The following is a 560,818-nucleotide window of genomic DNA, read 5'->3' as shown; positions in this document are numbered from 1 at the left end:
GTCCCAAATGGCACCCAATTCGCTATATAGTGCACTACTTCTGTCCATGGCCCTGGGAAAAAAGTGGTGCACTACATAGGGAATAGGATGCTATTTGGGACGTAGGCTTAAAACTGGCGTTGACAGTCTGTGCAGATAAATCTGAGGTGCTGCTCTGCTGTTGTTGCTCACTGAGGGTCTAACGAGGCAATGAGGCATCTCAGTCATCGCTGCTACACACACTTTGCGTGGTAACCCAGCGCTGGAGTAATATTGACATAGCACTTGCCAAGATGAGAGAGAAAGATCAACAGGTATGCATGTACATTGTAGTCATTTAGCAGATGCTCTTATCCAGAGCGACTTAAAGGGGCAGTTAAGGTTAAGTGCCTCGCTCAAGGGCACATCTACAGATGTTTCACCTAGTCCGCTCAGGGATTCAAACCAGTGACCTTTGGGTAAAGATTCATTCATGGATATCATTTCAACAGTAGTGACGTAGTGAGATATGTGGGATGGTAACAGTGATAACACAGACAACTGTGTCAAATTACATTGATGTGTTTGAGCAAAACAGACCACACAACAGATCTTGCCATCATCTGGATACACTGATCGCAGAACACATAATGACTTGAGTCCAGTCCCTGTGGTGTTGAGGTCACTCATCTTTCTAGACATCTAGTAGTCCATTCAGGCCCTACGGTGTGGAGATTAGTCATCTTCATACCTCCTCCTCTTCCTCAGAGCCCCACGCAGGCTTCAAGATCGCCTTCAACATGTTCGACGCCGACGGAAACCAGATGGTTGACAAGAGGGAGTTCCTAGTGGTGAGTTACCCTTACTGCTCGCTTAATAAATAAAGAATTGAATTTGAATAATGCATTTAACAGTTTTATGTGTCAAGAAGATAACTGCTGCACACTGTTGATCTCACACATCATCTCTGTGCTCTCCTCTCCTCTCCTCTCCTCTCTCTCCTCTCCTCTCCTCTCCTCTCCTCTCCTCTCCTCTCCTCTCCTCTCCTCTCCTCTCCTCTCCTCTCCGCTCTAGCTGCAGGAGATCTTCAGGAAGAAAAATGAGAAGAAGGGGAGGAAAGGAGATGTGGAGAAGTCAGCTCAGCTGGTAAGAGCAAACAAGAGGGAGAGAGACTATATTTGTGATTGTATGTATGTGTCATACATGTGTGTGTGTGTGTGTGTGTGTGTGTGTGTGTGTGTGTGTGTGTGAGCGTGTGCGTGTGTGTGTGTGTGTGTGTGTGTGAGCGTGTGCGTGTGTGTGTGTGTGTGCGTGTGTGTGTGTGTGTGTGTGTGAGCGTGTGCGTGTGTGTGTGTGTGTGCGTGTGTGTGTGTGTGTGTGTGTGTGTGTGTGTGTGTGTGTGTGTGTGTGTGTGTGTGTGTGTGTGTGTGTGTGAGCGTGTGCGTGTGTGTGTGTGTGTGCGTGTGTGCGTGTGTGTGTGTGTGTGTCGTGCATGTATGTGTTCTAGCTAATTTCCCCCACAGCAAGCGACAGGACCAGCCTCTCCCAACAGTACCTCTCCCCCCAAGTCAAACAACAATGTCTGTTTTATTGAGTTTCTGTTATGCTATTGAACATGTCTTTACAAAGAATTATACACCAAGAATAGATCATAAATCTGTCTTGCCTACTACTTACTAGAGCTACATACTGTGTACTAATACTACATACTATTTATAATGTTCTGTTTAGTGAAAACGAATGCAGTAAGCGACACGTATCAACATACTAGACTCACCTATACTGAGATCTAATGCGCAACCGTGTTGTTTCCCTCCATTGGTTTATTTTGGTAGCGCCTCCCCTTATCTCATTATCAGGTGAATATCAGCTGTTGTCAAACACACGCCGGTCTGAAAAGACACGTATCTCTCTCAACAGCATGCAGCGAATTCTACTAGTTAAAAGCCAAAATGAGTATGACATCCTGGCATTGAAAACTTGGAACATTTCATACACTATAAAATGTTCTATTTTCACATACCCAAAGTGCCTACTATTTATAACGCAGGTACGGGCATTTAGACACAGCCCACGTGTGTTGTACTTGTTATCAATACTGAATTGAGAGGTCATAGAAATCATATTTGAAGAAAAAAAAATATTTCTCTTACAGTATAATATGACATTAAAACATCAACCTCCAAGCATGTTCAGGAGTTGTTTTGTCGCCTTGTGCTTTCCCACACTTCACACACACACACACACACTACAGAGAGTGCATTCCGTTCACTTTGAAGTTAAGATCCCTCTCGCTTGCGTCAGGACCGGTGGGAGACGAGCAGAGCCAAAATGGCCTCCTTTCCCAGTGTTTTGTGGATGGGTGACATCTCCCGTAAGCAGCCCATGTGGCCCAACATAAACAAGACGATCTGATAGAGAGATAAGAGGGGATGAGAGGGGATTGTGGGAGTTTCTGTGGCTTTAGCTTCAGAGGGACCAGACACACTTAGCCAGACGGCTCCTCGGAGGGGCACAGCTGAGGAATGTTGTTTAAAGACTGGGTCCTAAATGGCACCCTACAGAGGTAGGATCTTCATTTGAGCCAGTTTGTTACAGCAGGAAAATAATCCTGCAGCAACAGGAAATGTGACTTATTATGTGGATTATAGTTAATGGCCATTTTTGTAGGGGTTGATACATTTTCCGTACGGGAAAATCAAGTCGGACATTTCAAAGTGGAAACACTACAATACACTACAAGTTTAACATTTCCTTCAGTTCTCCTGCAACAGTGTGATCAAATTAAGATCCTACATCTGTATTCCCTTTAAAGTGCACTACTCAATTTCCTATAGATGGGTTGTCTGAAAACGTCACGGAAATGATGAATGATGGTGATGAAATGATGATTCTGAAGGGTCAGATAGCGAGCAACAATGACAACAAGCTGCCATGTGGGGAATCGTGGGTTGTTCGTTTCTGTCATGTATTGTCATGTTGTGTCTTTCTGTCCTTTCCTTTCACCCTGTCTCCCTCTGCTGGTCGTATTAGGTTACCTTTTCTCCCCCGCTTTCCCCCAGCTGTTCCTTGTCTCCTCCTGACTACCTCGTCACCCCGTTTCCCACCTGTTCCCTTTTTCCCTCTGATTAGTCCCCTATATCTCTCTCTGTTTTTGTTCCTGTCCTTGTCGGATTCTTGTTTGTTGTGTTTCATGCCTGAGCCAGACTATCGTCATGTTTGCTGTAACCTTGTCCTGTCCTGTTGGAATCTGCCGGTCTATCTGAGCCTACCTATGTTTGGTTATTAAAGAAGCTCTGTTTAAGTTAGTTCGCTTTTGGGTCCTCATTCACTCACCGTAACAGAAGAATCCGACCAAGAATGGACCCAGCGACTTCGGATCCTCTCCACTCAGCCGTCGAGATCCAGGGAGCGATGCTAGGCAGACACGAGCAGGAATTGTCTGCTGCTCGACATGCCGTTGAGACCCTGGCCACCCAAGTCTCCAACCTCACAGAACAGGTTCACCATCTCCGCCTCGATCCACCGGCCACTTCCAGGGCTTTCGAATCTCCGGAGCCCAGAATCAATAACCCGCCGTGTTACTCTGGGGAGCCCACTGAATGCCGCTCGTTCCTCACCCAGTGTGATATTGTGTTTTCTCTCCAGCCCAACACTTACGCCAGGAGCACTGCTCGTGTCGCCTACGTCATATCTCTCCTTACTGGACGGGCTCGTGAGTGGGGCACGGCAATCTGGGAGGCAAGGGCTGAGTGTACTAACCAGTATCAGGACTTTAAGGAGGAGATGATACGGGTTTTTGATCGATCTGTTTTTGGGGAGGAGGCTTCCAGGGCCCTGGCTTCCCTATGTCAAGGCAATCGATCCATAACAGACTACTCTATTGAGTTTCGCACTCTTGCTGCCTCCAGTGGCTGGAACGAGCCGGCTTTGCTCGCTCGTCTTCTGGAGGGTCTCCGCGCAGAGGTAAAGGATGAGATTCTCTCCCGGGAGGTTCCTTCCAGCGTGGATTCCTTGATTGAACTCGCTATTCGCATTGAGCGACGGGTTGATCTTCGTCACCGAGCTCGTGGAAAGGAGCTCGCGTTCTCCGTTGCCCCCCTCTCCGCATCACTACCATCTTCCTCTGCCGGCTCGGGAGCTGAGCCTATGCAGCTGGGAGGTATCCGCATCTCGACTAAGGAGAGGGACCGGAGAATCACCAACCGCCTCTGTCTCTATTGCGGTTCTGCTGGTCATTTTGTCACTTCATGTCCAGTAAAAGCCAGAGCTCATCAGTAAGCGGAGGGCTACTGGTGAGCGCTACTACTCCTGTCTCTCCTTCAAGATCCTGCACTACCTTGTCGGTCCATCTACGCTGGACCGGTTCGTCAGCTTCCTGCAGTGCCTTAATAGACTCTGGGGCGGAGGGCTGTTTTATGGACGAGACCTGGGCTCGGGAACATGACATTCCTCTCAGACAGTTAAGGGAGTCCACGGCCTTGTTCGCCCTGGATGGTAGTCCTCTCCCCAGGATTCAGCGTGAGACGCTACCTTTAACCCTCACTGTTTCTGGTAATCATAGCGAAACCATTTCTTTTTTGATTTTTCGTTCACCTTTTACACCTGTTGTTTTGGGCCATCCCTGGCTAGTTTGTCATAATCCTTCCATTAATTGGTCTAGTAATTCTATCCTCTCCTGGAACGTCTCTTGTCATGTGAAATGTTTAATGTCTGCTATCCCTCCTGTTTCCTCTGTCTCTTCTTCACAGGAGGAGCCTGGTGATTTGACAGGGGTGCCGGAGGAATATCACGATCTGCGCACGGTGTTCAGTCGGTCCAGGGCCACCTCTCTTCCTCCACACCGGTCGTATGATTGTAGTATTGATCTCCTTCCGGGAACCACTCCCCCCCGGGGTAGACTATACTCTCTGTCGGCTCCCGAACGTAAGGCTCTCGAGGATTATTTGTCTGTAGCTCTTGACGCCGGTACCATAGTCCCCTCCTCCTCTCCCGCCGGAGCGGGGTTTTTTTTTTGTCAAGAAGAAGGACGGGTCTCTGCGCCCCTGCATAGATTATCGAGGGCTGAATGACATAACAGTTAAGAATCGTTATCCGCTTCCTCTTATGTCTTCAGCCTTCGAGATCCTGCAGGGAGCCAGGTTTTTCACTAAGTTGGACCTTCGTAACGCTTACCATCTCGTGCGCATCAGGGAGGGGGACGAGTGGAAGACGGCGTTTAACACTCCGTTAGGGCTCCGTTAGGGCACTTTGAATACCGGGTTCTTCCTTTCGGCCTCGCCGAAGCTGCAGCGCTTTCTCGGCTTCGCGAACTTCTATCGTCGTTTCATCCGTAATTTCGGTCAGGTGGCAGCTCCTCTCACAGCCCTTACTTCTGTCAAGACGTGCTTTAAGTGGTCCGTTTCCGCCCAGGGAGCTTTTGATCTCCTCAAGAATCGTTTTACATCCGCTCCTATCCTTGTTACACCTGACGTCTCTAGACAGTTCGTTGTCGAGGTTGACGCGTCAGAGGTGGGCGTGGGAGCCATTCTTTCTCAGCGCTCCCTCTCTGACGAGAAGGTCCACCCATGCGCGTATTTTTCTCATCGCCTGTCCCCGTCGGAACGTAACTATGATGTGGGAAACCGCGAACTGCTCGCCATCCGGTTAGCCCTAGGCGAATGGCGACAGTGGTTGGAGGGGGCGACCGTTCCTTTTGTCGTTTGGACTGACCATAGGAACCTTGAGTACATCCGTTCTGCCAAACGACTTAATGCGCGTCAGGCGCGTTGGGCGCTGTTTTTCGCTCGTTTCGAGTTCGTGATTTCTTATCGTCCGGGCTCTAAGAACACCAAGCCTGATGCTTTATCTCGTCTCTTCAGTTCTTCAGTAGCCTCCACTGACCCCGAGGGGATTCTCCCTGAGGGGCGTGTTGTCGGGTTGACTGTCTGGGGAATTGAGAGGCAGGTAAAGCAAGCGCTCACTCACACTCCGTCGCCGCGCGCTTGTCCTAGGAACCTTCTTTTCGTTCCCGTTCCTACTCGCCTGGCCGTTCTTCAGTGGGCTCACTCTGCCAAGTTAGCCGGCCACCCTGGCGTTCGGGGTACGCTTGCTTCCATTCGCCAGCGTTTTTGGTGGCCCACCCGGGAGCATGACACGCGTCGTTTCGTGGCTGCTTGTTCGGTCTGCGCGCAGACTAAGTCCGGTAACTCCCCTCCTGCCGGCCGTCTCAGGCCGCTTCCCATTCCCTCTCGACCGTGGTCTCACATCGCCTTAGATTTTGTCACCGGACTGCCTTCGTCAGCGGGGAAGACTGTTATTCTTACGGTTGTCGATAGGTTCTCTAAGGCGGCTCATTTCATTCCCCTTGCTAAGCTTCCTTCTGCTAAAGAGACGGCACAAATCATCATCGAGAATGTTTTCAGAATTCATGGCCTTCCGTCAGACGTCGTTTCGGACAGAGGTCCGCAATTCACGTCTCAATTTTGGAGGGAGTTTTGCCGTTTGATTGGGGCTTCCGTCAGTCTCTCTTCCGGCTTTCACCCCCAGTCTAACGGTCAAGCAGAACGGGCCAATCAGACTATTGGTCGCATCTTACGCAGTCTTTCTTTTCGCAACCCTGCGTCTTGGTCAGAGCAGCTCCCCTGGGCAGAATACGCCCACAACTCGCTTCCTTCGTCTGCGACCGGGCTATCTCCTTTTCAGAGTAGCCTCGGGTACCAGCCTCCGCTGTTCTCATCTCAGTTCGCCGAGTCCAGCGTCCCCTCCGCTCAGGCTTTTGTCCAACGTTGCGAGCGCACCTGGAAGAGGGTCAGGTCTGCACTTTGCCGTTATAGGACGCAGACTGTGAGGGCTGCTAATAAGCGTAGAACTAAGAGTCCTAGATATTGTCGCGGTCAGAGAGTTTGGCTCTCCACTCAGAACCTTCCCCTTAAGACGGCTTCTCGCAAGTTGACCCCGCGGTTCATTGGTCCGTTCCGTATTTCTCGGGTCATTAATCCTGTCGCAGTTCGACTTCTTCTTCCGCGATACCTTCGTCGCGTCCACCCGGTCTTCCATGTCTCCTGTATTAAGCCCGTTCTTCGCGCCCCCGCTCGTCTTCCCCCCCCCCCCCCCATCCTTGTCGAGGGCGCACCCATCTACAGGGTCCGCAGGATTTTGGACATGCGTCCTCGGGGCCGTGGTCACCAGTACCTCGTTGATTGGGAGGGGTACGGTCCTGAGGAGAGGAGTTGGGTTCCCTCTCGGGACGTGCTGGACCGTGCGCTGATCGAGGATTTCCTCCGTTGCCGCCAGGTTTCCTCCTCGAGTGCGCCAGGAGGCGCTCGGTGAGTGGGGGGGTACTGTCATGTATTGTCATGTTGTGTCTTTCTGTCCTTTCCTTTCACCCTGTCTCCCTCTGCTGGTCGTATTAGGTTACCTTTTCTCCCCCGCTTTCCCCCAGCTGTTCCTTGTCTCCTCCTGACTACCTCGTCACCCCGTTTCCCACCTGTTCCCTTTTTCCCTCTGATTAGTCCCCTATATCTCTCTCTGTTTTTGTTCCTGTCCTTGTCGGATTCTTGTTTGTTGTGTTTCATGCCTGAGCCAGACTATCGTCATGTTTGCTGTAACCTTGTCCTGTCCTGTCGGAATCTGCCGGTCTATCTGAGCCTACCTATGTTTGGTTATTAAAGAAGCTCTGTTTAAGTTAGTTCGCTTTTGGGTCCTCATTCACTCACCGTAACAGTTTCAGCTCGTTTCATCTTGTTATTGATACCATGTCTTGTTTTGACTGGTCATGTCTATGCTAATATGGCAAAAATTAGCTACCTACAGTATCAGCTGTAACAATGTATTTGAGAGACAACAAGTGCTTATTGTGCAAATGTATTTATGTTTTCAATAACCACTGGAGACTAAATATAGTTTACATGTTGTCAACAGTCTAAGCCAACCACGTCTGTTTTGCCCCATAGTTGCGCACGCCTCGGTTTTGCTGCTAAACAACCGACCTTCTATATAGTGCACTACTTTTGCACCCTATTCCCTGTATAGTGCCCTCATTTTGACCAGAGCCCATAGTCAATATAAGTGCGCTTTATACAAATGTAGGATCTTAATTAGAGCTAGTTTGCTACAGCAGGAAAATAATCCTGCATCAACAGGAAATGTGAATTATTATGTGGATTATAATAAATATTTTTTTTGTAGGGGGTTGATACCTTTTTTGTTTGGCCAAATAAAGTCTGACATTTTAAAGTGGAAATTACGAACTTCAGAATCCTTTTTAAAACTCAAATGCAACTACAAGTTTGCACTTCCTGCTGTGCAGGACAATTCTCAGCAATTAAGATCCTACATCTGTTGGGAACAAGGGGCCATTTCAGACACAGCCCAGATGGTCTAATATGTGGTCCGCTGATCCTCCGTTCCCCTTCAATAACAGAATCAGATACGCTGTCTCTTTAACGTTAGGATAACGTTATGCTAATGGTGTGTGTATGTTAAGGTGCCATGTGAATGATACAATCATATGGTGCTATCTGTGACAATCTGACGGTATGTTTTGGGAGCTGTATTACCAGTGTGGCACGTTGTGAACACTTTATCCTTTACATAATTGAAAACTCTAGTCATTGGCGACTCCATTACCCGCAGTATTAGACTTGAGAATCATCCAGCGATCATACACTGTTTACCGGGGGGCAGGGCTACCGACGTTAAGGCTAATCTGAAGATGGTGCTGGCTAAAGCTAAAACTGGCGAGTGTAGAGAGTATAGAGATATTGTTATCCACGTCGGCACCAACGATGTTAGGATGAAACAGTCAGAGATCACCAAGCGCAACATAGCTTCTGCGTGTAAATCAGCTAGAAAGATGTGTCGGCATCGAGTAATTGTCTCTGGCCCCCTCCCAGTTAGGGGGAGTGATGAGCTCTACAGCAGAGTCTCACAACTCAATCGCTGGTTGAAAACTGTTTTCTGCCCCTCCCAAAAGATAGAATTTGTAGATAATTGGCCCTCTTTCTGGGACTCGCCCACAAACAGGACCAAGCCTGACCTGCTGAGGAGTGACGGACTCCATCCTAGCTGGAGGGGTGCTCTCATTTTATCTACCAACATAGACAGGGCTCTAACTCCTCTAGCTCCACAATGAAATAGGGTGCAGGCCAGGCTGCAGGCTGTTAGCCAGCCTGCCAGCATAGTGGAGTCTGCCACTAGCACAGTCAGTGTAGTCAGCTCAGCTATCACCATTGAGACCGTGTCTGTGCCTCGACCTAGGTTGGGCAAAACTAAACATGGCGGTGTTCGCCTTAGCAATCTCACTAGGATAAAGACCACCTCCATTCCTGTCATTATTGAAAGAGATCATGATACCTCACATCTCAAAATAGGGCTACTTAATGTTAGATCCCTTACTTCAAAGGCAATTATAGTCAATGAACTAATCACTGATCATAATCTTGATGTGATTGGCCTGACTGAAACATGGCTTAAGCCTGATGAATTTACTGTGTTAAATGAGGCCTCACCTCCTGGCTACACTAGTGACCATATCCCCCGTGCATCCCGCAAAGGCGGAGGTGTTGCTAACATTTACGATAGCAAATTTCAATTTACAAAAAAAAAAATGACGTTTTCGTCTTTTGAGCTTCTAGTCATGAAATCTATGCAGCCTACTCAATCACTTTTTATAGCTACTGTTTACAGGCCTCCTGGGCCATATACAGCGTTCCTCACTGAGTTCCCTGAATTCCTATCGGACCTTGTAGTCATAGCGGATAATATTCTAATCTTTGGTGACTTTAATATTCACATGGAAAAGTCCACAGACCCACTCCAAAAGGCTTTCGGAGCCATCATCGACTCAGTGGGTTTTGTCCAACATGTCTCTGGACCCACTCACTGTCACAGTCATACGCTGGACCTAGTTTTGTCCCATGGAATAAATGTTGTGGATCTTAATGTTTTTCCTCATAATCCTGGACTATCGGACCACCATTTTATTACGTTTGCAATTGCAACAAATAATCTGCTCAGACCCCAACCAAGGATCATCAAAAGTCGTGCTATAAATTCACAGACAACACAAAGATTCCTTGATGTCCTTCCAGACTCCTTCTGCCTACCCAAGGACGCCAGAGGACAAAAATCAGTTAACCACCTAACTGAGGAACTCAACTTAACCTTGCGCAATACCCTAGATGCAGTTGCACCCCTAAAAACTAAAAACATTTCTCATAAGAAACTAGCTCCCTGGTACACAGAAAATACCCGAGCTCTGAAGCAAGCTTCCAGAAAATTGGAACGGAAATGGCGCCACACCAAACTGGAAGTCTTCCGACTAGCTTGGAAAGACAGTACTGTGCAGTACCGAAGAGCCCTTACTGCTGCTCGATCATCCTATTTTTCTAACTTAATTGAGGAAAATAAGAACAATCCGAAATTCCTTTTTGATACTGTCGCAAAGCTAACTAAAAAGCAGCATTCCCCAAGAGAGGATGACTTTCACTTTAGCAGTGATAAATTCATGAACTTCTTTGAGGAAAAGATTATGATTATTAGAAAGCAAATTACGGACTCTTCCTTAAATCTGCGTATTCCTTCAAAGCTCAGTTGTCCTGAGTCTGCACAACTCTGCCAGGACCTAGGATCAAGAGAGACACTCAAGTGTTTTAGTACTATATCTCTTGACACAATGATGAAAATAATCATGGCCTCTAAACCTTCAAGCTGCATACTGGACCCTATTCCAACTAAACTACTGAAAGAGCTGCTTCCTGTGCTTGGCCCTCCTATGTTGAACATAATAAACGGCTCTCTATCCACCGGATGTGTACCAAACTCACTAAAAGTGGCAGTAATAAAGCCTCTCTTGAAAAAGCCAAACCTTGACCCAGAAAATATAAAAAACTATCGGCCTATATCGAATCTTCCATTCCTCTCAAAAATTTTAGAAAAGGCTGTTGCGCAACAACTCACTGCCTTCCTGAAGACAAACAATGTATACGAAATGCTTCAGTCTGGTTTTAGACCCCATCATAGCACTGAGACGGCACTTGTGAAGGTGGTAAATGACATTTTAATGGCATCGGACCGAGGCTCTGCATCTGTCCTCGTGCTCCTAGACCTTAGTGCTGCTTTTGATACCATCGATCACCACATTCTTTTGGAGAGATTGGAAACCCAAATTGGTCTACACGGACAAGTTCTGGCCTGGTTTAGATCTTATCTGTCGGAAAGATATCAGTTTGTCTCTGTGAATGGTCTGTCCTCTGACAAATCAACTGTAAATTTCGGTGTTCCTCAAGGTTCCGTTTTAGGACCACTATTGTTTTCACTATATATTTTACCTCTTGGGGATGTTATTCGAAAACATAATGTTAACTTTCACTGCTATGCGGATGACACACAGCTGTACATTTCAATTAAACATGGTGAAGCCCCAAAATTGCCCTTGCTAGAAGAATGTGTTTCAGACATAAGGAAGTGGATGGCTGCAAACTTTCTACTTTTAAACTCGGACAAAACAGAGATGCTTGTTCTAGGTCCCAAGAAACAAAGAGATCTTCTGTTGAATCTGACAATTAATCTTAATGGTTGTACAGTCGTCTCAAATAAAACTGTGAAGGACCTCGGCGTTACTCTGGACCCTGATCTCTCTTTTGAAGAGCATATCAAGACCATTTCAAGGACAGCTTTTTTCCATCTACGTAACATTGCAAAAATCAGGAACTTTCTGTCCAAAAATGATGCAGAAAAATTAATCCATGCTTTTGTCACTTCCAGGTTAGACTACTGCAATGCTCTACTTTCCGGCTACCCGGATAAAGCACTAAATAAACTTCAGTTAGTGCTAAATACGGCTGCTAGAATCCTGACTAGAACCAAAAAATTTGATCATATTACTCCAGTGCTAGCCACTCTACACTGGCTTCCTGTCAAAGCAAGGGCTGATTTCAAGGTTTTACTGCTAACCTACAAAGCATTACATGGGCTTGCTCCTATCTATCTCTCTGATTTGGTCCTGCCGTACATACCTACACGTACGCTACGGTCACAAGACGCAGGCCTCCTAATTGTCCCTAGAATTTTTAAGCAAACAGCTGGAGGCAGGGCTTTCTCCTATAGAGCTCCATTTTTATGGAACGGTCTGCCTACCCATGTCAGAGACGCAAACTCGGTCTCAACCTTTAAGTCTCTACTGAAGACTCATCTCTTCAGTGGGTCATATGATTGAGTGTAGTCTGGCCCAGGAGTGGGAGGGTGAACGGAAAGGCTCTGGAGCAACGAACCACCCTTGCTGTCTCTGCCTGGCCGGTTCCCCTCTTTCCACTGGGATTCTCTGCCTCTAACCCTATTACAGGGGCTGAGTCACTGGCTTTACTGGGGCTCTCTCATGCCGTCCCTGGAGGAGGTGCGTCACCTGAGTGGGTTGAGTCACTAATGTGGTCATCCTGTCTGGGTTGGCGCCCCCCCCCCCCCCCCCCCCCCCTTAAGTTGTGCCGTGGCGGAGGTCTTTGTGGGCTATACTCAGCCTTGTCTCAGGATGGTAAGTTGGTGGTTGAAGATATCCCTCTAGTGGTGTGGGGGCTGTGCTTTGGCAAAGTGGGTGGGGTTATATCCTTCCTGTTTGGCCCTGTCCGGGGGTGTCCTCGGAGTGGGCCACAGTGTCTCCTGACCCCTCCTGTCTCAGCCTCCAGTATTTATGCTGCAGTAGTTTATGTGTCGGGGGGCTAGGGTCAGTTTGTTATATCTGGAGTACTTCTCCTGTCCTATTCGGTGTCCTGTGTGAATCTAAGTGTGCGTTCTCTAATTCTCTCCTTCTCTCTTTCTCTCTCTCGGAGGACCTGAGCCCTAGGACCATGCCCCAGGACTACCTGACATGATGACTCCTTGCTGTCCCCAGTCCACCTGACTGTGCTGCTGCTCCAGTTTCAACTATTCTGCCTTATTATTATTCGACCATGCTGGTCATTTATGAACATTTGAACATCTTGACCATGTTTTGTTATAATCTCCACCCGGCACAGCCAGAAGAGGACTGGCCACCCCACATAGCCTGGTTCCTCTCTAGGTTTCTTCCTAGGTTTTGGCCTTTCTAGGGAGTTTTTCCTAGCCACCGTGCTTCTTCACCTGCATTGCTTGCTGTTTGGGGTTTTAGGCTGGGTTTCTGTACAGCACTTTGAGATATCAGCTGATGTACGAAGGGCTATATAAAATAAATTTGATTGAAATTTGATTGATAGTGGATGTCCCAAATGGCACCCTATTCCATATGTGGTGCACTACTTTTGACCAGGGCTCTGGGTCAAAAGTAGGTCACTTTCGAGGAAACAGGGTGCCATTATGGATGCAAGCGTGGTTTACTTTATTGTAGAAATATGACCTATAGAGAAGTAATACCTGTAGAGCACGTTGTGTTATGTTGTGTAGCTACAAGTGTGTTGGTTTACGGGAGCAGTACTCCTGTTGTGCATTTGAGCCAGTGTGTCTCTCCTTGCATGCATCTATTCTAACATGTGACCTTTCTCTTCTTCCTCCTCTTCCTCCTCCTCTTCGTCCTCCTCCTTTTTGACCGCATGCCGTGTCGTCCTCCTCCTCGTCTCTCTGTGTAAAAGAGTATGCAGCTCTATGGATATCAGGTTGCTCCCATCAACAGCGTATGTATCAACCCAACCGCGCCCGAAATGGCACCCTATTCTCTATATAGTGCACTACTATTGTCCAAAAGTATTGCGTTAGTGAATAGGGAGCCATTTCGGACACACCTGTGTACCTTTGTCCCTGGTCTAAACTCTGTATATCTAGATCTATAGAAATAGAGTGAAATAGATAGAAATCCATCGAAATAGACCTTCCTTGTGTTCTGGCTGTCTGTCATATTGACTGAGTGATTGATTGCGGAGGGGTGGAGGGGTGGTGGAGGAGTAACGATTCTAAGGGTCAGAGAGAGGGGCGTCAACAAAAGAGGATGATTTGATTTAGAATGACTAAGAAACACACTGGCTTAAAATAGAACCGGGGGGGGGGGGGGGGGGGGGCAAATAGTATGGATAGTAGAGTGAGCACACATTTTGAAGTAAGCACCTCAATAAAGTAAGCAGACTAGTAAGAACCCTGTGCAAATAAGATCACTCTAGTGATGTAATAACCCTATGAAGTAAACACAGTCCTTATGATGTAATCACTCTATGAAGTTAACACAGTCCTTATGATGTAATCACTCTGAAGTTAACACAGTCCTTATGATGTAATCACTCTATGAAGTTAACACAGTCCTTTTGATGTAATCACTCTATGAAGTAAACACAGTCCTTATGATGTAAGCACACTATGAAGTAAACACAGTCCTTATGATATAATAACCCTATGAAGTAAACACAGTCCTTATGATGTAAGCACACTATGAAGTAAACACAGTCCTTATGATGTAATCACTCTATGAAGTAAACACAGTCCTTATGATGTAATCACTCTATGAAGTTAACACAGTCCTTTTGATGTAATCACTCTATGAAGTAAACACAGTCCTTATGATGTAAGCACACTATGAAGTAAACACAGTCCTTATGATGTAATCACTCTATGAAGTAAACACAGTCCTTATGATGTAAGCACACTATGAAGTAAACACAGTCCTTATGATGTAATCACTCTATGAAGTAAACACAGTCCTTATGATGCAAACGCACTATGACGTAAACACAGTCCTTATGATGTAATCACTCTATGAAGTAAACACAGTCCTTATGATGTAATCACTCTATGAAGTTAACACAGTCCTTATGATGTAATCACTATGAAGTTAACACAGTCCTTATGATGTAATCACTATGAAGTAAACACAGTCCTTATGATGTAATCACTCTATGAAGTTAACACAGTCCTTATGATGTAATCACTCTATGAAGTTAACACAGTCCTTATGATGTAATCACTCTATGAAGTAAACACAGTCCTTATGATGTAAGCACACTATGAAGTAAACACAGTCCTTATGATGTAATCACTCTATGAAGTAAACACAGTCCTTATGATGTAATCACTCTATGAAGTAAACACAGTCCTTATGATGTAATAACTCTATGAAGTAAACACAGTCCTTATGATGTAATAACCCTATGAAGTAAACACAGTCCTTGTGATGTAATCACTCTATGAAGTTAACACAGTCCTTATGATGTAATAACTCTATGAAGTAAACACAGTCCTTATGATGTAATAACCCTATGAAGTAAACACAGTCCTTGTGATGTAATCACTCTATGAAGTTAACACAGTCCTTGTGATGTAAGCACACTATGAAGTAAACACAGTCCGGATGTAAGCACACTCTATGAAGTAAGTGTGTGCACTGTATAGGGAATAGGGTGCCATTTGAGACGTAGCTAGTGATAGTCAGTGTTGATTCCAGCTTAACCCATAGAGGACTCTCTCTCAGATCAATAGGCTGTCTACGTGGTCATGTTTAGACTATAGCCCTGTCTCTCACTGAGCCTTAATGCACATTTCCCTCCACTCACTGTGGGGGAGTGAAGGAGCATAATGGTCTATACTCAAACACAGCCCCAGAACCAGGCCACTGTCTGTCCCCCTATAGAGGAGCAGACGTCTCCCTCCTGTCACTAACCCGATGGACGACAGGCCAGTACAACCTGTGATGTTCAATGGCCGCCCCTGTATTCCCCTATAGACAGAGACAAGACAGGTGGCCAATCACTGTATTCCCCTATAGAGAGAGACAAGACAGGTGGCCAATCACTGTATTCCCCTATAGACAGAGACAAGACAGGTGGCCAATCACTGTATTCCCCTATAGAGAGAGACAAGACAGGTGGGCCAATCACTGTGTTCCCCTATAGAGAGAGACAAGACAGGTGGCCAATCACTGTATTGGATGTGTGCTATAGATGAGGTTTCAACACTCTTCTGTTGGTTGTGCTTCAGTCTGTACACACATTGTGAGTGGTTTATACTTAACGACTTTACGTGAGTGAATTCAAAGTGATATTCAAGCCACCGTGCTGTATCAGTGTCGGTTGACTGGAGCGAAGGAAAACGGAATGGAGTCAAATGATGTCTTGTTAAATGTCTGACTCATCTGAGGGAAGTGGGAGGATAGTTGTAAAACAATCCCCCTGTCTAGAAATCCAGTGTTGGATTGTGTCATTGCATCAAATCTCTTTGATACGATGACAAATCCTTCTACTATAATAGCGATATCACTGTGAGACTGGTCATTATTTAAATGTTACTGTGATCCGTCTTCTATACGATTAGCATATCACTAAGGCAATCCCTCCGATTTTGTGATGAAATCTTTCATTTGGCCTTTGATTGATTGTCAATTTCAAACGAGATGGAGAGAAATGATCATGGTCGTTCCTTCATTTCATCCTCTCTTCCCTCCTTCAGTTGTCCTCTGTTTTTCTTGTACGATGTTTGTGCTTCTGGTAAAAACTCCTGCAGGTGGTTAAAAAAGACAGTCGTCAGTTTGTGGCCCGGAGCTATTGGGACGTTCTGAGGCGCGGCGCCAGTCAAGCCCTGTTCTCAGACCTGGCAGAGGTACACCTGTCCTCTGTCCACCCTTCCTCCCTCGTTTCTTTCTCCCCTCCTTCTTTTCTGCCATCTATCCCTCCATCATTCGCAGCCTAGATCCATTTAGCAGTTCTCAGACCTGGCAGAGGTATACTGGTCCTCTGTCCATTCATTCGTCCATTTGTGTCTCTCATACCCGACCATCTCTCTCTTGGTTTCTAGTGGTTCTTTTAGTCACTTGATCCCATCCCTCCTTTGACTGGAAAAGGTCAATACTCTTCCCTTGGCTTTGACCCATCCATCCATAGCCATAGGACAGCTCTGTCACTGTGTAGTCTATTGTTTTTTCTCTATTAGATTGTTAGATTCAGATGTTGTGTTTTTGTTTTATGGTTATAAAACCTATTTGTTTCTCTTGTGTTTCATGCTTATCGATGTTACCTCCCGCCACCTCTCTGTGTTGGGTCCTGGTGGTTGTTGTTGTCCCCTGCATGTCAGCCCCCGTTTGTCAAGAAAATACAGTTAGAAAACGTTCTTAGCATAAAATACAGTGACGACCTGCTTAGCTACAAAGTGTTATACCAAAACAACATCATCATTCTAGCACCGCACCGCACCGCACACACACACACACACACACACACACACACACACACACACACACACACACTTTAGATCATTGCCGTCCGTCTACAATTGAGCACGGCTGACTTGGCAGTCCAGTGTTTCTCAGCCTGACGACTTGTTTGGCAGCCTATTTGTTGGCTAATAGGTGGCTAGCAGCGGAAGCAGAGGAGAGACAATAACACTGGGAGACTGCAGGAGATCATGGAGATGACCTGTATTTACATAGCCTCTAGATGAAAGGGTTCAGTCTATCAAAGAGAGAGGGAGAGATAGAGAGGGAGAGAGAGAGAGAGAGAGAGAGAGAGAGAGAGAGAGAGGAGGGATGTGTGTTTAACTCCTATTCAGGTTCTCTATCATGATGAGTCTCCCATTAGGCCCCCTGTGTTTGTCTGTGTCAGAAAGGACTGTCTGGCTGGCTGACTCTCCAGACCTCCAATAACAGGTCTAATGTGTTATTCAGGAGAGGGAGGGAGGGATGGGAGTGAGCGAGAGAGAGAGAGAGAGAGAGAGACGTTTTAGGGGTTGACATCAGTAATCACTGTTTTTCACCTCTGTTCTGAGATCAAAGGCCACAGCGGGGACACACACACACAAACACACACACAAACCAGGTGCTGACTCGCACGCCTGGTGGGCGTGATAACCATTATGTCGTCGATAGCGATGAGCTCACATACTCGCGCTCCCCAGCTTCCAGGAACCGAGAGGTGTCAGGTCGTGATCTCACTCTTCCAGGAGAGAGAGAGGGAGAGAAAGAAAGAGAGAGAGATGGGTGGTAGAAAGGAGAAGAAGTAAACACGTGTATTGTCTAGTCTGGGCGCAAAGAGAATGTGTCATATAGGGGCTTGCCTTTTGAAGAAGAAGCTAGTCATTTCACCATGTATATTTTACACGTTTATTCCTTTTGCAAAAATAAACACATCCTCAAACCACAGATGCCATGAGATATAAGAAGTTGTACGTTTTATAGGGAAGCCACTTGAAGAAGATAGTCCGTTTAAGTATGACAGAGTGATACTTCATTTCTATGTAAAGCTATACAAAACAAAAATATAAACACATGTAAAGTGTTGGGCCAATATTTCATGAGCTGAAATAAAATATCCCAGAAATGTTCCATACTCACAAAAAGCTTTGTTCTCTTAAATGTGCACACATTTGTTCATCCCTGTTAGTGAGCATTTCTCTTTTGCCAAGATAATCCATCCACCTGACAGGTGTGGCATATCAAGAAGCTGATTAAACAGCGTTGTCATTACAAAGGTGCACCTTGTGCTGGGGACAACAAAAGGCCACTCTGAATTGTGCCGTTTTGTCACATAACACAATGCCACAGATGTCTCAAGTTTTGAGGGAGCATGCAATTGACTGCAGGAATGTCCACCAGAGCTGTTGCCAGATAATTTAATGTTAATTTCTCTACCATAAGCCACCTCCGATGTCGTTTTAGAGAATTTGGCAGTACATCCAACTGGCCTCACAACCCCAGACCACGTGTAACTACGCCAGCCCAGGACCTCCACATCTGGCTTCTTTACCTGCGGGATCATCTGAGACCAGACACCCAGACAGCTGATGAAACTGAAACGCATTTCTGTCTGTAATAAAGTCCTTTTGTGGGGAAAAACCCATCCTTATTGGCTGGGCCTGGCTCACGAGTGGGTGGGCCTATGCCCTCCCAGGCCACCCCATGGCTGCGCCCCTGCCCAGTCTTGTGAAATCCATAGATCAGGGCCTAATAGATTTATTTCAATTTCATGATATCCTTATATAAAATGTGTCTAAGTAAAATCCGAAATTGTATGTTGCGTTTATATTTTTGTTTGGTATATAATTAGTGTAAGAATCTAAAAGTTACACAACTGAAACAGACTGATAAGTGTTAGTTAGTTTTTACAGTGACATAATGCTACTAAACATGATTTCCTTTGAGAGACACTGACTCGTCCCTATACAGCATGTGAAATAGACCTATCCTTACATGATTTCTCCATTATCTTTTAGTTGCATTGTTTTTAAATTCCATCCCTGGGGAGTACATTTTAATTCTACACAGTATGATGTTTCCAAACAACATCTGGCATCGGCCGTCAAAAGTGCCTTCATTTGGGCCGTCAAGCGGAACGATGACAATGTCTCTTCTTTCAATTCTGTTCTTTTTTCCTTTGAATAATTTTTCCCGTTCCCTGGTGGATTAGGACTTTAGACTAAAGGTATTAGACATTTGCCAGCCTGGTCTCAGATCAGTTTTATGCTGTCTTGTCACAGTTGACTCAACCTTGGCGAGACAGCACGGACTGACCTGGGACCAGTTTAATTAGCCGTATAGCATCGTGAAGCTACTGCTGAATCTGAACTTGGCTGAATGCAGTCTCCCCCTATGGAGAAGGATATGATGAGAGTTTGCCAATGCCAGTTACACTCTGCCTTCAGCATGACGCCGGATTGGTTGGATTGGGGGAAGGGTGGGGCATGGCGGGGAGAGGGACCAAACCTATTGGCCCATTTGGTTTTTATATCAATCATCGATCGATATCGCCCTCTATGGGCCCTTGGAAGCTCAGACAGGGTTCCTCGGGATTTGGCCTGTATCCGTTATTATGTGATAAAGCCCAGTCATATAAACACCTTTTTCTGAATTATCCCCTCCTACACACACACACACACACACGCCGATACACCCCCCTTCCCCCTTTTCCGGAATTTTCCGACTCCCCGGGATTAAGGTAGTGTTAAACAGCGGATTACAAAACCGCGGTAAATACATAAACATCCCAAATACACCCTAATTGGTTTCAAATATCCCAGATCCCTTACAAAGCCCACGCAGAAGAGAGGGAGGGATATTTTGTACACAGAGAGAGTGGTTTAGAGGGCAGAAAGAAAGAAAACATGAAAGAATTCAGAATTACTTCAAAGACACCTAATTATGTTACAGTCTTTTAGAAAAAGGTGGAATCTTGCTCACATTCTTGTGCACATTTCTGTTGGGTTTTCTGTTCTGCTGTGGTTTTCTATGTGTGGTGTTTGGGGGTTTGAACAGAAATGCATGGGATGTGGTGGCATATGTGCCTGTCTCAGCTAAAATGACAGTGTGTCGTCTGTCTCCTCCGCTCTCTCTCTTTCTCCTCCTTCTCTCTGCGTGTCTACAGGCATGTCTTTGTGTGTGTCTGTCTGTCCGTCTGTCTATAGCCTTACCTGTCTGTGTGCTCTCCTGTCCTGTCTGTCTGTCTGTCACACTGCTGGCTGCAACACTACCATTTATCAGTCTGGGCTGCACAGGAATATCCGATCTACACACCATCCGATAGCCCTAATCCAATATGTCTACTAACAGCTATAACACACGGATGGTTTGGAGATCAGTGGATCTGTGCAGGTGCTGCTCAGACTCAAGCCTTGTTGTGAACACTTGGTGAAGCTGATTGATTAATTGACTTGACTGACTGTTGTTGCCCCGTTGATGCACCTCACATGCGACTGGCTGGTTGTTCGGTACGATGGCTGCCATCTTGGATTCATGATCCCATCCACACGGACCGGTCCCCACTCCTCATTCAATCAGAGAGTGTGTTGTATGTCAGTCACTGCATTGTTTTTCTTTTCTCCCCGCCCCTCTACCCCTGTCTGGCCAATGGGATGTCAGCGTGCAGAGGAGGGTATGATGATTGACACCACACTGCTGGTGCACTTCTTTGGGAAGAAGGGGAAGGCGGAGCTGACCTTTGACGACTTCTACAGGTATCGCCATGCCGATTAATTGATTCATCGTAATAGAGCCCTATAAAATGACGGTCTGTGGAACATAGTTAATCTACTCTGTCGCTTGTTTCAGTTTTACTGCTCTCTCATACTCAGATCTACTATTCAGTTACTCTCACACACATACTGCACTACCATAGACACATACTGCACTACTATAGACAGATACTGCACTACCATAGACACGTACTGCACTACCATAGACACGTACTGCACTACCATAGACACATACTGCACTACCATAGACACATACTGCACTACCATAGACATGTACTGCACTACCATAGACACATACTGCACTACCATAGACACATACTGCACTACCATAGACACGTACTGCACTACCATAGACACTTACTGCACTACCATAGACACTTACTGCACTACCATAGACACATACTGCACTACCATAGACACTTACTGCACTACCATAGACACATACTGCACTACCATAGACACGTACTGCACTACCATAGACACATACTGCACTACCATAGACACATACTGCACTACCATAGACACTTACTGCATTACCATAGACACTTACTGCACTACCATAGACACTTACTGCACTACCATAGACACGTACTGCACTACCATAGACACATACTGCACTAGACACATACTGCACTACCATAGACACATACTGCACTATCATAGACACTTACTGCACTACCATAGACACTTACTGCACTACCATAGACACTTACTGCACTACCATAGACACATACTGCGATACCATAGACACATACTGCACTAGACACATACTGCACTACCATAGACACATACTGCACTATCATAGACACTTACTGCACTACCATAGACACTTACTGCACTACCATAGACACTTACTGCACTACCATAGACACATACTGCGATACCATAGACACATACTGCACTACCATAGACACATACTGCACTACCATAGACACTTACTGCACTACCATAGACACTTACTGCACTACCATAGACACATACTGCACTACCATAGACACATACTGCGATTCCATAGATACATACTGCGATACCATAGACATGTACCTTCTCTCTGTTACTTGGTCCTCTCTCTCTCTCCCAGGTTCATGGATAACCTCCAGACAGAGGTTTTGGAGATAGAGTTCCTGACCTACTCTAAAGGCATGACCACCATCAGTGAGGAGGACTTTGCCCGCATCCTGCTGCGTTACACCAACGTAGAGAACATCAGCAGTTACCTGGACAACGTCCGCCAGAGCATCCCTGACGAGAAGGTAGAGGAACACACACACATGAGAAGGTAGAGGAACACACACACATGAGAAGGTAGAGGAACACACACACATGAGAAGGTAGAGGAACACACACACATGAGAAGGTAGAGGAACACACACACACACATGAGAAGGTAGACTACATCTAGAACCTTGAACCATAGCATGACACGAGTGTGGTCAAGCACTCTATAATCTACTTTCCCCTCCCTCCCTCTCTCCCTCCCCCCCTCTCTCTCCTCCTCTTCATCCCTCTCTCCCTCTCTCTCTCCTCTCTCCCTCTTCTACTTCCACATTTCACAAAGTGTCTCTGAGTAGGAATGTTTAACTACGATCAGTATAGCCTTTTAGCTCATAATGAATGAGGTTATAGGGCCAGGTGGGGTCCTGATCCTAGATCAGAACTTCTACTCTGAGATTCTTTGAAGAAACAGGCCCTGTACTGGTCTGTCTCTCTCTTTCTTCCACAACCCACACTTTCTGTTCACCTCCCTTTACTCTCTCACCCCTTTAACCTCCTCGATGTCTCTCCCATCACCCCACTCCCCCTCTCAGCCCTTCCTGCCCCACCTGACCCCCTGACCCCTATTCCCCCCTCCTACCCTCTATATTTGTGTTCCCACCTTGTCATGGTCCTCCGGGCACTGTGTCTTTTTCTCTCTACACCTGAACGCACCACTGGCCCATCAGTTAGATCAACTAGAGATAGTGAATCCGTTACATCTGACACTTACACCTGACAGCCAGTTGTAAGGACCAGTGTAATCTGACGGGCCAACACCTGAAGGCCAGTTGTAATCTGACGGGCCAACACCTGAAGGCCAGTTGTAATCTGACGGGCCAACACCTGAAGGCCAGTTGTAATCTGACGGGCCAACACCTGAAGGCCAGTTGTAATCTGACGGGCCAACACCTGAAGGCCAGTTGTAAGGACCAGTGTAATCTGACGGGCCAACACCTGAAGGCCAGTTGTAAGGACCAGTGTAATCTGATGGGCCAACACCTGAAGGCCAGTTGTAAGGACCAGTGTAATCTGACGGGCCAACACCTGAAGGCCAGTTGTAAGGACCAGTGTAATCTGACGGGCCAACACCTGAAGGCCAGTTGTAAGGACCAGTGTAATCTGACGGGCCAACACCTGAAGGCCAGTTGTAAGGACCAGTGTAATCTGACGGGCCAACACCTGAAGGCCAGTTGTAAGGACCAGTGTAATCTGACGGGCCAACACCTGAAGGCCAGTTGTAAGGACCAGTGTAATCTGACGGGCCAACACCTGAAGGCCAGTTGTAAGGACCAGTGTAATCTGACGGGCCAACACCTGAAGGCCAGTTGTAAGGACCAGTGTAATCTGACGGGCCAACACCTGAAGGCCAGTTGTAAGGACCAGTGTAATCTGACGGGCCAACACCTGAAGGCCAGTTGTAAGGACCAGTGTAATCTGACGGGCCAGCTCTGACTCACTCACTGACTGACTGACTGGTTCTCAATGGCGCTGACCCCATTGCCCTACTCTTATGTGTGATAACTGTTGATTGATCGACAAGCCAGTGTGTTGTGCTCTGTGTCGTATACAAAGACTTTGAGTTATCTGGCTCTAGCTAGCTAACGCTTTGTTGTGTTCATGTAGAGTTGGAGTTGGATCCAGTGTAAAGTGACGTTTTTGAGTAAAGTGTGTATACCGGCACTTTCTGCTCCTACATTTTTTTCTCTGATCGATTGTTATTATATTATGCAACACTTTCCGTCCCTTAATGGCAAATCAATGTGTGTAATGTACAGTAGAGCCTTGATCTGCATGAACAGCACGTTGTGAATCTATCGGTTTGGATACGCATCAACACACCCCACAGCCAAGACGGTATGTTCTGCCTACACTGCACTTTGCTTCGAAAACTTCCCAAGTTATTTAACCAACTGCATGAAGATGGAAAATGAAGTTCTGCAGTGTTTTTGTCCTCGTGTTCATGCAACGTTCTTCTTGTGTTTTATCTTTCCACGCTCTGGCAGAGACAACAGGTTTGTCCCTATTCCCTAATGATGAGAGGAATCATCTTCTTAGCACGTCCTGTCTGCTCTGCCTCACTGTTGTCTTGAGTCATTTTTTAACGGACCCCTGGTTCTTCACCCACCCACGCCCGATCAAATCAAATCAAATGGTATTAAAGCAGGTGTAGACCTTACCGTGAAATGTTTACTTACCAACAATACCGTTTTGAGAAAATAGAGTTAAGAACATTTTGACTAAATAATTAATCAACTAAAGCAACAAACAAAAAAAGAACACAATAAAAATGATAATAATGAGGCCATATACAGGAGGTACCGGTACAGAGTCAATGTACCGGGGTACAGGTTAGTCCAGGTCATTTGTACATGTAGGTAGGGTTAAAGTGACTTTGCATAGATGATTAACAGCGAGTAGCAGCAGTGTAGAAACAAAGTCCGGGTGTGTATTTGATTAATTGTTCAGCAGTCTTATGGTTTAGAGGTAGAAGTTGATACATACCTAAACACGATGTCAAAAGATTTACAAGTCTGCTCAGTCAATTAGCCCACTCAAGATGAGTTTCTCATACTGTTGGTGGGCCGTACAGTTTTAACTGAAGCAATTAGTGGACCTGCATCTTATAGGTCTACTTCCAATGCAGGTGTTTTCCTGAATACGCCTCGTTAGGTAACCCACTCAGTTCAACAAGTCCACTGTCAGCCAGGCATTCTGCCGTACTCATCCATTCATCAGAAGTCTCAGTAAGAAACGTAGACGCCCGTTGCTTTGCGGTGTCGTACATGTAGACATCCATTAGTTAGTGGTGGTCGTTCCATTGAGCTAGCAGGCTGGAGCCCAATGTTCCACAGGAGGTGAAGGAATGCTCCAGTGACCTCCAATAGTATTTTCTAGATTACTCTATGGCCCAATCTGTCTGTAGGTATCACTGGGGTGGCTGGCTCCTGTCTGTTTGCATGGAGGCTATCGGGTTCACAGGGCATCAAAGGAGGACCAGGCAGGTAAGGGCCACTCGCCCGGAATGGATTTGTTGACCGCGCAGACAGATACACACTGGCACACACACTCTGTTTGTCTAAGGCATTTTACACATCGTTACATATCTCCCACTTTAAGTTCCAACAGGTCCTAGTTAGTCAGACGGTTAAACACTTCCCTGTCTGTCCACACACACTGTGCTGATTTAGAGAGCATTGTTCGCTACTGGTCTGTGTTTGCTAGCCTCAGCAGCAGGCTACCTGTGTTAGCTAACTGGTTTTGTGAAGGAGATTACTTGGGGAGGTTTAACCTTAGCAGCAGGCTACCTGTGTTAGCTAACTGGTTTTGTAAAGGAGATTACTTGGGGAGGTTTAACCTTAGCAGCAGGCTACCTGTGTTAGCTAACTGGTTTTGTAAAGGAGATTACTTGGGGAGGTTTAACCTTAGCAGCAGGCTACCTGTGTTAGCTAACTGGTTTTGTAAAGGAGATTACTTGGGGAGGTTTAACCTTAGCAGCAGGCTACCTGTGTTAGCTAACTGGTTTTGTAAAGGAGATTACTTGTGGAGTTTGAACCTTAGCAGCAGGCTACCTGTGTTAGCTAACTGGTTTTATGAAGGAGATTACTTGGGGAGGTTTAACCTTAGCAGCAGGCTACCTGTGTTAGCTAACTGGTTTTGTAAAGGAGATTACTTGGGGAGGTTTAACCTTAGCAGCAGGCTAACTGTGTTCGCTAACTGGTTTTGTAAAGGAGATTACTTGGGGAGGTTTAACCTCAGCCAAGGGTGTTTAAAATGAGGAAACTTGGTGAAAAGGAAGAAGGAAGTTCCACAGGTCGGGCTTGTAGAGAACCCCCACCAGGATGTTTCCATAGCAGAATTTTGTATGTGAAATAGACTGGTGTTAGTCACCACTTCAGAATGCCTCTCTGTGTTGTCATCACTAGGCCACGTTTACAGTCTCTCATCCCAGTGGAGGCTGCTGAGGGGAGAACGGCTCTAAATAATGTCTGGAACGGAGCAAATGGAATGGCATCCAACACCTAGAAACCATGGAAACCATATGTTTGATACCATTCCACTGATTCTTCTCCAGTCATTACCACGAGTCTGTCCTCCCCAATTAAGGTGTGACCAGCCTCCTGTGTCTCATACCTTTCTTTTATTCTTTGTTTTAGTGTGATGCAGCTCGGGCTGAAATGAGTGATACCTACAGACAGACTATTGGTGGTCACTAGAGCATGCCTTCACCTCTTGTGGAACCTTGGGCTCCAGCCATCAAAGCCAATAGCTCTGTTAGATCAATGGAACGACAACCACAAACTAATATAGGTCTTCTTTAATTACCCCTTTTTCTCCCCAATTTCCTGGTATCCAATTGGTAGTTACAGTCTTGTCGCATCGCTGCAACTCCCGTTACGGACTCGGGAGAGGCAAAGGTCGAGAGCCGTGCGTCCTCAGAAACACAACACAGCCGCACTGCTTCTTGACACAACGCCCGCTTAACCCGGAAGCCAGCCACACCAATGTGTCGGAGGAAACACTGTACACCTGGTGACCTGGTCAGCGTGCACTGCGCCCGGCCCGCCACAGGAGTCGCTAGTGCGCGATGGGACAAGAACATCTCTGCCGGGCCAAACCCTCCCCTAACCCGATGACGCTGGGCCAATTGCATGCCGCCCCATGACTCTCCCGGTCGCGGCCGGCTGCGACAGAGCCTGGACTCGAACCAGCCTTAGACCACTGCGCCACTCGGGAGGCCCATAACTAATATATGTCTACATGTTCCACACTGCAAACCAGTGTGTGTCTACGTTTCTAATAATGAAGTTTGATTTTCAAGGATGAAATCCCAGAAAGCCTTGCGTTGTGAAACTTGTGAAACCTGTGAACCTCTATTTTTGCAGTGGCGCTGCACAGATGATCAGCTCTCACAACGTCTGCAGAAGGAACCACTCAGGAACCACATTCATAGCTGATACACAAACGTATTAAATGTGTAGCATGGTTGTGTCATTCCCGGGCCTAGTCCCTACAGTCAAAGGGGCCAAAGTTGCATGGGTCAAAGGTCACATGATCATACCATCGTCACCAATTTGACCATCATCACCAATGGGTTTGAGCTTGAAGCATCCCCCCCCCTATTCCGAGAACTGCAAGAGCTGTCTGTCACTCCGTGTCCGTTAAAGATTGCTCTGTGTGTCACACTTATATGGGATCCCCTGTCTTTTTACTTCACAGGGCATCACCTTCGACGAGTTCCGCTCCTTCTTCCAATTCCTCAACAACCTGGAGGACTTTGCCATCGCCATGCAGATGTACAACTTTGCCAGTCGCTCCATTGGCCAAGGTAAGCCTCCATTTTAGGATTTCATATCTGTGGAGATATTTCCCTTTCGCTCAATAGTCTCTTGTGAATAATGGCTGTAGGTTACTTTTCTCCTCCGTCTTGTTCTCTTTTTTTGTATCCCCCTCTCTTCCTGTCTCTACCATCTGTATCTTGTCTCTGTCTTCCTCTATTGCTTTCCCACCCCTTCTCCCTCTCTCTCCCCTCTATATATCACCGTGCTCTCTCTCTCAGATGAGTTTGGGCGGGCTGTGTACGTGGCCACGGGCCTGAAGCTGACACGCCACCTGGTCCACACCATCTTCAAGATCTTTGACGTGGACCACGACGACCAGCTGAGCTACAAGGAGTTCATCGGCATTATGAAGGACCGGCTGCACCGCGGAGGGAGGGTAGGGACAGAGAGAGGGGGAGGACTGAGGTAGAGAGAGAGGGAAAGGGGAAGGGAGAATTTGGGTGAGAGAGAGGGGGGGGGTGAAAGTAGGTAAGGTGGGAGGGAAAGGCGAGAGAAGAAAGATGGATAGAGAGAGGGAGAGAGAGAGAAGGATGAAGAGAGGGGGGGGGGGGGGTGGAGGAGAGGTATGAAGAGTGAGAGATAGGGAGAAAGTGAGAACGATCTAGTTTGGTTTTCCATCACTAGAAATTTGACATGCTCTCATTTTATTTTATGTTACACTTGGACAATGTTATTTGATTCTAGCTTTTGACTGTTAACTTTAGTCAACAGCCATAAAAGTGGTGGCAGTTTTAAGATCTTTATCTAGAGCAAATCTAGTTACACAGTTATATGGAGGTCTGTAGTGTTGTAAATGACTACCTTCCCTGCACTTCCAAAGTATTTTACTGCCCCCTGGTGGTATGTGAAGTTAAACAGTTACAATTGTCATCATGACTAGGGCCCAGAGTTTTTCCTAGTCAGATAAGGCATGTGGTCAGAGAAAACTCCTAGGCCCTACACATGACAGTTGCATAATCAGGAAATAGGTATGAATTAATTGTAATACTACGCCAATCAATCGCTCTTGAACGGGTCCTACGTTGATGTCCTATGCATGGGGTCTTGAGTCTGAAATATTACTGTTCAATTTCTCTTGGCCTCGTCGTCCTGGCTTCCCTTTTGACTAACAGCATCCCAATACCCCCTCCTTCTATTTCCTCTCTCTCTCGCTTTTCCCACCCTATCTGTTTCTTCCAATCTGCTGCTCACAAACCCCAGGGCTACAAAACCGCAGAGCGATTCACTTCCTTCAAGTCCTGTATGAAGAAGGAGCTAGCTGGCAGATAAGTATTACCCACAATCCACTCATCTCTTATCTCATCTATGACCTATAACCTCTGACCTAATCAAATCTGATTTTCATTTCATTTATAACCTCTGACCTATTCTCAATGGACCTGCGAACCGCAGCTCTGTCTGTCTCGATGACCTATAACCTCTGACCTATTCTTAATGGACCTGCGAACCGCAGCTCTGTCTGTCTCGATGACCTATAACCTCTGACCTATTCCCTTTATACTTAAAAGATCTGGATAGATTGACACAATATCACTTTAAGACCAATCAAGTCCTTTCAGATCACCTACAGAAGCATATCAGGACTATGGTGCATCTATGCAAGTATCCAATGATAATAACTTAAAATACCCTACAATCTCTTCCAGTATTGTTACAAGAAATATAGTCTGGCCCCAGATCTGTTTGTGCTGCCTTGACAACTAACGCCAAACAATAACCATAGGAGTTGGAAAGACAGCATAAAACAGATCTGGGACCAGGCTACAAGAAATAAGCACAGTCCTGTGTATTAGTCTATATCCTGCATCCCGGCTAAATTCCCTGTTTAATGGTACCATTGTCATTGTTTACCAGGTGAACAGGAAACAACATGCCTCCTTCCCCATCTGCCTGCGTGCCGAGGCCAGCAAACAGGTCCGCCAACTCTAGAGGAGGTTCCAGGCTAGGCTTTAAAGAAGGAGGAAGAGGATGATGAGGAGAGGAAGAGGAGGAAGATGAGGAGAATAGGATGACGAAGGTGAGGATGAAGACAAGGAAAAGAGATTGAGGGGGACTGGAGGTGAAGGATTCCATGAACAATCTGCAGGGGAACATTGTGGTTTTAAGTCTGCGTTCTCAGCCACCACTCCCTCCACTAGCATGCAGAGAAGCTGCCGTTTTGCAACAGACATCTCATTGGTTTCAGTTCTCCTGTTTATCCAATCGTGGATCAATTCCGCAATCCATTTTCCTCCCATTGCAAGTAGGCCAGTGATGCATAGCCTACACTACTGCACCTAGTATTTAAGCAGTGCTCACCAAACATTTGAAAAGCACAAAAAAATTACAGTTTAAAGAAAGTTGTAACTAATCTCTGATTACTGATAATATAGAACGATTTATGGTAAAAAATAAATAAAAAAAATGCTCGTATCACATTAAGATTTGTAATATAATAATATATAATAATGGTCAAATAAAGACTGTGACTTACATTACAGTAAGAGCCTGCATGGTCAAGTGTAGTATCTGTATCAAATGCCTTTACCAGTGAGAGAAAGGTATGGGAGAAGGAAGAGAATCTTAATGTCTTAATCATGTCTTTTTCTATTCGTGCTTTTTTCCAGTTTACACAGGCCTACTTGCATATATTCAGCAGCAAGTTTGGTCATCTGGCTAGATAATAAAGATCAATACATAGCCTACAAATGCAATGAATTCTACAATGAAGCAATAGTAGTATGGTTTTGAAATGCTTGCAATTGATGATCTTCCAAATGAGAGAAAGAGAGAGCAAGATCATGATATTCCTTTAAGACTCCTTGTCTTCTGTCTGTTGTGTCTGTTGTGTGTGTTACGCTTGTAATGATTAGGCGGGGAAGAAGTCTAACTTTTTTTCATGTGTGCCTTGTTTTCTACATGTCTTCCCTGTCAAAACTAATTCCATTCCAGCAACAAATTTCGTTGAAAATGTACCTTTTCGGAAAGCAAATTGCTGACCTGCCCTCCTACCAGTGTACTGTGCAACCTAGGTTTCCTTGATTCACTATGTAATTGACCAACATTTCACCTCAATTGGTAGTGATTATATTTATTTATTGAATTATTAATCTGTTTGTAATATAAATCTACTTAACAGCAATATTATGAGCAGACGTTTTGATTTTAAGTTTGGACCAGTAAGCATGATAGTGATGTAATTATGTTCAACGATTCAAGGTGTATCTCTGTATTTAGTTTGAATATTAAATAACTTAAATGGTTTGACTTAACTGATTTATAGTTACTCTGCGTATTTGCGTTATATTAGACGCTATAGAACATATAAACACATTTCTCGACCATTCCCTCAACCAAGCGGTGAAGTGTATGGTTGGTGTGAAAAGACCTTGACAGAATGCAAGTGAAAAGTGTGATGAATGCACGAATAAAGACTTTTGAAGGGAACATAATGGCACACTGTATTTGTTTTTTCAGCCAACTACATAGAATGGACATGCGCACGTGGGCTTTACATTTTTTTTCACCGCAAAAGTTGTATTATCAGCTGACATGCACCTGGGACATGAACGATATAACTTTATTTGGCAGCGCTGGGTAGCTACATTTTCAATCATCAAATTGTATGGATTTTTTTCTAAAAAGACTGCAGTTGGTTTATTTTCATTTCATCAACTGAGCACTGCGAAGGCTAGCTATGAGCTGCTGGCACCTGAATTGGGGAGGACTGGCTTGTGGTAATAATTGAGCGGAGTGAGTGGACTCAAACACGGTTCCCATGGGTTTGCTGTCATTCAATTCTTCGTTCTATACATTATTATGAGCGTCCTTAGCAGTCTCCTGTGGCTGCTGGTAAGTTCAGCGAAAAATTAGATGTAGCTGTTAGTTGGCTAGCTAACGCAAATTCCTAGCCTCTCACTGTCAGATAACGTTACTCAGTAAAGTTTTGCCAGGTTGACACATTAAAACGTATTTCCATAATTACGGCCGTGACACCAGCTTGTGTAGCCAGCTACGTTTAATAATGCTTTAATGAATGCGTTCTTACTTCTTTAATCATATCTTTATATTAATGTTATTGTGCCGTTATTTCGCAAAGCAGATCAATTTGTGGCGTAGCGCGCTTTTCTTTTGAAAAGTGGAACGAGAAATGCGTTCTTATGATTCCGTCAGGACACTTCTCCCCAACGCACCAGTACGCTCATCAATCGATTCCACCATGTAAATATAATGTCTTCGAAACTTCTTGTGCAGATTTCACTATAATAACGCGAAAAAATACACATATGTAAACACATTTTTCAATATGGTCATGTTTTAAATTTACAAAGAACAAGTGCATCATTATATGAAGTTGACCGCGAGCTCAGCTCTGCCGCCACAGTCAACAGCGCTTGTTACCAGCAAGGTATTGTGGGTACTGACATTCACAGAATATTAATACATTTTTAGATATAATTATTGTAATTGGCGTACATTTTATCAAGAATATTGTGTGTCCATGAACGGGTGTATATTTACCTCTGTAAATCTCGCAGACAATGACACTTTAGATTAAACCGTTAGTGGAAATGCTTGTCCCGACATAGACTTCCCCTGCTTGCCCAAAGATACGTTAAGACTATACTTTCAGGGATCATTTCTATAGTTCTTGACTTGAGAAATGTGTTTCTAAAGTGTGGATCTCGTAACCCACGATGATGAGATACGATATTCCCTTCTGAGCGCGAAGCGGGCTTTGAGTAATGATTCAGTTCATCCGCTCTCTGCCATTGATGACCGTTCTTTGCTTCCTTGTGGAGCATTGAGGGAGGGAATATGATCAGAGTGGTTAGCGCTTAATATTGTTAATATTAACTTCTTTCGTACGTGTAGTTCAGGTTATTAAATAGTTTATCACCATTATACAACACAGTTGGTTCCTGTTTTCCTTGCTATGACGTTCTTCTATAGGAGATATGTGATTTTAATCCAGTCAGAACTCTACCTTTTCAATTACATTTGATTTCTAAAAATGTTTTTCTTGTATTTTCTCTATTGTGGGCTATTGACTTTTTCAGCCAATGCCAGTCCCATAAAAACTGGAATGAGTTCCTTCTTGCACCTCCCTCATTTGCAAAGTTATATTGTGGAGCAACTTGAAAATGTATTTTATGAAGCTTTCTTGGGCATAAAACACGGCAATAACTCATTCCATATGTGACCTATTAATGAAAAGTAGCCCGATAAGCATGATTTCAGGCACGTGGTCCTATAGTGTGCTCTTTATACGGTGGGAAACCGTTAGTGAGAATAGCAGCTCCAACATAGGCTACCCTCGCTCGCCCTCAACTTATTTAAGACTATACTTTCAGGGATCATTTCTATAGTTCTTGACTTGTGAAATGTGTTTCTAAAGTGTTAGATCTCGTAACCCACGATGATGAGATGCGATATTCCCTTCTGAGCGCGAAGCGGGCTTTGAGTAATGATTCAGTTCATCCGCTTTCTGCCATTGATGACCGTTCTTTGCTTCCTTGTGGAGCATTGAAGGAGGGAATATGATCAGAGTGGTTAGCGCTTAATATTGTTAATATTAACTTCTTTGGTACATGTATTGTAGTTCAGGTTATTAAATAGTTTATCACCATTATACAACACAGTTGGTTCCTGTTTTCCTTGCTATGACGTTCTTCTATAGGAGATATGTGATTTTAATCCAGTCAGAACTCTACCTTTTCAATTACATTTGATTTCTAAAAATGTTTTTCTTGTATTTTCTCTAATGTGGGCTATTGACTTTTTCAGCCAATGCCAGTCCCATAAAAACTGCAGTGAGTACCTTCTGGCACCTCCCTCATTTGCACAGTTATATTGTGGAGCAACTTGAAAATGTATTTTATGAAGCTTTCTTGGGCATAAAACACGACAATAACTCATTCCATATGTGACCTATTAATGAAAAGTAGCCCGATAAGCATGATTTCAGGCACGTGGTCCTATAGTGTGCTCTTTATACGGTGGGAAACCGTTAGTGAGAATAGCAGCTCCAACATAGGCTACCCTCGCTCGCCCTCAACTTATTTAAGACTATACTTTCAGGGATCATTTCTATAGTTCTTGACTTGTGAAATGTGTTTCTAAAGTGTTAGATCTCGTAACCCACGATGATGAGATGCGATATTCCCTTCTGAGCGCGAAGCGGGCTTTGAGTAATGATTCAGTTCATCCGCTTTCTGCCATTGATGACCGTTCTTTGCTTCCTTGTGGAGCATTGAGGGAGGGAATATGATCAGAGTGGTTAGCGCTTAATATTGTTAATATTAACTTCTTTGGTACATGTAGTGTAGTTCAGGTTATTAAATAGTTTATCACCATTATACAACACAGTTGGTTTCAATACTGTTTAATGTTCCTGTTTTCCTTGCCATGACGTTCTATAGGAGATAATTGATTTTAATCCAGTCAGAACTCTCTCTACCTTTTCAATTACATTTGATTTCTAAAAATGTTTTTCTTGTATTTTCTCTATTGTAGGCCATTGACTTTTTCAGCCAATGCCAGTCCCATAAAAACTGCAATGAGTACCTTCTGGCACCTCCCTCATTTGCACAGTTATATTGTGGAGCAACTTCAAAATGTCTTTTATGAAGCTTTCTTGGGCATAAGACACGACAATAACTGATTCCTTATGTGACCTATTAATGAAAAGTAGCCCAATAAGCATGATTTCGGCCACATGGTACTATATAGTGTGCTCTTTATACGGTGGGAAACCGTTAGTGAGAATAACAGCTCCAACAGAGGCTACCCTCGCTCGCCCTGAACTTATTTATGACTATACTTTCAGGGATCATTTCTATAGTTCTTGACTTGAGAAATGTGTTTCTAAAGTGTTAGATCTCGTAACCCACGATGATGAGATGCGATATTCCCTTCTGAGCGCGAAGCGGGCTTTGAGTAATGATTCAGTTCATCCGCTCTCTGCCATTGATGACCGTTCTTTGCTTCCTTGTGGAGCATTGAGGGAGGGAATATGATCAGAGTGGTTAGCGCTTAATATTGTTAATATTATCTTCTTTGTGTTGTAGTTCAGGTTACTAATTGATTTATCACCGTTACACAGATGGTTTCAATACTAAATAACCATTATTTTGACAGCGCATAGATTATTTATTTGAGCGCTGGTGTACCATCCTGAACAAATGCTCTATTGATTTAATGACATTAATTCTTGACCAGTTGAAACATGATTTTATTGAAATGGATAACACGATTAAAGACAAACGCATATTCTACAAATAGCTGTTAATGATGTTGGCATATTCAATGAACTGATGAAAACTAACCAAGCGCTCCAGGACAAGTTGTCTACAGAAATAAAGGAACTTAAAATCAAGAAATTCAACCAAGACAAAAAAGACCAGGCCGATGGTAAAGTTACTTCTAAAGAAACCCTGACAAGGGAGGTCCTGTACCTCCTCTCCATGACAGACGCGGGAGGGATGCCGCTTACTTCTATCCACCCCCGTCTGATCAATGCTCTACAACCAGCGCCTCATCGCCTTCCAATGGTCGTTTTTTATTCAACGTGAGACTGAACGGACGGAAGGGCGGAGGAGGCTGCAGGCACGCGCATCGACGAGATGCCGCACCCGACGGGGTAAGAAGAAACCACTATCAGAGGCAGAGGAGACCATTCACACGGTCCCACTGTGTCTTTAATTTATCAAGCAAGATATTGAGCCCTGCCCATTTCTCTTTGCTTAATAAAGGGTTATATTGTGTGCCTTTACAACCCAGTGCAACGATTTTGATGTTAAGGTAGACATGTTTAAGTTTTTTAGAAACATCCGTTTAAGGGAATTCTTTAGCTCCCCTAATCCTGACATTTCTATTGAACCAGTAGGTTGCTCTCCTGCGCATACTCCGACTCCTTTTAGAAGCAATAGTTATTTTATACCTCCAGCCAATCGCAATCACTCTATCGAGACATATTTCAGACTTGTTGAAAAAGATGTTGCTCGTCTCCGTAAGAACAACAGAAGTCCAAATCTTTCCATAAACTTGTTCTGATTGGCTGGGCCTGGCTCCCCAGTGGGCTGGGCCTGGCTCCCCAGTGGGCTGGGCCTGGCTCCCCAGTGGGCCTGGCCCTTGCTCAGTCAAATCAAATTATATTGGTCACATAAACATATTTAGCAGATGTTATTGCAGGTGTAACGAAATGCTGTTGCGCCTTCTTCACCTTGCTGTCTGTGTGGGTGGACCATTTCAGATCGTCAGTGATGTGTATTCTGAGAAACTTGAAGCTTTCCACCTTCTCCACTGTCGTCCTGTCGATGTGGATAGGGGCATGCTCCCTCTGCTGTTTGCTGAAGTCCACAATCAGCTCCTTCGTTTTGTTGACGTTGAGGGAGAGGGTATTTTCCTGCACCACTCCGCCCCTCACCTCCTCCCTGTAGGGTGTCTCGTCAATGTTGGTAATTAGGCCTACTACTGTTGTGTCGTCTGCGAACTTGATGATTGAGTTGGAGGCGTGCGTGGTCACGCAGTCATAGGGGGAACAGGGACGACAGGACCGGGCTGAGAAGGCACCTTTGTCATGTGAAATCCATCGATTAGGGCCTAATTTATTTATTTCAATTGAACAATTTCCTTATATGAACTATCACAGTAAAATAGTTTACATTGTTCTAGTTGCCTTTATATTTGTGTTCAGTATTAAATAATAAATATATTATCGAACGTATACCACTGGGGTTTTCAGCCAATGGTAGAAGTCGCCCAAAAACTGAGCAGCCTCTGGTAGGTACCTCCCATTATTTAATTTTAGGCAACTGGAGAATGTATTCTGTTAATCTGGGACATATGTGCTTTTTGTGAGCCAGTAAATTATATTATATGTCCATTAACTGTTACTTTACATTCAATACAATGTGATACCTGATACGGGTCAATAGTAAGGCTGCTGCCACGTGCTGCTGTATCGCGCTCTGCATACAGTGAGAAGCGACTGTAGGTAGTGACAGTGACGGAGGGAGCTGTGAAACCGTCAGTCAGACTGATTGCTCCAACATGGCCTAAGCTTGCTCGCCCTAAGATACGTTAAGACTATACTTTCAGGGATCATTTCTATAGTTCTTGATTTGAGAAATGTGTTTCTAAAGTGTTAGATCTCGTAACCCACGATGATGAGATGCGATATTCCCTTCTGAGCGCGAAGCGGGCTTTGAGTAATGATTCAGTTCATCCGCTTTCTGCCATTGATGACCGTTCTTTGCTTCCTTGTGGAGCATTGAAGGAGGGAATATGATCAGAGTGGTTAGCGCTTAATGTTGTTAATATTAACTTCTTTGGTACATGTATTGTAGTTCAGGTTATTAAATAGTTTATCACCATTATACAACACAGTTGGTTCCTGTTTTCCTTGCTATGACGTTCTTCTATAGGAGATATGTGATTTTAATCCAGTCAGAACTCTACCTTTTCAATTACATTTGATTTCTAAAAATGTTTTTCTTGTATTTTCTCTAATGTGGGCTATTGACTTTTTCAGCCAATGCCAGTCCCATAAAAACTGCAGTGAGTACCTTCTGGCACCTCCCTCATTTGCACAGTTATATTGTGGGGCAACTTGAAAATGTATTTTATGAAGCTTTCTTGGGCATAAAACACGAAAATACTGATTCCTTATGTGACCTATTAATGAAAAGTAGCCCGATAAGCATGATTTCGGCCACATGGTACTACTATATAGTGTGCTCGTTGTACGTGGGAAACCGTTAGTGAGAATAACAGCTCCAACAGAGGCTACCCTCGCTCGCCCTCAACTTATTTAAGACTATACTTTCAGGGATCATTTCTATAGTTCTTGACTTGAGAAATGTGTTTCTAAAGTGTTAGATCTCGTAACCCACGATGATGAGATGCGATATTCCCTTCTGAGCGCGAAGCGGGCTTTGAGTAATGATTTAGTTCATCCGCTTTCTGCCATTGATGACCGTTCTTTGCTTCCTTGTGGAGCATTGAGGGAGGGAATATGATCAGAGTGGTTAGCGCTTAATATTGTTAATATTAACTTCTTTGGTACATGTATTGTAGTTCAGGTTATCAAATGGTTTCTCACCCTAACACAGAGTGGTTAGATTTAGTTTGTGTAAATCAAACAAGAATACTGATCATAACTGGTATGTATAGACTATATGTAATGTCAATAGTAGGTGGTATAGTAACGTTTATGTGCCGGCTGTTATCATGGTATTTACTTTATCATTAGGCTTATATAAGAGTGAAAACATGCAATGTATTCTTTCACCAGGTCATGATAAAGTAACGTTAATTTAATTAGAAATGGAGTTCTTAAATCTTCTAGAGTATTTTTTCCCCTATTGCCCAATCGATGTTATTTGTAGTGACAGTAGAAACCATAGGAATGCTGTGGTACAAACTGTAAAACAAATGGTGACGTCATTGAAGTATGCGCATTGACCTCTCAACTCCTGATGCGGAGAATGTAAAAAAAAACATTACAATTATGTTACATTTGTCACAACAGTATTGAGAACAATTTCATTCCTTTTAAATATATCTCAGTATAGTTTGTTATTTTCCCCCCAAAATACTTGTACATTTACCTTCCTGGTTTCTTTGTGTACAGTGAGGTAGTACGCAAACTACTTAATCATGCTCGTACACAACGAGGGTTGTTGTCTTCCTATTATCCGTTTATGTGCTCGGTAGCTACTAAGCTTACCAAGAATGACAGTGCCAATTTTGGATAAATGCTTCAAGCGGAGAAATTGAATAGTTATTTTTTACGACCATCTAAGATATGCCATACCGAAAGTTATCGCTGTGCAAGTAGCTAGAAGGTACAGGCTAGCGAATATTGGCTACATCTCGACGGGGTTTTCTCCTTCCCTTGTCTGTTCTTGTTGAGGCTGGATAGTGATTTATTAATTCATTAGCTAGCTAGTCATTAAGTTCAAGCTCGTGCCCAGCCAGAATAGGATGAACTGGCTTTTCCCCTCATCCAAGGGTTCCGGACCTCTCCCACCTCTTAATAGCTTGCAGCAACAAAGACAACGGCAGATCGAGTCTCTCAAAGCTGCCCACTCCAGGTAAATCAACATCACGTACTAGCAATGCTAACTAGCTAGTTATGGCTAATCCGTGGCTTGTCAGCCTTGATAGCTAGCTAAAGTATTTGCTACTATTTAAAGCGTTGTCACAAGGTGTAATTAGTGTGTATCGTGCGATGTCTAGCTAGCTAACGTTAGTGCCCCCATCGCAACACCGACAGTTGATGGGACTAGGTCAGATTAAAGTCTTATGTATTGTTTACAAGTAACATTAGAGAGAGGTGCCCCTCAGCGCTCTTCTAGATAGTCAGCCTAACTTTATAGGTGACATAATTGTAACGTTATGTAACTAATATGAACAATATGTCCAATATATACGTGTGTCACTTATCTTTTTCAATATACTAGCTAGCTAAATACGTTTTGGATTGACGTGTCAAAGTATTGTGTGTAAGGTGGATAAACTGGTTTGTATCTAACGTTACATGTTTCGGTTTTCTCCTACAGCTTAGCCGAGATCCAGAAAGATGTGGAGTACAGAATCCCTTTCACAGTCAACAACTCAACCATCAGCGTCAACATGTGAGCGAGCTGCACGTTTACAGAGTTAGCATTAACAGATGAATACATGTTTACGTTTTAGCATCAACATATGAGCATGTTGTCCCATCAGTGTCAACACATGTGTAAACCCCAAAAGCTCATCCTGCCATTGGTTTACAGTACAGCTGGGTTAATCTTCCATTTACTTGGCTATGTCTGACTTGTTGATTATTTCTTGCACGATCAACAGTACTCAAACCCTCAGAACTCATAGGCTACTATCACTTTCAATGACCTCTCTCTCTACCTTTCTCCCCCCTATCTCCCTCTTCTCTTTCTCGTCCTCTGCAGCTTGCTTCCGCCTCAGTTTCCCCAGGAGAAACCAGTAGTCAGTGTGTACCCTCCAGTAGGACATCACCTGGTAGACAGCAACAATGGCACCATGGTTACCAGCCCCCTCATTACCAATGTAAGTCCTTCTCAACTAGATATGATGTTATTTAGGTCTATGTCAACAATACAAGAGACAAGGGAAGCTAAATCTGTGGTGATCTGAATGGTAGCCATTTTATGTTTTTCTCTAGGTATTTATACTTGTTTCGTTACTAGTTCATTGTCTGTATAAGGGCAGGTGTTGACATGGATGCAAACATCTGGTATTCATGTGCTTGTCATGAAGCTAACAGGCCTATGTTCTCAGTTTGGAATGCACTCAGATCTGGGCAAAGTCATCCAGAGTCTCCTGGATGAGTTCTGGAAGAGTCCACCGGTCCTGACGTCTGGCCCCACCGGCTTCCCTTAGTCAGTACCACACACACACACACACACATAACATGTCATCATGTAATCCTTTGTTGGCCGTTGAAGGCAAATTCTTTGGTTTGCGTGTAATACGCAATGAAAGGACGATGAAAAGGTGTACAAAGTCACATGAGACAGCCATAATAACTGCCATAGCTTTACAGTAAAGGATACAAGGAGGCAGAAAGACTAGCTCAGTGACTAGTGTCATTTAACTGAGTACTGTTTCTTCACAAAGGGAGCCCATTCTCATCAGCTTTCTGTTTCTCCCATCTTTCCTCCCTGCCATCTCTCTCTCTCTGTTGTGCAGTAACATGTACAAGCCGTCGGGGATGCCTCCCTACCCCACACAGAGCTTCCACTACGGGCTGCGCCCCGTGGGCCCCACCCCGCCCCCCATGCCTCACGCGGGTGTAGAAGGAGCTCACGGTCACTGCCCTCCCTGGGCAGCAGCCCCTGTCTATGGCCTCATCACCGACCTGCCTCTCCCCGTACCCACCGCAGACTCCCAGGTAAACGCACTACCACAGGTTCATTGAAGTGTAGTGTACCCAGTAGATATCTGGCTGATACTGACCGACATAATACCTAAATGTATACGTTAAGGAGACTACTTGGCATGCAGTTTAGACGCCCCAAGAGGTTTAATGTAGCAATGTTTCATCAGGACAGACAAATATCCACAGACGAGAGGTCGACCGATTAATCGGAATGGGCGATTAATTAGAGCCGATTTCAAGTTTTCATAACAATCAGCAATCAGTATTTTTGGGCGCCGATTTAAAAAAGCATTTTTTTTTAATATACCTTTATTTAACTAGGCAAGTCAGTTAAGAACACATTCTTATTTTCAATTACAGCCTAGGAACGGTGGGTTAACTGCCTTGTTCAGGGGCAGAACGACAGATTTTCACCTTGTCAGCTCGGGGGATTCAATCTTGCAACCTTACAGTTAACTAGTCAAACAATAACGACCTGCCTCTTACACGAATGTAGTAAGCCAAGGTAAGTTGCTAGCTAGCATTAAACTTATCTTATAAAAAACAATCAATCATAACCACTAGTTAACTACACATGGTTGATGATATTACTAGATATTACCTAGCGTGCCCTGCGTTGCATAAAATCTGACTGAGCATACAAGTATCTGACTGAGCGGTGGTAGGCAGAAGCAGCATTCAAACAGCACTTTTGTGAGTTTTGCCAGCAGCTCTTCGTTGTGTGTCAAGCATTGCGCTGTTTATGACTTCAAACCTATCAACTCCCGAGATGAGGCTGGTGTAACCCGAAGTGAAATGGCTAGCTAGTTAGCGCGCGCTAATAGCGTTTCAAACGTCACTCGCTCTGAGCCTTCTAGTAGTTGTTCCCCATGCTCTGCATGGGTAACGCTGCTTCGAGGGTGGGTGTTGTCGATGTGTTCCTGGTTCGAGCCCAGGGAGGAGCGAGGAGAGGGACGGAAGCTATACTGTTACAATGGCAATACTAAAGTGCCTATAAGAACATCCAATAGTCAAAGGTTAATGAAATACAAATGGTATAGAGGGAAATAGTCCTATAATTCCTATAATAACTACAACCTAAAACTTCTTACCTGGGAATATTGAAGACTCATGTTAAAAGGAACCACCAGCTTTCATATGTTCTGAGCAAGGAACTTAAACATTAGCTTTCTTACATGGCACATATTGCACTTTTACTTTCTTCTCCAACACTATGTTTTTCCATTATTTAAACCAAATTGAACATGTTTCATCATTTACTTGAGGCTAAATGTATTTTATTGATGTATTATATTAAGTTAAAATAAGTGTTCATTCAGTATTGTTGTAATTGTCATTATTACAAATAAATAAATAAAAATCGTCCGATTAATCCAATAATCGGTATCGGCGTTGAAAAATCATAATCGGTCGACCTCTACCACAGACTGACCTATTCTTCTAGTTAGAATCATTGGGGGCATCTATTATATTATACTTTATTTTCAAAACACCTCACCACCAGCCCTAAGCACACAATACCTTAACAACTGTTGCCAGGCACTGAGGCCTGTCAGTCACCTGCGGACTAGAGCTTCTGTACTGGAGTACTGCTGTGATGGTCAAGTGCTTAGCTACTTGTTTTATGTGTTTGTTAGCTACATAAGACGTGATATCACTCTGTCTGCAACAGGCTGGTTTGAACGGCCACATGTACAAGATGCCTGAGATTCCTGAAACATTTCCTGAGCTGTCTGAAATGAGGTATGTGCATTCTGCCACTGGAGTTTAATACGTCGCCCACTTTTTGGGCCGTTGAGTCCAAAGGGTAACGTATGAGGACACGACTCAAAGAAACGTTTAGATATAATGATATGTATATAGGTTTCAGTGGAGGCTGGTGGGAGGAGCTATAGGAGGACAGGCTCATTGTAATGGCTGGAATGTTATCAAACATATGGAAACCACATGTTTGACTTTGTTCCATGAATTCCATTTCATCCATTTCAATGAGCCAGTCCTCTTATACCTCGTCCCACCAATTTTCACTGAGAGGCATGTAAATAATTGACAGCCAATGATCAATCAGGGATAGTCCATCTTGTTTGGACAATAAAGTTATATTGTCTTCCAATTCTGAACCTTCACGTTTGGGTTTCAATCACTTAATCCCACATCAACCTACATATTAGCGCTTTCCTCTCTCTCCCATGTTTGTTATTTATTTTTATTTTTACAGGGACAACGTTTCAGTAAAAGTGCCAGTTTAGCCAGCCGGCTAATTTTCAACCGCAGTCCCTGGGCAGGATATTAAAAGCAATGACAATATCAATACACACAAACGATGAGCATTAAGCACATTCAGAGAAACATATGACAAGCAACACGTAGCACGCAGACAGAGAAACATATAACAGGCAGACAGAGCAACGATAGGACAAGCAACACGTAGCACGCAGACAGAGAAACATAGAACAAAATTAACACGTAGCACGCAGACAGAGAAACATATAACAGGCAGACAGAGCAACGATAGGACAAGCAACATTTAGCGCGCAGACAGAGAAACATAGAACAAGCAACACGTAGCACGCAGACAGAGAAACATAGAACAAGCAACACGTAGCACACAGACAGAGAAACAGAACAAGTAGCATGCAGACAGAGAACATATGACAAGCAACACGTAGCACGCAGACAGAGAAACATAGAACAAGCAACATGTAGCACGCAGACAAACACAGGAGCAACCTGTAGCACGCAGACAGATAAATGTTTTAACAAGCAACATGTAGCACGCAGACAGAGAAACATAGAACAAGCAACATGTAGCACGCAGACAGAGAAATATAGAACAAGCAACATGTAGCACACAGACAAACACAGGAGCAACCTGTAGCATGCAGTCAAAGCAACATAGGACAAGCAACAAGTAGCATGCAGACAGAGAACATATGACAAGCAGCACGCAGACAGAGAAACATAGAACAAGCAACACATAGCACGCAGACAAACAGAACAAGTAGCATGCAGACAGAGAAAAATAGAACAATCACCACGTAGCACGCAGACAGAGCAACATATAACAAACAACACGTAGCACGGAGACAGAGAAACACAGGAGCAACCTGTAGCACGCAGACAAAGCAACATAGGACAAGCAACACGCAAACAGAGCAACACATCACAGAAAGCAACTAAACAAAATATGTAAAAGCAACTGTGTTTCCACACCTCACAAGCTACAGACAACATGGAAAAAGGCCATACAAAGATGGGGATTATGTTCAAGTCTGAGTGGCCTTTAGCCATGTCTTCATGTTTTTTGTGAAGGTGTGATCGGTGGTGCAGTTGTTTGTGTCTGATTGCAGTATGTTCCAGACATGGGAAGCTCTCACAGAGAAAGTGGATTTACTAAAGGTGCTTTTCCTTAGGGGAACTATACAGTCACCTCTCATGGCAGACCTTGTGGATCTGCTGCCATGGGTTTGGGTTTTCTGTTTAACAAAAGTACTGAGTGGAGGAGGAGGCAGGCCATTTAGTATCTTGAATACAAGACATGCATCAGTTTATTGCACAAGATTTTCCCAACTCAGGAGCTCATGTTTTTTTTTCTTTTTTTTTTTCCTTGAATTTTAGCCCTTTTTTCTCCCGAATTTCGTGGTATCCAATTGTTTAGTAGCTACTATCTTGTCTCATCGCTACAACTCCCATACGGGCTCGGGAGAGACGAAGGTTGAAAGTAATGCGTCCTCCGAAACACAACCCAACCAAGCCACACTGCTTCTTAACACGGCGCGCATCCAACCCGGAAGCCAGCCGCACCAATGTGTCGGTGGAAACACCGTGCACCTGGCAACCTTGGTTAGCGTGCACTGCCCCCGGCCCGCCACAGGAGTCGCTGGTGCGCGATGAGTCAAGGATATCCCTACTGGCCAAGCCCTCCCTAACCCGGACGACGCTGGGCCAATTGTGCGTCGCCCCACGGACCTCCCGGTCATGACCGGTTGCGACAGAGCCTGGGCGCGAACCCAGAGTCTCTGGTGGCACAGCTGGCGCTGCAGTACAGCGCCCTTAACCACTGCGCCACCCAGGAGGCAGAGCTCATGTTTTTTGAGGATGATGATGGCTATTCGGCTTCCTATCAAGCACTTTGAGAGCCTGTTTGTAGACAGACTGAATAGGTTTTAATGTTGTACATCAAGCTTGGGCCCAACTAGTCAAGCAGTATGTAAAGTGGGGGAGTATCATAGATTTGAAGTACAGTTTTGCTACCTCTGTAGTCAAACAATTTCGCATGAATCGCAAATTCGCTAAGTTGAATTTGGTTATTTGAGTTACCTTGTTCACCTACTTTTTATAAGAGAGGTTGGAATCAAGTATGATGCCAAGGTACTTAAAATCAGATACCACCTGGAGCTTCTCCCCTGACACATAGACATCTGGCTCAGTAGCATCTGTTGCCCTCTTTGTGAAGAACATGCAGACAGTTGTTTTCACATTGAGATGCAAACACGAGTCACTGAGCCACTTTGTAACCTGGACCATTACAGTAGTGAGTTCTTGTGCAGCTTGTTGTTTGCTCTTTGCATGCACATATAGCACTGTATCATCTGCATACATTTGAACTTCAGACCCAGTACAGGCAGAGCATTAATTTACAGGCTGAACAGAAGGGGCCCTAGTATTGACCCTTGGGGCACGCCCACATCATAGCTGAGAGTGGGCGACAGCTCATTGCTCACTCTGACACACTGGGTTCTGCCTTCAAGGTATGATTTCATCCATCTGTCCCACCATATCCCTCTCTGACTGACTGCCTGTGTGTGTTGTCCCCAGTGTATCCCAGCTGAAGGACATGAGTGAGCAGGAGGACGTGCTGCTGGAGTTGTTTGTGTGTCTGCCCCAGCTCAAACAGGTCACCACTGACAAGGAGGAGCTGGTCAACAGCATTGTGGACATGGCCAGTGAGTCTCCCTACACACTAGTGGTGGTTGCTAAACTTGACTGGGAAGTGGGTGACACTGTATAGCCAAAGCCCACCATGTACACACAAACAAATGCTTAGAGCAAGGACCATGGTTATTATGAGCTTCCAGTCATGCTAATGCTAGTTAGCAATGGCGCCAGAAATGACCTACAACTCCCTTCATACTGCACACAGAGACATAACATTTTTATCCATGAGTTCATCTGACTCAGTAAGGAGATGAAGCGCTACTATCCCAGAGAGCCCAAAATCACAAACTGTCCCCAGAGAGCCCAAAATCACAAACTGTCCCCAGAGAGCCCAAAATCACAAACTGTCCCCAGAGAGCCCAAACTGTCCCCAGAGAGCCCAAACTGTCCCCAGAGAGCCCAAACTGTCCCCAGAGAGCCCAAACTGTCCCCAGAGAGCCCAAACTGTCCCCAGAGAGCCCAAAATCACACACTGTCCCCAGAGAGCCCAAATAGAGAGCCCAAAAGTTCAAACTGTCCCCAGAGAGACACTTTTGGTGTCAAACTCATAATCGCTATGGTTACACAGATCCTCAGTCAGTTCATATGGGCAGGTAGTGAAATGAGTGTGTGCTAGAAAGTGGGGAAGTGTTGAAGCTGAGTTCACTGCTGCCCTGGGACACACACTGACATGTTTTGGTCATCTCTCTCCCAGAGAAGAACCTGCAGCTGGAACCTCAGCTGGAGGGGACGAGACAAGAAATGCTGTTCAAGGTGAGAATTTGTAAAAAAAATAGATATATATCTTTAACCTTTATTTAACTAGGCAAGTCAGTTAAGAACAAATTCTAATTTACAATGACGGCCTACCGGGGAACAGTGGGTTTAACTGCCTTGTTCAGGGGCAGAACGTCATATTGTCAGCTCTGGGATTCGATCTAGCAACCTTTTGGTTACTGGCCCAACGCTCTAACCACTAGGCTATTTGCTGTTGAATAATACACATTCACTGGCTAATGAATGCAGAAGGTCTGTCTGTCAATATACGTTAGCAATCACACTCTACCTGTATGAATGTCTCATGACAACTGTCAGTTTGTTACTAACGTTATAGCTGATACCACCTTGCACCATTGAGCCAAGTTGAAATGTTGGTCGGGATCAGTCCTACTGCTATAGACTGCTATAGACGGTATATTGTGTTGTGAGCGCTAGTTGTTTCTTACTTGTTGTGTTGACAGTACGAGCAGCTAACCCAGAACAAATCGGCCTTTGAGACCAAGATGCAGAGACAGCATGACATCAGTGAGGTGAGGTGTTCCCTGCACCAAACACACACGTGACGATCACGTTTTCTAACCTCAAAAGTACATCAATGTTGTCCATGACCCAGGCAATGAGTTGTTTTATTCGCTGCTCATCTTGTCCATGTTTCTGGGGTTGAAACATGTACAGATTATTCACAACACAACTGATGTTGTAGGGTATGGATTTGGCTTGACGTCTGAGTCCATTTTGAGGTTTGAAAACCCCCCAAAAAGTTTTTTTAAGTGTCATTCTATGAACTTGTGTTGTTCTCCAGAGCTGCAGTCTGAGTGCCCTGCAGGCTCGTCTGAAGGTGGCAGCCCACCAGGCGGAGGAGGAGTCAGAGGAGACGGCCGAGAGCTTCCTGGAGGGCAAGACGGACATCGACGACTTCCTGGCCAACTTCATGGAGAAGAGGACGGTAAACTGAACTAACTGTCAAAAAGTCAAGTCAACAAGCTGACATGAAGTAGTGAAAGACTGATACCAGCACACTGCAGAATTCTACCTCAGATGTATTTTTCAACATTTCAACACGTCTTTGTTGTCCAAACAGCATTCTATAGTGTGGGGGATGGATATGTCTGTGTTTCACCAGTCACTGAACTAGCAGAGTTAGAAGGATCATAACATAGTCCACGAAAAGAGAGCCGGGAAGCATTGAGCTGTTGTGTAGACGGTATTTACACTCTGTATAAACATCTCTGTGGTAATATGAACAAGGTGTACTGCAACAAGTCAACAACCAGGAAATGGGATTCTATGTAAATACTGGCTATTACACAGTAGTCAATGTTTGATTTCATATTTGGACGTGTGTGTGTGTTCTCGCTGTACAGCTCTGCCACAGCAGAAGGGCCAAAGAGGAGAAGCTGCAACAGTCCATCAACACACACGGACAGTTCCCCAGCAGCCACTGAGCCCCTTCCCCTCCTCACACATGTTTATAAAAGGTAAACCCACTAACGCCACTCTGTTGGATGAAGTACACACTGTACGAAGGGTTTATGTAATCTGACCTTAAAGGGGCAATCTGAGATTCAAACAACTACAAAGGGGTAAACAACTGGAGAAGTGTAACCTCTCAAATTCATAGATGTAAGGAATGACTATACTTGAGAACAATGATGGGTTTAACAATGTTCCATTTTTGTCTTGATCATAGGCTGTATTTATTTTCTTCTCTTCTCAAGTATGGAGATGTATCTACCAGCAACACACCCCTAAAGAGAGAGGAAGCACATCTTGGTGTTGATAGAGGCTAAGAAGCAACCATTGTGGTATGAATTGTAATCCTGAACTAGGCTTTTGAACTCATTTCAGTATACAGTTTCCAGTGATGATGATGATGGTATGACTTGTCTCATACATACATACCTACTTGAATTTGGATGATGAGTTTGCTAACGCTGCTGAACACCCAACTACAACTGATACTGTATTTAAATAATGTTAATAATAGGCTTTATTATAATCAGACACCTTGTACTATGTTATTTAATTTCTTTAGGTTAATAAACCATTCAGAACATTTGTTTACTAAGAATTCCTGATTATTCTTTTTTTCTAACATTAACATCTGACCTGTGTGTGTACTGCATTTTAGTGTGACTGAAATGCACAGTCATGTTCATTAACCTCATGTACACTCTATCCCGTTCTGTAAAATAATGCGTTTTAAACCAGCACATCAAATGTCATTTCCCTTTGACAGTGAATAGTTTATTTCAGGTCATTTACAACAACGTATACAGTAAACACTAAATACGACAGTGGAAAGGAGATCCATTGTATTCAGCCATGTTGTTTTCCCAGGTTGACCATACAAGTGGTGTCTCAACAGTCTAATACTTAGCCTGGTCCCAGATCTGTGTGTGCTCTTACCAACTCCATTGCTCATTGTCAAGCCATGACCATTCCATAGACGGGTTGGTTGTTTAGCAACAAAACCGACACGTGCGCAACTATGGGGCAAACGTACGTGGTAAACGGACGTGGTTGGCTTAGATTGTTGACAACATGTAAACTATATTTAGTCTTCAATGTTTATTGAAAACATAAATAAAGTTCCACAATGAGTATTTCTCTCAAATACATTGTCACAGTTGTTGGTTAGCTAGCTAGCAAATGTTAGCCATATTAGCATAGATCAAGAACAAGATGAAACGAGCCACCTGTGATCCCCCCACATGGCAGTTTGTCATTGTTGCTAGTGATCTGTCCATCCAGAACCTTAACAACACGCGGCTTTCTGCCCCTTTGAAGCGCACACACATATTTTCGTGCTGTTGTCAGCTAACCCGTCTGTAGGCCGTTGGCAAGAGGACAGAATGGTACACAGGCTAGCTAATGCTACCTCTCACAAAGAGATTTGAGGTCCAATATCCACACCCACATCCCATTCAGATTGAACCAATGTGTTGGCCATGCATTCTAAGTGGTGCGCTGGTGTTGATATTGGAACGTTTCTAATGTGTCCTAAGTGTTCATACTACAGCGCTAGTGACTGCACTCGTATACACAGTTACATATACACAGCAATGGGAATAGCCATCTGAAAAGGTTACCGCAGTTCAATGGGCTTTCCAAAGGAAAGAGTATGTCTCTCGATTCATTACTAATAAGCAGCAACGTTCACTTCATTTCAAGACCAAATAAAAGCCTAGTCATGGCAACGCGGACATTTCTGTTCATCCAGGCTAGTTGAGAAGTGCGGTGTTTCTTCATTTGTGTGAGAAGGCAGGTTATTGGAACGAGACAGTAAACATAACTAGACTGGGTGGTGATGAATGTACCAAGAACATGTGCCGTGTTTGACAGTGTTATCTGGGTCGTGTTCATAAGTGCAGAACGTAGTGAAACGTTTAATTGTTTTTTTTGCCTCCTGATCACGACCATGATATACCACTGGGAAACATTGTAGCCTCTATGCTTGTTCAGACTTCAGAAGGGACAAATAGATTTCGGAGGGGTAGTCCTACTTGGTGTGACCAATGTACTGCATTGGTCTGAAGGAAAGTACAAACAAATGTACATTTAGTTTTAAAATGTTGTACAGTCAGTTGTACATTGTAACTCAACATAATAGCTTAAGACATATTATTACACACACCAGTATTTTGCCTTTGCTGTAAACGTTTGGTCCTGGAATATTTTTGTTCACATTTTACACTAGTATGGGGTTCAAACATCCACTACGGCTACCCAGTGTTACCACAATACCCGGCAGGTGCTCATGTTGTGCTCCGATACTAACTACACAGAAAACAAAACAAAAGATTCACAAGTAAAATCCAGTCCAATTGGCCCCGTCAAAACAGAGACCTCTGTGATATTCAATTGTCAATGCAAAGTGCCTTCGTCAACATGGCAAGCCCCTCATTGATCGGCATTTTCGCTCAGGCTGTGCAGTAGACGGCCTCGTCGGGGTCCTTGTTGTCGTCGCCGCCGCTGGAGGAGCGGCTGCTGAGGTCGGCCACGCCCGATTCCATGTCGCTGCAAGCCGAGGAGAGGTCGTCGGGGTCAGGGCCAGGGCCCTTGGGGGGCCCCAAGGGCAGGGTCATAGCCGAGCCCGGGGGCCCCCCCTGGGAGGGAGAATAGCCCTGAGGGGGGCTAGTGAAGGGGCCATCTCCAGTGGGATGAGCCAGCCCACCTGGCCTGCATTCTTCCTCACACACTTTGTTGATCTTCCTCTGACCCGCATTACCCTTAGTTTGATCCACTTTTGTCAGGGCTGCAATCCTCTGGAAGATGGACAGAGGAAAAAATGAAAAGACAAGTGTTACCAGTAAGTCTGGGACAGAATATGAATGAATCACTATGTCTATAGACTACTAGCAGACTGACTACTGTACATGTAACAGAAACCCTCCTGTTGAACGCCCCTCTGAGACACGTTTTCTTTGACTTGCTGGTGTTTGCCCCCTCCCCTGTAAAAACCCAACGATATAGTTGTTAAAACAGCATAAACTAGTTAATAGTAATTAATAATGATAGTAATACATTGATAAAATTGTAAATTGGCCTTAAAGAGCAGCGTTCATTGGGAGCGTTACGCGAGCGTGTCTGTATGCCTTGTTTGGTGCCCGGTTGGGCCGTCCCTCCCGGTGCTACCTCCTGGTGATTGGTCAGCTCCTCCTCCAGCTGCTGAGTCTCCTCCCTGACGGCTGTCAGTAAGTCGGTGGGCGTCTGGCGCGGAGGAGAGCTCTTCTCCACACGGTTATACATGCCCTTCCACATCCTTGGAGACAAGATACACTGTACTACATCTATTGAACAAACACTCTGGATCTAAACCGTAATACAACTATTGAACAAACCCTCTGGATCTAAACTGTACTACAACTATTGAACAAACCCTCTGGATCTAAACTGTACTACAAAGTAAAGTGCTTTCTACAACAGGCTACCTACCATCTGATGGGTTTCAACCCACAACCCTTCGTCTCAGATGTACCCAAAGACACAAAGTAAATAAAAACCATTCAGTGTCCCAGTCCTAGCTTTTTCACTCGTTTTCCCAGTGAGTCTACTGAGACGGTGCAGTAACTCACTTGAAGCAGTAAGGGGTGGTGTTTGGCCGTAGCATCCCCTGAGTCTGGGTGTGGTCAGCCCTGTACAAGGGGTTGGCGTACTGTGCCCTGTCCTTCCACAGCTGGGGCCACAGGGAGTGAGTCCTCTCACGCAACCTGACCAACGTTGGAGAAAACCACACCAGATGTGATACATGAGAGGGGTTACAGTACAGAAGAGCTTGATGTAAGAAAGGCAGAGACCTGCATGGAATGGGATTGTAGCGGCCTTATGAACCACAAGGTTGTTAGCCCGCTGAGCTAACACAAGTATTCACGCCTCAGGCAAGGTTATTCGTGTAACACAAGCACGGTTCACTGAACTACCTCCGTCACATTGGCGCCCTCAGTCTCACCCCATGTCCCTCCTCTCCTTCTGGCTGTTGCCCAGGAAGTTGCCGTACTGGCAGGAGTAGACGTGTCTGTGCAGCTGAACCAGGAAGCGCTCGTTGAACTCAAAAGCACAGGGGAACTGCTCTGACAGCTGCCACACACACTCCAGGAACTGGTCTATCACCGGGGACACCTCCTTAGGATCACCTTCCAGATGGTTGTACCTGCAGAGAAGGAAAGACTGCGGCTTAAAAGACTTTCATAAGGGGTTTAAAGTGGCAATCAGCAGTAGAAACAAAAACAAAGTGGTCTCCCTGCCTCTGGTTTGGTGAAAAGCTGAGGGATGTAACCCCTCTCAAATTCATAGACAGAGCTATGGATGCGAGGATTGACCGTCCTTGATAACAAAATTATAGTTTTAACCATGTTTGGAGGCTACATAGTGTTTGTTTACGTTTTCTTTGTTTACAAATGTTGGAGTAAAAGAAGCTTACATTTTTTAACTGCTGATTGCCCCTTTTAAGCAGATTTAAAGAACTGTGAGGGAAGTGTTATGTATCGACTCAATGCTACTTTCTAATAACCAATTATGCATGTGACTGACTGATCGTGTATGGAGGAATCTATCACTATCACTGTTCCTCAACTTAGCAGTATGCCCAGAATATTGCTATGGGAACAACCGAGGTATCGCAGAGACAGAGAGCCTCGTGAGGTATTGCTCAGTTACAGCTGAGGTATTGCTCAGCTCAATCACCGGTAGTGATGAATGAATTATGCTAAATCATGCAAATATAACTTGTCTGTGTATAGCCGTTTATTAGACAACTGCTGGGACAGCGGAGCTTCTAATAGACCTGTACGGTGTGCAGAGTTTGTTGTAACCTCTCCAGCTGGCTGATAATAAAGAGTGATTCATTTTAAGATAGGCGTCAGGTGTCCCTGGAATTTCCACCACAGAACAAATAGGTCATCCTGGGGCGTTGTCATGGCAATTTTATACCCCACTGGTTAAACAGTAATGCCTCTAGGCAACTGCATCAAGGTCAGGTGCCTTTTTAATCTAGCCAATGACTTCAGCTGATAAGAGAACATGCACAGACTGGAGTGAAACACCTCCAAGATGTGGAATAACTCTACTTCACCAATCCTAACTGAAATCTGAGACAGACAGTCGCTGCTAAAGCGGCTGAATTTCACAGGGGTTATGATCTGACCTGAGCGCAGCACACATGGCGGAACACGTGGCGAGAGGATCTGAAAGCGCTGGCGGCCGACACGGTTTGTAGGTCGGACATGCTGTATGTTGTCTGTGACAAATGCACTTCTCGTTCTGATGAAGGACTCTACTTGAGAAGGTAAAATGCATGGCACTGCAGGGACCTTCATTCTACCAAACGGTAGAGTTAGGAGTTGGGTTCTTAGACGGACTGACCTGTGTGAAAACTTGTGACCGAACGACACCCAGTCCCTCTCGATTAGCAGCTAAAAGATAAAAGACAGGAAGAAGAGATGAAGTCTTTCTTGCACCCGACGGGCCAGTTTCCCAGACCATGTCTAGTCAGGGACTAAACACATACTTCATGGAGACGCCGCGGTCCGGACAACTGGCCCCACGTGTGCTAACTAGATCTCTGGATTGGATCACAGTAGAAGAGGGTCTGTACGTGCCATGACGTAGACTGTAGATAGTGTGTGATGAACGGAAGCTAAAGCCTTACCATGAGTCCCTTCATAGTCCTGTAGTAAGGCTCCAGGAGAACACTGGCTACAGAGCAGGCCTGGGCCGTCCTGTCCCAACCGTCCGAACAGTGGACCACCACACTGATACCCTCCTCCGCAACCGCCTACACACACATCGCAGTATGACATTATTGAAATGTATACCCATTGTGTGTGTGTGTGTGTGCTCGCGCGCCCTGCCCAGTGTGTATCACCTTGGCGATGAAGACGCCTGCGTCCAGCACGGCTTTGATGTGCTTCAGCCAACCGGAGCTCTCCAGCCCCCACAGGAAGTCGCCCATGGAGGGAGTCTTGAGCTCACCCACTATAGGGTCAACACAGGAAGAGAGGTCAGTCATGCATACACACATACAATGTGGGACATTCACAAGCCAACCCAAAGGAATGCATGAACCTGACAACTATGTGCGTGAACTGAGTAGGAATACTGACTGATCAGTAGAACATCGGCCGTGGTTGGAAGGGAAAGAGGAACTCATTACCGTCAATGATCTTCTGCTGGCTGTTCCTCATCACGTGGATGTTCTCGATGCCGATGAACTGCAGTTTGATGTTGGCGTAGTGGTCCTCGTTCTCATAGCCTTTTCCAGCCGCCCGGTTGGCCATCGCATTCAACTGGAGAGAGATGATCATCATTAGAACACAATACAGTCAAATACGTACTGTTGACGACATCATTACATGTTACATTTTAGTCTATTAACAGACGCTCTTATCCAGAGCGACTTACAGGAGCCATTAGGGTTAAGTTTCTCGCTCAAGGGCACATCAACAGACTTTTCACCTAGTTGGCTCGTGGATTCGCACCAGTGGCCTTTCGGTTACTGGCCCAACGCTCTTGACCTCTAGGTTACAGTATATCAACACTTCCTGACCCAAGGGTCTATCTATGGTGACCTCTGACCTTTGGCCTGGTGTCCACCACGTAGATGTAGTCACTGCCTGGGTTGGACTTCATGATGGCCTCCAGCATTTGTTCATCCTCCTGGGAGCGAGCGCTGAAGCCGGACAGGGGCTGACTACAGCGGCAGATAGCAGCCTGGGAGAAGAAGGGGTCAGAGGCTGAAGTGACTGGTGATGACATCCAGCTCAAGCGAAAGCCCACATTTTTTAAAAATTTTAAAAATTATTTTTTTACCTTTATTTAACTAGGCAAGTCAGTTAAGAACAAATTCTTATTTTCAATGACGGCCTAGGAACAGTGGGTTAACTGCCTTGTTCAGGGGCATTTGAACTTGCAACCTTCCGGTTACTAGTCCAACGCTCTAACCACTAGGTATCCTGCCGCCCCATTTAAACAGTCATGAAAGTCATTTGACATTTGACATTTTTAAACAGAAAACACACAATATTCCGACCCGTGACTGGTTCAGGTATAAGAATTAAACATGACGAATCACCTAAATGAAACAAACATAAAACAACTGTTCTCCAGAGTCAACCCACACCATTGACCCAGATAGTATGCCCCATCCACTCACTAGGGTATCCTGGTGGAAGTACGTCAGGACAGGTAAACGCCCTCGGCTCCGGAACTTAGAGCTCCCCACGATGACTGGAGGTGTGGCCGACTTTGGCACAAACAGCTCTGAAGGGTACGTATCACACACCTGCAGGCAGAGAGAGAAAGTCTTTAGAAGAGGAGGACTATACTACTAACCAGTGGTTGGAACCGGTTCACAGAACAGAAAACCGAAAAAGAGCAAAAAATGTCAAGGAACAGAAACGGAACCTAGAACAAAAATGAACCCAACTGTTCCGGAACAGAACCGGTTAATAACGTTCTTTTACGTTTCCAGGCATTTTTTTTCTATCTAGTCCCACAACAAAACGCCTATGTAAAGCCCTTACTCTGTCACTCAAACGTAGTCCAGTGTCTGCCTGCAAACTGAAAATATTTGCCTGTGCGTGTGCTTGTTTGGCTAACTCCACCCTACAAAGCATAGGCTACTGTATTGACGTTGCAAGCTTGATTCAGAAGATGGGGAGAGAGATTTTTAATTGGCTAGAGAAGAATGGATGAACTTTTTCAATGCTGATAATTTAAGGCTAGTTATCACGTGTCACGTTGGATTTATTAACTGCAACATAGTAAGATGTTTATAATTCTGGTGCCGCACTGCACACACAAGCTTGTTAGCTAGCTCAAAGAACATTCAAAGTTCCTCCATAGAAGCTGCTCCTCCTAGGTATAATTATGTGGATAATTCAGATAATGCAAGTCATTAATTCGCTTCAAGCCTCCTCCTCCTCAACCCCCTCTCTCTCTCTCTCCCCACCCACAAAACTTCAGTAGCATATTGCGCCATAAGCTACACTTGTCACTCCCATCATGCATGTAAACAACTAGCTTGCCTGCTCTATCCACACTGATTGGCGAAGTAATTTTATGAGCTAACTGTGAGCTAAACTGTTGATTTCACAGGTTAAAAAAGGAACACAAAGGAACGATATAAACTGGTTCTTTGTTTGGCTTGGAACCGGTTCAGAACTTTATTTTGCTGGCCGGAACAGTGGAATGAAACAATTTTTTTTGTATTCTGTTCAGAACGAAATGATTGGAAAATTATTTCAGTTCCAACCCCTGCTACTAACCCAATAGTCAATATCAGACCCAGACTGAACAAACCCAGTACTCAACATCAGATCAGGACTATAACTAACTCAATACTCTATCAAAACCAGAAAAATCAACAGAGGACTGTACTAACCCTGTACTCACTATCTGATTAGGACTATAGTGGTTCAAATCAGAGGAGGACTAACCCTGTACTCACTATCTGATTAGGACTATAGTGGTTCAAATCAGAGGAGGACTGGACTAACCCTGTGCTCACTATCTGATTATTACTATAGTGGTTAAAATCAGAAGAGGACTGGACTAACCCTGTGCTCACTATCTGATTAGGACTATAGTGGTTAAAATCAGAAGAGGACTGTACTAACCCTGTACTAACCATCTGATTAGGACTTTAGTGGTTTAAATCAGAAGAGGACTGTACTAACCCTGTGCTCACTATCTGATTAAGACTATAGTGGTTAAAATCGGAAGAGGACTGTACTAACCCTGTACTCAATATCTGATTAGGACTATAGTGGTTAAAATCAGAGGAGGACTGTAATACTACTAACCCTGTACTCGCTGTTGGCTGGCGTGCTGACCCAGAGGTTGTTGGGCACGCCCATGCGTCTGTAGTCCGCCTGCAGGTCTAGGAAACTCCAGGATTCCTCCCTCTCCTCCTTGTTAGCATTGGGATTGATGGACAAGCAGTAGAGCTCGCTATATTTCTCTGGGCAAAACAGATAGAAACAAATGATCATATTTGATCATGAATCATGTTAAAATCAGCTAAAATCATTTTGGGATCATATTGAAGGACAAGCAGTAGAGCTCACAGTAAATCTCTTGTGGACAACAGAGAAACAATACAACAGTCTATCAAAGGATCATACGATGATTCATATTCATTTAACCACTACACAATAAATGATTCAGATTCATTTAACCACTACACAATAAATGATTCAGATTAATTTAACCACTACACCATAAATGATTCAGATTCATGTAACCACGACACAATATGACTTATCGTATGATAACACAATAGAGTGCCTCCTACTATATATTAATTTTTTACCAGAGAAAAAAGTGCCTCCTACCATATACAGTGCCTTGCGAAAGTATTCGGTCCCATTGAACTTTGCGACCTTTTGCCACATTTCAGGCTTCAAACATAAAGATATAAAACTGTATTTTTTTGTGAAGAATCAACAACAAGTGGAACACAATCATGAAGTGGAACAACATTTATTGGATATTTCAAACTTTTTTAACAAATCAAAAACTGAAAAATTGTGCGTGCAAAATTATTCAGCCCCCTTAAGTTAATACTTTGTAGCGCCACCTTTTGCTGCGATTACAGCTGTAAGTCGCTTGGGGTATGTCTATCAGTTTTGCACATCGAGAGACTGACATTTTTTCCCATTCCTCCTTGCAAAACAGCTCGAGCTCAGTGAGGTTGGATGGAGAGCATTTGTGAACAGCAGTTTTCAGTTCTTTCCACAGATTCTCGATTGGATTCAGGTCTGGACTTTGACTTGGCCATTCTAACACCTGGATATGTTTATTTTTGAACCATTCCATTGTAGATTTTGCTTTATGTTTGGATCATTGTCTTGTTGGAAGACAAATCTCCGTCCCAGTCTCAGGTCTTTTGCAGACTCCATCAGGTTTTCTTCCAGAATGGTCCTGTATTTGGCTCCATCCATCTTCCCATCAATTTTAACCATCTTCCCTGTCCCTGTTGAAGAAAAGCAGGCCCAAACCATGATGCTGCCACCACCATGTTTGAAAGTGGGGATGGTGTGTTCAGGGTGATGAGCTGTGTTGCTTTTACGCCAAACATAACGTTTTGCATTGTTGCCAAAAAGTTCAATTTTGGTTTCATCTGACCAGAGCACCTTCTTCCACATGTTTGGTGTGTCTCCCAGGTGGCTTGTGGCAAACTTTAAACACTTTTTATGGATATCTTTAAGAAATGGCTTTCTTCTTGCCACTCTTCCATAAAGGCCAGATTTGTGCAATATACGACTGATTGTTGTCCTATGGACAGAGTCTCCCACCTCAGCTGTAGATCTCTGCAGTTCATCCAGAGTGATCATGGGCCTCTTGGCTGCATCTCTGATCAGTCTTCTCCTTGTATGAGCTGTAAGTTTAGAGGGATGGCCAGGTCTTGGTAGATTTGCAGTGGTCTGATACTCCTTCCATTTCAATATTATCACTTGCACAGTGCTCCTTGGGATGTTTAAAGCTTGGGAAATCTTTTTGTATCCAAATCCGGCTTTAAACTTCTTCACAACAGTATCTCGGACCTGCCTGGTGTGTTCCTTGTTCTTCATGATGCTCTCTGCGCTTTTAACGGACCTCTGAGACTATCACAGTGCAGGTGCATTTATACGGAGACTTGATTACACACAGGTGGATTGTATTTATCATCATTAGTCATTTAGGTCAACATTGGATCATTCAGAGATCCTCACTGAACTTCTGGAGAGAGTTTGCTTCACTGAAAGTAAAGGGGCTGAATAATTTTGCACGCCCAATTTTTCAGTTTTTGATTTGTTAAAAAAGTTTGAAATATCCAATAAATGTCGTTCCACTTCATGATTGTGTCCCATTTGTTGTTGATTCTTCACAAAAAAATACAGTTTTATATCTTTATGTTTGAAGCCTGAAATGTGGCAAAAGGTCGCAAAGTTCAAGGGGGCCGAATAATTTCGCAAGGCACTGTATATATATATATTTTATTTTTTTACCAGAGGACAAAGTGCCTCCTACTATATATATATATATTTTATTTTTTTACCAGAGGACAAAGTGCCTCCTACTATATATATATATATTTTATTTTTTTACCAGAGGACAAAGTGCCTCCTACTATATATATATATATATTTTATTTTTTTACCAGAGGACAAAGTGCCTCCTACTATATATATATATATTTTATTTTTTTACCAGAGGAAAAAGTGCCTCCTACTATATATATATATATATTTTATTTTTTTACCAGAGGACAAAGTGCCTCCTACTGGCCCTCCAATACAACTTCTAGCAGCATCTGGTCTCCCATCCAGGACCAACCCTACTTAACTTCAGAGGCAAACCAGCAGTGGCCAGGTGGTATATTCCTGGCAGTACCTCATTGTTCCATTCCAGTTCAAAGAGTTGTGTCCCTACTGAACAGGACCCAGGTGAATGGGTTCTGAAAGGTGATAGTCTCTCTCACCTGGGCGAGAGAGGCGTGCAAGCGAGGCCTGGACATCCATGGCGTCCCTCTCCTGGGGGATGAGCAGCTGAACCACCTGGAAGTTCTTAGTGTGGACGACCAGGTGGCTTCCTGAAGGGGTGGTGGGCGGCCGCTCCACACTGGCCACCATGCTGTGGAGCACCTGTCAATGACAACCGAGAACTCTCACAGACGGTCCCAATTCACTCCCCTCCCCTTGGCAACAACTAACCCTTTGACGTTTGCAGATCTGTAAGGGGATGGCAATATGGTGGAAGCTCTACCACTATACTGCTGATACCTATCCAGATCCCTCAGATATGCTAACCCTAACCCTTACCAATGGTAAGGGGGCCGGCTGTCACAGTGGCATCTATTGCTAAGTTGAAAATATAACAATTCTGGAAGTGGAAGGGTAGGCAAGCTTTTATTTTTTACTTTTCACTCAGATTACTCACCCGCAGCAGTCGTCTGTCAATAATGGACAGCAGACATTACTACATAAGTATTAGTTTAGTGTTATGATAAGCAATGCATTTAATAACTGACAAATTACATTTTTACTAAACTATAGTTTTTATGGGGATAAGAGAACACGTTGCAGTTTTAAAGCCAATTTCCTGCATTTCTACACTTTGTTGGTATGGGGCTGGGAAGAAAATTTGCTATTTTATAGCTCATCATGCTTTTGTTCACATTATAGTTTTTCATGAGGCTGAGAGACAATTTAGAAGATTTTAAAGCGGATTTCCCGTAATTTAACAAATATTGCTATCATATGCTATCTGGGGGCCCACGACCTCCAGGGGGGCCCCAACCATCTGTGCCTGTTCTGGAATCCGGCCCTGAGAAAAGGGTTCCACTCCTGTTCACTTCAGAAGGCCTAAATACACCGACAAATCTCACATCATGTGTATGAAGGAGATATCCATTAAAGAGGAAATGTATTGGATGAGGTCCATTGACTTGAGGTGAGTCTCCAAAGTGCCGGAGCAAATCAATACTATCTTTCTGAGAAGGCAGGAAGGAAGCCACACACAGGGTAGATAGGGGGAGTTGTGTCAGAACAGTGTCAGGCCAGACGACTTGTGATAGGTCTCGTGTCAGAATGGGGTCTGTTGAAACAACTGGTATCACTTCCTAGCTCCTACCCAAGTCTCTCTGCGTGTCTCTGGGTTGTTCTCCACGAAGATGGTGTGTGTGGCGGAGAGGTACAGCGTCCCCACCATGGCTTTCCTAGGGGCCGTACGGTCAATCAGGCGGACATTCTCCACCTATAGGGCCACAGACACAAACACACACACACACACACACACACAAGTATAAATGGGGTCAAAACGGAATGTAATCATATCTATAGGCTACAATGTACTGAATGTGTGTGATTGACTGTATTGGTGGAGGCATATCTTCTCATAAAAACAAGGTTATTATAGAACTCAATGTTTACACATGTTGTCGTTGTAGATAGGACTGTCTGAGATTCTGGAATGTTATAACTGTTTAATAGAAGTAACCTACCGCAGGATTCTGTAACAATGTGTCCTTATTGAGGCCTATTGCCTTTATGCTAGAATCCACAGCGGAGAAATGCCCGCCGCAGACTAGAATAAACATCAAGAAGCCAGGACAAGAATGAAACGGATTGTGCAAATTCTAATGTTAAGATTTACAGGCATGCCATCATATGAGCTATGTTTTTGAGTGTTCATTTTTGCAACGGTTTAACCAGGAAAATACATTGCGGAGAGTATAATTGTTATATTTTCAGGAACCCTGAATGTTGGATACATGAGAAAGGGATGGCACAATCAGCAACGTTGTCACATCTTTAGAAGACGCAACTGAAATGCGGTTTCATTTAGGAACAGGATTAACTAAACTCAAAGAATAGGATGGAAATTAAAATATAGGGTTGGTTTACCTTTGGCGTTCTGATGTGCTCCATCATGGACCTCTTCGATCAAAATGGTGCGTGTAGAAATAATCCGAGGTCCTGGTTTTGTGTTTTAAAATTGAGGATCTTGGCTCAGCACAAAAATCGCGCAGAATTCATATTCTCTGTGCGTTGGATATTAGATGGGGCGCCTCGCAAGTATGCCATGGTTCCCCCTATCCTATTCTGTACAATAGGAGAATCACCCTGCACCCACTCGGGTACGGATGGGTGATTATGACAACACGGTCGTTACTAGTTACCCCAGCCACAAACTCATAAACCCCGCCTATTTCTACAATTTATCTTCTTAAAATGTTATTTTAAACTTGACCTTAACCGTAACTTTAACCACGCTGCTAACATTGTACCTAACCCTAACCTTGAATGAAGACCAAAATTCTCATTTTTGTTTTCATACATTTTTACGACATAACTTTTTGGCTGTGCTATCTAGTGAAAACACAACAACACGGATCTTATTGGCAAGTATTGGCCGTATTCGAGAGCATCAAATGACTGCGGATTGAACTATCTACAAATCACGTTCCATCATAAATAATGACTCCCCTACTAATTGTAGATCATTCAGTCAAAATGTACCCATGATACATTGCGACTTTGATCCTCTCGAACACGGCCATTACCTCCCAACGGCGCCTGCGCACATCACTGAGCGATGAGCCGGAGAGCCGGAGAGCATAACGACCAGTGCTATACGAGATCTTTGGGACGTTCCTACCCTAAATCCTAACCATTTTAAATGTAAACTTCGGAAGGTGATCAGCTCATATCCCAGGGCGATTAAAAAAAATACAAATAAACTCTTCTAAAGAATACATTTACATTTTGAGACGCATGGCCCAGTTTAAATGTATGAGTGTATTTAGCCTTTTAGCCTCGTTAATCTTGATAGATAGGTTACTCTAATATTAGCCTGTGTGTGTGTGTGTACGTGTGCATGCCTACGTGTGTACATGTGTGTTTGGCCATGACCTGCTTCTGCTTTCAGGTTGATTGTTCATGTGCTTTCAGACATTGTGGGAGAAATACATGTTTTCATGTGGAAGTGGAAGAAGTCACACCCAGAGTCGGCCATGAGTACTACAAATTCAGATAGCTGGCTAGACTAATTTACCAATCTAAAAATTGCTCGCTGACATGGCTAATTTGAATGACTGTCAGTTTTTAAAAATACTTTTATGTAACTAGGCAAGTTAGTTACGAACAAATTCTTGTTTACAATAACGGCCTACCACGGCCACACCCGGACGACGCTGGGCCAATTGTGCGCCGTCCTATGGGACTCCCAATCACGGCCGGTTGTGATACAGCCTGGAATCAAACCAGGATCTGTGATGACGCTGCTCGCACTGAGAACCGCTGCGCCGCTCGGGACTTTCAATTACCGATTTAACAGGAGAAAACCTGCTGCGGCACAACAGTGTATTCCACTGTTATAACTCAACAGTAAATTGAGTTCCTAATTATTGTTTATTTGTTTTTGTCGGAGGAGGAGGGCACTAGAGGCCGGGGCCCTACGGTTTACGTCGCTTATGCCTGGAGCCCACCCACACCCAGTATGTGTTACAGAAAATGTTATTGGAATGTAAACCTGCTCAGAAACAAAGTTATTACATGGAACGTCAACCTATTATGCCATTTAGCCTGTGATCGGTTGGAATTTTCGAGGAATTGGGGAAATTGTATGATTAGATTAGGTATATATTTGAAAGTTTGAGTGGTTCACAAGATAAGAATGTGTGCCAATGACTAGAGAGCATTTCTACCTATTCCAATAATCCGATAAAGATGCACAATTTCTCCAACGGTTAGATCCATGAAATATACGAAATGAAATATATGTTTGTATGATGGTTAAGCCTGTAACCCTTCAATTGCAATTCAAAGATAATTCTCCAATAGAATAGTTTCTATTATTTCACCTTTTTATTTTTATGGGGAAAGCCATGCTTGTATTATCTGTAATCCAGTCAACTCTATACTGTATTCTGACCAATGGCGCTGATTTGACACGGACTGTATTTGCCCACTAGATGGCAGCCGAGATTGAGAAATGACCTCTGCCTGCAGCATAGCATACCGCATACCACCACCATAAGAGGCTGCTGCACCAACTTTTCAGTTCAATATGCCCGGTTTTTATCAACTTTTTCTTATGACTGTAGGACGTCACCAACTAATATATATATAATCCTGCGTTTTCATCTGAATTGCGCGAAGGTTAAAAAGGTTACAATGACGCCATAGTCTGCACAGGTGAATAGTGCAGAGAACGGATTGCACGACTTTGGCATTTCTCTGGCCTCTGTCTTGTCGTGGAGTCTCTGGTAAGTTTTGCCCTTTTGACCAACGTGCTGTTGTGGCGTTCAGTTGTAAACAAAACTCGTGTTATTTGCTAAAAAATGTTAGGAAATGTTTTGTTTTCAGTGCCAAACTAATAGAAATGTTCGTGGACTAAACACTAATGCGTGTTTATTACTGTGTAACTTGGTTCAAGTCCATCTATCATGGCTTGTCTTGAAAATAAGACACTTTCTTGGAGCCACTGTGTATGTAGCCGACAGTTAGTTCAGTCTGAGGCTGTGTGGTGGTCTGTTGTCCTAAAGAGCTGAGTAGAAACAGATATGTGTTGGGTTAAGTAAACTTGCTCAATAAAAATACAGCATTGTATGTGTTTTGTTCAAATGTGTGCCAGTAACCCTGTGTGTGTGTGTGTGTGTGTGTGTGTGTGTGTGTGTGTGTGTGTGTGTGTAGCTGCGTGTCCTCTGTCTAGTTGTACACCTCTGTTCAGCAGTCTACACCCGGTTGGTGGTATCCCTTTTGTCATCATTAGTGAATGAAAGTATTCAAGTGATTTCATGCCGCACTCTTCGATCACAAGATGTCAAACCCTCACCTAACTAAACAGTGAAATGTCAAGGGCATAATGGTTTTGAGTTAAACACTACATCTGGAAAAATGATCCTAATATAGCCTAAGATAATCTACGCCTGTCAGGAGATCTACAATACAATATGCTGCCAGTGGAAATGAATAGATTATTGACTTACAGTATAGAAAAGTAATTAAGTAAGCCTTGTATAAGTAAGCCTTGTCTGAGACTCCAGCCCCTAGGGCCATTCTGGCTATCTCCTCCTGTTTCAGTAGCATGAGGCAGCTTGATGTACAAGTACACCCTCTGGACAGGACGCTAGTCCAGCTCCTGTTTCAGTAGCATGAGGCAGCTTGATGTACAAGTACACCCTCTGGACAGGACACTAGTCCAGCTCCTGTTTCAGTAGCATGAGGCAGCTTGATGTACAAGTACACCCTCTGGACAGGACACTAGTCTAGCTCCTGTTTCAGTAGCATGAGGCAGCTTGATGTACAAGTACACCCTCTGGACAGGACGCTAGTCCAGCTCCTGTTTCAGTAGCATGAGGCAGCTTGATGTACAAGTCCACCCTCTGGACAGGACGCTAGTCCAGCTCCTGTGTCTGTAGCATGAGGCAGCTTGATGTACAAGTACACCCTCTGGACAGGATGCTAGTCCAGCTTGATGTAGATTAGTGTTTGGATCCAGGGTATTCAAAAGCTCTATGTTGACATTGAACCTTCTAACCTTTTACCTGAACATTCACTATGTACAGTCAGTACCCTTCCTTTGTGCATTGACATACTGTAGGTGTGTTATGCCAAGCCTGGGTTTATCCCAGGGTCAATACATGGTCAGTTTGTCATGACTGGGCATTCCTGCCATAACGGCATCATCTTCTGGGCTGCTGAGACAAGAATTACATCATGACATAATGTCCATGCCATCGCATCACACCGATGGCTTGGACTAGGAGGAAGAGGGAGTGGTGTGTGTGTGTGTGGTAGAGCTCTTGGCTGCCACTGCGGCAATGTCTCCTCTTGGCACTGCATGAGGGACTATAGGGTAAACCTGGAGGTTAAACTAAATACTCTCTCACTGCAGTGGAGAAAGGGCAGGCTGTCTGTGATGAATACGTCTTCTGTTTGACTACCTGAGTGAAGGGGGATGAGAGGGAGAAAGAGGGTGATTGGGTAGGCATTCTCTGTACATATGGGTAGTTGCCATTTGGCCAAAACGAAAGTGGAAAAGTATTTTTTTCTAAAATTAAAGTTAAATAAACCAACTCAGCAAAAAATGAAATGTCCTCCCACTGTCAACTGCGTTTATTTTCAGCAAACTTAGCATGTGTAAATATTTGTATGCACATAACAAGATTCAGCAACTGAGACATAAACTGAACAAGCTCCACAGACATGTGAATAAATGGAATAATGTGTCCCTGGACAAAGGGGGGTCAAAATCAAAAGCAACAGTCAGTATCTGGTGTGGCCACCAGCTGCATTAAGTACTGCAGTGCATCTCTTCCTCAGGGACTGCACCAGATTTGCCAGTTTTGGCTGTGAGATGTTACCCCACTCTTCCACCAAGGCACCTGTAAGTTCCTGGACAATTCTGGGGGGAATGGCCCTAGCCCTCACCCTCCGATCCAACAGGTCAAAGACGTGCTCAATGGGATTGAGATCCGGGCTCTTCACTGGCCATGGTAGAACTCTGACATTCCTGTCTTGCAGGAAATCACGCACAGAACGAGCAGTATGGCTGGTGGTCAGGATGTCAGGATGAGCCTGCAGGAAGGGTACCACATGAGGGAGGAGGATGTGTTCCCTGTAATGCACAGCGTTGAGATTGCCTGCAATGACAACAAGCTCAGTCCGATGATGCTGTGACACACCGCTCCAGGCCATGACGGACCCTCCACCTCCAAATCGATCCCGCTCCAGAGTACAGGCCTCAGTGTAACGCTCATTCCTTCAACGATAAACGCGAATCTGACCATCACCCCTGGTGAGACAAAACCGTGACTCATCAGTGAAGAGCACTTTTTGCCAGTCCTGCCTTACAACAGGCCTACAAGCCCTCAGTCCAGCCTCTCTCAGCCTATTGCGGACAGTCTGAGCACTGATGGAGGGATTGTGCGTTCCTGGTGTAACACGGGCAGTTGATGTTACCATCCTGTACCTGTCCCGCAGGTGTGAATTTCAGATGTACCGATCCTGTGCAGGTGTTGTTACGTGGTCAGCCACTGCGAGGACGATCAGCTGTCCATCCTGTCTCCCTGTAGCGCTGTCTTAGGCGTCTCACAGTACAGATATTGCAATTTATTGTAATGGCCACATCCGCAGTCCTCATGCCTCCTTGCAGCATGCCTGAGGCACGTTTACACAGATGAGCAGGGACCCTGGGCATCTTTCTTTTGGTGTTTCTCAGAGTCAGTAGAAATGCCTCTTTAGTGTCCTAAGTTTTCATATCTGTGACCTTAATTTCCCACCTTCTCTAAGCTGTTAGTGTCTTAACGACCGTTCCACAGGTGCATGTTCATTCATTGTTTATGGTTCATTGAAACAGTGTTTAAACTCTTTACAATGAAGATCTGTGAAGTTAATTCGAATTTTTACGAATAATCTTTGAAAGACAAGGTCCTGAAAAGGGGCCGTTTCTTTTTTTTGCCGAGTTTAGTTGTCTAAATAATTCTAAATGTTCTGCCACCTCCGACTACCATTTCCTGCCTTGAATTTGTCTTCTGATATGACGTCATAATCTATGCTAATATAGGGCTAAAGGTTTCATGATTCTAAAATAGACAAGACAATTATTTGACTTATTATTTGTTACTTATGTTTTTAAATCGGGATTCATATTCTGGAAATTCTTTTGAAAAAACACAGTTTACTTGTGTAATGATGGGAACCAAATGTCTCCCGATTCTCATTTTGAGGAACATTCAGTCATTTGACAAACATTTAGATTGTGTATATTATGATGATGTTACCTGCCTCATGCTTAACAATAATTTTTACATTTTGTTCAAGACATAACCTTTTTTCCCTTCACCCCATAGGACAGTATGTCACCCCATAGGACAGTATGTCACCCCATAGGACAGTATGTCACCCCATAGGACAGTATGTCACCCTATAGGACAGTATGTCACCCTATAGGACAGTATGTCACCCCATAGGACAGTATGTCACCCCATAGGACAGTATGTCACCCTATAGGACAGTATGTCACCCTATAGGACAGTATGTCACCCCATAGGACAGTATGTCACCCCATAGGACAGTATGTCACCCCATAGGACAGTATGTCACCCCATAGGACAGTATGTCACCCCATAGGACAAAACACAACAGGAAGTCAAATTTAACATTCAACATAATTAATGACACTTTCAGAAGGTTTCTGACCACTGTGAAATGCAACTTCTACACATCAGTAATAGATCATTAAAGAATTAAAAATGTACTCATTCCAACTGAAGGGCCTCTCGTCCTGTATTGTTATTTTTCGTCACTACCTCCCCGAGTCGGAGTGGGTAATTTGCCCGCCCGCTTCCTTCCTGGATGTGGTAGCTGTTTCTTAGGCTCCCTCCCTGGAATCTAACCCAGATTCCCTATCGCCATGGTAGGCACAGAAACTACCATTGAAAGTTGATAGGGCAGACATTCAAATTAGACGTCACCAGTCAAAGTTATAGTCACCAAAAGTGTTTGTGGTGCCCGAGAGTACCCTGCATGGGTCTGAATAAGTGCACGCATCCCCAAAGGTCAGCACCCATTGACGTTTATTAGCTCTGTAACTGCTGCAGTCATCCAAGTAACGTTTGAGCAACCAAAGGAACCGTAACGGATTTAATGACCCACTTGACGTTTCACTTTACCGTGTCTTTGAGACAAGACTGACAGGAGGACTCAGGTAGACCCCCACAACATGGAGGTGTAGCTGGCCAAGCAGTGAGGCGCAGTCCTCTAGTGATGGAGGAGACCCAAGCACACCCGTGTGGACCCAGTGGGAGGCCCCGAAGCCGTGAGAGCCGAGGCACCGCTCAGGAGTGTTCTGCTGGAGTTGTTTATATATATGTATGTGTGTGTGTGTGAGTGAATGTCTAAGCTGTTAACCCAGGGGGCTAGTTACCATATCTGTTTCTACTCAGCTCCTAAGGACAACAGACCACCACACAGCCTCAGACTGAACTAACCGTCGGCTACATACACAGTGGCTCCAAGAAAGTGTCTTCTTTTCAAGACAAGCCATGATAGATAGACTTGAACCAAGTTACACAGTAATAAACACACATTAGCCCATGAACATTTCTATTAGTTTGGCACTGAAAACAAAACATTTCCTAACATTTGTTAACAGAAAACAGACTTGTTCTCAATTGATTGCTGCTAAGGTTGATGGCTCAATCCTGACACACTTTTGAAGATCAGACCGCTCAAACTATATTTGACGAGACTCCTCGTTGTTCATTTCCATTTTCCTGTTGTCTCTCTCGTATGACGTGCTCAGACTTTTTGAAGTCAATCTGGATGAAAACACTGACACCATGGTTACCATAGTAACAGTCATAGCCCCATCCTTAGCCGTAGGGTGGTAACTTTCCCCGACTGTTACATGTGTGTCTTATGCATTGCATTGCACTTTAATCAACTGTCAAGACTGCAACAAGCAAGGCCAACATAGCCACTCCTTATTCAAACTCATAACTTTGCCTGGGCTTGTTGAGTTACGCAATAGCCATTTCTGATTGATGGCATCATTGTATCTTAAGAGGTCTTACCAGCCATTCAATTATTTGTTTACCCTGGAATTTAGCTATGTAAAGAGTTAAACTGTTAAATCTAGTTACATTTTTCATTAATGGAGGCCAAGCCTCTCCCATTGTTACAGTATTTACTGTTTTACTCTTGAAAGTCATAGATCAAGTTGTCTTACCCACTGTACCAAAACAGCCAGCAACCTGTGATTCTAGTTTAAAATTAAACATTTTACATTTATTTTTGTCATTTTTGGTCTAATTTTTCTTGACTATTTACTGACCCTAAGCATTGAGACAGGGGAGTTATAGTTTACTAGCCGTAGTATAGATTGACTGGAGCTCTCTATAGATCTGATGTATTAGCTGCTTGTCCTGTTTTAGTGCTACCATTTAGGGAGTTATCACTCTTCCTCCTCACACTCTACTGTCTGTGTTGACTCCATCCCCTCACTCTGGTCTATTTTGGGTCCGTAACCCGTCAGGCATTCTAAGCAGCCACCCAAGCCGCGTAGGCTATGCCAGGTGGAGAACGCTGCATCGTGGATGTTTGTGGGGAGGAATTGCACCAGGGTCACTCCAAATGAATGGTCCCTCAGTGTTTCCCCTGTATGCATTTAGCAGAAACACCCCGCCGCTGCTGAATCGAAGCCGCCACCGCAACTAAATAAATATATATATAGATAGTGCCTTCGGAAGGTATTCTGACCCCTTTACTTTACAGCCATATTCTAAAATTGATTACATTTGATTGAAATTGAAATATATATATATATATATATATACACACACACACACGCACACACACACACACACACACACACACAGTGGGGCAAAAAAGTATGTAGTCAGCCAACAATTGTGCAAGTTCTCCCAGTTAAAAAGATGAGAGAGGCCTGTAATTTTCATCATAGGTACACTTCAACTATAACAGACAAAATGAGAAGAAAAAAATCCAGAAAATCACATTGTAGGATTTTTAATGAATTTATTTGCAAATTATGGTGGAAAGTAAGTATAGGTGCCTTTTTGCAAACTCATAGTGGGCTGTCATGTGCCTTTTTACTGAGAAGTGGCTTCTTTCTTGCCACTCTATCATAAAGGCCTGATTGGTGGAGTGCTGCAGAGATGGTTGTCCTTCTGGAAGGTTCTCCCATCTCCACAGAGTAACTCAAGAGCTCTGTCAGAGTGACCATCGGGTTCTTGTTCACCTCCCTGACCAAGGCCCTTCTCCCCTAATTGCTCAGTTTGGCCGGGCAGCCAGCTCTAGGAAGAGTCTTTGTGGTTACAAACTTCCTTTTAAGAACGATGGAAGCCACTGTGTTCTTGGGGACCTTCAATGCTGCAGAAATGTCTTGGTACCCTTCCCCAGATCTGTGCCTCGACACAATCCTGTCTCTGAGCTCTACGAACAATTCCTTCGACCTTATGGCTTGGTTTTTGCTCTGACATGCACCTGTCAACTGAGGGACCTAATATCGACAGGTGTGTGCCTTTCCAAATCATGTCCAATCAATATAATTTACCACAAGAGGACTCCAATCAAGTTGTAGAAAAATCTCAAGCATGATCAATGCAAACAGGATGCAACTGAGCTCAATTTCGAGTCTTATAGCAAAGGGTCTGAATACTTTTTTTATTGTTGTTTTTAATACATTTAAAAAAAACATTTTTGCTTTGTCATCATGCAGTATTGTGTGTAGATTGCTGAGGAAATGGTTTTATTTAATCCAATTTAGATAAAGGCTGTAACGTAAAAACTCGTTGGCACTGTATATTTATTTTATTTATAATGTAGATGCCCCAGGAAAACCCTATTCCCTGCCCCGCTAACTCTGCCACCACTGCTGAAAGAAATCCTAGGGGAAACACTGGTACTCGCATTTTGTCGTACATTCCAAATAGTCCAGCTGTTTGTTTATCTACACCTGAGTTTAGTTCCATTCTGTTTTGGCTGGAGGAGCACAAAATGGCAACCGTCTTTCTTTGACCGCTTCCTCTGAGTTCAGTCTCACTGGCAGGTTAATGGCGTCTCATAAAAACCTGATATGGTGCAATCACGTTAGGTGGGTCCGGTGTAGACCCAACATGCCTGTTAGGGTGGTATGTTGCGTCTCTCTGACTCCCTCGCTCACTGGCAGAGCACTGAGACATCCGATATAGCTGCTCACTTAGTTCGGTCATGTTTCACTCACACAAAGACTGTAATTTTATTCCGATCTCCAAACTAAACTTGCGTACTGCTTAGTATACAGTGATGTGTTGGCTAGGCAGACGAGATGAAATACTGGTGCACTTTCAGCGGGCGAACGGTGTGGAACTTTGCAGATAGAAATGTCATGTATAGAGTTGATGTGATATAAACGCAACACGTAAAGTGTTGGTTTCATGAGCTGAAATAAAGTACGCCCAAAATGTTCCATACGCACAAGAAGCTTATTTCTCTAAAATGTTGTGCTCAAATTTGTTTACATCCCTATTAGTGAGCATTTCACCTTTGCCAAAGATAATTAATCCACCTGACAGGTGTGGTATATCAAAAAGCTGATTAAACATGATCATTACGCAGGTGCACTTTGCGCTGGGGACAATAAAATGTGCAGTTTTGTCACACGACACAAAGCCACAGATGTCTCAAGTTTTGAGGGAGCGTGGACTTGACATGCTGACTGCAGGAATGTCCACCAGAGCGGTTGCAGTACGTCCAACAGGCCTCTCAACCACAGACCAGGTGTAACCACGCCAGCCCAGGACCTCCACATCTGGCTTCTTCACTTGTGGGATCATCTGAGACCAGCCACCCGGACAGCTGATGAAACTGAGAAGCATTTCTGTCTGTAATAAAACCCTTTTGTGGGGAAAAACTCATTCTGATTGGCTGTGCCCATACCCAGTCATGTGAAATCCATAGATTCTGGCCTGATATTCATTTCAATTGACTGATTTCCGTATATGAACTGTAACTCGTTGAAATTGTTGCATATTTTTGTTCAGTATACATGCCAGAGAGGCATGAATGTCCTTCGTACTGTATTTCTATCTAAACGTTCCACAACGTTGTGGTCTGTTGAGGGGGAGATGGACTGTTATGACCCACCTGCGAGCTATTTGTTTAGTCTGATAGTCTGCCTCGGTTGAAGCTAACAGCTGAGCTATGTGAGGACTCTGAATGACTCCAGAGGGAATAGATGTCACAGCCTCCCCAGGCGGTCTGGAATACCCCCTCTAACCACTAGGCCTAATGCTTGCTGGGTGGCTTGTCGAGCACTTAGCTTAAATGTTTACACCCACCACATAATTGAGAATGTGGTCTAATGGCTCAGTGTGGTTGGTGGTGAATGGTAGATGTTGCATTTGTGTAGTCTAAATACCTACTTAAAATACCATTGTCTACCTTTTCACCATATAGCCCTATTGTATGCCTTATGTACAGTGACATCAAAATGATTCAGACCCCTCCCCTTTTCCACATTTTTTGATTGATATAAATTACTTTTTTTTACCTCATGACAAATCAAAACAGGTTTTTAGTTTTTTTTGGCAAATTTCTAAAAAATAATAAACAGAAATACCTCATTTGCATATGTATTCAGACCCTTTGCTATGGGATGTGAAATTGAGGTCAGGTGCATCCTGTTTCAATTGATCATCCTTAAGATGTTTCTACAACTTGATTTGAGTCCACTTGTGGTAAACTATATTGATTTGACATGATTTTGAAAGGCACACACCTGTCTATATAAGGTCCCTCATTTGACATTTAACCCGATGGTCACTCTGACAGAGCTCCAGAAGTACAACCATCTCTGCAGCACTCCACCAATCAGGCCTTTATTGTAGAGTGGCCAGGTGGAAGCTACTCCTCAGTAAAAGGCACTTGACAGCCCTTCAGAGTTTGCCAAAAGGCATCTAAAGGACTCTCAGACCTTCAGAAACAAGATTCTCTGGTCTGATGAGACCAATATTGAACTCTTTGGCCTGAATGCCAAGCGTCACGTCTGGAGGAAACCTGGCACCATCCCTACGGTGCGGAATGGTGGGTGTAGCATCATGCTGTGGGGAGGTTTTTCAGCGGCAGGTACTGGGAGACTAGTCAGGATCGAGGGAAAGATGACCGGAGCAAAGCACAGAGAGATCCTTGATGGAAACCGGCTCCAGAGCACTCAGGACCTCAGACTGGGGAAAAGGTTCACCTTCCAACAATGACCCTAAGCACACAGCCAAGACGACACAGGGTTGGCTTTGGGACAAGTCTATGAATATCCATGAATGGTCCAGCCAGAGCCCGGACTTGAACCCGATCAAACATCTCTAGAGAGACCTGAAAATAGCTGTGCAGCGACGCTCCCCATCTAACCTGAAAGAGCTTGAGAGGATCTGCAGTGAAGAATGGGAGAAACTCCCCAAATACAGTTTTGCCAAGCTTGTAGCGTCATACCCAAGAAGACTCGAGGTTGTAATCACTGCCAAAGGTGCTTCAACAAAGTACTGAGTAAATGGTCTGTATACTTATGTAAATGTGATATTTCTGTTTTTTATTTTTAATAAATATGCAAACATTTCTAAAAACCTGTTTTTGCTTTGTCATTATGTGTTATTTTGGGTAGATTAATGAGAAGAAAAAAAACATTTAATTAATTTTAGAATAAGGCTGTAACGTAACAAAGTATGGAAAAAGTCACGGGGTATAAATAGTTTCTGAATGCACTGTATGTTACAAGTCTAAATAGTTACAGAATACTGATCTATTTCTTCTGTTTAGCTCCTTGTGGAACAAGGGGCCTCCCATGTCTAAATGATGGTTCTGGGTCTTTAGGCCAGCCGGGCTGATTGCCCCTTAGTCCCCAAAGAGGTCCTGAGCTCTGGTGGCCTGACAGGGGAAGCCTGGGAATAATGTGTTCCCTTGTCGAGGAGGGTAAGTGCTGGCTGAGTGGTCCATGATAAGTTGACTGTGTGTGTGTGGTCCTAGTATTGAAATATGTATTTCAAACAAGATTAGGCAGATTTTAAGTAGCTGGCTGTGATGTTTTGCAGTCCCGATTTTAAATACATGATGTATTTAATTTGTGTGCTCCTGTTTAGTACATTTAGTCTACCACATCCCAAGTCATTGCTTTCATCAAAACATTTAGTCCACCTGTGGTTATTTATACTGGTCTTCACTTGATGTACTTGTCCTGTTGCCCAGCCCATAGACCCTGTTGACCAGCCCATAGACCCTGTCCTGTTGCCCAGCCCATAGACCCTGTCCTGTTGACCAGCCCATAGACCCTGTCCTGTTGCCCAGCCCATAGACCCTGTCCTGTTGCCCAGCCCATAGACCCTGTCCTGTTGCCCAGCCCATAGACCCTGTTGACCAGCCCATTGACCCTGTCCTGTTGACCAGCCCATAGACCCTGTTGACCAGCCCACAGACCCTGTCCTGTTGACCAGCCCACAGACCCTGTCCTGTTGACCAGCCCATTGACCCTGTTGACCAGCCCACAGACCCTGTCCTGTTGACCAGCCCATAGACCCTGTTGACCAGCCCATAGACCCTGTCCTGTTGACCAGCCCACAGACCCTGTCCTGTTGACCAGCCCACAGACCCTGTTGACCAGCCCATAGACCCTGTCCTGTTGACCAGCCCATAGACCCTGTCCTGTTGACCAGCCCATAGACCCTGTCCTGTTGACCAGCCCATAGACCCTGTCCTGTTGACCAGCCCACAAGACCCTGTCCTGTTGACCAGCCCACAGACCCTGTTGACCAGCCCATAGACCCTGTTGACCAGCCCATAGACCCTGTTGACCAGCCCATAGACCCTGTTGACCAGCCCACAGGCCCTGTCCTGTTGACCAGCCCATGTATGAGAGGAGCCAGGAGAGATAAAGGACTAAATCTGTGTGTTATCAGTAACAGCTGGCTCCATGCTGGCTTCATTTTCACTAGGTTACAAGGAGACACCAACATACAAACACACTCTAGCTCTCTCTGGCTATCATTTCCATGGCGAAGTGAAAGGTTATATGGGGGTTTGCATGCCACCAGGAAGCCAGACTCTCATCCAGGGGAGAAACATTTCCTCAATGTTCATATCATACCAAACAAACATCACCTCAACGTTTCTTCAAAAGCCTAAACAGTATAGTTACTCTAATCCCCTTGTGTGTGTTTTCCCTCTGATCTTGTGATTCCATAGCCTTTAACTCTGACCTGAGCTTCAACATAAGAAATGCTGGCTTGGCTTTGAATTCTTCAGCATCCTTTTTAATAAATCTGATTCTTTTCGACACCGCTATAACATGCCTGGACTTGAAAAAAATGTATCTGAAAGTAGTGATTATGGTTTGTTTTTTTGCAGTTGCGTTCAGAGTCAATGTTTTTATATATTGACCCGTTATTTAATCAGATAAGTCGTGGTATGATTGGTTGATGATGATGCCATTCTCCACATAAATATGACAGTTTTCAGGCCTTAGACGTTTCCATCCATTGATCTTTGTGTGAGTGAATTTAAACCACTTGGTCTGTAGCTGCTGCCTGCTTACCCCTGAACGACATGTCGGCTAATTCCCTTCCCACCACTATGTGCTTATTGAAGTGGGAAAGTTCTGGAAAGATTTTCTGTTCTAAGCTGCAACATGTGTGGCGGATGTTGGATGTCCGAACTTCACTCTGGTCAAACATCTAGTGTTTGTTCATTCCAGACTTAGTTAGATACAGTAGGGTGAAGGAGACCTATTGGGAGAACCCAAAATCTCTCTATTTACACGGGACTAGCTGGTCAGTAGCCCTGTGTATCGGCATGTCACACATTGTAATCTATTTACACAGGACTAGCTGGTCAGCAGCCCTGTGTATCGGCATGTCACACATTGTAATCTATTTACACGGGACTAGCTGGTCAGCAGCCCTGTGTATCGGCATGTCACACATTGTAATCTATTTACACGGGACTAGCTGGTCAGCAGCCCTGTGTATCGGCATGTCACACATTGTAATCTATTTACACGGGACTAGCTGGTCAGCAGCCCTGTGTATCAGCATGTCACACATTGTAATCTATTTACACGGGACTAGCTGGTCAGCAGCCCTGTGTATCGGCATGTCACACATTGTAATCTATTTACACGGGACTAGCTGGTCAGCAGCCCTGTGTATCGGCATGTCACACATTGTAATCTATTTACACGGGACTAGCTGGTCAGCAGCCCTGTGTATCGGCATGTCACACATTGTAATCTATTTACACGGGACTTGCTGGTCAGCAGCCTGTGTATCAGCATGTCACATTGTAATTGTCTGCTGTACTTTCCTTTCCCTCCAGAACCTGGCGCTACTTTTCTGCTGCAGCAAATAAGGGTGGGAGACTTTGGCTGCTAAGCAACAGCGAATTCTGATTTGTCCCCTCCCACTTCGGGGGGGGGGGGGGGGGGGCAGCAGCAATCTGACCAGGTTACCTGCTCTCTCTCACACACACACACACGCGCATTCCTCTCCAACAGTGTCAACAGAACTGAACTCTCCCCTCCCACTCTAAGTTAGACCTTGAACATGCCTGGCTGTGTGTGCTTTAGGAGGAGGTGTGTGTATGTGTGTGTGCGCACTGGAAGTGTGTGTGTGTGTGTGTGGGTGCGCACTGGAAGTGTGTGTGTGTGTGTGTGGGTGCGCACTAGAAGTGTGTGTGTGTCGTGGAGAGAGTTGTGAGGAGAGCTGCTGCTGCTGGCATGAGGTGCTCATGGTAAGGGGGGAAAACACATTCCATGGCTGCCTTACACACACACACACACACTACTCGTCCCCGTCCCTCTCTTTCTGAGAAGCTTTGGGGTTAGTTACTGCAGTACTGCTGAGCTTCAGAGCTGAAGGGGAGGGGTGGTTCTCCCTCTCTCTCTCTGAACCTCGTCAGTCTGAGTAGAACACTGATAGTATCGGACACAGCGGGGACAACTCTCCCACCACATTAACTGTGCAGCAGCGTGTCTGTTCGTGTGTGTGTGTTCGTGTGTGGTAGCGCTAAAGGGAGAGGGCTAAGTGTGTTCCAGGAAAAAGGAGGAGCAGCACCATTCTGGCTGTGTTTTCTCTCAGTGTACAGAGGGGCTGGATGTCTGGGTAAGTCATGGCTGGAGCAGCAGTACTTTGTGTGATGGTGTGTGTGTGTGAAGGGGATGTAGATAACATGTAAAGATAACTTTACCTTGACTCTGGGGCATGTTTCAGCCTGGGTATTTGAATAGTATGTTTGAACTGAAACAAGTTGGTCAGTATGTTATTACTAGCTAAAACAAGTTGGTCAGTATGTTATTACTAGCTAAAACAAGTTGGTCAGTATGTTATTACTAGCTGAAACAAGTTGGTCAGTATGTTATTACTAGCTGAAACAAGTTGGTCAGTATGTTATTACTAACTGACTGAAACAAGTTGGTCAGTATGTTATTACTAGCTGAAACAAGTTGGTCAGTATGTTATTGCTAATTTGACATTTCCATAATTACCCATGTTCCAGTACATTTGACATGAGTCATTTAGCAGACACTCCTATCCAGTGCCTTGCTCAAGGGCACATCGACAGATGTTTCACCCAGTCATCTTGAGGATTTGAACTAGCGATCTTTCGGCTACTGGCATGCTCTTAAATGCTCTTAACCGCTAGGCTACCTGACGCCAGTACTGTTGTTGTATTTAGCTATACTGTAGTAAGATATCACTTAATATTGACTCTCTTGTACATAAGAATAATGTCCTTTATTAGCATGTCACCATAAGACTGAGCATCAGTTGTTTTAGCAGACTGACTGACTGAGCATCAGTTGTTTTAGCAGACTGACTGACTGAGCATCAGTTGTTTTAGCAGACTGACTGAGCATCAGTTGTTTTTAATCAGCCTGCCTAGGGGCATGGGATTCCATCAGCATGTTTGGTGAATTGTATAAAGTTGTGATCTGGTCCATATATGAACTATGAGCTCTGTACTGTAGTGATCTGCTCTGTAGGTATCTGGTTTGGCAGCTATCCAGCACCTCTCTCTGACGTTATTAAGAGACTAGATTGATTGTGTGTGTGTGTGGGGCCGGGACACGCGTCACTGTTACACAGCACAAGGCCATATACACCGGGTCAACACACTTGTTAATGATGTCGCCAGGGGAAAACAGTGTGACGTGCACACACACCCCTTAACAGTCAGATAGTGTCGCATTCACACACACACTCCAAATACTGTCTACCTCTTAAAACGGTGTTAGATTTCACACACACACACACACACACACACACACACACACACACACACACACACACACACACACACACACACACACACACAGCCTGTAGTTGCATTTGTTTCTTTCCGATCCCACAGATACAGCGGTGTTTGTATTCCGTTAGGGCACCATTCTCCTGAAACGTCTCGTCCTTGGTCTGTGAGTGACTAAGCACGCTGCTCATTCCTATGGCAACCATTTTTGTTCCGACAGCGTTCTCAGCTAGACCGAGGTGCTGTCCTGGGAATCTAAAGACGCAGGATTATGAAGTATCTGACTGCTACATTCCTTGGTGCCGTCTGACTTCCTGATTAGACAGGGCCTGTTGATACCATGTAGATAGAATCTAAGTATCTAATCATTTTATTGTTACCACAGTCCTAGGTCAGGCAAGATCTATAGCTGTGAGACGCATTAACGATGAATTGACATGATTACCGGCATGTCAGTAATTAACAAGCTCAGGGTGAGTTTTAGTTCAGGCAGGCAGTGGAGCTGCAGAGGGGGGTGTTGAAATGCAGGGCTTCGAGGTACGGTCTGATATCAGTAGTCATGGTGTCATACAGCAGAAAGCAAAGGCCTGACCAAGATGTTTTCTCATGAAGATAAGGTGTGTATTTCAGATAGATCTGCTGTACTGTAGAGGGGGGTGTCAATTTAGGGCTTCGAGGTACGGTCTGATATCAGTAGTCATGGTGTCATACAGCAGAAAGCAAAGGTCTGACCAAGATGTTTTCTCATGAAGATAAGGTGTGTATTTCAGATAGATCTGCTGTACTGTAGAGGGGGGTGTCAATGCAGGGCTTCGAGGTACGGTCTGATATCAGTAGTCATGGTGTCATACAGCAGAAAGCAAAGGCCTGACCAAGATGTTTTCTCATGAAGATAAGGTGTGTATTTCAGATAGATCTGCTGTACTGTGCTCTTCTCGGCAAGTAATCAACACGTTGGGTCATTTTTGTTCCGTTTCTGATTTGTTTAAATTATGGGACAGTACAGGTGTTGTGACCAAGCATATGTAACGATTTCTAAGACTGTTGTGAAGTCTGGTAACATTAATGTAAATCAGCCTACAGGAAAGATAAATGCTGACAACTATTGATTATCCCCATGCACCTTTACTAGGAACGTTGACATCTATGGAAAGTCTAAGCTGAAAAATATGAATGGCTTATCCATGAAGTGGTTTAAATCGGAGAACGGACCATGTGTTGTAATTAAAATATGAATGAATACCCCAATACAAAGGAGCTTAGCAGTCTTAGTAGCTTCCGACAGGACGTACTGTAATACGCTGTGGCTGGAACTGACCAGTGTGACAGGGATTATAGCCCAGGGAATAGCCACTCACAGGGAGGTGACCCAACCTGCTGCTGATCCTACAGTAAGTCTGCTCCATTCCTCCGGCTGATGCTGTTTCCACCAGACGCAAAAGAGGAGAGGGAGGAAGAGGGGCAAGGGGTGAGGGAGGAAGAGGGGCAAGGGGTGGGGGAGGAAGAGGGGAGGAAGAGAGTGAGAGTAAGAGGGAGGGAGAGAGTGGGTGAGTAGAGATAGTTGTAACACTTTATGGTCCAGCCCCCAGCAGGGAAAGAACATTCCCAACCTCCACTTCTGGAACAGCTGTATCCCGAAGCCCTGACTGACTGACTGACTGCGCTCACTGACGGTTAGTGCAAGTGGGGACGCTGTGGAACAAGCTTTAGGGCTGGTACTTATCTCCAGTCAGATTAGTGACGGTGAAAGCAAGGTGTCTTTAGCCTTACAAGTGCATGACAACCAACCTGGTAAAGAGGAAACCTAGACTAATCTTCCTGGAATGAGAGGCAGGTTTTCTGTTTTCTGTGGAGAGGCATAACGAGAGAGAGAGAGGCAGGTTTTCTGTGGAGAGGCATAACGAGAGAGAGGCAGGTTTTCTGTTGAGTCTGTGGAGAGGCATAACGAGAGAGAGGCAGATTTTCTGTCGAGTCTGTGGAGAGGATAACGAGAGAGAGGCAGGTTTTCTGTGGAGAGGGATAACGAGAGAGAGGCAGGTTCATAATAGAAGTTTTGATATTTTTCTGTATTTGTTTACTAATGATTTACTTTCACCTCTTTATTTTGTTTTTCATTCCATGATCTTCAAAGGACGTTATGCAATAGTTAAGCTTAGATGCTGAAGTAACTGCCAAAGTTTGAGTCTCGGCTCCAACAGGAAGTGATGATGTTGTTTGGTCTGATTGCGTATTGTCCAGGAGCCTTGGGAGGTAGGCTGTATCATATGATTTGGACCTGTGCTGTGTAACGTTAGCCTGTGTTATAGTCTAATATTGATCTGTAACTTTAGCCTGTGTTATAGTCTAATATTGATCTGTAACTTTAGCCTGTGTTATAGTCTAATATTATTATTTTATTTTTTTGTGTATTTTTCACCCCAATTTCGTGGTATCCCACTGGTAGTAGTTACAGTCTTGTATCATCGCTGCAACTCCCGTACAGACTCGGGAGAGGCGAAGGTCGAGAGCCATGCTTCCTCCGAAACACAACCCAAACAAGCCGCACTGCTTCTTGACACACTGCTCACTTAACCCGGAAGCCAGCCACACCAATGTGTCGGAGGAAACACTGTACACCTGTCGACTGTGTCAGCGTGCACTGCGCCCGGCCCGCCACAGGAGTCGCTGTTGCGCGATGAGACAGGGATATCCCTGCATGCCAAACCTTAACCCGGACGACGGGTCTCCCGGTCGCGGCCGGCTGCGACAGAGCCTGGACACTGCACTTTGCCACTCGGGAGGCTTGTTATAATCTCTTATTGATCTGTAACTTTAGCCTGTGTTATAGTCTATTATTGATGGAGGTCAATTGACCAGTCGTTGGTATAGCCATTGATTAAATCTGTGTGTGGAGCATTAAGATCGTCAAGTGTGCTGGAGTTGGTTTTCAATGTACTCCGTTATTGCCATTTGACCAATAGTCAAATTAAACTAATCACGTTTAAGGTTACTTCCTGGTTAGTGAATTCTTGCTCCACTGTAATACCAGTTGTGGATAAAGTGTCAAATTTACACGATTACACTGCAGCAGCCAGGCAGGAAGACCGTGTGTGGCCCACAGTCTCAACTCTCTCTGGGTATCTTAGTTCCTTGTTCCGGATGAGTGGTCATCCATCAGCAGCTCTGCTGTGGTCCGGAACAGGGCGAGATGGAGAAAGAGAGACTTGCAATTCTCCCACCATCAACATGATCTAATGGGTAGTTTTTAAAACCCTGACTCTCAATCCCTTACCAAACATCATCACTGTCCATCTAGTGTGTGTGTGTGTGTGTGCGTGCGCACGGCAACTCAGATAGTGTCTGTTTTTGATACCCAATCTCCTATTGACACTTAAAGATGACCTTTTAGCTTGTTGCTGATGCTACCTCTGCTAAGTCTGTCATGTTGATGCTACCTCTGCTAAGTCTGTCATGTTGATGCTACCTCTGCTAAGTCTGTCGTGTTGATGCTACCTCTGCTAAGTCTGTCGTGTTGATGCTACCTCTGCTAAGTCTGTCATGTTGTCTCAATCTAAAGTTGGCTTGCGTACCTTTCTAGTTGTCTTCCCTCGTTAGGTTATGAGTTCTAGGCTAATAGTTCAGTGATGCCTTTTTAAACCTCTGAATCTCTCAACTTCCCCTCCACCTCTCCATCCCCTCCCTCTCTTTATAGTACTCGACAGGCCTGCACTAGAGCGTGCCAGGGTCTCTCTCCCCCTCCAACAATCGCCAGGCGTGTACAGTTACCCATAATCCCCTGGGGGACAAAGACCTAAGAGTGTAACATGAACAGACACCAACTCTTAGATGTGGGGAGGGCAGCTCTAACTGAAGCCCAGAATGTCAGTCTGAGTCCCACATGGCACACTATTCCCTAAGTGCACTACTTTTGACCGGGACTCATAGGGTTACCCATAGGACTCTGGTCAAAAGTAGTGCACTATAGAGGCAATAGGGTACTGTTTGGGACTTGGACTCCGTTCAAGAGCCTTTTGACCAAACGTGCCACTCGCTGTGTCCTTAATTCAAATGATCATGTATAGGCCAGTGTGTAGAGATGGATGTCATTGGAGTGTGGGTGTCGCTCTTACTAAATGGAGTTGATCCATGATATGTAAGGATCTATAGGATTGTACATTGTTAGAGGGCTGTAGTCTCTTTCTAAGCGGGCCACTCTACTTGAACTAGGTGGGTCTTTCACACTCTGGTGCCAACTCTAACCGTGCACTTTTAGTGTGGTTGGGATGGTAGTCTGTTAAGTATGTTTGCTCAAGTTCATACTCCCCAGAGGCCTCCATTTATAAATGGTGTGTGTGCACAAAATATGCCCCAAAACATGCATACACCAAGTAGGCATTTCTAAAATCTGAACTTGACGGTGAGATTGTGCTTATCCTCCCGCAAACTTTAGACCATGTTTACACACAGTTTGTAGCGGTTCAAGTTTTGTATTGCAAATGCACAAAGTAACCTCGTAGCCTTGTACATGAATATATGATGAATTATTCATAACAAAAAACAGGTAGCTAAATATAATAACCATGCAATTAATGGCTGTTAGTGAGATTAAAGAGAATTGATTTATTTTATCTTTGCATTCTAAAATAATTTGAAATCTGTCATTTCCATGACCATTGCAGAATAAATTCCTCATCTTTTCTGACTGTGATGGTTTCAATACTCGCGACGTAGCCTATAGGCCAACAACAAGTTAGGATAGGCTACCATTCGTTTCTTTTAATTAGACTCACATCACAGTGGTAAATAGAAAAGCTACCGGTATATGTTTAAGTATTTTGCCCAATGCAAGCCAATCCGAAGTGCTAGAACAGACGGTTCACCTTTCCATTGACCTTTGTAGACTCCGTCTGAATAGCCAACTGTGACGTAAAATTCATTGAGTAGCCTAGGCATCTCATTTACACACTACATATATCATAACCATTGCAGAATAAATTCCTCACCTTTTCTGACCATGAAGTAGCCGTACAACAAATGACCATGCGCATCTCTAATTTATTTGGGCCTATTAGATATTCTAATTTAATGTTTTTGCTCCATGTATCCGAAAGGGAGCGCAGTTTATAACATACAGGTGAACAGACCGTTGATCTTTTGCATTGAAGTGTGTAGACTACCACTGTAAGTAGGCCTACTGTAGTTTTAAAAAATCTGAGTAAATCCAATATTTCAGAATTTGTGAGCAGTGCAACATATTTAGGTTCTGAGAAAGTAAATGCAAAACATTTATTGATTTCAAACGAACTGTTTCCAGGTAAAAAATAATTAGCATTTTTTTTCTGTTTTAGAAACGGTCAGAAGGCCTACAGCAAATGTCTTGGCCTAATTCCAATCCTTCCAAAGTATACAGCAAATGTCTTGGCCTAATTCCAATACTTCCAAAGTATACAGCAAATGTCTTGGCCTAATTCCAATCCCTCCAAAGTATACAGCAAATGTCTTGGCCTAATTCCAATACTTCCAAAGTATACAGCAAATGTCTTGGCCTAATTCCAATCCCTCCAAAGTATACAGCAAATGTCTTGGCCTAATTCCAATCCCTCCAAAGTATACAGCAAATGTCTTGGCCTAATTCCAATACTTCCAAAGTATACAGCAAAAAGGGCGTTATTGTCACCATACAAGGTGAATGATGGGCATTATTCTGGCGGAGTTTAAATGCTCGTTCACACTTGTACAGTTTTACGACAGGTCTGTTTTATAACGGGAAACATGCATAAATATTTCGTTTTTTTAAATTGCATTTTTATATATTTTTTACAATTACAATTGTCTTAAACCACCACCGCATTTCAAAACTGTCAAACAAGTCAGTTGGTTGGTTTGGCTGGCTAGCTAATTAGCAGCTGGCTAGCTGGATGTTTTGAGTTCAAGGTTGAGCGGAGAAGCCTAAAGCAAGAGCCAAGAGAGGATACCTGAGATGACAGAGGACGAGCGCAGATGCTCGGTAGTACTACAAGGTTACTTTGGACAATTGTCGACGTACAGTGAGCATAGCTCCCCAGCCACAGAGACCAGTCATCATTGATCCGGGTCCAGACCTGTCTGACCCTGTCCCTGACCAAGGCTCCTGAGTCTTTTACCTGGCTGTGACCGACTGATGCTCCCTCCCTCCACACAGACATGTATCACACCATGTCACATGATTCATTTGTTTATTTAATTATTGTTTTATTTATTCACATCAGCTCTTAGCTGACAATGTTGTACACCTTGACGATAAACTAAACCTTAATGTAGCATTCATGAAGCCTTCAAAACACTCTTGTCATAGGAAACACACAATTCTCTTGACATTACACCTCAGCTCTAACAACCCTTTAACACCTCCCAGTATGGCAGAGCTGTACAATGCTACAGTGGTACCTCCCTCCCTCTCAGGTGACCTGTTCTGTATTGAGGTAAATACCAAAGGGCAGTGGCTCTATATTGGACTCTGTCTCAGGTGTACCAGCTCACCTGTCAGCTAGCGTTCCCACAACTGCAGAGGGCTAATGCATGTTTGATAAGGCCAGTGTGATACACACACACACACACACTCAGGTCTGCAGTCGCCCGCCCAGCCCTAACTCATGCATTAGCAATGAGACAGGGTCACACTCCATGGCACGGGGATGAGTCCCCACAACATCAGTAACACAACTCAGAACAGCAGAGGGACGAGTCCCCACAGCACTAGTAATACAACTCAGAACAGCAGAAGGAAGAGTCCCCTCAGCACCAGTAATACAACGCAGAACAGCAGAGGGAAGAGTCCCCTCAGCACCAGTAATACAACTCAGAACAGCAGAGGGAATAGTCCCCACAGCACCAGTAATACAACTCAGAACAGCAGAGGGAAGAGTCCCCACAGCACCAGTAACACAACTCAGAACAGCAGAGGGATGAGTCCCCACAACATCAGTAACACAACTCAGAACAGCAGAGGGAAGAGTCCCCTCAGCACCAGTAATACAACTCAGAACAGCAGAGGGAATAGTCCCCACAGCACCAGTAATACAACTCAGAACAGCAGAGGGAAGAGTCCCCACAGCACCAGTAATACAACTCAGAACAGCAGAGGGAAGAGTCCCCACAGCACCAGTAACACAACTCAGAACAGCAGAGGGAAGAGTCCCACAGCACCAGTAATACAACTCAGAACAGCAGAGGGAAGAGTCCCCACAGCACCAGTAACACAACGCAGAACAGCAGAGGGAAGAGTCCCCACAGCACCAGTAATACAACTCAGAACAGCAGAGGGAAGAGTCCCCACAGCACCAGTAACACAACTCAGAACAGCAGAGGGAAGAGTCCCCACAGCACCAGTAACACAACTCAGAACAGCAGAGGGAAGAGTCCCCACAGCACCAGTAACACAACTCAGAACAGCAGAGGGAAGAGTCCCCACAGCACCAGTAACACAACGCAGAACAGCAGAGGGAAGAGTCCCCACAGCACCAGTAACACAACTCAGAACAGCAGAGGGAAGAGTCCCACAGCACCAGTAATACAACGCAGAACAGCAGAGGGAAGAGTAACACAACTCAGAACAGCAGAGGGAAGAGTCCCCACAGCACCAGTAATACAACTCAGAACAGCAGAGGGAAGAGTCCCCACAGCACCAGTAACACAACTCAGAACAGCAGAGGGAAGAGTCCCCACAGCACCAGTAACACAACTCAGAACAGCAGAGGGAAGAGTCCCACAGCACCAGTAATACAACGCAGAACAGCAGAGGGAAGAGTCCCCACAGCACCAGTAACACAACTCAGAACAGCAGAGGGAAGAGTCCCCACAGCACCAGTAATACAACTCAGAACAGCAGAGGGAAGAGTCCCCACAGCACCAGTAACACAACTCAGAACAGCAGAGGGAAGAGTCCCCACAGCACCAGTAACACAACTCAGAACAGCAGAGGGAAGAGTCCCCACAGCACCAGTAACACAACTCAGAACAGCAGAGGGAAGAGTCCCCACAGCACCAGTAATACAACGCAGAACAGCAGAGGGAAGAGTCCCCACAGCACCAGTAACACAACTCAGAACAGCAGAGGGAAGAGTCCCCACAGCACCAGTAACACAACTCAGAACAGCAGAGGGAAGAGTCCCCACAGCACCAGTAATACAACTCAGAACAGCAGAGGGAAGAGTCCCCACAGCACCAGTAACACAACGCAGAACAGCAGAGGGAAGAGTCCCCACAGCACCAGTAACACAACGCAGAACAGCAGAGGGAAGAGTCCCCACAGCACCAGTAACACAACTCAGAACAGCAGAGGGAAGAGTCCCCACAGCACCACAGATACATGGTTAGACATGATCACTGACTGGATAACTATGCAGTGACTGCAGTCTTCACTTACTGCTACCTGTGTCCCACACATCAGATTAACCGTGATGGCATGACATCAAAGTGATGGCCTTTGAATAACCTATTAGCCTGCTGAATGAAGTGGTTAATGCCATCACTGTGCATTTGAATGGCTTCCTGAATCTTATTTATTCAACCTATATTCATCCAGGCAAGTCGGTTAAAGATGCGCTATGCAGAAATCGCTCCGCCATTTCCTGGTTGCTAAAATTCCAAAATGTGCCTAATTTCAATTCATGTGACAAATAAACGGAAGTGTAATGTAGAGTCTTTGTACCATCTAAACTGCTGTGAAATATATTTTCTAAAACCAAAAATATTGTATTTTCAGCTGTTTTGAAACTGGTGTACAGAAGTAAAAGACTACATTTAAATCCGGGAAGCATAGAACACATCTACCGCTTCTTAGACTTTGATGCGAATGACCGATCTATAAATTGCATTTCTATGTGAATTTGGCCAGGCCGCCTAAAAAGTTTTACATATTGCAGCTTTAAGAACTAATTATCACTTACCATGACAACCTGACAAGTATTGGACTGGTTGATGATTTGAGTGTACAGTAGGTTGTTGTTGGAGTGAATAGGATTTTTATCGAGAACACTCTAGGTAAGGCAGTACTATCGGTTACTCTCACTGTTGTCTAGGTGTAGTAGTGAGCTCATAGTCTATGGGCTTTCTATTGTCACTGGGCCATTCATTGGTGAAGCACTGTCCTGGATATGAAAATTAAACTGATCCTTATTATAGCCCCTCTCTTTCTCACTCTGACCCAGATTAACACACACACACTGACAGGCAGGTGGGAGTCTTTGAGCCTGTATACCGCAAGCTATCTATCTTAGTTTGTGGATATGGAGCTGCAGATTGTTCCTCGTTTAGACCAAGGTCTCGCATCGTGTTCCCAGAGGACTGCTAGGTAAATGGAGGTTCCTCTCTCTCTCTCTCTCTCTCTCTCTCTCTCTCTCTCTGGATCTTTCCCTCTCAGGAACCTGCTGCATATCTGTTGTTTACTTGGAAAAAGCAAAGTGACTCCATCTGGTGTTTTCAGTATCTCAGCAAGCGAACACTTTCCCCTTCATCGTTATCATGTGCACAAGATCTGGGGTGTGTTCATTCAACAAGTGTTTCTTATTGGACAAGTTCAGGCCGTCCTGACATGTTTCAGTCCGCCTTCTGATGTTTGGTGCCTAATGAATGCCACCCTGATCTTTTCTGTTTCTCCACTTAGTTCAGTTTAGTCTCTGCATTCACCCTCGTACTGTAGAGTTGTGGGCATCTGGCTCGTCCCAAACGGCACTATAGCAGTTTTCCCCAACTCCAGTCCTCCAGTACCCCAAACAGCACACATTTGTGTTGTAGTCGCCCAGACAAACTCACCTGATTCAACTCATTTTGAGGGCTGGATGATTAGTTGACAAGTTGAATCAGATGTGGTTGGACGGTGCTACAGCAGAAATGTGTGCTGTTGAGAGGACTGGAGTAGGGAAACACTCCCCTACACCACTACCTTTGACCAGAGCCCTATGGGGCCTGTTCAAAAGTAGTGCACTAAAAGGGGAATAGGGTGCCATTGGGATGCACTCTATGGCCTTTCTAACATTGCTTAAACTTCAACAGAGCTATTGTTTGTAGCTTTTCAATACTACAGAGACCAACTTGTGTCTTTATTTACCCTTGGTTATGAGTATCAAAGCCAATTTCATTAATTACGGACAATATTTCATCCTAAGATGGTTGACCTCATTGGTTTAAATGGCAACAGATTCTTAACGCCATATTAATGACTTTTAGTAGAAACTAGGACGGATTTCTGCGTATTGTAATGCCACCTACTGTATGAACGGCAGGGTATCAGTTGTTTGAAAATCCTTCCAAGATAAAAAGTTTTTGAATTTGGGATTCAAGCATTACATGAGTTTCCACATCATAACTAATTAGGTTATGTTGGTTTACTGTGTGCTTTTGTTGAAATGTTTTGTGTTGTGGTGTAATATCCAGTTTAATCACTTCCTATGGTTGACCAACAGAGGGCAGCAGAGGTCTCGCTGTCTTTCTGTCTGTTTCTCTGTCTTTCTGTCTCTGTTTCTCTGTCTTTCTGTCTCTGTTTCTCTGTCTTTCTGTCTGTTTCTCTGTCTTTCTGTCTCTGTTTCTCTGTCTTTCTGTCTCTGTTTCTCTGTCTTTCTGTCTCTGTTTCTCTGTCTTTCTGTCTCTGTTTTATGATACTGTTGTGTTAATATCGTAGACACTGTCAAATAAAGTATTTTCAACATAATAACTGTGATATTGATGCCTGTGTTTCCTTGTCGTTGTGTTTTCCAGAGGTTTTCAGAGGAGCTCTGAAGAGTATGGACTCCACTCCAGTGACTGAACTAAAGGGTCAGTTGAAGGGGCCTTAGAATGGGACCACTCCTCACTTCCTCACTTGTCCAAAAGTGCACTTCAATATCTACCTCTCAGTGACTCCTAGGCCTATAGGGACTGCTGACTACTTATCACTGGTATTGCGCTGATCTGTGTCAGCTTTAATCAATGAAACACCTTGCTCAGTAGACGTCTGCCTACATAGGTAAACAGTTGTAAGCATGGAGTTCTCCGTGGTTTGACTTTGTTTTGAGGTCTTTAGCAGTTAGCGACATCAGCTTTCCCCACGCACTCCCGAAGACCAGAGATGAGTGTGTCTCAGCCCGGGGAACGCGTCCCCGTCGGGGGCATGAATGGCTCCGGAATGAGGCTCCCCCTCCTCTGCACCGGCGACAAAAATGGCAATGCTTTCCCTGTCTCCTCTTCATCCTCCTCTTCCTCCCCAGACTCCCTGCAGAGTCTGAGCAGCCTGGACGTCGACATGGAATGCGTTATGTCGACCCAAATCAAAATGGCCGCTGTCTCACCCGCTGCGGAACTGCCTCAGACTGAGTTCTCTGAATCCAACGACAACTCGGTGTCCGTCTACCTGGACGCTGATGAGGACTCCTGGAACGACAACCTGACCCTCGCTATGAGCATTGCTGGGATACGGGAGCATAGAAACGGTAGCCAAGGCGATCTCCATGACAACGTTAACAGTGTGGCGAGCAACAGCAGTGGGAGAAGGGACTCTTCCCCGGACTCGGGGGCCACGGAGATCCCAGGTGACGAGGATGATGAGGAAGGGTTTTTCCTGTCGGTGAGCTCGGACATGGGGATGAGGAGAATCAGCCTGATCGACTCGGAGCGGCTCCCCAGCAGCGGGGTGTCCATCCTGGAGGACTCGGACACGGCCTCCCCCTCCACCACGGCTCCCATCCAGGCTCCACTCTCCGCCCCATTGCCTGACCTCTGTAAGGGCCTTGAGGGGAGGAAGAGTCCTCATGCTGGGTCCATCACCATGGAACTCCAGAACCTCCAGACCGGGGCTAGCAGCTCACCGGGTCTGCCCGATAGAGAGGCACTTCAGCTGGGGGTGGATTTGCCCGAGGAGGCCTGCACTCTGGATTTTCTCCCCATGGTGGAGGCAGCGGACACCGAGCCTATTGTGGCACTAGAGGTTCTTCTCAGTGAGACTATAGTGTCTCCAGATTCTGAAGGCTTCACTGTAGTCTCCCAGACCTCCACCTCAGTACAAGTCTCCAAGGGTGTGGATTTGGCAGTGTCCCCCTTTACCGTTCCCCAGTCTCCAAACAAAGGGTCCAAAGGTGCGAGCCCCGCCTTCCGCAAGACCAAGGAACACCCGTGTGCAACTCGGGTCAAACCGAACGCCGCCATCGCCAAGACAGCGGTCACCACGACATCCAAACCTGGTAGGACCGACGTCAAGAGGTTCCCCAAACCCGACCTGAAGAACGTCAAGTCTAAGGTCATGTCCAGGCCCGCCTCTACAACCAGAACAGCCAATCAGACGCAAGGAAAAACTGCTCCGGCCAATGAAAAGAAAGCCCCAGACGGAGTCAAAAGGCAAAGGTCGTCTTTGGGTCAAACTAAAGTAGCTTCGCTGAAGCCGAGCCCCAAACCCAGACCCAATCAAAACACAGAGCCCAGAGTCTCTAACCAATCTGAGAAGAGGAGGAAGGGCACTTTAGTCAATGGCATTTGCTCCACCTCCAGCAGCTCTCTGGGTTCAGAGTTGGCTGTGGATGGGCACCGTTGGACGCCTGGGGAGGGTCTCCTAAATGGAGAAGAGGGTACTACAGGAGTGTGCACTACAGGAGTGTGTACTACAGGAGTGTGTACTACAGGAGTGTGCACTACAGGAGTGTGCACTACAGGAGTGTGCACTACAGGAGTGTGCACTACAGGAGTGTGCACTACAGATGACACTACAGAGGGAGCAGGGGGTGAGACACCTGTAGAACAAAGGAGAAGAAATGGCACAGTAAGTAGCCCACTGTGTGTGTGTGTGTGGGGGGGGGGGGGGGGGGGGTTTGTTCTATTACGGCCCTGTTTAAATAGTTTGGTCAAATCTTTCCTTCGTTCCTCCCTCTCTTCCTTGAAAGAATCACTGATCTGCATTTCACATGATATAACCAATACACACCAGACTGCCCTCACCCAATTCAACTTGGCCAGATCAGTGACTTCCTCAAGAAGTCTTTTTAGTATCCACAACAGGGGCTGTTAGTGAACTGACTGAGATTTCCAGTCACCAGGAACATACTTTATCAGGATGATATGACGCATGTATAGAACAAGCCCAAGGCTGGTTTCATCTCTAAACGGTGGGAGCAGTGGTTTTAGGTGAGGGAGTGGCAGTGGTTTGTTGTTGGTATTTTGCCTTTAAATCCATTGACAGGTTTCAACTCTTCCTGTGTTTGTGAGTGGCGTGATTGAGTAGTTCCTCAGGCAAGTCTGGCTGCGAGCATGTCATCACATGATTTAACTATGTTGTTAGTCAGGCTTAAGTAATCCTTGGCTAAAGGAGAGCTTTGGGTTTAAAATGTCAACTGTATCATTCACTGCAGTATGATGCTGAACATTGAACCCCAATCAGTGTTGGGGTTCTGTTGAATGACAGCATGAGTCAAATCATTTTTTGTGTGGAATGTCTTGACATCTGCGGGTGTGTGTGACACGTCGGTTGTTGAATGTTCCGCCACATTCTATTCTCAGTTTGAAACAGTCCTCAGAACAGATTTGTTGCTCAGACACTTCTCATATGAAGGCAAAAGCCATTTGTCAAACTGTTCTGAATAGCGTAAGAATAGTCTGAACATTTATAGTAGTCAAGTCTTTTCTTTGAAAACTCGCCTGCAAACTCACTCCATATGTGCCCTGTGTTTACAGAAGACGAAAGAGGGGGAGGAAAGAGGGGGAGGAAAGAGGGGGAGGGAATAAAGAGGGAGGGAATAAAGAGGGAGAGAATCTGGTCCCAGCAGTGAATCCCAGAGGGAATGTAGTACAATAGCAACTTTTTTACCTCAGAGTTCCAGCCTACTCCTATTTCCTCTCTCTCTCTCTCCTCCCCCTCCTTCTCACTCCTCCTGCCTGTGTGCTTCTACTTCCACATTTCTGCCTACGACTCTGGAATGGCCAACACCATGGTCTCGGTGCGCAGCTCCGAGCTGGGCCCCATGGGCTGGGACGCGGTAACTAAACGACAGCTCTTTCTGCAGAAGGTCTCCTCCAAGCTGGGGCCCTCATCGGTCAGACAGCTGCCCCAGGTCAAGGGCAGGGGGGCCGGGGGAGCGAGCAACACCGGGGGACCCTCCCTGTTTCCCACCTCTCCAGCTCCAGTAGGAGGGAGTTTTGGCTCCAGGCTGCCCCCTCCCGCTCCTCCTACGACGGGGAAGGACGGCCAGACCACTGGGAGTGTGTCTCCACCGAGAGGACGACCAAGTCAGACAGCTGGTGACTACACACACACACACACACACACACACACACACATCTTTCTGTGTGTCAGTAACTTGATAAAGTGTATAAATGACAAAGTGTAGAAAAGACATTGCTGTGTGTGTAGAGACTTGAAACTGTGTGTGTGTGTGAGTGAATGTGTGTGAGTGAGGTGTAGTGGAATGTGAAAGGCATTCTCAGCTCTGCATTGTCAGCCTGCTCATTTCCTGCTGCTGCTGCAGAGATGAGGGCACTTAAACACACACTCTGGATGGGGTAAACAAGACACACACTCGTACGCATCACACACACGCACGCTCCATATGCACACACACACACACACACACACACACACACTCAATACAGATCAGAACAAGACAATCAGACAGAAACAAACACATGGAGCAACAGAGAGATTGTGTGTGTGGACGTGTTTAACCAGAAGTTCCCACAAGAATAGTAAACAAACAAAAATTTAACTAACTGCGCATATTTTGTTGGTCCCCACAAGGTCAAATGCTATTTCTATGGGGTTTAGGTTAGAATTAGAGGTTGACTGATTAATCGGCTGATTTCAAGGTTTCATAACAATCGGTAATTGTCATTTTTGGACGCATATTTAGTTAAAAGAAATGAATGTTAGCAGGCAATATTAACTAGGGAAATTGACACTTCTCTTGCGTTCAGTGCAAGCAGAGTCAGGGTATATGCAGCAGTTTGGGCCGCCTGGCTCGTTGCGAACTGTGTGAGGACCATTTATTCCTAACAAAGACCTTAATTAATTTGCCAGAATTTTACATAATTATGACATAACATTGAAGGTTGTGCAATGTAACAGGAATATTTAGACTTATGGATGCCACCCGTTAGATAAAATATGGAACGGTTCCGTATTTCACTGAAAGAATAAACATTTTGTTTTCGAAATGATAGTTTCCGGATTTGACCATATTAATGAACAAAGGCTCGTATTTCTGTGTGTTATGTTATAGTTAAGTCTATGATTTGATATTTGATAGAGCAGTCTGACTGAACGATGGTAGGCAGCAGCAGGCTTGTAAGCATTCATTCAAACAGCACTTTCCTGCGTTTGCCAGCAGCTCTTAGCAATGCTTGACGCACAGCGCTGTTTATGACTTCAAGCCTATCAACTCCTGAGATTAGGCTCGCAATACTAAAGTGCCTATAAGAACATCCAATAGTCAAAGGTATATGAAATACATATGGTATAGAGAGAGAGAGTCCTATAATTACTATAATAACTACAACCTAAAACTTCTTACATGGGAATATTGAAGACTCATGTTAAAAGGAACCACCAGCTTTCATATGTTCTCATGTTCTGACCAAGGAACTTAAACATTTTTTTACATGGCACATATTGCACTTTTACTTTCTTCTCCAACACTGTTTTTGCATTATTTAAACCAAATTGAACATGTTTCATTATTTATTTGAGACTTATTTATGCATTGTTGAATGAGTAATTGTCATTATTACAAATATATATAATTAGTCCGATTTTTAATCGGTATCGGCTTTTTTGGTCCTCCAATAATCGGTATCGGCGTTGAAAAATCATAATCGGTCGACCTCTGATTAGAATTAAGTCTAGGGTTAGGAGCTATGGTTAGTTTTAGGGTTAGAAGCTAGTGTTAGGTTTAGGGTTAAGGTACGGGTTAGGGGTTAAGGAAAATAGGATTTTGAATGGGACTGAATTGTATGTCCCCCACAAGGTTAGCTGTGCAAGAGTGTGTGTGTCGATCTCCAGACTGTGTGTTTCTGCTTGGGTCTGTCTCAGTTCTGCGCAGAGTTACATAAGATAACTCTCTCTCTATTTTCATCTCACTCTCTCTCTCATCATGTTCCCTCACCACATGTAACCGACTGCATCTTTTAAAAGCCCTTTAAAATGGGAGACTGACTGACTGTGTGCTGTGCTTGTGACCATGCGTGTCTGCGGTCTAATTTTACTCTAACTTCCCTCTGTGTCCTCTCAGAGGAAGTCGAAAAGCATATGCAACCCTCTCGCTCTCTCCTTCTTCCTTCTTTCGGGTCCTCTCTTCCTTTTGCCAGAGGGGTTGGATCCAATGTTTGATTCTCTCAGTCCCCATACACACAAAAGGCTTTTCTTGTGTGAGGAAATTGAGACTACTGTTAGCGTGACGTGGGTCATTGGGAGTAAGTCCCAAATGCCACCCTATTCCCTATATAGTGCACTGCTTTTGACAAAAGCCATATGAGCCCTGGTAAAAAGTAGTCCACTACATAGGGAATAGGGTGTCTTTTGGGACGTAGTCTTAGTTACGCGAGACATCAACATGTTGTCTTCCATCTAGTCTTCAGACGTAGAAAAAGTACGCCTTTTCTACGCACTTCTCAGTGTTTGGTAATCAGACGTAGAAAAAGTACGCCTTTCCTACCACTTCTCAGTGTTTGGTAATCAGACGTAGAAAAAGTACGCCTTTCCTACCACTTCTCAGTGTTTGGTAATCAGACGTAGAAAATGTACGCCTTTCCTACGCACTTCTCAGTGTTTGGTAATCAGACATACCTTATTCAGTCACGTAAAGCACTCTGCATTTTCATTCAACGGGGTTTTCAGTACATGGGGTTTTCAGTACATGAGGTTTTCAGTACATGAGGTTTTCAGTACATGGGGTTTTCAGTACATGGGGTTTTCAGTACATGAGGTTTTCAGTACATGGGGTTTTCAGTACATGGGGTTTTCAGTACATGGGGTTTTCAGTACATGTGTCTTAAGCCATCCCTTTAAATACGGTGTATCTTTGATTTAGAATTCTGTTGACCGACTCACTAGAATATATGGAGAGAATAGGTTCAGAAAATTAGGGATCAATGAAAGAAAGCCATCTAAATTAATGCATTTTCATCTCTGTTTTACATTTTGGTTATTCAGCAGACGCTTTTATCCAGAGTGACTTACAGGAGCAATTAGGGTTACGTGTCTTGCTCAAGGGCACATTGGCGGATTTTTCATGTAGTCGGGACGGGGATTCGAACCAGCGACCTTTCGGTTAATGGCCCAACGCTCTTAATCCCTGGGCTACCTGCCACCCTGTTTTAGCACCAATTGGCAGGTTTAAAAATAGTCTGATTTTGTCAGGTATTTAGGGTTAAGAAAGTATTTGAGTCATAAAACAGGTTTGGAGAGCCTTTAATCAAAAATACTGTGGTTTGATTCATCCTGAAAATTGCCACCTTCAGTTTGTCAACCCATGATAATGTTGCAAGATTAGTGTCCATTCAAATATAACAGGGAGAATAATGTACAATAGTAGGCTATACCCTCACCTATTATAACAGGGAGAATAATGTACAATAGTAGGCTATACCCTCACCTATTATAACAGGGAGAATAATGTACAATAGTAGGCTATACCCTCACCTATTATAACAGGGAGAATAATGTACAATAGTAGGTTATACCCTCACCTATTATAACAGGGAGAATAATGTACAATAGTAGGTTATACCCTCACCTATTATAACAGGGAGAATAATGTACAATAGTAGGCTATACCCTCACCTATTATAACAGGGAGAATAATGTACAATAGTAGGCTATACCCTCACCTATTATAACAGGGAGAATAATGTACAATAGTAGGCTATACCCTCACCTATTATAACAGGGAGACTAATGTACAATAGTAGGCTATACCCTCACCTATTATAACAGGGAGAATAATGTACAATAGTAGGTTATACCCTCACCTATTATAACAGGGAGAATAATGTACAATAGTAGGTTATACCCTCACCTATTGCCTGCACTAACTATCAGGTTCTAACTGTTACGGCTTGGGTTGCACTCCGCTCCATAACAGTTTAGTTAGCCTACGTGTAAAAACTAATTAGATCAACTGATACTAATGATCCTCAGCAACCATACGGACGTGACAGCGTTTACAGAGGAGGAAAAGGAATGTGAAGGAAACAATGGAATGATAATATAGGCTATACCACCTGAAGGGAACTAACAGTACATTGGCGGTTGAATATGTGTGGTTATTAGTCCTACTGACGGTTGATACTGATAGTGGATAATATTTAACATGAAAGTCGGGGTGTGGCCTATAATTAAGACATTCGAGAGTAACCATCCCTCAAAGTTAATTAATTAATTAAAATACGGAATAATGCCAAAGCATTTCATAAACTTTACTGTGGGAAAGTTGATTTGTTGATAATGCTTCAGGTTGCTGCCAAATGACTGGTTTAACGTTTGTCTCCAGTGACTATAATGTAAAATGGATCTAAAACAAGTCATTTATATTTACAATCCCCTGATCCAAACAGATGACTCATTAACCTAGCTCTTATCGATAGCTCTTATCAAGTTGTAAATGACAATGTATGGAGAATGGTGTTATTTCTGTCTGACAAAAGAAATTAGTCTTTTTCCACTTGAAACGGGTAGGTAGACATTCATGGTTTCCTTGCAGGTAAAGATGGTCAAATTATGAGGGAATTAAGTCGAGGTCAGAATACATCATATCTGTAGACACACCTCCTCCACACCTTCATTCATTATGAGGGAATTAAGTCGAGGTCAGAATACATCATATCTGTAGACACACCCCCTCCACACCTTCATTCATTATGAGGGAATTAAGTCAAGGTCAGAATACATCATATCTGTAGACACACCCCCTCCACACCTTCATTCATTATGAGGGAATTAAGTCGAGGTCAGAATACAGCATATCTGTAGACACGCCTCCTCCACACCTTCATTCATTATGAGGGAATTAAGTCAAGGTCAGAATACATCATATCTGTAGACACACCTCCTCCACACCTTCATTCATTCAAGCTCCAGACCCAATGAATAGCAGGTGAATAGAATGCTATTTTCATGCTTAGGTTTAAGGTCAATATATACATGGAGAGAAAAGTGCATAAAAAAAAGGAATTGCGTTCCATTTACACACGCTTAACCCGGGTCGGGATTCCCCCACAATAGCCTGTCTGTAATTTAACTATTTGTTTCCATAACCGCTAGGCTGCAGTGTGTGATATGGGACAGTTGGGATTCGGGGGTCTCTCTACAAATCTGAGGGTGTGTGTGTGTGTGGAAGAATTAATCTATCAGAAAACCAGATCTGCGTCTTGTCAGAAAAGGTCAAATTCTGAGCGGACAATAAGTTTCCTTGTTTCTGAAAAACGGTGCCAAATTTGACCCCGAACTCTGGCCATTTTGAAAAGGCGTCTTTGAGAAGCACATTCAGAGAAACCTTCTCCACCCAAATAAGAGTTCAAAGGCTGTCTGTTACTCATTCACCATCATTTGTTTCAAATCCAATCAAATGTTATTGGTCACAAATACGTGTTAAGCAGATGTTGTTGCGGGTGTAGCGAAATGCTTGTGTTTGTTTCTAGCTCCGACAGTGCAGTAATATCTAACAAGTAATATCTAACAAGTAATATCTAACAAGTAATATCTAACAATTTCGCAACAATACACAAAACGAAGTAAAGGAATGGAAATAAGAATATATCAGCAATGTTAGAGCAGCATAGACTAAAATACAGTATATATACAGTGTATATACATATGAGATGAGTAATACCAAATATGTAAACATTATTAAAGTAACTAGTGTTCCATTTATGACCAGTGATTTCAAGTCTATGTATATAGGCAGCAGCCTCTAATGTGCTAGTGATGGCTATTTAACAGTCTGATGACCTTGAGATAGAAGCTGTTTTTCAGTCTCTCAGTCCCAGCTTTGATGCACCTGTACTGACCTCACCTTCTGGATGATAACGGGGTGAACAGGCAGTGGCTCGGGTGGTTGATGTCCTTGATGATCTTTTTGTCCTTCCTATGGCATCAGGTGCTGTAGTTGTCCTGGAGGGAAGGTAGTGAGCCCCCGGTGATGCGTTGGGCAGACCGCACCACCCCCTGGAGTGCCCTGTGATTGCGGGCGGTGCAGTTCAAATCAAACTTTATTTGTCACATGCGGCGAATACAAGTGTAGAACTTACCGTGAAATGCTTCCTTACAAGCCCTTAACCAACAGTGCAGTTCAAGAGGAGTGAAGAAAATATTTACCAAATAAACTAAAGTAAAAAGTAGAAAAAAGTACAAATTAAAATAACACAATGTTGCCCTACACCACATTGTCTGTGTGGGTGGACCATTTCAGTTTGTCAGTGATGAGTACGCCCAGGAACTTGAATCTTTCCACCTTCTCCACTGTCGTCCTGTCGATGTGGATAGGGGCATGCTCCCTCTGCTGTTTGCTGAAGTCCACAATCAGCTCCTTTGTTTTGTTGACGTTGAGTGAGAGGTTATTTTCCTGGCACCACACTCCCAGAGCCCTCACCGGTCTCGTCGTTGTTGGTAATCAAGCCCACTACTGTTGTGTCGTCTCCAAACTTGATGATTGCGTAGGAGGCGTGCTTTGACCTAATGTCTTATGTGGTTACTGAGGCAACATGCTTGTGTTCAAAGACATGCTTGTGTTCATTTTTTACCTTGTTGTAAACACTCACCGCAAGGTGAACACACAACTCCTAATGTTGCCTAGGTAACATAAACATGTATATGTGTATCTTCCTAAGACATTCAGGCAACCAACACACAACTAGCTATAAGTTCTCAATTATACACGGAGTATACAAAACATTAGGCTCTTTCCATGACAGACTGACCAGGTGAATCCAGGTGAAAGCTATGATCCCTTATTGCTATCACTTGTTAAATCTACTTCAATCAGTGTAGATGAAGAAGGATTTTAAAGCCTTGAAACATGGATTGTGTATGTGTGCCATTCAGAGGGTGAATGGGCAAGACACAATATTTAAGTGCCTTTGAATGGGGTATGGTAGTAGGTGCCAGACGCACCGGTTTGTGTCAAGAACTGCAGCGCTGCTGGGTTTTTCACGCTCTAAAGTTTTCTCGTATGTACCAAGAATGGTCCACCACCCAAAGGACATCCAGCCAACTTGACACAACTGTGGAACGCTTAGGAGTCAACATGGGCCAGCATCTCTGTGGAACGCTTTCAACACCTTGTACTATAGAGGACGAATCGAGGCTGTTCTGAGGGCGAAGGGGAGGGGTGCAACTCTATATTAGGAAGGTGTTCCTAGTGTTTGGTAACTGAGTGTATAATACAGTATGTATTTGCTGTCAAAGGGCTATTTTGGTGGTCCTGCAGTAACTAACACTGTACACAGGAGGTCTATTCAGTCATGTTACTGTACTATCCAACAGCTTGAGCTAGACATTTCCTGTACACACAGATCCAGGACCAGCTTGCCCTGCTCCAGTCCTAACCCTGACCATCATGATGGAAAACGTCAAACTGACCGCACAGTAGATCATTGTTATCCTACTACTAATCTCTACACAGCAGTGCTCTTCCTCTCTTTCCTGTCTCTGATGAGCAAAGCCGATGGTGACGAAACCCACAGGTCCACTCAGGGCGTTGTCCTGGATACACATGTACACATCCTTGAGTTTTGACACACACAAACAACGTCTCTGCTATTGTCTCTCTCACACTGTCTCTCTCACACACACACACACACACAGGGCAGTGGTGTGAAAAAGGAAGAGCCATAGGGCCTTGGGGAGGTGTTCCTACTGATAGTGAAGCATGTTTGATTAAGTATGGGGAAACATCTAAAGGAAAGGAGGAGGGAGGAGGAGGTGTTGTTAGTTCCCACCAAGCCCTCCCCTAAGCTGGAGAACAGCCCAGGGGTTACCAGACCTGGGTCAAGTTAAACTACAGTATTTGGCTCTGTGGGTCATGGACAGACATTGTACCAGACATTGGACAAATGAATATGTCAAAAAGTATTTGTGTTGTGCGTGTGATTTATCTTGTGTGGGCGCTAAATCCAAATGCAGCTCAAGTATCTGGAATAGCCTGTAAGATCCAGGGTCCTGTTCAATATCAGCTAGTAGAAACTATTTCAAACAGAGTGAAACAGGAAAGTACTTCATTAACTTGTACTGTAAGACTAAGAATTTAACCTTAACTAGTCACGTTGCCAAATGTGTTGTTACGTTGTGGCCCACTGAACATGACCCAGGTCTGAGGTGTAAGACTAGCCATGTATCCAGATAGTTCATATCATGTTATTATACAGTGCTGCTAGCGTCACCGCAGTTTATTATGTTCTGGAGACGCGGCCCAGTCACTACATGGTGCTCTGTTACAGTATTCAGCAACACTACAGGAACACTATAGGAACATAACCCCTCCCTCTGTGAAAGACCAACCCTGTTCTATTTCAGAACCTTTGACTAGAGGTCACAAACCTCATTCACCTCACACTGGAGCCAAATCTCTGCACCCTAACGTGTGTGTGTGTGTGTGTGTGTGTGTGTGTGTGTGTGTGTGTGTGTGTGTGTGTGTGTGTGTGTGTGTGTGTGTGTGTGTGTGTGTGTGTGTGAGAGAGAGAGCTTGTCTAAAACTTGCTGATATGTCTGTATATATCCATCAATGTCACCCTACAGTATGTCCACGTACTTTGCGCTGATATGGGCACTTCTCTATACGTCTCTGTATGTACTCAGTGCCAGAGGGGGTTCTCTCTCACTCCCTGTCTCTCTCCTATTCATCCTTCCTCTGCTAGCTCAGCTGTGTCACTAGATAAATAAATATGTATCTTCTAGTAGGGCATGTTTATACACACTCACACACACACACACACACACCCTGACTAGTGGTATATGTATTCTGCAGATGCTGAGGAAGCCTTGATCTTAAAGGCAAAACTGATCCTAAATCAGCATTCTTATAAATATACCCCTGATCTTTGTATTGATATGATACTGATATCTTATGTTAGAATTTTCAGTGTACTGACATATTGATATTATGGACATTGATTCATACTGATACAGACGTGAATACTTCTCCCAATACCTGAAACTGATGAACCCTGTTGGTCCTTTCCTACATTTCCCAGGTATCCCCAAGCCACGTGTCACAGACAGACCCTCTGGATTGCCTGGGCCTACTGTGGTGACCTCTAACCCAAAGCCATCCGTCAACCAGGGGTTAGGTGCTGCTCGCCCTTCGGCTGCTATCGCCGCCGCGTCCAAACTGCCCGTGAAGAACCTACCCACAAGCCTTAGCTCCTCTTCTCTGGGCAGCGCCGCCAGCGAGAGTAACGGATCTTCAGCAGCCCTCAGCAAACGTGAGACTGACTGACTGTGTGTGTGTGTGTGAGACTGTGTGTGTGTGTGAGACTGTGTGTGTGTGTGTGAGACTGTGTGTGTGTGTGTGTGTGAGACTGTGTGTGTGTGTGAGACTGAGACTGTGTGTGTGTGTGAGACTGTGTGTGTGTGTGTGTGTGAGACTGTGTGTGTGTGTGAGACTGTGTGTGTGTGTGTGAGACTGTGTGTGTGTGAGACTGTGTGTGTGTGTGAGACTGTGTGAGATGTGTGTGCGTATTGAGTTATTCTTCCTACATTGCGGCACCACAGAAGGTCTTCACACAACACACTCAGTGTGCAAGCAGTGGTTTTCATTGGTGTGGTCTTCCTGTGCTGGTGATTCACATCCTCCTCTTGCCACTAGCTCACACACACACACACTCTCTCGCTCTCGACAATTCCATGAGTCTCCCCTGCCATTTGACTCTGAAGAGAATGTCCATGTGAATCTGGCCCCTCATTGCAGTGGCATTCCTGCTTTCTCTATCGAGGTCAGAGTTCACATCTGCCCAGGCTCTGTGTGTGTGTGATCAGAGAGGCGGACAGGGTACTCTCCTGACCCACATATCCAGGGGGCTTTGTCTGGACGGCATCATAAACCTCTGGATTACATCTGGTCCTCCTCTCTCTATCTACTGTAGCTGCTGGAGAGGTGGAGGAGGGTGGTGGTTGTGTGTTGAGGACGATGGAGGTGTGAGTGGAGAAGGGTGAGGACTGACTCTTACTCACACACATTTATTTAACTCATTTCAGGGAGTAAATGTTAGTTTCCAGAAAGTCTACATGCTTATTGTACAGAGCTGCTGTAGTCTGCTGTCAGGACTGATTTAATGTCCCTAGAGGTGTTAATCAGCTCCCCCACAGTGTTGGCTTGCTACACTGAACCACTCAACACTGGATAATGTATAGTTGCCGTGTCTCAGTTTATCAGGAAATCTATATTGAAATGAACACACAACATGTTGAACGTGTAGAGTTGAGTTTGAGAGTGAGGTTTTATTACTATCTAATAGTTTCATGTGATAGCCCAGTATTCTATTGGTTTAATGTGATACGTCTGAACAATACTATCAACAGCATCACATGACCTCCCTGTGTGACTTGGTCTAAATGGGGATAGGGGGTCAATGGTTGTCTTTGTTCACTACAGTACAGCCACCACTCTGTTGAAGAGAAAGAAGAGGGGGGTGGGGGAGGAGGGGAAAGGGGGATGTTCAAGAGAGATGAAGACATGGATGAGACCTGCTGTAGGAATTCCTTTAGTGACAGAACAGTAGAGAAAAAAGAAATGCCTTCCTTCCTTCTCGCTCTTCTCGCTCTCCTCTCCATCGCTCTCCTCTCTATCGCTCTCATGCACTCTCTCACTCTTCTCACACTCGCTCTCTCTCCACACTTTCACACGCTCTCTCTCTCTCTCGCTCTCACACTCACACTGCAATGACTCAGCGCCGAAGGTAGAAGACCTATGGCTACTGTTGGATGAGCAGGTTGTCATGGTGATCGGATGACGACCAAGATACTGTTGCTATGGCGATGCGCCGCCTCTGTTTACAGAGGAACTAATCACACACACACACAGTGATCACGCAAATCAATCTACCATTGTGCCTTAACCACATCAACATACTGGTTTCCCGATGCTCTAATTGTGTTGCAGACGGCTGTCTCTAATGCAGATGATGTTGTTTATGCAGCGTTTTGAGACACTTGTAATCAGTAGTCTGATGATTGTAATCATGTAGATAATTAGGACCAGAGATTATTCCCCTTTTTTGGTAGGTAATCGGCGTTATGTGCGTTTAGCTTAATGAGGGGAATTATGCCATGTAAACAGCGTTTCTTCTTTCTTACGTTTGGGCTGTGAGAGGTTCTCTATCTGCCCACACAGACTTATTCGCAACAGAGACCATTGCAGTTTTGATACAGTAGAACTATCATCTATCAGTATTGACGTATGGAACGCCGTTTGGGTCTTTCCGTGTCTAAAAAGAAACCCGTCAAATAACACGATTCTATCATAGAATGTTGTGTGTGCTGGAGTTACACGTGCGAGCCAATCATCTTTCACTATTGAACAACTCAAACTAAACCCAATGTAGTTGAGTGAGGTTTGAATGAGTTTCAGTCTATTTCCAAGTGGTTAATAGACTATATTTGTATTAGTTAATTCTAGTATTTACTGTCATCATCCCTGTCTTTCTCTGTCCTAGTCCCAGCTCCAGTGGTGGGGGGCTGTAAGCCAGATGAGAGGCCCAGCCAGCCTACAGCTCCAGTGGGAACCCAGGGGTCGATTAAGGCCCCCACCACTACCAGGCCACTGGGGTTCCGAACCAGAGCCCCCTCACTACCAGGGAGAAGCACTGCAACAGGTGAACACACACACACACACACACACACACACAATACTTTCACGTATCCTTGCTGTATGCTTACTTTCACTCACTAACCTTTTGATTTTGAAACCTATCCCTTTAAGTCTGATGGTCTAAGCATAGTTAGCATTTTAACAGACGTGTCTAAACATGCTCACCACCACTAGCCAGTTTCACTAATGAGTCAGTTTCCCTCTCTGTGATGTGTTTCTCTGATCAGGATCAGATGGACTAGTTTCATTTCACCCAGATGGTGATGTCTCCTCTGGTGCTTTTGATTTGCACACCACACCCTCTCCTTGACTTGAATATATTTTATCTAAAACATGGACATATTTGTGTTGAAATGGGTTGCTTTCTGATTAGACCCAAGGTGTTGTTCCAACAGAACCACATAGATTGGAATATTACCGAACCAGGATTGTATTACCAACCAACCTCAGTCCCTGTGTGTGTCAATGATTACACAACGTGTGGGTCTAATCCTGAATGATGATTGGTTCATTTATACACTTTATCTCCACTATAATGTGTGTCAATGAATATAGCGCTCCCTTATATTGGTTAGATAGAATCTCTGTTTATTTCTGTGGTCCCTGGAAGTGCCCACAGGATATGAGTAATATTAGCTTGGGGTAGATGGAGTACAGTACATCTGCTGTAGCGACGTCATGTTGCCATGGCAGCAGTGACCACTGACAGTTAATGGATACAGTAGTCGGTATGTTAGTTGATTTTTTTCCCCTGTGGATTTCTGCTTGGTTGAAGTGTTAACATATGAGTACCAATATTTTTTATTCCATTGTATCTAGGTCAGTCTGATTTTTCTCATTGGTTTCAAATTTCTTAATTCAACTATAACTTATGAGGACACACACACTCTCTTTCTCTCACACACACACTGCAATGACTCACCGCCGAGGTAGAACACTCCATTCCCACAAATATCTATTCCTTGTGTCCCACTATATTGTAAAATACCAAACCATATAAAGGAGAGTACCTAGTCAGTTGTACAACTGAATTCCTTCAACTGAAATGTGTCTTCCGCATTTAACCCAACCCCTCTGAATCAGAGAGGTGCGGGGGACTGCCATAATTGACATCCACGTCTTTCGGCCCCCGGGGAACAGCGGGTTAACTGCCTTGCTCAGGGGCAGAACAACAGATTTTGACCTTGTCAGCTCTGGGATTCAACCCAGCAACCTTTCGGTTACTGGCCCAACGCTCTAACCACTAGGCTACCTGCATATCAACAGACTAGCTGATTTGTGATTATCTAACTATCTCATTTCTAAAATTATGTTTTAACATAATCGTTTTCCAACCCTGTGGCTCAAATGACCCATCATCCTCCGATTCCCATTGAGTAGGGCCCAGTTATCGATCTGGATATCCTCAATCGGATAGGGTTGAATGCATGCAAATAGAATTAATAGAACGGGAGTCCTCATTCAAGTCAATGATTCTTCTGTTCTATTAATTCTATTTCTATTTCCAATAGAGGAAATCCAGATAACTTTTTGAAAAGCTGGACCCAGGTGATTATGAGGTGTTTATTTATCCACCCTCAGCTTGACCCTGTGGTAGGTGGACACAGGGGCTTGTACCCTGTAGTGGTAGGTGGACACAGGGGCTTGTACCCTGTAGTGGTAGGTGGACACAGGGGCTTGTACCCTGTAGTGGTAGGTGGACACAGGGGCTTGTACCCTGTAGTGGTAGGTGGTAAGCGACATACAGCTGTAATCGCAGCAAAAGGTGGCGCTACAAAGTATTAACTTAAGGGGGCTGAATAATTTTGCACGCCCAATTTTTCAGTTTTTAATTTGTTAAACAAGTTTGAAATATCCAATAAATGTTGTTCCACTTCATGATTGTGTCCCACTTGTTGTTGATTCTTCACCAAAAAATACAGTTTTATATCTTTATGTTTGAAGCCTGAAATGTGGCAAAAGGTCGCAAAGTTCAAGGGGGCCGAATACTTTCGCAAGGCACTGTAGGTTTAGTCTGTCTGTTGACATGGTGTTTCACTATTTCTCTACCATAGGGCTGAAGACTCCAGCGGTGACCAGCCAGGTAGCAGGCAAGCAGGCCCAGAACCCCCTTCAGAGGGCCGGCTCGGCCAGATTCAACCGCCCCGCAGCTGCTGCCACAGGTAAGAGTTCTGTTTGAACGTTTGGGTGTTGGGTTTGGGTTTTGTGCCTGGGTCAGTCTGCTAGTGTTTAGTGTTTTTCTACATAATAGTTAGGGTTGCTTAGAAGGCACTAGAACCAAGGATCTTGAAGTATATTTAAACAATAAGGCCTGAGGGGGTGTTGTATATGGCCAATATACCACGGTGGAGTGCCTGGACACCGCCCTTTGCTGTGGTATATTGGCCATATATCACAAACCCCTGATGTGCCTTATTGCTGTTATAAACTGGTTACCAACGTAATTAGAACAGTAAAAATAACTGTTTTATCATATCCGTTGTATACGGTCTTATATACAACGGCTGTCAGCCAATCAGCATTCAGGGCTCGAACCACCCAGTTTATAATTTATTATACTGTCTCTGAAAAATAGACTTGAGGGCAATATGATTCTCACCCATACAGGTGTCATGGGTTATTGTTGAATTGTGAGCAAACCTCCACAAACCAGTGATACTTTAGCACCCACACCACAGGAGAAGGTAGGCCCCCAGTTACCATGGTAGCGCTCCAGCGTCATCACACACTGGATTTGTGTAAAACTAGACTTGGAAAATTCCCGGCCTCAATATACAGTATGAAAGTGACGAGTCATTTTCCAGGAAGTAGCCTTGAAGTTTTTTTACTTTTGTTTTTGAAGTTTTGTAAGCTTTTAAAATGGTCTTCAATGGGCAAAAATGGAGCGCAGTGTTCTTCAGTGCAAAAACTTTATTACAGGCATCTGGCAGAAGTAAATTCATCCACAAACACAGCTATTATGGTATATACAGTACCGGTCAAAAGTTTGGACACACCTACTCATTCAAGGGTTTTTCTTTATTTGTACTATTTTCTACGTTGTAGAATAAAAATGAAGACATCAAAACGACGAAATTACACATGGAATCTTGTAGTAACCAACATTTTTTTTAAACAAATGTATTTTAGATTCTTCAAAGTAGCCTCACTATGCCTTGATGACAGCTTTGCACACTCTTGGCATTCTCTCAACCGGCTTCACCTGGAATGCTTTCGCAATAGTTTTGAAGGAGTTTCCACATGTTGAGCACTTGTTGGCTTTTCCTTCACTCTGTGGTCTAACTCATCCCTAACCATCTCAATTAGTTTGAGGTTGGAGGATTATGGAGGCCAGGTCATCTGATGCAGCACTCCATCACTCTCCTTCTTGGTCAAATAGCCCTTACACAGCCTGGAGGTGTGTTGGGTCATTGTCCTGTTGAAAAACAAATGATAGTCCCACTAAGTGCAAACAGATGGGATGGTGTATCGCTGCAGAATGCTGTGGTAGCCACGCTGGTTGTGTGCCTTGAATTCTAAATAAATCACAGTGTCACCAGCAAAGCACCATCACACCTCCTCCTTCATGCTTCATGGTGGGAACCACACATGCAGAGATCATCCGTTCACCTACTCTGCATCTCAGAAAGACATGGCAGTTGGAACCAAAAATCTCCCATTTGGACTCATCAGACCAAAGGACAGATTTCTACCAGTCTAATGTCCATTGCTCATGTTTCTCGGTCCAAGCAAGTCTCTTCTTATTATTGGTGTCCTTTAGTAGTGGTTTCTTTCTGGCAATTTGATCATGAAGGCCTGACTCACACAGTCTCCTCTGAACAGTTGATGTTGAGATGTGTCTGTTACTTGAACTCTGTGAAGCATTTATTTGGGCTGCAATTTCAGAGGCTGGTAACTCTAATGAACTTATCCTCTGCAGCAGAGGTAACTCTGGCTCTTCCTTTCCTGTGGCGGTCCTCATGAGAGCCAGTTTCATCATAGCGCTTGATGGTTTTTGCGACTGCACTTGAAGAAAATGTCAAAGTTCTTGACATTTTCCGCATTGACTGACCTTCATGTCTTAAAGTAATGATGGACTGTCTTTCTCTTTGCTTATCTGAGCTGTTCTTCCCATAATACGGACTTGGTCTTTTACCAAACAGGGCTGTCTTCTGTATACCACCTCTACCTTGTCACCACACAGCTGATTGGCTCAAATGGATTAAGAAGGAAAGAAATTCTACAAATTAACTTTTAACAAGGTACACCTGTTAATTGAAACGCATTCCAGGTGACTACCTCATGAAGCTGGTTGAGAGAATGCCAAGCATGTGCAAAGCTGTCAACAAGGCAAAGGGTGGCTACTTTGAAGAATATCAAGTATAGAATATATATATTTTTGTTTAAACTCTACAGGACCGGTGTATCCCCCACGGGATGGTTAAGCTAACGTAGGCTAATGTGATTAGCATGAGTTTATAAGTTACATGAATATTTCCCAGGACAGACATATCTGATATGGGCAGAAAGCTTTAAATTCTTGTTAATCTAACTGCACTGTCCAATTTACAGTAGCTATTACAGTGAAAGAAAACCACGCTATTGTTTGAGGAGAGTTCACAATTATGAACTTAAATGTATTAATGAACCATTTGGGCAGTCTTGAACAGATATGCAAAGGTTCATTGGATCAGTCTAAAACTTTGCACATACACTGCTGCCACCTAGTGGTCAAAGTCTGAATTAAACCTGGGCTGGAATAATACATTATGGCCTTTTTCTTGCATTTCAAATATGAAAAATTCAACGCATGTTTTTTTTCTTTGTATGATCTTTTACCAGATCTAGGGCGTTGTTCTTCTACATTCATTTCACATTTCCACAAACTTCAGAGTGTTTCCTTTCAAATGGTATCAAGAAAATGCTTGCTTCAGGTCCTGAGCTACAAGCTGTTAGATTTGGGTGTGTCATTTTAGGGGCAAATTGGGGAAAAAAAGGGATGGATCCTTAAGAGTTTTTTTTAACACTTGTTTGGTAACTACATGATTCCATATGTGTTATTTCATAGTTTGGATGTCTTCACTATTATTCTATATTGTATAAAATGGTCAAAATAAAGAAAAACCCTGGAATGAGTAGGTGTTTCCAAACTTTTGACTGGTCCTGTATATATCTTAAATGACCTAGTTTTCATGAATTTGATGATATAATCAAGCAAGCACATTCAAAAGATTAGGGGACAGGAACAGGAAGTATGACGTAGGACGATATCACTTGCACGTTGTATCAGTGCACTTCCCTTGACCAGTGTTGTCAAAAGTGTTGCAATGTTGTTACATCACAGATGGCTGACTGAATAATTCTAGATCAATATACAGTATAATCCGAAAGGGTTTCTATAACGATGAACTAACTTTTCACCTCATTTCATTTCACTGAAGCAGTGGTGTGAAGTACTTTTAAGTTAAAAAAAAACTTTCAAGTATTACATAAGAATGTTTTTGGTACCTGTAATTTATGGTTAACATTTTTGAAAACTTATACTTTTACTTCACTACATTTCTAAAGAAAATCATGTACTTTTTACTCCATGCAGTTTCCCTGACACCCAGAAGTACTTGTTACATTTTGAATGCTTATTAGCAGGACAGGAAAATAGTCCAATTCACACACTTATCAAGAGAACATCCCTGGCCATCCCTAATACCTGATCTGGCAGATTCACTAAACACACATGCTTTGTTTGTAAATTGTGTCTGAGTGTTGGAGCCCCTGGCTATCCTTTAAAAGAAAAATAGAAAACTTTTACTTTTGATACTTAAGTACATTTGAGCAATTACATTTACATTTGATTCTTAAGTATATTTAAAACCAAATACATTTAGACTTTTACTCAAGTAGTATTTTACTGGGTGACTTTTACTCAAGTAGTATTTTACTGGGTGACTTTTACTCAAGTAGTATTTTACTGGGTGACTTTCACTTTTACTTGAGGCATTTTCTATTAAGGAATCTTTACTTTTAATCAAGAATTGGATACTTTTTCCACCACTGGTTTTAAGTCACTGTGTTTAGTTCAAAGGTTTTCTATTTAAAACACATTTATGGACTTCTGTAGCCTAATTGGGGAGATAAGAGGGAGAAAATTATAAATAGAAGAATGTAAAAACGTGTTAGCGATTTGGAAAGCATTCCCATGTGTGTGTGGGTCATTAGGAGCGTTTGGGTTGTGCGTTCTGGCTGACTAGCTCGGAGCTCACAAGCTCGTGACAAGGGTAAACAAACACACAAAGAATGGTGTCCCGAACCCTTCCTGTCATTAAAGGGATACAGGGGACTGATGGAAATCACTTGGAGTGAAACTAGGCTAAACTGTTGCCTCTGTCACACACACACCCTGTGTGCGTGCATGGTTAAGCAGCGCTGTTGTAACCAGGCTTGTCACAGATGCCGGCCGGCCACGTCAGCAGTGCCCTGGCGTCGCTACAAATACTTCTTACCTTTGACTGCATTGTTGTGGACATGTGCTCTACGGTGGCGATTCCCATCTGTTTTAACTGGCAGGTTGGCACCGTGTGGTGAGTCAGGAGGAGAATAGGGCAGTCGTTTGAGTCCAAAGTAATGTGTTGACACTAGGGCCATTCGTCCTGCGATCTTTACTGTGATCTTTACTGTTGACAGTTGCCAATAATGCCACTACTAAGGACATGTGGTCCGAACGTGCTCCTATCAACAGGTCTCAGATTAGTTTTTGTTGCTCAGCTCATAAGAGTTGAGGTTAGATTTGGGTTTGCGATTGCTGATCCCAAATCAGTCTTTAAAAAAGCAGAAAGTACAGTGCTTTTAGTTAACATATTTAGGCCATCTCACAGAGGCTTTGAATTATGGATGTGTTCCTGGAGGCCTGGTCAAGCATGGGTCTGTGGTTAGTCCCCTCCCCCAGCCTGGGCTGGTCTTGATTGGGCTAGGCCTCGGCGCCTGGCTGCCTCTCTGCTGCGGTTGCATCAGGAACTCCCATTGGGGGTTTGTGGGGAGCCACCAGTTGCAGACATGCTGTCACCCCCTTCGGCATACCACGCACGCGCGCACACACACACACACACACACACACACACACACACACACACACACACAAAACAATGGCTTTACAGGACAGCGGTTACAATGGCTGTTGAAGCTGTCTGGCAAGATGCCTGTTTTCAGTTTTCTTTTTTAAGACCGACTTTATTCAGTTTGTTGCCCCCTGCCTAAGTTTAGATATTGGATCAGTGCAGCGCTGCTATGGGACTATTTATACTTCAGGCCTGGGTTGTACTTGAGTTGTCTTGCCTTGTAGCTCAGGACATATTTCTCAAGTGGGGCTCTTACATGAAGTGACCACTTGGAGATTCTTCGAGTCTCATTTGTCAAACTAAAATATTGTTTTTGTTAGTTCTGTCACATTGTTGGATACAGGACCATGCATTTCAGGGGTGTCATTTTAGTGAAACTTAGGGTATGGCAAAGTGACAAGGAGCTTATTTTACTGCCTTCCCTTCCGCTCCGAGGCGTCTGCATGGTCCTAAAGTCAGACTGCTCAGAGGTGGCACCACAGGTCCCAGAGTGGTGTGGTACGTAGTCGTTCCTGATCTGGTAGCCTAACCAGGTGAAACTCTGGACCTTTTACAGGTTGACGTGATTAATATGTTGTAAAAAGGATTCATATGGGACCGGAGTATTTCTAATCAGGTCACAGGGTTTTAAATCATTCCTGGAAAACTCCTGGCCTCGAGGAGGAGGATAAACCCTGTCAAACTTCAACAACTTTGTACTTGTTAATATGAATTATATTTAAAAGCAGAACTATGTTGGTTTCCTATACACCGACACAGAGAAGCAACATGATTGGACAATAAAACTCACAGGGCTGAGCTTGCTTTATGCAGGTTGCGTATAGTCTGCGCTATGCAACTGTAGGCCTAATTACAAACCAGTCTGAGTGTCAACTACTGTGTTTATTGATTCATTCCACTTAATCATTTTGGATTGGAAAAGGTCTAGAGAGCCTAGTCAGACCAAAATTGAATATAAACCAAATTTGATCCCATTCACATTTCCTCACGAACAAATGGGCTATAAATACACAATGTTACCGCTTCGTCTACCCTGGCCAGAGGAACAGGGTGCATAGTAGGCTACACGACGCAGCTGTTATTGTTAGTAGCCTAGTCTACAGTTGATCAGACTGAAAAAGAGTCTGATTTCCATGCAATACAGCATGTCAGATGGCTGGTGTTTAGGCTGCTACATTTATGTAAGAGTTTTTGCTTGTGTGGGAAGTGATGGGTTATCACGCTTGCTAAATACCAGAGGAAAGTAGAGAGAGCCCCTTGAGCTTTGTGCGCTGTGCTCGGCCCGTGATTTCTGTGAATCTGATTGGTTGAGACACGCAAAGCGCTGTAGCTGAACTCCGATATGAAGGACAAAGACATTCTGTGTGTTGAGTTCGACAAATCATGAGGCAAATGGGTCTAAAGAAACAGCACTTTGCTATTAAACTCTACCGACAAACATATAAATGCAACATGTTGTTTTGGTCCCATGAGCTGAAATGTTCCATATGCACAAAAGCAAAGCTTATTTCTCTCCAATTTTTTGGCACAAATGTGTTTTACGTCCCTGTTTGTGAGCATTTCTCCTTTGCCAAGATAATCCATCCACCTGACAGTTGTGGCATATCAGGAAGATTATTTTAAAAAGCATGATCATTACACAGGTGCACCTTGTGCTTGGGGACAATAAAAGGCCACTCTAAAATGTGCAGTTTTGTCACACAACCCAATGCCACAGATGTCTCAAGTTTTGAGGGAGCATACAATCGGCATGCTGACTGCAGGAATGTCCACCAGAGCAGATAATTGAATGTTAATTTCTCTACCATGAGCCTCCTCCAACGTCGTTTTAGAGAATATGGCAGTACATCCAACCGGACTAAAAACTGCAGACCATGTGTTACCACGCGTTTATATTTTTGTTCAGTATAAATCAAAAGTGGCGCTGCCACACCTGATTTGAAAACGAAATGCCGACTTGCAACAGATGTTCCGGTGGCCCTGAGACCGAATTGGCCTTTTAAAAGGATGGATTGGATGGATTTTAGTACCAATTTTAAATTGTTGGTGTTGAGCTCGGGTATGGCCATACCCAACTGCCGTCTCTCTCTCTCTCTCTTTCCATCTCTCACTCACTCACTCACTCACTCACACAGATTTCTCTCTGGAGTGACCTTGTCCCTGTAAACCACGGCTGCCTCGGAGGAGAGGAGAGGGGGATGTGGAGGAGAGAGGGGTGTTACAAACCCATTAACTAGCCTACTAATATTGTTGCGTTGGTTAAGTCTAGGGGTCTTTGGCCTCGTTACATGGTCTGTAACCTGACTCATTATGTCTAGGGGTCTTAGTTACATGGTCTGTAACCTGACTCATTATGTCTAGGGGTCTTAGTTACATAGTTACATGGTCTGTAACCTGACTCATTATGTCTAGGGGTCTTAGTTACATAGTTACATGGTCTGTAACCTGACTCAATATGTCTAGGGGTCTTAGTTACATAGTTACATGGTCTGTAACCTGACTCATTATGTCTAGGGGTCTTAGTTACATAGTTACATGGTCTGTAACCTGACTCATTATGTCTAGGGGTCTTAGTTACATAGTTACATGGTCTGTAACCTGACTCATTATGTCTAGGGGTCTTAGTTACATAGTTACATGGTCTGTAACCTGACTCAATATGTCTAGGGGTCTTAGTTACATAGTTACATGGTCTGTAACCTGACACATTATGTCTAGGGGTCTTAGTTACATAGTTACATGGTCTGTAACCTGACACATTATGTCTAGGGGTCTTAGTTACATAGTTACATGGTCTGTAACCTGACACATTATGTCTAGGGGTCTTAGTTACATAGTTACATGGTCTGTAACCTGACTCATTATGTCTAGGGGTCTTAGTTACATAGTTACATGGTCTGTAACCTGAATGAATGTGTGCATTTGTGAGAAATCAGCATATGCACCTCAATGTTGAATGTACTGTGCCCAGGGAGAGAGCAACCTTACCTTGGTCCAGGGCCAGCTCTGTCTCTCTTGACGTCTGGGTCGGCCAGTCCAAGCAAATGATTATTTCTTCAGATGGTGCTGAAACTTAAATATGTACAAAAAAGAAAAGGCCTTCCCAAACTAAAGACTCAAAAAACTAACGAAAGCCCTCGAACAAAACGAGTTGGTTCCCCAAGCTGCCACTGTGACATCACCTTAATTGTCAGTACCTGATGTGCTTATCAAGCCTTGGCTCAGCACCTAGACCTGGTTGCTGCCCTCTGGTGGTGGAGTGTGGAAGTGTATCCTGGAGAGTGTGTTTGTCTATGTCCTAACACTAACCTTCCCCTCCACATCATAACAGGGGGAAGAGTAGGAAGTGCCATCATGTGACTGACACCCCCTGATTCACATTTGATCATTCACTACCACACCCTCCAATGTGCTCCAATGCGTATCTTGTCATTATTGATTAGGTGTTGTTGGGACATCAATATCTATTAGCATTAATTAAATTAATAAACCCCCAACAGAATGTCAGTCGCATTGAATCCCAGCCATCTCTATGGTCCAGTGTTTATCTGTGCCTCATCATCCATATAGCCCCTGTGGTGTGTATTCCACGCTGATTCTCCAGACAGTGAAAAGAGCAGCTGAAGGAAGGAATTGGACAGCCATTCACAGGCTGCCTGTACAGCCACCCTGTAGAACAGTGTCACTCATCAATATTCTGAGGCGTGTGTGTTTGTTTTATGTGTGACAAATGCATCCCTTTCACAGACTCCACCCTCCCAGTGAATAGGCTTAACACAGCACCTGCCACAGAGGGAGAGATGGAGATAGAAGGAATAGAAAGAGAGAGGGGAGTGATGGGAGAGGGGTGGGGCCTCCTGCTTTCAAGGATGCACATTTTTCTTCTCTCCTTTATCTCTGCTCTCCCATCAGTTGGAACCTCGGTATGAACCATCTGCATCCTCCCACCTTCTCTTCTCCTTTTCATCCCTCCATCCATCCGTCCATCCTCCCCCTCACATGTTCACCCTGGGAGTGAAGGAGAGCGAGAGATGTTATTCTCATGTCCCTCCCACTTGCCGCTCTGCGCACACTCCTCCCTCCTCCCTCCCTCCCTCCATCCCTCCATCCCTAGCAGCATCTCTCTGTGTGTTTTCTTCACAGTACTATCGAAAGAACCAATGTGAGATACACAGAGATGCCGAGGCTGAGCTTTTTCTAACCGTGTGTTTGTGTGAAAGAGAACCTCTAACGCCTATTGGTCCCAAATGCTGCAGTGTGTGTTTGTTGCAGTGTGTGTGTCTGTGTGCGCGGCTGTGTGTGTGTGAGGCATCACTAGGGGACATTGCATACTACCGCTGATCCTCTGAAGAAGAGATTATCTTCATCATCATCGTCAGTGTTTCTGCCTACATTTGTTCCTTTCTCTCTGAGGATTCTACTACAGACTAGACCTGGACTATCTCTACCATACCGTTACTGCCTCTACTGCAGGTGGCAGAAAAACAATGCTATTTTTGGCGCCATTTTCTCTTGTTTTCCATTGGCTGGGGGTACAGCTCGAGTGTAATTTTTTCCCCCTACGCTTCCGCACTCATTCACAGCTCCTGTAGCTCTCTCTCGCTATCTGGGAGTGGTGTAGCTCTCCCTCTCCCTCTATCTGGGAGTGGTGTAGCTCTCCCTCTCCCTCTATCTGGGAGTGGTGTAGCTCTCCCTCTCCATCTATCTGGGAGTGGTGTAGCTCTCTCTCCCCCTCTATCTAGGAGTGGTGTATCTCTCTCTCCCCCTCTATCTGGGAGTGGTGTAGCTCTCTCTCTCCCTCTATCTGGGAGTGGTGTAGCTCTCTCTCCCTCTATCTGGGAGTGGTGTAGCTCTCTCTCCCCCTCTATCTGGGAGTGGTGTAGCTCTCCCTCTCCCTCTATCTGGGAGTGGTGTAGCTCTCTCTCTCTCCCTCTATCTGGGAGTGGTGTAGCTCTCTCCCCCCTCTATCTGGGAGTGGTGTAGCTCTCTCTCTCCCTCTATCTGGGAGTGGTGTAGTGCTCCCTCTCCCTCTATCTGGGAGTGGTGTAGCTCTCCCTCTATCTGGGAGTGGTGTAGCTCTCTCTCTCCCTCTATCTGGGAGTGGTGTAGCTCTCCCTCTCCCTCTATCTGGGAGTGGTGTAGCTCTCCCTCTATCTGGGAGTGGTGTAGCTCTCTCTCCCCCTCTATCTGGGAGTGGTGTAGCTCTCTCTCTCCCTCTATCTGGGAGTGGTGTAGCTGCTCTTTTGGACTTGTTTTTGTTGGGAGTCTTTTTCTCTTGTTCCCTCCTTGGAGGATTATCTACCTAGAGACCAACCTAGTCTGGAGGAGTATCTACCCTAGAGACCAACCTAGTCTGGAGGAGTATCTACTCTAGAGACCAACCTAGTCTGGAGGAGTATCTACCTAGAGACTAACCTAGTCTGGAGGAGTATCTACCCTAGAGACCAACCTAGTCTGGAGGAGGATCTACCCTAGAGACTAACCTAGTCTGGAGGAGGATCTACCCTAGAGACTAACCTAGTCTGGAGGAGTATCTACCCTAGAGACCAACCTAGTCTGGAGGAGTATCTACCCTAGAGACCAACCTAGTCTGGAAGAGGATCTACCCTAGAGACTAACCTAGTCTGGAGGAGTATCTACCTAGAGACCAACCTAGTCTGGAGGAGTATCTACCCTAGAGACCAACCTAGTCTGGAGGAGTATCTACCCTAGAGACTAACCTAGTCTGGAGGAGTATCTACCCTAGAGACCAACCTAGTCTGGAGGAGTATCTACCCTAGAGACCAACCTAGTCTGGAGGAGTATCTACCCTAGAGACCAACCTAGTCTGGAGGAGTATCTACCTAGAGACTAACCTAGTCTGGAGGAGGATCTACCCCAGAGACCAACCTAGTCTGGAGGAGGATCTACCCTAGAGACTAACCTAGTCTGGAGGAGGATCTACCCTAGAGACCAACCTAGTCTGTAGGAGTATCTACCCTAGAGACCAACCTAGTCTGGAGGAGTATCTACCCTAGAGACCAACCTAGTCTGGAGGAGTATCTACCCTAGAGACCAACCTAGTCTGGAGGAGTATCTACCTAGAGACTAACCTAGTCTGGAGGAGGATCTACCCCAGAGACCAACCTAGTCTGGAGGAGGATCTACCCTAGAGACTAACCTAGTCTGGAGGAGGATCTACCCTAGAGACCAACCTAGTCTGTAGGAGTATCTACCCTAGAGACCAACCTAGTCTGGAGGAGTATCTACCCTAGAGACCAACCTAGTCTGGAGGAGTATCTACCCTAGAGACCAACCTAGTCTGGAGGAGTATCTACCCTAGAGACCAACCTAGTCTGGAGGAGTATCTACCCTAGAGACTAACCTAGTCTGGAGGAGTATCTACCCTAGAGACTAACCTAGTCTGGAGGAGTATCTACCCTAGAGACCAACCTAGTCTGGAGGAGTATCTACCCTAGAGACCAACCTAGTCTGGAGGAGTATCTACCTAGAGACTAACCTAGTCTGGAGGAGGATCTACCCCAGAGACCAACCTAGTCTGGAGGAGGATCTACCCTAGAGACTAACCTAGTCTGGAGGAGGATCTACCCTAGAGACCAACCTAGTCTGTAGGAGTATCTACCCTAGAGACCAACCTAGTCTGGAGGAGTATCTACCCTAGAGACCAACCTAGTCTGGAGGAGTATCTACCCTAGAGACCAACCTAGTCTGGAGGAGTATCTACCCTAGAGACCAACCTAGTCTGGAGGAGTATCTACCCTAGAGACTAACCTAGTCTGGAGGAGTATCTACCCTAGAGACTAACCTAGTCTGGAGGAGTATCTACCTAGAGACCAACCTAGTCTGGAGGAGTATCTACCCTAGAGACTAACCTAGTCTGGAGGAGTATCTACCTAGAGACTAACCAAGTCTGGAGGAGGATCTACCCTAGAGACTAACCTAGTCTGGAGGAGTATCTACCTAGAGACTAACCTAGTCTGGAGGAGGATCTACCCTAGAGACTAACCTAGTCTGGAGGAGTATCTACCTAGAGACTAACCTAGTCTGGAGGAGGATCTACCCTAGAGACTAACCTAGTCTGGAGGAGTATTTACCTAGAGACTAACCTAGTCTGGAGGAGTATCTACCTAGAGACTAACCTAGTCTGGAGGAGTATCTACCTAGAGACTAACCTAGTCTGGAGGAGTATCTACCTAGAGACTAACCTAGTCTGGAGGAGTATCTACCTAGAGACTAACCTAGTCTGGAGGAGTATCTACCTAGAGACTAACCTAGTCTGGAGGAGTATCTACCCTAGAGACTAACCTAGTCTGGAGGAGTATCTACCTAGAGACTAACCTAGTCTGGAGGAGTATCTACCTAGAGACTAACCTAGTCTGGAGGAGTATCTACCCTAGAGACTAACCTAGTCTGGAGGAGTATCTACCTAGAGACCAACCTAGTCTGGAGGAGTATCTACCTAGAGACTAAAGACTAGAGACAGTGGATTGTTCCCTCCTTTTTTCTTTACTTCTATACTAGAGGAATCTCTCACCAGAGACATGTTATGGTCTCCTAGACTCTCTCTGTCTAACTTCCATGTGAAGTTGACAGCCAAAGGATTGTTCCGGAATCTCCAACTCCTCTCGGGATGCAAGAAGACCACTGTGGTGTTCCATGCAGGTCTGAGACACACACACACACACACACCTCATCACTCCATTCATCGTACCCCTCCTCCGTTGTCTTATCTCCCACGTTCCCTATTCCTACCCCCGTGCCGCGGCAGCCATTGTTGCCTTGCAGTCCTTCTTTACCAGGGGGTTCTCTCACTGTTGTGTATAGCCGCCATGTCTACAAATTAGATGCCACTCTCTATGAGTCTGTGTGTGTATTTGTGTGTGTGTTTTCTACACTAGTGGCTCCACCATAGCGTGGTGGTGAATAGCCGGCAAGGCAGAGGGCTTCTTCTAACCGTGAAGCCCAGAGGGCTTCTTCTAACCGTGAAGCCCAGAGGGCTTCTTCTAACCGTGAAGCCCAGAGGGCTTCTTCTAACCGTGAAGCCCAGAGGGCTTCTTCTAACCGTGAAGCCCAGAGGGCCTTGACTCCCATGGTACCCAGACACACATCCTCATCTGGCTCCTAGTAGCCTGACCATCGTTCTGTCATTAAACCACTATGTTAAGACGGTCTGGAACAGGCCTTTTCTTTGTGTTCTGTGTCATTGTATCTATTATGAAACAGTACTATGGGCTGGCATGCTGGTTTTGTGTCAATCACACACTTGACTCCTCCCTCTATCTGTTTCAAAAGGTTGTCTATTTACTGAGGTGTTTTTTTCTTGCTATTTAGTCTTTGGCATTTCGTCTGTTGAAACCTGTACTTTAGCCTGACCTGCTGTTTTTGTATTCAAACTAGACTCCACATCTCTGTCTGCGTTCTATTTCTGTTATTAAATGGTTATATCTATACCGGCTAGAATAGCAGTGCAACGGAGTGTGTAATAGTAAAACCGTAATATGACGTGTTGTTTTGTATCCAAGCTCAGGCTGCACGTGTCTGTCTGAGGGCGGCCTCCATCTTAGTGGTTTAGAGACCCACTTCTCTGCTGCGAGAGAAATGTAGGTTACAGCAGGCTTTAGTCACTGCCTGCTCTGCGGCAAGGTTGCCCATTCGTGCAAGAGCTAATCTCAATGTTTTTTCAGCGTTCGCCTGATGAGGGAATTATCTGGTGGAATGAGGACAGAATATTCCAAAGGAGGGACCAGGGAGAGATGTTCCTTTCTGAAATCTGTCTGGTGTACTGGAGGGAGTAGTGGTATTTTGGGAGCGATAAGATTATACATTCTCTAAAGGAATGTTTATATTCTCTAATGAATTCAGCCAGCCATGCCTTCTGGTTCTCATATTTATGTGATGAACAGATATCAAATCTATGTTATTTTTATACCAGGCAACCTGTTTTTAGGGATGTAGGCTAATTTAAAACAGGTCAGTAAGCATTTCTGTACAGGCATATTGCTGGGCAGACCCAATCAGTGGAGCACTATAAGGACCCCAGTTCAGTGTTGCTAGGCACACATGTGCTAATGACACCCCATGTTCTCTCACTCACTCCACACACCGACCACAGGAGGTTGGTGGCACATTAATTGGGGAGGACGGGCTTGTGGTAACGGCTGGTGCCAAATAGGTGGAATGGCATCAAAAACATAAAATACACATGGTTTGATGCCATTCCGTTGTCTCCGTTCCAGCCATTATTATGAGCCGTCCTCCCCTCAGCAGCCTCCGCTGACGTCGATATTTCTCCATGTGTTGCCATGGATACAGCCGGGTTGGGAGTGCAGTCGCCTCGTTAGACAAGCGATACGGTCTACGAGGCCCCAGTTATTGCAGTTAATGAACTTTGACTGGACTGCAGGTGGGCCAAGGGTCCTTCTAGATTTTCTAGGAGTCTGTAGCCGTGTCACCGGGGATATGTTCACTTGCGCCTGCATCTCAACTGACACCCTGTTCCCGATATAGGGCCCTGGTCAGAAACAGTACACTATGTGGGGTACAGGGTGGTATATGAGAAGTTCTCGGCCTTATTGGGTGCTTGGTTTATTTACAATGTGTCTTACACTTCAGTTTCTAATCATACTTATATTCCATAGTCACCTCAAGGTTGTCAAAGAGATAGCGTCTAATACTGAGATAACAGCCGGTAAATATGTTCTGTGAAGCCCATTCTAGGCCAGGCTAGCGCACAGACTCTCGCCCTCCTGCCTGTGGCCCAGCAAGCTTTTACATGGGTGTATCCAATGCTGTTGACGCCACATCTTTTAAGTAATGTGCATCAAAATCCTCATTTGACAAATCTGCTGCAGATGCAGTTTGCGGATTAATGCCGTCAGATTCACACTTTTCATTTTTCCAGATTTGATGTTTCATCTGAGCACGGCAGGGGGTATCTTTAATCCCACCCAGATTAAGACTGCGGGATTGTGTGTGTGTGTGTGTGTGTGTGTGTGTGCACAAGTGATGGGCACTGTTTACTGCCTCTGGCACATCAAACCCTTTTGAAACGTATTCCCAACCGAACTGAAACCATGTTGGTGTTTGAGGCTACTGTAGTTTGCCAGAATGTAGAGTGAGAGTTGGACAGAGAGCCAATCCCTCATCAACTGTACAGTATTAATTACACTCTCCTGACTGCTGCTCCAATGGGCTGGCAAATTAAAATACAACCCACTTCATAGGATGGATTAAGACTGGATTACTGTGTGTGTGTGTGTGTGTGTGTGTTGGGGGCAGTAGCTTTTCCACCCAGATCAGACTTTCACAGCGCTGAGCTGTGTTTGTGTGTGTGTGTGTGTGTGTGTGTGTGCAGGGGGTCATAATTTTGGCTATAGCTTTTGCACACTGCTCAATGCTCTGAAAGGCTGATCTGGGTGGAAAAGCTACTGCCCCCAACACCCACCCACACACACACACACACACACACACACACACAGTAATCCAGTCTTAATCCCTCCTATGAAGTGGGTTGCATTTTTGCGACCCAGCCCATTGGAGCAGCAGTCAGGAGTGTAATTAATACTGTACAGTTGATGAGGGATTGGCTCTCTGTCCAACTCTCACTCTCTACATTCTGGCAAACTACAGTAGCCTCAAACACCAACATGGTTTCAGTTCGGTTGGGAATACGTTTCAAAAGGGTTTGATTTACTCAGATGACAGATCTAACACACACACACACACACACACACACACACACACACACACACACGCCATCCTCAACTAAAAGACACCCTCTCCGCTCGTCTTCTTCCTCCTTTCATCCAGCACCTCATCTCTCCCTTTCAGTAGCACCTCTTAACGTCTCCTCTAGACACTGATCCAAGATCAGTGTAGTGTTTCTCCCCATGATAGTCATGACTTGTGGAGGAAAAGCTGATCCTAGATCTGTGCCCAACTTCCATCCAGAGACTTTTTTTCCCCTAACTTGTAAAATATGTTCCAAATGGCACCACCTTCCCTATATAGCGCACTGGTTAAAAGTAGTGCACTAAATAGGGAGTAGGGTGCCATTTGGGATGCACATAATATCCCACTGCATGCTAAGTGGCTAACTGACTGACATCTCTCTCACAGACTGGGCCCTGAACCTCTATCAGCCTGCGTGGCAGATCTCAGGTACACACTCTGCAAAATGTCTGCTTGACTCTTTTTTCCTCCAGAAAGGAGAATGGAGAAAAAATAAGCAAGAGACATTTTGTAAAAGGTGACGATATGTTGCTGAATATGATGTAAATATATCTGAAGCTCCTCCCAGTAAACAGAAATACTACTGGCAAACATGTTATATAATAGTGGTCTATATATTGGTCCAGTGACATCCGCCTCTGAGGCAGATCAGATAAACCCCCATGGCCTTTGTTTTGGTTCTCTTTAGGAGTTTCCTCCCTAAACCAAGATGATTGTCATAAATTACAGTTGTTTATGCTTCTGAATGAAGACTATTCATGTGGGTTGTGTGTGTGTGTGTGTGTGTGTGTGTGTGTGTGTGTGTGCGTGCCTACTGGGAGGATGTTTTGGTTTCCCCTCCCTGGTGTGTTAAAAGAGATTTAGCGATTAGCAGTCACCCACAGGATGCCCCTGTGTGTGTGGGTGTGGTGTTGTCGTTTGGGTGCTGTGGTTGGCTGTGAAAACACAGGATGAAAGTAGGCACCGCTCCCCCTGTTAGCTCAAGCCATGCATGGGGACATCCAGACTGGCAGTGGTGCGACATGCTCGAGGAAGCGTTGAAACTCTGTGTGTTACGGATAGTCTCTAGTCGTGTGTGTCCCAGGGTGTGGGGTTGTCGACCACAATGCCATTAGAAGAGGCAGACACACTGACAGAGTGCTAATTACCCACTAACACACACACACACACACACACACACGTTTCATACTCAAGCATGTTCCACCACTGTCTGTCCAGGTGTCCCTATGCACACACACACTGATGCATTGAATTTGGAAACAGAAAATGCATGACAAGAAAATATTTATAACCCAAATGGCAGATTAGTGTCAAACTGTTAATAAATGGCTGTTGACTAATAGGATAATGCAATGTAATTGGAGATTGGATTAGTAAATTGTTTGATATGAGTGTGTCTGAGCCCATGATGGTTATTCTAGAACTAGACTGATTGAGTTTGTTCTCCATGCTGGTTATTCTAGAACTAGACGGATTGAGTTTGAGCTCCATGCTGGTTATTCTAGAACTAGACGGATGGAGTTTGAGCTCCATGCTGGTTATTCTAGAACTAGACTGATTGAGTTTGAGCTCCATGCTGGTTATTGTAGAACTAGACGGATTGAGTTTGAGCTCCATGCTGGTTATTCTAGAACTAGACGGATGGAGTTTGTTCTCCATGCTGGTTATTGTAGAACTAGACGGATGGAGTTTGAGCTCCATGCTGGTTATTCTAGAACTAGACTGATTGAGTTTGAGCTCCATGCTGGTTATTGTAGAACTAGACGGATTGAGTTTGAGCTCCATGCTGGTTATTCTAGAACTAGACGGATGGAGTTTGAGATCCATGATGGTTATTCTAGAACTAGACGGATTGAGTTTGAGCTCCATGCTGGTTATTCTAGAACTAGACAGATGGAGTTTGAGCTCCATGATGGTTATTCTAGAACTAGACGGATTGAGTTTGAGCTCCATGCTGGTTATTGTAGAACTAGACGGATGGAGTTTGAGCTCCATGCTGGTTATTCTAGAACTAGACTGATTGAGTTTGAGCTCCATGCTGGTTATTGTAGAACTAGACGGATTGAGTTTGAGCTCCATGCTGGTTATTCTAGAACTAGACGGATGGAGTTTGAGATCCATGATGGTTATTCTAGAACTAGACGGATTGAGTTTGAGCTCCATGCTGGTTATTCTAGAACTAGACAGATGGAGTTTGAGCTCCATGATGGTTATTCTAGAACTAGACGGATTGAGTTTGAGCTCCATGCTGGTTATTCTAGAACTAGACGGATTGAGTTTGAGCTCCATGCTGGTTATTCTAGAACTAGACGGATTGAGTTTGAGCTCCATGCTGGTTATTCTAGAACTAGACAGATTGAGTTTGAGCTCCATGCTGGTTATTCTAGAACTAGACGGATTGAGTTTGAGCTCCATGCTGGTTATTCTAGAACTAGACAGATTGAGTTTGAGCTCCATGCTGGTTATTCTAGAACTAGACGGATTGAGTTTGTTCTCCATGCTGGTTATTCTAGAACTAGACGGATTGAGTTTGAGCTCCATGCTGGTTATTCTAGAACTAGACTGATTGAGTTTGAGCTCCATGCTGGTTATTGTAGAACTAGACAGATGGTGTTTGAGCTCCATGCTGGTTATTCTAGAACTAGACAGATTGAGTTTGAGCTCCATGCTGGTTATTCTAGAACTAGACGGATTGAGTTTGAGCTCCATGCTGGTTATTCTAGAACTAGACAGATTGAGTTTGAGCTCCATGCTGGTTATTCTAGAACTAGACGGATTGAGTTTGTTCTCCATGCTGGTTATTCTAGAACTAGACGGATTGAGTTTGAGCTCCATGCTGGTTATTCTAGAACTAGACTGATTGAGTTTGAGCTCCATGCTGGTTATTGTAGAACTAGACAGATGGTGTTTGAGCTCCATGCTGGTTATTCTAGAACTAGACGGATTGAGTTTGAGCTCCATGCTGGTTATTCTAGAACTAGACGGATTGAGTTTGAGCTCCATGCTGGTTATTCTAGAACTAGACGGATTGAGTTTGAGCTCCATGCTGGTTATTCTAGAACTAGACGGATTGAGTTTGTTCTCCATGCTGGTTATTCTAGAACTAGACGGATTGAGTTTGAGCTCCATGCTGGTTATTCTAGAACTAGACTGATTGAGTTTGAGCTCCATGCTGGTTATTCTAGAACTAGACGGATTGAGTTTGAGCTCCATGCTGGTTATTCTAGAACTAGACGGATTGAGTTTGTTCTCCATGCTGGTTATTCTAGAACTAGACGGATTGAGTTTGAGCTCCATGCTGGTTATTCTAGAACTAGACGGATTGAGTTTGAGCTCCATGCTGGTTATTCTAGAACTAGACGGATTGAGTTTGAGCTCCATGCTGGTTATTCTAGAACTAGACGGATTGAGTTTGAGCTCCATGCTGGTTATTCTAGAACTAGACGGATTGAGTTTGAGCTCCATGCTGGTTATTCTAGAACTAGACGGATTGAGTTTGAGCTCCATGCTGGTTATTCTAGAACTAGACGGATTGAGTTTGAGCTCCATGCTGGTTATTCTAGAACTAGACGGATTGAGTTTGTTCTCCATGATGGTTATTCTAGAACTAGACGGATTGAGTTTGAGCTCCATGCTGGTTATTCTAGAACTAGACGGATTGAGTTTGAGCTCCATGCTGGTTATTGTAGAACTAGACGGATTGAGTTTGAGCTCCATGCTGGTTATTGTAGAACTAGACGGATTGAGTTTGAGCTCCATGCTGGTTATTGTAGAACTAGACGGATTGAGTTTGAGCTCCATGCTGGTTATTCTAGAACTAGACGGATTGAGTTTGAGCTCCATGCTGGTTATTCTAGAACTAGACGGATTGAGTTTGTTCTCCATGATGGTTATTCTAGAACTAGACGGATTGAGTTTGAGCTCCATGCTGGTTATTCTAGAACTAGACTGATTGAGTTTGAGCTCCATGCTGGTTATTCTAGAGCTAGACGGATTGAGTTTGAGCTCCATGCTGGTTATTCTAGAACTAGACTGATTGAGTTTGAGCTCCATGCTGGTTATTCTAGAGCTAGACGGATTGAGTTTGAGCTCCATGCTGGTTATTGTAGAACTAGACGGATTGAGTTTGAGCTCCATGCTGGTTATTCTAGAACTAGACGGATTGAGTTTGAGCTCCATGCTGGTTATTGTAGAACTAGACGGATGGTGTTTGAGCTCCATTCTGGTTATTGCAGAGACAGATGGAGTTTGAGCTCCATGCTGGTTATTGTAGAACTAGACGGTTTGCTTTTGAGCTCCATGCTGGTTATTGTAGGGCTAGACCGATGGAGTTTGAGCTCCATGCTGGTTATTGTAGAACTAGACCAATGGAGTTTGAGCTCCATGCTGGTTATTGTAGGGCTAGACAGATGGTGTTTGAGCTCCATTCTGGTTATTGTAGAACTAGGCAGATGGAGTTTGAGCTCCATGCTGGTTATTGTAGAACTAGACGGTTTGCGTTTGAGCTCCATGCTGGTTATTGTAGAACTAGACGGATTGAGTTTGAGCTCCATTCTGGTTATTGTAGAGCTAGACAGATGGAGTTTGAGCTCCATGCTGGTTATTGTAGGGCTAGACAGATGGAGTTTGAGCTCCATGCTGGTTATTGTAGGGCTAGACAGATGGTGTTTGAGATCCATTCTGGTTATTGCAGAGACAGATGGAGTTTGAGCTCCATGCTGGTTATTCTAGAACTAGACAGATGGAGTTTGAGCTCCATGCTGGTTATTGTAGGGCTAGACCGATGGAGTTTGAGCTCCATGCTGGTTATTGTAGAACTAGACCGATGGAGTTTGAGCTCCATGCTGGTTATTGTAGAGCTAGACAGATGGAGTTTGAGCTCCATGCTGGTTATTGTAGAACTAGACCGATGGAGTTTGAGCTCCATGCTGGTTATTGTAGAGCTAGACCGATGGAGTTTGAGCTCCATGCTGGTTATTGTAGGGCTAGACCGATGGAGTTTGAGCTCCATGCTGGTTATTGTAGAACTAGACCGATGGAGTTTGAGCTCCATGCTGGTTATTCTAGAACTAGACAGATGGAGTTTGAGCTCCATGCTGGTTATTGTAGAGCTAGACAGATGGAGTTTGAGCTCCATGCTGGTTATTGTAGAACTAGACAGATGGAGTTTGAGCTCCATTCTGGTTATTGTAGAGCTAGACAGATGGAGTTTGAGCTCCATTCTGGTTATTGTAGAACTAGACCAATGGAGTTTGAGCTCCATTCTGGTTATTGTAGAACTAGGCAGATGGAGTTTGAGCTCCATGCTGGTTATTCTAGAACTAGACAGATGGAGTTTGAGCTCCATGCTGGTTATTCTAGAACTAGACAGATTGAGTTTGAGCTCCATGCTGGTTATTGTAGAGCTAGACCGATGGCGTTTGAGCTCCATGCTGGTTATTGTAGAACTAGACGGATGGAGTTTGAGCTCCATGCTGGTTATTGTAGAACTAGGCAGATGGAGTTTGAGCTCCATGCTGGTTATTGTAGAACTAGACCGATGGCGTTTGAGCTCCATGCTGGTTATTGTAGAACTAGGCAGATGGAGTTTGAGCTCCATGCTGGTTATTGTAGAGCTAGACAGATGGTTTTTGAGCTCCTTGCTGGTTATTGTAGAGACATATGATGTTTGAGCTCCATGCTGGTTATTGTGTACCTAGACAGATGGTGTTTGAGCTCCATGCTGGTTATTGTAGGGCTAGGCAGATGGAGTTTGAGCTCCATGCTGGTTATTGTAGGGCTAGACAGATGGAGTTTGAGCTCCATGCTGGTTATTGTAGGGCTAGACAGATGGAGTTTGAGCTCCATGCTGGTTATTGTAGAGCTAGAGTGATGGTGTAGGCGTAGGCTGATACAGTAGATCAAAACCTCATACAGTACAGTGTGTGTGCATGTTTTTGTTCCAGCCCTGTCTAAACTGAGGTCTAAGATTGAAGACCATGATTAGGTGATTATTAGACTCAGATGTGTTAGTGGGGGGCTGAAAAACCTGCTGACACTGTATCCCTCTAGCCCCAGGACTGCCCATCAAGGTGACACATGAAGCCTGTTTCTATGACTGAGGGGTTATTGACAGTGTGGTGGCCATAAGGGGGCAGTATCACAGTGTTTAACCCTCTTAGGGAGAAGGTCATAGCTCAGCTGGTGTGGTGATGGGACGCCCATAGTGTTATAGCACTCTGCCTCTCATTGAGTTGACTGTGTCAGGTGGACATCTTCATATGCAAACACTATTAAAGAGAGCTTTACTAACACTTTATATGTGATAGCTTTAGGGAAAGATAGAGATGGTTGATCTGGCATTTATAGATATGATGATTATGATGATCAACATGAAGTATCAGGCATAACTCTATTGACAGTCTGCTGATGATTATGATGATCAACATGAAGTATCAGGCATAACTCTATTGACAGTCTGCTGATGAGTATGATGATCAACATGAAGTATCAGGCATAACTCTATTGACAGTCTGCTGATGAGGATGATGATCAACATGAAGTATCAGGCATAACTCTATTGACAGTCTGCTGATGAGTATGATGATCAACATGAAGTATCAGGCATAACTCTATTGACAGTCTGCTGATGAGTATGATGATCAACATGAAGTATCAGGCATAACTCTATTGACAGTCTGCTGATGAGGATGATGATCAACATGAAGTATCAGGCATAACTCTATTGACAGTCTGCTGATGAGTATGATGATCAACATGAAGTATCAGGCATAACTCTATTGACAGTCTGCTGATGAGTATGATGATCAACATGAAGTATCAGGCATAACTCTATTGACAGTCTGCTGATGAGTATGATGATCAACATGAAGTATCAGGCATAACTCTATTGACAGTCTGCTGATGATTATGATGATCAACATGAAGTATCAGGGATAACTCTATTGACAGTCTGCTGATGAGTATGATGATCAACATGAAGTATCAGGGATAACTCTATTGACAGTCTGCTGATGAGTATGATGATCAACATGAAGTATCAGGGATAACTCTATTGACAGTCTGCTGATGAGTATGATGATCAACATGAAGTATCAGGGATAACTCTATTGACAGTCTGCTGATGATCAACATGAAGTATCAGGGATAACTCTATTGACAGTCTGCTGATGATCAACATGAAGTATCAGGGATAACTCTATTGACAGTCTGCTGATGAGTATGATGATCAACATGAAGTATCAGGCATAACTCTATTGACAGTCTGCTGATGAGTATGATGATCAACATGAAGTATCAGGGATAACTCTATTGACAGTCTGCTGATGATCAACATGAAGTATCAGGGATAACTCTATTGACAGTCTGCTGATGAGTATGATGATCAACATGAAGTATCAGGCATAACTCTATTGACAGTCTGCTGATGAGTATGATGATCAACATGAAGTATCAGGCATAACTCTATTGACAGTCTGCTGTCGGGTCAAGAGCTGTGGCCAGTTTTCCCTCCTAATAAAACATGGCATGCAGCTTCAGTCAGGCATGAAATCTCCATGGTCCACTTTGCTCTGAGACAACAAAATACATAGGAGAGGGATGGAGGGAGAGGAGAAGAGATGGCAAAATGAGGGAGGGAGAGAGGGATGAAAGGGAGGGGGGATAGATGGACGGAGAAAGGGAGGGGAGAGAGGGATGAAAGGGAGGGGGAGAGAGATGGACAGAGAAAGGGAGGGCGTGGATGGTTTTGTCTCCTAACTGCACTGTGGCTTGATGCTAATGCACTCCTAATGGATCCTTGGATTCTACCTCGGGCCCATCATTACAGAGCTATCCCAGCATGCACTGCTGCACTGTTTCTTAGCTCCACTGGGGTTTCAGTCGGTGTCTGCTCAGAGACCTTTAGGCGTATCCTACTGCATGCTAGTGTGTATGTTGTGTTTCTATGTTGTGGAGAGTGGAATGTGAGAGACCATGCTAAAAGTACTGGCCAGAACACTCAACCGACCTTGCTCTCTTTCAGTGGACAAGAACAAGGCTCGGGGGGCGCCATTGGCGAGGACCCTCTCCCAGACCAGCACCACTACTCAGGTAGGAGGACCCAGCCAACCCCAGCCGCCCCAACCAGACCTGGTCCCAGTCCCTGCCGTCCCTCTCCCAGTCCAGGGACCAGTGGTCTCGGCATCCCGCCCGGCCCGGGCTCTAGTGGAGGCTAAGCCAGCTACGGAGGCCCAGTACCGTGCCCAGTGTGAGAAGAAGAACCAGAGCCTTCAGCAGCTCCGACGGCTCCTGGACCAGGGCAACCGTCGGATAGAGGCCCTGGCTACCGTGGTGCAGCACCTCTTCACCGAGGTAACACAGGAATATGTCTGGGTTTTACTGCACCTTGGTGTGCTGTTCTGTCACCCTTACCTACATGTACAAATGACCTGGACTAACCTGTACCCTCGCACATTGACTTGGCACCGGTACCTCCTGTATACAGCCTCGTAATTGTTATTATTATTTGTTTTTGTTTATTTAGTTAATATTTTCCTAACTCTATTTTCTTAACTGGGTTATATGTTAACGAAGGGCTTGTAAGTAAGCATTTCACGGTAATGTCTACACCTGTTGTATTCGGCGCATGTGACATAAAATGTGATTTGTTTTGTTTGTTGTAGTTAGGTGCTTGGTGAGCTGAAAGGAATGTCCTCGGTCTATTTTAGTAACTATGGCCTTGTTGTTATAGAGGGCAGAGAACCAGATCTGTCCTCTGTGTGTGTTTGAGTAGTGCCATGGATATAATTCATGTAGCAATATAGATATAGTGGGTGTTGGTTGGTTGACTTGCAGAGCTTCTGTTTACATGACTGAGGAGGAGGAGGCAGGAAGGACCGTAAATCTCACCACACCCACTCACCATTTAGGGTCCATGGCTGTCATCAAATACACAGGACCTTTCCATCCAGAACTATGACTTGATGAGTGGGTGTCAACGGTATGCTGTGGATGGCTGAATGTGGATGGCTGAATGCATGAAGTATCTGTTGTCTCTGCTGTCTTCTGTTGTCCACTGCTAAAACAGCCAGTTCAAGGTGTGTGTGTGTGTGTGTGTGACTGCCTGCCACCAGTCAAAAGCAGCCTCTCAATCATAACACTGGTGACACTGCTATCCCCTATCAATATCCTACAAAATCCCATCCATATCTTATATAGTGTCCATCTAAACGTGGCTTTGGCTTCCTTAGACAAGGATCCTGTTGAACCAAACTGAATTCCTGGTTCATGTCTTTTGAGGGTGTGTTCTATCAGTGTTTTAAGCCAGCGATTGGTCCAGCCAGGCGAGTGGGTGTGGCTTGTGTGCATAATACCGCCTGTCACTCACAGAATCCCGGACTTGAATAGGCTGCTGTGTAAATATTTGCAGAAATATTTACCCTCTGTCTTCAGGACGAACATTTGGAAACGCTCATTGTGATCAAGTGACATTTCTTGACAGCACATGTTAAACACAGTAGGATATTTTTAATTATATGCTTTGTGTATTTAGGATTGAGAGGAATCATCCCCAAATTAAAACACGAATTATAGACCAGAATCTACTAACACAGAGAGAGAGTGAGGTTTCACTACTCTGTAAATCCTTTCATGACAGGCATTTCCACATGAATCTTTGTCATACTTTTAATTATTCTGGTACGGCAGGAACATGTTTGGAATAGCAGTGATAATCTGCTCCAGGCGCCAAAATCCCTGGGCGTTTATAAAGTATACTGGCTCACCTTGCTTTAACAGTTTTATGAGGGCATAGTGAACTTTTCAAATTCTTCATCTGTATGACAACTGGCTAGGGAATGTGCAGCTCACAACCTTTTCCCCCAGATTCTCTCTTTCATTCTCTCTCCGTTTCTCTCTCTCCCTCTCTCTTTCATTCTCTTTCCATCTCTCTCTCTCTCTCTCTCTCTCTCTCTCCCTCGCTCTTTCATTCTCTTTCCATCTCTCTCTCTCTCTCTCCCTCTCTCTTTCATTCTCTTTCCATCTCTCTCTCTCTCTCTCCCTCTCTCTTTCATTCTCTTTCCATCTCTCTCTCTCTCTCCCTCTCTCTTTCATTCTCTCTCTCATTATCTCTACCATGTCCTAAAGCTGATTTGGTCCTTAGTTTCTCCTCACACTTACAACATGACAGCAAGTCCCAGTTGTATCTGATATGCTACCCCACATCTGGTATGAATGAAGAACCGTAACATCACTGTTATGTGTTTAAAGGAGGGGGGGGGGGGGGGGGGGGGGTAGGGAGGGAATGAGGGAGGCAAAGATGGATACATGGAGATGGAGGGAAGGGTGGTCTACAGCCTTGTGATGTGATGTTGACCACGCCTACCGTCTGCTGACCCTACCTGACCAGAGGTGTTACACACACTGAGCTTCACATTAACACACACCGTCTGTCTGTCTCTCTGCCTGAGTGGTGTGATAGACTGTGTTCTCTCCCATCACGGTCTCTCTGCCTGAGTGGTGTTATAGACAGTAATCTATCTGTCTGTCTGAGTGGTGTGATAGACTGTTCTCTCCCATCACTGTCTCTCTGCCTGAGTGGTGTGATAGACTGTTGTCTCCCATCACTGTCTCTCTGCCTGAGTGGTGTTATAGACTGTTCTCTCCCATCACTGTCTCTCTGTCTGAGTGGTGTGATAGACAGATATAATACTGTCTGTCTGTCTGAGTGGTGTGATAGACTGTGTTCTCTCCCATCACTGTCTCTCTGCCTGAGTGGTGTTATAGACTGTGTTCTCTCCCATCACTGTCTCTCTGCCTGAGTGGTGTTATAGACTGTGTTCTCTCCCATCACTGTCTCTCTGCCTGAGTGGTGGGATAGACTGTGTTCTCTCCCATCACTGTCTCTCTGCCTGAGTGGTGTTATAGACTGTGTTCTCTCCCATCACTGTCTCTCTGCCTGAGTGGTGTGATAGACTTCTCTCCCATCACTGTCTCTCTGCCTGAGTGGTGTTATAGACTGTGTTCTCTCCCATCACTGTCTCTCTGCCTGAGTGGTGTTATAGACTGTTCTCTCCCATCACTGTCTCGCTGTCTGCGTGGTGTGATAGACTTCTCTCCCATCACTGTCTCTCTGCCTGAGTGGTGTTATAGACTGTGTTCTCTCCCATCACTGTCTCTCTGCCTGAGTGGTGTTATAGACTGTTCTCTCCCATCACTGTCTCTCTGCCTGAGTGGTGTTATAGACTGTGTTCTCTCCCATCACTGTCTCTCTGCCTGAGTGGTGTGATAGACTGTGTTCTCTCCCATCAATATCTCCTGTAAACCTGGTTTCATCTCCTAGAGAAAAGAACAACCATGTGGTTTCACCTTCCACAACATTCACTCCTCCACAGGTGCTGTTGTGTGACAGACTGTGAACTGAGCGGTCATTTAGATAGTAGAAAATCATCTCCACTATGCTGTTCTGAATCAGACAACGTTGGTTTCTTTATCAAGTTAAGGAAATCATTCGTTGTGTCAAGTGCTGTATCAAATCAAGGGATTCCTGCTTCAGTCCGGTTGGTTTACTTTTCCACTTTCTAACCAAAAACCCCTCTGTGGAGGAGACAGACAGCTCTGGAATGCTTTTCTGGCTTTCTATTGATTAAAGAGATGGATTGAAGGGGAGACGGGGGAGGGAGAGAAATGGAGGAGGGACTGGGGGGAGAGAGGGACTAATGCACCAGCTGCAGTTTCAAGCCTCCCTGCAGGCAGGGAGAGAAGGGTAAAGGGGTGGGTCTGTTGGGTTCCACCACATCACCTGTGAGCTGTACATCTGGGGGTATCAATAACCCCGCCCCCAAGCTTCAAGCCCTACCGTAATCCTCCTGATAGAGGGAGAAGCGAGGTTCCTATCTGAGGAACAGCAATGAGCTCTCTGAATGTTGTAGAGGTTGTCAAGCCAACTAAAGACGAGAGCAAACTTAAAACTCTCTAACAGAGTAGTAATACTAATGAGTGTCCCCCTAGATTAAAATGTCCCCCTAGATAAACCCAGGTCGCATTCATAAGGGCACATAGTAGTGAAGCGTTTGGGGGGGGGAAAACCTAAAGCGTTGTTATAGTCCCTACCTGTTTCACTATGTTTTCTCCCATTTGGTGCCTAATGAACACACCCATGATCTGGTGCCATCAGTTATTTTAGATTAGACTACGTGGATATCTCCTGGTGTACATACTGTGTTGACTTGTAGTGTAATAGTGTGGATGACTGTGAAGGAGGGATGAATCCTCTGGGCTGTAAACGAGTGGAGAATAGCCCTCCTGTCTCATCCCTCCATCCGAGTACATTTCCGTCGTAGGGAAGATTTCCTGGATAGCGTCTGGCTAGCTAGGAGGATATTTAGAGAGTCTTGGCAGTGAAATATCTCTTCACTTATAGCATTATAAGCCTTCTATTGACTCTGCAGTGCCAGACTCTCTCTTTGTGTGAGTCTAATCTAAAAGGAGAATGCCAGTGCTGTCTTGGCCTGCAGAGACCACTTGAAAGCGCCACGTAGAAGATTCTACAGCGCAAACCAAGACAGAAATGGAATGGATTAGCCAGCTTTGACGTGAAGGACACGAGTCAAAGGTGGCATAAAAAACAGTTGATTAGGTCTAATAGGACTCCGCTATACCACAGCAGTTTGAGCATCTGGTTAGACTGTAAACTCTCCTTCCAGACCCACATCAAACATCTCCAATCCAAAGTTAAATCTAGAATTGGCTTCTTATTTCACAACAAAGCATCCTTCACTCATGCTGCCAAACATACCCTTGTAAAACTGACCATCCTACCAATCCTCGACTTCGGCAATGTCATTTACAAAATAGCCTCCAATGTACATTCTTCCACTGCAAATCTACCATTCCAGTGTATTTACTTTGCCACCATGGCCTTTTTTTTGCCTTTACCTCCCTTATCTCACCTCATTTGCTCACATCGTATATAGACTTGTTTATACTGTATTATTGACTGTATGTTTGTTTTACTCCATGTGTAACTCTGTGTCGTTGTATCTGTCGAACTGCTTTGCTTTATCTTGGCCAGGTCGCAATTGTAAATGAGAACTTGTTCTCAACTTGCCTACCTGGTTAAATAAAGGTGAAATAAAATAAAAAATCAAACATCTCCACTGTAACTATGTAGCAGGCTAGCTAATAGGCAATGGCCAAGCTCACTTTGATTCCTTATAGGTCATGTCTTTGAAAAGTAGAATCTAGTGAGTGTTGTTAGTGCTGCTAATGTTTATGAATGGATTAGCCCCACAGACACATGTACTGTACAACCACTGGCTCTTTTAAAGGTTAAAGGAACCAGAGAGGCTTGACCACGCAGCCCCCGAGGCCCAGAGCAGAGGGCCTTAGCCCAGCCTGACCTCACGCTCATCTAGCCCTCTCCCTCCACCTCCCCCAGACCCCCAGCTCCAGGCCCTGTCTCTAGGGGAAATATATGTGGGCTGGAGCTTGGCCAAGGGCGGCTGGGTTGGAGGTGGGGAGGTACTGCTAGGCAGGGCTTGATGTGCTGAGTACTCCTTGGAGAGGGAGGGAGGTTTATTTGATGTAGACAGACCAGTTTCCTGAGCGAGCGAGAGAGTGGAGTGGTAGAGGTGGTTGGAGAGGGGGAGGTTCTGACCAGGCACATTGTAGTGGAGCTCCTAGATGTAGCACTTGGCCCTTCAGCAGCCCAGGGGGAATAACATGGGCTCCTCTGGCAGCAAAGCCTGCCTGAAGACTCCTCCACATACCAGAAAGAAAGGCAAGGTGTGTTTGTTTTCTCTCTCTCTTCTTTTCTCTCTCTCTTTCTTTCTCGCTCCGTTTGCTTTATTTTTGTTGTTTTTGTTTTGCGCATCTGTTGGCGGGCTGTTTGGCCTCTATCTCTCTCTATCTCTCTCTATCTCTCTCTATCTCTCTCTATCTCTCTCTATCTCTCTATCTATCTATCTATCTATCTATCTCTCTATCTCTCTATCTCTCTATCTCTCTATCTATCTATCTATCTGTTCCCTTACAGCTGACCGATTGGATTCATGACTATAAAGTGTGTGTTCATCATGCCATGTGTCAAATAGAGACGGTTATGAAGTGATCGTTGTGTCTCTGTTTTAAAGAGTGTGGACATTTATTATAGCACCGTCTCTGTTTGACCATTTTAGAGAAGTGTGTGTGTGATTAGTGCAGGGTGTAGCCTTCCATCCTTTCAGGATGTTGAGACAATGTTGATATGTATGAGAGTGTAAGTCCGTAAGAATGATCAAGTTCAGAGATAATTTGTGTATGTGACATCTGAGAGGAAGCGTGTGTGTTTTAGACTCAAACTATCTACTTATTAATGCGTAGGCCTGTCAGATGAGTTTTCATAGTGTTCCCTGTTTCTAAGATGCCCAATGTCACTTCTAAGTCACCCTAAAAGTCGTCTCTCCACAGTATGATAACGGCGTGATATGGACACACTGTCATAAGGAAAACAGTGTCTGGTGTCGAGACAGCTGCTGAAAACGCTAGCCTGGTTCCCAAATCCGTTTGTGCTGTCTCGTCAACTCCTACGGCACCATAGAAGATGGCAGACGGCGCTAACAGATCTGGGACCAGGCTATGAAAATGCAGCTCTCAGAAATGTGCTGTTTCTGTAGCCTACCCAGCAGGCTAATGTAGGTTGTAGTAGGTTGTTGTTAGAAGTTACAGCATTCCTCGACACGCCTATAGGAATATGTTATTAGGTCACCATACTGAAGCCTGTAATTTTTCGAAGTCTAAGAAGCTATTGTTGCCAAGGAATGATGTTGTGGAAAGATGACTGTCAGTCGAGTCATAATGTCTGACGTAAAACCATTGTCTGGTTCCACTTGAAACGGAAGTCTCACATAGTTTAGGAATAGTTTTTCCATTGACTTAATAACTAATAGTCTCTCTCTCTCTCTCTCTCTCTCTCTCTCTCTCTCTCTCTCTCTCTCTCTCTCTCTCTCTCTCAGCGTGAAGAGACATTGAAGCTGAAGAAAGGACTGTCCCTGGAGCTTTCTACCCTGCGCGATGAGCTCAGTAAGAAAAAAACACCTCAAGCATGTCTACCCCTCTACCTCATGTCTACCCCTCTACCTCATGTCTACCCCTCTACCTCATGTCTACCCCTCTACCTCATGTCTACCCCTCTACCTCATGTCTACCCCTCTACCTCATGTCTACCCCTCTACCTCATGTCTACCCCTCTACCTCATGTCTACCCCTCTACCTCATGTCTACCCCTCTACCTCATGTCTACCCCTCTACCTCATGTCTACCCCTCTACCTCATGTCTACCCCCTCTACCTCATGTCTACCCCTCTACCTCATGTCTACCCCTCTACCTCATGTCTACCCCTCTACCTCATGTCTACCCCTCTACCTCATGTCTACCCCTCTACCTCATGTCTACCCCTCTACCTCATGTCTACCCCTCTACCTCATGTCTACCCCCTCTACCTCATGTCTACCCCTCTACCTCATGTCTACCCCTCTACCTCATGTCTACCCCTCTACCTCATGTCTACCCCTCTACCTCTCACATTTGCACGTTTATCAGCACGTCGATTGCTCAAGGAAGAGCAAGTGTTTGTCTGAAGCAGAAAATCTGTAAATAAGAAAATGATCAACGAAAACATTTAATCTGACAATTGTGTCTCGTGATGAGTGAAGCCAACAAGTTTTTTTGTGTTTTTTTACAACACTCAATGTGAATGAACCTTCCCTCTATTTCACTCTCATTTCCCTAACCTGTTGGCTTATCATTAAGGCCTTATCAGGTCGTCAACTGCCTTCCAAAGCTCTGTGTGCTGGCCAACTCTCTGCCTCTGTGTAGACATTATTAGCCCCCACCCCCTAGGCATGCTGTATTTGGGAGGCGTGAATGCAAGCCTCGGCATGTTTTGCAAAAATGTGTGTGCCTGTGTGTACACCTGTTAGCATGCAAGTACGTGTGTTTGCGCGTGTCAGGGAAATGCATTGAACTGATGTTATTGGTAGCCCGTGCAGCGGTCATAAAGCCTTCATAATTACAGACCGTCTCCTTTGTCCAAGGTCTTCCTTCAAGCATGACTTAACGTCTTCCCTCCAAGCCTTCACCAACAGTAGTTAGTGGTAGTCTCTCTGCAGCATCATCTCTGTTTACCCTTATGGAGACATGCTACATCACTGTCGTGACAGGACAATAGTCTTAACATAATGGGGTTAAGTGCTGTGAAACTGCCTGTCAGGGAAGGGGGTTGTTCTCTTTAGGAGGAAATGTTCAGACTAATTCTGGAGAAACGTCTGGTTGTTGTAGGGCAGGGATCAGCAACTAGATCACACCGCGGGACGATTTCCTTTCTTGAGGAGATGGTCAGGGGGCCAGAGCATGATTACAAATACTTTGTAGACTGCAGATATAATATTTGACTAAAACACAATCATTTCAAACCTTGCTTACATTTGGATACAATCACATATATCTGTTATGCGTGGGGTATCCTTATGAACTAAATAAAAATCACTTGGCGCTGATTTGCTGGTGTTTCTAGTCGCTCTTTAACTCTTTTTACATGGGGGGCCAAATAAAATCATCTGCGGGCCAAATTTTGTTGTAGTGTAATCTGACATGTTGACAACATTTTGATCCATGTTTCCCCAGAATTTCAAATACATCCCATTGTAAAAACATGCGTCCTTCCTCCCTTCAAGATGATCCCTGATCTGACACAACTGGATAGGTCAATAATATGGGATAGAATCCATGCTTATAGCTATCCATTTTTCTTAGTGGTGATCATTTCAAACAAGGCGGGAAGGTGTTTGTGAACATGTTGAAACACTCATTGTTGTGGCTGTGTTTCATACATTACAAGGCATTCTGTTCTGTTCCGCCAATGACATCAGAGTGGCGTTCCAGAGGAATGGGCTTGTTCAGTTCTGTTCCTTCGACTTGGCCCCGACCCCAGATGTTGTAATGTGTTACGAAAGGGAGAGGAAACGTGCTCCGTTTCACTTTACCCACGTGCCCCCATGACCGTCTCAGACGTCCTGCCAGACCTCGTCAATCCTCGCCAACTGTGCAAGATGCCTTAGAGGCATCTGGTTGGAATGCCTGTACAATGTGGTTCTGATGAACAATACCAACGGCCGTCGGCTGTCAGGGATATAGAGAGCTAGAAAGCCCCCTTCTCTTTTAAACATACAGGCACACACTCTCACATGCATGATAGACACACACACACAACACTCCGACTACAATTCTGTCGTTTTATTCCTTCACACACTTTTGTCTCTCACACACGTTTATACAAACAATACTTTTACTACACAGTGAAAACCATTCCGTCTCAACACACACACTCGTGTAAGGCCGGACACACCCTTTAACTGCCGTACCAAGCCCTCTCCTCCTAAAAGCAAACACGTGCATAGATGCACTTTCTTTCCCACCGAACCTCAGCAGAAAATGTATCGACTACCATCTGTTTGATGAGCGGGGGCTTTGGTGTGCTTGTTGAACCTTGACCCCTGTTTTTACACATGACTGTGGAATGTATGAATCTCACTCTCACCACTTCCTTCAAAACTCTGTCTGTTAACGTCAGACTTTGAGAAGTGCTAACAAGTCTCTCTGCTATGTCTACTGTATGTTTGACCAGCAGAACCTGTGCCAATACGTTTCTCTTCAAGCTAGTGAAAGAACGTTGTCAGTCTGACTTCCAGGGATTTTATTTGTCTTTCCGACAGTCTGGGAGTTAACAGTTCTAGGCTCTTTATAATGAGTGGATAATGGTCACTGTTAAAATTTGCGGATTGAGTTAGTGAAATTTCAGGTTTGGCATTGAAGCCCGTTATCTACTTCCTGAAGTCTGATGAACTAATGGATACCATTTTGTATGTCTCTGCTGGTTAGCATTGGCTTGTGAAACGACCTCCAACTTCCTTCGTACTGGACACAGATACATAGAAATGGTATCCACAAGTTCATGTTAATCTGGGGAAGTAGATAAAGGGGATTCATTGCCTAAATCCTGAACTATCCCTTTAAATCTGATCCTAGATCAATTTTATCTTGAGCTGATAATGGCTACAGTAATAGGCTTGAGTAAATCCTGATCCTAGATCTGCCCTTAGATATACATTCTTTCCAGCTCCCTTCCTTGTTCCTTCTTGACCCATGATGTCGTGTTATGAAACAATTTGTGGGGGGGCAGCGCTGATGTCATAATACGGGGGCCACATGCCATTCACACCTGCCCCTAATCCACACACACACACACACACACACACACACCCTTTCTGTTAGTTACCCCATAATAAAGACAGGACCCGTCTGTTAACGGGCTCACAGCTGCCGGCCTTTATGACAACATCGCCGTGGCAACAGGCCTCAGAGTTAATCCCACAGGGGAGGATATGAGGAAATGTCAACTGTCCAGGCTGCTCTGTGCTGCGCTGTGGGAATCTGGTATTATCATTACATATATGGGTCTATCATTACATATGTGTTAAAATATAGTCCTGTCATTAGATGTCGATTAAGTAGGTTATAGCCTACTAGACCCAAATGAATTCTACTCCTGGTTGGGCAAAACAATTACGTTCAATGGAGATCTGCTGTTGAAGGGGCTTTTTAGTTCAGGGCCTGGTTTAATGGGTCCTGGAATCCGGCCCTTAGTTTTCAGCGGACATGTAAAGTGCTGTGTGAAAGGGTGCATATGATTCTGATCAGGATTAGAGGTTGGGGTTGGATTGTGCAATGTTGGAACAGTGGTGCATTTTTCCAGTGCGTCGTCAGATGTTCACATCCAATTGGTGTTTATGCAACGCTGTTACAACAACACCAATTGGCCGTTAGATGTTATTCCAACGCTGTCGCCCTCTTATTACAGTGAAGTCATTATTTATCATAGAGCCTCATTCTGGGTAATTGTGTTTTGAAAGTGAATTCTAAAATACAAAGTGACAATGACATGGTCTCTCTCTTTCTCCTCCCTCTCCTCCCCCTTCTCCCCCTCCCTCTCTCTCCTCCACCTCCCTCTCTCTCCTCCCTCTCCTCCCCCTTCTCCCCCTCCCTCTCTCTCCTCTACCTCTCTCTCTCTCCTCCCTCTCCTCCCCCTTCTCCCCCTCCCTCTCTCTCCTCCCCCTCCCTCTCTCTCCTCCCTCTCCTCCCCCTTCTCCCCCTCCCTCTCTCTCCTCCCCCTCCCTCTCTCTCCTCCCTCTCCTCCCCCTTCTCCCCCTCCCTCTCTCTCCTCCCCCTCCCTCTCCTCTCCCTCCCTCCCTCCCTCCCTCCCTCCCTCCCTCTCCTCCCCCTCCCTCCCTCTCCAGTCTCCTCGTCCCAGTGCTGTGAGCGGCTGCAGAAGGAGAAGGAGGAGGTGCGGGTGTCTCTGGAGGAGGCGGTGCGAAGGGTCCAGAGGGATCACCAGGCTGAGCTGACCGGCCTGGAGGAGAGGCTCAAGGCCTTCTACCAGGCAGAGTGGGACAAGGTGCACCAGGCCTATCAGGAGGAGGCGGACAAATGCCGCGCCCTCATGGAGCAGCAGGTCAGTGGTCGAGGCGGTGACCGGGCTTGTGGTGACCGGGCTCTGAAATGTTCAACTTACTAACTGGCTGAACGGGGCACGTGTTTAACTACAACCTGTTAGCAAGTCGGAGTTTCCTAGTTCCGACTAGCACGTGAACACAGCATTTGAGCACTTCTGAAACACTCCACTGGCTCTCAACCGCACCACACACAGCGCCCAACTCCTAAACGCTTCCCGAGATTTACGACCGTTGCCATGGTTATTACTCTCTGATGTCATCAGCGGTAGAACGGGGTCGGGATGGATGAATATGAATTGGCACATAGTATTACTTCCTGAGTCCTCTATGGCCTACATCTAACTGGTAATTCAATTAGCGATAAATCATCCACATGAGCTTGTTCCAAATCAGATACTTTTTAGCACACCTACTCCCACGCACAAAACACACACCTCATACACACGCGGACTCCTGCACATACACACACACACCTCACACACACGCAGACTCCTGCACATACACACACACACACCTCATACACACGCAGACTCCTGCACATACACACACACACACCTCATACACACGCAGACTCCTGCACATACACACACACACACCTCACACACACGCAGACTCCTGCACATACACACACACACCTCATACACACGCAGACTCCTGCACATACACACACACACACACCTCATACACACGCAGACTTCTGCACACACACAACGCTGCTGCCCCACGTATATAGAGACATAAAACACACACCTCATACACACGCAGACTCCTGCACACACACACACACACACACACACACAACGCTGCTGCCCCACGTATATAGAGACATAAAACACTTCCCGTTTCTGTTATGCTGCTTTCACACTGTATTTAAATACTGGATTCTCCACACAGTTCATTGTATTATTTCTCATTTGAACTGCCCTGTTAGGAGCAGGTGACACCAGCATTTCACTGCCCCCACTATAACACCTGATAAACTGTGTATTTAAATACTGGATTCTCCACACAGTTCATTGTATTATTTCTCATTTGAACTGCCCTGTTAGGAGCAGGTGACACCAGCATTTCACTGCCCCCGCTATAACACCTGATAAACTGTGTATTTAAATACTGGATACTCCACATAGTTCATTGTATTATTTCTCATTTGAACTGCCCTGTTAGGAGCAGGTGACACCAGCATTTCACTGCCCCCACTATAACACCTGATAAACTGTGTATTTAAATACTGGATTCTCCACACAGTTCATTGTATTATTTCTCATTTGAACTGCCCTGTTAGGAGCAGGTGACACCAGCATTTCACTGCCCCCGCTATAACACCTGATAAACTGTGTATTTAAATACTGGATACTCCACATAGTTCATTGACACCTGATAAACTGTGTACGCAACCAATAACCTTTGATTTGAAATGTGTCATAATAGTAGGGGGGAATATTAGTAGTATGAATTGGAAGTATAAAGAGGAAACCTGGACTATTGAGATTCACCCCGTAACTGATGCTCAGCTTGTAATGGCATACTTGTGTTACTGAGAGGAGCCCATGGAATTAGAATGGTCAATCAATCCATTTTCTTCTTCTCTCTGTCAGCTGGAGGAGATGAGGAGCAGACAGGAGACTCTGAGGAGAAACTCTGAGGCCAGCCACGATCAGCAGATGGACACGCTCAGACTGACCTACGACACCGCTGTCCAAGGTGAGGACACACAACCACACACCTTCACAGAACTCATTGAAATTCATCCCTCTATTCTTCTGTCCTAAAATGCATGTTTCAACCCATCCACCCATCAATCCATCCACCCATCAATCCATCCATCCACCCATCAATCCATCCACCCATCAATCCATCCACCCACCCACCAATCCATCCACCCATCAATCCATCCACCCATCAATCCATCCATCCACCCATCAATCCATCCATCCACCCATCAATCCATCCATCCATCCATCCACCCATCAATCCATCAACTCTCCCATCAATCCATCCACCCATCAATCCTTCCATCCACCCATCCACCCATCAATCCATCAATCAACTCTCCCATCAATCCATCCACCCATCAATCTATCCACCCATCAATCCATCCACCCATCCATCCATCCATCTCAGGCATCCACACACTTGGTTGGTTTTCACATGAGAAAGGTTTAATCCAAAGTGTTTTAATTGGTGAATAAGTGACTAGTTTTCCTCCATCATTGACTCAGTGTGTGTTGTTGTTTTGCAGAGCTCAGGAAAACCCTGGAACAGGACTTGGAGAACCTGGACAAAACACTAAAGGAAACGGAGGCCACTCTCACTGTAAGATCCATGTTCCCTGTACCTCCCTCCCTTACCAACACGTTTACCCAATACAGATACTACTATCTTCTGTATGTCTTATATAGACTCAGTATCAGGGAGGAACACTGTTGTAGCGTTGACTTAACTCTCTCTCTCTCTCTCTCTCAACCACTTTCTCTCTCTCTCTCACCCCCACAACAGGAGAAAATCCAGGACCTCACGTTGGAGAACGAGGCGCTGAGCGAGAAGCTGCGAGCGGAGGAGGAGAGGAGGAGGATTCTGGCAGAGAATAACCAGGTAAAAGGAATATGATGACACCCTATGTAGTGGTCTAATTATGCCCAGAGCCCCATGGACACAGGAATATGATGACACCCTATGTAGTGGTCTAATTATGCCCAGAGCCCCATGGACACAGGAAGGTGCTGAAGAATGCTATTGTTCTGGTACACTGTGTACCTCAGTCAACAATACTACTGCTGTGAGACAGATGTCCCAGTTTACTGCTTCTTTTTTGTTGTTATTGGGCCTTATGGTCTTTTTACTGGTGCAATACTGCCCCCTGTTGGTTGCTAATGGACATGCAGCACTGGCCATTGTGTCCGTTTCTGAGATGGCAGTGTTTGGGGATTTATCCACAGTGACTCATGCATATTTAGTTTCATTTGGGAATCAAACCCACCACTCTGGTACTGCAATCATCCATCTTAAAGTGGGTTATTGAGACTGTTATTTGTCTGGAACAACAGTTTGTAGGGGATAGAAGAGGTTAGGAATAGGACTGGTTTGTGAATGAATTTCTCTCTCTCTCTCTTCCCCCCATTTTTCTCTCTTCCCCTCCTTCTCTCTCCCCCTCTCTCTTCCTCTCTATCTCTCTCTCTCTCCCTCGCCCCCTATAGAAGGACTCCCATGTGTTGTATCTGGGACAGGAGCTGGAGAGTCTTAAGGTGGTTCTGGAGATAAAGACCAAACAGCTTCATCAACAGGACAAGAAACTCATGCAGATGGACAGGCTGGTGAGGACGTACGCACACACACGTCAATGAAAACGCGCCTACACACGCACACACGCATTCCCTGAGCTTGCCCCGGTGTATGTTCGCTGTTGTCTTCGCTAGCTCTCTCTGTACATCACTGAAAGGGTGCGCCATCTTATGTCATCCCTTATAAGACACACACACATTCCTGTGTAGACGGAGTGTTTTAGTAAGGGTTTGTTTGGCCGTTCAAGCTCGTGATAGATTGTCTTCAGCCTTGGGAGTCCAGAAGTTTATTGTGCATAAATAAAAGATGAAAACAAAACACAACCGTTTGTGCATCAAGCCATCATCAGTGTTTAATGGTGGGCACAGACACCAGCCTTCTATTAGAGATTCATTGCATATGTCACGTGATCGAGTGAGCAAATCGCTGTGTCGCATTAGTGGAAACCAAGACTCTTCCCAGGAGAATTAACGTGGCAGGTTAGGAGAATTAACGTGGCAGGTTAGGAGAATTAACCTGGCAGGTTAGGAGAATTAACCTGGCAGGTTAGGAGAATTAACGTGGCAGGTCAGGAGAATTAACGTGGCAGGTTAGGAGAATTAACGTGGATGGTTAGGAGAATTAGGTTAAGGTTAGGAGAATTAACGTGGCAGGTTAGGATAATTAACGTGGATGGTTAGGAGAATTAGGTTAAGGTTAGGAGAATTAACGTGGCAGGTTAGGAGAATTAACCTGGCAGGTTAGGAGAATTAACGTGGCAGGTCAGGAGAATTAACGTGGCAGGTGAGGAGAATTAACCTGGCAGATTAGGAGAATTAACGTGGCAGGTCAGGAGAATTAACGTGGCAGGTCAGGAGAATTAACGTGGCAGGTTAGGAGAATTAACGTGGCCGGTTAGGAGAATTAACGTGGCCGGTCAGGAGAATTAACGTGGCAGGTCAGGAGAATTAACGTGGCAGGTTAGGAGTATTAACGTGGCAGGTCAGGAGAATTAACGTGGCAGGTTAGGAGAATTAACCTGGAAGGTTAGGAGAATTAACCTGGCAGGTTAGGAGAATTAACGTGGCAGGTCAGGAGAATTAACGTGGCAGGTCAGGAGAATTAACGTGGCCGGTTAGGAGAATTAACGTGGCCGGTTAGGAGAATTAACGTGGCAGGTTAGGATAATTAACGTGGCAGGTCAGGAGAATTAACGTGGCCGGTTAGGAGAATTAACGTGGCAGGTTAGGAGAATTAACGTGGCCGGTTAGGAGAATTAACGTGGCAGGTTTGGAGAATTAACGTGGCAGGTCAGGAGAATTAACGTGGCAGGTTAGGAGAATTAACGTGGCAGGTTAGGAGAATTAACGTGGATGGTTAGGAGAATTAGGTTAAGGTTAGGAGAATTAACGTGGCAGGTTGGGAGAATTAACGTGGATGGTTAGGAGAATTAGGTTAAGGTTAGGAGAATTAACGTGGCAGGTTAGGAGAATTAACCTGGCAGGTTAGGAGAATTAACGTGGCAGGTCAGGAGAATTAACGTGGCAGGTTAGGAGAATTAACGTGGCAGGTTAGGAGAATTAACGTGGCAGGTCAGGAGAATTAACGTGGCAGGTCAGGAGAATTAACGTGGCAGGTTAGGAGAATTAACGTGGATGGTTAGGAGAATTAGGTTAAGGTTAGGAGAATTAACGTGGCAGGTCAGGAGAATTAACGTGGCAGGTCAGGAGAATTAACGTGGCAGGTCAGGAGAATTAACCTGGCAGGTTAGGAGAATTAACGTGGCAGGTCAGGAGAATTAACGTGGCAGGTTAGGAGAATTAACGTGGCAGGTCAGGAGAATTAACGTGGCCGGTTAGGAGAATTAACGTGGCAGGTTAGGAGAATTAACGTGGCAGGTCAGGAGAATTAACGTGGCAGGTTAGGAGAATTAACGTGGCAGGTCAGGAGAATTAACGTGGCAGGTTAGGAGAATTAACGTGGCAGGTCAGGAGAATTAACGTGGCAGGTCAGGAGAATTAACGTGGCAGGTCAGGAGAATTAACGTGGCAGGTCAGGAGAATTAACGTGGCAGGTCAGGAGAATTAACGTGGCAGGTCAGGAGAATTAACCTGGCAGGTCAGGAGAATTAACCTGGCAGGTTAGGATAATTAACCTGGCAGGTTAGGAGAATTAACGTGGCAGGTCAGGAGAATTAACGTGGCAGGTCAGGAGAATTAACGTGGCAGGTCAGGAGAATTAACGTGGCCGGTTAGGAGAATTAACGTGGCAGGTTAGGAGAATTAACGTGGCAGGTCAGGAGAATTAACGTGGCCGGTTAGGAGAATTAACGTGGCAGGTTAGGAGAATTAACGTGGCCGGTTAGGAGAATTAACGTGGCAGGTTAGGAGAATTAACGTGGCAGGTCAGGAGAATTAACGTGGCAGGTTAGGAGAATTAACGTGGCAGGTTAGGAGAATTAACGTGGATGGTTAGGAGAATTAGGTTAAGGTTAGGAGAATTAACGTGGCAGGTTGGGAGAATTAACGTGGATGGTTAGGAGAATTAGGTTAAGGTTAGGAGAATTAACGTGGCAGGTTAGGAGAATTAACCTGGCAGGTTAGGAGAATTAACGTGGCAGGTCAGGAGAATTATCGTGGCAGGTTAGGAGAATTAACGTGGCAGGTTAGGAGAATTAACGTGGCAGGTCAGGAGAATTAACGTGGCAGGTCAGAAGAATTAACGTGGCAGGTCAGGAGAATTAACGTGGCAGGTCAGGAGAATTAACGTGGCAGGTCAGGAGAATTAACGTGGCAGGTTAGGAGAATTAACGTGGCAGGTCAGGAGAATTAACGTGGCCGGTTAGGAGAATTAACGTGGCAGGTTAGGAGAATTAACGTGGCAGGTCAGGAGAATTAACGTGGCAGGTTAGGAGAATTAACGTGGCAGGTTAGGAGAATTAACGTGGCAGGTTAGGAGAATTAACGTGGCCGGTTAGGAGAATTAACGTGGCAGGTCAGGAGAATTAACGTGGCAGGTTAGGAGAATTAACGTGGCAGGTTAGGAGAATTAACGTGGCAGGTCAGGAGAATTAACGTGGCAGGTTAGGAGAATTAACGTGGCAGGTTAGGAGAATTAACGTGGCAGGTTAGGAGAATTAACGTGGCCGGTTAGGAGAATTAACGTGGCAGGTCAGGAGAATTAACGTGGCAGGTCAGGAGAATTAACGTGGCAGGTCAGGAGAATTAACGTGGCAGGTTAGGAGAATTAACGTGGATGGTTAGGAGAATTAGGTTAAGGTTAGGAGAATTAACGTGGCAGGTTGGGAGAATTAACGTGGATGGTTAGGAGAATTAGGTTAAGGTTAGGAGAATTAACGTGGCAGGTTAGGAGAATTAACCTGGCAGGTTAGGAGAATTAACGTGGCAGGTCAGGAGAATTATCGTGGCAGGTTAGGAGAATTAACGTGGCAGGTTAGGAGAATTAACGTGGCAGGTCAGGAGAATTAACGTGGCAGGTCAGAAGAATTAACGTGGCAGGTCAGGAGAATTAACGTGGCAGGTCAGGAGAATTAACGTGGCAGGTCAGGAGAATTAACGTGGCAGGTTAGGAGAATTAACGTGGCAGGTCAGGAGAATTAACGTGGCCGGTTAGGAGAATTAACGTGGCAGGTTAGGAGAATTAACGTGGCAGGTCAGGAGAATTAACGTGGCAGGTTAGGAGAATTAACGTGGCAGGTTAGGAGAATTAACGTGGCAGATTAGGAGAATTAACGTGGCCGGTTAGGAGAATTAACGTGGCAGGTCAGGAGAATTAACGTGGCAGGTTAGGAGAATTAACGTGGCAGGTTAGGAGAATTAACGTGGCAGGTCAGGAGAATTAACGTGGCAGGTTAGGAGAATTAACGTGGCAGGTTAGGAGAATTAACGTGGCAGGTCAGGAGAATTAACGTGGCAGGTTAGGAGAATTAACGTGGCAGGTTAGGAGAATTAGGTTAAGGTTAGGAAAGGGGTTAGCTAAAATGCTAAATTGTCCCAGACACGATTGAAACATAGGCCTGCCCTGAGAACAGTCTTTGTTTCCATTAATGCGATGCTGCGAGCAAATCTATAAATGTAAACAAGTACATAGTATCATGGCATGATTCAAGTACAGGAGTGGGGAGAAATATCTCATTTGAACTTTTCCATTTGTGTTGTCTGTCTGGCGCCAGATGGAGAGCAACGTGAAGCTGGAGGAGCGTCTGAACAAAGTCCAGCAGGAGAACGAAGACTACAGGGCCCGCATGGACAAACACACCGCACTCTCCAAGTACGTACTGCAGAGAGGAGTGACTCATCTCTCTCCAGAATCCTCATCTTCACCATTTGTCCTTCCAGCAGGGTTTCTAGCATGCAGAATGTAGTTATAAGAATGTGTGTGTTCCTATGTGTCCGTTTCTCTGTGTTGCTGTAACAGAGGCTGTTCAGTGAACCACCTTCACTTTGTGTGCGTCTTCCTCTCTCTCCTCTCTGTGTGTATCTTCCCTCTCTGACCTCTCTCTCCTCTCTGTGTGTATCTCCCTCTCTGACCTCTCTCTCCTCTGTGTGTATCTTCCCTCTCTCCTCTCTCTCCTCTCTGTGTGTATCTTCCCTCTGACCTCTCTCTCCTCTGTGTGCATCTTCCCTCTCTCTCCTCTCTCTCATCTCTGTGTATCTTCCCTCTCTGTCCTCTCTCTCCTCTCTGACCTCTCTCTCCTCTCTGTGTGTATCTTCCCTCTCTCTCCTCTCTCTCATCTCTGTGTATCTTCCCTCTCTGTCCTCTCTCTCCTCTCTGACCTCTCTCTCCTCTCTGTGTGTATCTTCCCTCTCTGTTCTCTCTCTCCTCTCTGTTCTCTCTCCTCTCTGTGTGTATCTTCCATCTCTGACCTCTCTGTTCTCTCTCTCCTCTCTGTTCTCTCTCCTCTCTGTGTGTATCTGACCTCTCTGTCCTCTCTCTCCTCTCTGACTTCTCTCTCCTCTCTGTCCTCTCTCTCCTCTCTGTGTGTATCTCTCCTCTCTGTCCTCTCTCTCCTCTCTGTGTGTATCTTCCCTCTCTGACATCTCTCTCCTCTCTGTCCTCTCTCTCCTCTCTGTGTGTATCTTCCCTCTCTGACATCTCTCTCCTCTCTGTCCTCTCTCTCCTCTCCTCTCTGTGTGTATCTTCCCTCTCTGACATCTCTCTCCTCTCTGTGTCTCCTGCAGGCAGTTGTCCAGTGAGCAGGCCATGCTGCAGCAGACCCTGCAGAAGGAGTCCAAGGTCAACAAGCGTCTCTCCATGGAGAATGAGGAGCTGCTGTGGAAGCTGCACAACGGAGACCTGGCCAGCCCCCGCCGCCTCTCGCCCTCCTCGCCCTTCCACTCGCCCGGCAACTCGGCTTCCTTCCCCACCGCCGCAGCCCCACTCTCGCCCAGCAGATAACCCAAACTGGATACCAAGGGGAGAGAGAGAAAGAGAGTGTGTGAGTGTCTGTGTGGATACCCCCTCCAACACACCCTAGAGACAACCCCCCTCTACAGTCCCTTACCTCCTACCCCCCAGATCACCAACCCCAGCCTCTCAAGGAGACAAAGCTGTTCCAAATACGGATGGACTACTTCATATGATGACGCTGCCGTTTTGGCTTCTGCCCACAATGACTTGTACAGACGTTTTCTTTGCTCCCAGAAAGAGAAGACAATGTTGCACAGATGCACTTACTTAAAAGCGTGGGACAATTCTGCCTTCGTTCTTTTCTGCCTGATTTCTCTCACTTTTTTTTCCCCTCAGCAGAGAGAAAGAACAGGCAACTTAAACCTCAGGGTTTGTACATAGCTTCTCAGCTCGTTTTGATTCTTCTTCTTTTATTTGTGCATCGTGTTCCCCGCTCCCCGAATAAAGTTTGTGCGAAAAACCTTGGATGTAGTTTTGAAAATGTTAAAATGGTATAGGCCAGAGACGGAAGTGGAAGTGAGACATCGCATTCCCTTTTTTCTGGTTCATATACAGTCAATGAAAAAAAAAATCTATGGTAAATGGCCTTAGTGGGGCATCTTCATTTATCCGCCATCTTTGGTATAGACTTTTAGGGTGACTTATTGAAGAGCAGAGCTTTATCCAACAAGCTTTTGACCTGTTGTATAAACAGTCTCTATCTGGGCGCGGATATTCAGTTAAAGTGAACTTTAATCCCAACCCTTCATCTCTCTACCGTAATAAAAGTGTGGAATGTATTTACCCATCTGTGCTTTATCGCTCAGAATGTTCCCAGTCCAAAACTCCACAACTTTGTGTCGAGCCAATGTTCTCTCAAACCTCTCCACGTCTCCAAGAATGCCTCAAACTGACCATCATTTTGTTTCATTTTAAAAGGTAAATAAACAAACGATAAAAATAAAAAAATCAATGTCAATGTTATATTTATTATCCCTCTATAAATACATAATTAAATAGTGGATATGATTAGGGACATATAGGTATTTGTATAATGTGATACATTGGAAGAGATTGGTTATACACACAAGTCCTTTACCTGTCAAAATGATTGACCGTTATGTCGAAGCAGAGTGTGTGTGTGTGTGTGTGTGTGTGCGCACGCTCAATCTTGTTGTTGTGCAGTAGTACCTAGAGAAAGGAATCCACCCTGGAGGGCACAGATCACCCATTTAACACCTACCTCAGTGGCCTCAAATCTCCTCTACGACCACTCTACTGTGCTTTAACATGGAAGTAATGCACTCTCTTTTCACTGGTGAGGTTTTGGTGCTCTGTCTGTCTGTCTGTAATGTACTACTGGTTTGTTTGCACACACTATTCAGTCATGTCTAGTGTCTGTTATCTCTGGCTGCAGTATTAACAGGTAGAAACTAGTGAATGTTTTAAGGGTTGGCTTAAACCACGGGGAGAAAAATGGGCGTGTTCCAGGTTGTCTTTAGTGCAGTGGATCTGTGCAGTAGATTAGATCTCACAATGTCTGGAGAACTGTTTGTCTGAGGAAGCCCATTTATATGATAGAGCAGTCTCTTTTGAGATTGGAACGTTGGATTGGAATGTGCCCAGCGAGGACGACCTGGAACGTGCCCAGCGAGAACGACCTGGAACGTGCCCAGCGAGAACGACCTGGAACGTGCCCAGCGAGAACGACCTGGAACGTGCCCAGTCTGGTTGCAAGTGAGAACTCTGGGGGGGAAATATAGGCAATATTTCTGTTAAAGTAAGAGTTGATCATAGTTAACATTTTATTAAAATTGAGTCGCAATCTGAAATTATTTGAGTGGAAAGTACACAATTGTACCATTATTAATAAAAGAAAAACATGTAAAAATCGGCCAACAGTCACATTCACGTTGTTATTTTTAACAGTGAAAGACATGCTCCGGTACATTGACGACTAAGAAAGTATGTTTTAAACCTCCTGCTTTGGGCTGGATGTGTAGATCACATGCATATGGGCTAGCAGCAGGTGGCCTAGCAAGTTAAAACGTTGGGCAAATGGCCAAAAGGTTGCCAGTTGGAATGAACAACAACAGCTCCTCTGGCACCCAATGTGGCAGCCCCCCCCCCCCCCCCCCCCCCCCCACCTCTGATTCAAAGGGGTTGGGTTAAAAGCTGAAATACATTTTTGGTCTGCAATTGACGATGAAAATAAATGTAATCCTTTAATAATCTATGAGCAGAATTACTGTTTTACCTCAATTAGCATCAAGATTGTTATGATTGAATGTGCTCTATGATGTAACACCACCTTCAGCCTGTCCTAATTGAGGCAAAACTCTTAACAGGATCGATGTCGTCTGGCGTTCTGGTCAGTTGGACATCAGATCCAGCCGGATGGACGTCGGAGGCCCGGATCATCATGACTACGGATTTGATTGAATACCACCAGCCGTGCCAGGTGTACCAGACCACCCCGTCATCCATCACCGCTTGGTACGGCCCGTTGTAGTAGTGACCGTTCAAGTTGCCAGACTCACACCTGGTGGAGAGACGCAGAATGACACCAACATCTGAGATTCAGAGTAGAAGGTCGCGTTCCATTGCTTGGACATTGCCAGATCTATGCTACCATGATTACGATAATGATTACGATAATTGTGAATGAATCGTGAATAATGATTAGTGAAAAAGTTAGAGGCATAAATATCATAATGCAGAAGGTCAATACTCTGTTCAGAGGTGACTGAATCTCCACAGTAATGCAGAAGGCCAATACTCTGTTGAGAGGTTACTGAATCTCCACAGTAATGCAGAAGGCCAATACTCTGTTGAGAGGTTACTGAATCTCCACAGTAATACAGAAGGCCAATACTCTGTTGTTGAGAGGTTACTGAATCTCCACAGTAATGCAGAAGGCCAATACTCTGTTGAGAGGTTACTGAATCTCCACAGTAATACAGAAGGCCAATACTCTGTTCAGAGGTTACTGAATCTCCACAGTAATGCAGAAGGTCAATACTCTGTTGAGAGGTTACTGAATCTCCACAGTAATACAGAAGGCCAATACTCTGTTGTTGAGAGGTTACTGAATCTCCACAGTAATGCAGAAGGCCAATACTCTGTTGAGAGGTTACTGAATCTCCACAGTAATACAGAAGGCCAATACTCTGTTGAGAGGTTACTGAATCTCCACAGTAATGCAGAAGGCCAATACTCTGCTGTTCAGAGGTGACTGAATCTCCACAGTAATACAGAAGGTCAATACTATGTTGAGAGGTTACTGAATCTCCACAGTAATACAGAAGGTCAATACTCTGTTGTTCAGAGGTTACTGAATATCCACAGTAATACAGAATGTCAATACTATGCTGAGAGGTTACTGAATCTCCACAGTAATACAGAATGTCAATACTCTGTTGAGAGGTTACTGAATCTCCACAGTAATACAGAAGGTCAATACTATGTTGTTCAGAGGTTACTGAATATCCACAGTAATACAGAATGTCAATACTATGCTGAGAGGTTACTGAATCTCCACAGTAATACAGAATGTCAATACTATGCTGAGAGGTTACTGAATCTCCACAGTAATGCAGAATGTCAATACTATGTTGAGAGGTTACTGAATCTCCACAGTAATGCAGAAGGTCAATACTCTGTTGAGAGGTTACTGAATCTCCACAGTAATACAGAAGGTCAATACTCTGTTGAGAGGTTACTGAATCTCCACAGTAATGCAGAAGGTCAATACTCTGTTGAGAGGTTACTGAATCTCCACAGTAATGCAGAAGGTCAATACTCTGTTGAGAGGTTACTGAATCTCCACAGTAATACAGAAGGCCAATACTCTGTTCAGAGGTTACTGAATCTCCACAGTAATACAGAAGGCCAATACTCTGTTCAGAGGTTACTGAATCTCCACAGTAATGCAGAAGGTCAATACTCTGTTGAGAGGTTACTGAATCTCCACAGTAATACAGAAGGCCAATACTCTGTTGTTGAGAGGTTACTGAATCTCCACAGTAATGCAGAAGGCCAATACTCTGTTGAGAGGTTACTGAATCTCCACAGTAATACAGAAGGCCAATACTCTGTTGAGAGGTTACTGAATCTCCACAGTAATGCAGAAGGCCAATACTCTGCTGTTCAGAGGTGACTGAATCTCCACAGTAATACAGAAGGTCAATAGTATGTTGAGAGGTTACTGAATCTCCACAGTAATACAGAAGGTCAATACTCTGTTGTTCAGAGGTTACTGAATATCCACAGTAATACAGAATGTCAATACTATGCTGAGAGGTTACTGAATCTCCACAGTAATACAGAATGTCAATACTCTGTTGAGAGGTTACTGAATCTCCACAGTAATGCAGAATGTCAATACTATGTTGAGAGGTTACTGAATCTCCACAGTAATGCAGAAGGTCAATACTCTGTTGAGAGGTTACTGAATCTCCACAGTAATACAGAAGGTCAATACTCTGTTGAGAGGTTACTGAATCTCCACAGTAATGCAGAAGGTCAATACTCTGTTGAGAGGTTACTGAATCTCCACAGTAATGCAGAAGGCCAATACTCTGTTGAGAGGTTACTGAATCTCCACAGTAATACAGAAGGCCAATACTCTGTTCAGAGGTTACTGAATCTCCACAGTAATGCAGAAGGTCAATACTCTGTTGAGAGGTTACTGAATCTCCACAGTAATACAGAAGGCCAATACTCTGTTGTTGAGAGGTTACTGAATCTCCACAGTAATGCAGAAGGCCAATACTCTGTTGAGAGGTTACTGAATCTCCACAGTAATACAGAAGGCCAATACTCTGTTGAGAGGTTACTGAATCTCCACAGTAATGCAGAAGGCCAATACTCTGCTGTTCAGAGGTGACTGAATCTCCACAGTAATACAGAAGGTCAATACTATGTTGAGAGGTTACTGAATCTCCACAGTAATACAGAAGGTCAATACTCTGTTGTTCAGAGGTTACTGAATATCCACAGTAATACAGAATGTCAATACTATGCTGAGAGGTTACTGAATCTCCACAGTAATACAGAATGTCAATACTCTGTTGAGAGGTTACTGAATCTCCACAGTAATACAGAAGGTCAATACTATGTTGTTCAGAGGTTACTGAATATCCACAGTAATACAGAATGTCAATACTATGCTGAGAGGTTACTGAATCTCCACAGTAATACAGAATGTCAATACTATGCTGAGAGGTTACTGAATCTCCACAGTAATGCAGAATGTCAATACTCTGTTGAGAGGTTACTGAATCTCCACAGTAATGCAGAAGGTCAATACTCTGTTGAGAGGTTACTGAATCTCCACAGTAATACAGAAGGTCAATACTCTGTTGAGAGGTTACTGAATCTCCACAGTAATGCAGAAGGTCAATACTCTGTTGAGAGGTTACTGAATCTCCACATTAATGCAGAAGGTCAATACACTGTTGAGAGGTTACTGAATCTCCACAGTAATACAGAAGGCCAATACTCTGTTGAGAGGTTACTGAATCTCCACAGTAATACAGAAGGCCAATACTCTGTTGTTCAGAGGTTACTGAATCTACACAGTAATGCAGAAGGTCAATACTCTGTTGAGAGGTTACTGAATCTCCACAGTAATACAGAAGGCCAATACTCTGTTGTTCAGAGGTTACTGAATCTCCACAGTAATACAGAAGGTCAATACTCTGAGAGGTGACTGAATCTCCACAGTAATACAGAAGGTCAATACTCTGAGAGGTTACTGAATCTCCACAGTAATACAGAAGGTCAATACTCTGAGAGGTGACTGAATCTCCACAGTAATACAGAAGGTCAATACTCTGAGAGGTGACTGAATCTCCACAGTAATACAGAAGGTCATACTTGCTGAACCACCAGCCTGACATGTCATGGCGGATACACTTCTCATCGTCCTTGTTGGGATGGTCGTAGGTACTGAACTTGACTCCCAGTTGACCGGCCCCTAGACTGTTCCACTGCCCACTGGGACGGGAGTGGGCTTCGGGGAGGGCGTCCCCCGCATTGCCAGTGTACTCACCCAGATGAAGCTTATACTGGTTCTGGAGGGGGAAGAGGAGTATTTTAGGTAGTAACTTTTTAAGTATTTAATGGGGAAATAAGTCAGTGATTTTTTGAATATGTAAAAATTTAAAATCACTGAACTATCCCCTTTAACCTGATCTCAAATTTCAACTAAGTGTAGTCTTCAATTTAGACCTCAAACAAATGCCTACATTGGTGTGCACACACTGCAGAAGTCCTGGGCCAGAATTCCCCACGCCAAGTGTAAAAGGCACCACAACTTTAGGTAATAGGCTGATGACCCGGAGTGATAGACCAAGGTATGTAAACATGCTTATACTGTAACACAGTCAATGTTCTCCTAAACAGAGCACTGCTGAGATGTATCTTTTTGAAAACTGCTGTCTACAAATATTGATCTTGTTCCACGATGGGCTAATATGAGAAGGTGAATGAAGAGGATTGCTGGTTTTCCCCAGGACCTTTTGCTCAAGGACATTCAAATCACATTGTACTTGTCCCATGCTTCGTAAACAACAGGTGTAGACTAACAGTGAAATACTTACTCGCCGGTCCTTCCCAACAATGCAGAGAGAAACAACAGGTGTAGACTAACAGTGAAATACTTACTCGCCGGTCCTTCCCAACAATGCAGAGAGAAACAACAGGTGTAGACCTAACAGTGAAATACTTACTCGCCGGTCCTTCCCAACAATGCAGAGAGAAACAACAGGTGTAGACCTAACAGTGAAATACTTACTCGCCGGTCCTTCCCAACAATGCAGAGAGAAACAACAGGTGTAGACTAACAGTGAAATACTTACTCGCCGGTCCTTCCCAACAATGCAGAGAGAAACAACAGGTGTAGACTAACAGTGAAATACTTACTCACCGCTCCTTCCCAACAATGCAGAGAGAAACAACAGGTGTAGACTAACAGTGAAATACTTACTCACGGGTCCTTCCCAACAATGCAGAGAGAAACAACAGGTGTAGACTAACAGTGAAATACATACTCACCGGTCCTTCCCAACAATGCAGAGAGAAACAACAGGTGTAGACTAACAGTGAAATACTTACTCGCCGGTCCTTCCCAACAATGCAGAGAGAAACAACAGGTGTAGACTAACAGTGAAATACTTACTCACCGCTCCTTCCAAACAATGCAGAGAGAAACAACAGGTGTAGACTAACAGTGAAATACTTACTCGCCGGTCCTTCCCAACAATGCAGAGAGAAACAACAGGTGTAGACTAACAGTGAAATACTTACTCACCGCTCCTTCCCAACAATGCAGAGAGAAAGAAAATAATAGAAAAGTAATAACACTTAATAATAAATGCAGAATGAGTAGCGATACCTTGGTACTGGTGCCCCGTGTACATAGCCGAGTCGATGTGCAGGAGTACGAGGTAATTGAGGTAGATATGTACATATAGGTAGGGGTAAAGTGACTAGGTAACAGGATATATAATAAGAAGTAGCAGCAGCATATGTGATGAGTCAAAAGAGTTAGTGCAGATGGGGGTCAATGCAAATAATCTAGGTAGCTATTTGGTTAACTATTTAGCAGTCTTAAGGCTAGGGGGTAGAAGCTGTTCAGGGTCCTGTTGGTTCCAGACTTGGTGCATCGGTACCGCTTGCCGTGTGGTAGCAGAGAGAACAATCCATGACTTGGGTGGCTGGAGTGTTTTATCATTTTTAGGGCCTTCCTCTGACACCGCCTGGTATAGAGGTCCTGGACAGCAGGGAGCTCGGCCCAGTTATGGACTGCACTATCCTCTGTAGCACCTTGTGGTCGAATGCAAAGCAGTTGCCGTACCAAGCAGTGATGCAGCCAGTTAAGATGCTCTCAATGGTGCAGCTGTGGAACTTTTTGAGGATCTGAGGGCCCATCACAAATCAGCCTCAGCCTCCTGAGGTGGAAGAGGCATTGTCATGCATTCTTCAGGACTGTGTTGGTGTGTATGGACCATGTTAGTTCCTTAGCGATGTGGACACAGAGGAACTTGAAGCTCTCGACCCACTCCACTACAGCCCCATCAATGTGGATGGGGGCGTCCTCGACCAACCATTTCCTGGAGACCACGATCAGCTCCTGGCACCACACTGCCATGTCACTGACCTCCCTATAGGCCAGAGCTCTCAAACCTTGTCCCTGGAGAGCTACCGTCCTGTAGGTTTTCACTGCAACCATAATCTAGCACACCTGATTCTAATAATCAGCTGGTTGATTAACTGAATCAGGTGATTACAACAGGGTTTGGAATGAAAACCTACAGGAAGGTCTCTCTAGGGACAGGGTTGGAGAGCCCTGCTATAGGCTGTCTCATCGTCGTTGGTTATCGGGCCTACCACTGTAGGCCCGATAAGTAAACTTAATGACGGTATTGGAGTTGTGCGCGGCCGCGCACCCTGAGGGGCTCCCGTGTTGAGGATCAGTGTGGTGGATGTGATGTTGACAATCCTCACCACCTGGGGGCGGCCCAGCAGGAAGTCCAGGATTCAGTTGCAGAGGCAGGTGTTCAGTCCCCGGGTCCTGAGATTAGTAATGAGCTTGGAGGGCACTATTATTTTGCGAACAAGGACTTATGTCAACAAAGAAAGGGAAGGGGGGGGGGTGTTGGGTTAAAGACAAAGGAAGGAGAGATACTACAAACGTTCTTGTTCTTTACGTTCTATCAAGATCTCAACTGCCTTTTGTACAGTTTGAACAAGAGTAGACAAAATAGTGACACCCAATGTTATGGGAAAAGCGTGTCTGTTCCGTGTGAGGAATGTCTGCTGTGAAGACCGTGGTGTTGTGTTCACGTGTACCTTTTCATCATCAACTTTCATGTTTCTGTACTTGGCGAAGCGCTGGTTTCCGTCAAAGTCCTCCATGTTGATCTTTAGGTTGTAGTCGCCTAGAAAACAGAGTCAAATACCGGTCATAAAGAGCCAAAATGGCCACCGATTGTCACCCAGGTGGGTGAGACAGTAGTGGTGGTGGATGAGTTGAGTTGCTGTGGCCTCGTACAATGTAAAGCACTCGGGGCCACGATCAGACTTGAGATAAGTGAACTTAACAAGGACTTAAGCCAATAAAAGATTGACTTATGTCAACATTTTTGGACTTGAGTCCATTTTAAGTCAACTTATCTCAAGTTGGAAATTGGGCTCTTTAAGCTTGATTGTAGTTAAAAGGTCTATGTAATATAAAAGCAACTCATTATTAGGTACATTCCATGTGAATTTGGCCACATGCCTTTTAGATGTTTTTTCTAGCCAAGAGTTGTTACCTGACTAGGAAAACTCTGTGTCCTAGTTATAACCTGAGTAAGGCCAGGAAAAACTCTGGGTCATATTACTATTACAGCCTGTTCCTAAGGGCCGGGAGTTTTTCCTGGTCAGATCGTGGTGGGGAAAAGCTCTTGGCCCTAGTTGTAGGTTTTCCTCTTCACCTTGAGAGGTGAGGTAGTGTAGGGGGTCGTTCCCTAGCCAGAACTCTCCGTCTGACTCGCTGTCTCCAAAACCATGCTTATACTCCACCCACGCTCTGTAGAGGGAAGGAGACACACCCACATGCACGTGATGCTAAACCTGAAACCAACGAGATTCCACGCCAGCGGGAGTGGAAAATGTTTTAGTATCTCAGATTGTTTTGGCAATTCTCACAAAAATGTAATTGGGAGGAAGGATGTTTGAGTTATATCATTAAAAGTACCAAAGTGCCCACTCTGGAAATATGATGTACTTGTAGGGTATATTGTTCCAAACAATGTCTTTAACATTTGTTTTAAATCAAAAAAAATTGTTTTGAGATATTCCTATTTATAGTGTTGAATAAATAAATATGAATGTGTAAGTCAGAGTCTGGACATATTCCATCAGTTAGATCACATTATAAAGAGTATGATGACACCATGATGTTGTCTGTATCTGGTGCGGTTCACAGGTCATAAGGTCTTACAGGAGACGTGTAGGTCTTAAATGTAGCCACTTTAGGCCCTTTTATCACACGTTTTCTTTCCACCTACCTGTCGAAGGACTCCGTTCCGTCCTTTCTCCTCTGGAAGACAGTCCAGCCTCCTCCATCACTCATGTCACAGAACACCATGAAGGAGGAGGGAGCCTGGTCCGGTCTGATCATATACAGGCCACTAACGGAGTTCCCATCCTTAAAGATCTCAGCACAGTCTGACACACAGAGGACATGGTTACAGTGCTTGCACACCAAATGGCACCCAATCCATTCCTTATACAGCACATAATCTTTCACTATTTATGTCTGTTTTAAAAACTAAATCGAATTGCTAATCAAACATGAATCACACAAAAAAACTAAATCCAGTTCAGTAAAAAGACATTCCATTCATTCTATGTTCTACCCATAGAATTCCACATTAACAAAAGGAACTATGGGGTTCTACCCCCTGCCTGACCTTTGTACTGGCCCCCAGTCTGGAGGTGTGTCTGGGGGATCTGGGGCAGCTTCTGGGCCTGGCTGAGGTGAAGCTCCTGGATGTAGCGGTGCTGGTCGTTGATCACCCTCACCAGGTCCTCCATCTCAGCCTGCAGACGCCCCACCATCTCCCCACACTGCACTGGGGCCTAGTGGACAGGACAGACAGGGGGAGAGGGGGACCCTGTTCACTCTCTCAGGCTATACAACTCATTTAACAAAACCGTTTTTTTTTTAAGTAATCAGAATGATTCGTTCTATCACAGTTTTCAAGATAAGATAAAGGAACAAGTTTGTTCATTTTATGTGTTAGCCTACAAATGCTAATCTCAGTACATTAAACAATAACATAAATACAGAAACCTGTTATGATGTAATCTGATATGAACTATATTTGGATGCAGAGACAGACGATGCATGCACACACAAACACACACACAAACATACATGCAGGTGCATGCAGAATACACCAAAATGGCACATACGATGTCATCATCACAACGTATGTGGGTGTTAAGGAAGTAGAATTATGCACAATATGAACCAAAGCCAATCAAAATGTAAATAAATCTTACCGAGTGGCATTCCGTGAGGAACAATAGCCCCAAAACTACTATGGTGGACGCTCCTGCCATGGCGTGTGAGCTATGTTCAACCACCAGTGTTACTGACGCTCTGTTCACCCTACCCTCTGACAACCCACCATGGAAGACACTGGCTGCATCCCGAATGGCACCTGGTCAGTGGTAGTACACTATATAGGGAATAGGGTTCCATTTGGGACGCAGGACACTAGTGTCTAAACATCGGAATCAGCACGAGTGTTCTGCTGTACTTTGAAAAATGGCTAGTGACTTCCCACCATAGTCTGGCCATTGACCTTCTGATTAAACCTTGTTGTGTCTAGTGGTCTATTGGGTAGGAAGAGGGCTGCCTTTTTTAGTGTCTTCCCTCTATCTATCCTCCCTTCTCATAACCCAACTGGTGATACAATACCACCTTTTACTGGTGTCCTCTCAAACATGGCCCTTCCGACTCTTATTTGAGTTCAACGACTTGTAACTTTCCCTGCCTAAAGTCAACATTCCCCTTGTTTCATGTTTTAGCTCTAGTTTTGATTTACTTCTATTAATTCAATGGTTTTGATTCAGGTCTTTTTTCATAATTAGGCCGTCATTGTAAATAAGAATTTGTTCTTAACTGATTTGCCTAGTTAAACAAAATACATGCATAAGGCTTTTCTTCCTCATATAAAAAAAAATATATGTAAATATTTGGTGGAATGTGTTTTAATAAATGTATCTGTCCATTCAGTCTTATTCATTATGAACTAAAAGGCTAAACTGATCTCAGATCAGCACTCTGAGACACTTTGTGGATACGGACCCAGGACGTCAAGCCAGTTCCACTGTTGTTTTTTTTTCATTCTTCCCCTCCAATCAGGGGCTGATTTAGACCTGGGACACCAGGTGGGCGCAATTAATTATCAGGTAGAACAGAAAACCAGCAGGCTCTAGACCTTATAGGGTAAGATTTGAATACCACTGGTTCACATGATAGCTAAGGTGAGCTGTAGTAAGGTGTGTTCAGAGGTGTGGCCTGAATGGTCTGATCGCTCCAGGGGTGAGGTGTGTTTACATGCTGATGTGATTCTGCCCAGAGGTATTTGTCTGATGTGACCAGGCCTCCAGGCAAGTGTCTGAGGGAGAGCTGGCTGGCGTAGAGATGCCATGTATCCAACTCCAGCTACCTCCAATTGATGCTGGGTGACCTACAGAAAGCCTGTTGATGCCGGCATTATTGACCCTGACTAGTAGAGGTCACAGGGAAACCCAGTGTGGGTGCCACAGAGCTAACAGACTGCCATCTTCAGCTCCAACATGGGCTTATTAGTGGACTCATCAATGTTTCCTTAACTCTATCATAGGAAGAGAAGTGAAGCGAAGGAGCTGTTGGCTCAGTCATAAAGTTTTCGCCTTGTAAGCATTGGGTTGTCTACTTGTCCCAGCCACTGCTGAGTACTGTTCTGAAACCACAGGATTTAACCAAACTTACTTATCGTGCCCTTCTATGTGTTTCAGTCCCACCCAGTGGAGTCCTCAGTGGTGAGGTAACCCTCTTCCAGAGCACTGGGTTCAAACCTACAGCCCTGTGCTAATGGGGTGAGATCCCACAGACTCCTTCACACTCATTACACTTCTCTTTTTAGTTTAGACATCGACATTCAGTGACTAAAGCAGAAGAGAAAGAGATGGGTTTTCGAACACATAACTCATGGATGAAAAGCATGACCTCGACCCCTAGAGCAACCATCTCTTTCACATTGAATAGTTTTCTTTGTCATTTTGACAGTGACATTTGTGGAAATGTCCACTAAAGCACAAGAAATGGGATTTGAACCCATGAATGGAAGGCAAGGACTCGGGCCCTGAGCCACCAAGTCTATCAAGTTCATCAGCCTTCTCTTCATAATGATCGCCGGACAGACAAACACAGAAAGATAGAGACAGACAACCATTGATTCTGTTGTTCATTGTGACTGCCGTTGTTTCTGTCTCCGTCTGTTCAGATGACAGGCTAGAGCGAACAACTTTCCTCACAGCTGAGAAGGTTAGTGTTGGTGTTGGTCACACCGTGCCGCGCCGTGCCACCTGGTGCTTTTGGCAGCTGTCTATATCCAGGAACCACTTCCTGCACTTGCAGCATTTGACCGGCTTCCCTTTACCATGGATGTTCATGTGACTCAAGGTCATGAACTTCCTCCCACACAACGTGAAGACGAACGGCTTCTCGCCGGCGTGAAACTTTAGGTGCATGTTGCGATTTCCGACTTGCGAAAACCCCTGCCGCACGCTTCGCACATATACGTCTTCTCCCCTGAGCACACTCTTTCATGTGCCTCTAGCACTGGGTATTGGCTTAAAGTCTTGCCTCATTGTTTGCAGTGTAGCGATTCCTTGCCTGTCTTGGAGGAATCTGTATTGGAGCTATGCTGCCGGCGGTGCTGCTCTCGCTGGGGTGTCTGAGAACTGAGTCGACTGTCTTCTGGTGTCTGTGGCGTAGGAACACGAGGAGTCTTCGGTGTCTTAGGCAGAGAGGCCGAATTCAAACAATCGGGTTCAGACATAGGAAGACACTTTCACTGTGTTCAGCTTCTGACTGCTGTTTTGTCTGGATCATTCCCTCAATGTCTGCCTCTGACTTGAGAGCAGTGTTGGTCCCACGGCTCATTGTGTCCATTTCATGAATACCGTCCCAACATGCAACATGTTCTTGTTTGACTCCTGGCAATTTGCCGCTTGCCTCCTGTAGAAATGAACAACAGTTTTTCATTCAGGAATATTATTCTGATATTTTCAAGTGGAATATTATGGATAGTCATATAAAGTGATGTAGTGGGCTCACCAGCACAGTGCATTCTACATGTGTTGTACTCATCCTCAGTCAAATTGCAAGTTTGCATGCAGAGGATTCCCTCTCCTGGAGAAAGTGAGACATTCCCATTCTCTGTCAGAATGATGACAAATGACTGAGTGAATCTATGCCACAAACTACAACTTCCAACCACCTGACCAATGATCAGATGTGGTTGTTTGGTTTATAAATGTATCATTAGATTAAGTTAGCATGCAAGTGGTAGCCAACTCAACATTCTGTTACTCAGATCTACTATGCTGGGACACTGGAGTTCATGGTTCTAGCTGGACCTCGAATCCTGTGCTGACCTAGAAATCTACTGCTGATTTTCATTCTTTCCATCTTATCAAGGACTAATTTAGACTTTGTTGGGTGTATTCAATGGGTCTGGCAAGTTCATTGGTAGCAAGCCAGATAGGGTACACGCACAGTAGACGACTAAACTCAACTCCAAGACGTACGATGGAGTTGAGCAGCGACTATTGTGGGCGGACTGGAGCTCTGACATCAAATAAAATCATTTTTTATCAAAAACTACGGATTTCAGCACCCAAAGAATAGCTGGCACTGCAACGTGGTCTCAGAGCATTTCGTATTATTCTGTACGGAAATCCGAGACACTACCTTTAGTATGATATGTTATGGTATGTACTTTTGGATGTCCGTAATCCATTTGTTATGGTATGTTACGAATTACAATTTGTATTATATGTTATGAATTGCTAGTGCTGAGCGATTAACAACATTTCGGGGGGGGGGGGGGAGGTTCAGTTATTAAACAACGTCAGTTAAATTACTTGAATTACACTCTAGAGAGAAATCAAGTCAGGAACTATGTGGGACGCTGGGCTGAAGGGAGTTGTAGTTTTCACTAAGCACATATTCAACCTAGTTTAGTGCAAAAACGTGGTAATTAACTACAATGACCATAATACATTTTTCCGGCTCAGACAGATAAAGATCTCTGCAAGGATACACCCAAGACAAAACAGTATGAAATCCCCCCGATCACACTTCTAGGTCTCGTCATGGAGACGTTTGCTAGCTAAGCTCATGCGCAGAAACACATCATTGGGTCTAACGGTCGTCTCGTACCGAACTGCGCATGTGCAGGCCGTGAACTCAAAGGCACTCCTTTGATATAAAGTTCTTTATGACACATTTAAATGTGTCAGTTTGAAACCTTCATGGGTTGGAGTAATAACATGTTCAACTACTTAAGATGTTGGCTCAAATCTAGGTTGTGCCTTTAGATTTCGAGAAAATTAACAACTAAGAAAGAATTTTTCACTTCTCTCATTGACCAAACACCAAACATCAGCCTGGTCTGTTTCGCAATTCCCGGAAGTCTCACAATGTTGCGCCTCTGGGTTTATAAACTCTGGAATTTCCATTAACAAGCTAAAATCATTGTAATCTCATTATTTCATAATGCATTTATTGTTGAAAAAAATATGCTAAACCGAAATCGAACTGTGACAAAGAAATGTATAACCGATACGACCTCAAAAAGCATTAATTACTCAGCACAACGAAATTTGTACAATATGTTTTGAATGTGCAAAAACGTATGATATGTTATGAATTCCAATTTGTTGTGGCTAACGTTAGCTAGCTCTAGGGATTAGGGGTTAAGGTTAGGCATTAGGTTATAAAGTTAAGGTTAGGGGAAGGGTTAGCTAACATGCTAAGGAGTTGCAATGTAGCTAAACAGTAATAAGTAGTTGCAAAGTTGCTAAAGTTGCCTGTGATGAGATTCGAACATGGAACCTTTTGGAAAGACGATACCTAGCCAGTTGTACAACTGAATGCATTCAACCAAAATGTGTCTTCAGCATTTAACCCAACTCCTCTGAATCAGAGAGGTGCGGGGAGCTGCTTTAATTGACATTTCTGTCATCTGTGCCCGGGGAGCAGATGTTGTGGGGGGAGCTAACTGCTTTGCTCAAGGGCAGAACTGCAGATTTTTCCACCTTGCCGGCTTGGTGATTCGAACAAGCAACTTTCGTTGTTTTTGCCTTAAGTAACCCATTTTATGTAACCATACCAAATGTTATATATACTAATTTCAGTATCCCGGATTTAAGTTTACTTTGTTACGTCTAGTCTATTAGACCAGTCTGCGCATTATAGCACCCAAGGAATAGCACGCATTTACTTTGTGTGCTGAAATCTTTATCCAGTTGGTAGTTAGTCTTGTCCCATCGTTGCAACTCCCGTACGGACTCGGAAATCGTTGATTTTCATTTTTAAAAAACATGTATTTTATGTGACGTTGGAACTTGTCCGCACACAATATTCACCACTCAACTCCATCATGAATCTAGGAATTTAGTGTAGTCTGCTAACCAAATGTTGGTTTTGTCACTCTGCCTGTGTGGCAAGTAGTCCTTCCATGCTCGTTTCGATTACTTTCAATTAATGTTTAATTCTTCGTTCATAGCATTGTATTTCTTGAGCCATGTTTTGCTTTATTTCCAAATGTGAATTGGAGGAGCCATCCTCAAAGAGCTTGCAGATTTCTGCTGCGGCGGTTTCGCTCAACATCTCCATGATCGACGCTACCTGTGTTGCAAAATGCAGTCTGAATCCGATACAACCAGAACGTGATTCCATCTGAACATCAAAATAATGTTACCAAACAATCAGTTTATGAATGAAACCTGCCCTGTTTGGCTGAAAACCCGTACAAAGGTAGACTTGATTGTTTACATCAGAGGTTCTTACACTTTTTCAGCCTGAGACCCAAATTAGAAGTTTAGGAACAGATGCAACTATATGTAAATATTGTTACATTTCATTGCCCTTATGCCTAAAACAAATGCAATATAGACAAAAAACAAATAACAATGAAATGAAATTGCCATATAAATAGCTATTCATGTTTATTTTCACCCATTAAAAACTCTTACATATCTGTCTAGGTTGGAACTGTTGCTGTTAAAATTAAATAAATCATTGTAATTCTGAACTGGAACAAACTGATTGATCACATCATACAGATACATAACAGAACAGACCAGCAGGATTTTTGATAGTGCAACCCTAAGTAACAGTACAGATAAAATGTTCAGGCCTAATGCACATCTTACTGTAGAAATTATTGCCGAAAGACAGTCTAGGTTGGAGCTGTTGCTGTTAAAACAGAAGTCATAACTTTTATTCTGAACTGGAATAAACGGATTGATCCAGGCTGTATAACATCCGGCCGTGATTGGGAGTCCCATAGGGCGGCGCACAATTATCCCAGCATCGTCCAGGTTTGGACGGGGTAGGCCGTCATTGTAAATAAGAATTGGTTCTTAACTGACTTCCCTATTTAAATAAAAAGGTTCGATTTAAATAAAAAATATTTCAAAAAACAATCACACGGATGTAGAGCAGAAAATACACACAGTTTTCAACAAGCATGTCTATTCTGGGATCCGTTTTTGACAGTGCATAATTTTTCATCTTCTTCTGTACTGTTAGAGTTGCACTATCAGTCGCTAGCTAGCTTGCTTTGGCTAACGTTAGCTTTTAGCTGTGTACAAGGCCAGGGGATTGTTTGAAAGAGAAACTCACATCTACTACTATGAGAGAGTACTCCCTTATTTCTGCTTATCATCCATCACCTGTTATAAAATGACAACAATGCCTTGCTAGCGGATTTACTTTCCCACAGTCGAAGCACTGTTTCCTGAAGCATTCTGCCCTGTTCTGAAACAATTCCCTCGGTATCAGGACGTGTCGTTATATGAATTTGTTCGTTTTGATCGACTCATTACTAAGCACTTTCCCGCACAAAACACATTGAGAGGTCCTCGTTATTTCTCAAAGTTTGTATGACAGAGCGAGAAACTCATCGGTGTATTTATTGGCTTCTCATGACGATTGAGCTCAGTCAGAATTTGTTGCTAGCATGAGTCAATTTGATGGCGAGTGGGAATGACAAGTCAGTGGCTGACAGCGCATCATCTGCCGCGGAACCACAGCGCATCACCTGCCGCTGAACGACAGCGCATCACCTGCCGCTGAACCACAGCGCATCATCTGCCGCTGAACCACAGTGCATCATCTGCCGCTGAACCACAGCGCATCATCTGCCGCTGAACCACAGCGCATCATCTGCCGCTGAACGACAGCGCATCATCTGCCGCTGAACCACAGCGCATCGCTGAACCACAGCGCATCGCTGAACCACAGCGCATCGCTGAACCACAGCGCATCGCTGAACCACAGCGCATCATCTGCTGCTGAAAGACAGCGCAGCAGCTTGTGTGTCGCGGAGGGATCTTCAAGAAAAAAGATCAGGTAAACCGCGAAGCACATGGGCATCTTACACACGCGCAGGTGATAAACTGAGCAGAGACCGTTGCTAAACTGAGAGCGCACTGAACAGAGATTGGCCAAATCAATTCCAGTAATTCATTACATAATTATACATTTACTCTGACACGTCGCGACCCAACATTAACAGGTCCGCGACCCATACTTTAAGAAAGGCTGGTTTACTTGGGTCTTCACTAAAGTTAGTTACAACAGCCACAAAGTCATCATTTATTCTATTTATATAGCGCCTTTTGAAATAATCTCAAAGCGCACAAAAAAAGACAAATACTGTAATTTATAAAAACAAGTCATTAGAAAGTTCATGGTTTAAGTGGTCATCTGAGGGAGGTGGTCAATCCGGGAGAGAAAGTCCGTTGGCAGGCAGGAAGCACTCAGTCAGATTAAGTTTGAGTTGAACCACTGCAGTCCATGGAATCCGTAGTAGGTAGTTAACTAACGTTACTCCTTCACTACTACCAAAATGAAGCACCCCACTTGGATGGCTAAACCCCGCCTATTTCTACAATTTATCTTCATAAAATCTGATTTTAAACATAACACTAACCTTTACCCTAACATTAAATTCAAAACAAAAAGCGAATTATTGTTTTCATAAATTACAATAATAGCCATGGTCGGTGTCGCTTAATGATGACGTGTTATCGTACATTTTAATTTACCGTAAACACATGGTATAATCCGCAGTAAATGTCTTGGGCAGGGGCCTCTAAACTTTTCGAGCATGATAGATACTTAAAAAAACGAAACATTTCTCGAGCTACACAATTTATAGCACATTATTTGATTCTCCTCTACCCTGCAACTCTTCCCCGGGTCCTTGGTGTACAATATCAGTTTTCTGTCAATATACCAAGATTAAAAATATATATATATATATATATATATATATATTATTATATTTACTCAATATTACAACTATTCATAGAGGAACAATGAACAATCCTCGAATCACATCAGAAGAACAATTGTGAGTTCTGGGAAAAAAATATTGCTGAAAATTAATTGGCAGATATTGTGTTACGTTTGTCTTTTTAAGCCAAAAGTGGCTAACCAGGGGTGGGATAATGTCAATGTGGCTTTGAAAATAACATCAAATTGATCAGAAATACAGTGTAGACATTGTTAATGTTGTAAATGACTATTGTAGCTGAAAACTGCAGATTAAAATGTAATATCTACATAGGCCCTGGTGCACAACTGAGCAAGAGTACATTAGTGTCTAGTTTGAGAAACAGACACTTCACAAATCCTCAACTGGCAGCTTCATTAAATAGTACCTGCAATACACCAGTCTCAACGTGAAGAGGCGACTCAAGGATGTTGGCCTTCTAGGCAGAGTTTCTCTGTCCAGTGTCTGTGTTATTTTGCCCATCTTAAGCTTTTCTTTTTATTGGCCAGTCTGAGATATGGATTTTTCTTTGCAACTCTGCCTAGAAGACTTGGATTAGCTAACGCAACGTGCCATTGGAACACAGGAGTGATGGTTGCTGATAATGGGCCTCTGTACGCCTATGTAGATATTCCATTTATTTTGTTTTAATCAGGCCTTTCCAGCTACAATAGTCATTTACAACATTAACAATGTCTACACTGTATTTCTGATCAATTTGATGTTATTTTGATGGACACATTTGCTCTTCTTTCAAAAACAAGGACATTTCTAAGTGACCCCAAACTTTTGAAGGGTAGTGTACCTGTTGGAGAACCGTGGTCTAGGGGCTCTATTCAATCTGGATTGCTGAAGCATTACAGATAGCGTGTTAAAAATGGGATTTCATATTGCGCCGACATCTGCAACGTTTACAGTGAATGCAGTCTCCATTAACGCGGGAACATCGACCTTTACATTTCAATCACGCTGTAATGCTGAATTTCCGCGATAGGGATTTGGTTAAGTAATGCATCCATTCTTGTTTCTTGAGGTTAGCACATACATTGTGTGTGTATATATAGACAATTGATTGGATATGTATAACCAATCCAACCAATTGGAGAGCTGTGATTACTTACAAGGAAGCAGATATAAGTGATTGGTGTAAGCAATTAATAAAAATACTGCAGAAAAAAGCTATCCAGTGGGCCATTTCCCATGAATTTAATTGACATTTATTTGATTTGACAGCATAAACCTGCACTTCCTCTGTCATGTATTAACCCTTCTCTTGCAATACCTGATTGTGTAAACTGTCCACGCACTGTGCATTTCAACTGTTTACACAGGCAGCCTAATTCAGATCTTTTCCCCCCAACTAATTGGTCTTTTAACAAATCAGATTGGCTCTGAAAAAGATTGGATGTGAAAAGATCTCATGTGATTGGTCAAAAGACCATTTTGGAGAAAAATTGAATTGGGCTGCCTGTGTAAACTGCTTCTCACCTGTTACACCTCAGTATTGCCGCGTTCATGTGCTAGTCGGAACTTAAATATTTCCGACTTGCTAACTGGTTCAGCGCAGCAAGTGTATAAACACCTATGATAACTAGAGCCAATTAGCAAGTCATTAATTTCAGCGTTTCCTAGTTCCGACTAGCACGTGAACGTGCATTGGTCTCAAATGACCCTGTCAGCAACTCCTTCAAAACATGCAGGAAAACCTTTTATTATTTGCATCGTTCATCCCTGTGATTCAGTCACACAGTGAAGTCAGCCATGCCAGACGAGGGCTCAGTCCAATCCACTGGTCTCCGTAATGTCCTGCTTCATCCTCCTGGACTTCTTCTAGTGGTAAAATAAAACCATGTCCCAAGTTGGGATCAATAAAGTACTACTCTAAAAACAAGCCTTTCCCAGGGACAACCCCATCTTACCTTATGACCAAGGTAAGACGGGATGTATTGTACTAAACAGTCACATAAAGCTAATGACAGTGTCATCTTTAGGTAAATATTCATTTATAGTTAACAACATACATTTCTCAACTTCTATCTGTGGACCTATCATCCAAGTGACTAAAAGGCGAAACGTTTTGATCAGGAAACCTATAGCTAGTGTAAATCACTTCAGATACAGCTAACACACACACGTACTGTACAACACCTTTTCTACAGTCAAGCAGAAAGTTCGTTTTGAGCGTGAGGCGGCTCTCCGCACCGAGACTGCTGTCTGTGTCTCCGAACGCTGCAGAGTTGAGTGAAGGACTGGCCGCACCGAGAGCAGATGTAGGGTTTCTCCTGGGTGTGAACGGTCCTGTGTCTCTTAAGGTGACTTGACGAAATGAAACTCTTCCCACAGATCGAGCAACGGTACCGCCTCTCGCCACTGTGGATTAGCAGGTGCACCCGGAGGTTGTTGGGCTGCGCGAATGACTTGCCGCAGTGTGGGCAGCTGAACGGCCGCTGTCCCGTGTGGACCCTCTGGTGCACCTCCAGGGACGCCTGGCTGTGGAAGATGCGGCCGCAGAAGTTACAGCCCATTGGCTCGTTCGTCGTCGTGGCTCCATGCGGCTGCCTCTGATTCGCTGGCGGTGCGGGAGGAGGAGGAGCTGTCATGTCAAAGGGGGCGAAGACGCCCATATCGCTGCCGGGGAATTGTCTGGACTGGCTCTCTACGTCAGCCTGGGTTTGGTAGGAGCAAGATGGATGCCCGGCAGCCTCTGCGTTTGCGGCTGCTGCCTGGGCCAAGGAAAGCCCTAGATGCCCCAGAACCCTCTCCTGCATCAGAGCCAGATCCAAACCGGGGCTATTCAGTATCTCTGTGCTGAGATCTGGTCCTGTTGGCTGCTGGGGTCTCTGGTTCACACCCTCTGTCCCCATCTCTGACTTGAGGTTACCTTCGGATCCACTGGTCCTAGTGGGCTCAGTGGGGTCCTCTGTGGCTGCAGTGGGTGAGCTGTGAGTGTCAGCCATGTTATGTCTCTCGCTGTCATCGTCGTTGGGTTCTGGAACTACCATCAAGGATGAAAAAGGAGTCATCAACACAATGATCAGACATTCCTAATCATATACAGTAGGTTGCCTTTAAACACAGCACAAGTCCTAAGAGTTGATGTCTTCAGCTAAGGGCTAAAGTTGATGTCTTCAGCTAAGGGCTAAGAGTTGATGTCTTCAGTTAAGGCCAGTAGTAGCCTGTGTGTTGGGTATTTCAACAGTGAGTGGATTGTAAATAAAAAAGTGTTCTAAGTAATCAATATCTGCACTGAAACTTACCAGTGGGTCTACTCTCTGAGCTGATGTTCTGTTCTACCTTCAGGTCCACGCCACAGCTGTCCACTCTTTCCTGCTTGATTAGGGACAATGCAGTTCTGTCTTCCTGTAAATAAAATAGAAAAATACAGATTACGTTTCAGCCTATTCCATGTCATTTACGTTCATTTTGACAGCAAAAACACACCTGAGGCATGTGGTGGTATTGTGAATGGTCCTCGATTGTAGCCAGGGGGCCTCGGGCCTGGTCATTACTCACTGGCATGGCAATTGAAGACACTGAAACTACGAAGCATTGTCATTATTAGGATCATTGTATGAAGATCTGGGCACATATCCACAAAGTGTCTCAGAGTAGGAGTGATGATCTAGCATCAGGTGCCCTGCCCATCAGGTGCCCTGCTCTTATTCATTATGATTCAGGTTAAAAGGCTAAATTGATCCTAAATCAGCACTCCTATTCTGATATGCATAGTGAAACAGGTCCTGACTGACAGGAAAACATGTATAACCAGGGTAGGGGAGTAACGGATTACATGTCATTCGTAACTGCTTACAAACAAACAAACTAATCCGTTACCAGGAAAAATATTGTAATTAGATTACAGATACTTTTGAAAAACTAGGATTACTCCTAGGGTTACCTTTAAATTCAGAAACGATGTTTGCGTGAATCTTTCTGTTTTCTCTATGATATTCAAATCAGCATTGAAAAAAGGCGCAAGTTAAGTTTGTTCCACCTGAGTGAGTCTGACCACAAGTCAGAGACCACTATGATGTCAGAGACCACTATGATGTCAGAGACCACTATGATGACACGCCCAAGGTGTTTGATGGAAAAGAGCAGGAATAGGCTTTTGTAGGCTACAGTCCAAGCTATGTCTTGGTGCCAATGCTGTCGGCATCCAAAGATTATCCAACTTGAATAAACACTTGGAGGTAAGGATGACAGCAGTGGTGTAGTCTACGGACGATACGAATATCACCTATTATTGATATTTACATAGCGCATTGATGTGAATCACACTGCTGGTATCTCATTTAGCCATTTGCACCTTTGTCAGATTGTGGTTGATGGTTGTTCACAAACGTGTACAATTCATTAAAGTATTCACACCCCTTGACCTTTTCCACATTTTGTTGTGCTACATCCTGAATTAAAAATGTATTCAATTGAGATTTTGTTCACTGGCCTACACATAATATCCCATAATGTCAAAGTGTAAATATGTTTTTAGAAATGTTTACAAATGAATAAAACATGAAAATACATATATATGAATATATCCCTTTGAGCACGGTGAAGTTATTTATTAATTACAATTACATGGTGTATGATTAAACCCAGTCACTACAAAGATACAGGTGTCCTTCCTAACTCCGTTTGCCGGAAAGGAAGGAAACCCCTCAGGGATTTCACCATGAGGCCAATGGTGACTTTTTTAAAAACAGTTCAAGTTTAATGGCTGTGATAGGAGAAAACGGAGGAGGGATGAACAACTACTAGCCTAATTGACAGTGAAAAGAAGGAAGCCTGTACATAATAAAACACATTCCAAAACATTCCTCCTGTTTGCAACACGGCACTAAAGTAATACTGCAAAAAATGTGGCAAAGTAATTCACTTTTTTGGGGCAAATCCAAAACAACACATTACTGAGTACACCACTTCATATTTTCAAGCATAGTGATGACTGAATCATGTTATGGGTATGCTTGTAATCATTAAGGATTGGGGAGTTTTTAAGGATAAAAAGTATCTGAATGGAGCTAAGTATAGGCAAAATCCTAGTGGAAAACCTGGTTCAGCCTGCTTTCCACCAGACACTGGGAGATGAATTCACCTTTCAGCAGGACAATGGCCGATTTGACAGAGCTTGAAGAATTTTTAAAATAATAAGTGGAAAATGTTGCATAATCCAGGTGTAGAAAGCTCTTAGAGACCTCACCGCTGTAAACGCTGCCAAAGTTGCTTCTACAAAGTATTGACTCAGGGGTGTGAATACCTATGTAAATTAAATATCTGTAGTTAATTTTCAGTAAATGTGCAAACATTTCTAAAAACATGTTTTCACTTTGTCATTCTGGTGTGATGTGTGTAGATGGGTGAGAGAAAAAAACATTGAATCCATTCCGAATTCAGGTTGTTACACAACAAAGTCGAGGGGTACAAACGCTTTCTGAAGGCACTGGCAGTGTGTGTACTTTATCCCAATACTGGTTTAATTGAACAGCCAGTGAAGTATGCACTCTCGCAACAGCTGCATAATGTTGATCTCACCCTATGGAATAACAGTTTGAGGGAGTTCCTCCCTTCTACACTCCTCCGTGTTATTGTGCTTCATGATGTCAAACACAAGTTTAATTTAAGAAGTCCACGAGTGGGGCTTTTATTGCTCAATCTAATTTGTGCTGATTCCCAAAAATTGCCCTCACAAAAAAAGATTGCAGTCAAAGGGAAGTATAACTGCAGTATGTCGCAAATACTTCGTTGAAAATGCCAGTATTATTTTACTGCAGTAATTTTGCAGTTACAGTGCTGTATACCTGCAGTTCAACTACAATTACTGCGTCCAAAATACCAGTCGACTGCACTTTTACTGCTGTTTCAAAACTAAAATCTTGTTTTGTATGGGTGTCCATTTACCTAACAGACACATGCTCAAACTCGCGCACTTTTGATAGTTGCAAATTATGGAAATATCAAAGCGTCAGCACCAAAAACATAAACATTAGGCCTATAGCAAATGCAGCATATGTCATTCATTTTTCTTAAGCAAATGGTACTTTTCGGTAGTGCTCAATGCATGCCATTCCATGAGAGCAGCATTTATTTTTCAACTCGAAGCAATGAGGCCGATCAGTCCTCCAAGACAAGATAAACAACAAAGTAAGTTAATAAATCCTTCGTTTTTGGGTTATGCTCCGGTAAAAGAATTTGGCTAATATATATTTCAAGTCGTATTCTCCAAGATCATTGGGTATTCAATGAATTGGAATGACTGGAAATCGGACAGACTTTGTTAATGTAAAGATAACCTAATTGTATTATTATCTGTAGTAGAAAGTAATGGGTTCGAAGAAGCCTACAAAGCCAACCCATACAGTAAAATGCACCATCGATTTATGGCCATCTATGTAAACGCTAACATTGATTTATCCCGCAATAGCTGTCGTTCAATTGGTAATATTCATTTTTACCTTCTAATGCCTCTTAAAGGGAAAGTAATCATATTACGTTCGGGAGTTTGGGCAAGCCAAACATTACGTTGCTGATTACAATTTGACAGGTAACTAACGGATTGCATTTAGAAACCCAGCCCTGTTTATAACCCGTTTATATATATATAAATATATATAAATAATAAGCTGTCGGTACCTTCATGTGGTCTCAAATTAACTGCATGCATTTCATTCCGTAGATCGCGTCTTCTGAGTCTTCGCTCATAGCTCCGCATCTTCACGTCCATTTCGCGTAATTTTCGTCGGAGCACATATTTCTCTTTCTCGGTTTGCTCTCTCTCCCTCTCAATTTGCACTCTTTCCTGCTCCATTTGGGAACGCAGAGAGGAATAACCATCATCAACAATTTTGCAGATCTCGACCACCGCCGAATTGGCTAGCACCTCCATTATCGAAGCTATTTGCAATTGATAACCAACACAGTCCGCCATTGTTGCCATTTCTGCTCTTCATGCACCGTTTAATCTACAACCGAAATACTTAAGCCAAATTGCCTATCGTTGCTTAAAAATGTTGGATGATTATACTAGTTTGAATACTTATGTAAAGCCCTAGCTTGTTATTGTTGAATAACGATACTGCTTCGGGTCTAGAAGGATGCTATCGTGTCGCCTGTTGATGACGTACCGCTCTTCTCGTTTGACTGGATTAGCACATTACTGCCACCTTCGGAGTTTGAAAGTAGAGACAGGACTAAAACAACTATTCTGAACAAAACATTACACTGCACGAGAGCTTACACACACAACCAATATTTTTCATAGAATTTTTAATTGTTAAACATGCCTTACCCCCAAAAAATTGAATAAATCTTGACAACCCACGTTTGCAGAGCAGCCTTTGATGAAGTAGTAGGTTTAATAGCAATAGGGTCATCATTTAGGTGACTTGGAGCAGTTTTTCATTCAATGCACTGAACAAGCATGATAACTCCACATTCATTTTCAGGGGGAATGTTTTAATATGTTCACATCACACCAAGAGACAGTTTACGTCAGGATATTATTACAAAACAACAATGTTTACCGTGCACGATGTACAAAATTCATTATATCAATATTTTACCAACACGATATAAACAGAATACAGTGTCCATTAATTATTCAAGACTTAATCCTGCGTTCTACTGTGGACACTCTGGTGCCTCATTAGGTTCCCGAGCACAGAGAAACTCTTCCCGCACTGAGTACAGCTGAACGGTCTCTCTCCGGTGTGGACGCTCTGGTGCACTTTGAGGCTACAGGATTGTGAAAACCTCTTGCCGCATACGCTGCAGCCAAACCGCTTTTCTCCTGTGTGAACACTCATGTGTCTCTTGATGTGGCTGGACTGGGAGAAGCGCTTCCCGCATTGGGAACAGCTAAAGGGTTTCTCCCTGGTGTGTATTCTCTGGTGGGTCTTGAGCTGGTGCAGGTGGAGGAACTGCTTGTCACACTGGGTGCAGCTGAAGAGTTTCTCCCCCATGTGAATTCTTTGGTGCAGTGCGAGGTCTAGCGAGTTGGAGAACAGCCGTCCACATTCCTGGCAGTTGACCAGTCTGTTTGAGAAGAGGAGGCCCCCTTGTGTCGAGTTTGAAGGGCTGACGAAACCATCGTCGCCGGGATACGGACAAGAGGTCAGCTCCTCGCCTCCAGCGCCGTCTCCTCTGGGGTGAGTCTGTATCCCGGCCATTTCCGACGGAGAGAAAAAATAGTCTAAGGAGGTATCGAATCCTTTTACATCCGATTCGCTGGACCTGCGCCCTTCCGATGACTCGCTCTCCCTTAAGTTAACGTTGCTCTGAGGACAGACGTTTGTGCTGTTCCCCAGCTGAATACCCTCCCTGTTTTTCCCAGGGATGTCAACTCCACACTGAGCAGCCAGGCCCATTCCAATATCCCTCCCTTTTGTCCAGGAGGGCATTCCTGCCTCCATTTTAAGAGTGTCAACTCCTCCGGCCTCCTGCTTCCAGCCCAGTGAGGCAGAGGAAGCCATACTGTCACACAAGATTGTGACCCCACTCGGAGTCAAGGGCGGCTGGGCATCAAGTGGCTTAGTAGAGTCCGTTTCCACCAAATAAGAACAAGATGGATCAAGCATGTCTCTACCATCCTCTATGCGAGAGAGGCCAGCTGCTCTCTGATATGTCACACGGTCCGAGCTGTGTGTGTGCTGGCTTGCCGTGCTGTGCCCGTTCGCGGTCTGTTGGAGCCTCTGGTTGTCGCCATCCTGCTTCTCCTCAGCTACCTCCACAGGTGAAGTTTCTGCATTCAGGATTTGATCATTCACAGCAACAAGAGACCGAGACACACTAACTGAGAACAAGAATGAGAGAGAGAGAAGATAATCATTTCATGATGCGATTGTATACTTTTTGTAACTAGACCATTATGGCCCCATCCTATTGGTAAGTGTGGTACCTACTCAGTCTCCTGGGTTGCCGGTTGTGCTTTGAGCCACAGTCTCTCAGCTCCTCTTCCAATTTCTCTTCTTTTACAACCACTACCTCAGGATGCTCAGTCGTGTCAAGGTTCTGCAAAACAAGAGGAGGAATTGGACTCAACTCTAACTGTCCTGCTGTATCCTCAAGTTCACTCCAGGAATAACCACACAGTCTATAAGTACAGTTGGAGTGCGCTCTTAAATAATTCCCCATTTATTCTAAAATAAATTGAAATACATTTTTGTCTAACTTTTGGTCACCACACCTTATTGGATTTTCAACATTGATTCTGCAATGTTATTTTTGTAAACTTAGTTTTCATTGGCCACTCCAGAACAGTCCAGCGCTTCTTCTTGAAGCATTCCAAGGTGCTTTTTGTGTGTGCTTGAGGTTGTTGTCCTACTGGAAGAGGACCTTCAACAAAGACACTGAGTTGAACATTGCATTCCAAAACACCTTGATAATGTCTTGCAAACATTTAAGGCCCCCAGTACCAGAAGCAGCAAATGAACCCCACAGTATTGTCAAACCGCCCCCATCATTGATTGTGGGGAGGGTGTTCTTTTCTTTAAATGCTTTGTTTGGTTTTTGGTAGACATAAGAAGATCACACTGCTGAAGGAGACACAAAATGCCTGATTTAACTTAACAAAATCCACCCAAATGTTCTGTTGACCAATAAAAAAAAAAATGGAACTCTTTGGCAATACAGATCAGCTCTGTGTTTACTGACAACCAAATTAAGCATTCAATGAAAATAACACCCTCCCTACCTCTGGTAGTGCGCAAGACATCATGACATCAGCAGATTCAGGTGTTTTGTAGTCTAATGTTAAACCCAGTGTCCAAAAACTGGGTCTCTGTTGAAGGTTATAGGTCTTCCAGCCCAAACACACACACACACAAAAGCAAACAGTAATGGTTAAGAAGAGAGGCTGGAGTGGCCAGCAAAGTCCAGATCTGAATCACCTCAAAAACCTAAGGCGAGATCTAAAAACAGCAGTTGATGGCATCCCTCCAATATTAAACAATTATAGCAGTTCGCGGCTGAAAAGTGAGCCAAATTGTCAGTAGAAATGTGTGGAAAGCTCATTAATGGCTACAAGAAGCGCTTGTCTCCAGTTATCTTGGCCAAAGGCTGTGCAACCAAGTACTAGCTCCGGGGTGCCAATAATTTTCTCCATGCTGTCGTTTTTACTTTTTTTAAATTAAAATGTACAAAAATAAGCCATGTGGAAAATCTGGTGATCAAAGTACTTATTTAATAAATGGGGAACTATTTAAGAAAAGTGCAAGAGTGCTGATATATTTGTCTGCAACTATATCAGATATGTAACTTAAAATCCATTAACCTCTTCACTGACAGTCCTAATGCTCCTGTCCCCCAACACCACGGATCCTCCATTTCTCCTTACACTGGGGGACTGCTTCTCTTCGACTTGATCTATATCGGAGTGGAAAAACAATAGATCCATGACATGCACGGCATTAAGAACATGCAGTCCACAAATAATATTTCCTGCACCAAAACTCAATGTCTATCATTGCATTGGTAAACTATAGAAACTCACCTGTTCCTTGCGCACCAAAACAGCTCGACAATGGGGGTACGATGTTTCTTTTGACAGATCGTTCCCTAGAACGAACCTCCACCAGGTGTAGTTTGTTCTTCAAAGCCTGGTTTTCGCTCTGAGTTCTCGATATTTCAAGGCGCAGCACGGCATAGCCATCGTCTACAAGTTGGCAGATTTCTGCCACTGCCGCGTTAGCCAATACCTCCATGATGGAGGCGAGCTGAGAGTGAAAAGGTACAGAATTCGACATTATCGCTTAACGTTATTTCACTCAAAGCTTACACATTAAGTGTATTGGATGAATGGTTTGTAGAGTAAAAGTACCATGTCATCAAAAAGCACTAACTACATTTATGTGAAAATCTTCGGCGATATTGTTTGTGTTCAGCTCGCTAGCCGTTAACATGTCATTGTTTACTTCCGGGTGGCAGAGGTCATGACGTTAGTCTACCGTAAATACCAGTTTATCGACCCAATTGATTTAGGATGCTGTTCTACTCGGATTCCGCCTCCCTCTATAGGAGAACTCACCATGTCACAGAAGTAAACACATTCAGTTCCAGGTGGAGAAAGTTGCTCTGTATTTACAAATCAGTAATCGCTCACTCATTCCATAGTTGCCCTGTTTATAAAATGGAAACATAAGTCTGGATATGTTTTTATTCAAATACGACAAGCTATTTAACAATGAAGCCTAAATGATGCTTTTCAAACAAAAGGAAAAATCACATTTTGCCAAAGCCAAAAATATGAGGGAAAAAATGAGACATTAAAACCAAAAATTCTTACACTTAAAAATGTTCATTCAGTTACAGCCATTTTATTTGGGTCATGTTCAGTGAAGAGCATAAATGGTAGCTGACATTCTCAGACAGAACACACGTTAGACATCATCACCACGATCATTGTTCAACTCAGGTTGTGGGACCTGAACTTACCAACCAAAGGCCTTCAGGTCGCTGTCCATACAAGATCAGAACACGGCTGCTCCACCTTTAGAGGGTGCTTTTCAAGCTGGTGTTTTTTAAGCTGGTACTGACTTTTAAAGCCCTTGTTGCACTCTGAGCAGCTGAAGGGCAGGTCTACCTTGTGTCTGAGCTGATGTTTGGTGAAAGGTGATTTGAGCCTAAATACCTTGCCACAGACGTCGCAGGTATAGTGTTTCCTTTGTATTTTTCTATGTATAAACATGTGAGAGCGCATGCTATTTTGAGTCGCCCAAGTTTTTCCACATATTTCACAAGTGTATTGTATCGGTTCATTCCTTATGGGTGCCTCAGAACTCTCAGCTGACTCAAACTGACTCTGTTGGTCCTCAATGTCCTTGGACTCAGGTTCTGGTTCGACAGTCTGCTCCACCATTAGAGGGTGTTTTTCCAGCTGGTGTTGTTTGAGATGGTACTGCCTTTCAAAGTCCTTGTTGCACTCGGAGCAGCTGTAGGGCCGGTCTCCCTTGCAAACAATGCACTCGTGCATGTCGCGATCCTGGCGCTCCTTGAACGTCTTGCCACAGTCCGCGCACCAGTAGTCTTCTCCAACGTGTATGCGCTCATGGTAGTCACGTATTTTAGAATATAAAAACATCTTTCCGCACACAAAGCAACTGTAGGTTTTCACACTGTGTTTGAGTAGCTTGTGCTTTGTCAAGCCATTCTGATGCTTGAATTTGTCACCACAAATATCACAACTAGAAGTCCCTTTGTGTGTTATCAAGTGACTTGTCATTCTGCCTTTCTTGGTCCCAGTCTTTCCACATATTTTACAGGTGTATCTTATGTTATATTTCTTCCTCTTTGTAGGTGCTGCAGCATCCACAATTGACACCAGCAACAGACTCTGTTCTTTCTTAAAGACGTCGAGTCCAAGTTCTTTGGATCCCCTAGAGGCTTGACTTCTCTCTTCCTCATCACTTTTTCCTATGATATTCTGGTTGGCCTTGTGAGTCTCTGGCATCCACCCGCTGTAACCTGGAAAGGCAGTCACCAACAATACATTTTACAGGTTTGTTTCACAGTGACTCGTCATATTGTCCATTAGAAGCTAAGAGCATACAGTGCCTTCAGGAAGTATTCATACCCCTTGACTTATTCCACATTTCGTGGCCGAATTCAAAATGGATGACATTTGTTCTCACCCATCACCCACACAATACGCCATAATGACAAAGTGAAAATGTTTTTATACATTTATTGAAAATGAAATAACTTTCACACCCTTTGCTATGAAACTCAAAATTGAGCTCAGGTGCATCCTGTTTCCATTGATCATCCTTGATGTTTCTACAACTTGATTGGAGTCAACCTGTGGTAAATTCAATTGCTTGGACAAGATTTGGAAAGGCATACATACACCTGTCTATATAAAGGTCCCATAGATGACAGTGCATGTAAGAGCAAAAACCAAGCCATGAGGTCAAAGGAATTGTCCGTAGAGCTCAGAGACAGGATTGTGTTGAGGCACAGATCTGGAGAAGGGTACCAAAACATTTCTGCAGCATTGAAGGTCCCCAAGAACACATGGCTTCCATCATTCTTAAATGTATGATGTTTGGAACCACCAAGAGTCTTCCTAGAGCTAGCTGCCAGGCCAAACTGAGCAATCAGGGGAGAAGGGAGGTGAGGTGAACAAGAACCTGATGATCACTCGGACAGAGCTCCAAAGTTCCTTTGTGGAGATGGGAGAACCTTCCAGAAGGACAACCATCTCTGCAGCACAACACCAATCAGGCCTTTATGGTACTGTGGACAGACGGAAGCCACTCCTCAGAGCCCACTTGGAGTTTGCCAAAAGCCAGAAACAATTTTCTCTGGTCTGATGAAACCAAGATTGAACTCTTTGGCGTCACGTCTGGAGGGAACCTGGCACCATCCCTACGGCAAAGCATGGTAGTGGCAGCATCATGCTGTGGGTATGTTTTTCAGCGACAGGGACTGGGAGACTAGTCAGGATTGAGGGAAAGTTGAACGGAGCAAAGTACAGAGAGATTCATGATGAAAACCTGCTCGAGACCTCAGCGAAAGTTCACCTTCCGGTAGGACAATGACCTAAAGCACACAGCCAAGACAACATGGAGTGGCTTTGGGACAAGTCTCTGAATGTCCTTGAGTGGCCCAGCCAGAACCCAATCGAAAATCTCCTGAAAATAGCTGTGCAGCAATTCTCCACATCCAACCTGACAGAGCTCGAGGATCTGCAGAGGAGAATGTGAGAAACTCCAAATACAGGCTTGCCAAGCTTGTAGCGTCATACCCAATAAGACTCGAGTCTGTAATCATTGCCAAAGGTGCGTCAACCAAGTACTGAGTATAGGGTCTGAATACTTATGTAAATGTGATCTGTTTTTTGTTTAATACATTTGCTACACAAAAATAAAACCTGTTTTTGCATTCCCATTATGGGGTGCTGTGTGTAGATTGACGAGGGGGGAAAAAACAACTTCATCCATTTTAGAATAAGGCTGTAAGGTAACAAAATGTGGAAAAATTCAAGGGGTCTGAATACTTTCTGAATGCACTTTCTGAATGTGGAAACGTCCTCGGAGCAACAATGCCACAAAGTGGTAGACCACACAAGTTCACAGAATGGGACCGCTGAAGTGCGTAGCGCACAACAATCGCCTGTCCTTGGTTGCAACACTCACAAGTTCCAAACTGCCTCTGGAAGCAACGTCAGCACAGAAACTGTTTGTCGGGAGATTCGTGAAATTGGTTTCCGTGGTCGAGCAGCCACACACAAGCCTAAGATCACCATGCGCAATGCCAAGCGGCGGCTGGAGTTGCTCAAAATTGGTAACATTTCTTAAAACATGTTTTAACTTTGTCATTATTGGGTGAGAATTGTTGTATTTAATCCATTTTGAATTCAGGGTGTAACAAAACGTGGAATAAGTCAAGAGGTTTGAATAGTTTCTGAAGGCACTGTAACTCATGCTGCAGAGCTTGAACATGTAATACAATAGCTTCAACTGACCTTGAGACTCCATGACATCATCTGTTTCCTCCTGTTTAATGACCAGCGGTGCTGAACATGTCTCCACTCCCTTCCAAAAGACAACCAATGGTGTTATTAACTCTCATCAGCCTTTAAGAGAGTAGATCATACAGAAACAGTTAGACAAGCATCTTGTTGCAGGGGTTTCCATTACAAAACATAATGCAGCAGGGGAATGACACCAAAATCATGGAATATATTTAATACAAACAAATATTTGGAAGGGCATATTTTATGCTTAAATGAGAATCTTTGAAAACAGCCCTTAAAAAGGTTTATCTGTAGCCTAGATGGTATTTTGAGTTTTTATATATATTTTTTAGCCCTTTTCCATGATATCCAATTGGTAGTTAGTCTTGTCCCTTCGCTGCAAGTCCTGTATGGGCTCAGGAGAGTCTAAGGTCGAGAGCCATGCATCCTGTGAAACACGACCCCGCCAGGCCACACTGCTTCTTGACACACTGCTCGCTTAACCCGGAAGCCAGACGCACCAATGTGTCGGAGGAAACACACGCCCAACTTGCGACCATGTCAGCGTGCCTGCACCCGGCCCGCCACAGGAGTCGCTAGAGCACAATGGGACAAGGACATCCCGGTAACCAAACCCTCCCCTAACCCAGACGACGCTGGGCCAATTGTGCGCCGCCTCATGGGTATCCCAGTTGCAGCCGGCTGAGACACAGACCGGGATCGATCCCGGATCTGTAGTGACGCCTCTAGCACTGCGATGCAGTGCCTTACACCGCCGCGCCACTCGGAAAGCCCTATTGAATTTATCCAAGGGTCATTCAAAGCCTTAATATACTATTTACAGTTAAAGTCCTGCTACACATTTTTTGCTGGGCATGAGCTTGCATGGTTTTCAATTAAATATGTCTGGGCCTCATCTCTGTGAGACATATCTACCCTTACAAAAATCGCCAGCCAAAGCACAAGCTCCACTCACCTTGTCTGTCATCTGACCAAAAATCTGCAATGGCTGTTCTTCCTCTGGTACCAATGACGGTGGACCTTCGCCTTCAACAGTAAGGTGACCTTCTAGCCAAAGACCATTGGCCTCTTGTTCATTGAGGATTTGCTCCACGACTGGGAAGTTTCTGAAACCTGATGAGGGGGGTAACATACAAATTGAGTTTTTCTGAAAATGTTGGTCATACAGGGATAATAAGGCTCAGATTTCACAAAAACATGTAGTAGAAATATGCCATCACTCGTCATGATTGCATATATTTAGAATAGTATTTGCAAAGCACCTCTTCACTACTGAGGGAGTAGGGTGCCCCCTACAGACTATAGCCCTAAGGTCCAGCAGGGGGCGCTATTATTCAGTCAGTAATAACAGCGCCCTCCGGGGCTGCACATTCAGGCGACTGCTAGCTAGCCTGCTAGTGTATTATTCGTCTCCTAGCTTCCTACAGACAAATAGTCAATAGTCATAACTATCTGTAAATATTTCATCTCACCGTCTTCTTGAACGCTCTCCATACTTTTCGCAGGCTTTTCCTTCCCCTTGCTATTCTCCATCGCCTGCAATTTTGTCCTCGAACTTCGGTTTTGTTCTTGCAACATTTCCACTCGAAGAGCAGCATACGTTTCTTCCATAAATTGACAAATGTCTTGCACGGCTGTTGCTGTCAAGGTTTCCATAATGAAGGCAACACGAGAACGAAAGGCAAGTTCGAAAGACATAGTTACACAAATACAAAAGTTGATGCGTGTTGTTCAACACCTGACAGTGGAAGGAAATTAGCTACTGGCGGAATGGTTGAAGAAGTGTTGGCCGTTTCCAGAGATATCGATTCTTCTTCTTCATGTGGTTTTTCGGCAGATTTAGACGCTTTGTTGCGTATTGCTGCCTTTCACAGCTCGGAGTATGAATTGCAATAAATACCAGAGGAAGAGGCGAAGCGAGACGTTTTACTCAGCCCAAATCGGTTTACGAAAGTGAGGAATTGTTGTATGGAGGAAATAAGTGTCGAATTTGTTAAACGAAGCATGGCTTTGGTCCAGTCTGATCTCACCTCCAGCCTTCCTTCCATATTTGAGGACATGTATTTCCATTGTTAGAGCGGTCACTTGAATATCTTGTCAATATAATATACCATCTTTATCTGCCTCCTTAAAATGTTCCTGCTGTTATCAATATTTGTGTTGTAAAATAATAAAATGTAAATATCACTGACTGATTTTTATTCCTCTCCAAATGTTTTTTTAAAAGTTGACAAACCTAAAGGAAAGCTGTTACTGCAACAACTGATAAGTCAGAAGAAAGATCTATCAATTCCATCACTGATTTACACTGAACAAAAATATACACCAAACATGCAACAATTTCAAAGATTTTTACTGAGTTACAGTTCATAGGGAAAATCAGTCAATGTAAATAAACATATTAGGCCCTAATCTATGGATTTCACATAACTGGGCAGGGGCACAGCCATGGGTGGGCTTGGGAGGGCATAAAACTACACCCTTGGTAGCCAGGCCCAGCCAACAAGAATGAGTTGTTCACCTTAAATAGGCATTATTATTGCAGACAGAAATACTCCTCAGCACCCCCTCAGACCATGTGTGGAGGTCCTGGGGTGACGTGGTTTGCGGTTGAGGCAGGTTGAACGTACTGCCAAATTCTCTGAAGTTATGGTGGAGGCGACTTATGGTAGAGAACTGAACATTGAATGCCAGTTGCACATTCCCTCAACTTTAGACAACATATGTGGCACTGTGTTGTGTGACCTTTTATTGTCCCCAGCACAAGAGTCACCTGTGTAATGATCACACTGTTTAATATATACTGATGAGTCAACAGGGTCAATAGAAGGTAGGCTCTGAGGGTCAGGTCTTGACACGTTCCTGAATAACATAGCAACACCTGAGGGAATGGCATCTAAAACAATTGCAAAATCTTTAGGTGTTACAGGGACCTTGTAAAGTGATAATAATTATTTAGAACTGAGTAAAAGACCCTCTGCATTTACCAGTTGGCTCACCAATAGGATATTATTTCGGAACCAATATTCTAAAAACAGAGGTATTTTTATACAATATATCCCGATTATTCCATATATAATATCTGTGTGGAGAAAAAGTGTGTTTATAAATTAAGGGCCATGACAAGAACCTGCCGATGAAAAGCAGAAAGTTTAACTGGAACTTTGTCAATTTATAATTGCAAAACAACATGAAGTTAAGGCCACCAAAAGTAGAGAAGACATGATGAGGAATAAAATTCCAGATAGAAGTGGGTGGAAGTTAATCTTTCACCATGGAGTGGAGTTTAGTCCGCTAACGACAAGCCAGAATTGGAGCCGGGACCCCCGTCCGTCAGACACTCGACTGCTATCCTCTCCGCTCCGAGAGCTATGACGACAAAAGTCACCTGGAGCGAAGTCCACTAGCGAGCTAGCCGACAGGTGGGGAAGTAATTGTATCCGAGCTTCCTGCACAGGCAAATAACCTATACGCATAATACCTAATTTAGCAGTTCGCTGGCTTCTCCTTCCCGATGATATTTTCCATTACCTGTGACTGTCGAGCTTTGCTTTTGTTCATGCAACATTTCTACAGCACAAGTTTCTCCCATAAATTGACAAATGTCTTGCAAGGCTTTTTCTATCAACGTTTCTAAAATAGTGCCAACACGAACGAAAAGCGAGTTCGACAGACATAGCTAATTAACCTGGTAAATGTTAGCTAGTGTGCTAGAATGAAATGACAGTGGAGCCAAATCTGTTCTAAATTAAAACGAAACCCTTCTGTCTGTGGTGGAACCTTTGAATTGCTGGTGGCCGTTTGGTTCCGGACAGCTGACGAGGTTGCCCCGGTAATATACCGTAAACACTTATCTGCCTCCTTAATTTCACCAACTTTGAATACTTGTGTTATACATGCAAAATAATAAAATTAAACGACAGGTTGAAAAAAATCTTTATTCCTCTCAGAAAGCAACATATTGGGTTGACAAACCTTTAAAAAAAAATACTGTTACTGAAACCCCTGATGAGTCAAGAAAAATATAATTTCCTTCCTTTTGATCAACTGTTCTTCCACAATCCTTGCTGTCCAGATTTTAAAAAATTAAAAAAAGTTTATATACATGAAAAGGGAAAATCCAATGTTGCTAAAGCAAATCAATATTCAAAACAACACACAATTTCAGGTAACACAATACACCCTAAAATCAATTAAGACCGGTGTTATACAGGTGGTTGGTGGCACCTTAATTGTGGAGGATGGGCTTGTGGTAATGGCTGGAGTGGAATAGTAGCAAATTACATTCTATTATGAGCCATCCTCCCGTCAGACTCCTCTGGATGGTTTGTCGGGACTTATGGTTTATTTGCAAAGCTGATGGTTGTGGCTAGATGGATAAGCTAAACCTAACTATCCCTTTTCTTAACCTCATTCTCCTAACCTGCTACATTAGTCTTTCTAACCTGCTAATTAATTAGATCCTCCATTACAGCAACACTGGCAGCTTCAGAGCAAAGTGAAATCACAAGGCACAGAGTTATTGAATTGGTGCAATTTCACACAACAGCCCCCCCCTCTAAATGAAATGCTAATTAGTTGCTAATGTGGATCATAAACTACAAATACCATGATGATCTGGAATGCCGAATCAAGGCAAGGGTAAGAATCTCTAGAATAACTATCTAATGTTAGCTAAATGTAGTAATGAATAATATTTAAAATTGACAATCCATACCTTCTGGGAATGCTATAAAATCCAAAGGTTACAGGCAGAGTTAGAAAGTGTGCTGTCAGAAGTATTACAATGTAAATAAATGTTGAACAATGGAGACAGAAAAAACGGTGGAGTTTGAGGCAGGGGCTGAGGGGGGTGTGAGCAGTTAGGTCTGGGCATGGTCATTATTTTTTTTTAAACCATACAAAACAATGTATCATGACTGGAATGTGGCTGGTCCACCATTAGAGGGTGTTTTTCGAGCTGGTGTCTTTTGAGAAGGTACTGTCTTTCAAAGTCCTCATTGCACTCGGAGCATCTGAAGGGCCGGTCTCCCTTGTAAACAGTGCACTTGTGCGTATCGCGACCCTGGCGTTCTTTGAACGTCTTGCCACATCCTGAGCACCAGTAGTCTTCTCCAATGTGTTTACGTTCATGGGTGTCCCGCGATTTAGGATATACAAACATCATTCCACACACACAGCAACTGCAGGGTTTTTCACTTTTCTCCTCAACTCTATTTTCTGGGTCGACAGTCTGCTCCACCATTAGAGAGTGTTTTTCCAGCTGGTGTCTTTTGAGATGGTACTGCCTTTGAAAGGCTTCACTGCACTCGGAACAGCTGAAGGGACGTTCTCCTTTGTAATCAATGCACTCGTGCGCGTCACGATCCCCGCGCTCCCTGAACATCTCACCACAGTTGGAGCACCAATAGTTTTTTCCAGCGTGACCACGCTCATGCCTGTCGCGAGATGTGGCCTGCCGGAAGGTTTTTTCGCACACAGAGCAACTGTAGGTTTTCATTGTGTGTTTGGATCGCTGGTGTCTGTTCAAGTAATTCTGAAACTTGAATTTCTCACCACAGATATCGCAGCTAAAGGGCAGCCCTGTGTGTGTTATCATGTGACTTGTCATTCTGTGTTTTTTTCTCTCGGTCTTTCCACATATTTCACAGCTGTACCTTTTATTACATTTCTTCTTCGTGGGTGCTGGAGCATCCTCAGCTGACACCAGCAATGGAATCTGTTCTCTCTTGAAGTCATCGAGTCCAAGTTCTCTGGATCCCCCAGAGGCTTGACTTCTCTCTTCCTCATCATTTTCTCCTGTGATATTCTGGTTGGCCTTGTGAGTGTCTGGAATATCCTTGCCATAACCTGAAAAGGAAGTACATTTCACAGGGTACATTTCACAGGGATATTTCTCAGTGACAAATACAGAAGCTAAGAATAACTCATGCTGCAGAGTTGTGATTTTTGTATTAAACATATTAAAATAATAGCGTCAATTGACCTTGAGACTCCATGTCGTCATCATCCATTTCCTCCTGTTTTATGACAGGTGGTGCAGGCCATGTCTCCACCCCCTTCCAAAAGACAACCAATGCTGTTATTAAACTGATCCTACAGCAACAATTACACCAACACTAGCATTTTTTTAAATTACAAAAACAGGGGGAATGACACAAATTATGGAATATATTTTACACAAATGTTTTCAGAAGGGCATTTATGTTTAAGGAGCCCTAAACGTATTATCATCTGTAGCCTAGACAGTATAGAGCTTACCTAGGTGTCATTCAAAGCCTGCTACACAGGACTTGAAACTTTGCATGGTTTTCAATGACATCTGGCTGGGAGTAGCCAGTGCAGTTCTGAGACATTTCTAAAATCGACAGCCAAACCACAAGCTAAACTCACCATGTCTGTCATCTGACCAAAAGCCTGTGATGGCTGTTCTTCCTCTGGTACCAGTGACAGTGGACCTTGGTCTTCAACAGTAAGGTGACCTTCTAGCCAAAGACCATTGGCCTCTTGTTCATTGAGGATTTGCTCCACGACTGGGAAGTCTCTCAAACCTGTTGGGGAAGCTAACATACAAATACAGATTTTCAAAAAAAATTGTTCAACACAAAACTGAGATATCGAGGCTCAGATTTTCCAAACATAGTGGACACATGCAATCATTACTCATGGCAGGATGGCGTAACTACGTTTTTCTGAGAACTAGATTGCATTTGCAACCAATGTGTCTCAGATTACCTCCAACATAAGGACAAAAATCCGCAGGCAACTTGTAAAATACAGTTTATTCAACAATCTGACTTGTGATGGGACTGTTAACAAAAAGTGAGCATAACGATACATGTTAGAGACGAGAGAGGAGTCTCCCGGAATCGTTGAGGCTAGTTAACGTTACTGTCCAGACTTGGAGTTTGAGCGTCCCCCAGACATGCGACTATTAGATATCCTCTTCGACCGGGAGATGTGTAACGTTAGTTACTGTAGGCTTCAAGTGAGTAAGTGACATGGCTAGCTAATTGTAGGCAAGCTTCCTACAAACACAGCCTATACGCATAACCAACGTAACTAGCTTTGACTCACCTGGTTTTTGAATTATCTCCATGCAGTTCGCTGGCTTCTCCTTCTCGATGTTATTTGCAATCGCCTGTAACTTTATCGAACTTTGATTTTGTTCTTGCAACATTTCCACTCGAAGAGCAGCATACGTTTCTCCCATAAGTTGGCAGATGTCTTGCACGGCTTTTTCTGTCAAAGCTTCCATAATGGAGGCAACACGAGAACCAAAAGCGAGTTCGAAAGACATGGCTACAAAACTCACTAACCACGCGAAGTTTGCAGTGTTAAGTTACTGTTGGAGTGTTTGAATTGCTGATAGACGTTTGGTTCCGGACAACTGACGAGGTTGCACCGGTGATATACCATAAACACTCGTTTATCTGCCTCCTCGATTTGCTAAATAAAACCAAACGATACAGGTTTTTACACTTTTATTCCTCTCAATAAACAAGAACATATCGAGTTGACAAACCTTTAAAAAATAAATGCTGTTACTGAAACCACAGTCACAAATATTTCTCAATTCCATTTTTATTAACAACTCTAATACAACCCTTTCTGTCAAGACGTTTTCAGGCCATAGATTGTTGTAATGTTTGAGTCACTCATATCGCATTAACACACTCATTTGGCTAAATGTATAGAATACGAAAAATGAGCTTTAAACCTGCAAAATTCTCCCCGCCATCAAGGGAAGTGTGAACAGAGAAATATACTTAGAAAATAGAAGTGGGGCACAGGATGTTCCACAATGTTGGAAGGGGGGGGGGGGGGGGGTCTGGGTTTGGGAACCCCTGACATAGCTGATGGTTGTGGCTAGACGGAGTAGACCTACAGCTCCATCTATTTGTTGACAACTGTAGCATTTTGGTTAAGCCTAACTCTAACCCTTTTCTTAACCTACTACGTTAATTATCCTAACCGGCTGCGTTAGTTCTCCTAACCTGCTATGTAAACAAACCACAAGTCCAGACAAATCATCAGTATACCCACAAGTGTGTCCTGAAGTAGACAGTTTATTGATCCCCTCGCCTCTCTTTGGAAGTCACCCTCGGGAGTTGACAACAACACGTGACAACGGAGGGCCCTCCGAGTGAGTTGGTAGGGGTGAGGGGGTGGTTTGGGAATCAGTCTATTCACGTTAAATGCTGCATATTTTGGATCAATCGGAAATGTAATTTGAAACGTGAAGCACGCTGTAACAGTCCAGATCGAATCTAGGCCCAACATGAGCATTAAAGATGGCTGTAAAACATTATCCAGGTGCCTGAAGTTAGTTGTGCAGTAAAGGTCAGAGATGCGATATCCTGCCTGTGTGGGGTTGAATCTCAGTCCCATCACTGTTCTACACACTATTTCCAACGCTATCCGTCACCCCTTCGTTCAAATCCATGTCTATCCTTTTTGTACTGAACAAAACAACTTAATTCAGTTGAAGCCATTTCACTTGTGTCAACTTAACCTGAGTTTGTTACTGGAACTTTTCCACCTAACGTACTCGTATCGGCCTTAGGGTCATTGTCATTTGAAGGCTGTGCTCCCTGTACTACCGTCGCAGTATCATGACCGGGACGTGTCTGGTCCAACATTAGAGGGTGTTTTTCCAGCCGGTGTCTTTTGAGATGGTACTGCCTTTCAAAGTCCTCATTGCACTCTGAGCATCTGAAGGGTCGGTCTCGCTTGTAAACAGTGCACTTGTGCTCATCGCGATCCCCTCGCTCCTTGAACGTCTTGTCACATCCTGAGCACCAGAAGTCTTCTCCAATGTGTTTGCATTCATGGTTGTCACGCATTTTAGGAAATACAAACCTCATTCCACACATAGAGCAACTGTATGGTTCTATTTTCTCCTCAACACTCTTGTGTTTTCCTTGATGTTTGGCTAAACAGGTGTGGCTCTTAAAATTCTCACCACAGACATCACAACTAAAGGGCTTCTTTGTGTGTATTAACTTGTGTCTGTTAATGTTGCCTTTATTCATAATAATCATACCACATATGTCACAGGTGAAACGCGTGGGTGCCTCAGTCTCAGAACTCTCCGCTAACTCAAACAACTGACTCTGTTGGTCCTCAATGTCCTTGGACTCAGGTTCTGGGTCGACTGTCTGGTCCACTAATAGAGGGTGTTTTTCCAGCTGGTGTTGTTTGAGATGGTACTGCCTTTCAAAGTCCTCATTGCACTCGGAGCATCTGACGGGCTGGTCTCCTTTGTAAACAATGCACTCGTGCTCCTGACGCTCCTTGAACTTCTTGCCACAGTCTGAACAACAATAGTCTTCTCCAATATGTTTGCGCTCATGGTTGTTGCGCATTTTAGAATACACAAACATCATTCCGCACACAGTGCAACTGTAGGGTTTTTCTACTTTCTCCTCAACTTTCGCGTGTTTGCCCTGATGTCGGGTGAATTGGGCTTTGCGCTTAAAATTCTCACCACAGATATCGCAACTAAAGGGCTTCTTTGTGTGTGTTAACATGTGTCTGTTGATGTTGCCTTTATTCATAATAGTCATTCCACATATGTCACAGGTGAAATGTGTGGGTGCCTCAGAACTCTCAGATTCAAACTGACTCTGTTGGTCCTCAATGTCCTTGGACTCAGGTTCTGGTTCGACAGTCTGCTCCACCATTAGAGAGTGTTTTTCTAGCTGGTGTTTTTTGAGATGGTACTGCCTTTCAAAGTCCTTGTTGCACTCGGAGCAGCTGAAGGGCCGGTCTCCCTTGTAAACAATGCACTCATGTGTGTCGCGTTCCTGGCGCTCCTTGAATGTCTCGCCACAGTCTGAGCACCAATAGTTTTTTCCAGTGTGACCACGCTCATGTGTGTCGCGAGATGTGACCTGCATGAACGTTTTTCCGCACACAGAGCAACTGTAGATGATCCCTGTGTAGTGATTGAAGCGCTTGTGTCTGGTCAATAATTTCTGACACTGGAATTTCTCGCCACAGATATCGCAGTTAAAGGGCAACCCTGTGTGCTTTCGCATGTGACTCGTCATTCTGGCTTTCTTGTTCTCAGTCTTTCCACATATTTCACAGGTGTACCTTTTATCATATTTCTTCTTTATGGGTGGAGCAGCATCCTCAGCTGACACCAGCAACGGACTCGGTTCCGTCTTGAAGTCGTCAAGTCCATGTTCTTTGGATCCCCCAGATGATTGACTTCTCTCTTGCTCGTCACTTTCTCCTGTGATATTCTGATTGGCCCAGTGTGTCACTGGAATCCACTTGTCGTACGCTGAAGAGGAAGTCAACAACAACACACAGTGACTATAATTGTTACAAGTTAGTGTAGTTGAGCTAGTCTGTGCTTTTGTATTGAACATAGATTAGAGTAAAAGATGAAACTGACCTTGAGACTCCATGTCGTCGTCATCCATTTCCTCCTGTTTGATGACCGGTGGTGCAGGCCATGTCTCCACCCCCTTCCAAAAGACAGCCTTTAATTAAACTAGTAATCATAAATAAAACAATAACACTAACACTATCTTGGTCATTTTAATTTTTTAAAAATCATTTAAAAAAAATCAATAGAAAACATTACAGGGGGAATAACACCAAAATAATGGAATATGTTGAACACATCATGGAATGCACTGAGTGTACAAGACATTAAGAACACCTTCCTAATATTGAGTTGTACCCCCTTTTGCCCTCAGAACAGCCTGATTTGTCGGGTAATGGACTCTAGATTGTGTGGAAAGCGTTCCACGGGGATGCTGGCCCATGTTGACTTCAATGCTTCCAATGTGTCAAGTTGGCTGGATGTCCTTTGGGTGGTGGACCATTCTTGACACACATGGGAAACTGAAAAACCCAGCAGTGTTACAGTTCTTGACACATACCGGTGCGCCCAGCACCTACTACCATACCCCGTTCAAAAGCACTTAAATCTTTTGTCTTGCCCATTCACCCTCTGAATGACACACATACACAATCCATGTCTCAAGGCTTAAAAATACTTATTTAATCTGCATGCTCTCCTATATCTATATCTCGTGCCAAATCCGGTCCGTGGCACATTGGGTTGTCAAGTCATTTTGGCACGCTTCCATACAGCCCGCGATGCGCTGCACTACAAGTCACAGCAAGCACTGCCAACGTGCTGCACGCCAAACGGCAGTGCTTTGCCACACACACAGCCCTCATCCCAGACCCACAAACCAGCCAGTGCCTTGTCATATCATCACTAATGGCACTGACTGAATCATCTACCAGACCTTACATTTAAAACGTCTTGTAAGTTTGGGTTCCAATGGGTCATTGCTGCAGCCTACAGAAAATGTCATCCGAGGTGTCAAAATGTCAAAGGATTTGCACAGTTATAAATTACTAAAAGGAAAATAGTTCATACAAGCAAGTATAAATGACTCAAAGTCAAGTAACTACGAATCCTACAGTATATAACATATCTCACCTTGCGCTGCAACACTGCCTGGCTGGGGGCTGTGCGCACAATGAAAGTAAGGCATACAAGTTGGTCTAATTTACTTTAAACTAAAGTCTGCTTAAGTGAGACATTGTTTCTTGGATATTTACATTTTTTTCCACAAGGTAGGTTATTTTTTTTTCAATGTTTGCATTTCAACTTCCTAGGGAAAAGACAGCTGCTACTAGTCAGACTCACTCACAGGCACAAACATGACTCAAGTAGCATTATCACGGTAACCTCCCACCCTTAAAGGGCAAGGTGAAAACATTTGTCTCATCTATAATATTTTGGTTAAAAGATTCAGGTCGTATGAAATGAAATGAAAACAATACACCACTTTACTTCTTACTAGTAATACATTTGTTTCAAACATTACAAAGCATGCTCATCCATTTTCTTGGTTTTTGTTGGTGTAATTTTAAAGAGAATATTTTGGCTGGTAAAAAAAAATCTGAGTGGCTGGTAGATATTTAAATCTACCTTACAGTGGCTGGTGGACCAAAAAGTTCATTTTAGGCCCTGTTGACATCCCATCATGTTTAGGGAATGTATAAATATGCCCAGTTGCCCATGAGTTAAGCTACTATGGCTAGAATAACTCTCAGGGACCTTGAAAGAGGGGTCTAAAGGAGGGGGTTAAAGTATGTGTCTCTGTGTGATTCTGGAGCGGCACCCGAGACAGCATTTTCCACCACTATCAACAAATACATAAAATTATGTAATTTCTCATGGATAAATGTTGCACCCTTCCAGTAGAGTTCCAGACACTTGTAGAATATATTCCAAGGCGCATTGGAGGTGTTCTGGTGGCCCAACACCCTATTAACACAATATTTTCACATGTCTTTTATTTTGGCAGTTACCTGCCTCTACCTTTACAAAATCAGCAAACTCAACTCACCATGTCTGTTGTCTGACTAAGAGGCTGTGCTGGCTCCTCTCCTTCTGGTACCAGTGAGGGTGGACCTTCGTCTTCCACAGTAGGATCACCTTCTAGCCAAAGACCATTGGCCTCTTGTTCATTGAGGATTTGCTCGACAACTGGGAAGTTTCTCAAACCTGGCGGGGAAACGAACACAAATAAAGCTTGAGATTCTGAAAATGTTGGTTATACGAGACTGAAACTTAAAAAACATGTAGTGGAAATATGCAATCACCACCCATGATGGTAGATATGTATCGGATAAATATATTGTATTTGTAAAGCACCTTCACTAAAGCTAAATAAATTACATTAGGAGCACAGCAATAGGCCTACTGTAGCGCTGAAGGATCAGGCGACGTCATGAATAATAGCGCTCTCGGACTTTCATAAATAGGCGACTGCTAGCTAGCTAGGAGACATAGCTAGCTATTGTATATCTATCCCCACTTCCTATAGACAATTAGCATATAGGTATAACTATCGTAAGATATTTACTCTCACTGAGTTTATGAATGCGCTCCATGCAGTTCGCTGGATTCTCCACCCCTGTCCCATTCTCCATCTCCTGCAATTTTGTCCTCGAACTTTGATTTTGTTCATGCACCATTTCCACTCGAAGAGCAGCATAGGTTTCTCCCATAAGTTGACAGATGTCTTGCAAGGCTGTTGCTGTCAAAGTTTCCATAATGGAGGCAACACGACTACGAAAGGCGAGTTCGAAAGACATGGCTACAGGAGTTTACAGGAGTGAACTAGGAAATTAACTACTTGCGGAACAATTGAGTTGGTTTTAGCAGTTTCGTTCCGGACAGCTGACGAGGTTACCACCGCCACAAAGTCATAATTGGTTATATCGTAAAGAATTTTAAAAACGAAATTTGCTTTTTGGTCTTTATTTAAGGTTAGCAGTGTAGTTAATATTAGGATTAAAATACAATTTTAGAATAAATTGTAGAAATAGGCGGGATGTAGACTTTGCAGCTGTGGTAACTAGTGACGACCTTCATCGGCCTCCATTTTCCCGCAATATTTGTGTTGTATACAAAATAAGAAAAAAACGGATTTACATCAGAAGAATCTCAATTCCATAATTTATAATGAAAAATATAAACGTAGCATGTAGTGTTTCATGAGCTGAAAAATATCCCAGAAATTGTCCAGCTTTTCCAAAGAGCTTATTCCTCTAAAACTGTGCACACATTTGTTTTACATTCCTGTTTGTGAGCATTTCCCCTTGTCAAGATAATCCATCCACTTGACAGGTATGGTATATAAAAAAAAGTAGATTAAACAGCGTGGTTATTACACAGGTGCATCTTGTGCTGAGGACAATAAAAGGCCACTCTAAAATGTTTTGTTCCAACACAATGCCGCAGATGTCTCAAGTTCAGGGAGTATGCAATTGGCAGGCTGGCTGTAGGAATGTCAGAGCTGTTGTCAGATAATTTAATGTTCATTTCTCTACCATAAGCTGCCTTCCACGTTATTTTAGAGAATTTGGCAGTACATCCAACAAGCCTCACAACCGCAGACCATGTTGTGTAAGCACACCAGCCCAGGACCTCCACATCTAGTTTCTTCACCAGCGGGATTGTCTGTGACCAGTCACCCGGACAGCTGATGAAACTGTGGGTTTGCACAACTGAACAGTTTCTGCACAAACTGAACAGTTTCTGCACAAACTGTCAGAGACCGTCTCAGGGAAGCTCATCATCCTCACCAGGGTCTTGACCTGTCTGCAATTCTGCGAGGAAACCGACTTCAGTGGGCAAATGCTCAACTTCGATGGCCACTAGCAGGCTGTAGATATGTGCTCTTCACAGATGAATCCCGGTTTCAACTGAACCAGGCAGATAGCGTGTATTGCGTCATGTGGGCGAGTGGTTCGTCGATAAGAGTGGCGGTGAGGGTTTGTTATGGGCAGGCATAAACTACAGACAACACACACACACACAATTGCATTTTATCGATAGCTATTTGAATGCGGAGATACCGTGACGAGATCCTGAGGCCCATTGTCATGCCATTAATCCGCCGCCATCATCTCATGTTTCAGCATAATGCACAGCCCCATGTTGCAAGGATCTAAACATAATTCCATACTCCAGACATGTCACCCATTGAGCATGTTTGGGATGCTCTGGTTCGAAGTGTAAGACAGCATGCTCCAATTTCCACCAACTTCACACAACCATTGAAGGGGAGTGGGACAACATTCAACAGCTGGATCAACATGTGAAGGAGATGTCTCACTGCATTAGGCAAATGGTGGTCACACCAGATACTGACTGGTCTTCTGATCCACACCCCTACTTTGTTTTTTTTTTTTTTTTTTTACATATAGTGAAATGTACTAAATGTATGCATATCTGTATTTCCAGTTATGTGACATCCATAGATCAGGGCCTAATGAATGTATTTCAATTGACTGATTTATTATCATCTACAACAATTGCTGTCCAGATTGAATTACGTTTTATTGACAAACCATGATGAAACTTGTCAATAAAGCAATACACAACTGCTGTAGTGTATTTTACAAATAAAACAAGTAAACACATCTCAATTCACATATCTATGTAAGTGGTATAGTGCCGTTTGTTTTTGTTAGGTGCGGGAGCCAACCCCCAAAAAGTGAATTACATAATTTTACAATCAAAGTTTGTACTGACAGATGTAACCTAATGCACACAATGCATTCTCCAACTGCAACATCTGCCCTATGCTCACACTCTCTCACTAAAATGTAATACCCTCAAATACCAAGTTCGGTATATCTAATTTACAAATAGGCCATCAGTGTCATTGGTGAACGATAATTATTTGAGTTTTACCGGTGAAATGTCCAAACTGCATCTGCATGACAATCATTTGATCTCAATCAGCTTCATGGGGATACGCACTTAGATCTTCTTGAGTTACTGTTTCAGGAGCGAAATAGAGCAGATGGTGATACTACTAACTTATATTCTCAAATTGCAAAAAGGGCGGGAGCGCTGCTCCCTTGCGCTCCGGCGGCACCACTCCCCTGGTCTTTGTTAAGCAGCCTTACTCGAATCTCCTTGACTCTTGAGGACTCCTTTGCCTTCCCCACGTCGATACCGTACACGGTGGTCTGGATGAATGTGTAGAAGTTACACAACGCTTCATGGTAGGACACACTGAAGACATAGTGTGCCTTAAAGAGCTCGTCAAAAGCTGCCACTGATGTTTGGGCCTTGCATGGGATGGCCTTCTGGTCAACGACGATGTAAAACTTCTGAAGGCTGTTCTTCCTTTCACCGACACAGAGGAGGAAGGGCTGCTGCTCATATCCAACTGTCTCAAGGAAGGTCACCATACTTGTCCCTACCTGAGGAAAAGAGTACAAGACAACAGTAAATAACATGTTCCACAATCCCGAGGGCAGACCACATGACCACTAGCTAGGTAGCCTAGCACAGTGGTTCCCAACTCCAGTACCTTCAACAGTACACATTTTATTGTAGCACTGGACAAGCACACCTGAAACATGTCAACTAATCATCAAGCCGTTAAGATGAATCAAGTGAGTTTGTCGGGGGATGCAACGTGTGCTGTTGAGGGTACTTGAGTTGGGAAACACTGGCCCAGCGGTTAGAGGTGAATAAGCAGGCAGAGGGTTGCCAGTTCCATTCTAGATGCCATTGCCTGCCGTTGTGCCCACGGGCACTTTACTTCCCACAACAGCAGCTCCCCAGGCACCCAGTCTTTCAGCGGGGTTGGGTTAAAAGCGAAAGTCAAATTTCGGTTGGACCTTATATGCAATTGACCAATAAAGTGATCATAATCTTAATCTAAGCAACCTAGCGATGAGGGTTTAGTTTAACTATATTTTCACTCAAATATGAGCTCAGAGTTTCATGAAATGGATGGTTATCCTATTTACATGGGATATAATTGACTTTGGCTACACCTCTGGAGAACATTATGTGAAACTGTCATAAAGCTCCTGTTAACCCCAGGGGAGGGGTTAACAGGAGCTCTGTATTGTTAACAACTACTGTCCTAAAGAAAGGTGCACAAACCTTCATAAATCTAACCAGATGGTCAGCAGCTTGAGAGGTACGGATCTTTGCGGTCTTTGGGCCCTTTGAGGTCGGGGGTAGGAGATGCAGAAGCAACAAAATGGCTGCCAAGTCACTCTCCCATCCTAATTTTTCAGTGGAAAACAAGAAATGCTCAGTAAAAGCTCACATGCCAGTTTCACTCTGACAATGTATGGTCAAGTTAGAAAAGTCATTGGAAATACCAAAGAACATATTTGAGTTCTGCACTAGTACCATAATCATTGGATTCCTGCTGAGCAGATGAGAGGAGGTCTTCCACAGGTTCGCTGAAGGGAAGGGTTTTGCAATCTGCGATGACCCTGGGTTTGAAAAATGTTGGCCACTTCGCCATAAATGTCCCAGAAACCACCTCTCCGAAAAGTCTGGTGAAATCTTGGTTAATCTGAATTACATTTAACAACAAAAACATTCCAAATTAATTATCTTTCCACTTTCTTTTAAAATCACCAAAACATTATGAATTCTATTCATACAGTCTTACCAAGCCTGTAGTGTCAAGGAATCTGGGGAAGACATCTAGGACAGTTGAGGACTTCCCCGGATCATGAACCACCTGCTGTCTGTATTGGAACGTCGCCATCATCTTCTCTCGAACCAGTGACTCATTAGTTGTTGTATGCTGAAGCACAGATATCGCCTCTCTGCATTCATCCCCCGAAAGTTGCTCAACAGCTGAAGGGCAACTTCGCTGAGCCTTGGGACCATTTTGATAGGTGGGCTTGGTTCTCTTCTTGGTCTTACATGACGTGTTGCGCCCCACTGTCTTTATTCTCCAGGCCAGGTAACCAGACCCACTAGCTGCATCGTAATATTTTTCCTGTCAATCAATAAGAAAACAGTTTTAAAAAAAGATGAACGCCGTTTTAATGTCCTGGAACATTTGGCCAGGTATCCCGAGAGAGAATTCAGTCCTACATTTATACTTACATAGCCATGCTCTGAATCTGGATCATTCAAGTAGGGGAATAAAGTCACAATCCCCAGGGCGTAGTTGGTGCGGACACTTGATGGGGGGATCCTCCTTCAAGGAAGATTACAAAAAATATGTAAATAAAATGTTTTAAATAAAATACTGTTTTATGTTTTAATGTGTATTGTATGCATCCACCCATCAGTACATAGGAAGTTCCATCAGGAAATGAACAGTTATTTGAAGTGATGTGCCTAGTTAAATAGGTTGAATAAAACATTTAAAAAAATTGACGTTTTGTCAGCCCCGCTACATGGTTTGATCTAAAGCTGTGGAAACCCACCAGTATGAACACACAGGTACTCGAAGTAAACAGCTTTGGTCATCACACATTACATATTTTCTTTTTACTTTTACCCCCTTTTTCTCCCCAATTCCGTGGTATCCAATTGTTAGTGGTTACTGTCTTGTCTCATCGCTGAAGGTCGAGAGCCATGCATCCTCCGAAACACAACCCAACCAAGCCGCACTGCTTCTTAACACAGTGTGCATCCAACCCGGAAGCCAGCTGCACCAATGTGTCGGAGGAAACACCGTACACATGGCGACCTGGTCAGCATGCACTGCGCCCGGCCCACCACAGGAGTCGCTAGTGTGTGATGAGACAAGGATATCCCTGCCGGCCAAACCCTCCCTAACCCAGACGACGCTAGGCCAATGGGCCTCCCGGTCGCGGCCGGCTGCGACAGAGCCTGGGCTCGAACCCAGAGTCTCTGGTGGAATAGCTAGCACTGCGACCACTGCGCCACCCGGTAGGCCCTGTCATCACACATTTCTAACACATTGAATTATTCACGTACCCATGATTTTCCATCATGTCGGCCACAATAATGTTCACCATCAGTCTCCGTGTGCTATCCGTAAGACCTTTGGTTTTCCCATACTCCTGGAACACCTTTTCTCCACCTGGCTTTGAGTGAAGGATGGCACTGATCATCTAGAAAAACACATCAAAACAATGGACGCCTTGTGATCAGTCGAGCATCTTCAAGGTACTGGTAATGGACAAGAAGACAAGGGTATGAAAATAGGCGGAACAGAAACAGCTACACATGTTTTAAAGTAATATCACTAACGCGCTAGTAGTGGAGCTACCAGCAGCATTTTACACAACTCACATCTCTTGCTGCATTTTGGTCTGTAGGTTCATCAGTCAGACGTCTTTTTCGTGCCTTGGATTTTTCCAGAGTTAAAGCTGATCCAGAGGAATCAGACCCAACTGAGCAGATCAAGACCTCAGACATGGACACTTGTTCATCTGAAAGATTACAAAGATGTAACTTTCAGGGAAAATTCTGCAAAAAAACTCCCTACCATTACTACTATTTGCTAAAGAGCTCTAACTACAATCTGATGGACATTACAAAAACAACCCAACAATGATTTACCAAATGTCTCGATCAACTGATAACAGATGAGTGAAATTAGCAAAGAATTGGGATAATATTGTGCAGGAGTAACTTAGCTGTGCCTTTGCATTCATCACCTAACAGTTCCTCAACAGCTGAAGGGGAACTGTGTTGAGCCTTTGGACCATTTTGATAGGTGGACTTGGTTCTCCTCTTGGTCTTACATGATTTGTTGCGCCCCACTGTCTTTATTCTCCAGGTCAGATAACCAGACCCAGTAGCTGCGTCGTAATATTGTTCCTGTCAATCAAAAAAGGAAACAGTTCAAAATGATCAACACCATTTAATTTAACATCCTGGAACTGTAGGCCTGGTATCCGCTGAGAGAGAATTCAGTCCTCCGTTCATACTTACATAACCATGCTCTGAATCTGGATCATTCAAGTAGGGGAATAAAGTCACAATCCCCAGGGCGTAGTTGGTGCGGACACTTGATGGGGGGATCCTACTTTGAGGAAGATAAAATATAACAGTAACAATTCTAGTAAAAGCGATAATCAGCGATTCATTTCTCAGCAAAACTGAAGCCCCACCACATGTTGTGATCTAAAGCGGAGGGATGTCTCTAGGGAAACCCCCTCGGTATCAACAGACAGGCTTGTATTCTACATACAGGGAATGCATGCATGACTGGTGTTTCAGACCTAAAATCACAATGCCACAACAATGGAGCTTGTGTCAAAGGGCACCCTAAAGTGAAAGCTTTTAAGATGTTTTCATACCTCAAAAGTACACTACTGTCGAGCCATGTTTCCATTCTGAACCATTGGTTTGTAGATACAGTAACTATACCTCAAAATGAACGGAAAGAATTGGCAACAAAAATCTATCAAGCAATGGTGTGGACATACAGTATATTGACAGTAGTCTGCTTTTAAGGTCTGAAAACATCTAGCAGACTTTCATTTTGAGGTGTCTAATACCTTTAAGTTTGACAAATCATACACTGTTAAATATTATACCATTTGTCATGATACGTACCCATGATTTTCCATCATGTCGGCCACAATAATGTTCACCATCAGTCTCCGTGTGCTATCCGTAAGACCTTTGGTTTTCCCATACTCCTGGAACACCTTTTCTCCACCTGGCTTTGAGTGAAGGATGGCACTGATCATCTAGAAAAACACATCAAAACAATGGACGCCTTGTGATCAGTCGTGCATCTTCAAGGCAGTGGTAATGGGCAACATTTTACACAACTCACATCTCTTGCTGCATTTCTGTCTGTGGGTTCATCAGTCAGACCTCTTTTCCTTGCCTTGGCTTCATCCAGAGTTATAGTTGAACTGATAGAGACATCAGAGTGCGTGAGCTCATGTGTGTTGAGAGATTTGATGTAGGTGAACCCTTTCCCACACACAGTGCAACTGTAGGTTTTCACGGTGTTGTGTTTGTGCCGCTGGTGCCTGGTCAAGCCGCTCTGACACTGGAATTTCTCACCGCAGATATCGCAGCGGAAACGTGGCTTCCCAGTGTGTTCTAACATGCGTGCTTTATACTTTGTCTTTATGGGTGTCACAGCATCCTCAGCTGACACCAGCAACGGACTCTGTTCTCTCTTGAAGTCGTTGAGTCCAAGTTCTCTGGATCCCCCAGAGGCTTGACTTCTCTCTTCCTCATCACTTTCTCCTGTGATATTCTGGCTTGCCTTGGGAGTCTCTGGAATCCACTCGCCGTAACCTGGAAATGAAAAAAAAACGTATACATAAACTTGGAAGTCAATCAATCCGCTGACATTGACACAATGGACAAATGTAATGATTTATTATTGAATTAATAAGGGCGACCAAGAAAAATTAATCGGTTCAATTTAAGGCCAAGCGGCAAACAATAATGTCCTACACTAGGGATGGGGTGTGAGCATGCTGGTCTGGGCAGATGAGATGTAGTCTGTTTGTGTGTCTAAGTTGTTGTTCGCACACACACACACACACACACACTTGTTTTTGGAATAGATTTTTTTTAAATGGACATTACAAAAATAAATGCATATAATTATGACAAATACACAATGTAATACAAGGGAAATAAAATACTTTACATCCTGATTGAAAATAGTTGCTTCAACTAACCTTCCGATTCCAAATCATCATCAGCCATTTCCTCCTGTTTGATGAGCCATACTGGCCATGGTACCTTCCAAAAGACAACGTCATTATTGATGAATCGCGTTCTAAACTACAACCAGTTATGTTGGGGATGCAACAACAACACAAACATCTCGTGTGGTGGTCCTCACTACAACCAGTTATGTTGGGGATGCAACAACAACACAAACATCTCGTGTGGTGGTCCTCACTACAGCCAGTTATGTTGGGGATGCAACAACAACACAAACATCTCGTGTGGTGGTCCTCACTACAGCCAGTTATGTTGGGGATGCAACAACAACACAAACATCTCGTGTGGTGGTCCTCACTACAGCCAGTTATGTTGGGGATGCAACAACAACACAAACATCTCGTGTGGTGGTCCTCACTACAGCCAGTTATGTTGGGGATGCAACAACAACACAAACATCTCGTGTGGTGGTCCTCACTACAGCCAGTTATGTTGGGGGTGCAACAACAACACAAACATCTCGTGTGGTGGTCCTCACTACAGCCAGTTATGTTGGGGATGCAACAACAACACAAACATCTCGTGTGGTGGTCCTCACTACAACCAGTTATGTTGGGGATGCAACAACAACACAAACATCTCGTGTGGTGGTCCTCACTTACAAAGTAGGTGGGACAAACCAAACTGAATTTACCGTGTCTGTAATCTGACCAGGGGGCTGTGATGGCTCTTGTCTCTCCGTATCTGGCACCGGTGATGCTAGGCCTTCAAAAACAGCACCGTCTTCTAGCCAATGATAGTTGGCCTCTTGTTTATTCAGGATCTGCCCCACGATTGGAAAGTTTCCCAAACTTGGTGGGCAAACTAACATACAAGTAATGAAAATAGACGCATTAATGATTTTTTTTAAAAACATTTTTTTTACAGACAACGCTATAGTGGTGGTTTAGCACTCTGGGGTTATTGCGTGTTATAAACTGGGTGGTTCAAGCCCTGAATGTTGATTTGCTGACAGCCATGGTATTTCAGACCGTACACTGAACATTTATATTTAGTGCTGTAATTACGTTGGAAACCAGTTTATAATAGCAATAAGGCACCTCAGGTGTTTGTGGCACTGCGATGCGTTGTGCAGAAGAACAGCCCTTAGCCGTGGTATATTGGCAATATACCACACCCCTTCGTACATTATTGCATAATTAAACCATGGATGTACACCAGACGCTAAAATGTGTGTTGTACACTAAATAGCTAACTGTTAACATCTCACCAGGTTTTGAAAAGTTATTGGGGCAGTTCGCTGGCTTCTCCATCATTGTCTCTTTTTTATTTTGTTCTTGCAACATTTCCACTCGAAGAGCAGCATAGCTTTCTCCCATAAATTGACAGATTTCTTGCACGACTGTTGCTGTCAAAGCTTCCATAATGGAGGTGACGCGACAACGAAAAGCGAGTTCGTGCGACATGGTTACCAAGTAGACTACAACAATCAATCTAATTTGTTCCTACTGTGATGTGAGAAAGCTACAGTGAACATCTTCTTTGTTATCAGATGGTGGCTTCACCTTTTCACACCTCTTCACCTCCTCCGGAAGTTTTCTTTGGATTAATTCCGGACAGCTGACGAGGTTGGGCGGGCCGGTGAAATACCGTAAATACACGTTTAGATACGCCCTTGAGTCTAGCAGCTTCTTACATATTTTGTTGAATTTATTTGATACTCAAAATATTAATACAAAATTTCCCAACAGCATAAGTGGCGTTTTTTCTCTCTCCCACTAAACAAAAACAAGACAAACTGCCTGAACAAACTTTCAAACATTCTCATCCTCTTGATCTTATGAGCTGCTATGTACCTTTCTACAGCTATAACATTCTAAGCTAAATAACTTGATTATAACAGCCTAGATTTGAACCACCATTGTTTGGTGTGAGTGAGTGGAGCATGATTCCCCAGCTTTTCAACATACTTTGTACAATAGTCAACTTTAACAAGTTATGGAGACTGCAAGAAATGTTCAAAATAACAAAATGTTTATAGTTTTCCTCCCCAATTGTTTGTTGTGCTTGTTTGCAAGACCAGCACTCAGGCCTTGGAAATGGAACTGGCAGCCAGGTCATAACCGTAACCCAATAAACTGAAGGGTCAGATTAACAAATGCAATTTTCTCCATTTGTATGGTAAAAAATATATACAACATGAATGTACAAGATTTGTTATAAAAAAATATATAATAGAATTCAGCCATCAATTAAGTAGTTGATGCATGAAGCCTATATCCTGAAATCCAGAACCTGTTTTGCTAACATTCTACTCCTTATACTCTTTTTCTTGGCCAAATTGTTTTGACAAAAGGCAAAAGCACAAACAGATCTGGGATCAGGCTAGAATGCCTCTGTTTGCAAAGCAGGCATCTACCAGGAATCAGGGTGTTTTCTGTTCATGTGTGCTCGCATGTTCTTCATGGTCACCGGACGCCCACATATGGTGCAGGTGGCGGTCAGTCTCCGCCTGGTCCCTTCAGCATGTTTCATGGTGCCGTGTTGTTGTGCCACAGACACAGGATCTGATTGTGCTCCCTCCAATGGAGTGGCTATCTCCGGGTGTTTCCTCAGCAGGTGCTGCTTCAAGTTCTTTCTCAGGAGCACAAAGCCACAGTGATCACACATAGTCGTCAGAGTCCTATAGGCTGGACTATGAGGCAGTTGGATATGGGTGGTGATTTTAATACGCTGGTTTACAGCAGACGTGGGCAGTACAGCATGCGTAGAGGGCAGTGCAGCTGATGAAACAGGAGCTGAAGCCCCTTGACACAACAGCAGATGACTTGTCATGGCATCCCTCCTGATGATAGTTCTCTCACACTGGGGGCAGTGATAATGGCCATCTGTCCTACAGTCCAAATTGCATTTACAAATCTTTTTATCTAGAAAAATGAGACGGAAATGAGTAAAGCACATCTTGACAAGAATGATAATACAATCTACCAGACTACATGGTTAAAACATCCGCACACCTTTGAAAGACACTGCATTTTTCAGGTGCACATCAACATGGCGCTGTAATCCTGAGCGTTTGGTTGGTTTAAAGCTGAGACAAAGTGGACAGTGGAACAATTTGCAGCAGGTTGTGCATCTTGTGAGTGATAGTAGAGAATTGACAGGAACAATCGAATGGTGCACCTGTAACAAATAACTTCAGGTCAGTAAAAAAATAACGAGATCGGCTAATTGTGGGGCTTAACAGAGTTCTATGGTGCCATATTTATTGGAGCATCAATTAAAGTGTATGCAGAAAGGATAGGATTATATTAAGGATTAGGGGTAAGGCGTATTAATATACAAAATACATATATCTGACATCACACACAAACAACCACGGACAATAACACATTACTGGCTCCAACGCAACACACTGTGGATAGCAAATATCATGGAATGTTCACATATATTCAATGTCCCAAACATATGCAAGCAAAGCCACCAGCCAGCCAACTCACGTTAGCCAGCCCAGCCAACTCACGTTAGCCAGCCCAGCCAACTCACGTTAGCCAGCCCAGCCAACTCACGTTAGCCAGCCCAGCCAACTCACGTTAGCCAGCCCAGCCAACTCACGTTAGCCAGCCCAGCCAACTCACGTTAGCCAGCCAACTCTTAGTACAAGTTAGCTATCTAGATATGAAACGTTAAATTATGCTTCTTATTTGTATTAACATTAAGAAGTTGCATTGTTTACCTTGGTATTGTCCGTACATGTCGTTGAAACGTATAATTTGCTATGAAATGTGAGTATAATTCATATAGTCTCTTATTAGGCCCCCAGTATATGATCACAAGCTCCACTGACCTCATCTTCCGTAAGCTTAACCAGAGAGGATGTGGTCTTTGGTTTAACAGGCTGTGATGGTCCTTGCGATGACATCGGTAACAGTGGAGTGTAATCATCATGACCTGTGAGATCATTGTGGTCCATGGGATCATCTTCCATATCAGCACCGCTGGCCTCGTCTTCATCCTGCTGTTCATCAACAGGGGTCTTTCTCAAACCTGGTGGGGTAACATACCAGTTAAGATTTGGGTACTGTGAATCACAGTACCTTTAGTACCCTAGCTACGAAGGCCCATATTCCATAATATCTAACTTACTAGAAAAAAAGAGTTGCCATAACATTGACTGCATAGTGTTACAGCTAATGATGATCTGTACTTAAAGGGATTTACATTGGATCCCACATTTATTGGGGACAACTGACTCCTTCATTCACCCCCAATGTGTAGTGTTTACCTGGGCTCTCATTTACACAAGCCATATTGGAGTCAAAAGGGCTAGGTGATAGTTAACCCTAACCCAAGATTGAGTGTGGGCCAAGCACCCACCCATACAGGCTGGTCAAAATGCCAGCCGAGCTCTTCCAGGCACAGGTTTGTGCAGTAGGCCCAATACATTACTGCATATTTATTTTACCTTTATTTAACTAGGCAAGTCAGTTAAGAACAAATTCTTATTTTCAATGACGGCCTAGTGGGTTAACTGCCTGTTCAGGGGCAGAACGACAGATTTGTACCTTGTCAGCTCGGGGACCTTTCGGTTACTAGGCCAACGCTCTAACCACTAGGCTACCCTGCCGCCCCATATTGTCTACGCTTGAATTGAAATTATATTTTAGTATCGCCAAGAGCAGGTTAGTTATAATCTATGGCACCTTTTTTATGAGTTAAAATTTTCCAGATTGACTAACTTGCGTGTCTTAAAGTAAAGATGGACTATCGTTACTTATTTGAGCTGTTCTTACCATAATATGGGACTTCGTGTTTTATCAAATAGGGCTATCTTCTGTATACCACCCCTACCTTGTCACAACAGACCTGATTGGCTCAAACACATTTAAGAAGTAAAGACATTCCACAAATGAACATTTAACGAAGCACACCTGTTAAATTAAATGCATTCCAGGTGACTACTCCATGAAGCTGGTTGAGTGATCAAAGCTGTCATCAAGACAAAGGGCCACCCTACTTTGAAGAACCTCAAATATAACATTTATTTTTAAATGTTTAACACTTTTTTGGTTACTACATGATTCCATTTGTGTTATTTCCTAGTTTTGATGTCTTCACTATTATTCTACAATGCAGAAAATAAAGAGATACCCTTAAATGAGTAGGTGTGTCCAAACTTGACTGGTACAGTACATATTACCAAGGCTAACCTGTACCACAGCACATTGACTCGGTACCCCTGGTATATTGCCTCGTTATTGCTCCCCCCTCCTTACTTAAAAAAAACATCATTGTTGGTCAAGGGCTTGTAATGTTAAGTAAGCATTTCGCGGTAAGGTCTACACGTTGTATTCGGCGCATGTGACAAATAATTTGATTTGTGATCTCACCTTCCATTTGTTTACGATCAGGAGAACGGCAAGGGTTAAATGCTTGCACAGTCTCCTTCTCCATCGTCAGGGGCTTCCTGTTCGGTTCATGGCTACACTCCATTTCCACACGAAGGGCAGCGTAGCTTTCTTCCATTATTTGACACACTGCTCGCACGGCTGCTGCTGTTAAAGTTTCCATAACGGACACTACACGCGCACGAAAAACGATTTCGTTGAACATCTTTTTTTATTATTTGACTACAAGCACAAGCCAGCTAGCCTCTTCTCTGCATTGCTTCTACACCTGCATTGCTGTTTGGGGTTTTAGGCTGGGTTTCTATACAGCACTTTGAGATATCAGCTGATGTAAGAAGGGCTTTATAAATACATTTGATTTGATTCTCCTTCTTCGGGATTGGCCTATCGCATGCAATTTAAATGTACATACACCGCTGCTGTACTAAAGTGAGGCCAGTCATTTCCTACCTACATTAAATTCTCATTATTCCTGTTCCTAAAATAAATAAATCCACCAACTAACCCTACACCTATTTCATTAAAATCACCCCCCTCTCCTCTCGTACACCAAGGTATTTCTCTGCAGCTGTCACCTACACTCATTAAAAACCCACTAACGTTACCATTCCACTACATGATCCTATCGGGTAGTACAGTACACCATGCAAACGGCCTGGGGGGGACGGGACACCACCTCCCAATATACCCTTTAACTCTTGTCAAATACCGTACTTCTATGCAGCTGTCACCACTTTATTTTTCTGTGATTGCTATGACGCCAACCTTACTAAGCAGGCTAGCTAGCAAACAAACTTACCCGCGCAATACCCTTTTCCGGGGTTAAACCATCTACTTCCGGAGAGGGCGTAAACACTGAGATCACAGTTTACCGTCTGATGATAAAGCTTTATGCGTTATTCTCAAAGACAAAATATGTTCATCTCATTTCCCATGAGTTGGTTTATTTCTCAAAACATCACAAAAAACGTTAACTTTAACACAAGCATGTTCCTTGTGACAATCTTATTCTGGCCTGATTATTTTCAACTACACAAATACTGTAGGAAGTTGTATAATAAAAAGTTTAACTTTATAGACATGATACTTACTGTATGTTGAACCAATATAACAATCTGCAGCAAACATCGAGTCATTCTTTAAAAAAAAAAAGTTTGACAAATTGCTCCAGAATACAAAATAATAGTGAATACAAAGAACAGGTAACAACCTTTAATGCCGCGTGTAGGTGCTTGTCGGAACTGGGAAAGTTGGAAATCCTCCACTTGCTAACTGGTTGAACACGTGTATAACTATCAAGTCGAAAAATTCAGAGTTGCAGCATGTAGCCAGAGCAATCACACACCTCATTCAATTTCCAATCAATTCAGAAAACACAATCCTAAATCAACACAACAAATCGATACAACCTATCATTTCCTTGCGTGAACTGCCTGGTGTCTTATCAGATTGCTCAGAAAGGAGAAGTTTTTTCCACACTGGGTGCAGTGGAAACGTTTTTCCCCTGTATGGACACTCTGATGCACTTTCAGGTTGCTGGAATGAGAGAACTGTTTCCCGCATTGAGCGCATCTGAAAGGTTTCTCCCCTGTGTGTACTCTCTGGTGCCGCTTCAGGCCACACAGCTGGCTGAACTGCTTCCCACACAGGGCGCACTCGTACGGTTTCTCCCCCGTGTGAACCCTCTGGTGCATCTTGAGCTGGCACAGGTGAGGGTACTCCCTCCCACAGAACGTGCACCTGTAGGACTTCTCCCTCTCCGCTCTGTCCTGATGAGTCCCAGTCACGTCGCCCAGGTGGGTGTCGGGGGCGCTCCCAGGAAAATCCACCCAGGTGGGGTACTGCAGCTCCCCGGTTCCCTCGTCCAATGGAGCAGAGGCGGTGGTTGCGGGGTTCTGAAAGGTGCCGAGGCGGTTGTTGAATGCGCCGTCCAAGCCGATGGTGTAGAAGTGATTGTCAGATGAGTTCTGTCTCGCTGCTGGCTGGACACCTGGGTGAGGATGATGATGATGATGATAAGCGTTACTCAAATGTCCTCCGAGAAGCATGGCATCTGCTTCACTATGTCCTCCTTGATGACGCCTGGGTTCCATGATGTCACCTTGACTCCACGACGAGGGCGTGCCATCCCCATCTTCCCCCTCGTCAACATGGAGGGGGTCAATAACTATGACCTCAGACTTGACCTCTGAACTGCCCTGGGAATTCTCGTGTTCACCCCTCACCATCTGAGGAAGTGGGGGAATGGGGTTCACCTTTTTGAGAGGCGAGGGGCTTCCTGAGACTGTCTCGGCAGCATAACTAGAACAAGACGGCCGATCATTCGCTATATCACTGCCTCTTCGCTTACGGGAGTTTACAGGCAGATCGGTTGGTCTCTCGCGGTTTAGGCTGCGCTGCTGTTTAGCAACAGGTCCTGGACCTGTGAGTTGGAGCACCTGGCTCAGGCTCTCAGGCTCTGGGTCTGACTTGAAAACAGTGTCTGATCTGTTGACAGTCACTATGCTGTGTTTGGTTCTGAGCTGCTCAGTGAGCTCTGTTTGGTCCGTGTCTAGAGAGGTCGGTGTGTTTGGGTCTGTCATTCTGTGGCCACTATCAGTGCCTGAAGAAACAACAAAAGCATGATGGTCATATGTAGTCAAATAAAACAATGAGGTTGTCAATCAGTATGTCATTTTTCATTACAGCAACCCATAAATCATTACCTGGCATCTCCCTCAGACCCTCTTCTTTCTTCCATGGCTGGAGGTCTCTCTCCCCTTCCACAGTAGATTTGTCCTGAAAAGAGGAGGGAGGAATTAAGTAGACAGACATGAGCTCTACAAAGCTCTCAAACAAATGCAGGTCTATTATAACTCAGATATTACTAGGCTATAATATTGATCTGAAGGCTTGAATTAAGATGTTAATTTACTGACTCAACTCATGGACACAGAAAATCTGAAGCTTCTCTGTCCTCAAAACATTTGAAACTAAAATTGGGACTGCAATAATTTCCTGTACTTTTGAAAGGAAAACATAATTTGCTGCCAACTGACTGATTTCATTCGTAAGCAATGTGAGAATACACTATGTAGGGTCAATGTGAGAATACATACAGTGCCTTGCGAAAGTATTCGGCCCCCTTGAACTTTGCGACCTTTTGCCACATTTCAGGCTTCAAACAAAGATATAAAACTGTATTTTTTTGTGAAGAATCAACAACAAGTGGGACACAATCATGAAGTGGAACGACATTTATTGGATATTTCAAACTTTTTTAACAAATCAAAAACTGAAAAATTGGGCGTGCAAAATTATTCAGCCCCCTTAAGTTAATATATTTAGGGTCAATGTGAGAATATATATTTAGGGTCAATGTGAGAATATATATTTAGGGTCAACGTGAGAATATATATTTAGGGTCAACGTCAATGTGAGTTTAATAGGTACACCACCCCCTTCACAAAAATGGTTCGCTCCTACAGACAGTGAGTCTGGTGGCCCTGGCATGCTATATAAAGCAGGCAAACAGGCATCAAAGCATTCAGTTACTGTTTGATTGAACGCTAGAATGGGTAAAACAAGCGACCTAAGAAACTTTGAGCATGGTCTGATTGTCAGTGCCGGGTGCGCGGTTCCAGTATCCCAGAAACGTCCGGCCTCCAGGGACTTTCACGCACAACCGTGTCTCTAGGATTTACCGTGAATGGTGCGACAAACAAAACATCCGCTCAGCGGCAGTCCAGTGGACGAAAACTACTTGTTGATGAGAGAGGTCGAAGGAGAATGGCTAGAATAATGCAAGCTAACAGGCGGGCCACAGACAGACAAATAACGGCGAGGAACAACAGTGGTGTGCAGAACGGCATCTCGGGAACGCACAACTCGTCGGTCCTTGTCACGGACGGGCTATTGAAGCCCTAATCACCTAAAAACAAGCAGAAGCGGCTCCAGTGAGCACGCGATCACCAACACTGGACAATTGAGGAGTGGTACAACAGCATAGCCATCGTGAACATCTTTGCAGATTTCGGCTACAGCCACGTTGGCTAGCACTGGTCCGACAAATCCTGGTTCCTGTTGCGTCATGCTGATGGCAGTCAGGATTTTGCACAAGAAGCATGAGTCAATGGCCCCATCTTGCCTGGTGTCAACGGTACAGGCTGGTGGAGGTGGTGAAATGTTTTCCTGGCACAGGAATATACCAATTGAGCAACGTTTGAACACCACAGCGTATCTGAACATTTTTGCTGACCAGGTGCATCCCTTCGTGGCTACAGGGGGGTCCGACCTAGTACTAGATGGGTGTACCTAATAAACGGTATTTACGGTCAAGAAGCACCATGAGGGGCCTCCTGAGTGACACAGCGGTCTAAGGCACTGCTTCACAGTGCTTGAGGCATCACTAAAGACCCGGGATCGATCCCAGGCTGTGTCATAACCGGCCGTGTCCGGGAGTCACAGGGCGGCGCACAATTGGCCTAGCGTTGCCCGAGTTAGGGGAGGGTCTGGCTGGGGGGCTTTACTTGGCTCATTGCGCTCTAGCGACTCCTTGTGGCGGGCCCGGCGCCTGCAGGCTGACTTCGGTGTTTCCTCAGACACATTGGTTTGGGAGGACGCATGACTCGACTTTCGCCTCTCCCGAGCCCGTTAGGGAGTTGCAGCGATGAGACAAGATCGCAATTGGATCGCAATTGGATATCACAAAATTGGGTAGAAAAAGTGGGTAAAAATATAAAATAAATAAGAAGCACCATAATTATTTGAAAAATATTATTTATTGAGGGAATTATAGGATTTAATGAACAAATTGGTACAAAAGGACAGTTTTTCACTCTCACAGTACAAATGCAGGATCTGCTATAACGTTGTGAGGCACGCAGTATTCTTATGAGAAAACAACCACTATCAACCTTAAAAGTGAATGTGAGTGATAAACCAGCCTTGTCTCATAGACTAGATGTAACATAGTACATCTAAATCTGTGACCCTCAAATGAATATATGTTACGTTTAGTATAGTTACATAAGAAAGAAGGTTACTTAAGGCAAAAATTAAAGGAGTGTGGTTGGTCGGCGCGGATGGGTGGGTGAACAACGCAAAAGTCTAGCAACCGAAAGGTTGAGTGTTCAAAACTCATTATGGACAACTTTAGCTACTTTGCATTTTAGCTAACCCTTCCCCTAACCATAACCCTTTTAACCAACTCATAACCTTAACCCAGCTATCACCTCGCTAACGTTAGCCAACACAAATCGTAATTCGTAACATGTCATAAGTTTTGCAAATTTGTAGCGCTCTGTAAGAGCCGACTAGGTGAAAAATCTGCCGACGTGCCCTTGAACAAGGCACTTAAGCCTAATTGCTCCTGTAAGTCGCTCTGGATAAGACCGTCTGCTAAATTACTAAAATGTAACAAATGATAAAACATTTTTTTAACATGCAATAGATAGACTAAGGCAAACATATGACTCATGATATTGCTATAACAGCTTTTTTCAATAGGAATCTCTTGCTTCTGTGTCAGTTCTCAATGATGAAGCTTCTGATGTCTTTTCAGATTGCTGGAGTGGGAGAACCTGCGTCCGCAATGTGCACAACTGAAGGGCTTCTCCCCAGTGTGGACGTTCAGCTGCATTTGTAGCTGCCTGGCGCACACAAAGCTCTTCTCACACAAGATGCAGGCGAACCCCCGCTTCCTGGTGTGGTCCTGGTGTGGACAACAGCGTGCTGCCGCAAGCCGCTCTCATGGCAGTTCGGGAAACTGTACGGTTGTTCTACGGTGCATAGTCTACTGTGTGTGGTGAGATTAATCAAGTGAGATGAAATTGTCGTGCTTGGTCTAAAATACCAACAGGAAGTGAGGTATGAACTGGTTGTTGAGCTCCTCATCCTGGTATTTCAGAGTGTATATGGAGGCTTGTCAACAAACACCAACTAGCTTTGTTGGCCTCACCTACATTTCCTGTGTCAAGATGCATGCCTGTATTTATCTCTGAGGACCGAATTGCGTCATGTTGTCTCTCATTGATTCGGTGTGAATCATTGGTGCGTTTCTGTTAAACACTCCCACTCCCTGCTTATTTCCAGTCCCATTAACCTGTGGTGCAGTAGCTGTACCCACCTGACCCCACTCAAAATCTATATTTACCTGCTGGCCACTGGATACAGAGTCAATCACTATCACATGTTCTGATGAGGAATGGAATGACATGGGGGAAAACCTGTGGTTTTCTAACCCTACACTTCTCATTTCTATGTCTGAGCTAGTCTGTGTTTCTAGGCCCACTTGAGCCACTCCCTAGGTCCATTACTTTAGTGTGAGCAGCAGAGGCGCCACCATCAGTCGCTACTACCTCTCTCCACACCTGGTTTAAAGAATCTCTTAGGAGATTGAGGTCCCTGTTCATGTCACACTTAGTGTCCAGACTCTGCCCCTCTGCTCTGGGTTCAAGTCCTGTAAACTGTTGTGGTCCCTGGTTCACATTCCCTGTTTCTGATTGGAGGAAGATGAGGTCAGATCCACTGACCTCCAAAGCGGTGTTGTTGAAGTTGTTGTTGCCTCTGGGGCCACTGGACTGGAAGGCGGGGTCTTCTGTGGTGGCTGCAGCCGGTTGGGTGGTTAGTTCTCTGCTGCCCTCCACTGTTCTAGCTGGGTGGCTGAATCTAGAGTCCTGGTCATCTGCTTCTCCCTCCACCTTGATGATCAGCAGGTCTGGTTCCCCTTCCTCTGTCTCTGCTGACTGCTGATGGGGTTAAGTGGGAGAGATGAGTGAGTGAGACAGAGCATACACTATCTACTGAATGGAGATATGGGCATGACATGGGATTTAGTGAAATTCATAGTAGTTGTCTTGTTGTTATTGTGTTCTAATCAGTGGTGTAGTGGAGGGTAAACTCCACCGTTTGTATTCTGGGTGAGCGTTTACAAACCGTTTGTGCAAAAATGCATTGAAAGTATAGAGAGTATTACTTTACTAACTGCAAACATCTCTGGTTATAATGTGCTGACATACACGTCTATACAGACATAACCTCATCCCCAGGCGGAAGGAAGTGTCTGGTGTCCGAGACTAAAACAGACATAAGTCTGTGACAGTCTAAAATCGTCTGTTAAAATTGGAACTTACCTCATCACTTGTGGCATCCATATGCTTTGATGGAGAGACATCCTCTTGGTCCACGTCTATGGGCTGTCTGTCTCTTGGTATACTGCTGTTCCCAAAACTCTTGTTGGAAAGTCTGTTTCTGCTTTGCCAAGTAGGTCCTGGAAATAATAAGGGAGGTTAAAAAATAATAATAATTAGAACTACACTACATGGCCAAAAGAATGTGGACACCTGCTCGTCAAAACTCTCATTCAAAAATCATGTGCATTAATATGGAGTTGATACCCCCTTTGCTGCTTTAACATTCTCCACTCTTCTGGGGAAGCTTTCCACTGGATGTTGGAACATTGCTGCGGGGACTTGCTTTAAGTCGGGAACTGAAGTTGGGCGATTAGGACTGGCTCGCAGTCGGCGTTCCAATTCATCCCAAAGGTGTTCGATGGGGTTGAGGTCAGGGCTCTGTGCAGGCCAGTCAAGTTCTTCCACACAGATCTCAACAAACCATTTCTGTATGGACTTCGCTTTGTGCATGGGGGAATTGTCATGCTGATACAGGAAAGGGCCTTCCCCAAACTTTTGCCAGAAAGTTGGAAGCACAGAATTGTCTAGAACATAATTGTATGGTGTAGTGTTAAGATTTCCCTTCACTGTGACTAAGGGGCCTCGCCAAAACCAGTCCCAGACAATTAATCCTCCTCCACCAAACTTTACAGTTGGCCCTATGCATTGGGGCAGGTAGCGTTCTCCTGGCATCCGCCAAACCCAGATTCGCCCGTGGGACTGCTAGAGGGTGAAGAGTGTTTCATCACTCCAGAGAATGCGTTTCCTCTGCTTCAGAGTCTAATGGCAACGAGCTTAACACCACTCCAGCCGATGCTTGGTATTGCACATGGTGATCTTAGGCTTGTGTGCAGCTGCTCGGGCCATGTAAACCCATTTCATGAAGCTCCCGACGAACAGTTTTGTGCTGATGTATTGTCCAGAGGCAGTTTGGAACTCAGCAGTGAGTGTTGCAACCGAGAACAGACCATTTTTTATGCGCTTCAGCACTAGGTGTTCCCGTTCTTTGACCCGTTCTTGTGTGGCCTACCACTTCACGGCTGAGCCGTTGTTACTCCTACACGTTTCCACTTCACAATAACAGCACCTACAGTTGACCGGTGCAGCTCTAGCAGTGCAGAAATTTGACAAATTGACTTGTTGCCAAGGTGGTATCCTATGGAGGTGCCACATTGAAAGTCACCAAACTCTTCAGTACCACCATTCTACTACCAATGTTTGTCTATGGAGATTGCATGGCTGTGTGCTCGATTTTATACACCTGTCAGCAACGGTGTGGCTGAAATTGCCGAATCCAATAATTTGAAGAAGTGTCCACATACCTTTATATATATATATATAGTATATGACAGTTTAATAAATTATGATCACTTTCTATATGCCCCCATCCATCAATTATCTTTTTACAAAGAACATGGCAAGCATAATACGTTCATGACGTGTGTAATGTGTATATAGAGCTAGAGGGATCCTAGCTGTGTTGACAGCACAAAGTAAGCATGCTGGGCCCTAAATGTTTTGACATAACATAAATCATGGATGTATTATGTTTGCTTTAAACTTTGTAAAACACAATTGATGGATGGGATCAATTGAAGATTCATGTAATTTAGTCTATGTGCACACTGTCAAATTCATCATCATCACCAACCTGTCGTTGCAGTCTCTCGATGGTTGTGTCTGTTTATGAGGCGTATTCCATGGAAGCGATTGTGGACGGACCCCTCTGAAAACTTTCTCTCAGCCCGAAACCTAGCGATCTGAAGTTCCATCAATTTCATATTCCTCCGGAGAAATTCGTTCTCCTTGTGGCTTTGGGACATCTCCAGATGTACAACAGCATAGCCATCGTCAACAACTTTGCAGATTTCGGCTACAGCCGCGTTGGCTAGCACCTCCATGATTGAGGCTATCTGCGCCTGGAACTCGACCACGGAACCCGACATTGTCCCCCGACGCTTTTGGCCCCTTTTCAATATGAAAACAGTCTTTGTGTTTGCTATATTATGACGATATATAGGTATCTAGCAATCTAGTAAAACAAATACAATCATACCAGAAGCTAAACATCGACAGATAGCTTTTGATTGTAGCTAGCTTTATTTTCCTCGTCACAGTAATGTAATCATATGCTGGGCTGTATAATTTAAAGTTTAACACCGCCACCTACCGTACAGGAGTGCTACAACAATGTTGTACCTACGAAAGAAACATGCTATTTCGTGTAAACATTTCATGAATTTTCATGATTTTTTAAATGTATTACTGTACTTTGGATCATCACTGCACCAATACAAATTCATGAGGATGTTTAAAATCTTCACCTTTAATAATATACATTAACAGTCCACTCTGGACCAAGTATCAAGCCAGTTGAACTGAAAACTCAACCACTACACACAGAGGGTAGTGTTCAATGTGGAAAACTTCCACACTGTTAACACATGGACCAAGTTTTTATTTGAAAACCCCAGAAGTGTGGAGCTTTTTTCCTTACGACCAGGGCCAGGAGTTTTTTCACACCACGTGCCTATCATTACACCAAGTGGAGATGTGTGAATTTTCCCCTAGATGCTGATCTTAGGTCAGTTATTATTTTATTTTCCACAACCTGAAGGTTAGGATTGGGAGAGAGGAAGAATATCCTAGATTCGTGCCTTGGGGAAACTTCACCCTGGAACACTCAAGGCAGCCCAACGTCATGTGGCCTTCCGCCAGTGTGGACGAGGTGGTGCTTCTTCATGTTGCCGGACTGGGTGAAGGACTTCCCACAGTAGACACAGTGAAATGGTTTCTCTCCGGTGTGCACCCTCTCATGCATCTTCAGCTGGCGGCTGTGGGAGGAGCCCTTGAAGCAGTGGCTGCACCGGAGCTGCCTCTTGGCTGATGTCAGCTGTTGCAGCTGCTTTTCTATACATTTCGATGAAGAAGTGGAGCCTGTTGAAATTCAGGAAGGGGGCTTGCTTCCCTCTTTAGGGAACCTGTTAGAGAGTAACCCTTGGGGATGAAAAAGCGGTTTCGGTTGGACATTGAAATATAGCAATTTGGACCTGGATCCTACAGTTCTCCCTCACTCTGTGTTTTGAGCGTCAGGGGGACACTTGGCCTGAAAAGAGGAGGGAGGAATTAAGTCGACGGGCATGAGCTCTACAAAACTCTCCAAACAAATACAGGTGTATTATAACTCAGCTATTACTAAATCAAATCAAATTGTATTGGTTACATGTTCCAAATATACAACAGGTATAGATAGACCTTACGGTGAAATGCTTACTCAAGAGCCCATTCCCAACAGTACAGTTAAAAATATAAATATTTGCTAAATAAAAAAGTAAATAGTAACACAATTAAAACAATAACGAGGCTATATACAAGGAGTACCAGTACCGATTCAATGTTCCTGGGTTCGAGGTTGTTGAGGTAATACTTTATAGTATCTACTTGTGGGTAGGGATAAAAGTGACGAGGCTACATTATTGATCAAATGGATTGAAGGAAGTTGCTCCTTTACTGACTCAACTCATGGACAAAGAAAATCTGAAGCTTCTCTGTCCTCAAAACATGTAAAACTAATATTGGTCTGCGGTAATTCCCTGTACTTTTAATAGGAACATGTCCTTTCCTTCCAACTCCCTGATTTAATTTGGACGCAATGTGAGAATATACAGGTAACTGTCAAAATAAAGGAAACACCAACGTTTCTTAATAGGGTGTTGGCCACCACAAGCTGCCAGAACAGCTTCAATGCACCTCGACATAGATTCTACAAGTGTCTGGAACTCTACTGGAGGGATGCGACATTTCTTCCTCGAGAAATTCCATCATTTGGTGCTGTTGTTGGTGGTGGAAAAAGCTCCAGAATCTCCCATAATTGTCTTTCGTGAACTAACACTCGCTCTTCACTTTTTCCCCTCCTACTAGCTCTGACTTTGCTGATCGCTAAAACATTTTACTTGTCTGTGATATGTGGTTGTCCGACCTAGCTATCTTAAGATGAATGCACTAACTGTAAATAAAATCAAATTTTATTGGTCACATACACATATTTAGCAGATGTTATTGTGGGTGTAGTGAAATGCTTGTGTTCCTAGCTCCAACAGTGCAGTAGTATCTAACAATTCACACATAACAATACACACAAATCTAAAAGTAAAATAATGGAATTAAGGAATATTAGGACGAGCAATGTTGGAGTGGCATTGACTAAAATACAGTAGAATACAGTATATACATATGCAGTATGTAAACATTAATAATGGAACACTAGTCACTTTAATAAAGTGACCAGTGATTCCATATCTATGTACATGTAGCCTCTAAGGTGCAGGGTTGAGTAACCGGGTGGTAGTCGGCTAGTGATGACTATTTAACAATCTGATGGACTTGAGATAGAAGCTGTTTTTCAGTCTCTCGTTCCCAGCTTTGATGCACCTGTACTGACTTCTCCTTCTGGATGATAGCGGGGTGAACAGGCTATGCCTCGGGTGATTGATATTGATGATATTTTTGGTCTTTCTGTGACATCAGGTGCTGTAGGTGTCCTGGAGGGCAGGCTGTGTGCCCCTAGTGATGCATTGGGCAGACCGCACCACCCTCTGGAAAGCCCTGCGGCTGCGGGCGATGCAGTACCAGGCGGTGATACAGCCCGACAGGATGCTTTCTATTGTGCATCTGTCAAAGTTTGAGGGTTCCAGGTGCCAAGCCAAATTTCTTCAGCCTCCTGAGGTTTAAGAGGCGCTGTTGTGTCTTCTTCACTACACTGTCTGTGTAAGTGGACTATTTCAGATGTCAGTGATGTGTACTCCGAGGAACTTTTCACCTCCTCCACTACGGTCCCGTCGATGTGGATAGGGGCGTGCTCCCTCTGCTGTCTCCTGAAGTCCATGTTTTGTTGACGTTGAGTAGGAGGTTATTTTCCTGGCACCACTCCACCAGGGCCCTCACCTCCTTCCTGTAGGGTGTCTCGTCATTGTTGGTAATCAGGCCTACTACTGTTGTGTCGTCTGCAAATTTGAAGATTGACTTTCGATGTGTGCGTGGCCACGCAGTCATGGGTGAACAGGGAGTACAGGAGGGGGCTGTGCACACACCCTTGTGGGGCCTCTGTGTTGAGGATCAGCGTAGTGGAGGTGTTGTTTCCTACCTCAGGAAGTCCAGGTCCCAGTTGCACAGGGAAGGGTGTTCAGGCCCAGGGCCTCGCACTTAATGATGAGCTTGGAGGGTACTATGGTGTTGAAGGCTGAACTAGTCAATGAAGAACATTCTTACATAGGTATTCCTCTTGTCCGGATAGGGTAGTGTGCAGTGCGATGACTTTGGCGATTGCATTGTCTGTGGATCTATTGGGGCGGTATGCAAATTGAGGTGGGTCTAGGGTGTCAGGTAAGGTGGAGGTGATATGATCCTTAACTAGCCTCTCAAAGCACGTCATGATGACAAAATTAGTACTATGGGGCACTAGTCTTTTAGTTCAGATAGTCATTTATTAAGTCACTCTGGATAAGAGCATCTGCTAAGAGTAAAAAGTAAATGTTCAATTGGGTTGAGATCTGGTAACTGAGAGGGCCATAGCATATGGGTTACATCGTTTTCATGCTCATCAAACCATTCGCTGACCAATGGTAGCCAAAATAATGGCATTCCCAGCATTTTTATGCATGACCCCTAAGCATGATGGGATTTTAATTGCTTCAATGACTTAGGAATCACACCTGTGTGGAAGCACCTGCTTTCAATACACTTTGTATCCCTCACTCCCTAATGTATCCCTCAGAGTTTCTATTATTTTGTCAGTTACATATATAGTGTCAATATACACTCAGTGGCCAACTAGTACCAGGTCGGACCCCCTTTGCCACCAGAACATCCTAAATTCTTTGGGACATGAAAACGTTGCTCAATTGCTATTAAGGGACCTAACATGTGCCTGGAAAATATTCCCCACACCCTTACACGACCAGCCTGTGCCGTTGACACCAGGCATGATGGGGCCATGGCCATGGAGCCGCTTCTGCTTGTTTTTAGTTGATAGGAGTGGAACCTGGTGTGGTCGTCTGCTGCAACAACCCATCCTTTACAAGGTTCTCCTTGTATATAAACTCGTTATTGTCATTTTATTGAGTTACAATTTACAATTTTTATTTGGTAAACTTTTCTTACTTTTTAACTGTATCGTTGGGAAAGGGATCGTATTTCACGGTAAAGTCTACAACTGTTGTATTCGGCGCATGTGAAAAATACAATTTGATTTGAATACACAGTATACACTGAACAAAAGTAAAACGCAACATGCAACAATTGAGTTACAGTTCATTTAAGGAAATCATTCAATTAAAAACAATTCATTTGGCCCTAATCTATGGATATGCATCTGTTGGTTACAGACACTGTACCTTAAAAAATATGTAGAGGCGTGGATCAGAAAACCAGTCAGTATCTGGTGTGACATTTCATTCACATAGAGTTGATCAGGCTGTTGATTGTGGCCTGTGGAATGTTGTCCCACTCCTCTTCAAGTTGCTGGATATTGGAGGGAACAGGAACACGCTGTCGTACATGTCGATCCATCCCAAACATGCTTGCAAGTATGCAGGCTACGGAAGAACAGACATTTTCAGCTGTCAGGAATTGTATACAGATCCTTGTGACATGGGGCCGTGCATTATCATGCTGAAAGACGAGGTGATGGAGGTGGGTCTCAGGATCTCGTCACGGTATCTCTGTGCATTCAAATTGCCATCGACAAAAAAATCTATTGTGTAATGATCATGCTGTATAATCAGCTTCTTGATATGTCACACCTGTCAGATAGATGGATTATCTTGGCAAAAGAGAAACGCTCATCAACAGGGATGTAAACATTTGTACACAACATTTGAGAGAGAGGCTTTTTGTGCAAATGGAACATTTCTGGGATCTTTTATTTCAGTTCATGAAACATGGGACCAATACTTTACATGTTGCCTTTTTTTTCCTTCAGTATATTTAGGATCAATGTGAGAATATTATTTATTGATTATATTATAGGAATTGATCAACAAAAACTGCAGGGGGGTCTGCAAAAAAATAAATATATAATTATATATACATGTAAAAAGTGGAGAAAAGTGTATTTACAATGTTTATGAATATCATTAGCAAAAACAGAATAAACACATTTTGAATTAGAAGAGATATTTTATTTCTAAAGATGTCAACACATTTCCTAATATTGGGTAAATTACACTCACTGGAGCCAATTACACTGGCGTGTCTGACATAGGCTTTGAAAAAGCACCTGTGAATAGGCTACCAGCGTGGCAAGTGCCACTGACTGCTAGTAAGTTCTTTACTTGAACATACATTTCTGTCAACATATGGCTTTTGTTTAAATCAGCTGAACAGCTGCACTTAGCGAAAATGTGTTTGGAGTTAACTTTCTAGCCAGTAGGCCATGTTAGAGTTTCAACTTCCTCAAATTATAAATGTGGGTATGTCAAAATACTGAATCTACAAAAACTATTCATAAAAATAAAATAAAAAGTTTACTATTTCTCCTAGCCATTATCATTCAAGATGTCATTTTTTTGGCTAACATATGATCGGTTGCCTGGGAGGGGGTCGCTGGGCAAGAAGAGAAGGTTGAAGTGTATGCAGATAATGTAGAATATGAACCACGTGGTGTATTATAAAACACAAGAGACCTGGGATAACATCCTGAAGACATACAGTGGATTGGGAAAGTCTTCCCTTCGCTTTTTCCACATTTTGTTTCGTTACAGCCTTACTCTAAAACGGATGACAAGCTCTTTTTCTCGTCAATCTACACACACAACTCCAGAATGACAGAGAGACATTTTCACAAATGTATACAAATAAAACAGAAATAACTTATTTACATACAGTACCAGTCAAAAGTTTGGACACACCTACTCATTCCCGATGGGGAATCCTGAGTGGTGCAGCGGTCTAAGGCACTGCATCTCAGTGCTAGACGCATCATTACAGACCCGGGTTTGATTCCAGGCTGTATCACAACCGGACGTGATTGGGAGTCCCATAGGGCGGCGCACAATTAGCCCAGCGTCGTCTGGGTTAGGGGTAGGCCGTCAATGTAAATAAGAATTTGTTCTTAACTGACTTGCCTAGTTAAATAAATAAAAACAAAATTACAGAGTTTTTCTTTATTTGTTCTATTTTCTACATTGTAAAAAAATAGTGAAGACATCAAAACTATGAAATAACACCTATGGAGTCATGTGGAAACTAAAAAAGTGTTAAACAAATCAAAATATATTTTATATTTGAGATCCTTCTGTAACGAGTTTCGTCTTCATACGAAGGAGAGTCGGACCAAAATGCGGCGTGTCTATTGCAATCCATGTTTAATGAAGTAACACACTAAACACAAACACTACCAAAACAATAAACTTAACGAAAACCGAAACAGCCTATACTTGTGCAACCTAACACAGAACAATGACATCAGGACACTAAGGACAGGAACAAACACCCACAAACACACAGTGAAACCCAGGCTACCTAAATATGGTTCCCAATCAGAGACAATGACGAACACCTGCCTCTGACTGAGAACCATATCAGGCTGAACATAGAAATAGACAAACAAGACATGAAACATAGAATACCCACTCAGATCACACCCTGACCAATCAAAACATAGAAAATACAAAGTAAACTATGGTCAGGGCGTGACAGTACCCCCCCCCCAAGGTGCGGACTCCGGCCGCAAAACCTGAACCTATAGGGGAGGGTCTGGGTGGGCATCTGTCCGCGGTGGCGGCTCTGGCGCTGGACGTGGACCCCACTCCATGACAGTTTTAATCCCCCTCCTAAACGTCCCTAAATAGGTTACCCACCACAATGATAACATGGGACAGAGGGACAGCTCGGGACAGAGGTAACTCGGGACAGATGGGTAGCTCAGCACTGAGAGGAAGCTCAGCACTGAGAAGAAGCTCAGCACTGAGAGGAAGCTCAGGCAGGTTGAAGAATCTACCAGATCCAGGCTGGCTGGTGGTTTCGGCAGATCCTGGCTGACTGGCAGATCCTGGCTGACTGGCAGATCTGGAAGAGTCTGGTCGACTGGCAGATCTGGAAGAGTCTGGTCGACTGGCAGATCTGGAAGAGTCTGGTCGACTGGCAGATCTGGAAGAGTCTGGTCGACTGGCAGATCTGGAAGAGTCTGGTCGACTGGCAGATCTGGAAGAGTCTGGTCGACTGGCAGATCTGGAAGAGTCTGGTCGACTGGCAGATCTGGAAGAGTCTGGTCGACTGGCAGATCTGGAAGAGTCTGGTCGACTGGCAGATCTGGGAGAGTCTGGTCGACTGGCAGCTCTGGCTGCTCCATGCTGACTGGCTGCTCCATGATGACTGGCAGCTCTGGCTTCTCCATGCTGACTGGCTGCTCCATGCTGACTGGCAGCTCTGGCTGCTCCATGCTGACTGGCTGCTCCATGCTGACTGGCAGCTCTGGCTGCTCCATGCTGACTGGCTGCTCTGGCTGCTCCATGCTGACTGGCTGCTCCATGCTGACTGGCTGCTCCATGCTGACTGGCGGCCCTGGCTGCTCCATGCTGACTGGCGGCCCTGGCTGCTCCATGCTGACTGGCGGCCCTGGCTGCTCCATACTGACTGGCGGCCCTGGCTGCTCCATGCTAACTGGCAGCTCTGGCGGCTCCTTGCAGACTGGCAGCTCTGGCGGCTCCTTGCAGACTGGCAGCTTTGGCGGCATCCTGCAGACAGGCAGCTCTGGCGGCTCCTTGCAGACTGGCAGCTCCTTGCAGACTGGCAGCTCTATGCAGACTGGCAGCTCCTTGCAGACTGACAGCTCCTTGCTAACTGGCAGCTCTATGCTAACTGGCAGCTCTATGCTAACTGGCAGTTCTGAACAGGCGGGAGACTCCGGCAGCGCTGTAGAGAAGGAAGGCTCTAACAGCGCTAAACAGGCGGGAGACTCCGACAGCGCTGGAGAGGAGGGCTCCGACAGCGCTGGACAGGCGAGGCGCACTGTAGGCCTGATGCGTGGTGCTGGCACTGGTGGTACTGGGCCGAGGACACGCACAGGAAGCCTGGTGCGGGGAGCTGCTACCGGAGGGCTGGGGTGTGGAGGTGGTACTGGAAAAACCGGACCGTGCAGGCGCACTGGAGATCTTGAGAGCGGTGCTGGCACAGGACGTGCAAGGCTAGGGAGGTGCACAGGAGGCCTGGTACGTGAGACTGGCACCATCTTCACCAGCCGACTAACACGCACCTCAGGACGAGTATGGAGCGCTGACCCAGGTGCCATCAAATCCCCGACACGCTCCGTCGGGCGAATTCCATGTTTAAAACACCAACACAGCAACTCCCTCATTTCTCTCTCCTCCAATTTCGCCATTAACTCCTTCACAGTCTCTGTTTCGCTCACCTCCAACACCGGCTCTGGTTCTGGTCTCAGGTCTGGCTCCTGACTCTGCCACACTCTCCCTGAGCCCCCCCCCAAGAAATTTTTGGGGCTGACTATGGGGCCTCCGTCCGCGCCGCCTTGCTTGCTTCGCAAACTCCATTCTCCTATATCCTTCCGCGCACTGCTCCATCGAATCCCAGGCGGGCTCCGGCACTCTCCCTGGGTCGACCGCCCACCTGTCTATCTCCTCCCAAGAAGTATAGTCCATATTGTACTCCACTTTGGGCTGTTCCTGCCTGTTGACACGCTGCTTGGTCCGTTGGTGGTGGGTGATTCTGTAAAGGTTTTCTTTATGAGAAGGAGAGTCGGACCAAAATGCGGCGTGTCTATTGCAATCCATGTTTAATGAAGTAACACACTAAACACAAACACTACCAAAACAATAAACTTAACGAAAACCGAAACAGCCTATACTTGTGCAACCTAACACAGAACAATGACATCAGGACACTAAGGACAGGAACAAACACCCACAAACACACAGTGAAACCCAGGCTACCTAAATATGGTTCCCAATCAGAGACAATGACGAACACCTGCCTCTGACTGAGAACCATATCAGGCTGAACATGGAAATAGACAAACAAGACATGAAACATAGAATACCCACTCAGATCACACCCTGACCAATCAAAACATAGAAAATACAAAGTAAACTATGGTCAGGGCGTGACACCTTCAAAGTAGCCACCCTTTGCCTTGATGACAGCTTTGCACATGCTTGACATTCTTTCAACCAGCTTCATGAGGTAGTCACCTGGAATGCATTTCAATTAACAGGTGTGTTTTGTTAAATTATTTGGTGGAATTTCTTTCCTTCTTAATGCGTTTGAGACAATCACTTGTGTAGTGACAAGGTAGGGGTGGTATACAGGAGATAGCCCTATTAGGTAAAATGTCCATATTATGGCAAGAACAGCTCAAATAAGCAAAGAGAAACAACAGTCCATTACAGATGAAGGCAAGTGAATTCGGAAAATCTCAAGAACTTTCAAGAAGTTTCTTCAAGTGCAGTGGAAAAACCATCAAGCGCTATGATGAAACTGTCTCTCAAGAGGAACGCCACAGGAAAGGAAGACCCGGAGTTACCTCTGCTGCAGAGGATAAGTTCATTAGAGTTACCAGCCTCAGAAATTGCAGCCCAAATAAATGCTTCACAGAATTCAAGTAACAGACACATCTCAACATCAACTGTTCAGAGGAGACTGCTTGAATCAGTCCTTCATGGTTAAATTACTGCAAAGAAACCACTACTAAATGACACCAATAAGAAGAGGAGACTTGCTTGGACTGAGAAACATGAGCAATGGACATTAGACCGGTGGAAATCTGTCCTTTGGTCCGATGAGTCCAAATGTGATGATCTCCACATGTGTGATTCCCACCGTGAAGCATGGAGGAGGTGGTGTGATGGTGCTTTACTGGTGACACGGTCTGATTTATTTAGAATTAAAGGAACACTTAATGAGCATGGCTACCACAGCATTCTGCAGCGATACGCCATCCCATCTGGCTAACACTTAGTGGGACTATCATTTGTTTTTCAACAGGACAATGACACAACACACCTCCAGGCTGTGTAAGGGCCATTTGATCATGGAGAGTGATGGAGTGCTGCATAAGATGACCTGGCCCCCACAATCACCCGACCTCAACCCGATAAATATGGTTTGGGATGAGCTGGACTGCAGAGTGAAGGGAAAGCAGCCAACAAGTGCTCAGCATACAGTGGGGCAAAAAAGTATTTAGTCAGCCACCAATTGTGCAAGTTCTCCCACTTAAAAAGATGAGAGAGGCCTGTCATTTTCATCATAGGTACACTTCAACTATGACAGACAAAATGAGAAAAAAAAAATCCAGAAAATCACATTGTAGGATTTTTAATTAATTTATTTGCAAATTATGGTGGAAAGTAAGTATTTGGTCAATAACAAAAGTTTATCTCAATGCTTTGTTATATACCCTTTGTTGGCAGTGACAGAGGTCAAACATTTTCTGTAAGTCTTCACAAGGTTTTCACAAACTGTTGCTGGTATTTTGGCCCATTCCTCCATGCAGATCTCCTCTAGAGCAGTGATGTTTTGGGGCTGTTGCTGGGCAACACGGACTTTCAACTCCCTCCAAAGATTTTCTATGGGGTTGAGATCTGGAGACTGGCTAGGCCACTCCAGGACCTTGAAAAGCTTCTTACGAAGCCACTCCTTTGTTGCCCGGGCGGTGTGTTTGGGATCATTGTCATGCTGAAAGACTCAGCCACATTTCATCTTCAATGCCCTTGCATTGGCTTTGTTACTTTGGTCCCAGCTCTCTGCAGGTCATTCACTAGGTCCCCCATGTGGTTCTGGGATTTTTGCTCACCGTTCTTGTGATCATTTCGACCCCACGGGGTGAGATCTTGCGTGGAGCTCCAGATCGAGGGAGGTTATCAGTGGTCTTGTATGTCTTCCATTTCCTAATAATTGCTCCCACAGTTGATTTCTTCAAACCAAGCTGCTTACCTATTGTAGATTCAGTCTTCCCAGCCTGGTGCAGGTCTACAATTTTGTTTCTGGTGTCCTTTGACAGCTCTTTGGTCTTGGCCATAGTGGAGTTTGGAGTGTGACTGTTTGAGGTTGTGGACAGGTGTCTTTTATACTGATAAGTTCAAACAGGTGCCATTAATACAGGTAACGAGTGGAGGACAGAGGAGCCTCTTAAAGAAGAAGTTACAGGTCTGTGAGAGCCAGAAATCGTGCTTGTTTGTAGGTAACCAAATACTTATTTTCCACCATAATTTGCAAATAAATTCATAAAAATTCCTACAATGTGATTTTCTGGATGTGATTATCAGGCATCTCTCATCTTTTTAAGTGGGAGAACTTGCACAATTGGTGGCTGACTAAATACTTTTTTGCCCCACTGTATGTGGGAACCTCTTCAAGACTGTTGAAAACGCATTCCAGGTGAAGCTGTTTGAGAGAATGCAAAGTGGCGGCTACTTTGAAGAATCTCAAATATATTTGAATTTGTTTAACACTTTTTTTGGTTACTACATGATTCCATATGTGTTATTTCATAGTTTTGATGTTTTTCACTATTATTCTACAATGTAGAAAATAGTAAAAATAAAGAAAAACCCTTGAATGAGTAGGTGTGTCCAAACTTTTGACTGGTACTGTAAGTATTCAGACCTTTTGCTATGAGACTCGAAATTGAGCTCAGGTGCATCCTGTTTCCATTGATCATCCTTGAGATGTTTCTATAACTTGATTGGAGTCCATCTGTGGTAAATTCACTTTCTTGGACATGATTTGGAAACACACCTGTCTATATAAAGGTCACACAGTTCACAGTGAATGTCAGAGCAAAAACCAAGCCATAACGTTGAAGGAATTGTCCGTAGACCTCCGAGAAAGGTTTGTGTTGAGGCACAAATCTGAGGAAGGCTACCAAAAAGGTAGGTTCACCTTCCAACAGGACAATGACACTAAGCACACAGCCAAGACAACACAGGAGTGGCTTCGGGACAAGTCTCAATGTCCTTGAGTAGCCCAGCCAGAGCCCAGACTTGAACCCGATCAAACATCTCTGCAGAAACCTGAAAAAAGCTGTGAAGCGACACTCCCCATCCAACTTGACAGAGCTTGAGAGGATCAGCAGAGAAGAATGGGAGAAACTCCCCGAGTTTGTAGCGTCATACCCAAGAATACTTAGACTGTAATTGCTGCCAAAGATGCATCAACAAAGTACAGAGTAGACGGTCTGAATACTTAAGTAAATATAATATTTCCAGTTTTTTTTAATCTTATATATATATATATATATATATATACACATACACACACACACAAATGTATAACCTGTTTTGTATTGTCATTATGGGGTAGTGTGTACAGATTGAATGCTTCCCGAATGCACTGTAGAACAAATCAAGTTTGAACCCATGATATTGCTATAACAGCTTTTTTCAATAGGAATCTCTTGCTTCTGTCCAATTTCTCAATGATGAAGCTTCTGATGTCTTTTCAGATTGCTGGAGTGGGAGAACCTGCGCCCGCAATGTGCACAACTGAAGGGCTTCTCTCCAGTGTGGACATTCAGGTGCATTTGGAGATCGGTACGGGACATAAAGCTCTTCTCACACAAGGTGCAGGCGAACGCCCGCTTTCTGTTGTGGACGACCACATGCTGCCGCAAGTCACTCTCGTGGACAAACTTCTTATGGCAGCTCAGGCAACCGTACAATCGCTCTATGGTGTCCGGTCTAACGTGTGTGGCAAGATTACTCGAGTGAGACGAAGTTGTGGCGCTTTGTCTAAAATGGCCGACAGGAAGTGAGGTATGAGCTGGTTGTTGAACTCCTCTTCCAGGTATTTCAAAGTGTCTATGGAGGCTTGCCATCGTAGGTGCGTTCCTCTCAAACACTCCCTCTCCCTGCGTATTTCCAGTCCCATTGACCTGTGTAGAAGCTGTACCCACCTGACCCCACTCAAAATCTCTATCTACCTGCTGTCCACTGGATACAGAGTCAATCACTATCACATGTTCTGATGAAGAATGGAATGACTTGGGGGAAAACCTGTGGTTTTCTAACCCTACACTTCTCATTTCTATGTCTGAGCTAGTCTGTGTTTCTGGGCCCACTGGGCCACTCCCTAGGTCCATTACTTTAGTGTGAGCAGCTGATGCTCCATTATCAGTCGCTACTACCTCTCTGCACACCTGGTTTAAAGAATCTCTTAGGAGATTGAGGCCCCCGTACATGTCACACTTAGTGTCCAGACTCGGTCTCTCTGCTCTGGATTCAAATCCTGTGTACTGCTGGAGTCCCTGGTTCATATTCCCTGTTTCTGATTGGAAGACGACGTCAGATCCACTGACCTCCATAGCGATGTTGTTGTAATTGTTGTTGCCTCTGGGGCCACTGGACTGGAAGGCGGGGTCCTCTGTGGTGGCTGCAGACAGTTGGGTGGTTAGTTCTCTACTGCCCTCCACTGTTCTGTCTGGGTGGCTGATCCTAGAGTCCTGGTCATCTGCTTCTCCCTCCACCTTGATGATCAGCAGGTCTGGTTCCCCTTCCTCTGTCTCTGCTGACTGCTGATGGGGTTAAGTGGGAGAGATGAGTGAGTGAGACAGAGCATACACTATCTACTGAATGGAGATATGGGCATGACATGGGATTTAGTGAAATTCATAGTAGTTGTCTTGTTGTTATTGTGTTGTAATCAGTGGTGTAGTGGAGGGTAAACTCCACCGTCTGTATTTTGCACAAAAACCTTCATAAAGACATTGGACAGAAGTAAATTATTCCATTAATACAAATATAACTGCACATATATCTTAAGACTGTTTTCATGAATTTTATTATATACTCTTAAATCCCATTCAAAAACAGCAAGGGATGTGATCCAGGAAGTAGGCAGGACTTTCACAGCGTGTTGCTATAAAACGAACTGACATAATGCTAATCCATAGCATTTTTTTTTTTTTACAAAGGAATCTCTTAATTCTGTGTCACTTCTCAATGATGAAGCTTCTGATGTCTATTCAGATTGCTGGAATGAGAGAACCTGCGTCCGCACTGTGCACAACTGAAGGGCTTCTCCCCAGTGTGGACGTTCTGGTGAACTTGGAGATGGCTGGCGCACACAAAGCTCTTCTCACACAACGTGCAGGAGAACGTCCGCTTTCTGGTGTGGATGACTGCATGCCGCCGCAAGTCACTCTCTTGGACAAACGTCTTATGGCAGCTTGGGCAACCGTACGGTCGTTCTACGGTGCCAGGTGAAACATCTGTGGCGAGATTACTGGAGTGAGAGGAAGTTGTGGCGCTTGGTCTAAAATGGCAGACAGGAAGTGAGGTATGAGCTGGTTGTTGAACTCTTATTCCTGGTATTGCAGAGTGTCTCTGGAGGCTTGCCAACGAACACCAACTATCTTTGTTGGCCTCACCTGTGCCAAGATGCATTTCTGTATTTATCTCTGAGGGCCGGAAGCTGGGTGAAACCAATTGCGTGGTGTTGTCTCTCATCGAATCGTGGTGATTCATTGGTGAGTTTCTGTTAAACACTCCCTCTCCCTGCGTATTTCCAGTCCTATTGTCCTGTGGTGTAGTAGCTGTACCCACCTGACCCCAATCTATATCTACCTGCTGCACACTGGATACAGAGTCAATCACTATCACATGTTCTGATGAAGAATGGAACGACTTGGGGGAAAACCTGTGGTTTTCTAACCCTACACTTCTCATTTCCATGGTTGAGCTAGTCTGTGTTTCTGGGTCCACTGAGCCACTCCCTAGGTCCATTACTTTAGTGTGAGCAGCAGAGGCGCCATCATCCGTCACTACTACCTCTCTCCACACTTGGTTTAAAGAATCTCTTAGGAGATTGAGGCCCCCGTACATGTCACACTTAGTGTCCAGACTCTGCCTCTCTGCTTTGGGTTCAAATCCTGTGTGCTGCTGGGGTCCCTGGTACACATTCCCTGTTTCTGATTGGAGGAGGACGGCGTCAGATCCACTGACCTCCATAGCGGTGTTGTTGTAGTTGTTGCCTCTGGGGCCACTGAGCTGGAAGGTGGGATCCTTGCTGTTCGCTGCAGCCGGTTGGGTGGTTAGTTCTCTGCTGCCCTCCACTGTTCTAGCTGGGTGGCTGGACCTAGATTTCTGGTCGTCTGCAACTCCCTCATCCTTGATGATCAGCAGGTCTGGTTCCCCTTCCTCTGTCTCTGCTGACTGCTGGTGGGGTTAAGTGGGAGAGATGAGTGAGTGAGAGAGCATACACTATCTTCTGAATGGAGATATAGGCATGACATGGGATTTAGTGAAAGCCATAGTAGTTGCCTTGTTATTGTGTTAGAATGTGCTGACATACACAGCTATACAGACATGACCTCATTCCCAGGCAAAGCATTCTGGTGTCCGAGACTAAAACAGACATAACTCTGTGACAGCATGAAATTGGAACTTACCTCATCATTTGTAGCATCCATATGCTTTGATGGAGAGACATCGTCTTGGTCCACGTCTATGGGCTGTCTGTCTCTTTGAATGCTGCTGTTCCCAAAACTCCTGTTGGAAAGTCTGGCTCTGCTTTGCCAAGCAGGTCCTGGAAATAAAGGGGGAGGTACAAATAAATAAATGAATAACTATGATGTTAACAAAATGATGATCATCTTCCATATGACCTCATCCATCAATGGTGTTTTTACAAAGAACAAAGGGAGCATAATACGTGTATGACGTTTTATAATGTGTCTATAGAGCTGGAATGATCCTAGCTGTGTTGACAGTACAAAGTAAGCATGACATACACTGAGTGTACAAAACATTTACAACACCTGCTCTAATGTATTTCTGTGTTCATATTTCAGTACAACATAGGGATTATTTAGACTTTAAGGATAGTGAAAAAAAATCATGCTGTGAGGAACAATAGAGCCACTCTGCAAATTAGTACTACCACATACACAGTGGGTGACAATGGGCCTTCTGCGCCTTCAAGAAGGGCTAAGGATTTCTAAAATAAGTATTATAATAATTATATGATTTTCAATAATGTTGATTCTAGGATGTTCTTTGTGTACACGGTAATAATTTATCATCACCAACCTGTCGTTGCCGTCTCACGATGGTTGTGTCTGTTTATGAGGCGTATTCCATGGAAGCGATTGTGGACGGACCCCTCTGAAGACTTTGTTCTCTCTGATCGAAACCTCGCGATCTGAAGTTCCATCAATTTCATTTTCCTCCGGAGAAATTCGTTCTCCTTGTGGCTTTGGGACATCTTCAGGTGCACAACAGCATAGCCATCGTCAACAACTTTGCAGATTTCGGCTACAGCCGCGTTGGCTAGCACCTCCATGATTGAGGCTATCTGCGCCTGGAACTCGACCACGGAACCCGACATTGTCCCCCGAAGCTTTTGGCCCCTTTTCAATATGAAAACAGTCTTTGTGTTTTCTATAATATTATAATAATCTACAGGGTCTAGTTTGCTATTAAAATAAAGGCAATCCTATCAGAAACGAAACATCGCTAGCTTTGTTTGTAGCCGGTGATTCTTTCCTTTTCATCATTATGCTGGACTGTGCAATTAAAGTTTAACACCGCCATCTACTGTACAGGAGTTCTCCATCGCAACAACGTTGTAGCTAAGTAATAAAAAAAACGAGGCTTGTGGCCCCAAAAATGTTGGGGACTACCCGAGCTATTACAAAACATGTTTTTTCCACATCTATAATGGCTGTCATTTATTAAAATGGGTGATTGTGTAAAATTATTTTGCAGAAGAAGTGGTTAATTGATAGATATTGTGACAAACGCCTTAAACTAAGAAAAGTGCACAATAATGCCTGGCTGGAAGTGGCATTCCCACATAACCATATGTAACCCAATATTTGCTGTCTGCCCCACATACACAGGCAAACAGCATCAGGATATCTTAATGGATCTTGGAAATATAGAACTGTAAACGCAGAGATACAATAGGTGGAAATATCAACTATTAATATTTATGACGAATGTACACTTTTTGGTAGCTGAATAATAGACAACTTCCCAAGTCATCGCTCTCATTCAGCTCTGTTTGGTCCTGCCTGATAAAAATACATAGTTACACGATGTTGTTGTTGTTGTGGCTATTGTAATCGGCTCTAAAGAAAACAAGTGGGCTTAGACATGAAAATTAAACATTTTGGGTCCAAGGTTCCTTGAAGGATTTTGTATCTTATGCCCCTACTCATGTAATTAAACCACAGATTATTTTTGAAGGCACCCTAGATTTGACCTCAAATCCAATATGGTGTCCAAAATCCAATATAGGTGCAATAATATCATTTGATGGTGGTTAATGTATGAATTAAGTAAATTTGATTATTTTTTTAGAATGATGTAAAACACTTAAGCCCATAAAGACTGTTTTGGTGTAAATCTATTTTATTCTGATTCCAATATGTCCAACATGATTCACACACCTTTGCCTGTTTATAGTGAGGTCCAAAGGTATTTGGAGAGTGAACATGTTTTGTTGTTGTTTAGGCTCTGTACTCCAGCACTTTAGATTTAAAATGATACAATGACTAGGAGGTTAAATTACAGGCTGTAAGCTTTACAGGAAAGATTCATCAATTTTGAATGTTTTATTGTTTTTGTGTGAGCGATGCTCTATCGATACCAGGGGTAAGGCGTTTTCATGTGTATAGGAGCTATTGCCGTTCAAGAAGGTAGACATTTGGCCGGTATGATGTACCATTGCGATAAAACCACTCTCACTACATTGGAAATGAAGAGAAATATGACTATTTGATCGCAAAAAAAAGTCTGGGATTCGTGCCAGATTTCAATACTTGACAATGTCAAGATAGGTTGTCTTCTATCAAATGAACCATTGATCCTATTTGTGTGATATTCCTGCCTTCATCAAACGTGTGACTCTACTTGTTGGATGCATTTGCAGTTTGTTTTGGTTGTTTTACAGATTATTTTGTACCCAATAGAATCAAATCAAATTGTATTTGTCACATGCGCCGAATACAACAGGTGTAGTAAACATTACCGTGAAATCCTTACTTAGAAGCCCTTAACCAACATTGCAGAATTTATTTTAAAGTAAGTAAGAAAATATTTGCACATAAAAAAATTAAAAAAAGTAACAATAAAATAACAATAACAATGCTATATACAGGGGGGTACCGGTTAGTCAAGGTAATATGTACATGTAGTTAGGGGTAAAGTGACTATGCATAGATAAACAGCGAGTAGCAGCAGTGTAAAAAAGGGGGTCAATGCAACTTGTCTGGGTAGCCGTTTGATGAACAGTTTAGCAGTCTAATGGCTTGAGGGTAGAAGCTGTGAATGGTACATAATGTATTGTGTCATTCTGGAGTCACTTTTATTGTAAATAAGAATAGAATGTGTTTCTAAACACGTCCACATTAATATGGATGCTACCATGATTGCAGATAATCATGAATGAAATCGTGAATAATGATGAGTGAGAGTTTTCGGCATAAAAATCATAAATATGACCAAAGTGCTGGAGTACAGAGCCAAAACAACAACAAAATGTGTCACTGTCCAAATACTTTTGGACCCAAATGTATATCAAATGACAGCGTTTTCACGAATTTGATTATTTACTCTTGAATCCCATAAAAAAAAGCAAGGTACATGATCCAGGAAGTAGGCAGGACTTTCACAGCGTGTTGCTATAAAACGAACTGACATAATGCTAATCCATAGCTTTTTTTTTTTACATAGAATCTCTTGATTCTGTGTCGCTTCTCAATGATGAAGCTTCTGATGTCTTTTCAGATTGCTGGAGTGAGAGAACCTGCGCCCGCACTGTGCACAACTGAAGGGCTTCTCCCCAGTGTGGACGTTCTGGTGCACTTGGAGCTTGCTGGGGGACACAAAGCTCTTCTCACACAACATGCAGGCGAACGCTCGCTTCCTGGTGTGGATGGTCATGTGATGCTGTAAGTCGCTCTCGTGGATAAACTTTTTATGGCAGCTCGGGCAACCGTACGGTCGTTCTACGGTGCCAGGTCTAAAGTGTGAGGCGAAATTACTGGAGTGAGAGAAAGTTGTGGCGCTTGGTCTAAAATAGCCGTCAGGAAGTGAGGCAGGAACTGGTTGTTGAACTCCTCTTCCTGGTATTTCAGAGTGTCTATGGAAGCTTGCCAATGAAGACCAACTATCTTTGTTGGCCTCACTTGCATTTCCTGTGTCAAGATGAATGCCTGTATTTTTCTCTGTAGGATGGAAACCAGGTGCTACCAAAAGCGTTGTGTTGTCTCTCATCGATTTGGGGTGAATCATTGGTGCATTTCTGTTAAACCCTCCCACTCCCTGTTTATTTCCAGTCCCATTGTCCTGTGGTGTAGTAGTTGTAGCCACCTGACCCCACTCGAAACCTCTATCTACCTGCTGGCCAGTGGACACAGAGTCAATCACTATCACATGTTCTGATGAAGAATGGAATGACTTGGGGGAAAACCTGTGGTTTTCTAACCCTACACTTCTCATTTCTATGTCTGAGCTAGTCTGTGTTTCTGGGCCCACTGGGCCACTCCCTAGGTCCATTACTTTAGTGTGAGCAGCAGAGGCGCCATCATCATTCACTACTACCTCTCTCCACACCTGGTTTAAAGAATCTCTTAGGAGAGTGAGGTCCCCGTTCATGTCACACTTTGTGTCCAGACTCTGTCTCTCTGCTTTGGGTTCAAATCCTGTGTGCTGTTGGGGTCCCTGGTTCACAGTCCCTGTTTCTGATTGGAGGAGGATGGCGTCAGATCCACTGACCTCCATAGCGGTGTTGTTGTAGTTGTTGTTGTAGATGTTGCCTCTGGGCTGGAAGGCGGGGTCCTCTGTGGTGGCTGCAGCCGGTTGGGTGGTTAGTTCTCTGCTGCCCTCCACTGTTCTAGCTGGGTGGCTGATCCTAGAGTCCTGGTCATCTGCTTCCCCCTCATCCTTGATGATCAGCAGGTCTGGTTCCCCTTCCTCTGTCTCTGCTGACTGCTGATGGGGTTAAGTGGGAGAGATGAGTGAGTGAGACAGAGCATACACTATCTACTGAATGGAGATATGGGCATGACATGGGATTTAGTGAAATTCATAGTAGTTGTCTTGTTGTTATTGTGTTATAATCTGTGGAGTAGTGGAGGGTAAACTCCACCTTCTGTATTTTTCTTAAACCATCATAAAATACATGGGCTAGAAGTAAATTAATCCACTAATACCAATATAATTAAGCAATAAGCCCTGAGGGGGTGTGGTATGTGGCCAATATACCACGGCTAATGGCTGTTCTTACCAAGACGCAATGCAGAGTGCCTGGACACAGCCCTTAGCCATACATCACAAACCCCTGAGGTGCCTTATTGCTATTATAAGTTACCAACTAAATTAGAGCAGTAAAAATAAACATGTTTTGTCATACCCGTGGTATACAAATTCATATACCAAGGCTGTCAGCCAATCAGCATTCAGGGCTCGAACCATCCAGTTTATAACTTGAGATATATCTTAAATGAACGCGTTTTCATGAATTTGATTATATAACTCTTGATTCCCATTCAAAAACAGCGAGGGACATGATCCAGGAAGTAGGCAGTACTTTCAAAGCAGTCTTATTTGTCACATGCGTCGAATACAACGGGTGAAGACGTCACCTTGAAATGCTTACTTACGAGCCCTTCCCATTGATGAAGAATTTAAAATAATAATAATAATGTAAATACAAAACAAATAATAAAAATAGTGTATTGCTATAACCTAACTGACAAACCTAATCCATACTTTTTTCCCCATAGGAATCTCTTGCTACTGTGTCTAGGGCTGGCACAATTACCGTAGAACCCTGTAACCGATGGCTATGGATGAAGACCGTCATAACCGTTTTTATACAGTACCAGTCAAAAGTTTGGACAAACCCACTCATTCAAGGGGTTTTCTTTATTTTTTACTATTTTCTACATTGTAGAATAATAGTGAAGACATCAAAAGTATGAACTAACACCTATGGAATCATGTGGTATTTTTTTTTTTTTTACCAAATCAAAATATATTTGAGATCTGATATTTATCAAAAGTAGCCAACCTTTGCCTTGATGACAGCTTTGCACACTCTTGGCACTCTCTCTCTCTCTCATGAGGTAGTCACCTGGAATGCATTTCAATTGACAGGTGTGCCATGTTAAAGGTTCATTTGTGGAATTTCTTTCCTTCTTAAGCCGTTTGAGCCAATCAGTTGTGTTGTGACAAGGTAGGGGTGGTATACAGAAGATAGCCGTATTTGTCCGTATTATGGCAAGAACAGCTCCAATAAGCAAAGAGAAACGACAGTCCATCATTACTTTAAGACATGAAGGTCAGTCAATCAGGAAAATGTCAAGAACTTTGAAAGTGCAGTCGCAAAAATGGAACGCCACAGCAAAGGAAGACCCAGAGGAAAATCTGCTGCAGAGGAGAAGTTCGTTAGAGTTACTAGCCTCAGAAATGCTTCAGAGTTCAAGTAACAGACATCTCAACATCAACTGTTCAGAGGAGACTGCGTGAATCAGACCTTCATGGTCGAATTTCTGCAAAGAAACCACTACTAAAGGACACCAATAATAAGACGACTCTTGCTTGGACGAGAAACATGAGCAATGGAAATTAGACGGATGGAAATCTGTCCTTTGGTCCGATGAGTCCAAATTTGATGATCTCTGCATGTGTGGTTCCCACAGTGAAGCATGGAGGAGGTGGTGTGATGGTGCTTTGCTGGTGACACAGTCTGTGATTTATTTAGAATTCAAAGCACACTTAACCAGCATGGCTACCACAGCATTTTGCAGCTATACGCCATCCCATCTGGCTTGCGCTTAGTGGGACTATCATTTGTTTTTCAACAGGACAATGACCTAACAAACCTCCAGGCTGTGTAAGGGACATTTGACCAATAAGGAGAGTGATGGAGTGCTGAATCAGATGACCTGGCCCCCACAATCACCTGACCTCAACCCAATAAAGATGGTTTGGGGTGAGTTGGACTGCAGAGTGAAGGGAAAGCAGCCAACAAGTGCTCAGCATATGTGGGAACTCCTTCAAGACTGTTGAAAAAGCATTCCATGTGAAGCTGTTTGAGTGAATGACAAGTGTGCACAGCTGTCATCAAGGTGGCTACTTTGAAGAATCTCAAATAACATATTTTGATTTGTTGAACACGTTGGTTACTTCATGATTCCATGTGTATTATTTCATAGTTTTGATGTCTACACTATTATTCTACAATGTAGAAAATAGTAAAATAAAGAAAAACCCTTGAATGAGAAGATGTGTCCAAACTTTTGACTGGTACTGTATATAATAATGATATTTCTATTGGGAACCAACAGCTGACTGAAAACGGGAAGGCTGGATATTTATGTAGTTGAGTCCGTTTCTGCCATAGAATTAGGAATTAGAACACAAGAATGGACATGAAAGGTCTTATAACAGTATAAAAGGTCAGCCATTTTGTTCAGGGAGTTTGTCAACCACGGTCAGCCAGTGTGCTGCGATATTTATTCGCTAGCCTGCCAGTTTAAGTTGAATGATATCCAATAATTGTTCAAATGAACTGCCAATATGCCAACATTCCATACAAACAGTGCAGTCAATCCACAGCCATACACTGGCTGAAAACAGCTGATGATAGGTCTTATACAAGTTGTAAATGCAAAAGTACTGATATTGTATCATATTACAACATTCACGGCTTTCAAAGAAAACAAACAGTGAGACATTTATGGTCTGTTTATATATATTATAGAGACTATTTATACAGAAAATGTGTATAAAACCTGTATAAACTGTATTTATAATTTCATGACAATATTTTAGGTTAACAATCATTATATTTCTGATATATCACATGCCTTGCTTTAATAATTCATAAAAGCAGGAAATGCATCACCTCTGCCTCTACTGCCATCCGTTCCAATTAGACCGGATTGGATTTCTCCCTGACCACAATGGCTGCCATTCTCACTCCATTCTAGAACTGAGTGTTATAGCCCCTCTAGTAATTTAATAGGATCTCTATGGTTTCTGCTGTAACATGGACTCTCTGAAGTGATGAAACTTTGTTGCTCCTTGCTGAAACAAGTCAGGAGCTGAGGAGAAAATGTGAGTATTTTACAATTCAAACAGTTATAACCAATTACCGTCATCCAAAATTCCTTGACAGTCACAGCCCTATCTGTGTCAGTTCTCAATGATGAAGCTTCTGATGTCTTTTCAGATTGCTGGAGTGGGAGAACCTGCGCCCAAAATGTGCACAACTGAAGGGCTTCTCCACAACTGTGGACGTTCTGGTGCATTTGGAGATGGCTGGCGCACACAAAGCTCTTCTCACACAAGGTGCAGGAGAATGATCGCTTTCTGGTGTGGATGGCCACATGCCGCCGCAAGTCACTCTTGGACAAACTTCCTATGGCAGTTCGGGCAACCTTAAGGTCGTTCTACATTGCCAGGTCTAATATCTGTGGCAAGATTACTTGAGTAAGAGGAAGTTGTGGAGCTTGGTCTAAAATGGCTGACAGGAAGTGAGGTATGAGCTAGTTGTTGAGCTCCTCTTCCTGGTATTTCAGAGTGTCTATGGAGGCTTAATAACTAGCTTTGTTGGCCTCGCCTACATTTCTTGTGTCAAGATGGGTGGCTTTATTTAAAGAGTCTCCTAAGGCGTCTGCATGCTTCCCAGTCGAAAACAGTTTGGTTGAGATCGTGCATATATTAGGACAACATTATGTGACAATTTTGTCCGTTTTGGACTTCGTGAGGTTTTTTTTCAGCCGTTTGGGCACAGAATTTTTTTTCTGGAGGCATGCTGAAGTTCAGAGCGGAAGTCTACGCCCCTTCGTTGGTGATTGGTCAACAATAGGGATTCTTCAATAAAGTAATTGTTGTCATTCAAGAGAGACGACACGTTTTCATGCACATTTTTTCATTTAAAACTACTGCACCAAACATTTTAGTTAGACGTAAAATTGCAAATTGAAATGAAGATTTCTTGAGTTATCTTAGTTTCATTCGGACCATTTTGAGGAGGTATAGGCTGGCTACGGTGTTTATAAATGGACAAACAGTACAATTGCCGCATTTTTCTTGTTTTTTAAGTGAAGGTCTTTTAAGGGAGTATGCAAGCACACTCGTACGGTTCGGCTAGGCACCAGCTGAACTGAAGCATGCTGATGAGGAGATTGAGGTCCCTGTTCATGTCACACTTTGTGTCCAGACTATGTCTCTCTGCTATGGAGTTCAAATTCTGTGTGTTGCTGGGGTCCCTGGTTCACAGTCCCTGTTTCTGATTGGAGGAGGACGGCATCAGATCCACTGACCTCCATAGCGGTGTTGTAGTTGTTGTTGCCTCTGGGGAAGGCGAAGTCCTCTGTGGTGGCTGCAGCCGGTTGGGTGGTTAGTTCTCTGCTGCCCTCCACTGTTCTACCTGGGTGGCTGATCCTAGAGTCCTGGTCATCAGCTTCTCCCTCCACCTTGATGATCAGCAGGTCTGGTTGCCCTTCCTCTGTCTCTGCTGACTGCTGATGGGGTTAAGTGGGAGAGATGAGTGAGTGAGACAGAGCATACACTATCTACTGAATGGAGATATGGGCATGACATGGGATTTAGTGAAATTCATAGCAGTTGCCTTTTTGCTATTGTGTTATAATCAGTGGTGTAGTGGAGGGTAAACTCCAACTTCTGTATTTTACACATGCGTTTACAAACCTTTGGTGCAAAAATGCATTGAAAGTATAGGTGATAAGAGTTTACCCACCTATTTTTACCACTACATCACTGGTTAGAATGTGCTGACATCCACGTCTATTCAGACATAACCTCATCCCCAGGCGGAAGTGTCTGGTGTGCGAGACTAAAACAGACAGGTCTGTGACCGTTTGAAATCGTCTGTTAAAATTGGGACTTCACATACATCGGAAGTTCACATACACCTTAGCCAAATAAATTTAACCTCAGTTTCACAATTCCTGACATTTAATCCAAGTAAAAATTCAGATCACCACTTAATTTTAAGAATGTTAAGGTTTACTTTGGGCACATCAGTCATCCAAAATTACAAACATTAACCAGTCTCCAAAACAGGTTAAATTCCCGACTGATGTCTTGAGTTGTTCAATATATCCACATAATTTCCCCTCCTCATGAAGCCATCTATTTTGTGAAGTGCACCAGTCCCTCCTGCAGCAAAGCACCCCCACAACATGCTGCTGCCACCCTGTGCTTCACGGTTGGGATGGTGTTCTTCGGCTTGCAAGCCTCCCCCCTTTTTTTCTCCTCCAAACATAACGATGGTCATTATGGCCAAACAGTTCTATTTTTGTTACATCAGACCAGAGATTATTTCTCCAAAAAGTATGATCTTTGTCCAATGTGCAGTTGCACTTTTCACACCAAAGTACGTTCATCTCTAGGAGACACAACGCGTCTCCTTCCTGAGTGGTATGACGGCTGCATGGTCCCATGGTGTTTATACTTGCATACTATTGTTTGTACAGATGAACGTGGTACCTTCAGGCATTTGGAAATTGCTCCCAAGGATGAACCAGACTTGTGGAGGTCTACAAAAATGTTCTGAGGTCTTGGCTGATTTCTTTCGATTTTCCCATGATGTCAAGCAAAGAGGAACGGAGTTTGAAGGTAGGCCAGGTACACCTCCAATTGACTCAAATGATGTCAATTAGCCTATCAGAAGCTTCTAAAGCCATGACCTCAATTTTTTTAATTTTCCAAGCTGTTTAAAGGCACAGTCAACTTAGTGTATGTAAACTTCTGCCCCACTGGAATTGTGATACAGTGAATTATAAGTGAAATAATCTGTAAACAATTGTTGGAAAAATGACTTGTGTCATGCACAAAATAGATGTCCTAACCGACTTGCCAAAACTATAGTTTGTTAACAAGAAATTTGTGGAGTCGTTGAAAAACAAGTTTTAATGACTCCAACATAAGTGTATGTAAACTTCCGACTTCAACTGTACCTCATCACTTGTAGCATCCATATGCTTTGATGGAGAGACATCGTCTTGGTCCACGTCTATGGGCTGTCTGTCTCTTTGAATGCTGCTGTTCCCAAAACTCCTGTTGGAAAGTCTGTTTCTGCTTTGCCAAGTAGGTCCTGGAAATAAAGGGGGGGGTTAATTTGATCCCATCCATCAATGGTGTTTTACAAAGAACAAAACAAGCATAATACGTCCATGACGTGTGTAATGTGTATATAGAGCTAGAGGAATACTAGCTGTGTTGACAGTACAAAGTAAGCATGATACGTCATATATGGAATGTCAATAATACAGCTGGGCCCTAACTGTTTTGACAAGACATAAATCATGGATGTACACTGCTCAAAAAAATAAAGGGAACACTAAAATAACACATCCTAGATCTGAATTAATGAAATATTCTTATTAAGTACTTTTTTCTTTACATAGTTGAATGTGCTGACAACAAAAATCACACAAATTATCAATGGAAATCAAATTTATCAAACCATGGAGGTCTGGATTTGGAGTCACACTCAAAATTAAAGTGGAAAACCACACTACAGGCTAATCCAACTTTGATGTAATGTCCTTAAAACAAGTCAAAATGAGGCTCAGTAGTGTGTGTGGCCTCCACGTGCCTGTATGACCTCCCTACAACGCCTGGGCATGCTCCTGATGAGGTGGCGGATGGTCTCCTGAGGGATCTCCTCCCAGACCTGGACTAAAGCATCCGCCAACTCCTGGACAGTCTGTGGTGCAACGTGGCGTTGGTGGATGGAGCGAGACATGATGTCCCAGATGTGCTAAATTTGATTCAGGTCTGGGGAACGGGCGGGCCAGTCCATAGCATCAATGCCTTCCTCTTGCAGGAACTGCTGACACATTCCAGCCACATGAGGTCTAGCATTGTCTTGCATTAGGAGGAACCCAGGGCCAACCGCACCAGCATATGGTCTCACAAGGGGTCTGAGGATCTCATCTCGGTACCTAATGGCAGTCAGGCTACCTCTGACGAGCACATGGAGGGCTGTGCGGCCCCCCAAAGAAATGCCACCCCACACCATGACTGACCCACTGCCAAACCGGTCATGCTGGAGGATGTTGCAGGCAGCAGAACGTTCTCCACGGCGTCTCCAGACTGTCACGTCTGTCACATGTGCTCAGTGTGAACCTGCTTTCATCTGTGAAGAACACAGGGCGCCAGTGGCGAATTTGCCAATCTTGGTGTTCTCTGGCAAACGAAAAACGTCCTGCACGGGGTTGGGCTGTAAGCACAACCCCCACCTGTGGACATCGGGCCCTCATACCACCCTGGAGTCTGTTTCTGACCGTTTGAGCAGACACATGCACATTTGTGGCCTGCTGGAGGTCATTTTGCAGGGCTCTGGCAGTGCTCATCCTTGCACAAAGGCGGAGGTAGCGGTCCTGCTGCTGGGTTGTTGCCCTCCTACGGCCTCCTCCACATCTCCTGATGTACTCGCCTGTCTCCTGGTAGCGCCTCCATGCTCTGGACACTACGCTGACAGACACAGCAAACCTTCTTGCCATAGCTCGCATTGATGTTCCGTCCTGGATGAGCTGCACTACCTGAGCCACTTGTGTGGGTTGTAGACTCCGTCTCATGCTACCACTAGAGTGAAAGCACCGCCAGCATTCAAAAGTGACCAAAACATCAGCCAGGAAGCATAGGAACTGAGAAGTGGTCCCCACCTGCAGAACCACTCCTTTATTGGGGGTGTCTTGCTAATTGCCTATAATTTCCACCTGCTGTCTATTCCATTTGCACAACAGCATGTGAAATTTATTGTCAATCAATGTTGCTTCCTAAGTGGACAGTTTGATTTCACAGAAGTGTGATTGACTTGGAGTTACATTGTGTTGTTAAAGTGTTCCCTTTATTTTTTTGAGCAGTGTATTATGCTTGCTTTGAACTTTGTAAAACACAATTGATGGATGGGATCAATTGAAGATTCATGTAATTTAGTCTATGTGCACACTGTCAAATTCATCATCATCACCAACCTGTCGTTGCAGTCTCTCGATGGTTGTGTCTGTTTAGGAGGCGTATTCCATGAAAGCGATTTTGGACGGACCCCTCTGACAACTTTGTTCTCTCAGCTCGAAACCTCGCGATCTGAAGTTCCATCAATTTCATTTTCCTCCGGAGAAATTCGTTCTCCTTGTGGCTTTGGGACATCTCCATGTGTACAACCGCATAGCCATCGTCAACAACTTTGCAGATTTCGGTTACAGCCGCGTTGGCTAGCACCTCCATGATTGAGGCTATCTGCGCCTGGAACTCGACCACGGAACCCGACATTGTCCCCCGACGCTTTTGGCCCCTTTTCAATATAAAAACAGTCTTTATGTTTTCTATATTATGACGATATATAGTTGTCTAGCAAGCTATTCAAACAAATACAATAATATCAGAGACTGAACATCGATAGCTAGCTAGCTTTGTTTGTAACGTTAGCTTGCTGTTGAGATGATTTTTTTCCTGTTCCTCATCACTTTCATGTGATCATATGCGCCACCTACTGTACAGGAGTGCTCCACCACAACAATGTTGTAGCTATTATAAACATGATATTTGCTTTAAACAATATTTAAAAATTGTAAAAAGCATTACACTATTTGTGGTATTTCTATTATAAATAGTAAACAGTAAATATATCTTGTTGAGAGGCAAAGGGACATTTCAATTCTTAATTACTGTACTTTGGTTCACCACTGCATCAATATAAATTCATAAGGATGTTTAGACTGTTCACCTGTAATAACTCACACATTATTAAAACACTCTGGACCAAGCATCAAGCTAGTTGACCTAAATACACAACCACTACACACAGAGGGTAGCGTTAAATGTGGAATCCAATCAAACTCAAAAACACACAGACCCAGTTTTCATATGAAAACCCCAGAAGTGTGGAGTCATTCCACTTACAACTATGGTCAGGAGTTTTTCACTGGTCTGACCACAGGGAAAAAATCCTGGCCTTGTCAATCATTGCGCCAGGTGGAGTAGTGTGAAGTTGCCCCTAGAAGCTGATCTCGGGTCCGTTTTAGATTTTTTTTCCAACTAAATTAAAGTTAGGATTGGGGTTAGGATTCCTTTCCTTCGATCTGCCCGATTTCATTTGGATGTAATGTGAGAATATATATAGGTAGGGTCAATATATATTTAGGGTTAATCTACAGTCTATATGATCAATATACACTACCAGTCAAACTACATGATTCCATGTGTATTGTTTCATAGTTTTGATGTCTTCACTATTATTCTACAATGTAGAAAATAGTAAAAAATAAAGAAGAATCCTTGAATTAGTTGGTGTTCTAAAACTTTTGTCCGATAGTGTATATATTTAGGGTCAATATTCAGGTAACTGCCAAAATAAAGGAAACACCAACATAAAGTGTCTTAATGGGGTGTTGGGCCACCACGATCCAGAACAGCTTCAATGCACCTTGGCATAGATTCTACAAGTGTCTGGAACTCTATTGGAGCACTATTCTTCCACGATAAATTCCATTATTTTGGTGTTTTGTTGATGGTGGTGAAAAATGTTCTCTCAGGCGCCACCCCAGAATCTTCCATAAGTGCTCAATTGGGTTGAGATCTGGTGACTGAGACGGCCAAGGCATATGGTTTATATCGTTTTCATGGTCATCAAACCATTCAGTGACCACTTCTGCCCTGTGGATGGGGGCATTATCATCCTATGGCAGCATAGCCATGGTAGCCAAAATAATAGCCTGCCCAGCATTTTTATACAGGACCCTAAGCATGATGGCTTGTTAATAGCTTAATTAAATCAGGAACCACACCGTTGTAGTAGCACCTGCTTTCAATATGCATTGTATCACTCATTTACTCAAGTGTTTTTTGGGAGTTACCTGTATATTTAAGATCAATCTCTATAGGGAAAATAAGCACCATGGAATTATTTGTAAAATATTATTTATTGATGGAATTATAGGAATGAATGAATAAACAGCAACAGCCATTGGTCAAATTGGTACAGAAGAACATAACTTTTTCAGTCTCACAGAGGAATTTCAGTATCTGCTATAACTTTAGTGTGACGCACACAGTATTATTAGAAGAACACAACCATGATCAACCTTAACAGTCAATGTGAGTGATGCTGTTGGCCTTAAAGAAGCCAAGAAAACGTAACAGTCTTTGTAGATAATGTAAATATGAACCACGTTGTATTGTAGACGTATGAGACCAGGGCAAACATCCTGCAGACATACGACTATGTTAGAACCAATGACGTTTGAACTCATGATATTTCTACAACAGCTTTTTTCAATAGGAATCTCTTGTTCCATGTCAGTTCTCAATGATGAAGCTTCTGATGTCTTTTCAGATTGCCAGAGTGGGAGAACCTGCGCCCGCACTGTGCACAACTGAAGGGCTTCTCCCCAGTGTGGACGTTCTGGTGCACTTGGAGCTTGCTAGGGGACACAAAGCTCTTCTCGCACAAGGTGCAGGCGTATCCCCGCTTTCTGGTGTGGATGACCACGTGCTGCTGCAAGTCGCTCTTGTGGACAAACGTCTTATGGCAGCTTGGGCAACCATACGGTCGTTCTACAGTGCCAGGTGTAACGTCTGTGGCGAGATTACTGGAGTGAGAGGAAGTTGTTGCCCTCGGTCTAAAATGGCCAACAGGAAGTGAGGAATGAGCTGGTTCTTGAGTTCCTCTTCCTGGTATTTCAGAGTGTCTATGGAGGCTTGCCAACGAGTGCCAACTAAATTTGTTGGCCTCACCTGCATTTCCTGTGCCAAAATGCATGCCTGTATTTTTCTCTGTGTGCCGGAAGCTGGGTGAAACCAATTGCATAGTGTCTCTCATCGAATCGGGGTGTACGGGGCGAATCGTTGGTGCATTCCCCTCAAACACTCCCACTCCCTGCCTATTTCCAGTCCCATTGATATGTGGTTTAGTAGCTGTACCCACCTGACCCCACTCAAAATCTCTATCTACCTGCTGCCCACTGGATACAGAGTCAATCACTATCACATGTTCTGATGATGAATGGAACGACTTGGGGGAAAACCTGTGGTTTTCTAACCCTACACTTCTCATTTCTATGTCTGAGCTATTCTGTGTTTCTAGGCCCACTGGGCCACTCCCTAGGTCCATTACTTTAGTGTGAGCAGCAGAGGTGCCATCGTTAGTCGCTACTGCCTCTCTCCACACCTGGTTTAAAGAATCTCTTAGGAGATTGAAGTCCCCGTTCATGTCACACTTTGTGTCCAGACTCTGTCTCTCTGCTCTGGGTTCAAATCCTGTGTGCTGTTGGGGTCCCTGGTTCACATTCCCTGTTTCTGATTGGAGGAGGACGACATCAGATCCACTGACCTCCATAGCTGTGTGGATGTAGTTGTTGTTGCCTCTGGGGCCACTGGACTGGAAGGCGGGGTCCTCTGTGGTGGCTGCTGCCGGTTGGGTGGTTAGTTCTCTGCTGCCCTCCACTGTTCTGTCTGGGTGGCTGATCCTAGAGTCCTGGTCATCTGCTTCTCCCTCCACCTTGATGATCAGCAGGTCTGGTTGCCCTTCCTCTGTCTCTCCTGACTGCTGATGGGGTTAAGTGGGAGAGATGAGTGAGTGAGACGGAGCATACACTATCTACTGAATGGAGATATGGACATGACAATCGATTTTGTGAAATGTATTGTGTTCTTATCAGTGGAGAACTGGAGGGTATACTTGTATTTTGCGCAAAAATCTTTAAAAGACTTTGGGTAACAGTAAATTTAATCCACTTATACGAATATAATTGTGCATATACACTATATATGCAAAAGTATGTGGACACCCCTTCAAATTAGTGGATTTGGCTATTTCTGCCACACCCGTTGCTGACAGGTGTATAAAATCAAGGACACCGCCATGTAATCTCCAAAGACAAACATTCGCAGTAGAATGGCTTTACTGAAGAGCTCAGTGACTTTCAACGTGGCACCGTCATAGGATGCCACCTTTCCAACAAATCGGTTCATCAGTGGCCTCCTGAGTGGCGCAGTGGTCTAAGGCACTGCATCGCAGTGCTAGCTGTGCCACTAGAGATTCTGGGTTAGAGTCCAGGCTCTGTCACAGACGGCCGCGACCGGGAGACCCATGGGGCAGCGCACAATTGGCCCAGCACCGTCTGGATTACGGGAGGGTTTGGTGTACGGTGTTTCCTCCAACACATTGGTGCGGCTGGGTTGGTTGGGTTGTGTTTCGGAGGACGGCGGCTCACGACCTTTGCCTCTCCCGAGTTCGTACGGTGACAAGACTGTAACTACCAATTGGGTAAAAAATGTTTACATGTTTTATTTCATTTTTCTATTTTAAATCAGTTTGTTTTAATTTATGCCCTGCTAGAGCTGCCCCGGTCAACTGCAAGTGCTGTTATGATTCTAGATGATTCTGTGTTTCCAAATTTGTGGCAACAGTTTGGGGAAGGACCTTTCCTGTTTCAGCTTGACAATGTCCCCGTGCACAAAGCGACGTCCATACAGAAATAGTTTGTCGAGATCGGCATGGATGAACTTGACTGGCCTGCAAAGAGCCCTGAACTCAACCCCAAGGAACACCTTTGGGATGAATTGGAACGCAGACTTCGAGCCAGGCCTAATCACCCAACATCAGTGCCCGACTTCACTAATGCTCTTGTGGCTAAATGAAAGCAAGTCCCCGCAGCAATGTTCCAACATCTTATGGAAAGCCTTTCCAGAAGGGTGGATGGAGGCTGTTATAGCAGCAAAGGGGGGACCAACTAAATATTAATGCCCATGATTTTGGAGTGAGATGCTCGACGAGCAGGTGTCCACATACTTTTGGTAATGCGTGTATATTAAAAGACAGCGTTTATATGATTTTGATTTCATACCCTTGAATCCCATTTAAAAACAGCAAGGGACATGATCCAGGAAGTAGGCAGGACTTTCAAGTCACATGTGCCAAATACAATGGGTGTAGATTTTGGGATATATTAAATCAGATCCACTTTAGCCGACATCCACATAGTGGTTATTTTGGCGTGTCGGAGGAAGAACTGCGTTAAGAGCTGTCAAATCCACAAGAAGCTCCTGGCATTATACCTAAAGCGTACATCGCCATTGGATGCACAGAGTTAGATTAAGAGAAATCCCATGCAGCCTAGTTTACAAGTTGGAACACTGGAATGTGAGATGTAATCCACACCTTGATTAGGCTGATAGAAATCCTCATTATTTTGTTTAACAGCCTACACTTTCACGTTCCGAACTTCTAACGCAAGTGGGGCGGATGTGGCTTTGTGACAATGATAGCAAGACCAGCTGCTCACCGATTTGACGGCTACAACTCCAACATCGTTCCACCTTGAACACGGCCAGGTTAACCAGCCAGGTTAACGCTTGATCTGATTGAATCCTGTCCTTTACTATGAAATGTTTGCTTACGAGCCCTTCCCAACGACGCAGAGTAAAAATATATATTTAAAAAATACAAATATATATAAATACAAAAAAATAATACAAATAAATAAATGACAATAAAAATAGTGTATTGCTATAACCTAACTGACAAACCTAATCCATACTTTTTTCCCCATAGGAATCTCTTGCTACTGTGTCCTGGGCTGGCACAATTACCGTAGAACCCTGTAACCGATGGCTATGGATGAAGACTGTCATGAAAAGTAAATGAACCGTCATAACCGCAAAAACATGTCAATTAACGCTTTTTTTTGCGGATCGAACAGCTGACAGAAAACGGGACGGTCAGGCATTCGTGTGGCCGAGTCCGTTTCTGCCATAGAATTAGGAATTAGAACACAAGAATGGACATGAAAGGTCTTATAACAGTATTAAAGTCAGCCATTTTGTTCAGTGAGTTGGTCAACCATGGTCAGCCAGTGTGCTGCGATAAGATATTGTGTAAAATAATACTTTGAAGATTATCTGCACAGTATATTTATTAGCTAGCCAGCCAGTTTAAGTGGAATGATTTCCAGTAATTGTTCAAATGAACTGCCAATATGGCAACATTCCATACAAACAGTGCAGTCAATCCACAGCCATACACTGGCTGACATCAGTTGATGATAGATAGGTCTTATACAAGTTGTAAATGCAAAAGTACTGATATTGTATCATATTACAACACTCACAGCTTTCCAAGAAAACAAACAGTGAGACATTTATGGTCCGTTTAGATATATTATAGAGACTATTTATACAGAAAATGTGTATAAAACCTGTATAAACTGTATTTATAATTTTATGCCAATATTTTAGGTTAACAATCATTCTATTACACAATCTCTGATATCACACGCCTTACTTGAATTGTTCTGCATAAGTAAAACAGAGAAATACAGTACATGCAGTAGAGGTCAATGGAATTCGACCAAAACAATGGGAATGCCATTGAAACGTGTGGGTGAAAGATGCCGTAGAGGAAAGATCCTGAATCTCCTTGTTGCCGCCCAGCTAAATTAGCCTACATTTAGGCCATTGTTTATGTGTGTATTTCACACTATGTTGAGGTAAAAAATCAGAGTATAATGGTTGTATGGATGTCAACCCCAATATATGTTCATGTTATCTTCATCATTCAACTGCATTACAGTTAAAAACTACCACCAACGATTGCTCTGTGCTAGCGATGCTAACAGTTTATTCGAACGGGAGTTAGCATTTAGCAGTCACTTCTTCTAAATCTGAAAAGGGACTACTTCGAAATGTTATGCAGCGAAAACAGCCAAATATATCCAAATGGGACTTTAGTAACCACATTGTGGACCTGTTACAATACATCAATCATGACGGATTTGTATTTAATTTTTTTACCCCTTATTCTCCCCAGTTGGTAGTTACAGTCTTGTCCCATCGCTGCAACTCCTGTATGGACTAGGGAGAGGCGAAGGTCGAGAGCCGTGTGTGCTCCGAAACACGACACCGCCAAACCACACTGCTTCTTGTCACACTGCTCGCTTAACCTGGAAGCCAGACGCACTAATGTGGAGGTGCATTGCGCATGGCCCGCCACAGGAGTCGCTAGAGTGCGATGGGAAAAGGACAACCCGGCTGTCCCCTAACCCGGAAGACCCTGGGCCAATTGTCCCCTGCCTCATGGGTCTGGGATCGAACCAGAATCTGATGTGACACAGCTAGCACTGCGAAGCAGTGCCTTAGACTGCTGCTCCACTCCAGAAGCACAATCATGACGGATTTGTGAATATCCACTTTGTTAGTTAAGATTTGTTGAACTTGCGCCAATCTGGCATCCTTCTTCTATTCCCCGCGGTCTGCATTCCACTGACCTCTTTACCGCATCTATGAATCACCTCTGCCTCTACTGCCATTCATTCCAATTAGACTGGTTTGGATTTTTCCCTGTCTAAAATGGCTGACATTTTCACCCCACTCTAGAACTTTTGAGTGTTTATGACATAGCCCCTCTAGTAATTTAATAGGATCTCCATGGTTTCTGCTGTAACATGGACTCTCCAACATGATGAAACTTTGTTGCTCCTTGCTGAAATAATTCAGGAGCGGAGGAAAGAAGAAAATGTTTGTCTTTTGCAATTCAAACGGTTATAATGGTGACCAAGGTTATTAGGCTGATCAATTACCACCATCCAAAACTCCATGACGGTCACAGCCTTTGTCTCAATGATGAAGCTTCTGATGTCTTTTCAGATTGCTGGAGTGGGAGAACCTGCGCCCGCACTGTGCACAACTGAAGGGCTTCTCCCCAGTGTGGACGTTCAGGTGCATTTGGAGATGGCTGGCGCACACAAAGCTCTTCTCACACAAGGTGCAGGAGAATGATCGCTTTCTGGTGTGGATGGCCACATGCCGCCGCAAGTCACTCTCGTGGACAAACTTCTTATGGCATGTTGGGCAACCATACGGTCGTTCTATGGTGCCAGGTGTAATGTCTGTGGCAAGATTATTCGAGTGACAGGAAGTTGTGGTGCTTGGTCTAAAATGGCAGAAAGGAAGTGAGGCATGAGCTGGTTGTTGAGCTCCTCTTCCTGGTATTTCAGAGTGTCTATGGAAGCTTGCCAACGAACACCAACTATCTTTGTTGGCCTCACCTGCATTTCCTGTGTCAAGATGCATGCCTGTATTTATCTCTGAGGGCCGGAATCCGGGTGAAACCAATTGCATAGTGTTGTCTCTCATCGATTCGGGGTGAACGGGGCGAATCATTGGTGCGTTCCTCTCAAACACTCCCACTCCCTGCCTATTTCCAGTCCCATTGACCTGTTGTGTAGTAGCTGTACCCACCTGACGCCACTCTAAATCTCTATCTACCTGCTCGCCACTGGATACAGAGTCAATCACTATCACATTTTCTGATGAAGAATGGAACGACTTGGGGGAAAACCTGTGGTTTTCTAGCCCTACACTTCTCATTTCTATGTCTGAGCTAGTCTGTGTTTCTGGGCCCACTGGGCCACTCCCTAGGTCCATTACTTTAGTGTGAGCAGCAGAGGCGCCACCATCAGTCGCTACTACCTCTCTCCACACCTGGTTTAAAGAATCTCTTAGGAGATTGAGGTCCCTGTTCATGTCACACTTAGTGTCCAAACTCTGTCTCTCTGCTCTGGATTCAAATCCTGTGTGTTGCTGGGGTCCCTGGTTCACATTCCCTGTTTCTGATTGGAGGAGGACGGCGTCAGATCCACTGACCTCCATAGCGGTGTTGTAGTTGTTGTTGCCTCTAGGGCCACTGAGCTGGAAGGCGGGGTCCTCTGTGGTGGCTGCAGCCGGTTGGGTGGTTAGTTCTCTGCTGCCCTCCACTGTTCTAGCTGGGTGGCTGATCCTAGAGTCCTGGTCATCTGCTTCCCCCTCATCTTTGATGATTAGCAGGTCTGGTTCCCCTTCCTCTGTCTCTGCTGACTGCTGATGGGGTTAAGTGGGAGAGATGAGTGAGTGAGACGGAGCATACACTATCTACTGAATGGAGATATGGGCATGACATGGGATTTAGTGAAATTCATAGTAGTTGTCTTGTTGTTATTGTGTTATAATCAGTGGTGTAGTGGAGGGTAAACTCCACCGTCTGTATGTTACACATGCCTTAGGGATAGGGACTGTTACTTTACTCACCGCAAACGGCAATCACTTTTTACTTGCCTATTTTTTACCACTACATCACTAGTTATAATGTGCTGGTATATACACGTCTATTCAGGCATAACCTCATCCCCAGGCGGAAGGAAGTGTCTGGTGTCTGAGACTAAAACAGACATAAGTCTGTGACAGTCTAAAATCGTCTGTTAAAATTGGAACTTACCTCATCACTTGTAGCATCCATATGCTTTGATGGAGAGACATCCTCTTGGTCCACGTCTATGGGCTGTCTGTCTCTTTGAATGCTGCTGTTCCCAAAACTCCTGTTGGAAAGTCTGTTTCTGCTTTGCCAAGTAGGTCCTGGAAATAAAGGGGGAGGTTCATTTGACCCCATCCATCAATGGTGTTTTACAAAGTACCAAACAACGATTTAGCGATTTAGACTATCTGCACACTGTCACATTCATCATCACCACCAACCTGTCATTGCCTTCTCTCGATGGTTGTGTCTGTTTAGGAGGCGTATTCCATGGAAGCGATTGTGGACGGACCCCTCTGAAAGCTTTATTCTCTCAGCCCGAAACCTCGCGATCTGAAATTCCATCAATTTCAATTTCCTCCGGAGAAAGTCGTTGTCCTTGTGGCTTTGGGAAATCTCCAGATGTACAACAGCATAGCCATCGTCAACAATTTTGCAGATTTCGGCTACAGCCGCGTTGGCTAACACCTCCATGATTGAGGCTATCTGCGCCTGGAACTCGACCACGGAACCCGACATTGTCCCCCGACGCTTTTGGCCCCTTTTCAACGAAACAGTTTTTATGTTTTCTATGTTATGATAATTTACAGTTATCTAGCTAGCTATTAAAATAAAGAGAATCATATCAGAAACTACACATCGCTGGCTAGCTTTGTTTTTAGCTGGTGAGATTATGTTTCCTTTTGCTGGATGGTAGAGTTGAAAGTTGGACACCGCCACCTACTGTACAGGAGTGTTCCACAATAACAACAATGTTGTAGCTATGTAATAAACTACAGGTTCTCTGGCGTAAACCATGTTTCATGATAAAAACAGCAATAACAACAGTATGACTGACATTAAATAGATATTAATTCCATCCATCACATCTCTATAATTTTCTTGTAGCCGATCAGTCTAATAGTACATATATATTGTTGAGATGCAAATTTAAATTGTAATGATTAAATACCGTTCTTTGGTTTGCCACTGCACCAAAACATATTGAATCACATTTTTATTTCTCACATGCGCCCAATACAATCTTTCCGTGAAATGTTTACATGGAAGCAAATTCATAGGGATGTTTAAAATCTTCAGCCGTCATAATTTATACATTATCAATCCACTCAGTCCCATTAGCTATTTATGCTATTTATGCTATATTCAAATATTTTTCTCTTTAAACTGTTAGCAAGCGTTTACTTAAGAGTACATTCTCAGTGTGTTTTTTCAGTTAGTTTTGAGACAAGTATTAACCCTGAGTCTACTCTTCGATTTACTTTTATTGAAGGCATTGATTAATTCCTTTGAACGTCATATTGTATGATGATTGTGTATTTTTGTACTTGAACTAAATAGTAAATAATCATTGTTGAAGGAAAATGTGTGTGTTTGATTTAATTCACTGCTTTGTTATAAGTCAAAGAAGGCTGATTTGTAAAACATTTGATTCCTTTAAGTAGCAGCTACGATACAGTAGGTGGCAATGTTGAAACTAACATAAATATTGTGTGTTGCAACCTTTATTTTGGAAAAATATCGAGGAAGTAGCCGACAACCTTTTGTTTCCGGAACAAAAACAAACGAAATAGAGATGTGTTCGAAGCATACCGCTTATCTATGGTGTGACGTCTCAGGACATTAACTGAACACTGCATTGCAAATGAGCTAGTAGGACTATAATACAAGTGTTTAACATATAAATAGTACCAATCCAAGGAAGGGCATGTCCAATACCGTTGTCTTTCATGCTCAGCTAGCCTCCATCATTGAGGTTTTGGCGAATGCAGCCGTTGCCGAAATCTGCAAACTTGTAGATGATGGCCATGCTGCTTTACGTTTGGAAATTTCCCATAGCCAGAAAGAAATTGATAACCTGCGGAGGAAGCTGGTTTTGACAAAATTCCAGAATTCTCGACGGAGCGCAGAGAGATTTGGAGCCCTGCGACGCACAGTTCACAGGCGAGTGGACCCGGATCATGTTGCCCGGGAGAGAGAGAGCTTCGTAGAAAAGGCAAAAAGCAGACTTGGATATTGTAGGTCTTTTTTAAACTAATTTTTAACATATTAAAAATGACGTGTAATGTAACGTTTATGAAGGGTTCTCTTTTCTGGTGCAGTGGAAAATCGTTTTGCCTACAGTGAAGGGGGCAAATGTATGCAGGATGTCACCAACCGGAGAGACGCAGGACGCACAGCGACAGACCAGGATGGGGCCATGCAGGTCAATTGTCATAGACAGGGTCAAATTGATTATTTGTGTTTTCATATTTCAAATGTTGGTGAGGATATATTCATAATAAAACATTTTCTGGTGAATACAAAAACACAGATGGCAGATATGCAAGAGGCACCTCATATCAAAATGGAAAATCTTGACACCAGCATAACCGAAGGTATTACACACTAGATTTCTGAAAACTTTTGGTATTGTTCAAGTCTATGCAATTTACACTTTATGTTGAGTAAAGCCTTCAATGTTTATTGCAGTATTTGATTAACTTCTTAGTCATTACCAATAACTAATAAATAAGGCAAAGAAGAATCCGTCTCCACTACAGGAAGCTGATGCTGTGCTTTACGTTGACTCATTTCAGAGATTGTCCAACCAGTCAGTGAGAGCAGTGAGAAGATCATTGTAGCAGAACCAGGTTCTTCATCATCTACTGAACCCACAGACCTTCTGGACCAGCAGGACAACAGACACAGAGCTCCAGACACCTCACTCAATATAGAACCTGAAAACCAGACGTTCCAGCATCCAGCGTCACAATACAGCAGAGCAAGACAGGACCATCAGGTTGCTGAGAGTGTGACCTGGGAAACTGACCATCAACCTATAGAATACAGCCTGTCCCATTGGACAGAGAACCAAGAGACTGACAACCCAACTGTGAATGCTCCTCACAATGCAGGGCCAGACTCCAAGAGGCTGTCTGAACATCCAGAGAGGAGAGGGGTGCCTGGTAACTCTGGGGTCTGCATGTCTGCTTCAGGCTCTCTGGACTGGGTGCCTGATGTGGTGATGGTGGACTCAGTTCCCATTAAAGTGGAGGCAGATATGAGTTCAGAATGGAGCATAACTGGCCAAGAGGTGACATCTGGAGACATCTGTTCAGAAAGCAGGCAGCTTGTGGACAACAGAGGAAGAGGGGGAATGGAGTCTGGACAGACAAAGTGTCCCCCTGACACTCAACATGCAGAGCAAGGGACAACTGTAGGATCAAGGTCCAAGTTGCCAGATTTCAGTGGACTGTCCAACCGAAACAGATTTTCATCCCCAAGGGTTACCCTCCACCAGGTTCCCCAAAGAGGGAAGCCAGCCCCCTTCCCGAATTTCAACAGAGGCTCCACTTCTTCATCGAAAGGCATAGAAAAGCAGCCGCAACAGCTGATGTCGCACTCCACCCAGAGGCAGCTCCGGTGCAGCCTCTGTGGAAAGCCCTTCCCTCAGCCGGCATACCTAAGGAGGCACATGCGGGTCCATACGGGGGAGAAACCGTACGGCTGCAGCCACTGCACCAAGCGCTTCTCCCACAGCCACCAGCTGAAGATGCATGAGAGGGTCCACACCGGAGAGAAACCATTTCACTGTGTCTACTGCGGGAAGTGCTTCACCCAATCCGGCCACATGAAGAGGCACCTCCTCGTCCACACTGGCGGCAGGCCACAGGACATTGTGCTGCCCTGAGTGTACCAAGGTGAAGTTTCCCCTAGGTACAGATCTAGAATCAGCTTCCTCTTCCCCAATCCTAACCTTAAGCATTAGTGGAAAAAAATATACTAAACTGACCGAAGATCAGCTTCTAGGGGTAACTTCACACTACTCCACCTGGCATAATGATAAGTAGGGCCAGGAGTTTTTCCTCACCATGTGATCAGACCAGGAAAAACTCCTCTCTAGTTGTAAGGGGACTGGCTCCACACTACTGGAGTTTTCATATGAACACTGGGTCCATGTGTTTTTAACAGTTTGGATTAGAGGTCGACCAATAATGATTTTTCAATACTGATACCGATTATTGGAGGCCAAAAAAAGCTGATACCGATGAATCGGAGGATTTTTATATATATATATATATATATATATATATATATATATATATATATATATATATATGAAATAATGACAATTACAACAATACTGAATGAACAATGAACACTTTTATTTTAACTTAATATAATATTTCAATAAAATAAATTTAGTCTCTTATAAATAATGGACATGTTCAATTTGGTTTAAATAATGCAAAAACAAGGTGTTGGAGAAGAAAGTAAAAGTGCAATATGTGCCATGTAAAAAAGCTAACGTTTAAGTTCCTTGCTCAGAACATGAGAACATATGAAAGCTGGTGGTTCCTTTTAACATGAGTCTTCAATATTCCCAGGTAAAAAGTATTAGGTTGTAGTTATTATAGGACTATTTCTCTCTATACCATTTGTATTTCATATACCTTTGACTATTGGATGTTGTAATAGGTACTTTAGTATTGCCAGCCTAATCTCGGGAGTTGATAGGCTTGAAGTCATAAACAGTGCAATGCTTGAAGCAAAGGGCTGTTTGAAAGAATGCTTACAAGCCTGCTGCTGCCTACCACCGCTCAGTCAGACTGCTCTATCAAATCATAGACTTAATTATAATATAATAACACACAGAAATATGACCCATAGGTCATTAATATGGTACAATCCAGAAACTATAATTTCTAAAACAAAACGTTTATTCTTTCAGTGAAATACGGGACCGTTCCGTATTTTATCTAACGGGTGGCATCCATAAGTCTAAATATTGCTGTTACATTGCACAACCTTCAATGTTATGTCATAATTACGTAAAATTCTGTCAAATTAGTTTGCAACGAGCCAGGTGGCCCAAAGTGCTGCATATACCCTGACTCTGTTGCACAGAACGCAAGAGAAGTGACACAATGTCCCTAGTTAAAATAAATTCATGTTAGCAGGCAATATTAACTAAATATGCAGGTTTAAAAATATATACTTGTGTATTGATTTTAAGAAAGGCGTTGATGTTTATGTTTAGGTACACATTGGTGCAATGACAGTGCTTTTTTCGCAAATGCGCTTGTTAAATCACCTGTTTAGCGAAGTAGGCTATGATTCAATGATAAATTAACAGGCACCGCATCGATTATATGCAACGCAGGACAAGCTAGATAAACTATTAATATCATCAACCATGTGTCGTTAACTAGGGATTATGTTAAGATTTATAGTTTTTTTATAAGATACTTTTCATGCTAGCTAGCACCTTACCTTGGCTCCTTGCTGCACTCGCATAACAGGTAGTCAGCCTGCCACAAAGTCTCCTCGTGGAGTGCAATGTAATCGGCCATGATCGGTGTGCAAAAATGCCGATTACCAATTGTTATGAAAACTTGAAATCGGCCCTAATGAATCGGCCATTCCAATTAATCGGTCGACCTCTAGTTTGGATAGTTACCACATTGAACACTACCCTCTGTGTGTAGTGGTTGTGTTTTCAGTTCAGCTGGCTTGATGCTTGGTCCAGAGTGGACTAATAATCCATAACTTATAACAGGTGAAGATTTTAAAAATCATTGGTGCAGTACAGTCATTTATTTGAATTGTATTAATTATTTATTTAACCAGGTGAGTTGACTGAGAATACATTGTGATTTACAGCAACGTCCTGGGGTAAATTACAATACATAGAACTAGTTAAAAGCCATAGTTAACACGCAGAAATATAAGCAAGCAAAGAAAGAAATTCAATAAAGATCGATCTCATAAGAATTCCAATTTCCTTTTGCCTCTCAACAATATTGATGTACTATAAGACTGATAGGCTACAAGAAAATGATAGAGATGTGATGGAATTAATATATATTTAGTGTCTGTCCTCATACAATAAAGTAGGCTAATGTAATTGAATAATAATAATTGATTGGATTTATATAGTGCTTTTCTACCAACTGAGGTACTCAAAGTGCTTTACATAGTAAGGGAGAAACTCACCTCATCCACCTCCAAGGTGATGCACAGTGACCCTTTTTGTGCCAGAACGCTTACCAAACAGCAGCTAGAAAGGTGAGGAGTGATATATGCCATTTGGGGAGATGATTAGGTGGCCACGAGGGTATGAGGGCCAGATTAGGATTTTAGCCAGGACACCGGGGTGAACACGCCTACTCTTACGATAAGTGCCATGGGATTTTTAATGACCCCAGAGAGTCTGAACACCCGTTTAACATCCCATCCCGAAAGACAGCACCATTCGTAGGGCAATATCCCCTCTACTGCCCTGGGGATCTCCTTAGACCAGAGGGGGGTGCTCTCTACTGGCTTTACATCACCACTGCCAGCAGCACCTGGTCTCCCATCCAGGAACCATCCCTGCTTAGCTTCAGAGGCAAACCAGCAATGGGATGCTGCTGGTATCAAGCTGAAGGCATGAATCAAATGGTTGTTTACTGAAACTCCCCAAGTCTTTCCAATCAATGTAATACATGTTAAACAATAGCCTGCCTTTCTGTGGTCAACTAGATGATAATTGTAAACACTGTTGTGATTTGAGACAAGCTTGGGGACTCGTCTTTAAAAATCGTAAATCCTATGTGAAATCCGTATTACATACCTGAACAATTGCTGTTCTTGAGTGGTAAAAATACCGTAAATCCTATGTGAATGCAGTTCTACACATCAAAACCATTGTTGTCATTGTGGAGCACTCCTCTACAGTAGGTGGCGGTGTTGTACTTTCAATTGAATTGCACGGTCCAGTTTATGATTACATTACTGTGAAGATGACGAAAAAACAGCTACTTACAAACAAAGCAAGCTAGCGATGTTTAGTTTGTGATATGCTTGTATACATTTTACTAGCTAGATAAATAATTGTGAATTATCATAATATAGAAAAACAAAAATACTGTTACATTGAAAAGGGGCCAAAAGCGTCGGGGCACAATGTCGGGTTCCGTTGCCGATTTCCAGGCGCAGATAGCCTCGATCATGGAGGTGCTAGCCAACGCGGCTGTAGCCGAAATCTGCAAAGTTGTTGACGATGGTTATGCGGTTGTACATCTGGAGATGACTCAAAGCCACAAGGAGAACGAATTTCTCCGGAGGAAAATGAAATTGATGGAACTTCAGGTCGCCAGGTTTCGAGCAGAGAGAACAAAGTCTTCAGAGGGGTCCGTCCACAATCGCTTTCATGGAATACGCCTCCTAAACAGACACAACCATCGAGAAACTGCAACGACAGGTTGGTGATACAAAATTATACAGTGTGCACATACATTATGATCATTTTCAGTTTGACCCCATCCATCAATGGTGTTTCATAAAGTAGAAATCAAGCATAATACGGCTGTGATGTATGCATGTCAATACAGTTAGGGATGTATTATTGACATTAGCCCTATATGCGTTATGCATACATCCAGGATGTATACAGTTAGTGGCCAGTTTATTAGGTACATCCATCTAGTACCGGGTCAGACCCCCCTTTGCCTCCAGAACAGCCAGAATTCTCTGGTGCATGGAAACGTACCTCAATTAGTATCAAGGGACCTAACATATGCCAGGAATCATTCCCCACACCATTACACTACCACCACAAGCCTGTACTGTTGACACCAGGCAGGATGCGCCATGGCCTCATGTTGCTTACTTTAGACAACTGTCGTGCGCGAAAAGCCCAGGACCAGCCGCTTATGAGATACTGGAACCGACACGCCTTGCACCAACAATCATACCACGCTCAAAGTTGCTTAGGTCATTTCGGTCGTTTTGCCCATTCTAACATTCAGTCGAACAGTAAATTAATCCCTCGATGCCTGTCTGCCTGCTTTATACAGCAAGTCACAGCCACCTGACTAGCTGTCTGTAGGAGCGAACCATTTTCGTGAACGGAGCGGTGTACATAGTAAACTAGCCACTGAGAGTATATTGTACTGTCAACACAGCTAGTATTCCTCTAGCTCTATACACACATTACACACGTCATGGACGTATTATGCTTGTTTTGTTCTTTGTAAAACACCATTGATGGATGGGATCAAATGAACCCCATTTATTTCCAGGACCTACTTGGCAAAGCAGAGCCAGACTTTCCAACAGGAGTTTTGGGAACAGCAGCATTCAAAGAGACAGACAGCCCATAGACGTGGACCAAGACGATGTCTCTCCATCAAAGCATATGGATGCTACAAATGATGAGGTAAGTTCCAATTTCATGCTGTCACAGAGTTATGTCTGTTTTAGTCTCGGACACCAGACACTTCCTTCCACCTGGGGATGAGGTTATGTCTGTATAGGCGTATATATACCAGCACATTATAACTAGTGTAGTTTAAATTGAGTAAAGTAACAGTCCCTATACTTTCAATGCATTTTTGCACTAAAAGTTTGTAAAGGCATGTGTAACATACAGACGGTGGAGTTTACCCTCCACTACACCACTGATTATAAGACAATAACAACAAGGCAACTACTATGAATTTCACTTAATCCCATGTCATGCCCATATCTCCATTCAGTAGATAGTGTATGCTCTGTCTCACTCACTCATCTCTCCCGCTTAACCCCATCAGCAGTCAGCAGAGACAGAGGAAGGGGAACCAGACCTGCTGATCATCAAGGTGGAGGGAGAAGCAGATGACCAGGACTCTAGGATCAGCCACCCAGCTAGAACAGTGGAGGGCAGCAGAGAACTAACCACCCAACCGGCTGCAGCCACCACAGAGGACACCGCCTTCCAGTCCAGTGGCCCCAGAGACAACAACAACTACATCAACACCGGTATGGAGGTCAGTGGATCTGACGCCGTCCTCCTCCAGTCAGAAACAGGGAATGTGAACCAGGGACCCCAGCAACACACAGGATTTGAACCGAAAGCCGAGAGACTGAGTCTGGACACAAAGTGTGATATGGACGGGGACCTCACTCTCCTAAGAGATTCTTTAAACCAGGTGTGGAGAGAGGTAGTAGGGACGGATGATGGCGCCTCTGCTGCTCACACTAAAGTAATGGACCTAGGGAGTGGCCCAGTGGGCCCAGAAACACAGAATAGATCGGCCACAGAAATGAGAAGTATAGGGTTAGAAAACCACAGGTTTTCCCCCAAGTCATTCCATTCTTCATCAGAACATGTGATAGTGATTGACTCTGTATCCAGTGGGCAGCAGGTAGATAGAGATTTCGAGTGGTGTCAGGTGGGTACAGCTACTACACCACAGGACAATGGGACTGGAAATAAGCAGGGAGTGGGAGGGTTTAACAGAAACACACCAATGAATCACCACGATTCGATGAGAGACAACACAACGCAATTGGTTTCACCTGGCTTCCGGACCTCTGAGATAAATACAGGCATGCATGTTGGCACAGGTGAGGCCAACAAAGATAGTTGGTGCTCATTGGCAAGCCTCCAGAGACACTCTGAAATACCAGGAAGAAGAGCTCAACAACCAGCTCATACCTCACTTCCTGATTGCCATTTTAGACCGAGCGCCACAACTTCCTCCCACTCGAGTAATCTCGCCATAGACGTTAGACCTGGTACCGTAGAACGACCGTATGGTTGCCCGAGCTGCAATAAGAAGTTTGTCCACGAGAGTGACTTGCGGCAGCACGCTGTCATCCACACCAGAAAGCGGCCGTTCGCCTGCACCTTGTGTGAGAAGAGATTTGTGTCCCGCGCCAAGCTCCAAATGCACCTAAACGTCCACACTGGGGAGAAGCCCTTCAGTTGTGCACATTGCGGACGCAGGTTCTCCCACTCCAGCAATCTGAAAAGACATCAGAAGCTTCATCATTGATAACTGACATTGAACAAGAGATTCCTATTGAAAAAAGCTGTTATAGAAATATCATGAGTTCAAACGTCATTGGTTCTAACATAGTCGTATGTCTGCAGGATGTTTGCCCTGGTCTCATACGTCTACAATACAATGTGGTTCATATTTACATTATCTACAAAGACTGTTACGTTTTCTTGGCTTCTTTAAGGCCAACAGCATCACTCACATTGACTGTTAAGGTTGATCATGGTTCAATATAGCTGCCTCAGACTAAAGTTATAGCAGCTACTGAAATTGTACTGTCCATATGTACCAATTTGACCAATGGCTATTGCTGTTTGTTTGTCAATTCCTATAATTCCATCAATAAATCATATTTTTCAAAGAATTCCGTGGTGCTTCTTGACTCAGTATAGTTTGATCCTGAATGTAGATTGACACTATATAGATTGACCACAGCTAGCACATAATGTTCTGAGAACCATATGTTTCTTAGATGGGAATTTCAGCGTAACGTTTCCAACAGGTTTCCTAAAACGTTCCATAAAAACCACAAGAAAACATTTAGTAACGTTCTAAGAATGTTATTTAAAAACATGCATTCCTTTCTTAGCATCAGCCTAACTCTATCCTCTATCTGGTTAAGTGTGTTCAGATGTGTTGGCCGTTCCCACTTATTGGCCACAACAGATCTTAATGAGTGCTTGTTTCCTTTTGAAAGGGTTCTGTTTGAAAAGGCTAAAATTAATGGCTTTGTATAAGTTAAAAAATGAACATGGCGTGTTAGCTCCATCATGGTGGCACAGTGAACTAATTTCATGGATAGAGAACAGAAGATCATAGTTTAGAATCTCACTGATGCCGTGCCATAATAAAAAAAAGAAATGTGTTTGCATGTGTCCCATCTGTGCTTGGAGTTCAAAACATTTAACCCAAACTAAGCCAGCAGTGTTATGAAAGTCTTATTGAAACATTCTCAGAACGTTACTTAATTACCTTAAAAAAAACTATGATTTCTGTTCTCAGAACGTTAATAAAACCTCCCAGTAAAACTTTCATGGAACCACAGTAAAACATTTTTAGAATCTCCCAGAACAAGCAAAATGTTCACTACTGTTTTTAGAACATTTAAAAGACATTAAGCTTTACCAGTCAGGAAACATATGACTTTGTTTCCAGAACCAATGGGAAACCAAAAACTTAGGTTCCTACAATTTCCAAAGAACCAATTGTGCTAGTTGGGTCTGATTCATGCAGTCTCCTCTGAACAGTTGATGTTGAGATGTGTCTGTTACTTGAACTCTGTGAAGCGTTTATTTGGGCTGCAATTTCTGAGGCTGGTAACTCTAACTTTAATGGGGTGGCAGGTAGCCTAGTGGTTAGAGTGTTGGTGACCGAAAGGTTGCAAGATCGAATACCCGAGCTGACAAGGTACAAATCTGTCGTTCTGCCCCTGAACAAGGCAGTTAATCCACGGTTCCTAGGCCGTCATTGAAAATAAGAATTTGTTCTTAAACTGACTTGCCTAGTTAAATAAAGGTTAAAAATGTAATAAATGTATCCCCTACAGCAGAGGTAACTCTGGGTCTTCCTTTCCTGTGGCGGTCATCATGAGAGCCAGTTTCATCATAGTGCTTGATGGTTTTTGCGACTGCACAGAAAGTAAAAAAGTTTTTGAAATGTTCCGGAATGACTGACCTTCATGCCTTAAAGTAATGATGGACTGTTGTTTCTCTTTGCTATTTTGAGCTGTTCTTGCCATAATATGGACCTATTTGGTAAAATACAATCTCCTGTATACCAGCCCTACCTTGTCACAACACAACTGATTGGCTCAAATGCATTAAGAAGGAAATAAATTCCACAAATATACTTTTAACAAGGCACACCTGTTAATTGAAATGCATACCAGGTGACATGAAGCTGGTTGAGAGAATGCCAAGAGTGTGCAAAGCTGTCATCAAGGCAAACAGTGGCTACTTTGAAGAATCTGAAATATACAATATATTTATAGACTTTTTTGGTTACTACATGATTCCATATGTGTTATTTCATAGTTATGTCTTCACTATTATTCTACAATGTAGAAAATAGTAAAAAATTAAGAAAATCCATTGAATGAGTAGGTCTGTCCAAACTTTTGACTGATTCTGAATATATACCCAATATAGATTGATCCTAAACATATTGTCCCTAAATATACAGTATATGGACCCTAAATATAGATTGACCCTAAATATATATTGCCACTATATAGATTGGCCCTAAATATACAGTATATTGACCATAAATATAGGTTGACCCTATATAGCCATCAGGTAGAACAGAAAACCAGCAGGCTCCGGACCTCATAGGGTAAGATTTGAATACCCCTCCTATATTGATTGACCCTAAATATATATTGACCCTATATAGATTGACGCTAAATATACAGGTAACTACCAAAATAATGAAAACAAATTAGGGATACAAAGTATATTGAAAGTAGGTGCTTCCACACAGGTGTGGTTCCTGAGTTAATTAATCAATTATTATCCCATCATGCTTAGGGTCATGAATAAAAATGCTGGGTAGGCCATTATTTTGTCGACAAAGGCTATAGGATGACAATTCCCCCATCCATAGGGCACCAGTGGTCACTGAATGGTTTAATGGGCATGAAAACGATGTCAACCATATGCCATGACCGTCTTAGTCACCAGATCTCAATCCAATTGAACACTTTTTTGAAGTGTTTTCCACGACCACCAACAAAGCACAAAATGATGGAATTTCTCGTGGAAGATCGGCGTCACAGCCCTCTAATAGAGTTCCAGACACTTGTAGAATCTATGCCACGGTGCATTGAAGCAGTTCTGGCTCGTTGTGGCCCAACACCCTATTAAATCACTTTGTTGGTGTTTCCTTTATTTTGGTAGGTATCTATGTTCTCACCTCAAGCAGGAAAGGTCATTTTCCTTTCAAAAGTACAGGGAATTATCGATCAATCAAATGTACTTATAAAGCCCTTTTTACATCAGCAGATGTCACAAAGTGCCTATATAGAAACCCAGCCTAAAACCCCAACGAGCACGCAATGCAGATGTAGAAGCACGGTGGCTAGGAAAAACTCCCTAGGAAGGCAGGAAAAACCTAGAGAGGAACCAGGATCTGAGGGGTGGCCAGTCCTCTTGCTGTGCCCGGTGGAGATTATAGAGTACATGGTCATGAAGGCCAGATCGTTGTTAAAGATGTTCAAACGTTCATAGATGACCAGCAGGGTCAAATAATAATCAGAGTGTCTATAGAGGTTGCAACAGGTCAGCACCTCAGGAGTAAATGTCAGTTAGCTTTTCATAGCAAAGTATTCAAAGGTAGAGAGTAGAGACAGCAGGTGCGGTAGAGAGAGGTTTTGAGGAGAAAGAAATTTCAGATTTTCTGTGTCAATGAGTTAAGTCAGTACAACTATAATAGCCGAGTTATAATAGATGGGTTTGTTTGAGAGCTTTGTACAGCTCATGCCCGTCAATTTAATTCCCCCCGCCTCTTTTTTAGGCCAAATCTGCTGTGGAAGAGGGAGATGGGGAGGGGGAATAGAGTCTGGACAGACAGAGAAGTGTCCCCCTGACACTCAAAATGCAGAGCAAGGGAGAACTGTAGGATCCAGGTCCAAGTCGCCCGATTTCAACAGACTGTCCACCCGAGTGTTACTTTCCACCAGGTTCCCCAAAGAGGGAAGCAAGCCCCGTTCCCGAATATCAACAGGGGCTCTACTACTTCATCGAAATGCATCCACAACAGCTAACGCCTTGCTCGGGCAAGAGGAAGCTCCAGTGCAACTTCATACTACTCCACCAGGTGTAATGATGGTCAGGGCCAGGAGTTTTTCCTCACCACATGACCAGAGCAGGGGAAAACTCCTGGCCCTAGTTGTAAGGGCTCCACACTACTGGGGGTTTCATATGAAAGCTTGAATCCATGTGTTTTTAACAGTTTAATTGGTTTCCCCATTGAATGCTTCCCTCTGTGTGTAGTGGTTGTGTTTTCAGTTCAACTGTCTTGATGCTTGGTCCAGAGTGGACTGATAATGTATACGTTATAACAAGTTAAGATTTTGAACATTCTTATGAAATTGTATCGTTTCCAGGGATGTACCAAAGAACAGCAATTAACAATTTATTTCCATTTTCTCTTTCGACAAGATATAGTAGATTGACAATCAGATTAATAGGCTGTAAAGATGTGGATTAAATTCATATCTAGGCTAGTCTGTCATACTGTTGTAAATCGTTTGTTGTTTATTTCTATTAGAAATACCCCAAATAGTGAAATTCTTTATTTAAAAAAAATAATGAAATATTGTTTTCACCAGAGAACATGTTGTTTATTACGTAGGTACAACATTGTTGTGCCGCACTCCTGTACAGTAGGTGGCGGTGTTCAACTTTAAATTCTACAGTCCACGTATGATTACATTACTGTGACGTGAGGAAATAAAATAAAACATCTCACCAGCTAGCTACAAACAAAGCTAGCTGCAAATTGACGTTAAGTTTCTGTTATGATTATTTGTTTTAATAGATTGGTAGATAACTGTAGATCATCATAATATATAAAACGCAAATACTGTTACATTGAAAAGGGGCAAAAAGAGTCGGGGGACAATGTCGGGTTCCGTGGTCGAGTTCCAGGCGCAGATAGCCTCAATCATGGAGGTGCTAGCCAACGCGGCTGTAGCCGAAATCTGCAAAGTTGTTGACGATGGCTATGCTGTTGTGCACCTGAAAATGTCCCAAAGCCACAAGGAGAACGAATTTCTCCGTAGGAAAATGAAATTGATGGAACTTCAGATCACCAGATTTCGAGCGGAGAGAACAAAGTTTTCAGAGGGGTCCGTCCACAATCGCTTTCATGGAATACGCCTCCTAAACAGACACAACCATCGTGAGATTACAACAACAGGTTGGTGACGATGATGAATTTGACAGTGCACATAGTTTAGTTTTAATCTTCAGTTTGACCCCATCCATCAATTGTGTTTTACAAAGTTTAAAGCAAGTATAATACTTCCATGATTTATGTAATGTCAAAATATTTTAGGGCCCAGCTGTATTATTGACATTCCATATATGACGTATCATGCTTACTTTGTACTGTCAACACAGCTAGGATCCCTCTAGCTCTATATACACATTACATGCACTACCGTTCAAAAGTTCGGGGTCACTTAGAAATGTCCTTGTTTTTGAAAGAAAAGCACACTTTGTCCATTAAAATAACATAACATTGATCAGAAATACAGTGTAGACATTGTCAATGTTGTAAATTACTATTGTAGCTGGAAACTGCTGATTTAAAAAATATATCTATTTTATTATTGCATTTTCCAATTAAGAACATTTAAAACAAAAATTAAATCATCTATCAAACTGTTCAACCATGAGGGAGAGGGACCATTGTCAAATCTCTGAGCTAGACATCTAGACTGCAGTCCAATTGTACATTCTGAAATTGGGGAGGTTTAAGCCTCCTTGGCCGTAATCAAGGGTCAGTTTATCCAGGCCAACCCTTGGGGTTTTGCCGTGACAGATAAACCGTCTGGTCAGCTTGTCGAGAGAGAAAAAGAATGCTGTGGGCACAGGGATAGGGAAAGATTGAAACAAATATAGAAATCTGGGCAGGACATTCATTTGAATTACATTGATTCTACCCAGTAGAGTGAGAGGCAAGTCCATCCATTTACACAGGTCACCCTCCACCTTATGCAACAAGCTGGCCAGATTGAGTTTATAGAGGTTGTTCAGATTACCATCCACCATTATGCCCAAATATGTCAAGCCCATAGGCAACCATCTAAAAGGTAACTGATGCTTGATGGTATGATGGTCAAAGACAGACAAAGGTAAGATTTAACTTTTATCAAAATTGACCTTATATCCAGAGAAAGAACTATAACGCTGTAATATGTTCTGTAAGTGAGAGAGGGAGTGTTCTGGCTTCGTTAGAAATAAGACAAGGTCATCCGCAAAGAGTGATAACTTATGGGTATGGGGGCCCACCTCAAAGCCATGTATGTCAGGGCACATTCTAATAGCCTCAGCCAATGATTCGATGGCGAGGGCGAAGAGGTGGGTTCCTTGATTTTAACTGGTGGCTTTATTCTGTAGTTTTAGTCAGAATTATCACCTTCCGTGAGAACTATAAAGTAAATGAAAATACAGTTAAACACACTCTTACAACCTTCTTATCTTACGAGTGACTTATTAGCTTGGTATAACTCTGAAGTGCTGACATACATAAACAGTTTAGCCGGAGCTTTAACAGTATCATATTAAACACATGAATAAAGGAAAAACACCTCATTGGCTGCTTATTACAGAAGGGAGGAAATCAAACTTCACACTTATTATTCCTGGCATGAATTCACACTTCATCCTTAATTATTATAGCGTTACCATCCTAACATACACACTACATCCTTAATTATTATAACGTTACCATCCTAACATACACACTTCATCCTTAATTATTATAACGTTACCATCCTAACATACACACTACATCCTTAATTAATATAGCATTACCATCCTAACATACACACTTCATCCTTAGTTATTATAACGTTACCATCCTAACATTCACACTTCATCCTTAGTTATTATAACGTTACCATCCTAACATTGACACTTCATCCTTAATTATTATAACGTTACCATCCTGACATACACACTACATCCTTAGTTATTATAACGTTACCATCCTAACATACACACTTCATCCTTAATTATTATAACGTTACCATCCTAACATACACACTACATCCTTAGTTATTATAACGTTACCATCCTAACATACACACTTCAACCTTTACGAACTACACCCGATGACATGAAAACTTAGCTAACACAGCGCGGGATTGCCTTCCCTCCGAAGGTGTGTTGCTACAATAATGTTCCCCATTACAACAGTTATTAGCTACGTAGTTACAATGTCTATTTACAAACACGGTACCTAAAACACATTTTTCCAAGACGCGAAAGAGATATGGCCATTCAACCCTATCAAAGGCCTTTTCAGCGTCGAGGGAGACTGCGACACTAGGTATTTTGTTTTTGTTAGCAAGGTGAATTATATCAAAAGAACCTTCTGACATTATTGGAGGACAATCTATTAATTATGGAGCCAGTCTGATCTGGGTTGACCAACAGGGGAAGACATGACTCCAGTCTCCTAGATAGCATCTTGGTGACCAGTTTACAATCTGTGTTAAGGAGAGAGATAGGTCTATAGGAGGCGCACTTTAGCGGGTTTTTCCCTTTCTTGTGAATTACTGTAATCACTGTTTGAGAGAGAGACTTCTTGAAAGCAGTTGTCCTCCCCTGCTTTTTTAAGTTCCTCCATAAGGTAGGGGACCAACAGCTCCTTAAATTCTTTATAGAACTCTGGTGGGAAGCCATCCTCCCCAGGAGATTTATTAGAAGGTAAGCATTTAATTGTTGACACAGAAGGGGATGTGTCTACTTATCAAAATTGCAGTTCCTCTTCCTTTGGAGTTAAAAGAGGACTCAAAAACTTGTCATACCCATTCCCTCTTTAGTTTCACTGTCTGTAAGATGTGTTTCTTGTAAAAACACAATGTCAGCCTTTCATTTCTTAAGTTATGTATAGACTCTCTTCCTCTTAATCGGGCTGTTAAGACCTTTTGCATTGAATGTGACATATTTTAGTGGATTAAGCATAGGTTGGGTTTCAAATATATATACCCGAATGGTAATCCCTGATATGTAAATAGTCAGGTAATGTTTCAGAAGAAATGTATTTGTTTCTGGCCATTTTGAGCCTGTAATCGAACCCACAAATGCTGATGCTCCAGATACTCAACTAGTCTAAAGAATGACAGTTTTATTGTTGCTTTAATCAGGACAACAGTTTTCAGCTGTGCTAACATACAGTTGAAGTCGGAAGTTTACATACACCTCAGCCAAATACATTTAAACTTAGTTTTTCACAATTCCTGACATTTAATCCTAGTAAAAAATTTGGCGTCTTAGGTCAGTTAGGATCACCACTTTATTTTAAGAATGTGAAATGTCAGAATAATAGTAGAGACAATGATTTATTTAAGCTTTTATTTCTTTCATCACATTCCCAGTGGGCCAGAAGTTTACATACACTCAATTAGTATTTGGTAGCATTGCCTTTAAATTGTTTAACTTGAGTCAAACGTTTCGGGTAGCCTTCCACAAGTTTCCCACAATAAGTTGGGTGAATTTTGGCCCATTCCTCCTGACAGAGCTGAGGTAACTGAGTTAGGCTTGTAGGCCTCCTTGCTCGCACACACTTTTTCAGTTCTGCCCACAAATGTTCTATAGGATGGAGGTCAGGGCTTTGTGATGGCCACTCCAATACCTTGACTTTGTTGTCCTTAAGCCATTTTTCCACAACTTTGGAAGTATGCTTTGGGTCATTGTCCATTTGGAAGACCCATTTGCGACCAAGCTTTAACTTCCTGACTGATGTCTTGAGATGTTGCTTCAATATATCCACATCATTTTCTTTCCTCATGATGCCATCTATTTTGTGAAGTGCACCAGTCCATCCTGCAGCAAAGCACCCCCACAACATGATGCCACAACCGTGCTTCACTGTTGGGATGTTGTTCTTCGGCTTGCAAGCCTCCCCCTTTTTCCTCCAAACAAAGCGATGGTCATTATGGCCAAACAGTTCTATTTTTGTTTCATCAGACCAGAGGACATTTCTCCAAAAAGTACGATCTTTGTCCCCATGTGCAGTTGCAAACTGGAGTCTGGCTTTTTTATGGAGGTTTTGGAGCAATGGCTTCTTCCTTGCTGAGCGGCCTTTCAGGTTATGTCGATATAGGACTCGTTTTACTGTGGATATAGATACTTTTGTACCTGTTTCTTCCAGCATCTTCACAAGGTCCTTTGCTGTTGTTCTGGGATTGATTTGCACTTTTCGCACCAAAGTACGTTCATCTCTAGGAGACAGAGCGCGTCTCCTTCCTGAGCGGTATGATGCCTGCGTGGTCCCATGGTGTTTATACTTGCGTACTATTGTTTCTACAGATGAATGTGGTACCTTCAGGCATTTAGTATTTGCTCCCAAGGATGAATCAGACTTGTGGAGGTCTACAATTGTTTTTCTGAGGTCTTGGCTGATTTCTTTCGATTTTCCCATGATGTCAAGCAAAGAGGCATTGAGTTTGAAGGTATGCCTTGAAATACATCTACAGGTACACCTCCAATTGACTCAAATTATGTCAATTAGCCTATCAGAAGCTTCTAAAGCCATGACATAATTTTCAGAAATTTTCCAAGCTGTTTAAAGGCACAGTCAACTTACTGTATGTAAACTTCTGACCCACTGAATTGTGATACAGTGAATGATAGGTGAAATAATCTGTTAACAATTGTTGGATAAATTACTTGTGTCATGCACAAAGTAGATGTCCTAACCAACTTGCCAAACTATAGTTTGCAAACAAGAAATTTGTGGAGTGGTTGAAAATTAGTTTTAATGACTCCAACCTATGTGTATGTAAACTTCCGACTTCAGCTGTAATTGCAAAAGGGTTTTCTAATGATAATTTAGCCTTTTAAAATCATAAACTTTGATTAGCTAACACACCGTGCCATTGGAACACAGGAGTGATGGTTGCTGATAATGGACCTCTGTACGCCTATGTAGATATTCCATAAACAATCTGCCATTTCCAGCTACAATATTCATTTACAACATTAAGAATGTCTACACTGTATTTCTGAACAATTTGATGTTATTTTAATAGACAAAACATTTGCTTTTCTTTCAAAAACAAGACATTTCTGATTGACCCCAAACCTTTGAACAGTAGTGTACATCATGAAGGTATTACTGTATGTTTGCTTTGTACTTCGTAAAACACCATTGATGGATGGGGTCAAATTAACCTCCCCTTTATTTCCAGGACCTACTTGGCAAAGCAGAACCAGACTTTCCAACAGGAGTTTTGGGAACAGCAGCATTCAAAGAGACAGACAGCCCATAGACGTGGACCAAGACGATGTCTCTCCATCAAAGCATATGGATGCTACAAGTGATGAGGTAAGTTCCAATTTCATGCTCTCACAGAGTTATGTCTGTTTTAGTCTCGGACCCAGACACTTCCTTCCGCCTGGGGATGAGGTTATGTCTGAATAGACGTGTATGTCAGCACATTATAACTAGTGATGTAGTGGTTAAAAATATGGTTGGTAAACGATGATCGCCGTACACAGTGATTAAAGCAACACTCCCTATACTTTCAATGCATTTTTGTGCCAAAGGGTTGTAAAGTCATGTGTAAAATACAAAAAGGGGAGTTTACCCTCCACTACACCACTGATTATAACACAATAACAACAAGACAACTACTATGAATTTCACTAAATCCCCTTGTCATGCCCATATCTCCATTCAGTAGATAGTGTATGCTCTGTCTCACTCACTCATCTCTCCCACTTAACCCCATCAGCAGTCAGCAGAGACAGAGGAAGGGGAACCAGACCTGCTGATCATCAAGGATGAGGGGGAAGCAGATGACCAGGACTCTAGGATCAGCCACCCAGACAGAACAGTGGAGGTCAGCAGAGAGCCAACCACCCAACCGGCAGCAGACCCTGCCTTCCAGCCCAGAGGCAACAACATCAACACAGCTATGGAGGTCAGTGGATCTGAGGCCATTCTCCTCCAGTCAGAAACAGGGAATGTGAACCAGGGACCACAGCAACACACAGGATTTAAACCCAGAGCAGAGAGACAGAGTCTGGACACAAAGTGTGACATGAACGGGGGCCTCAATCTCCTAAGAGATTCTTTAAACCAGGTGTGGAGAGAGGCAGTAGCGACTAACGATGGCACCTCTGCTGCTCACAATAAAGTAATGGACCTAGGGAGTGGCCCAGTAGGCCCAGAAACACAGACTAGCTCAGACATAGAAATGAGAAGTGTAGGGTTAGAAAACCACAGGTTTTCCCCCAAGTCATTCCATTCTTCATCAGAACATGTGATAGTGATTGACTCTGTATCCAGTGGACAGCAGGTAGATAGAGATTTTGAGTGGGGTCAGGTGAGCTAACGTGTGCTAATGTTATTAGCATGATAGTTGTAAGTAACAGCGAACTTTCCAGGACATAGACATCTAACTGCACTGTCCAATTTACAGTAGCTTTCACAGTGAAAAAAATACTTAAAAACTCGGCAACTGGTTTGATACATTCACCTCTGAAGGTAAATAATGTACTTACATTCAGTAATCTTGCTCTGATTTGTCATCACGAAGGTCCCAGAGATAAAATGTAGCATAGTTTTGTTTGATAAGAATACAGTTTTATATTCAAATGTGGGGACTGGGTTCTACAGTTTGAAGCCTTGCTGTCTCTGGCTCCACACCCACCCCACCCGGCCATCTAGATGTTTGAAGTTAGTGTATATGCTAATGATCCATCATGTATGACATTCCTGGTAGTGTGTAAACAAAACATTTTTATGACCATATAGTTTTTGTATGTTCTCTATAGTTATGTACTTGAAAATGTATCAATTGACCAATTCGGCACATTTGGGCAGACTTGATACAAAATATTGTCCGGTATTGTAATGCTTCACTGGATCAATCTGAAACTTTGCACACACACTGCTTCCATCTAGGGAACAAAATCTAAATTGCGCCAAAACTAAAAAATATGATATTATGGCCTTTCTCTTGCATTTCAAAGATGATGGAACAAAATAATACATAGAAAACACATGTTTTTTTGTTTGTATTATTTTTTACCAGATCTAATGTGTTATATTCTCCTATATTCATTTCACATTTACACAAACTTCAAAGTGTTTCCTTTCAAATGGTATCAAGTATATGCATATCTTTGCTTCAGGTCCTGAGCTCCAGGCAGTTAGATTTGGGTATGTCATTTTAGACGAAAATTTTAAAAAGGGCCAGATCCTTAAGAGTTTTAAGATCCAGTGCATTCAGACGGTATTCAGACCCCTTTCCTTTTTCCATTTTGTTACGTTACTCCCTTATTCTAAAATTGAATAAATAGTTTTCCCCCCTCATCAATCTACACACAATAATACCCCATAATGACAAAGCGAAAACAGGTTTTTAGAATTTTTGCAAATGTAATACAAATGAAAAAACAAAATAGCTTGTTTACGTACAGTTGAAGTTGGAAGTTTACATACACCTTATCCAAATACATTTAAACTCAGTTTTTCACTATTCCTGACATTTAATCATATAAAAAAAATCCCTGTTTTAGGTCAGTTAGGATCACCACTTTATTTTAGTTATGTGAAATGTCAGAATAATTGTAGAGAGAATGATTTCTTTCAGCTTTTATTTCTTTCATAACATTCCCAGTTGGTCAAAAGTTTACATACACTCAATTAGTATTTGGTAGCATTGCCTTTAAATTGTTTAACTTGGGTCAAATGTTTTGGGTAGCCGTCCACAAGCTTCCCACAATTAGTTGGGTGAATTTTGACCCATTCCTCCTGACAGAGCTGGTGTAACTGAGTCAGGTTTGTAGTCCTCCTTGTTCGCACACGCTTTTTCAGTTCTGCCCACAAATTTTCTATGGGATTGAGGTCTGGGCTTTGTGATGGCCATTTCAATAACTTGACTTTGTTGTCCTTAAGCCATATTGCCAGAACTTTGGAAGTATGCTTGGGGTCATTGTCCATTTAGAAGGCCCATTTGCGACCAAGCTTTAACTTCATGACTGATGTCTTGAGATATTGCTTCAACATATTTCACCTAATTTTCTTTCCTCATGATGCCATCTATTTTGTGAAGTGCACTAGTCCCTAAAGCAGCAAAGCACCCCTACAACATGATGCTGTCACCCCCCGTGCTTCACGGTTGGGATGGTGTTCTTCGGCTTGCAAGCCTCCCCTGTTTTCCCCCAAACATAACGATGGTCATTATTGCCAAACAGTTCTATTTTTGTTTCATCAGACCAGAGGACATTTCTCCGAAAATTACGATCTTTGTCCCCATGTGCAGTTGCGAACCGTAGTCTGGCTTTATTATGGCGCTTTTGGAGCTGTGGTTTCTTCCTTGGTGAGCGGCCTTTCAGGTTATGTCGATATAGGACTCGTTTTACTGTGGATATAGATATAGTTTCCTCCGGCATCTTCACAAGGTTCTTTGCTGTTGTTCTGGGATTGATTTGCACTATTCGCACCAAAGTATGTTCATCTCTAAGAGACAGAACGTGTCTCCTTCCTGAGAGGTATGATGCCTGCGTGGTCCCATGGTGTTAATACTTGCATACTTTTGCTTGTACAGATGAACGTGGTACCTTCAGGCATTTGGAAATTGCTCCCAAGGATGAACCAGACTTGTGGAGGTCTACAATTTGTTTTCTGAGGTCTTGGCTGATTTCTTTTAGATTTTTCCCATGATGTCAAGCAAAGAGGCTCTGAGTTTGAAGGTAGGCCTTGAAATACATCTACAGGTACACCTCCAATTGACTCAAATGATGTCAATTAGCCTATCAGAAGCTTCTAAAGCCATGACATAATTTTCTGGAATTTTCCAAGCTGTTTAAAGGCACCGTCAACTTAGTGTATGTAAACTTCTGACCCACTGGAATTGTGATACAGTGAATTATAAGTGAAATAATCTGTCTGTAAACATTTGTTGGATAAATTACTTGTGTCATGCACAACATAGATTTTACCGACTTGCCAAAACTATACTTTGCTAACAAGAAATTTGTGGAGTGGTTGAAAAACTAGTTTTAATGACTCCAACCTATGTGTATGTAAACTTCCGACTTCAACTGTAAGTATTCAGACCCTTTGCTATGAGACTCGAAATTGAGCTCTGGTGCTTCCTGTTTCTATTGATCATCCTTGAGATGTTTCTACAACTTGATTGGAGTCCACCTGGGGTAAATTCAATTGATTGGACTTGATTTGTTAAGACACACACCTGTCTATATAAGGTCCCACAGTTGACAGTGCATGTTAGATCAAAAACCAAGCCATGAAGTCGAAGGATTTGTCTGTAGAGCTCCGAGATAGGATTGTATCAAGGCACAGATCTGGGGAAGGGTACCAAAACATTTCTGAAGCCTTGAATGTCCCCAAGAACACAGTGGCCTCCATCATTCTTAAATGGAAGAAGTTTGGAACCACCAAAACTCTTCCTAAATCTGGCCAGCCGGCCAAACTGAGCAATCGGGGGAGAAAGGCCTTGGTCAGGGAGGTGACCAACAACCTGATGTTCCTCTTTGGAGATGGGAGAACCTTGCAGAAGGACAACCATCTCTGCAGCACTCCACCAATCAGGCCTTTATGATAGAGTGACCAGACGGAAGCCTCTCCTCAGTAAAAGGCACATGACAGCCTGCTTGGAGTTTGCCAAAAGGCACCTAAAGGACTCTCAGAACACAATAACCAATATTCTCTGGTCTGATGAAACCAAGATTGAACTCTATGGACTTTATGCCAAGCGTCACGTCTGGAGGAAACCTGGCACCATCCCTACGATGAAACATAGTGGTGGCAGCATCATGCTGTGGGGATGTTTTTCAGCGGCACTGGGGAGACTAGTCAGGCTTGAGGGAAAGATGAACGGAGCAAAGTACAGATAGATCCTTGATGAAAACCTGCCCCAGAGCGCTCAGGACCACAGACTGGGGCGAAGGTTCACCTTCCAACAGGACAACTACCCTAAGCACACAGCCAAGACAACGCAGGAGTGTCTTCGGGACAAGTCTCTGAATGTCCTTGAGTGGCACAGTCAGAGCCCAGACTTGAACCCACATAAGTGGATCTGCAGAGAAGAATGGAAGAAACTCCCCAAATACAGGTGTGCCAAGCTTGTAGCATCATACCCAAGAAGACTCAATGCTGTGATTGCTGGTAAAGGTGCTTCAACAAAGTACTGAGTAAAGGGTCTGAATACTTATGTGAATGTGATATCAGTTCTTTTTTTTTGTTGCAAAATGTCTGAAGAACCTGCTTTTGCTTTGTTATTATGGGGTATTGTGTGTAGATTGATGAGGAGACTGAATATCCACGGGGTAACCATGGTAACAGTCTGATGTTTAGGCATGTAGAAAGCATATGCTCTGTTTCACTCACTCATCTCTCTCACTTAACCCCAGCAGACAGAGGAAGGGCAACCAGACCTGCTGATCATCAAGGTGGAGGGAGAAGCAGATGACCAGGACTCTAGGATCAGCCACCCAGCTAGAACAGTGGAGGGCAGCAGAGAACTAACCACCCAACCGGCAGCAGCCACCACAGAGGACTCCGCCTTCCAGCTCAGTGGCCCCAGAGGCAACAACAACTACAACACCGCTATGGAGGTCAGTGGATCTGACGTCGTCCTTGGCTTTTCCCCCAAGTCATACCATTCCTCATCAGAACATGTGATAGTGATTGACTCTGTATCCAGTGGGCAGCAGGTAGATAGAGATTTTGAGTGGGGTCAGGTGGGTACATCTACTACACCACAGGTCAATGGGTCTGGAAATAAGCAGGGAGTGGGAGTGTTTAACAGAAACGCACCATCAATTCACCCTGTACACCACAAATCAATGAGAGACAACACTATGCAGTTGGTTTCACCCGGATTCCGTCCCACAGAGATAAATACAAGCACCCGTCTTGACGCAGGAAATACAGGTGAGGCCAATAAAGCTAGTTTGCGCTCATTGGCAAGCCTCCATAGACACTCTGAAATACCAGGAAGAGGAGCTCAACAACCAGCTCATACCTCACTTCCTGTTGGCCATTTTAGACCAAGCGCCACAACTTCCTCTCACTCAAGTAATCTTGCTAATCACATTAGACCTGGCACCATAGAACGGCCGTACGGTTGCCCGAGCTGCCATAAGAAGTTTGTTCACGAGAGTGACTTGCGGCAGCACGTCGTCATCCACACCAGAAAGCGGGTGTTCGCCTGCACCTTGTGTGAGAAGAGCTTTGTGTCCCCCAGCAAGCTCCAAGTGCACCAGAACGTCCACACTGGGGAGAAGCCCTTCAGTTGTGCACAGTGTGGGCGCAGGTTCTCCCAATCCAGCAATCTGAATAGACATCAGAAGCTTCATCATTGAAAACTGACACAGAAGCAAGAGATTCCTATTGTTGGGTTCTGAGAATATGAAATATACATTTCACAGAGGGGGAGAGGGTAATGTATAACAGTTACATTATGTCAGGATATGTCACAGAGGGGGAGAGGGTAATGTATAACGTTTACATTATGTCAGGATATGTTATTGTTAGCCATCAGGGATCCTATGGAAGGGGTCCTCTGGGAGGAGAAGAGACACAGTCTGGTACCAGGCACCATGACAGCCGTGAGTTGGGCAGGGAAGCGATCACATGTGGCAGGCATTGATAAGGGGAGAGAGCTTTGCATTAGGCATCAAGGGGGCTGAGGTCATCACTTCGTATTCCTGTCGAACCTTAACAGATGTCAGGGTTGGAGACAAGGAGGAGTGCATCTAAACTGGAGTATATAAACTTGTTGGTGGAAACATGTTTTGTCTGAATGCAGCTGTATTTGTCCTCTGGGAGAATAAACTTGGTTCAGCTTTCATAGTGTCTGTTGAGTTGTTTACTCTGAGAATTAGAACCTAACACTATTGAAAAAAACTGTTATAGCAATATCATGAGTTCAAATGTCATTGGTTCTAACATAGTCGTATGTCTGCAGGATGTTTGCCCTGGTCTCATACGTCTACAATACAACGTGATTCATATTTACATTATCTACAAAGACTGTTACGTTTTCTTGGCTTCTTTAAGGCCAACAGCATCACTCACATTGACTGTTAAGGTTGATCATGGTTGTGTTCTTCTAATAATACTGTGTGCGTCACACTAAAGTTATAGCAGATACTGAAATTCTACTGTGAGACTGAAAAAGTTATGTTCTTCTGTAACAATTTGACCAATGGCTGTTGCTGTTTATTCATTAAATCCAATAATTCCATCAATAAATAATATTTTTCAAAGAATTCCATGGTGCTTCTTGACCCTAAATACGCCTATTGATGTCACCTGTTAAATCCACTTCAATCAGTGTAGATGAAGGGGAGGAGGCAGGCTAAATAAGTTGTTTTTTAGCATTGAGACAATTGAGACATGGATTGTGTTTGTGTGTCATCCAGAGAGTGAATTGGCACGACATAAACCGGACCCATCTGTTACTCTCTGGCCGTCCGGCCGACTGGTCCTATCTGGCCAGCCGGCTGGTCCTATCTGGCTGTCCGGCCGACTGGTCCTATCTGGCCGACTGGTCCTATCTGGCCAGCCGACTGGTCCTATCTGTCCAGCTCATCAGGCCTGTGTCAGGAATAGAGCGAGAGAGCCAGAGGAGGGGAGAAAGTTGGGAAGGAGAGAGGGTGATGTCAAAGTAGATAGGGCTGACAGACTAACATCCCACTGGGCCCTGACTGACTTCTAGTTTTGATTAACATTTGGTTCAGTTAATTAACATGAAATCAACCAAAAAAAGTCACCATGTCATTGGATTTAGGTTGAAAGTTTGGTGAAAAAAAGACTAAATGCTTACGTTGATGACTTTCTGTCAGATGTGTGCGTACTGGTAGAGAAGTCAGGTGCAGGAGAGCAGAGATTTGTGAAACAGGCGCACACTTTATTTAGATATAGGACCAGTCGGCCAGACAGATATTGGACCGGTCGGCCAGACAGGTATTGGACCGGTCGGCCAGACAGTTATTGGACCGGTCGGCCAGACAGGTATTGGACCGGTCGTCCGGACAGATATTGGACCGGTCGGCCGTACAGGTGGCGGTGGGGTTATGTTGTGGGCAGGCATAATCTACAGACAACGAACACAATTGCATTTTAACGATGACTATTTCAATGCACAGAGATACCGTGACGAGATCCTAAGGCCCATTGTAGTGCCATTCATCCGCCACCCATCAACTCATGTTTTAGCATAAAGCACGGCCCCATGTTGCAAGTAACTGTACACAATTATTGGAAGCTAAAAATGTTCTTCCATGGCCTGCATAGTGCATACTCACCATGTCACCCATTCAGCAAGTTTGGGATGCTCGGGATCAACAGTGTGTTCCAGTTCCCGCCAATATCCAGCAACACCGCCATTGAAGCAGAGTGGGACAACATTCCACAGGCTACAATCAACAGCCTAATCTACTCTATGCAAAGGATATGTGTCGCGCTGCATGAGGCACATGGTGGTCAGACCAGATACTGAAGGGTTTTCTGATCCACGCCTTTACCTTATTTTTTTAAGGTATCTGAACAACAGATGCATGTCTGTGTTCCCAGTCATGTGAAATCCATAGATTAGGGCCTAATTTAAGTATCTTAATTGACTGATTTACTCATATGAAATTGTTGATTGTTGCGTTTATATTTTTGTTCAGTATAGATTGATCCTATATAGATTGGCCCTATATAGATTGACCCTAAATATATATTGACCCTAAATATACACTCACCGCCCAGTTTATTAGGTACACCACCCCGATCAAGAAAATTGAATGCTCCTACAGACAGTGAATCAGGCAAAGCAGGCAGACAGGCATCGAGGCAATGTTACTGTTCAATTAAACGTTAGAATGGGCAAAAGGAGTGAACTAAGCGACTTTGAGCGTGGTATGATCGTTGATGTCAGGCACACCATCGTTGATGCCAGGTCCAGTATCTCAGAAATGTCCGACCTTTTCACACACGACAGTGTGTAGGGTTTCCCGAGGCTGGAGTGACAAGACAAAAAACTGAGTTACAGAGTAAGGGAAAACTTTAGGGTTGAGGTTCAAGGTGCGAGTTGTCCATTGAAATCTGGCAACTTGGACCTCAACCCTACAGTTCTCCCTCGCTCTGTGTTTTGAGTGTCAGGAGAGGACACTTTTCATCCCAAAGGATTACTCTCCAACAGGTTCCCCAAAGACATGGAAAACGTTAACCATTAGTGGAAAAAACAACTAAAACTGACCCAAGATCAGCATCTAGGGACAACTTAACACTGCTCCACCTGTGACATAATGAAAGGCAGGTGCAGGAGTTTTTCCTCACCACGTGACCAGACCAGGGAACACCTCCTGGCCCTAGATTTAAGGGGAATGGCTCGGCTTCACACTAGTGGGGTTTTCATATGAAAACTAGGTCTATGTGTTTTGAACCGTTTGAATGGTTTCCACATTGAACACTACCCTCTCTGTGTAGTGGTAGTGTTTTCAGTTCAACTGTCTTGATGCTTGGTCCAGAGTGGACTGATAATGTATAAGTTATGACAAGTAAATATTTTAAACATCCTTATGAATGTGTATAGGTGAACAGTAATTAAAAAATCATTTCCATTTGCCTGTCAACAATATACTTTAGATTTACTATCAGATTGATAGGCTGTAAAGATGTTGATGGAATTCATATATATGAATAGTAGGCTAGTCTGTCATACTGTTGTAATTTACTTTTCTTTCAAGTCAATTAACTGTTTGTCGTTTATTTCTATTAGAAATACCAGAAATAGTTAAATGCTTTATTTTAGAAAAATCATGAAATATTGTTTACACCAGAAAACATGTTTATTATGGAGCTCCAACATTGTTGTTATTGTGGAGCACTCCTATACAGTAGGTGGCGGTGTCCAACTTTCAAGTCCAGCATATGATTACATTACTGTGATGAGGAACAGGAAAAATCATCTCACCAGCGAGCTACAAACAAAGCTAGCTAGCTATCCATGTTTAGTTTCTGATATTATTGTATTTGTTTGAATAGCTTGCTAGATACTCATAATATAGAAAACACAAAGACTGTTTTCATATTGAAAAGGGACCAAAAGCGTCGGGGGACAATGTCGGGTTCCGTGGTCGAGTTCCAGGCGCAGATAGCCTCAATCATGGAGGTGCTAGCCAACGCGGCTGTAGCCGAAATCTGCAAAGTTGTTGACGATGGCTATGCGGTTGTACACCTGAAGATGTCCCAAAGCCACAAGGAGAACGAATTTCTCCGGAGGAAAATGAAATTGATGGAACTTCAGATCGCTAGGTTTCGGGCTGAGAGAACAAAGTCTTCAGAGGGGTCCGTCCACAATCGCTTCCATGGAATACGCCTCCTAAACAGACACAACCATCGTGAGACGGCAACGACAGGTTGGTGATGATGATGCATTTGACACTGTGCACGTATTTTAAATTAAATTACAGATTACCGACCATTTCGAATCCCACCGCACCTTCTCCGCTATGCAATCTGGTTTCCGAGCCACGCTCAAAGTCCTAAACGACATTATAACCGCAATCGATAAGAAACAATACTGTGCAGCCGTATTCATCGACCTGGCCAAAGCTTTCGACTCTGTCAATCACCACATTCTTATTGGCAGACAACAGCCTTGGTTTCTCAAATGATTGCATCGTCTGGTTCACCAACTACTTCTCTGATAGAGTTCAGTGTGTCAAATCGGAGGGCCTGTTGTCCGGGTCCTCTGACAGTCTCTATGACCCCCAGGGTTCAATTCTCGGGCTGACTCTCTTCTCTGTATACATCAATGATGTCGCTCATTCTGCTGGTGATTCTCTGATCCACCTCTACACAGACGACACCATTCTGTATACTTCTGGCCCCTCCTTGGACACTGTATTAACTAAACTACAGATGAGCTTCAATGCCATACAACTCTCCTTCCTTGACCTCCAACTGCTCTTAAATGCAAGTAAAACTAAATGCATGCTGTTCAACCGATCGCTGCCCGCATCTGCCTGTCCGTCCAGCATCACTACTCTGGACGGTTCTGACTTAGAATATGTGGACAACTACAAATACCTAGGCGTCTGGTTAGACTGTAAACTCTCCTTCCAGTCTCACATTAAACATCTCCAATCCAAAAAATAAATCTAGAATCGGCTTCCTATTTCGCAACAAAGCATCCCTCACTCATGCTGCCAAACATACCCTCGTAAAACTGACCATCCTACCGATCCTCGACTTCGGCTACATCATTTACAAAATAGCCTCCAACACTCTACTCAAAAAATTGGATGCAGTCTATCACAGTGCCATCCGTTTTGTCACCAAAGCCCCATATACAACCCACCACTGCGACTTGTACACTTTCGTTGGCTGGCCCTCGCTTCATACTCGTCAGCTAACCCACTGGCTCCAGGTCATCTACAAGACCCTGCTAGGTAAAGTCCCCCCTTATCTCAGCTCACTGGTCACCATAGCAGCACCCACCTGTAGCACGCGCTCCAGCAGGTATGTCTCACTGGTCATCCCCCCCAAAGCCAATTCTTATTTTGACCGCCTTCCAGTTCTCTGCTGCCAATGACTGGAACGAACTGCAAAAATCGCTGAAGCTTTAAGCACCAGCTGTCAGAGCAGCTCACAGATCACTAAACCTGTACATAGCCCATCTGTAAATAGCCCATCCACTAACCTCATCCCCATGCTGTATTTATTTATTTATCTTGCTCCTTTGCACCCCAGTATCTCTACTTGCACATTCATCTTCTGCACATTCTACCATTCCAGTGTCTAATTGCTATATTGTAATTACTTCGCCACCATGGTCTATTTATTGCCTTACCTCCCTTGTCCTACCTCATTAGCACTCACTGTATACATACTTTTTCTACTGTATTATTGACTGTATGTTTGTTAATTCCATTTGTATCTCAGTGTTGTTTGTGTCAAACTGCTTAGCTTTATCTTGGCCAGGTCGCAGTTGCAAATGAGAACTTGTTCTCAACTAGCCTACCTGGTTAAATAAAGGTGAAATAAATAAAAAATTAAATTAAACATGAATCTTCAATTTGACCCCATCCATCAATTGTGTTTTACAAAGTTCAAAGCTAGTATAATACAGCCATGATTTATGTACTGTCAATACAGTTCGGCCTAGATGTAATTATTGAGATCCACCTCAAGAGGCTGAAGAAATTTGGCTTGGCCCCAAAGACCTTCATAAACCTACAGATGCACCATTGAGAGCATCCTTCCGGACTGTATCACCACCTGGTACTGCTATTGCACCGTCTGCAACCGCAGGGCTCTCTAGAGGGTGGTGCGGTTAGCCCAACGTATTTCCGGGGGCACCCTTGCCAGGACATCTACAGCACAGGTGTCACAGGAAGGCCAAGAAGAATATCAAGGACCTCAGCCAGCTGAGCCTGTTCACTCACTACCATCTAGAAGGTGGAGACTTTACAGGTGCATCAAAGCAGGGAACGAGAGACTGAAAAACTGCTTTTATCTCCAGGCCATCAGACTGTCCCCACTAGACTGCCTCCGCCCAGTACCCTGCCCTGAACTTAGTCACTTTAACCACTAGGCTACGCTGCCGCCCCTAGTCATTGTTACTAGCCCGGCTACCACCCAATACTCTACCCTGCACCTTAGTGACTGCTGCCCTAGTCATTAAACACTGGTCACTTTAATAATGTTTACATACTGTTTTACCCACTTTTATGGATGTAATGTATTCTAGTTAAGGCTCATCCTATATAACTACTACTGTACCTACCTTTTCTACTCATATACTGTCTATAGGTATACTGTCTATAGGTATGTCTATAGGTTACAGTAGGTATTACTGCCCTGATGGAGCTAGAAACACAAGCATTTCACTGTGTTACAGTAGGTATTACTGCCCTGATGGAGCTAGAAACATAGGCATTTCACTGTGTTACAGTAGGTATTACTGCCCTGATGGAGCTAGAAACACAAGCATTTCACTGTTACAGTAGGTATTACAGCCCTGATGGAGCTAGACACACAAGCATTTCACTGTGTTACAGTAGGAATTACTGCCCTGATGGAGCTAGAAACACAAGCATTTCACTGTCTTACAGTAGGTATTACTGCCCTGATGGAGCTAGACACACAAGCATTTCACTGTGTTACAGTAGGTATTACTGCCCTGATGGAGCTAGAAACAAGCATTTCACTGTGTTACAGTAGGTATTACTGCCCTGATGGAGCTAGACACACAAGCATTTCACTGTGTTACAGTAGGTATTACTGCCCTGATGGAGCTAGAAACAAGCATTTCACTGTGTTACAGTAGGTATTACTACCCTGATGGAGCTAGAAACATAAGCATTTCGCTGTGTTACAGTAGGTATTACTGCCCTGATGGAGCTAGAAACACAAGCATTTCACTGTGTTACAGTAGGTATTACTGCCCTGATGGAGCTAGAAACGCAAGCATTTCACTGTGTTACAGTAGGTATTACTGCCCTGATGGAGCTAGAAACACAAGCATTTCACTGTGTTACAGTAGGTATTACTGCCCTGATGGAGCTAGAAACAAGCATTTCACTGTGTTACAGTAGGTATTACTGCCCTGATGGAGCTAGAAACACAAGCATTTCACTGTGTTACAGTAGGTATTACTGCCCTGATGGAGCTAGACACACAAGCATTTCACTGTGTTACAGTAGGTATTACTGCCCTGATGGAGCTAGAAACACAAGCATTTCACTGTGTTACAGTAGGTATTACTGCCCTGATGAAGCTAGAAACACAAGCATTTCACTGTGTTACAGTAGGTATTACTGCCCTGATGGAGCTAGAAACATAAGCATTTCACTGTTACAGTAGGTATTACAGCCCTGATGGAGCTAGACACACAAGCATTTCACTGTGTTACAGTAGGAATTACTGCCCTGATGGAGCTAGAAACACAAGCATTTCACTGTCTTACAGTAGGTATTACTGCCCTGATGGAGCTAGACACACAAGCATTTCACTGTGTTACAGTAGGTATTACTGCCCTGATGGAGCTAGAAACAAGCATTTCACTGTGTTACAGTAGGTATTACTGCCCTGATGGAGCTAGACACACAAGCATTTCACTGTGTTACAGTAGGTATTACTGCCCTGATGGAGCTAGAAACAAGCATTTCACTGTGTTACAGTAGGTATTACTGCCCTGATGGAGCTAGAAACACAAGCATTTCACTGTGTTACAGTAGGTATTACTGCCCTGATGGAGCTAGACACACAAGCATTTCACTGTGTTACAGTAGGTATTACTGCCCTGATGGAGCTAGAAACACAAGCATTTCACTGTGTTACAGTAGGTATTACTGCCCTGATGAAGCTAGAAACACAAGCATTTCACTGTGTTACAGTAGGTATTACTGCCCTGATGGAGCTAGAAACATAAGCATTTCACTGTTACAGTAGGTATTACAGCCCTGATGGAGCTAGACACACAAGCATTTCACTGTGTTACAGTAGGAATTACTGCCCTGATGGAGCTAGAAACACAAGCATTTCACTGTCTTACAGTAGGTATTACTGCCCTGATGGAGCTAGACACACAAGCATTTCACTGTGTTACAGTAGGTATTACTGCCCTGATGGAGCTAGAAACAAGCATTTCACTGTGTTACGGTAGGTATTACTGCCCTGATGGAGCTAGACACACAAGCATTTCACTGTGTTACAGTAGGTATTACTGCCCTGATGGAGCTAGAAACAAGCATTTCACTGTGTTACAGTAGGTATTACTACCCTGATGGAGCTAGAAACATAAGCATTTCGCTGTGTTACAGTAGGTATTACTGCCCTGATGGAGCTAGAAACACAAGCATTTCACTGTGTTACAGTAGGTATTACTGCCCTGATGGAGCTAGAAACGCAAGCATTTCACTGTGTTACAGTAGGTATTACTGCCCTGATGGAGCTAGAAACACAAGCATTTCACTGTGTTACAGTAGGTATTACTGCCCTGATGGAGCTAGAAACAAGCATTTCACTGTGTTACAGTAGGTATTACTGCCCTGATGGAGCTAGAAACACAAGCATTTCACTGTGTTACAGTAGGTATTACTGCCCTGATGGAGCTAGACACACAAGCATTTCACTGTGTTACAGTAGGTATTACTGCCCTGATGGAGCTAGAAACACAAGCATTTCACTGTGTTACAGTAGGTATTACTGCCCTGATGAAGCTAGAAACACAAGCATTTCACTGTGTTACAGTAGGTATTACTGCCCTGATGGAGCTAGAAACATAAGCATTTCACTGTGTTACAGTAGGTATTACTGCCCTGATGGAGCTAGAAACACAAGCATTTCACTGTGTTACAGTAGGTATTACTGCCCTGATGGAGCTAGAAACGCAAGCATTTCACTGTGTTACAGTAGGTATTACTGCCCTGATGGAGCTAGAAACACAAGCATTTCACTGTGTTACAGTAGGTATTACTGCCCTGATGGAGCTAGAAACAAGCATTTCACTGTGTTACAGTAGGTATTACTGCCCTGATGGAGCTAGAAACACAAGCATTTCACTGTGTTACAGTAGGTATTACTGCCCTGATGGAGCTAGACACACAAGCATTTCACTGTGTTACAGTAGGTATTACTGCTCTGATGGTGCTAGAAACACAAGCATTTCACTGTGTTACAGTAGGTATTACTACCCTGATGAAGCTAGAAACACAAGCATTTCACTGTGTTACAGTAGGTATTACTGCCCTGATGGAGCTAGAAACATAAGCATTTCACTGTGTTACAGTAGGTATTACTGCCCTGATGGAGCTAGAAACACAAGCATTTCACTGTTACAGTAGGTATTACTACCCTGATGAAGCTAGAAACACAAGCATTTCACTGTTACAGTAGGTATTACTGCCCTGATGAAGCTAGAAACGCAAGCATTTCGCTACACCTGTGATAACATCTGTAAAATATGTGTACTTGACATGACCAATAAAATAAGATTTGAGGATGTATCATGCTTTCATTGTACTGTCAACACAGCTAGGATTCTTCTAGCTCTACAGACACATAACATACATCATGAACATATGTTTGCTTGGTACTTTGTAAAACAACATTGATGGATGGGGTCAAATTAACCTCCCCATTTATTTCCAGGACCTACTTGGCAAAGCAGAGCCAGACTTTCCAACAGAAGTTTTGGGAACAGCAGCATTCAAAGAGACAGACAGCCCATAGACGTGGACCAAGACGATGTCTCTCCATCAAAGCATATGGATGCTACAAGTGATGAGGTAAGTTCCAATTTTAACAGCCGATTTTAGACTGTCACAGACTTATATCTGTTTTAGTCTCGGACACCAGACACTTCCTTCCGCCTGGGGATGAGGTTATGTCTGAATAGACATATATATACCAGCACATTATAACTAGTGATGTAGTGGTTAAAAATATGGATGGTAAACGATGATCGCCGTACACAGTGATTAAAGCAACACTCCCTATACTTTCAATGCATTTTTGTGCCAAAGGGTTGTAAAGGCATGTGTAACATACAGAAGGTGGAGTTTACCCTCCACTACACCACAGATTATAAGACAATAACAACAAGACAACTACTATGAATTTCACTAAATCCCATGTCATGCCCATATCTCCATTCAGTAGATAGTGTATGCTCTCTCACTCACTCATCTCTCCCACTTAACCCCATCAGCAGTCAGCAGAGACAGAGGAAGGGGAACCAGACCTGCTGATCATCAAGGTGGAGGGAGAAGCAGGTGACCAGGACTGTAGGTTCAGCCACCCAGCTAGAACAGTGGAGGGCAGCAGAGAACTAACCACCCAACCGGCTGCAGCCACCACAGAGGACCCCGCCTTCCAGTCCAGTGGCCCCAAAGGCAACAACAACAACTACAACAACACCGCTATGGAGGTCAGTGGATCTGACGCCGTCCTCCTCCAATCAGAAACAGGGAATGTGAACCAGGGACCCCAGCAACACACAGGATTTGAACCCAAAGCAGAGAGACAGAGTCTGGACACAAAGTGTGACATGAACGGGGACTTCAATCTCCTAAGAGGTTCTTTAAACCAGGTGTGGAGAGAGGTAGTAGTGACTGATGATGGCTCCTCTGCTGCTCACACTAAAGTAATGGACCTAGGGAGTGGCCCAGTGGGCCCAGAAACACAGACTAGCTCGGCCACAGATATGAGCAGTGTATCTAGTGGCCAGCAGGTAGATAGAGGTTTCGAGTGGGGTCAGGTGAGTACAGCTACTACACCACAGGACAATGGGACTGGAAATAAGCAGGGAGTGGGAGGGTTTAACAGAAACACACCAATGAATCACCACGATTCGATGAGAGACAACACAACGCAATTGGTTTCACCTGGCTTCCGGCCCTCAGAGATAAATACAGGCATTAATCTTGGCACAGGTGAGGCCAACAAAGATAGTTGGTGCTCATTGGCAAACCTCCAGAGACACTCTGAAATACCAGGAAGAGGAGTTCAACAACCAGCTCATACCTCACTTCCTGTCAGCCATTTTAGACCAAGTGCCACAACTTCCTGTCATTTGAGTAATCTTGCCACAGATGTTAGACCTGGCACCGTAGAACGACAGTACGGTTTCCCGAGCTGCCATAAGAAGTTTGTCCACGAGAGTGACTTGCAGCAGCACGCTGTCATCCACACTAGAAAGCGGGGGTTCGCCTGCAACTTCTGTGAGAAGAGCTTTGAGGGCGCCAGCCATCTCCAAATGCACCTAAACGTCCACACTGGCGAGAAGCCCTTCAGTTGTGCACATTGCGGACGCAGGTTCTCCCACACCAGCAATCTGAAAAGACATCAGAAGCTTCATCATTGATAACTGACATGGAACAAGAGATTCCTATTGAAAAAAAGCTGTTATAGAAATAGCATGAGTTCAAACGTCATTGGTTCTAACGTAGTCGTATGTCTGCAGGATGTTTGCCCTGGTCTCATACGTCTACAATACAATGTGGTTCATATTGACATTATCTACAAAGACTGTTACATTTTCTTGGCTTCTTTAAAGGCCAACAGCATCACTCACATTGACTGTTAAGGTTGATCATGGTTGTGTTCTACTAATAATACTGTGTGCGTCACACTAAAGTTATAGCAGATACTGAAATTCTACTGTGAGACTGAAAAACTGTCTGTTCTTCTGTAACAATTTCACCAATGGCTGTAGCTGTTTATTCATTAAATCCAATAATTCCCTCAATAAATAATATTTTTCAAATAATTTCATGTTGCTTCTTGACTCTAAATATATATTCTCACATTGACCCTAAATATATTGTAAGGAAAGGACATTTTTCTTTCAAAATTACAAGTGAATTATTGAGGTCCAGTTTTAGTTTCATATGTTTTGAGAAGCTTTAGATGTTCTGTGTCCATGAGTTGAGTCAGTAAATTAACAACTTAATTCAAGCCATTAGATCAATATTATAGCCTAGTAATATCTGAGTTATAATAGACCTGCATTTGTTTGAGAGCTTTGTAGAGCTCGTGTCTGTCTACTTAATTCCTCCCTCCTCTTTTCAGGCCAAATCTACTGTGGAAGGGGAGAGAGACCTCCAGCCATGGAAGAAAGAAGAGGGTCTGAGGGAGATGCCAGGTAATGATTTATGGGTTGCTGTAATGAAAAATGACATACTGATTGACAACCTCATTGTTTTATTTGACTGCATATGACCATCATGCTTTTGTTGTCTCTTCAGGTACTGATAGTGGCCACAGAATGACAGACCCAAACACACCGACCTCTCTAGACACGGACCAAACAGAGCTCACTCAGCAGCTCAGAACCAAACACAGCATAGTGACTGTCAACAGATCAGACACTGTTTTCAAGTCAGACCCGGAGCCTGAGAGCCTGAGCCAGGTGTTCCAACTCACAGGTCCAGGACCTGTTGCTAAACAGCAGTGCAGCCTAAACCGCGAGAGAACAACCGATCTGCCTGTAAACTCCCATAAGCGAAGAGGCAGTGATACAGAGAATGATCGGCCGTCTTGTTCTAGTTATGTTGCCAAGACAGTCTCAGGAAGCCCCTCACCTCTCACAAAGCTGAACCCTATTCCCCCACTTCCTCAGATGGTGAGGAGTGAACACGAGTATTCCCAGGTCGATTCAGAAGTCATGTCGGAGGTCATAGTTATCGACCCCCTTCCTGTTGACGATGGGGATGGCACGCCCTCGTCCTGGAGACAAGGTGACATCATGGAACACGGGCATCATCAAGGAGGACATAGTGAAGCAGATGCCATGCTTCTCGGAGGACATTCGAGTAACGCTTATCATCATCTTCATCATCCTCACCCAGGTGTCCAGCCAGCAGCGAGACAGAACTCACCTGACAATCACTTCTACACCATCGGCTTGGACGGCGCATTCAACAACCGCCTCAGCACCTTTCAGAACCCCGCAACCACCGCCACTCCATACGCCACGGGAACCGAGGAGCTGCAGTACCCCACCTGGGTAGATTTCCCTGGGAGCGCCCCCGACACCCACCTGGGCGACGTGACTGGGACTCATCAGGACAGAGGGTCTAGGGAGGAGGGGGCGAGGTCCTACAGGTGCACCTTCTGTGAGAGGGAGTACCCTCACCTGTGCCAGCTCAAGATGCACCAGAGGGTTCACACAGGGGAGAAACCGTACGAGTGCGCCCTGTGTGGGAAGCAGTTCAGCCAGCTGTGCAGCCTGAAGCGGCACCAGAGAGTACACACAGGGGAGAAACCTTTCAGATGCGCTCAATGCGGGAAACAGTTCTCTCATTCCAGCAATTTAAAAGTGCATCAGAGCGTCCATACGGGTGAGAAACTCTTCCACTGCACCCAGTGTGGGAAGAACTTCTCCTTTCTGAGCAATCTGATAAGACACCAGACAGTTCACGCACAGAAATTATAGGTTGTGTTGTGATTTGGGATTGTGTTTTCTGAATTGATTGTAAATTGTATGTGTATGATTGCTCTGGCTTAAAGGTTGTTACCTGTGTATTTCTCCCGTTTGTTATTTTGTATTCTGGAGCCTTTTGTAAAAATGTTATAAAAAGAAGTGACACTAAATGTTTGACTGCAGATTATTATATTGGTTCATGTTGGTTATTTTTGTCTAAAATGTTCAACTTATTGTATAAATTCCTACAGTATTTGTGATGCAAAGTGTTGAAAATAATCAGGCAAAACTAAGATTTTGTCACAATCAACATGCTTGTGTTAAAGTTCAAAAGAAATAAAGCAACTCATGGGAAATTTGAAAAAGGTATTGTCTTTGAGATTGAGAGTAATACATTTAGCTTTATCTCAGCAAATACATCTCTGTGATCTCAGTGTTTACGGTAAACTGTCTCCGGAAGTAGATTGTTTAACCACATAAGGGTTTTACTCGGGAAAGTTTGTTTGCTAGCTAAATAATAACAAAGATGTCCAACTTCGTCGTTTTTCGTGCGCGTGTAGATTCCGTTAGGGAAACTTTTAACGGCAACAGTCGTACGAGCAGTGTGTCAAATAATGGAAGAATTCCTCTGAATTTGGCTCTACTGTTTGAACCATTTTGGCAATAAACTATTATGACCCCATTCCTGAAATATGGACATATCTTCGGTTCCCCTCAATGACGATCACATGGTGTGTTAGAAGGGAGTGACACAAAAAAAGTGTCTCCCATAAGTAAACATTGCCCCGTCACAGCCCTTCTAAGCACAGCCTTTCCACTCCCTATTTAATCTTGCTCTTATGACTGACTGGGTTAGAACCAGGTCTCCTGCATATCACAATAATGTGTTAGTCCACTTAACTAAAGCCCATAGGGATTAGTTCAGGAAGCTAACACAAGTCTCCAGCAAGGTTACTCATCAAAAGAGAGTGGTTCATCGAACCACCTCGGTTAAATTTCACTCCCCTTTGACCTCATACTCAGAGATCACGGCACCAATATAACTGATTGGAGTTCAAATCAGGTCTCCTGCACAAGACCACTTTCTGTGGCAAACAGAAACCGAATGATCTGTGCAACCCATTTAATGAGAATGCAACAGACGTGGTTCGGTGATCAATGCATGTGATGAGCAACCTGGCTGAAGACGTGTTAAGTTTAACCCAGGGCTCCGCTTTTGTGACAAGTCACTTATCACAAAAGCGTGGTCATCAAACCACCTGTTAGACTTCACCCTCATTTGACCTCCTCCTTGAAGACTCATCCAAGTCACAGGACCAATGCCTAGGAGGCTTTAGCTCACAGGCTAACACAGTCTTAACCCATTGTCAGGTTGACCTTATAAGGACTACCCTTGCCGGAGAATTGAAACGGACGTCTAACAATAACTAACACGTTTAACACAAACATACACGTGAAACTAACAACACTTGCGCAATTAAAGGGCTTTTTTAATAGCACGGTGGTTGGAATGCTTCAGGAGGGCAGTGGGTTCGGCAGTGGGTTCGAGGCAGAAGTCTTGAGGTTGAGTCTCCATATGAGCTGAATCGGGGGAAGCTGTACTCGCTAAACAAGCAGCGTGACATCCTTTACAACGGTGCCACTGGACTCTACAGTTGTGCTGGTTCAACCACTGGGGGCGCTGTGGAGACAGTTAAGGTGGTGAATGTAGCAGATGAGGATCTGTGAAACTTATTCAGCAGGCCGAAGCGTCGTCCTTGTGCAATAGAAGGACTTTTCCAATAGTGCATGAGCTGTAACCCTTCAGGAGGGCGGTCAAGTGTGTTAGCGAGGCCGAGGTCCTGAGTTCTAGTCTCGGTATGAGCTGAATCACAGGCACACGGCACCCACTCCAATTTGCCTAGCGCTCCAACAGATCTGCGGAAGATGCCATTTCCATCGCTTTTCACACAGCCCTAACACATCTGGACAAGAGGAACACCTATGTGAGAATGCTGTTTATTGACAACAGTTTAGCATTAAACACTATTGTTCTCTCTAAGCTTGGCACTAAGCTCAGAGCCCTTGGTCTGGACACCACCCTCAAACTGGATCTTGGACTTCCTGACGGGCAGACCACAAGGTGTGAGGATTGGCAACAACACCTCCTCCACACTGACACAACACAGGGGCCCCCCAGGGGTGTGTCCTCAGCCCTCTGCTGTCGTCCCTGTTCAGCCACGACTGCATGGATTTGCACGACACTAACACAGTCATCAAATTTGCTGACGACACCACAGTTGTAGACCTGATAACCAACAACGACGAGTCAGCCTATAGGAAGGAGGTAAGTGAACTGGCATTGTTGTGTTATCACAACAACCTCTCCTTCAACTTCAGCAAAAAAAGTTGACTGTTGACTTCAGGAAGCAAAGGAGGGAACATACCCCAATCCACATCAATGGGATTGCAGAAGAGAGAGTCAACCGTTTTGAGTTCCTCTGCGTCCACATCACTGAGAACTTGTCATGGACCAACACCACCACCACTATTGTCAAGGCGGCTGAAGAAATTCGTCATGCCACTACAAATACTACCGCTGCACAATCGAAAGCGTCCTGACCAGTTGCATCACTGCCTGGTACGGGAATGTCTCCGTCCATGACCGCAAGGCCCTCCAGCGAGTGGTGAAGAAGGCCCAGTACAACACTGGGACCGAGCTTCCACCCATCAAAGACATCTACTGGAAACGGTGCCTGAGGAAGGCCCGCAGCATCATCAAGGACCACACACCCCAGTCACAAGCTGTTCACTTCCTTAGCGTTGGGCAGACGGTATCGGAGCACGAGGTCTGATACCAACAAGCTCAAGAGACAGTTTCTGTCCACAAGCCATCAGACTGCTTGAACACTTGAACTGGACCGACCACCTGCTCTGATTCTCCACACGTTAGTACACATGTACCCACACAGATAAACACACCCACACTGCGTGTACAACACATTACATTATGAACACCTACTCTTTCCATGACATAGACTGACCAGGTGAATCCAGATGAAAGCTATGATCCCTTATTAATGTCACTTATTAAATCCACTTCAATCAGGAGACAGGTTAAAGAATGATTTTTTAGCCTTGAGACAATTGAGACATGGATTGGGTATGTGTGCCATTCAGAGGGTGAATGGGCAAGACACAATATTTAAGTGCCTTTGAACGTGGTATGGTAGTAGGTGCCAGGCACACCGGTTTGTGTCAAGACCTGCAATGATGCTGGGATTTTCACGCTCAACAGTTTCCTGTGTAACCACTCCCTCTTCCAATTAGGGCTAATTGAAAAGCTGTTCAAAAGAGGACATTGTATTCCATTTTTTGTACTCCCTGACGAAGGCCATGCAGCCGAAACACATCGGTTTTAAAAAACTTTGTTTCTATTGAACATGCCATACTAATAAAGGCATTTTAATCAATTATATGAAGAGCGCCTTGGTCCTCCTTTCTTTTTGAGTTTCCTGTGTGTATCAAGAATAGTCCACCACCCAAAGGACATTCAGCCAACTTGACACAACTGTGGGAAGCATTGGAGGCAAAATGGACCACCATCCCTATTGAACGCTTACAACACCTTGTAGAGTCCATGGCCCGACCAATTGAGGCCGTTCTAATGGCAAGGGGGGTGCGCAACTCAATATTAGCCAGTCGTTCTTAATGTTTTGTACACTCAGTGTAAACACAATACATTTTGCCCCAACTGTATAAGTCTATTATATGAATGTTAATCTGTATGGAGAATCAAAAACAACGAGTGAGTGGTTTCAAATCTGATATTATGAAAGTAGGAAGGTGATGTTCTAGGTGAGATTTCTACCTAATATTGAGCAAATTACACTCACTGGAGCTAATTACACTCACTGGAGTATCTGACACAGGTGTTAAGAAAGCCCCAGTCAATAGTCCCCCAGTCAGTCATCTCCCATCAATAGTCCCCCAGTCAATAGCCCCCCAGTCAATAGCCCCCCCCAGTCAATAGCCCCCCCAGTCAATAGCCCCCCAGTCAATAGCCCCCCAGTCAATAGCCCTGCAGTCAATAGCCCCGCAGTCAATAGCCCCCCAGTCAGTCATCCACCAGTCAATAGTCCCCCAGTCAGTCATCCACCAGTCAATAGTCCCCAGTCAATAGCCCCCCAGTCAATAGTCTCCCAGTCAGTCATCCACCAGTCAATAGCCCCCCAGTCAGTCATCCACCAGTCAATAGTCCCCAGTCAATAGCCCCCCAGTCAGTCATCCACCAGTCAATAGTCTCCCAGTCAATAGTCCCCAAGTCAATAGTCCCCCAGTCAATAGCCCCGCAGTCAATAGCCCCCCAGTCAAAAGCCCCCCAGTCAATAGTCCCCCAGTCAATAGCCCCCCCAGTCAATAGCCCCGCAGTCAATAGCCCCCCCAGTCAATAGTCCCCCAGTCAATAGCCCCCCTAGTTAATAGCCCCCCAGTCAATAGCCCCGCAGTCAATAGCCCCGCAGTCAGTCATCCACCAGTCAATAGCCCCCCAGTCAGTCATCCCCCAGTCAATAGCCCCCTCCAGTCAATAGCCCCCCAGTCAATAGCCCCACAGTCAATAGCCCCGCAGTCAATAGCCCCCCAGTCAGTCATCCCCCAGTCAATAGCCACCCAGTCAATAGCCCCGCAGTCAATAGCCCCGCAGTCAATAACCCCCCAGTCAATAGTCCCCCAGTCAGTCATCCCCCAGTCAATAGTCCCCCAGTCAGTCATCCCCCAGTCAATAGTCCCCCAGTCAATAGTCCCCCAGTCAGTCATCCACCAGTCAATAGCCCCCCAGTCAGTCATCCCCCAGTCAATAGTCCCCCAGTCAATAGTCCCCCAGTCAGTCATCCACCAGTCAATAGCCCCCCAGTCAGTCATCCACCAGTCAATAGTCCCCCAGTCAATAGTCCCCCAGTCAGTCATCCCCCAGTCAATAGTCCCCCAGTCAGTCATCCCCCAGTCAATAGTCCCCCAGTCAGTCATCCCCCAGTCAATAGTCCCCCAGTCAGTCATCCCCCAGTCAATCATCCACCAGTCAATAGTCCCCCAGTCAATAGTCCCCCAGTCAATAGGCCACCAATGAGGCAAGTGCTGCTGGTAAGCTTTCTTGACTTCATTTTTGCCAACACACGGCTAACCTTTGTTTAACCAGCTAAACAGCAGCTCTTAGTGAAAATGTGTTAGGAGTTACCGTTCTAGCTTATAGGCTATGTTAGAGTTCCTCTTCCAATTATAATGTGGCAAGGTCAAAATTCTTTAAAAATTACATTTATTTTAAAATGTTGATAACTTCTCCCTGCCATTCTCCTGATGATAAGACATGTGAAAAATGTTTTGCTAACATATGATGAGGATCACTGGTTGGCCGGTTTGCCTGGGCGGGGATCCCTGGTTGGCCGGTTTGCCTGGGCGGGGATCCCTGGTTGGCCGGTTTGCCTGGGCGGGGATCCCAGGGCAAGGAAAGGTTGAAGACTCCAGGTCTACAGTGATGATGCACATCCTAACCTGTCAAACCTGCTCAAAACAGTCAGAATGGAAAGGAATAAACCAGAGAGAACTCTGATTGAATTGATTGGGTTGAAATTCAATTCATTCCAAATCTGGGACTCAAAAACCAGCATATGGTTTCCGAGGCTGAATATGATGAAGGTAAAGGGGTATGAAGATAGTTCTATAAATCCAACCACTGACAGCCTACCATTCCAGTCAGCACTCTCTCTACCTGCACCAGCTAGGTCACCATGTCCATTTACAGTGCCAGGACTGTGTTGGTGTCCGTGAAACTGTCGCTTTGCTCTTCTGCCATGTCGATGTCCAGAAAAGAGGTCACCGTTGCGCTCTTCCCTGAACCTTCCTCCTCTTTCCTGCGTTCAGGTAAGAGAAGAGCCGAGCAACGAGCTCTCAACCACCAACAGGATTTGCTCACCCAGGCACCTGTCCAGAGCTTCCTGAATTCTTAAATGCTGTTCTTTGGTGCACCACTGCACAAATACAAATTCATGAGGATGTTTAAAATCTTCACCTGTAATAACTTATACATTATCAATCCACTCTGGACCAAGCATTAAGCTAGCTGAACTGAAAACACAACCACTACACACAGAGGGTCGTGTTCAATGTGGAAAACATCCAAACTGTTAAAAACACATGGACCCAGTGTTCATATGAAAACCCCAGTAGTGTGGAGCCATTCCCCTTACAACTAGGGCCAGGAGTTTTTCCTTGGTCTTGTCATGTGGTGAGGAAAAACTCCTGGCACTGCCTATCATTTCGCCGGGTGGAGAAGTGTGAAGTTGCCCCTAGATGCTGATGTTGGGTAAGTTTAGCATCTTTTTCCACAAGTGGTGAAGGTTAGGATTGGGGAAGAGGAAGCTGATCCTAGATCTGTATCTAGTCGGAACTTCACCTTGGAACACTCAGGGCAGCACAACGTCCTGTGGCCTGCCACCAGTGTGGACGAGGAGGTGCTTCTTCATGTGGCCAGACTGGGTGAAGCACTTCCCACAGTAGATGCAATTAAATGGTTTCTCTCCGGTGTGCACCCTCTCATGCATCTTCAGCTGGTGGCTGTGGGAGAAGCGCTTGGTGCAGTGGCTGCAGCCGTACGGTTTCTCACCCGTATGGACCCGCATGTGCCTCCGCAGGTGCGCCGGCTGGGGGAAGGGCTTTCCACAGAGGCTGCACCGGAGCTGACTCTTGGACGAGTGAGACGTCAGCTGTTGTTGCTGCTTTTCTATGCCTTTCGATGAAGAAGTGGTACTTATGGTGAAATCAGGAAGGAAGCCCCTCAGGAAGGGGGCTGGCTTCCCTCTTTGGGGAACCTGGAGGAGAGTAATACTTGGGGATGAAAAGCTGTTTAGGGAGGACAGTCTGTTGAAATCTGACATCTTGGACCTTGATCCTACAGTTGTCCCTTGCTCTGCATGTTGAGTGTCAGGGGGACACTTTGTCTGTCCAGACTCCATTCCCCCTCTTCCTCTGTTGTCCACAAGCTGCCTGCTTTCTGAACAAACCTCTCCAGATGTCACCTCTTGGCCAATTATGCTCCATTCTGAACTCATATCTACCTCCACTTTAATGGGAACTGAGTCCACCATCACCACATCAGGCACCCAGTCCAGAGAGCCTGAAGCAGACATGCAGACCCCAGAGTTACCAGGCACCCCTCTCCTCTCTGGATGTCCAGACAGCCTCTTGGAGTCTGGCCCTGCATTGTGAGGAGCATTCACAGTTGGGCTGTCAGTCTCTTGGTTCTCTGTCCATTGGGACAGGCTGTATTCTATGGGTTGATGGTCAGTTTCCCAGGTCACACCCTCAGCAACCTGATGGTCCTGTCTTGCTCTGTTGTATTGTGACGCTGGATGCTGGAACGTCTGGTTTTCAGGTTCTATATTGAGTGAGGTGTCTGGAGCTCTGTGTCTGTTGCCCTGCTGGTCCAGAAGGTCTGTGGGTTCAGTAGAGGATGAAGAACCTGGTTCTGCTACAATGATCTTCTCACTGCTCTCACTGACTGGTTGGACAATCTCTGAAATGTGTCAAAGTAAAGCACAGCATCAGCTTCCTGTAGTGAAGATGGATTATTTTTTGCCTTATTTAATAGTTATGGGTTATGACTAAGAAGGTAATAAAATACTGCAATACACACTTAAGTCTTTACTTAACATGAAGTGTAAACTGCATAGATTTGATAGGTTGCACAAAAATACCTTCCGTTCTACTGGTGTCAAGGTTCTCCATTTTGATAAGAGGTGCCTCTCGCATATCTGCCATCTGTTTTGTATTCATCCGGAACATTTTATTAGAAACATATCCCCAAAACCATTTGAAATATGAGAAAACAAATCATATATTTGACCATGTCTATGACAACTGACCTGCATGCTCCCATCCTGGTCTGTCGCTGTGCGTCCTGAATCTCTCCAGTTGGTGACATCCTGCGTTAAGTTGCCACTTTCACTGTCGGCAAAACAATTCTCCACTGCACCAGAAAACACAAACCCTTATAAACGTTACATATTCTACATTACCCATTATTTTAACGTGTTGAAATATGTTTGTTAACTACAGTATCCAATATATTCTACATGACCATTATTTTTAAAGTGTTGAAATATGGTTTAAAAGAACTACAATATCTAAGTCTGCCTGATGACTTTCCTACTAAGCTCCCTCTTGCTCGGGCAACACGATTGGTGTCGCGCCAGTGAACTGTGCGTCGCAGGGCTCCGAATTTCTCTGTGCCCTGTTGAGAACTCTGGTATTTTGTCAAAAGCAGCTTCCTCCGCAGGTTATCGATTTCTTTTTGACTATGGGAAATTTCCAAACGTAAGGCAGCATGCCCGTCATCTACAAGTTTGCAGATTTCGGCAACGGCTGCATTCGCCAAAACCTCAATGATGGAGGCTAGCTGAGCATGAAAGACGACGGTATCGGTCATGTTCTTGGCACTATGTCTAATTTAAACACTTATGTTATAGTAATTTGCATTGCAGTGTTCAATCAACGTCCTCAAAGTTCACACGGTATGCTTCAAACGTAAATATATTTTTTATCTGTGGAGCTAGACACAATAAGGATTTTCCACAACAGTGGAATTTGCTGTTCGCCTTCAAAATAAATGTCCGCAATTGGAAGTCATTCAAACGGTGACAAATATTGTAAACATGACATATTTGGACTAGATAATGCTTGAGATGAAATAGCTAGTTAATTTGATATAAAAAAAGTGACTCTGTTTAAATCACCCTGTGGATGTATTATACTTTAGAATTGCATTAGGGGCGTACTCATAAGTTTGGACACCTACCCATTAAGGGTTTTTCTTTATTCTTACTATTTTCTACATGGTAGAATAATAGTTTAGACAATAAATATATGAAATAACACATGGAATCATGTAATAACCCAAAAAGTGTTCAATCTAAACATATTTTATATTTGAGATTCTTTCAAGTAGCCACCCTTTGCCTTGACAGCTTTGCACATTCTTGGCATTCTCTCAACCAGCTTCATAAGACATTTCCAACAGTCTTGAAGGAGTTCCCACATATGCTGAGCACTTGTTGGATGCTTTTCCTTCACTCTGCAGTCCAACGCATCCCCAACCATCTCAATTGGGTTGAGGTTGGGTGATTGTGGAGGCCAGGTCATCTGATGCAGCACTTCATCACTCTCCTTGGTCAAATACCCCTTACATAGCCTGGAGGTGTGTTTTGGGTCATTGTCCTGTTAAAAAAATGATAGTCCCACTAAACACAAACTAGATGGGATGAAGTACCACTGCAGAATGCTGGTGTAGCCATGCTGGTTAAGTGTGCCTTGAATTCTAAATAAAATCACTGACTGTCACCAGACCCACGGTGGGAACCACACCAACACAATCTCCCATTTGGATTCCTTAGAGCAAAGGACATATTTCCACCGGTCTAATGTCCAATGCTTGTGTTTCTTGGCCCAAGCAAGTCTCTTCTTCTCATTGGTGTCCTTTAGTAGTGGTTTCTTTGCAGCAATTCGACCATGAAGGCCTGATTCATGCAGTCTCCTCTGAACAGTTGATGTTGAGATGTGTCTGTTACTTGAACTCTGTGAAGCATTTATTTGGGCTGCAATTTCTGAGGCTGGTAGCTCTAATGAACTTATTCTCTGCAGCAGAGGTAACTCTGGGTCTTCCTTTCCTGTGGCGGTCCTCATGAGAGACAGTTTCATCATAGCGTTTGATGGTTTTACGACTACACTTGAAGAAACTTTAAAAGTTCTTGAAATTTTCCGGATTAACTGACCTTCATGTCTTAAAGTAACGATGGACTATCATCTCTCCTTGCTTATTTGAGCTTTGCTTGCCATAATATGGACTTGGTCTTTACCAAATAGTCTTCTAATAATCTTCTGTATACCACCCCTACCATGTCACAACACCACTGATTGGATCAAATGCATTAAGGAAAGAAATTCCACAAATGGACTTTTAACAAGGCAAACCTGTTAGTTGAAAGGCATTCCAGGTGACTACCTTGTGAAGCTGTCAAGGCAAAGCATGGCTACTTTGAAGAATCTAAAATATATTTCTGATTTGTTTAACACTTTTTTGGTTAATACATGACTCCGTATGTGTTATTTCATAGTATGTCTTCACCATTATTCTACAACTCAGAGAAGAGTAAAAAACAAAAAACCCTTGACTGAGTAGGTGTGTCCAAACTTGACAGGTACTGTTCATATTGCAATGGGGTATTAGCATACTTAGAGCTTAATGTGGCTCATTTCAGTCCCACAATATGCGCTACAACGCTACTATATGTGTAAACTCGTCAGAATTGTAATCTGTTGGTGTCACTGAGTAGGCTGATAACCCATTTCATGGACCCAGGATGAATAAGTAAGGCTGTACAGTGCATATAAGTATGCCCCCAATGCAATTCTAGTCTAATACATCCACAATGGGATGAACTGTTTTTTGTTCTTATCAAAATAACACTTGTCTTTTGTTGAATTTATATAACATTCCAACCTATTATTACATGTTTATTTTATTGTGCGCTGAATTAGTTTCATACACCTGTTTTATTATTCTGTTTTTATTGTAATGTACAGGGCTCGCTTATAAAAGAGAGTTGTGACTCTCAATAATAACTTGTTTAGCATTATCTAGTCAAAATAATGGGTGCATTCGTAAATTACCTCCAGTGTGTCAAAGTGCGCTCTGAGCCGTTTTCAAATTCAGTGTAGTCAGATCGTTCATTTGTGAATTCAGAGTGTTTCTTTCTGGCCGAGGAGTAGGGTTGATCCGAGCTTTCTGACCTCACAACTGCAGTCAAGCACAGAAGCAAACGGGCTAAAGTTGGCTAGTTTGCTAGCTACTTCCAGACACAAATGAGAAACCACCTCACTCTGACCATTTTACTAACCCGAGCAGAGCTAGTTAGGCTGTTTTCATGTTATCTAGAGCGTTAGTGACTAACAGTGCTGCTAGCAACACTTGAATAATGTTTTTTGTCAACCTTTACTGACACCCGTCATATTCAACTAGTGTTGCGTGTTAGTAACCTCAGTTATTCTGTGCTCTGGCATACTCGAACGAGAGTGTTCTGAAATCAGAGTAGATAGCCAGAGTGAATTTACATACGCACCCAAGGAATCCACTTGTATCAGTTTGAAGTCAGTCAAATGGGAGCTTTTATTTTGAAGACAACCCGTAAATTCCACTATTGTGGCTAGTCCTTATTGTGGCTAGCTTCTCGCAGGTTCTCTTTTTTGTTTATTTTTGTTCCGGAAACAAAAAATGTCTTCTACTTAGTGGATCGTTTTTCAAAATAAAGGTGAGATTTCAAAATAAAGATTGGTTACACGCAACGTATGTTAGTTCCAACATTGCTACCTGCTGCTGTATCATATTGTAGCGACTGAAAGGAATCAAATGTTACAAAAATCAGCCTTTTGACTTTCAATGAAGTTAATAAAAACAAACACTTTGTCCTCCAAATATGATTATTTTACTATTTGGTTCACGTAGAAAAATACAGAATCAGCATACAACCTGAATTTAAAGGGAATAAATACATTCCTTCAATTTAAAGTAAATCAATTGAATAGTAGGCTAAGGGTTAGTAGTCTGAAAACTAACTGAAGCACCACACTGAGAATGCACTCTAAAGCTGACCAATGTAACAGTAGAAATATTTCAATATCTGGCTATAGAATGGCTAAATAGCCAATGGGATTTCTTATTGTCCTGGGTAATAGCTAAACATTGCCTTTTGTTTTTACAATAAATTACAATTGTAAATAAAAATAAACATTTATAATAACAACATTGGTAATATGGGTGTAGGTAGCGCAGCAAGCATGTGGTGAGCATATAATGGTTCATGTTGTCCTTCACAGTAACCTGTAACCACAATGTACTGGCTTCTCCTCCTTTCAGTAACGACTGGGGTTCAGGAAACACAGAACAGAATAGATTGTCAGACACAAACCAGAATGGAATACATGGAATATGAATGCACAAGTAAAGAATCTTAGGTCTATGTGTGCAGTCTTGACATACAATGATATTTGTAAGATTTTGGGGGAAACACATGGTTCATGAAATTCTGAATAAATGAAAAACAATTGCCTTGACTTTTTCCACTTTGTTAGGTTACAGCCTTATTCAAATATTGATTATTCACCCCCCCCCCCCCTCAATCTACACACAATACCCCATAAGGACAAAACCAAAACAGGTTTTTAGAAATGTTTCTAATTTATAAAAATGCAGACTGAAATAAGTATTCAGACCCTTTACTCAGCACTTGATTGAAGCACCTTCACCACATCCTCGAGTCTTCTTGGGTATGACATTAGAAGCTTGGCACACCTGTATTTGGGGAGTTTCTCCCATTCTTCTCTGCAAATCCTCTCAAGCGCTGTCAGGTTGGATGAGGAGCGTGGCTACTCAGCTGATTTCAGGCCTCTTCAGAGATGTTCGATTGGGTTCAAGAACGGGCTCTGGCTGGGCCACTCAAGGACATTGAGATGTATCCTGAAGCCACTCCTGCGTTGTCTTGGCTGTGTGCTTACGGTCATTGTCCGGTTGGAAGGTGAACCTTCGCCCTCAGTCTGAGGTCCTGAGGACAGTTTTCATCAAGGACCGCTCTGTACTTTGCTCCCTCCATTCATCTTTGCCTCGATCCTGACTAGTTTCCCTGTCTCTGCTGCTGAAAAACATCCTCACAGCATGATGCTGCCACCAAAATGCTTCACTGTAGTGATGGTGCCAGGTTTCCTCCAAATGTGACACTTGGCATTCATGCCAAAGAGTTCAATCTTGGTTTCATCAGACCAGAGAATCTTGTTTCTCATGGTCTGAGAGACTTTAGGTGCCTTTTGGCAAACTCCAAGCGCGCTGTCATGCGCCTTTTACTGAGGAGTAGCTTCGATCTGGCCACTCTACCATAAAGGCCTGACTGGTGGAGTACTGCAGAGATTGTTGTCCTTCTGGGAGGTTCTCCCATCTCCACAGAGGAACTGTAGAGCTCTGTCAGAGTGACCATTGGGTTCTTGGTTATCTCCCTGGCCAAGGCCCTTCTCCCATGATTGCAGTTTTTTTCCCACCACCTTTATTTAACCAGGTAGGCAAGTTGAGAACAGGTTCTCATTTACAATTGTGACCTGGCAATTTGGTTTGTCCGGGCGCCTGCTCTAGGAAGAGTCTTGGTGGTTCCAAACTTCTTCCGTTTAAGAATGATCGAGGCCACTGTGTTCTTGGGGACCTTCAATGCTGCAGAAATGTTTTGGTACCCTTCCCCAGATCTGTGCCTCGACACAATCCTGTCTCTGAGATCTACGGACAATTCCTTCAACCTCATGGCTTGGTTTTTGCTCTGACATGCACTGTCAACTGTGGGGCCTATAAATAAACAGGTGTGTGCCTTTCCAAATCATGTCCAATCAATTGAATTTACCACAGGTGAACTCCAATTAAGTAATAGAAACATCAAGGATGATCAATGGAAACAAGATGGACCTGAGCTCAATTTCGGGTCTCATAGCAAAGGGTCTGAATACTTGTTATTTATTTTGATTAAATACGCAAACATCTGTAAAAACCTGTTTTTTGCTTTGTTATGAGGTATTGTGTGTGTAGATTGCTGAGGACATTTTTATATTTAATCCACTTTAGAATAAGGTTGTAACCTAACAAAATGTAGAAAAAGTCTATAGGGGTCTGAATACCTTCCGAAGGCACTGTATGTCATCGTGGTTACAAACCTTCCCTGTGGAGAATGTCCTGATTTGTTTTATTTGTCAAGATGGTGTGTAGTAAGGTTCTGCAGTCCAGAGACAGGTTCCAGGAGCCTGTCTTCCCATCCACACGCAACACATTCCGGAGGATCCACACCAGTGACTCCAGAAGCTGCAAGCAAGTGAATCAATTCAATGCTTTCAGTGTTTTAGTTGCCTATATCGATTAAGTGTTTGTCATTGGTCCCTAAAGCAGTTGTGTTTTATATATAAATATATAAAAAGAGGATAGGTAGTCACTAGGTAGGCTACATGTCAAACATTTATGGGCGATTCCTCACAAAATTATTATTTAGGGGATTTTCACTCAATTTAATCCATAGAAGGGTTCTTTGGAGGAAGTATTGTTGACATATATTTGACATGCATCTTAAAAAATAGTTATTGTTGGAATATTTGTGATATTTTGCTTACCCAGGACTCCTGCAAGACTCCATATTATGTCATTTGTCGGTGCATACCAAAGATCCAGAGTGGGATCTCTGCTGCTTTTATGATGACATTTTTAAGCATTTCCAAGAGCGTGAATGTGAAATTGGATTCAAAATGGTCGCCCTCTGCTAGTGATTTGCAGGATGTGCAATGATAGACGTAAAAGGAGGGCTGTGATTGGTTACATTGCCAATTTATCTGTATAAAATGGGACATAAATGTAAAACTACCACAACTTTGATTTTCCTGTAAAGTACGTTTGACAATAATTGTAAAAAACAAGCCCAATAAAAAAAATAGTATACTTTGAATTAAGGATGTGACAACTGGACAATTTTGCTCAATGTTTAAACGGCCATTTTTATATAGTTTTTCCGTTAAAACGATAAGAAAAAAATATATAAAATAACACGTTCATTTACAATGCAGAATAATGGTCCTATTAACTATGTATGACCGCCAGGGCCAGCAAATGAAGTTATATATACAGCCACCCTTTACAGACGTAGAACGCAGCTACAGATAGTTCCAATTGATAACTTTTCAGACTATAAAAAAAAAGTGCCGCATCAGGTCTGTCTGTACCTTTTCAGCCAGTATAATTCTGCTCCGGTGTAAAATGTACTGTATTTTTTTCCCCAGACAACAATAAACATCGCTGATTTTTCTTTTTTTATGGTATGGTAGCTAGATGCGTTTTATTTCTACAACATGTCTCGGTAAATTACGGTATTTAACAAACGTTAGTCAGTTTTTTTAGGAGAGTGGACTGCGCGCAGGCAGCAATTATTTGATTGATAGTTCTGGTTGCATAGTGATGGATCTTAGTCCTGCTTCAGAAGCGGCATAATGGCATTCCTTTACAGACAAATAAAATATCCATTCATATCACCAGATAAGGTTTCGTGTCGGTATTTTAAAAACCATAGTGTAATACCTACCCTAACAGACAGAGAAACAAACATGCAGTAGCCGACGGGATTTGAAGGGGTCACATTCCATTATGTCTGAAAAGCGTAATCGATGCAGGCTACCGGAAGTCTACTAAAATTTCATATGAGACAAAAAGTTCGAGTAGACTACCTCGTACCAGCAAGACTGACTGTAAAAATCGGTGCCATGAATTGGCTAGGATATTCTTCACGCAACAGACCAAAGACTGAACACACACTAACTAGCATCATTAGCGAAGAGACAGGCAGGCCAGCGTGAACGAGAGAAGCAGAAGGCAGAAGCGTGCTCTGTTTTGGTAATCTGCATCTTGCAATGTCTTCTTGTCTTACAAATTCGCCTCTTCCTCTCTGGTTTTATTTGAATTACACAACTGCCCCTGGCCTTTATAGCCTATTGGCTATAAACATGGGAAATAATGCACTATATATACACACAAAGGTATGTGGTCACCCCTTCAAATGATTGGATTTGGCTATTTCAGCCACACCCTTGTATACAATCTCCATAGGCACAGTTGCAAAAGAATGGCCTTACTGAAGGGCTCAGTGACTTTCAATGTGGCACCATCATAGAATGGCACCTTTCCAACAAGTCAGTTCATCACATATCTGCCCTGCTCAACTCTTAAGTGCAGTTATTGTGAAGTGGAAACCATCTAGGAGCAACAATGGCTGTGAAGTGGGAGGCCCCACAAGCTCACAGAACAGGACCGCCGAGTGCTGAAGCGTGTAAAAAGAATGTCAAAAATGTGTTATTGCAATCAAAATACTACTCATATAACAGAGCAAGCAGTAAAGTTGAATATGACACCAAATGTTGCTTTGTAGCACCTACAACTGAAATATTTACTCTTAAAGGAGGCCTGGTAAGGCCAAAATGTCACTATTTTTTGTATTTATTTTATTTAGCTAGGCAGGTCAGTTAAGAACAAATTCTTATTCACAATGACGGTGAGGCAAAAGACCTCGTGCGGGGACGTGGGCTGGGATTAAAAATTGTAAATATATATATATATATATATATATATATATATATGTATATATAACACATAAATATAAGAAAAAACATTGCGACAAGAGACAACATAAAGAGAGACCTAAGGCAACAACATAGCAACAAATATTCCAACTTCAATTAAATACTTTTCAACTATGCTTTAAGCTAAATGTCAAATATATCCCAACAATCCTTCCTCCAAAGGAACATTCTACAGATTGCATTTCATGAAAAAAAAGTGTTCTAGTTTTGTGAGGAATCATCCTTATATAAGTATATGTATTAAATGAATGGTCATCTAAACGTTGTTTTCAGTAGAATCATGTATGGAGAATCCAAAACAAAGTGAGCGGTTTCAAATGCTGATATTAGGAAAGGAAAGTGATTTTCTGGTTGTTCTATGTAAGATAAATCTACAGGAGCTGTACTTACCTCCAGGAGATGAAGTTTCCCCAGAACATGATAACTGTGGGGATTCTGGGAATAAATGAGAGATGAGTGAGTAGCTTGGGTCTAGAATGCTGGTGCACATCCTAACCTGTCTAGCCTGCTCAAAACAGTCAGAATGGAAAGGAATAAACCAGAGAGAATTCTGATTGAATTGAATGGGTTCTAATTCTATTCATTCTAATTCTGGGACTCAAAATCTCATTGCAACTGTGAATAGAAAAGTGTTTTCCGAGGCAGAATGTGATGGGAAGGGTAGAGGGGGATCAATACGGCTTTACTGAACTCTCTACAAATCCAACCATGTTAAACCCTGTATCACAAACATTGGCAGCTTACCATTCCAGTCAGCACTCTCTCTCCTTGCAACTGCTGGGTCGCCAGGTCCTTTTCCAGACCCAGGAGTGTTCTGGCATCTGGGAACCCTGCGCCTCCCTCCTCCTCCCCGGCTCTGTTCTTCCAAGTAAAAACGAGCAACGAGCTCTCGACCACCAACAGACCTCGCTCGCCTAGGCACCTGTCCAGTGCTTCCTGAACTCGTAACTGCTGTTTGATATGAATACTATTGGTAACAAATTCGTAAGGATGTAGCCTAGCAGTAGGTAGCCTAGCAGTTAAGAGCTTTGAGTCAGTAACCGAAAAGTCACAGGTTGGAATTGCGAAGCCAACCAAGCTGAAAAATCTGTTGATGTGCCTTGAGCAATGTACTTAACTCTTATTGCACTTGTAAGTTGCTATGGATAAGAGTGTCTGCTAACTGACTAAAATGTGATGTTTAAAATCTTCACCTTTAATAATATACATTATCAGTTCACTCTGGACCAAGTATCAAGCCAGATGAACTGAAAACACAACCACTACACACAGAGGGAAGCGTTCAATGTGGTATCTATGCAAACTGTTAAAAACACATGGACCCAGTGTTCATATGAAAACCCCAGTAGAGTAGCACCATTCCCCTTACAACTAGGGTGGAAGAGGAACTATGGGGGAAGACCAGTTTTTCCCTGGTCTGGTCACGTGGTGTAGAAAAACTCCCCTCAGGGCAGCCCAATGTCCTGTGGCCTGCCACCAGTGTGGACGAGGAGGTGCTTCTTCATGTGGCCAGACTGGGTGAAGCACTTCCCACAGTAGACACATTGAAACGGTTTCTCTCCGGTGTGGACCCTCTCATGCATCTTCAGCTGGTGGCTGTGGGAGAAGCGCTTGGTGCAGTGGCTGCAGCCGTACGGTTTCTCACCCGTATGGACCCGCATGTGACTCCGCAGGTTCGCCGGTTGGTGGAAGAGCTTTCCGCAGAGGCTGCACCGGAGCTGCCTCTGGGTGGAGTGAGACGTCAGCTGTTGTGGCTGCTTTTCTACGACTTTCAATGAAGAAGTGGAGCCTCTGAAATTCAGGAAGTGGGCTGGCTTCCTTCTTTGGGGAACCTGGTGGAGAGTAACCCTTGGGGATGAAAAGCTGTTTTTGGTGGACAGTCTGTTGAAATCCGGCATCTTGGACCTTGATCCTACAGTTGTCCCTTGCTCTGCATGTTGAGTGTCAGGGGGACACTTTGTCTGTCCAGACTCCATTCCCCCTCTTCCTCTGTTGTCCACAAGCTGCCTGCTTTCTGAACAGATGTCTCCAGATGTCACCTCTTGGCCAGTTATGCTCCATTCTGAACTCATATCTGCCTCCACTTTAATGGGAACTGAGTCCACCAGCACCACATCAGGCAGCCAGTCCAGAGAGCCCAAAGAAGACATGTAGACCCCAGAGTTACCAGGCACACCTCTCCTCTCTGGATGTTCAGACAGCCTTTTGGAGTCTGGCCCTAAATTGTGAGGAGCATTCACAGTTGGGTTGTCAGTCTCTTGGTTCTCTGTCCATTGGGACAGGCTGTATTCTATGTGTTGATGGTCAGTTTCCCAGGTCACACTCTCAGCAACCTGATGGTCCTGTCTTGCTCTGTTGTATTGTGACGCTGGATGCTGGAATGTCTGGTTTTCAGGTTCTATATTGAGTGAGGTGTCTGGAGCTCTGTGTCTGTTGCCCTGCTGGTCCAGAAGGTCTGTGGGTTCAGTAGATGATGAAGAACCGGGTTCTGGCACAATCTTCTCACTGCTCTCACTGACTGGTTGGACAATCTCTGAAATGTGTCAACGTAAAGCACAGCATCAGCCTTCTGTAGTGGAGACGGATTCTTCTTTGCCTTATTTATTAGTTATGGCTTATGACTAAGAAGTTTATCAAATACTGCAATAAAGGCTTTACTCAACAAAGTGTGAATTGGATAGATTTAATAAAATACCTTCTGTTCTGCTGGTGCCATGGTTCTCCATTTTGATAAGAGGTGCCTCTTGCATTTCTGCCGTCTGTGTTTTGTATACATCAGGAATATTTTATTAGAAAAATATCCCAACATTTTAAATATGAGAAGAAAATGATTAGGGACATTCCGCCACTAAAGATCCCATGGCACTTATCGTAGAGTAGGGGTCCTGGCTAAATTCCCAATCTGGCCCTCATACCATCATGGCCACCTAATCATCCCCAGTTTACAAGTGGTTCATTCATTCTCCCTCCTCTCCCTTGTAACTATTCCGCAGGTCCTTGCTGTGAATGAAAATGTGTTCAGTCAATTTACCTGGTAAAATAAAAATCCCATCACCACTTGAATTATGCAAACATAAATGATCAATTTTACTGTGTCTATGTCAACTGACCTGCATGCCCCCATCCTGGTCTATCCCTGTGAGTCCTGCGTCTCTCCAGTTGGTGACGTCCTGCATAAAGTTACCTCCATCGCTGTCGTCAAGACGATTTTCCACTGCACCAGAAAAGAGAACCCTCCATAACCGTTATGTTATACATTACCAATTATTTTAACGTGTTTAAATAAGGTTAAAAAACAAACAATATCCATCTCTACCTGTTGACTTTCCTACGAAGCTCCCTCTTCCCCGAACAATATGACCGCTGTCAACGCGCCTGTGAACTGTGCGTCGCAGGGGTCCAAATCTTTCTGCGCTTCGTCGAGAATTCTGGAATTTTGTCAAAACCAGCTTCCTCCGCAGGTTATCTTTTTCTTTCTGACTATGGGAAATTTCCAAACGTAAAGCAGCATGGCCATCATCTACAAGTTTGCAGATTTCGGTAACGGCTGCATTCGCCAAAACCTCAATGATGGAGGCTAGCTGAGCATGAAAGGCGACGGTATCGTACATGTCCTTTATGTTAAACACTTATGTTAAAGTAATTTACATTTGGGTATTCAGTCAACGTCATGAGACGACACAGCTCACACCATATAGCGTATACTTCACACACATCTCGTTTGTTACGCTACTTCCTGGATCTTTTTTTAGAATAAGGGTTGGCTTTTCAAAATAAAATGATGGTTACACACACGATATATGTTGGTTCGAACTTCCAACATTGCCACCTTCTGCTGTATCACATTGTATCCGCCACTGAAAGGAATCAAATGTTGTTTTATCAGCCTTCATTGACTTTCAATTAAGTGAATCAAAAAAATACTGACCTCCAAAAATAATGATTAAGTACACAAATACAGAATGCGCATACAACCTGAATTTAAAAGGAATAAATATATTCCTTCAGTTAAAAATAAGTCAATCAAGAGAGAAAGCTAAGGGTTAGTAGTCCATAAAACTAACTGAAGCACCGCACTGAGAATGCATTCTAATTCTGAACAATATAACAGTAGAAATATTTAAATATCAGAATATAGAATGAATAAATAGCCAATAGGATTTCAGAGAGTCCTGAGTAATGGATAAACAACTACACTGAACAAAAATATAAATGCTGAATGTAAAGTGTTGGTCCCATGTTTCATGAGCTGAAATAAAAGATCCCAGAAATGTTCCATAAGCACAATTTTTCTTTTTTTTAAAGGTATGTTAACCACAAATGCATATCTGTATTCCCAGCTGTGAAATCCATAGATTAGGTCCTAAAGCATTTATTTCAGTTGACTGTGAATAAATGCAGTTATATGAACTGTAACTCAGTAAAATATTATAAATTGTTGCATTCATATATTTTTTTTCAGTGTAAATAACATTTAGGAGATTTGATTTTACAATAAATGACACTAAATACAAAAACACTTAACTAGATGGTAACTTCACATGAAGTAATGTTGTGGGGCTTGCTTTAGCTTTTAAAGTATTTTTGTGGTAGTGGAAGCTCAAGTTTCACTTTACTATTTAAAGCAAATAGTACAATCAATTCAAATGTAGTAAAACACAGTGGTCTGATTACTTTGATAGACTACTATATAAACCTGATTTCTTTGGATTGTGGGGCAGTTAGATCACAAAAATGTCTAAACTACAGTAGTTGAGTGAAAACTGGAAGAAGAAAGCTTTGTCTATCTTCTGTCAGACAATGGTAACAAAAGGCTGGATCATGTGGACAACACTCGAAGGAAAGCAAAGCAACTCAATCATCCATGCTCGGGTTTCAGATAAATAAATTGATTTACTTTTGTAAAACATTCAGTGTAAATCAAGTTAGATTTTTGTTGAATGATGATATAATGATCAAACAGTACAACGAATTGTAGGAAACTCACAAGTCTGCTGTTCAAAGTCAGAAACTCAAATATTATTTTGGACTTGTCTTGTTGGCAATATGCCGTGCATCTTTAGCCAGATGCCCTGTCGTTTTCCCTGCTGCATATCCAGTCATTCATTCAAGCTTTGCTAACATGCTTGTTTCTGTTTGTGATCTGTTGTATAATGCAGTCTTGTTGAAGCGAGAGAAAATATATCATGGTTCTGCAACTTTTTTCCTTTCTGAATATGAAGACTTGCTGTTGTGGTGGAAGGGAGAAACTCAAAAGGAATTAGAAACATTTAGGCTATTATTTGGGGAGGGAAATGACACATCTAGTGTTGACAGATCTTTAAAAGTATTTTAGTGGTAGTTGAACTATGTATAATAGGTTTGTATGTAGACCTACTGAAAGCTAGCTGTAGTTGTATCTAATGAAGAAACTATTTAGGCTAACAGTGATCACCATTTCAGCTTGAATAGCAGTGACGTAGAGGACGACATCATACACTAAGTTTCTGTCTAACCTATTGGGAAAGTGTTTAGAAGTTTGAATGAAAAGAAAAGCAGAAATACATTACATTTTAGGCCGAGCCCTACCCATGCCGGTGACGTTCAGGCCCTACCAGCGCCCGATTGCTCAACACAGTAACTTTTTGTTAGTATCAATAGCTGATCTCGGTCTGTCCCTTGCTTCCTGCGCTGCACCATGCGCTCCTCTGCCTGAGTATCTATAGAATTGTCTCCATAGGCGGCTCAATGATGAGACATGAGAGCTGACGTTAGTTAGCTACTTTTGGTCACTAAACTCCGACAAAGAGCTGTAACTTTTGATTGATGTGCTAATTTATATATTTGTAGTTGATACCAGTTCAATATTTTGAATTCAGAATAGCCTGAACATGTGAAAGCTGGTTTGGTGTCCCTAGGTTGAACGGTGCAGTTATTTTATGCAAATCTGTAGTTGATAAAGATCTTAACGAGTGAAGTTAGGATAGCCTTCATGTTTTAAAGTTGGTCATGTAGCAAGACCATTTTGAATAGCTACCTCTGTATTCCTATGGTTCTCATTCAAACCCCATGTTAATTTCTACCAATTGTATGTGTATATATAGTATCAAATCTTTTGACAAGCAATCTAAGTAGGGCCCGTCTGAACATATCAATGTTGGTTTGGAGTTGATAATTTAAATGGTTAATGAGGAGATACTGTAAATGTAGATTATTATATATGTTTTACCATTCTAGAACATGGCACTTTCTTGCCATTGAAATGCATTGGTATCCATGGCAACGGCTTCGTTTGGGCATCTCAACGAAGAGACATGAGAGCTGTTAGCTGACTTCAGTTAGCTGCATTTCGTCACTCTAAACTCAGACAAACCGCTGTAACTTTTGATTGGTAGTAGATAATCATGTCCTGATTCCAGATTTGAATACCAGAGAAGTAGACCTCAATGTCATACCCTCTAGGTTTTTATTTAAAGTGCTGGAAATGTGGTCAAAGTTGCAGATTTGTGTCAAAAGTTGCATTATTCCCCATGAATGGATGTTGGAAGTCTGGGAGTTGATGTCACAATGGGACCTTTACAATGTTGAATAAAAACTATGGAAGTAAATAAGGGACAAAAAGCTTAGTAGTTTAAAAAGGAAAAAAGCTATAAAAAGTTGTATGCGAGCACATTGGTCCTGACCGCTCTGCACGTTTAAAGTTTGAATGGCGTTTCTAGCTTAATAATAATAATATAAAGTATGACACATTTAAAGTGGGGTCTCGCGCTTCGCAAACCGCACTAATAATTACATTGGTAATATGCAGTGCAGCAATCATACAGCAAGAATATAATGGTTTATGTCGTCATTCACAGGAAGCTGTAACCACAATGTACTGGATTCTACTTTCAGATACTACTGGGGCTCAGGATTTTCCTGGCTATAAAGACTCTTTGCTCTGGCCAAATCCTACACCACTCCCTCGGATGTCAGGTTCTTGAGAGCAATGAGTCCAGATCGGAGTACCTCACCGACGTTTCACTGAATGCTAGCACATTTTGGGCCATCTGATTGGTCCAGAAACCGATTGGGTTGGGCCAGAGTCAGAAAACGCGTGATTAAAGCTATGGTTCTAAAATTCGTCATTGGCATGGACACTTTTAATTGGTTAGAGACGATGCAATTACTGATGACTTTATTTTGTACAACACCCATAGTGCCCCTTATCACCACAAACAACTTCAATGATAGCAGTCTCAGACTAAAGTATGTCGTGAACGACAGAGCAGCTGAATGATTTAGTGAGAGTCATCAGGCTAGCTCGGGATCGAGTCTTCTTCATAACTTATACATTATCTATCCACTCTGGACCAAGCATCAAGCCAGTACACTGAAAACATTACCACTACACACCGGAACTGTTTAATGTAGAAACCAATCAAACTGTTAAAAACACATCGACTCCATTCTCATATGAAAACCCACGAGTGTGGAGCCCTTACAACTAGGACCAGGAGTTTTCCCCCAGTCTGGTCACATTCTGAGGAAAAACTACTGGCCCTGCATTTCATAACGCCTGGTAGAGTAGTGTTAAATTGCCCCTAGACACTGATGTTGGGTCAGTTTAGCATTTCTTTCTACTAATGGTAAAGGTTAAGATTGTGGGAGAGGAAGCTGATCCTAGATCTCTACCAAGGGGACACTTCACCCTGGAACACTCAGGGCAGCCCAATATCCTGTGGCCTGCCACCAGTGTGGACGAGGAGGTGCTTCTTCATGTTGCCGGACTGGGTGAAGGACTTCCCGCAGTAGACACATTGAAACGGTTTCTCTCCGGTGTGCACCCTCTCATGCATCTTCAGCTGGTGGCTGTGGGAGAAGCGCTTGGTGCAGTGGCTGCAGCCGTACGGTTTCTCACCCGTATGGACCCGCATATGACTCCGCAGGTGCGCCGGCTGGTGGAAGGGCTTTCCACAGAGGCTGCACCGGAGCTGTCTCTTGGGCGAGTGAGACGTCAGCTGTTGTGGCTGCTTTTCTATGCCTTTCGATGAAGAAGTGGAGCCTCTGTTGAAATTTGGGAAGTGGGCTGGCTTCCCTCTTTGGGGAACCTGGTGGAGAGTAACCCTTGGGGATGAAAATCTGTTTCGGGTGGACAGTCCATTGAAATCTGACATCTTGGACCTTGATCCTACAGTTGTCCCTTGCTCTGCATGTTGAATGTCAGGGGGACACGTTGTCTGTCCAGACTCCATTCCCCCTCTTCCTCTGTTGTCCACAAGCTGTCTGCTTTCTGAACAGACCTCTCCAGATGTCACCTCTTGGCCAGTTATGCTCCATTCTGAACTCATATCTGCCTCCACTTTAATGGGAACTGAGTCCACCATCACCACATCAGGCAGCCAGTCCAGAGAGCCTGAAGCAGACATGCTGACCCCTGAGTTACCTGGCGCCCCTCTCCTCTCTGGATGTCCAGACAGCCTCTTGGAGTCTGGCCCTGCATTGTGAGGAGCATTCACAGTTGGGCTGTCAGTCTCTTGGTTCTCTGTCCATTGGGACAGGCTGTATTCTATGGGTTGATGGTCAGTTTCCCAGGTCACCCCCTCAGCAACCTGATGGTCCTGTCTTGCTCTGCTGTATTGTGACGCTGGATGCTGGAACGTCTGGTTTTCAGGTTCTATATTGAGTGAGGTGTCTGGAGCTCTGTGTCTGTTGCCCTGCTGGTCCAGAAGGTCTGTGGGTTCAGTAGATGATGAAGAACCTGGTTCTGCTACAATGATCTTCACACTGCTCTCACTGACTGGTTGGACAATCTCTGAAATGGGGAAAAGTAAAGCACAGCATCAGCTTCCTGTAGTGGAGACTGATTCTTCTTTGCCTTATTAGCTATGGGTTATGACTAAGAAGTTAATCAAATACTGCAATAAACATTGAAGGATTGGTCAAGCAACAAAGTGTAAAGTGCATAGATTAAATAAGTTTAACAAAAATACCTTCTGTTCTGCTGGTGCCATGGTTCTCCATTTTGATAAGAGGTGCCTCCTGCATATCTGCCATCTGTGTTTTGTAGTCATCAGGAACATTTTATTATAAAAATATTCCCAACGCCATTAGAAATATGGGAAAATAAAATACATTTGACCATGTCTATGACAACTGACCTGCATACCCCAATCCCGGTCTGTTGCTGTGCGTCCGGAGTCTCTCCAGTTGGCTACATTCTGCGTAAAGTTGCTCCCTTCACTGTCGGCAAAACAATTCTGCACTGCACCAGAAAAGAACAACGCTCAAACGTCATATATTTCACATGACCCATTAATGTTAACGTTTTTGAAATAAGTTTAAAACCTACAATATCCAAGTCTGTCTGTTGGCTTTTCTACGAAGCTCTCTCTTGCCCTTGCCCGGGTAAAAGTATCGGTGTCCACGCGTTTGTGAACTGTGCGTCGCAGGACTCCCAATTTATCTGCGTTCCGTCGAGAATTCTGGAATTTTGTCAAAAGCAGCTTCCTCCGCAGGTTGTCGATTTCTTTCTGGCTATGGGAAATTTCCAACCGTAAGGCAGCATGGCCGTCATCTACAAGTTTGCAGATTTCGGCAACGGCTGCATTTGCCAAAACCTCAATGATGGAGGCTAGCTGAGCATGAAAGGCTACAGTATCGGACATCTCATTGGCTCTATGTTAAACGCTTATGTTATAATAATTTGCATTGTTCAGTCAACGTCTTAAGACTTAACTGTTTACAACATAAACTGTACGCTTCTTCACACAACTCTTCTTGTTCCGGAAACAAGATGTCACCTACTTCCTGGATCGTATTTCAAATTAAAGGTTGATTACACACGACTTATGTTAGTTCCAACATTGCTACCGGTTGCTGTATCATATTGTAGCTGCTACTGAAAGGAATATTATTCGATTTTTTTAAATCAGCCTTCTTTGACTTTCATTGAAGTAGTGAATTTAATCAAACACACACTTTGTCCTCCAAAAATGATTATTTTACTATTTAGTTCTACACAAAAAACAGAATAGGCATACAACCTAAAACGAATAAGTTCCCGGCGGTTAAAACTTAGTAAATCAAAGAATAGGCTACGGGTTAACTGACGCACACAATGAGAATGCACTCTAATTCTAAACAATGTAACAGTAGAAAAATATATTTTAAATGTAATACACAATACAGTACCAGTCAATAGTTTGGACCCATCTACTCATTCCAGGGGTTTTCTTTATTTTTGTTTTACTATTTTCTACGTTGTAGAATAATAGTGAAGACATCAAAACTATGAAATAACACATATGGAATCATGTAGTAACCAAAAAAGTGTTAAACAAAAAAATATATATTTTAGATTTTACATTCTTAAAGCCACCCTTTGCTTTGGCAGCTTTGCACACTCTTCGGCATTCTCTTAACCAGCTTCTTGAGGAATGCTTTTCCAACCGTCTTGAAGGAGTTCCCACATATGCTGGGTACTTGTTGGCTGCTTTTCCTTCACTCTGAGGTCCAACACATCCCAAACCATCTCAATTGGGTTGTGGAGGCCAGGTCATCTGATGCAGCACTCTATCACTATCCTTCATCAAATAGCCTTCACACAGCCTGGAGGTGTGTTGGGTATCGCTGCAGAATGCTGTGGTAGCCATGCTGGTTAAGTGTGCCTTGAATTCTAAATAAATCACAGTGTCACCAGCAAAGCACCCCCACACCATCACACTTCCTTCTCCATGCTTCACAGTGGGAACCACACATGCGGCGATCATCCGTTTACCTACTCTGCATCTCACAAAAAAATCTCACATTTGGACTCATCAGAGCAAAGCAGACTTCCCCCCCAATCTAATGTCCATTGCTCGTGTTTCTTGGCCCAAGCAAGTCTCTTCTTCTCATTGGTGTCTTTTAGTAGTGTCTTCTTTTCAGCAATTCGACCATGAAGGCCTGATTCTGTCTCCTCTGAACAGTTGATGTTGAGATGTTTCGAACTCTGAAGCATTTATTCTGGGCTGCAATCTGAGGTGCAGTTAACTCGAATGAACTTATCCTCTGCAGCAGAGGTAACTCTGGGTCTTCCTTTCCTGTGGCGGTCCTCATGAGAGCCAGTTTCATCATAGCGCTTGATGGTTTTTGCGACTGCACTTGAAGAAACTTTCAAAGTTTTTTTTTTAACCTTTATTTAACTAGGCAAGTCAGTTAAAAACAAAGTCTTATTTACAATGACAGCCTACCCCGGCCAAACCCTTACCCAGAATACGCTGGGCCAATTGTGAGCAGCCCTATGGGACTCCCAATCACAGCCGGTTGTGACACAGCCTGGAATCCAACCAGAGTCTGTAGTGACACCTCTAGCACTGAGACACAGTGCCTAAGACCGCTGCGTCACTCTGGAGCCCACTTGGGAATGAGTAGGTGTGTCCAAACTTTTGACTGGTACTGTATATAAATAGCCAAAGGGATTTCTGATAGTCTTGAGTCATAGCTAAACACCTAATTAACATGTTGTCCTTCACAGTGACCTGTAACCACAATGTCCTGGCTTCTCCTTTCAGTAACTACTTGGGTTCAGGATCAGATCTCTGGAAAAGAAACACAGAACAGGACAAAAGATTGTCAGACAAACCAGAATGGAATACATGGAATATGAATGCACAAGTAAAGAATCTTAAGTCTATGGGACACAGACCCCTTTTGAGGTGTTTGCACACAGTGTTGACATACAATGATGTTTGCAAGACTGTAACAACCAATCACAGAATGAGATTCAAGACGTTCCTTTATCTGGAAAGATTTTGGGGGGAATCATGGTTCATGAAACTGTCCTCAGAGCACTCCATGATATTGAATGAATGAATAAAAAAAAGTGCATGTTTCCCATAGGCTTTTTCAGATTTAAGGAATTATCAATACTAACCTTCCCTGTGGAGTACTTCCTGAAAACCTAATTTGTCAGCATTGTATTGAAGGTTCGGCAGACCAGAGACAGGTTCCAGTTGCCTCACTTCCCCTCCACACACCACAGGATTGTTTATTGAGATATATAAATAACTCAGCAATAAAATAAACATCCCTTTTTCAGGACCCTGTCTTTCAAAGATAATTTGTAAAAATCCAAATAACTTCACAGATCTTCACTGTAAAGGGTTTAAACACCGTTTCCCATGCTTGTTCAATGAACGATAAACAATTAATGAACATGCACCTGTGGAAAGGTCATTAAGACACTACCAGCTTACAGACGGTAGGCAATTAAGGTCACAGTTATTTAAACTTAGGACACTAGAGGCCTTTTTACTTACTCTGAAAAACACCAAAAGAAAGATATCCAGGGTCCCTGCTCAACTGCGTGAACGTGCCTTAAGCATGCTGCAAGGAGGCATGAGGACTGCAGATGTGGCCAGGGCAATCAATTGCAATGTCCGTACTGTGAGACGCCTAAGACAGCGCTACAGGGCGGACAGCTGATCGTCCTCGCAGTGGTAGATCACGTGTAACAATACCTGCACAGGATCGGTACATCCGAACATCACACCTGCGGGACAGGTACATGATGGCAACAACAACTGCCCGAGTTACACCAGGAACGCACAATCCCTCCACCAGTGCTCAGACTGTTCGCAATAGGCTGAGAGAGGCTGGACTGAGGGCTTGTAGGCCTGTTGTAAGGCAGGTCCTCACCAGACATCACCGGCAACAACGTTGCCTATGGGCACAAACCCATCGTCGCTGGACCAGACAGGACTGGCAAAAAGTGCTCTTCACTGACGAGTCAAGGTTTTGTCTGACATGGGGTGATGGTCGAAATTCGCATTTATCGTTGAAGGAATGAGCGTTACACCGAGGCCTGTACTCTGGAGCAGGATCGATTTGGAGGTGGAGGGTCTGGGGCGGTGTGTCACATCATCGGACTGAGCTTGTTGTCATTGCAGGCAATCTCAACTCTGTGCATTACAGGGAAGACCTCCTCCCTCATGTGGTACCCTTCCTGCAGGCTCATCCTAACATGACCCTCCAGCATGACAATTCTACCAGCCATACTGCTCATTCTGTGTGTGATTTCCTGCAAGACACGAATATCAGTGTTCTGCATGGCCAGCGAAGAGCCCAGATCTCAATCCAATTGAGCAGGTCTGGGACCTGTTGGATCGGAGGGTGAGGGCTAGGGCCATTTCCCTTGGAGGTGCCTTGGTGGAAGAGTGGGGTAACATCTCATAGCAAGAACTGGCAAATCTGGTGCAGTCCATGAGGAGGAGATGCACTGCAGTACTTAATGCAGCTGGTGGCCACACCTGATACTGACTGTTACTTTTTTTCAAGGACACATTCAATTTCTGTTAGTCACATGTCTGTGGAACTTGTTCAGTTTATGTCTCAGTTGTTGAATCTTATGTTCATACAAATATTTAAACATGTTAAGATTGCTGAAAAAGCAGTTGACAGTGAGAGGACGTTTCTTTTTTTACTGAGGAGATATATATTTTTTTAACAGTGTCTTAAAGCATGATTTAGAAATAACTAACTATAGTTTGAATTTGACATTACCCAGGACTCCTGTAAGACTCCATATTGTTTCATCTGTAGGTGCTACATGCCAATACATGGTGTCATATGAAGCTAAATTGCTCGCTCTGTCATATGTATTTTGATTTCAATAACATTTCGGAATATAGAAAAATATCAACATGAAGTGAAAAGATCCCACTTTTGATTTGGCAAATTTTTCAATATATTATTGGACATAATACACTATGGGCATATCAAAGATACAGAGTGGAATCTCTGCTACTTTTAGAGTAATAAACACATTTTTAAGCATTACCAACAGAGTGAATGTGAAAATGGATTCAAAATAGTCACCTCTACTGTTTATTTGCAGGATGTGCAATGACACTTAAAAGGAGGGCTGTGATTGGTTACATTGTTAACTATGCCAAAGTATTTCTGTAAAAGAAGCCATAACTTTAAAGCTAGCAGAACTTTGAATTGAATTGTACATTATGTTTGACAATGTTCTTAAAAAAAATGTTTAAAGCCTAATAAAAACAACATATACTTTTAATATTCATTTATAAATATTCATAAATTAATGGAAGAAATGTGTTATTGCAATCAAAATACTAATCAAAATACAGAGCAAGTGGTAAAGTTGTATGACACTAAATGTTGCTTTGTAGCACCTACAACTGAAGCGTGGAGTCTTACAAAGTAGTACTGGGTCAGGCCAAAATGTCACAAATATTCAAACTTCAATTAATTACGCTTTAGGATACATATGTCAAATATATCCCAACAATCCTTCCTCCAAAGGATCATTCTATGGATTCTAATTATGGGACTAAATATCTCAGCAACTGAGAATAGAAAAGTGTTTTCCTAGGCAGAATATGATGGGAAGGGTAGAGGGGGATCAATATGGCTTTATCGAACTCTACAAATCCAACAATGTTAAACCCTGTATAAATGACAAACATTGACAGCTTACCATTCCAGTTAGCACTCTCTCTCTCCTTGTAACTGCTGGGTCGCCAGGTTCGTTTCCAGGGCAAGGAGTGTTCTGGCATCTGGGATCCCTGCGCCTTCCTCCTCCTCATCCCTGCGTCCAAGTACGAACAGAGACGAGCAACAAACTCTCAACCACCAACAGGCCTTGCTCGCCCAGGCACCTGTCCAGTGCTTCCGGAACTCTGTTCACAATGATATGAAATCTATCTACATCGTTACAGTCTATCAGTCTGATAGGGAATCTGTCTTATTGACAGGTTAATGGAAATGTAGTCTTAATTATTGTACTTTGGTTCCCCACTGCACAAATACAAATTCATAAGGATGTAGCCAAGCGGTTAAGAGTGTTGAGCCAATAACTGAAAGGCCGCAGGTTGGAATCACCTAGCCGACAAGCTGAAAAATCTGTCAAAGTGCCCTTGAGCACAGCACTTGACCCTAAATGCTCTTGTAAGTCGCTATGGATAAGAGCGTCTGCTAACTGACTAAAATACATTTAAAATCTTCACCTGTAATAACTTATACATGATCAATCCACGCTGGACCAAGCATCAAGCCAGTTGACCTGAAAACACGACCACTACACACAGAGGGAAGCGTTCAATGAGGAAACCATTCAAAGTGAAAAACACATGGACCCAGTATTCATATATAAACCACAGTAGTGTTGAGACATTCCATTTACAACTAGGGCCAGGAGTTTTTCCCTGGCCTGGTCACGTGGTGAGGAAAAACTCCAGGCCCTGCCTATCATTACACTGGGAGGAGTAGTGTGAAGTTGCCCTTAGATGCTGATGTTGGGTCAGTTTAAAGAATACAAAAAATCCACTAATGGTCAAGGTTAGGATTGTGGGAGAGGAAGCTGATCCTAGATCTGTATCTAGTCTGAACTATAGCCAGGAACACTTAGGGCAGCACAACGTCCTGTGGCCTGCCGCCAGTGTGGACGAGGAGGTGCTTCTTCATGTGACAGGACTGGGTGAAGCACTTCCCACAGTAGACACATTGAAACGGTTTCTCTCCGGTGTGGACCCTCTCATGCCTCTTCAACTGGTGGCTGTGGGAGAAGCGCTTGGTGCAGTGGCTGCAGCCGTACGGTTTCTCCCCCGTATGGACCCGCATGTGCCTGCTTAGGTACGCCTGGGGGAATGGCTTTCCGCAGAGGCTGCACCGAAGATATCTCTTGCTGGAGTGAGACGTCAGCTGTTGTTGCTGCTTTTCTATGCCTTTCGATGAAGAAGTGGAGCCTCTGTTGAAATTCTGGAAGGGTGCTGGCTTCCCTCTTTGGGGAACCTGGTGGAGAGTAACCCTTGGGGATGAAAAGCTGTTTCGGTTGGACAGTCCATTGATATCTGGAAACTTGGACCTTGGTCCTATAGTTCTCCCTTGCTCTACATGTTGAGTGTCAGGGGGACATGTTGTCTGTCCAAACTCCATTCCCCCTCTTCCTCTGTTGTCCACAAGCTGTCTGCTTTCTGAACAGACCTCTCCAGATGTCACCTCTTGGCCAGTTATGCTCCATTCTGAACTCATATCTGCCTCCACTTTAATGGGAACTGAGTCCACCATCACCACATCAGGCAGCCAGTCCAGAGAGCCTGAAGCAGACATGCAGACCCCAGAGTTACCTGGCGCCCCTCTCCTCTCTGGATGTCCAGACAGCCTCTTGGAGTCTGGCCCTGCATTGTGAGGAGCATTCACAGTTGGGTTGTCAGTCTCTTGGTTCTCTGTCCATTGGGACAGGCTGTATTCTATGGGTTGATGGTCAGTTTCCCAGGTCACACCCTCAGCAACCTGATGGTCCTGTCTTGCTCTGTTGTATTGTGATGCTGGATGCTGGAACGTCTGGTTTTCAGGTTCTATATTGAGTGAGGTGTCTGGAGCTCTGTGTCTGTTGTCCTGCTGGTCCAGAAGGTCTGTGGGTTCAGTAGATGATGAAGAACCTGGTTCTGCTACAATGATCTTCTCACTGCTCTCCCTGACTGGTTGGACAATCTCTGAAATGAGGAAAAGGAAAGCACAGCATCAGCTTCCTGTAGTGGAGACTGATTCTTCTTTGCCTTATTTATTAGTTATGAGTTATGACCAAGAAGTTAATAAAATACTGAAATAAACATTGACAACTTTACTTAACATGTAAATTGCATAGGGTTGGATTAGTTTCAACAACAACAAATACCTTCTATTGTACTGGTGTCAAGGTTCTCCATTTTGACACAAGTTTCCTCTTGCATATCTGCCATCTGTGTTTTGTATTCATCAGAAACCTTTAATTAATAACATATCCACAACAGCACTTGAAATATGATGCAACAATAATACATTTGACCATGTCTATGACAACTGACCTGCATGCCCCCATTATGGTCTGTCGCTGTGCGTCCTGCGTCTTTCCAGGTAGTGACATCCTGCATGAAGTTGCCCTCTTCAATGTCGTCAAAACGATTCTTCACTGCACCAAACAAGAGAAACCCTCGTAAACGTTATAGATTCTACATTACCAACCATTTTTTTGAAAGTGTTTAAATAAGGTAAAAAACCTACAATATCCAAGTCTGCCTGTCGACTTCACTACAAAGCTCCCTCTTCCCCGGGCAACATGATTTGTGTCCACGTGCCTGTGAACTGTGCGTCGCAGGGCTCCAAATCTCTCTGCGTTCCGTCGAGAAGTCTGACATTTTGTCAAAACCAGCTTCCTCCGCAAGTTCTCAATTTCTTTCTGGCTATGGGAAATTTCCAAACGTAAAGCAGCATGGCCGTCATCTACAAGTTTGCAGATTTCGGCAACGGCTGCATTCGCCAATACCTCGACGATGGAGGCTAGCTGAGCATGAAATGCGACAGTATCGGACATGTCCTTAGCACTATGTTTATGTTAAACACTTATGTTATAGCAATTTGCATTGCAGTGTAAAGTCAACGTCTTCAGACTACACAGTTCACACCATAGAGCATTGAACACAATTGTAGTTGTTTTTGTTCTGCTACTTCCTGGATCGTTCTTCAAAATAAAAAAAGTTTGCTTTTCAAAATAAAGGTTGGTTACACACACACACACACACACACACACACACACACACGATTTACTTTAGTTCAAACTTCCAACATTGCCACCTGCTGCTGTATCATATTGTTGCTGCTATTAAAAGGAATCAAATTGTTAAAAAATTATAATTTGCCTTTCAATTAAGTGATTACAAAAATAACAAGCACAGGTTGTCCTTCAACAATTTTACTAATAAGTTAAAGTAAAAAAATACAGACTCAGCATACAACCTGAATTTAAAAGGAATAAATATATTCCTTCAGTTAAAAATGAGTCAATCAAGAGAGAAAGCTAAGGGTTAGTAGTCTCCAAACTAATTGAAGCACCGCACTGAGAATGCATTCTAATTCTGAACAATGTAACAGTAGAAATAAAAATCTGACTATATATATATATATTTTTTTATACATTACAAATCTGTATAAAGAAATGACTAACTAGATGGTAACTTTACATGAAGTAAAGTTCTGGGGCTTGCTTTAGCTCCTTAAAGTGGAAGAAGTTGAACCAGTTTTACTTTACTATTTAAAGCAAAGCATTTACTTTAAATGTTGCATTCGGAAAGTATTTAGACCCCTTGACTTTTATCACATTCTGTTACTTTACAGCCTTATTCTACAATGGATTAAATAGTCCCCTGCCCCCCTCAATCTACACACAATACCCCATAATGACAAAGAAAAAACAGGTTTTTAGAAAATGTTGCAAAAAAAATTATGAATAAAACTGAAATATGACATTTACATAAGTATTCAGACCATCACTCAGTACTTTATTGAAGCACCTATGGCAGTGATAATAGCTTAGAGTCTTCTTGGGTATGACGCTACAAGCTTGGCACACCTGTATTTGGAGAGTTTCTCCTATTCTTCTCTCCAGATCCTCTCAAGCTCTGTCAGGTTGGATGGGGAGCGTCACTGCACAGCTATTTTCAAGTCTCTTCAGAGATCGATCGGGTTCAAGTCCGGGCTCTGGCAGGGCCACTCAAGGACATTCAGAGACTGGTCCCATAGCCACTCCTGCGTTGTCTTGGCTGTGTGCTTAGAGTCATTGTCCTGTTGGAAGCTGAACCTTCACCCTCAGTCTGAGGTCCTGAGCGCTCTGGAGACGGTTTTCATCAAGGTCCTCTGTACTTTGCTCCATTCAGCTTTCCCTCGATACAGACTAGTCTCCCAGTCCCTGCCACTGAAAAACTTCTCCACAGCATGATGCTGCCACCACCATGCTTCACCGTAGGGAGGGTGCCAGGTTTCCTCCAGACGTGACACTTGGCATTCAGGACAAAGAGTTCAATCTTGGTTTCATCAGACCAGATCATCTTGTTTCTCGTGGTCAGAGTCCTTTAGGTGCCTTTTGGTTAACTCCAAGCGGGCTGTCATGTGCATTTTACTGAGAAGTGGCTTATGTCTGTCCACTGTACCCTAAAGACCTGATTGGTGGAGTGCTGCAGAGAAGGTTGTCCTTCTGGAAGGTACTCCCATCTCCACAGAGGAACTCTAGAGCTCTGTTAGAGTGACCATCCGGCTCTTGGTCACCTCCCTGACCAAGGCCCTTCTCCTCCGATTGCTCAGTTTTGCCGGGCGACCAAGAAGAAGAGTTTCGGTGGTTCTAAACTATTTTAATTTAAGTATGATGGGGGTCACTGTGTTCTTGTGGACCTTCACAGTGCTGCAGACATTTTTTGGTACCTTTCCCCAGATCTGTGCCTCGACACAATTCCTCAAACCTCATGGCTTGGTTTTTGCTCTGACATGCACTGTCAACTGTGGGGCCTTTAAATAGACAGGTGTGTGCCTTTCCAAATCATGTCCAATCAATTGAATTTACCACAGGTGGACTACAATCAAGTTGTAGAAACATCTCGAGGATCAATGGAAACAGGGTGCAACTGAGCTCAATTTCTAGTCTCATAGCAAAGGGTCTGATTACTTATGTAAATAAGGTATTTTTTAAAATGTTTTATACATTTGCAAACATTTCTAAAATCCTGTTTTCGCTTTGTCATTATAGTGTAGTGTGTAGATTCAAAAAATAATAATTTAATCCATTTTATAATAAGGTTGTAACGTAGCATAATGTGGAAAAAGGGAAGGGGTCTGAATACTTTCTGAATGCTCTGTAGTCAAAGTTATATTAGGTAAAACAATTGGTCTGATTACTTTGACAGACTACTATATCAACATTATTGCTTTGGATTGTAGGGCAGTAAGATCACAATGTCTAAACTACAGAAAGAAGAAAGACATAGGACATAGATCTGTCAGACGATGGTAATAAAAGGCTGGATTATGTAGACAACACTCCTAGGAAAGCAAAGCAACTCAATCCATGCTGGGGGTTTCAGATAGATAGATGCATTTGGTAAAAATGTCAATAAAGTTTGATTTTAGTTTAATGATGATGTAATGATGAAACAGTACAGAGTATTCATAGGTCTGTTGTTCTAAGTGAGATAGAAAATGCTTTCTGAATATGAAGACTTGCTGTTGTGGTGGAAGTGAGGAAACTCATAAGGAATTAGAAACATTTAGGCTATTATTTGGGGAGGGAAATATGATGGTCCATCTAGTGATGCCATCTTTTTAAAAGTATTTTAGTGGTAGTTGAACTATTTGAATGAAAATAAAAGCAGAGGCATGACATTTTAGGCCGATCCCTACCCATGCTGGTGACGCTCAGGCCCTACCCTACCGTAGCCCGATTTCTCAACACATTAGAAACACAGTAACTTCCTCAATTAGTATCAATAGCTAATCTCGGTTTGTCCCTTGCTTCCTGCACTGCCCCATGCTCTCCTCTGCATGTGTGAGTACCCATAGCAACAGCTACATTTGGGCTGCTCAATGACGAGACAAGAGAGCTGTTAGCTAGCTACATTTCGCCACTCTAAACTCCGACAACAGCTGTACGCGTTTATGGATATGCTAATTTATGCACATTTGTAGTTGTAGTTTATAAATGTTTTAAATATTTTTTTAGTCATGATGGCCTCAACATGTGAAAATTGGTTTGGTGTCTTGTCTCTAACTTGGAACAGTTCAATAGTTACTTTTACAGAGAATTTTATGCAAATGTAGTTATAGTCTATCAGTTTTAAATTATTTTAAGGTAGGATAGCCCGAATGTTTTAAAGTTTGGTCTTGTAGCTTAATTGGCCAAGGTGCCAGACCGTTTTGAATATCTACCTCTGTATTCCTTCATTTATGAAACATTTTATTGGTTATAGTTTTAAAAAGTATGTACAGTACCAGTCAAAAGTTTGGACACACCTACTCATTCAAGGGTTTTTCTTTATTTTTACTATTTTTTACATTGTAGAATAATGGTGAAGACATCAAAACTATGAATTAACATAAAATAATTAAAAGTAATTAAAGTAATTAAAAAATAGTTAATATAATATAAAATAAATATTCTTCAAAGCAGCCACTCTTTGCCTTGATGACAGCTTTCTCAGGATGGTACGGAAGGTTCCGCTACCAGAGACAGGTTCCAGCAGCCTCTCTTCCCGTCCACACGCAGCACATCCCAGAAGATCCACACCAGCGACTCCAGAGGAAGCTGCAAAGACAAAGTTAATTCAGTGGTTTCCATATTGTATCTGTATATAGATCAGGTGCTAGTCCGGAACAATCAGTTTGGCCGCTAAGCAGTGGTATGTATGTATGTATGTATGTATGTATGTATGTATGTATGTATGTATGTATGTATGTATGTATGTATGTGAGATAGAGGAAAGTCATTAGCATCATGTATGGATAATCAAAAACAATGAGTGAACGGTTTCAAATCTGATATTATGAAAGTAGGAAGGTGACGTTCTGCCTGTTCTAGGTTAGATAAACCAACAGGTACTGTTACTTACCTCCAGGAGATTAGGTTTCCCCAGACCATGGTACCTCTGGGGATTCTGGGAATAAAGAAGAGGTGAGTGAGTAGCTTGGTTCGAGAGTACTGGTGCACATCCTAACTGGTTTAGCTTACTCGAAACACATCAGGATGGAAAATAATAAATCAAGAGAGAATTCTGATTGAATTGAAGGGATTCTAATTCTATTAATTCTAATTCTGGGACTCAAAAACAAATTGCCACTTTGAATAGGTTTTCCTAGGCTGAATATTATGGAAAGTGTAAAGTGATAAAGATAGTTCTATAAAGCCGCCGATAAATCTAACCTAAATAAACCCTCTATAAAGTCAACCATTGACAGCCTACCATTCCAGGTCAGCACTCTCGCCATGCACCTGCTGGGTCGCCAGATCTGTTTCAAGGGCCAGGAGTGTGCTGGCACCCAGGGAACCTGTGGCTCTTCTCTTCTGCCATGTCGATGTCCAGAAAGTGACAGTCATCATCACACTCTTCCCTGCACCCTCCTCCTCCCTATGTCCAGGTACGAGATGAACCGAGCAATGCGTTCTCGACCACCAACAGGCCTAGCTCATCCAGACACCTGTCCAGAGCTTCCTGAATTGTTAATTGCTGTTCTTTGGTTTACCACTGCACCAATACAAATTCATAAGGATGTTTAAAATCTTCACCTGTAATAACTTATACATTATCAATCCACTCCGGACCAAGCATCAAGACAGCTGACCTGAAAACACTACCACTACACACAGAGGGTAGTGTTCAATGTGGTAACTATCCAAACTGTTAAAAACACAAAGACCCAGTATGCATATTAAAACACAGTAGTGTTGAGCCATTCCCCTTACAACTAGGGCCAGGAGTTTTTCCCAGGTCTGGTCACGTGGTGAGGAAAAACTCCTGGCCTTGCCTATAATTACACCAGGCGGAGTAGTGTGAAGTTGCCCCTCCACACTGATCTTGGGTTAGTTTTAGATGTTTTCCTACTAATGGTTAAGGTTAGGATTGGAGAAGAGGAAGCTGATCCTAGATCTGTACCAAGGGGAAATTTCACCCTGGAACACTCAGGGCAGCACAATGTCCTGTGGCCTGCCACCAGTGTGGACGAGGAGGTGCCTCTTCATGTGACTAGACTGGGTGAAGCACTTCCCACAGTAGACACAGTGAAATGGTTTCTCTCCGGTGTGCACTCTCTCATGCATCTTCAGCTGGTGCCGGTGGGAGAAGCGCTTGGTGCAGTGGCTGCAGCCGTACGGTTTCTCCCCCGTATGGACCCGCATATGACTCCGCAGTTGCGCCGGCTGAGGGAAGGGCTTTCCACAGAGGCTGCACCGGAGTTGCCTCTTGGGCGAGTGAGACGTCAGCTGTTGTTGCTGCTTTTCTTTGCCTTTCGATGAAAAATTGTAGCCTCTGTTGAAATTCAGGAAGGGGGCTGGCTTCCCTCTTTGGGGAACCTGGAGGAGAGTAACACTTGGGGATGAAAAGCTGTTTAGGGAGGACAGTCTGTTGAAATCTGACATCTTGGACCTTGATCCTACAGTTGTCCCTTGCTCTGTGTTTTGAGTGTCATGGGGACACTCTGTCTGTCCAGAGTCCATTCCCCCTCTTCCTCTGTTGTCCACAAGTTGCCTACCGTCTGAACAGACCTCTCCAGATGTCGCCTCTTGGCCAGTTATGCTCCATTCTGAACTCATATCTGCCTCCACTTTAATGGGAACTGAGTCCACCAGCACCACATCAGGTACCCAGTCCAGAGAGCCCAAAGCAGACATGCTGACCCCTGAGTTACCAGGCACCCCTCTCCTCTCTGGATGTCCAGACAGCCTCTTGGAGTCTGGCCCAGAATTGTGAGGAGCATTCACAGTTGGGCTGTCAGTCTCTTGGTTCTCTGTCCAATGGGACAGGCTGTATTCTATGGGTTGATGGTCAGTTTCCCAGGTCACACCCTCAGCAACCTGATGGTCCTGTCTTGCTCTGTTGTATTGTGACGCTGGATGCTGGAACATCTGGTTTTCAGGTTCAATATTGAGTGAGGTGTCTGGAGCTCTGTGTCTGTTGCCCTGCTGGTCCAGAAGGTCTGTGGTTTCAGTAGATGACGAAGCACCTGGTTCTGCCACAATGATCTTCTCACTGCTCTCACTGACCAGTTGGACAATCTCTGAAATGGGTCAACATAAAGCACAGCATCAACTTCCTGTAGTGAAGATGGATTATTTTTTGTCTTATTTATTAGTTATGGCTTATGACTAAGAAGTGTATCAAATACTGCAATAAAGGCTTTACTCAACAATGTGTAAATGTCATAGATTTGATTAGTTGCATAAAATGACCTTCTGTTCTGCTTGAGCCAAGGTTCTCCATTTTGATAAGAGGTGACTCTGGCATATCTGCCATCTGTTTTGTATTCATCAGAAACATTTGATTAGAAAAATATCCCCGACACCATTTGAAATGAGAAAACAAATCATCAATTTGACAGTGTCTATGACAACTGACCTGCATGCTCCCATCCTGGTCTGTCGCTGTGCGTCTTGCGTCTTTCCAGTTCGTGACATCCTTTGTGAAGTTGTCCCCTTCACTGTTGGAAAAACGATTCTCCACTGCACCAGAAAAAAAAATAATCATAAACGTTGTATATTCTACATTACAAATTATTTTGAACGTGTTTCAATAAGGTAAAAAACCTACAATATCCATGTCTGCCTGATGACTTTCCAACGAAGCTCGCTCTTGCTCGGGCAACAAGATCGGTGTCGCGCCTGTGAACTGTGCGTCGCAGGGCTCCGAATTTCTCTGTGCCCCGTTGAGAACTCTGGTATTTTGTCAAAAGCAGCTTCCTCCGCAGGTTATCAATTTCTTTCTGGCTATGGGAAATTTCCATACGTAAGGCAGCATGGCCATCATCTACAAGTTTACAGATTTCGGCAACGGCTGCATTCGCCAAAACCTCAATTATTGAAGCTAGCTGAGCATGAAAGGCGACGCTATCGCACATGTCCTTGGAACTATGTAAATATTTAACAATTATGTTATAGTAATTTGCAGTATTCAGGCAATGTTTTGAGAATTCAAAGTTCACAATGTAGACGGTATACTACACACACAGAATTTCATTCCGGAAACAAAATTAGGGCTACTTCCTGAATTGTTTTTCAAAATAAGGGTTGGTTTTTAAAATAAAAAATTGGTTGCTCACACGACTTGTTAGTTCTACCTTTCAACGTTGCCACCCGCTGCTCTATCATGTTGTTGGTGCTACTAAAATGAACCGAATGTTTTGAAAATCCGCCTTCCTTGTCCTCCAAAAATTATTTCACTATTAAGTTCAAATACAAAAATATAGAATCCGCAAACAACCTGAATTTAAAGAGAATAAATATATTTATTCAGTTAAAAATAAGTAAATAAAAAGAGTAGGCTAAGGGTTAGTAGTCTCAAAAAGAATTGAAGCACCGCACTGAGAAAGCACAAATGTTAATCTGTAAATATAATGGATAAATAGCCAATGGGATTCCTAGCTAACAACATTTCATTTTTTGTTTTTACAAATTAGAACATTGTAAATGGAAAAAAAACATTGGTAACTTTACATTAAGTAAAGTTGTGGGGCTTGCTTTATCTCTAAAAGTAGTGGAAGAAGTATAAAAAGTTAACTATTTATATCGTTATAGTTAATAAATGTTTTAAATCATTTCAAGTTACAATGCCCTGAACATGTCAAAGTTGGTTTGGTCTATCTTGAACGTTTCAAGAGTTTACTGTTGGTGAGTTATTTTATGCTAATTTCTGCAAAGGTATATAGTTATAGTCAATAACAGTTTAAAATAATTTTAAATTAGGATAGCCTGAACATTTTAATGTTGGTCTGGTAGTTTAATTGGCCAAGGACAAGACCGTTTTAAATAGCTATTCCTGTGGTCCTCATTCAAACCGATGTTAATTTATGCAAATTGTAAATGGTTAAAAAAGTATATATAAGAGTAAAAAAATATTTTGACAAGCAATCTAAGTATGGTCAGACCGAACCCGTCAACGTTGGTTTTGAGTTGATAGCTTAAAATGGTGAAAGAGGAGGTCTAAACAAAAAAAAATTTTTTTTGTCCATTCTAGTCTATGGCCCATTTTCTGCAATTGAAATGCATTGGTATCCATAGCAACAACTCCGTTTGGGCTGCTGAAGGATGAAACAAACAGCTGTATCTTTTGATTGGTAGTAGATAATTATGCTCTGATTCCAGATTTAAATACCAGAGAAGTAGACCTCAATGTCATACCCTCTAGGTTTTTATCTAAAGTGCTGGAAATGTGGTCAAAGTTGCCGATTTGTGTCAAAAGTTGCATTGTTCACCATGAATGGACGTTGGAAGTCTGGGAGTTGATGTCACAATATGACCTTTACAATGTTGAATAAAAACTAAGAAAGTGAATAAAGGCCTAAAAGCTTAGTAGTTTAAAAAGTACAAAAGGGGCACCCGAGAGGTGCAGTGGTCAAAGGCATTTTGTACAACACCCCTAGTGCCCCTCATCACCACAAACAACTTCAATGATGGCAGTCTCAGACTAAAGTATGCGGTGAACGACAGCAGCTGAAGAATTTAGTGTGAGTCCTCAGGCTAGCTCAGGATCAGATCTCTGTAAAATGAACAAATTGTCAGTCAAGCCAGAATAGAAATAATGGAATACGAATGCACAAGTAAAGAATATAAAACCTATGGGACACAGACACTTATGAGGTGTTTGTGGGGAGTGTTGACATACAATAACGTTTGTAACAATGTAACAACCAATATTTTAATGAGATTTGCGACCAAAAATATTTTTTGGGGGAAAGGTATGGTATAAATAATGAAATTCTCCTCAGAGCACTGCATGACATTGAATCGATGAGTTACTATCCCAAAAAATTGCTTGTGTCCCATAATATTTTATACTAACTTTCACTATTGAGTACTTTCTAATGATTTCATTTCTCTGGATGGTGTAGAAGGTTCCAAAGACCAGAGAGCCTCTCTTCCTGTCCACATGCAGCACATCCTGGAAGATCCACTCCCTAAGCAGTGGTGTTAAATATATAAAAAATAATAGTAAAGCTACATTTTAAACTGTAGAGTATAAACTCAGCAAAAAAAGAAACGTCCTCTCACTGTCAACTGCGTTTTCAGCAAATGTTTAAATATTTGAATGAACATAAGATTCAACAACTGAGACATAAACTGAACAAGTTCCACAGACATGTGACTAACAGAAATTGAATAATGTGTCCTTGAAAAAAAGTAACAGTCAGTATCAGGTGTGGCCACCAGCTGCATTAAGTACTGCAGTGCATCTCCTCCTCATGGACTGCACCAGATTTGCCAGTTCTTGCTATGAGATGTTACCCCACTCTTCCACCAAGGCACCTTCAAGGGAAATGGCCCTAGCCCTCACCCTCCGATCCAACAGGTCCCAGACCTGCTCAATTGGATTGAGATCTGGGCTCTTCGCTGGCCATGCAGAACACTGATATTCCTGTCTTGCAGGAAATCACACACAGAATGAGCAGTATGGCTGGTGGAATTGTCATGCTGGAGGGTCATGTTAGGATGAGCCTGCAGGAAGGGTACCACATGAGGGAGGAAGTCTTCCCTGTAACGCACAGAGTTGAGATTGCCTGCAATGACAACAAGCTCAGTCCGATGATGTGACACACCGCCCCAGACCATGACGGATCCTCCACCTCCAAATCGATCCCACTCCAGAGAACAGGCCTCGGTGTAACGCTCATTCCTTCGACGATAAACGCAAATCCGACCATCACCCCTGGTGAGACAAAACCGCTACTCGTCAGTGAAGAGCACTTTTTGCCAGTCCTGTCTGGTCCAGCAACGGTGGGTTTGTGCCCATAGGCGACATTGTTGCCGGTGATGTCTGGTGAGGACCTGCCTTACAACAGGCCTACAAGCCCTCAGTCCAGCCTCTCTCAGCCTATTGCGACCAGTCTGAGCACTGGTGGAGGGATTGTGCGTTCCTGGTGTAACTCGGGCAGTTGTTGTTGCCATACTGTACCTGTCCCGCAGGTGTGATGTTCGGATGTACCAATCCTGTGCAGGTGTTGTTACACGTGGTCTACCAATGCGAGGATGATCAGCTGTCCGCCCTGTAGCGTTGTCTTAAGCATCTCACAGTACGGACATTGCAATTTATTGCCCTGGCCACATCTGCAGTCCTCATGCCTCCTTACAGCATGCCTAAGGCACGTTCACGCAGATGAGCATGGACCCTGGGCGTCTTTTTTTGTGTGTTTTTCAGAGTCAGTAGAAATGAATAAATCATAGAGAATTCTGTTTGAATGGGTTCTATGAATTCTAATTTTGGGACTCAGAAACTCATTGCAACTGGCATGTGAATAGACAAGTGTTTTTCTAGGCAGCATTTGATGTAAATGATAGATAGTTCAATAAAGCCCTCTATAAAATCAACAATATTAAATCCAACCACCTACCATTCCAGTCAGCACTCTCCCTCCTTGTACCTGCTGGGTCGCCCGGTCCATTTCCCGGGGCCAGGGGTGCACTGGCATCTGGGAACCTGTTGCTGTGCTCTTGTTTTTATTTTACCTTTATTTAACTAGGCAAGTCAGTTAAGAACAAATTCTTATTTTCAATGATGGCCTAGGAACAGTGGGGGCAGGGGCAGAATGACAGATTTGTACCTTGTCAGCTCAGGGATTTGAACTTGCAACCTTTTGGTTACTAGTCCAACTCTCTAACCACTAGGACACTAGGCTACCCTGCCGCCCCAGGGTCCTGGGTCCATGTCTATGTTCAGAAAGAGGTCATCGTTGTGCTATTCTATGCACCTTCCTCCTCTTTCCTGCATCCAGGTAAGAGAGGAGCCAAGCAACGAGCTCTCAATCACCAACAGGCTTCGCTCACCCAGGCATCTGTCCAGAGCTTCCTGAATTCTTAATTGCTGTTCTTTGGTTCACCACTGCACCAATACAAATTCATGAGGATGTTTAAAATCCTCCTAATACATTATCAATGACTCAGGGCTCCCGAGTTGCACAGCGGTCTAAGGCACTGCATCTCAGTGCTAGAGGCATCACTACAGACCCTGGTTCGATTCCAGACTGTGTCACAACCGGCCGTGATTGAGAGTCCCATAGGGCGGTGCACAATTGGCCCAGCGTCGTTAGGGTTTGGCCGGAGTAGGCCATCATTGTAAAAAATAATTTGTTCTTAACTGACTTGCCTAGTTAAATAAAGGTTAAATTAATCAAATCGACTCTGGATCAAGCCAGCTGAACTAAATACACAACCATTACACACAAAGGGTAGTGTTCAATGTGGAAACCATCCAAACTGTTAAAAACACAGACCTTGAACGAGATGGAGCTCGAGTAATTGACAAATCTTAATCTGACCTCCACTTCAAGTTAATAAACCCGATTAGCTTCAGTCGAATACACCATGGCGGCTACAAAAAGGCGACATTACATGTGGCATTTTCACACGTGCTCGAACAATAGCCACAAAAAAAGCCTCCAAGAAACAGCTTGCTTCACAAAAAGCTAGCACCATTAGCCAGGATCATGAGGACCTGTCCCTTCCCGAGGCCTTACTGCCAACCTCATCCTCTATTGAAGAAATTATTTGAGCTGAGATCCCAATGTACAGAACTCAACATCAAACTAGATGGCATTAACTTTCAGCTCAGTGCAATAGGGGGCAAAGTGACAACCCTGGAAAATGCCCTGCCTGCCATCAATAACAAGATAGCCCTCAATGTGGGGTGCCTGGATGAGGTAGAGAGGGAGATTCCTATCCATTGAAAACTCACTGGCAGATGCTATGGAAACAATAACCTCTGCTAAAAAGAAAATGTAGCATCTGGAAAATAAAACAGAGGAGTGCATTTAAACCGGAATAACTGTCTTTTATTAAACATGGCCGAAAAAGAAAACAGCCACAGATCCGCTACCTGCAAGACTGACTCCCTGAGTGGCTCCACCTATCCCCCGACAGGCCCATAGAACTGAAGAGAGCTCACCGAGCACGGAGGTCTCCACCAGCAGCCGCCGCGCCCAACCACCATACACTTCCTGAGATTCATCAACAAGGAACGAGTGCTACAGGTATCGAAAATCCACGCCATCACAGTGGGGGAAAGCCAAACTCACCTTGCTCCAGGACCTTTCAGCTGGAACACGCCAAAAGCACCTAGAGTTGAACAAACCTTAACTGACCGAGGCATTTTCAGGGGATGCAAATACCCAAACGAGTTCAGGATTCGTCACCAAGGAGCCCTGCGACACTTCAGAACTCATGATTACTGAACAGAAATACTACGAGTATAGCAATTGGCCTAGCAGATTGTTTGCATACCAATTAAAAAGAGCAGCCAGTGTACAATCATGGCCATCCGAACAGCAGATGACAAGGTCACATATGATCCAAATAAGATATAGGTCACTTTTCATGATTTGTACTGAAAAAATATACAGATGCAGAACTCCATTAATTTCTAGAGAATCTCGCTACCAAACTATCAGAGACAGACCAAGAAGATCTCAACTCCCCCCTCACCCACGAGGAGGTCCGCGAGACAATCATCTCCATGACACCTAACAAGTTCCCAGGCCCAGACGCATTTCCCAGGGTTCTACAAAGCTTTTTGGCCCCAGTTTAGCCCTATTTTCATGCCAATGCTGGATGATCTTTGCAAACATGGAGCTCTCCCAGACTATGTACACAGCCCGTATTACAGTGTTGCTTAAAATAGACAAGGACCGTCTCTCCTGCTCATCCCGTTGGACTTCGACTACTAAATAATGACCAAATTGCTTGCCAAAAAACTAAACACTCTTCTTCCCAAAATAATAAAACTGGATTAATTTGCGGCAGGTAATGTTCTGATAAGATTCGCCGTCTTTTTGATATTATAGACCAAGTAAATGCACAGAAGACCCCTATCCTGGTGGATGGAGTGGACCGATCTGTTCTCAGTCTGGCCTCAAACCTTATGGCATTTCGATGAGAATATAGGGTCTTCATTCATTGAATGATGTCTACTAATGGTCTGAACTCTGACAGATTCTCTTTGGGACGTGGTACAGACATGAACGCTCGCTGTCCGATCTGCTCTACTTGTTGGGGGCGGAGTTGATGAGGAGAAATCCAAGTATTATGGGTGTCTACATAGCCAACGCTGAGAAATCTCTCCCATTTTAGACATAATTGCTCAGTAAGGCAAGTTTTCAGGATATAAGATACATTTGAACAAATCCAATGTTTTCTCTCTCAATATTCCTGACTGGCGCAGCGGTCTAAGGCACTGCATCTCAGTGCAAGAGGCGTCACTATAGTACCTGGTTTGAATCCAGGCTGTATCACATCTGGCCGTGATTGGGAGTCCCATAGTGCGGTGCACAATTGGAGGAGCAAGAATGATCTCCGAACCTGGACTAGTTTAGTCGTCAAAATCAATGTGATCCATATGAACATCCTCCCTAGACAGAACTATTTATTTCAGATGCTCCCATGCTATCTCCCAGTTTCTTTTTTCAAAACAACTAACCAAAGCATCACCAAATTTATATGGGGCAATAAAAAACCTAGGATCAAGTTCTCCACTCTGTTGAAACCTGAATCTAAGGGTGGTCTTGCCCTTCCCTGCCTTCAATTGTACTACTTGTCTGCCCAAATTCACAACATGTTAACATGGATCACAAACAGACAAGACTATGTGGATTCAGACAGAGGCCCAATTGCCTTGAAGCTTAATTATATTCACTAATAACTTTAGTGAAATGGGCAGGTAGCCTAGTGGGGCAGGTATGGTAAGGTAAGGTAAGCCTAGTGGTTGGAGCGTTGGAGCGTTGGGCCAGTAACCAGAAGGTTTCTAGATTGAATCCCCGAGCTGACAAGATAAAAAAATCTGTCGTTCTGCGCCTGAACAAGGCAGTTAAACCTACTGTTCCCCGGTAGGCCGTCATTGTAAATAAGAATTTGTTCTTAACTGACTTGCCTAATTAAATAAAGGTTCACAAAATAAAAGCCTAAACTTGTGATTTATGACACCCTACTATGGACTTCAAGAAATGCCTTGGCATTTCCTCCCAAATATGCTCTCACACGCGTATAGTATGCAACCCAGACTTGACAAAAGCCCTGAGTGATGCCAACGTTCAACTTTGGCATACTCTAGGGTTCAGGACCTTTTCAGACCGGTTTCATCAGAACACAACCTCACTGAAATACTCTCAAGAACTCTGCAGTGAATTCAATGTGCTAAGATCCAATTTAAATATCTTCAAATTAGACACGTAATTTCGTCATGTCACTTCCAAGAGAAGGTTTAGAGCTCAGCTCAATGAAGTTGAGACCCTTCTTGCTACAGCACAATCCATCAAAGGCAAAATCTCCTATATCTTTAGACTCCCATCTGAGAATGTGGGCTCTTCCTTTACTCCTTTGAAAATAATCTGGGAAAAGGACCTTTGTCTGACTATCAGTGATGAGTTATGGACGGATGTTTGCGACAGGGTATACTGCTCCTCTACTAATATAAAAATGAAATAATCTATTTTTTTTTTTAAATGTTGTACAAATTGTATTACACCACAGTGAGACTCCATAGAACGAATACAGACATTTCTCCTGATTATAAAAGACGTACATCTGAAAGCAGTGGAGGCTGCTGAGGGGAGGACGATTTGTAACAACTGGAATGGAGTAAATGGCACACAGAAAACATGTGTTTGATACCATTCCACCAATTCTGCTCCAGCCATTACCACGAGCCCGTCGTCCCCAATTAAGGTGCCACCAACCTCCTGTGTCTGAAAGTGGATCTTACATGCATGCATTTTGGCATTGCGGGGAGACGGACAGATTTTGGCAATCTATACATACTGCTGCATAGAAAATATTAGATGTAGTTTGATATGACCCCGTGGCCATCTTCTTAATGCTTAGCAGGACTTTGTTCTTGATCTAAACAGAGAAAATGTGTTTATGACTATCACATACTTTGCTAAAAAAAATGTATTCTACCAAGGTGAGCTTCTAATTCCTGTCCTACATTTAAAATGTGGATTGACCAGATTGTTGACTTTCTTCCTCTTGAAAAGCTCACTTGTGACCCACTACTCAACTATATTTAAAATTGGACAGAAATGTGTGTATATACATGCTGTAAAAACAAGTTATTTGCTCGTTGTCTCAGTTAAAGCTGGAAATAGCTAACACATAGTGCTGCTGCAAATGTGTTGTTAGTTTATTTTTTATTTCTGCCACATCTGTGAATGTGGATTGTTTTGTTTGTTGATTGAAAAACAAAACGTAAATACCTCCAATAAAACAATACAGAAACACACGGACCCAGTCTTCATATGAAAACGTAGTGTGGAGCCATTCCCCTTACAACTAGGGACAGGAATTATTCCCTGGTCTGGTCACATGGTGAGGGAAAACTCCTGGCCCTGCCTATCATTATTGTGAAGTTGCCCCTAGATGCTGATCTTGGGGCAGTTCTGCATTTTTTTAGGACAAATGTTTAAGGTTAGGATTGGGGAGAGGAAACTGATCCAAGATCTGTACCTAGGGGAAACTTCACCCTGGAACACTCAGGGCAGCACAATGTCCTGTGGCCTGCCACCAGTGTGGACAAGGAGATGCTTCTTCATGTGGCCAGACTGGGTGAAGCACTTCCCACAGTAGACACATTGAAACGGTTTCTCTCCGGTGTGGACCCTCTCATGCATCTTCAGCTGGTGGCTGTGGGAGAAGCGCTTGGTACAGTGGCTGCAGCCATACGGTTTCTCCCCTGTATGGACCCGCATGTGCCTCTGCAGGTGCGCCGGCTTGGGGAATGGCTTTCCGCAGAGGCTGCACCGGAGCTGCCTCTGGCTGGAGTGAGACGTCAGCTGTTGTGGCTGCTTTTCTATGCCTTTCGATGAAGAAGTGGAGCCTCTGTTGAAATTCGGGAAGTTGACTGGCTTCCTTCTTTGGGGAACCTGGTGGAGAGTAACCCTTGGGGATGAAAAGCTGTTTTTGGTGGACAGTCCATTGAAATCCGGCATCTTGGACCTTGATCCTACAGTTGTCCCTTGCTCTGCATGTTGAGTGTCAGGGGGACACTTTGTCTGTCCAGACTCCATTCCCCCTCTTCCTCTGTTGTCCACAAGCTGCCTGCTTTCTGAACAAACCTCTCCAGATGTCGCCTCTTGGCCAGTTATGCTCCATTCTGAACTCATATCTGCCTCCACTTTAATGGGAACTGAGTCCACCATCACCACATCAGGCACCCAGTCCAGAGAGCCCAAAGCAGACATGTAGACCCCAGAGTTACCAGGCACCCCTCTCCTCTCTGGATGTTCAGACAGCCTTTTGGAGTCTGGCCCTAGATTATGAGGAGCATTCACAGTTGAGTTGTCAGTCTCTTGGTTCTCTGTCCAATGGGACAGGCTGTATTCTATAGGTTGATGGTCAGTGTCCCAGGTCACACCCTCAGCAACCTGATGGTCCTGTCTTGCTCTGCTGTATTGTGACGCTGGATGCTGGAACGTCTGGTTTTCAGGTTCTATATTGAGTGAGGTGTTTGGAGCTCTGTGTCTGTTGCCCTGCTGGTCCAGAAGGTCTGTAGGTTCAGTAGATGATGAAGAACCTGGTTCTGGCACAATGATCTTCTCACTGCTCTCACTGACCAGTTGGACAATCTCTGAAATGAGTCAACATAAAGCACAGCATCAGCTTCCTGTAGTGGAGACTGATTCTTCTTTGCCTTATTTATTAGTTATGAATAAGGACTAAGAAGTTAATCAAATACTGCAATAAACATTGAAGGCTTTACTCAACATAAAGTGTATATTGTATGGACTTGATAAGTTGAACAAAAATACCTTCCGGGCTGCTGGTGCCAAGGTTCTCCATTTTGATAAGAGGCATCTCTTGCATATCTGCCATCTGTTTTGTATTCATCAGAAACAATTTATTAGAAAAACTCCCCCACCACCATTTGAAATATGAAAAAAAAACTAATACATTTGGGCGTGTGTATGACAACTGACCGGCATGCCCACATCCTTGTCTGTCGCTGTGCGTCCTGCGTCTCTCCAGTTGGTGGCATCCTGCGTAAAATGTCTCCCTTTACGCTCGGCACAGCGATTCTCCACTGCACCAGAAAAGAGAAACCCTCAAACGTTATATATTATACATTACCCATTATTTTTTTACGTTTTCAAAGATGGTAAAAAAAAACAATATCCAAGTATGCCTGTTGACTTTCCTTGGAAGCTCCCTCTTGCCCGGCTAACAAGATCTGTGTCCCGCCTGCTGACCGTGTGTCGGAGGGCTCCGAATTTCTCTGCGCTTCGTCGAGAATTCTGGAATTTTGTCAAAAGCAGCTTCCTCCGCAGGTTATCGATTTCTTTCTGGCTATGGGAAATTTCCAAACGTAAAGCAGCATGGCCGTCATCTACAAGTTTGCAGATTTCGGCAACGGCTGCATTCGCCAAAACCTCGACGATGGAGGCTAGCTGAGCGTTAAAGGCGACTGTATCGTACATGTCCTTAGCACTATGTTTATGTTAAACACTTATGTTATAGTAATTTGAAACTAAGTGCTCAGTCAACGTCTTGAGACTACACAATTAAGGCCATAGACGTTAGACTATTTTTTATAAACAAACATTTTTCGGCTACTTCCTGGATAATTTCTCCGAAATAAAGGCTGGCTTTTCAAAATAAAGGTTGCTTACACATACGACTTATGTTCCAACATTGCCACCTGCTGCTGAATCATATTGTATGTTGCTCCTGCTAAAAAGCAATCAAATGTTTTAAAAACCAGCCTGTTGTGAATTAAATCAAAACACACACCGTCATCCAAAAATGATTTTACTATTTAGTTCAAGTACAAAAATACAAAATCAGAATACAACTGAATTATAAAGGAATAAATACATTCCTTCAATTAAAAGTAATTTAATTGAGTAGGCTAAGGGTTAGTAGTCTCCAAACTAACTGAAGCACCACACTGAGAATGCACTCTAACTCTGAACAATGTAACAGTAGAAAGATATACAAAATCTGAATATAGAATGAATAAATAGCCAATGGGATTTCAGATAGTCCTCAGCGATAGCAAAACAACTAGATAACATTTTGCTTTTTGTTTTTACAATAAATGAGAACGTTGTAAATAAAATAAAAAATAAACATTGGTAGTAATAACATTGGTAATAGGTGTGTATGCAGTGAGCATATTAGCACATTATGTCATTCACAGTAACCTGTAAGCACAATGTACTGGCTTCTCCTCCTTTCAGTAACTACTGGGGTTCAGGATCAGATCTCTAAAAGAAACACAGAACAGATTGTGAGACACATTCCTTTATCTGGAAACACATGGTACATGAAACTGTCCTCAGAACAAACACTGCATGACATTGAATAAACAAATATATATTTTTTGCCTGTTTACCATATGCTTTTTTTTTTTAGACGTATGTTGTTGTCGATACTAACCTTCCCCGTGGAGTACTTCCTGATGATTTCATTTGTCAGGATGGCATTGAAGGTTCTGCAGACCAGAGACAGGTTCCAGTAGCCTCTCTTTCCATCCACACGCAGTACGTCCCGGAAGATCCACACCAGCGACTCAAGAGGAAGCTGCAAGAAAGTGCATCATTTCAATGGTTCCAGTGTTTTAGCTGCCTATTTTGGTTAAGTGTTTGTTGTTGAACATTCGGTGCCTAAAGCAGTGGAGTTGTATATAAAAGAGGCCAGGAAAGTCACTAGGTAGGCTACATGTCAAACTCCAGAAGGCATTTATGGGTGATTCCTCACAAAACTAGAAACAAAAATTGTGATTTGGGGGATTTTCACTCAATTGAATCAATATTGGTGTCCTTTGGAGGAAGGATTGTTGACATTTGTATCTTAAATCATATTTAAGAACCCTTCTATAGATTACATTGTGAATATCCCCCAAATCACTGTATTTTTTTGGTTCTAGTTTCGTGAGGAATCATCATAACATAAGTATGTTTATTATATGAATGGTAATCCAATCGTTATTTTCAGTTGAATCCTGTATGGAGTATCAAAAACAAAGAGTCAGTGGTTTGGCTAACTGGGCTGAATCTGAATTGTGTCCCACCCACACACCCCTCTTTTACGCTACTGCTACTCTCTGTTCATCATATATGCATAGTCACTTTAACCATATCTACATGTACATACTACCTCAATCAGCCTGACTAACCGGTGTCTGTATGTAGCCTCTCTACTTTTATAGCCTCGCTACTGTATATAGCCTGTCTTTTTACTGTTGTTTTATTTCTTTACCTACCTATTGTTCACCTAATACCTTTTTTGCACTATTTGTTAGAGCCTGTAAGTAAGCATTTCACTGTAATACCTGTTGTATTCGGCGCACGTGACAAATAAACTTTGATTTAAATCTGATATTAGGAAAGAAGGAAAGTGATTCTGGTTGTTCTATGTGAGATAAATCTACAGGTACTGTACTTACCTCCAGGAGATGAGGTTTCCCCAGACCATGGTACCTCTGAGGATTCTGGGAATAAAGAAGAGGTGAGTGAATAGTTAGGTTCTAGAGTACTGATCTCTGAGTTGTATTGAATCAGTGAGATAATCAGACATTGTCTTTTCATTTGGCCTACCTCTCTCCCCTACCATTGACAGCTTACCATTCCAGTCAGCACTCTCTCTCCTTGCAACTGCTGGGTCGCCAGGTCCGTTTCCTGGGCCAGTAGTGCGCCGGCGTCCGGGAACCTGTCGCTTTGTTCTTCTTCCATGTCGATGTCCGGAAAGAGGTCATCGTCCCGCTCTTCCCTCCGCCTTCCTCTTTCCTGCGTCCTAGTATAAGTGTAGCCGGGCAACGAGCTCTCGACCACCAACAGGCCTTGTTCGCCCAGGCACCGGTCGAAAGCTTCCTGGAAGGCCGACGCCGTCACGTTCACCTTGTGTTTCCTCTTCATGTGGTTCTTGAAATTCTTCTTGTTCAGCCTGATTCCGCAGAGATCGCACTGGACCTTGGTGGCACGGCACCAGGGTGGCACGTCCATCTTGGATTCGGCCAGGTATCTCCTCAGGGCCTCCTCGTTCTCTGCAGCGACGTACTCTTTGTGGTGTTTCCTCTTCATGTGAACCTTGAAGTTCTTCTTGTTTAGGATGATGCCACAGTGGTCACACTGAGTCTGTACAGGAACTGCGTCCCTTTGAGAAGGTCTTGGCGGTCTCTCGGTCTCAATCTGCGGCGTCGGAGGGCAGCTGTACACTTCGGGCGAGGAGGGTTCCGAATCCTGGCGTGTGACCGGATTGTGACTGGCAGAAGCATCTGGTTTTTCCATTGGAGGTGTGTCTGTGTTTAGAGTTTGAAGAGCGACTGGTAAGCTCGGAGGGGTGGCAGGTCTGGAGCTGGAAGGGACAGCAGGTATAGATGTGAGAGGCAGGACAGGTGCGGATGTTGCATGGGCGAGAGGTCTCTGGGCTGGAGAGGGATGTTGCTGGAGGGGCGGAGCAACAGATGGAGATTGAGCTTGGACACGGGCAGGTGTGGATGTTGCATGGGCGAGAGGTCTCTGGGCTGGAGAGGGATGTTGCTGGAGGGGCGGAGCAACAGATTGAGCTGGGACACGGGCAGGTCTTTGAGTCCCGTTCCGCTTTCTGCAAGCTCTGAAATGTTCTATAAACAACGCTTTTCTGCAGAGTACATGGTCACAATAGCTGCAGTGGTAGTGAGGGTAGTCTCTGCACGTCAGTTTGCAGTTGTAGACGATGTACTCTGACAGAAAAGGGTGACAATAAAACAATCAGTATAAAAAAAAAAGAATGTTAGATAGTGACTTTAAAAAGTCAAGTGTACAAGGACATTTGCACGTACAACATGGCATTCATACAACTCAACTGAACAACTACAAAGCATTACTGAGTACAAGGAAATCGTTATTTTCTGACACTGCGGTTTCCAAAGTTCCCCTCACCGTCATTCTGAACTGCACTTTTCAGGTGGCTCTGGATGTGTGGGATGATCCGGTGTAACTCGTTGGGTTTGAACGCAGACGGTCGGCAGAAGGGGCAGTGGTAGAGGGAGCAGCACGTGGTGCACGGTTGTATCTTGGGAGTTTCACCAACTCGGAAACTGGTAATATGTTGCTGTGGAAAAACAAAGACAATAATGAATAGTCAATAATAAAGAGAAAATGGTCCGAAAATCCAGATTGGGGACCAATAGTTCAGCAACATGCAGATACAAAATGTTTTGTATAGAAATGACAATTCTTTGTTTCCTACATTAATACATCAGAAAGCCATGTCCTGTCTACTCTACAAAAACATTATCAAAAGTATGTGGACATCTGTTCGTCCCCCCTTTGCTGTTATAACAGACTTTCCACTAGAAAAACAGCCCCAGACCATTATACCTCTTCCACCGTTATTTTCTGACACAGTTCATACTACACACTGGGGCAGGCAGATTCTTCCTTTGGACTGCCAGATGGTGAAGTGTGATTCATCACTCCAGAGAACGAGTTTCCACTGCTCCAGAGTCCAATGGCGGCGAGCTTTACACCACTCCAGCCGGCACTTGGCACTGTGCATGATGATCTTAGGCTTGTGTGTGGCTGCTCTGCCATAGAAGCCCATTTCATGAAGCTTCTGACAAACAGTTATTGTGCTGACATTGCTTCCAGAGGCAGTTGGTACTCGGTAGTGAGTGTTGCAACCAAGGACAGACGATTTTTACACTCTACGCGCTTCAGCACTCGGCGGTCCCCTTCTGTGAGCTTGTGTGGACTACGACTTCGCAGCTGAGCCATTGTTGCTCCTAGACTTTTCCACTTCACAATAACAGCACTGACAGTTGATCGGTGCACCTCTAGAAGGGCAACATTTTGACAAACTGACTTGTTGGAAAGGTGGCATCCTATGACGGTGCCATGTTGAAAGTCAATGAGCTCTTCAGTAAGGCCATTATACTGCCAATGTGTGTCTATGGAGATTAGATGGCTGTGTGCTCGATTTTATACACCTGTCAACAACGGTGTCGCTGAAATAGCCGAATCCACTAATTTGAAGGGGTGTCCACATACTTTTGTATATATAGTATATTTGTATCCACAAAAATGTTATTTACTATGTGTACAGTTTCTTACCTTTCTGGGTATGTCACTGGAAATGACTATGGGGTCAGGGGTCATTGCGGGGGGCCCAGTGTTCTCATTGGAACTGACTATGGGGCCAGGGGTCAGTGTGAGGGGCCCAGCCTCATCAGTTGGTGCTGTGGATACCTCTTTCCACAGAGCGTGCTGATTGCCATTGACACCGTCCACCTCAAGAGTGTTAACTGGAAAAGAGAGAGTGAGAGGTCAACTTGACCAATTCTTGGCAAATAATTAGCTCAAATGCTGACAACAGGCATTTAGAAAAAATCGGTAGCCTACCTTCGTCTTCGTCCGCATCATCGGCATTCGCCGCGGGTGAATCGCCCGACGAACTGTTGATTATTGGTGAGTCGCCGGTGACAGTCGTCAGCCCTTTGCCACTCACCGACCTGTACCTCGACTCCGCCAGGCTGAGTTGCTTCTCTAGCAATAGGATTTGCTCCTTGCTTTGAGAGACTTCTACACGTAACGCTCCACAGCAATCGTCCACTAACTTGCAAATCTCGGTCACAGCAGCTGAGGCTAGTATGCCCATGACAGAGCTTATCCGTTGATGCAAAACACGCGTTACCGACATTTTAAACACTTGTTTAATAATAATAATTGAAATAATTCAAAATGTCTAATAAACGATTTTGTCCCCAGCTTGTTCACGAAGTAGTAATATTTGTAAGAATACCTGGATTGTTGTCAATGCGCCGCCATCTTTAATAACTGTGTCTTTGCGCACGCATCCGATCAGCGTTCAGAATGTTTAGAGAGAAAGCTAGAAAGCGCCACCTACCGCGTGGAGACTAAAATGTGCATTATCCAGAGTCAAATCTTTGAGCACTAAATATTATTTTGGGTCATCTCTGACGACAGCTTGCTAGAGAGGAAAAACGAATGAATTATTCCTATGGTTTGCAGAATCATTGTTTAACATTGAGTAAATCTTTTTTTTTTTTTTAATGGTTATTGGTTATCATGTTATCATGTTATAAACTGAGCACTGGAGTAATCTTAACCCCAGACAAACTATATGGAGGTTCTATTAGTCTCAAGATCTTGTGCAAAGTAAAATGATTAATTTCCAGTACATCATATATGTTTATTGTTTTTACCACAGATATAGAATGACCAAGACAACGTGATCTGCTGCACCACCGAGAGCATCCTGCCTGACTGGTTGCATCACTGCCTGGTATGGCAACTGCTCGGCCTCTGACCGCAAGGCACTACAGAGGGTTCTTAACAGCTTCTACCCACAAGCCATAAGACTGCTGAACAGCTAATCAAAAGGCGTCTTAACAGCTTCTACCCACAAATCAAAAGGCTACCTGGACTATTTGTATTGACCCCCCGCCACTCCCACTCCTTTTTACGCTGCTGCTACTCTCTGTTATTATCTACGCATAGTCACTTTACCTACATGTACATATTACCTTAAACGCGTGTTACCTTAATGAACTTGACTAACCTGTGCCCCCCCCCCCCCACACTGACTCTGTACCGGTGCACCCTGTATCGCCTCGCTACTGTTATTTTATTGTTGCCCTTTCATTATTATAGATGTATTTTTTTTACTTCAGTTTATTTTAGTAAATACAATTATTTTTCCTAACTACATTGTTGGTTAAGGAAGTATTTCACTGTAAGGTGTTGTATTTGGCACATGTGACAAATACAATTTGATTTGTCAGCGACGTTCTTTACCGTTGCCTATTGGAAACCCTCTTATCCAAATAAGGCCGTTAGAACATTCTGTGCCAAATGTCCCATCCAAACACACCTCTATCCACACCCTTCACTCGATTTAACAGAGCCTTAGCCAAGCCAAAGACAGGCTCAAAAAAGACTCAATAAATACATTGAAGATTTTCCAGACTTTCAGTCATCTCAAACCTTTTCTCATCCCATTCTATGCTGTCAACAAAAAGCACCACATCCATGTTGTTATATTGCCCCTTTTAAGAGCCAGAGATTACCGTAGACAATACTGCCATCTTCCAGAAAGTACTAGCCTATGCAATGTCATAAAGTACTTAAAAAAATGTTTATTACAGGACAACAATACAGGTTGAGGTACATAAAATGGGCAATTACATTTGAAATTGCATCACATTTAGCCCGTTGGCGAACACATAAAGTCACTTACAGTCAGTAGTAAACAAAGCCAATGTTGAAAGCGGTTTGAAAAGGTGTCAAGCAATTAGCAATATCTTGTTGACTAACAGCGATAGTTGTGCACGCAGATGAATGGGTATTGTGTGCCACATCCGAGGTTCCTCCAGCCCTGGCCCACTACAAAAAGACAAACAAAAATCTTAGTAATTTTATCTGGCATATTTTAACACGTCATACAGTTCTGGGACCAGGCTACCTGTCATTACTTTTCAGGTAATATCATACTAATGTGAGTGTTCCGGATTTACATTTACTATGTTACGTCTAGTCCATGAGACCAGGCTGAACATCTTTAAGTTCATGTCTTACCAGCAGATTGCAGGTACATGCAGGAGTTGCTGGTTGCGGTGCTCTGGCTGTACCAGTTGGTGTAATACATTCCTGAGCGGTCGATCCACATCCAATATCCCTGAGTAAACAAAGAGTCATAAGTCTTAGCTACAGCTTGTGAGAGCAAAATTGCAAGATTATGTTGTAATAGTTTTATTGCATCAAATGGTTGTTTTTTTGCAACCGAATAGAGGGTTCTTATAACTCTATTGTGAACAGAAAGTGGGCCACTGGGAGATAACACTGACAGGAGATTTATGATGTCTTTTGGGTGATGAGTTATGAGTTAATGATTCTGTTCTATATGGTACCTGGGAGAGATGACCCCAGGGCCAGACCTGCTCTTCACAAAGATAACTGTTTTTACAGCAGATACTGTCTGCTGTGAATTATAAGTATCTTTCATACTAGTCTTAACATTGTGACCCATTCCATACATCTGTTGTTCATCGTGTAGGTTGAAAGGGGTGTATCTTGGCTATAAAAGACCTTTGTACATTTGTCTCGGGGCTCTCAATGAATCATCTGAGGTTGATTCATTGACCATCCATCATTATCGTAGAGCACTCAATCGATTAACTTTATATTTGTGTGTTGTACTGACCTGATCCCTAATTAATACTTAATAAATATTTAGTTTAGGTATAACTCTGACTTGAGTGATAAGTTAGTCTCCCCTCATTTGATAGTGAAGAAATGAACCACCACAAGCTGCACTGCTGTCCCTTACCACTAACAGATCTGATATAATACCTAGCTGCATGATTAAAATATCAGTAGCTATGCTGAGGCACAGAGTTTTTCCTGTTCTTGGGGGGGAAGCTCTAGGACCGAGAGTTGTTTCTGGTCAGGTCACTATGTCGAAAAACTCACTATGTCGGGAAACCCTTTCTCTCACCTGGAGGTAGAATCCACCGATCCAGGCGGTGGCTCTGTTGGCTGTTCTGGTTATCTGTTGCAGGTAACGATACTCGGGGGAGGAGCTGGCGGAGGCCAGGCTGGCGCCCAGTTCATTGCAATGTTCCTGAAAGAAGAGCGGGGAGGTGAGGGGTGAGACACGTACACCTATTGGTTCCTAATTGCACTTTTTTTATTGCATTTTAAATGTAGCCTTTAGGCCTATTCAAATCCAGATACGTCTTATTCGAAAGACAGAACCTATAGAATAGGCTAAACATATTCTGTCAAACCTTGAAAGACTTATTTGCACTGTTTATTGGTTTGCACTAATATAGGTTATTTTCGTAGGCTACTTATTTAATTTTGGCTGCTATATTTATGTTATTATCTTATTTAGTACTTGTACAGTTCGATAGGCAAAATGCATGTCCTACAGCCTATTCGTTTTTAGCATAAGCCAATGTTATTTTTGTAAAAAGTGTTATGATGTTATAAATATCGATTTGTTTTATCTGATTGTATTTAGGATTTTTACAGTTATGTAGGCAAAACGCATATAGCCTTATGATAATTATCGACCTATTCGTTTTTAGTCGAAGCCAATTCAGTGTTATAAAGAATATTATAGGCTAAATAATAATTCGTTTTATCTGATTATTGTTGACTTTATATATAAATGCACAATATTTAATTTATTGAAAATAAAGTTGTTCGTGAGACAACTCCGACAGACTTATCATGTATTTTTTGTTCCTGCTATTGATGCTGCGAGTGTTTATACCCGATTGCCCGTTGCGCAATTCAAGGACATGCATAAACACTTCTGACAATATTATCCAAAATATTAGATTATACATTTAACTTGTCAAAGAAACGTTTAGGCTACTGCAACTTTTATGGACAGCAGTCTATGTGTAGGCTTATACTTTTGGCTAAGAAAGGAATTTTCCGATGGCACAATTTATTTTGCCAACACTGTAGTCAAGCAGCCTAAACACACGTAGACCTACAAGGTTTGTTTAAACTTCCTATTCGATTAGTCTATCTTGCAATTGTTTGTTCTCTCTTTCATTATTACTATAGCTACTGCGTTTAATCTAGGCTATTAGCAAACAACTTTCTGTGATGGAACTCCGTTAGGCCTATAGACTATATTCATTCGATAGTTGATCATGAAAGAGTAGGTTATTCCTAGGCCAACAAGTCACATTCAAATCGAATGGGGATTGGGGAGAAAAAGGGACATTAAGATTAGCCTAAAAGGCCCATGACCTCGCGACATTGGAGAGGAGAGGGGAAAAACACCTTTAGGCCTATCTGACATTTTGAGCTGCTTTAGTGCTCACCGCTCTTTATACTCTACGTTGTTCTCTTGAATTATGTTAATAGTCTATATTCATACAAACGCACAGTCATTTTGGAAAAGCATACTTTGCTATTATAGTAGGCCTACACAATGTAGCTTATCTACATTGCTATGTTTTCATTTATGAAGCCCTTTTACGAAAAGTCCCACTGTACCTAACGTCCTTACTAAACCTTACACATACGAGTTACCACACCCGGTCTCGGGATGGCGAACTCTGGAAATGCCTTTGGTCTCCACTGAGTTAGGCAAATCATCTTCAAAATGTTATTAAATTTGATGTTCTGGTGTCTCAAGGGGCAATTCAGAAAGCTGATTGAGAACCTTATTACTGATGAATGTGTTTGTTTTTTTGTTTTTATTGAACCTTTTTAAACTAGACAAGTCAGTTAAGAACAAATTCTTATTTACAATGACGGCCTTGTTCAGGGGCAGAACGACAGATTTGTGTCTTGTCAGCTCGATCAACGCTCTAACCACTAAACTACCTGTCGCCCCGCCCCGTGTTTTTCCTTTTGCTTGCATTTTGTATTTCTATTTTGATGTGTGTATTTTCTGTAATTTATGTAATTCAGGGCTCATCTATAAAAGGGACCTCGTTCTCAGTATGACTCAATGATCAAATGAAGGTTAAATAGAATAAAATAGTTTGTGAATTTATGTCAAGCTTTTAAACGCTTTAAATAGGCCTATATTAAATTGAGAAGTGCATGAATTACCTCAGCGTTGAACCAGGACCGAGGGGTGTTCACAAACATGTAACACTTGGACTGGTAGCTGAACCATCCGTCAGGGCAGAACCTGCGTGCTGCTGTGAACACGTAGATAAAATACAACAATTATTTGACATCGTAATACAAGGAGTTGATATTGACAGGAGTATGAACTTTGATCTCATAATATAAAACATGAAAGTACATTTAGTCATACTGGTGTTTTTTTCCCTCCCTGCTAAAAGAAAACCAAAAAAACACTAGTCTTTCGTTGCGTGACCATGCATTGCACGATGTACAAAAAGTCTGCAATCGTAGAACCAGTAAAGGTGATAGTTGTTATTTTACATAATTCATCATAAAAGGTGTCAACATACCTTTAGGTGCCGCAGCCACCTCTTCAACAGCCTCAGTCTGTACATCCTCTTCTGGAAAAGCACAAACAATAAAACAGTCCTCGATATTACTATTTAGCCACCAGCAAATCACTATGTCAGGGAGTTATAGATACTATATAAATATGTTTGTTTTCACAGGTATATTTTATAGGTGACAGGTCGTTAAAATCATTGTTTCGTACCTATGTGAAGTCTGACAAAACAGAATGCCTCAAATATAATTTATCAACAAATGAGGCACATAACACACAACACAATCTCACACTCACTTCGTGCAAATATGTACAAACAGTATTTGCAGCAGATTTCAATGTGAAGTAATTGTAATTGATCAGGAAATAAGGTGATGCTGAAATGAGGTGATGCTCCACAATAGACATTGATGCTCCTGCTTGATTAAAGCCTATAGAGAAGAACTGACCTGGGGCGTCACTCAGCTTCTCCTCTGCTGCAGGAGCCTCAACCTCAACAGCCTCCTCTGCAGAAACATGGAACAAGGAAATCAATTTGACTTTCATTCAACTGGGAATTGGGAGAAATATTGATTCAGTGCTCTATTACTGCTCTCAGTACAAACATAATTAGAGCTACAAACCTGGGGCACTTTTTGTCTCTTCTACCGCCACAGCATCGCTCTCCACAGGAACTTAAAGGGGAAAACACAACTATTTTCACTATTCAGTAACAATTAATTACCCTGTGCTGTATTAGTGACATTGTTGAGTATTTGGCTGACTTACCTGCTGCTGCCCTAGCAGAGAGGGCGACACAAAGTAGTGCAAAGATGATCAGAACCTTCATGGTGGTGATGATGGTGGTGCTGCTTGTCTGGATGAAAAGGGAGAGAACGTGTTGGAGAATCAACTAGAGAGAATGATACACAATCATTTCAGACTACCACTAGACAAGAGTATTTCCCCACAGAAGACAACCTTAAAAATGTTGCTAAAAGTTAATCACCACCATAGTAAATACATACATTAAATTAAGAAAGGGTGAGAAAATAAGACAAGTTGACACTCGGGAACAGACACTATAGGACTCTTACCTGTTGTAGTAGGTAAATAAATCACTGTTGTTCTCCTCAGGTACTCTTCCTCAGGTAGGCCAGTGATGGAGTGATGAGTGGAGATTTCTCCATTGTTTATGTACTGTTCTGTCCAGCATGATTTCACTGACGCACGTGCTGTGAATTACGAAACAGCATTGGACTTTGACGGTTTATGATTTTGTATTTATACTTCAGATGAAAAATCCCATGCTAGGAATTCAAATATAGCATTTTCAAGGTCAGCAGAACATGGCCAGCCCCTGTTTGAAGGTGTGTTCCTGTAAAAGATTGCAAAATAACACACATGTCCTTATTGTGATCGTGTATGGAACTTTGCCAAGGAAGTCACGTTAATTATTTCCCGACCATAAACCACTTCCTTTTCATCCAAGGAGTGGGTTAGACATGAAACGATTTAGTTTGACTTCAATTAAATACAAAATTAAAGCAATATCATCCATGTCAATATAATACCAATATCATTATATTATACATTTTATATATACTAAATGGCTTTGTGTACATACTTCAGATCTGATTTCGAATTCAAATACAACATTTATCAAGGACAAGGACAAGAATGTGTGTTCCAGTAAGTGATGATAAAACCATAATTGTGATAAGGAAATTGTAAACATGGAAAATCAATACGGACATCGATTGATTCAATTTACAGTACGTTTTTCTCAGCACTATTGACCTTGAGATAACGTAGGGGTATGTTCATTTAGTTATAATCACTTTATTGTTATTTTGCAGCGATTTGTCTAACATTTCCAGTCTCTCCAACTTAAAGCTTAAAGCTGCAATCACCAGTTGAAACAATAACAAATCCTGCCCTGTTCCTGTAAAAAAAGCTGAGGGATGGGATTGGAAAAATGTTACCACTCGGAAATTCACCTTCCATCGATCACAATGATAGTTTTAGCCATGTTTTGAGGCTATATAGTGTTTGTTTATACTTACTTTATTTACACTCATTGAAGTAAAACAAGCTTATATTTAGGATTATGACGGGCTACGACAGTTGACCTAAACTCATCATTTAGGAGTTATATTCTTCAAGAATCAATGGGTGCATAGCATTAACTTATTAGTCCAAAAATGGATGTAGCAACAGCAGATTGCCTCTTCAATGTATGTTTGTATATCGGAGGGACAAAAGCAGTAGACCAATTTCCATCCTGTATGGAATGTCATTATCTTATTTCTTGAAAAGACCATCCACATTTACAATAAATCTTTACTGACAACATGACATAATAGATGACAACAGCCTAAGTCAAAAATGTTTTTGTCGTGCCCTTTTCACGACTGTCTTGGTGTGTTTGGATCATGACAGATCGTTGGTGATGTGGACACCAACAGTAGACTAAATTAAGTGGGGGAAAAATACCAAATGATTAGGGTGATGCACATGGGCTACTAACATCTTACTACACAACATACACTTACTAGTCTAATGTCCATTGCAATAGACTAGCATCTTTTCCAAGCTGCTTCACAATGCAGAAACAGAAGATAGGCTCCTGCTCATATGAGGCGTTCCGGCTCGCAGAAGCCAAGGCTACTTACGACACAGGCAGCTGGTGGCACCTTAATTGGGGAGGACGAGCTCACAGTAATGGCTGGAAATACATGGTCTCCATGGGTTTGATACCATTCCAGTCACCACATATTGATGATACGTTTAAGTTAGTCTGAAACATAATATTTTTTTCATGTCCGACTCACTCCTTGGATGACATCAAGTCAGTTAAGGAAGCAGTTTATGGACAGCAAAGAATTAAAGGTGATCTCCAGGGCACCGTTCCAGACATGATCACAATAAGGACATTGTTATTATTTTACCACCGCTTACTGGAACACAGTAAATTACATTGATAAAGGCTGTATTTTAATTCCTAATCTGGCAGCCTGGTCTCAAAGACTAGACGTAACATAGTAAACCCAAATTAGAATGATATGTTACATTTGACCAAATTAGTATGATATGTTACATTTGTATGGTTACATAAGACAGAAGGTTACTTCAGGCAAAAACGAAAGAAGGGTGGTTGGTCAAAAAATAAAGTAGGGTGGTTGGTCGGGGTGGATGAGTGGGCACATAACATGAATGTCTAGCAACCCAAAGGATGTGTGTTTTTGCCCGCTTTGAGGACAATACAGTGCCACTGACACGGCCCGCAACACGGCCCGCAACCAAAACATGCGGACTCTCCTTCACTGCAGCCGAGGTGAGTAAAACATTTAAACGTGTTAACCCTCGCAAGGCTGCAGGCCCAGACGGCATCCCCAGCCGCGCCCTCAGAGCATGCGCAGACCAGCTGGCTGGTGTGTTTACGGACATATTCAATCAATCCCTTTCCCAGTCTGCTGTTCCCACATGCTTCAAGAGGGCCACCATTGTTCCTGTTCCCAAGAAAGCTAAGGTAACTGAGCTAAACGACTACCGCCCCGTAGCACTCACTTCCGTCATCATGAAGTGCTTTGAGAGACTAGTCAAAGACCATATCACCTCCACCCTACCTGACACCCTAGACCCACTCCAATTTGCTTACCGCCCAAATAGGTCCACAGACGATGCAATCTCAACCACACTGCACACTGCCCTAACCCATCTGGACAAGAGGGATACCTATGTGAGAATGCTGTTCATCGACCACAGCTCAGCATTTAACACCATAGTACCCTCCAAACTCGTCATCAAGCTCGAGACCCTGGGTCTCGACCCCGCCCTGTGCAACTGGGTACTGGACTTCCTGACGGGCCGCCTCCAGGTGGTGAGGGTAGGTAACAACATCTCCACCCCGCTGATCCTCAACACTGGGGCCCCACAAGGGTGCGTTCTGAGCCCTCTTCTGTACTCCCTGTTCACCCACGACTGCGTGGCCACGCACGCCTCCAACTCAATCATCAAGTTTGCGGACGACACAACAGTGGTAGGCTTGATTACCAACAACGACGAGACGGCCTACAGGGAGGAGGTGAGGGCCCTCGGAGTGTGGTGTTAGGAAAATAACCTCACACTCAACGTCAACAAAACTAAGGAGATGATTGTGGACTTCAGGAAACAGCAGAGGGAACACCCCCATATCCACATCGATGGAACAGTAGTGGAGAGGGTAGTAAGTTTTAAGTTCCTCGGCGTACACATCACAGACAAACTGAATTGGTCCACCCACACAGACAGCATCGTGAAGAAGGCGCAGCAACGCCTCTTCAACCTCAGGAGGCTGAAGAAATTCGGCTTGTCACCAAAAGCACTCACAAACTTCTACAGATGCACAATCGAGAGCATCCTGTCGGGCTGTATCACAGCCTGGTACGGCAACTGCTCCGCCCACAACCGTAAGGCTCTCCAGAGGGTAGTGAGGTCTGCACAACGCATCACCGGGGGCAAACTACCTGCCCTCCAGGACACCTACACCACCCGATGTCACAGGAAGGCCATAAAGATCATCAAGGACAACAACCACCCGAGCCACTGCCTGTTCCCCCCGCTATCATCCAGAAGGCGAGGTCAGTACAGGTGCATCAAAGCTGGGACCGAGAGACCGAAAAACAGCTTCTATCTCAAGGCCATCAGACTGTTAAACAGCCACCACTAACATTGAGTGGCTGCTGCCAACACACTGACTCAACTCCAGCCACTTTAATAATGGGAATTGATGTAAAATATATCACTAGCCCCTTTAAACAATGCTACTTAATATACAGTGCCTTGCGAAAGTATTCGGCCCACTTGAACTTTGCGACCTTTTGCCACATTTCAGGCTTCAAACATAAAGATATAAAACTGTATTTTTTTGTGAAGAATCAACAACAAGTGGGACACAATCATGAAGTGGAACGACATTTATTGGATATTTCAAACTTTTTTAACAAATCAAAAACTGAAAAATTGGGCGTGCAAAATTATTCAGCCCCCTTAAGTTAATACTTTGTAGCGCCACCTTTTGCTGCGATTACAGCTGTAAGTCGCTTGGGGTATGTCTCTATCAGTTTTGCACATCGAGAGACTGACATTTTTTCCCATTCCTCCTTGCAAAACAGCTCGAGCTCAGTGAGGTTGGATGGAGAGCATTTGTGAACAGCAGTTTTCAGTTCTTTCCACAGATTCTCGATTGGATTCAGGTCTGGACTTTGACTTGGCCATTCTAACACCTGGATATGCTTATTTTTGAACCATTCCATTGTAGGTTTTGCTTTATGTTTTGGATCATTGTCTTGTTGGAAGACAAATCTCCGTCCCAGTCTCAGGTCTTTTGCAGACTCCATCAGGTTTTCTTCCAGAATGGTCCTGTATTTGGCTCCATCCATCTTCCCATCAATTTTAACCATCTTCCCTGTCCCTGCTGAAGAAAAGCAGGCCCAAACCATGATGCTGCCACCACCATGTTTGACAGTGGGGATGGTGTGTTCAAGGTGATGAGCTGTGTTGCTTTTACCCCAAACATAACGTCTTGCATTGTTGCCAAAAAGTTCAATTTTGGTTTCATCTGACCAGAGCACCTTCTTCCACATGTTTGGTGTGTCTCCCAGGTGGCTTGTGGCAAACTTTAAACAACACTTTTTATGGATATCTTTAAGAAATGGCTTTCTTCTTGCCACTCTTCCATAAAGGCCAGATTTGTGCAATATACGACTGATTGTTGTCCTATGGACAGAGTCTCCCACCTCAGCTGTAGATCTCTGCAGTTCATCCAGAGTGATCATGGGCCTCTTGGCTGCATCTCTGATCAGTCTTCTCCTTGTATGAGCTGAAAGTTTAGAGGGACGGCCAGGTCTTGGTAGATTTGCAGTGGTCTGATACTCCTTCCATTTCAATATTATCGCTTGCACAGTGCTCCTTGGGATGTTTAAAGCTTGGGAAATCTTTTTGTATCCAAATCCGGCTTTAAACTTCTTCACAACAGTATCTCGGACCTGCCTGGTGTGTTCCTTGTTCTTCATGATGCTCTCTGCGCTTTTAACGGACCTCTGAGACTATCACAGTGCAGGTGCATTTATACGGAGACTTGATTACACACAGGTGGATTGTATTTATCATCATTAGTCATTTAGGTCAACATTGGATCATTCAGAGATCCTCACTGAACTTCCGGAGAGAGTTTGCTGCACTGAAAGTAAAGGGGCTGAATAATTTTGCACGCCCAATTTTTCAGTTTTTGATTTGTTAAAAAAGTTTGAAATATCCAATAAATGTCGTTCCACTTCATGATTGTGTCCCACTTGTTGTTGATTCTTCACAAAAAAATACAGTTTTATATCTTTATGTTTGAAGCCTGAAATGTGGCAAAAGGTCGCAAAGTTCAAGGGGGCCGAATACTTTCGCAAGGCACTGTAATGTTTACATACCCTACATTATTTATCTCATATGTATACGTATATACTGTACTCTATATCATCTACTGCATCTTTATGTAATACATGTATCACTAGCCACTTTAAACTATGCCACTTTGTTTACATACTCATCTCATATGTTTATACTGTACTCGATACCATCTACTGCATCTTGCCTATGCCGCTCTGTACCATCACTCATTCATATATCTTTATGTACATATTCTTTATCCCTTTACACTTGTGTGTATAAGGTAGTAGTTTTGGAATTGTTAGCTAGATTACTCGTTGGTTATTACTGCATTGTCGGAACTAGAAGCACAAGCATTTCGCTACACTCGCATTAACATCTGCTAACCATGTGTATGTGACAAATAAAATGTGATTTGATTTGATTTGAAATCTTATCATGGACAACTTTACCATTTGCGCTAATTAGCAAATATTTACTACTTTTTAGCTACGGAGCAACTACTTAGCATGTTAGCTAACCCTTCCCCTAAACTTAAGCTTTTAACCTAACTCCTAACCCCTAACATGACTAACGTTAGCAACCTAGCTAACATTAGCAACCTAGCTAAACTGAGCCACTTAACTAACATTAGCCACAAAAAATTGGAATTCGTAACATATATGTTTTGCAAATTCATAACTTTGTACGAATTGCAATTTGTAACATATCAGACACATTTTTATTCATACCATACAATATGAAACGGATGATGGACATCCACAAATTGAAACGAAACGTAACATACCATACTAACGGCAGTGTCCTGGATTTACTTTTACTATGTTATGTCATCTGAAGTATAAACACAAAGCCATAAAGTGTCAAAGTTCAACGCTGTTTCGTCATTCACGGCAAGTGCATAAGTGAAAGTTTGCGGGACACAACAGTATATAAAGAGAGCACGAATCTCCACTCATCACTCCATCACTGGCCTACCTGTGGAAGAGTACCTGAAGAAAACAGTGATTTACCTACTACAAAAGGTAAGTCCTACAGCATCTGTTGCCTAGTGTCGGACTCATTCAACATGGCTTATTTTCTTTCCCTTTCTCCGTTTAGATGTATGTATTTACTGTGGTGATGATAAACTTTCAGCTATATTTTTAAGGTTGTCTTCTGTAGGGAAATATGATTGTGTATCATTCTCTCTAGTTGATTCTCCAACACGTTCTCTCCCTTTTCATCCAGACAAGCAGCACCACCATCATCACCACCATGAAGGTTCTGATCATCTTTGCACTACTTTGTGTCGCCCTCTCTGCTAGGGCAGCAGCAGGTAAGTCAGCCAAATACTCAACAATGTCACTAATACAGCACAGGGTAATTAATTGTTACTGAATAATGACAATAGTTGTGTTTTCCCCTTTAAGTTCCTGTGGAGAGCGATGCTGTGGCGGTAGAAGAGACAAAAAGTGCCCCAGGTTTGTAGCTCTAATTATGTTTGTACTGAGAGCAGTAATGGAGCACTGAATCAATATTTCTCCCAATTCCCAGTTGAATGAAAGTCAAATTGATTTCCTTGTTCCGTGTTTCTGCAGAGGAGGCTGTTGAGGTTGAGGCTCCTGCAGCAGAGGAGAAGCTGAGTGACGCCCCAGGTCAGTTCTTCTCTATAGGCTTTAATCAAGCAAGAGCATCAATGTCTATTGTGGAGCATCACCTCATTTCAGCATCACATCATTTCCTGATCAATAACAATGTCTTCACATTGCTACAAAACAAACAAATTAAACTACAGGCCATGTATAAAATATTAGCTATGAAAATACATATATTGAATCTCATTGTCTGTGATTTGCTGGTGGCTTTCAAAGTGATATTCTTGTCTTATTATGTGTTTAGGTGTCTTTACAGAAGATGAGAATGAGGCAGTTGAGGTGGCTGCAGCAGCACCTAAAGATAAAGGTAGGGACTCTCCATGATGAATGATGTTAAGTTAACCATCACTGGTTCTACTATTGATGCCTGTGTATACCGTGCAATGCATGATCACAATGAAATGTTTTGGTTTCCCATCAGCAGGGAGGGAAAAATCACCAGCATGACTAAATAAACATTCATGTTTTACATTATGAGATCAAACGTTTTACTTTGGAAAGTTCACACTCCTGACAATATCAACTCCTTGTATTGCGATGTCAAACCATTGTTGCATTTTATTTTCGTCTTCACAGCGGCACGCAGGTTCTGCCCTGACGGATGGTTCAGCTACCAGTCCAAGTGTTACATGTTTGTGAACACTCCTCGGTCCTGGTTCGGAGCCGAGGTAACGCACTTCTCAATGTAATATATTTAGTGTCTAAAATCTTGACCTGAATATGTTACTATGACTGCAAATTGTTCCCTTTCAAAAAATGTGCGTTTGTGTCTGTATACTGTAATGTCACTATGAGGGAGCGCAACACTTTTGTTCATGTGCAGGCCTACTGTGTGAGTGTGTGCACGTGTCTCACCCCTCACCTCCCCTGCTCTTCTTTCAGGAACATTGCAATGAACTGGGCGCCAGCCTGGCCTCTGCCAGCTCCTCCCCCGAGTATCGTTACCTGCAACAGATAACCAGAACAGCCAACAGAGCCACCGCCTGGATCGGTGGATTCTACCTCCAGGTGAGAGAAAGGGTTGCCCTGAAAACCTCCGCCATCTAAGCATACGTAGCGCCCCAAGTTTTTCTGACAGTGACCGGTCAAGAAACAGTTCCGGGCCCTAGAGTTTTCCCTCAGAGCACATGGCCGGGAAACACTCTGAGCCTTGTGTTTAAATAGCTTCTGATATTTGAATCATGCAGCTAGGTATGATATCAGATCTGTTAGTGGTAAGGGACAGTAGTGCAGCTAAGTCTTATGACTCTTTGTTTTCTCAGGGAACTTGGATGTGGATCGACCGCTCAGGAATGTATTACACCAACTGGTACAGCCAGAGCACCGCAACCAGCAACCCCTGCATGTACCTGCAATCTGCTGGTAAGACATTAACCTAAAGATGTAGCATAGTCCCAGAACTAAGCCGATGAAATGACCCACATTACTTTTTTTTGTGTCATTTTTCCTTTGGTAGTGGGCCAGGGGTGGAGGAACTGCGGATGTGGCGGACAATTACCATTCATCTGCGTGCACAACTATCGCTGTTAGTCAACATTGCGAAGATACTGTTAATTGCTTGACACCTTTTCTAACCGCTTTCAATGTGGGCTGTTTACTGACTGTAAAGGACTAGTGTTCGCCAAAGGGCTAAATGTGATGCGATTTCAAATGTAATTTCCCATTTATGTATCTCAACCGTTTTTGTTTTCCAGTAATAAACATTTTTTTAAGTGCTATGACATTGTATATGCTGGTACTTTCTGAAATATGGCAGTATTGTCTAAGACCGGTACATTTGCTTTTTTAATTCTACGCATATAAAATAGATCAGTATAAAGGATTTGAGACGAGGACAAAAAGGCTGGAGGGTCCTCAATTTATTAAGCCTCAATTTACCCATTTATCGAGATCTGTCTTGGGCTTGACATCTTTATACTGTACATGGCAGAAAAGTGAGCCGTAAAATAACCTAATCTCAAAATATGGTGGGGAAACTAACTTTAGAATTCATAGAAGATAAAATGGCACCTTTTTATAAGTTGTTCTACTCAAACAAAGCGTTTTACAATGAACGTAGGCCATACACAACCTGGAGAAAGTGCAACTAGTTATTGTCATTAAAACAATATTTATTTTCACGAAAACAAAGTGACAGGTGACAACTTGTTAAACTCAAATTCTGATGTACATTTCTGGTTGTCATTGAAATTACTATTATCATGAATAAATGTCACAGAAAAAACATAAATCTCAAGATTAAATTTATCTACGTCTTGTAATAACTTAACTCATGTCAAATGTTCACCCGTTCGTTTTCTGCTGGCTTCTTGTGACGGTAATAGCGCACCAGCCACTAATGAAAATGAGGAATGTGTAGGCCTATACCGCCACCTACTGGGCTCCATTGGCATAAACGACCAAGAGCAAAGGGAGTTGATTGAACTACTGTAGTAGGCTGGCTACACCTATAAAATGAAATAAATCGGGGTTCTACTGTAATCAGTATAATTTACTAACCAAATAAAAGTAGCTCTGGGAACTCACATCTGTCCAATCAGCCGGCCAATGTTATCTGATCAGATTTCGGCAATCAAATTGTTTTAAATGGGGCGACAGGTGGGTTCTTGGGGCAGCAGGTAGCCTAGTGGTTAAAGGGCTGGGCTAGAAACTGTAAAGGTTGCCCGATCGAATCACTGACCTGACAAGATACATATCTGTCATTCTGCCCCTAGACAAGACAGTTAACCCACGGTTCTAGGCTGTAATTATAAATAATACTTTGTTCTTAACGGTCTTGCCTAGTTAAAACAAATGGCTAATGAATAGAATGGGTTAATTAACTTGAATGGGAATGCCATTCTATTTATATGCATTTAATTCCATCAGATAACTTTAAAAAAAACTAGGCCTAGGCATTCAACATATGGTATATTTTTGTGGAGGGGGTAATTGTCTAAGGCAGTTGTTCCCAAACATTTTATAGTCCCATACCCCTTCAAACGTTCAACCTCCAGCTGCGTACCACCTCTGGCACCAGGTTCAGCAAAACACAAATGTTGTTGTTTGCCATCATTGTAAGCCTGCCACACACAAACTACACAATAAATGCATGCTGTCCACTTGAAATACTGTTGGCTGCATTAAGAGAGGATAAGCTACCATTAGCTAAAGTAATTTTGCAAACTAAAACATTATAGCTTGCTAGTTGTAATAAAAGCTGTTAACCTGTGTACTAGCTACTTGCATAGTTAGCATGTCGTACCACGAGGACAGTAAGTTAGCATTAGTTATCAAGTTAGCTAGTCAGGCTTTTCAATTAGTTACTGCAGTGGCTGTATTTATCTACATTGCTTGCTATCACATTAATTGTACATTTTATATCCAATTGAACTCATCTCATGCAATTATTTAGGCTACCGACTCCCCGAAAGTTCCTCTACTTCAGCCAGTGATTCTATACCGTATCTTGGCTCTGTTCCAGCATCTTCCATTTGGTACCCGTTACAGAAAAGTGTGTAGCTCGCCTCCGCCACCTACCAGGCTTGAATGGTTTATGAGAGCGTGAGTGGGCACAGCAGAGTGCGGAGTGTTTGTTATACTGGTACTCTCTGCGATCTATTCTGATTTATCAACCACAGAAGTATGATTTGCATGGCAATTTTTAAAAGGGCAATCCGCAGTTGCTACATCCATTTTGGACGTATAAATGAATATGTATTCTTGAAGAACATAACCTATAAATGCCTCATGAGCTAGATTCAACTGTCATACCTCATCAGAACCCCAAATACATTTTTTTTACCCCAAGAACACCAAATAGATACTTTTTAAAAATCCCAATGTTTGTAAACAAAGTAAATGTAAACAAACACTACATAGCCTCAAAACATGGTTAAAAATATCATTTTGATATCACGGTTGGTCAGTCCTTGCATCCATAGCTCTGTCTATGGATTTGAGAGTTGGTACATTACTTCAGCCCCCTCCTTGTGCTTTGTTACCAAAAACAGGGGTGGCTCGGACGCTTTGTTATTGTTTCAACTGCTGATTGCAGCTTTAAGATGAAAGTGAAAGAAATAAAAAGTTATTCTAGCAACACTTAATACCCAGACCAAGTGAAATACGTATGGTCAAGAACTGTTTTCCCAATGACATACAACAGTATATGTTATGCTATATACGTGGACAGAATCAGGACAGAATACAATATTTTATCATTACAACGTTAAAGCATGGATTGGATATAATGTACACAGTGAATACCAGCTGATTTGTCAAAATTACATTTGTTAAAACAAACAAATAACATATATGTAGGCTAATATTTGTAGTACAGTAAAAAAGGTCAGTAGGGAAAACGACCTTGATCAGAATAAACTTTGTTTTCACTAGCCGCAAGGTCAAAACTGGCTATATCGTAAAAATGTATGTATTTTCATTTTTGCTCTTCATGTTAAGGTTAGGGTTAGGTATAAGAATAGCAGTGTGGTTAGGTTTAAAATCAAAATGTAAAAAGAGAAACTGTAGAAACGGGCGGGTTTATGACTTTGTAGCTGTGGAAGCTAGTGACGACCAATAAACTTTGAGAGAAACCTAACTCAACAGGGGGGAGATCTATTTCTGTCCAATCAGAATGTGAAGGGATGATTTGGCTTTGTGTGTCAATCCCCTCACACTATTGTTACCGCCACAGTAATGATAGAAGTTGTAGTAGTAACTGTCGATGTACTTCGTAATCGTGCAAATTAAAATGTCAGCTAAAATTTAACTAAACATTGATCAAATTACCTAAAATAACAATGTGATATTATAAGAAAAAACAATAAATGTATGCACAGGTCAATCTGTCCCACACACATGTAGACACTTTACTAGAAACACTCAAGTCTCCTCAACAAAGCAATAGAATACGCAGAGTTCAACAAACTTGGTTTTAGGTTTAGAATTTCCCCCATGATAGCACAAGACCACTAGCATGGGTACCAGTCTGTTTAGCTAACATACCACTCCTTGTACTCTGTGCCATTGCCAAACAATAACGTTATTTCCAACAACAAATCAGCAACTCCTCACAAAATCCAGCTGCATATTAAACGCTGAGATTGAAGAAAGGCCAGTCTCTGCGGCCCATAGCACAAGGAGTGGAACGTTAGCTAAACAGACTGGTACCCAGACTACAAGACCACAACATTCTAGTCAGAACGCAGATTAGAACGTTACAGCCATGGAACATTTGGTGCCAACAAGTAAACATAGACGGTAGTTTGCTGCAGTTACTCTGTAGATCTACAGCTCTTTAATCTACACACGAGTGTTTCTCCAGGCAGTGTTTCTGAGTGAAACACTTGCCACACAGCTCACAGCCAAAGGGTTTCTCCCCAGTGTGAACCCTCTTGTGAGTTTTAAGGTTACAGACGTAGGCAAAGCTCTTGCCGCAGTAGTTGCAGATGAACGGACGCTCCCCTGTGTGAGTGAACTGGTGGGTCTTAAGAGTTTGTTTCGTACCGAAAGCCTTCCCGCATATCTCGCAGCCAAAAGCCCTGCTGTGACTGGTGGAGTGTGCGATGAGAGCTTTCTTATTGTGAAACGTCTTGCCGCACGTCTCGCAGTCCAACCTTGAACCGAAGCCGTGAGCTGCCACCATGTGATTCTTCAGGCTCTGGGTGTGGCAGAACGCCTTTCCACACTCCCCGCACTCGTGATTCCCCTCCCCTCCCCTGTGACAGAGCTGGTGCTTCTTGAGGTTGTTAATCTGGGAGAAACCCTTGCCGCACTGCTTGCAGACGAACGGCCTCTCCCTCGTGTGAACCCGCTCGTGGATTATCACCTGGCTACGGTAGTTGAAGCGTTTGTTGCAGTATGAACAGGCGTGCATTTCCCTGCCCGTGAGGTGGTCGACCATCTTGTTTTCTGCGACACTGGGGGTGAAGCTGGGGGTGTCGCTCTCTGACCCCGGCTCAGACTTGACCCACATCTCCAGCTCCTCGCTGAAGTCTTGGCTGGTGTCTTCTTCCTCGGGCTCTGCTGTGGAGTTGTGGTACGCCTCTGACTGGCTCTCGTCCATGGCCTGGAAATCATCTTTTAGGGACAGGCCATCTGCAGAAACAGTGAGAGTCAAGTGACGGTTTTTGAGCATTTGTTGACAATGACAACGTAGTTTAGTGGGAAGTATCAGAACAACATGCGTTTTAACATTCAAGTTAGTTTTCATTTAAAGTCGGTTTTAACATAAGATAAGATAGATAAGCTAACAACTGGTTTATCCCTGTTGGGAAATGTTGGTTGCGGCTCCTAGCATACATACATGCACATATTCAAATAGAGAAGGGCCAGTAAACACAGGTAGAAAAAGTGCAGTTCACACAACAGAACACTGTCAACATGATCACAGTGTTAGTAGTATTGTCAGATATAACTACCATTTCCTTCTCCACCGATAATGATGTGCTCTGCTTCCTCCGGGTGACTAGCTTTCACAACCTCCTCCGGCCTGTCCTCACCTTTAGGGTCTGGTTGTAAAATGACCTGTTTCACATCAGGACACTGCAACAAATAGGAGGTTAAATGTTTAAACTATCATTATACCACTTCTATAACATACAAGCCATTGCACTCCAAAGCTAACGTTGTATGTGGACACAAACTGAACAACATGGGTGAGTGACTGCCACTGACCGACAGGACCTTCGTATTTTAGATCAATACTTTTCTCTCTGACACACTGGGTTTCTAATGTGATATGAAAACATGGACTGCTACACTCGCTATTCATTGGTTGTCAATATGCCGTTAAAGATTTTTTTTAAAGTGGGCAATTTGGTAAAACAAGAACATAATGAGAGGTGTTGTTCCATCCTAGTCTTATAATTAATTTATACAATACACCATCCATATAGCTAGGACAACATTGACATGCAGCAGTTCAGGGACCAGACACCATAAATATGAGTGTCAACCAACTTCTTCCTTCACTGTTCTGCGCTGAGGTGCACTGGTTTCTCCCAATTCGATGGCAGCATCCACTCCATAGTGCCTCTCACTCACAACCAACTGCTTGTCCGGAAACCTGTGGTCCCCCACGCCTTTATTATTCTCTGCACACAACAATAAAAGGGTGATGTTTGCTACTTATAGTGACTTTCAACATGCATGATTACACAGAGCAAGCTACAGTCGCTACAAGAGAACATCGTCACACTCAACTTACGGATCTCGTCGCAAAGCTGAACTTCTAAAGATATATCAACAGAAGAGGTGCCCCGCTTTGGTCTCTCGGTCCCGAGCTCGATTTGCATACAGTACAATGCCTTCCGAAGAGCGTCGTTCTCTCCCTGTTGTCGGGATATCTCCGAGAATAGTAGGGCAGAACTGTAATCGACCAGTTTTGTAATCTCTGCAACGGCAGACGTCGTCAGCATCTCCATAATTGAAGAAAGTTGTGCCTGGAAAGACCCGTTTGGAGACATGTCGACAGTTCTGACGAGGGCTCAATACACGGAAATCTCACGATTGCTGAATGGTCGACGTTGATCAACATCCGGTAGAGAAGACTAAACTCAACGCTACGACATAAACATGTACCTTTTGCTCCGAGGATTTTTCCATGTCCCTTCGATAGCTCAGTTGGTAGAGCGGAGGACTGTAGAACGCAAAATGCTGAAATCCTTAGGTCGCTGGTTCAAATCCGGCTCGAAGGAGGACAATTTTTCATCAATGCCATAATATTTTTACCTGTTGTTCGCACATCCCCCTATAGAGAATAATATGTACATTTCCAGTTTCTTAAAGAAAAGTCAAGGTATACGAATCCAATCAGAATTCAAAACACTCAAGTTTATCCACAGTTCTCTAAAATCCATCACTCAGTTGCTAGAGCGGAAGACTGTAGAACACTAAATGCTGAAATCCGGATCGAAAAAGGAACCTTTTCCTACCTCATAAATGCGCCTAAAAGATATACATTTGCCTGTTGTTCGCACATTCCCCGATAGAGAACAAACGTGCATTTCCAGTTTCCTAATTAAAAAACAATCCAAGCTAACTCACAAATGAGGAAAAATGAAGTCAGTTGGTAGAGCGGAGGACTGCAGAACGGTGAATGCTTATATCCTTAGATCGCTGTTTCAAATCCGTGTCGAAGGAGGATATTTTTGTATTCATGTCATAAATGTAGCATTAACCATAGATTTATTCAAAAGTACACAATGGCATATAATATATTTTTATATTGGTGATAGGTTTGTAACCCGGGCCGCGGCGGTGAGAGCGCCGAATCCTAACCACTAGACCACCAGGGAAGGGTACTAGAGTGCAAATCGGTTCCCAGTGTGAGCTGGTACATATGTGCGATAACCTTCCATATTCATAGTGACAGGTTGCACAAGTAAACATGTAGCAAAAGAGTAGTTCCCTGACCGGGAATCGAACCCGGGCCGCGGCGGTGAGAGCGCCGAATCCTAACCACTAGACCACCAGGGAAGGGTACTAGAGTGCAAATCGGTTCCCAGTGTGAGCTGGTACATATGTGCGATAACCTTCCATATTCATAGTGACAGGTTGCACAAGTAAACATGTAGCAAAAGAGTAGTTCCCTGACCGGGAATCGAACCCGGGCCGCGGCGGTGAGAGCGCCGAATCCTAACCACTAGACCACCAGGGAAGGGTACTAGAGTGAAAATCGGTTCCCAGTGTGAGCTGGTACATACAGTTGAAGTCGTAAGTTTCCATCCACTTAGGCTGGAGTCATTAAAACCTGTTTGTCAACCCCTCCACACATTTCTTGTTAACAAACTATAGTTTTGGCAGTCGGTTAGGACATCTACTTTGTGCATGACACAAGTAATTTTTCCAACAATTGTTTACAGACCGATTATTTCACTTATAATTCAGTGTATCACAAATCCAGTGGGTCAGAAGTTTACATACACTAAGTTGGCTGTGCCTTTAAACAGTTTGGAAAATTCCCGAAAATGATGTCATGGCTTTAGAAGCTTCTGATAGGCTAATTGACATCCTTTGAGTCAATTGGAGGTGTACCTGTAGATGTATTTCAAGGCCTACCTTCAAACTCAGTGCCTCTTTGCTTGACTCCATGGGAAAACCAAAGGAAATCAGCCAAGACCTCAGAAAAAAAATGTAGACCTCCACAAATCTGGTTCATCCTTGGGAGCAATTTCCAAACGCCTGAAGGTACCTCGCTCATCTGTAGAAACAATAGTACGCAAGTATAAACACCATGGGACCACGCAGGCGTCATACCGCTCAGGAAGGAGACGCGTTCTGTCTCCTAGAGATGAACGTACTTTGGGTCGAAAAGTGCAAATCCATCCCAGAACTACAGCAAAGGACCTTGTGAAGATGCTGGAGGAAACAGGTACAAAATGGTCTATATCCACAGGCAAACGAGTCCTATATCGAAAAGGGCTCGCAAGCCAAACCGTGAAGCACAGCATCATGTTGGGGGTGCTTTGCTGCAGGAGGGTCTGGTGCACCACTAGAACACCTGGGAAGGACACTGCAGGGCAAATCAGTTTGCAATTTGAAGTGGTACATATGTGCAACAACCTACTAAATTCAAAGTGACAGGATGCACAACTAAACAAGGAGCATAGACTATTTCCTTTACCGGGAATCGAACCCGGGCCACGGCGGTGAGAGCGCCGAATCCTAACCACTAGACCACCAGGGAAGGGTACTAGAGTGTAAATCGGTTCCCAGTGTGAGCTGGTACATATGTGCGATAACCTTCCATATTCATAGTGACAGGTTGCACAAGTAAACATGTAGCAAAAGAGTAGTTCCCTGACCGGGAATCGAACCCGGGCCGCGGCGGTGAGAGCGCCGAATCCTAACCACTAGACCACCAGGGAAGGGTACTAGAGTGAAAATCGGTTCCCAGTGTGAGCTGGTACATACAGTTGAAGTCGTAAGTTTCCATCCACTTAGGCTGGAGTCATTAAAACCTGTTTGTCAACCCCTCCACACATTTCTTGTTAACAAACTATAGTTTTGGCAGTCGGTTAGGACATCTACTTTGTGCATGACACAAGTAATTTTTCCAACAATTGTTTACAGACCGATTATTTCACTTATAATTCAGTGTATCACAAATCCAGTGGGTCAGAAGTTTACATACACTAAGTTGGCTGTGCCTTTAAACAGTTTGGAAAATTCCCGAAAATGATGTCATGGCTTTAGAAGCTTCTGATAGGCTAATTGACATCCTTTGAGTCAATTGGAGGTGTACCTGTAGATGTATTTCAAGGCCTACCTTCAAACTCAGTGCCTCTTTGCTTGACTCCATGGGAAAACCAAAGGAAATCAGCCAAGACCTCAGAAAAAAAATGTAGACCTCCACAAATCTGGTTCATCCTTGGGAGCAATTTCCAAACGCCTGAAGGTACCTCGCTCATCTGTAGAAACAATAGTACGCAAGTATAAACACCATGGGACCACGCAGGCGTCATACCGCTCAGGAAGGAGACGCGTTCTGTCTCCTAGAGATGAACGTACTTTGGGTCGAAAAGTGCAAATCCATCCCAGAACTACAGCAAAGGACCTTGTGAAGATGCTGGAGGAAACAGGTACAAAATGGTCTATATCCACAGGCAAACGAGTCCTATATCGAAAAGGGCTCGCAAGCCAAACCGTGAAGCACAGCATCATGTTGGGGGTGCTTTGCTGCAGGAGGGTCTGGTGCACCACTAGAACACCTGGGAAGGACACTGCAGGGCAAATCAGTTTGCAATTTGAAGTGGTACATATGTGCAACAACCTACTAAATTCATAGTGACAGGATGCACAACTAAACAAGGAGCATAGACTATAGACTATTTCCTTTACCGGGAATCGAACCCGGGCCGCGGCGGTGAGAGCGCCGAATCCTAACCACTAGACCACCAGGGAAGGGTACTAGAGTGCAAATCGGTTCCCAGTGTGAGCTGGTACATATGTGCGATAACCTTCCATATTCATAGTGACAGGTTGCACAAGTAAACATGTAGCAAAAGAGTAGTTCCCTGACCGGGAATCGAACCCGGGCCGCGGCGGTGAGAGCGCCGAATCCTAACCACTAGACCACCAGGGAAGGGTACTAGAGTGCAAATCGGTTCCCAGTGTGAGCTGGTACATATGTGCGATAACCTTCCATATTCATAGTGACAGGTTGCGCAAGTAAACATGTAGCAAAAGAGTAGTTCCCTGACCGGGAATCGAACCCGGGCCGCGGCGGTGAGAGCGCCGAATCCTAACCACTAGACCACCAGGGAAGGGTACTAGAGTGCAAATCGGTTCCCAGTGTGAGCTGGTACATACAGTTGAAGTCGTAAGTTTCCATCCACTTAGGCTGGAGTCATTAAAACCTGTTTGTCAACCCCTCCACACATTTCTTGTTAACAAACTATAGTTTTGGCAGTCGGTTAGGACATCTACTTTGTGCATGACACAAGTAATTTTTCCAACAATTGTTTACAGACCGATTATTTCACTTATAATTCAGTGTATCACAAATCCAGTGGGTCAGAAGTTTACATACACTAAGTTGGCTGTGCCTTTAAACAGTTTGGAAAATTCCCGAAAATGATGTCATGGCTTTAGAAGCTTCTGATAGGCTAATTGACATCCTTTGAGTCAATTGGAGGTGTACCTGTAGATGTATTTCAAGGCCTACCTTCAAACTCAGTGCCTCTTTGCTTGACTCCATGGGAAAACCAAAGGAAATCAGCCAAGACCTCAGAAAAAAAATGTAGACCTCCACAAATCTGGTTCATCCTTGGGAGCAATTTCCAAACGCCTGAAGGTACCTCGCTTATCTGTAGAAACAATAGTACGCAAGTATAAACACCATGGGACCACGCAGGCGTCATACCGCTCAGGAAGGAGACGCGTTCTGTCTCCTAGAGATGAACGTACTTTGGGTCGAAAAGTGCAAATCCATCCCAGAACTACAGCAAAGGACCTTGTGAAGATGCTGGAGGAAACAGGTACAAAATGGTCTATATCCACAGGCAAACGAGTCCTATATCGAAAAGGGCTCGCAAGCCAAAGAACACATCCCAACCGTGAAGCACAGCATCATGTTGGGGGTGCTTTGCTGCAGGAGGGTCTGGTGCACCACTAGAACACCTGGGAAGGACACTGCAGGGCAAATCAGTTTGCAATTTGAAGTGGTACATATGTGCAACAACCTACTAAATTCATAGTGACAGGATGCACAACTAAACAAGGAGCATAGACTATAGACTATTTCCTTTACCGGGAATCGAACCCGGGCCGCGGCGGTGAGAGCGCCGAATCCTAACCACTAGACCACCAGGGAAGGGTACTAGAGTGGAAATCGGTTCCCAGTGTGAGCTGGTACATATGTGCGATAACCTTCCATATTCATAGTGACAGGTTGCACAAGTAAACATGTAGCAAAAGAGTAGTTCCCTGACCGGGAATCGAACCCGGGCCGCGGCGGTGAGAGCGCCGAATCCTAACCACTAGACCACCAGGGAAGGGTACTAGAGTGAAAATCGGTTCCCAGTGTGAGCTGGTACATACAGTTGAAGTCGTAAGTTTCCATCCACTTAGGCTGGAGTCATTAAAACCTGTTTGTCAACCCCTCCACACATTTCTTGTTAACAAACTATAGTTTTGGCAGTCGGTTAGGACATCTACTTTGTGCATGACACAAGTAATTTTTCCAACAATTGTTTACAGACCGATTATTTCACTTATAATTCAGTGTATCACAAATCCAGTGGGTCAGAAGTTTACATACACTAAGTTGGCTGTGCCTTTAAACAGTTTGGAAAATTCCCGAAAATGATGTCATGGCTTTAGAAGCTTCTGATAGGCTAATTGACATCCTTTGAGTCAATTGGAGGTGTACCTGTAGATGTATTTCAAGGCCTACCTTCAAACTCAGTGCCTCTTTGCTTGACTCCATGGGAAAACCAAAGGAAATCAGCCAAGACCTCAGAAAAAAAATGTAGACCTCCACAAATCTGGTTCATCCTTGGGAGCAATTTCCAAACGCCTGAAGGTACCTCGCTTATCTGTAGAAACAATAGTACGCAAGTATAAACACCATGGGACCACGCAGGCGTCATACCGCTCAGGAAGGAGACGCGTTCTGTCTCCTAGAGATGAACGTACTTTGGGTCGAAAAGTGCAAATCCATCCCAGAACTACAGCAAAGGACCTTGTGAAGATGCTGGAGGAAACAGGTACAAAATGGTCTATATCCACAGGCAAACGAGTCCTATATCGAAAAGGGCTCGCAAGCCAAAGAACACATCCCAACCGTGAAGCACAGCATCATGTTGGGGGTGCTTTGCTGCAGGAGGGTCTGGTGCACCACTAGAACACCTGGGAAGGACACTGCAGGGCAAATCAGTTTGCAATTTGAAGTGGTACATATGTGCAACAACCTACTAAATTCATAGTGACAGGATGCACAACTAAACAAGGAGCATAGACTATAGACTATTTCCTTTACCGGGAATCGAACCCGGGCCGCGGCGGTGAGAGCGCCGAATCCTAACCACTAGACCACCAGGGAAGGCTACTAGAGTGGAAATCGGTTCCCAGTGTGAGCTGGTACATATGTGCGATAACCTTCCATATTCATAGTGACAGGTTGCACAAGTAAACATGTAGCAAAAGAGTAGTTCCCTGACCGGGAATCGAACCCGGGCCGCGGCGGTGAGAGCGCCGAATCCTAACCACTAGACCACCAGGGAAGGGTACTAGAGTGAAAATCGGTTCCCAGTGTGAGCTGGTACATACAGTTGAAGTCGTAAGTTTCCATCCACTTAGGCTGGAGTCATTAAAACCTGTTTGTCAACCCCTCCACACATTTCTTGTTAACAAACTATAGTTTTGGCAGTCGGTTAGGACATCTACTTTGTGCATGACACAAGTAATTTTTCCAACAATTGTTTACAGACCGATTATTTCACTTATAATTCAGTGTATCACAAATCCAGTGGGTCAGAAGTTTACATACACTAAGTTGTCATGGCTTTAGAAGCTTCTGATAGGCTAATTGACATCCTTTGAGTCAATTGGAGGTGTACCTGTAGATGTATTTCAAGGCCTACCTTCAAACTCAGTGCCTCTTTGCTTGACTCCATGGGAAAACCAAAGGAAATCAGCCAAGACCTCAGAAAAAAAATGTAGACCTCCACAAATCTGGTTCATCCTTGGGAGCAATTTCCAAACGCCTGAAGGTACCTCGCTCATCTGTAGAAACAATAGTACGCAAGTATAAACACCATGGGACCACGCAGGCGTCATACCGCTCAGGAAGGAGACGCGTTCTGTCTCCTAGAGATGAACGTACTTTGGGTCGAAAAGTGCAAATCCATCCCAGAACTACAGCAAAGGACCTTGTGAAGATGCTGGAGGAAACAGGTACAAAATGGTCTATATCCACAGGCAAACGAGTCCTATATCGAAAAGGGCTCGCAAGCCAAAGAACACATCCCAACCGTGAAGCACAGCATCATGTTGGGGGTGCTTTGCTGCAGGAGGGTCTGGTACACCACTAGAACACCTGGGAAGGACACTGCAGGGCAAATCAGTTTGCAATTTGAAGTGGTACATATGTGCAACAACCTACTAAATTCATAGTGACAGGATGCACAACTAAACAAGGAGCATAGACTATAGACTATTTCCTTTACCGGGAATCGAACCCGGGCCGCGGCGGTGAGAGCACCGAATCCTAACCACTAGACCACCAGGGAAGGGTACTAGAGTGGAAATCGGTTCCCAGTGTGAGCTGGTACATATGTGCGATAACCTTCCATATTCATAGTGACAGGTTGCACAAGTAAACATGTAGCAAAAGAGTAGTTCCCTGACCGGGAATCGAACCCGGGCCGCGGCGGTGAGAGCGCCGAATCCTAACCACTAGACCACCAGGGAAGGGTACTAGAGTGAAAATCGGTTCCCAGTGTGAGCTGGTACATACAGTTGAAGTCGTAAGTTTCCATCCACTTAGGCTGGAGTCATTAAAACCTGTTTGTCAACCCCTCCACACATTTCTTGTTAACAAACTATAGTTTTGGCAGTCGGTTAGGACATCTACTTTGTGCATGACACAAGTAATTTTTCCAACAATTGTTTACAGACCGATTATTTCACTTATAATTCAGTGTATCACAAATCCAGTGGGTCAGAAGTTTACATACACTAAGTTGGCTGTGCCTTTAAACAGTTTGGAAAATTCCCGAAAATGATGTCATGGCTTTAGAAGCTTCTGATAGGCTAATTGACATCCTTTGAGTCAATTGGAGGTGTACCTGTAGATGTATTTCAAGGCCTACCTTCAAACTCAGTGCCTCTTTGCTTGACTCCATGGGAAAACCAAAGGAAATCAGCCAAGACCTCAGAAAAAAAATGTAGACCTCCACAAATCTGGTTCATCCTTGGGAGCAATTTCCAAACGCCTGAAGGTACCTCGCTCATCTGTAGAAACAATAGTACGCAAGTATAAACACCATGGGACCACGCAGGCGTCATACCGCTCAGGAAGGAGACGCGTTCTGTCTCCTAGAGATGAACGTACTTTGGGTCGAAAAGTGCAAATCCATCCCAGAACTACAGCAAAGGACCTTGTGAAGATGCTGGAGGAAACAGGTACAAAATGGTCTATATCCACAGGCAAACGAGTCCTATATCGAAAAGGGCTCGCAAGCCAAAGAACACATCCCAACCGTGAAGCACAGCATCATGTTGGGGGTGCTTTGCTGCAGGAGGGTCTGGTACACCACTAGAACACCTGGGAAGGACACTGCAGGGCAAATCAGTTTGCAATTTGAAGTGGTACATATGTGCAACAACCTACTAAATTCATAGTGACAGGATGCACAACTAAACAAGGAGCATAGACTATAGACTATTTCCTTTACCAGGAATCGAACCCGGGCCGCGGCGGTGAGAGCGCCGAATCCTAACCACTAGACCACCAGGGAAGGGTACTAGAGTGCAAATCGGTTCCCAGTGTGAGCTGGTACATATGTGCGATAACCTTCCATATTCATAGTGACAGGTTGCACAAGTAAACATGTAGCAAAAGAGTAGTTCCCTGACCGGGAATCGAACCCGGGCCGCGGCGGTGAGAGCGCCGAATCCTAACCACTAGACCACCAGGGAAGGGTACTAGAGTGCAAATCGGTTCCCAGTGTGAGCTGGTACATACATTTGAAGTCGTAAGTTTCCATCCACTTAGGCTGGAGTCATTAAAACCTGTTTGTCAACCCCTCCACACATTTCTTGTTAACAAACTATAGTTTTGGCAGTCGGTTAGGACATCTACTTTGTGCATGACACAAGTAATTTTTCCAACAATTGTTTACAGACCGATTATTTCACTTATAATTCAGTGTATCACAAATCCAGTGGGTCAGAAGTTTACATACACTAAGTTGTCATGGCTTTAGAAGCTTCTGATAGGCTAATTGACATCCTTTGAGTCAATTGGAGGTGTACCTGTAGATGTATTTCAAGGCCTACCTTCAAACTCAGTGCCTCTTTGCTTGACTCCATGGGAAAACCAAAGGAAATCAGCCAAGACCTCAGAAAAAAAATGTAGACCTCCACAAATCTGGTTCATCCTTGGGAGCAATTTCCAAACGCCTGAAGGTACCTCGCTCATCTGTAGAAACAATAGTACGCAAGTATAAACACCATGGGACCACGCAGGCGTCATACCGCTCAGGAAGGAGACGCGTTCTGTCTCCTAGAGATGAACGTACTTTGGGTCGAAAAGTGCAAATCCATCCCAGAACTACAGCAAAGGACCTTGTGAAGATGCTGGAGGAAACAGGTACAAAATGGTCTATATCCACAGGCAAACGAGTCCTATATCGAAAAGGGCTCGCAAGCCAAAGAACACATCCCAACCGTAAAGCACAGCATCATGTTGGGGGTGCTTTGCTGCAGGAGGGTCTGGTGCACCACTAGAACACCTGGGAAGGACACTGCAGGGCAAATCAGTTTGCAATTTGAAGTGGTACATATGTGCAACAACCTACTAAATTCATAGTGACAGGATGCACAACTAAACAAGGAGCATAGACTATAGACTATTTCCTTTACCGGGAATCGAACCCGGGCCGCGGCGGTGAGAGCGCCGAATCCTAACCACTAGACCACCAGGGAAGGGTACTAGAGTGAAAATCGGTTCCCAGTGTGAGCTGGTACATACAGTTGAAGTCGTAAGTTTCCATCCACTTAGGCTGGAGTCATTAAAACCTGTTTGTCAACCCCTCCACACATTTCTTGTTAACAAACTATAGTTTTGGCAGTCGGTTAGGACATCTACTTTGTGCATGACACAAGTAATTTTTCCAACAATTGTTTACAGACCGATTATTTCACTTATAATTCAGTGTATCACAAATCCAGTGGGTCAGAAGTTTACATACACTAAGTTGGCTGTGCCTTTAAACAGTTTGGAAAATTCCCGAAAATGATGTCATGGCTTTAGAAGCTTCTGATAGGCTAATTGACATCCTTTGAGTCAATTGGAGGTGTACCTGTAGATGTATTTCAAGGCCTACCTTCAAACTCAGTGCCTCTTTGCTTGACTCCATGGGAAAACCAAAGGAAATCAGCCAAGACCTCAGAAAAAAAATGTAGACCTCCACAAATCTGGTTCATCCTTGGGAGCAATTTCCAAACGCCTGAAGGTACCTCGCTCATCTGTAGAAACAATAGTACGCAAGTATAAACACCATGGGACCACGCAGGCGTCATACCGCTCAGGAAGGAGACGCGTTCTGTCTCCTAGAGATGAACGTACTTTGGGTCGAAAAGTGCAAATCCATCCCAGAACTACAGCAAAGGACCTTGTGAAGATGCTGGAGGAAACAGGTACAAAATGGTCTATATCCACAGGCAAACGAGTCCTATATCGAAAAGGGCTCGCAAGCCAAAGAACACATCCCAACCGTGAAGCACAGCATCATGTTGGGGGTGCTTTGCTGCAGGAGGGTCTGGTGCACCACTAGAACACCTGGGAAGGACACTGCAGGGCAAATCAGTTTGCAATTTGAAGTGGTACATATGTGCAACAACCTACTAAATTCATAGTGACAGGATGCACAACTAAACAAGGAGCATAGACTATAGACTATTTCCTTTACCGGGAATCGAACCCGGGCCGCGGCGGTGAGAGCGCCGAATCCTAACCACTAGACCACCAGGGAAGGGTACTAGAGTGCAAATCGGTTCCCAGTGTGAGCTGGTACATATGTGCGATAACCTTCCATATTCATAGTGACAGGTTGCACAAGTAAACATGTAGCAAAAGAGTAGTTCCCTGACCGGGAATCGAACCCGGGCCGCGGCGGTGAGAGCGCCGAATCCTAACCACTAGACCACCAGGGAAGGGTACTAGAGTGAAAATCGGTTCCCAGTGTGAGCTGGTACATACAGTTGAAGTCGTAAGTTTCCATCCACTTAGGCTGGAGTCATTAAAACCTGTTTGTCAACCCCTCCACACATTTCTTGTTAACAAACTATAGTTTTGGCAGTCGGTTAGGACATCTACTTTGTGCATGACACAAGTAATTTTTCCAACAATTGTTTACAGACCGATTATTTCACTTATAATTCAGTGTATCACAAATCCAGTGGGTCAGAAGTTTACATACACTAAGTTGGCTGTGCCTTTAAACAGTTTGGAAAATTCCCGAAAATGATGTCATGGCTTTAGAAGCTTCTGATAGGCTAATTGACATCCTTTGAGTCAATTGGAGGTGTACCTGTAGATGTATTTCAAGGCCTACCTTCAAACTCAGTGCCTCTTTGCTTGACTCCATGGGAAAACCAAAGGAAATCAGCCAAGACCTCAGAAAAAAAATGTAGACCTCCACAAATCTGGTTCATCCTTGGGAGCAATTTCCAAACGCCTGAAGGTACCTCGCTCATCTGTAGAAACAATAGTACGCAAGTATAAACACCATGGGACCACGCAGGCGTCATACCGCTCAGGAAGGAGACGCGTTCTGTCTCCTAGAGATGAACGTACTTTGGGTCGAAAAGTGCAAATCCATCCCAGAACTACAGCAAAGGACCTTGTGAAGATGCTGGAGGAAACAGGTACAAAATGGTCTATATCCACAGGCAAACGAGTCCTATATCGAAAAGGGCTCGCAAGCCAAAGAACACATCCCAACCGTGAAGCACAGCATCATGTTGGTCATGTCCACTTAGGCTGGAGTCATTAAAACCTGTTTGTCAACCCCTCCACACATTTCTTGTTAACAAACTATAGTTTTGGCAGTCGGTTAGGACATCTACTTTGTGCATGACACAAGTAATTTTTCCAACAATTGTTTACAGACCGATTATTTCACTTATAATTCAGTGTATCACAAATCCAGTGGGTCAGAAGTTTACATACACTAAGTTGGCTGTGCCTTTAAACAGTTTGGAAAATTCCCGAAAATGATGTCATGGCTTTAGAAGCTTCTGATAGGCTAATTGACATCCTTTGAGTCAATTGGAGGTGTACCTGTAGATGTATTTCAAGGCCTACCTTCAAACTCAGTGCCTCTTTGCTTGACTCCATGGGAAAACCAAAGGAAATCAGCCAAGACCTCAGAAAAAAAATGTAGACCTCCACAAATCTGGTTCATCCTTGGGAGCAATTTCCAAACGCCTGAAGGTACCTCGCTCATCTGTAGAAACAATAGTACGCAAGTATAAACACCATGGGACCACGCAGGCGTCATACCGCTCAGGAAGGAGACGCGTTCTGTCTCCTAGAGATGAACGTACTTTGGGTCGAAAAGTGCAAATCCATCCCAGAACTACAGCAAAGGACCTTGTGAAGATGCTGGAGGAAACAGGTACAAAATGGTCTATATCCACAGGCAAACGAGTCCTATATCGAAAAGGGCTCGCAAGCCAAAGAACACATCCCAACCGTGAAGCACAGCATCATGTTGGGGGTGCTTTGCTGCAGGAGGGTCTGGTGCACCACTAGAACACCTGGGAAGGACACTGCAGGGCAAATCAGTTTGCAATTTGAAGTGGTACATATGTGCAACAACCTACTAAATTCATAGTGACAGGATGCACAACTAAACAAGGAGCATAGACTATAGACTATTTCCTTTACCGGGAATCGAACCCGGGCCGCGGCGGTGAGAGCGCCGAATCCTAACCACTAGACCACCAGGGAAGGGTACTAGAGTGGAAATCGGTTCCCAGTGTGAGCTGGTACATATGTGCGATAACCTTCCATATTCATAGTGACAGGTTGCACAAGTAAACATGTAGCAAAAGAGTAGTTCCCTGACCGGGAATCGAACCCGGGCCGCGGCGGTGAGAGCGCCGAATCCTAACCACTAGACCACCAGGGAAGGGTACTAGAGTGAAAATCGGTTCCCAGTGTGAGCTGGTACATACAGTTGAAGTCGTAAGTTTCCATCCACTTAGGCTGGAGTCATTAAAACCTGTTTGTCAACCCCTCCACACATTTCTTGTTAACAAACTATAGTTTTGGCAGTCGGTTAGGACATCTACTTTGTGCATGACACAAGTAATTTTTCCAACAATTGTTTACAGACCGATTATTTCACTTATAATTCAGTGTATCACAAATCCAGTGGGTCAGAAGTTTACATACACTAAGTTGGCTGTGCCTTTAAACAGTTTGGAAAATTCCCGAAAATGATGTCATGGCTTTAGAAGCTTCTGATAGGCTAATTGACATCCTTTGAGTCAATTGGAGGTGTACCTGTAGATGTATTTCAAGGCCTACCTTCAAACTCAGTGCCTCTTTGCTTGACTCCATGGGAAAACCAAAGGAAATCAGCCAAGACCTCAGAAAAAAAATGTAGACCTCCACAAATCTGGTTCATCCATGGGAGCAATTTCCAAACGCCTGAAGGTACCTCGCTCATCTGTAGAAACAATAGTACGCAAGTATAAACACCATGGGACCACGCAGGCGTCATACCGCTCAGGAAGGAGACGCGTTCTGTCTCCTAGAGATGAACGTACTTTGGGTCGAAAAGTGCAAATCCATCCCAGAACTACAGCAAAGGACCTTGTGAAGATGCTGGAGGAAACAGGTACAAAATGGTCTATATCCACAGGCAAACGAGTCCTATATCGAAAAGGGCTCGCAAGCCAAAGAACACATCCCAACCGTGAAGCACAGCATCATGTTGGGGGTGCTTTGCTGCAGGAGGGTCTGGTGCACCACTAGAACACCTGGGAAGGACACTGCAGGGCAAATCAGTTTGCAATTTGAAGTGGTACATATGTGCAACAACCTACTAAATTCATAGTGACAGGTTGCACAAGTAAACAAGGAGCATAGACTATTTCCCTGACCGGGAATCGAACCCGGGCCGCGGCGGTGAGAGCGCCGAATCCTAACCACTAGACCACCAGGGAAGGGTACTAGAGTGCAAATCGGTTCCCAGTGTGAGCTGGTACATATGTGCGATAACCTTCCATATTCATAGTGACAGGTTGCACAAGTAAACATGTAGCAAAAGAGTAGTTCCCTGACCGGGAATCGAACCCGGGCCGCGAGAGCGCCGAATCCTAACCACTAGACCACCAGGGAAGGGTACTAGAGTGAAAATCGGTTCCCAGTGTGAGCTGGTACATACAGTTGAAGTCGTAAGTTTCCATCCACTTAGGCTGGAGTCATTAAAACCTGTTTGTCAACCCCTCCACACATTTCTTGTTAACAAACTATAGTTTTGGCAGTCGGTTAGGACATCTACTTTGTGCATGACACAAGTAATTTTTCCAACAATTGTTTACAGACCGATTATTTCACTTATAATTCAGTGTATCACAAATCCAGTGGGTCAGAAGTTTACATACACTAAGTTGGCTGTGCCTTTAAACAGTTTGGAAAATTCCCGAAAATGATGTCATGGCTTTAGAAGCTTCTGATAGGCTAATTGACATCCTTTGAGTCAATTGGAGGTGTACCTGTAGATGTATTTCAAGGCCTACCTTCAAACTCAGTGCCTCTTTGCTTGACTCCATGGGAAAACCAAAGGAAATCAGCCAAGACCTCAGAAAAAAAATGTAGACCTCCACAAATCTGGTTCATCCTTGGGAGCAATTTCCAAACGCCTGAAGGTACCTCGCTCATCTGTAGAAACAATAGTACGCAAGTATAAACACCATGGGACCACGCAGGCGTCATACCGCTCAGGAAGGAGACGCGTTCTGTCTCCTAGAGATGAACGTACTTTGGGTCGAAAAGTGCAAATCCATCCCAGAACTACAGCAAAGGACCTTGTGAAGATGCTGGAGGAAACAGGTACAAAATGGTCTATATCCACAGGCAAACGAGTCCTATATCGAAAAGGGCTCGCAAGCCAAAGAACACATCCCAACCGTGAAGCACAGCATCATGTTGGGGGTGCTTTGCTGCAGGAGGGTCTGGTGCACCACTAGAACACCTGGGAAGGACACTGCAGGGCAAATCAGTTTGCAATTTGAAGTGGTACATATGTGCAACAACCTACTAAATTCATAGTGACAGGATGCACAACTAAACAAGGAGCATAGACTATAGACTATTTCCTTTACCGGGAATCGAACCCGGGCCGCGGCGGTGAGAGCGCCGAATCCTAACCACTAGACCACCAGGGAAGGGTACTAGAGTGGAAATCGGTTCCCAGTGTGAGCTGGTACATATGTGCGATAACCTTCCATATTCATAGTGACAGGTTGCACAAGTAAACATGTAGCAAAAGAGTAGTTCCCTGACCGGGAATCGAACCCGGGCCGCGGCGGTGAGAGCGCCGAATCCTAACCACTAGACCACCAGGGAAGGGTACTAGAGTGAAAATCGGTTCCCAGTGTGAGCTGGTACATACAGTTGAAGTCGTAAGTTTCCATCCACTTAGGCTGGAGTCATTAAAACCTGTTTGTCAACCCCTCCACACATTTCTTGTTAACAAACTATAGTTTTGGCAGTCGGTTAGGACATCTACTTTGTGCATGACACAAGTAATTTTTCCAACAATTGTTTACAGACCGATTATTTCACTTATAATTCAGTGTATCACAAATCCAGTGGGTCAGAAGTTTACATACACTAAGTTGGCTGTGCCTTTAAACAGTTTGGAAAATTCCCGAAAATGATGTCATGGCTTTAGAAGCTTCTGATAGGCTAATTGACATCCTTTGAGTCAATTGGAGGTGTACCTGTAGATGTATTTCAAGGCCTACCTTCAAACTCAGTGCCTCTTTGCTTGACTCCATGGGAAAACCAAAGGAAATCAGCCAAGACCTCAGAAAAAAAATGTAGACCTCCACAAATCTGGTTCATCCTTGGGAGCAATTTCCAAACGCCTGAAGGTACCTCGCTCATCTGTAGAAACAATAGTACGCAAGTATAAACACCATGGGACCACGCAGGCGTCATACCGCTCAGGAAGGAGACGCGTTCTGTCTCCTAGAGATGAACGTACTTTGGGTCGAAAAGTGCAAATCCATCCCAGAACTACAGCAAAGGACCTTGTGAAGATGCTGGAGGAAACAGGTACAAAATGGTCTATATCCACAGGCAAACGAGTCCTATATCGAAAAGGGCTCGCAAGCCAAAGAACACATCCCAACCGTGAAGCACAGCATCATGTTGGGGGTGCTTTGCTGCAGGAGGGTCTGGTGCACCACTAGAACACCTGGGAAGGACACTGCAGGGCAAATCAGTTTGCAATTTGAAGTGGTACATATGTGCAACAACCTACCAAATTCATAGTGACAGGATGCACAACTAAACAAGGCGCATAGACTATAGACTATTTCCTTTACCGGGAATCGAACCCGGGCCACGGCGGTGAGAGCGCCGAATCCTAACCACTAGACCACCAGGGAAGGGTACTAGAGTGCAAATCGGTTCCCAGTGTGAGCTGGTACATATGTGCGATAACCTTCCATATTCATAGTGACAGGTTGCACAAGTAAACATGTAGCAAAAGAGTAGTTCCCTGACCGGGAATCGAACCCGGGCCGCGGCGGTGAGAGCGCCGAATCCTAACCACTAGACCACCAGGGAAGGGTACTAGAGTGAAAATCGGTTCCCAGTGTGAGCTGGTACATACAGTTGAAGTCGTAAGTTTCCATCCACTTAGGCTGGAGTCATTAAAACCTGTTTGTCAACCCCTCCACACATTTCTTGTTAACAAACTATAGTTTTGGCAGTCGGTTAGGACATCTACTTTGTGCATGACACAAGTAATTTTTCCAACAATTGTTTACAGACCGATTATTTCACTTATAATTCAGTGTATCACAAATCCAGTGGGTCAGAAGTTTACATACACTAAGTTGGCTGTGCCTTTAAACAGTTTGGAAAATTCCCGAAAATGATGTCATGGCTTTAGAAGCTTCTGATAGGCTAATTGACATCCTTTGAGTCAATTGGAGGTGTACCTGTAGATGTATTTCAAGGCCTACCTTCAAACTCAGTGCCTCTTTGCTTGACTCCATGGGAAAACCAAAGGAAATCAGCCAAGACCTCAGAAAAAAAATGTAGACCTCCACAAATCTGGTTCATCCTTGGGAGCAATTTCCAAACGCCTGAAGGTACCTCGCTCATCTGTAGAAACAATAGTACGCAAGTATAAACACCATGGGACCACGCAGGCGTCATACCGCTCAGGAAGGAGACGCGTTCTGTCTCCTAGAGATGAACGTACTTTGGGTCGAAAAGTGCAAATCCATCCCAGAACTACAGCAAAGGACCTTGTGAAGATGCTGGAGGAAACAGGTACAAAATGGTCTATATCCACAGGCAAACGAGTCCTATATCGAAAAGGGCTCGCAAGCCAAAGAACACATCCCAACCGTGAAGCACAGCATCATGTTGGGGGTGCTTTGCTGCAGGAGGGTCTGGTGCACCACTAGAACACCTGGGAAGGACACTGCAGGGCAAATCAGTTTGCAATTTGAAGTGGTACATATGTGCAACAACCTACCAAATTCATAGTGACAGGATGCACAACTAAACAAGGCGCATAGACTATAGACTATTTCCTTTACCGGGAATCGAACCCGGGCCACGGCGGTGAGAGCGCCGAATCCTAACCACTAGACCACCAGGGAAGGGTACTAGAGTGGAAATCGGTTCCCAGTGTGAGCTGGTACATATGTGCGATAACCTTCCAAATTCATAGTGACAGGTTGCACAAGTAAACAAGGAGCATAGACTATTTCCCTGACCGGGAATCGAACCCGGGCCGCGGCGGTGAGAGCGCCGAATCCTAACCACTAGACCACCAGGGAAGGGTACTAGAGTGAAAATCGGTTCCCAGTGTGAGCTGGTACATACAGTTGAAGTCGTAAGTTTCCATCCACTTAGGCTGGAGTCATTAAAACCTGTTTGTCAACCCCTCCACACATTTCTTGTTAACAAACTATAGTTTTGGCAGTCGGTTAGGACATCTACTTTGTCTATGACACAAGTAATTTTTCCAACAATTGTTTACAGACCGATTATTTCACTTATAATTCAGTGTATCACAAATCCAGTGGGTCAGAAGTTTACATACACTAAGTTGGCTGTGCCTTTAAACAGTTTGGAAAATTCCCGAAAATGATGTCATGGCTTTAGAAGCTTCTGATAGGCTAATTGACATCCTTTGAGTCAATTGGAGGTGTACCTGTAGATGTATTTCAAGGCCTACCTTCAAACTCAGTGCCTCTTTGCTTGACTCCATGGGAAAACCAAAGGAAATCAGCCAAGACCTCAGAAAAAAAATGTAGACCTCCACAAATCTGGTTCATCCTTGGGAGCAATTTCCAAACGCCTGAAGGTACCTCGCTCATCTGTAGAAACAATAGTACGCAAGTATAAACACCATGGGACCACGCAGGCGTCATACCGCTCAGGAAGGAGACGCGTTCTGTCTCCTAGAGATGAACGTACTTTGGGTCGAAAAGTGCAAATCCATCCCAGAACTACAGCAAAGGACCTTGTGAAGATGCTGGAGGAAACAGGTACAAAATGGTCTATATCCACAGGCAAACGAGTCCTATATCGAAAAGGGCTCGCAAGCCAAAGAACACATCCCAACCGTGAAGCACAGCATCATGTTGGGGGTGCTTTGCTGCAGGAGGGTCTGGTGCACCACTAGAACACCTGGGAAGGACACTGCAGGGCAAATCAGTTTGCAATTTGAAGTGGTACATATGTGCAACAACCTACCAAATTCATAGTGACAGGATGCACAACTAAACAAGGCGCATAGACTATAGACTATTTCCTTTACCGGGAATCGAACCCGGGCCGCGGCGGTGAGAGCGCCGAATCCTAACCACTAGACCACCAGGGAAGGGTACTAGAGTGGAAATCGGTTCCCAGTGTGAGCTGGTACATATGTGCGATAACCTTCCAAATTCATAGTGACAGGTTGCACAAGTAAACAAGGAGCATAGACTATTTCCCTGACCGGGAATCGAACCCGGGCCGCGGCGGTGAGAGCGCCGAATCCTAACCACTAGACCACCAGGGAAGGGTACTAGAGTGAAAATCGGTTCCCAGTGTGAGCTGGTACATACAGTTGAAGTCGTAAGTTTCCATCCACTTAGGCTGGAGTCATTAAAACCTGTTTGTCAACCCCTCCACACATTTCTTGTTAACAAACTATAGTTTTGGCAGTCGGTTAGGACATCTACTTTGTGCATGACACAAGTAATTTTTCCAACAATTGTTTACAGACCGATTATTTCACTTATAATTCAGTGTATCACAAATCCAGTGGGTCAGAAGTTTACATACACTAAGTTGGCTGTGCCTTTAAACAGTTTGGAAAATTCCCGAAAATGATGTCATGGCTTTAGAAGCTTCTGATAGGCTAATTGACATCCTTTGAGTCAATTGGAGGTGTACCTGTAGATGTATTTCAAGGCCTACCTTCAAACTCAGTGCCTCTTTGCTTGACTCCATGGGAAAACCAAAGGAAATCAGCCAAGACCTCAGAAAAAAAATGTAGACCTCCACAAATCTGGTTCATCCTTGGGAGCAATTTCCAAACGCCTGAAGGTACCTCGCTCATCTGTAGAAACAATAGTACGCAAGTATAAACACCATGGGACCACGCAGGCGTCATACCGCTCAGGAAGGAGACGCGTTCTGTCTCCTAGAGATGAACGTACTTTGGGTCGAAAAGTGCAAATCCATCCCAGAACTACAGCAAAGGACCTTGTGAAGATGCTGGAGGAAACAGGTACAAAATGGTCTATATCCACAGGCAAACGAGTCCTATATCGAAAAGGGCTCGCAAGCCAAAGAACACATCCCAACCGTGAAGCACAGCATCATGTTGGGGGTGCTTTGCTGCAGGAGGGTCTGGTGCACCACTAGAACACCTGGGAAGGACACTGCAGGGCAAATCAGTTTGCAATTTGAAGTGGTACATATGTGCAACAACCTACTAAATTCATAGTGACAGGATGCACAACTAAACAAGGAGCATAGACTATAGACTATTTCCTTTACCGGGAATCGAACCCGGGCCGCGGCGGTGAGAGCGCCGAATCCTAACCACTAGACCACCAGGGAAGGGTACTAGAGTGCAAATCGGTTCCCAGTGTGAGCTGGTACATATGTGCGATAACCTTCCATATTCATAGTGACAGGTTGCACAAGTAAACATGTAGCAAAAGAGTAGTTCCCTGACCGGGAATCGAACCCGGGCCGCGGCGGTGAGAGCGCCGAATCCTAACCACTAGACCACCAGGGAAGGGTACTAGAGTGAAAATCGGTTCCCAGTGTGAGCTGGTACATACAGTTGAAGTCGTAAGTTTCCATCCACTTAGGCTGGAGTCATTAAAACCTGTTTGTCAACCCCTCCACACATTTCTTGTTAACAAACTATAGTTTTGGCAGTCGGTTAGGACATCTACTTTGTGCATGACACAAGTAATTTTTCCAACAATTGTTTACAGACCGATTATTTCACTTATAATTCAGTGTATCACAAATCCAGTGGGTCAGAAGTTTACATACACTAAGTTGGCTGTGCCTTTAAACAGTTTGGAAAATTCCCGAAAATGATGTCATGGCTTTAGAAGCTTCTGATAGGCTAATTGACATCCTTTGAGTCAATTGGAGGTGTACCTGTAGATGTATTTCAAGGCCTACCTTCAAACTCAGTGCCTCTTTGCTTGACTCCATGGGAAAACCAAAGGAAATCAGCCAAGACCTCAGAAAAAAAATGTAGACCTCCACAAATCTGGTTCATCCTTGGGAGCAATTTCCAAACGCCTGAAGGTACCTCGCTCATCTGTAGAAACAATAGTACGCAAGTATAAACACCATGGGACCACGCAGGCGTCATACCGCTCAGGAAGGAGACGCGTTCTGTCTCCTAGAGATGAACGTACTTTGGGTCGAAAAGTGCAAATCCATCCCAGAACTACAGCAAAGGACCTTGTGAAGATGCTGGAGGAAACAGGTACAAAATGGTCTATATCCACAGGCAAACGAGTCCTATATCGAAAAGGGCTCGCAAGCCAAAGAACACATCCCAACCGTGAAGCACAGCATCATGTTGGGGGTGCTTTGCTGCAGGAGGGTCTGGTGCACCACTAGAACACCTGGGAAGGACACTGCAGGGCAAATCAGTTTGCAATTTGAAGTGGTACATATGTGCAACAACCTACTAAATTCATAGTGACAGGATGCACAACTAAACAAGGAGCATAGACTATAGACTATTTCCTTTACCGGGAATCGAACCCGGGCCGCGGCGGTGAGAGCGCCGAATCCTAACCACTAGACCACCAGGGAAGGGTACTAGAGTGCAAATCGGTTCCCAGTGTGAGCTGGTACATATGTGCGATAACCTTCCATATTCATAGTGACAGGTTGCACAAGTAAACATGTAGCAAAAGAGTAGTTCCCTGACCGGGAATCGAACCCGGGCCGCAGCGGTGAGAGCGCCGAATCCTAACCACTAGACCACCAGGGAAGGGTACTAGAGTGAAAATCGGTTCCCAGTGTGAGCTGGTACATACAGTTGAAGTCATAAGTTTCCATCCACTTAGGCTGGAGTCATTAAAACCTGTTTGTCAACCCCTCCACACATTTCTTGTTAACAAACTATAGTTTTGGCAGTCGGTTAGGACATCTACTTTGTGCATGACACAAGTAATTTTTCCAACAATTGTTTACAGACCGATTATTTCACTTATAATTCAGTGTATCACAAATCCAGTGGGTCAGAAGTTTACATACACTAAGTTGGCTGTGCCTTTAAACAGTTTGGAAAATTCCCGAAAATGATGTCATGGCTTTAGAAGCTTCTGATAGGCTAATTGACATCCTTTGAGTCAATTGGAGGTGTACCTGTAGATGTATTTCAAGGCCTACCTTCAAACTCAGTGCCTCTTTGCTTGACTCCATGGGAAAACCAAAGGAAATCAGCCAAGACCTCAGAAAAAAAATGTAGACCTCCACAAATCTGGTTCATCCTTGGGAGCAATTTCCAAACGCCTGAAGGTACCTCGCTCATCTGTAGAAACAATAGTACGCAAGTATAAACACCATGGGACCACGCAGGCGTCATACCGCTCAGGAAGGAGACGCGTTCTGTCTCCTAGAGATGAACGTACTTTGGGTCGAAAAGTGCAAATCCATCCCAGAACTACAGCAAAGGACCTTGTGAAGATGCTGGAGGAAACAGGTACAAAATGGTCTATATCCACAGGCAAACGAGTCCTATATCGAAAAGGGCTCGCAAGCCAAAGAACACATCCCAACCGTGAAGCACAGCATCATGTTGGGGGTGCTTTGCTGCAGGAGGGTCTGGTGCACCACTAGAACACCTGGGAAGGACACTGCAGGGCAAATCAGTTTGCAATTTGAAGTGGTACATATGTGCAACAACCTACTAAATTCATAGTGACAGGATGCACAACTAAACAAGGAGCATAGACTATAGACTATTTCCTTTACCGGGAATCGAACCCGGGCCGCGGCGGTGAGAGCGCCGAATCCTAACCACTAGACCACCAGGGAAGGGTACTAGAGTGGAAATCGGTTCCCAGTGTGAGCTGGTACATATGTGCGATAACCTTCCATATTCATAGTGACAGGTTGCACAAGTAAACATGTAGCAAAAGAGTAGTTCCCTGACCGGGAATCGAACCCGGGCCGCGGCGGTGAGAGCGCCGAATCCTAACCACTAGACCACCAGGGAAGGGTACTAGAGTGAAAATCGGTTCCCAGTGTGAGCTGGTACATACAGTTGAAGTCGTAAGTTTCCATCCACTTAGGCTGGAGTCATTAAAACCTGTTTGTCAACCCCTCCACACATTTCTTGTTAACAAACTATAGTTTTGGCAGTCGGTTAGGACATCTACTTTGTGCATGACACAAGTAATTTTTCCAACAATTGTTTACAGACCGATTATTTCACTTATAATTCAGTGTATCACAAATCCAGTGGGTCAGAAGTTTACATACACTAAGTTGGCTGTGCCTTTAAACAGTTTGGAAAATTCCCGAAAATGATGTCATGGCTTTAGAAGCTTCTGATAGGCTAATTGACATCCTTTGAGTCAATTGGAGGTGTACCTGTAGATGTATTTCAAGGCCTACCTTCAAACTCAGTGCCTCTTTGCTTGACTCCATGGGAAAACCAAAGGAAATCAGCCAAGACCTCAGAAAAAAAATGTAGACCTCCACAAATCTGGTTCATCCATGGGAGCAATTTCCAAACGCCTGAAGGTACCTCGCTCATCTGTAGAAACAATAGTACGCAAGTATAAACACCATGGGACCACGCAGGCGTCATACCGCTCAGGAAGGAGACGCGTTCTGTCTCCTAGAGATGAACGTACTTTGGGTCGAAAAGTGCAAATCCATCCCAGAACTACAGCAAAGGACCTTGTGAAGATGCTGGAGGAAACAGGTACAAAATGGTCTATATCCACAGGCAAACGAGTCCTATATCGAAAAGGGCTCGCAAGCCAAAGAACACATCCCAACCGTGAAGCACAGCATCATGTTGGGGGTGCTTTGCTGCAGGAGGGTCTGGTGCACCACTAGAACACCTGGGAAGGACACTGCAGGGCAAATCAGTTTGCAATTTGAAGTGGTACATATGTGCAACAACCTACTAAATTCATAGTGACAGGTTGCACAAGTAAACAAGGAGCATAGACTATTTCCCTGACCGGGAATCGAACCCGGGCCGCGGCGGTGAGAGCGCCGAATCCTAACCACTAGACCACCAGGGAAGGGTACTAGAGTGCAAATCGGTTCCCAGTGTGAGCTGGTACATATGTGCGATAACCTTCCATATTCATAGTGACAGGTTGCACAAGTAAACATGTAGCAAAAGAGTAGTTCCCTGACCGGGAATCGAACCCGGGCCGCGAGAGCGCCGAATCCTAACCACTAGACCACCAGGGAAGGGTACTAGAGTGAAAATCGGTTCCCAGTGTGAGCTGGTACATACAGTTGAAGTCGTAAGTTTCCATCCACTTAGGCTGGAGTCATTAAAACCTGTTTGTCAACCCCTCCACACATTTCTTGTTAACAAACTATAGTTTTGGCAGTCGGTTAGGACATCTACTTTGTGCATGACACAAGTAATTTTTCCAACAATTGTTTACAGACCGATTATTTCACTTATAATTCAGTGTATCACAAATCCAGTGGGTCAGAAGTTTACATACACTAAGTTGGCTGTGCCTTTAAACAGTTTGGAAAATTCCCGAAAATGATGTCATGGCTTTAGAAGCTTCTGATAGGCTAATTGACATCCTTTGAGTCAATTGGAGGTGTACCTGTAGATGTATTTCAAGGCCTACCTTCAAACTCAGTGCCTCTTTGCTTGACTCCATGGGAAAACCAAAGGAAATCAGCCAAGACCTCAGAAAAAAAATGTAGACCTCCACAAATCTGGTTCATCCTTGGGAGCAATTTCCAAACGCCTGAAGGTACCTCGCTCATCTGTAGAAACAATAGTACGCAAGTATAAACACCATGGGACCACGCAGGCGTCATACCGCTCAGGAAGGAGACGCGTTCTGTCTCCTAGAGATGAACGTACTTTGGGTCGAAAAGTGCAAATCCATCCCAGAACTACAGCAAAGGACCTTGTGAAGATGCTGGAGGAAACAGGTACAAAATGGTCTATATCCACAGGCAAACGAGTCCTATATCGAAAAGGGCTCGCAAGCCAAAGAACACATCCCAACCGTGAAGCACAGCATCATGTTGGGGGTGCTTTGCTGCAGGAGGGTCTGGTGCACCACTAGAACACCTGGGAAGGACACTGCAGGGCAAATCAGTTTGCAATTTGAAGTGGTACATATGTGCAACAACCTACTAAATTCATAGTGACAGGTTGCACAAGTAAACAAGGAGCATAGACTATTTCCCTGACCGGGAATCGAACCCGGGCCGCGGCGGTGAGAGCGCCGAATCCTAACCACTAGACCACCAGGGAAGGGTACTAGAGTGCAAATCGGTTCCCAGTGTGAGCTGGTACATATGTGCGATAACCTTCCATATTCATAGTGACAGGTTGCACAAGTAAACATGTAGCAAAAGAGTAGTTCCCTGACCGGGAATCGAACCCGGGCCGCGAGAGCGCCGAATCCTAACCACTAGACCACCAGGGAAGGGTACTAGAGTGAAAATCGGTTCCCAGTGTGAGCTGGTACATACAGTTGAAGTCGTAAGTTTCCATCCACTTAGGCTGGAGTCATTAAAACCTGTTTGTCAACCCCTCCACACATTTCTTGTTAACAAACTATAGTTTTGGCAGTCGGTTAGGACATCTACTTTGTGCATGACACAAGTAATTTTTCCAACAATTGTTTACAGACCGATTATTTCACTTATAATTCAGTGTATCACAAATCCAGTGGGTCAGAAGTTTACATACACTAAGTTGGCTGTGCCTTTAAACAGTTTGGAAAATTCCCGAAAATGATGTCATGGCTTTAGAAGCTTCTGATAGGCTAATTGACATCCTTTGAGTCAATTGGAGGTGTACCTGTAGATGTATTTCAAGGCCTACCTTCAAACTCAGTGCCTCTTTGCTTGACTCCATGGGAAAACCAAAGGAAATCAGCCAAGACCTCAGAAAAAAAATGTAGACCTCCACAAATCTGGTTCATCCTTGGGAGCAATTTCCAAACGCCTGAAGGTACCTCGCTCATCTGTAGAAACAATAGTACGCAAGTATAAACACCATGGGACCACGCAGGCGTCATACCGCTCAGGAAGGAGACGCGTTCTGTCTCCTAGAGATGAACGTACTTTGGGTCGAAAAGTGCAAATCCATCCCAGAACTACAGCAAAGGACCTTGTGAAGATGCTGGAGGAAACAGGTACAAAATGGTCTATATCCACAGGCAAACGAGTCCTATATCGAAAAGGGCTCGCAAGCCAAAGAACACATCCCAACCGTGAAGCACAGCATCATGTTGGGGGTGCTTTGCTGCAGGAGGGTCTGGTGCACCACTAGAACACCTGGGAAGGACACTGCAGGGCAAATCAGTTTGCAATTTGAAGTGGTACATATGTGCAACAACCTACTAAATTCATAGTGACAGGATGCACAACTAAACAAGGAGCATAGACTATAGACTATTTCCTTTACCGGGAATCGAACCCGGGCCGCGGCGGTGAGAGCGCCGAATCCTAACCACTAGACCACCAGGGAAGGGTACTAGAGTGGAAATCGGTTCCCAGTGTGAGCTGGTACATATGTGCGATAACCTTCCATATTCATAGTGACAGGTTGCACAAGTAAACATGTAGCAAAAGAGTAGTTCCCTGACCGGGAATCGAACCCGGGCCGCGGCGGTGAGAGCGCCGAATCCTAACCACTAGACCACCAGGGAAGGGTACTAGAGTGCAAATCGGTTCCCAGTGTGAGCTGGTACATATGTGCGATAACCTTCCATATTCATAGTGACAGGTTGCACAAGTAAACATGTAGCAAAAGAGTAGTTCCCTGACCGGGAATCGAACCCGGGCCGCGGCGGTGAGAGCGCCGAATCCTAACCACTAGACCACCAGGGAAGGGTACTAGAGTGAAAATCGGTTCCCAGTGTGAGCTGGTACATACAGTTGAAGTCGTAAGTTTCCATCCACTTAGGCTGGAGTCATTAAAACCTGTTTGTCAACCCCTCCACACATTTCTTGTTAACAAACTATAGTTTTGGCAGTCGGTTAGGACATCTACTTTGTGCATGACACAAGTAATTTTTCCAACAATTGTTTACAGACCGATTATTTCACTTATAATTCAGTGTATCACAAATCCAGTGGGTCAGAAGTTTACATACACTAAGTTGGCTGTGCCTTTAAACAGTTTGGAAAATTCCCGAAAATGATGTCATGGCTTTAGAAGCTTCTGATAGGCTAATTGACATCCTTTGAGTCAATTGGAGGTGTACCTGTAGATGTATTTCAAGGCCTACCTTCAAACTCAGTGCCTCTTTGCTTGACTCCATGGGAAAACCAAAGGAAATCAGCCAAGACCTCAGAAAAAAAATGTAGACCTCCACAAATCTGGTTCATCCTTGGGAGCAATTTCCAAACGCCTGAAGGTACCTCGCTCATCTGTAGAAACAATAGTACGCAAGTATAAACACCATGGGACCACGCAGGCGTCATACCGCTCAGGAAGGAGACGCGTTCTGTCTCCTAGAGATGAACGTACTTTGGGTCGAAAAGTGCAAATCCATCCCAGAACTACAGCAAAGGACCTTGTGAAGATGCTGGAGGAAACAGGTACAAAATGGTCTATATCCACAGGCAAACGAGTCCTATATCGAAAAGGGCTCGCAAGCCAAAGAACACATCCCAACCGTGAAGCACAGCATCATGTTGGGGGTGCTTTGCTGCAGGAGGGTCTGGTGCACCACTAGAACACCTGGGAAGGACACTGCAGGGCAAATCAGTTTGCAATTTGAAGTGGTACATATGTGCAACAACCTACTAAATTCATAGTGACAGGATGCACAACTAAACAAGGAGCATAGACTATAGACTATTTCCTTTACCGGGAATCGAACCCGGGCCGCGGCGGTGAGAGCGCCGAATCCTAACCACTAGACCACCAGGGAAGGGTACTAGAGTGCAAATCGGTTCCCAGTGTGAGCTGGTACATATGTGCGATAACCTTCCATATTCATAGTGACAGGTTGCACAAGTAAACATGTAGCAAAAGAGTAGTTCCCTGACCGGGAATCGAACCCGGGCCGCGGCGGTGAGAGCGCCGAATCCTAACCACTAGACCACCAGGGAAGGGTACTAGAGTGAAAATCGGTTCCCAGTGTGAGCTGGTACATACAGTTGAAGTCGTAAGTTTCCATCCACTTAGGCTGGAGTCATTAAAACCTGTTTGTCAACCCCTCCACACATTTCTTGTTAACAAACTATAGTTTTGGCAGTCGGTTAGGACATCTACTTTGTGCATGACACAAGTAATTTTTCCAACAATTGTTTACAGACCGATTATTTCACTTATAATTCAGTGTATCACAAATCCAGTGGGTCAGAAGTTTACATACACTAAGTTGGCTGTGCCTTTAAACAGTTTGGAAAATTCCCGAAAATGATGTCATGGCTTTAGAAGCTTCTGATAGGCTAATTGACATCCTTTGAGTCAATTGGAGGTGTACCTGTAGATGTATTTCAAGGCCTACCTTCAAACTCAGTGCCTCTTTGCTTGACTCCATGGGAAAACCAAAGGAAATCAGCCAAGACCTCAGAAAAAAAATGTAGACCTCCACAAATCTGGTTCATCCTTGGGAGCAATTTCCAAACGCCTGAAGGTACCTCGCTCATCTGTAGAAACAATAGTACGCAAGTATAAACACCATGGGACCACGCAGGCGTCATACCGCTCAGGAAGGAGACGCGTTCTGTCTCCTAGAGATGAACGTACTTTGGGTCGAAAAGTGCAAATCCATCCCAGAACTACAGCAAAGGACCTTGTGAAGATGCTGGAGGAAACAGGTACAAAATGGTCTATATCCACAGGCAAACGAGTCCTATATCGAAAAGGGCTCGCAAGCCAAAGAACACATCCCAACCGTGAAGCACAGCATCATGTTGGGGGTGCTTTGCTGCAGGAGGGTCTGGTGCACCACTAGAACACCTGGGAAGGACACTGCAGGGCAAATCAGTTTGCAATTTGAAGTGGTACATATGTGCAACAACCTACTAAATTCATAGTGACAGGATGCACAACTAAACAAGGAGCATAGACTATAGACTATTTCCTTTACCGGGAATCGAACCCGGGCCGCGGCGGTGAGAGCGCCGAATCCTAACCACTAGACCACCAGGGAAGGGTACTAGAGTGCAAATCGGTTCCCAGTGTGAGCTGGTACATATGTGCGATAACCTTCCATATTCATAGTGACAGGTTGCACAAGTAAACATGTAGCAAAAGAGTAGTTCCCTGACCGGGAATCGAACCCGGGCCGCAGCGGTGAGAGCGCCGAATCCTAACCACTAGACCACCAGGGAAGGGTACTAGAGTGAAAATCGGTTCCCAGTGTGAGCTGGTACATACAGTTGAAGTCATAAGTTTCCATCCACTTAGGCTGGAGTCATTAAAACCTGTTTGTCAACCCCTCCACACATTTCTTGTTAACAAACTATAGTTTTGGCAGTCGGTTAGGACATCTACTTTGTGCATGACACAAGTAATTTTTCCAACAATTGTTTACAGACCGATTATTTCACTTATAATTCAGTGTATCACAAATCCAGTGGGTCAGAAGTTTACATACACTAAGTTGGCTGTGCCTTTAAACAGTTTGGAAAATTCCCGAAAATGATGTCATGGCTTTAGAAGCTTCTGATAGGCTAATTGACATCCTTTGAGTCAATTGGAGGTGTACCTGTAGATGTATTTCAAGGCCTACCTTCAAACTCAGTGCCTCTTTGCTTGACTCCATGGGAAAACCAAAGGAAATCAGCCAAGACCTCAGAAAAAAAATGTAGACCTCCACAAATCTGGTTCATCCTTGGGAGCAATTTCCAAACGCCTGAAGGTACCTCGCTCATCTGTAGAAACAATAGTACGCAAGTATAAACACCATGGGACCACGCAGGCGTCATACCGCTCAGGAAGGAGACGCGTTCTGTCTCCTAGAGATGAACGTACTTTGGGTCGAAAAGTGCAAATCCATCCCAGAACTACAGCAAAGGACCTTGTGAAGATGCTGGAGGAAACAGGTACAAAATGGTCTATATCCACAGGCAAACGAGTCCTATATCGAAAAGGGCTCGCAAGCCAAAGAACACATCCCAACCGTGAAGCACAGCATCATGTTGGGGGTGCTTTGCTGCAGGAGGGTCTGGTGCACCACTAGAACACCTGGGAAGGACACTGCAGGGCAAATCAGTTTGCAATTTGAAGTGGTACATATGTGCAACAACCTACTAAATTCATAGTGACAGGATGCACAACTAAACAAGGAGCATAGACTATAGACTATTTCCTTTACCGGGAATCGAACCCGGGCCGCGGCGGTGAGAGCGCCGAATCCTAACCACTAGACCACCAGGGAAGGGTACTAGAGTGGAAATCGGTTCCCAGTGTGAGCTGGTACATATGTGCGATAACCTTCCATATTCATAGTGACAGGTTGCACAAGTAAACATGTAGCAAAAGAGTAGTTCCCTGACCGGGAATCGAACCCGGGCCGCGGCGGTGAGAGCGCCGAATCCTAACCACTAGACCACCAGGGAAGGGTACTAGAGTGAAAATCGGTTCCCAGTGTGAGCTGGTACATACAGTTGAAGTCGTAAGTTTCCATCCACTTAGGCTGGAGTCATTAAAACCTGTTTGTCAACCCCTCCACACATTTCTTGTTAACAAACTATAGTTTTGGCAGTCGGTTAGGACATCTACTTTGTGCATGACACAAGTAATTTTTCCAACAATTGTTTACAGACCGATTATTTCACTTATAATTCAGTGTATCACAAATCCAGTGGGTCAGAAGTTTACATACACTAAGTTGGCTGTGCCTTTAAACAGTTTGGAAAATTCCCGAAAATGATGTCATGGCTTTAGAAGCTTCTGATAGGCTAATTGACATCCTTTGAGTCAATTGGAGGTGTACCTGTAGATGTATTTCAAGGCCTACCTTCAAACTCAGTGCCTCTTTGCTTGACTCCATGGGAAAACCAAAGGAAATCAGCCAAGACCTCAGAAAAAAAATGTAGACCTCCACAAATCTGGTTCATCCATGGGAGCAATTTCCAAACGCCTGAAGGTACCTCGCTCATCTGTAGAAACAATAGTACGCAAGTATAAACACCATGGGACCACGCAGGCGTCATACCGCTCAGGAAGGAGACGCGTTCTGTCTCCTAGAGATGAACGTACTTTGGGTCGAAAAGTGCAAATCCATCCCAGAACTACAGCAAAGGACCTTGTGAAGATGCTGGAGGAAACAGGTACAAAATGGTCTATATCCACAGGCAAACGAGTCCTATATCGAAAAGGGCTCGCAAGCCAAAGAACACATCCCAACCGTGAAGCACAGCATCATGTTGGGGGTGCTTTGCTGCAGGAGGGTCTGGTGCACCACTAGAACACCTGGGAAGGACACTGCAGGGCAAATCAGTTTGCAATTTGAAGTGGTACATATGTGCAACAACCTACTAAATTCATAGTGACAGGTTGCACAAGTAAACAAGGAGCATAGACTATTTCCCTGACCGGGAATCGAACCCGGGCCGCGGCGGTGAGAGCGCCGAATCCTAACCACTAGACCACCAGGGAAGGGTACTAGAGTGCAAATCGGTTCCCAGTGTGAGCTGGTACATATGTGCGATAACCTTCCATATTCATAGTGACAGGTTGCACAAGTAAACATGTAGCAAAAGAGTAGTTCCCTGACCGGGAATCGAACCCGGGCCGCGAGAGCGCCGAATCCTAACCACTAGACCACCAGGGAAGGGTACTAGAGTGAAAATCGGTTCCCAGTGTGAGCTGGTACATACAGTTGAAGTCGTAAGTTTCCATCCACTTAGGCTGGAGTCATTAAAACCTGTTTGTCAACCCCTCCACACATTTCTTGTTAACAAACTATAGTTTTGGCAGTCGGTTAGGACATCTACTTTGTGCATGACACAAGTAATTTTTCCAACAATTGTTTACAGACCGATTATTTCACTTATAATTCAGTGTATCACAAATCCAGTGGGTCAGAAGTTTACATACACTAAGTTGGCTGTGCCTTTAAACAGTTTGGAAAATTCCCGAAAATGATGTCATGGCTTTAGAAGCTTCTGATAGGCTAATTGACATCCTTTGAGTCAATTGGAGGTGTACCTGTAGATGTATTTCAAGGCCTACCTTCAAACTCAGTGCCTCTTTGCTTGACTCCATGGGAAAACCAAAGGAAATCAGCCAAGACCTCAGAAAAAAAATGTAGACCTCCACAAATCTGGTTCATCCTTGGGAGCAATTTCCAAACGCCTGAAGGTACCTCGCTCATCTGTAGAAACAATAGTACGCAAGTATAAACACCATGGGACCACGCAGGCGTCATACCGCTCAGGAAGGAGACGCGTTCTGTCTCCTAGAGATGAACGTACTTTGGGTCGAAAAGTGCAAATCCATCCCAGAACTACAGCAAAGGACCTTGTGAAGATGCTGGAGGAAACAGGTACAAAATGGTCTATATCCACAGGCAAACGAGTCCTATATCGAAAAGGGCTCGCAAGCCAAAGAACACATCCCAACCGTGAAGCACAGCATCATGTTGGGGGTGCTTTGCTGCAGGAGGGTCTGGTGCACCACTAGAACACCTGGGAAGGACACTGCAGGGCAAATCAGTTTGCAATTTGAAGTGGTACATATGTGCAACAACCTACTAAATTCATAGTGACAGGTTGCACAAGTAAACAAGGAGCATAGACTATTTCCCTGACCGGGAATCGAACCCGGGCCGCGGCGGTGAGAGCGCCGAATCCTAACCACTAGACCACCAGGGAAGGGTACTAGAGTGCAAATCGGTTCCCAGTGTGAGCTGGTACATATGTGCGATAACCTTCCATATTCATAGTGACAGGTTGCACAAGTAAACATGTAGCAAAAGAGTAGTTCCCTGACCGGGAATCGAACCCGGGCCGCGAGAGCGCCGAATCCTAACCACTAGACCACCAGGGAAGGGTACTAGAGTGAAAATCGGTTCCCAGTGTGAGCTGGTACATACAGTTGAAGTCGTAAGTTTCCATCCACTTAGGCTGGAGTCATTAAAACCTGTTTGTCAACCCCTCCACACATTTCTTGTTAACAAACTATAGTTTTGGCAGTCGGTTAGGACATCTACTTTGTGCATGACACAAGTAATTTTTCCAACAATTGTTTACAGACCGATTATTTCACTTATAATTCAGTGTATCACAAATCCAGTGGGTCAGAAGTTTACATACACTAAGTTGGCTGTGCCTTTAAACAGTTTGGAAAATTCCCGAAAATGATGTCATGGCTTTAGAAGCTTCTGATAGGCTAATTGACATCCTTTGAGTCAATTGGAGGTGTACCTGTAGATGTATTTCAAGGCCTACCTTCAAACTCAGTGCCTCTTTGCTTGACTCCATGGGAAAACCAAAGGAAATCAGCCAAGACCTCAGAAAAAAAATGTAGACCTCCACAAATCTGGTTCATCCTTGGGAGCAATTTCCAAACGCCTGAAGGTACCTCGCTCATCTGTAGAAACAATAGTACGCAAGTATAAACACCATGGGACCACGCAGGCGTCATACCGCTCAGGAAGGAGACGCGTTCTGTCTCCTAGAGATGAACGTACTTTGGGTCGAAAAGTGCAAATCCATCCCAGAACTACAGCAAAGGACCTTGTGAAGATGCTGGAGGAAACAGGTACAAAATGGTCTATATCCACAGGCAAACGAGTCCTATATCGAAAAGGGCTCGCAAGCCAAAGAACACATCCCAACCGTGAAGCACAGCATCATGTTGGGGGTGCTTTGCTGCAGGAGGGTCTGGTGCACCACTAGAACACCTGGGAAGGACACTGCAGGGCAAATCAGTTTGCAATTTGAAGTGGTACATATGTGCAACAACCTACTAAATTCATAGTGACAGGATGCACAACTAAACAAGGAGCATAGACTATAGACTATTTCCTTTACCGGGAATCGAACCCGGGCCGCGGCGGTGAGAGCGCCGAATCCTAACCACTAGACCACCAGGGAAGGGTACTAGAGTGGAAATCGGTTCCCAGTGTGAGCTGGTACATATGTGCGATAACCTTCCATATTCATAGTGACAGGTTGCACAAGTAAACATGTAGCAAAAGAGTAGTTCCCTGACCGGGAATCGAACCCGGGCCGCGGCGGTGAGAGCGCCGAATCCTAACCACTAGACCACCAGGGAAGGGTACTAGAGTGAAAATCGGTTCCCAGTGTGAGCTGGTACATACAGTTGAAGTCGTAAGTTTCCATCCACTTAGGCTGGAGTCATTAAAACCTGTTTGTCAACCCCTCCACACATTTCTTGTTAACAAACTATAGTTTTGGCAGTCGGTTAGGACATCTACTTTGTGCATGACACAAGTAATTTTTCCAACAATTGTTTACAGACCGATTATTTCACTTATAATTCAGTGTATCACAAATCCAGTGGGTCAGAAGTTTACATACACTAAGTTGGCTGTGCCTTTAAACAGTTTGGAAAATTCCCGAAAATGATGTCATGGCTTTAGAAGCTTCTGATAGGCTAATTGACATCCTTTGAGTCAATTGGAGGTGTACCTGTAGATGTATTTCAAGGCCTACCTTCAAACTCAGTGCCTCTTTGCTTGACTCCATGGGAAAACCAAAGGAAATCAGCCAAGACCTCAGAAAAAAAATGTAGACCTCCACAAATCTGGTTCATCCTTGGGAGCAATTTCCAAACGCCTGAAGGTACCTCGCTCATCTGTAGAAACAATAGTACGCAAGTATAAACACCATGGGACCACGCAGGCGTCATACCGCTCAGGAAGGAGACGCGTTCTGTCTCCTAGAGATGAACGTACTTTGGGTCGAAAAGTGCAAATCCATCCCAGAACTACAGCAAAGGACCTTGTGAAGATGCTGGAGGAAACAGGTACAAAATGGTCTATATCCACAGGCAAACGAGTCCTATATCGAAAAGGGCTCGCAAGCCAAAGAACACATCCCAACCGTGAAGCACAGCATCATGTTGGGGGTGCTTTGCTGCAGGAGGGTCTGGTGCACCACTAGAACACCTGGGAAGGACACTGCAGGGCAAATCAGTTTGCAATTTGAAGTGGTACATATGTGCAACAACCTACTAAATTCATAGTGACAGGATGCACAACTAAACAAGGAGCATAGACTATAGACTATTTCCTTTACCGGGAATCGAACCCGGGCCGCGGCGGTGAGAGCGCCGAATCCTAACCACTAGACCACCAGGGAAGGGTACTAGAGTGGAAATCGGTTCCCAGTGTGAGCTGGTACATATGTGCGATAACCTTCCATATTCATAGTGACAGGTTGCACAAGTAAACATGTAGCAAAAGAGTAGTTCCCTGACCGGGAATCGAACCCGGGCCGCGGCGGTGAGAGCGCCGAATCCTAACCACTAGACCACCAGGGAAGGGTACTAGAGTGAAAATCGGTTCCCAGTGTGAGCTGGTACATACAGTTGAAGTCGTAAGTTTCCATCCACTTAGGCTGGAGTCATTAAAACCTGTTTGTCAACCCCTCCACACATTTCTTGTTAACAAACTATAGTTTTGGCAGTCGGTTAGGACATCTACTTTGTGCATGACACAAGTAATTTTTCCAACAATTGTTTACAGACCGATTATTTCACTTATAATTCAGTGTATCACAAATCCAGTGGGTCAGAAGTTTACATACACTAAGTTGGCTGTGCCTTTAAACAGTTTGGAAAATTCCCGAAAATGATGTCATGGCTTTAGAAGCTTCTGATAGGCTAATTGACATCCTTTGAGTCAATTGGAGGTGTACCTGTAGATGTATTTCAAGGCCTACCTTCAAACTCAGTGCCTCTTTGCTTGACTCCATGGGAAAACCAAAGGAAATCAGCCAAGACCTCAGAAAAAAAATGTAGACCTCCACAAATCTGGTTCATCCTTGGGAGCAATTTCCAAACGCCTGAAGGTACCTCGCTCATCTGTAGAAACAATAGTACGCAAGTATAAACACCATGGGACCACGCAGGCGTCATACCGCTCAGGAAGGAGACGCGTTCTGTCTCCTAGAGATGAACGTACTTTGGGTCGAAAAGTGCAAATCCATCCCAGAACTACAGCAAAGGACCTTGTGAAGATGCTGGAGGAAACAGGTACAAAATGGTCTATATCCACAGGCAAACGAGTCCTATATCGAAAAGGGCTCGCAAGCCAAAGAACACATCCCAACCGTGAAGCACAGCATCATGTTGGGGGTGCTTTGCTGCAGGAGGGTCTGGTGCACCACTAGAACACCTGGGAAGGACACTGCAGGGCAAATCAGTTTGCAATTTGAAGTGGTACATATGTGCAACAACCTACTAAATTCATAGTGACAGGATGCACAACTAAACAAGGAGCATAGACTATAGACTATTTCCTTTACCGGGAATCGAACCCGGGCCGCGGCGGTGAGAGCGCCGAATCCTAACCACTAGACCACCAGGGAAGGGTACTAGAGTGGAAATCGGTTCCCAGTGTGAGCTGGTACATATGTGCGATAACCTTCCATATTCATAGTGACAGGTTGCACAAGTAAACATGTAGCAAAAGAGTAGTTCCCTGACCGGGAATCGAACCCGGGCCGCGGCGGTGAGAGCGCCGAATCCTAACCACTAGACCACCAGGGAAGGGTACTAGAGTGAAAATCGGTTCCCAGTGTGAGCTGGTACATACAGTTGAAGTCGTAAGTTTCCATCCACTTAGGCTGGAGTCATTAAAACCTGTTTGTCAACCCCTCCACACATTTCTTGTTAACAAACTATAGTTTTGGCAGTCGGTTAGGACATCTACTTTGTGCATGACACAAGTAATTTTTCCAACAATTGTTTACAGACCGATTATTTCACTTATAATTCAGTGTATCACAAATCCAGTGGGTCAGAAGTTTACATACACTAAGTTGGCTGTGCCTTTAAACAGTTTGGAAAATTCCCGAAAATGATGTCATGGCTTTAGAAGCTTCTGATAGGCTAATTGACATCCTTTGAGTCAATTGGAGGTGTACCTGTAGATGTATTTCAAGGCCTACCTTCAAACTCAGTGCCTCTTTGCTTGACTCCATGGGAAAACCAAAGGAAATCAGCCAAGACCTCAGAAAAAAAATGTAGACCTCCACAAATCTGGTTCATCCTTGGGAGCAATTTCCAAACGCCTGAAGGTACCTCGCTCATCTGTAGAAACAATAGTACGCAAGTATAAACACCATGGGACCACGCAGGCGTCATACCGCTCAGGAAGGAGACGCGTTCTGTCTCCTAGAGATGAACGTACTTTGGGTCGAAAAGTGCAAATCCATCCCAGAACTACAGCAAAGGACCTTGTGAAGATGCTGGAGGAAACAGGTACAAAATGGTCTATATCCACAGGCAAACGAGTCCTATATCGAAAAGGGCTCGCAAGCCAAAGAACACATCCCAACCGTGAAGCACAGCATCATGTTGGGGGTGCTTTGCTGCAGGAGGGTCTGGTGCACCACTAGAACACCTGGGAAGGACACTGCAGGGCAAATCAGTTTGCAATTTGAAGTGGTACATATGTGCAACAACCTACTAAATTCATAGTGACAGGATGCACAACTAAACAAGGAGCATAGACTATAGACTATTTCCTTTACCGGGAATCGAACCCGGGCCGCGGCGGTGAGAGCGCCGAATCCTAACCACTAGACCACCAGGGAAGGGTACTAGAGTGGAAATCGGTTCCCAGTGTGAGCTGGTACATATGTGCGATAACCTTCCATATTCATAGTGACAGGTTGCACAAGTAAACATGTAGCAAAAGAGTAGTTCCCTGACCGGGAATCGAACCAGGGCCGCGGCGGTGAGAGCGCCGAATCCTAACCACTAGACCACCAGGGAAGGGTACTAGAGTGAAAATCGGTTCCCAGTGTGAGCTGGTACATACAGTTGAAGTCGTAAGTTTCCATCCACTTAGGCTGGAGTCATTAAAACCTGTTTGTCAACCCCTCCACACATTTCTTGTTAACAAACTATAGTTTTGGCAGTCGGTTAGGACATCTACTTTGTGCATGACACAAGTAATTTTTCCAACAATTGTTTACAGACCGATTATTTCACTTATAATTCAGTGTATCACAAATCCAGTGGGTCAGAAGTTTACATACACTAAGTTGGCTGTGCCTTTAAACAGTTTGGAAAATTCCCGAAAATGATGTCATGGCTTTAGAAGCTTCTGATAGGCTAATTGACATCCTTTGAGTCAATTGGAGGTGTACCTGTAGATGTATTTCAAGGCCTACCTTCAAACTCAGTGCCTCTTTGCTTGACTCCATGGGAAAACCAAAGGAAATCAGCCAAGACCTCAGAAAAAAAATGTAGACCTCCACAAATCTGGTTCATCCTTGGGAGCAATTTCCAAACGCCTGAAGGTACCTCGCTCATCTGTAGAAACAATAGTACGCAAGTATAAACACCATGGGACCACGCAGGCGTCATACCGCTCAGGAAGGAGACGCGTTCTGTCTCCTAGAGATGAACGTACTTTGGGTCGAAAAGTGCAAATCCATCCCAGAACTACAGCAAAGGACCTTGTGAAGATGCTGGAGGAAACAGGTACAAAATGGTCTATATCCACAGGCAAACGAGTCCTATATCGAAAAGGGCTCGCAAGCCAAAGAACACATCCCAACCGTGAAGCACAGCATCATGTTGGGGGTGCTTTGCTGCAGGAGGGTCTGGTGCACCACTAGAACACCTGGGAAGGACACTGCAGGGCAAATCAGTTTGCAATTTGAAGTGGTACATATGTGCAACAACCTACTAAATTCATAGTGACAGGATGCACAACTAAACAAGGAGCATAGACTATAGACTATTTCCTTTACCGGGAATCGAACCCGGGCCGCGGCGGTGAGAGCGCCGAATCCTAACCACTAGACCACCAGGGAAGGGTACTAGAGTGGAAATCGGTTCCCAGTGTGAGCTGGTACATATGTGCGATAACCTTCCATATTCATAGTGACAGGTTGCACAAGTAAACATGTAGCAAAAGAGTAGTTCCCTGACCGGGAATCGAGACCACCAGGGAAGGGTACTAGATTGCAAATCGGTTCCCAGTGTGAGCTGGTACATACAGTTGAAGTCGTAAGTTTCCATCCACTTAGGCTGGAGTCATTAAAACCTGTTTGTCAACCCCTCCACACATTTCTTGTTAACAAACTATAGTTTTGGCAGTCGGTTAGGACATCTACTTTGTGCATGACACAAGTAATTTTTCCAACAATTGTTTACAGACCGATTATTTCACTTATAATTCAGTGTATCACAAATCCAGTGGGTCAGAAGTTTACATACACTAAGTTGGCTGTGCCTTTAAACAGTTTGGAAAATTCCCGAAAATGATGTCATGGCTTTAGAAGCTTCTGATAGGCTAATTGACATCCTTTGAGTCAATTGGAGGTGTACCTGTAGATGTATTTCAAGGCCTACCTTCAAACTCAGTGCCTCTTTGCTTGACTCCATGGGAAAACCAAAGGAAATCAGCCAAGACCTCAGAAAAAAAATGTAGACCTCCACAAATCTGGTTCATCCTTGGGAGCAATTTCCAAACGCCTGAAGGTACCTCGCTCATCTGTAGAAACAATAGTACGCAAGTATAAACACCATGGGACCACGCAGGCGTCATACCGCTCAGGAAGGAGACGCGTTCTGTCTCCTAGAGATGAACGTACTTTGGGTCGAAAAGTGCAAATCCATCCCAGAACTACAGCAAAGGACCTTGTGAAGATGCTGGAGGAAACAGGTACAAAATGGTCTATATCCACAGGCAAACGAGTCCTATATCGAAAAGGGCTCGCAAGCCAAAGAACACATCCCAACCGTGAAGCACAGCATCATGTTGGGGGTGCTTTGCTGCAGGAGGGTCTGGTGCACCACTAGAACACCTGGGAAGGACACTGCAGGGAAAATCAGTTTGCAATTTGAAGTGGTACATATGTGCAACAACCTACTAAATTCATAGTGACAGGATGCACAACTAAACAAGGAGCATAGACTATAGACTATTTCCTTTACCGGGAATCGAACCCGGGCCGCGGCGGTGAGAGCGCCGAATCCTAACCACTAGACCACCAGGGAAGGGTACTAGAGTGGAAATCGGTTCCCAGTGTGAGCTGGTACATATGTGCGATAACCTTCCATATTCATAGTGACAGGTTGCACAAGTAAACATGTAGCAAAAGAGTAGTTCCCTGACCGGGAATCGAACCCGGGCCGCGGCGGTGAGAGCGCCGAATCCTAACCACTAGACCACCAGGGAAGGGTACTAGAGTGAAAATCGGTTCCCAGTGTGAGCTGGTACATACAGTTGAAGTCGTAAGTTTCCATCCACTTAGGCTGGAGTCATTAAAACCTGTTTGTCAACCCCTCCACACATTTCTTGTTAACAAACTATAGTTTTGGCAGTCGGTTAGGACATCTACTTTGTGCATGACACAAGTAATTTTTCCAACAATTGTTTACAGACCGATTATTTCACTTATAATTCAGTGTATCACAAATCCAGTGGGTCAGAAGTTTACATACACTAAGTTGGCTGTGCCTTTAAACAGTTTGGAAAATTCCCGAAAATGATGTCATGGCTTTAGAAGCTTCTGATAGGCTAATTGACATCCTTTGAGTCAATTGGAGGTGTACCTGTAGATGTATTTCAAGGCCTACCTTCAAACTCAGTGCCTCTTTGCTTGACTCCATGGGAAAACCAAAGGAAATCAGCCAAGACCTCAGAAAAAAAATGTAGACCTCCACAAATCTGGTTCATCCTTGGGAGCAATTTCCAAACGCCTGAAGGTACCTCGCTCATCTGTAGAAACAATAGTACGCAAGTATAAACACCATGGGACCACGCAGGCGTCATACCGCTCAGGAAGGAGACGCGTTCTGTCTCCTAGAGATGAACGTACTTTGGGTCGAAAAGTGCAAATCCATCCCAGAACTACAGCAAAGGACCTTGTGAAGATGCTGGAGGAAACAGGTACAAAATGGTCTATATCCACAGGCAAACGAGTCCTATATCGAAAAGGGCTCGCAAGCCAAAGAACACATCCCAACCGTGAAGCACAGCATCATGTTGGGGGTGCTTTGCTGCAGGAGGGTCTGGTGCACCACTAGAACACCTGGGAAGGACACTGCAGGGCAAATCAGTTTGCAATTTGAAGTGGTACATATGTGCAACAACCTACTAAATTCATAGTGACAGGATGCACAACTAAACAAGGAGCATAGACTATAGACTATTTCCTTTACCGGGAATCGAACCCGGGCCGCGGCGGTGAGAGCGCCGAATCCTAACCACTAGACCACCAGGGAAGGGTACTAGAGTGCAAATCGGTTCCCAGTGTGAGCTGGTACATATGTGCGATAACCTTCCATATTCATAGTGACAGGTTGCACAAGTAAACATGTAGCAAAAGAGTAGTTCCCTGACCGGGAATCGAACCCGGGCCGCGGCGGTGAGAGCGCCGAATCCTAACCACTAGACCACCAGGGAAGGGTACTAGAGTGAAAATCGGTTCCCAGTGTGAGCTGGTACATACAGTTGAAGTCGTAAGTTTCCATCCACTTAGGCTGGAGTCATTAAAACCTGTTTGTCAACCCCTCCACACATTTCTTGTTAACAAACTATAGTTTTGGCAGTCGGTTAGGACATCTACTTTGTGCATGACACAAGTAATTTTTCCAACAATTGTTTACAGACCGATTATTTCACTTATAATTCAGTGTATCACAAATCCAGTGGGTCAGAAGTTTACATACACTAAGTTGGCTGTGCCTTTAAACAGTTTGGAAAATTCCCGAAAATGATGTCATGGCTTTAGAAGCTTCTGATAGGCTAATTGACATCCTTTGAGTCAATTGGAGGTGTACCTGTAGATGTATTTCAAGGCCTACCTTCAAACTCAGTGCCTCTTTGCTTGACTCCATGGGAAAACCAAAGGAAATCAGCCAAGACCTCAGAAAAAAAATGTAGACCTCCACAAATCTGGTTCATCCTTGGGAGCAATTTCCAAACGCCTGAAGGTACCTCGCTCATCTGTAGAAACAATAGTACGCAAGTATAAACACCATGGGACCACGCAGGCGTCATACCGCTCAGGAAGGAGACGCGTTCTGTCTCCTAGAGATGAACGTACTTTGGGTCGAAAAGTGCAAATCCATCCCAGAACTACAGCAAAGGACCTTGTGAAGATGCTGGAGGAAACAGGTACAAAATGGTCTATATCCACAGGCAAACGAGTCCTATATCGAAAAGGGCTCGCAAGCCAAAGAACACATCCCAACCGTGAAGCACAGCATCATGTTGGGGGTGCTTTGCTGCAGGAGGGTCTGGTGCACCACTAGAACACCTGGGAAGGACACTGCAGGGCAAATCAGTTTGCAATTTGAAGTGGTACATATGTGCAACAACCTACTAAATTCATAGTGACAGGATGCACAACTAAACAAGGAGCATAGACTATAGACTATTTCCTTTACCAGGAATCGAACCCGGGCCGCGGCGGTGAGAGCGCCGAATCCTAACCACTAGACCACCAGGGAAGGGTACTAGAGTGCAAATCGGTTCCCAGTGTGAGCTGGTACATATGTGCGATAACCTTCCATATTCATAGTGACAGGTTGCACAAGTAAACATGTAGCAAAAGAGTAGTTCCCTGACCGGGAATCGAACCCGGGCCGCGAGAGCGCCGAATCCTAACCACTAGACCACCAGGGAAGGGTACTAGAGTGAAAATCGGTTCCCAGTGTGAGCTGGTACATACAGTTGAAGTCGTAAGTTTCCATCCACTTAGGCTGGAGTCATTAAAACCTGTTTGTCAACCCCTCCACACATTTCTTGTTAACAAACTATAGTTTTGGCAGTCGGTTAGGACATCTACTTTGTGCATGACACAAGTAATTTTTCCAACAATTGTTTACAGACCGATTATTTCACTTATAATTCAGTGTATCACAAATCCAGTGGGTCAGAAGTTTACATACACTAAGTTGGCTGTGCCTTTAAACAGTTTGGAAAATTCCCGAAAATGATGTCATGGCTTTAGAAGCTTCTGATAGGCTAATTGACATCCTTTGAGTCAATTGGAGGTGTACCTGTAGATGTATTTCAAGGCCTACCTTCAAACTCAGTGCCTCTTTGCTTGACTCCATGGGAAAACCAAAGGAAATCAGCCAAGACCTCAGAAAAAAAATGTAGACCTCCACAAATCTGGTTCATCCTTGGGAGCAATTTCCAAACGCCTGAAGGTACCTCGCTCATCTGTAGAAACAATAGTACGCAAGTATAAACACCATGGGACCACGCAGGCGTCATACCGCTCAGGAAGGAGACGCGTTCTGTCTCCTAGAGATGAACGTACTTTGGGTCGAAAAGTGCAAATCCATCCCAGAACTACAGCAAAGGACCTTGTGAAGATGCTGGAGGAAACAGGTACAAAATGGTCTATATCCACAGGCAAACGAGTCCTATATCGAAAAGGGCTCGCAAGCCAAAGAACACATCCCAACCGTGAAGCACAGCATCATGTTGGGGGTGCTTTGCTGCAGGAGGGTCTGGTGCACCACTAGAACACCTGGGAAGGACACTGCAGGGCAAATCAGTTTGCAATTTGAAGTGGTACATATGTGCAACAACCTACTAAATTCATAGTGACAGGATGCACAACTAAACAAGGAGCATAGACTATAGACTATTTCCTTTACCGGGAATCGAACCCGGGCCGCGGCGGTGAGAGCGCCGAATCCTAACCACTAGACCACCAGGGAAGGGTACTAGAGTGGAAATCGGTTCCCAGTGTGAGCTGGTACATATGTGCGATAACCTTCCATATTCATAGTGACAGGTTGCACAAGTAAACATGTAGCAAAAGAGTAGTTCCCTGACCGGGAATCGAACCCGGGCCGCGGCGGTGAGAGCGCCGAATCCTAACCACTAGACCACCAGGGAAGGGTACTAGAGTGAAAATCGGTTCCCAGTGTGAGCTGGTACATACAGTTGAAGTCGTAAGTTTCCATCCACTTAGGCTGGAGTCATTAAAACCTGTTTGTCAACCCCTCCACACATTTCTTGTTAACAAACTATAGTTTTGGCAGGCTAGGGTCAGTTTGTTATATCTGGAGTACTTCTCCTGTCCTATTCGGTGTCCTGTGTGAATCTAAGTGTGCGTTCTCTAATTCTCTCCTTCTCTCTTTCTCTCTCTCGGAGGACCTGAGCCCTAGGACCATGCCCCAGGACTACCTGACATGATGACTCCTTGCTGTCCCCAGTCCACCTGGCTGTGCTGCTGCTCCAGTTTCAACTGTTCTGCCTTATTATTATTCAACCATGCTGATCATTTATGAACATTTGAACATCTTGGCCATGTTCTGTTATAATCTCCACCCGGCACAGCCAGAAGAGGACTGGCCATCCCACATATGCTCTCTCTAATTCTCTCTTTCTTTCTCTCTCTCGGAGGACCTGAGCCCTAGGACCATGCACCAGGAATACCTGACATGATGACTCTTTGCTGTCCCCAGTCCACCTGACTGTGCTGCTGCTCCAGTTTCAACTATTCTGCCTTATTATTATTCGACCATGCTGGTCATTTATGAACATTTGAACATCTTGACCATGTTTTGTTATAATCTCCACCCGGCACAGCCAGAAGAGGACTGGCCACCCCACATAGCCTGGTTCCTCTCTAGGTTTCTTCCTAGGTTTTGGCCTTTCTAGGGAGTTTTTCCTAGCCACCGTGCTTCTTCACCTGCATTGCTTGCTGTTTGGGGTTTTAGGCTGGGTTTCTGTACAGCACTTTGAGATATCAGCTGATGTACGAAGGGCTATATAAAATAAATTTGATTGATTGATTGGTTAGGACATCTACTTTGTGCATGACACAAGTAATTTTTCCAACAATTGTTTACAGACCGATTATTTCACTTATAATTCAGTGTATCACAAATCCAGTGGGTCAGAAGTTTACATACACTAAGTTGGCTGTGCCTTTAAACAGTTTGGAAAATTCCCGAAAATGATGTCATGGCTTTAGAAGCTTCTGATAGGCTAATTGACATCCTTTGAGTCAATTGGAGGTGTACCTGTAGATGTATTTCAAGGCCTACCTTCAAACTCAGTGCCTCTTTGCTTGACTCCATGGGAAAACCAAAGGAAATCAGCCAAGACCTCAGAAAAAAAATGTAGACCTCCACAAATCTGGTTCATCCTTGGGAGCAATTTCCAAACGCCTGAAGGTACCTCGCTCATCTGTAGAAACAATAGTACGCAAGTATAAACACCATGGGACCACGCAGGCGTCATACCGCTCAGGAAGGAGACGCGTTCTGTCTCCTAGAGATGAACGTACTTTGGGTCGAAAAGTGCAAATCCATCCCAGAACTACAGCAAAGGACCTTGTGAAGATGCTGGAGGAAACAGGTACAAAATGGTCTATATCCACAGGCAAACGAGTCCTATATCGAAAAGGGCTCGCAAGCCAAAGAACACATCCCAACCGTGAAGCACAGCATCATGTTGGGGGTGCTTTGCTGCAGGAGGGTCTGGTGCACCACTAGAACACCTGGGAAGGACACTGCAGGGCAAATCAGTTTGCAATTTGAAGTGGTACATATGTGCAACAACCTACTAAATTCATAGTGACAGGATGCACAACTAAACAAGGAGCATAGACTATAGACTATTTCCTTTACCGGGAATCGAACCCGGGCCGCGGCGGTGAGAGCGCCGAATCCTAACCACTAGACCACCAGGGAAGGGTACTAGAGTGCAAATCGGTTCCCAGTGTGAGCTGGTACATATGTGCGATAACCTTCCATATTCATAGTGACAGGTTGCACAAGTAAACATGTAGCAAAAGAGTAGTTCCCTGACCGGGAATCGAACCCGGGCCGCGGCGGTGAGAGCGCCGAATCCTAACCACTAGACCACCAGGGAAGGGTACTAGAGTGAAAATCGGTTCCCAGTGTGAGCTGGTACATACAGTTGAAGTCGTAAGTTTCCATCCACTTAGGCTGGAGTCATTAAAACCTGTTTGTCAACCCCTCCACACATTTCTTGTTAACAAACTATAGTTTTGGCAGTCGGTTAGGACATCTACTTTGTGCATGACACAAGTAATTTTTCCAACAATTGTTTACAGACCGATTATTTCACTTATAATTCAGTGTATCACAAATCCAGTGGGTCAGAAGTTTACATACACTAAGTTGGCTGTGCCTTTAAACAGTTTGGAAAATTCCCGAAAATGATGTCATGGCTTTAGAAGCTTCTGATAGGCTAATTGACATCCTTTGAGTCAATTGGAGGTGTACCTGTAGATGTATTTCAAGGCCTACCTTCAAACTCAGTGCCTCTTTGCTTGACTCCATGGGAAAACCAAAGGAAATCAGCCAAGACCTCAGAAAAAAAATGTAGACCTCCACAAATCTGGTTCATCCTTGGGAGCAATTTCCAAACGCCTGAAGGTACCTCGCTCATCTGTAGAAACAATAGTACGCAAGTATAAACACCATGGGACCACGCAGGCGTCATACCGCTCAGGAAGGAGACGCGTTCTGTCTCCTAGAGATGAACGTACTTTGGGTCGAAAAGTGCAAATCCATCCCAGAACTACAGCAAAGGACCTTGTGAAGATGCTGGAGGAAACAGGTACAAAATGGTCTATATCCACAGGCAAACGAGTCCTATATCGAAAAGGGCTCGCAAGCCAAAGAACACATCCCAACCGTGAAGCACAGCATCATGTTGGGGGTGCTTTGCTGCAGGAGGGTCTGGTGCACCACTAGAACACCTGGGAAGGACACTGCAGGGCAAATCAGTTTGCAATTTGAAGTGGTACATATGTGCAACAACCTACTAAATTCATAGTGACAGGTTGCACAAGTAAACAAGGAGCATAGACTATTTCCCTGACCGGGAATCGAACCCGGGCCGCGGCGGTGAGAGCGCCGAATCCTAACCACTAGACCACCAGGGAAGGGTACTAGAGTGAAAATCGGTTCCCAGTGTGAGCTGGTACATACAGTTGAAGTCGTAAGTTTCCATCCACTTAGGCTGGAGTCATTAAAACCTGTTTGTCAACCCCTCCACACATTTCTTGTTAACAAACTATAGTTTTGGCAGTCGGTTAGGACATCTACTTTGTCTATGACACAAGTAATTTTTCCAACAATTGTTTACAGACCGATTATTTCACTTATAATTCAGTGTATCACAAATCCAGTGGGTCAGAAGTTTACATACACTAAGTTGGCTGTGCCTTTAAACAGTTTGGAAAATTCCCGAAAATGATGTCATGGCTTTAGAAGCTTCTGATAGGCTAATTGACATCCTTTGAGTCAATTGGAGGTGTACCTGTAGATGTATTTCAAGGCCTACCTTCAAACTCAGTGCCTCTTTGCTTGACTCCATGGGAAAACCAAAGGAAATCAGCCAAGACCTCAGAAAAAAAATGTAGACCTCCACAAATCTGGTTCATCCTTGGGAGCAATTTCCAAACGCCTGAAGGTACCTCGCTCATCTGTAGAAACAATAGTACGCAAGTATAAACACCATGGGACCACGCAGGCGTCATACCGCTCAGGAAGGAGACGCGTTCTGTCTCCTAGAGATGAACGTACTTTGGGTCGAAAAGTGCAAATCCATCCCAGAACTACAGCAAAGGACCTTGTGAAGATGCTGGAGGAAACAGGTACAAAATGGTCTATATCCACAGGCAAACGAGTCCTATATCGAAAAGGGCTCGCAAGCCAAAGAACACATCCCAACCGTGAAGCACAGCATCATGTTGGGGGTGCTTTGCTGCAGGAGGGTCTGGTGCACCACTAGAACACCTGGGAAGGACACTGCAGGGCAAATCAGTTTGCAATTTGAAGTGGTACATATGTGCAACAACCTACTAAATTCATAGTGACAGGATGCACAACTAAACAAGGAGCATAGACTATAGACTATTTCCTTTACCGGGAATCGAACCCGGGCCGCGGCGGTGAGAGCGCCGAATCCTAACCACTAGACCACCAGGGAAGGGTACTAGAGTGCAAATCGGTTCCCAGTGTGAGCTGGTACATATGTGCGATAACCTTCCATATTCATAGTGACAGGTTGCACAAGTAAACATGTAGCAAAAGAGTAGTTCCCTGACCGGGAATCGAACCCGGGCCGCGGCGGTGAGAGCGCCGAATCCTAACCACTAGACCACCAGGGAAGGGTACTAGAGTGAAAATCGGTTCCCAGTGTGAGCTGGTACATACAGTTGAAGTCGTAAGTTTCCATCCACTTAGGCTGGAGTCATTAAAACCTGTTTGTCAACCCCTCCACACATTTCTTGTTAACAAACTATAGTTTTGGCAGTCGGTTAGGACATCTACTTTGTGCATGACACAAGTAATTTTTCCAACAATTGTTTACAGACCGATTATTTCACTTATAATTCAGTGTATCACAAATCCAGTGGGTCAGAAGTTTACATACACTAAGTTGGCTGTGCCTTTAAACAGTTTGGAAAATTCCCGAAAATGATGTCATGGCTTTAGAAGCTTCTGATAGGCTAATTGACATCCTTTGAGTCAATTGGAGGTGTACCTGTAGATGTATTTCAAGGCCTACCTTCAAACTCAGTGCCTCTTTGCTTGACTCCATGGGAAAACCAAAGGAAATCAGCCAAGACCTCAGAAAAAAAATGTAGACCTCCACAAATCTGGTTCATCCTTGGGAGCAATTTCCAAACGCCTGAAGGTACCTCGCTCATCTGTAGAAACAATAGTACGCAAGTATAAACACCATGGGACCACGCAGGCGTCATACCGCTCAGGAAGGAGACGCGTTCTGTCTCCTAGAGATGAACGTACTTTGGGTCGAAAAGTGCAAATCCATCCCAGAACTACAGCAAAGGACCTTGTGAAGATGCTGGAGGAAACAGGTACAAAATGGTCTATATCCACAGGCAAACGAGTCCTATATCGAAAAGGGCTCGCAAGCCAAAGAACACATCCCAACCGTGAAGCACAGCATCATGTTGGGGGTGCTTTGCTGCAGGAGGGTCTGGTGCACCACTAGAACACCTGGGAAGGACACTGCAGGGCAAATCAGTTTGCAATTTGAAGTGGTACATATGTGCAACAACCTACTAAATTCATAGTGACAGGATGCACAACTAAACAAGGAGCATAGACTATAGACTATTTCCTTTACCGGGAATCGAACCCGGGCCGCGGCGGTGAGAGCGCCGAATCCTAACCACTAGACCACCAGGGAAGGGTACTAGAGTGCAAATCGGTTCCCAGTGTGAGCTGGTACATATGTGCGATAACCTTCCATATTCATAGTGACAGGTTGCACAAGTAAACATGTAGCAAAAGAGTAGTTCCCTGACCGGGAATCGAACCCGGGCCGCGGCGGTGAGAGCGCCGAATCCTAACCACTAGACCACCAGGGAAGGGTACTAGAGTGCAAATCGGTTCCCAGTGTGAGCTGGTACATACAGTTGAAGTCGTAAGTTTCCATCCACTTAGGCTGGAGTCATTAAAACCTGTTTGTCAACCCCTCCACACATTTCTTGTTAACAAACTATAGTTTTGGCAGTCGGTTAGGACATCTACTTTGTGCATGACACAAGTAATTTTTCCAACAATTGTTTACAGACCGATTATTTCACTTATAATTCAGTGTATCACAAATCCAGTGGGTCAGAAGTTTACATACACTAAGTTGGCTGTGCCTTTAAACAGTTTGGAAAATTCCCGAAAATGATGTCATGGCTTTAGAAGCTTCTGATAGGCTAATTGACATCCTTTGAGTCAATTGGAGGTGTACCTGTAGATGTATTTCAAGGCCTACCTTCAAACTCAGTGCCTCTTTGCTTGACTCCATGGGAAAACCAAAGGAAATCAGCCAAGACCTCAGAAAAAAAATGTAGACCTCCACAAATCTGGTTCATCCTTGGGAGCAATTTCCAAACGCCTGAAGGTACCTCGCTCATCTGTAGAAACAATAGTACGCAAGTATAAACACCATGGGACCACGCAGGCGTCATACCGCTCAGGAAGGAGACGCGTTCTGTCTCCTAGAGATGAACGTACTTTGGGTCGAAAAGTGCAAATCCATCCCAGAACTACAGCAAAGGACCTTGTGAAGATGCTGGAGGAAACAGGTACAAAATGGTCTATATCCACAGGCAAACGAGTCCTATATCGAAAAGGGCTCGCAAGCCAAAGAACACATCCCAACCGTGAAGCACAGCATCATGTTGGGGGTGCTTTGCTGCAGGAGGGTCTGGTGCACCACTAGAACACCTGGGAAGGACACTGCAGGGCAAATCAGTTTGCAATTTGAAGTGGTACATATGTGCAACAACCTACTAAATTCATAGTGACAGGATGCACAACTAAACAAGGAGCATAGACTATAGACTATTTCCTTTACCGGGAATCGAACCCGGGCCGCGGCGGTGAGAGCGCCGAATCCTAACCACTAGACCACCAGGGAAGGGTACTAGAGTGCAAATCGGTTCCCAGTGTGAGCTGGTACATATGTGCGATAACCTTCCATATTCATAGTGACAGGTTGCACAAGTAAACATGTAGCAAAAGAGTAGTTCCCTGACCGGGAATCGAACCCGGGCCGCGGCGGTGAGAGCGCCGAATCCTAACCACTAGACCACCAGGGAAGGGTACTAGAGTGCAAATCGGTTCCCAGTGTGAGCTGGTACATACAGTTGAAGTCGTAAGTTTCCATCCACTTAGGCTGGAGTCATTAAAACCTGTTTGTCAACCCCTCCACACATTTCTTGTTAACAAACTATAGTTTTGGCAGTCGGTTAGGACATCTACTTTGTGCATGACACAAGTAATTTTTCCAACAATTGTTTACAGACCGATTATTTCACTTATAATTCAGTGTATCACAAATCCAGTGGGTCAGAAGTTTACATACACTAAGTTGGCTGTGCCTTTAAACAGTTTGGAAAATTCCCGAAAATGATGTCATGGCTTTAGAAGCTTCTGATAGGCTAATTGACATCCTTTGAGTCAATTGGAGGTGTACCTGTAGATGTATTTCAAGGCCTACCTTCAAACTCAGTGCCTCTTTGCTTGACTCCATGGGAAAACCAAAGGAAATCAGCCAAGACCTCAGAAAAAAAATGTAGACCTCCACAAATCTGGTTCATCCTTGGGAGCAATTTCCAAACGCCTGAAGGTACCTCGCTCATCTGTAGAAACAATAGTACGCAAGTATAAACACCATGGGACCACGCAGGCGTCATACCGCTCAGGAAGGAGACGCGTTCTGTCTCCTAGAGATGAACGTACTTTGGGTCGAAAAGTGCAAATCCATCCCAGAACTACAGCAAAGGACCTTGTGAAGATGCTGGAGGAAACAGGTACAAAATGGTCTATATCCACAGGCAAACGAGTCCTATATCGAAAAGGGCTCGCAAGCCAAAGAACACATCCCAACCGTGAAGCACAGCATCATGTTGGGGGTGCTTTGCTGCAGGAGGGTCTGGTGCACCACTAGAACACCTGGGAAGGACACTGCAGGGCAAATCAGTTTGCAATTTGAAGTGGTACATATGTGCAACAACCTACTAAATTCATAGTGACAGGTTGCACAAGTAAACAAGGAGCATAGACTATTTCCCTGACCGGGAATCGAACCCCGGCCGCGGCGGTGAGAGCGCCGAATCCTAACCACTAGACCACCAGGGAAGGGTACTAGAGTGAAAATCGGTTCCCAGTGTGAGCTGGTACATACAGTTGAAGTCGTAAGTTTCCATCCACTTAGGCTGGAGTCATTAAAACCTGTTTGTCAACCCCTCCACACATTTCTTGTTAACAAACTATAGTTTTGGCAGTCGGTTAGGACATCTACTTTGTCTATGACACAAGTAATTTTTCCAACAATTGTTTACAGACCGATTATTTCACTTATAATTCAGTGTATCACAAATCCAGTGGGTCAGAAGTTTACATACACTAAGTTGGCTGTGCCTTTAAACAGTTTGGAAAATTCCCGAAAATGATGTCATGGCTTTAGAAGCTTCTGATAGGCTAATTGACATCCTTTGAGTCAATTGGAGGTGTACCTGTAGATGTATTTCAAGGCCTACCTTCAAACTCAGTGCCTCTTTGCTTGACTCCATGGGAAAACCAAAGGAAATCAGCCAAGACCTCAGAAAAAAAATGTAGACCTCCACAAATCTGGTTCATCCTTGGGAGCAATTTCCAAACGCCTGAAGGTACCTCGCTCATCTGTAGAAACAATAGTACGCAAGTATAAACACCATGGGACCACGCAGGCGTCATACCGCTCAGGAAGGAGACGCGTTCTGTCTCCTAGAGATGAACGTACTTTGGGTCGAAAAGTGCAAATCCATCCCAGAACTACAGCAAAGGACCTTGTGAAGATGCTGGAGGAAACAGGTACAAAATGGTCTATATCCACAGGCAAACGAGTCCTATATCGAAAAGGGCTCGCAAGCCAAAGAACACATCCCAACCGTGAAGCACAGCATCATGTTGGGGGTGCTTTTCTGCAGGAGGGTCTGGTGCACCACTAGAACACCTGGGAAGGACACTGCAGGGCAAATCAGTTTGCAATTTGAAGTGGTACATATGTGCAACAACCTACTAAATTCATAGTGACAGGATGCACAACTAAACAAGGAGCATAGACTATAGACTATTTCCTTTACCGGGAATCGAACCCGGGCCGCGGCGGTGAGAGCGCCGAATCCTAACCACTAGACCACCAGGGAAGGGTACTAGAGTGCAAATCGGTTCCCAGTGTGAGCTGGTACATATGTGCGATAACCTTCCATATTCATAGTGACAGGTTGCACAAGTAAACATGTAGCAAAAGAGTAGTTCCCTGACCGGGAATCGAACCCGGGCCGCGGCGGTGAGAGCGCCGAATCCTAACCACTAGACCACCAGGGAAGGGTACTAGAGTGAAAATCGGTTCCCAGTGTGAGCTGGTACATACAGTTGAAGTCGTAAGTTTCCATCCACTTAGGCTGGAGTCATTAAAACCTGTTTGTCAACCCCTCCACACATTTCTTGTTAACAAACTATAGTTTTGGCAGTCGGTTAGGACATCTACTTTGTGCATGACACAAGTAATTTTTCCAACAATTGTTTACAGACCGATTATTTCACTTATAATTCAGTGTATCACAAATCCAGTGGGTCAGAAGTTTACATACACTAAGTTGGCTGTGCCTTTAAACAGTTTGGAAAATTCCCGAAAATGATGTCATGGCTTTAGAAGCTTCTGATAGGCTAATTGACATCCTTTGAGTCAATTGGAGGTGTACCTGTAGATGTATTTCAAGGCCTACCTTCAAACTCAGTGCCTCTTTGCTTGACTCCATGGGAAAACCAAAGGAAATCAGCCAAGACCTCAGAAAAAAAATGTAGACCTCCACAAATCTGGTTCATCCTTGGGAGCAATTTCCAAACGCCTGAAGGTACCTCGCTCATCTGTAGAAACAATAGTACGCAAGTATAAACACCATGGGACCACGCAGGCGTCATACCGCTCAGGAAGGAGACGCGTTCTGTCTCCTAGAGATGAACGTACTTTGGGTCGAAAAGTGCAAATCCATCCCAGAACTACAGCAAAGGACCTTGTGAAGATGCTGGAGGAAACAGGTACAAAATGGTCTATATCCACAGGCAAACGAGTCCTATATCGAAAAGGGCTCGCAAGCCAAAGAACACATCCCAACCGTGAAGCACAGCATCATGTTGGGGGTGCTTTGCTGCAGGAGGGTCTGGTGCACCACTAGAACACCTGGGAAGGACACTGCAGGGCAAATCAGTTTGCAATTTGAAGTGGTACATATGTGCAACAACCTACTAAATTCATAGTGACAGGATGCACAACTAAACAAGGAGCATAGACTATAGACTATTTCCTTTACCGGGAATCGAACCCGGGCCGCGGCGGTGAGAGTGCCGAATCCTAACCACTAGACCACCAGGGAAGGGTACTAGAGTGGAAATCGGTTCCCAGTGTGAGCTGGTACATATGTGCGATAACCTTCCATATTCATAGTGACAGGTTGCACAAGTAAACATGTAGCAAAAGAGTAGTTCCCTGACCGGGAATCGAACCCGGGCCGCGGCGGTGAGAGCGCCGAATCCTAACCACTAGACCACCAGGGAAGGGTACTAGAGTGAAAATCGGTTCCCAGTGTGAGCTGGTACATACAGTTGAAGTCGTAAGTTTCCATCCACTTAGGCTGGAGTCATTAAAACCTGTTTGTCAACCCCTCCACACATTTCTTGTTAACAAACTATAGTTTTGGCAGGCTAGGGTCAGTTTGTTATATCTGGAGTACTTCTCCTGTCCTATTCGGTGTCCTGTGTGAATCTAAGTGTGCGTTCTCTAATTCTCTCCTTCTCTCTTTCTCTCTCTCGGAGGACCTGAGCCCTAGGACCATGCCCCAGGACTACCTGACATGATGACTCCTTGCTGTCCCCAGTCCACCTGGCTGTGCTGCTGCTCCAGTTTCAACTGTTCTGCCTTATTATTATTCAACCATGCTGATCACTTATGAACATTTGAACATCTTGGCCATGTTCTGTTATAATCTCCACCCGGCACAGCCAGAAGAGGACTGGCCATCCCACATATGCTCTCTCTAATTCTCTCTTTCTTTCTCTCTCTCGGAGGACCTGAGCCCTAGGACCATGCACCAGGAATACCTGACATGATGACTCTTTGCTGTCCCCAGTCCACCTGACTGTGCTGCTGCTCCAGTTTCAACTATTCTGCCTTATTATTATTCGACCATGCTGGTCATTTATGAACATTTGAACATCTTGACCATGTTTTGTTATAATCTCCACCCGGCACAGCCAGAAGAGGACTGGCCACCCCACATAGCCTGGTTCCTCTCTAGGTTTCTTCCTAGGTTTTGGCCTTTCTAGGGAGTTTTTCCTAGCCACCGTGCTTCTTCACCTGCATTGCTTGCTGTTTGGGGTTTTAGGCTGGGTTTCTGTACAGCACTTTGAGATATCAGCTGATGTACGAAGGGCTATATAAAATAAATTTGATTGATTGATTGGTTAGGACATCTACTTTGTGCATGACACAAGTAATTTTTCCAACAATTGTTTACAGACCGATTATTTCACTTATAATTCAGTGTATCACAAATCCAGTGGGTCAGAAGTTTACATACACTAAGTTGGCTGTGCCTTTAAACAGTTTGGAAAATTCCCGAAAATGATGTCATGGCTTTAGAAGCTTCTGATAGGCTAATTGACATCCTTTGAGTCAATTGGAGGTGTACCTGTAGATGTATTTCAAGGCCTACCTTCAAACTCAGTGCCTCTTTGCTTGACTCCATGGGAAAACCAAAGGAAATCAGCCAAGACCTCAGAAAAAAAATGTAGACCTCCACAAATCTGGTTCATCCTTGGGAGCAATTTCCAAACGCCTGAAGGTACCTCGCTCATCTGTAGAAACAATAGTACGCAAGTATAAACACCATGGGACCACGCAGGCGTCATACCGCTCAGGAAGGAGACGCGTTCTGTCTCCTAGAGATGAACGTACTTTGGGTCGAAAAGTGCAAATCCATCCCAGAACTACAGCAAAGGACCTTGTGAAGATGCTGGAGGAAACAGGTACAAAATGGTCTATATCCACAGGCAAACGAGTCCTATATCGAAAAGGGCTCGCAAGCCAAAGAACACATCCCAACCGTGAAGCACAGCATCATGTTGGGGGTGCTTTGCTGCAGGAGGGTCTGGTGCACCACTAGAACACCTGGGAAGGACACTGCAGGGCAAATCAGTTTGCAATTTGAAGTGGTACATATGTGCAACAACCTACTAAATTCATAGTGACAGGATGCACAACTAAACAAGGAGCATAGACTATTTCCTTTACCGGGAATCGAACCCGGGCCGCGGCGGTGAGAGCGCCGAATCCTAACCACTAGACCACCAGGGAAGGGTACTAGAGTGCAAATCGGTTCCCAGTGTGAGCTGGTACATATGTGCGATAACCTTCCATATTCATAGTGACAGGTTGCACAAGTAAACAAGGAGCATAGACTATTTCCCTGACCGGGAATCGAACCCGGGCCGCAGCGGTGAGAGCGCCGAATCCTAACCACTAGACCACCAGGGAAGGGTACTAGAGTGAAAATCGGTTCCCAGTGTGAGCTGGTACATACAGTTGAAGTCGTAAGTTTCCATCCACTTAGGCTGGAGTCATTAAAACCTGTTTGTCAACCCCTCCACACATTTCTTGTTAACAAACTATAGTTTTGGCAGTCGGTTAGGACATCTACTTTGTCTATGACACAAGTAATTTTTCCAACAATTGTTTACAGACCGATTATTTCACTTATAATTCAGTGTATCACAAATCCAGTGGGTCAGAAGTTTACATACACTAAGTTGGCTGTGCCTTTAAACAGTTTGGAAAATTCCCGAAAATGATGTCATGGCTTTAGAAGCTTCTGATAGGCTAATTGACATCCTTTGAGTCAATTGGAGGTGTACCTGTAGATGTATTTCAAGGCCTACCTTCAAACTCAGTGCCTCTTTGCTTGACTCCATGGGAAAACCAAAGGAAATCAGCCAAGACCTCAGAAAAAAAATGTAGACCTCCACAAATCTGGTTCATCCTTGGGAGCAATTTCCAAACGCCTGAAGGTACCTCGCTCATCTGTAGAAACAATAGTACGCAAGTATAAACACCATGGGACCACGCAGGCGTCATACCGCTCAGGAAGGAGACGCGTTCTGTCTCCTAGAGATGAACGTACTTTGGGTCGAAAAGTGCAAATCCATCCCAGAACTACAGCAAAGGACCTTGTGAAGATGCTGGAGGAAACAGGTACAAAATGGTCTATATCCACAGGCAAACGAGTCCTATATCGAAAAGGGCTCGCAAGCCAAAGAACACATCCCAACCGTGAAGCACAGCATCATGTTGGGGGTGCTTTGCTGCAGGAGGGTCTGGTGCACCACTAGAACACCTGGGAAGGACACTGCAGGGCAAATCAGTTTGCAATTTGAAGTGGTACATATGTGCAACAACCTACTAAATTCATAGTGACAGGATGCACAACTAAACAAGGAGCATAGACTATAGACTATTTCCTTTACCGGGAATCGAACCCGGGCCGCGGCGGTGAGAGCGCCGAATCCTAACCACTAGACCACCAGGGAAGGGTACTAGAGTGCAAATCGGTTCCCAGTGTGAGCTGGTACATATGTGCGATAACCTTCCATATTCATAGTGACAGGTTGCACAAGTAAACATGTAGCAAAAGAGTAGTTCCCTGACCGGGAATCGAACCCGGGCCCCGGCGGTGAGAGCGCCGAATCCTAACCACTAGACCACCAGGGAAGGGTACTAGAGTGAAAATCGGTTCCCAGTGTGAGCTGGTACATACAGTTGAAGTCGTAAGTTTCCATCCACTTAGGCTGGAGTCATTAAAACCTGTTTGTCAACCCCTCCACACATTTCTTGTTAACAAACTATAGTTTTGGCAGGCTAGGGTCAGTTTGTTATATCTGGAGTACTTCTCCTGTCCTATTCGGTGTCCTGTGTGAATCTAAGTGTGCGTTCTCTAATTCTCTCCTTCTCTCTTTCTCTCTCTCGGAGGACCTGAGCCCTAGGACCATGCCCCAGGACTACCTGACATGATGACTCCTTGCTGTCCCCAGTCCACCTGGCTGTGCTGCTGCTCCAGTTTCAACTGTTCTGCCTTATTATTATTCAACCATGCTGATCATTTATGAACATTTGAACATCTTGGCCATGTTCTGTTATAATCTCCACCCGGCACAGCCAGAAGAGGACTGGCCATCCCACATATGCTCTCTCTAATTCTCTCTTTCTTTCTCTCTCTCGGAGGACCTGAGCCCTAGGACCATGCACCAGGAATACCTGACATGATGACTCTTTGCTGTCCCCAGTCCACCTGACTGTGCTGCTGCTCCAGTTTCAACTATTCTGCCTTATTATTATTCGACCATGCTGGTCATTTATGAACATTTGAACATCTTGACCATGTTTTGTTATAATCTCCACCCGGCACAGCCAGAAGAGGACTGGCCACCCCACATAGCCTGGTTCCTCTCTAGGTTTCTTCCTAGGTTTTGGCCTTTCTAGGGAGTTTTTCCTAGCCACCGTGCTTCTTCACCTGCATTGCTTGCTGTTTGGGGTTTTAGGCTGGGTTTCTGTACAGCACTTTGAGATATCAGCTGATGTACGAAGGGCTATATAAAATAAATTTGATTGATTGATTGGTTAGGACATCTACTTTGTGCATGACACAAGTAATTTTTCCAACAATTGTTTACAGACCGATTATTTCACTTATAATTCAGTGTATCACAAATCCAGTGGGTCAGAAGTTTACATACACTAAGTTGGCTGTGCCTTTAAACAGTTTGGAAAATTCCCGAAAATGATGTCATGGCTTTAGAAGCTTCTGATAGGCTAATTGACATCCTTTGAGTCAATTGGAGGTGTACCTGTAGATGTATTTCAAGGCCTACCTTCAAACTCAGTGCCTCTTTGCTTGACTCCATGGGAAAACCAAAGGAAATCAGCCAAGACCTCAGAAAAAAAATGTAGACCTCCACAAATCTGGTTCATCCTTGGGAGCAATTTCCAAACGCCTGAAGGTACCTCGCTCATCTGTAGAAACAATAGTACGCAAGTATAAACACCATGGGACCACGCAGGCGTCATACCGCTCAGGAAGGAGACGCGTTCTGTCTCCTAGAGATGAACGTACTTTGGGTCGAAAAGTGCAAATCCATCCCAGAACTACAGCAAAGGACCTTGTGAAGATGCTGGAGGAAACAGGTACAAAATGGTCTATATCCACAGGCAAACGAGTCCTATATCGAAAAGGGCTCGCAAGCCAAAGAACACATCCCAACCGTGAAGCACAGCATCATGTTGGGGGTGCTTTGCTGCAGGAGGGTCTGGTGCACCACTAGAACACCTGGGAAGGACACTGCAGGGCAAATCAGTTTGCAATTTGAAGTGGTACATATGTGCAACAACCTACTAAATTCATAGTGACAGGATGCACAACTAAACAAGGAGCATAGACTATTTCCTTTACCGGGAATCGAACCCGGGCCGCGGCGGTGAGAGCGCCGAATCCTAACCACTAGACCACCAGGGAAGGGTACTAGAGTGCAAATCGGTTCCCAGTGTGAGCTGGTACATATGTGCGATAACCTTCCATATTCATAGTGACAGGTTGCACAAGTAAACATGTAGCAAAAGAGTAGTTCCCTGACCGGGAATCGAACCCGGGCCGCGGCGGTGAGAGCGCCGAATCCTAACCACTAGACCACCAGGGAAGGGTACTAGAGTGAAAATCGGTTCCCAGTGTGAGCTGGTACATACAGTTGAAGTCGTAAGTTTCCATCCACTTAGGCTGGAGTCATTAAAACCTGTTTGTCAACCCCTCCACACATTTCTTGTTAACAAACTATAGTTTTGGCAGTCGGTTAGGACATCTACTTTGTGCATGACACAAGTAATTTTTCCAACAATTGTTTACAGACCGATTATTTCACTTATAATTCAGTGTATCACAAATCCAGTGGGTCAGAAGTTTACATACACTAAGTTGGCTGTGCCTTTAAACAGTTTGGAAAATTCCCGAAAATGATGTCATGGCTTTAGAAGCTTCTGATAGGCTAATTGACATCCTTTGAGTCAATTGGAGGTGTACCTGTAGATGTATTTCAAGGCCTACCTTCAAACTCAGTGCCTCTTTGCTTGACTCCATGGGAAAACCAAAGGAAATCAGCCAAGACCTCAGAAAAAAAATGTAGACCTCCACAAATCTGGTTCATCCTTGGGAGCAATTTCCAAACGCCTGAAGGTACCTCGCTCATCTGTAGAAACAATAGTACGCAAGTATAAACACCATGGGACCACGCAGGCGTCATACCGCTCAGGAAGGAGACGCGTTCTGTCTCCTAGAGATGAACGTACTTTGGGTCGAAAAGTGCAAATCCATCCCAGAACTACAGCAAAGGACCTTGTGAAGATGCTGGAGGAAACAGGTACAAAATGGTCTATATCCACAGGCAAACGAGTCCTATATCGAAAAGGGCTCGCAAGCCAAAGAACACATCCCAACCGTGAAGCACAGCATCATGTTGGGGGTGCTTTGCTGCAGGAGGGTCTGGTGCACCACTAGAACACCTGGGAAGGACACTGCAGGGCAAATCAGTTTGCAATTTGAAGTGGTACATATGTGCAACAACCTACTAAATTCATAGTGACAGGATGCACAACTAAACAAGGAGCATAGACTATAGACTATTTCCTTTACCGGGAATCGAACCCGGGCCACGGCGGTGAGAGCGCCGAATCCTAACCACTAGACCACCAGGGAAGGGTACTAGAGTGGAAATCGGTTCCCAGTGTGAGCTGGTACATATGTGCGATAACCTTCCATATTCATAGTGACAGGTTGCACAAGTAAACATGTAGCAAAAGAGTAGTTCCCTGACCGGGAATCGAACCCGGGCCGCGGCGGTGAGAGCGCCGAATCCTAACCACTAGACCACCAGGGAAGGGTACTAGAGTGAAAATCGGTTCCCAGTGTGAGCTGGTACATACAGTTGAAGTCGTAAGTTTCCATCCACTTAGGCTGGAGTCATTAAAACCTGTTTGTCAACCCCTCCACACATTTCTTGTTAACAAACTATAGTTTTGGCAGTCGGTTAGGACATCTACTTTGTGCATGACACAAGTAATTTTTCCAACAATTGTTTACAGACCGATTATTTCACTTATAATTCAGTGTATCACAAATCCAGTGGGTCAGAAGTTTACATACACTAAGTTGGCTGTGCCTTTAAACAGTTTGGAAAATTCCCGAAAATGATGTCATGGCTTTAGAAGCTTCTGATAGGCTAATTGACATCCTTTGAGTCAATTGGAGGTGTACCTGTAGATGTATTTCAAGGCCTACCTTCAAACTCAGTGCCTCTTTGCTTGACTCCATGGGAAAACCAAAGGAAATCAGCCAAGACCTCAGAAAAAAAATGTAGACCTCCACAAATCTGGTTCATCCATGGGAGCAATTTCCAAACGCCTGAAGGTACCTCGCTCATCTGTAGAAACAATAGTACGCAAGTATAAACACCATGGGACCACGCAGGCGTCATACCGCTCAGGAAGGAGACGCGTTCTGTCTCCTAGAGATGAACGTACTTTGGGTCGAAAAGTGCAAATCCATCCCAGAACTACAGCAAAGGACCTTGTGAAGATGCTGGAGGAAACAGGTACAAAATGGTCTATATCCACAGGCAAACGAGTCCTATATCGAAAAGGGCTCGCAAGCCAAAGAACACATCCCAACCGTGAAGCACAGCATCATGTTGGGGGTGCTTTGCTGCAGGAGGGTCTGGTGCACCACTAGAACACCTGGGAAGGACACTGCAGGGCAAATCAGTTTGCAATTTGAAGTGGTACATATGTGCAACAACCTACTAAATTCATAGTGACAGGATGCACAACTAAACAAGGAGCATAGACTATAGACTATTTCCTTTACCGGGAATCGAACCCGGGCCGCGGCGGTGAGAGCGCCGAATCCTAACCACTAGACCACCAGGGAAGGGTACTAAAGTGGAAATCGGTTCCCAGTGTGAGCTGGTACATATGTGCGATAACCTTCCATATTCATAGTGACAGGTTGCACAAGTAAACATGTAGCAAAAGAGTAGTTCCCTGACCGGGAATCGAACCCGGGCCGCGGCGGTGAGAGCGCCGAATCCTAACCACTAGACCACCAGGGAAGGGTACTAGAGTGAAAATCGGTTCCCAGTGTGAGCTGGTACATACAGTTGAAGTCGTAAGTTTCCATCCACTTAGGCTGGAGTCATTAAAACCTGTTTGTCAACCCCTCCACACATTTCTTGTTAACAAACTATAGTTTTGGCAGTCGGTTAGGACATCTACTTTGTGCATGACACAAGTAATTTTTCCAACAATTGTTTACAGACCGATTATTTCACTTATAATTCAGTGTATCACAAATCCAGTGGGTCAGAAGTTTACATACACTAAGTTGGCTGTGCCTTTAAACAGTTTGGAAAATTCCCGAAAATGATGTCATGGCTTTAGAAGCTTCTGATAGGCTAATTGACATCCTTTGAGTCAATTGGAGGTGTACCTGTAGATGTATTTCAAGGCCTACCTTCAAACTCAGTGCCTCTTTGCTTGACTCCATGGGAAAACCAAAGGAAATCAGCCAAGACCTCAGAAAAAAAATGTAGACCTCCACAAATCTGGTTCATCCTTGGGAGCAATTTCCAAACGCCTGAAGGTACCTCGCTCATCTGTAGAAACAATAGTACGCAAGTATAAACACCATGGGACCACGCAGGCGTCATACCGCTCAGGAAGGAGACGCGTTCTGTCTCCTAGAGATGAACGTACTTTGGGTCGAAAAGTGCAAATCCATCCCAGAACTACAGCAAAGGACCTTGTGAAGATGCTGGAGGAAACAGGTACAAAATGGTCTATATCCACAGGCAAACGAGTCCTATATCGAAAAGGGCTCGCAAGCCAAAGAACACATCCCAACCGTGAAGCACAGCATCATGTTGGGGGTGCTTTGCTGCAGGAGGGTCTGGTGCACCACTAGAACACCTGGGAAGGACACTGCAGGGCAAATCAGTTTGCAATTTGAAGTGTATATGTGCAACAACCTACTAAATTCATAGTGACAGGATGCACAACTAAACAAGGAGCATAGACTATAGACTATTTCCTTTACCGGGAATCGAACCCGGGCCGCGGTGGTGAGAGCGCCGAATCCTAACCACTAGACCACCAGGGAAGGGTACTAGAGTGCAAATCGGTTCCCAGTGTGAGCTGGTACATATGTGCGATAACCTTCCATATTCATAGTGACAGGTTGCACAAGTAAACATGTAGCAAAAGAGTAGTTCCCTGACCGGGAATCGAACCCGGGCCGCGGCGGTGAGAGCGCCGAATCCTAACCACTAGACCACCAGTGAAGGGTACTAGAGTGAAAATCGGTTCCCAGTGTGAGCTGGTACATACAGTTGAAGTCGTAAGTTTCCATCCACTTAGGCTGGAGTCATTAAAACCTGTTTGTCAACCCCTCCACACATTTCTTGTTAACAAACTATAGTTTTGGCAGTCGGTTAGGACATCTACTTTGTGCATGACACAAGTAATTTTTCCAACAATTGTTTACAGACCGATTATTTCACTTATAATTCAGTGTATCACAAATCCAGTGGGTCAGAAGTTTACATACACTAAGTTGTCATGGCTTTAGAAGCTTCTGATAGGCTAATTGACATCCTTTGAGTCAATTGGAGGTGTACCTGTAGATGTATTTCAAGGCCTACCTTCAAACTCAGTGCCTCTTTGCTTGACTCCATGGGAAAACCAAAGGAAATCAGCCAAGACCTCAGAAAAAAAATGTAGACCTCCACAAATCTGGTTCATCCTTGGGAGCAATTTCCAAACGCCTGAAGGTACCTCGCTCATCTGTAGAAACAATAGTACGCAAGTATAAACACCATGGGACCACGCAGGCGTCATACCGCTCAGGAAGGAGACGCGTTCTGTCTCCTAGAGATGAACGTACTTTGGGTCGAAAAGTGCAAATCCATCCCAGAACTACAGCAAAGGACCTTGTGAAGATGCTGGAGGAAACAGGTACAAAATGGTCTATATCCACAGGCAAACGAGTCCTATATCGAAAAGGGCTCGCAAGCCAAAGAACACATCCCAACCGTGAAGCACAGCATCATGTTGGGGGTGCTTTGCTGCAGGAGGGTCTGGTGCACCACTAGAACACCTGGGAAGGACACTGCAGGGCAAATCAGTTTGCAATTTGAAGTGGTACATATGTGCAACAACCTACTAAATTCATAGTGACAGGATGCACAACTAAACAAGGAGCATAGACTATAGACTATTTCCTTTACCGGGAATCGAACCTGGGCCGCGAACCCGGGCCGCGGCGGTGAGAGCGCCGAATCCTAACCACTAGACCACCAGGGAAGGGTACTAGAGTGCAAATCGGTTCCCAGTGTGAGCTGGTACATATGTGCGATAACCTTCCATATTCATAGTGACAGGTTGCACAAGTAAACATGTAGCAAAAGAGTAGTTCCCTGACCGGGAATCGAACCCGGGCCGCGGCGGTGAGAGCGCCAAATCCTAACCACTAGACCACCAGGGAAGGGTACTAGAGTGCAAATCGGTTCCCAGTGTGAGCTGGTACATACAGTTGAAGTCGTAAGTTTCCATCCACTTAGGCTGGAGTCATTAAAACCTGTTTGTCAACCCCTCCACACATTTCTTGTTAACAAACTATAGTTTTGGCAGTCGGTTAGGACATCTACTTTGTGCATGACACAAGTAATTTTTCCAACAATTGTTTACAGACCGATTATTTCACTTATAATTCAGTGTATCACAAATCCAGTGGGTCAGAAGTTTACATACACTAAGTTGGCTGTGCCTTTAAACAGTTTGGAAAATTCCCGAAAATGATGTCATGGCTTTAGAAGCTTCTGATAGGCTAATTGACATCCTTTTAGTCAATTGGAGGTGTACCTGTAGATGTATTTCAAGGCCTACCTTCAAACTCAGTGCCTCTTTGCTTGACTCCATGGGAAAACCAAAGGAAATCAGCCAAGACCTCAGAAAAAAAATGTAGACCTCCACAAATCTGGTTCATCCTTGGGAGCAATTTCCAAACGCCTGAAGGTACCTCGCTCATCTGTAGAAACAATAGTACGCAAGTATAAACACCATGGGACCACGCAGGCGTCATACCGCTCAGGAAGGAGACGCGTTCTGTCTCCTAGAGATGAACGTACTTTGGGTCGAAAAGTGCAAATCCATCCCAGAACTACAGCAAAGGACCTTGTGAAGATGCTGGAGGAAACAGGTACAAAATGGTCTATATCCACAGGCAAACGAGTCCTATATCGAAAAGGGCTCGCAAGCCAAAGAACACATCCCAACCGTGAAGCACAGCATCATGTTGGGGGTGCTTTGCTGCAGGAGGGTCTGGTGCACCACTAGAACACCTGGGAAGGACACTGCAGGGCAAATCAGTTTGCAATTTGAAGTGGTACATATGTGCAACAACCTACTAAATTCATAGTGACAGGATGCACAACTAAACAAGGAGCATAGACTATTTCCTTTACCGGGAATCGAACCCGGGCCGCGGCGGTGAGAGCGCCGAATCCTAACCACTAGAGTGCAAATCGGTTCCCAGTGTGAGCTGGTACATATGTGCGATAACCTTCCATATTCATAGTGACAGGTTGCACAAGTAAACATGTAGCAAAAGAGTAGTTCCCTGACCGGGAATCGAACCCGGGCCGCGGCGGTGAGAGCGCCGAATCCTAACCACTAGACCACCAGGGAAGGGTACTAGAGTGCAAATCGGTTCCCAGTGTGAGCTGGTACATATGTGCGATAACCTTCCATATTCATAGTGACAGGTTGCACAAGTAAACATGTAGCAAAAGAGTAGTTCCCTGACCGGGAATCGAACCCGGGCCGCGGCGGTGAGAGCGCCGAATCCTAACCACTAGACCACCAGGGAAGGGTACTAGAGTGAAAATCGGTTCCCAGTGTGAGCTGGTACATACAGTTGAAGTCGTAAGTTTCCATCCACTTAGGCTGGAGTCATTAAAACCTGTTTGTCAACCCCTCCACACATTTCTTGTTAACAAACTATAGTTTTGGCAGTCGGTTAGGACATCTACTTTGTGCATGACACAAGTAATTTTTCCAACAATTGTTTACAGACCGATTATTTCACTTATAATTCAGTGTATCACAAATCCAGTGGGTCAGAAGTTTACATACACTAAGTTGGCTGTGCCTTTAAACAGTTTGGAAAATTCCCGAAAATGATGTCATGGCTTTAGAAGCTTCTGATAGGCTAATTGACATCCTTTGAGTCAATTGGAGGTGTACCTGTAGATGTATTTCAAGGCCTACCTTCAAACTCAGTGCCTCTTTGCTTGACTCCATGGGAAAACCAAAGGAAATCAGCCAAGACCTCAGAAAAAAAATGTAGACCTCCACAAATCTGGTTCATCCTTGGGAGCAATTTCCAAACGCCTGAAGGTACCTCGCTCATCTGTAGAAACAATAGTACGCAAGTATAAACACCATGGGACCACGCAGGCGTCATACCGCTCAGGAAGGAGACGCGTTCTGTCTCCTAGAGATGAACGTACTTTGGGTCGAAAAGTGCAAATCCATCCCAGAACTACAGCAAAGGACCTTGTGAAGATGCTGGAGGAAACAGGTACAAAATGGTCTATATCCACAGGCAAACGAGTCCTATATCGAAAAGGGCTCGCAAGCCAAAGAACACATCCCAACCGTGAAGCACAGTATCATGTTGGGGGTGCTTTGCTGCAGGAGGGTCTGGTGCACCACTAGAACACCTGGGAAGGACACTGCAGGGCAAATCAGTTTGCAATTTGAAGTGGTACATATGTGCAACAACCTACTAAATTCATAGTGACAGGATGCACAACTAAACAAGGAGCATAGACTATTTCCTTTACCGGGAATCGAACCCGGGCCGCGGCGGTGAGAGCGCCGAATCCTAACCACTAGACCACCAGGGAAGGGTACTAGAGTGCAAATCGGTTCCCAGTGTGAGCTGGTACATATGTGCGATAACCTTCCATATTCATAGTGACAGGTTGCACAAGTAAACATGTAGCAAAAGAGTAGTTCCCTGACCGGGAATCGAACCCGGGCCGCGGCGGTGAGAGCGCCGAATCCTAACCACTAGACCACCAGGGAAGGGTACTAGCCAAAGAACACATCCCAACCGTGAAGCACAGCATCATGTTGGGGGTGCTTTGCTGCAGGAGGGTCTGGTGCACCACTAGAACACCTGGGAAGGACACTGCAGGGCAAATCAGTTTGCAATTTGAAGTGGTACATATGTGCAACAACCTACTAAATTCATAGTGACAGGATGCACAACTAAACAAGGAGCATAGACTATAGACTATTTCCTTTACCGGGAATCGAACCCGGGCCGCGGCGGTGAGAGCGCTGAATCCTAACCACTAGACCACCAGGGAAGGGTACTAGAGTGGAAATCGGTTCCCAGTGTGAGCTGGTACATATGTGCGATAACCTTCCATATTCATAGTGACAGGTTGCACAAGTAAACATGTAGCAAAAGAGTAGTTCCCTGACCGGGAATCGAACCCGGGCCGCGGCGGTGAGAGCGCCGAATCCTAACCACTAGACCACCAGGGAAGGGTACTAGAGTGAAAATCGGTTCCCAGTGTGAGCTGGTACATACAGTTGAAGTCGTAAGTTTCCATCCACTTAGGCTGGAGTCATTAAAACCTGTTTGTCAACCCCTCCACACATTTCTTGTTAACAAACTATAGTTTTGGCAGTCGGTTAGGACATCTACTTTGTGCATGACACAAGTAATTTTTCCAACAATTGTTTACAGACCGATTATTTCACTTATAATTCAGTGTATCACAAATCCAGTGGGTCAGAAGTTTACATACACTAAGTTGGCTGTGCCTTTAAACAGTTTGGAAAATTCCCGAAAATGATGTCATGGCTTTAGAAGCTTCTGATAGGCTAATTGACATCCTTTGAGTCAATTGGAGGTGTACCTGTAGATGTATTTCAAGGCCTACCTTCAAACTCAGTGCCTCTTTGCTTGACTCCATGGGAAAACCAAAGGAAATCAGCCAAGACCTCAGAAAAAAAATGTAGACCTCCACAAATCTGGTTCATCCTTGGGAGCAATTTCCAAACGCCTGAAGGTACCTCGCTCATCTGTAGAAACAATAGTACGCAAGTATAAACACCATGGGACCACGCAGGCGTCATACCGCTCAGGAAGGAGACGCGTTCTGTCTCCTAGAGATGAACGTACTTTGGGTCGAAAAGTGCAAATCCATCCCAGAACTACAGCAAAGGACCTTGTGAAGATGCTGGAGGAAACAGGTACAAAATGGTCTATATCCACAGGCAAACGAGTCCTATATCGAAAAGGGCTCGCAAGCCAAAGAACACATCCCAACCGTGAAGCACAGCATCATGTTGGGGGTGCTTTGCTGCAGGAGGGTCTGGTGCACCACTAGAACACCTGGGAAAGACACTGCAGGGCAAATCAGTTTGCAATTTGAAGTGGTACATATGTGCAACAACCTACTAAATTCATAGTGACAGGATGCACAACTAAACAAGGAGCATAGACTATTTCCTTTACCAGGAATCGAACCCGGGCCGCGGCGGTGAGAGCGCCGAATCCTAACCACTAGACCACCAGGGAAGGGTACTAGAGTGCAAATCGGTTCCCAGTGTGAGCTGGTACATATGTGCGATAACCTTCCATATTCATAGTGACAGGTTGCACAAGTAAACATGTAGCAAAAGAGTAGTTCCCTGACCGGGAATCGAGACCACCAGGGAAGGGTACTAGAGTGCAAATCGGTTCCCAGTGTGAGCTGGTACATACAGTTGAAGTCGTAAGTTTCCATCCACTTAGGCTGGAGTCATTAAAACCTGTTTGTCAACCCCTCCACACATTTCTTGTTAACAAACTATAGTTTTGGCAGTCGGTTAGGACATCTACTTTGTGCATGACACAAGTAATTCTTCCAACAATTGTTTACAGACCGATTATTTCACTTATAATTCAGTGTATCACAAATCCAGTGGGTCAGAAGTTTACATACACTAAGTTGGCTGTGCCTTTAAACAGTTTGGAAAATTCCCGAAAATGATGTCATGGCTTTAGAAGCTTCTGATAGGCTAATTGACATCCTTTGAGTCAATTGGAGGTGTACCTGTAGATGTATTTCAAGGCCTACCTTCAAACTCAGTGCCTCTTTGCTTGACTCCATGGGAAAACCAAAGGAAATCAGCCAAGACCTCAGAAAAAAAATGTAGACCTCCACAAATCTGGTTCATCCTTGGGAGCAATTTCCAAACGCCTGAAGGTACCTCGCTCATCTGTAGAAACAATAGTACGCAAGTATAAACACCATGGGACCACGCAGGCGTCATACCGCTCAGGAAGGAGACGCGTTCTGTCTCCTAGAGATGAACGTACTTTGGGTCGAAAAGTGCAAATCCATCCCAGAACTACAGCAAAGGACCTTGTGAAGATGCTGGAGGAAACAGGTACAAAATGGTCTATATCCACAGGCAAACGAGTCCTATATCGAAAAGGGCTCCAAGCCAAAGAACACATCCCAACCGTGAAGCACAGCATCATGTTGGGGGTGCTTTGCTGCAGGAGGGTCTGGTGCACCACTAGAACACCTGGGAAGGACACTGCAGGGCAAATCAGTTTGCAATTTGAAGTGGTACATATGTGCAACAACCTACTAAATTCATAGTGACAGGATGCACAACTAAACAAAGAGCATAGACTATAGACTATTTCCTTTACCGGGAATCGAACCCGGGCCGCGGCGGTGAGAGCACCGAATCCTAACCACTAGACCACCAGGGAAGGGTACTAGAGTGCAAATCGGTTCCCAGTGTGAGCTGGTACATATGTGCGATAACCTTCCATATTCATAGTGACAGGTTGCACAAGTAAACATGTAGCAAAAGAGTAGTTCCCTGACCGGGAATCGAACCCGGGCCGCGGCGGTGAGAGCGCCGAATCCTAACCACTAGACCACCAGGGAAGGGTACTAGAGTGGAAATCGGTTCCCAGTGTGAGCTGGTACATATGTGCGATAACCTTCCATATTCATAGTGACAGGTTGCACAAGTAAACATGTAGCAAAAGAGTAGTTCCCTGACCGGGAATCGAACCCGGGCCGCGGCGGTGAGAGCGCCGAATCCTAACCACTAGACCACCAGGGAAGGGTACTAGCCAAAGAACACATCCCAACCGTGAAGCACAGCATCATGTTGGGGGTGCTTTGCTGCAGGAGGGTCTGGTGCACCACTAGAACACCTGGGAAGGACACTGCAGGGCAAATCAGTTTGCAATTTGAAGTGGTACATATGTGCAACAACCTACTAAATTCATAGTGACAGGATGCACAACTAAACAAGGAGCATAGACTATAGACTATTTCCTTTACCGGGAATCGAACCCGGGCCGCGGCGGTGAGAGCGCTGAATCCTAACCACTAGACCACCAGGGAAGGGTACTAGAGTGGAAATCGGTTCCCAGTGTGAGCTGGTACATATGTGCGATAACCTTCCATATTCATAGTGACAGGTTGCACAAGTAAACATGTAGCAAAAGAGTAGTTCCCTGACCGGGAATCGAACCCGGGCCGCGGCGGTGAGAGCGCCGAATCCTAACCACTAGACCACCAGGGAAGGGTACTAGAGTGAAAATCGGTTCCCAGTGTGAGCTGGTACATACAGTTGAAGTCGTAAGTTTCCATCCACTTAGGCTGGAGTCATTAAAACCTGTTTGTCAACCCCTCCACACATTTCTTGTTAACAAACTATAGTTTTGGCAGTCGGTTAGGACATCTACTTTGTGCATGACACAAGTAATTTTTCCAACAATTGTTTACAGACCGATTATTTCACTTATAATTCAGTGTATCACAAATCCAGTGGGTCAGAAGTTTACATACACTAAGTTGGCTGTGCCTTTAAACAGTTTGGAAAATTCCCGAAAATGATGTCATGGCTTTAGAAGCTTCTGATAGGCTAATTGACATCCTTTGAGTCAATTGGAGGTGTACCTGTAGATGTATTTCAAGGCCTACCTTCAAACTCAGTGCCTCTTTGCTTGACTCCATGGGAAAACCAAAGGAAATCAGCCAAGACCTCAGAAAAAAAATGTAGACCTCCACAAATCTGGTTCATCCTTGGGAGCAATTTCCAAACGCCTGAAGGTACCTCGCTCATCTGTAGAAACAATAGTACGCAAGTATAAACACCATGGGACCACGCAGGCGTCATACCGCTCAGGAAGGAGACGCGTTCTGTCTCCTAGAGATGAACGTACTTTGGGTCGAAAAGTGCAAATCCATCCCAGAACTACAGCAAAGGACCTTGTGAAGATGCTGGAGGAAACAGGTACAAAATGGTCTATATCCACAGGCAAACGAGTCCTATATCGAAAAGGGCTCGCAAGCCAAAGAACACATCCCAACCGTGAAGCACAGCATCATGTTGGGGGTGCTTTGCTGCAGGAGGGTCTGGTGCACCACTAGAACACCTGGGAAGGACACTGCAGGGCAAATCAGTTTGCAATTTGAAGTGGTACATATGTGCAACAACCTACTAAATTCATAGTGACAGGATGCACAACTAAACAAGGAGCATAGACTATAGACTATTTCCTTTACCGGGAATCGAACCCGGGCCGCGGCGGTGAGAGCGCCGAATCCTAACCACTAGACCACCAGGGAAGGGTACTAGAGTGGAAATCGGTTCCCAGTGTGAGCTGGTACATATGTGCGATAACCTTCCATATTCATAGTGACAGGTTGCACAAGTAAACATGTAGCAAAAGAGTAGTTCCCTGACCGGGAATCGAACCCGGGCCGCGGCGGTGAGAGCGCCGAATCCTAACCACTAGACCACCAGGGAAGGGTACTAGAGTGAAAATCGGTTCCCAGTGTGAGCTGGTACATACAGTTGAAGTCGTAAGTTTCCATCCACTTAGGCTGGAGTCATTAAAACCTGTTTGTCAACCCCTCCACACATTTCTTGTTAACAAACTATAGTTTTGGCAGTCGGTTAGGACATCTACTTTGTGCATGCCACAAGTAATTTTTCCAACAATTGTTTACAGACCGATTATTTCACTTATAATTCAGTGTATCACAAATCCAGTGGGTCAGAAGTTTACATACACTAAGTTGGCTGTGCCTTTAAACAGTTTGGAAAATTCCCGAAAATGATGTCATGGCTTTAGAAGCTTCTGATAGGCTAATTGACATCCTTTGAGTCAATTGGAGGTGTACCTGTAGATGTATTTCAAGGCCTACCTTCAAACTCAGTGCCTCTTTGCTTGACTCCATGGGAAAACCAAAGGAAATCAGCCAAGACCTCAGAAAAAAAATGTAGACCTCCACAAATCTGGTTCATCCATGGGAGCAATTTCCAAACGCCTGAAGGTACCTCGCTCATCTGTAGAAACAATAGTACGCAAGTATAAACACCATGGGACCACGCAGGCGTCATACCGCTCAGGAAGGAGACGCGTTCTGTCTCCTAGAGATGAACGTACTTTGGGTCGAAAAGTGCAAATCCATCCCAGAACTACAGCAAAGGACCTTGTGAAGATGCTGGAGGAAACAGGTACAAAATGGTCTATATCCACAGGCAAACGAGTCCTATATCGAAAAGGGCTCGCAAGCCAAAGAACACATCCCAACCGTGAAGCACAGCATCATGTTGGGGGTGCTTTGCTGCAGGAGGGTCTGGTGCACCACTAGAACACCTGGGAAGGACACTGCAGGGCAAATCAGTTTGCAATTTGAAGTGGTACATATGTGCAACAACCTACTAAATTCATAGTGACAGGTTGCACAAGTAAACAAGGAGCATAGACTATTGCCCTGACCGGGAATCGAACCCGGGCCGCGGCGGTGAGAGCGCCGAATCCTAACCACTAGACCACCAGGGAAGGGTACTAGAGTGCAAATCGGTTCCCAGTGTGAGCTGGTACATATGTGCGATAACCTTCCATATTCATAGTGACAGGTTGCACAAGTAAACATGTAGCAAAAGAGTAGTTCCCTGACCGGGAATCGAACCCGGGCCGCGAGAGCGCCGAATCCTAACCACTAGACCACCAGGGAAGGGTACTAGAGTGAAAATCGGTTCCCAGTGTGAGCTGGTACATACAGTTGAAGTCGTAAGTTTCCATCCACTTAGGCTGGAGTCATTAAAACCTGTTTGTCAACCCCTCCACACATTTCTTGTTAACAAACTATAGTTTTGGCAGTCGGTTAGGACATCTACTTTGTGCATGACACAAGTAATTTTTCCAACAATTGTTTACAGACCGATTATTTCACTTATAATTCAGTGTATCACAAATCCAGTGGGTCAGAAGTTTACATACACTAAGTTGGCTGTGCCTTTAAACAGTTTGGAAAATTCCCGAAAATGATGTCATGGCTTTAGAAGCTTCTGATAGGCTAATTGACATCCTTTGAGTCAATTGGAGGTGTACCTGTAGATGTATTTCAAGGCCTACCTTCAAACTCAGTGCCTCTTTGCTTGACTCCATGGGAAAACCAAAGGAAATCAGCCAAGACCTCAGAAAAAAAATGTAGACCTCCACAAATCTGGTTCATCCATGGGAGCAATTTCCAAACGCCTGAAGGTACCTCGCTCATCTGTAGAAACAATAGTACGCAAGTATAAACACCATGGGACCACGCAGGCGTCATACCGCTCAGGAAGGAGACGCGTTCTGTCTCCTAGAGATGAACGTACTTTGGGTCGAAAAGTGCAAATCCATCCCAGAACTACAGCAAAGGACCTTGTGAAGATGCTGGAGGAAACAGGTACAAAATGGTCTATATCCACAGGCAAACGAGTCCTATATCGAAAAGGGCTCGCAAGCCAAAGAACACATCCCAACCGTGAAGCACAGCATCATGTTGGGGGTGCTTTGCTGCAGGAGGGTCTGGTGCACCACTAGAACACCTGGGAAGGACACTGCAGGGCAAATCAGTTTGCAATTTGAAGTGGTACATATGTGCAACAACCTACTAAATTCATAGTGACAGGTTGCACAAGTAAACAAGGAGCATAGACTATTTCCCTGACCGGGAATCGAACCCGGGCCGCGGCGGTGAGAGCGCCGAATCCTAACCACTAGACCACCAGGGAAGGGTACTAGAGTGCAAATCGGTTCCCAGTGTGAGCTGGTACATATGTGCGATAACCTTCCATATTCATAGTGACAGGTTGCACAAGTAAACATGTAGCAAAAGAGTAGTTCCCTGACCGGGAATCGAACCCGGGCCGCGAGAGCGCCGAATCCTAACCACTAGACCACCAGGGAAGGGTACTAGAGTGAAAATCGGTTCCCAGTGTGAGCTGGTACATACAGTTGAAGTCGTAAGTTTCCATCCACTTAGGCTGGAGTCATTAAAACCTGTTTGTCAACCCCTCCACACATTTCTTGTTAACAAACTATAGTTTTGGCAGTCGGTTAGGACATCTACTTTGTGCATGACACAAGTAATTTTTCCAACAATTGTTTACAGACCGATTATTTCACTTATAATTCAGTGTATCACAAATCCAGTGGGTCAGAAGTTTACATACACTAAGTTGGCTGTGCCTTTAAACAGTTTGGAAAATTCCCGAAAATGATGTCATGGCTTTAGAAGCTTCTGATAGGCTAATTGACATCCTTTGAGTCAATTGGAGGTGTACCTGTAGATGTATTTCAAGGCCTACCTTCAAACTCAGTGCCTCTTTGCTTGACTCCATGGGAAAACCAAAGGAAATCAGCCAAGACCTCAGAAAAAAAATGTAGACCTCCACAAATCTGGTTCATCCTTGGGAGCAATTTCCAAACGCCTGAAGGTACCTCGCTCATCTGTAGAAACAATAGTACGCAAGTATAAACACCATGGGACCACGCAGGCGTCATACCGCTCAGGAAGGAGACGCGTTCTGTCTCCTAGAGATGAACGTACTTTGGGTCGAAAAGTGCAAATCCATCCCAGAACTACAGCAAAGGACCTTGTGAAGATGCTGGAGGAAACAGGTACAAAATGGTCTATATCCACAGGCAAACGAGTCCTATATCGAAAAGGGCTCGCAAGCCAAAGAACACATCCCAACCGTGAAGCACAGCATCATGTTGGGGGTGCTTTGCTGCAGGAGGGTCTGGTGCACCACTAGAACACCTGGGAAGGACACTGCAGGGCAAATCAGTTTGCAATTTGAAGTGGTACATATGTGCAACAACCTACTAAATTCATAGTGACAGGATGCACAACTAAACAAGGAGCATAGACTATAGACTATTTCCTTTACCGGGAATCGAACCCGGGCCGCGGCGGTGAGAGCGCTGAATCCTAACCACTAGACCACCAGGGAAGGGTACTAGAGTGGAAATCGGTTCCCAGTGTGAGCTGGTACATATGTGCGATAACCTTCCATATTCATAGTGACAGGTTGCACAAGTAAACATGTAGCAAAAGAGTAGTTCCCTGACCGGGAATCGAACCCGGGCCGCGGCGGTGAGAGCGCCGAATCCTAACCACTAGACCACCAGGGAAGGGTACTAGAGTGAAAATCGGTTCCCAGTGTGAGCTGGTACATACAGTTGAAGTCGTAAGTTTCCATCCACTTAGGCTGGAGTCATTAAAACCTGTTTGTCAACCCCTCCACACATTTCTTGTTAACAAACTATAGTTTTGGCAGTCGGTTAGGACATCTACTTTGTGCATGACACAAGTAATTTTTCCAACAATTGTTTACAGACCGATTATTTCACTTATAATTCAGTGTATCACAAATCCAGTGGGTCAGAAGTTTACATACACTAAGTTGGCTGTGCCTTTAAACAGTTTGGAAAATTCCCGAAAATGATGTCATGGCTTTAGAAGCTTCTGATAGGCTAATTGACATCCTTTGAGTCAATTGGAGGTGTACCTGTAGATGTATTTCAAGGCCTACCTTCAAACTCAGTGCCTCTTTGCTTGACTCCATGGGAAAACCAAAGGAAATCAGCCAAGACCTCAGAAAAAAAATGTAGACCTCCACAAATCTGGTTCATCCTTGGGAGCAATTTCCAAACGCCTGAAGGTACCTCGCTCATCTGTAGAAACAATAGTACGCAAGTATAAACACCATGGGACCACGCAGGCGTCATACCGCTCAGGAAGGAGACGCGTTCTGTCTCCTAGAGATGAACGTACTTTGGGTCGAAAAGTGCAAATCCATCCCAGAACTACAGCAAAGGACCTTGTGAAGATGCTGGAGGAAACAGGTACAAAATGGTCTATATCCACAGGCAAACGAGTCCTATATCGAAAAGGGCTCGCAAGCCAAAGAACACATCCCAACCGTGAAGCACAGCATCATGTTGGGGGTGCTTTGCTGCAGGAGGGTCTGGTGCACCACTAGAACACCTGGGAAAGACACTGCAGGGCAAATCAGTTTGCAATTTGAAGTGGTACATATGTGCAACAACCTACTAAATTCATAGTGACAGGATGCACAACTAAACAAGGAGCATAGACTATTTCCTTTACCAGGAATCGAACCCGGGCCGCGGCGGTGAGAGCGCCGAATCCTAACCACTAGACCACCAGGGAAGGGTACTAGAGTGCAAATCGGTTCCCAGTGTGAGCTGGTACATATGTGCGATAACCTTCCATATTCATAGTGACAGGTTGCACAAGTAAACATGTAGCAAAAGAGTAGTTCCCTGACCGGGAATCGAGACCACCAGGGAAGGGTACTAGAGTGCAAATCGGTTCCCAGTGTGAGCTGGTACATACAGTTGAAGTCGTAAGTTTCCATCCACTTAGGCTGGAGTCATTAAAACCTGTTTGTCAACCCCTCCACACATTTCTTGTTAACAAACTATAGTTTTGGCAGTCGGTTAGGACATCTACTTTGTGCATGACACAAGTAATTCTTCCAACAATTGTTTACAGACCGATTATTTCACTTATAATTCAGTGTATCACAAATCCAGTGGGTCAGAAGTTTACATACACTAAGTTGGCTGTGCCTTTAAACAGTTTGGAAAATTCCCGAAAATGATGTCATGGCTTTAGAAGCTTCTGATAGGCTAATTGACATCCTTTGAGTCAATTGGAGGTGTACCTGTAGATGTATTTCAAGGCCTACCTTCAAACTCAGTGCCTCTTTGCTTGACTCCATGGGAAAACCAAAGGAAATCAGCCAAGACCTCAGAAAAAAAATGTAGACCTCCACAAATCTGGTTCATCCTTGGGAGCAATTTCCAAACGCCTGAAGGTACCTCGCTCATCTGTAGAAACAATAGTACGCAAGTATAAACACCATGGGACCACGCAGGCGTCATACCGCTCAGGAAGGAGACGCGTTCTGTCTCCTAGAGATGAACGTACTTTGGGTCGAAAAGTGCAAATCCATCCCAGAACTACAGCAAAGGACCTTGTGAAGATGCTGGAGGAAACAGGTACAAAATGGTCTATATCCACAGGCAAACGAGTCCTATATCGAAAAGGGCTCCAAGCCAAAGAACACATCCCAACCGTGAAGCACAGCATCATGTTGGGGGTGCTTTGCTGCAGGAGGGTCTGGTGCACCACTAGAACACCTGGGAAGGACACTGCAGGGCAAATCAGTTTGCAATTTGAAGTGGTACATATGTGCAACAACCTACTAAATTCATAGTGACAGGATGCACAACTAAACAAAGAGCATAGACTATAGACTATTTCCTTTACCGGGAATCGAACCCGGGCCGCGGCGGTGAGAGCACCGAATCCTAACCACTAGACCACCAGGGAAGGGTACTAGAGTGCAAATCGGTTCCCAGTGTGAGCTGGTACATATGTGCGATAACCTTCCATATTCATAGTGACAGGTTGCACAAGTAAACATGTAGCAAAAGAGTAGTTCCCTGACCGGGAATCGAACCCGGGCCGCGGCGGTGAGAGCGCCGAATCCTAACCACTAGACCACCAGGGAAGGGTACTAGAGTGGAAATCGGTTCCCAGTGTGAGCTGGTACATATGTGCGATAACCTTCCATATTCATAGTGACAGGTTGCACAAGTAAACATGTAGCAAAAGAGTAGTTCCCTGACCGGGAATCGAACCCGGGCCGCGGTGGTGAGAGCGCCGAATCCTAACCACTAGACCACCAGGGAAGGGTACTAGAGTGAAAATCGGTTCCCAGTGTGAGCTGGTACATACAGTTGAAGTCGTAAGTTTCCATCCACTTAGGCTGGAGTCATTAAAACCTGTTTGTCAACCCCTCCACACATTTCTTGTTAACAAACTATAGTTTTGGCAGTCGGTTAGGACATCTACTTTGTGCATGACACAAGTAATTTTTCCAACAATTGTTTACAGACCGATTATTTCACTTATAATTCAGTGTATCACAAATCCAGTGGGTCAGAAGTTTACATACACTAAGTTGGCTGTGCCTTTAAACAGTTTGGAAAATTCCCGAAAATGATGTCATGGCTTTAGAAGCTTCTGATAGGCTAATTGACATCCTTTGAGTCAATTGGAGGTGTACCTGTAGATGTATTTCAAGGCCTACCTTCAAACTCAGTGCCTCTTTGCTTGACTCCATGGGAAAACCAAAGGAAATCAGCCAAGACCTCAGAAAAAAAATGTAGACCTCCACAAATCTGGTTCATCCATGGGAGCAATTTCCAAACGCCTGAAGGTACCTCGCTCATCTGTAGAAACAATAGTACGCAAGTATAAACACCATGGGACCACGCAGGCGTCATACCGCTCAGGAAGGAGACGCGTTCTGTCTCCTAGAGATGAACGTACTTTGGGTCGAAAAGTGCAAATCCATCCCAGAACTACAGCAAAGGACCTTGTGAAGATGCTGGAGGAAACAGGTACAAAATGGTCTATATCCACAGGCAAACGAGTCCTATATCGAAAAGGGCTCGCAAGCCAAAGAACACATCCCAACCGTGAAGCACAGCATCATGTTGGGGGTGCTTTGCTGCAGGAGGGTCTGGTGCACCACTAGAACACCTGGGAAGGACACTGCAGGGCAAATCAGTTTGCAATTTGAAGTGGTACATATGTGCAACAACCTACTAAATTCATAGTGACAGGATGCACAACTAAACAAGGAGCATAGACTATTTCCTTTACCGGGAATCGAACCCGGGCCGCGGCGGTGAGAGCGCCGAATCCTAACCACTAGACCACCAGGGAAGGGTACTAGAGTGCAAATCGGTTCCCAGTGTGAGCTGGTACATATGTGCGATAACCTTCCATATTCATAGTGACAGGTTGCACAAGTAAACATGTAGCAAAAGAGTAGTTCCCTGACCGGGAATCGAACCCGGGCCGCGGCGGTGAGAGCGCCGAATCCTAACCACTAGACCACCAGGGAAGGGTACTAGAGTGAAAATCGGTTCCCAGTGTGAGCTGGTACATACAGTTGAAGTCGTAAGTTTCCATCCACTTAGGCTGGAGTCATTAAAACCTGTTTGTCAACCCCTCCACACATTTCTTGTTAACAAACTATAGTTTTGGCAGTCGGTTAGGACATCTACTTTGTGCATGACACAAGTAATTTTTCCAACAATTGTTTACAGACCGATTATTTCACTTATAATTCAGTGTATCACAAATCCAGTGGGTCAGAAGTTTACATACACTAAGTTGGCTGTGCCTTTAAACAGTTTGGAAAATTCCCGAAAATGATGTCATGGCTTTAGAAGCTTCTGATAGGCTAATTGACATCCTTTGAGTCAATTGGAGGTGTACCTGTAGATGTATTTCAAGGCCTACCTTCAAACTCAGTGCCTCTTTGCTTGACTCCATGGGAAAACCAAAGGAAATCAGCCAAGACCTCAGAAAAAAAATGTAGACCTCCACAAATCTGGTTCATCCTTGGGAGCAATTTCCAAACGCCTGAAGGTACCTCGCTCACCTGTAGAAACAATAGTACGCAAGTATAAACACCATGGGACCACGCAGGCGTCATACCGCTCAGGAAGGAGACGCGTTCTGTCTCCTAGAGATGAACGTACTTTGGGTCGAAAAGTGCAAATCCATCCCAGAACTACAGCAAAGGACCTTGTGAAGATGCTGGAGGAAACAGGTACAAAATGGTCTATATCCACAGGCAAACGAGTCCTATATCGAAAAGGGCTCGCAAGCCAAAGAACACATCCCAACCGTGAAGCACAGCATCATGTTGGGGGTGCTTTGCTGCAGGAGGGTCTGGTGCACCACTAGAACACCTGGGAAGGACACTGCAGGGCAAATCAGTTTGCAATTTGAAGTGGTACATATGTGCAACAACCTACTAAATTCATAGTGACAGGATGCACAACTAAACAAGGAGCATAGACTATAGACTATTTCCTTTACCGGGAATCGAACCCGGGCCGCGGCGGTGAGAGCACCGAATCCTAACCACTAGACAACCAGGGAAGGGTACTAGAGTGCAAATCGGTTCCCAGTGTGAGCTGGTACATATGTGCGATAACCTTCCATATTCATAGTGACAGGTTGCACAAGTAAACATGTAGCAAAAGAGTAGTTCCCTGACCGGGAATCGAACCCGGGCCGCGGCGGTGAGAGCGCCGAATCCTAACCACTAGACCACCAGGGAAGGGTACTAGAGTGGAAATCGGTTCCCAGTGTGAGCTGGTACATATGTGCGATAACCTTCCATATTCATAGTGACAGGTTGCACAAGTAAACATGTAGCAAAAGAGTAGTTCCCTGACCGGGAATCGAACCCGGGCCGCGGTGGTGAGAGCGCCGAATCCTAACCACTAGACCACCAGGGAAGGGTACTAGAGTGAAAATCGGTTCCCAGTGTGAGCTGGTACATACAGTTGAAGTCGTAAGTTTCCATCCACTTAGGCTGGAGTCATTAAAACCTGTTTGTCAACCCCTCCACACATTTCTTGTTAACAAACTATAGTTTTGGCAGTCGGTTAGGACATCTACTTTGTGCATGACACAAGTAATTTTTCCAACAATTGTTTACAGACCGATTATTTCACTTATAATTCAGTGTATCACAAATCCAGTGGGTCAGAAGTTTACATACACTAAGTTGGCTGTGCCTTTAAACAGTTTGGAAAATTCCCGAAAATGATGTCATGGCTTTAGAAGCTTCTGATAGGCTAATTGACATCCTTTGAGTCAATTGGAGGTGTACCTGTAGATGTATTTCAAGGCCTACCTTCAAACTCAGTGCCTCTTTGCTTGACTCCATGGGAAAACCAAAGGAAATCAGCCAAGACCTCAGAAAAAAAATGTAGACCTCCACAAATCTGGTTCATCCTTGGGAGCAATTTCCAAACGCCTGAAGGTACCTCGCTCATCTGTAGAAACAATAGTACGCAAGTATAAACACCATGGGACCACGCAGGCGTCATACCGCTCAGGAAGGAGACGCGTTCTGTCTCCTAGAGATGAACGTACTTTGGGTCGAAAAGTGCAAATCCATCCCAGAACTACAGCAAAGGACCTTGTGAAGATGCTGGAGGAAACAGGTACAAAATGGTCTATATCCACAGGCAAACGAGTCCTATATCGAAAAGGGCTCGCAAGCCAAAGAACACATCCCAACCGTGAAGCACAGCATCATGTTGGGGGTGCTTTGCTGCAGGAGGGTCTGGTGCACCACTAGAACACCTGGGAAGGACACTGCAGGGAAAATCAGTTTGCAATTTGAAGTGGTACATATGTGCAACAACCTACTAAATTCATAGTGACAGGATGCACAACTAAACAAGGAGCATAGACTATTTCCTTTACCGGGAATCGAACCCGGGCCGCGGCGGTGAGAGCGCCGAATCCTAACCACTAGACCACCAGGGAAGGGTACTAGAGTGGAAATCGGTTCCCAGTGTGAGCTGGTACATATGTGCGATAACCTTCCATATTCATAGTGACAGGTTGCACAAGTAAACATGTAGCAAAAGAGTAGTTCCCTGACCGGGAATCGAGACCACCAGGGAAGGGTACTAGATTGCAAATCGGTTCCCAGTGTGAGCTGGTACATACAGTTGAAGTCGTAAGTTTCCATCCACTTAGGCTGGAGTCATTAAAACCTGTTTGTCAACCCCTCCACACATTTCTTGTTAACAAACTATAGTTTTGGCAGTCGGTTAGGACATCTACTTTGTGCATGACACAAGTAATTTTTCCAACAATTGTTTACAGACCGATTATTTCACTTATAATTCAGTGTATCACAAATCCAGTGGGTCAGAAGTTTACATACACTAAGTTGGCTGTGCCTTTAAACAGTTTGGAAAATTCCCGAAAATGATGTCATGGCTTTAGAAGCTTCTGATAGGCTAATTGACATCCTTTGAGTCAATTGGAGGTGTACCTGTAGATGTATTTCAAGGCCTACCTTCAAACTCAGTGCCTCTTTGCTTGACTCCATGGGAAAACCAAAGGAAATCAGCCAAGACCTCAGAAAAAAAATGTAGACCTCCACAAATCTGGTTCATCCTTGGGAGCAATTTCCAAACGCCTGAAGGTACCTCGCTCATCTGTAGAAACAATAGTACGCAAGTATAAACACCATGGGACCACGCAGGCGTCATACCGCTCAGGAAGGAGACGCGTTCTGTCTCCTAGAGATGAACGTACTTTGGGTCGAAAAGTGCAAATCCATCCCAGAACTACAGCAAAGGACCTTGTGAAGATGCTGGAGGAAACAGGTACAAAATGGTCTATATCCACAGGCAAACGAGTCCTATATCGAAAAGGGCTCGCAAGCCAAAGAACACATCCCAACCGTGAAGCACAGCATCATGTTGGGGGTGCTTTGCTGCAGGAGGGTCTGGTGCACCACTAGAACACCTGGGAAGGACACTGCAGGGAAAATCAGTTTGCAATTTGAAGTGGTACATATGTGCAACAACCTACTAAATTCATAGTGACAGGATGCACAACTAAACAAGGAGCATAGACTATAGACTATTTCCTTTACCGGGAATCGAACCCGGGCCGCGGCGGTGAGAGCGCCGAATCCTAACCACTAGACCACCAGGGAAGGGTACTAGAGTGGAAATCGGTTCCCAGTGTGAGCTGGTACATATGTGCGATAACCTTCCATATTCATAGTGACAGGTTGCACAAGTAAACATGTAGCAAAAGAGTAGTTCCCTGACCGGGAATCGAGACCACCAGGGAAGGGTACTAGATTGCAAATCGGTTCCCAGTGTGAGCTGGTACATACAGTTGAAGTCGTAAGTTTCCATCCACTTAGGCTGGAGTCATTAAAACCTGTTTGTCAACCCCTCCACACATTTCTTGTTAACAAACTATAGTTTTGGCAGTCGGTTAGGACATCTACTTTGTGCATGACACAAGTAATTTTTCCAACAATTGTTTACAGACCGATTATTTCACTTATAATTCAGTGTATCACAAATCCAGTGGGTCAGAAGTTTACATACACTAAGTTGGCTGTGCCTTTAAACAGTTTGGAAAATTCCCGAAAATGATGTCATGGCTTTAGAAGCTTCTGATAGGCTAATTGACATCCTTTGAGTCAATTGGAGGTGTACCTGTAGATGTATTTCAAGGCCTACCTTCAAACTCAGTGCCTCTTTGCTTGACTCCATGGGAAAACCAAAGGAAATCAGCCAAGACCTCAGAAAAAAAATGTAGACCTCCACAAATCTGGTTCATCCTTGGGAGCAATTTCCAAACGCCTGAAGGTACCTCGCTCATCTGTAGAAACAATAGTACGCAAGTATAAACACCATGGGACCACGCAGGCGTCATACCGCTCAGGAAGGAGACGCGTTCTGTCTCCTAGAGATGAACGTACTTTGGGTCGAAAAGTGCAAATCCATCCCAGAACTACAGCAAAGGACCTTGTGAAGATGCTGGAGGAAACAGGTACAAAATGGTCTATATCCACAGGCAAACGAGTCCTATATCGAAAAGGGCTCGCAAGCCAAAGAACACATCCCAACCGTGAAGCACAGCATCATGTTGGGGGTGCTTTGCTGCAGGAGGGTCTGGTGCACCACTAGAACACCTGGGAAGGACACTGCAGGGCAAATCAGTTTGCAATTTGAAGTGGTATATATGTGCAACAACCTACTAAATTCATAGTGACAGGATGCACAACTAAACAAGGAGCATAGACTATTTCCTTTACCGGGAATCGAACCCGGGCCGCGGCGGTGAGAGCGCCGAATCCTAACCACTAGACCACCAGGGAAGGGTACTAGAGTGCAAATCGGTTCCCAGTGTGAGCTGGTACATATGTGCGATAACCTTCCATATTCATAGTGACAGGTTGCACAAGTAAACATGTAGCAAAAGAGTAGTTCCCTGACCGGGAATCGAACCCGGGCCGCGGCGGTGAGAGCACCGAATCCTAACCACTAGAACACCAGGGAAGGGTACTAGAGTGCAAATCGGTTCCCAGTGTGAGCTGGTACATATGTGCGATAACCTTCCATATTCATAGTGACAGGTTGCACAAGTAAACATGTAGCAAAAGAGTAGTTCCCTGACCGGGAATCAAACCCGGGCCGCGGCGGTGAGAGCGCCGAATCCTAACCACTAGACCACCAGGGAAGGGTACTAGAGTGAAAATCGGTTCCCAGTGTGAGCTGGTACATACAGTTGAAGTCGTAAGTTTCCATCCACTTAGGCTGGAGTCATTAAAACCTGTTTGTCAACCCCTCCACACATTTCTTGTTAACAAACTATAGTTTTGGCAGTCGGTTAGGACATCTACTTTGTGCATGACACAAGTAATTTTTCCAACAATTGTTTACAGACCGATTATTTCACTTATAATTCAGTGTATCACAAATCCAGTGGGTCAGAAGTTTACATACACTAAGTTGGCTGTGCCTTTAAACAGTTTGGAAAATTCCCGAAAATGATGTCATGGCTTTAGAAGCTTCTGATAGGCTAATTGACATCCTTTGAGTCAATTGGAGGTGTACCTGTAGATGTATTTCAAGGCCTACCTTCAAACTCAGTGCCTCTTTGCTTGACTCCATGGGAAAACCAAAGGAAATCAGCCAAGACCTCAGAAAAAAAATGTAGACCTCCACAAATCTGGTTCATCCTTGGGAGCAATTTCCAAACGCCTGAAGGTACCTCGCTCATCCGTAGAAACAATAGTACGCAAGTATAAACACCATGGGACCACGCAGGCGTCATACCGCTCAGGAAGGAGACGCGTTCTGTCTCCTAGAGATGAACGTACTTTGGGTCGAAAAGTGCAAATCCATCCCAGAACTACAGCAAAGGACCTTGTGAAGATGCTGGAGGAAACAGGTACAAAATGGTCTATATCCACAGGCAAACGAGTCCTATATCGAAAAGGGCTCGCAAGCCAAAGAACACATCCCAACCGTGAAGCACAGCATCATGTTGGGGGTGCTTTGCTGCAGGACGGTCTGGTGCACCACTAGAAGGGTCTGGAGGGTCTGGTGCACCACTGCTGTAGTTCTGGGATGGATTTGCACTTTTCGACCCAAAGTACGTTCATCTCTAGGAGACAGAACGCGTCTCCTTCCTGAGCGGTATGACGCCTGCGTGGTCCCATGGTGTTTATACTTGCGTACTATTGTTTCTACAGATGAGCGAGGTACCTTCAGGCGTTTGGAAATTGCTCCCAAGGATGAACCAGATTTGTGGAGGTCTACATTTTTTTTCTGAGGTCTTGGCTGATTTCCTTTGGTTTTCCCATGGAGTCAAGCAAAGAGGCACTGAGTTTGAAGGTAGGCCTTGAAATACATCTACAGGTACACCTCCAATTGACTCAAAGGATGTCAATTAGCCTATCAGAAGCTTCTAAAGCCATGACATCATTTTCGGGAATTTTCCAAACTGTTTAAAGGCACAGCCACTACCTTCAAACTCAGTGCCTCTTTGCTTGACTCCATGGGAAAACCAAAGGAAATCAGCCAAGACCTCAGAAAAAAAATGTAGACCTCCACAAATCTGGTTCATCCTTGGGAGCAATTTCCAAACGCCTGAAGGTACCTCGCTCATCTGTAGAAACAATAGTACGCAAGTATAAACACCATGGGACCACGCAGGCGTCATACCGCTCAGGAAGGAGACGCGTTCTGTCTCCTAGAGATGAACGTACTTTGGGTCGAAAAGTGCAAATCCATCCCAGAACTACAGCAAAGGACCTTGTGAAGATGCTGGAGGAAACAGGTACAAAATGGTCTATATCCACAGGCAAACGAGTCCTATATCGAAAAGGGCTCGCAAGCCAAAGAACACATCCCAACCGTGAAGCACAGCATCATGTTGGGGGTGCTTTGCTGCAGGAGGGTCTGGTGCACCACTAGAACACCTGGGAAGGACACTGCAGGGCAAATCAGTTTGCAATTTGAAGTGGTACATATGTGCAACAACCTACTAAATTCATAGTGACAGGTTGCACAAGTAAACAAGGAGCATAGACTATTTCCCTGACCGGGAATCGAACCCGGGCCGCGGCAGTGAGAGCGCCGAATCCTAACCACTAGACCACCAGGGAAGGGTACTAGAGTGAAAATCGGTTCCCAGTGTGAGCTGGTACATACAGTTGAAGTCGTAAGTTTCCATCCACTTAGGCTGGAGTCATTAAAACCTGTTTGTCAACCCCTCCACACATTTCTTGTTAACAAACTATAGTTTTGGCAGTCGGTTAGGACATCTACTTTGTGCATGACACAAGTAATTTTTCCAACAATTGTTTACAGACCGATTATTTCACTTATAATTCAGTGTATCACAAATCCAGTGGGTCAGAAGTTTACATACACTAAGTTGGCTGTGCCTTTAAACAGTTTGGAAAATTCCCGAAAATGATGTCATGGCTTTAGAAGCTTCTGATAGGCTAATTGACATCCTTTGAGTCAATTGGAGGTGTACCTGTAGATGTATTTCAAGGCCTACCTTCAAACTCAGTGCCTCTTTGCTTGACTCCATGGGAAAACCAAAGGAAATCAGCCAAGACCTCAGAAAAAAAATGTAGACCTCCACAAATCTGGTTCATCCTTGGGAGCAATTTCCAAACGCCTGAAGGTACCTCGCTCATCTGTAGAAACAATAGTACGCAAGTATAAACACCATGGGACCACGCAGGCGTCATACCGCTCAGGAAGGAGACGCGTTCTGTCTCCTAGAGATGAACGTACTTTGGGTCGAAAAGTGCAAATCCATCCCAGAACTACAGCAAAGGACCTTGTGAAGATGCTGGAGGAAACAGGTACAAAATGGTCTATATCCACAGGCAAACGAGTCCTATATCGAAAAGGGCTCGCAAGCCAAAGAACACATCCCAACCGTGAAGCACAGCATCATGTTGGGGGTGCTTTGCTGCAGGAGGGTCTGGTGCACCACTAGAACACCTGGGAAGGACACTGCAGGGCAAATCAGTTTGCAATTTGAAGTGGTACATATGTGCAACAACCTACTAAATTCATAGTGACAGGTTGCACAAGTAAACAAGGAGCATAGACTATTTCCCTGACCGGGAATCGAACCCGGGCCGCGGCGGTGAGAGCGCCGAATCCTAACCACTAGACCACCAGGGAAGGGTACTAGAGTGAAAATCGGTTCCCAGTGTGAGCTGGTACATACAGTTGAAGTCGTAAGTTTCCATCCACTTAGGCTGGAGTCATTAAAACCTGTTTGTCAACCCCTCCACACATTTCTTGTTAACAAACTATAGTTTTGGCAGTCGGTTAGGACATCTACTTTGTGCATGACACAAGTAATTTTTCCAACAATTGTTTACAGACCGATTATTTCACTTATAATTCAGTGTATCACAAATCCAGTGGGTCAGAAGTTTACATACACTAAGTTGGCTGTGCCTTTAAACAGTTTGGAAAATTCCCGAAAATGATGTCATGGCTTTAGAAGCTTCTGATAGGCTAATTGACATCCTTTGAGTCAATTGGAGGTGTACCTGTAGATGTATTTCAAGGCCTACCTTCAAACTCAGTGCCTCTTTGCTTGACTCCATGGGAAAACCAAAGGAAATCAGCCAAGACCTCAGAAAAAAAATGTAGACCTCCACAAATCTGGTTCATCCTTGGGAGCAATTTCCAAACGCCTGAAGGTACCTCGCTCATCTGTAGAAACAATAGTACGCAAGTATAAACACCATGGGACCACGCAGGCGTCATACCGCTCAGGAAGGAGACGCGTTCTGTCTCCTAGAGATGAACGTACTTTGGGTCGAAAAGTGCAAATCCATCCCAGAACTACAGCAAAGGACCTTGTGAAGATGCTGGAGGAAACAGGTACAAAATGGTCTATATCCACAGGCAAACGAGTCCTATATCGAAAAGGGCTCGCAAGCCAAAGAACACATCCCAACCGTGAAGCACAGCATCATGTTGGGGGTGCTTTGCTGCAGGAGGGTCTGGTGCACCACTAGAACACCTGGGAAGGACACTGCAGGGCAAATCAGTTTGCAATTTGAAGTGGTATATATGTGCAACAACCTACTAAATTCATAGTGACAGGATGCACAACTAAACAAGGAGCATAGACTATTTCCTTTACCGGGAATCGAACCCGGGCCGCGGCGGTGAGAGCGCCGAATCCTAACCACTAGACCACCAGGGAAGGGTACTAGAGTGCAAATCGGTTCCCAGTGTGAGCTGGTACATATGTGCGATAACCTTCCATATTCATAGTGACAGGTTGCACAAGTAAACATGTAGCAAAAGAGTAGTTCCCTGACCGGGAATCGAACCCGGGCCGCGGCGGTGAGAGCGCCGAATCCTAACCACTAGAACACCAGGGAAGGGTACTAGAGTGCAAATCGGTTCCCAGTGTGAGCTGGTACATATGTGCGATAACCTTCCATATTCATAGTGACAGGTTGCACAAGTAAACATGTAGCAAAAGAGTAGTTCCCTGACCGGGAATCAAACCCGGGCCGCGGCGGTGAGAGCGCCAAATCCTAACCACTAGACCACCAGGGAAGGGTACTAGAGTGAAAATCGGTTCCCAGTGTGAGCTGGTACATACAGTTGAAGTCGTAAGTTTCCATCCACTTAGGCTGGAGTCATTAAAACCTGTTTGTCAACCCCTCCACACATTTCTTGTTAACAAACTATAGTTTTGGCAGTCGGTTAGGACATCTACTTTGTGCATGACACAAGTAATTTTTCCAACAATTGTTTACAGACCGATTATTTCACTTATAATTCAGTGTATCACAAATCCAGTGGGTCAGAAGTTTACATACACTAAGTTGGCTGTGCCTTTAAACAGTTTGGAAAATTCCCGAAAATGATGTCATGGCTTTAGAAGCTTCTGATAGGCTAATTGACATCCTTTGAGTCAATTGGAGGTGTACCTGTAGATGTATTTCAAGGCCTACCTTCAAACTCAGTGCCTCTTTGCTTGACTCCATGGGAAAACCAAAGGAAATCAGCCAAGACCTCAGAAAAAAAATGTAGACCTCCACAAATCTGGTTCATCCTTGGGAGCAATTTCCAAACGCCTGAAGGTACCTCGCTCATCTGTAGAAACAATAGTACGCAAGTATAAACACCATGGGACCACGCAGGCGTCATACCGCTCAGGAAGGAGACGCGTTCTGTCTCCTAGAGATGAACGTACTTTGGGTCGAAAAGTGCAAATCCATCCCAGAACTACAGCAAAGGACCTTGTGAAGATGCTGGAGGAAACAGGTACAAAATGGTCTATATCCACAGGCAAACGAGTCCTATATCGAAAAGGGCTCGCAAGCCAAAGAACACATCCCAACCGTGAAGCACAGCATCATGTTGGGGGTGCTTTGCTGCAGGAGGGTCTGGTGCACCACTAGAACACCTGGGAAGGACACTGCAGGGCAAATCAGTTTGCAATTTGAAGTGGTACATATGTGCAACAACCTACTAAATTCATAGTGACAGGATGCACAACTAAACAAGGAGCATAGACTATAGACTATTTCCTTTACCGGGAATCGAACCCGGGCCGCGAGAGCGCCGAATCCTAACCACTAGACCACCAGGGAAGGGTACTAGAGTGCAAATCGGTTCCCAGTGTGAGCTGGTACATATGTGCGATAACCTTCCATATTCATAGTGACAGGTTGCACAAGTAAACATGTAGCAAAAGAGTAGTTCCCTGACCGGGAATCGAACCCGGGCCGCGGCGGTGAGAGCGCCGAATCCTAACCACTAGACCACCAGGGAAGGGTACTAGAGTGAAAATCGGTTCCCAGTGTGAGCTGGTACATACAGTTGAAGTCGTAAGTTTCCATCCACTTAGGCTGGAGTCATTAAAACCTGTTTGTCAACCCCTCCACACATTTCTTGTTAACAAACTATAGTTTTGGCAGTCGGTTAGGACATCTACTTTGTGCATGACACAAGTAATTTTTCCAACAATTGTTTACAGACCGATTATTTCACTTATAATTCAGTGTATCACAAATCCAGTGGGTCAGAAGTTTACATACACTAAGTTGGCTGTGCCTTTAAACAGTTTGGAAAATTCCCGAAAATGATGTCATGGCTTTAGAAGCTTCTGATAGGCTAATTGACATCCTTTGAGTCAATTGGAGGTGTACCTGTAGATGTATTTCAAGGCCTACCTTCAAACTCAGTGCCTCTTTGCTTGACTCCATGGGAAAACCAAAGGAAATCAGCCAAGACCTCAGAAAAAAAATGTAGACCTCCACAAATCTGGTTCATCCATGGGAGCAATTTCCAAACGCCTGAAGGTACCTCGCTCATCTGTAGAAACAATAGTACGCAAGTATAAACACCATGGGACCACGCAGGCGTCATACTGCTCAGGAAGGAGACGCGTTCTGTCTCCTAGAGATGAACGTACTTTGGGTCGAAAAGTGCAAATCCATCCCAGAACTACAGCAAAGGACCTTGTGAAGATGCTGGAGGAAACAGGTACAAAATGGTCTATATCCACAGGCAAACGAGTCCTATATCGAAAAGGGCTCGCAAGCCAAAGAACACATCCCAACCGTGAAGCACAGCATCATGTTGGGGGTGCTTTGCTGCAGGAGGGTCTGGTGCACCACTAGAACACCTGGGAAGGACACTGCAGGGCAAATCAGTTTGCAATTTGAAGTGGTACATATGTGCAACAACCTACTAAATTCATAGTGACAGGTTGCACAAGTAAACAAGGAGCATAGACTATTTCCCTGACCGGGAATCGAACCCGGGCCGCGGCGGTGAGAGCGCCGAATCCTAACCACTAGACCACCAGGGAAGGGTACTAGAGTGAAAATCGGTTCCCAGTGTGAGCTGGTACATACAGTTGAAGTCGTAAGTTTCCATCCACTTAGGCTGGAGTCATTAAAACCTGTTTGTCAACCCCTCCACACATTTCTTGTTAACAAACTATAGTTTTGGCAGTCGGTTAGGACATCTACTTTGTGCATGACACAAGTAATTTTTCCAACAATTGTTTACAGACCGATTATTTCACTTATAATTCAGTGTATCACAAATCCAGTGGGTCAGAAGTTTACATACACTAAGTTGGCTGTGCCTTTAAACAGTTTGGAAAATTCCCGAAAATGATGTCATGGCTTTAGAAGCTTCTGATAGGCTAATTGACATCCTTTGAGTCAATTGGAGGTGTACCTGTAGATGTATTTCAAGGCCTACCTTCAAACTCAGTGCCTCTTTGCTTGACTCCATGGGAAAACCAAAGGAAATCAGCCAAGACCTCAGAAAAAAAATGTAGACCTCCACAAATCTGGTTCATCCTTGGGAGCAATTTCCAAACGCCTGAAGGTACCTCGCTCATCTGTAGAAACAATAGTACGCAAGTATAAACACCATGGGACCACGCAGGCGTCATACCGCTCAGGAAGGAGACGCGTTCTGTCTCCTAGAGATGAACGTACTTTGGGTCGAAAAGTGCAAATCCATCCCAGAACTACAGCAAAGGACCTTGTGAAGATGCTGGAGGAAACAGGTACAAAATGGTCTATATCCACAGGCAAACGAGTCCTATATCGAAAAGGGCTCGCAAGCCAAAGAACACATCCCAACCGTGAAGCACAGCATCATGTTGGGGGTGCTTTGCTGCAGGAGGGTCTGGTGCACCACTAGAACACCTGGGAAGGACACTGCAGGGCAAATCAGTTTGCAATTTGAAGTGGTACATATGTGCAACAACCTACTAAATTCATAGTGACAGGTTGCACAAGTAAACAAGGAGCATAGACTATTTCCCTGACCGGGAATCGAACCCGGGCCGCGGCGGTGAGAGCGCCGAATCCTAACCACTAGACCACCAGGGAAGGGTACTAGAGTGAAAATCGGTTCCCAGTGTGAGCTGGTACATACAGTTGAAGTCGTAAGTTTCCATCCACTTAGGCTGGAGTCATTAAAACCTGTTTGTCAACCCCTCCACACATTTCTTGTTAACAAACTATAGTTTTGGCAGTCGGTTAGGACATCTACTTTGTGCATGACACAAGTAATTTTTCCAACAATTGTTTACAGACCGATTATTTCACTTATAATTCAGTGTATCACAAATCCAGTGGGTCAGAAGTTTACATACACTAAGTTGGCTGTGCCTTTAAACAGTTTGGAAAATTCCCGAAAATGATGTCATGGCTTTAGAAGCTTCTGATAGGCTAATTGACATCCTTTGAGTCAATTGGAGGTGTACCTGTAGATGTATTTCAAGGCCTACCTTCAAACTCAGTGCCTCTTTGCTTGACTCCATGGGAAAACCAAAGGAAATCAGCCAAGACCTCAGAAAAAAAATGTAGACCTCCACAAATCTGGTTCATCCTTGGGAGCAATTTCCAAACGCCTGAAGGTACCTCGCTCATCTGTAGAAACAATAGTACGCAAGTATAAACACCATGGGACCACGCAGGCGTCATACCGCTCAGGAAGGAGACGCGTTCTGTCTCCTAGAGATGAACGTACTTTGGGTCGAAAAGTGCAAATCCATCCCAGAACTACAGCAAAGGACCTTGTGAAGATGCTGGAGGAAACAGGTACAAAATGGTCTATATCCACAGGCAAACGAGTCCTATATCGAAAAGGGCTCGCAAGCCAAAGAACACATCCCAACCGTGAAGCACAGCATCATGTTGGGGGTGCTTTGCTGCAGGAGGGTCTGGTGCACCACTAGAACACCTGGGAAGGACACTGCAGGGCAAATCAGTTTGCAATTTGAAGTGGTACATATGTGCAACAACCTACTAAATTCATAGTGACAGGTTGCACAAGTAAACAAGGAGCATAGACTATTTCCCTGACCGGGAATCGAACCCGGGCCGCGGCGGTGAAAGCGCCGAATCCTAACCACTAGACCACCAGGGAAGGGTACTAGAGTGAAAATCGGTTCCCAGTGTGAGCTGGTACATACAGTTGAAGTCGTAAGTTTCCATCCACTTAGGCTGGAGTCATTAAAACCTGTTCGTCAACCCCTCCACACATTTCTTGTTAACAAACTATAGTTTTGGCAGTCGGTTAGGACATCTACTTTGTGCATGACACAAGTAATTTTTCCAACAATTGTTTACAGACCGATTATTTCACTTATAATTCAGTGTATCACAAATCCAGTGGGTCAGAAGTTTACATACACTAAGTTGGCTGTGCCTTTAAACAGTTTGGAAAATTCCCGAAAATGATGTCATGGCTTTAGAAGCTTCTGATAGGCTAATTGACATCCTTTGAGTCAATTGGAGGTGTACCTGTAGATGTATTTCAAGGCCTACCTTCAAACTCAGTGCCTCTTTGCTTGACTCCATGGGAAAACCAAAGGAAATCAGCCAAGACCTCAGAAAAAAAATGTAGACCTCCACAAATCTGGTTCATCCATGGGAGCAATTTCCAAACGCCTGAAGGTACCTCGCTCATCTGTAGAAACAATAGTACGCAAGTATAAACACCATGGGACCACGCAGGCGTCATACTGCTCAGGAAGGAGACGCGTTCTGTCTCCTAGAGATGAACGTACTTTGGGTCGAAAAGTGCAAATCCATCCCAGAACTACAGCAAAGGACCTTGTGAAGATGCTGGAGGAAACAGGTACAAAATGGTCTATATCCACAGGCAAACGAGTCCTATATCGAAAAGGGCTCGCAAGCCAAAGAACACATCCCAACCGTGAAGCACAGCATCATGTTGGGGGTGCTTTGCTGCAGGAGGGTCTGGTGCACCACTAGAACACCTGGGAAGGACACTGCAGGGCAAATCAGTTTGCAATTTGAAGTGGTACATATGTGCAACAACCTACTAAATTCATAGTGACAGGTTGCACAAGTAAACAAGGAGCATAGACTATTTCCCTGACCGGGAATCGAACCCGGGCCGCGGCGGTGAGAGCGCCGAATCCTAACCACTAGACCACCAGGGAAGGGTACTAGAGTGAAAATCGGTTCCCAGTGTGAGCTGGTACATACAGTTGAAGTCGTAAGTTTCCATCCACTTAGGCTGGAGTCATTAAAACCTGTTTGTCAACCCCTCCACACATTTCTTGTTAACAAACTATAGTTTTGGCAGTCGGTTAGGACATCTACTTTGTGCATGACACAAGTAATTTTTCCAACAATTGTTTACAGACCGATTATTTCACTTATAATTCAGTGTATCACAAATCCAGTGGGTCAGAAGTTTACATACACTAAGTTGGCTGTGCCTTTAAACAGTTTGGAAAATTCCCGAAAATGATGTCATGGCTTTAGAAGCTTCTGATAGGCTAATTGACATCCTTTGAGTCAATTGGAGGTGTACCTGTAGATGTATTTCAAGGCCTACCTTCAAACTCAGTGCCTCTTTGCTTGACTCCATGGGAAAACCAAAGGAAATCAGCCAAGACCTCAGAAAAAAAATGTAGACCTCCACAAATCTGGTTCATCCTTGGGAGCAATTTCCAAACGCCTGAAGGTACCTCGCTCATCTGTAGAAACAATAGTACGCAAGTATAAACACCATGGGACCACGCAGGCGTCATACCGCTCAGGAAGGAGACGCGTTCTGTCTCCTAGAGATGAACGTACTTTGGGTCGAAAAGTGCAAATCCATCCCAGAACTACAGCAAAGGACCTTGTGAAGATGCTGGAGGAAACAGGTACAAAATGGTCTATATCCACAGGCAAACGAGTCCTATATCGAAAAGGGCTCGCAAGCCAAAGAACACATCCCAACCGTGAAGCACAGCATCATGTTGGGGGTGCTTTGCTGCAGGAGGGTCTGGTGCACCACTAGAACACCTGGGAAGGACACTGCAGGGCAAATCAGTTTGCAATTTGAAGTGGTACATATGTGCAACAACCTACTAAATTCATAGTGACAGGTTGCACAAGTAAACAAGGAGCATAGACTATTTCCCTGACCGGGAATCGAACCCGGGCCGCGGCGGTGAGAGCGCCGAATCCTAACCACTAGACCACCAGGGAAGGGTACTAGAGTGAAAATCGGTTCCCAGTGTGAGCTGGTACATACAGTTGAAGTCGTAAGTTTCCATCCACTTAGGCTGGAGTCATTAAAACCTGTTTGTCAACCCCTCCACACATTTCTTGTTAACAAACTATAGTTTTGGCAGTCGGTTAGGACATCTACTTTGTGCATGACACAAGTAATTTTTCCAACAATTGTTTACAGACCGATTATTTCACTTATAATTCAGTGTATCACAAATCCAGTGGGTCAGAAGTTTACATACACTAAGTTGGCTGTGCCTTTAAACAGTTTGGAAAATTCCCGAAAATGATGTCATGGCTTTAGAAGCTTCTGATAGGCTAATTGACATCCTTTGAGTCAATTGGAGGTGTACCTGTAGATGTATTTCAAGGCCTACCTTCAAACTCAGTGCCTCTTTGCTTGACTCCATGGGAAAACCAAAGGAAATCAGCCAAGACCTCAGAAAAAAAATGTAGACCTCCACAAATCTGGTTCATCCTTGGGAGCAATTTCCAAACGCCTGAAGGTACCTCGCTCATCTGTAGAAACAATAGTACGCAAGTATAAACACCATGGGACCACGCAGGCGTCATACCGCTCAGGAAGGAGACGCGTTCTGTCTCCTAGAGATGAACGTACTTTGGGTCGAAAAGTGCAAATCCATCCCAGAACTACAGCAAAGGACCTTGTGAAGATGCTGGAGGAAACAGGTACAAAATGGTCTATATCCACAGGCAAACGAGTCCTATATCGAAAAGGGCTCGCAAGCCAAAGAACACATCCCAACCGTGAAGCACAGCATCATGTTGGGGGTGCTTTGCTGCAGGAGGGTCTGGTGCACCACTAGAACACCTGGGAAGGACACTGCAGGGCAAATCAGTTTGCAATTTGAAGTGGTACATATGTGCAACAACCTACTAAATTCATAGTGACAGGTTGCACAAGTAAACAAGGAGCATAGACTATTTCCCTGACCGGGAATCGAACCCGGGCCGCGGCGGTGAAAGCGCCGAATCCTAACCACTAGACCACCAGGGAAGGGTACTAGAGTGAAAATCGGTTCCCAGTGTGAGCTGGTACATACAGTTGAAGTCGTAAGTTTCCATCCACTTAGGCTGGAGTCATTAAAACCTGTTCGTCAACCCCTCCACACATTTCTTGTTAACAAACTATAGTTTTGGCAGTCGGTTAGGACATCTACTTTGTGCATGACACAAGTAATTTTTCCAACAATTGTTTACAGACCGATTATTTCACTTATAATTCAGTGTATCACAAATCCAGTGGGTCAGAAGTTTACATACACTAAGTTGGCTGTGCCTTTAAACAGTTTGGAAAATTCCCGAAAATGATGTCATGGCTTTAGAAGCTTCTGATAGGCTAATTGACATCCTTTGAGTCAATTGGAGGTGTACCTGTAGATGTATTTCAAGGCCTACCTTCAAACTCAGTGCCTCTTTGCTTGACTCCATGGGAAAACCAAAGGAAATCAGCCAAGACCTCAGAAAAAAAATGTAGACCTCCACAAATCTGGTTCATCCATGGGAGCAATTTCCAAACGCCTGAAGGTACCTCGCTCATCTGTAGAAACAATAGTACGCAAGTATAAACACCATGGGACCACGCAGGCGTCATACCGCTCAGGAAGGAGACGCGTTCTGTCTCCTAGAGATGAACGTACTTTGGGTCGAAAAGTGCAAATCCATCCCAGAACTACAGCAAAGGACCTTGTGAAGATGCTGGAGGAAACAGGTACAAAATGGTCTATATCCACAGGCAAACGAGTCCTATATCGAAAAGGGCTCGCAAGCCAAAGAACACATCCCAACCGTGAAGCACAGCATCATGTTGGGGGTGCTTTGCTGCAGGAGGGTCTGGTGCACCACTAGAACACCTGGGAAGGACACTGCAGGGCAAATCAGTTTGCAATTTGAAGTGGTACATATGTGCAACAACCTACTAAATTCATAGTGACAGGTTGCACAAGTAAACAAGGAGCATAGACTATTTCCCTGACCGGGAATCGAACCCGGGCCGCAGCGGTGAGAGCGCCGAATCCTAACCACTAGACCACCAGGGAAGGGTACTAGAGTGAAAATCGGTTCCCAGTGTGAGCTGGTACATACAGTTGAAGTCGTAAGTTTCCATCCACTTAGGCTGGAGTCATTAAAACCTGTTTGTCAACCCCTCCACACATTTCTTGTTAACAAACTATAGTTTTGGCAGTCGGTTAGGACATCTACTTTGTGCATGACACAAGTAATTTTTCCAACAATTGTTTACAGACCGATTATTTCACTTATAATTCAGTGTATCACAAATCCAGTGGGTCAGAAGTTTACATACACTAAGTTGGCTGTGCCTTTAAACAGTTTGGAAAATTCCCGAAAATGATGTCATGGCTTTAGAAGCTTCTGATAGGCTAATTGACATCCTTTGAGTCAATTGGAGGTGTACCTGTAGATGTATTTCAAGGCCTACCTTCAAACTCAGTGCCTCTTTGCTTGACTCCATGGGAAAACCAAAGGAAATCAGCCAAGACCTCAGAAAAAAAATGTAGACCTCCACAAATCTGGTTCATCCTTGGGAGCAATTTCCAAACGCCTGAAGGTACCTCGCTCATCTGTAGAAACAATAGTACGCAAGTATAAACACCATGGGACCACGCAGGCGTCATACCGCTCAGGAAGGAGACGCGTTCTGTCTCCTAGAGATGAACGTACTTTGGGTCGAAAAGTGCAAATCCATCCCAGAACTACAGCAAAGGACCTTGTGAAGATGCTGGAGGAAACAGGTACAAAATGGTCTATATCCACAGGCAAACGAGTCCTATATCGAAAAGGGCTCGCAAGCCAAAGAACACATCCCAACCGTGAAGCACAGCATCATGTTGGGGGTGCTTTGCTGCAGGAGGGTCTGGTGCACCACTAGAACACCTGGGAAGGACACTGCAGGGCAAATCAGTTTGCAATTTGAAGTGGTACATATGTGCAACAACCTACTAAATTCATAGTGACAGGTTGCACAAGTAAACAAGGAGCATAGACTATTTCCCTGACCGGGAATCGAACCCGGGCCGCGGCGGTGAAAGCGCCAAATCCTAACCACTACACGACCAGGGAAGGGTACTAGAGTGAAAATCGGTTCCCAGTGTGAGCTGGTACATACAGTTGAAGTCGTAAGTTTCCATCCACTTAGGCTGGAGTCATTAAAACCTGTTCGTCAACCCCTCCACACATTTCTTGTTAACAAACTATAGTTTTGGCAGTCGGTTAGGACATCTACTTTGTGCATGACACAAGTAATTTTTCCAACAATTGTTTACAGACCGATTATTTCACTTATAATTCAGTGTATCACAAATCCAGTGGGTCAGAAGTTTACATACACTAAGTTGGCTGTGCCTTTAAACAGTTTGGAAAATTCCCGAAAATGATGTCATGGCTTTAGAAGCTTCTGATAGGCTAATTGACATCCTTTGAGTCAATTGGAGGTGTACCTGTAGATGTATTTCAAGGCCTACCTTCAAACTCAGTGCCTCTTTGCTTGACTCCATGGGAAAACCAAAGGAAATCAGCCAAGACCTCAGAAAAAAAATGTAGACCTCCACAAATCTGGTTCATCCATGGGAGCAATTTCCAAACGCCTGAAGGTACCTCGCTCATCTGTAGAAACAATAGTACGCAAGTATAAACACCATGGGACCACGCAGGCGTCATACCGCTCAGGAAGGAGACGCGTTCTGTCTCCTAGAGATGAACGTACTTTGGGTCGAAAAGTGCAAATCCATCCCAGAACTACAGCAAAGGACCTTGTGAAGATGCTGGAGGAAACAGGTACAAAATGGTCTATATCCACAGGCAAACGAGTCCTATATCGAAAAGGGCTCGCAAGCCAAAGAACACATCCCAACCGTGAAGCACAGCATCATGTTGGGGGTGCTTTGCTGCAGGAGGGTCTGGTGCACCACTAGAACACCTGGGAAGGACACTGCAGGGCAAATCAGTTTGCAATTTGAAGTGGTACATATGTGCAACAACCTACTAAATTCATAGTGACAGGTTGCACAAGTAAACAAGGAGCATAGACTATTTCCCTGACCGGGAATCGAACCCGGGCCGCAGCGGTGAGAGCGCCGAATCCTAACCACTAGACCACCAGGGAAGGGTACTAGAGTGAAAATCGGTTCCCAGTGTGAGCTGGTACATACAGTTGAAGTCGTAAGTTTCCATCCACTTAGGCTGGAGTCATTAAAACCTGTTTGTCAACCCCTCCACACATTTCTTGTTAACAAACTATAGTTTTGGCAGTCGGTTAGGACATCTACTTTGTGCATGACACAAGTAATTTTTCCAACAATTGTTTACAGACCGATTATTTCACTTATAATTCAGTGTATCACAAATCCAGTGGGTCAGAAGTTTACATACACTAAGTTGGCTGTGCCTTTAAACAGTTTGGAAAATTCCCGAAAATGATGTCATGGCTTTAGAAGCTTCTGATAGGCTAATTGACATCCTTTGAGTCAATTGGAGGTGTACCTGTAGATGTATTTCAAGGCCTACCTTCAAACTCAGTGCCTCTTTGCTTGACTCCATGGGAAAACCAAAGGAAATCAGCCAAGACCTCAGAAAAAAAATGTAGACCTCCACAAATCTGGTTCATCCTTGGGAGCAATTTCCAAACGCCTGAAGGTACCTCGCTCATCTGTAGAAACAATAGTACGCAAGTATAAACACCATGGGACCACGCAGGCGTCATACCGCTCAGGAAGGAGACGCGTTCTGTCTCCTAGAGATGAACGTACTTTGGGTCGAAAAGTGCAAATCCATCCCAGAACTACAGCAAAGGACCTTGTGAAGATGCTGGAGGAAACAGGTACAAAATGGTCTATATCCACAGGCAAACGAGTCCTATATCGAAAAGGGCTCGCAAGCCAAAGAACACATCCCAACCGTGAAGCACAGCATCATGTTGGGGGTGCTTTGCTGCAGGAGGGTCTGGTGCACCACTAGAACACCTGGGAAGGACACTGCAGGGCAAATCAGTTTGCAATTTGAAGTGGTACATATGTGCAACAACCTACTAAATTCATAGTGACAGGATGCACAACTAAACAAGGAGCATAGACTATAGACTATTTCCTTTACCGGGAATCGAACCCGGGCCGCGGCGGTGAGAGCGCCGAATCCTAACCACTAGACCACCAGGGAAGGGTACTAGAGTGCAAATCGGTTCCCAGTGTGAGCTGGTACATATGTGCGATAACCTTCCATATTCATAGTGACAGGTTGCACAAGTAAACATGTAGCAAAAGAGTAGTTCCCTGACCGGGAATCGAACCCGGGCCGCGGCGGTGAGAGCGCCGAATCCTAACCACTAGACCACCAGGGAAGGGTACTAGAGTGAAAATCGGTTCCCAGTGTGAGCTGGTACATACAGTTGAAGTCGTAAGTTTCCATCCACTTAGGCTGGAGTCATTAAAACCTGTTTGTCAACCCCTCCACACATTTCTTGTTAACAAACTATAGTTTTGGCAGTCGGTTAGGACATCTACTTTGTGCATGACACAAGTAATTTTTCCAACAATTGTTTACAGACCGATTATTTCACTTATAATTCAGTGTATCACAAATCCAGTGGGTCAGAAGTTTACATACACTAAGTTGTCATGGCTTTAGAAGCTTCTGATAGGCTAATTGACATCCTTTGAGTCAATTGGAGGTGTACCTGTAGATGTATTTCAAGGCCTACCTTCAAACTCAGTGCCTCTTTGCTTGACTCCATGGGAAAACCAAAGGAAATAGCCAAGACCTCAGAAAAAAATGTAGACCTCCACAAATCTGGTTCATCCTTGGGAGCAATTTCCAAACGCCTGAAGGTACCTCGCTCATCTGTAGAAACAATAGTACGCAAGTATAAACACCATGGGACCACGCAGGCGTCATACCGCTCAGGAAGGAGACGCGTTCTGTCTCCTAGAGATGAACGTACTTTGGGTCGAAAAGTGCAAATCCATCCCAGAACTACAGCAAAGGACCTTGTGAAGATGCTGGAGGAAACAGGTACAAAATGGTCTATATCCACAGGCAAACGAGTCCTATATCGAAAAGGGCTCGCAAGCCAAAGAACACATCCCAACCGTGAAGCAAAGCATCATGTTGGGGGTGCTTTGCTGCAGGAGGGTCTGGTGCACCACTAGAACACCTGGGAAGGACACTGCAGGGCAAATCAGTTTGCAATTTGAAGTGGTACATATGTGCAACAACCTACTAAATTCATAGTGACAGGATGCACAACTAAACAAGGAGCATAGACTATAGACTATTTCCCTGACCGGGAATCGAACCCGGGCCGCAGCGGTGAGAGCGCCGAATCCTAACCACTAGACCACCAGGGAAGGGTACTAGAGTGAAAATCGGTTCCCAGTGTGAGCTGGTACATACAGTTGAAGTCGTAAGTTTCCATCCACTTAGGCTGGAGTCATTAAAACCTGTTTGTCAACCCCTCCACACATTTCTTGTTAACAAACTATAGTTTTGGCAGTCGGTTAGGACATCTACTTTGTGCATGACACAAGTAATTTTTCCAACAATTGTTTACAGACCGATTATTTCACTTATAATTCAGTGTATCACAAATCCAGTGGGTCAGAAGTTTACATACACTAAGTTGGCTGTGCCTTTAAACAGTTTGGAAAATTCCCGAAAATGATGTCATGGCTTTAGAAGCTTCTGATAGGCTAATTGACATCCTTTGAGTCAATTGGAGGTGTACCTGTAGATGTATTTCAAGGCCTACCTTCAAACTCAGTGCCTCTTTGCTTGACTCCATGGGAAAACCAAAGGAAATCAGCCAAGACCTCAGAAAAAAAATGTAGACCTCCACAAATCTGGTTCATCCTTGGGAGCAATTTCCAAACGCCTGAAGGTACCTCGCTCATCTGTAGAAACAATAGTACGCAAGTATAAACACCATGGGACCACGCAGGCGTCATACCGCTCAGGAAGGAGACGCGTTCTGTCTCCTAGAGATGAACGTACTTTGGGTCGAAAAGTGCAAATCCATCCCAGAACTACAGCAAAGGACCTTGTGAAGATGCTGGAGGAAACAGGTACAAAATGGTCTATATCCACAGGCAAACGAGTCCTATATCGAAAAGGGCTCGCAAGCCAAAGAACACATCCCAACCGTGAAGCACAGCATCATGTTGGGGGTGCTTTGCTGCAGGAGGGTCTGGTGCACCACTAGAACACCTGGGAAGGACACTGCAGGGCAAATCAGTTTGCAATTTGAAGTGGTACATATGTGCAACAACCTACTAAATTCATAGTGACAGGATGCACAACTAAACAAGGAGCATAGACTATAGACTATTTCCTTTACCGGGAATCGAACCCGGGCCGCGGCGGTGAGAGCGCCGAATCCTAACCACTAGACCACCAGGGAAGGGTACTAGAGTGCAAATCGGTTCCCAGTGTGAGCTGGTACATATGTGCGATAACCTTCCATATTCATAGTGACAGGTTGCACAAGTAAACATGTAGCAAAAGAGTAGTTCCCTGACCGGGAATCGAACCCGGGCCGCGGCGGTGAGAGCGCCGAATCCTAACCACTAGACCACCAGGGAAGGGTACTAGAGTGAAAATCGGTTCCCAGTGTGAGCTGGTACATACAGTTGAAGTCGTAAGTTTCCATCCACTTAGGCTGGAGTCATTAAAACCTGTTTGTCAACCCCTCCACACATTTCTTGTTAACAAACTATAGTTTTGGCAGTCGGTTAGGACATCTACTTTGTGCATGACACAAGTAATTTTTCCAACAATTGTTTACAGACCGATTATTTCACTTATAATTCAGTGTATCACAAATCCAGTGGGTCAGAAGTTTACATACACTAAGTTGTCATGGCTTTAGAAGCTTCTGATAGGCTAATTGACATCCTTTGAGTCAATTGGAGGTGTACCTGTAGATGTATTTCAAGGCCTACCTTCAAACTCAGTGCCTCTTTGCTTGACTCCATGGGAAAACCAAAGGAAATAGCCAAGACCTCAGAAAAAAAATGTAGACCTCCACAAATCTGGTTCATCCTTGGGAGCAATTTCCAAACGCCTGAAGGTACCTCGCTCATCTGTAGAAACAATAGTACGCAAGTATAAACACCATGGGACCACGCAGGCGTCATACCGCTCAGGAAGGAGACGCGTTCTGTCTCCTAGAGATGAACGTACTTTGGGTCGAAAAGTGCAAATCCATCCCAGAACTACAGCAAAGGACCTTGTGAAGATGCTGGAGGAAACAGGTACAAAATGGTCTATATCCACAGGCAAATGAGTCCTATATCGAAAAGGGCTCGCAAGCCAAAGAACACATCCCAACCGTGAAGCACAGCATCATGTTGGGGGTGCTTTGCTGCAGGAGGGTCTGGTGCACCACTAGAACACCTGGGAAGGACACTGCAGGGCAAATCAGTTTGCAATTTGAAGTGGTACATATGTGCAACAACCTACTAAATTCATAGTGACAGGATGCACAACTAAACAAGGAGCATAGACTATAGACTATTTCCTTTACCGGGAATAGAACCCGGGCCGCGGCGGTGAGAGCGCCGAATCCTAACCACTAGACCACCAGGGAAGGGTACTAGAGTGCAAATCGGTTCCCAGTGTGAGCTGGTACATATGTGCGATAACCTTCCATATTCATAGTGACAGGTTGCACAAGTAAACATGTAGCAAAAGAGTAGTTCCCTGACCGGGAATCGAACCCGGGCCGCGGCGGTGAGAGCGCCGAATCCTAACCACTAGACCACCAGGGAAGGGTACTAGAGTGAAAATCGGTTCCCAGTGTGAGCTGGTACATACAGTTGAAGTCGTAAGTTTCCATCCACTTAGGCTGGAGTCATTAAAACCTGTTTGTCAACCCCTCCACACATTTCTTGTTAACAAACTATAGTTTTGGCAGTCGGTTAGGACATCTACTTTGTGCATGACACAAGTAATTTTTCCAACAATTGTTTACAGACCGATTATTTCACTTATAATTCAGTGTATCACAAATCCAGTGGGTCAGAAGTTTACATACACTAAGTTGTCATGGCTTTAGAAGCTTCTGATAGGCTAATTGACATCCTTTGAGTCAATTGGAGGTGTACCTGTAGATGTATTTCAAGGCCTACCTTCAAACTCAGTGCCTCTTTGCTTGACTCCATGGGAAAACCAAAGGAAATCAGCCAAGACCTCAGAAAAAAAATGTAGACCTCCACAAATCTGGTTCATCCTTGGGAGCAATTTCCAAACGCCTGAAGGTACCTCGCTCATCTGTAGAAATAATAGTACGCAAGTATAAACACCATGGGACCACGCAGGCGTCATACCGCTCAGGAAGGAGACGCGTTCTGTCTCCTAGAGATGAACGTACTTTGGGTCGAAAAGTGCAAATCCATTCCAGAACTACAGCAAAGGACCTTGTGAAGATGCTGGAGGAAACAGGTACAAAATGGTCTATATCCACAGGCAAACGAGTCCTATATCGAAAAGGGCTCGCAAGCCAAAGAACACATCCCAACCGTGAAGCACAGCATCATGTTGGGGGTGCTTTGCTGCAGGAGGGTCTGGTGCACCACTAGAACACCTGGGAAGGACACTGCAGGGCAAATCAGTCTGCAATTTGAAATGGTACATATGTGCAACAACCTACTAAATTCATAGTGACAGGTTGCACAAGTAAACAAGGAGCATAGACTATTTCCCTGACCGGGAATCGAACCCGGGCCGCGGCGGTGAGAGCGCCGAATCCTAACCACTAGACCACCAGGGAAGGGTACTAGAGTGAAAATCGGTTCCCAGTGTGAGCTGGTACATACAGTTGAAGTCGTAAGTTTCCATCCACTTAGGCTGGAGTCATTAAAACCTGTTCGTCAACCCCTCCACACATTTCTTGTTAACAAACTATAGTTTTGGCAGTCGGTTAGGACATCTACTTTGTGCATGACACAAGTAATTTTTCCAACAATTGTTTACAGACCGATTATTTCACTTATAATTCAGTGTATCACAAATCCAGTGGGTCAGAAGTTTACATACACTAAGTTGGCTGTGCCTTTAAACAGTTTGGAAAATTCCCGAAAATGATGTCATGGCTTTAGAAGCTTCTGATAGGCTAATTGACATCCTTTGAGTCAATTGGAGGTGTACCTGTAGATGTATTTCAAGGCCTACCTTCAAACTCAGTGCCTCTTTGCTTGACTCCATGGGAAAACCAAAGGAAATCAGCCAAGACCTCAGAAAAAAAATGTAGACCTCCACAAATCTGGTTCATCCATGGGAGCAATTTCCAAACGCCTGAAGGTACCTCGCTCATCTGTAGAAACAATAGTACGCAAGTATAAACACCATGGGACCACGCAGGCGTCATACCGCTCAGGAAGGAGACGCGTTCTGTCTCCTAGAGATGAACGTACTTTGGGTCGAAAAGTGCAAATCCATCCCAGAACTACAGCAAAGGACCTTGTGAAGATGCTGGAGGAAACAGGTACAAAATGGTCTATATCGACAGGCAAACGAGTCCTATATCGAAAAGGGCTCGCAAGCCAAAGAACACATCCCAACCGTGAAGCACAGCATCATGTTGGGGGTGCTTTGCTGCAGGAGGGTCTGGTGCACCACTAGAACACCTGGGAAGGACACTGCAGGGCAAATCAGTTTGCAATTTGAAGTGGTACATATGTGCAACAACCTACTAAATTCATAGTGACAGGTTGCACAAGTAAACAAGGAGCATAGACTATTTCCCTGACCGGGAATCGAACCCGGGCCGCGGCAGTGAGAGCGCCGAATCCTAACCACTAGACCACCAGGGAAGGGTACTAGAGTGAAAATCGGTTCCCAGTGTGAGCTGGTACATACAGTTGAAGTCGTAAGTTTCCATCCACTTAGGCTGGAGTCATTAAAACCTGTTTGTCAACCCCTCCACACATTTCTTGTTAACAAACTATAGTTTTGGCAGTCGGTTAGGACATCTACTTTGTGCATGACACAAGTAATTTTTCCAACAATTGTTTACAGACCGATTATTTCACTTATAATTCAGTGTATCACAAATCCAGTGGGTCAGAAGTTTACATACACTAAGTTGGCTGTGCCTTTAAACAGTTTGGAAAATTCCCGAAAATGATGTCATGGCTTTAGAAGCTTCTGATAGGCTAATTGACATCCTTTGAGTCAATTGGAGGTGTACCTGTAGATGTATTTCAAGGCCTACCTTCAAACTCAGTGCCTCTTTGCTTGACTCCATGGGAAAACCAAAGGAAATCAGCCAAGACCTCAGAAAAAAAATGTAGACCTCCACAAATCTGGTTCATCCTTGGGAGCAATTTCCAAACGCCTGAAGGTACCTCGCTCATCTGTAGAAACAATAGTACGCAAGTATAAACACCATGGGACCACGCAGGCGTCATACCGCTCAGGAAGGAGACGCGTTCTGTCTCCTAGAGATGAACGTACTTTGGGTCGAAAAGTGCAAATCCATCCCAGAACTACAGCAAAGGACCTTGTGAAGATGCTGGAGGAAACAGGTACAAAATGGTCTATATCCACAGGCAAACGAGTCCTATATCGAAAAGGGCTCGCAAGCCAAAGAACACATCCCAACCGTGAAGCACAGCATCATGTTGGGGGTGCTTTGCTGCAGGAGGGTCTGGTGCACCACTAGAACACCTGGGAAGGACACTGCAGGGCAAATCAGTTTGCAATTTGAAGTGGTACATATGTGCAACAACCTACTAAATTCATAGTGACAGGATGCACAACTAAACAAGGAGCATAGACTATAGACTATTTCCTTTACCGGGAATCGAACCCGGGCCGCGGCGGTGAGAGCGCCGAATCCTAACCACTAGACCACCAGGGAAGGGTACTAGAGTGCAAATCGGTTCCCAGTGTGAGCTGGTACATATGTGCGATAACCTTCCATATTCATAGTGACAGGTTGCACAAGTAAACATGTAGCAAAAGAGTAGTTCCCTGACCGGGAATCGAACCCGGGCCGCGGTGGTGAGAGCGCCGAATCCTAACCACTAGACCACCAGGGAAGGGTACTAGAGTGAAAATCATTTCCCAGTGTGAGTTGGTACATACAGTTGAAGTCGTAAGTTTCCATCCACTTAGGCTGGAGTCATTAAAACCTGTTTGTCAACCCCTCCACACATTTCTTGTTAACAAACTATAGTTTTGGCAGTCGGTTAGGACATCTACTTTGTGCATGACACAAGTAATTTTTCCAACAATTGTTTACAGACCGATTATTTCACTTATAATTCAGTGTATCACAAATCCAGTGGGTCAGAAGTTTACATACACTAAGTTGTCATGGCTTTAGAAGCTTCTGATAGGCTAATTGACATCCTTTGAGTCAATTGGAGGTGTACCTGTAGATGTATTTCAAGGCCTACCTTCAAACTCAGTGCCTCTTTGCTTGACTCCATGGGAAAACCAAAGGAAATCAGCCAAGACCTCAGAAAAAAAATGTAGACCTCCACAAATCTGGTTCATCCTTGGGAGCAATTTCCAAACGCCTGAAGGTACCTCGCTCATCTGTAGAAACAATAGTACGCAAGTATAAACACCATGGGACCACGCAGGCGTCATACCGCTCAGGAAGGAGACGCGTTCTGTCTCCTAGAGATGAACGTACTTTGGGTCGAAAAGTGCAAATCCATCCCAGAACTACAGCAAAGGACCTTGTGAAGATGCTGGAGGAAACAGGTACAAAATGGTCTATATCCACAGGCAAACGAGTCCTATATCGAAAAGGGCTCGCAAGCCAAAGAACACATCCCAACCGTGAAGCACAGCATCATGTTGGGGGTGCTTTGCTGCAGGAGGGTCTGGTGCACCACTAGAACACCTGGGAAGGACACTGCAGGGCAAATCAGTTTGCAATTTGAAGTGGTACATATGTGCAACAACCTACTAAATTCATAGTGACAGGTTGCACAAGTAAACAAGGAGCATAGACTATTTCCCTGACCGGGAATCGAACCCGGGCCGCGGTGGTGAGAGCACCGAATCCTAACCACTAGACCACCAGGGAAGGGTACTAGAGTGAAAATCGGTTCCCAGTGTGAGCTGGTACATACAGTTGAAGTCGTAAGTTTCCATCCACTTAGGCTGGAGTCATTAAAACCTGTTTGTCAACCCCTCCACACATTTCTTGTTAACAAACTATAGTTTTGGCAGTCGGTTAGGACATCTACTTTGTGCATGACACAAGTAATTTTTCCAACAATTGTTTACAGACCGATTATTTCACTTATAATTCAGTGTATCACAAATCCAGTGGGTCAGAAGTTTACATACACTAAGTTGGCTGTGCCTTTAAACAGTTTGGAAAATTCCCGAAAATGATGTCATGGCTTTAGAAGCTTATGATAGGCTAATTGACATCCTTTGAGTCAATTGGAGGTGTACCTGTAGATGTATTTCAAGGCCTACCTTCAAACTCAGTGCCTCTTTGCTTGACTCCATGGGAAAACCAAAGGAAATCAGCCAAGACCTCAGAAAAAAAATGTAGACCTCCACAAATCTGGTTCATCCTTGGGAGCAATTTCCAAACGCCTGAAGGTACCTCGCTCATCTGTAGAAACAATAGTACGCAAGTATAAACACCATGGGACCACGCAGGCGTCATACCGCTCAGGAAGGAGACGCGTTCTGTCTCCTAGAGATGAACGTACTTTGGGTCGAAAAGTGCAAATCCATCCCAGAACTACAGCAAAGGACCTTGTGAAGATGCTGGAGGAAACAGGTACAAAATGGTCTATATCCACAGGCAAACGAGTCCTATATCGAAAAGGGCTCGCAAGCCAAAGAAGACATCCCAACCGTGAAGCACAGCATCATGTTGGGGGTGCTTTGCTGCAGGAGGGTCTGGTGCACCACTAGAACACCTGGGAAGGACATTGCAAATCAGTTTGCAATTTGAAGTGGTACATATGTGCAACAACCTACTAAATTCATAGTGACAGGATGCATAACTAAACAAGGAGCATAGACTATTTCCTTTACCGGGAATCGAACCCGGGCCGCGGCGGTGAGAGCGCCGAATCCTAACCACTAGACCACCAGGGAAGGGTACTAGAGTGCAAATCGGTTCCCAGTGTGAGCTGGTACATATGTGCGATAACCTTCGATATTCATAGTGACAGGTTGCACAAGTAAACATGTAGCAAAAGAGTAGTTCCCTGACCGGGAATCGAACCCGGGCCGCGGCGGTGAGAGCGCCGAATCCTAACCACTAGACCACCAGAGAAGGGTACTAGAGTGCAAATCGGTTCCCAGTGTGAGCTGGTACATATGTGCGATAACCTTCCATATTCATAGTGACAGTTGAAGTCGTAAGTTTCCATCCACTTAGGCTGGAGTCATTAAAACCTGTTTGTCAACCCCTCCACACATTTCTTGTTAACAAACTATAGTTTTGGCAGTCGGTTAGGACATCTACTTTGTGCATGACACAAGTAATTTTTCCAACAATTGTTTACAGACCGATTATTTCACTTATAATTCAGTGTATCACAAATCCAGTGGGTCAGAAGTTTACATACACTAAGTTGGCTGTGCCTTTAAACAGTTTGGAAAATTCCCGAAAATGATGTCATGGCTTTAGAAGCTTCTGATAGGCTAATTGACATCCTTTGAGTCAATTGGAGGTGTACCTGTAGATGTATTTCAAGGCCTACCTTCAAACTCAGTGCCTCTTTGCTTGACTCCATGGGAAAACCAAAGGAAATCAGCCAAGACCTCAGAAAAAAAATGTAGACCTCCACAAATCTGGTTCATCCTTGGGAGCAATTTCCAAACGCCTGAAGGTACCTCGCTCATCTGTAGAAACAATAGTACGCAAGTATAAACACCATGGGACCACGCAGGCGTCATACCGCTCAGGAAGGAGACGCGTTCTGTCTCCTAGAGATGAACGTACTTTGGGTCGAAAAGTGCAAATCCATCCCAGAACTACAGCAAAGGACCTTGTGAAGATGCTGGAGGAAACAGGTACAAAATGGTCTATATCCACAGGCAAACGAGTCCTATATTGAAAAGGGCTCGCAAGCCAAAGAACACATCCCAACCGTGAAGCACAGCATCATGTTGGGGGTGCTTTGCTGCAGGAGGGTCTGGTGCACCACTAGAACACCTGGGAAGGACACTGCAGGGCAAATCAGTTTGCAATTTGAAGTGGTACATATGTGCAACAACCTACTAAATTCATAGTGACAGGTTGCACAAGTAAACAAGGAGCATAGACTATTTCCCTGACCGGGAATCGAACCCGGGCCGCGGCGGTGAGAGCGCCGAATCCTAACCACTAGACCACCAGGGAAGGGTACTAGAGTGAAAATCGGTTCCCAGTGTGAGCTGGTACATACAGTTGAAGTCGTAAGTTCCCTGGCTGTGCCTTTAAACAGTTTGGAAAATTCCCGAAAATGATGTCATGGCTTTAGAAGCTCTGATAGGCTAATTGACATCCTTTGAGTCAATTGGAGGTGTACCTGTAGATGTATTTCAAGGCCTACCTTCAAACTCAGTGCCTCTTTGCTTGACTCCATGGGAAAACCAAAGGAAATCAGCCAAGACCTCAGAAAAAAAATGTAGACCTCCACAAATCTGGTTCATCCTTGGGAGCAATTTCCAAACGCCTGAAGGTACCTCGCTCATCTGTAGAAACAATAGTACGCAAGTATAAACACCATGGGACCACGCAGGCGTCATACCGCTCAGGAAGGAGACGCGTTCTGTCTCCTAGAGATGAACGTACTTTGGGTCGAAAAGTGCAAATCCATCCCAGAAATACAGCAAAGGACCTTGTGAAGATGCTGGAGGAAACAGGTACAAAATGGTCTATATCCACAGGGAAACGAGTCCTATATCGAAAAGGGCTCGCAAGCCAAAGAACACATCCCAACCGTGAAGCACAGCATCATGTTGGGGGTGCTTTGCTGCAGGAGGGTCTGGTGCACCACTAGAACACCTGGGAAGGACACTGCAGGTCAAATCAGTTTGCAATTTGAATATGTGCAACAACCTACTAAATTCATAGTGACAGGTTGCACAAGTAAACATGTAGCAAAAGAGTAGTTCCCTGACCGGGAATCGAACCCGGGCTGCGGCAGTGAGAGCGCCAAATCCTAACCACTAGACCACCAGGGAAGGGTACTAGAGTGAAAATCGGTTCCCAGTGTGAGCTGGTACATACAGTTGAAGTTGTAAGTTTCCATCCACTTAGGCTGGAGTCATTAAAACCTGTTTGTCAACCCCTCCACACATTTCTTGTTAACAAACTATAGTTTTGGCAGTCGGTTAGGACATCTACTTTGTGCATGACACAAGTAACCAGGTAACAGGTACAAAATGGTCTATATCCACAGGCAAACGAGTCCTATATCGAAAAGGGCTCGCAAGCACAGCATCATGTTGGGGGTGCTTTGCTGCAGGAGGGTCTGGTGCAGCACTAGAACACCTGGGAAGGACACTGCAGGGCAAATCAGTTTGCAATTTGAATATGTGCAACAACCTACTAAATTCATAGTGACAGGTTGCACAAGTAAACAAGGAGCATAGACTATTTCCCTGACCAGGAATTGAACCCAGGCCGTGGCGGTGAGAGCACCGAATCCTAACCACTAGACCACCAGGGAAGGTTGAAATTGTACTAGAGTGCAAATCGGTTCCCAGTGTGAGCTGGTACATATGTGCGATAACCTTCCATATTCATAGTGACAGGTTGCACAAGTAAACATGTAGCAAAAGAGTAGAATCGAACCCGGGCCGCGGCGGTGAGAGCGCCGAATCCTAACCACTAGACCACCAGGGAAGGGTACTAGAGTGAAAATCGGTTCCCAGTGTGAGCTGGTACATACAGTTGAAGTCATAAGTTTCCATCCACTTAGGCTGGAGTCATTAAAACCTGTTTGTCAACCCCTCCACACATTTCTTGTTAACAAACTATAGTTTTGGCAGTCGATTAGGACATCTACTTTGTGCATGACACAAGTAATTTTTCCAACAATTGTTTACAGACCGATTATTTCACTTATAATTCAGTGTATCACAAATCCAGTGGGTCAGAAGTTTACATACACTAAGTTGGCTGTGCCTTTAAACAGTTTGGAAAATTCCCGAAAATGATGTCATGGCTTTAGAAGCTTCTGATAGGCTAATTGACATCCTGTGAGTCAATTGGAGGTGTACCTGTAGATGTATTTCAAGGCCTACCTTCAAACTCAGTGCCTCTTTGCTTGACTCCATGGGAAAACCAAAGGAAATCAGCCAAGACCTCAGAAAAAAAATGTAGACTTCCACAAATCTGGTTCATCCTTGGGAGCAATTTCCAAACGCCTGAAGGTACCTCGCTCATCTGTAGAAACAATAGTACGCAAGTATAAACACCATGGGACCACGCAGGCGTCATACCGCTCAGGAAGGAGACGCGTTCTGTCTCCTAGAGATGAACGTACTTTGGGTCGAAAAGTGCAAATCCATCCCAGAACTACAGCAGAAGATGCTGGAGGAAACAGGTACAAAATGGTCTATATCCACAGGCAAACGAGTCCTATATCGAAAAGGGCTCGCAAGCCAAAGAACACATCCCAACCGTGAAGCACAGCATCATGTTGGGGGTGCTTTGCTGCAGGAGGGTCTGGTGCACCACTAGAACACCTGGGAAGGACACTGCAGGGCAAATCAGTTTGCAATTTGAATATGTGCAACAACCTACTAAATTCATAGTGACAGGTTGCACAAGTAAACAAGGAGCATAGACTATTTCCCTGACCGGGAATCGAACCCAGGCCGCGGCGGTGAGAGCGCCGAATCCTAACCACTAGACCACCAGGGAAGGGTACTAGAGTGCAAATCGGTTCCCAGTGTGAGCTGGTACATATGTGCGATAACCTTCGATATTCATAGTGACAGGTTGCACAACTAAGCATGTAGCAAAAGAGTAGTTCCCTGACCGGGAATCGAACCCGGGCCACGGCGGTGAGAGCGCCGAATCCTAACCACTAGACCACCAGGGAAGGGTACTAGAGTGAAAATCGGTTCCCAGTGTGAGCTGGTACATACAGTTGAAGTCGTAAGTTTCCATCCACTTAGGCTGGAGTCATTAAAACCTGTTTGTCAACCCCTCCACACATTTCTTGTTAACAAACTATAGTTTTGGCAGTCGATTAGGACATCTACTTTGTGCATGACACAAGTAATTTTTCCAACAATTGTTTACAGACCGATTATTTCACTTATAATTCAGTGTATCACAAATCCAGTGGGTCAGAAGTTTACATACACTAAGTTGGCTGTGCCTTTAAACAGTTTGGAAAATTCCCGAAAATGATGTCATGGCTTTAGAAGCTTCTGATAGGCTAATTGACATCCTTTGAGTCAATTGGAGGTGTACCTGTAGATGTATTTCAAGGCCTACCTTCAAACTCAGTGCCTCTTTGCTTGACTCCATGGGAAAACCAAAGGAAATCAGCCAAGACCTCAGAAAAAAAATGTAGACCTCCACAAATCTGGTTCATCCTTGGGAGCAATTTCCAAACGCCTGAAGGTACCTCGCTCATCTGTAGAAACAATAGTACGCAAGTATAAACACCATGGGACCACGCAGGCGTCATACCGCTCAGGAAGGAGACGCGTTCTGTCTCCTAGAGATGAACGTACTTTGGGTCGAAAAGTGCAAATCCATCCCAGAACTACAGCAGAAGATGCTGGAGGAAACAGGTACAAAATGGTCTATATCCACAGGCAAACGAGTCCTATATCGAAAAGGGCTCGCAAGCCAAAGAACACATCCCAACCGTGAAGCACAGCATCATGTTGGGGGTGCTTTGCTGCAGGAGGGTCTGGTGCACCACTAGAACACCTGGGAAGGACACTGCAGGGCAAATCAGTTTGCAATTTGAATATGTGCAACAACCTACTAAATTCATAGTGACAGGTTGCACAAGTAAACAAGGAGCATAGACTATTTCCCTGACCGGGAATCGAACCCAGGCCGCAGCGGTGAGAGCGCCGAATCCTAACCACTAGACCACCAGGGAAGGGTACTAGAGTGAAAATCGGTTCCCAGTGTGAGCTGGTACATACAGTTGAAGTCGTAAGTTTCCATCCACTTAGGCTGGAGTCATTAAAACCTGTTTGTCAACCCCTCCACACATTTCTTGTTAACAAACTATAGTTTTGGCAGTCGATTAGGACATCTACTTTGTGCATGACACAAGTAATTTTTCCAACAATTGTTTACAGACCGATTATTTCACTTATAATTCAGTGTATCACAAATCCAGTGGGTCAGAAGTTTACATACACTAAGTTGGCTGTGCCTTTAAACAGTTTGGAAAATTCCCGAAAATGATGTCATGGCTTTAGAAGCTTCTGATAGGCTAATTGACATCCTTTGAGTCAATTGGAGGTGTACCTGTAGATGTATTTCAAGGCCTACCTTCAAACTCAGTGCCTCTTTGCTTGACTCCATGGGAAAACCAAAGGAAATCAGCCAAGACCTCAGAAAAAAAATGTAGACCTCCACAAATCTGGTTCATCCTTGGGAGCAATTTCCAAACGCCTGAAGGTACCTCGCTCATCTGTAGAAACAATAGTACGCAAGTATAAACACCATGGGACCACGCAGGCGTCATACCGCTCAGGAAGGAGACGCGTTCTGTCTCCTAGAGATGAACGTACTTTGGGTCGAAAAGTGCAAATCCATCCCAGAACTACAGCAGAAGATGCTGGAGGAAACAGGTACAAAATGGTCTATATCCACAGGCAAACGAGTCCTATATCGAAAAGGGCTCGCAAGCCAAAGAACACATCCCAACCGTGAAGCACAGCATCATGTTGGGGGTGCTTTGCTGCAGGAGGGTCTGGTGCACCACTAGAACACCTGGGAAGGACACTGCAGGTCAAATCAGTTTGCAATTTGAATATGTGCAACAACCTACTAAATTCATAGTGACAGGTTGCACAAGTAAACAAGGAGCATAGACTATTTCCCTGACCGGGAATCGAACCCAGGCCGCGGCGGTGAGCGCGGCGAATCCTAACCACTAGACCACCAGGGAAGGGTACTAGAGTGCAAATCGGTTCCCAGTGTGAGCTGGTACATATGTGCGATAACCTTCGATATTCATAGTGACAGGTTGCACAAGTAAACATGTAGCAAAAGAGTAGTTCCCTGACCGGGAATCGAACCCGGGCCGCGGCGGTGAGAGCGCCGAATCCTAACCACTAGACCACCAGGGAAGGGTACTAGAGTGAAAATCGGTTCCCAGTGTGAGCTGGTACATACAGTTGAAGTCATAAGTTTCCATCCACTTAGGCTGGAGTCATTAAAACCTGTTTGTCAACCCCTCCACACATTTCTTGTTAACAAACTATAGTTTTGGCAGTCGATTAGGACATCTACTTTGTGCATGACACAAGTAATTTTTCCAACAATTGTTTACAGACCGATTATTTCACTTATAATTCAGTGTATCACAAATCCAGTGGGTCAGAAGTTTACATACACTAAGTTGGCTGTGCCTTTAAACAGTTTGGAAAATTCCCGAAAATGATGTCATGGCTTTAGAAGCTTCTGATAGGCTAATTGACATCCTTTGAGTCAATTGGAGGTGTACCTGTAGATGTATTTCAAGGCCTACCTTCAAACTCAGTGCCTCTTTGCTTGACTCCATGGGAAAACCAAAGGAAATCAGCCAAGACCTCAGAAAAAAAATGTAGACCTCCACAAATCTGGTTCATCCTTGGGAGCAATTTCCAAACGCCTGAAGGTACCTCGCTCATCTGTAGAAACAATAGTACGCAAGTATAAACACCATGGGACCACGCAGGCGTCATACCGCTCAGGAAGGAGACGCGTTCTGTCTCCTAGAGATGAACGTACTTTGGGTCGAAAAGTGCAAATCCATCCCAGAACTACAGCAGAAGATGCTGGAGGAAACAGGTACAAAATGGTCTATATCCACAGGCAAACGAGTCCTATATCGAAAAGGGCTCGCAAGCCAAAGAACACATCCCAACCGTGAAGCACAGCATCATGTTGGGGGTGCTTTGCTGCAGGAGGGTCTGGTGCACCACTAGAACACCTGGGAAGGACACTGCAGGGCAAATCAGTTTGCAATTTGAATATGTGCAACAACCTACTAAATTCAGAGTGACAGGTTGCACAAGTAAACAAGGAGCATAGACTATTTCCCTGACCGGGAATCGAACCCAGGCCGCAGCGGTGAGAGCGCCGAATCCTAACCACTAGACCACCAGGGAAGGGTACTAGAGTGAAAATCGGTTCCCAGTGTGAGCTGGTACATACAGTTGAAGTCGTAAGTTTCCATCCACTTAGGCTGGAGTCATTAAAACCTGTTTGTCAACCCCTCCACACATTTCTTGTTAACAAACTATAGTTTTGGCAGTCGATTAGGACATCTACTTTGTGCATGACACAAGTAATTTTTCCAACAATTGTTTACAGACCGATTATTTCACTTATAATTCAGTGTATCACAAATCCAGTGGGTCAGAAGTTTACATACACTAAGTTGGCTGTGCCTTTAAACAGTTTGGAAAATTCCCGAAAATGATGTCATGGCTTTAGAAGCTTCTGATAGGCTAATTGACATCCTTTGAGTCAATTGGAGGTGTACCTGTAGATGTATTTCAAGGCCTACCTTCAAACTCAGTGCCTCTTTGCTTGACTCCATGGGAAAACCAAAGGAAATCAGCCAAGACCTCAGAAAAAAAATGTAGACCTCCACAAATCTGGTTCATCCTTGGGAGCAATTTCCAAACGCCTGAAGGTACCTCGCTCATCTGTAGAAACAATAGTACGCAAGTATAAACACCATGGGACCACGCAGGCGTCATACCGCTCAGGAAGGAGACGCGTTCTGTCTCCTAGAGATGAACGTACTTTGGGTCGAAAAGTGCAAATCCATCCCAGAACTACAGCAAAGGACCTTGTGAAGATGCTGGAGGAAACAGGTACAAAATGGTCTATATCCACAGGCAAACGAGTCCTATATCGAAAAGGGCTCGCAAGCCAAAGAACACATCCCAACCGTGAAGCACAGCATCATGTTGGGGGTGCTTTGCTGCAGGAGGGTCTGGTGCACCACTAGAACACCTGGGAAGGACACTGCAGGTCAAATCAGTTTGCAATTTGAATATGTGCAACAACCTACTAAATTCATAGTGACAGGTTGCACAAGTAAACAAGGAGCATAGACTATTTCCCTGACCGGGAATCGAACCCAGGCCGCGGCGGTGAGCGCGGCGAATCCTAACCACTAGACCACCAGGGAAGGGTACTAGAGTGCAAATCGGTTCCCAGTGTGAGCTGGTACATATGTGCGATAACCTTCGATATTCATAGTGACAGGTTGCACAAGTAAACATGTAGCAAAAGAGTAGTTCCCTGACCGGGAATCGAACCCGGGCCGCGGCGGTGAGAGCGCCGAATCCTAACCACTAGACCACCAGGGAAGGGTACTAGAGTGAAAATCGGTTCCCAGTGTGAGCTGGTACATACAGTTGAAGTCATAAGTTTCCATCCACTTAGGCTGGAGTCATTAAAACCTGTTTGTCAACCCCTCCACACATTTCTTGTTAACAAACTATAGTTTTGGCAGTCGATTAGGACATCTACTTTGTGCATGACACAAGTAATTTTTCCAACAATTGTTTACAGACCGATTATTTCACTTATAATTCAGTGTATCACAAATCCAGTGGGTCAGAAGTTTACATACACTAAGTTGGCTGTGCCTTTAAACAGTTTGGAAAATTCCCGAAAATGATGTCATGGCTTTAGAAGCTTCTGATAGGCTAATTGACATCCTTTGAGTCAATTGGAGGTGTACCTGTAGATGTATTTCAAGGCCTACCTTCAAACTCAGTGCCTCTTTGCTTGACTCCATGGGAAAACCAAAGGAAATCAGCCAAGACCTCAGAAAAAAAATGTAGACCTCCACAAATCTGGTTCATCCTTGGGAGCAATTTCCAAACGCCTGAAGGTACCTCGCTCATCTGTAGAAACAATAGTACGCAAGTATAAACACCATGGGACCACGCAGGCGTCATACCGCTCAGGAAGGAGACGCGTTCTGTCTCCTAGAGATGAACGTACTTTGGGTCGAAAAGTGCAAATCCATCCCAGAACTACAGCAGAAGATGCTGGAGGAAACAGGTACAAAATGGTCTATATCCACAGGCAAACGAGTCCTATATCGAAAAGGGCTCGCAAGCCAAAGAACACATCCCAACCGTGAAGCACAGCATCATGTTGGGGGTGCTTTGCTGCAGGAGGGTCTGGTGCACCACTAGAACACCTGGGAAGGACACTGCAGGGCAAATCAGTTTGCAATTTGAATATGTGCAACAACCTACTAAATTCATAGTGACAGGTTGCACAAGTAAACAAGGAGCATAGACTATTTCCCTGACAGGGAATCGAACCCAGGCCGCAGCGGTGAGAGCGCCGAATCCTAACCACTAGACCACCAGGGAAGGGTACTAGAGTGAAAATCGGTTCCCAGTGTGAGCTGGTACATACAGTTGAAGTCGTAAGTTTCCATCCACTTAGGCTGGAGTCATTAAAACCTGTTTGTCAACCCCTCCACACATTTCTTGTTAACAAACTATAGTTTTGGCAGTCGATTAGGACATCTACTTTGTGCATGACACAAGTAATTTTTCCAACAATTGTTTACAGACCGATTATTTCACTTATAATTCAGTGTATCACAAATCCAGTGGGTCAGAAGTTTACATACACTAAGTTGGCTGTGCCTTTAAACAGTTTGGAAAATTCCCGAAAATGATGTCATGGCTTTAGAAGCTTCTGATAGGCTAATTGACATCCTTTGAGTCAATTGGAGGTGTACCTGTAGATGTATTTCAAGGCCTACCTTCAAACTCAGTGCCTCTTTGCTTGACTCCATGGGAAAACCAAAGGAAATCAGCCAAGACCTCAGAAAAAAAATGTAGACCTCCACAAATCTGGTTCATCCTTGGGAGCAATTTCCAAACGCCTGAAGGTACCTCGCTCATCTGTAGAAACAATAGTACGCAAGTATAAACACCATGGGACCACGCAGGCGTCATACCGCTCAGGAAGGAGACGCGTTCTGTCTCCTAGAGATGAACGTACTTTGGGTCGAAAAGTGCAAATCCATCCCAGAACTACAGCAGAAGATGCTGGAGGAAACAGGTACAAAATGGTCTATATCCACAGGCAAACGAGTCCTATATCGAAAAGGGCTCGCAAGCCAAAGAACACATCCCAACCGTGAAGCACAGCATCATGTTGGGGGTGCTTTGCTGCAGGAGGGTCTGGTGCACCACTAGAACACCTGGGAAGGACACTGCAGGGCAAATCAGTTTGCAATTTGAATATGTGCAACAACCTACTAAATTCATAGTGACAGGTTGCACAAGTAAACAAGGAGCATAGACTATTTCCCTGACCGGGAATCGAACCCAGGCCGCAGCGGTGAGAGCGCCGAATCCTAACCACTAGACCACCAGGGAAGGGTACTAGAGTGAAAATCGGTTCCCAGTGTGAGCTGGTACATACAGTTGAAGTCGTAAGTTTCCATCCACTTAGGCTGGAGTCATTAAAACCTGTTTGTCAACCCCTCCACACATTTCTTGTTAACAAACTATAGTTTTGGCAGTCGATTAGGACATCTACTTTGTGCATGACACAAGTAATTTTTCCAACAATTGTTTACAGACCGATTATTTCACTTATAATTCAGTGTATCACAAATCCAGTGGGTCAGAAGTTTACATACACTAAGTTGGCTGTGCCTTTAAACAGTTTGGAAAATTCCCGAAAATGATGTCATGGCTTTAGAAGCTTCTGATAGGCTAATTGACATCCTTTGAGTCAATTGGAGGTGTACCTGTAGATGTATTTCAAGGCCTACCTTCAAACTCAGTGCCTCTTTGCTTGACTCCATGGGAAAACCAAAGGAAATCAGCCAAGACCTCAGAAAAAAAATGTAGACCTCCACAAATCTGGTTCATCCTTGGGAGCAATTTCCAAACGCCTGAAGGTACCTCGCTCATCTGTAGAAACAATAGTACGCAAGTATAAACACCATGGGACCACGCAGGCGTCATACCGCTCAGGAAGGAGACGCGTTCTGTCTCCTAGAGATGAACGTACTTTGGGTCGAAAAGTGCAAATCCATCCCAGAACTACAGCAGAAGATGCTGGAGGAAACAGGTACAAAATGGTCTATATCCACAGGCAAACGAGTCCTATATCGAAAAGGGCTCGCAAGCCAAAGAACACATCCCAACCGTGAAGCACAGCATCATGTTGGGGGTGCTTTGCTGCAGGAGGGTCTGGTGCACCACTAGAACACCTGGGAAGGACACTGCAGGTCAAATCAGTTTGCAATTTGAATATGTGCAACAACCTACTAAATTCATAGTGACAGGTTGCACAAGTAAACAAGGAGCATAGACTATTTCCCTGACCGGGAATCGAACCCAGGCCGCGGCGGTGAGCGCGGCGAATCCTAACCACTAGACCACCAGGGAAGGGTACTAGAGTGCAAATCGGTTCCCAGTGTGAGCTGGTACATATGTGCGATAACCTTCGATATTCATAGTGACAGGTTGCACAAGTAAACATGTAGCAAAAGAGTAGTTCCCTGACCGGGAATCGAACCCGGGCCGCGGCGGTGAGAGCGCCGAATCCTAACCACTAGACCACCAGGGAAGGGTACTAGAGTGAAAATCGGTTCCCAGTGTGAGCTGGTACATACAGTTGAAGTCATAAGTTTCCATCCACTTAGGCTGGAGTCATTAAAACCTGTTTGTCAACCCCTCCACACATTTCTTGTTAACAAACTATAGTTTTGGCAGTCGATTAGGACATCTACTTTGTGCATGACACAAGTAATTTTTCCAACAATTGTTTACAGACCGATTATTTCACTTATAATTCAGTGTATCACAAATCCAGTGGGTCAGAAGTTTACATACACTAAGTTGGCTGTGCCTTTAAACAGTTTGGAAAATTCCCGAAAATGATGTCATGGCTTTAGAAGCTTCTGATAGGCTAATTGACATCCTTTGAGTCAATTGGAGGTGTACCTGTAGATGTATTTCAAGGCCTACCTTCAAACTCAGTGCCTCTTTGCTTGACTCCATGGGAAAACCAAAGGAAATCAGCCAAGACCTCAGAAAAAAAATGTAGACCTCCACAAATCTGGTTCATCCTTGGGAGCAATTTCCAAACGCCTGAAGGTACCTCGCTCATCTGTAGAAACAATAGTACGCAAGTATAAACACCATGGGACCACGCAGGCGTCATACCGCTCAGGAAGGAGACGCGTTCTGTCTCCTAGAGATGAACGTACTTTGGGTCGAAAAGTGCAAATCCATCCCAGAACTACAGCAGAAGATGCTGGAGGAAACAGGTACAAAATGGTCTATATCCACAGGCAAACGAGTCCTATATCGAAAAGGGCTCGCAAGCCAAAGAACACATCCCAACCGTGAAGCACAGCATCATGTTGGGGGTGCTTTGCTGCAGGAGGGTCTGGTGCACCACTAGAACACCTGGGAAGGACACTGCAGGGCAAATCAGTTTGCAATTTGAATATGTGCAACAACCTACTAAATTCAGAGTGACAGGTTGCACAAGTAAACAAGGAGCATAGACTATTTCCCTGACCGGGAATCGAACCCAGGCCGCAGCGGTGAGAGCGCCGAATCCTAACCACTAGACCACCAGGGAAGGGTACTAGAGTGAAAATCGGTTCCCAGTGTGAGCTGGTACATACAGTTGAAGTAGTAAGTTTCCATCCACTTAGGCTGGAGTCATTAAAACCTGTTTGTCAACCCCTCCACACATTTCTTGTTAACAAACTATAGTTTTGGCAGTCGATTAGGACATCTACTTTGTGCATGACACAAGTAATTTTTCCAACAATTGTTTACAGACCGATTATTTCACTTATAATTCAGTGTATCACAAATCCAGTGGGTCAGAAGTTTACATACACTAAGTTGGCTGTGCCTTTAAACAGTTTGGAAAATTCCCGAAAATGATGTCATGGCTTTAGAAGCTTCTGATAGGCTAATTGACATCCTTTGAGTCAATTGGAGGTGTACCTGTAGATGTATTTCAAGGCCTACCTTCAAACTCAGTGCCTCTTTGCTTGACTCCATGGGAAAACCAAAGGAAATCAGCCAAGACCTCAGAAAAAAAATGTAGACCTCCACAAATCTGGTTCATCCTTGGGAGCAATTTCCAAACGCCTGAAGGTACCTCGCTCATCTGTAGAAACAATAGTACGCAAGTATAAACACCATGGGACCACGCAGGCGTCATACCGCTCAGGAAGGAGACGCGTTCTGTCTCCTAGAGATGAACGTACTTTGGGTCGAAAAGTGCAAATCCATCCCAGAACTACAGCAAAGGACCTTGTGAAGATGCTGGAGGAAACAGGTACAAAATGGTCTATATCCACAGGCAAACGAGTCCTATATCGAAAAGGGCTCGCAAGCCAAAGAACACATCCCAACCGTGAAGCACAGCATCATGTTGGGGGTGCTTTGCTGCAGGAGGGTCTGGTGCACCACTAGAACACCTGGGAAGGACACTGCAGGTCAAATCAGTTTGCAATTTGAATATGTGCAACAACCTACTAAATTCATAGTGACAGGTTGCACAAGTAAACAAGGAGCATAGACTATTTCCCTGACCGGGAATCGAACCCAGGCCGCGGCGGTGAGCGCGGCGAATCCTAACCACTAGACCACCAGGGAAGGGTACTAGAGTGCAAATCGGTTCCCAGTGTGAGCTGGTACATATGTGCGATAACCTTCGATATTCATAGTGACAGGTTGCACAAGTAAACATGTAGCAAAAGAGTAGTTCCCTGACCGGGAATCGAACCCGGGCCGCGGCGGTGAGAGCGCCGAATCCTAACCACTAGACCACCAGGGAAGGGTACTAGAGTGAAAATCGGTTCCCAGTGTGAGCTGGTACATACAGTTGAAGTCATAAGTTTCCATCCACTTAGGCTGGAGTCATTAAAACCTGTTTGTCAACCCCTCCACACATTTCTTGTTAACAAACTATAGTTTTGGCAGTCGATTAGGACATCTACTTTGTGCATGACACAAGTAATTTTTCCAACAATTGTTTACAGACCGATTATTTCACTTATAATTCAGTGTATCACAAATCCAGTGGGTCAGAAGTTTACATACACTAAGTTGGCTGTGCCTTTAAACAGTTTGGAAAATTCCCGAAAATGATGTCATGGCTTTAGAAGCTTCTGATAGGCTAATTGACATCCTTTGAGTCAATTGGAGGTGTACCTGTAGATGTATTTCAAGGCCTACCTTCAAACTCAGTGCCTCTTTGCTTGACTCCATGGGAAAACCAAAGGAAATCAGCCAAGACCTCAGAAAAAAAATGTAGACCTCCACAAATCTGGTTCATCCTTGGGAGCAATTTCCAAACGCCTGAAGGTACCTCGCTCATCTGTAGAAACAATAGTACGCAAGTATAAACACCATGGGACCACGCAGGCGTCATACCGCTCAGGAAGGAGACGCGTTCTGTCTCCTAGAGATGAACGTACTTTGGGTCGAAAAGTGCAAATCCATCCCAGAACTACAGCAGAAGATGCTGGAGGAAACAGGTACAAAATGGTCTATATCCACAGGCAAACGAGTCCTATATCGAAAAGGGCTCGCAAGCCAAAGAACACATCCCAACCGTGAAGCACAGCATCATGTTGGGGGTGCTTTGCTGCAGGAGGGTCTGGTGCACCACTAGAACACCTGGGAAGGACACTGCAGGGCAAATCAGTTTGCAATTTGAATATGTGCAACAACCTACTAAATTCATAGTGACAGGTTGCACAAGTAAACAAGGAGCATAGACTATTTCCCTGACAGGGAATCGAACCCAGGCCGCAGCGGTGAGAGCGCCGAATCCTAACCACTAGACCACCAGGGAAGGGTACTAGAGTGCAAATCGGTTCCCAGTGTGAGCTGGTACATATGTGCGATAACCATCGATATTCATAGTGACAGGTTGCACAAGTAAACATGTAGCAAAAGAGTAGTTCCCTGACCGGGAATCGAACCCGGGCCGCGGCGGTGAGAGCGCCGAATCCTAACCACTAGACCACCAGGGAAGGGTACTAGAGTGAAAATCGGTTCCCAGTGTGAGCTGGTACATACAGTTGAAGTCATAAGTTTCCATCCACTTAGGCTGGAGTCATTAAAACCTGTTTGTCAACCCCTCCACACATTTCTTGTTAACAAACTATAGTTTTGGCAGTCGATTAGGACATCTACTTTGTGCATGACACAAGTAATTTTTCCAACAATTGTTTACAGACCGATTATTTCACTTATAATTCAGTGTATCACAAATCCAGTGGGTCAGAAGTTTACATACACTAAGTTGGCTGTGCCTTTAAACAGTTTGGAAAATTCCCGAAAATGATGTCATGGCTTTAGAAGCTTCTGATAGGCTAATTGACATCCTTTGAGTCAATTGGAGGTGTACCTGTAGATGTATTTCAAGGCCTACCTTCAAACTCAGTGCCTCTTTGCTTGACTCCATGGGAAAACCAAAGGAAATCAGCCAAGACCTCAGAAAAAAAATGTAGACCTCCACAAATCTGGTTCATCCTTGGGAGCAATTTCCAAACGCCTGAAGGTACCTCGCTCATCTGTAGAAACAATAGTACGCAAGTATAAACACCATGGGACCACGCAGGCGTCATACCGCTCAGGAAGGAGACGCGTTCTGTCTCCTAGAGATGAACGTACTTTGGGTCGAAAAGTGCAAATCCATCCCAGAACTACAGCAAAGGACCTTGTGAAGATGCTGGAGGAAACAGGTACAAAATGGTCTATATCCACAGGCAAACGAGTCCTATATCGAAAAGGGCTCGCAAGCCAAAGAACACATCCCAACCGTGAAGCACAGCATCATGTTGGGGGTGCTTTGCTGCAGGAGGGTCTGGTGCACCACTAGAACACCTGGGAAGGACACTGCAGGTCAAATCAGTTTGCAATTTGAATATGTGCAACAACCTACTAAATTCATAGTGACAGGTTGCACAAGTAAACAAGGAGCATAGACTATTTCCCTGACCGGGAATCGAACCCAGGCCGCGGCGGTGAGCGCGGCGAATCCTAACCACTAGACCACCAGGGAAGGGTACTAGAGTGCAAATCGGTTCACAGTGTGAGCTGGTACATATGTGCGATAACCTTCCATATTCATAGCGACAGGTTGCACAAGTAAGCATGTAGCAAAAGAGTACACTTAGGTACATACAGTTGAAGTCGTAAGTTTCCATCCACTTAGGCTGGAGTCATTAAAACCTGTTTGTCAACCCCTCCACACATTTATTGTTAACAAACTATAGTTTTGGCAGTCGGTTAGGACATTTACTTTGTGCATGACACAAGTAATTTTTCCAACAATTGTTTACAGACCGATTATTTCACTTATAATTCAGTGTATCACAAATCCAGTTGGTCAGAAGTTTACATACAAACAAGAAGCATAGACTATTTCCCTGACTATTTCCCTGACCGGGAATCGAACCCGGGCCGTGGCGGTGAGAGCGCCGAATCCTAACCACTAGACCACCAGGGAAGGGTACTAGAGTGCAAATCGGTTCCCAGTGTGAGCTGGTACATATGTGCGATAACCTTCCATATTCATAGTGACAGGTTGCACAAGTAAACATGTAGCAAAAGAGTAGTTCCCTGACCGGGAATCGAACCCGGGCCGCGGCGGTGAGAGCGCCGAATCCTAACCACTAGACCACCAGGGAAGGGTACTAGAGTGAAAATCGGTTCCCAGTGTGAGCTGGTACATACAGTTGAAGTCGTAAGTTTCCATCCACTTAGGCTGGAGTCATTAAAACCTGTTTGTCAACCCCTCCACACATTTCTTGTTAACAAACTATAGTTTTGGCAGTCGGTTAGGACATCTACTTTGTGCATGACACAAGTAATTTTTCCAACAATTGTTTACAGACCGATTATTTCACTTATAATTCAGTGTATCACAAATCCAGTGGGTCAGAAGTTTACATACACTAAGTTGGCTGTGCCTTTAAACAGTTTGGAAAATTCCCGAAAATGATGTCATGGCTTTAGAAGCTTCTGATAGGCTAATTGACATCCTTTGAGTCAATTGGAGGTGTACCTGTAGATGTATTTCAAGGCCTACCTTCAAACTCAGTGCCTCTTTGCTTGACTCCATGGGAAAACCAAAGGAAATCAGCCAAGACCTCAGAAAAAAAATGTAGACCTCCACAAATATGGTTCATCCTTGGGAGCAATTTCCAAACGCCTGAAGGTACCTCGCTCATCTGTAGAAACAATAGTACGCAAGTATAAACACCATGGGACCACGCAGGCGTCATACCGCTCAGGAAGGAGACGCGTTCTGTCTCCTAGAGATGAACGTACTTTGGGTCGAAAAGTGCAAATCCATCCCAGAACTACAGCAAAGGATGCTGAAGATGCTGTAGGAAACAGATACAAAATGGTCTATATCCACAGGCAAACGAGTCCTATATCGAAAAGGGCTCGCAAGCCAAAGAACACATCCCAACCGTTGGGGGTGCTTTGTTGGGGGTGCTTTGCTGCAGGAGGGTCTGGTGCACCACTAGAACACCTGGGAAGGACACAGCAGGGTAAATCAGTTTGCAATTTGAATATGTGCAACAACCTACTAAATTCATAGTGACAGGTTGCACAAGTAAACAAGGAGCATAGACTATTTCCCTGACCGGGAATTGAACCCAGGCCGCGGCGGTGAGAGCGCCGAATCCTAACCACTAGACCACCAGGGAAGGGTACTAGAGTGCAAATCGGTTCCCAGTGTGAGCTGGTACATATGTGCGATAACCTTCCATATTCATAGTGACAGGTTGCACAAGTAAACATGTAGTAAAAGAGTAGTTCCCTGACCGGGAATCGAACCGGGCCGCGGCGGTGAGAGCGCCGAATCCTAACCACTAGACCACCAGGGAAGGGTACTAGAGTGAAAATCGGTTCCCAGTGTGAGCTGGTACATACAGTTGAAGTCGTAAGTTTCCATCCACTTAGGCTGGAGTCATTAAAACCTGTTTGTCAACCCCTCCACACATTTCTTGTTAACAAACTATAGTTTTGGCAGTCGGTTAGGACATCTACTTTGTGCATGACACAAGTAATTTTTCCAACAATTGTTTACAGACCGATTATTTCACTTATAATTCAGTGTATCACAAATCCAGTGGGTCAGAAGTTTACATACACTAAGTTGGCTGTGCCTTTAAACAGTTTGGAAAATTCCCGAAAATGATGTCATGGCTTTAGAAGCTTCTGATAGGCTAATTGACATCCTTTGAGTCAATTGGAGGTGTACCTGTAGATGTATTTCAAGGCCTACCTTCAAACTCAGTGCCTCTTTGCTTGACTCCATGGGAAAACCAAAGGAAATCAGCCAAGACCTCAGAAAAAAAATGTAGACCTCCACAAATCTGGTTCATCCTTGGGAGCAATTTCCAAACGCCTGAAGGTACCTCGCTCATCTGTAGAAACAATAGTACGCAAGTATAAACACCATGGGACCACGCAGGCGTCATACCGCTCAGGAAGGAGACGCGTTCTGTCTCCTAGAGATGAACGTACTTTGGGTCGAAAAGTGCAAATCCATCCCAGAACTACAGCAAAGGACCTTGTGAAGATGCTGGAGGAAACAGGTACAAAATGGTCTATATCCACAGGCAAACGAGTCCTATATCGAAAAGGGCTCGCAAGCCAAACCGTGAAGCACAGCATCATGTTGGGGGTGCTTTGCTGCAGGAGGGTCTGGTGCACCACTAGAACACCTGGGAAGGACACAGCAGGGCAAATCAGTTTGCAATTTGAATATGTGCAACAACCTACTAAATTCATAGTGACAGGTTGCACAAGTAAACAAGGAGCATAGACTATTTCCCTGACCGGGAATTGAACCCAGGCCGCGGCGGTGAGAGCGCCGAATCCTAACCACTAGACCACCAGGGAAGGGTACTAGAGTGCAAATCGGTTCCCAGTGTGAGCTGGTACATATGTGCGATAACCTTCCATATTCATAGTGACAGGTTGCACAAGTAAACATGTAGTAAAAGAGTAGTTCCCTGACCGGGAATCGAACTGGGCCGCGGCGGTGAGAGCGCCGAATCCTAACCACTAGACCACCAGGGAAGGGTACTAGAGTGAAAATCGGTTCCCAGTGTGAGCTGGTACATACAGTTGAAGTCGTAAGTTTCCATCCACTTAGGCTGGAGTCATTAAAACCTGTTTGTCAACCCCTCCACACATTTCTTGTTAACAAACTATAGTTTTGGCAGTCGGTTAGGACATCTACTTTGTGCATGACACAAGTAATTTTTCCAACAATTGTTTACAGACCGATTATTTCACTTATAATTCAGTGTATCACAAATCCAGTGGGTCAGAAGTTTACATACACTAAGTTGGCTGTGCCTTTAAACAGTTTGGAAAATTCCCGAAAATGATGTCATGGCTTTAGAAGCTTCTGATAGGCTAATTGACATCCTTTGAGTCAATTGGAGGTGTACCTGTAGATGTATTTCAAGGCCTACCTTCAAACTCAGTGCCTCTTTGCTTGACTCCATGGGAAAACCAAAGGAAATCAGCCAAGACCTCAGAAAAAAAATGTAGACCTCCACAAATCTGGTTCATCCTTGGGAGCAATTTCCAAACGCCTGAAGGTACCTCGCTCATCTGTAGAAACAATAGTACGCAAGTATAAACACCATGGGACCACGCAGGCGTCATACCGCTCAGGAAGGAGACGCGTTCTGTCTCCTAGAGATGAACGTACTTTGGGTCGAAAAGTGCAAATCCATCCCAGAACTACAGCAAAGGACCGTGGTTAGGATTCGGCGCTCTCACCGATGCTGGAGGAAACAGGTACAAAATGGTCTATATCCACAGGCAAACGAGTCCTATATCGAAAAGGGCTCGCAAGCCAAAGAACACATCCCAACCGTGAAGCACAGCATCATGTTGGGGGTGCTTTGCTGCAGGAGGGTCTGGTGCACCACTAGAACACCTGGGAAGGACACTGCAGGTCAAATCAGTTTGCAATTTGAATATGTGCAACAACCTACTAAATTCATAGTGACAGGTTGCACAAGTAAACAAGGAGCATAGACTATTTCCCTGACCGGGAATCGAACCCAGGCCGCGGCGGTGAGCGCGGCGAATCCTAACCACTAGACCACCAGGGAAGGGTACTAGAGTGCAAATCGGTTCACAGTGTGAGCTGGTACATATGTGCGATAACCTTCCATATTCATAGTGACAGGTTGCACAAGTAAGCATGTAGCAAAAGAGTACACTTAGGTACATACAGTTGAAGTCGTAAGTTTCCATCCACTTAGGCTGGAGTCATTAAAACCTGTTTGTCAACCCCTCCACACATTTCTTGTTAACAAACTATAGTTTTGGCAGTCGGTTAGGACATTTACTTTGTGCATGACACAAGTAATTTTTCCAACAAATGTTTACAGACCGATTATTTCACTTATAATTCAGTGTATCACAAATCCAGTTGGTCAGAAGTTTACATACAAACAAGAAGCATAGACTATTTCCCTGACTATTTCCCTGACCAGGAATCGAACCCGGGCCGTGGCGGTGAGAGCGCCGAATCCTAACCACTAGACCACCAGGGAAGGGTACTAGAGTGGAAATCGGTTCCCAGTGTGAGCTGGTACATATGTGCGATAACCTTCCATATTCATAGTGACAGGTTGCACAAGTAAACATGTAGCAAAAGAGTAGTTCCCTGACCGGGAATCGAACCCGGGCCACCGCGGTGAGAGCGCCGAATCCTAACCACTAGACCACCAGGGAAGGGTACTAGAGTGAAAATCGGTTCCCAGTGTGAGCTGGTACATACAGTTGAAGTCGTAAGTTTCCATCCACTTAGGCTGGAGTCATTAAAACCTGTTTGTCAACCCCTCCACACATTTCTTGTTAACAAACTATAGTTTTGGCAGTCGGTTAGGACATCTACTTTGTGCATGACACAAGTAATTTTTCCAACAATTGTTTACAGACGGATTATTTCACTTATAATTCAGTGTATCACAAATCCAGTGGGTCAGAAGTTTACATACACTAAGTTGGCTGTGCCTTTAAACAGTTTGGAAAATTCCCGAAAATGATGTCATGGCTTTAGAAGCTTCTGATAGGCTAATTGACATCCTTTGAGTCAATTGGAGGTGTACCTGTAGATGTATTTCAAGGCCTACCTTCAAACTCAGTGCCTCTTTGCTTGACTCCATGGGAAAACCAAAGGAAATCAGCCAAGACCTCAGAAAAAAAATGTAGACCTCCACAAATCTGGTTCATCCTTGGGAGCAATTTCCAAACGCCTGAAGGTACCTCGCTCATCTGTAGAAACAATAGTACGCAAGTATAAACACCATGGGACCACGCAGGCGTCATACCGCTCAGGAAGGAGACGCGTTCTGTCTCCTAGAGATGAACGTACTTTGGGTCGAAAAGTGCAAATCCATCCCAGAACTACAGCAAAGGACCTTGTGAAGATGCTGGAGGAAACAGGCACAAAAGTATCTATATCCACAGGCAAACGAGTCCTATATCGACATAACCTGAAAGGCCGCTCAGCGAGGAAGAAGCTACTGCTCCAAAGCAATTTCCAAACCCCTGAAGGTCCCACGTTCATCTGTACAAACAATAGTACGCAAGTAGAAACAGCATGGGACCATGCAGGCGTCATTCCGCTCAGGAAGGAGACAGGCGCTCTGTTTCCTAGAGATGAACTTACTTTGGTGCGAAAAGTTCAAATCAATCCCAGAACAACAGCAAAGGACCTTGCGAAGATCCTGGAGGAAACAGTCACAAAAGTATCTATATCCACAGGCAAATGAGTCCTATATCGACATAACCTGAAAGGCCGCTCAGCGAGGAAGAAGCTACTGCTCCAAAGCAATTTCCAAACCCCTGAAGGTCCCACGTTCATCTGTACAAACAATAGTACGCAAGTAGAAACAGAATGGGACCAGGCAGGCGTCATTCCGCTCAGGAAGGAGACGCGCTCTGTCTCCTAGAGATGAACGTACTTTGGGTCGAAAAATGCAAATCAATCCCAGAACAACAGCAAAGGACCTTGCGAAGATCCTGGAGGAAACAGTCACAAAAGTATCTACAGTGCCTTGCGAAAGTATTCGGCCCCCTTGAAATTTGCGACCTTTTGCCACATTTCAGGCTTCAAACATAAAGATATAAAACTGTATTTTTTTGTGAAGAATTAACAACAAGTGGGACACAATCATGAAGTGGAACGACATTTATTGGATATTTCAAACTTTTTTAACAAATCAAAAACTGAAAAATTGGGCGTGCAAAATTATTCAGCCCCCTTAAGTTAATACTTTGTAGCGCCACTTTTTGCTGCGATAACAGCTCTAAGTCGCTTGGGGTATGTCTCTATCAGTTTTGCACATCGAGAGATTGAATTTTTTTCCCATTCCTCCTTGCAAAACAGCTCGAGCTCAGTTAGGTTGGATGGAGAGCATTTGTGAACAGCAGCTTTCAGTTCTTTCCACAGATTCTCGATTGGATTCAGGTCTGGACTTTGACTTGGCCATTCTAACACCTGGATATGTTTATTTTTGAACCATTCCATTGTAGATTTTGCTTTATGTTTTGGATCATTGTCTTGTTGGAAGACAAATCTCCGTCCCAGTCTCAGGTCTTTTGCAGACTCCATCAGGTTTTCTTCCAGAATGGTCCTGTATTTGGCTCCATCCATCTTCCCATCAATTTTAACCATCTTCCCTGTCCCTGCTGAAGAAAAGCAGGCCCAAACCATGATGCTGCCACCACCATGTTTGACAGTGGGGATGGTGTGTTCAGGGTGATGAGCTGTGTTGCTTTTACGCCAAACATAACGTTTTGCATTGTTGCCAAAAAGTTCAATTTTGGTTTCATCTGACCAGAGCACCTTCTTCCACATGTTTGGTGTGTCTCCCAGGTGGCTTGTGGCAAACTTTAAACAACACTTTTTATGGATATCTTTAAGAAATGGATTTCTTCTTGCCACTCTTCCATAAAGGCCAGATTTGTGCAATATACGACTAATTGTTGTCCTATGGACAGAGTCTCCCACCTCAGCTGTAGATCTCTGCAGTTCATCCAGAGTGAACTTGGCTGCATCTCTGATCAGTCTTCTCCTTGTATGAGCTGAAAGTTTAGAGGGACGGCCAGGTCTTGGTAGATTTGCAGTGGTCTGATACTCTTTCCATTTCAATATTATCGCTTGCACAGTGCTCCTTGGGATGTTTAAAGCTTGGGAAATCTTTTTGTATCCAAATCCGGCTTTAAACTTCTTCACAACAGTATCTCGGACCTGCCTGGTGTGTTCCTTGTTCTTCATGATGCTCTCTGCGCTTTTAACGGACCTCTGAGACTATCACAGTGCAGGTGCATTTATACGGAGACTTGATTACACACAGGTGGATTGTATTTATCATCATTAGTCATTTAGGTCAACATTGGATCATTCAGAGATCCTCACTGAACTTCTGAAGAGAGTTTGCTGCACTGAAAGTAAAGGGGCTGAATAATTTTGCACACCCAATTTTTGATTTGTTAAAAAAGTTTGAAATATCCAATAAATGTCGTTCCACTTCATGATTGTGTCCCACTTGTTGTTGATTCTTCACAAAAAAATACAGTTTTATATCTTTATGTTTGAAGCCTGAAATGTGGCAAAAGGTCGCAAAGTTCAAGGGGGCCGAATACTTTCGCAAGGCACTGTATATCCACCAGCAAATTAGTCCTATATCGACATAACCTGAAAGGCTGCTCAGCAAGGAAAAAGCTACTGCTGCAAAACCGCCAGAAAAGAAGCCAGACTACAGTTTGGGGACAAAGACCCTAGTTTTTGGAGAAATGTCCTCTGGTCTGATGAAAGAAAAACAGAACTGTTTGGCCATAATGACCACTGTTATGTTTGGAGGAAAAAGGGGGAGGTTTGCAAGCCAAGGAACACCATCCCAACCGTGAAGGACGGGGGTGGCAATATCATGTTGTGGGGGTGCTTTTCTGCAGGAGGGACTGGTGAACCACTAGAACACCAGGGAAGGACACTGCAGGGCAAATCGGTTTGCAATTTGAAGTGGTACATACAGTATGTGCGACAACCGACTAAATTCATTGTGACAGGTTGCATCAGTAAACAAGGAGCAAAATACTAGTTTCCTGATCGGGAATCAAACCTTGGCTACAGTGGTGAGACTGACAATGCCTAACCACTAGACCACCAGGGAAGGATAAAGTTTATGAATCGCTTCACAATATGAAATGGTAAAGTTACTGTATGTTTAATGTCCTGCAGAAATCATTTTCAAAGCTACATGGAACCTATGGGCCCCATCCCAAAAACAAGCCCTAGCCCTTACTCCGTAGCCAACAAATTTGAGTAGATCTTAAAGGATAGTTCTGGCGCAAGGAGTTTTCAGGGGGGACCGACCCATTTCTGCTGCTAGAATTTCTTGGAACCCCAATTTTTTCCCCAATAATTTATTGCGGCCCCATCCCACCCCACTGGGGTCACGACCCCAACTTTGACTACCACTATTTTAATGGGTTGATATGGTGCTATGGGTTGTTTCTGGACTGGCTGGGCATATTGACTAGTACAAACAAAGTGTTGCTATAGGGCACAAAAGTACTGCTATTTTATGAGTCATCAATATCATCATTGATATGCAGAACTCAGTGTTTGAAGAAGCACTATCAATATCCAGATTAGTGTACATTAGTAAGTAATTCTTTATCCTTAGTATATCTAACGCAAAGAACACTGGTAATAATGCCAGCAGCAAAAGAGTCTCATGCTCTACCGACTGAGCTAGCCAGGCTTTTGCCTGATCTGATCTAAATGTAAAATCAATTCATATTGGGGATCTTAATAAAATAGAAAAAAACACCAACATATCGTTAGTTTTTTTTAACTTCACTATATGTAATGCTCGATAGACTGTTCCTGGTGGAATGGGAGTGTAAATCCAGCAATAGGTAATTGGCACATTGGATTATTTTGGTAGAGCAATTCAACTGATCCATCACAAGTTCCATTGTTAGATGTTACCACAAAATGTAGTAGACAAAAGTATTTTGTATCTACATAATTGTTGTAGCTCATATATAACCAGTCAGTTATTTTTGGCAGCTATTTGCAATAGTAGGCTCTCTGGAACTAATGTCAGCTACTTTAGCTAGCCACAGCTTTGACATCTGACCGCCGGCCTGCTGCTAGCTAGATACTGTAGCGATCAACCACGTTAACTCCACTATTTCGCAATAAAGTACCCGGGCTTGATATGGCGACAACTACATTGCAATACACAGTAAATATATTAGATCTATTTTGAGCGTCATACCGTGAAAGTAAAGAGGTCAACTTCTAGGTTTAAAAGACATTCGGCAGTTGAACGCGAGGCTTTGAGCGAAGTAGAAGAACAATCCACTTTAAGTTTAGGGCTGCAGCCAGTTCATAACCTACTGTGGCAAATAGAGGGGTTCTCTGTCTGATCAAACCAGTAACCTACTGTGGCAAATAGAGGGGTTCTCTGTCTGATCAAACCAGTAACCTACTGTGGCAAATAGAGGGGTTCTCTGTCTGATCAAACCAGTGGTCAGTCAGCTTATATTTCAGAACAGGAAATCAAATAAAAAACAAACAACTCTTCATTCGATTCTTTATTTGTATTAATCATTCGTATTCCAGCAATTGTTTTTGGTGTACGCACATTTTTTTAATGCATCACTTTTTTTTTCACTACACCCAGCACCCTTCCCAACCTCTTCACCAAGAATGAGGTAAAACACCTCTCATGTTCCCCTCAAATGAACAATTGGACAACGATGAAGGGATGCTGTGTGAAGACTGTACACATAAAAATACACTTGAGGTTGTAGTCGAGGATGAACAACTGGGTCATCTGAATGGGGAAAGGGGACATAGGGAAGGGGTGGCAAACCCTCCCCCTGAAAGGCTGGGGGTGCAGGCTTTTGTTCCAGCCCTGCTATACCACACCTGATTCCGCTGAGGTTCCCCGATGAGCAGAATGTTAGTAGATTGAGATGGGTTGGGCCTAGACCAGCATTTCCCAAACTCGAGACCCCAAGGGGTGCACATTTTGGTTTTCTCCCTAGCCCCAGCTAACACAGTCCAATAAGCCGCAAATAATCCATCTTCAGTTTACATCGCAATTAGCTTAATCAGCTGTGTTTGCGAGGGATGGCCCCAGAGGACTGGAGTTGCCCATCCCTGCCCTGTGGAGTGATCGATAGAGAAGCAGAATTAAATTCAGGATGAGTCGTCAGGCAACGGTAAAGCAGAGCTGGAACAAAAGCCTCCACCTGCAGTAGGTCTCCAGGAGGAGGGAAGGCCACCCTTAGTGGCTTGGTGTGAAAGTACATTACATTATAGTCAGAAAAAGTCTACCTTCAAATTCCTTTTCACAATGAAAATACACGTAGTATACAGACCTTCTGTACACCGTGGATAAAAGAAAAGTACTATCTGTTGTCAACTCAACCGTAAGAAAGATGACAAAAAAAATGACAGACACTAACAACACTTACGTACAAAATGAGAAAGAGCTGGATATACCATTTGATCAAGACAACTGTTAACTTGTTTAATTTAAATAATAATGATAAAGTGTTAACAGACAATTTAAAAGAAAGAACAGAAAAGCGGATCATGATATTAATGGGGTAAAAAAGTGTGCTGTTTAGTAACAGAATCATACCTCAAAACACGTTGATGTACAAACAGTACACATTAAAACGCATGTCATGTATAAAGGCATGCATACGTTATATGCATGAGCTCACACACACACACACACACACACACAACATCCTTATAAATAGGTCCTTCATAGACCCAACTCTGAGACCGGACAGGCGTAGTGGCCGGTGATGCACAGGGTCTCCATAAGGAACAAGACCAAAGACACTGTTTGCCGGCAGGAGGTAGACGCATTCTAACGACATTCTACACAAGAATGGCATTACACTGCCCACCCAATCTGTTGCATTGAAGCCAATCCAGCCAATGAAATGGAGGCAGACATTTTGTATATCCGTTACAGTGTGGATATGCTACGGATGTTGTTTGTTTAATAGTGAGGTATTTATTGGTTTTAGTCTGGTCATTAATGCAATGATAAAACTCAGTTCTTCTTCACAGGCTATTATGTTCCTTATCGGACTCCCTCCTCAGCCACCAACACACCACAACCTGTCCAATATTTAAGTTCTGGGTTCCTGGTGTCTTCTCACCTGGTTTCAAACACTGGCGGCTCATATCATGGCCCATTTCTCAAGTGCGTCTTCCCAGGGAATCTCAAATGCTCGTCTCCTTTATAAAAGTAAGCAGCACTCGATTTATTGACATGTCCCCCTTTTCCATACATACAACGGGTACATACAGTACAAACAGCAAGACATCGGTTCAGAATCAACAACTATCTGAATTGTAAAGGAAGGGAAAGAAGTCATTCCCAGTACCCATCAAGGTTGTTTTATGGGTAGTACCATATATATCTTCTGGGCTAACTGTCATCGTATCATAACATACAACATCCCACGACTTCAAATCATTCAGAGTATAAAATACAATTTTGAAATATATGTAAAGAGGTATGACGCATGGAATGATGTTACATGAAGACAATAACGACAATGCATTCATTATACAAACATAAGCGGAGTATCATTATCAAAAGAAATGTGTGATTTGTTTGTTTTGTTCGTCACATTCAGTGTTTTGAATGTATTTTCAGTAGAGTGGCCACTAGGTGGCGTCTGACTACACATATAAACAGTCACAACGGGCACAAGCCACTTGATAATCAAACTCAAGCAGGTGGTTACTATAGGCACGTCTGTCTGTCTGTCTGTCTCTCCCTCCCCTCTCTCTCTCTCACTCTCTTCCTGTGTCTCTGCTAAAGTAGTACCATTTCTAAGTTAATTTACCCTACTCCTATTTAATACTAGCTTCATTCTCTTGCCATCTTCTCTCTCGTTTGCTCGCTCTATTCTCTTCCTCCTTTCTTAATACCCTTCCCCCTCCCTTTCACATCTCTCAATCTTTGTCCTTTCTCTCCCTCAGTCTCTTGATCTCTTCTATCCTTTTCTCTCTCTCTCCCTCTCTCTCTCTCTCGCTCTCTTTTAGTAGTGTAAATTAGTTAGTAAATAACTTGGTACCGTCTCTCAACTCTTTGTAATTTATTTAGCTAGTACCTAACTATACCAGTGTAGTCATCATTTTGACCACAGTCAAATCTAAACAAAGCCTGAGCCTATTTCTCTCTCTCGTTCCCTCGCTCCTGTGCCATCACTCAAACAAACACCCTAACACTCCACTGTGTGCTTGTGTGATTTCCCAAACCTCTAGGACCCTCCAATCAATCAGCATCTTCAGAGAATCTTCCAAAGTGTAATTGGACCTTTCCCCTCTACACCAAACCGCCACCCCATTTAAGTGCTGGTAGAGTCTGAATTAATTCATCGTCCCGTCTCCTCCTCTTCCTCCTATCATTGCTCCTCTTCCTCGGTGATGCCCTGTGCTTTCAGTTCATCCAGGACGTTGTCTAGATGGCTAGGGTCGGGGTAGCCGTGGCCCGTGAGGTTGGAGCCAAATTCCGTCTTGTGGTGTACCTCGTTCCAGATGACCGTGTCCAACTCGCCTGTGGTGCTGGACGTGCCCACTGAGAAGACCAGGCGCCGGTCCCACGCGGTCAGCAGGAGTCTGAGTACCTGGGGGAGAGAGAGAGCAAGGATGTGGAGGGAGAGGAGGTGGAGGGAGAGAGAGAGGAGGTAAAGGGAGAGGACGTGGAGGGAGAGAAGGTAGAGGGAGAGAAGGTAGAGGGAGAGAAGGTAGAGGGAGAGGACGTGGAGGGAGAGGACGTGGAGGGAGAGGACGTGGAGGGAGAGGACGTGGAGGGAGAGGACGTGGAGGGAGAGGACGTGGAGGGAGAGGACGTGGAGGGAGAGAAGGTGGAGGGAGAGAAGGTGGAGGGAGAAAAGGTGGAGGGAGAGAGGGAGGAGGGAGAGAAGGTGGAGGGAGAGAAGGTGGAGGGAGAGAAGGTGGAGGGAGAGGAGGTGGAGGGAGAGGAGGTGGAGGGAGAGGAGGTGGAGGGAGAGAAGGTGGAGGGAGAGAGGGAGAGGACGTGGAGGGAGAGGAGGTGGAGGGAAAAGGAAGTGAGATGGTTAGAGACGGATTCATAATTTCAACTTTCAGAGTTCCCTCGATACAACTTCAAGGGAAAACGTCCCGGGTTTATAAAGGACAAAGATTGGGCTAAAATCCAGAAAGCTTTGAGTTGTACTGGACAACAGGATCTGCTACAATGGAATATGTCAAAGCTTAGGTTCTTACCTTGCGTCCCTTCTCGCTGTCTGGGAGGTAGCAGTGACGCGGGAACCCTCTGGCTGTAAAGGGCTTGCCTGGGTTGGGGTGCTCTGGGCCCTGGGTGCCAGGCAGGACGTTGTAGATGATGCGGATGGTCTTGCAGTCATGGTGGCCAGGCAGCGAGTGGGGGATGACGTGGTACTCCATCTTCCCGGGCGGCTGGTTGCCCGTCTTCACGCCGTAGATGGTTTTGCAGGTGGGGCACTGCAGGCTGCCATCTTTGTTGCCGTTGTTGTACATGGCCACCAGGCACTGGAGGTGGTACTGGTGCCCACACTGGGCCAGGCGACCTATGAAGTCACCACCCTTGTAGCCTGACGCCCCCCCGAGGGCCTCCATACAGATGGTACAGTTCTGAGGAGAGGAGAGGAGAGGAGAGGATAGGAGGGATTCTTTAGCCAACCTGTAAGTACTTAGCTATCCAAAATAGGAAAAGCACCCACACAGCTGAGTCAGCCTGTTGCAGGTGAGTGGGAATCATTCAATAAAATTCTTGAAAGCGCTGACGAAGGCTAGCTGGCCAATAGGTAACGTTAATCAATGAAAGTGTTACAGGCCAGAGCAGCGTGCAGGTCTTTCTTTAAATATGTACTTGGCTATCCACATTTCCTTCAACAGATAATGTGTTGTGATGATAATGGACGCGTCCCAAATGACACCCTATGGGCCCTGGTGAAACGTATGGCACTTTATAGGGCATAGGGTGTCCTTTCAGACTTAACCAATGACTGGAGAGAACAGGTCTCACCTCCTCTGGTGCTATCCTGACTTTCTGAAGATACTGCTTCACCACCTCCTCTGTTGTCTTACCTGGAGAGAGGAGAGACAGGAGGAGAGAGAGAAGAGAGAAAAGAGAGAGAAAACATAAGGAGAAAGGAGGAGAGAGAGAAGGAGAGAAAGGAGAGAGAAAACATAAGGAGAGAGAGGAGGAGAGAGAGAAGAGAGAAAGGAGAAATAAAACATAAGGAGAGACAGGAAAAGAGAGAGAAGAGAGAAAACATAAGGAGAGACAGGAGGAGAGAGAGAAGAGAGAAAGGAGAGAGAAAACATAAGGAGAGACAGGAAAAGAGAGAGAAGAGAGAAAGGAGAGAGAAAACATAAGGAGAGACAGGAGGAGAGAGAGAAGAGAGAAAGGAGAGAGAAAACATAAGGAAGGAAAGGAGGAGAGAGAAAACATAAGGAGAGAAAGGAGGAGAGAGAGAAAACATAAGGAGAGGAGAGAAAGGAGAGAGAAAACATAAGGAGAGAGAGGAGGAGAGAGAGAAGAGAGAAAGGAGAGAGAAAACAAGGAGACAGGAGGAGAGAGAGGAGAGAAAAGAGAGAGAAAACATAAGGAGAGACAGGAGGAGAGAGAGAAGGAGAGAAAAGAGAGAGAAAACATAAGGAGAGACAGGAGGAGAGAGAGAAGAGAGAAAGGAGAGAGAAAACATAAGGAGACAGGAGGAGAGAGAGAAGGAGAGAGAACATATGAGTGTGTTGAGCAAAAATCTTCCACACAATGTAATGAATTTGTGTATAGGGGTGTCTGTGTGTGTGTGTGTGTGTGTGTGTGTGTGTGTGTGTGTGTGTATAGGCCTATATATTAGTGCTGGTTTTATAGTGTGTCCTATTGTACCTTTGCGGGCCTGTTTCTTGGTGGTCTTGCGGCAGCAGTGACCCAGGCCGGGGACGGGCTTGATGTCCCTCTTGCTGACGGGCGGGGGGTGCAGCACCAGTTTGGGTGGGCGGGTGAGACACACAGGGAACCCCGCAGCGCTCATCAGGATCCCCGTGATACCGGCCAGCGCTGGGTGGACCGGGCTGTTCCCACTGAGGTTCTTCACTGGGACAGTGGGCACGCTGAAACACAACGGGAACCACATGCTGGTTACACACTGGCATCTCACCAAACATATGCCTGGGAAGACTCTGGGAGTTGCAGCGCTGACCTGGGATCAGCTGTTACAGGACTTGCACTAAACAAACCCTCCCTCACACTAACAGACAGAAATACAGCAGGCTTACTGCTGACCCCCACACAGGGTTGGGACGAGCCTAGTCCGTGTGATTACAAGACGTTAACCAAGCCACCTACAGTATAGACAGGTAGAGAAGTCTGTCCCAAATGGCACCCCACCATAGATAGTGCACTACGTATAGGGCTCTGGTCCAAAGTAGTGCACTATGTAGTGAATAGGGTGCCATTTGGGAAGCAGTCGTTCAGGTGTACACGGGCCAGCTGTAATCTCTATTGGCAACAACACCTCACCTACTACGACCAGCTGCTGCATGTGACCAATTCAAAAAATGTCCAGGAGCCAATGACCTGTATGTGTGTGCCCATAAAATTAGAATAATCTATTTCTATGTGTGGCTGTGTGTGGCTGTGTGTGTGGCCCACAGGCCAGTCTCCTGATCTGGGTCAAAGACTCATACCATAGATGGTACTGCCAGATATCCTCTGTCTAGCCTGTACGTTTCAGAGAACACGGGTTCGGTCTAAGTGGCGCCCTATTCCCTACACAGCGAGCTACGCCTGACCAGAGCCCACGTAGGATGCCTCCAGCTATATACGGCTCTGACGGTGTCAGTGAAACAATCCCCTATTGTTTGTCCTTTGACATATTTCTGGATGATTCTAGAACGCGCCAATAGCGACTCTACCATTCTAGAGTCCAGGTAGAACGTCTGTGTCATTCACACCAAAGATATTGTACTATACTCTAGTTCCCCAGATCATCTACTTTTACCACAGACAACACAGCTTTTGAGTGTCAACGATATCGGAGCAGATAGATAAGATATGACGATTTGTGTTGTCCTTGGGTATCCTACATTGTCGATAAAATCAGCAGCAGCAGCACACACAAACACACACACACACACACTTCTTCCTAGGGATGGATACTCACATTAAGGACGTGAGGATTGTCATTCTCCCACAGAGGTCAGTCCCGGCACAATCAATTAAGTAATAAACTACAAGAAAACGAGTCACGGAGGAATCGATTTCCTTTCTCTTCACCAGGGGAACAGAGAACCACTAGGGATGTGTCAATGAGAAGTTGAAGAAGAGGTTCCACTCCTCTTTACCCCTCTCTCTATTTCTTTCTCTCTCTCTCTCTCACAGCTACAGAAACCTTTATTCTGTCTCTGAGCTGGACTCAGTTTCTGTTCTTTCTCTCTACAGACCTCCTCCTCTCCGTCTGTCCTAGAAGCAGTGTGTGAATTGGACCAAGTGTGTGTGTGTCCTGTCTTATATATGTAATCCGTGAGTTTCCATCTGCTGGCCAGTGACCTCAGAGAGAGGAGACGTCACAGAACTGACAGTGAGCATCACATCACACACCCAGGATCATGGATTACCTTCACCACGTCACCGGCTCTATTGACTAATACCACCCTGACTAACCACTTACGGAAACACACACACACACACACACACACACACACCTGGGAAATCCCCAATAATGAACAACAAACTTGACCACAACACAACCCAGTCTTGACACGACTATAGAGCTTCCCATGTGTAAACGGTACTGTACAGGCTACACCACAGAGCTTCCCATGTGTAAACGGTACTGTACAGGCTACACCACAGAGCTTCCCATGTGTAAACGGTACTGTACAGGCTACACCACAGAGCTTCCCATGTGTAAACGGTACTGTACAGGCTACACCACAGAGCTTCCCATGTGTAAACGGTACTGTACAGGCTACACCACAGAGCTTCCCATGTGTAAACGGTACTGTACAGGCTACACCACAGAGCTTCCCATGTGTAAACGGTACTGTACAGGCTACACCACAGAGCTTCCCATGTGTAAACGGTACTGTACAGGCTACACCACAGAGCTTCCCATGTGTAAACGGTACTGTACAGGCTACACCACAGAGCTTCCCATGTGTAAACGGTACTGTACAGGCTACACCACAGAGCTTCCCATGTGTAAACGGTACTGTACAGGCTACACCACAGAGCTTCCCATGTGTAAACGGTACTGTACAGGCTACACCACAGAGCTTCCCATGTGTAAACGGTACTGTACAGGCTACACCACAGAGCTTCCCATGTGTAAACGGTACTGTACAGGCTACACCACAGAGCTTCCCATGTGTAAACGGTACTGTACAGGCTACACCACAGCAGAGTTGTGGAGTCTAACTAACCATGCTACATCCCCCCTCGACGGGGGGGTGTCATTTAGAATGGGCAAATATGATCAAAAACAATAGTTTTTTCCCCGCGCTGTTCCTCCTGCGCTGTTCCTCCTGCGCTGCCACGCATCACAAACAGGGTTTGCTGTTCGTTTTGTTGCTTCCCGACATGAAATTAGTCAGTCGCTCTGAGAGCTGTGAGTTACTGTCGCTGGTAGCAACCACACAGACATGGCAGGAGGGCTGAGCCTGGGAGCTTTGTTCCTCGTGTTGTGACCCACCAAAGTGAGGATATCATTGCTTTTCTGTGACCTTTCAAATAGACAAGTACACTGCATGTTTACATACTGTGCATACTATGTAGTGATGGTAGTATAGTAACAATAGTTATAGATGGTATGTAGTGATGGTAGTATAGTAACAATAGTTATAGATGATATGTAGTGATGGTAGTATAGTAATAATAGTTATAGATGGTATGTAGTGATGGTAGTATAGTAATAATAGTTATAGATGATATGTAGTGATGGTAGTATAGTAATAATAGTTATATATGATATGTAGTGATGGTAGTATAGTAATAATAGTTATAGATGGTATGTAGTGATGGTAGTATAGTAATAATAGTTATAGATGGTATGTAGTGATGGTAGTATAGTAATAATAGTTATAGATGGTATGTAGTGATGGTAGTATAGTAATAATAGTTATAGATGGTATGTAGTGATGGTAGTATAGTAATAATAGTTATATATGATATGTAGTGATGGTAGTATAGTAATAATAGTTATAGATGGTATGTAGTGATGGTAGTATAGTAATAATAGTTATAGATGATATGTAGTGATGGTAGTATAGTAACAATAGTTATAGATGGTATGTAGTGATGGTAGTATAGTAATAGTAGTTAGTTATAGATGGTATGTAGTGATGGTAGTATAGTAATAATAGTTATAGATGGTATGTAGTGATGGTAGTATAGTAATAGTAGTTATAGATGATATGTAGTGATGGTAGTATAGTAACAATAGTTATAGATGGTATGTAGTGATGGTAGTATAGTAATAATAGTTATAGATGGTATGTAGTGATGGTAGTATAGTAATAATAGTTATATATGATATGTAGTGATGGTAGTATAGTAATAATAGTTATAGATGGTATGTAGTGATGGTAGTATAGTAACAATAGTTATAGATGGTATGTAGTGATGGTAGTATAGTAATAATAGTTAGTTATAGATGGTATGTAGTGATGGTAGTATAGTAATAGTAGTTATAGATGATATGTAGTGATGGTAGTATAGTAATAATAGTTATAGATGGTATGTAGTGATGGTAGTATAGTAATAATAGTTAGTTATAGATGGTATGTAGTGATGGTAGTATAGTAATAGTAGTTATAGATGATATGTAGTGATGGTAGTATAGTAATAATAGTTATAGATGGTATGTAGTGATGGTGGTATAGTAATAATAGTTAGTTATAGATGGTATGTAGTGATGGTAGTATAGTAACAATAGTTATAGATGGTATGTAGTGATTGTAGTATAGTAATAATAGTTATAGATGGTATGTTGTGATGGTAGTATAGTAATAATAGTTATAGATGGTATGTAGTGATGGTAGTATAGTAACAATAGTTATAGATGGTATGTAGTGATTGTAGTATAGTAATAATAGTTATAGATGGTATGTTGTGACTACACCACAGCTCAGTTCATGGTCACCACACACCGCAGTTTAATAATGTCCTCTATTAACCAGTCAATCGGCTATTAAACACTATGATAACATGCTATTATATCTCTATCCTTAACCCAGATTAAAAACTCCACAAGCCACTACCTAACGGGTCCACAAGCCACTACCTAACGGGTCCACCAGCCACTACCTAACGGGTCAACCAGCCACTACCTAACGGGTCCACCAGCCACTACCTAACGGGTCCACCAGCCACTACCTAACGGGTCCACCAGCCACTACCTAACAGGTCCACCAGCCACTACCTAACAGGTCCACCAGCCACTACCTAACAGGTCCACCAGCCACTACCTAACAGGTCAACCAGCCACTACCTAACGGGTCAACAAGCCACTACCTAACGGGTCAACAAGCCACTACCTAACGGGTCAACAAGCCACTACCTAACAGGTCCACCAGCCACTACCTAACAGGTCAACCAGCCACTACCTAACGGGTCAACCAGCCACTACCTAACAGGTCAACCAGCCACTACCTAACAGGTCAACCAGCCACTACCTAACAGGTCAACCAGCCACTACCTAACGGGTCAACCAGCCACTACCTAACAGGTCCACCAGCCACTACCTAACAGGTCAACCAGCCACTACCTAACAGCTTAACAAGCCACTACCTAACAGCTTAACAAGCCACTACCTAACGGGTCAACCAGCCACTACCTAACAGGTCAACCAGCCACTACCTAACAGGTCAACCAGCCACTACCTAACAGCTTAACAAGCCACTACCTAACAGGTTAACAAGCCACTACCTAACAGCTTAACAAGCCACTACCTAACAGCTTGACAAGCCACTACCTAACAGCTTAACAAGCCACTACCTAACAGGTCAACAAGCCACTACCTAACAGGTCAACAAGCCACTACCTAACAGGTCAACCAGCCACTACCTAACAGCTTAACAAGCCACTACCTAGCAGGTCAACAAGCCACTACCTAACGGGTCAACAAGCCACTACCTAACGGGTCCACCAGCCACTACCTAACAGGTCAACAAGCCACTACCTAACGGGTCCACCAGCCACTACCTAACAGGTCAACAAGCCACTACCTAACAGGTCAACAAGCCACTACCTAACGGGTCAACAAGCCACTACCTAACGGGTCAACAAGCCACTACCTAACGGGTCAACAAGCCACTACCTAACGGGTCAACAAGCCACTACCTAACAGGTCAAGGAGGACATACAGACAGACAGGAAGACAGACAGGAAGACAGGAGGACAGACAGGAGGACAGTGAAAGGGACTGGTGGCAGGTGACGGTCATCATCATCATCATCTGTAGCTTCCGGTTCAGGGTTCTGCCTTAACAAGCTTTGAGTTGGAGCTAAGAGGCTTTTGGTTAACCCTCCCTGCAGGTGTCACAGTCACTGAGCGAGTGACTCACTGTGTGTGTGTGTGTGTGTGTGTGTGTGTGTGTAGGGCTGGGAATCGCCAGGGACCTCACGATACAGTATTATCATGATACCATATGTATTACAATTCTCACGATTCTAAATGTATTTCGATTCGCTACTGTGATTTCATTGCAGTTGGATGTTCCAAACATATTGCTCACCCCATGTCTGCTGCAGAGGGACAAGAGGGAGCCATGAGAACATGACTTTTAATCAGTCATGGAAATGAAAGTGATGAAAACCAAATGTCTCCGTATTGAAACAGATGGAGAACAAGCTCTGAAGGAAGGACACTGGAGTTTTGAGGCAGCTGGCGCGAAAATAATACTGCGAGGGCTTCCTGAGTGGGGCAGCGGTCTACGGCAATGCATCGCAGTGCTGGAGGCGTCACTACAGACCCGGGTTTGATCCCAGGCTGTATTACAAGCGACCGTGATCGGGAGGTCCCACGGGGACTGTGGGTGTTAAGAAGGGTGGTTAGGCGGGTCATGCTTCAGAGGACGCATGACTCCACCTTCGCCTCCCGAGCCTATTGGGGAGTTACAGCGATGAGACAAGATCAGAACTGGGGGTAAAATACATGTGTTCAATCTTGCGATATTGTCAAAACAACAAGACACGATATATCGTCAGAAATGATATGATATCCCCATATGTTACTGTATAGATTTTTTCAGAAAGAAAAAAGAAAGAAAAGAAGAAAAAAGTCCCACTTGGAACCCCCAAAAAATGGTTTTCACAGGGTTCTCCTATGGGGACAGTTGAACAACTCTTATGGTTCTAGGTATCTACTTCTTCTCTAAGAGTTTACAGTAGATACAGTCTGACCTCAAGTCAGTGTTGTTGACAACTTGACACACACAGGGGTCATGTTAAGTGCTGAATGGCCTATTAGACCTATGACCAGACCTGAGCTGAATGAAGATGGAGACAGTAACCAGTCAGTGAGGTTATTAATACTACAGTAAGCCGTACGAGACCGCTGACCGTGCAGCGTGACGGATATTGTGAGGTAGAAATGCACTGTGGAGAAGGTTTAGTCTCGTTTGAGCCCCAGCTTATCTACAATGCATTAACACAATTCCCAGCTGTCCTACTGACACACACACACAAACACCTGGAACAATGAGTGAGTCCGAGACAGAGAGACAGAAAGACAGAGACAACCACTCATCATTACACACACAGCAACTAGAGACGATAGGTGTAATCCATCATATATATATATATATATATATATATATACAGTGCCTTGCGAAAGTATTCGGCCCCCTTGAACTTTGCGACCTTTTGCCACATTTCAGGCTTCAAACATAAAGATATAAAACTGTATTTTTTTGTGAAGAATCAACAACAAGTGGGACACAATCATGAAGTGGAACGACATTTATTGGATATTTCAAACTTTTTTAACAAATCAAAAACTGAAAAATTGGGCGTGCAAAATTATTCAGCCCCCTTAAGTTAATACTTTGTAGCGCCACCATTTGCTGTGATTACAGCTGTAAGTCGCTTGGGGTATGTCTCTATCAGTTTTGCACATCGAGAGACTGAATTTTTTTCCCATTCCTCCTTGCAAAACAGCTTGAGCTCAGTAAGGTTGGATGGAGAGCATTTGTGAACAGCAGTTTTCAGTTCTTTCCACAGATTCTCGATTGGATTCAGGTCTGGACTTTGACTTGGCCATTCTAACACCTGGATATGTTTATTTTTGAGCCATTCCATTGTAGATTTTGCTTTATGTTTTGGATCATTGTCTTTTTGGAAGACAAATCTCCGTCCCAGTCTCAGGTCTTTTGCAGACTCCATCAGGTTTTCTTCCAGAATGGTCCTGTATTTGGCTCCATCCATCTTCCCATCAATTTTAACCATCTTCCCTGTCCCTGCTGAAGAAAAGCAGGCCCAAACCATGATGCTGCCACCACCATGTTTGACAGTGGGGATGGTGTGTTCAGGGTGATGAGCTGTGTTGCTTTTACGCCAAACATAACGTTTTGCATTGTTGCCAAAAAGTTCAATTTTGGTTTCATCTGACCAGAGCACCTTCTTCCACATGTTTGGTGTGTCTCCCAGGTGGCTTCTGGCAAACTTTAAACGACACTTTTTATGGATATCTTTAAGAAATGGCTTTCTTCTTGCCACTCTTCCATAAAGGCCAGATTTGTGCAATATACGACTAATTGTTGTCCTATGGACAGAGTCTCCCACCTCAGCTGTAGATCTCTGCAGTTCATCCAGAGTGATTATGGGCCTCTTGGCTGCATCTCTGATCAGTCTTCTCCTTGTATGAGCTGAAAGTTTAGAGGGACGGCCAGGTCTTGGTAGATTTGCAGTGGTCTGATACTCCTTCCATTTCAATATTATCGCTTGCACAGTGCTCCTTGGGATGTTTAAAGCTTGGGAAATATTTTTGTATCCAAATCCGGCTTTAAACTTCTTCACAACAGTTTCTCGGACATGCCTGGTGTGTTCCTTGTTCTTCATGATGCTCTCTGCGCTTTTAACGGACCTCTGAGACTATCACAGTGCAGGTGCATTTATACGGAGACTTGATTACACACAGGTGGATTGTATTTATCATCATTAGTCATTTAGGTCAACATTGGATCATTCAGAGATCCTCACTGAACTTCTGGAGAGAGTTTGCTGCACTGAAAGTAAAGGGGCTGAATAATTTTGCATGCCCAATTTTTCAGTTTTTGATTTGTTAAAAAAGTTTGAAATATCCAATAAATGTTGTTCTACTTCATGATTGTGTCCCACTTGTTGATTCTTCACAAAAAAATACAGTTTTATATCTTTATGTTTGAAGCCTGAAATGTGGCAAAAGGTCGCAAAGTTCAAGGGGGACGAATACTTTCGCAAGGCACTAATATATATATATATACATATACACACACACACACACACACCTGACACACACATGTACCCACTCAGATCAGTGGAGGCTGCTGAGGGGAGGACGGCTCATAATAATGTCCAGAACGGAGCGAACGGAATGGCATCAAACACCTGGAAACCATGAAAACCATGTGTTAGATGTATTTGATACCATTCCACTGATTCTGCTCCAGTCATTACCACGAGTGTATCCTCCCCAATTAAGGTGCCACCAACCACCTGTGACGCAGACGCAGTGACACACACTAGCATGTCTGCACTCAGATAGTTACACACACTGTTGTAGGCCTCCACAAAGCCCTAAATAGAGGAGATCTTCACTAACACATGGCCTGCTTCACCTACAGTACATAGGCACTACCACATGGCCTGCTTCACCTACAGTACATAGGCACTACCACATGGCCTGCTTCACCTATAGTACATAGGCACTAACACATGGCCTGCTTCACCTACAGTACATAGGCACTAACACATGGCCTGCTTCACCTATAGTACATAGGCACTAACACATGGCCTGCTTCACCTACAGCACATAGGCACTAACACATGGCCTGCTTCACCTATAGTACATAGGCACTAACACATGGCCTGCTTCACCTACAGTACATAGGCACTACCACATGGCCTGCTTCACCTACAGTACACAGGCACTAACACATGGCCTGCTTCACCTACAGTACATAGGCACTAACACATGGCCTGCTTCACCTACAGTACATAGGCACTAACACATGGCCTGCTTCACCTACAGTACATAGGCACTAACACATGGCCTGCTTCACCTACAGTACATAGGCACTAACACATGGCCTGCTTCACCTACAGTACATAGGCACTACCACATGGCCTGCTTCACCTACAGCACATAAGGCACTAACACATTTGACCTTAAAGGCTCAGTGCAGTCAAAAACGTGATTTCCATATTTTTTTATATACACTGAGTGTACAAAACATTGAGTACACCTGTTATTTTAATGACAGACTGACCAGGTGAATCCAGATGAAAGCTGTGATTCCTTACTGATGTCACATGTTACACCCACTTCAAATCAGCATAGATGAAGGGGAGGAGTCAGGTTAAAAAAGGATTTTTAAGTCTTGAGAGAATTGAGACATGGATTGTGTATGTGTACCATACAGAGGGTGAAGAGGCAAGACAAAATATTTTAGTGCCTTTGAACTGGGTATTGTTGGTGCACCAGTTTGTGTCAAGAACTGCAACGTTGCTGGGTTTTTCACGCTCAACAGTTTCCCATGCGTGTCATGAATGGTCCACCACCCAAAGGACATTCAGCCAACTTAACACAACTGTGGGAAGCATTGAAGTCAACATGGGCCAGCGTCCCTGTGGAACGCTTTTGACACCCTTGCAGTCCATGCCTGACGAGTTGAGGCTGTTCTGGGGGCAAGGGGGGGGGGGGGTGCGACTCCATATCAGGAAGTTGTCCTTAATGTTTTGTACACTCAGTGTATATTTCCACACGTCGAGGTTGGAATAATACTGAGAGATTGTGAAAGTGATGATAATGCCCTTTTAGTGTAAGAGCTGTTTGGGGGGGGTGGAGTTTTGGCCTCCCTGGTGACATCACCAGGCGGGAAATTAGTTAACAGACCAATAAGAAAGAGAGTTCTAAACCTCTCTGCCAATAATAACTTGTTTTCAGTTGTCCCCTCCCCACTCAGACCACTCCCAGACAGCCCCAGCAGAATTCTTGCTTGAGAAATGACTCTTTGCTAAGAAGCTATTTTTGTTTCTTTTTGACCATTTTCATTGAAAACCATCACAGTCAGTCACCTCATTGTTAGCCAGTAATGATTTGATATTGAGATAAAAACGGCTGCATTGGGCCTTTACTACATGGAGCCCATTATCCAGAATGCAGATGAAACAAATTAACTGAATGTCTTTCCCACGCTCCTCTTCCTCGACGTCCTTCACCCAGATCTCTATTTGTTTCTTTCTCTTCCATTCATCTGTTCCTCTTTTCTCAGGGTCAGATGAGGTCTTACTTTTTCCAAGGCCCTTCCCCTCTGAGTCTGTCTGTTGTTTTATCTGTATATTCCTCTCCCTTCTTTATATCCTACCATCTCTCTCTCTCTCCCTCTCTCACTCTCCCTCACTCACTCACTCTCACACCTCCTGTGCTAATTAGTTAATAATGACATTATTATAGACTTGAATTAGCATCTCTGCATCTCAGCCGGGTGAGAAACTCTGGTTCCTAGCTAATCACACTTCCTGCTTCTGAATAGGATGCAGTTTCTCCTGAACCCTGATCTAAGATCAGTTTGGTTAAGGTTAGGATTAGGAAGGCTGATCCTAGATCTCCTAAGACTACTGTACTAGTCAACCTAGTGCACTCAGTGTACATACTTTACTAGTTAGCTTAGGAAGACAATGGAATGTGGACATGGCAGTGCACAGTTTATTTCTCTTTGGGGTTGTTTGTTTGTGTATCTAGTGTCTTAGTGGGAGAGGGGCAGACAGACAGTGAGACTGGGGAGGGTGGTGGAGGGTGTGGGAGAAGAGGGTGGGGGAGAGGAGGGTGGGGTGGGGGAGAAGAGAAAGGAGGGTGGGGTGGGGGAGAGGAGGGTGGGGTGGGGGAGAAGAGAAAGGAGGGTGGCTGGGGGAGAGGAGGGTGGGGGAGAAGAGGGAGAGGAGGGTGGGGGAGAGGAGGGTGGGGAGAAGAAAGAGAGGAGGGTGGGGTGGGAGAGCCTCTTAAACCCTAGTGACCCTAACCCCCACTCCATCACACACTCCTCCCCTTCTTTGTTATCTCTCTTCCTCTCCTCCCCGTGTCCCCAGATGGTCATGAAGATTGAATGATTTAGCCTTGGGAGCAACAAACTCTCAAGCATTCTCATACTCACACACACACACACACACACACACACACACACACACACACACACACACACTTAAAAGGCCAGTTTGTTATTCCATAACTTTGATACATTTGAACATTGCTAACCAATATGCTGTATGAAAACGGCATCACAGCCAGACAAAGCAGTAGATTGGTGGACTATTAAAGTGGCAGAGAGCTCCCCTATTGGCCAGACACAGTCAATGCAACCCTGTTGCGTTACAAAATACTGTACCTGTTACCATATGAATAAATTGTATCAATTTCAATTGTGTTCTATTATTTTTTTAAACTTTTGGCTCGGTTTCCAGAGATTCTATTACCCATGCTCTCTCTCTCTCTCTCTTCAATTAAATTCAATTCTATTTAAGGGTTTTATTGGCATGGGAAACAGTTTACATCGCCAAAGCAAGTGAAATGATAAACAAAAGTGAAATAAACAAAAAGTGAGGAGTAAATATTACACTCACACAACTTCCCAAATAATAGAGACATTTAACATGTCATTATGTCTATATACAGTGTAATGGTGTTACCACACTGTCTCCCTCTCTCTCCTCTTTTCTCAGCCCTCTGAAACCCTTCCTCCCCCTTTCTGTTTTCACTCTGTCGTCTCTTTCTCACACTCCCCCACTAGAAGAAAGAGAGACACATTCCTGCAGCTTTGTGAGGACGTCAATATTGACTTTCTCTGTGTGTGTGTCCCCCTTGGTTTGAAACAATTTCACAACTCCGTGTGTGTGCGACAACTGACTGACAACGTAACACTGCTCTGCATATTACAATCAACAATCTAGGTTTGCTCCCTCCCTCCCTCCCTCCCTCCCTCCCTCCCTCCCTCCGGCTGTGGCCTGATTGTGATCAATCTCTGCTAGTTGCTGAGTTGTTCCTTTGTCCGTCCCTCCCCTCCTTCCCTCTGACAGTGTCTGTGTCTAGCTGGCTATGTCTACCCCCCAAACTCCCTAAATGTAGGTCTCTCTTGCTCCCCAACCCCCCAAGATCCTCCTTGACAAAAGCCTCAAGACAGACCGAGACGGAGCATTACAATGATGACTGTGGCTTCTGCTTTTGTCTTCCTTCTACCCCCGCACTCCCTACTATCCAGAAATCCCTTCACCCCCATGCATATATCCCTCGACCTCCCCTTCTCCGCCCCTAACCTTCTACTCCCCAAAAACAACCCCCCTACCTGCCCCCCCAGCCCAGACCCTGTTGTTCCGGGCTGGCCACTGCAGAGGCGGGCATTGTGTTGCGAATGCCGACTAGGCCTCAATGCAGCCACAAAGGTTGCCGTGGAAACGCTTGGGCGCACACAATAGAGCCCGGGATGGGCCCCCAGAACACAGGAGTCCTGGGAAACCCAAAGAGAGAGAGAGAGAGACAGAGCGAAGGAAGAGTCGGAGGGGGTGGGCGAGTGCAGGGTAGAGGGGGAAGAGAGTGACGGTGGGAGGCCTCCTCCCCTCCCTCCATCCCCTCATTCCTCCCCTCCCTCCATCCCCTCATTCCTCCCCTCCCTCCATTCCCTCATTCCCTCATTCCATCCCCTCATTCCCCCCCTCCCTCCATCCCCTCATTCCTCCACAACCGCTCCTTTCTTTCTGGACCCCAGATGGTCATCTGTCAGAGGGGCTGCTGGGAGAGTTAGATGCGTCCTCCCTCTCACAAGTAGACACAGTCCCACATCCACTGACCCGTAAAGACTCACTTCCAAAGCATCCAAAGAGGAGACGAATGTAGCCATCTCAACAACACAGTGTTTCCATAATGGAAGACCAAGTAGAACCAGATGAGATCATCCAGAATCATTCAGTCATAACAACAACTCAACCAAAACCATCTCACTCACCGTGGCAACCACTGAGTGTTTGTGTGTATCAGTTACATCAGTGTGTGTGTGTTTGTGAGTGTATGTTATTGTGTGTATGTGTGTCACTCACCCAGAGGCAATGAGGGCTCGTGACTGGGCCATGGCTATGCGTTGCAGGGCGGGCCGGCTGAGCCCAGCCAGACTGGACCGCTGGGGCAGGGGGGCAGAGCACGGCGCCGAGCGCTGGGGAGCCATGGGCCGCGGCGACGGGGACGGCACGGGAGAGGGCGGTGACGTCACGGCGGTCGCCGGGGTGACGAGCGTGGCGGTGGGCACCGGTTGACTCGTGGAGGAGGGAGAGGGGGGCGGCACGGACGGACGGCGGCCCTGATTGGAGGAGGGCGGCTGAGGGGGCGGGAGAGAGGGAGGAGGGGGTCGGTTGGAGATGGAGAGGGTGCCCGTTTGGGCGCTGAGGAGGGAGAGGGAGCGGGCGAAGAGGGCAGCATTCCGTCGCGGTGAGGACTGGTTCCGGGATATGGAGAGTCCGTGAGGTAAGGTTTTGGAGTAGGCAGATCTAGCGGGGGAGCTCCTGAGTTGGCCCCGCCCCAGGGTGGCAGATTTGGGGCTGGGTGGTTTACTCTGAGGTTTACTCGGCCGGTGGCCCAACTTGTGTGTCGATGACCTCACTGTGCTCTGCTTCACACTAAAGACCAGCATGCACTGCTGGCAGGAGCACGGCTGCCCGGCGAGGGACTGCATGGTCGCCAGCCCGCCGCTTGGGTACACAGCGCGCCCGTTGACGCCCGACACCCCAACACCCAGTAACGCTCCCGTTGGACCCGATCCTCCACCTCCGTTCCTGGGTACCGGTCCTGACACTAGTGGGTAGGCCACGTCGGACCTCCGCTGTATCCTGCGTTGTCTCTGGGTCTGCCTGTTGATCTGGGTCATGCCCTGCAGGTCCACCAGGTAGCAGAATCCCAGCGGCGCCAGGTCCAGCCAGGGCTGCTGTCGGTCCCGGGCCGTCTGGATGGCGATGCCGACCTCCGTGTCGTACTGGGTCCAGGAGCCGGTGTCGTTCTCCCACTCCCACAGCCAACCCTGGCCCGGCGCCGACGTGGGATCGTAGAAGCTACGGCGCACCGGCCGGATCATACCTGCAGGGGGAGATGCTGGGGTTAGTACGACTATCAATCAATCAAATGTATTTTTCCAATGGCAGTTGTCACAAAGGGCTTCACAGTAAACTAGTCTAGACACTGAAGAGCAAGCAGAAGCACGGTGGACAGGACGAAGGCCCTGGATGGAAGAAACCTTGAGAGGAACCAGGAATGCATGACTACATCATGAAAAGAGTAGGAAATGGTACTAACATTGTCGTTTCAGTGTGGAGAGGTTGAAACAGGAACAGAAATGCATGTGGGAACACTTTCGTATGGTTTTAATTGACAAGCTAGATTCTCCCCACAGAAGTGAAAGTTAATATGAGCTCTTACACACATTCAGACATCCTCTGACCTGAACTCATCTAACTCAAATGACCTGAACTCAACCCCAACTCAAATGACCTGAACTCAACCCCAACTCAAATGACCTGAACTCAACCCCAACTCAAATGACCTGAAATCAACCCCAACTCAAATGACCTGAACTCAACCCCAACTCAAATGACCTGAACTCAACCCCAACTCAAATGACCTGAACTCAACCCCAACTCAAATGACCTGAACTCAACCCCAACTCAAATGACCTGAACTCAACCCCAACTCAAATGACCTGAACTCAACCCCAACTCAAATGACCTGAACTCATCCCCAACTCAAATGACCTGAACTCAACCCCAACTCAAATGACATGAACTCATCTAACTCAAATGACCTGAACTCATCTAACTCAAATGACCTGAACTCATCTAACTCAACCCCAACGACCTGAACTCATCTAACTCAACCCCAACGACCTGAACTCAACCCCAACGACCTGAACTCAACCCCAACGACCTGAACTCAACCCCAACGACCTGAACTCAACCCCAACTCAAATGACCTGAACTCAACCCCAACTCAAATGACCTGAACTCATCTAACTCAAATGACCTGAACTCATCTAACTCAAATGACATGAACTCAACCCCAACTCAAATGACCTGAACTCAACCCCAACTCAAATGACCTGAACTCAACCCCAACTCAAATGACCTGAACTCATCTAACTCAAATGACCTGAACTCAACCCCAACTCAAATGACCTGAACTCAACCCCAACTCAAATGACCTGAACTCATCTAACTCAAATGACCTGAACTCATCTAACTCAAATGACCTGAACTCAACCCCAACTCAAATGACCTGAACTCAACCCCAACTCAAATGACCTGAACTCAACCCCAACTCAAATGACCTGAACTCAACCCCAACTCAAATGACATGAACTCAACCCCAACTCAAATGACCTGAACTCATCTAACTCAAATGACCTGAACTCAACCCCAACTCAAATGACCTGAACTCATCTAACTCAAATGACCTGAACTCATCTAACTCAAATGACCTGAACTCAACCCCAACTCAAATGACCTGAACTCAACCCCAACTCAAATGACCTGAACTCAACCCCAACTCAAATGACCTGAACTCAACCCCAACTCAAATGACCTGAACTCAACCCCAACTCAAATGACATGAACTCAACCCCAACTCAAATGACCTGAACTCAACCCCAACTCAAATGACCTGAACTCAACCCCAACTCAAATGACCTGAACTCAACCCCAACTCAAATGACCTGAACTCAACCCCAACTCAAATGACATGAACTCAACCCCAACTCAAATGACATGAACTCAACCCCAACTCAAATGACATGAACTCAACCCCAACTCAAATGACCTGAACTCAACCCCAACTCAAATGACCTGAACTCAACCCCAACTCAAATGACCTGAACTCAACCCCAACTCAAATGACATGAACTCAACCCCAACTCAAATGACCTGAACTCAACCCCAACTCAAATGACATGAACTCAACCCCAACTCAAATGACCTGAACTCAACCCCAACTCAAATGACATGAACTCAACCCCAACTCAAATGACCTGAACTCAACCCCAACTCAAATGACCTGAACTCAACCCCAACTCAAATGACATGAACTCAACCCCAACTCAAATGACATGAACTCAACCCCAACTCAAATGACATGAACTCAACCCCAACTCAAATGACCTGAACTCAACCCCAACTCAAATGACCTGAACTCAACCCCAACTCAAATGACCTGAACTCAACCCCAACTCAAATGACATGAACTCAACCCCAACTCAAATGACCTGAACTCAACCCCAACTCAAATGACATGAACTCAACCCCAACTCAAATGACATGAACTCAACCCCAACTCAAATGACATGAACTCAACCCCAACTCAAATGACCTGAACTCAACCCCAACTCAAATGACCTGAACTCAACCCCAACTCAAATGACCTGAACTCAACCCCAACTCAAATGACCTGAACTCAACCCCAACTCAAATGACCTGAACTCAACCCCAACTCAAATGACATGAACTCAACCCCAACTCAAATGACCTGAACTCAACCCCAACTCAAATGACCTGAACTCAACCCCAACTCAAATGACCTGAACTCAACCCCAACTCAAATGACATGAACTCAACCCCAACTCAAATGACCTGAACTCAACCCCAACTCAAATGACCTGAACTCAACCCCAACTCAAATGACCTGAACTCAACCCCAACTCAAATGACCATAACTCCAATTAAAGTATTTCCAAATGCAGTCAGCCAAACAGCTACAAAGACACTCTTAATGACCGACAGTTGTTTAGGGAAGCGAATAGTTGTCAAAATTCCATTTGAAATGCATATTGGTTCATGATGAATCGATAGTGGTAACCATAGAGATGTTTAATGGGTTTAAAATCAACCAAATCAGCAGGCCTAGTATGGCACCACACATCGGTGCCAAACCGAGGAGGATCAAGAACCGTCCAATCAGAGACGAGCTTGGTAACCAGGGGCAACGTGTGGCACGACCATTCAGCCAATGCCAAGGTAGAGAGAAGAGGGACCCACACTGAGGCCTGGCTGAGACAGACTGGAACACACAGACATCAAAAGAGGTGGCTGAATGCAGCAGGCCTAGCAATGTTTGTTAGAGGCACACAGTCAAGGGTATTGTGTGTGTGAGAGAGAGACCCTTTGAATTGAGAGAGAGAGAGAGAGACCCATTGAATTGAATGAGAGAGAGAGAGAGAGAGAGAGAGACCCATAGAATTGAGAGAGAGAGAGAGAGAGACCCTTTGAATTGAACGAGAGAGAGAGAGAGAGAGACCCTTTGAATTGAACGAGAGAGAGAGAGAGAGAGAGAGAGAGAGAGAGAGAGACCCTTTGAATTGGATTGAGAGAGAAAGTGAGGGAGAAAGAGAGAAAAAGTGTGTGTGTGTGTGTGTGTGTGTGTGTATGGGGGGACGACTAAAGGCTGAGCCGGGAGGTCTTCTTCACTCTATAAAACAATACAATGGTTCTAAAAGAGAAATGAGCACTTGACCCCAGGAGCAGCATGTGAGATTCAGTAGACTGTAGAGGAAACAGGCCTCTTTCAGTTCCACAGAAACAAAGGCCAGCTCTCACAAAGACAAACCACTAGCTGGGATGAGGACAGTCACGGGTGGACTGGATTCTGATAGAAACCTCTAGTGGTGGATGACCTTTGAAGAGAAACATACGGGTCGTACTTCAGCCCACCTCTTTCCTGGCCAGAAGGATAAACTCTGGGCCCCTCGTCTTAATATTTCACTCTCGCTACCGTTTGCACAGCGCCGTTCACAACGTGCACGTCAGAAAAGACAGAGAATAGCATCGCCGTCGACACAATCAATGGTTCTGATTAGCTGAATGGATTGTGGTGACGAGACAAGACAGCCGTGCCCCCCCCTCCCTCGAGTTTCCGTCCTGTGATAGACCCCGGCCACGTCAATGTCCTTCAATCACCTTCTATAGTCTCTACTGAAGACAGAGAGGGCTGTGTTCATTAGGCACCAACCGGACGATAAGGGACTGAAACAGGGAGGGACTACCTGAACGGGTGTGCCTGGATGAACAGGGCCGAGGCTCATCACAGGGGTGCAGCCAGAGGGAGAACAACTATCCACCCTGTCAGTGTGTCTGTAGACGCTCCTCTCTTTGAAGGGAGGGAAAACACTGTTCTCCTTTGATCTGAGGGATAATATCCACCTCTCTGACCCCTTCACTGTCTTTCACCAAGGCCACTGGGGAGAGGGCAGGCTGAGGGGGCTGTTGGGGGGGGTGTGTGTGTGTTTGAGTGAGTGAGTGGGGGTATAGTGGCTCATGGAATGTCAGGTGTGTGTGTGTGTGTGTTTTGGTTTGGGTGGGGTGGGTGGGTGGGTGAGCAAGTCAGGTGTGTGTGTGTGTCTACAGGGGGTTGAAGGTGACTTAATAACAGGTTGCTGTGAAGGTAAAACAGTGGCCAGCTGGGGTACCACCTACTGAGCACAGGAGGTTGGTTGCACCTTAATTGGGGAGGATACACTCGTGGTAATGACTGGAACAGAATCAGTGGAATGGTATCAAATACATCTAACACATGGTTTCCATGGTTTCCATGTGGTCGATGCCATTCCGTTTGCTCCGTTCTGGACATTATTCTGAGCCGTCCTCCCCTCAGCAGCCTCCATCACTACTGAGGGACTGTTCCAGCTCGCCCCCTGAGCCTTCTAGTTCCACAAAGGTTCCTTGTTGAGAACCGGTTCTGAGAACATGTCGCCACAGATTACGTTACCCTCCACATCCACTAGGCTCAGGTTACCCAAAGTTCCCAAATGAATATGGACTCATTTTAACAGTGGATCGTAAAACCCTCCCAACTCGGTCTGTTTGTTTTCCCTTCTGTCTTTTTATTTACAGGGAAGACACACTGAGACCTCGGCCTCTTTTACAAAGGTGTCCTGTATATACAACATCAATATACACATTACACCCATCTCCACCTCTTCAACACCTAGTTAACTATAATCCCAGGTGTTAGTATTGTAATCTGGAGCCTGTCTCTGATGAGTCTCCTAGGGGTGGTAGGGGAGGAGAGGTGTCTCTGATGAGTCTCCTAGGGGTGGTAGGGGAGGAGAGATGTCTCTGATGAGTCTCCTAGGGGTAGGGGAAGGGGAGGAGAGGTGTCTCTGATGAGTCCCCTAGGGGTAGGGGAGGAGAGGTGTCTCTGGTGAGTCCCCTAGGGGTAGGGGAGGAGAGGTGTCTCTGATGAGTCCCCTAGGGGTAGGGGAGGAGAGGTGTCTCTGATGAGTCTCCTTGAGGTAGGGGAAGCTCGCTGGTGATAATGACCATGGCTGTTCATTAACCTGCTCTTCAACTATTACATGGTGGACGTGGTAAACTGACTGAATGGCAGATGAGACAGAGGAGTACAGTAAGATCCTATTGGAATAAAACACCTGATTTATGAGGAAGTCGCTTTCCCATGAGGGTGATATGGAAACTGTTGATCAGACAACGTCACTGTGGTTGGCCTCTTCCGCCCAACATGACTCTTTCAACAGATGGCTGTTCCTCTTCCTCCCACCGTTACTCTTTCAACAGATGGCTGTTCCTCTTCCTCCCACCGTTACTCTTTCAACAGATGGCTGTTCCTCTTCCTCCCACCGTTACTCTTTCAACAGATGGCTGTTCCTCTTCCTCCCACCGTTACTCTTTCAACAGATGGCTGTTCCTCTTCCTCCCACCGTTACTCTTTCAACAGATGGCTGTTCCTCTTCCTCCCACCGTTACTCAATCAACAGTCTGTACTGGTCAGTTAGTGTGTGTGTGGGAACCGGAGTGTGTGTGTTGACAGGAGTGGTGAAGCAGAGGGGAACAACAGGTTCCAGATGGACAGTCTATCCACCTGTCTCAGGGGTCTCTCTCTCCCTCTCTCTAAAAAGCAAGTGAAATAGATCATAAACAGTAAACATTACACGGACAAGCATTTAAAATGTCATATTATGTCTATATACAGTGTTGTTTCAGTGTTGTAACATTATGCAAATAGTTAAAGTGCAAAGGGGAAGATAGATAAACATACATATGGGTTGTATTTACATTGGTGTTCTTTACTGGTTGCCCTTTTCTTGTGGCACATGTCACACATCTTGCTGGTATTTCACCCAATAGATATGAGATAAGGGAAATATGTGTCTCTAATATGGTCATACATTTGGCAGGAAGTTAGGAAGTGCAGCTCAGTTTCGCCCTCATTTTGTGGGCAGTGTGCACATAGCTTGTCTTCGCTTGAGAGCCATGTCTGCCTACGGCGGCCTTTCTCAATAGCAAGGCTATGCTCACTGAGTCTGTACATAGTCAAAGCTTTCCTTAATTTTGGGTCAGTCACAGTGGTCAGGTATTCTGCCACTGTGTACTCTCTGTGTGTTTAGGGCCAAATAGCATTCTAGTTTGCTCTGTTTTTTTGTTGATTCTTTCCAATGTGTCAAGTAATTATCTTTTTGTTTTCTCATGATTTGGTTGGGTCTAATTGTGTAGCTGTCCTGTGTCTCTGTGGGGTCTGTTTGTGAACAGAGCCCCAGGACCAGCCTGCTTAGGGCAGGTATTCTGAAACTGGGTGTACGCGCAATGCCATCGGGGGTACGCGCAATGCCATCGGGGGTACGCGCAATGCCATCGGGGGTACGCGCAATGCCATCGGGGGTACGCGCAATGCCATCGGGGGTACGCGCAATGCCATCGGGGGTACGCCAAATAAAAATGTGATTCACATTTTTTTTAAAGACAATTCAAACAGTATATTTATATTTTCTAACGGGGCTATACATTTGGGTTCAGTGAAATAACAACACAATGTCAAATACAGGTAGCCTAGTCAAATAATTAACATCCAATCACATTAACTGTTACTCTCTCACGGGAAACCTTCCCCTTTGAGCAGGCATTTAGAAACGAAACATGACCATTTGAAAAATAAGCCACAGGAGTTTTTGGAGCGAGAATAAAGACGACTTTCGAGTAGCAAGACGTATAAAAGCAACAGATACTGAGACTCTCTCCAATACAACCCTACATTACAGAGTGATGTGCATCCTTTCAAGCAGACCCTTCATTAACCTGTTGTCAGGGGTGTGTACGGGAGGCGCACTTTAATTCCGGTCCAAAATGACAGCACATAAGAACAATAACGTGCCAAAAACACGGAACACAGGAAAAGTATAGCGCCTGACAAAATCCACATAACAATTACACACAAAGACATGGAGGGGAACAGAGGACTAAATACATGTAGGTTGATTAGGGAATGAAAACCAGGTGTGTATTGAACAAGACAAAACAAATGGAAAGATGAGAAATGAAGTGGCGATGGCTAGAAAGCCGGTGACGTCGACCGCTGAACACTGTGGTGAGTTATTCACCATTTTTGATGAACAAATAAGGTTTTATATGTAAGATGGCTAAAGAAAGAGAAAAATGATTATTATTATTTGTGGCCTGGTCCTATAAGAGCTCTTTGTCACTTCCCACGAGCCGGGTTGTGACAACTCACATTTATTAAACATAAGAATGAGTGTATCATATAGTGTGTGTGTGGCAGGCTTACAATGATGGCAAAAAACAACATTTGAGAGTGTGCTGACCCTGGTGCTAGAGGGGGTACGCGGCTGGAGGTTAAATGTTTGAAGGGGTACGGGACTATAAAATGTTTGGGAACAACTGGCTTAGAGAAGAGCTTTGTTATGGAAGGTTTGGGAATCGCTTCCTTTTAGGTGGTTGTAGAATGTCTCTTCTCTGGATGTTGGTCATTAGTGGGTATCGGCTTAATTCTGCTCTGCATGCATTATTTGGTGGTTTACGTTGTACACTGAGGATACTTTTGCAGAATTCTGCACGCAGAGTCTCAATTTGGTGTTTGTCCCATTTTGTGAAATGTTGGTTGGTGAGCGGAACTCAGTCCGGAACCCAGACCTCACAACCTTTTTTGGAACACCATTATTTTTGTCTTACTGAGATTTACTGTCAGGGCCCAGGTCAACCAGACAGAATCTGAATCTGTGGAGATGATCTCAGTGCTGCTGTAGGCCCTCCTTGGTTGGGGACAGAAGCATTAGATCATCAGCAAACAGTAGACATTTGACTTCAGATTAGGGCTGGGCGATATATCAAATTCATTTGATTAATTTGAATGTATGTTTTTGCTCAATATTCCAAATGCCTGTATCGCAGAATTTAGTGTGTGAATTAATTTGATTAAATGCAGTGTATTTGACCTTTAATTGTAGAACACAGCTTATTTAGAGATGATTAAATGCAGTGTATTTGACCTTTAATTGTAGAACACAGCTTATTTAGAGATGTATTTGTTGTTGTAAATTGAGATGTGTATCGTGAATAGCCCATAAGTTTGAAAAGACTTGAGAAATTAGTTTCAGGCCATGTCACCTAGTCCTACTTCAGATTCTAGCAGGGTGAGGCCGGGTGCTGCAGACTGTTCTAGTGCCCTTGTCAATTCGTTGATATATATGTTGAAGATGGTGGGGCTTAAGCTGCATCCCGGTCTCACCCCACGGCAATGTGGAAAGAAATGTGTGTGTTTTTTGGACCAATTGTAACAGCACACTTGTTGTTTGTGTACATGGATTTAATAATGTTGTATGTTTCTCCCTCAACACTGCTTTCCATCAATTTGTATAGCAGACCCTCATGCCATATTGAGTCGAATTTCTCTCACGGACCTGGGAGACAGTCTCCATGTCACTACATGACTGTGAGAAACATGCCTTCCAGCCATTCTCAAACCTGGCCAGTCAAGCGGTCCACTACCTGTTGCCCCTCACTCAGAGGTGAATTCCTGCTCTGCTCACTGAAGCAAACACACACACACACACACACAAAACAACACACACAGGAACAACACACACAAGCAGGCACAGAAACAACACACACACACACACAGACAGAAACAACACACACACACACACAATTGCGAAAAGAAAGAGAGAAAAAGAGAGCAGGAAAATGTTGACTAACTCCGACAGAATCTTTTCGGTTGACAGAACAGACCCGGCCCGACCCCAGGCCCCATCTCTCCTTCCTTTGTCCTTTAGCGTCAATGGGAAAGCCAGCCTTGTGCCAGACTGTCGCTTTCTCAAAACAGAGAGAAAACGCCGCTAATGGAACAGAATCTAAGTTGCACTGTAGCAGCAGTGCAGCACTGCTTGTCACAAGCAGAGACAGAGCAGGGGAACGAGAAGAAGAGACAGAGCAGGGGAAAGGGAAGAAGAGACAGAGCAGGGGAAGGGGAAGAAGAGACATAAAGGTGTCTGCTAGATCCCTTCTAAAAGAAGAGCTGTGGTTTCTAATGCCCCTCCCCCTCTCTCCATCTCTCTTTTCCCTCGTTCCTCATTTCTCTGTGTTCTAGTCTGACTGACCTCAGATGATCTTCCTCTCCTCCCCTCCCCTCTTCCTATACTGGCTCTTTTCTCCCTCTCTCCATCCTGCTGCTATATTTATGTTGATTTATTTTGGACTTGAACTATTTACACATCATTACAACACTGTACGTAGACATAATATAACATTTGAAATGTCTTTATTCTTTTGGAACCTCTGAGTGTAATGTTCACTGTTCATGTCACTTCTGTTTATTATCTATTTCACTTGCTTTGACAATGTAGACATAGGTTTCCCATGTCAATAAAGCCCCTTAAGTTGAGATAAAGAGAGAGAGGAAGAGAGAGAGAGAGAGAGAAATAGAGAGAGAGAGAGAAATAGAGAGAGAGGGAAATAGAGAGAGAGAGAGAGAGGTATAGAGAGAGACAGAGAGAGAGAGAGAGAGAGAGAGAGAGAGAGAGAGAAAGAGAGAAATAGAGAGAGAGAGAGAGAGAGAGAGGGAAATAGAGAGAGAGGGAAATAGAGAGAGAGAGAGAGAGAGACAGAGAGAGACAGAGAGAGAGAGAGATAGAGAGAGAGAGAGAGAAAGAGAGAAATAGAGAGAGAGAGAGAGAGAGCGATAAAGAGAGAGAGAGAGAGAGAGCGATAAAGAGAGAGAGAGAGAGAGAGTATAAACTACCAAAACAGTTAAAAAGGACTTCACAATATGGCCGGCACAACCTAGAAGCACAAAAACACCACTCACATCGATTGATTCTATCTAATTTAACCTTCATTTAACTAGGCAAGTTAGTTAAGAACAAATTCTTATTTACAGTGACGGCCTACCCCGGCCAAACACAGACAATGTGGGCCAATTGTGCGCCGCCCTATGGGACTCCCAATCACAGCCAGATGTGATGCAGCCTGGACGTCTCTTGCACTGAGATGCCGTGTCTTAGACCACTGCGCCCCTCGGGAGTCCCTTCTCTTTGTAGCCCTCCGACCCTCTTAGCCCAAACACGAGAGCCATCAGATAGAATGAAACACAATCCAGTGTGTGTGCGTCATTGCATTTGGGTGCGTGTGTGTGTGTAGAGCGTTTGAGCATATGTGTGTATGTATGTGTGTCTGTGCACTCTTCATGCATGACCCCGTGTGTGTGTGTGTGTGTGTGTCCTCTCTGCTCCTAATCCAAGGCCTACGTTGTGAAACACGCAGTGACTGACGGCACTTGGGAGGCCCTGGGGCCCTGAAGTAACCTGACACAGACTGTTGCACAACAACCTACTGAGTTGTACTGGGGGGAACGTTCTGTTCTACTCCCCCTTCCATCTCTCTCTCTCTCTCTCCTCCAACAACCTATTGGGCTGGGGGAAACATTTGTTCTGTTCTACTCCCCCCCTCCATCTCTCTCTCTCTCTCTCTCTCCTCCTCCAACAACCTATTGGGCTGGGGGAAACCTCACTGTTCTACTCCCCCCTCCATCTCTCTCTCTCTCCCCTCCTCCCTCTCCAGTCTCTCCTCTATCTGTACTTCACCTCCACTCTTTCTCTCTCTTCCCTCTCCCCATCTTTCTCTCTCTCAATATCTTCTCTCTCTCCTCCCCTCGCTATTGCTCTCTTTCTCCCTGCCTCTTTGTCCAGCCTGGTTCTACTTAGAAGTGGCCTGTCTTGTCAGGTTTGGCTTATGTTTAGTTTGCCTCCACCCTTTCTCCCCTAGGGTGACCGCGTGACCCCTGCACCCCGACCCCAGGCTTTGTGGGTGTCTGGGAAACGTGTCCCCTTCGGCTGGACCAGCTGGAGCAGCAACAGGGCCTCCGAGCCTCAGACGGCAGCTGGCTGCTTCTTCCAAGACCAGTGTGTGTGTGTGTGTGTGTGTGTGTGTGTGTGTGTGTGTGTGTTCTAAGACCAGACCCCCCCAGCCCCCCCTCTGTGCTTTCCTATCCATAGCACCTATGCCTCCCTGTAGGTCTCATCTGTGTGTTTAGCCGATCATTCACTCTCTGTCTATCTATGTCTATTTGCCTGTTGTCAGCCTCTCTGTCTATCTGCATGTTGTCAGCCTCTCTGTCTATCTGCCTGTTGTCAGCCTCTCTGCCTGTTGTCAGCCTCTCTGCCTGTTGTCAGCCTCTCTGCCTATCTGTATGTTGTCAGCCTCTCTGTCTATCTGCCTGTTGTCAGCCTCTCTGCCTGGTGTCAGCCTCTCTGCCTGTTGTCAGCCTCTCTGCCTATCTGTATGTTGTCAGCCTCTCTGTCTATCTGCATGTTGTCAGCCTCTCTGTCTATCTGCATGTTGTCAGCCTCTCTGTCTATCTGCCTGTTGTCAGCCTCTCTGCCTATCTGTATGCTGTCAGCCTCTCTGTCTATCTGCATGTTGTCAGCCTCTCTGTCTATCTGCCTGTTGTCAGCCTCTCTGCCTGTTGTCAGCCTCTCTGCCTGTTGTCAGCCTCTCTGCCTGTTGTCAGCCTCTCTGCCTATCTGTATGTTGTCAGCCTCTCTGTCTATCTGCCTGTTGTCAGCCTCTCTGCCTGTTGTCAGCCTCTCTGCCTGTTGTCAGCCTCTCTGCCTGTTGTCAGCCTCTCTGCCTATCTGTATGTTGTCAGCCTCTCTGTCTATCTGCATGTTGTCAGCCTCTCTGTCTATCTGCATGTTGTCAGCCTCTCTGTCTATCTGCCTGTTGTCAGCCTCTCTGCCTATCTGTATGCTGTCAGCCTCTGTCTATCTGCATGTTGTCAGCCTCTCTGTCTATCTGCATGTTGTCAGCCTCTCTGTCTATCTGCATGTTCTCAGCCTCTCTGTCTATCTGCATGTTCTCAGCCTCTCTGTCTATCTGCATGTTCTCAGCCTCTCTGTCTATCTATCTGTTGTCAGCCTCTCTGCATGTTGTCAGCCTCTCTGTCTATCTGCATTTTGTCAGCCTCTCTGTCTATCTGCATGTTGTCAGCCTCTCTGTCTATCTGCATGTTGTCAGCCTCTCTGTCTATCTATCTGTTGTCAGCCTCTCTGCCTAGCTGCCTGTTGTCAGCCTCTCTGCCTGTTGTCAGCCTCTCTGCCTAGCTGCCTGTTGTCAGGCTCTCTACCTGTTGTCAGCTTCTCTGCCTAGCTGCCTGTTGTCAGCTTCTCTGCCTGTTGTCAGCCTCTCTGCCTGTTGTCAGCCTCTCTGCCTGTTGTCAGCCTCTCTGCTTGTTGTCAGCCTCTCTGCCTGTTGTCAGTCTCTCTGTCTAGCTGCCTGTTGTCAGTCTGTCTGTCTAGCTGCCTGTTGTCAGTCTCGGACTATATCAGCCAACATGTCATTTCAACCATTATTCTCTAACTCTCCCACCACAACACCCTATGCCACAAGGTTGTGTTGGTGTGTTTACCAATGTGACAATTCGTTTGAGTTTGGGTTTTATGTCTATGAGAGGGAGAGAGACAGGCGTGGGAGAGGAGACAGAGGAGGGAGAGACAGAGGAGGGAGAGAGACAGGAGTCAGACAGAAGGGAGAGACAGGAGGGAGAGACAGGAGAGTCAGACAGAAAAGAGAGACAGGAGAGACAGAGGAGGGAGAGACAGAGGAGTCAGACAGAAGGGAGAGACAGAGGAGGGAGAGAGACCAGAGAGACGGGGGAGGGAGAGAGACCAGAGAGACGGGGGAGGGAGAGAGACCAGAGAGACGGGGAGGGCGAGAGACCAGAGAGACAAAAGGGGGGAGAGAGACAGGATGGAGAGAGACCAGAGAGACAAAAGGGGGGACAGGAGAGAGAGAGGAGGGAGAGAGACAGGAGAGAGAGGAGGGAGAGAGACAGGAGTCAGAGAGAAAAGAGAGAGGAAAGAGACAGAGGAGGGAGAGACAGAGGAGGGAGAGAGAGAAGGGAGACAGAGAAGGGAGAGAGAGAAGGGAGACAGAGAAGGGAGAGACAGAGAAGGGAGAGACAGAGAAGGGAGAGACAGAGAAGGGAGAGACAGAGAAGGGAGAGACAGAGAAGAGCGAGAAAGACATATTGACAATGTGTTAGAGAAGGAGTCAGTGACTCAATCGGTGGTCAAAAGGGTGTGTCCTTTCACAACAGTCTGCCTGTTGTCTGACAGACGGTAACAGCAATGGCTCAGTCGGCAAGTGCATCTCAGAATTACAAAGGGAATCTACTTTCTATTCATCCACTTCAGGTAGAAAAATATTTGCCTATGTTTGAGAAAAGACTCCCCAAACGGCGTTTGACAGCAGCTTGCCTGAAGGCTAATGGCTCCCTGAAATGACAGCCAGACGCTAACGCTAGATGTTGAGTTGGTTGACGGCAGCTAGCCTGGAGGCTAACGGCTCCCTGAAATGACAGCCAGATGCTAACACTAGATGTTGAGTTGGTTGACGGCAGCTAGCCTGAAGGCTAACGGCTCCCTGAAATGACAGACGCTAATGCTAGATGTTGAGTTGGTTGACGGCAGCTAGCCTGAAGGCTAACGGCTCCCTGAAATGACAGACGCTAATGCTAGATGTTGAGTTGGTTGACGGCAGCTAGCATGAAGGCTAACGGCTCCCTGAAATGACAGCGAGACGCTAATGCTAGATGGGTTTTACCTTCCACAGGGCTCCTCTAGAAAAAGGGAAACCTCAGCCGTCAGTGACAGCTGGAAACCCTTCAGTCTGGCTTCCCTGATTGACTATTAGCCCTGTGAACAGTTGGGAAGCTGCGTTTCCACATCCAGTAGCTACGGGGAATTACAGGAAGGGGATTTAAAGTCTAATAATATTTCTAAAAAAGTTGTTGAAGCAACAAAGTAATGGGAGTCTTTGACGGCATCATAGAAACACTGCATCACACAGCGGTGGGAAAAGCCAGGACACGGAGAGAGGAGAAACATGGTGAGGCTTAAAACGATCGCCACGGGGCGCAAAGCTCGTATAGAAACTGCTTGGCTAGCGGTGAGCTGCGAGCTTCTGTATTCTCATGCGGTCTGTCTCTAGCACCAACGCTGTGAGAGGATGTGGGAGGGAGAGGTGTCACAGTGTCATACAATCATCAGCTGTGGTGAAATAGCAGAGTGGAGCTACAAGGTAAAGAGAGATGGTTCTGTCGTTACTGCTCTCTCCCACTTTCTTTCTCGTCCTCTCTTTTGTCTTCATCTTCCACTTCGGTGAACTTAGAATTGCCGGTACGCCCTCTACCCCGTCTCCCGACTCGGGTTCTGCGCCTACAACTCTCTCCCACACTCTTCCCTGTGTGTGTGTGTGTGTGTGTGTGTGTGTGTGTGTGTGCGCCCTGCGTGAATGTCTAGGCCACAATAGAGGAACAAACATCTGTTCTCTCAACTTCCACAAAGAGAGAGATAGATGGGCTTCCCTATTACCTCCCTCCGACTCCATCTCTTTCTATCCCTCCTTCCATCTCCCTCTCTTTCTATCCCTCCTTCCATCTCCCTCACCGGAGGCAGATTCTCAGATTCTCTGCTGTTAAGCCTTGAAATATCACATTCTCTCTGCTTTCCCCTTACACTCTGGATCTGTCACAAAGAGCACCCTATTCCCTATGTAGTGCACTACTTTTGACTAAAACTAGAGCATTATGTAGGAAATAGGGTGCCCTTTCTCTCTCGCTCCCTCTGTTTATACCACCCAATGTCAGTCCCCACACAGCAGCTGCGTGCGTTAGATTCGGGGACTACGGGGGAAGAATGTATCTCGTAAGAGAGGCCAAGGCTCTGTGAGGTACAGCTGTCGTAGGTCATCCCACTTTCACCCCATTCTGTCTGACAGGCAAGCGGAGGGTTTAACTCCCTAGGAATATGGAACTGATTGTAATTAATTCTTAATTCTCATTCTATGACGGAATGGAACCAAGGTGTGAGCTCTAAGCTCCACCCCAGTGGCGAAGCAGTCTATTAGTTGAACCACATGCAAAACGAACGGAATTTAACACAGCCGTGCAGTAACGTGAAGTAAAAACTAGAACAGACTGACAACTGAGCCTAAGATGTTTAAAAAGGCCTATGTAGAAGTAAGAATTCTGATAGGACTTTTGTCTATAACAATATATCCACTCTGGACAGACCGAGACACAGAGACACTCACTGGACATAACAGGAGGTTGGCGGGACCTTAATTGGGGAGAACTGGCTGGTGGTAATGAATGGAGCAGAATACGTGGAATGGTATCAAATACATCAAACACGTGGTTTCCCGTCTATCTCTTAAAACCATCCAGTTTTGATTTCTATTTGCCATATATTTTAAACCGTGCTGTTTCACAAAAGTTCTCCATCTATATACATCCACGTGCCTTACACAAACAACACCAGGCGCGTAACAACACCACATCGGCATCCCCACAACAACAACAGCCATTCCCACCTCTCAGCTCTCGTCTTCTTACCTGTGTCCTGCCTGAACTGGTGCATCGACTGCAGGTCTAGGATGTAGGGCGAGAGGCGGTTGTCGACTTGGCCTAGCACGACGCTCCCACCACGGGGATCGCTTCGTATCACCGCCTCGATGTGGTGGGAGACGGTCGGGCTGTAGGGCCGCCACCGCCCGTGTTCGTTGAGCCATTCCCACACGACCACAGCGGACGCATGGAGCATGGTGGCCCTGGAAAGAGACGTGAGAAAATACTCCTCTGTTAGCAACCATGGTTTAAAAAGGAAGGCGCGACGTTGTGTTTACATCCGGAACCAGGCTAGACTTTGTTCATTTGGATTTGGCTACAAAGTAGCCTATCGCTGTTTATTGAAACGAGGATCGGTGTCTCATCACTGATTCCAACATCACTTGGCTCAATCTAGCCTACACGAAGTCCCGTGGTTTCTAAGTTATATGGGCTTGTAGCTAGGTGATATCTACACACAAATACAGGTCTCCCTAAATGAACAAAGAGGATCTTACATTTAGTCAGCCGGCGACGTGCTAATGTGAAGGAGCGCAGCATCTGGGCACAAACATCCGTGTCACTTTCATGGTCGAACACGGAGAAATCGGATTTTATACCCGGTTGTGATGCCTTCAGAAACCGTGGACAGGCAAAGAAACGGAGAGAGTGCTCCTGTTACTCTCGTCGAAAGCCTTGATTTTCAGTCACGTTCTAGCATAAAGAAACTAAATGTGTCCGACTGAATCTTATAAATCCCTTTGGCAGAGTCACTTGTTGCGCAAGTGGCGAGACCAAGCTACACTTCTGGAGTGGCGAGAGAAAGGAGCTCCGTTCCAGTCGTTGGGGCGTCGTGTGTTGAACTGTTCCAAACTGACATCCAACACCCCTCTCGTAATAGACCTACCTACCAATACCCGTAACTCCCGGATCGAGCTTTCACAAATCTTTGAAACCGGCTGGACAGGTATATGCTACGCAGAGAGAACGGATTGGGTGTACAGTTTCATTCAGGACAATCCCATTTCATTCACTACCATTTTTTTGGGATGAAGCCTGGCACAACATGTTTGTGGGCGATTACTCAGCTCTTTGTGATCATTGGCTAATCATCGCGTCATTTTCCCTAGAAACAGTACAGTCGGCCTATTGAACATGTTTATTACATATCATTACTGTAACTGTATCGTCCCACGGGTGGGAGATGGGCTACATTAGGCTACAAGTAAACCAATTGTGTCAATTACTGTACACAACTACCTAGGCTAAGCACAAGAAAGAAACCATTCAAGAAGAAAACTTTCCGGTATCTATATAGGTTTTTTATAGCCTCTCTACTGACTTGTCCAAGTTCAGAGAAAGGCGACTTGTTAGGATAGAAGTTATTATGATGTATTGTGATCATGGAGCATTTGGAACGCATGTTTACGCACGGGCTAGTCCTTTTTTTATAAACACAATCAAAACGCAAACAACAAACGCAGCATTTTATTGGTATTTGAAAATCACATATATTGGCCTATTCACAAGTTCACTAGTTACTTACGTTCGTTGCGTTGGAGGCTTGGTTTTAGAAATGGGTTCAAAACCAAGACTAACTATCCGCCCGTCTTCCACACGCATGTTTCTCATTTACAATCCTCAAGTGGCTTTAGTGATGGAAAAAAAATACGCCTTTTCATAAATCCATAAAATACAATTCAATTAAATTCCTGCGCGTATTTATTGGATATCGAATTCGAGTTCCATGGTGGAATTGATTCAGTATTCCAAAGCAAATATTGGACATATTTGATGTCCTCTGGCTAACCATACGTATCCGTCTCTGTATTCCGATACTGAATATGTTCCATCCCGGAGGCTGGTACCTCCGTTCTATTTCTATACCACGCCCAAAGCCATAGGAGGCTGCCTATAGCAAGCCAGTCATGTGCATTGAATTCCCAAAGTAGTAGTACCCCACTGGTGCAGATCTGCCCTGAAGTTATCCCAAATTGTAAATGCATTGGCAAACACAAAAATAGCAAGGTGTATAGTGTTGCCTTACAGGCTATGCCAACTGCAGGTTTATTTATTTGTGTGCCCATTCTGTGTTAGTTGCAGTGTTATTTTACTTGTATATACAGTTGAAGTCTGAAGTTTACATACACCTTAGCCAAATAATTTTTCACAATTCCCTGACATTTAATCCTAGTAAAAATCCCCTGTTTCATGTCAGTTAGTATGACCACTTTATTTTAAGAATGTGAAAATGTCAGAATAATAGTAGAGATAATGATTTATTTCATATTTTATTTCCTTCATCACATTCCCAGTGGGACAGAAGTTTACATACACTCAATTAGTATTTGGTTGCCTTTAAAGTGTTTAAAACTTGGGTCAAGCGTTTAGGGTAGCCTTCTACAAGCTTCCCACAATAAGTTGTGTGAATTTTGGCCCATTCCTCCTGACAGAGCTGGTGTAACTGAGTCAGGTTTGTAGGCCTCCTTGCTCACACACGCTTTTTCAGTTCTGCCCACAAATTTTCTATAGGATTGAGGTCAGGGCTTTGTGATGGCCACTCCAATACTTTGACTTTGTTGTCCTTTAGCCATTTTGCCACAACTTTGTAAGTATGCTTGGTGTCATTGTCCATTTGGAAGACTAATTTGCAATTATGTTGGTAACCAGTTTATAATAAGGCACATCTGGGGTTTGTGGTATATGGCCAATATACCACGGCTAAGGGCTGTATCCAGGCACCCCGCGTTGCGTTGTACAGGGACAGCGGATTTTGGTCATATACCACACCCCATCTGGGCCTTGTTGCTTAATTATCCACTTGAGGGCAACAAATGACAGGCTACAAACAACTTCTGAACGTCTTGTTGACAAATGTCGTTCTTTGACGCCATCTAGTGGTTGCAGTTGAAAACACATTGCAAGTCAGAATGCAGGATATTGTTGTTGTCTTTATCGTGTTGATTTAAAATACTGATATAAGGATGTTTTAACAATAAAATTAAATCGATCAATTGAGGTCTTTGCAAGCAACCATATATGTTTTCAGAATGCTTATAGAACTCTAATGAAAAACTATCTATGCCACAGTCAAAAACAGTCTGCGTTTCAGCCTCAACAGAACAGGGCTCCATAGCTCAGGGGTTAGAGCACTGGTCTTGTAAACCAGGGGTCGCGAGTTCAAATCTCGCTGGGGCCTGTACACTTTTATTTTTTTTCCTTTAATCGGATCAACACGTCGGTCTTTCACGTCCTAAACTTGGACAGGTCCAAAAAAATAAACTGCCACGATGCATTAGTCTCAGTTTTTTTTGTTGCTCACGTTAATGACGTTAATAAATGACGTATGTTGATCAGAGGAAAACAATGAATTGCCAATAAATGAAGATTAAAGGAACAACACAGAGGCTGACAATAGCTTTTCCGTGCATATTGACACTTACAAATGGCCAATTGTGTATCTTCGCATCGGTAGGGTTTTATTATCAACACGTACACATTGCCAATAGTGTATCTTTGCGCCGGTACTAGGTTAGCCGACCACAGAATGAAATGGAACACTAGCGAGCTATGATGTAGCTACAGTAACTAGCTAAATTAACGTTAGTATAACCAAAGATACGATAACTGTCCCTATTTCACCTGTGGGTAAAACCAAAACTCTATTAATCTGTGGTATAAACGTTACGATGCTGCCTGCAGTAACGTTAGCTATGGGGTTGAAAAGTGCCCCCTAGCTCTTGAGCTGAGCAACATAGAAACAATGCGCTGTAGCAGGGAATAGTCGCTTTCCAAGCAAGTCGAGACGTGATCTACCCTACGAGTTTTTAAAATCAAAATCTTTCTACTTTCTCTGCCAGTCAGAGCCCGGATAGCTCAGTCGGTAGAGCATCAGACTTTTAATCTGAGGGTCCAGGGTTCAAGTCCCTGTTCGGGCGGTATCTTTTTTTTTTATGCTCTCAGTTCTTCCTGCGCCTTCTTCCTCATCTGCACAGACAGAACGAACGTTAACGAATATTATTATCGGCCTCGATAGCTTCTGTTACTGAGGTTAGTTGGAATCATGTTGGGAAATACGTTACATCTGGTGTTAGGCTTGTTAACTTTAGCTAGCTCGACAAACCCATCAAAAACATATTTTCAAGTAGAGGACTCTTTTTAATACACAATACAATGTGTGATATTTAACATTTTTTCAAATAAGTGAACTGAAATTAAGAAAGCCAACCACATTTTCCGATCGAGCGAGCGAACACGGACTGGGCTCGCCCGTGCTCTCTAGTTAGCTAACGTTATCTAGTTGTATTGGATAGCTGCAAACAAGTCTGATACGTTGTGTGACATTATAGTAACAGTACATTAACGCAATAATTACACCTAAAGCGTCGACTTCTCTTATAACTTACACGAGGGACAGTGTTTTAGTTGGTGTGTTCTTGCCTCACATTATTTAGCTAGCAGGCACATAACCACTGCCAGGTCATGAAATCCCTCCGCCACAACCGCAGTGCCAAACCATCAAAGGCGCTACATGTTCAATCTGATGTCTGCCTTGGCTGTCAAGCATTTACCGTGATATGGCCTCTACAGAAGTCAGGGCATGTATACTTCTTATACTATGCGGAGCAGCGCAGGGCTGTTGTGATGGAAGATCAAATCAAATCACACTTTATTTGTCACATGGGTCAAATACAACACGTGTAGACCTTAAAACTTGTTATGGCTGGGGGCAGTATTGAGTAGCTTGGATGAATAAGGTGCCCAGAGTAAACTGCCTGCTACTCAGTCCCAGAAGCTAAGATATGCATTTATATATATATAATATTGTAAAATATTGTATATTTGGATAGCAAACACTCTGAAGTTCCTAAAACTGTTTGAATGATGTCTGTGAGTATAACAGAACTCATATGGCAGGCAAAAACGTGAGAAAAAATCCAACCAGGAAGTGGGAAATCTGAGGTTTGTAGTTTTTCAACTCATTGCCTATTTAATACACAGTGTCTATGGGGTCATATTGCTCTTCCTAAGGCTTCCACTAGATGTCATCAGTCTTTAGAACCTTGTTTGATGCTTCTACTGTGAAGTGGGTGGCAAATGAGAGGGGATTGAGTCAGAGGTCTGTCAGAGATGCATGAGCTGAGCACGTGCGTTCACATAAGAGTAGGCTTGCTTTCCATTGCATTTCTACAGACAAAGGAATTCTCCCGTTGGAACATTATTGAAGATCTATGATAAAAACATTCTAAAGATTGATTCTATACATCGTTTGACACTTTTCTACGGACTGTAACGGAACTTTTTGACTTTTCGTCTGCAGGCGCGTCATGATTTTGGATTACTGGGCTAAACGCGTGAACAAAAAGGAGGTATTTGGACATAAATTATGGATTTTATCAAACATTTATTGTGGAACTGGGATTCCTGGGAGTGCATTCTGATGAAGATCATCAAAGGTAAGTGAATATTTATAATGCTATTTCTGACTTCTGTTGACTACACAACATGGTGGAAATCTGTTTGGGTTGTTTTGGTCTCTGATCGCTGTACTCAGATTATTGCATGGTGTGCTTTTTCGGTAAAGCTTTTTTGAAATCTGACACAGCGGTTGCATTAAGGAGAAGTTTATCTAAAGTTCCATGTATAACAGTTGTATGTTTTAGCAATGTTTATTATGAGTATTTCTGTAAATTGATGTGGCTCTCTGTAAAATCACCAGATGTTTAGGAACTACTGAAAATGTACACTGAGATTTTTTGATATAAATATGAACTTTATCAAACAAAACATACATAACATGTATTGTGTAACATGAAGTCCTATGAGTATCATCCGATGAAGATCATCAAAGGTTAGTGATTAATTTCTCTCTTTTTCTGCTTTTTGTGACTCCTCTCTTTGGCTGGAAAAATGGCTGTGTTTTTCTGTGACTAGGCACTCACCTAAAATAATCGCTTGGTGTGCTTTCGTCGTAAAGTATTTTTGAAATCGGACACTGTGGTGGGATTAACAAGAATTGTATCTTTAAAATGGTCTAAAATACTTATGAGATTTCTGTTGTTTGAATTTGGCTCCATGCACTTTCACTGGCTGTTGTTATATCGATCCCGTTAGTGGGATCTCAGCCCAAAGAGGTTTAACCAACAGTGCAGTTCAAGAAGAGTTAAGAAAATATGTACCAAATAAACGAAAGTAAAACATAATAAAAAGTAACACAATAAAATAATGTAAATAGTCCGGGTGGCCATTTGGTTAATTGTTCAGCAGTTATGGGGCTTGGGGGTAGAAGCTGATAAGGAGCCTTTTGGTCCTAGACTTGATGCTCTGCTACCGCTTGCCATGCGGTAGCAGAGAAAACAGTCCATGACTTGGGTGACTGGAGTCTCTGACACTTTTTTGGGCTTGGATGGAAAGGAAGCTTGGCCCCAGTGATGTACCGGGCCGTATGCACTACCCTCTGTAGCCTTACGGTCAGATGCCGAGCAGTTGCCATACCAGGCGGTGATGCAACCGGTCAGGATGCTCTCGATGGTGCAGCTGTCAAGGAAGGGAGTTTATGTTTATACAAGACCTCCCGACCTCACCTACCTTCAACCAATCATGCCCTCTGCATTATTACAACATTTGAGAGGCCATGGCGATACGGGATGGAGCTCAAGTTGGTCTCTGCATGGCTCCGGTGGCCCGCAATTCTGTCACACCATCCATAGGGCACCTCAGACCACATTTTCGGATCAAGCACCAATTGGCTCTTAGCTTTGGGTAGTAAGCGAATTAACGGAACCGAATCACATTGGTGAAAGAATTGTTCATTTGGCTCCCTGATTTGCATACGGCTACTACTCCTTTTTGAGCTATTTATTTTTTCTGCAGATACATTATAAACTAATTGTAAAGAGGGTGAGTCCTCACTGTAGACACAATAAATAGTGAGGAGGTCACGGCAATCTGGTGCATACAGATTTTTTTTAAGTGCGGAAAAAAAAATACTACATTGTTTTTGCAGGACATCTAATAATTTGGCCAGATCTGACATATGGACCGGCTCGGAGCCAAATGATCCGGCTCACTGAAAAGACTCACCGAAAATGACAATCACTACAAAAGTTACAGGTGCTTGCGCCAGTTTCTCAAAACAGTTTCGACACAGGTTTACACTTTGTGAACAATAATATTTCTTACATTTGATAAAATAAACGTAAATATAGCAAACATTCTTTATAATCATTTAGCAAATACATATATTTATTACGCATCATGTAATAGGTTATAATAATACATGAATCTGTTATCGAGGATCCTTGGGACGTGCCTACCCCACAGAAGTTGAAATATAAAATAGTTAATGTAAGGATTAAAGTATTGCTTGTGGATTAAGGTTAGGATTTAGGGTAGGGACGTCCCAAGTGTATCACTGACCCAAAAAGAATCATAGTTTACTTTAAAATGATGGTGTACGTCTGCCCTCTTGTGAGGATATTGTGTATTACACGTACTGTGATATCCCCTTTGATATCAAGCAAGGCCAGATTAAATGTGACATTGATCTTGACTAGTAAACCTTCCAGTTACAATATCAGTAGCACCACCACCAGAGAGAGGAATGATTCCTCCTTTATACCCTACCAGCTTCCCTTTCATATTCACACACTCAAAGGATCCTCCTTTAGACCCTACCAGCTTCCCTTTCCTATCCACACACTCAAAGGATCCTCCTTTATACCCTACCAGCTTCCCTTTCATATTCACACACTCAAAGGATCCTCCTTTATACCCTACCAGCTTCCCTTTCATATCCACACACCCAAAGGATCCTCCTTTATACCTCTCACCCCCAATAAAATGCTTATGCTGGTGTAAAATCTCTATCTTTAAACAATTTAAGCCACCAGTGAGGCTGGAAGACTAGACAGGACATCAGCAAAGACTGGGCCCTAGATAAAATAAACCCTGTATCATTTGATTCAAGCCCATCAAGCTACAGTCATTGGCTACCGATTCATACAGTAAACTATGATAGGAAGACATCCACATCCACTTCAGTGAACATAGCACATTTCATCCAACATTTCACGACAACAAAGAAGTTGGCAACCAGAACATACTACCTTCATACATAACTCAACTCCCTGTGCTACTCTTCTCCTGGTCTAGCAGTGTCCCACTTTCAGCTACTGAGAGATGGAGCTCCTCCTCTTCCTCTGTGTGTTCATCCATCCCCTCAGGACACGTGGTCTCATCAAGATGATCATCAGAACAACTCTGGATTCTTCGGACCTCTGGCAACGGTTGGCTGTCCTGAACTGAAACAGGAAGATCCTCGATGGAGAGATGTGCTGGTGATGCTGTGTTGTCCTCTTTTCCAGTGACTGTGAAGTCCACTGTTGGCTGTCTCCTGTTTCTCTTGTGAATCACCATTAACCCGAGCACACAAATGATAAACAGAAGTAGAATAATTATTCCTATCACTGGTACCCTACTCCTTTCTCTATCAGTCATTGCAGGCTCCAATTGCTTTTCTAGAGAAAGACAGAAAGATAGAAAATAGTAGTGTTGGAGCAGCAAAGATAAAGGAAATTACAACAATATTATACTGAAGCAATAAGGCCTAAGGGGGTGTGGTCTTAGGCTGATATACCACGGCTGTCAGCCAATCAGCATTCAGGGCTCGAACCACCCAGTTTATAATCTCAACTAGCGCAGACAACAGTACAAAACAGCAAGACCGCCATGACTAAATACTATTCTCTTGAAATATTACACTAACACTACATCTACTACTATGATAATAATAAGACAAAGAACAATGTCTATACGTTAAAAAGTGAATATTAAATACAATACTTAAGTGAGCAATGCATTCAATAGACATCCCACCTTTAACAGTGAGAGTGACTCCATGTGGATATCCTGGGTCACTATCCCGGTTGAAGAAGCACAGGTAGGTCCCCTGGTCAGACGAGCGTACACCGGTGAAGGTGAGGGACAGGTCACCCTCTCTGTAACCATCCCTGGTCACTGATGTCCTGTCAATGAATCCAGGGCCAAAGGTAGTATTGGTCGGGTCAATCTTCAGCACAGTCTGTCCATGTTTCTCCCACTGGACATAAATCTCACCATCGGTTGCCTGCTTATTGGTTGAGCCATAGCAGTGAAGTGTGACATTATCTCCGACGTGAGCTGATATTTCTGTCGGGACTGTTAGATGAGGAGGGAGAAGAGGGGTGGGCCTTGAATGGTGTGCAATTATGAAAGTAATTTAATTAGATATAGGTCTACATGGAATGTATGACAATTAAAGTGAATGGGAAAGGTGCTGGGGGGTTAAGGTTAGAGAGAAGGTGCTGGGGGGTTAAGGTTAGAGAGAAGGTGCTGGGAGGTTAAGGTTAGAGAGAAGGTGCTGGGAGGTTAAGGTTAGAGAGAAGGTGCTGGGGGGTTAAGGTTAGAGAGAAGGTGCTGGGAGGTTAAGGTTAGAGAGAAGGTGCTGGGGGTTAAGGTCAGAGAGAAGGTGCTGGGGGGGTTAAGGTTAGAGAGAAGGTGCTGGGGGGTTAAGGTTAGAGAGAAGGTGCTGGGGGGTTAAGGTTAGAGAGAAGGTGCTGGGGGGTTAAGGTTAGAGAGAAGGTGCTGGGGGGTTAAGGTTAGAGAGAAGGTGCTGGGAGGTTAAGGTTAGAGAGAAGGTGCTGGGAGGTTAAGGTCAGAGAGAAGGTGCTGGGGGGTTAAGGTTAGAGAGAAGGTGCTGGGGGGTTAAGGTCAGAGAGAAGGTGCTGGGGGGTTAAGGTCAGAGAGAAGGTGCTGGGGGGTTAAGGTAAGAGAGAAGGTGCTGGGGGGTTAAGGTTAGAGAGAAGGTGCTGGGGGGTTAAGGTTAGAGAGAAGGTGCTGGGGGGTTAAGGTTAGAGAGAAGGTGCTGGGGGGTTAAGGTAAGAGAGAAGGTGCTGGGGGGTTAAGGTCAGAGAGAAGGTGCTGGGGGGTTAAGGTAAGAGAGAAGGTGCTGGGGGGTTAAGGTAAGAGAGAAGGTGCTGGGGGTTAAGGTCAGAGAGAAGGTGCTGGGGGGTTAAGGTTAGAGAGAAGGTGCTGGGGGGTTAAGGTCAGAGAGAAGGTGCTGGGGGTTAAGGTCAGAGAGAAGGTGCTGGGGGGTTAAGGTCAGAGACAAGGTGCTGGGGGGTTAAGGTCAGAGAGAAGGTGCTGGGGGGTTAAGGTCAGAGAGAAGGTGCTGGGGGGTTAAGGGCAGAGAGAAGGTGCTGGGGGGTTAAGATCAGAGAGAAGGTGCTGGGGGGTTAAGGTTAGAGAGAAGGTGCTGGGGGGTTAAGGTCAGAGAGAAGGTGCTGGGGGGTTAAGGTTAGAGAGAAGGTGCTGGGGGGGTTAAGGTCAGATAGAAGGTGCTGGGGGGTTAAGGTAAGAGAGAAGGTGCTGGGGGGTTAAGGTTAGAGAGAAGGTGCTGGGGGGGTTAAGGTCAGAGAGAAGGTGCTGGGGGGTTAAGGTAAGAGAGAAGGTGCTGGGGGGTTAAGGTAAGAGAGAAGGTGCTGGGGGGTTAAGGTTAGAGAGAAGGTGCTGGGGGGTTAAGGTAAGAGAGAAGGTGCTGGGGGGTTAAGGTTAGAGAGAAGGTGCTGGGGGGTTAAGGTTAGAGAGAAGGTGCTGAAGTGTTAAGGTTAGAGAGAAGGTGCTGGGGGGTTAAGGTTAGAGAGAAGGTGCTGGGGGGTTAAGGTTAGAGAGAAGGTGCTGGGGGGTTAAGGTTAGAGAGAAGGTGCTGGGGGGTTAAGGTTAGAGAGAAGGTGCTGAAGTGTTAAGGTTAGAGAGAAGGTGCTGGGGGGTTAAGGTTAGAGAGAAGGTGCTGGGGGGTTAAGGTTAGAGAGAAGGTGCTGGGGGGTTAAGGTTAGAGAGAAGGTGCTGGGGGGTTAAGGTTAGAGAGAAGGTGCTGGGGGTTAAGGTTAGAGAGAAGGTGCTGGGGGGTTAAGGTTAGAGAGAAGGTGCTGGGGGTTAAGGTCAGAGAGAAGGTGCTGGGGGGTTAAGGTTAGAGAGAATGTGCTTGGGGGTTAAAGTGAAGGGGGAAGGTGCTGGGGGGTTAAGGTTAGAGAGAAGGTGCTGGGGGGTTAAGGTTAGAGAGAAGGTGCTGGGGGGTTAAAGTGAAGGGGGAAGGTGCTGGGGGTTAAGGTTAGAGAGAAGGTGCTGGGGGGTTAAGGTCAGAGAGAAGGTGCTGGGGGGTTAAGGTCAGAGAGAAGGTGCTGGGGGGTTAAGGTCAGAGAGAAGGTGCTGGGGGGTTAAGGTTAGAGAGAAGGTGCTGGGGGGTTAAAGTGAAGGGGGAAGGTGCTGGGGGTTAAGGTTAGAGAGAAGGTGCTGGGGGGTTAAGGTCAGAGAGAAGGTGCTGGGGGGTTAAGGTCAGAGAGAAGGTGCTGGGGGGTTAAGGTCAGAGAGAAGGTGCTGGGTGGTTAAGGTCAGAGAGAAGGTGCTGGGTGGTTAAGGTCAGAGAGAAGGTAATGGGGGGTTAAGGTCAGAGAGAAGGTGCTGGGGGGTTAAGGTCAGAGAGAAGGTGCTGGGGGGTTAAGGTCAGAGAGAAGGTGCTGGGGGGTTAAGGTCAGAGAGAAGGTGCTGGGGGGTTAAGGTCAGAGAGAAGGTGCTGGGGGGTTAAGGTCAGAGAGAAGGTGCTGGGGGGTTAAGGTCAGAGAGAAGGTGCTGGGGGGTTAAGGTCAGAGAGAAGGTGCTGGGGGGTTAAGGTCAGAGAGAAGGTGCTGGGGGGTTAAGGTCAGAGAGAAGGTGCTGGGGGGTTAAGGTCAGAGAGAAGGTGCTGGGGGGTTAAGGTCAGAGAGAAAGTGCTGGGGGGTTAAGGTCAGAGAGAAGGTGCTGGGGGGTTAAGGTCAGAGAGAAGGTGCTGGGGGGTTAAGGTCAGAGAGAAAGTGCTGGGGGGTTAAGGTCAGAGAGAAGGTGCTGGGGGGTTAAGGTTAGCGTAGTGTGAAAGCCAAAAGGAGAGGAGTGGAGGATCAGGGAATGAAGGATAAATGGACATGAGTTGAATAGACGCAAGTAAAGAACATAATGATATTATACTATTATCATTGATCACAACTCTAAAACACAAATCAACAGTATGTAGACTTTGAATTACACACTGACTTCAGAAAAACAGTGGTCTGGCCAATATTACAATATTGCAACAATTGCAAATGCATAAATGAAGAGTTTAATTCCAAAACGCTGTATATCCATTTTCAGAAATGTTGGTATTTCATTGTAATTAGATATTATGAAAGAGATTGGTATGTTTTTTCACTCTCTAATCATGGTATGGGTTTGTTCAATGTATTTGTTTAAAATCTATCACTGGATGGTTTCATTTCAGAGACAAATAAACATGTTTTTTTTCAAAACGCCTCTTAGAGAAATAAGTAGTACTACTATGTTTTACAGTCAAATGTAACAAAACAACTGCTAGCAGATACCCATAGACTTCCAGTCATTGTGCTAACGCTACTTAGCTCACGAGACTACCTCTAACTTCCGTCACACTGGATACAGAGACATACAAATGGAATCCACAAGTTCACCTGACTCCGTGGGGATAGATAAAGGGCCTCCTTGCCCAAATCCTGAAGTATCCCTTTAAGATACCTAGGTGTAGGTGAGACGATCACATATCACTGTCAAATATACAGGATACGAACATTCCATTCCAAATAAAAAAATATATCGGATTTTGCAAATAAAAACATATGAAAAAAACTAAATCTGAGAACAGTAATATTTTACACACACATGAAGGTACCCATAACCAATCATTTCTTATAAAAAAATGGTGGATATAGCATTTTGGAAGTAAACTCTTCAAATCTATCCCTGATTAAAGTAGTCATAGTTCTTGTTCCCAGTCAACATTCAATATGTAAAGTTGTGTCATGTCTGTTCAGCTTACCCAGAACATCTAGCTTCACATCTGCAACAGTCCGATTACCACAGACACACTCATATGAGCCCTTGTCATTGTACACCGCAGAGCTGATTGTGAGAGAGAGGTCTTTGTTGATTTCCACCCTCTTCTCAAAGCGCTTTCCTTCAATTAATTTTCCTTGATCAGTCTTGGCAACGACCTGGCCATACACAATCCTCCAAACGATGGCAATGTCACAGTTTGCATTGCAAGGGAGAGTGACAGAGTCCTTCAAATTCACAGTTTTGATAATGATACCATTACCAATCGAGGGGCATTCTGTGGAAACGGTCGGGAAGGAAAATAAATACAAGGATTATAATGTTTACATATTTGTAGCCAAACTAAATCCTCAACATATTTAACATTAGGCTAATACAGTGAACACACTCAATGATGTTGATCAAGAGGCCAGTTCACACAAAAATAACATAGTGTATCTAAAATGATTCATTTAGGAAAAGCGTACCAAGAAGGCCAACCATCAATGTAAAAACACAGTAGAAGAGTTTCCAACCCATGCTGTGCTCTACTGCCCCAGGATTCAACATCTGTGAAATTTGAACAAGCATTTTAAGATGTGGATTATTGTTGTTATAACTAAACTATTTAGCCTACACTAAAATAGTAGCCTACTAAGAAACTCTCGTCTTTGTTGCATAACGTTTTGCTGTGGTTTGCTACAGTGTGCACTACTGCTTGGGTGTGCACTATACACCCCTATAAAAAACACTTTCTCTTCACAGACCATTGCCGTCCATTAAAACAACATTCATTCATCACATACACCTTACAAACTAAGAAACAAGTATCCTATTCCACCCCCGACCCCTAAACAAACAGATTTTCAATAGAATATACTTAATTTACCAAACTATAGATGTTTTTCCTAGAGCGGTGGTTGTCCTGAGAAATAACTACTTTCGTTTTCTTCTTCTTCATTGGATTATTTAAGGTGCATTACCGCCACCAACTGGACTGGAGTGTTAACCAGAGACAGGAAGGTCTAAATCCTACCCATGATTCTCATCTCCCTAAGGAAGCGAAATACATCATTAAATACTACAGCCGCTGAAGATTTCCCCAGCAGTTCACTTAATATTGGCTCTTCAACCCCATTACTCCTTAAATCTAACAATTAATCTCCCCTTTCCCTCCCATATTGCCTGCAATGAAATGGAACATGTTCCACTGTCTCCATCTCCTCCTGACAGTGATGACACCACCCAGTCGGTTGTTTTCCTACCAATTTCAATGTCCTGTTGAGCCTTGTGTGTCCCAGTCTCAGCCTTGTGTTTCCCAGTCTCAGCCTTGTGTGTCCCAGTCTCAGCCTTGTGTTTCCCAGTCTCATTCTTGTGTTTCCCAGTCTCAGCCTTGTGTTTCCCAGTCTCAGCCTTGTGTTTCCCAGTCTCAGCCTTGTGTTTCCCAGTCTCAGCCTTGTGTTTCCCAGTCTCAGCCTTGTGTTTCCCAGTCTCAGCCTTGTGTTTCCCAGTCTCAGCCTTGTGTTTCCCAGTCTCAGCCTTGTGTTTCTCAGTCTCAGCCTTGTGTTTCCCAGTCTCAGCCTTGTGTTTCCCAGTCTCAGCCTTGTGATTACACTTTCCTCCCTGCCCCCTCTGCCTGAGGACCTCCCTGCCCCCTCTGCCTGAGGACCTCCCTGCCCCCTCTGCCTGAGGACCTCCCTGCCCCCCCACATTTTCCTAGATATTATACAGGTGTCATCCCTTTCCCTTCCTGTTCCACAACTCTTGCCATTTGTTTTTAAGTTTTTAACCACTGTTCTCATAAACCCTTGGCTTCTGCTTTACAGATGGACAAATCCATTTCAACATTAGGATGTTTGAGATGCTGCTTGGCGATAGCATCCACCTCCTCATTCCCCTCTACTCCCACATGAGCTGGTACCCTAAGGAACGTTACAAATATCCCCATCTGTTACACCCTATACAAGCACTGTAAGACCTCATACAATACACCCTGTCTGCTCTGCGACACACATGAAATTAAGCTCATCAGCGCTGCACAGGAGTCAGACTAGATGACTACCGTCATCCTCACCTCCTCCGCCCACTCTGCAGCCAAGAGTATGGACATCTCCATTGTGTAAACAGAACTGCATGAAAACATTGCTGGGGTCGAAGGACACTGTCTATCGGTGTAGGGCTAGCTAGCTACCGTTGTCGCCACCGCCCATTCTTCTGTGGGGTCCTGATCGTAGGAACGCCCAGAAATGCGGCCGCAATTGCACCCTTCTTGGTTGTCAGCGTACCCCATGTACTCTTTGGATGCATACAAATAAATAAATACATAAAACATTTATAAAAAATGAATACATTGTTGCATTGATCCATTTGCTGCGATAATAAGGGATAGAGATTATACGATATAGGATTTTTATTTTATAATTTCCTTGAAAAATAACCATTTGTACACCTGAGTCCTCCAAATCAGTTTAATCATCAATATCACCGTTAATGGTGATAGTGATAACGCAATTATTTATATTTCGCAAGTACGATTACCTTTTGAAACAGACGTCATGTTCTGAATTTGTTCTGCACATTTTGTTGGCTCATACCGGTGTCAGGGTCTTGTAGTGGCTTACAACGACCACTAGATGGTAGTGTAGCCTCATTCCTTAAACCCTTGCTCAGTTAGAAATCAATCTGACCCCAGTGGTGGTAACTCTTATCCGCAGAGGACCTGCCGGGGAACTTTTGTTACCGCCAGGCAATCACTCACCTCATTCAACCAATTACAGTCTTGGTGGAAGGCTATGACTACTTGTGCTGACTGTGTACCTCGACAACCGTGTTTGAGGATGGAATAACCTCTGGGCTATGTGGTTGCCTTTGAATCTGGGACGTGTCTTTCCATGTTGATGATACTGTACGTTGGTCTGACTCTATGCTTAAGGGCCTGAAATAGTCAAACGGTGGTTCAAAGAGAATGAGTCAATGTTGAACTAATGTTTTACTAAGGTTGAATTTCCGTCTCTCTATGACTCAAGTCTCTGCCCACAGAGAAGCCATTCGGATGTCATGTCCAGACAGACTGACTGTAAAACCACCAGTCTGTGTGGCCGCCCAGCATAGAACTGTCTGGGGGAGAGGGATCAGGGCCAGATGGGCCACATTTGGGATGTGAAGTCACTGGGAGGTGTGTGTGTGTGTGTGTGTGTGTGTGTGTGTGTGTGTGTGTGTGTGTGTGTGTGTGTGTGTGTGTGTGTGTGTGTGTGTGTGTGTGTGTGTGTGTGTGTGTGTGTGTGTGCTTGTGTGTGTGCTTATGTGTGTATCTGTGTATGTGCGTTAGAGCCATAGAATGTCTTATAATAATATTATTATGTCAACTTTAAGACAACCTTCATGCAAGCCATGTTTTTCTTCATGTTGACACATACCATGTCTTCATCACTGATAATTCCTGTTGTCACAACAATAAACGTCTCATGCGCTTGTCATGCATTTGTAATCAGGCCATCTACACAGACAGAGCTACCATGGTTACGTCCCAAATGGCACCCTATTCCCTATGGGTCCTGGTCAAAAGTAGTGCACTATGTAGGGAATAGGGTTCCATTTAAGACGCAGCCCATGACTCCCAGGTCCTCTCAACCATGTGGCAGGAACATACTGTATGTGTGATCCTTAACCATCAAGGGAAACCACACGGTGGTCCAGGTTAAAGCTTCAGTGATCATGTTAAACCCTGGGTCCAGGTTAAAGCTTCAGTGATCATGTTAAACCCTGGGTCAAGGTTAAAGCTTCAGTGATCATGTTAAACCCTGGGTCCAGGTTAAAGCTTCAGTGATCATGTTAAACCCTGTGTCCAGGTTAAAGCTTCAGTGATCATGTTAAACCCTGGGTCAAGGTTAAAGCTTCAGTGATCATGTTAAACCCTGGGTCAAGGTTAAAGCTTCAGTGATCATGTTAAACCCTGGGTCCAGGTTAAAGCTTCAGTGATCATGTTAAACCCTGGGTCCAGGTTAAAGCTTCAGTGATCATGTTAAACCCTGGGTCAAGGTTAAAGCTTCAGTGATCATGTTAAACCCTGTGTCCAGGTTAAAGCTTCAGTGATCATGTTAAACCCTGGGTCAAGGCAGTGGTGTGTACTCATGGCTGCCAAGGGAAGAAAAAAACATAATATAATTTATCTTTCGTCTCAGTTTCATAATTTTCCTTCGATTCGCAAGAGGCTGACTGTATCTCCAGAGTGGCACGGCAGTCTAAGGCACTGCATCTCAGTGCTAGAGGTGTCACCACAGACACTGGTTCGAATCCAGGCTTTTTCACAACCGGCTGTGATTGGGAGTCCCATAGGGCGGCACACAATTGGCCCAGCGAAGTCTGGGTTAGGCTTTGGCCGGGGTAGGCTGTCATTGTAAGTACGAATTTGTTCTTAGCTGACTTTCCTAGTTAAATAAAGGTAAAATAAATATCACAGGAGAATGCATCTGAGCAAGCAAAACAGCGCTTCTCTATCTGATGCTGTCTGGTCATAAAGAGCATGACATTGTTGCCACCTGTATCCTTGAAGGCAAGGGAAGCCAATGAGCATTTGGCCTCCTTTGATAAAAAAAAGTATAAAATAATAGCGAATCAGCGTTGAGCTAAACTGAGCTCAGCTGTGAATGGTCCTGGTGCACCAAAAAAAGTGTAAAGGAAAGCTAGTTTGGATTTGGCTTCACTCCCATCATATCAATATACGTCATTGACAGAAACAATTTGAATGTTTGCTCCTCGTGGGGTTGTTGTCCTCCTGTGGCTTACTAGCTAAAATGGTCCCTTTCCTAAATTAGCCATGGATGGAGATAGGGATTTTACTTAATCAGGAGAGACATCTGTAACTGCAATGACTGAGCCACGTTCAGTTGCCTAACGTTGTCGAACGTTGCAGATAGAAATTCCATTAACGGAGTCAAAGTGTTTCCTTGGGCGACATGTCGGAGAGGCATGTTTGTTCTACATTACATATTTCTATCTGAACCTACCAAAACGCTTTGTCTGGCTGAACGCTCCCCTGGAGAGGGGGAACCTGTTCAGGATGGTTCAACAGGACAGAACAATCAGATCCAAATTGTGTAGAAAAGACACGACTGTGTGCCATGTAGAATATGCAATAATTTATGAACATTTTATCTCACTGAACACACCTCAGCAGGGTTGGGGTCAATTCCATTTCAATTCCAGTCCATTCTGAAAATAAACCAAATTCCAATTTCACGTTTTGCTCACTGATAAGCATTAAAGAGAATTTGACTCCCAGAATTGCCTGGAATTATAATGGAAAGGACCCCAACCCTGCACCTCAGGTTTCAC

The 560,818-nt window shown here is 44.3% G+C and overlaps 29 protein-coding genes and 86 non-coding genes across 157 annotated transcripts in view; 15 read left to right on the top strand and 100 right to left on the bottom strand.

Moving 5' to 3' along the window:
• The window catches only part of LOC110534793 (calcium uptake protein 3, mitochondrial), a 54,498-nt gene extending 25,042 nt beyond the window's left edge, over nucleotides 1-29,456 (top strand). The window contains exons 6-15 of one of the 3 annotated variants that reach the window (XM_090210220.1): nucleotides 727-809; nucleotides 1,033-1,104; nucleotides 13,539-13,580; nucleotides 16,390-16,485; nucleotides 20,732-20,826; nucleotides 21,926-22,097; nucleotides 27,319-27,427; nucleotides 27,659-27,816; nucleotides 28,641-28,705; nucleotides 29,292-29,456. In XM_090210220.1, the coding sequence (XP_090066346.1) occupies nucleotides 727-809; nucleotides 1,033-1,104; nucleotides 13,539-13,580; nucleotides 16,390-16,485; nucleotides 20,732-20,826; nucleotides 21,926-22,097; nucleotides 27,319-27,427; nucleotides 27,659-27,816; nucleotides 28,641-28,705; nucleotides 29,292-29,298 (899 nt within the window). In that variant the 3' untranslated portion in view covers nucleotides 29,299-29,456. Of the gene's footprint in view, nucleotides 1-726; nucleotides 810-1,032; nucleotides 1,105-13,538; nucleotides 13,581-16,389; nucleotides 16,486-20,731; nucleotides 20,827-21,925; nucleotides 22,098-27,318; nucleotides 27,428-27,658; nucleotides 27,817-28,640; nucleotides 28,710-29,291 lie in introns of those variants that run through there. The other 2 variants (XM_090210218.1, XM_090210219.1) reach the window with 2 other exon arrangements.
• A 2,580-nt stretch (nucleotides 29,457-32,036) lies between these two features.
• LOC118941560 (small nucleolar RNA U3) lies at nucleotides 32,037-32,251 on the top strand. Its single transcript, XR_005037857.2, has one exon. It is a non-coding gene; the product is annotated as a small nucleolar RNA U3 (small nucleolar RNA).
• Nucleotides 32,252-32,757: 506 nt separating this feature from the next.
• On the top strand, nucleotides 32,758-32,973 carry LOC118941564 (small nucleolar RNA U3). The gene has a single exon (XR_005037861.2). It is a non-coding gene; the product is annotated as a small nucleolar RNA U3 (small nucleolar RNA).
• A 511-nt stretch (nucleotides 32,974-33,484) lies between these two features.
• On the top strand, nucleotides 33,485-33,700 carry LOC118941551 (small nucleolar RNA U3). Its single transcript, XR_005037848.2, has one exon. It is a non-coding gene; the product is annotated as a small nucleolar RNA U3 (small nucleolar RNA).
• A 532-nt stretch (nucleotides 33,701-34,232) lies between these two features.
• LOC118941550 (small nucleolar RNA U3) lies at nucleotides 34,233-34,448 on the top strand. The gene has a single exon (XR_005037847.2). It is a non-coding gene; the product is annotated as a small nucleolar RNA U3 (small nucleolar RNA).
• A 2,057-nt stretch (nucleotides 34,449-36,505) lies between these two features.
• Nucleotides 36,506-36,721, top strand: LOC149975089 (small nucleolar RNA U3). The gene has a single exon (XR_016489171.1). It is a non-coding gene; the product is annotated as a small nucleolar RNA U3 (small nucleolar RNA).
• A 514-nt stretch (nucleotides 36,722-37,235) lies between these two features.
• LOC118941563 (small nucleolar RNA U3) lies at nucleotides 37,236-37,451 on the top strand. The gene has a single exon (XR_005037860.2). It is a non-coding gene; the product is annotated as a small nucleolar RNA U3 (small nucleolar RNA).
• Nucleotides 37,452-38,344: 893 nt separating this feature from the next.
• LOC110497297 (vacuolar protein sorting-associated protein 37A) lies at nucleotides 38,345-48,091 on the top strand. 2 transcript variants are annotated; one of them, XM_036953981.2, is made up of 12 exons: nucleotides 38,345-38,518; nucleotides 38,987-39,061; nucleotides 39,374-39,491; nucleotides 39,723-39,823; nucleotides 40,134-40,335; nucleotides 41,996-42,066; nucleotides 45,142-45,269; nucleotides 45,956-46,014; nucleotides 46,482-46,550; nucleotides 46,823-46,966; nucleotides 47,385-47,498; nucleotides 47,739-48,091. In XM_036953981.2, the coding sequence occupies exons 1-11, from the start codon at nucleotides 38,409-38,411 to the stop codon at nucleotides 47,463-47,465; spliced, it is 1,158 nt and encodes a 385-aa protein (XP_036809876.2). In that variant the 5' UTR covers nucleotides 38,345-38,408; the 3' UTR covers nucleotides 47,466-47,498; nucleotides 47,739-48,091. The 2 variants fall into 2 exon arrangements, with proteins under 2 accessions (XP_036809876.2, XP_036809875.2); XM_036953980.2 differs by having other exon boundaries at nucleotides 47,711-48,091.
• Nucleotides 48,092-48,245: 154 nt separating this feature from the next.
• LOC110497294 (phosphatidylinositol-3-phosphate phosphatase MTMR7) lies at nucleotides 48,246-61,613 on the bottom strand. 7 transcript variants are annotated; one of them, XR_016488785.1, is made up of 14 exons: nucleotides 60,909-61,588; nucleotides 60,136-60,258; nucleotides 58,985-59,147; nucleotides 56,325-56,482; nucleotides 54,674-54,802; nucleotides 54,097-54,231; nucleotides 53,675-53,807; nucleotides 53,387-53,496; nucleotides 53,171-53,296; nucleotides 52,885-52,934; nucleotides 51,444-51,673; nucleotides 51,099-51,233; nucleotides 50,619-50,785; nucleotides 48,246-50,288 (listed from the first exon to the last, which is right to left on the bottom strand). XR_016488785.1 is itself a non-coding variant. In XM_036953977.2 (14 exons), exons 1-14 carry the CDS (start codon nucleotides 60,933-60,935, stop codon nucleotides 49,944-49,946), a joined length of 1,962 nt encoding a protein of 653 aa, XP_036809872.2. In that variant the 5' UTR covers nucleotides 60,936-61,613; the 3' UTR covers nucleotides 48,246-49,943. The 7 variants fall into 7 exon arrangements, 2 of the variants coding, with proteins under 2 accessions (XP_036809872.2, XP_036809873.1); XR_016488784.1 differs by having other exon boundaries at nucleotides 50,659-50,785; nucleotides 60,909-61,537; XM_036953977.2 differs by having other exon boundaries at nucleotides 50,659-50,785; nucleotides 51,473-51,673; nucleotides 60,909-61,613.
• A 1,414-nt stretch (nucleotides 61,614-63,027) lies between these two features.
• On the top strand, nucleotides 63,028-150,555 carry LOC118941414 (uncharacterized). Of its 2 annotated transcripts, none has more exons than XM_090210216.1 (15): nucleotides 63,028-63,271; nucleotides 88,512-90,540; nucleotides 91,778-92,012; nucleotides 100,953-101,183; nucleotides 103,413-103,571; nucleotides 105,622-105,729; nucleotides 129,413-129,741; nucleotides 136,362-136,428; nucleotides 140,701-140,915; nucleotides 142,515-142,620; nucleotides 143,159-143,232; nucleotides 143,416-143,511; nucleotides 144,114-144,230; nucleotides 148,370-148,467; nucleotides 149,379-150,555. In XM_090210216.1, the coding sequence occupies exons 2-15, from the start codon at nucleotides 88,861-88,863 to the stop codon at nucleotides 149,593-149,595; spliced, it is 3,732 nt and encodes a 1,243-aa protein (XP_090066342.1). In that variant the 5' UTR covers nucleotides 63,028-63,271; nucleotides 88,512-88,860; the 3' UTR covers nucleotides 149,596-150,555. The 2 variants fall into 2 exon arrangements, with proteins under 2 accessions (XP_090066342.1, XP_090066341.1); XM_090210215.1 differs by lacking the exon at nucleotides 63,028-63,271 and adding an exon at nucleotides 76,017-76,654.
• Nucleotides 150,556-151,471: 916 nt separating this feature from the next.
• LOC110497299 (fibrinogen-like protein 1) lies at nucleotides 151,472-163,307 on the bottom strand. Its single transcript, XM_021573345.3, has 7 exons — nucleotides 160,645-163,307; nucleotides 160,050-160,218; nucleotides 159,645-159,804; nucleotides 159,069-159,163; nucleotides 158,443-158,531; nucleotides 155,467-155,663; nucleotides 151,472-152,128 (listed from the first exon to the last, which is right to left on the bottom strand). Exons 1-7 carry the CDS (start codon nucleotides 160,702-160,704, stop codon nucleotides 151,900-151,902), a joined length of 999 nt encoding a protein of 332 aa, XP_021429020.3. The 5' UTR covers nucleotides 160,705-163,307; the 3' UTR covers nucleotides 151,472-151,899.
• Nucleotides 163,308-169,889: 6,582 nt separating this feature from the next.
• LOC110497290 (uncharacterized) lies at nucleotides 169,890-175,859 on the bottom strand. The gene is made up of 4 exons (XM_021573326.3): nucleotides 175,341-175,859; nucleotides 172,149-172,246; nucleotides 171,965-172,067; nucleotides 169,890-171,702 (listed from the first exon to the last, which is right to left on the bottom strand). Exons 1-4 carry the CDS (start codon nucleotides 175,642-175,644, stop codon nucleotides 170,867-170,869), a joined length of 1,341 nt encoding a protein of 446 aa, XP_021429001.2. The 5' UTR covers nucleotides 175,645-175,859; the 3' UTR covers nucleotides 169,890-170,866.
• A 286-nt stretch (nucleotides 175,860-176,145) lies between these two features.
• LOC149975088 (uncharacterized) lies at nucleotides 176,146-179,640 on the bottom strand. The gene is made up of 4 exons (XM_036953972.2): nucleotides 179,197-179,640; nucleotides 178,978-179,069; nucleotides 177,608-177,716; nucleotides 176,146-177,498 (listed from the first exon to the last, which is right to left on the bottom strand). Exons 1-4 carry the CDS (start codon nucleotides 179,447-179,449, stop codon nucleotides 176,315-176,317), a joined length of 1,638 nt encoding a protein of 545 aa, XP_036809867.2. The 5' UTR covers nucleotides 179,450-179,640; the 3' UTR covers nucleotides 176,146-176,314.
• A 205-nt stretch (nucleotides 179,641-179,845) lies between these two features.
• On the bottom strand, nucleotides 179,846-185,004 carry LOC110497289 (zinc finger Y-chromosomal protein). Of its 2 annotated transcripts, XM_036953973.2 has the most exons (4): nucleotides 184,653-185,004; nucleotides 184,136-184,293; nucleotides 183,169-183,238; nucleotides 179,846-181,166 (listed from the first exon to the last, which is right to left on the bottom strand). In XM_036953973.2, exons 1-4 carry the CDS (start codon nucleotides 184,876-184,878, stop codon nucleotides 180,151-180,153), a joined length of 1,470 nt encoding a protein of 489 aa, XP_036809868.1. In that variant the 5' UTR covers nucleotides 184,879-185,004; the 3' UTR covers nucleotides 179,846-180,150. The 2 variants fall into 2 exon arrangements, with proteins under 2 accessions (XP_036809868.1, XP_090066340.1); XM_090210214.1 differs by lacking the exon at nucleotides 184,653-185,004 and having other exon boundaries at nucleotides 183,169-183,279; nucleotides 184,136-184,275.
• Nucleotides 185,005-187,099: 2,095 nt separating this feature from the next.
• LOC149975087 (uncharacterized) lies at nucleotides 187,100-190,584 on the bottom strand. The gene is made up of 4 exons (XM_090210208.1): nucleotides 190,258-190,584; nucleotides 189,574-189,743; nucleotides 189,167-189,239; nucleotides 187,100-189,030 (listed from the first exon to the last, which is right to left on the bottom strand). The coding sequence occupies exons 1-4, from the start codon at nucleotides 190,478-190,480 to the stop codon at nucleotides 188,072-188,074; spliced, it is 1,425 nt and encodes a 474-aa protein (XP_090066334.1). The 5' UTR covers nucleotides 190,481-190,584; the 3' UTR covers nucleotides 187,100-188,071.
• Nucleotides 190,585-190,649: 65 nt separating this feature from the next.
• LOC110534749 (uncharacterized) lies at nucleotides 190,650-196,399 on the bottom strand. 2 transcript variants are annotated; one of them, XM_090210187.1, is made up of 4 exons: nucleotides 196,095-196,399; nucleotides 195,570-195,727; nucleotides 193,589-193,661; nucleotides 190,650-193,474 (listed from the first exon to the last, which is right to left on the bottom strand). In XM_090210187.1, the coding sequence occupies exons 1-4, from the start codon at nucleotides 196,318-196,320 to the stop codon at nucleotides 191,691-191,693; spliced, it is 2,241 nt and encodes a 746-aa protein (XP_090066313.1). In that variant the 5' UTR covers nucleotides 196,321-196,399; the 3' UTR covers nucleotides 190,650-191,690. The 2 variants fall into 2 exon arrangements, with proteins under 2 accessions (XP_090066313.1, XP_090066312.1); XM_090210186.1 differs by having other exon boundaries at nucleotides 196,089-196,398.
• A 1,646-nt stretch (nucleotides 196,400-198,045) lies between these two features.
• LOC110534744 (uncharacterized) lies at nucleotides 198,046-205,752 on the bottom strand. Of its 11 annotated transcripts, none has more exons than XM_090210174.1 (14): nucleotides 205,395-205,752; nucleotides 204,819-204,988; nucleotides 204,136-204,199; nucleotides 203,268-203,743; nucleotides 203,042-203,178; nucleotides 202,415-202,508; nucleotides 202,138-202,300; nucleotides 201,770-201,909; nucleotides 201,452-201,588; nucleotides 200,609-200,702; nucleotides 200,163-200,498; nucleotides 199,895-200,063; nucleotides 199,640-199,764; nucleotides 198,046-198,945 (listed from the first exon to the last, which is right to left on the bottom strand). In XM_090210174.1, exons 1-14 carry the CDS (start codon nucleotides 205,588-205,590, stop codon nucleotides 198,565-198,567), a joined length of 2,682 nt encoding a protein of 893 aa, XP_090066300.1. In that variant the 5' UTR covers nucleotides 205,591-205,752; the 3' UTR covers nucleotides 198,046-198,564. The 11 variants fall into 11 exon arrangements, with proteins under 11 accessions (XP_090066300.1, XP_090066302.1, XP_090066305.1 ...); XM_090210176.1 differs by having other exon boundaries at nucleotides 200,609-200,699; XM_090210179.1 differs by having other exon boundaries at nucleotides 202,225-202,300.
• A 4,706-nt stretch (nucleotides 205,753-210,458) lies between these two features.
• On the bottom strand, nucleotides 210,459-219,970 carry LOC110497278 (uncharacterized). Its single transcript, XM_021573308.3, has 5 exons — nucleotides 218,335-219,970; nucleotides 216,645-216,781; nucleotides 216,045-216,260; nucleotides 212,238-212,310; nucleotides 210,459-212,134 (listed from the first exon to the last, which is right to left on the bottom strand). The coding sequence occupies exons 1-5, from the start codon at nucleotides 218,627-218,629 to the stop codon at nucleotides 210,945-210,947; spliced, it is 1,911 nt and encodes a 636-aa protein (XP_021428983.3). The 5' UTR covers nucleotides 218,630-219,970; the 3' UTR covers nucleotides 210,459-210,944.
• A 10,914-nt stretch (nucleotides 219,971-230,884) lies between these two features.
• Nucleotides 230,885-235,899, bottom strand: LOC149975086 (uncharacterized). Its single transcript, XM_036953954.2, has 4 exons — nucleotides 234,722-235,899; nucleotides 234,082-234,218; nucleotides 233,636-233,848; nucleotides 230,885-232,206 (listed from the first exon to the last, which is right to left on the bottom strand). Exons 1-4 carry the CDS (start codon nucleotides 235,017-235,019, stop codon nucleotides 231,109-231,111), a joined length of 1,746 nt encoding a protein of 581 aa, XP_036809849.1. The 5' UTR covers nucleotides 235,020-235,899; the 3' UTR covers nucleotides 230,885-231,108.
• Nucleotides 235,900-236,029: 130 nt separating this feature from the next.
• On the bottom strand, nucleotides 236,030-248,600 carry LOC149975085 (uncharacterized). 9 transcript variants are annotated; one of them, XR_016488782.1, is made up of 4 exons: nucleotides 246,658-248,600; nucleotides 244,633-244,769; nucleotides 241,801-243,174; nucleotides 236,030-238,630 (listed from the first exon to the last, which is right to left on the bottom strand). XR_016488782.1 is itself a non-coding variant. In XM_090210196.1 (4 exons), the coding sequence occupies exons 1-4, from the start codon at nucleotides 246,953-246,955 to the stop codon at nucleotides 237,395-237,397; spliced, it is 1,872 nt and encodes a 623-aa protein (XP_090066322.1). In that variant the 5' UTR covers nucleotides 246,956-248,600; the 3' UTR covers nucleotides 236,030-237,394. The 9 variants fall into 9 exon arrangements, 7 of the variants coding, with proteins under 7 accessions (XP_090066322.1, XP_090066323.1, XP_090066324.1 ...); XR_016488783.1 differs by having other exon boundaries at nucleotides 241,801-243,171; XM_090210196.1 differs by having other exon boundaries at nucleotides 242,974-243,174.
• LOC149975084 (uncharacterized) lies at nucleotides 248,586-257,918 on the bottom strand. 2 transcript variants are annotated; one of them, XM_036953950.2, is made up of 4 exons: nucleotides 256,190-257,918; nucleotides 255,933-256,069; nucleotides 255,326-255,538; nucleotides 248,586-250,229 (listed from the first exon to the last, which is right to left on the bottom strand). In XM_036953950.2, the coding sequence occupies exons 1-4, from the start codon at nucleotides 256,485-256,487 to the stop codon at nucleotides 248,988-248,990; spliced, it is 1,890 nt and encodes a 629-aa protein (XP_036809845.2). In that variant the 5' UTR covers nucleotides 256,488-257,918; the 3' UTR covers nucleotides 248,586-248,987. The 2 variants fall into 2 exon arrangements, with proteins under 2 accessions (XP_036809845.2, XP_090066321.1); XM_090210195.1 differs by having other exon boundaries at nucleotides 248,586-250,226.
• On the top strand, nucleotides 257,532-261,725 carry LOC118941413 (uncharacterized). Its single transcript, XM_036953961.2, has 4 exons — nucleotides 257,532-257,986; nucleotides 258,071-258,174; nucleotides 258,283-258,346; nucleotides 258,548-261,725. Exons 1-4 carry the CDS (start codon nucleotides 257,677-257,679, stop codon nucleotides 259,639-259,641), a joined length of 1,572 nt encoding a protein of 523 aa, XP_036809856.2. The 5' UTR covers nucleotides 257,532-257,676; the 3' UTR covers nucleotides 259,642-261,725.
• A 985-nt stretch (nucleotides 261,726-262,710) lies between these two features.
• Nucleotides 262,711-295,564, top strand: LOC118936484 (uncharacterized). 5 transcript variants are annotated; one of them, XM_090210193.1, is made up of 8 exons: nucleotides 262,711-263,196; nucleotides 264,017-264,153; nucleotides 264,527-264,742; nucleotides 276,228-276,416; nucleotides 280,879-281,082; nucleotides 292,179-292,397; nucleotides 294,041-294,113; nucleotides 294,217-295,564. In XM_090210193.1, the coding sequence occupies exons 1-8, from the start codon at nucleotides 262,899-262,901 to the stop codon at nucleotides 295,404-295,406; spliced, it is 2,526 nt and encodes an 841-aa protein (XP_090066319.1). In that variant the 5' UTR covers nucleotides 262,711-262,898; the 3' UTR covers nucleotides 295,407-295,564. The 5 variants fall into 5 exon arrangements, with proteins under 5 accessions (XP_090066319.1, XP_090066318.1, XP_090066317.1 ...); XM_090210189.1 differs by lacking the exons at nucleotides 262,711-263,196; nucleotides 264,017-264,153; nucleotides 264,527-264,742; nucleotides 276,228-276,416; nucleotides 280,879-281,082 and adding exons at nucleotides 285,427-285,879; nucleotides 291,620-291,756; XM_090210192.1 differs by lacking the exons at nucleotides 262,711-263,196; nucleotides 264,017-264,153; nucleotides 264,527-264,742; ... (1 more) ...; nucleotides 294,041-294,113; nucleotides 294,217-295,564 and adding exons at nucleotides 270,080-270,676; nucleotides 275,682-275,818 and having other exon boundaries at nucleotides 280,882-282,741.
• Nucleotides 295,565-300,676: 5,112 nt separating this feature from the next.
• Nucleotides 300,677-303,962, bottom strand: LOC110534756 (uncharacterized). The gene is made up of 4 exons (XM_090210211.1): nucleotides 303,549-303,962; nucleotides 303,293-303,396; nucleotides 303,125-303,188; nucleotides 300,677-302,943 (listed from the first exon to the last, which is right to left on the bottom strand). Exons 1-4 carry the CDS (start codon nucleotides 303,853-303,855, stop codon nucleotides 301,835-301,837), a joined length of 1,584 nt encoding a protein of 527 aa, XP_090066337.1. The 5' UTR covers nucleotides 303,856-303,962; the 3' UTR covers nucleotides 300,677-301,834.
• A 2,922-nt stretch (nucleotides 303,963-306,884) lies between these two features.
• On the bottom strand, nucleotides 306,885-315,379 carry LOC110497284 (uncharacterized). 3 transcript variants are annotated; one of them, XM_021573317.3, is made up of 7 exons: nucleotides 314,941-315,379; nucleotides 314,735-314,838; nucleotides 314,320-314,383; nucleotides 312,369-314,157; nucleotides 312,015-312,059; nucleotides 309,168-309,312; nucleotides 306,885-307,344 (listed from the first exon to the last, which is right to left on the bottom strand). In XM_021573317.3, the coding sequence occupies exons 1-4, from the start codon at nucleotides 315,233-315,235 to the stop codon at nucleotides 313,070-313,072; spliced, it is 1,551 nt and encodes a 516-aa protein (XP_021428992.3). In that variant the 5' UTR covers nucleotides 315,236-315,379; the 3' UTR covers nucleotides 306,885-307,344; nucleotides 309,168-309,312; nucleotides 312,015-312,059; nucleotides 312,369-313,069. The 3 variants fall into 3 exon arrangements, with proteins under 3 accessions (XP_021428992.3, XP_021428993.3, XP_090066332.1); XM_021573318.3 differs by having other exon boundaries at nucleotides 314,735-314,858; nucleotides 314,941-315,350; XM_090210206.1 differs by lacking the exons at nucleotides 306,885-307,344; nucleotides 309,168-309,312; nucleotides 312,015-312,059 and having other exon boundaries at nucleotides 312,800-314,157; nucleotides 314,735-314,858; nucleotides 314,941-315,371.
• A 3,386-nt stretch (nucleotides 315,380-318,765) lies between these two features.
• On the bottom strand, nucleotides 318,766-321,393 carry LOC110497281 (uncharacterized). The gene is made up of 4 exons (XM_021573312.3): nucleotides 320,935-321,393; nucleotides 320,744-320,847; nucleotides 320,576-320,639; nucleotides 318,766-320,397 (listed from the first exon to the last, which is right to left on the bottom strand). Exons 1-4 carry the CDS (start codon nucleotides 321,248-321,250, stop codon nucleotides 319,304-319,306), a joined length of 1,578 nt encoding a protein of 525 aa, XP_021428987.3. The 5' UTR covers nucleotides 321,251-321,393; the 3' UTR covers nucleotides 318,766-319,303.
• Nucleotides 321,394-321,563: 170 nt separating this feature from the next.
• LOC149975083 (uncharacterized) lies at nucleotides 321,564-329,137 on the bottom strand. Of its 2 annotated transcripts, XM_090210205.1 has the most exons (6): nucleotides 328,632-329,137; nucleotides 328,436-328,539; nucleotides 328,267-328,330; nucleotides 326,597-328,084; nucleotides 326,068-326,178; nucleotides 321,564-323,164 (listed from the first exon to the last, which is right to left on the bottom strand). In XM_090210205.1, exons 1-4 carry the CDS (start codon nucleotides 328,939-328,941, stop codon nucleotides 326,994-326,996), a joined length of 1,569 nt encoding a protein of 522 aa, XP_090066331.1. In that variant the 5' UTR covers nucleotides 328,942-329,137; the 3' UTR covers nucleotides 321,564-323,164; nucleotides 326,068-326,178; nucleotides 326,597-326,993. The 2 variants fall into 2 exon arrangements, with proteins under 2 accessions (XP_090066331.1, XP_090066330.1); XM_090210204.1 differs by having other exon boundaries at nucleotides 326,068-328,084.
• Nucleotides 329,138-332,405: 3,268 nt separating this feature from the next.
• Nucleotides 332,406-337,395, bottom strand: LOC110534757 (uncharacterized). The gene is made up of 6 exons (XM_036953936.2): nucleotides 335,690-337,395; nucleotides 335,498-335,601; nucleotides 335,332-335,395; nucleotides 333,350-335,159; nucleotides 332,999-333,043; nucleotides 332,406-332,694 (listed from the first exon to the last, which is right to left on the bottom strand). Exons 1-4 carry the CDS (start codon nucleotides 335,994-335,996, stop codon nucleotides 334,066-334,068), a joined length of 1,569 nt encoding a protein of 522 aa, XP_036809831.1. The 5' UTR covers nucleotides 335,997-337,395; the 3' UTR covers nucleotides 332,406-332,694; nucleotides 332,999-333,043; nucleotides 333,350-334,065.
• A 6,853-nt stretch (nucleotides 337,396-344,248) lies between these two features.
• Nucleotides 344,249-347,337, bottom strand: LOC110534763 (uncharacterized). 2 transcript variants are annotated; one of them, XM_090210210.1, is made up of 3 exons: nucleotides 346,053-347,337; nucleotides 345,885-345,948; nucleotides 344,249-345,703 (listed from the first exon to the last, which is right to left on the bottom strand). In XM_090210210.1, the coding sequence occupies exons 1-3, from the start codon at nucleotides 346,056-346,058 to the stop codon at nucleotides 344,610-344,612; spliced, it is 1,164 nt and encodes a 387-aa protein (XP_090066336.1). In that variant the 5' UTR covers nucleotides 346,059-347,337; the 3' UTR covers nucleotides 344,249-344,609. The 2 variants fall into 2 exon arrangements, with proteins under 2 accessions (XP_090066336.1, XP_090066335.1); XM_090210209.1 differs by lacking the exon at nucleotides 346,053-347,337 and having other exon boundaries at nucleotides 345,885-345,963.
• LOC110534750 (uncharacterized) lies at nucleotides 346,866-351,919 on the bottom strand. The gene is made up of 7 exons (XM_036953933.2): nucleotides 351,456-351,919; nucleotides 351,168-351,358; nucleotides 349,995-350,166; nucleotides 348,699-349,795; nucleotides 348,521-348,565; nucleotides 347,512-347,655; nucleotides 346,866-347,339 (listed from the first exon to the last, which is right to left on the bottom strand). Exons 1-7 carry the CDS (start codon nucleotides 351,751-351,753, stop codon nucleotides 347,316-347,318), a joined length of 1,971 nt encoding a protein of 656 aa, XP_036809828.2. The 5' UTR covers nucleotides 351,754-351,919; the 3' UTR covers nucleotides 346,866-347,315.
• A 1,273-nt stretch (nucleotides 351,920-353,192) lies between these two features.
• Nucleotides 353,193-357,874, bottom strand: LOC110513657 (ladderlectin-like). The gene is made up of 9 exons (XM_090210213.1): nucleotides 357,790-357,874; nucleotides 357,645-357,695; nucleotides 357,453-357,527; nucleotides 357,029-357,076; nucleotides 356,826-356,831; nucleotides 356,658-356,749; nucleotides 354,571-354,696; nucleotides 353,652-353,751; nucleotides 353,193-353,459 (listed from the first exon to the last, which is right to left on the bottom strand). The coding sequence occupies exons 1-9, from the start codon at nucleotides 357,848-357,850 to the stop codon at nucleotides 353,386-353,388; spliced, it is 633 nt and encodes a 210-aa protein (XP_090066339.1). The 5' UTR covers nucleotides 357,851-357,874; the 3' UTR covers nucleotides 353,193-353,385.
• A 6,500-nt stretch (nucleotides 357,875-364,374) lies between these two features.
• Nucleotides 364,375-366,775, top strand: LOC110534791 (ladderlectin-like). The gene is made up of 9 exons (XM_021619741.3): nucleotides 364,375-364,445; nucleotides 364,651-364,738; nucleotides 364,833-364,883; nucleotides 365,001-365,057; nucleotides 365,302-365,364; nucleotides 365,634-365,725; nucleotides 365,940-366,065; nucleotides 366,320-366,419; nucleotides 366,514-366,775. The coding sequence occupies exons 2-9, from the start codon at nucleotides 364,678-364,680 to the stop codon at nucleotides 366,585-366,587; spliced, it is 624 nt and encodes a 207-aa protein (XP_021475416.3). The 5' UTR covers nucleotides 364,375-364,445; nucleotides 364,651-364,677; the 3' UTR covers nucleotides 366,588-366,775.
• A 375-nt stretch (nucleotides 366,776-367,150) lies between these two features.
• On the bottom strand, nucleotides 367,151-373,368 carry LOC110519316 (uncharacterized). The gene is made up of 4 exons (XM_021596462.3): nucleotides 372,247-373,368; nucleotides 372,000-372,133; nucleotides 371,459-371,582; nucleotides 367,151-371,135 (listed from the first exon to the last, which is right to left on the bottom strand). The coding sequence occupies exons 1-4, from the start codon at nucleotides 372,503-372,505 to the stop codon at nucleotides 370,336-370,338; spliced, it is 1,317 nt and encodes a 438-aa protein (XP_021452137.3). The 5' UTR covers nucleotides 372,506-373,368; the 3' UTR covers nucleotides 367,151-370,335.
• On the top strand, nucleotides 372,648-372,736 carry trnay-gua (transfer RNA tyrosine (anticodon GUA)). Its single transcript is given in 2 exon segments — nucleotides 372,648-372,684; nucleotides 372,701-372,736. It is a non-coding gene; the product is annotated as a tRNA-Tyr (tRNA).
• A 77-nt stretch (nucleotides 373,369-373,445) lies between the features above and the next one.
• Nucleotides 373,446-373,517, bottom strand: trnae-cuc (transfer RNA glutamic acid (anticodon CUC)). Its single transcript has one exon. It is a non-coding gene; the product is annotated as a tRNA-Glu (tRNA).
• Nucleotides 373,518-373,626: 109 nt separating this feature from the next.
• Nucleotides 373,627-373,698, bottom strand: trnae-cuc (transfer RNA glutamic acid (anticodon CUC)). Its single transcript has one exon. It is a non-coding gene; the product is annotated as a tRNA-Glu (tRNA).
• A 1,138-nt stretch (nucleotides 373,699-374,836) lies between these two features.
• trnae-cuc (transfer RNA glutamic acid (anticodon CUC)) lies at nucleotides 374,837-374,908 on the bottom strand. The gene has a single exon. It is a non-coding gene; the product is annotated as a tRNA-Glu (tRNA).
• Nucleotides 374,909-376,053: 1,145 nt separating this feature from the next.
• On the bottom strand, nucleotides 376,054-376,125 carry trnae-cuc (transfer RNA glutamic acid (anticodon CUC)). Its single transcript has one exon. It is a non-coding gene; the product is annotated as a tRNA-Glu (tRNA).
• A 109-nt stretch (nucleotides 376,126-376,234) lies between these two features.
• Nucleotides 376,235-376,306, bottom strand: trnae-cuc (transfer RNA glutamic acid (anticodon CUC)). Its single transcript has one exon. It is a non-coding gene; the product is annotated as a tRNA-Glu (tRNA).
• Nucleotides 376,307-377,464: 1,158 nt separating this feature from the next.
• trnae-cuc (transfer RNA glutamic acid (anticodon CUC)) lies at nucleotides 377,465-377,536 on the bottom strand. The gene has a single exon. It is a non-coding gene; the product is annotated as a tRNA-Glu (tRNA).
• A 1,158-nt stretch (nucleotides 377,537-378,694) lies between these two features.
• Nucleotides 378,695-378,766, bottom strand: trnae-cuc (transfer RNA glutamic acid (anticodon CUC)). Its single transcript has one exon. It is a non-coding gene; the product is annotated as a tRNA-Glu (tRNA).
• Nucleotides 378,767-379,883: 1,117 nt separating this feature from the next.
• Nucleotides 379,884-379,955, bottom strand: trnae-cuc (transfer RNA glutamic acid (anticodon CUC)). Its single transcript has one exon. It is a non-coding gene; the product is annotated as a tRNA-Glu (tRNA).
• Nucleotides 379,956-381,113: 1,158 nt separating this feature from the next.
• Nucleotides 381,114-381,185, bottom strand: trnae-cuc (transfer RNA glutamic acid (anticodon CUC)). Its single transcript has one exon. It is a non-coding gene; the product is annotated as a tRNA-Glu (tRNA).
• Nucleotides 381,186-383,351: 2,166 nt separating this feature from the next.
• trnae-cuc (transfer RNA glutamic acid (anticodon CUC)) lies at nucleotides 383,352-383,423 on the bottom strand. The gene has a single exon. It is a non-coding gene; the product is annotated as a tRNA-Glu (tRNA).
• Nucleotides 383,424-385,333: 1,910 nt separating this feature from the next.
• trnae-cuc (transfer RNA glutamic acid (anticodon CUC)) lies at nucleotides 385,334-385,405 on the bottom strand. Its single transcript has one exon. It is a non-coding gene; the product is annotated as a tRNA-Glu (tRNA).
• A 970-nt stretch (nucleotides 385,406-386,375) lies between these two features.
• Nucleotides 386,376-386,447, bottom strand: trnae-cuc (transfer RNA glutamic acid (anticodon CUC)). The gene has a single exon. It is a non-coding gene; the product is annotated as a tRNA-Glu (tRNA).
• Nucleotides 386,448-387,780: 1,333 nt separating this feature from the next.
• On the bottom strand, nucleotides 387,781-387,852 carry trnae-cuc (transfer RNA glutamic acid (anticodon CUC)). The gene has a single exon. It is a non-coding gene; the product is annotated as a tRNA-Glu (tRNA).
• Nucleotides 387,853-389,010: 1,158 nt separating this feature from the next.
• Nucleotides 389,011-389,082, bottom strand: trnae-cuc (transfer RNA glutamic acid (anticodon CUC)). Its single transcript has one exon. It is a non-coding gene; the product is annotated as a tRNA-Glu (tRNA).
• A 1,157-nt stretch (nucleotides 389,083-390,239) lies between these two features.
• On the bottom strand, nucleotides 390,240-390,311 carry trnae-cuc (transfer RNA glutamic acid (anticodon CUC)). Its single transcript has one exon. It is a non-coding gene; the product is annotated as a tRNA-Glu (tRNA).
• Nucleotides 390,312-391,468: 1,157 nt separating this feature from the next.
• On the bottom strand, nucleotides 391,469-391,540 carry trnae-cuc (transfer RNA glutamic acid (anticodon CUC)). The gene has a single exon. It is a non-coding gene; the product is annotated as a tRNA-Glu (tRNA).
• A 1,158-nt stretch (nucleotides 391,541-392,698) lies between these two features.
• On the bottom strand, nucleotides 392,699-392,770 carry trnae-cuc (transfer RNA glutamic acid (anticodon CUC)). The gene has a single exon. It is a non-coding gene; the product is annotated as a tRNA-Glu (tRNA).
• Nucleotides 392,771-395,158: 2,388 nt separating this feature from the next.
• On the bottom strand, nucleotides 395,159-395,230 carry trnae-cuc (transfer RNA glutamic acid (anticodon CUC)). Its single transcript has one exon. It is a non-coding gene; the product is annotated as a tRNA-Glu (tRNA).
• A 970-nt stretch (nucleotides 395,231-396,200) lies between these two features.
• trnae-cuc (transfer RNA glutamic acid (anticodon CUC)) lies at nucleotides 396,201-396,272 on the bottom strand. Its single transcript has one exon. It is a non-coding gene; the product is annotated as a tRNA-Glu (tRNA).
• Nucleotides 396,273-397,417: 1,145 nt separating this feature from the next.
• trnae-cuc (transfer RNA glutamic acid (anticodon CUC)) lies at nucleotides 397,418-397,489 on the bottom strand. The gene has a single exon. It is a non-coding gene; the product is annotated as a tRNA-Glu (tRNA).
• A 1,333-nt stretch (nucleotides 397,490-398,822) lies between these two features.
• Nucleotides 398,823-398,894, bottom strand: trnae-cuc (transfer RNA glutamic acid (anticodon CUC)). The gene has a single exon. It is a non-coding gene; the product is annotated as a tRNA-Glu (tRNA).
• Nucleotides 398,895-399,003: 109 nt separating this feature from the next.
• Nucleotides 399,004-399,075, bottom strand: trnae-cuc (transfer RNA glutamic acid (anticodon CUC)). Its single transcript has one exon. It is a non-coding gene; the product is annotated as a tRNA-Glu (tRNA).
• A 1,158-nt stretch (nucleotides 399,076-400,233) lies between these two features.
• Nucleotides 400,234-400,305, bottom strand: trnae-cuc (transfer RNA glutamic acid (anticodon CUC)). The gene has a single exon. It is a non-coding gene; the product is annotated as a tRNA-Glu (tRNA).
• A 2,388-nt stretch (nucleotides 400,306-402,693) lies between these two features.
• Nucleotides 402,694-402,765, bottom strand: trnae-cuc (transfer RNA glutamic acid (anticodon CUC)). The gene has a single exon. It is a non-coding gene; the product is annotated as a tRNA-Glu (tRNA).
• Nucleotides 402,766-403,735: 970 nt separating this feature from the next.
• Nucleotides 403,736-403,807, bottom strand: trnae-cuc (transfer RNA glutamic acid (anticodon CUC)). The gene has a single exon. It is a non-coding gene; the product is annotated as a tRNA-Glu (tRNA).
• Nucleotides 403,808-404,952: 1,145 nt separating this feature from the next.
• Nucleotides 404,953-405,024, bottom strand: trnae-cuc (transfer RNA glutamic acid (anticodon CUC)). Its single transcript has one exon. It is a non-coding gene; the product is annotated as a tRNA-Glu (tRNA).
• Nucleotides 405,025-406,357: 1,333 nt separating this feature from the next.
• trnae-cuc (transfer RNA glutamic acid (anticodon CUC)) lies at nucleotides 406,358-406,429 on the bottom strand. Its single transcript has one exon. It is a non-coding gene; the product is annotated as a tRNA-Glu (tRNA).
• Nucleotides 406,430-407,587: 1,158 nt separating this feature from the next.
• Nucleotides 407,588-407,659, bottom strand: trnae-cuc (transfer RNA glutamic acid (anticodon CUC)). Its single transcript has one exon. It is a non-coding gene; the product is annotated as a tRNA-Glu (tRNA).
• A 1,158-nt stretch (nucleotides 407,660-408,817) lies between these two features.
• On the bottom strand, nucleotides 408,818-408,889 carry trnae-cuc (transfer RNA glutamic acid (anticodon CUC)). The gene has a single exon. It is a non-coding gene; the product is annotated as a tRNA-Glu (tRNA).
• Nucleotides 408,890-412,466: 3,577 nt separating this feature from the next.
• On the bottom strand, nucleotides 412,467-412,538 carry trnae-cuc (transfer RNA glutamic acid (anticodon CUC)). The gene has a single exon. It is a non-coding gene; the product is annotated as a tRNA-Glu (tRNA).
• A 1,158-nt stretch (nucleotides 412,539-413,696) lies between these two features.
• trnae-cuc (transfer RNA glutamic acid (anticodon CUC)) lies at nucleotides 413,697-413,768 on the bottom strand. Its single transcript has one exon. It is a non-coding gene; the product is annotated as a tRNA-Glu (tRNA).
• A 2,382-nt stretch (nucleotides 413,769-416,150) lies between these two features.
• trnae-cuc (transfer RNA glutamic acid (anticodon CUC)) lies at nucleotides 416,151-416,222 on the bottom strand. Its single transcript has one exon. It is a non-coding gene; the product is annotated as a tRNA-Glu (tRNA).
• A 1,914-nt stretch (nucleotides 416,223-418,136) lies between these two features.
• On the bottom strand, nucleotides 418,137-418,208 carry trnae-cuc (transfer RNA glutamic acid (anticodon CUC)). Its single transcript has one exon. It is a non-coding gene; the product is annotated as a tRNA-Glu (tRNA).
• A 970-nt stretch (nucleotides 418,209-419,178) lies between these two features.
• trnae-cuc (transfer RNA glutamic acid (anticodon CUC)) lies at nucleotides 419,179-419,250 on the bottom strand. Its single transcript has one exon. It is a non-coding gene; the product is annotated as a tRNA-Glu (tRNA).
• A 1,158-nt stretch (nucleotides 419,251-420,408) lies between these two features.
• On the bottom strand, nucleotides 420,409-420,480 carry trnae-cuc (transfer RNA glutamic acid (anticodon CUC)). The gene has a single exon. It is a non-coding gene; the product is annotated as a tRNA-Glu (tRNA).
• Nucleotides 420,481-421,638: 1,158 nt separating this feature from the next.
• On the bottom strand, nucleotides 421,639-421,710 carry trnae-cuc (transfer RNA glutamic acid (anticodon CUC)). Its single transcript has one exon. It is a non-coding gene; the product is annotated as a tRNA-Glu (tRNA).
• Nucleotides 421,711-422,868: 1,158 nt separating this feature from the next.
• trnae-cuc (transfer RNA glutamic acid (anticodon CUC)) lies at nucleotides 422,869-422,940 on the bottom strand. The gene has a single exon. It is a non-coding gene; the product is annotated as a tRNA-Glu (tRNA).
• A 2,200-nt stretch (nucleotides 422,941-425,140) lies between these two features.
• On the bottom strand, nucleotides 425,141-425,212 carry trnae-cuc (transfer RNA glutamic acid (anticodon CUC)). Its single transcript has one exon. It is a non-coding gene; the product is annotated as a tRNA-Glu (tRNA).
• A 1,158-nt stretch (nucleotides 425,213-426,370) lies between these two features.
• On the bottom strand, nucleotides 426,371-426,442 carry trnae-cuc (transfer RNA glutamic acid (anticodon CUC)). The gene has a single exon. It is a non-coding gene; the product is annotated as a tRNA-Glu (tRNA).
• A 3,136-nt stretch (nucleotides 426,443-429,578) lies between these two features.
• On the bottom strand, nucleotides 429,579-429,650 carry trnae-cuc (transfer RNA glutamic acid (anticodon CUC)). The gene has a single exon. It is a non-coding gene; the product is annotated as a tRNA-Glu (tRNA).
• Nucleotides 429,651-431,557: 1,907 nt separating this feature from the next.
• trnae-cuc (transfer RNA glutamic acid (anticodon CUC)) lies at nucleotides 431,558-431,629 on the bottom strand. The gene has a single exon. It is a non-coding gene; the product is annotated as a tRNA-Glu (tRNA).
• Nucleotides 431,630-432,787: 1,158 nt separating this feature from the next.
• On the bottom strand, nucleotides 432,788-432,859 carry trnae-cuc (transfer RNA glutamic acid (anticodon CUC)). Its single transcript has one exon. It is a non-coding gene; the product is annotated as a tRNA-Glu (tRNA).
• A 1,158-nt stretch (nucleotides 432,860-434,017) lies between these two features.
• Nucleotides 434,018-434,089, bottom strand: trnae-cuc (transfer RNA glutamic acid (anticodon CUC)). The gene has a single exon. It is a non-coding gene; the product is annotated as a tRNA-Glu (tRNA).
• Nucleotides 434,090-436,446: 2,357 nt separating this feature from the next.
• Nucleotides 436,447-436,518, bottom strand: trnae-cuc (transfer RNA glutamic acid (anticodon CUC)). The gene has a single exon. It is a non-coding gene; the product is annotated as a tRNA-Glu (tRNA).
• A 1,130-nt stretch (nucleotides 436,519-437,648) lies between these two features.
• Nucleotides 437,649-437,720, bottom strand: trnae-cuc (transfer RNA glutamic acid (anticodon CUC)). The gene has a single exon. It is a non-coding gene; the product is annotated as a tRNA-Glu (tRNA).
• Nucleotides 437,721-437,829: 109 nt separating this feature from the next.
• On the bottom strand, nucleotides 437,830-437,901 carry trnae-cuc (transfer RNA glutamic acid (anticodon CUC)). The gene has a single exon. It is a non-coding gene; the product is annotated as a tRNA-Glu (tRNA).
• Nucleotides 437,902-439,052: 1,151 nt separating this feature from the next.
• On the bottom strand, nucleotides 439,053-439,124 carry trnae-cuc (transfer RNA glutamic acid (anticodon CUC)). Its single transcript has one exon. It is a non-coding gene; the product is annotated as a tRNA-Glu (tRNA).
• Nucleotides 439,125-439,520: 396 nt separating this feature from the next.
• trnae-cuc (transfer RNA glutamic acid (anticodon CUC)) lies at nucleotides 439,521-439,592 on the bottom strand. Its single transcript has one exon. It is a non-coding gene; the product is annotated as a tRNA-Glu (tRNA).
• A 2,339-nt stretch (nucleotides 439,593-441,931) lies between these two features.
• On the bottom strand, nucleotides 441,932-442,003 carry trnae-cuc (transfer RNA glutamic acid (anticodon CUC)). The gene has a single exon. It is a non-coding gene; the product is annotated as a tRNA-Glu (tRNA).
• Nucleotides 442,004-442,112: 109 nt separating this feature from the next.
• Nucleotides 442,113-442,184, bottom strand: trnae-cuc (transfer RNA glutamic acid (anticodon CUC)). Its single transcript has one exon. It is a non-coding gene; the product is annotated as a tRNA-Glu (tRNA).
• A 396-nt stretch (nucleotides 442,185-442,580) lies between these two features.
• On the bottom strand, nucleotides 442,581-442,652 carry trnae-cuc (transfer RNA glutamic acid (anticodon CUC)). The gene has a single exon. It is a non-coding gene; the product is annotated as a tRNA-Glu (tRNA).
• Nucleotides 442,653-443,810: 1,158 nt separating this feature from the next.
• trnae-cuc (transfer RNA glutamic acid (anticodon CUC)) lies at nucleotides 443,811-443,882 on the bottom strand. Its single transcript has one exon. It is a non-coding gene; the product is annotated as a tRNA-Glu (tRNA).
• A 2,187-nt stretch (nucleotides 443,883-446,069) lies between these two features.
• On the bottom strand, nucleotides 446,070-446,141 carry trnae-cuc (transfer RNA glutamic acid (anticodon CUC)). Its single transcript has one exon. It is a non-coding gene; the product is annotated as a tRNA-Glu (tRNA).
• A 1,333-nt stretch (nucleotides 446,142-447,474) lies between these two features.
• Nucleotides 447,475-447,546, bottom strand: trnae-cuc (transfer RNA glutamic acid (anticodon CUC)). Its single transcript has one exon. It is a non-coding gene; the product is annotated as a tRNA-Glu (tRNA).
• Nucleotides 447,547-449,885: 2,339 nt separating this feature from the next.
• trnae-cuc (transfer RNA glutamic acid (anticodon CUC)) lies at nucleotides 449,886-449,957 on the bottom strand. The gene has a single exon. It is a non-coding gene; the product is annotated as a tRNA-Glu (tRNA).
• A 1,332-nt stretch (nucleotides 449,958-451,289) lies between these two features.
• Nucleotides 451,290-451,361, bottom strand: trnae-cuc (transfer RNA glutamic acid (anticodon CUC)). Its single transcript has one exon. It is a non-coding gene; the product is annotated as a tRNA-Glu (tRNA).
• Nucleotides 451,362-452,519: 1,158 nt separating this feature from the next.
• On the bottom strand, nucleotides 452,520-452,591 carry trnae-cuc (transfer RNA glutamic acid (anticodon CUC)). Its single transcript has one exon. It is a non-coding gene; the product is annotated as a tRNA-Glu (tRNA).
• Nucleotides 452,592-459,450: 6,859 nt separating this feature from the next.
• On the bottom strand, nucleotides 459,451-459,522 carry trnae-cuc (transfer RNA glutamic acid (anticodon CUC)). The gene has a single exon. It is a non-coding gene; the product is annotated as a tRNA-Glu (tRNA).
• A 2,556-nt stretch (nucleotides 459,523-462,078) lies between these two features.
• trnae-cuc (transfer RNA glutamic acid (anticodon CUC)) lies at nucleotides 462,079-462,150 on the bottom strand. The gene has a single exon. It is a non-coding gene; the product is annotated as a tRNA-Glu (tRNA).
• Nucleotides 462,151-463,120: 970 nt separating this feature from the next.
• Nucleotides 463,121-463,192, bottom strand: trnae-cuc (transfer RNA glutamic acid (anticodon CUC)). The gene has a single exon. It is a non-coding gene; the product is annotated as a tRNA-Glu (tRNA).
• Nucleotides 463,193-464,162: 970 nt separating this feature from the next.
• Nucleotides 464,163-464,234, bottom strand: trnae-cuc (transfer RNA glutamic acid (anticodon CUC)). Its single transcript has one exon. It is a non-coding gene; the product is annotated as a tRNA-Glu (tRNA).
• Nucleotides 464,235-465,204: 970 nt separating this feature from the next.
• On the bottom strand, nucleotides 465,205-465,276 carry trnae-uuc (transfer RNA glutamic acid (anticodon UUC)). The gene has a single exon. It is a non-coding gene; the product is annotated as a tRNA-Glu (tRNA).
• Nucleotides 465,277-466,246: 970 nt separating this feature from the next.
• On the bottom strand, nucleotides 466,247-466,318 carry trnae-cuc (transfer RNA glutamic acid (anticodon CUC)). The gene has a single exon. It is a non-coding gene; the product is annotated as a tRNA-Glu (tRNA).
• Nucleotides 466,319-467,288: 970 nt separating this feature from the next.
• trnae-cuc (transfer RNA glutamic acid (anticodon CUC)) lies at nucleotides 467,289-467,360 on the bottom strand. Its single transcript has one exon. It is a non-coding gene; the product is annotated as a tRNA-Glu (tRNA).
• Nucleotides 467,361-468,330: 970 nt separating this feature from the next.
• Nucleotides 468,331-468,402, bottom strand: trnae-uuc (transfer RNA glutamic acid (anticodon UUC)). Its single transcript has one exon. It is a non-coding gene; the product is annotated as a tRNA-Glu (tRNA).
• A 4,284-nt stretch (nucleotides 468,403-472,686) lies between these two features.
• On the bottom strand, nucleotides 472,687-472,758 carry trnae-cuc (transfer RNA glutamic acid (anticodon CUC)). The gene has a single exon. It is a non-coding gene; the product is annotated as a tRNA-Glu (tRNA).
• Nucleotides 472,759-474,922: 2,164 nt separating this feature from the next.
• On the bottom strand, nucleotides 474,923-474,994 carry trnae-cuc (transfer RNA glutamic acid (anticodon CUC)). Its single transcript has one exon. It is a non-coding gene; the product is annotated as a tRNA-Glu (tRNA).
• A 1,116-nt stretch (nucleotides 474,995-476,110) lies between these two features.
• On the bottom strand, nucleotides 476,111-476,182 carry trnae-cuc (transfer RNA glutamic acid (anticodon CUC)). Its single transcript has one exon. It is a non-coding gene; the product is annotated as a tRNA-Glu (tRNA).
• A 929-nt stretch (nucleotides 476,183-477,111) lies between these two features.
• On the bottom strand, nucleotides 477,112-477,183 carry trnae-cuc (transfer RNA glutamic acid (anticodon CUC)). Its single transcript has one exon. It is a non-coding gene; the product is annotated as a tRNA-Glu (tRNA).
• Nucleotides 477,184-482,673: 5,490 nt separating this feature from the next.
• trnae-cuc (transfer RNA glutamic acid (anticodon CUC)) lies at nucleotides 482,674-482,745 on the bottom strand. Its single transcript has one exon. It is a non-coding gene; the product is annotated as a tRNA-Glu (tRNA).
• Nucleotides 482,746-485,368: 2,623 nt separating this feature from the next.
• Nucleotides 485,369-485,440, bottom strand: trnae-cuc (transfer RNA glutamic acid (anticodon CUC)). The gene has a single exon. It is a non-coding gene; the product is annotated as a tRNA-Glu (tRNA).
• Nucleotides 485,441-487,595: 2,155 nt separating this feature from the next.
• Nucleotides 487,596-487,667, bottom strand: trnae-cuc (transfer RNA glutamic acid (anticodon CUC)). Its single transcript has one exon. It is a non-coding gene; the product is annotated as a tRNA-Glu (tRNA).
• A 2,166-nt stretch (nucleotides 487,668-489,833) lies between these two features.
• On the bottom strand, nucleotides 489,834-489,905 carry trnae-cuc (transfer RNA glutamic acid (anticodon CUC)). Its single transcript has one exon. It is a non-coding gene; the product is annotated as a tRNA-Glu (tRNA).
• A 3,178-nt stretch (nucleotides 489,906-493,083) lies between these two features.
• On the bottom strand, nucleotides 493,084-493,155 carry trnae-cuc (transfer RNA glutamic acid (anticodon CUC)). Its single transcript has one exon. It is a non-coding gene; the product is annotated as a tRNA-Glu (tRNA).
• A 2,166-nt stretch (nucleotides 493,156-495,321) lies between these two features.
• On the bottom strand, nucleotides 495,322-495,393 carry trnae-cuc (transfer RNA glutamic acid (anticodon CUC)). Its single transcript has one exon. It is a non-coding gene; the product is annotated as a tRNA-Glu (tRNA).
• Nucleotides 495,394-496,525: 1,132 nt separating this feature from the next.
• Nucleotides 496,526-496,597, bottom strand: trnae-cuc (transfer RNA glutamic acid (anticodon CUC)). Its single transcript has one exon. It is a non-coding gene; the product is annotated as a tRNA-Glu (tRNA).
• Nucleotides 496,598-498,187: 1,590 nt separating this feature from the next.
• On the bottom strand, nucleotides 498,188-498,259 carry trnae-cuc (transfer RNA glutamic acid (anticodon CUC)). Its single transcript has one exon. It is a non-coding gene; the product is annotated as a tRNA-Glu (tRNA).
• Nucleotides 498,260-508,143: 9,884 nt separating this feature from the next.
• On the bottom strand, nucleotides 508,144-544,589 carry LOC118941396 (E3 ubiquitin-protein ligase DTX4). 3 transcript variants are annotated; one of them, XM_036953905.2, is made up of 7 exons: nucleotides 544,134-544,589; nucleotides 542,597-542,811; nucleotides 525,970-526,996; nucleotides 512,573-512,796; nucleotides 511,706-511,767; nucleotides 510,925-511,311; nucleotides 508,144-510,302 (listed from the first exon to the last, which is right to left on the bottom strand). In XM_036953905.2, exons 1-7 carry the CDS (start codon nucleotides 544,217-544,219, stop codon nucleotides 510,081-510,083), a joined length of 2,223 nt encoding a protein of 740 aa, XP_036809800.1. In that variant the 5' UTR covers nucleotides 544,220-544,589; the 3' UTR covers nucleotides 508,144-510,080. The 3 variants fall into 3 exon arrangements, with proteins under 3 accessions (XP_036809800.1, XP_036809801.1, XP_090066299.1); XM_036953906.2 differs by lacking the exon at nucleotides 544,134-544,589 and adding an exon at nucleotides 543,106-543,659; XM_090210173.1 differs by lacking the exons at nucleotides 525,970-526,996; nucleotides 542,597-542,811; nucleotides 544,134-544,589 and adding an exon at nucleotides 513,849-514,247.
• A 1,124-nt stretch (nucleotides 544,590-545,713) lies between these two features.
• On the top strand, nucleotides 545,714-545,786 carry trnat-ugu (transfer RNA threonine (anticodon UGU)). Its single transcript has one exon. It is a non-coding gene; the product is annotated as a tRNA-Thr (tRNA).
• Nucleotides 545,787-546,452: 666 nt separating this feature from the next.
• On the top strand, nucleotides 546,453-546,525 carry trnak-uuu (transfer RNA lysine (anticodon UUU)). The gene has a single exon. It is a non-coding gene; the product is annotated as a tRNA-Lys (tRNA).
• A 3,279-nt stretch (nucleotides 546,526-549,804) lies between these two features.
• On the bottom strand, nucleotides 549,805-556,488 carry LOC110534770 (cell adhesion molecule CEACAM2). 2 transcript variants are annotated; one of them, XM_090210171.1, is made up of 5 exons: nucleotides 556,374-556,488; nucleotides 555,973-556,054; nucleotides 555,489-555,782; nucleotides 551,465-551,785; nucleotides 549,805-551,106 (listed from the first exon to the last, which is right to left on the bottom strand). In XM_090210171.1, exons 1-5 carry the CDS (start codon nucleotides 556,443-556,445, stop codon nucleotides 550,709-550,711), a joined length of 1,167 nt encoding a protein of 388 aa, XP_090066297.1. In that variant the 5' UTR covers nucleotides 556,446-556,488; the 3' UTR covers nucleotides 549,805-550,708. The 2 variants fall into 2 exon arrangements, with proteins under 2 accessions (XP_090066297.1, XP_090066298.1); XM_090210172.1 differs by having other exon boundaries at nucleotides 549,805-550,990.
• Nucleotides 556,489-560,818: the final 4,330 nt, after the last annotated feature.

The sequence above is a fragment of the Oncorhynchus mykiss genome, chromosome 19, assembly GCF_057628025.1.
Source record: "Oncorhynchus mykiss isolate SJ-2025 chromosome 19, ASM5762802v1, whole genome shotgun sequence".
NCBI lineage: Eukaryota > Metazoa > Chordata > Actinopteri > Salmoniformes > Salmonidae > Oncorhynchus > Oncorhynchus mykiss.
Note: the sequence above shows the minus strand (reverse complement) of the source record. Positions and strands in the feature narration are given on the sequence as shown.

Excerpts from the sequence above, each read along its gene's own strand:
- LOC110497297 (XM_036953981.2), top strand. The coding sequence starts at position 38,409 with ATGAACTGGCTTTTCCCCTCATCCAAGGGTTCCGGACCTCTCCCACCT. Across the intron at positions 42,067-45,141 it reads CCTGAGCTGTCTGAAATGAG|TGTATCCCAGCTGAAGGACA; the intron begins GTATGTGCATTC and ends TGTTGTCCCCAG. Across the intron at positions 46,967-47,384 it reads ACTTCATGGAGAAGAGGACG|CTCTGCCACAGCAGAAGGGC; the intron begins GTAAACTGAACT and ends CTCGCTGTACAG.
- LOC110534763 (XM_090210209.1), bottom strand. The coding sequence starts at position 345,963 with ATGAATACAAAACAGATGGCAGATATGCAAGAGATGCCTCTTATCAAA. Across the intron at positions 345,704-345,884 it reads TGGCACCAGCAGCCCGGAAG|AGATTGTCCAACTGGTCAGT; the intron begins GTATTTTTGTTC and ends GACTCATTTCAG.
- LOC110534750 (XM_036953933.2), bottom strand. The coding sequence starts at position 351,753 with ATGTCGGTAACGCGTGTTTTGCATCAACGGATAAGCTCTGTCATGGGC. Across the intron at positions 347,656-348,520 it reads GGAAACCTCATCTCCTGGAG|CTTCCTCTTGAGTCGCTGGT; the intron begins GTAAGTACAGTA and ends ACTTTCTTGCAG. Across the intron at positions 347,340-347,511 it reads GGAAGTACTCCACGGGGAAG|AGATCTGATCCTGAACCCCA; the intron begins GTTAGTATCGAC and ends TGTTTCTTTTAG.
- LOC118941414 (XM_090210216.1), top strand. The coding sequence starts at position 88,861 with ATGAGTGTGTCTCAGCCCGGGGAACGCGTCCCCGTCGGGGGCATGAAT. Across the intron at positions 92,013-100,952 it reads ACGACCAAGTCAGACAGCTG|GTATCCCCAAGCCACGTGTC; the intron begins GTGACTACACAC and ends TACATTTCCCAG. Across the intron at positions 144,231-148,369 it reads TCATGCAGATGGACAGGCTG|ATGGAGAGCAACGTGAAGCT; the intron begins GTGAGGACGTAC and ends GTCTGGCGCCAG.
- LOC110497278 (XM_021573308.3), bottom strand. The coding sequence starts at position 218,629 with ATGTCGGGTTCCGTGGTCGAGTTCCAGGCGCAGATAGCCTCAATCATG. Across the intron at positions 216,261-216,644 it reads TGGATGCCACAAGTGATGAG|CAGTCAGCAGAGACAGAGGA; the intron begins GTAAGTTCCAAT and ends TAACCCCATCAG. Across the intron at positions 212,135-212,237 it reads GGGTCTGAGGGAGATGCCAG|GCACTGATAGTGGCCACAGA; the intron begins GTAATGATTTAT and ends TTGTTTCTTCAG.
- LOC110497294 (XM_036953977.2), bottom strand. The coding sequence starts at position 60,935 with ATGATGGAGCACATCAGAACGCCAAAG. Across the intron at positions 54,232-54,673 it reads ACTTCCACCAGGATACCCTA|GCTGCTATCTGCCGCTGTAG; the intron begins GTGAGTGGATGG and ends TTCTTCTCCCAG. Across the intron at positions 51,674-52,884 it reads GGTCACAAGTTTTCACACAG|GTACAACCATCTGGAAGGTG; the intron begins GTCAGTCCGTCT and ends CCTTCTCTGCAG.
- LOC118936484 (XM_090210193.1), top strand. The coding sequence starts at position 262,899 with ATGTCGGGTTCCGTTGCCGATTTCCAGGCGCAGATAGCCTCGATCATG. Across the intron at positions 264,154-264,526 it reads TGGATGCTACAAATGATGAG|CAGTCAGCAGAGACAGAGGA; the intron begins GTAAGTTCCAAT and ends TAACCCCATCAG. Across the intron at positions 264,743-276,227 it reads ACATCAACACCGGTATGGAG|CAGTCAGCAGAGACAGAGGA; the intron begins GTCAGTGGATCT and ends TAACCCCATCAG.
- LOC118941396 (XM_036953905.2), bottom strand. The coding sequence starts at position 544,219 with ATGAGAAACATGCGTGTGGAAGACGGGCGGATAGTTAGTCTTGGTTTT. Across the intron at positions 526,997-542,596 it reads CCAGTTCAGGCAGGACACAG|GTATGATCCGGCCGGTGCGC; the intron begins GTAAGAAGACGA and ends CTCCCCCTGCAG. Across the intron at positions 511,768-512,572 it reads CAAGAAACAGGCCCGCAAAG|GTAAGACAACAGAGGAGGTG; the intron begins GTACAATAGGAC and ends TCCTCTCTCCAG.
- LOC110513657 (XM_090210213.1), bottom strand. The coding sequence starts at position 357,850 with ATGAAGGTTCTGATCATCTTTGCACTACTTTGTGTCGCCCTCTCTGCT. Across the intron at positions 357,696-357,789 it reads CTCTGCTAGGGCAGCAGCAG|TTCCTGTGGAGAGCGATGCT; the intron begins GTAAGTCAGCCA and ends TTCCCCTTTAAG. Across the intron at positions 353,460-353,651 it reads CATGTACCTGCAATCTGCTG|TGGGCCAGGGCTGGAGGAAC; the intron begins GTAAGACATGAA and ends GTCTTTTTGTAG.
- LOC149975084 (XM_036953950.2), bottom strand. The coding sequence starts at position 256,487 with ATGTCGGGTTCCGTGGTCGAGTTCCAGGCGCAGATAGCCTCAATCATG. Across the intron at positions 256,070-256,189 it reads TCGAGAGAAGGCAATGACAG|GACCTACTTGGCAAAGCAGA; the intron begins GTTGGTGGTGAT and ends CTTTATTTCCAG. Across the intron at positions 255,539-255,932 it reads TGGATGCTACAAGTGATGAG|CAGTCAGCAGAGACAGAGGA; the intron begins GTAAGTTCCAAT and ends TAACCCCATCAG.
- LOC110534749 (XM_090210186.1), bottom strand. The coding sequence starts at position 196,320 with ATGTCTTTCGAACTCGCCTTTCGTAGTCGTGTTGCCTCCATTATGGAA. Across the intron at positions 195,728-196,088 it reads CATTCATAAACTCAGTGAGA|GTTTGAGAAACTTCCCAGTT; the intron begins GTAAATATCTTA and ends TTTCCCCGCCAG. Across the intron at positions 193,475-193,588 it reads CGACGACATGGAGTCTCAAG|CGTACGACAAGTGGATTCCA; the intron begins GTCAGTTTCATC and ends CTTCCTCTTCAG.
- LOC110534757 (XM_036953936.2), bottom strand. The coding sequence starts at position 335,996 with ATGTGCGATAGCGTCGCCTTTCATGCTCAGCTAGCTTCAATAATTGAG. Across the intron at positions 335,602-335,689 it reads ATCAGGCAGACATGGATATT|TGGAGAATCGTTTTTCCAAC; the intron begins GTAGGTTTTTTA and ends TTTCTGGTGCAG. Across the intron at positions 335,396-335,497 it reads ACCAGGATGGGAGCATGCAG|ATGGCAGATATGCCAGAGTC; the intron begins GTCAGTTGTCAT and ends AATACAAAACAG.
- LOC149975087 (XM_090210208.1), bottom strand. The coding sequence starts at position 190,480 with ATGTCTTTCGAACTCGCTTTTGGTTCTCGTGTTGCCTCCATTATGGAA. Across the intron at positions 189,744-190,257 it reads GGAGATAATTCAAAAACCAG|CTTCCCCAACAGGTTTGAGA; the intron begins GTGAGTCAAAGC and ends TTTGTATGTTAG. Across the intron at positions 189,240-189,573 it reads TTGGTCAGATGACAGACATG|GGGGTGGAGACATGGCCTGC; the intron begins GTGAGTTTAGCT and ends GTCTTTTGGAAG.
- LOC110519316 (XM_021596462.3), bottom strand. The coding sequence starts at position 372,505 with ATGTCTCCAAACGGGTCTTTCCAGGCACAACTTTCTTCAATTATGGAG. Across the intron at positions 371,583-371,999 it reads GCAGAACAGTGAAGGAAGAA|TGTCCTGATGTGAAACAGGT; the intron begins GTTGGTTGACAC and ends TATTTGTTGCAG. Across the intron at positions 371,136-371,458 it reads TATCGGTGGAGAAGGAAATG|ATGGCCTGTCCCTAAAAGAT; the intron begins GTAGTTATATCT and ends CTGTTTCTGCAG.
- LOC149975083 (XM_090210204.1), bottom strand. The coding sequence starts at position 328,941 with ATGTCCGATACTGTCGCATTTCATGCTCAGCTAGCCTCCATCGTCGAG. Across the intron at positions 328,540-328,631 it reads GACAGGCAGACTTGGATATT|TGAAGAATCGTTTTGACGAC; the intron begins GTAGGTTTTTTA and ends TGTTTGGTGCAG. Across the intron at positions 328,331-328,435 it reads ACCATAATGGGGGCATGCAG|ATGGCAGATATGCAAGAGGA; the intron begins GTCAGTTGTCAT and ends TACAAAACACAG.
- LOC110534791 (XM_021619741.3), top strand. The coding sequence starts at position 364,678 with ATGAAGGTTCTGATCATCTTTGCACTACTTTGTGTCGCCCTCTCTGCT. Across the intron at positions 364,739-364,832 it reads CTCTGCTAGGGCAGCAGCAG|TTCCTGTGGAGAGCGATGCT; the intron begins GTAAGTCAGCCA and ends TTCCCCTTTAAG. Across the intron at positions 364,884-365,000 it reads AGAGACAAAAAGTGCCCCAG|AGGAGGCTGTTGAGGTTGAG; the intron begins GTTTGTAGCTCT and ends GTGTTTCTGCAG.
- LOC118941413 (XM_036953961.2), top strand. The coding sequence starts at position 257,677 with ATGTCCAATACCGTTGTCTTTCATGCTCAGCTAGCCTCCATCATTGAG. Across the intron at positions 257,987-258,070 it reads AAAAAGCAGACTTGGATATT|TGGAAAATCGTTTTGCCTAC; the intron begins GTAGGTCTTTTT and ends TTTCTGGTGCAG. Across the intron at positions 258,347-258,547 it reads TGACACCAGCATAACCGAAG|AGATTGTCCAACCAGTCAGT; the intron begins GTATTACACACT and ends GACTCATTTCAG.
- LOC110497290 (XM_021573326.3), bottom strand. The coding sequence starts at position 175,644 with ATGGCAACAATGGCGGACTGTGTTGGTTATCAATTGCAAATAGCTTCG. Across the intron at positions 172,247-175,340 it reads TAATTTGAGACCACATGAAG|TTTCAGTGTCTTCAATTGCC; the intron begins GTACCGACAGCT and ends AATGCTTCGTAG. Across the intron at positions 171,703-171,964 it reads CTCAGAGAGTAGACCCACTG|TTCCAGAACCCAACGACGAT; the intron begins GTAAGTTTCAGT and ends CCTTGATGGTAG.
- LOC110497289 (XM_036953973.2), bottom strand. The coding sequence starts at position 184,878 with ATGTCTTTCGAACTTGCCTTTCGTTCTCGTGTTGCCTTCATTATGGAA. Across the intron at positions 184,294-184,652 it reads GGAGAGCGTTCAAGAAGACG|GTTTCAGAAACTTCCCAGTC; the intron begins GTGAGATGAAAT and ends CCCCCTCATCAG. Across the intron at positions 181,167-183,168 it reads TGATGTCATGGAGTCTCAAG|GTTACAGCGGGTGGATGCCA; the intron begins GTCAGTTGAAGC and ends CTGCCTTTCCAG.
- LOC110497281 (XM_021573312.3), bottom strand. The coding sequence starts at position 321,250 with ATGTCCGATACTGTAGCCTTTCATGCTCAGCTAGCCTCCATCATTGAG. Across the intron at positions 320,640-320,743 it reads ACCGGGATTGGGGTATGCAG|ATGGCAGATATGCAGGAGGC; the intron begins GTCAGTTGTCAT and ends TACAAAACACAG. Across the intron at positions 320,398-320,575 it reads TGGCACCAGCAGAACAGAAG|AGATTGTCCAACCAGTCAGT; the intron begins GTATTTTTGTTA and ends TCCCCATTTCAG.
- LOC149975088 (XM_036953972.2), bottom strand. The coding sequence starts at position 179,449 with ATGTCGAATTCTGTACCTTTTCACTCTCAGCTCGCCTCCATCATGGAG. Across the intron at positions 179,070-179,196 it reads TTTTGGTGCGCAAGGAACAG|ATCAAGTCGAAGAGAAGCAG; the intron begins GTGAGTTTCTAT and ends ACTCCGATATAG. Across the intron at positions 177,499-177,607 it reads CCGGCAACCCAGGAGACTGA|TTAGTGTGTCTCGGTCTCTT; the intron begins GTAGGTACCACA and ends TCTTGTTCTCAG.
- LOC110534744 (XM_090210174.1), bottom strand. The coding sequence starts at position 205,590 with ATGTCGCACGAACTCGCTTTTCGTTGTCGCGTCACCTCCATTATGGAA. Across the intron at positions 204,989-205,394 it reads CAATAACTTTTCAAAACCTG|TTTGCCCACCAAGTTTGGGA; the intron begins GTGAGATGTTAA and ends CTTGTATGTTAG. Across the intron at positions 204,200-204,818 it reads CTGGTCAGATTACAGACACG|GTACCATGGCCAGTATGGCT; the intron begins GTAAATTCAGTT and ends GTCTTTTGGAAG.
- LOC110497284 (XM_021573317.3), bottom strand. The coding sequence starts at position 315,235 with ATGTACGATACCGTCGCCTTTCATGCTCAGCTAGCCTCCATCATTGAG. Across the intron at positions 314,384-314,734 it reads ACCAGGATGGGGGCATGCAG|ACGGCAGAAATGCAAGAGGC; the intron begins GTCAGTTGACAT and ends TACAAAACACAG. Across the intron at positions 314,158-314,319 it reads TGGCACCAGCAGAACAGAAG|AGATTGTCCAACCAGTCAGT; the intron begins GTATTTTATTAA and ends GACACATTTCAG.
- LOC149975086 (XM_036953954.2), bottom strand. The coding sequence starts at position 235,019 with ATGTCGGGTTCCGTGGTCGAGTTCCAGGCGCAGATAGCCTCAATCATG. Across the intron at positions 234,219-234,721 it reads TCGTGAGACGGCAACGACAG|GACCTGCTTGGCAAAGCAGA; the intron begins GTTGGTGATGAT and ends CTTTATTTCCAG. Across the intron at positions 232,207-233,635 it reads ACAACAACACCGCTATGGAG|CAGTCAGCAGAGACAGAGGA; the intron begins GTCAGTGGATCT and ends TAACCCCATCAG.
- LOC110534756 (XM_090210211.1), bottom strand. The coding sequence starts at position 303,855 with ATGACCGATACCGTCGTCTTTCATGCTCAGCTAGCCTCCATCATTGAG. Across the intron at positions 303,189-303,292 it reads ACCAGGATGGGAGCATGCAG|ATGGCAGATATGCGAGAGGC; the intron begins GTCAGTTGTCAT and ends AATACAAAACAG. Across the intron at positions 302,944-303,124 it reads TGACACCAGTAGAACGGAAG|AGATTGTCCAACCAGTCAGT; the intron begins GTATTTTTGTGC and ends GACACATTTCAG.
- LOC110534770 (XM_090210171.1), bottom strand. The coding sequence starts at position 556,445 with ATGAAGAAGAAGAAAACGAAAGTAGTTATTTCTCAGGACAACCACCGC. Across the intron at positions 555,783-555,972 it reads ATTGATGGTTGGCCTTCTTG|AATGCCCCTCGATTGGTAAT; the intron begins GTACGCTTTTCC and ends CCGTTTCCACAG. Across the intron at positions 551,107-551,464 it reads AGTCACTCTCACTGTTAAAG|AAAAGCAATTGGAGCCTGCA; the intron begins GTGGGATGTCTA and ends GTCTTTCTCTAG.
- LOC149975085 (XM_090210196.1), bottom strand. The coding sequence starts at position 246,955 with ATGTCGGGTTCCGTGGTCGAGTTCCAGGCGCAGATAGCCTCAATCATG. Across the intron at positions 243,175-244,632 it reads TGGATGCTACAAGTGATGAG|CAGTCAGCAGAGACAGAGGA; the intron begins GTACAGTTGAAG and ends TAACCCCATCAG. Across the intron at positions 238,631-242,973 it reads ACTACAACACCGCTATGGAG|CAGTCAGCAGAGACAGAGGA; the intron begins GTCAGTGGATCT and ends TAACCCCATCAG.
- LOC110497299 (XM_021573345.3), bottom strand. The coding sequence starts at position 160,704 with ATGGCAGGAGCGTCCACCATAGTAGTTTTGGGGCTATTGTTCCTCACG. Across the intron at positions 160,219-160,644 it reads TCCTCACGGAATGCCACTCG|GCCCCAGTGCAGTGTGGGGA; the intron begins GTAAGATTTATT and ends CCTGTCCACTAG. Across the intron at positions 155,664-158,442 it reads TGAAAGTTGATGATGAAAAG|AACCAGTATAAGCTTCATCT; the intron begins GTACACGTGAAC and ends TTCCCCCTCCAG.